This window comes from Scyliorhinus canicula, chromosome 4 (assembly GCF_902713615.1).
Source record: "Scyliorhinus canicula chromosome 4, sScyCan1.1, whole genome shotgun sequence".
Taxonomy (NCBI): domain Eukaryota; kingdom Metazoa; phylum Chordata; class Chondrichthyes; order Carcharhiniformes; family Scyliorhinidae; genus Scyliorhinus; species Scyliorhinus canicula.
This window is the reverse complement of record NC_052149.1, coordinates 207,490,455-207,983,195: the sequence shown is the minus strand read 5'-3', so window position 1 is coordinate 207,983,195 and position 492,741 is coordinate 207,490,455. Positions and strand designations below refer to the sequence as shown.

Genomic DNA, 492,741 nt, shown 5'->3' with positions numbered 1-492,741 from the left:
TGAGAGCAGTAATATCTCCTTATCTCTGTTTTAAATCTGCTACCTCGTCTCCTAAAACTATGACCTCTTGTTCTATATTGCTCCACAAGCCGAAACATCTGCTGTATGTCTACTTTGTCAATACCTTTCATCATCTTGTATCTGAATTAGATCTCTCACTTTTCTAAACTCTGGAATAAAGGCCTAACCTGCTCTGAAACAAACCTCTCATCTCTGGATTCAATCCAGTGAGCCTCCTCTGAACCGCCTCTGATGCAACTACATCCCTCCTCAAATAAGGGGACCAAAACCGCACACAGTACTTGAGGTGCTGTCTCACCAATGCCTTGTACAGTTGCAGCAGCACTTCCCTACTTTTAAACTCTCTTACTCTATTCCTTTAGCTATTAAGGCCAACATTCAATTTATTTACCTGCATGCTAGTTTTCTTTGATTCATGCACTAGGATACCCAGATCCCTCTGCACCAACTTTGAAGTTTATCTCCATTTAGATAATAAGTTGCCTTTCCATTTTTCTGACCAAAATGGACATCCTCACAATTATCCACGTTAAACGCCCTCTGCCAAATTTTATCTGCAAATTTGGCCCGCGCATCCAAGTCATTAATATATATTGTAAATAGTTGAAGACCGAAACCTGTGAAACCCCACTCGTTACATCTTGCTCATCCTCGCCGCCGTCATGCGTGCATGGTGTACCACCTTAAACTGTATTAGACTGAGTCTGGCACATGATGAGGAGGAATTAACCCTGCTTAGGGCATCCACCCACACACCCGCCTCTAACTCCCCATCTAGCTCCTCCTCCCACTTGCCCTTCAGCTCCTCCACCGGGGTCTCCTCTGCCTTTAACAACTCCTGATCGATATCTGACACTTTCCCCTCCCCCACCCAGGTACCGGACACTACTCTGTCCTGTAACCCCAGTGGTGGGATCAGAGGGAAAGCCAACACCTGTTTCCTCAAAGTCCCGGATGTGTAAATATCTGAAACCATTCCCCGGCGGCAGCTTGAACTTGTCCTCCAGCGCCTTCAGACTGGGAAAACTCCCCTCTGAATAGATCTCCCATCCGTCTAATTCCTGCTCTCTGCCAACTTCGGAACCCGCCATCTATCCTGCCCTGTGCAAACCTGTGTTTATTGCAAATCGGGGTCTTGACTGACGCACCCTCCACCTTCTTATGCCTCCTACATTGCCCCCAGATCCTCAATGCCGCTACCACCACCGGGCTAGTGGAGTAACGGGCCGGTGAGAACGGCAGAGGTGCTGTTACCAGTGCTCCCAAACTGGTACCTTTGCATGACGCTGCCTCCATCCACTCCCATGCCGACCCCTCCCCCATTACGCGCTTCCTAATCATGGCTATATTCGCCACCCAGTAGTAGTTGCAGAGGTTCGGCAGCGCCAACCCACCCTTCCCCCGACTGCGCTCCAACAACAATTTCTTCACCCGTGGGGTTTTATTCGCCCATACAAAGCCCAAAATAATCTTGTTTACCCGCCTGGAAAAAGGCCTTAGGATGAAGATGGGGAAGCACTATTGGAAGACAAACAAAAATCTGGGAAGTACCGTAATTTTCACAGTCTGCACCCTCCCCGCCAGTTATAGCAGGAGCACATCCCACCTTTAAAGTCCCCCTCCATTTGCTCCACCAGCCGGGTTAGGTTGAGCCTGTTTAATGCCTCCCATTTCTGAGCCACCTGTATTCCCAGGTAGTGAAAGCTCCTCTCCACCATCCTGAGCGGCAGCTCCTTCAGTCTCCTCTCCTGCCCCCTTGCCTGGATCATGAACAATTCACTTTTTCCCCATGTTCAATTTGTACCCCGAGAACCTGCCAAATTCCCCAAGATCTGCATAACCTCCCCCGTCCCCTCCACCGGGTCTGAGATGTATAAAAGCAGATCGTCCACGTACAGCAAAACTTGGTGCTCCAATACCCCTGAACCAGCCCCTGTTAATTCCTTGACGCTCTCAGCGCCATGGCCAATGGCTCTATTGCCAGAGCGAACAGCAACGGGGAGAGGGGGCACCCCTGCCTCATCCCTCGGTTTAGCTTAAAGTACCCTGACCTCAGCCGGTTTGTGCACACACTCGCTACAGGCGCCTGGTAGAGCAATCTCACCCAGTCGATGAAGCCCTCACCAAACCCAAATCTTCCCAGTGACTCCCAAAGATAGTCCCACTCCACCCGATCAAAAGCCTTCTCCGCGCCCTTCGCAACCACCACCTCCGCCACTTCTCCTTCTGAGGGCATCATAATTACATTCAAAAGCCTCCGAACATTAGCATTGAGCTGTCTACCCTTAGCAAATCCGGTTTGGTCCTCCCCGATCACCCCCGGGACACGGTCTTCTATCCTAGTGGCCAAAATCTTGGCATCTACATTCAAAAGCGAGATCGGCCTATATGACCCACATTGTTCCGGGTCTTTTTCTCGTTTAAGGATGAGTGAAATTGAGGCCTACGACATCGTTCGGGGGAGGATTCCCCTCTCTTTAGCCTCGTTAAAGGTCCTTTCAATCCAGTGTTGAGAGGTCTAGAATACAAGAGCAGGAATGTACTTCTGAGGCTATACAAGGCTCTGGTCAGACACCATTTGGAGTATTGTGAGCAATTGTGGGCCCCATATCTAAGGAAGGATGTGCTGGCCTTGGAAAGGGTCCAGACGATGTTCACAAAAATGATCCCTGGAATAAAGAAGGAATTTAGAAGGATGAGGGGGGGATCGTATTGAAACTTACAGGATTCTGAAGGCCTGGATAGAATGGACATGGAGAAGATGTTTCCACTTGTAGGAAAAACTAGAATCAGAATCAGAGGGCACAATCTCAAATGAAAGGGTTGATCATTTAAAAGAGAGTTGAGGAGGAATTTCTTCAGCCAGAGGGTGGTAAATCTGTGGAACTCTTTGCTGCAGAAGGCTGTGGAGGCCAAATCACTTAGTGTCTTTAAGACAGAGATAGATAGGGGCAGCACGGTGGCACAGTGGTTAGCATTGCTGCCTACGGCGCTGAGGACCCGGGTTCGAACCCTGGCCCTGGGTCACTGTCCGTGTGGAGTTTGCACGTTCTCCCCGTGTCTGCGTGAGTTTCACCCCCACAACCCAAAGATGTGCAGGGTAGGTGGATTGGCCACACTAAATTGCCCCTTAATTGGAAAAAATAATTGGGTACTCTAAATTTTAAAAAAAGATAGAGATAGATAGGTTCTTGATTAATAAGGGAATCAGGAGTTATAGGGAGAAGGCAGGAGAATGGGGCTGAGAAAAATATCAGCCATGATTGAATGGCGGAGCAGACCCGAGTGGCCTAATTCTTCTCCTGTGTCTTATGGTCTTATGGAACCTTTACCTCTGACATCAGAGTACTGACCCAGCAGCAGATTCTTTTAAAAAATCGATGAAGTCTTCTCTCCGGAAGCGATGGCAGAGAGCAGGTCATGTGTCCCTGACACTGATGTCACATGGTCTGGGTGCAAGAGAGATTCCTCCATTTTGTAGCTGCCAGCAGTGCTGGTGTGAGCTCCAAGGCTTATGGTGCTCCAGGATCCAGTAAGAAAAAGCTCAAATCAGGAACAAAGCAATATAAGGATGATTTCTTGACGTATGGGTTTATTAATTGTGCCACTGCAAAGTTAATGTGTGTTATATGCAAGGAAGTACTGGCAAAGGATAGATTAAAAACCTCAAAGAATTTCAAGACTAAGCATAGTGGGTTCAAGGACAAACCTCTTGATTTTTTTCAATGGATGCAGTGGGACCTTACACCATCAGCTCAAGTCCTTAGCAGAAATGTAACATTCAATGACAAAGCAAGTGAGATTGTGAGGATGAAGCAGGCTCACCTGTTACATTAAATGATGGGGCGTGAAGATTGGTTCCTGTGGATCGCGAAGGCCGGCTGGTGTGGGTCCCAAAGGATGGCTGGTTGGTAAAAATGGGTCCTGGGCAAAAAAGTTTGAAAAACAATGCCACACAGTAATATTTATAATGCTGTTTGCCCCTTTGGAAAAATTGCTCAAGCCAAAAGTGTTTATACAATTTCTTCATGGTAATATGCAGTGCAAAAGATTTTTCTACCCTCTTTTGCCCCCCCCCCCACCCAACAGTGGACCTGTCATTTTTGCTGAAGCTTACCTTTGATGCAGAAGAGCACTAGAAAGGCTTTTTTTTTCTTCACCCAAGACTCTAGCATCCAGAAGACTTAACTACATAGATACTCTCTATGGTGTGAGACTGACACGAGCCATGTGAGTTCAGCATTTCAACATTCCTCTCTCATCAGTCATCAGGTTCATTTTACTGACACAACAGTTCTCTTAACTCAAAACCTAAACTCTTATCCCCAACGGCATTTGAAAGTTCAATTTAACTGATGATAATTAAAAGTTTGTCGCTCTTTGCATGTATATGGTTTTCCATACTCTTGGCTAATTGATGACCAGAGCGAAGTGGAAAATTCTACAGATTATTCTAATATACAGCTGAGGAGAACTCAATCATCCAGGGAACCAACTTGCAAATTCATCTATCCAGGAAATGCAACTGAAAAACTGCATATAAATGGACACTGTTAGCTCAATAGTGATTCCTGTTCTTTCACAGTTGAAGAGCTTGCTAACAATTTGTCTCAGCCTCCATACAAATGAAGGATATTTCAATTTGAGTTTCTGGCACAGGATGACCTGTGAGTCACCATGTTGAGGAATGCAGGGGGAAAATGGCGCAGAGGGGGGGGGGGGGGGAAACACATTTTAAAGATGTTATGAAGAATCTCAAACTGACTTTTCATGTGTAGCTTAACTATCCTGATCCATTAATCCTCCATTATTTGCACTTCCCCTCTTGCTGGGGCCAGCACTGAAGAACTTAAAAGCAGTTTTGTCTAAACATGACTGAGCGAAATTGCTATGGATTAATGAACTATTTGGAACATTTTAAAGAATAAATGGCTTATAATTAGTGTTGACAGGCTAACTGCCATTCACTTTTGGCTTTTGAGAAACTTTCCAACAAATCAAACTTTTCCAGATTTGCAGTCACAGAACTGGGATTGTTCTTTTAATGAGACATCTTTTCCCTGAAATAACCTAGCATTAGCATAGAATAACATCCGGCCACACGTTTATACTGGAATCGCTCCATCTTGCCGAGAGCAACAATCGAACTTATAATAACTTCCAGAAAACAGCAAGCTGTGTAGACGTATACATAATATATGCTCTTTGTAAAGCTTGACTGTGGTGTGCACATTGTGCATTTCAAGCTGCTAGTCTGTAGTGCAGCATATGTAATCTATATCTCACCAATGCAAAGCAAGAAAAGCCATTAAGAATATCTCTTGTATCTGCTCAATTAAATTTTCTTGGGGAATGCTGAGGTTATGACTTCATTCTTGCTGTGCGCAGTGTTAAATGTGACTCCCAAAATAACCTGAAGAAGCTTATTGCAATGTACTTTTGAATATATTCCAGTACAACAAATCGCAAAAAAATGTTTGAAAGCATTTCAATTTTTTAGATTTTGAATGCTTGCTATACAAGTCACAGTTAAACATTGCTCATAGACAGAAGCAACTTATTTCTTCACTGAAATAGAGGGTGAAATAGAGGGAAGCGGTTTCATTTAATTAATATCAATGGTGCTTGGCTTAAGGCAATTATGTAGCAATGGATTTGTCCTGCAAGTATGGTTTGTGCCTCCTTTCTCACCGGTATCAACGATATATTTATGAATTTGATCACCCTTACTTCCACTAATTCAAACTGATATTTAAAAAGTCCTGTTACTTAGAGTTTACTGACAACATTTAGGTTATTACAAGTAGCAATTATTGAAATTAGCTCATTACTGGCACAAAACTGTCCTTCGTGTTGGACCTAAACCAAGCTGATTATTTAATGTTATACCCCTGGGAACAGCAAAACATGGAATCAGCGTTAGTGCTTCAACATACGGGAGAATGGAGAATTGTTCACATTATGAGGATTCCTCACACATGGTGGGGCTCATTCTGTGAAAATGATCTCATCATAAATGACTTTGTCTGATCCTGCAATGGGATTATTTCCATTAGTAATTCCCACTTGCCTTTTCATTATAGTTATTTGATTGGTGACTGGAATACATGTTCTGGAAATTCAGGAAAACTTTAATCACACTACAAATTCCGGTGACTCCTGTTAAGGAACAGTTCACATGGGAATGATAGTGCCTTTCTAGAACTTCAATCATATGGGTATTAATTATTAGCTATTTAATTATAGCCTCCATTATCGATTATCGATTTTGCCATCGATGGTGGAATCTTACCATAGTTTTTCAAAGTCTCTGTTTCGGTGAGAAAACCGGGGAGAATCCCACCGTCAGCTCCGACGGGAAGCTCGCCAAATATTCAGCCACTTTAACGAAAAGGTTTTTCACGTGATTAGCGCTGTGATCGTTGCGGTTTGGCTCTGATACCCTCGCCCCGGGAAAACCTAACCTCTGGAATCAATGGGGCGCTCCTTTTAAATGCCTCAGCATTCCCCTGCACTTGTTCGAAGTTCAGTCGGCCGAGGTGGGGGGGGGGGGGGGGGGATCAGAGGCTGCTGGGAAGATAGCACCATAGCACCACCTTCCACAGAGGGAGCCCTCACAAAACCTCTGGATGGTGTTGAACGGTGGCTTAACAATCTTAACCCACAATCGGCGTGACATCCAGAAAACAACGTCACCACCGTTTCTTGGGGGGCAGTGGCCACAATAGTAAGTGCCAGCTGGATCCATATGAGGATGGGGCAGCAGTGATGACCTTCTTCATGCAGCCAGTGTAAGTTTACTTCCTAATGTCTTCTGTTGCACCAATTCAAACATCAATCACACCTCCATAGTGATCGCTCACCCAACCTCCTCACGGATTCCCAACACTTATCATGGGGCCTTACTATTCCCCCCCCCCCCCCCCACAAATCTGTATAGTTCCCCCCTGTGCATAATCTGCTCCTTACACCAGTGCTCTGACTCGCGTCCAATACGTGCCAGCCTTCATCACCATCTGTCCCGCAGCACTCCTGCCTAAACTCTCCCAATCTGTCTCATTGCAGGATGTTAGGATAGTGGACCAAATGTCAATGTTTATTAGGATACCGGATGACAACCCCAAACAATTTTTCCAATTGTAATACTATGAGGAAAGGATGCTTCATCCCAGGAATGATGACCAATAGATCTCTTTTATGTTAAAACAAACTTTAATTTAAATACATAATTAACTACATTAACATCAAAGAGATAGCTTTACAATTATTCGTTGAACATTTCTAAAACCAAAAGGGGAGAAAAACCTACCATCTGCTCCTGCCACTTATTCCGATTAAACAATCCAATACAGTTCAAATTCCACTTATGAATAACCTTTACAGAACAGATTACTTGTTTAGCTGTGTGGGACATTTCAGGAGAATTCCTTTCAAGAGCAGATCCAGTACACTTCTATTCAACCTAACAGCATTTGGAAAAAAACTACTGTTCAACTTAAAATCTTGTAACAGACTATAAAACTACAGACAGAATCATAGAATTTACAATGCAGATGGGGGCCATTTGGCCCATTAAAGATACAGCCCTTGGAAATAGCACAGACAGTCACCCGAGGTCGGAATTGAACCTAGGATCCTGGAGCTATGAAACAACAGTGCTCACCAATGTGCCACCATGCCCCCTGGCTCCTCCCATTAATTACATCATCTGTATCCCACAAAGCCCCATGCTCTGCTTAGCTGGGACTAACGCCACTCATAAATTATCTACACTCCAGGGAATCTCCAGCAATCAAAACACAATTCCATTGGTCCTTTCGCTGTAACCACATAAGTGGTTGGGATCCATCATTATCTCACCTTTTACAACTATCTTTAGCAGACAGACTGCCTATATGTATTTTAAACCAGGGTTTTTAATAACATTGCCACAAATATAAAATATATTATGTAACAATTTCATAATTTATCACAAGGACAAATTCAAGCACAACCGACATAAGCGGAAACAGCCTGCCACAGAATTACCTGAGCTGAGATGTCAAACACCCTTTGAGGAGAAAGCCCTTGAGCTGGCAGGTGAGAAGCAGGACCACACCTATGCAGAGGGCGAGTTGGGGACAGCAGACAAAAGTGAGAAGCCTCAAAACATGCAGCCAAGGTGCACACCTCACATGAATTAACTTACTCCCATTATTCATCTCCCATTCATCTAGAATACCTGATGTTAAAATGTCGCCCCTACTACCTTCCGCGGGAGTTCAGCTCCGTTATCCTGACGGCAGTTTACATCCCACCCCATGCGAACGTGAAAATCGCACTGGACGAAATATTCACCACCACAAATACCCTTGAAACGAAACATCCCGAGGCCTTGTTCATTGTAGCTGGCGACTTCAATCAGGCCAAGCTCAAGAGCGTACTACCAAGTTACCACCAACACGTCACCTGTTCCACCAGAGGCCCAAACATCCTGGATCACTGCTACACAAATATCAAACATGCCTACCGCTCTGTCGCCCGCCCACACTTTGGCAAATCTGACCACAAGGCTGTGCTCCTGCTCCCAACTTATAAACAAAAACTGAAGCGGGAGAATCCGTCAAAGAAAGTTGTGCATTGTTGGTCTGAGGAATCGGATAATCTTCTGCGGGACTGCTTAGAGTCAGTGGACTGGTCAGTATTTAAAAACTCTGCGACCAGTCTGAATGAGTACGCCACTACAGTAACTGACTTCATTAGTAAGTGTGTAGAAGACTGTGTGCCAAAGAAGCAAATCCGCATATTTCCCAACCGGAAACCCTGGATGAACAGGGATATCCACTGCTTGCTGAAGTCTAGATCTGAGGCGTTCAAGTCAGGCGACCCTGACCTCTACAAGAAAGCCAGATATGATCTAAAGAAATCCAACAAAGTTGCCAAAAGACAGTACCGGACCAAGCTCGAGTCCCAGGCTAGCCACACGGATCCCCGCCGTCTATGGCAAGGTCTGCAAGACATAACGGGCTACAAGATGAAGGCATGTAAAATCATCGGCTCCAACGCACCCCTCCCTGATGAGCTCATCATGCCCGCTTTGAGAAAGAGGTCAGTGAGAGCGAGCCCTCCACCCCAGAAGCCGCGGATGAGCTTGTGTCTGAGATCACCACTGCAGACATCAGAGCAGCCTTCTCGAAGGTCAACCTACAGAAAGCCACTGGCCCGGATGGGGTATCCGGACGAGCACTCAGGTCTTGCGCGGATCAGCTGGTGGGGGTATTCGCAGACATCTCCAACCTCTCTTTACAACAATCTGACCATCATCGCTGTACCAAAAAAAAGTCAAGCAGCGTGCCTTAATGACTATCGTTAAGGGGCTCTGACATCCATCATCATGAATTGCTTCGAAAGGTTAGTCATGGCACGAATCAACTCCAGCCTCACGGATTGCCTTGATCCACTACAGTTCACAGCAGACGCCATCTCCATGGCCCTGCACTCTAGCCTGGAACACCGAGATAACCTATGTCAGACTCCTATTTATCGACTACAGCTCAACCTTCAACACTACCATTCCTACGAAACTCACCTCCAAACTCCGTGGCCTTGGCCTCGGCTCCTCCCTCTGCAACTGGATCCTGAACTTTCTAACCACAAGGCTGTGTTCTCAGCCCCCTACTGTACTCCTTATATACCTATGACTGTGTGGCCTAATTCCCCTCCAAATTTGCAATGACGAGACACAATACAGGAATGAGATAGAGAATCTGGTGAACTGGTGCAATGACAATAACCTCTCCCTCAATGTCAACAAAATGAAGGAGATTGTCATCGACTTCAGGAAGCATGGTGGAGAACATGTCCCTGTCTTCATCAATGGGAACGAAGTAGAAAGGGTCGAGAGCTTCAAGTTTTTAGGTGTACAGATCTGGTGTACATGCCGACACTATAGTTAAGAAAGCCCACCAATGACTCTACTTTCTCAGAAGACTAAGGAAATTTGGCATATCAGCTATGACCCTCACCAACTTCTACAGATGCACCATAGAAAGCATTCTTTCTGGTTGTATCACAGCTTGGTATGGAGCCCGCTCTGCCCAAGGCCGCAGGAAACTACAAAAGGTCGTGAATGTAGCCCAGTCCATCACACAAACCAGTCTCCCATCCATTGACTCTATCTATAATTCCCGCTGCCTCAGAAAGGCAGCCAGCATAATTAAGGACCCCACGCACCCCGGACATACTCTCTTCCACCTTCTTCCGTCAGGAAAAAGATACCAAAGATTGAGATCACGTACCAACCGACTCAAGAACAGCTTCATCCCTACTGCCATCAGACTTTTGAATGGACCTACCTCGTATTAGTTGATCTTTTCTCCACACCTTGCTATAACTGTAACATTATATTCTGCAGTCTCACCTTCCTTCTCTATGTACGGTGTGCATGGTTTGTACAGCATGCAAGAAACAATACTTTTCACTGTACACTAATACATGTGACAATAATAAATCAAATCAAATTAAATCGTGGGTACACTAATGCCATTTTGTTTCCCTTGCAGGTCAATCAAGCGACCAGCCCAGACCATCCTCATGCACGCTGGAGACCACAGACCGGATCAGCTCTAAGGGAGACATCTGAGACCAGCATTGAGGAGGTGTCACAGCTTTCCACCCGCGCCCTCCGCCAATGTAGATGCTCACACCTTGGTAGGATTGGCTAGTAGGCAGGCTTCTGGGTCACTCACTGGTGAGCACCTCACGGAATGAAGATCCATAACAGGTGGAGGGATCCAGCACTCGGAGGGATGCCGGAGCCCAGGACTCTGCTGAGTCCCTGGCCGATGGCGTGCCCCTGGACCAGTCATCCCAGAGATGGTGGAACTGCAAAGGCAGAGTCATGATAATCAGGAAGGAATGACAGCATCCCTCCTCAGACTGCAAGGCCGACTGGAGGAGGCTAATTGCCTTCTGTCCAAGGAGATGCGGCCATCAGTTCAACGCAACTAGGCCAACACTGCAAGGGTGGCATACATTGGTGCAGGACATGCACTCCATGACAGTTCCTGGCCTCATCGCTGAAGGCACCAGTATGGTGCAGGCACCAGTGGGAATCCACATGTGTCAGTGCCAGAGGAAGCCCGGGCATCTGGATGTCACTCCAGCTGTCCCTCTAACCCATGGAGGAGCCTGGGGACCCTGGGCACTGAAGCGAAGAGGATGTATTCCACACAGGAGACATCTGTCACCCCCTCCCTGTGAGCGACACACCTCCAGCCCTGCACACCAAGGAGAGCAGTGCTGCAACATCCATGCAGTCCAAAAGTAGGCCCAGACCCTCAAGGTCTAGGCCCTGAGGGGACACCTGTCAAGGTCATCTCAGGAATCAGGATGTAGATGTCAGCAGGCTGCCTCAATCTGAGCTGTGGATCTTGGAGATAGGTCTAGACGTAGCAGGTGGGTGAGGAAATTATAGGCACCTCATGGGCATTGTGAACCTAGGCACATAAGTCACCATTGTAATATCTCATTTGTATTAAAAATCACTTTGTTCACCCATATAGATCTTCCATGTTGTCATGTCATGGTGCCATGTTCTACAAAACTCCGCTCACACTTGACGTTTCATCTCTGTATAGTGTGAGAAGGGCAGCGCCATGCCTCTCCCACCTCCAACAATGATGTTGCATTATCGACACACCACTGCTGGCATGGGCCTCCCATCTCCACCATGCCAACCGCCACCTCACCCCCGCCCAACATCAATGATCAAGCCTCTCATGTCTGCCAGTAGTCTCTAGAGTTGAGGATCCATAGGGCTGAAATGTATAGAGAGCCTGCCCACCTCATCATGGGGCGGTAAAAAACTACCAGGACCCCGGAGGGGGCAGCAGCAGCTGAGATTTGTTACGCAGCATCTCTGGGCCCCATGATAAGCCCATTCATTGCAGGTGGCGTTCAGCTCTTTGTCAGGTAGGAGTCAGATATATCGCTGAGAGGAGTATCTCCCTGTTGTCACTGCAAGCCATCATCATTCTCGTGCAGAGTCGTGCCAATGGTATTACCACCACCTCACGAATGTAGACGCTATCACGATGACGCCTTGTAGGCACCACAATAGTGAATGGATGTTGGACCTCATGGTGGGAGAACTCTTCACGATCTAGTCCTCTACATCATCAAATTGAGAGTTAGTGAGGGTGTCTCCCACACTGCACGCTATGTATGCCCTGGCCATCACACAAGGTCCTTCCTTCCCTTCCTCCATGGGTTTCCCCTTGCCACCTTCCTCTACATCCTCCTCATCCCAGGAATGTGGCACTCCTCCATGCCCTCCAGGCTCAGCTGCTTTCCACAATGCCAGGTTGTGCAGATGGCAGCAGGCCACTGCGATGCGGGACATCCTTTGAGGGCTGCACTGGAAGGTGCCCCCAACTGGTCCAGGCACCGCACCAGCACCTTGAGCAACCCAATGGCTGCTCCACCAGTGCACACATTCACACACTGATGTACAAGCTCATTACAGTGAGCCTCAGCAGGTGTTTGTGGCCTCCTGTCATCAGCCACCTCCTGAGTGGCTGCCCTTTGCCCCTAAGGAGCCATCCCTCCAGCCACTGCAGATCCTCAAAAAAGGCTGGGATCTGCAAACGCTCCAAGATGTAATTGTCGGGAATACTCCCCAGGAAACGGGCATGATGCGCATTGCGTGTTCAATGACGATCTGGACATTGAGGGAGTGGAATCCGTTGAGGTTCAAAAATGGCACCCAATGCCACCATGGGAGTGAGCGCAGAGCCACAAGGGTGTAGTCGATGACACCTTGCATCACCTGCTGTGCAAGTGAGGCCCATGGCCCTAGTATTCTGGTTCACCTGGTTCCATCCAAATTGATGTATGCATGGGCCCTCGCAAAGACTGCATCCATGACGTCCCTTATGCACTTGTGTGCTGCTGATTTGGATATGCTGCATAGATCGCACATGAGGCCTGAAACCAACTGTTGGCATAGGAGTTCAGAGCAGCAGTCACTTTCAGGGCCACAGGCAATGGATGACCGCCCAGTCCATGCCGTGCCAACTCTTGCATCATCTGAAACAGGTGGTCCACCGTTCCCCGGGACAGAGACAATATTCTCTGGCACTGAAACTCTGACATCTGGAGATAGAAAGTTGTACGCCACAATACCCTTGGCTGGTAGTGTCTGCACTGAGGTTTTGACATCTATGGACCTGCTCCTAGAAGATCAACTGGCCCTGCCTCCCCCTCCTCGTCGGGGTGCTGTTTCTGGCCATGTGCAGCGGCACTTTGATGTCACTGCTGGTGCTGGTCAATTGCAGTCAAAAGAATTGCCACCTTGACCGGCTCTATAATTTCCAGAATCAAAAACTGAAATCAGAGTGAGTGATGGGGAGTCATCACAATCTTTTAACCCACAGCCTTTTCAGGATCTGTGACATCCACCCGTGCACATCCCCCTATGTGAGGGCCTTTCCAGTGAGCCTCACTCGCTCCCATATCACACTATAACCACTTCCCCGTAGTTGTTTCTCTCAATCCAGTGAAATGCTTCGACCCTTTAGAGCCCCAATGGGCCATGTATCTCCCCAAGGGCGATGACTGAGACCAGTTTGCTATCTGAGGGTCAGAGGATGGTTTCCACAAAGTGTGGAGGCCATTCAGCAACTTGTTCCAGCACCTGTTCGTGGTCAACAGTCAATAGAGCTAGTGGAGGAGCGGGGAAGTGGGGGGGGGGGGAGCCTGCGAGACTTCAAGGAACATAAGGGAACAGAGAAGAGGGAGGCCAGAGAGAGAGAAGGTGGCGGGGGCTGGAAAATGGCCGACAGATACAATGGGGCCTAGAGCAAGGCGACAAGAAACGGAACCCCCAAAGAAACACTGAAAATGAGATTGGGGTGAGGGGGGGAGAGGGGAGGGGGGCCCAAACTACAAAGGGCGGGAGGGGAAGGAGAAAGCACCGCATACATGTTAATAGAAGATAACTGCTCACTGTTGGCTCACTAAGTGACCTAAGAAAGGATCTTAAAACAACAAAGGAGTGTCTGGCGGGGGGGAAGGGGTGTTGATACCAAGGGAGATGTGTTGTATATTGTATGCGATGCACATACTCTTGTTGAATGTCCAGTGTATAAAATGTAAAACGCCAATAAAAAATTTTTTTTTTAAATTCACTTATGTTACGACTCCGAGACGATAGGGGCTGGAGTTGTCCGCGCGCTCGCCCAGTGTGTCATAACAATATCCATTCTGTTAAACACTTCTACTCCCAATTCCCAAGGCACATCTATTTGTGTAAGTAGTTGTAATGAGGGAAGAGGAGCAGTGGAGGATGGAATAAAGTAGTAACTGAGGGGACAATGTGCTTCAAAATATTATCCTTCTGAAGAAAATACAGGCTATGCCAATCCAATGGAGAGCTGAGTGAGTCGTTCAGTATTAGAAGAGTGTAGAGGCAGCTAGTATATAAACACCTGAGGTTAAGTCATCTGGCCAGATAGCTCTCCCTGTGCTTGTAAAAGTGATCAGTACACTTAGTTGTTTGAACCCATATAATATGTACTGAAGAGGACTTGTGTAAAAATACCCCAATTTGAGAATATATTCATTAGATAATTGGCATACATTTTGTGAACAGCTGGGAACTTTATCCAGTTTAGCATGATAACAGGGTGGTAACATATGGGTCCATCGAGTTTAACAAGTTATTGCTTTGTCTAAAGTGGTGGCCCAATATATGGAACCCCCCCCCCCCCCCCCCGCCAACTAATATCGCTCGCTCCTAATGTTAACTTTGAACTTAAAGACAAGGATTCTCAATTGTTCCTCATTTGTTTGACGAAATGTTATGGCATCATCACTGAAGGAAGGAATTGTGACACCCTTACTGCAAATTTACAGAAATTTAGTGTATATACTTGATCATTTGGAACCTGCAATATTCTACGCATTATACAAACATTGCATTAAACATTGTATAATTTGATCATAATATGTTACTCCAGGATGGACATTAGCAAAATGGGCAGACACATGGCAGACACAATTTAATGCAAGGGACTGTGAAATGTCGCACTTTAAAGGACGAATGAGGAGAAGTAATGAAAACTAAAGTATTTAATTCTAAACGAAGTGTACATACGCAGATCGTTGATTGCAGAACACATTGAAGTGGTAATTTAAAAGGTATATGGGATCTTTGACTTTATTAGCAATGGCATAGAGTGCCGAAACAAGGGATTTAGACTAAACCTTTAGAAATCACTGGTGAGGTCCCAGCTGTTACATTCAATTGTGGATTGTGAATATATTCACCAGACTTCAGGAAGGATGTCAAGGCAGTAAAGAAGGTGCAGAGGAGGGTTACAAGAATAGTACCAGGGGTGCAGAGCTTCAGTTACATGGAACCACTAGAGACGCTGGAGTAGTTCCCCTTACTGGAGAGAAGGTTAGAAGGACATTTAATAGAGGTATTTGAAATGATGAATGGTTTGATAAAATAAGTAAACAGAAAATGTTTGCAATGGCAGAAGGACTGATAACCAGAAGAAACCATTTTAATATAATTTGCAAAAGAACCAGATGAGAATTATTTTTAGGCAGGAGGCTGTTATGATTTGAACAGCACAACCTGAGAAGGTGGGACAAACTTATTCAATACTAACTTTCAAAAGGGAATCGGATAAATGCTTGGGGAAAAGTTTGCGGATCAATGGGCGAAAGACAGGGCAGAGAAAATATTTGGATAGTTCTTTCAAAAGATCAACACAGCCATAATAGTCAACTGTTTGTTCACTGAGGTGTGTAATCCTATAATATATAAAGATGTACCCCTTGTTTTCATAGTTACTGATCCCTCTAAGACTTTCATGAATGGCAGCTGAGAAATGCTGCAAAGTGGCATGTGTATCCTAATTGAAAGAACTATTGAGGTCTTAAAAGTGCCACATTTACTGACTTGATACAACAGGGGCAACCGTCTAATTTGCTTCCAAGTATGCTTGCTGCACAGTCATGTAAAGAGACTTGGATATTGGGATTCTTTGGGAGCCAGCCCTACCTGCTTTTGAGGCAGAACGTAATGGAACAGAACATAATAATGACTTCTCAATATGAGAAGTGCTATTCTATTATGCTGAGTAACACAGAGCAAGGCAGAGATGAAGCTGCCACTTTCTTGATCTCCTTGTATCAATGAATGAAGCACTATGCAGTGTATTTACCTGCAGCGCTACCAACAAGCTCAGGATATTATCCCATAAGTTATAATTCATTCAGGGCCTAACAATTTCTGTTTGTGAGTTAATCTTTTTAAAAATGTGTTGATGGTATGTGGGCATCGCTGGCTGGGCCAGCATTTATTGCCCATTTCTCAGGGAATTTAAGAGTCAAACACATTACTGTGGATCTAGAGTCACATGTAGTGCAGACCAGGTAAGGAGGGCAGATTTCTTTCCCTAAAGGACATTAGTTAACCAGATTGGTTTTTACAACAATCAACAAGGGTTTCATGGTCACCTTTTAATCCAGATTTTTTAAAAATTGAATTCAAATTTTACCATCTGCCATACCGAGATTCAAACTCAGGTCCCCCGGGCATAACTCTGGGTCTCTGGATTATTAGTTCAGCGACAATACCACTATTCCACTGCCTCCCCATAATGCATTGCATGTTTACAAACTGGCCAAAACCTAAAAAGGCTATCAATAAAAAGCTTAAAAAAATAAATAAACACACTCAAGGTTGTTTAATAAAGCCACTCTTCATTCAAATAATAGACATCAGTCACAATGGAACGTACATAAAGAAAATCCTTGGCTATGTCATATTTTTAAAAAGCAATTGTAAGCTCCAAAGAGGTTTCTATTCTTTGGCAAAAATAATGGTAGGAAAGAAATAACAAAGGAAGGAAGGAAATCTCAGTCAGGGTGGGACATTTACAAGAATGCTCAATATAGTGTCAAATCACATTGCTTGTAATAACCTGTCCTAAATGGAAGAGTATTGGGTTTCTGGATGTTTCCGTGCTTTATTGTAATTTAACCACTTTCCATGGTTGTTCATTATCTGAACGGTTTAAAATGTGGAAAAACCACCTGAGGATGAAATTTAACTTGAGCCAAAAACTAGTGCAAGAGGGGTTGGAGAAACCGTTCTGCATCGTCAATAATGTTAGCAAGCTACATTTGGCAATTTCCATTCTCTATGGTTACTGGCACACTTCTGATAAGGTGCCACGGAATACCAAGCAAAATTCAAAGGCCTAACATCCAATTTCTACAGGAAATATAGGGACCCACGAGTTGGCATTATCTCTCCCCAATTATTTCAATTATGCACTCTTTATTATTAAGAAAATATATTGGAGGAGTAGTGATCAGATTATTTCCCAACAATATGATACAACAATGTAAATTCAATTCAAATGCATCATCAACTTGCATTTATATATCGCTGTTAATGCAGTAATCCTGTGTGGTAGTCTGCTTTAAGGGGTTGGCTTCATGCACCATGCGACTGGCCTGGTGGCCAATCGCGTGAGAACCCGTGAATCCTGGCTAAAAGGGAGTTGGCACGAGGTCCTAGGAGCAGAAGCCTGGGCGGGGTGGTCCCGGAGCAATAGTGTCAAGACTTGTCATATTGAGTTCTGTGCCTGTTACTTTACTGCCTTTGCCTTTCATCAATAAACTGCTTTGCTAGTTACTGGAAGCCTCCAGTGTATGTCTCAAGCCATCACAACCTCTCAAGGCATTTTGCAGGAATTTTATCAGACAAAATTTAACACCAAGTCACTTAAGATCTTATTCAATGGAGGATCAAAAGCTCGGTGAAAAAGGAGGTTTTTAAGGAGTGGCTTAAAGGAGGGATGAATGGGGTAAACGTTTGAGAAAAAATGGAGCAGTTTAAGTGCTGGACAGCAGAACGCACAGGCACATATGGTGGGTGAAAGAAATCAGGAATGCAGAAGAAGCTAGAATTGAAGGAACCCAGAGTTTGTGAAGTGCTTTTAGGAAGGGGATATGGAGGATATGGAGAGAGGGAGTATAAAGCCATGACAGATTACAACAGATTTTTAAAATTGAGGTGTTGCTCGACCAAGAACCTTGACCTCCAAATGATTTGTTTACTCCATTCATTTGCCTGAGGAAGGAGCAGTGCTCCAAAAGCTAGTGATTTGAAACAAACCTGTTGGACTTTAACCTGGTGTTGTAAGACTTCTTACTGTGCTCACCCCAGTCCAATGCCGGCATTTCCACATCAGGGCATCCATTCCTTTGGTCAGTCTGCCCATATATCTCCACTTTGTGTGGAAATCATTTATTTTCCTTATACCCTTGTGTATTTCTTGGTGTACTTATCTACACTGAAGATGCTATGTATAATTGCAAGTTGTTACTGGATTAATGATCAATATAAAATGGCCCACATTTCAGCTCCTGTCAGAATGTTTTTAGTCTGTATTTCATGTTACCCGCTCAGGAAACTGATGTTTTTCATGGCGTTCAGGTTGCTACAGCTTTCAACATTCGACTTGGAGCATATTTCAGACAGGTAAGGATTAATCAACTTCAAATCCCTAACCTTCCTGATCCTTATGCTGACAATGTATAATAAACTCCTGCTTTGCTTATTGACCTACTATTCCAGTTCAAAGGGTCACCACTTTGCAAACAGCTGAGTCTGTCCTTCAGATAACCCGATTGCTGAGCTTTCACCCTCAGCTATTCTATTCCAGTAGATTCCAGATTGTTTATACAAGGGAGAATAAAAGGCTGCAAGAGGGTGATAACAGATGGGCGAGTACAGAGTCAATGAGTAACAAGCTATTCTTAGTGACCAGCCAGTAATGATAAACATAACACAAACATTGAATGCCTTATTCAAATATTTATAAGATCATCCTTTAATGCCCTGTACTGTTTTGAATTTCCTTGCTGTCTGGACATAAACAATTTTCAGGACAGGGTTTGTATTTCCTGATGTAATATGATAATTAATGAAGTACTCTCTGTTTGAGCGATTCCATCATTATAACAGTGCCAGACGCAAGTAATATGTTCCTCAAATTTCAGTTGCCTTTTCCCATGGAACTGAACAAAAGCCGGGTGTAGGCCATCTCAATTTTTTGTTTGGTCGTTTCATTCTTGCATTACAAAATAATCTGACAAAGAAAGCAATTTAATGAGAGAATGTATAATCCATCAGTTTGAGTGGACGTCAGGCAGGTTGTGCAAGGAGTACAGTCATCGCCTGCCTGGTTACTGTCAAAAAGCTTGAGTCACTTTGAGGGTCGGCCTCATTTCTGTATCATTGGAAAACTGCAATTGTTGTGCAAGATTGTTTGTTGCGATGAGGGGGCAGTTCCAACTGCAGATGAGCCAAGAGGAAGTTACATCTTTAATGGGGTGATGGTGGCAGCATAGTGATATTGTTATTGGACTGGTGATCCAGAGACCCAGGGTAATACTCTGGAGACCCGTGTTCGAATCCCGTTGTGGCAGATGGTGGAAATTGAATCCAATATATATCTGGAATTAAAAGTAACGATGAGCATGAAACCATTGTCGATTGTTGTGAAAAAAACAGGTGGTTTGCTAGTGTGTTTGAGGGAAGGAAATCTGCAGTCTTCACCTGGTCTGGCCTACATGTGACTCCAGATCCACAGCAATGTGGCTGATCCTTAAATGTCCTCTGAAATGGCCGAGCAAGACACTCAGTTGGATCAAAACCGCTACAAAATTTAAAAGGGAAGAAACCAAACGACTTAGGTACTGGAAACGACGAGGTGAAACCTGTCATGCTGACCCTGCAAAGTCCTTACTAACATCTAGGGGCTTGAGTCAAAATTGGGAGTGCTGTCTCACAGACTAGTCAAGCAACAGTCTGACAGTTATAATCATGGAATCATACCTTACCCACAATATCCCAGACATCACGATTACCATTCCTGGGTTGTCCTGTCTCACTGGCAGGACCGACCCAGCAGACATGGTGACACTGTGGTATACAGGCGGAAGGGAGTTGCTCTGGGAGTCCTCATCAACAACTCTGGACCCCATGAAGTCTCATGGCTTCAGGCCAAACATGGGAAAGGAAACCTCCTGCTGATTACCACGTCCCTTCCACGCACAGCTGATGAATCTGTCCTCCATGTTGAACACCACTTGGAGGAAGCACTGAGGGTGGAAAGGGCAAAGAATGCACTCTGGGTTGGGGATGTGAATGTTCATCACCTAGAGAGGCTTTGTAACACCAGTACTGACTGAGCTGGCCGAGTCCTAAAAAACATTTTTGCTCGACTGGATCTGAGAGAGGTAGTGAGGGAACCAACAAGAGGGAAAATATACTAGACCTCATCTTCACCAACTTGCCTGCCTCAGATGCATCTGTCCATGACAGCATCGGTAGGAGTGACCACTTCACAGTCCTTGTGGAGATGAAGTTCCATCTTCACTTTGAGGATGCTGTCTATTGTGTTGTGTGGCACTACCACCATGCTAAATGGGATAGATTCAGAACAGATCAAGCAACTCAAGACTGGGCATCCGTGAAGCACTGTGGGCCATCAGCAGCAGCAGAATTGTACTCAGCCACAATCTATAACCTCATGGCCCGGCATATTCCCCCACTCTACCATTGCCACCAAGCCAGGGGATCAACCCTGGTTCAATGAAGAGTGCAGGAGGGATGGGAGAAGCAGCACCAAGCATACCGAAAAATTAGGTGTTAATTTGTGGAAACTACAACACAGGACTACTTGCAGGCAAAACAACATAATGAAGCAAGTGATAGACTGAGCTGAGTGATCCCAAACCAACTGACTAGATCTAAGCTCTACAGCCCAGCCTCACCCAGTTGTGAATAGTGGTGGACAATTAACTATTGAAGGAGGAGACTCCACAAATATCCCCATTGTCAATGAAGGAGGAGCCCAGCTAAACTGGAGTCAATGTGAATCAGGGGGAAAACTCTCCACTGGTTGGAGCGATACCTGGCACAAAGGAAGATGGTTGTGGTTGTTGGAGGTCATTCATCTGAGTTCTGGGATATCACTGCAGGAGATCCTCAGAGTAGTGTCCTAGGCCCAACCATCTTTAGCTGCTTCATCAATGACCTTCCTGCCAACATAAAGTCAGATGTGGGGATGTTTGCTGATGACTGCACAATATTCAGCACCATTCACAACTCCTCAGATACTGAAGCAGTCCATGTGCAAATGCAGCAGGAACTGGACAATAAATATCCAGTTTTCGGCTGACAAGTGGCAAGTAACATTCACACCACACAAGTGTCAGGAATGACCACCTCCATCAAGGACAAACCAAACCATCACCCCTTGACATTCAATGGCATTACCATCACTGAATCCCCCACTATTAAAATCCTGGAGGTTACCATTGACCAGAATCTGAACCAGACCAGCCATATAAATACTGTGGCTACAAGCGCAGGTCAAAAGCTAGGAACCCTGCAGCGTATAACTCATCTCCAGACTCCCCAAAGCCTGTCCACCATCTGCAAGGCAGAATTGATGGAATACTCCCCACTTGCCTTGATTAATGCAGCTCCAACAACACTCAAGAATCTCAACACCATCCAGAACAAAGCAGCCCACTTGATTAGCACCTCGTCCTCAAGCATTCACTCCCTCTACCACCTACACAGAGTAGCAGCAGTGTGTACCATCTACAAGATGCACTGCAGGAACTCACCAAGACTTCTTAGCCATCACGTTTGATATCCATGATCACTACCACCTAGAAGGACAAGGGCAACAGATACCTGGGAACACCATCAGCTGGAGGTTCCCCTCCAAGTCACTCATCATTCTGACCTGGAAATATATTGCTGCTCCTTCACTGTCCTGGAATTTCCTCCCTAACAGTACAGTGGATGTATCTACACCATATGGACTGCAGTAGTTCAGGAAGGCAACTCATCACCAGGGCTATTAGGGATGGGCAACAAATGCTGGCCTAGCCAGCGAAGCCCACATCCCCCAAAAAAATTGAAAGAAAAAGAATAAAGGTTTTGGGTGGGCTGCCAGGGAACCAGAAACATTCAAAACAAAAAATGGCATTAGACTGTGTTGTGAGTGGCCTGGAGCAGCTTCTTTAAGGTGGAAGCTCTGCCCATTGCATTATCAAAATTGCATATGGATCTTACACTTGGCTGAGGACCCCGATTTTCACTCAGAAAGCAGCCTTCTGCCAAAAATAGGCAGGCACCCTGGCCGCATGTTTCTACTACAAGCCAAAAATAGCAATGACTGTATTCTGAGCAGGAGGAGCAGCATTATGTGTTAATCGCTGCGCTGTTCAGCCATGTTCAACTCCAAAATCATTACCTCTGATTCTATTGCCTGTCCTATTTCCAATTTAAATACTGCACCTCATATAAAGTACGGTGTTAGTTTTTACCAGGACTCTGATGACACCCAACCCTATGTCGCCACCATCTCTGTCAACTCGTCCATTGTTGCTAAATGATCAGACTGCTGATCTGACGTTTAGTACTGGATGAAAAAAAAGTTCCTCAATTAAATATTGGGAAGATTGAAGCTTTTGATGATCCCCCACTCTCCGCCCGTGAGAAACTTGGCATGGGCTCAAAAACTGCACCACGGGAGTCCAGGAACATAATTATAATATATCAGCATGTTGTCAGCAATCACTCTCTCCAGAACTTACACCCTCATGGAATATTCACCCGGCGCCAGTGTGGACAGGATTGGCCAGGTGTGAGGCAGTCAACGGGATGCCTCCAGGGGTTCAGAGCTAAGTATAGCTCCCGGGAGGGTGGGGGGGGGGGGGGTAAGGTGGCATGCATGCCTGGTACAGGTTGGCACTGCCCAGTTGGCACTTCCAGGTTGACGCCCCTGGCAGTGCCCACCTGTGCCGGGGGCATTGTCAGGGCTGTACCCTAGTCAGAGCCTCATTGGAGGGAGGGTGGGGGTGGGGGCGAGCTGCGTATATGTGTGGCTGGGGTAGGTACAGAGTCGGGGGTGGGTTACCGGGTGGAGATAGCGTTTACAACTTTGGTGTGGGCTGCAGTGCTGGTCAGAGCATCCTACAAAGGTGGCACCCGATCTCTTTGAAGCTGGTTCCCAGCTCTGAGGCCCTGCCCTGCTAGAGTGATGGCATGTACCACACCCATTCACTTTTTTTTGGCGAAGAGGTGGAATTCGCAACTTTTTTCTCATCGGAAGTGGCACTTTGCCATTTTTTTGGAAAGATTCTGCCCATTGCCTTCAGTTCCTTTTCCATACTCTGTTCCCAAGCTGCTGACTCCATCCCTGTCCCTGGAAGCTGTCTCAAATTAAGCAGACTGTTCACAAGCCTGATGGTTTTACTTGTCCCTGAGATGAGTTTCTGACCACCTATCTATGCCATCACTGTGGTAATCAATTTCCATCTATAATCATAGATTTCATCGAATGGGTGCAACACAGGAGGAGGCCATTTGACCCATCATGTTTGTGCTGGTTCTCTGTAAAGGAAACCAACATAGATAGCAATGCCTGGCTTCACCTTCACCTTAGCTCAACTGCTGCTGGAATTATTATTCATGCTTTCCAATGCACATCTGGCTCATTTCCCACATTTTACCTTCCAAAAACATTAAGTCATCCAAAGTTTGATTTCTGGTGCACTAAATCCTGCATTCACTGACATATTAGCTCCTGGTTAAGCAACACAAAATTTTCATACTTGCTCAAACCCCTCCATGGTTTCCCCCTACCTATACCTGTAATCTTCTCCATCCACACAAGTCTCTGATATAACTGGGCTCATCTAATTCTGTCCTCTTGAGAATTCCCAATTTTAATTGATTTAATTGGTGGCTGTACCTTCAGCTGACTACGTCTAAGATCTGGAATTTGTTCCTCAAATTCTCCAACTCTGGACTGAATACAGCAGCATGTCGATGACGTATTCCGCACCTGGAATTTGGTGGCATTCTGACTCCCAAACTTATCATCTACGCCGATAATCCGGTAAATGCCGTGAATTAGTTTGAAGGGCATGTTACAGAGAGCCATCCTTCCCAATGAGTGCAGGAGGTTGGGATGTCCGGGCACTGAGGCTGCAGACCATGACCCAGGCCAGCACTTTAAAGGGCCCCCTGGCATGGGGCAATGTCAGGTGATCCATTGGATGATCAATTGGGTTCATGTACTGTACATCATGAGGATTTGTGCATTTTCCAGTCTGGCCAGGTAAGTCCATTTAAATTAAAACTACAATAAAAGCAAAATACTGCGGGTGCTTGATATTTGAAATAAAAATAGAAAATGCTGGAAAAACTCAGCAGGTCTGGCAGTATCTGTGGAGAGAAACAGAGTTAAGCTTTCAAGTCCAGAACTGAAAAGAGGTAGAAATGTGATGGATTTTGTGTTGTAATGTTACTTTGAGTAACATAAGCCGCTACTTGCAGTAGGCGCTGTTGAAGAATACTCCAAACTTCGAGGTAAGTTGAACATATTTATTGAGCAATTAACAAAGCTCCTAAATAAGTTCTACATTCTACTAATCTGACTCTAGTAACACAGTAAACATGACTAGTTATATGAACTTACTCGAAACCACATGTGGTGGTGTGACGGTGATCCCTGCTGCACACGTCTTGCTCTCTAGGGTTCTACCAGTGAAAGGGGGTTGTGGGCCTGTGTGTCTTGTCTTTTATGGTGGTTGTGTGATGCCCTCTTGTGGTGATGCCACCGCTGGGTGTTCTGATTACCCATTGGTTGTGTCTGGTTCTGATTATCCATTGGTTGCATGCCTACATATCATTACAGATTTCATATTGCTGAAGAACAGGGGGTGAAGTTAGTGGAGCAAAATAGAAGATCAGGGATAAGTGGGACCTCAGGAGACATTTGACAAAGATGTCATGGATACAAGACAAAGAGAGGGGTAATCAGTGTTAAAGACTAAGGTAGGTGCTAATAATGACATAAAGACCAAATAGCGGAATATATTAATGACAGAATAAGGATCAGCACTCTCACAAGCAAAACATAAGAAATGTTATGGAGGAGAGGATTGGGAAAAACTTTCAAAATGGAGGAGAAAGTTCATGGTCTGATGATGTTGAGGCGGTAAAGTGTCTAATCAGAAGATGAAGTACTGTGCCTCAATGCTAACTGGAGGAACAGCAAAATGAGACTCTGGTCTCAGTTACAGTTTTAAAACCCACATAAACAAGCTTGCTCCAATGATTCCCCACCTATCATAAGTCTCATCTGGAAGGAGCATTATTGCCCTTTAACCATGTCATTGTTGAGGGTACTTCCTGTTTATTCCCTTATTTCCCCTTTCTTTTATTTTTGCCGTTACATTTTTGATCCATAGATGATTAATGGCCACGCGTCAAGACAGCCAACCCTTCTTTTTCAATCGGAGAATAGCCTTTTTCGACTTCAGAGGGTGTTCTGGAGACATATCCTATCGGTCTTTCAGACCCATCATCTATTACATGAAACAAAACTGTACTGACACCAATTTTCTGGATTGATTGAATGCACCAATAAACAAGATGAATGTAATAACTGCTTTATGTTAATAAATGTTTCTCTCTGAGACATCCTCCAAACCAACACTGGTGCTCCTTTAGTGACACATGTATGAGGGCCAACAATATTGACAAATGCGGCAGAAAACATCCATAATAATTCACCATTCCTAAGAAGGATTTAAACACAGATGTGGTTCCGGGGACGGTAAATCCTTTATTGCCTTAATTTTGTTGTAACACGTGTGCATCTACCCGGTAATCCAGCTGAGTCACTTTATTGGCCTGAAAAGTACATTTCTCCTACATGAGGTGACAACACCCTCTTGAGATTTTCTTAGCACCTCTTCTGAGTTAGCGAGGTGCTGGGCTTCCATCGATTTATTATCAATACATCATCCAGGTATACTATTACACACGGCAATCCTGGCAACACACTTTCCATTGTTTTCTGGAATATGGCACAAGCTGATGCCACATCAAAAGGCAGATGCATATGGTGAATTATGTGTGTTAACTGTTACATAACTTGTCTGAGATTGGTCTCTGGCCAGATTTGCATATAAATCTTCTATCTTTGGAATGGGATGCTTGCCTAGCTCGCAGCCTGATTCACTGTCAATTTGTAGTGCCCACAGATGCAGGCGGTCTTGTTGGTGTTATCACAGGGACTATGAGGGATGCCCATTCTGCAAACAAGATTGACCATATGATTCCCAGCTCTTCTAACCTTTTAAATTCTGACTCCACCTTCTCTAACAAGGGTCTGGCAGGTGTGGCCCTGAAGTTGCAGTACTCTGCCATATGGCTCAGCTTATAATGTAGATTGCAATGGTCTCTCCTGGGCTCTCCCCCATGGAATTAAACTTAAAATGCTGCTCAGGTTGGCTGAGGGCTTTGGATGACAGCGTGCCTTTACCAAATCCGCTATCTCCGTAAATTAACTAGAATCTGTCACGTTCTAGGGTGTATGCGATGGATTAGAATATAGACCTTGGTCCCACACGTGCTTAAAAGGATTGCCTTCTTCTTTCCCTCCTTCTTTATTCCATTAGTTATAAAATAATAACGTAGACATGCTATACGCTGTGTCCAATTCTCAATAGAGACATTTAAGGGATCTAGAGGCATTGTCTCTGCAGCACATTTCTGTTTGCAACCTGACTTCGACGTCAATGGTTCTGTATTCAAAGTCTTGGGACCACATGTCCATTGCTTTATCTTCATCATCAATGTAGTAACTTTGGCTCACCAGCTAGTTATGAAACAGCTAACTTTTATTTACCACATACTATCTTACAGAGTCTTGCAACTTCAAAACTACATTCAGGATCCGGAATCGGTCTTAGGCAAAATCCCACGCTTACGAGGGTGAACCCCTATCCTGGTCCCTCGATTGTTTTTTCTGGGTCAATTGACCCTATCGGCCGATCGCTCCTTAAAGGGGCCAGACACCACAACAACATCGTAAACAGAACTCCAACCATGACTTCATCCAAATCAAAAGTCATCTAGCCGAGTTCATCTCACCCATCCCAGAATGACATATAAACATGTATATTATGAGCAGGAGTAAGCTATTTGGCCACTCAATTCTACTCTGCCAGTTGATAACTTTGTCTGCACCAGTGAGTGCAACTCAAAAGTACTTAATTGGCTCTGAAGTGATTTGGGACATTGTGGATGGTGTGGTAGAAATGCAGGTTTTACCTCTTTCAATAGGAGACTAACAGTAGTAATGGTGAAATTGGAGGCCCAATGCTGGGTCGCTCAGGATAATTGATCACAGAGCAATCACCTGATGTTAGGAAAGTGAGTACAAAGAAATCTTCACATGTACAAAACTCTGTAGCTTACTGCACCCCCCCCCCCCCCCCCCCACCCTCGGCCACTCATTCCAACGTTCCTTCCCACACCTCTGCAACCGCCCTCAAACTTCCCCACCCACCCCCATTCCAACCTCCCCCCCCCCCCCCCCCCCCCCCCACACACAACGGCTTATGCTACTTTAGTATTGGTTGGATATATTCCACTGAGCAACTTTATTACCGTATCTTATCCAACCAAGCCCTTTTTTCTGGCTACTCGCTAGCAGAGAAACTGGTCTGCATAGTAACATCTTTGAGGGCAGCAGAGATGTCAGGGAAGACCTGTGTCTAGACTGTTTCCCTCTGGTCCCATGAAATCACTGGAATAAAAAAGGGAGACAATCCGCCCAACCAGATAACCACCCATTTGTCAAGGTAAAAATTACTCATAGGCTTCACTGGCTGATGTGGAGTATCTTTTGCAATAACACAGGTATCCAGGTGAATATCTGAAGGAGTTATATGGTTGCCTGCAGCCTCAGACAGTCAAAACTACTGTTTTGTCACAACACAGATGTTTTCAGAATTCTTTGCATTAGACAAACACTAACCTCAGCAGCGCCATCTCGTGGCTGTTCTTAATTAGTAATTAAAAACAGAGTAAGCCCTGGCTGGATTCTCAGTTCTGGAGACTAAGTGCTGCCGGCGGTGTAGAATCATGGGAACTGCGCGCTCTCGCTAAGAATGCCGACCAGGAGAAGTTCAGGTCATTCAAGTGGTCCAGCACACTGCCCACCAGCAGCCCGCCCGTTTCCCGGCCCCTCTGCTGTCTGATTCGCTGGGGTCATATAATCATATAATTTACAGTGCAGAAGGAGGCCATCTGGCCCATCGAGTCGGCACTGGCCCTTGGAAAGAGCACCCGACTTAAGCCCACGCCTCCCTATCCCAGTAACTCAGTAACCCCACTGATGCGACCATCAATTTGCATGAGACAATTAGTAGAAGTGAGCAGTGCTTTTAATAAGCTACATCTGTGCCTGCCGGCGACTGCTCTGTACTGAGTGCCGCCTACAGGCTGCAGATTTATATACCACCCCCGAGGGTGCCACAGGCGGAGCCCACAAGGGGCTCAACATAATGCAATACAATACAGTGGTGAATTGTAGTAGCAACATGTTCATCACACTCACCTAACGTTTTTGGACACTAAGGGTAATTTATCATGGCCAATCCACATAATGTGCACATCTTTGGACTTTGGGAAGAAAGCGGAGCACCCAGAGGAAACCCACGCAGACATGGGGAGAACGTGCAGACTGCAGACTCCGCACAGACAGTGACCCAAACGGGAATAGAACCTGGGACCCTGGAGCTGTGAAGCAACTGTGCAAACCACTATGCTACCATGCTGTCGACGGGTCAGGATTCGTGTTCAGAGTCTGACAAGCTGGAGCAGCTTTGAAACGCTCCACTCGCCACAGACTGTCATTCCAGCCAAGAAGATGGCAGTGAAAAGTCCAGCTCCAAGGTTCTGGGAGTTGGAGGTCGACCGACTGCTAGAGGCCATAATGGAGAGGGGGGACACCCTCTCCGTCAGGATGGGACAGAGACTGCAGCCTGCTATTCTGAACCACGCCTGGGGTGAGATGACAGAGGCTGTGAGCGCTGTTAGCCTCACCAGGTAGACCAGCATGCAATGCCATCAGAAGGTGAATGATTCCCTTAGAGCAGCTTGGGTGAGTTACCAACTTATGCCCCTGGCAGCATTCCCATCCCTCACATCACCCCCCAATTCCCTAGAGGATAGCAACACTCCACCTGCCTACATCACCTTTCAAACCCATTTTCCATCAAACCTCAACACATGCATTGTCCTCTTTGGCTGCCTTGCACACACATACTACGCACTTTAGAACCCCCATTAATTAAGGAGCAAACATGTGCGCAATTTGCAGAAATGTGTAAAAAGAATAATAAGGTAATTACAGTGGGTAATTTCAACTTTCCCAATATTAACTGGGATCGTCATTGTGTTAAGGGCTTGGATGGAGCAGAGTTCGGAAAATGTGTACAGAGAACTTTTTGGCTCAACATGTGGAGGGTCCAACAAGGGATGGAATGAAGCAACAGGTGGTTGATGTGATGGTGTGGAAGCATTTTAGTGATAGCAACCAAAACATGGTGCAATTTAAGTTTATTATGGACAGGGAAATAGACAGATTGCAGAAAAAAGGACTTGGATTGAGGTACAGCAGACTTTAGTAAAATAAGGCAGGATCTGGCCAAGGTAGATTGGAACAAGTTACTAGTGGGTGATTTACAGAAGAGCAGTGAGGGGTGTTCAAAGAGGAAATGGGGAGGGTAGAGGCACCCTATAGGGTAATAGGAAGGAGTAACAAGTCCAGAGAACCATAGATGACCAGAGATATTCAGAATACAATGAGAAGGAAAAGAGAGGTTTTAATAAGTACAAGAAGAACAAATCAATAGAGGCAATAGTGGAGTACATAAAGAGAAGGATGGAGCTTAAGAAAGCAATTAGGAGAGCAAAGAGGAGATATGAGAAGTCTTGAGCTGGTAAAAGTAGGGAAAATCCCAAGATATTCTGTAAGTATATATCAATAGGAAGAGGATAACTAGGGAAAAAGTTAGCTCCATTAGGGACCAATAGGGGAATTTGTGGGTGGAACCAGAGGACATTGTTAAATTAATATTTCACATCTGTCATCACCCTAGAGATTGAGGAGACAGGTGTGGAACTCAGGGGGACAGACTGTGAGGTTGTTGAGCAAGTTCTCAAAGGGAGGACCAGGTATTGGAAGTGTTGGTAAGCTTAAAAGTGGAGAAATCTCCAGGTCCGGGTGAATTGTCCCAAGTTGCTGTGGGAGGAGAGGGAGGAGATTGTCAGAGGGAGGTCATACCTATCAAGTTAGATTGGGCAGCACGGTGGCACAGTGGTTAGCACTGCTGCCTCATGGCGCCGAAGTCCCAGGTTCGATCCCAGCTCTGGGTCACTGTCAGTGTGGGGTTTGCACATTCTCCCTGCCTTTGCGTGGGGTTCGCCCCCACAACCCAAAAGATGTGCAGGGTAGGTGAATTGGCCACGCTAAATTGCCCCTTAATTGGAAAACATTAATTGGGTACTCTAAATTTATTTAAAAAAACAAATTTGATTGAATTTTTATAGCACATGACTAAGTATGTAGATGTAGTGCAGTTGATGTAGTTTACATGGATTTCTGCAAAACATTTGACAAGGTTCCACATCGGAGACTTATAATGGGTCCCCTATTGTTTGTCATTTATATAAATGTGGGGGGGGGGAGGGTATGATCAGTAAGTTTGCGGATGTCACAAAGATAGGCCAGATGATCAACAGTGAGGCTGAGAGTCTTGGGTTCCAGGAAGATATAGGTGGAATGGCCAAATGGGCAGAAAAGTGGCAGATGGAATTTAATCCTGAAAAATGTGAGTGTTATACTTTGGAAGGAGCAATTTGACAAGGAAATATTCAATGAAAGGCACCACACTGGGAAGTCCTGAGGAACAAAGAGACCTTGGCGTGTTTGTAAATAGAACTCTGAAGGCAGGAGGGCAGGTTAATAGGGTGGTGAAATAGACAGATGGGACACCTGCCTTTATCAATCGAGGCATTGATTACAAAAACATCGGAATGGAATTGCCGCCCGACATTGATCCCATTTTTCAGCCGAATCTCGATTCTCCTCTGGATGTGGAACCCGCTACCGATGGCGGATATCGGATAAATCCACCCCTTAGTTGCATTCCTGAAAAGTGCAACTTTAAGTGAGTCAAATTTGAGCAAATCATCTTTTCTCATTAAAACCAATATAAAGTTAGATTCTTTGGAACTTCTGCATTAGGAAAACACTTTACCATATAAATTGAAACACTTTACATTGCTCAAAATAAATTTACAAATATAAAAAAAACACAGTGTAATAACTAACGACCAACCACCCAATTGTTGCTGATCCTGCTTCCCGAACCTCCCACTCACCGCATACCTTGCTCTCTGACCCACCTGATTGCTGCAAACACTTCCTTTCACTGACTTTGTGGTTCTCCGTCTCTCCCATTCCCTAACCCACCCTCTCACTGCCGACCCTCTGATCTGTGGCCTCTTCCGCTCCCTGATTTACCCTCTTGTCAGTCGCTGCTCCCATCAAAGCCCCCGCTTCCCAACTCGCCCACTCACCACTTCACTCTCCCGAAAGCAAACAGAGTAAAGAAATCTGCCATAGTCGGCTTAATCTTTCCTTCATAATGGCAATTGGGAACATGATGGTAAGCATGGAAACACGATTGTTGTGGATTCTTTAGATGCCTCAATTATGAGATCTTGAGACATGTATGGTTAAAAATGAACCGTTCATTGTTAGTCTTTCACTATTTACAGATCTCAGCTAACTGTCATGCATGGTGCCACTACTCCTACAGATAGGCTTCCAGAGTATTCTCTCTAAATTGTTCACTCTGAGTCTATTACCATGTGACTCAATATTCTGGGTAGTGCTATTCTACAATCCCATGTTAACCCATGCTCTGCCTAGGACCTTTACATTACAATGGCATGCGCACAATATCACAACAAATAACACCTGCAAGTTTCCTCCAAATCACACACAATCCTGACTTACACTATGCATAACATTGGTCCTCTTATTTAAGGAAAGATGTTAAAAGCAGTTCAGAGAACTTTTAATAGACTAATAGCAGGAATGGGCAAGTTGTCGTATGAGGAAAGGTTGGACAGGTTATACTTATGTCTACTGGAGCTTAGAAGAGTAAAAGGCAACTTAATTGAAGCCTTTAGTATCCTGAGGGGTCTTGTCAGAGTGGATGCTGAGAAGACGTTTGCTCTGGTGGGAGAATCCAGAACTAAGTGTTATGATTTGAAAATAAGGGGTCGCTCATTTAAGACAAGAGATGAGGAGATTTTTTTCTCTCAGAGGGCTGTGGGTTTTTGGGACTCTCTTGCTCAAAAGGAGAATGGAAGAATCCAGTCAGCAGACCAACCGTATGCCCCCACCTGTGTCATGTCACTGGCGAGAACCCCAAGCAGTGCTGCTTTAGGTCAGCTTTGAACCTTGCACTCACCTTGAAGTCAGGAGCAAAGTGAGGGCTGACAGCTGCATGCCACTTGTTTAAGACTGGTCTAGTTTGAATCTGGGTGCCTTTGTTCACGAATTGCAGAAAGTCTGTAAGCAGGTACAAAATGTAATAAGAAAGGCAAATGGAATGCTAGCGTTTATTGCAAAAGGACTGGAGTATAAAAGTAGAGAAGTGTTGTTGCAATTGTACATGGTGTTGGTGAGTCCACTTCTGTAGTATTGTGTCCAATTCTGATCTCCTTATTTGAGGAAGGATGTGGTGGCATTAGAAGCAGCTCAGAGGAGGTTCACCAGAATGATTCCGGGGATGAAAGGGTTGACGTACGAGGAGAGATTAAACAGTTTATGTTTATACTCGCTGGAGTTGAGAAATATGAGAGCGGATCTGATCAAAATATATAAAATACTAAAAGGGATTGATAAAGTAAATGTAGACCAAATGTTCCCCCTTGACTGGCAATCTAAAACAAGAGATCACAGAGATAGTTTGAGAGGTGGTGGATTTAAAACTGAGATGAGGAGGCACTACTTCTCGCAGAGGGCGGTGAATTTATGGTACTCGCTATCCCATAGTGTGGTGGAGTCTGAATAGATACATTTCTGATTTAAAATGACTTAAATTTCTTTCTTTCTGCCTGTCCATACAGTTACAATACCCTGGGATAGGGTGCTGTCAATCCCAGCCCCCTTGACCCAGAGGCAAAACTCAATTGAATTAACTCAACACAACACAATTGAATCTTTGGCCCTTGACTGCCCAATAATTACCGTCACCAGGTTTGTAAATTTAAACACAATTGCTTTTTATTTATCACTAAAGCTATAATGAAATATGCAGCAAATACTATTATCTCATTTTAGTCCCCCACTTTAACTTGCACCTATCCTCTCTAAACACACAAGACAAACAAATACAGAGTGGAAGAGAAGGGTAAAATAATAAGTAAAAGTAAAAGATAAGAGTTGTTTCAGATGGTCGTTGCTAGCACACTTCGCTTCAAATCAGGCTTTCATGTCGAGATTTCTGTTTGACAGACCGTAATTGTTTTCACTGTAGATTCATTCGGGTTTCTGCAGTTTCAGAAAAACATAGCTTTTCTGGAAAAACAACACAAGAGAGAAAGAGCAGCTCCTTTCCACTGAGTGCCCAGAATTCAAACTCTGCTTTTTTTAGGTCTCTGGAATCATCCCACTCAGGCAGGATCCAATCACCACCTGTTACCGGACAGAATAGACCTTTTTGGCCAATTAATTGGTCACCAGCCAACCAATCAAACCAGCCAACCCAACTCTCAGGTGCCAGGAAGTCTGAGTTCACTTGTCCAAAACTAGAAGGGTCTCTTTTGTAACTTTTGAATTCCTCAAAGAATCATGTCCATTAAGAATCCATGGAACAAAAATGATAATGGCAAAATAAAGAAAGGGGAAATAAGGGAATCAACAGGAAGGACCCTTCTAATGCCCTTATAGTCCCTACCTGCATTTAAACCCAGGCCTATGGAAATAAAAACACAGCAACTTCAGCCTTGTGTAGGATAAGGAAGAAAATTGGCGTGGGGAGAAAATGATGCAATAGTGTGACCTATGGTATAACTAGACCTGATGAGGAAAATAGAGTTCATATTTCAAATCCGAATGGCTCTTATGCGAACATGATAATATTCATTTTCAGGTGAACCCTGGAACAAGAAAACAATAAGCGATTTGGAAAGATTGCTACAACTGAGTTAAATAGGTCCCAGTGAAAGGTTCTCTCTCAGTCTAAGTGCAAGCTTTTACAGACAAGATTTAGTCCCCACTGAATGGGTTTACGGGTACAGAACTAGGGCCCACCCAACGGGCTTCACTCTGTCAGCTGGCTTTCATGACACTGAAGTCTGGGCACTAGCTAAGTGTTCTTCAGCTCATAGCTGATTTCATTTTTCTTTTCAGGAAAACAATGAGCATTTCAATTGCATTCCATCCCCAATCGTCAGACAGGGAAGAGACATCTTGCCAACAAAGTACTTATTACAGAAATTACATACAAAGCACCTCTTTCAAGTCTGAGTTTCGATAAATTCCAGAAGATTAAGCCCAGTTTGAATTATTTCACCAATGAGGTAGAATTACATGGTGACAAATTTCATATTTCTCAACTAACCTGTACTTGTAAGCGTGATTTGGGTTTGCGTCCAATATAACCTCTACCGTAGAGCCTGTGTTCTCTCTATGATTCCATGAAATGCATTCCTATGCCTTTAGCATATAGTTTATATTGGGCAATGTATCCATGCTTTGTCAACTATAGGACTCTATTACATTTCACATCATTGCCAGAGGGAGGATAATATCAGTCTTGGCAGACTCTATGTAACAACGTAAAATAGGCCTGGATTTTGTGGGGGACTTTTACAACAAGACTGGTGGCATAAAATGTCATATTATCATTAGCTCAGTGATTTCTAATTGATTTCCATCACTGCGATTTCGTCAGTACACCCTATGGAGAAATATAGAACCACAGAGAGCAACTTTGGATTTCTATTTTGAACTCACATGTAAAACTCCAGAACTCCAGTTTCAGCAAATCTGTGTTGTTAATTTGTGAATAGATTTATTTATAGAAGTATGTCACATACGCAAGACACTGAGCAATGCAACCTATAGGAGAAGCCTTAAAAGCAGTTCATACAAGACTAATCAGAAAACCAGGCGGATAAGACACTTTAAATTCTTATAGAACTTGTCAGTACTTTTTGGAAGGAAATAGTCAATCATTTTCCTCAGTAAAAATAGTCTTTTTGGGAGTGTAGGCGTCAAGTTTACAGGGCCCACTTTGTCCCTGCTAGGATGAAACTAACTGAGTCATACTTGGCAGTTTTGTTCAATTTATATCCAGGATTCCACTTCAGCCTAAATGCAGCCTGCCCTGATGAGATCGCCGGTCAAGTACAGTAGAAAACAATTCAGTTAGGAAAAGGAAGTATTATCTGCCCAATTCAATTGATGAAATAGTTAAATAAGGGTTCTTGTTGTACATCAATATTGAACAACATATGAGCTTGTCACAATACTTCCCCCTTGTTGAACAGGTCGGGTGGTTGTAAATCAATCACTTTGTTCATGAAAAAACACATTTGACATTTATCCTTGGTGAAATCTGCATTTTGTTCATTGCCAATTCGTCAATTCGTGTAATGGTGGTGGTGGGTGGGGTGGCATTTTGGTGAGGAGGGAGTGCTTGCCCGACATACAGACTAGGTAGATAGTCACTTTGATCTGTGTGTGCTGCTGATTTGATGTTGGCACCACCATTTTGGAGCTCAATACGCCAGCTGCAGATGTGGTCAGCAGCAGGAAGGACCCGCCCCACCAACGCTATTTAAGGGGATCATCAGTTGACTGACTGATTTTGTCTGGCTGCTGTTGTGATTGTAGACGCGTTTGGCGATTCCTAGAGTTCACGTCTGCAGGGAGTCATATGGCATGGCAACAACAAGTATACGGAACTCCAAGAACAGAAAATCTCCTTCTATTATAACAAGTAGTTAGCAATCATTTTAAAGCACTGCTGTTGCAGTCAAAACAGCCAACAACTGAGCAGCGGGAAAGAAATAGAAAACGCTTGAATTCTGAAATAAGAACAGAAAATGCTGGAAAATCACTGAAGTATTTATTGGCATCAGTAGTGACAGGTTGATCTCATGTGTCTGCTGCTTGGGCCTACAATCCCCCTATAGATGATTTTTTTCAGAGTCGAGTATTAGTTTTCCATGTCTTCATCCTTCACTCTTGGGGGCCCATGAAATGCTCGATGCTGCGGGAAGCCAAGAACTTACATGCTTCATGGATTTCTTTATATCAGGTCAGCACAGCTGTGTGATCCATTTGCAATAGTTAAAGTCCTTCATATGAATCATCCAATAATTAGACAGGTGGATCAATGGTGATCTACTGCCATCAGCTTGAGGAGAGACTTGTGGCCGGAATATAAATACAGGTACAGTAAGTAGCTGGTTCTACCAAGTTCCCTGGTCTCGGGTTTTATGCCTGCGTTTTGCAGTCCAGCTCTTCCTGGTAAATTTAAGAGAGGGAGCAAACTTTTATTTAATTATTTAAAACAACTTCCACCACAGTCAGGGTCTGAATGAGGTAAGCTTTACAATCAAGTATTTATCCAAACAAGAATAGTGATTGAATGGAGGTTGCTCTCTGTGATGTTTGCCTTTTTAAGGGCAACACAGCAGGCTAACACTCCTAAAGCAACAAACTGAAAAAGCTAGACTTTGACTTATGGTCGTGCAAGTCTCACACAGTCTCATTCTTCAGTATACATTTCCTGACCTGTTTGACTTCAGTGGCAGTGAGGACCCATGTGTCTCAGAACTTGCCCCTGTGGCGACCAGCGGTAGTTCTAATGTAAAGATTGGCCAATAATGCAGTAAAGTCATTTTGATGTTGCTGTCACCGGAACCTGATACGATGCAAAATTGTCTAATGTTACACCCTGCTTTCAATTCCTGTACTGTTAGCAGCACTGAATCACAAAGGTGCCACACAAAATGGATATGCCATGACCACAGGTGAGATTATATGCATACCAGATAATGAAACCTCACTCTTATGTGAAACCTTGCTTACAGTAAAGAAGAGGTCTGCTACTTTGCATTGCGTATTACAAATGTGGGCCTTGCCAAATTTACAGAAAAGGTGAGTGTGGTGTTCCTTGTGATTCTTGTTCTCAGGACGGATGTTATAGTGTTCACAAAGACCACCAAACCTAAGTTCATTAACAAAGCTAACATTATTTACACTACTTATTAAAGCTCGACCACTTACTCCAATAATAAGCGATAATCTAGTAATCTACACTCAACTAACACTAGTCTCTACACTCCATCTATAATGTACCCGGATTTTTCTCACTACTCCTATGCTCTCCGCTCCAGCACTTCTCCCAGAAGCCTGTTAGTTGGTGCTTTATATAGTTCTGCATCTAGCTTCATCTAGTGGTTAATTATTATGTCACAGTGAATAGGGCCTGTTTGCGTTTTTAGTTCCAAGATTACGTACGTGGCAATAGAAGATCAGAACCACATTATCACTTTGGGCTTTGCATGTCCTGAGTACTGTGAAGGCTTGACCAGCCAAACTACCTCATTAATGCAGCCTAGAAAATAGATACATCGTAAAAAGGAAGACTTGCATGTATATAGCAGTTTTCATGAGCCCCTGATGGCACAAAGCACTTTACCGTTAATGAACTATTTTTTTTAAGTGTAGTTTTTCTCCTTCGAGTGGAACTTTGAATTCATAGCCATTGGCCAGAGGGAATAGTGTGAACAAGTGAGATATGGCAGACAACCAAACTGCAGAGAAACTTTCTTAATGGACAGTGGGTGTGTGGAAGGTAAAGGCCGACTCAAAACACATTTGTAGTTTAGAATGGGCTCATTCGGGCAGAGGAGGCAAAGGGGAAATTTGATTAGAGATAACCAAAATCATGAATGATTTTATTAGAGTAGAAAGTAGCAACTGTTTTCCAGTGGACACAAATTTAAGGTGATTGGAAAAAGAACTAGAGATGACATGAAGAAGTTTGTTTTATTAAGGCAAGTTCTTGTGAATCTGGAAAGCACCGTCTGAGAGGGGTGGAAGCAGATTCAAATGTAATTGTTATGAAAACCAAACTTACCTTGGTGTTTGATGTGGAGACCGGGAAAATCAACTCCCGAGTGACCTCAGAGCTTTTGCACGTGGGCAGATTAAGAGCGGGCCGCACATTTGTGGATTGGCATTTTTTACGTTCTTCGGGCCCTATGAGTCTATGCATAAAAAAATTGTGAACACCCAGGTCAGGTGGTCTGAAGCAGAGTGCCATCAAGATGAAGAGTCCCTGTCAGGGGGCAGAGTGAGGGGACAGAAAGCGGTCCTATAGAGAGAGGTTCAAAAAGAAATGTCCGGGAGAGGGGACAGGGACAGAAAAAAGTTCAGTTAAAAGGAGAGGAAGAGACAAACAGACTCCAATCAGAAAAAGACGTGCAGAGAGCAGATTTTAAGTGAAGAAGGCATGGTGGCACAGTGGTTAGCAATGCCATTCACTCCATGTGATATCAAGAAACGGCCGAAGGCACTGGATAACTGCAAAGGCTATAGGTCCTGATAATATTCTGGCAATAGTACTGAAGACTTGTGCTCAAGAATTTGTCACACCCCTAGCCAAGCTGTCCCAGTACAGCTACAAAATCTTTAATTTTAAGGGCTAAGTCACAGCAGGAGAGCCCAAATCCATGGTGTGCTCCTTCTGCTCTATGTGGGAGCCAGGATCATTTCCAGTGCTCGGGGCCAGCTTGTGTGCAGGAAGTGTCTCTAAATACAGCTCCTGGAGGCCCAGATTTCAGGGCTGGAGTGAGTGACCAGGTGTGGTCTCATCAAACTCTGTATAATTGCTGCAAGACTTCCTTGCTCCTGATATTCGAATCCTCTTGTTATGAAGGCCAACCTAATATTTGCCTTCTTCACTGCATCTTGCACCTGCATACTTACTTTTAGCGACTTGTGTACAAGGACACCCAGGACTCATTGTACATTTTCCTTTCTCAATCTATAGACATTCAGACATTAATCTGCCTTCCGGTTTTTGCGACCAAAGTGGATAACCTCACATTTATCCACATTACACTGCATCTGCCATGTATTTGTCCATTCACTCAACTTGTCCAAATCACACTGAAGCATCTCTGCATCCTTCTCATAGCTCACCCTCTCACACCGCTTTGAGTCATCTGCAAATTTGGAGAATGTACATTTAGTTCCCACGTCTAAATTGTTAATATACATTGTGAATAGCTGGAGTCCCAGCACTGATCCCTGCGATACCCCATTGGTCACTGCCTGCTATTTGGAAAAAGACCCGTTCACACACTCTATTGAGTAATAGCTAACAAAATAATAGTATTGAATCTGTTACAGTCATCTATTATGTCTCTCTAATACAACCAACACTCTAACTCAACCTCACACTATCCTTCTCCATCAATTTCTCCCAGAATGCTCAGAGACGCAGCCTTTTATAAGACTACTGAGTGATGCCATCTAGTCTTGATATATATGAACATCACCATTTACTCTCCTTAGATTATACATAATCATGACAAGTGGAAGCAAAGTCTTTGAATATTTTTAAGGCTGAGCTACATGGATTCTTGAATAACAAGGAGGTGAAAGGCTATCGTTGTAGTTACAATCAGATCAGCCATGATCTTATTGAATGGTGGAGCAGATTTGAGGGGCCGAGTGGCCTACTCCTTCTCCATCAATTTCTCCCAGAGTGCTGCTCACAAAGAGAATGATGAGCTTTTGGGAAAGTATTGCGATAGATAAAAAATTGATTGGCACAGAAAGCAGTTGAGGTAAAAACATTGTGGGCTGGATTCTCTGTTTCTGAGGCTACGTGCCGACGGCAACGGAGAATCCGTTGTGTTTCATGATGGGAAAATCACATGAAACCCTCACTGATTCCGATACCGGTGAGGGGCTAGCACCAGCGCCGTGTGAAGCACCCATGGAGTGAGTGGAAAACAGCCGGAGAATCGCTGGGTCTCGGGCCGCACATGTGCAGGGCTGACAAGCAGGGCCGGCGCAAGGCACCGGCAACTCGGGCGATCGCCCGGGGCGCCATGTGCTAGGGGGCGCCAGAGACTCGGGTCCCGCGCATGCGCAGTTGGGCCGGTGCCGACCAGCACATGCGCGGTGGCCGCCCTCCCCCAGGGCGGCCCCCTCCGCCCGCCCCCCTCCGGCCGCCCCCCTCCGTCCGCCCCCCCCCGCCTCGGGCCCACCCCCCCCCCCCGCCTCGGGCCCGCCCACCCCGCCTCGGCCCCCCCCACTCCCCCCCTGCCTCGGCCCCCCCCACCCCCCCCCGCCTCGCCCCCCCCACCCCACCCCCCCACCCGCCCGCCCCGCCTCGGCCCCCCCGCCCCCCTCTCGGCCCCCCCGCCCCCCTCTCGGCCCCCCCACGCCCACCCCTCCGCCCCCCCCTCCCCCCCCCTAGCCCCCCCGCACCCCTACCCCCCCCCTACCCCGCCCCCCCTACCCCCCCGGCCCCGCCCCCTACCCCCCCCGGCCCCGCCCCTCCTACCCCCCGGCCCCACCCCCCCTACCCCCCCGGCCCGGCCCCCCCACTCCCCCCCGGCCCCGCCCCCCCTACCCCCCCCCGGCCCCGCCCCCCCTACCCCCCCCGGCCCCGCCCCCCCCGAAGGGCGCCGAAGTTCAGCTTGCCCGGGGCGCCAGCAACCCTAGGGCCGGCGCTGCTGACAAGCTGCAGCCGCACACGCTTACACCCACACCGTTCACGCTGGAAAACATGGCGCCGGTCGTGCTGGACTGTATACCCGCCCACCCCAACCCCACCCCAACCCCTACATCCTGGCCACTCCCATCACTCCTCCCAGCCCTAACGTTAGCTCTTTTCTCTCCCTACCGATGCTGCCAGACTTGCTGAGATTTTCCAGCATTTTGTCTTTCATCCCGCCCCCTATGTTTGCAAGAAGGAATTAGATATAGCTCTTGGGTCTAAAGGAAGCAAAGGAGAAAGCGGGAACAGGTCACCGAGCTGGATGATCAACCATGATCATAATGAATGGCGGAGCAGGCTTGAAGCAGGCTCCTGCTTCAATTTTATATGTTTCTAAACTCAGGAATCCAGGGCAACGGTCCAGAGACAAGATTGAAACCCAAAGAGGTGCGCCATTGTTGATACAGTTTGCATCAGAACAACTTTTGGAGACAATTCCAATGTGAAAACTTTGAAGATGAAGACTGGAATCCCTCGTGAGCAGACAGAGTTTCTGTGAGATTGGTTGACTCACTGACATTGTTTTTGAGAATTCCACAAACTCTGTCTTGGTCGCATCTGACATTTATTTTGTTAAGTAAGATGTTTGACCACAGTTGGCATGTTAATTCACCTGTTTACCCTGAATGTTGGAGTGCAAGATGAATATTGTAACTTGCTTTATCTTACATATGAACATCTGAACAAGGAGCAGGAGTAGGCCACTCGGCCCCTCAAATCTGCTCCACCATTCAATAAGATCATGGCTGATCTGATTGTAACTACAACGATAGCCTTTCACCTCCTTGTTATTCAAGACTCCATGTAGCTCAGCCTTAAAAATATTCAAAGACTTTGCTTCCACTTGTCATGATTATGTATAATCTAAGGAGAGTAAATGGTGATGTTCATATATATCAACACTAGATGGCATCACTCAGTAGTCTTATAAAAGGCTGCGTCTCTGAGCATTCTGGGAGAAATTGATGGTGAAGGATAGTGTGAGGTTGAGTTAGAGTGTTGGTTGTATTAGAGAGACATAATAGATGACTGTAACAGATTCAATACTTTTATTTTGTTAGCTATTACTCAGTAGAGTGTGTGAACCATTTAAAGTAGTATAAAATAAACTAGCTTTGTTTAAATACATCACTTAATGTTCTTTGTAAACACTACCACTTTTGGCTATATTGGAGAACAATTGAACGAACATTACACCACTGCCTTTTAATGAAAAGTGTTGCGCTGACTCACAACACTGTGAGTGAAAATAATTCTCCTAATCTTTGTCTTAAATGAGTGCCCCTTAATTTTAAACACTGACCCCTAGCTCTAGATTCTCTGCCAAAATGAAACATCCTCGTCACATCCACCCTGTCAATACCTTCTTTAATCTTAGAGTAAAGTTGATTTTATGTTTGTTCAAAACACATGGAACATTATGACGTAATTTACCCCCAGCAAGGATCTTGAATTTCAAACCTCGTCTGCATTAAACAATGCAAATCTTACCAAAAATTTGAAGGATCTGGTCAAGGATCACAGCTTAACTTTCAGAAAAATATGGATAAATACTAAAAGTGGGAATAAAAGAAAGACTTGAGCTGGCCTTTTTTTTAGCTCATGGCCACACTGGGCAGGTTCGTGCCAGGAGCAGAAAATATTTTGAGAACTACAAAGTCACATTTTACATCCGTGTAAACGAATGATGTGATTCTCCACCCCCACCGCCCCTACAGCATCCGCCTCTCCCGCTCCCATCAGTGACAGGCACATTTCCTAATGTTCAATGTTTGGGAACATCATTTGAATATATTAACATATCATTAACAGGCCACAACTCCTGAATCATCTTCCGCCATCAGAGAATCCATTTACGTTGGTGCAACGACAGAAAGACATGAAACCCGACTGGTACCGCAAGTCGTTCACCTGGCAAACAGAACTTCCGGGAGCTCAGGTGAGCGCAGAGCTCAAGGGGACGGGATCATGCTTGGGCATTGCCCCCAGCTCTGCCCCTGGCACTGACACCAGCATGTCCCCATTGGCATTGCCCCCCAGCTCTGCCCCCAGCACTGATACCAGCACTGCTCCCTGCCACTGCTCATGCCAGAAGACAGTGCTGGCACAGCGCCAAAGGGCAGTGACCAGCAAGTACCAGGGTGCAGTACCGGGCAATACCCGTAGTACTAGAGATCTGTGCTCAGGCAGTGTCGGGGGCAATGCCAGAGTAAACTCTTTTGCTCTTGCTGCATTGGGGTTGCCTTTAAAAATGGCAGCCCAATTCTCCAGCGTCGAAGTTATTGTCTAAGTCTAAGTGGATGAATCAGAGGCCATCCCATCAGCCATACGTCGTGGGACATGCACCTTGATATTTTGCTTTCAAGGTCTTGAACTATACGGTGGAGAAAGCTGCTGTTGCTGTCAACTGCCTTCTCTGATTTCTGAGAAAATCCTGCCCTTGAAATTACATAGTACGCTTCACTACCTCAGGACGTCCAGAAGTATTTTCCTATCCATTGACGTGTATTCACACTTGTAATTTAGGAAACATTGGAGGGATGTAGGTAGTGCGAGTTTGTACATTGAAGCTCTCTCGAACAGCTATGTGATAATGATCAGATAATCTTTCCTTGTAATATTGATTGAGGGATAAATAGTGGCCACAGCACCAGGACTATCTCCTTTTCTCTTCTTTGAAACAACTCCATGGGTCCTCAGTCTCATCCCAAATACAGGTCCTCCAACAGTACAGAATCCCAGAGTACTACTCTCAGGTTTCAGGATTTTTAGGCTCAAGTCCAGGAGTGGAATAAACACATAACCTTTTGATTTAGCAGCAAGAGTGCAATCAACTGAGCCAGAGCCGACACTAGCAAAGCACTGACAGGGTTATGGGGAAATAGTAAAGCACTGACAGGGTTATGGGGGAATAGCAGGGGAGAGGGATTAATTGGATAACTCAAACAGCCAGCACAGGCACAATGAGCCAAATAGCTTCCATCTGTACTGCATCATTCTGTTAGCAGGATCTTCCAGTCCTGCCCATTGACAGTATTTACAAGTGTTGCTGAAATTCGTGGACATTTGGCAGCTCACCGCTTCCACCATGGCGGAACATACAGGCCTACAACTCAATCGGAAACTTTAATATAGCAATAGGTAATAAAAAATGTTATAAATCTGCACTTTCAAAATTTTTCCTTCATGATGTTAACAACCAGTAATATTCCTTATAAAGTTGGCAATCTTTGAATTCCCAGTTATCCGCTAAGAGAATTAGGCCATGACATTTCACAGTTTTAAACAAAGAAAAATAAACTTTACAGTCAGAAAGTTAAAACAATTTATAATATCTATCTGATATTCTAACATGCAAATCCATGCCTTTCTATCCTTTCTATGAGGAAAATATGAATTAACAGGCAAACTGCGGCCAAGCCAATTACATTGCATTAAATGGCAGATGAGATCATGTCTGTTCCCATAGATTTCTCAGTAACCCACCCAGATCTCAGTGACCATTGTGAATCACAATATCTCATTAAAACTCAGTCCCCCTCAGAACAGATTTCAATTCTTCACTTTCAAAGATCTTGGGCTGTATTCTCCGGTCGACGACGGCAAAATCGCACTCGCTGACTAGCCGGAGAATCCAAGTTTCCGATGAAATCGGGGACGGCGCCGCTTTCGCGATACTCCTTCTCCTACAAAGCGGAGCTCTCCAGGAGTATGCTGTGCCACAAATCGATGGCCTCAGGAGATTGCCTGAGGCTCACCCCCCGATGCTCCGAATCCGACCTGCCGAGTTCCCGACTGCGTGGGTCTCTCATGGTCTCACCCGTCGGGAACTCGGTGTGGCGGCTGCGGACTCAGTCCAATGCCGCCACAGTCGGGGGAGGGCAGATCCTCGGGCAGTGAGTGGGAACATTACTCGGGGCTGGTGGCACTGTGGGGGTTGGTCTGGGACGCGTGAGCTGGACGAAGTGGGGACTATTTTGCGGGCCGAGTCCACGAGCGGCCGCCACCATGTAGCACGGTGCAGCCACTGAAGGCCCAGATGCAGGCTAGCCACACAGACCCCTGTCGACTATGGCAAGGTCTGCAAGACATAACGGGCTATAAGATGAAGGCATGTAAAATTGCAGGCTCCAACGGACTCATCCCTGATGAGCTCAATGCATTCTATGCCCGCTTTGAGCAAAGGTCAGCGAGATCACGCCCTCCATCGGAGAAGCCTCGTTTGAATTTGTATCTGAGGTCACCATTGCAGAAGTCAGAGAAGCCTTCTTGAAGGTCAACCCATGGAAAGCCACTGGCTCAGATGGGATACTCAGACAAGCACTCGGGCCTTGGAGGTATCAGTTGGCAGGGCTATTCGCAGACATCTTCAATCTTTTTTTACAACAATTTGAGGTCCTTATCTGCTTCAAGAAGACGACCATCATCGCTGAACCAAAGAAAAGCCAAGCAGCATGCCTTAATGATTATTATCCAGTGGCTCTGACATCCATCATTATGAAGTGCTGTGAAAAGTTCGTCATGGCACAAATCAACCCCAGCCTCCCGGATTGCCTTGATCCACTACAGTTCGCCTACCGCTGCAACAGGTCCACAGCAGATGCCATCTCCCTGGCCCTGCACTCAACACTGGAACACCTAGATAACAAAGACTCCAATGTCAGACTCCTCTTTATTGACTACAGGTAAGCCTTCAACACCATTATTCCTATGAAACTCATCTCCAAACTCCGTGGCCAGGGGCCTTGGCTCGTCCCTCTGTGACTGGATCCTGAATTTCCTAACCCACAGGCCATAATCAGTATTGATAGGCAACAACACCTCCTCCACGATCATCCTCAACACTGGTGCCCCAGGGGCTGGTTTAGCTCACTCAGCTAAATCGCTGGCTTTTAAAGCAGACCAAGCAGGCCAGCAGCACGGTTCGATTCCCGTACCAGCCTCCCCAGACAGGTGCCGGAATGTGGCGACTAGGGGCTTTTCACAGTAACTTCATTGAAGCCTACTCGTGACAATAAGCGATTTTCATTTCGTTTCATTTCATTTTCAGAAAGCGGTGTCCTCGGCCCCCTACTGTACTCCTTAAACACCTATGACGTGTTGTCAAATTCCCCTTCAACTCGATTTTCAAATTTGCTGATGACACAGCCGTAATTGGATTTGATTGGATTGGATTTGTTTATTGTCACGTGTACCGAGGTACAGTGAAAAGTATTTTTCTGCGAGCAGCTCAACAGATCATTAAATACATGGGAAGAAAAGGGAATAAAAGAAAATACATAATAGGGCAACACAAGATATACAATGTAACTACATAAGCACTGGCATCGGATGACGCATACAGGGTGTAGTGTTAATGAGGTCAGTCCATAAGAGGGTCATTTAGGAGTCTGGTGACAGTGGGGAAGAAGCTGTTTTTGAGTCTGTTCGTGCATGTTCTCAAACTTTTGTATCTCCTGCCCAACGGAAGAAGTTGGAAGAGTGAGTAAGCCGGGTGGGAGGGATCTTTGATTATGCTGCCCGCTTTCCCCAGGCAGCGGGAGGTGTAGATGGAGTCAATGGATGGGAGGCAGGTTCTTGTGATGGACTGGGCGGTATTTACGACTCTCTGAAGTTTCTTGCGATCCTGGGCCGAGCAGTTGCCATACCAGGCTGTGATGCAGCCCGATAGGATGCTTTCTATGGTGCATAATAAAAGTTGGTAAGGGTTGATGTGGACATGCCAAATTTCCTTAGTTTCCTGAGGAAGTATAGGCGCTGTTGTGCTTTCTTGGTGGTAGCATCGATGTGGGTGGACCAGGACAGATTGATGGAGATGTGCACCCCTAGGAATTTGAAACTGCTAACCATCTCCACCTCGGCCCCGTTGATGCTGACAGGGGTGTGTACAGTACTTTGCTTCTTGAAGTCAATGACCAGCTCTTTAGTTTGGCTGGCATCTGTAAACGTTGGTGAGAGTTGTAGCTGACATGCCAAATTCTGCCCATAATAGGTCGGATCTCAAACAATGACGCGACAGAGTACAAGATCCAGATAGAGAATCTGGTGAACTGGTGCGACGACAATAATCTCTCACACAATGTCAACAAAATGAGGAGATTGTCATCGACTTCAGGAAGCGTAGTGGAGAACATGCCCCTCTCTACATCAATGGGAGAGAAGTAGAAAGGGTCAAGAGCTTCACGTTTTTTGGTGTTCAAATCCAACCATGTAGCACGGTGCGGCCTCTGAAAACCCAGGTCCCAGGCTAGCCCCCATGGTCCCCCCATGCCGACCAACAAGCCCACCAACAACTCTACTTTCTCAGAAGACTGACAGAATTTGGCATGTCACCTACAACTCTCACCAACGTTTACAGATGCACCACAGAAAACATTCTTTCTGGTTGTATTGCAGCTTAGTATGGATCCTGCTCTGCCCAAGACCGCAAGAAACTACAAAAGATCGTGAATGTAGCCCAACCCATCATGCAAAACAGCCTCCCATCGATTGACTCTGCCTACAATTCCCGTTGCCTCGGAAAGGACCCCACGCACCCAGGACATACTCTCTTCCACCTTCTTCCATCAGACTTTTGAATGGACCTACCTCGTATTAAGTTGATCTTTTCTCTACACCCTAGCTATGACTGAAACAATCTCTCCTTCCTTCCCTATGTGCAGTGTGCGTTGTATGTATACCATGCAAGACACAATACTTTTTACTGCATACTGATACATGTGACAATAATAAATCAAATCAAATCAAACTCCAATCTCCCAGAGGCATCAAGCAATAAATGCCTCCTGGGGCTTCTTCTGAGCCATGGTCCTCTACAGCTGAAAACAGTGACCGTTCACCACCTTCTCAGATCCCCAGGACCTCTGGCTCCTAACTGCACCAAATGGCTTACAGGGCTTCTCCAGGAGCTGCAAACCACATGAGATCCAGACTGCAACTATCAACTCAGCCAGAAAAAACACAGATGCATTAAAACGAGGAACTTTCTCATGTTCACCTCGATGGCAATGTAGGCTTTCATGTTTCAGAGGATCATTAAAAACTCAATTAGCTTTAACTTTGAAAAAAAATCTCTCCAGTCAGCAATTCTTTGCAAGCACTGAAGATATCATGTCTCCAGTTCGCCAGCAAAATAGGCCTACCTGCTGCTAATGGTTTAAATTCTTTTACTCGGACTGAAACAAACAGGTGTGCAACATTTACAGTGACAGAGTAGGAGAGGAGCAGGTTCATTAACAGTGAGAGAGTGTGAAAGGAGTGGGGTCATTAACAGTGAGAGTGTGAGAAGAGCTGGGACATTAACAGTGAGAGAGTGTGAGAGGAGCTGGGTCACTAACAGTGAGAGAGTGTGAGAGGAGCTGGGTCACTAACAGTGAGAGAGTGTGAGTTGAGCAGCAGGGTCATTAACAGTGAGGCAGTGTGAGAGGAGTGGGGTCATTAACAGAGAGAGTGTGAGAGGAACGGGGCCATTAACAGTGAGAGAGTGAGAGAGGAGCGGGATAATTAACACTGAGAGTGTGAGAGGAGCAGAGTCATTAACAGTGAGAGTGTGTGAGAGGAGAGGGTTCATTAACAGTGAGAGAGTGTGAGAGGAGCAGGTTCATTAACAGTGAGAGTGTGTGAGAGGAGCAGGTTCATTAACAGTGAGAGAGTGTGAGTGGAGCAGGGTCACTAACAGTGAGAGTGTGAGATGAGGAGGGTCATTAACATTGAGAGAGCGTGAGAGGAACAGGGTCATTAACAGTGAGAGGGTGTGAGAGGAGCAGGGTCACTAACAGTGAGAGTGTGAGATGAGGAGGGTCATTAACAGTGAGAGTGTGAGTTGAGCAGCAGGGCCATTAACAGTGAGGCAGTGTGAGAGGAGTGGGGTCATTAACAGAGAGAGAGTGTGAGAGGAACGGGGCCATTAACAGTGAGAGTGTGTGAGAGGAGCAGGGTCATTAACAGTGAGAGAGTGTGAGAGGAGCAGGGTCATTATCAGTGAGAGAGTGTGAGAGGAGCAGGGTCATTAACAGTGAGAGTGTGTGAGAGGAGCAGTGTCATTAACAGTGAGAGTGTGTGAGAGGAGCAGGGTCATTAACAGTGAGAGTGTGTGAGAGGAGCTGGGTCATTAACAGTGAGAGAGTGTGAGAGGAGCAGGGTTCATTAACAGTGAGAGAGTGTGAGAGGAGCAGGGTTCATTAACAGTGAGAGTGTGTGAGAGGAGCAGGGTCATTAACAGTGAGAGAGTGTGAGAGGAACAGGGTCATTAACAGTGAGAGAGTGTGAGAGGAGAGGGTTCATTAACAGTGAGAGAGTGTGAGAGGAGCAGGGTCATTAACAGTGAGAGTGTGTGAGAGGAGCAGGGTCATTAACAGTGAGAGAGTGTGAGAGGAGAGGGTTCATTAACAGTGAGAGTGTGAGAGGAGCAAGGTCATTAACAGTGAGAGAGTGTGAGAGGAGAGGGTTCATTAACAGTGAGAGAGTGTGAGAGGAGAGGGTTCATTAACAGTGAGAGAGTGTGAGAGAAGAGGAGCAGCAAGGTAGCATTATGGATAGCACAATCGCTTCACAGCTCCAGGGTCCTAGGTTCGATTCCGGCTTGGGTCACTTTCTGTGCGGGGCTGCACATCCTCCCCGTGTGTGCGTGGGTTTCCTCCGGGTGCTCCGGTTTCCTCCCACAGTCCAAAGATGTGCAAGTTAGATGGATTGGACATGATAAATTGCCCTTAGTGTGCAGAATTGCTCTTAGTGTTGGGTGGGGTTACTGGGTTATGGGGATAGGGTGGAGGTGTTAACCTTGGGTAGGGTGCTCTTTCCAGGAGCCGGTGCAGAATCGATGGGCTGAATGGCCTCCTTCTGCACTGTAAATTCTATGAAATTAACATTGAAGAGTGTGAGAGGAACAGAGTCATTAAAAGTGAGAGAGTGTGAGAGGAGCACGGTCATTAACATTGAGAGAGTGTGAGAGCAGCAGGGCCATTAACAGTGAGAGAGTGTGAAAGGAACAGAATCATTAAAAGTGAGAGAGTGTGAGAGGTACAGAATCATTAAAAGTGAGAGAGTGTGAGAGGAGCAGGGTCATTAACATTGAGAGAGTGTGAGAGCAGCAGGGTCATTAACAGTGAGGCAGTGTGAGAGGAGCAGGGTCATTAACAGTGAGAGAGTGTGAGAGGAGCGGAGTCATTAACAGGAGAGTGTGAGAGGAGCGGAGTAATTAACAGTGAGAGAGTGAGAGGAGCAGGGTCATTAACAGCGAGAGAGGGTGAGAGGAGCAGGTTCATTAAAAGTGAGAGAGTGTGAGAGGAGCGGGATCATTAACAGTGAGAGAGTGTGAGAGGAGCAGGTTCATTAACAGTGAGAGAGTGTGAGAGGAGCAGGGTCATTAACAGTGAGAGTGTGTGAGAGGAGCAGGGTCACTAACAGTGAGAGTGTGTGAGAGGAGCAGGGTCATTAACATTGATAGAGTGTGAGAGGAGCAGGGTCATTAACAGTGAGAGAGTGTGAGAGGAGCAGGGTCATTAACAATGAGAGAGTGTGAGAGAAGCAGGGTCATTAATAGTGAGAGAGTGTGAGAGGAGCAGGGTCATTAACAGTGAGAGAGTGTGAGAGGAGCGGGATCATTAATAGTGAGAGAGTGTGAGAGGAGCAGGGTCATTAACAGTGAGAGAGTGTGAGAGGAGCAGGGTCATTAACAGTGAGAGAGTGTGAGAGGAGCAGGGTCATTAACAGTGAGAGAGTGTGAGAGGAGCGGGATCATTAATAGTTAGAGAGTGTGAGAGGAGCAGGGTCATTAACAGTGAGAGTGTGTGAGAGGGGGAATGGGACTATCTGGCGCCGCCCTTTTGGCGCCAATCATTTGGCGCCGACCTTTTGGCGCTCATCGGTTTTGGCGCTGGCCTTTTGGACGCTCATCTGTTTGGCGCCAATCAGTGGCGTGCAGAGTGGGTGCCGATGGTGCATTGGCCCCGGGCATCCATTGGATGGGGAAAGAAAGAAAAAAAAAAAATTTTATTTTTTTTTTAAAATTTTTTTTTTAAAATTTAGATTACCCAATTATTTTTTTCAATTAAGGGGCAATTTAGCGTGGCCAATCCACCTACTCTGCACATTTTTTGGGTTGTGGGGGCGAAACCAACGCAGACACGGGGAGAATGTGCAAACTCCACACGAACATTGACCAAGAGCCGGGATCGAACCTGGGACCTCAGTTCCGTGAGGCAGTTGTGCTAACCACTAGGCCACAGTGCTGCCCCAGAGAAGGAAATAAGATAGTAATTTTAAAATTTCAGCGGTGATAAATCAATTTTTGGAGGCTCACCACACTGCAGAGGCAGTTGTTAGCCCTTTATTCCTTTAACATCGTGTACCCTTTCTGTCTAGAGAAAATGGTCCTTCTCCCCATCCCCCCACATGCATGTGGATGATGTACGTGGTGCAACCATCAAAAGCAACAAGCAGACGTGGCTGTTCGTTCCTGCGTTTCCTCGAGTCATAACTCGTCTTTTCTTCAGCTTTTTGTGCATCTAGATTAGTTCTTTTACCTACTCAGGTCAGTGAATAGCTCTAGAACAGGTGCAACTATGATTTTTATAGGTTTTTTGGCAATATTTAATGAAATATTTACGTGGGATGTAGTAAGAGTGAAGCCTGGATGATCAGAGGACTGCTATGGCATTTAATCTCGGAATAGGAGACATTTATTCCTTAACATGCTAATATTTGAATACAGATACCACTAATTTGCAAGTCTATGATATAAATTGCACAAAATTATCAGTGGAGAATCAGTGTGAAATAATTTGATACGAAGGAACAAAGAAATTAAATATGGTTTATCCGTCTGCAACTGACCGATTGTTTACCATTTTCTTCCCATTTTCTCATGCGTCTTACGGTTTTTGAGATAGAAAATGAAATGTTACGAGTATTTCGTGTACAACCGAGTGGAGCACAGAACAGGAAAAAAAAGAGGGCCAGAGTCGAAGAAGAGTCCCATCAAAGAGGGGCATTAGATGCATGGATAAAAAGAAGTAAAGAAGAAGTAGGAGAACCTGGAGAAGTAAAAGATGATGTGGGTGCAGAGAAGGATTTTTCTGATACGGATTCAGCTCGGTCAGAACATAATACTCTCTCTCCTCAGTCTCATTGTCAGGATGATGATCCATGTGAAGAAAATAAAGAAGATTTTTGCATATTTTTGCAAAGAAGCGATTTTGGCTGTTTGAAGAAACCGATTCCAGATCATTTGAAGATGACAATATTACAACATGGCCCTGAAAGATATCAGAATAAAAGTGGTCCATTTGCTGAGAAGGATGGGAGATCATTTTCCAAACAGTGGTTTGATAAAGTTTCCACAAACGGAGAAATTGTGGAGAGAAAATGGTTGTTATACTCTCCATATCGGAAAGCATGCTACTGTTTTGTTTGCTTTTTGTTTTCAAAGGAGCATTTGTCGTCTGTGTTAAACTTTGGAAAGGAAGACGGTTTCTCCACTTGGAGAAAATTAAATCCAACAATACCTGACCATGAGAAAAGCCCTTCTCATAGAGCTCACATGAGGGAATACATGAACCTCGTAGTTCGACTCCATCATTCAACTACGATAGATGCTGAACTTCAACAGCAAATGTCTGCTGAAAAGAAAAGATGGAAAGCTATAACTGAACGGATTGTTGAGGTTATATCCTTTCTGGCAAAACAGAATCTGGCCTATCGTGGACATCGAGGAGAAGGAATATCTGGCTTATCAGAGCCAGGGGAGACAGTCAGTGAAAATACAGGAAACTTTCTAGCAACAATCAGACTTTTGGGCAATCTTCTTGGTGAAACTGTCAAGAAAAATATAATTTCAGAAATTAAGGACACAAAATATTTTAGCATAATGCTGGATTCAACTCCAGATATTGCCCATGAAGATCAGGTTTCTGAAATTCTGCATTACGTTCATATTGATGAAAACAGAAAAGTAGAAATAAAGGAGACATTTCTGGGATTTTTTCAAGTCAACAAGAAAGATGCAGTCAGCCTGGTAAATAAAATTCAGGAAAAATTGGAAGAAGACAACATTTCCATGAATGACTGTCGTGGTCAAGCATATGATAACGCAGCAGTTATGGCTGGAGTGAGAGGAGGTGTTCAACAAAAAATTCTTGAAGTTAACCCAAAAGCTGTGTTTGTGAACTGCGAGAACCACAGCCTCAATTTGTCCTGTGTCCATGCAAGTGAGGTGCAACCTGTTGTTGTTACATTTTTTGGCATTCTAGAAAAACTCTTTACTTTTTTTTCTTCATCTACTTCTCGTTGGGAAGTGTTAAAATCATTTGTCACTCGGACTGTGAAAAGACAGTGTGTCACAAGATGGAGTTCCAGCCATGATGCTGTGCAAGTAATCCACGAAGAGTGTGACAACGTTATTGCAAGCCTTCAACACCTGCTGGAAGGAGAATTTTCAAGGGAAACTAAATCTGATGCAGGATCGCTACTGAACTCTATTCAACAGTTCCCGTTTATAGCTTTATTAAATTTTTGGTACTCAGTTTTATCATCAGTGGATAAAGTCTCAAAACGTTTGCAGGATCCGAAAATGGGGTTCCATGAAGCTTCTTGTGATCTGAGAGGACTTATTCATATCTTGAATTTGAAGAATGACGAAATTATCCACAATGCAATAGATTTAGCCAATGAATATTGTCACAATTGGGGAATACCAATTGCACGAACAAGGAGACGAAGAATAATGCCTGGAGAGTCAGCAAGAGATAGTGGACTGACGGCACAAGAAGAAATGAATAGAGTAATGGTAGAGATTGTGAACAGATTAAAAACTGAAATTGAAGACCGCAGTGTCCGTCTTCAAAGACTCAGTGACCGATTTTCTTTTCTTCTGAACTTGAATTCAGGAGTCATTGAAGATGAACAAGAAAGAGAGAAATTAAAAAAGGAATGTTCAGACTTTGCAAATTATTATGACAATGATGTGGTTGCAATTCAGTTATATGACAAAATTATTGATTTTGTGATGCTCCTTCGAGCTGGAGGGAATAGAGTTCCCCCTGATCCTAAAGATGCTCTGGAGTCTTTACTGCAGTATGGGAGGGATGTCTTTCCGACGCTGTGTGTTTCATACAGATTACTGCTTACAATCGCATTTTCAGTCGCAAGCTGTGAAAGGTCATTTTCAAACTGAAATTAATAAAAACATATCTGAGGTCTTCTATGTCACAGGAGCGACTGACCAACCTGGCTTTAATAAGCATTGAAAAAGAATTTCTCACAGCTGATGTAAAAAGTGAAGTAGTTCAGGTGTTTTGTGACAGGAGGTATCATTTGGGGAAAAGAACTTAATAAATTTGATTGATTTATATTAAAATCGAATAAAGCGTTTATTTCATGTTTCATCTGTGTTTATATATTCAAAATGTTTTCCTTTCTCATAATATTTCTCAGTATATTAGGCCTTATACTTGAGTCTTTGGGGCATACAATCAAGATTTGCCCCGGGCATCACCAGACCTCTGCACGCCACTGGCGCCAATTCAGACTACTTCAGCAATTAATGATAACAATCTACAGCCTTGGTGCTACATAAGCCTGTTCTCTTTTCACATTTGAAAGCTAGAAATACAGTTTTGCTTTTAATTTCTCTTAGACCCCATACCAGAAATGGCTGAGAAAATTCTAAGCAAGAGAGGCAAACCAAAATTAACACACTCTTGAAGTGCCATCAACAATTATAAACGGATGTCTTGAAAATAGTTCTCAAGCTGCACAAATCGTAAGAAGAAAACGAAATCTAATAAAGTCTGCTCCTCCAAACCCTGCAAATTCAAGAGAGTTGGTGATCCCTGACGAGTACAAATGCTATGTGACGAGCAATGGTCAAAGTGAGAACTTTTTAATTGGCCATGGTGGTCAAGAAGATGAGAGAATTTTAATTTTTGGGAGACAGAGCTGGGTAGTTTTTTAACATTATTCAGAAGTGTGGTATGGAGATGGGACATTTAAGATGTCTCCTCTGTTATATTACCAGGTTTATGTCATTATGGCAAGAAGGCATGGTGGGGTTTTCCCTGTGTTGTATGCTCTATTACCGAATAAGCGTCGAGTAACATACGTTAGAATGTTCCGGATGATTAATGATTTGCTACCAGATTTACAGCCAAAAGGAACATACTGTGACTATGAACACGCTGCCTTTTCTGCAATGAAAGAATGTTTTCCGGAAGTAGAGCTGAAAGGCTGCTTCTTCCACTTAGCCCATAATATACATAAGCATTTGAAACACCTTGGGCTCCAGCATTTGTACAATAATGATCCTGACTTTGCCTTAAAAGCGAAAATGATCGTAGCATGATGTTTTGTACTGAGTCCCACATGGATGTCTACATCGATGCTTCATCGGAGGACTTACCTGATGAACTTCAAAAATTGCTGAATTGGTTTGATTCACGGGTACCACTTGAATATTTACGTGGTTTGGCCCACAACTATGAAATGCATTAAACTTTTATACTCATTTTACTTGTTATTTGGTGTTAGAAATAAATGTCATGTTTATATCTATTATTATTATTAACCTATCATTACATTCCTGGCAATATATTCAATACACAACAAAGGCGCCAAAACAGCTGGGCGCCAAAATAATGAGCGCCAAATCAATTTAGCTCCAAAATGGCGGTGTCAAATGATCGGTGCCAAAAGGGCGGCGCCAAAACGTACCCGACCCGTGAGAGGAGCAGGGTCATTAACGGTGAGAGTGTGAGAGGAGCAGGGTCATTAACAGTGAGAGAGCATGAGAGGAGCAGGGTCATTAACAGTGAGAGGGTGTGAGAGGAGCAGGGTAATTAACAGTGAGAGTGTGAGAGGAGCAGGGTCATTAACAGTGAGAGTGTGAGGGGAGCAGGGTCATTAACAGTGAGAGAGTGTGAGAGGAGCAGGGTCATTAACAGTGAGAGTGTGAGAGGAGCAGGGTTATTAACAGTGAGAGAGTGTGAGAGGAGCAGGGTCATTAACAGTGAGAGTGTGAGAGGAGCGGGGATATTAACAGTGAGAGAGTGTGAGAGGAGCAGGGTCATTAACAGTGGGAGAGTGTGAGCGGAGCAGGGTCATTAACAGTGAGAGGGTGTGAGAGGAGCAGGGTCATTAACAGTGAGAGAGTGTGAGAGGAGCAGGGTCATTAACAGTGAGAGTGTGAGAGGAGCAGGGTCATTAACAGTGAGAGAGTGTGAGAGGAGCAGGGTCATTAACAGTGAGAGAGTGTGAGAGGAGCAGGGTCATTAACAGTGAGAGAGTGTGAGAGGAGCAGGGTTATTAACAGTGAGTGAGTGTGAGAGGAGCAGGGTCATTAACAGTGAGAGTGTGAGAGGAGCGGGGATATTAACATTGAAGAGTGTGAGAGGAGCAGGGTAATTAACAGTGAGAGAGTGTGAGAGGAGCAGGGTCATTAACAGTGAGAGTGTGAGAGGAGCAGGGTTATTAACAGTGAGAGAGTGTGAGAGGAGCAGGGTCATTAACAGTGAGAGTGTGAGAGGAGCGGGGATATTAACAGTGAGAGAGTGTGAGAGGAGCAGGGTCATTAACAGTGGGAGAGTGTGAGCGGAGCAGGGTCATTAATAGTGAGAGGGTGTGAGAGGAGCAGGGTCATTAACAGTGAGAGAGTGTGAGAGGAGCAGGGTCATTAACAGTGAGAGAGTGTGAGAGGAGCAGGGTCATTAACAGTGAGAGAGTGTGAGAGGAGCAGGGTCATTAACAGTGAGAGAGTGTGAGAGGAGCAGGGTCATTAACAGTGAGAGAGTGTGAGAGGAGCAGGGTTATTAACAGTGAGTGAGTGTGAGAGGAGCAGGGTCATTAACAGTGAGAGTGTGAGAGGAGCGGGGATATTAACATTGAAGAGTGTGAGAGGAGCAGGGTAATTAACAGTGAGAGAGTGTGAGAGGAGCAGGGTCATTAACAGTGAGAGAGTGTGAGAGGAGCAGGGTCATTAACAGTGAGAGGGTGTGAGAGGAGCAGTGTCATTAATAGTGAGTGAGTGTGAGAGGAGCAGGGTCATTAACAGGGAGAGAGTGTGAGAGGAGCAGGGTCATTAACAGTGAGAGAGTGTGAGAGGAGCAGGTTCATTAACAATGAGTGAGTGTGAGAGCAGCAGGGTCATTAACAGGGAGAGAGTGTGAGAGGAGCAGGGTCATTAACAGTGAGAGGGTGTGAGAGGAGCAGTGTCATTAATAGTGAGTGAGTGTGAGAGGAGCAGGGTCATTAACAGGGAGAGAGTGTGAGAGCAGCAGGGTCATTAACAGTGAGTGAGTGTGAGAGGAGCATGGACATTAACATTGAGAGTGTGTGAGATGAGCAGGGTCATTAACAGCTAGAGAGTGAGAGAAGCTGGGTCATTAGCAGTGAGAATGTGTAAGAGGAACGGCGTCATTAACAGTGAGAGAGTATGAGTGGAGCAGGGACATTAACATTGAGAGAGTGTGAGACGAGCAGCGTCATTAACAGTGGGAATGTGTGAGAGGAATGGGGTCATTAACAGAGAGAGAGTGTGAGAGGAGCGGGATCATTAACAGTGAGAGAGTGTGAGAGGAGCGGGGACATTAACAGTGAGAGAGCGTGAGAGGAGCAGAGTCATTACAGTGAGAGTGTGAGAGGAGCAGAATCATTAATGAAAATGAAATGAAATGAAAATCGCTTATCGTCACAAGTAGGCTTCAAATGAAATTACTTTGAAAAGTCCCTAGTCACCACATTCCGGCGCCTGTTCGGGGAGGATGTTACGGGAATCGAACCCTGCTGCTAGCTTGACTTGGTCTGCCTTCAAAGCCAGCAATTAGCCCATTAACAGTGAGAGAGTGTGAGAGGAGCAGAGCCATTAACAGTGAGAGAGTGTGAGAGGAGCAGCGTCATTAACAGTGAGAGAGTGTGAGAGGAGCAGGGTCATTAACAGTGAGAGAGCGTGAGAGGAGCAGGGTCATTAACAGTGAGAGAGTGTGAGAGGAGCAGGGTCATTAACAGTGAGAGTGTGAGAGGAGCAGGGTTATTAACAGTGAGAGAATGAGAGGAGCAGGGTTATTAACAGTGAGAGGGTGTGAGAGGAGCAGGGTTATTAACAGTGAGAGTGTGAGAGGAGCAGGGTTATTAACAGTGAGAGGGTGTGAGAGGAGCAGGGTTATTAACAGTGAGAGTGTGAGAGGAGCAGGGTTATTAACAGTGAGAGAGTGTGAGAGGAGCAGGGTCATTAACAGTGAGAGAGTGTGAGCGGAGCAGGGTCATTAACAGTGAGAGAGTGTGAGAGGAGCAGGGTCATTAACAGTGAGAGGGTGTGAGTGGAGCAGGGTCATTAACAGTGAGAGAGTGTGAGAGGAGCGGGGACATTAACAGTGAGAGAGTGTGAGAGGAGTGGGGTCATTAACAGTGAGAGAGTGTGAGAGGAGCAGGGTCATTAACAGTGAGAGAGTGTGAAAGGAGAGGGTTCATTAACAGTGAGAGAGTGTGAGAGGAGCAGGGTCATTAACAGTGAGAGAGCGTGAGAGGAGCAGGGTCATTAACAGTGAGAGAGTGTGAGAGGAGAGGGTTCATTAACAGTGAGAGAGTGTGAGAGGAGCAGGGTCATTATCAGTGAGAGAGCGTGAGAGGAGCAGGTTCATTAACAGTGAGAGAGTGTGAGAGGAGCAGTGTCATTAACAGTGAGAGAGTGTGAGAGGAGCAGGGTCATTAACAGTGAGAGAGTGTGAGAGGAGCAGGGTCCTTCACCGTGAAAGTATTGTCATTAACAGTATGAGAAGACTGAAACCAGTGTAAGAGTCTAGAGTAATAAGGAACGTGTAAGGACAGAGGAACACAGATATGTGAGTGGTTGGTAACTAGTTTGCAACTTTATCTTTCTATTGTTTATGTAATTTTCTCCTATTGGAAACTTGGTATTAAGAAGTTCTAATGGCAGTCCTAAATGTTATTGGCAGTTATACTTTTTATTCATTCAAAATGAATTTAGGAAAAGTTATTAATTGATCATCATTCTAACCCATTATAAAGATGGCACGGCAGATGGTGTGCTGCAGATGTGGCAATTCCTGGACACCAATATGATCCAGGGCAATGTGCCTGCAGTCAGTGCCTACAGTTTGAAGTGCTTAGACTGAGACCCACTGAGCAGGAGGTAGAACTGCAGGCACTGCGATGCATCAAGGAGCAGGAAGTTGCCTGGGGTTCCAGGAGGTTGTCACACCCATTGGGATAGGCAGAACTTTAAATTTGGTTAAAGGCCAGGAATAGAATGGATTGACTTCACGTTAGCCAAATATGGGGACCCAATATGTCAAGATGGAGGAGCCTCACCCCTGACTTTGTCCAACAGACAAGGTGCTTGCTACCTGTCTGGATGAGGAAAAGGACTTCAAGGTGGATGAGCAGACTGACCATGATCCAAGGTGAAGGATTTCATTCAAGTGGTGACCGCAAAGTGGAATGTGATATTGATAAGGAACGGGATTCGGGGATTGCTACTTTTCTTTGAAGCCATGAAAGGGATCTCTGACGGTCGTGCTGCCTGCTAGAAACCAGGATTAATGACATTTCCTCACAGTTGGAGAGAAACTTTGAATAGGAGGGGGACAATCCAATTACCTTGGTCCATGTGAGAATCACTAACATATGTTGAACCAGGCATTAATTTCTGTTCAGATTCTGAGGACAAATTCAAATATAGAACATCAAAGGTAAACATTGTTACCTGAGTCACGCCTCAATTGGCAAAGGGTCAAGCAGATTAGAGAATTAAACCTGTGGCTGAAAGAGTGGTGTGGGAAGTATTACAATTCCATTCCAGACCCCCACAGTGCCTAGGATACTGACCAAAACTCAATATTTTAGTTTATTTTAAGACTGTGGGGAAAGAATGATTCACTCCGGGAGTGATTGCATGGAAAATAGAACATGAAATTTTTTTCTAAAACAAAGCTTTATTATAAATGCAATATTAAACTTTTAACTATACACCCGAAAAGAGCACCTGTAAACTTTCCCTTAACTTAACTAAATAGGACAGCACGTGGCGCAGTGGTTAGCACTTGGACTACTGTGTTGAGGACCCGGGTTCGAATCCCGGCCCTAGGTCACTGTCCGTGTGGAGTTAGCACATACTCCCCATGTCTGTGTGGGTTTCACCCCCACAACCCAAAGATGTGCACGTTAGGTGGATTGGCCAGGCTAAATTGCCCCTTTATTGGGAAAAAGATAATTGGGTACTCTAAATTAAAAGAAAACTTAACTATACAATTTCCCACTAAACAACACAAAAAGGGGCAGCACGGTGGCGCAGTGGGTTAGCCCTGCTGCCTCACGCCGCCGAGGTCCCTGGTTTGATCCCGGCTCTGGGTCACTGTCAGTGTGTGGTTTGCACATTCTCCCCGTGTCTGCGTGGGTTTTGCTCCCATAACCCAAAGATGTGCAAGATAGGTGGATTGGCCTCGCTAAATTGCGCCTTAATTGGAAAAGAATGAATTGGGTACTCTAAATTTAAAAAACAAAATACAAAAAGAAACATACAGCTCTTAATCCATCTTAAAATGAACAGGGCATAGCGTAACACTTTCTTTATAAAACAGATTTGGCTCCAATTGGAACCCCTTCAGATTCTTGCTGAATATCTTAATATTGTTGCATCGACTAGGTTGGTTCAGCCTCTTCCTTGTCTTCAGACAAGATTGTTCTACTTTTAAATATTATTACTCTTTTTTTTAACTATTCTACTTGGGGAAACAAATGTAAACTCAGAGTCAGGCAGATTAGAATTCAGCTCCTCCCTCTCTCTCTCTCTCTCTCAAAGCTTCTCCAAACTCACTGCCACTCTGTTTCTTGCCTCCACCCAGCAATTAGCTCATCTCTCCAAGCTAAAAATCAAATTATCTTTGCAGGCTGCAAAGCACGTTCACTCCCCAGGGACTTCCCCAGGCAAATAGCCCAGACTGAAAATCACGTTCCTTCGCCAATTTCACTTGCTATTCCCCAGAAGCAAAACAAAATGCTTTTAAAACCATGATCACTGCAGAACAGAATTATTTTTAAACAAACACATTCTGAACAAGCTGTTAACCCTTAAATTGCCCATTACATTTATAATCCAATTTTCCTAACTTCTTCCAGTCATCACAGGAGAAGGGGTTTTCATTCATTCGGAACTGCCAACAGTACTCGGGAAAGAGTGAACTATACCTTTGGGATAGGCTCTAATTGATCCGGCTGGGAACAGTGTCATGGCCAGTTATACAAAGAGGGCTAAGGAGAGGATATTAAACTAAGACGGTGGGGAAGGGTTTAGGGGAAAGGAGACTTAGAAATCCAAAGAGAGGGGTTGAGGTATCTGAACAGTATATGTGATGTGGGTAAAGACACACAGAGTGAGACAGGAAGGGACAGAATTTCACAAAAATGTACACCAGTAAATGAAATTAAATGAAAATCGCTTATTGTCACAAGGAGGCTTCAAATGAAGTTACTGTGAAAAGCCCTGAGTCCCACATTCTGGTGCCTGTTCGGGGCGGCTGGTGCAGGAATTGAACCGTGTTGCTCGCCTGCTTTCAAAGCCAGCTCTTTAGCCCTGTGCTAAATAAGGTCATCGCAAAGAATAGAAGTAAAAAACAAAAGTAAAAGTTCTTTATCTGAATGCATGAATCACCTATAAAAATATATATTAATTAATGTCACAAATAAACGTAAATGATTTAGATCTAGAGGCCATTACATAAACAAAGGTGACCAAAATTGGGAAATAAATATTCAAGACTACTACACAATATTTCAGAAAGAGGACCAGAATAGCAAAGAAGGTTGACATAAAGATATTAGTGAGAAAGAACCTTGCCTCTGAAGATCAAGTTGCACTCCCTTAATAGTGAAGATGAAACTCAGAAAAGTTGTAGTGTGTTGTGCCATGCACAGCTTTGCCCTTCAGCTTGGACTGACCTTTCACCTGGAAGGTGAATGGCCATCAGAAATGGTGGAGCTGGAGGAGGGCAATATGAAGCCTGATGCAGGCATAGCTCCTGCTGCAGGTGAGGCAATCCTGACTCCAGGTGATGCAAGGGCAGTTTGAGATTGCCTGATAGCTGTTGCATTTAGACATTGAACCCTCCCTCCATTCCTCTCCTCTACCATCTCCCTCCTGTCCCTCACTCCCACTCCCTTCCTCCCCTCCTTGCCCTAATTACAAAAACACAAAGGACCGTTGTGTTAAAGTTAAAAAAAACTTGTCTTATTGATCATTATGTTGAATAGAAAAAATATATTTTATTACAAGAAATGTGGAAAAGTTGAGATAGTTATTAAACAAAGTGTCATATTACAGCTGAAATGTGAACATGGTATCAAAGTTTTGCATTTATAACATTATATTTGTTCATAAATGTTTTCCATTAAACTTTACAAACAAATCTGCAAATGTCTTACTCAAACATCAAAACACTACATTCAAATATTAGACAATTCTAATTTAACATATTTGAAACAAGGAATACTAATGACAAACATCAATCAAAAAAATCAGGGGCGGGATTCTCGGTCCCACCAGACCTGTTTTCCGGTGCGGCGCGCCTTCACTGGCAGTGGGATCCTGTGTCCCAGCAGCCGGCCAATGGGGTTTCCGTTGGGAAATGGACAGGCATGAGTGCACTGCCGGTGAAGCGGAGGATCGCGTCGATGGAAACTCCAGCCCCAGATGTTTCAAAACACATTTTACATCAAGTTTGTGGTCAGCTGCACATAAACATTAAATAAGAAAAGGAAGTGGTACAACAGACACCTTCCAGTCAGTGAATGCTCCTGGACATTCTGGGCATGTTTTACCTGCAGAGTGAAATGGAAATGACACCTGCAGAAAGAAATGGAAATGTCAAGCACAGAGACAACTGAAAGCGTGTGACCGAGGGGACTTTTACAATTCTAACACTTATGACCAGGTCAGAACCATCTCCAATGTAACAGCACTTTATTGGACCTCGGAAAGTTAGCAAGGACACAGTCTTATTTACACTGGATGAGCTCATTCATAGCATAACCAATGTTACTGAAATCCTCAAAGTTAGCAAACGAACAGCAAATAGAAATCATTGTGCGTTATCAAGAGTGCGTTTGATACATCAAAAACTGAGTAGGCAGAACAACCATTATTCACTTTCTTAACTTTTACATTCAGAAACTAGGATTTTAAGTTTTAGCAATTACTTTATCTATTAGATATATATACGCAGCCTGTGTCCAACTCATCACCAGGAAGTTCTGACGTCAATTCGTCATGACTAAATTTTGAATTCAATATTTTAAATGAAAGCATATGAATACTGTAAGCATGCCAGATGTAAGTTAGATAATAATATATTGCTGATTTATATGGAATTTCATAGATTTGAAACAAATAAAACCTATGTTCACTTACCTCAAATCATAAAATTAAAAATGACACTTTAATTGAGGCTGTTGGCGGAGTCTGAAAATCCATCGGGGCTTTTGAGTGCAGTTAAGTGAGCAATTCTTTCAATTAATATCACCGAGCCCATGGCTTCCTGCTAATTTATGCAAGTTACGGGATAATGTATTTTTTATTATCAATGCATTGAACAAGAAGGAGCCAAACAACAAGGTTAGATTGAGTCAACGAAAGAACAAGTTTATTAGCCACAAAACCCGAGAAAAAAATAATAAATGATTCTCTCTCACACTTGCACAGACAGATATCAGGAGTAAGGAAAATTAGAGTCTGAATAAAAAGAATATATGGTCAGAAGTTTTTTGCTTGTCCTTGAGGTGTAGATGGTTGAATAGAAACATAGAAAATAGGAGCAAGAGGAGGCAATTCGGCCTGTTCCGCCATTGATTATGATCATGCCTGATCAACAACTCAATAAGCTAATCCCGCTTTCTCTCCATATCTTCTGATCCCCTCTATATCTAACTGCTTCTTGAAAACATACACTGCTTTGGCCTCAAAGGAATGTTACAACTGTTATAAGTTAGCTGATTCCTTTAAAATCCCAGAATTAAATTAACTGCATTTTGTGAGATAATTTCCTTAATCTGTCTTGCAGAAATTGATGATTTTCTCATGAGTTTCTTTCCAATAGATATTCACTACCTCTTATGCTGAATTGTTTGAATGTAGATGTATGTCTTTACTTCACTTAAGAGAGACTGAGAGATTCTTAATGCTCCAAAAGTAGCTTCTCCAGATTCCTCTGTTTCTCCTTTGCAAACCCATATCTTAAAGTCCTGCTCGCCATATATTCCAAAGGAATTTGATTTCCATGCCTGCTGAAGTCATTGCTTTAGAACAAGTAACCACATTTTGATGTTTCACCTCAGAAACATTTGGCACATTATAAGATAGTAGAAGCCAACAGGAGATGTGGTTTTTTCATCTTCCACAGGGGAATTGTGGCTCTGTTGAGCCTGTTTCCTGGCTGACTAGCATTTCCCCATTACCTTGATAAGATTATGGTTGATTAGTCCAAAACTTTGTATTTTTAATATCTTCCTTAGTGTTGGTCTTGATGTCTGTATCTGGCTATTTTCTACGGCTTATAATATCCCAGACATTAGTTTTGGAAGGAGTCATTACCCATTTTGTTTAACCCATTCCAGGAAGCTATTGTCTTGGGCTCTTGGTCTCTGCTGGAGAGGCTCTTGGTCTCTGCTGGAGAGGTAGGCCCATGAAGATACAAATGACATGTCCATTCCTTTCAATAGTACATTTTGAAATGGAGCTTGACACCAGCAGGTGTGATGTTCCACGAGTAACATGTCAGGGCACATCTGCAATGCAATCCATAGAGTACCTATTCCGAAGTGGTCTACTGACAATTCCAGAGATCGGGTGATTTGTGGTCGTCCTCTTTGGTCAGTGTTGATTCTTGTATTAAAAGAAAGGTCCTCTTTAAATAGTTCAGTATGATTTTGGTTAGCTGGTGAAGTTATAGGTAAATATTATTCAATCACTAGTTTCCATCGTCGTGGCTAAGTACATAAAAAAAGGAAGAGAGAAGATAAAGTAAATGTAGGTCCCATAGAAGCAGAGACAGGAGTAATTATCATGGGGAATGAGGAAATGGTGTAGGCATTGAGTTCCAGACCAGAAATAGATGATAACCTTGGGGTTAAAAAATGATTGAAGAAATTAATATCAACAGAGAGAAAGAAAAGGGCAGCACGGTGGCACAAGTGGTTAGCCCTGCTGCCTCACGGCACCGAGGTCCCAGGTTCGATCCCGGCTCTGGGTCACTGTCCGTGTAGAGTTTACACATTCTCCCCGTGTTTGCGTAGGCTACGCCCCAGCAACCCAAAGATGTGCAGAGTAGGTGGATTGGCAACGTTAAATTGCCTCTTAATTGGAAAAAATGAATTGGGCATTCTAAATTTAGAAAAAACAGAAAGACTTGAGAAATTTGAGCGATTAAAATCCAATAAATCTGGGAGACCTGCTGGGCTACATCCGAGGATTTTAAAAGAGATTGCTTGAGTGATAGTGGGTGTCTAGCTATGATTTTCCAAAGTTCCTTAGATTCAGCGATGGTCCCAGAAGATTGGAAGTTGGCAGATGTTACAGCACTTTTCAAGGAAGGAGGGAGAGAGAAAGCAGTGAACTGCAGGCCAATTAATTTAACATCAGTTGTTGGTAAAATGCCAGAACCTATTATTGAGAAAGTATTTTAACAATGCACTTAGGCACTGAGAGATTTCTTCCATTGGCTGGGAATCTACAGCACAAGTCACAGGGCATGAATTAACAGGGAAAAAAGAGTCCCATTTTTGGCGTGTTTAATGGGTTGTTGGCGCCTACAGTGCTGAGCACTACTCTGCTATCAAACAGAACTCTTTTTTTTTGGCCTTGGTGAGGAATGCCCCACCAAGGTTGCACTTACCTTGTTTCCTGCAATCAGTGCAGGAAGAGATCGGGAGTCCATTTTTAAATGCTGTCCCAATCTCTCAATTCCCTTCAGACTCTGCAGCGCGAACTCTGGCCCCCCCCCCCCCCAATTCTCCAACTTACTTGCTCCGGGGCCTTCGAGCCACCCCTCACCCCACCTCATAAGGACAAGGCACCGCCAGCCCAATCCCTAGAATGGACAATCTGTCACCTGGGCACCTTAGCACTGCTAGCCTTGCACCCTGACAGTTCCCCTGCCATTCTGGCCATGTCATCCAGGCACCCTGGAAGTGCTAGGGTGGTACTGCCAGGGTCCACAGGTGGCAGTGCCAAGTCGCAAGGCTGGCAGAGCCAAGATGCCCAGGTAGCAGCAGGAGTGCCAGGGTACCATCCGGCCCAGAGCCTGACAGCCTGGTGCCTCTGATGGCCTGGGTGACACTCTCAGTTGCCGTCACACCTGGTGCATGTTTGAATGGACCAGTACTAAATGGGGCTATAGCGAGGTGTCAGGTGTGGGCGATCGTTCCCGGAACTCAGGAGCATCAGGCGCTGACATATTTAAGTGAGCCTGACTCCCCACTTAAAAATGCAAATCTAGATCTCCCAGATTTGGATCACGAGATCCAGATCGCGACATCCTGCAAGATCTCGTTAGATCTCATGAGGCATTCCGAGTGTCACAAATCTCATGAAAGGCTTCTTGCAAGATTTAAGGGCGTCGATGCATCACTGGGTTGGGGGCGACCAGGCCGGCCGATCGTGCCCACAATCTCAGAATAAGAGATGATTATTTTGGACTGAGTGAGAGAAAAATTCTTCTGTCAAAGGATTGTGAATCTTTGGAAGTCTCTACTTCAGAGACTTGTGGATGTTCTATAGTTGAATACAACTAAGGCTGGGATAGATGGATTTTTGATCTCTCAGGATACATGGAAGTATGTGATATGGGGAGAGGACAGGGTAATGGAGTTGAGTTCCAAGATCAGCCATGATTGTACTGAATGGTGGAGCAGGTTCAACGGATCTTGAGGTCTATTCCTGCTCCTATTTCTTATGTTCTTAATTGTAAAATTACAAAGCTTGATGTAAAAAAGATAATGTTGCAGACTGTGGTTGGTACACAATACAAATGGTTGGGACTGATTTACCACCGTACGCAATATGAAAATGCTGCAAATTCAGTCTTTTTTTGTTTCCAGGAAAGTAAGTAAAGGTCCAGTTCAACACTTACCATCTGCCTTCCACCTCATTGCATCCACACTCCAGATTTAAAACATTTCCAATTAACCTGATAGCTTGCTAAGTATACAGCAAGGTATTCATGAAACGGGGACTTTCACTGATGTGCTGACGCCATGGTTGGGAATGTGATTTTCTAGGCCGTCCAATGTGTCCCTGCACACCCAAAACAATCCTTAATTATTTTCTCTGAAATTTAAACCAAATCTAGGTGGCACTTCCAGCTGAAGGCTGTTCCTTTAGTTTTTGCATTTTGATCATTGCACCTTGTAATTGGATATTTATGAGCAAGAAACAATTCTTCATTTCTTTCCTATTAAAGCCATAGGCAGAATTCCGTTATAATGTTCCGGGTACTTTAGGCAACCTGACATCAAATACCTTCATTCAATAAAAAGTCAAGATTTGTTAAGTGGCATGTTTATTCTGAGGTAACCTGAAACGCTGGTAAGTAGGGCACAAGGTTCTCATAGAATCATAGAATTTACAGTGCAGAAGGAAGCCATTTCGCCCATCGGGTCTACACCAGCCCTTGGAAAGAGCCCATGCCTCCACCCTATCTCCATAACCCAGTAACCCCACCTAACCTTTTTGGACACTAAGGGCAATTTAGCATGGCCAATCCACCTAACCTGCACATATTTGGACCGTGAGAGAAAACCAGAGCACTAGGAGGAAAACCATGTAGACATGGGGAGAATGCGCAGACTCTGCATAGACAGTGACCCAAGCCAGGAATCAAGCCTGGAACCCTGGAGCTGCGAAGCAACTGTACTAACCACAGTGCTACCATGCTGCCCATAAAGGTAGTACAGCTTTAAACAATAAACTATTCTTAAATCCAGCGGCATTTTACCCGTATTTGGAGAGTGAGACAGCAAGGAGTAAATGTGGCGTTGAAGTTTTCAGTACCAATGGCGACTTTTTCTGCCATATCATTGGGAACATAGAAAATAAACTTTAAAGTGCGGGTCCCCCAATGCGACAATGCCAGGGGTCAGTGCTGGGGGCAGTGCCTGGGCAGCACCCGGGCAGTGTGGGGCTCTCTCCCCGCTGAGGGATGCACTCACCTGGGGAGAGATTCTCCGCCACCCGGGAAGTGGCGGCGGGAATCACGCCACTCCGATCGGCGAGGCCCCTGCGGTGATTCTCCGGCCCGTGATGGGCCGAAGTCCCGCCGCTGGGATGCCTCTCCCGTCACCGAGGTTTGAACCACCTCTGGTAGTGGCGGGACCGGAGGCGCGGCCGGGCCTCCGGGGTCCTGGGGGGGGGGGGGGGGGGGGGGCGCGGGGCGATCGGACCCCAGGGGGTGCCCCCACTGTGGCCAGGCCCGCGATCGGGGCCCCCCGCTCAGACTCCGGGCCAGTGCCCTGGGTGCACTCTTTCTCCTCCGCGGCCGCCACGGCCTCCACCATGGCGGAAGCGGAAGAGAAACCCACATTGCGCATGCGCCGGTGGTGACGTCAGCGGCAGCTGGCCGCTGACGTCACCGCCGGCGCATGCGTCGACCGGCGAAAGCCTTTCGGCCATCCCCGCTGCCGGGCGGCGGGCTTGAAAGGCCGCTGCTGCCGGTTTTTTGCGCCAGTCTTCTGGTGCCAACCGCTCCGACGCGGAGCTAGCCCCCAAAGGTGGGGAGAATTCCCCACCTTTGGGGAGGCCCGACCCCGGAGTGGTTGGCGCCACTCCCCTACGCCGGGACCCCCCGTCACGCCGGGTAGGGGAGAATCCCGCCCCTGAACTCCTGTGGGAGGTCTGCCCGCCAGATGCACACTGTGGAAGAGTAGTCGTAATTCACATTCTTCTGACTCATGCTGCTGTGAGTGTATTTTCTTAGAGGTAGGATGATTCAGGTCTAATAATATTTAAATGTATTATAATGATGCCTGAATTCAACTCCATTACTCTGTCCTCTTCCCATATCACTTACCTCCATGTATCATGAGAGATCAAAAATCCGTCTATCCCAGCCTTAGATGTATTTAACAATAGAACACCCACAACTCTCTTAAGTAGAGACTTCCAAAGATTCACAAACCTTCGACAGAAGAATTTTCCCTGCATCATATGCACCATATGACAACCCAAGGTTCCTGGTACCTTCTAATTCTTTGTGCATTTGCCCCAGAACTGGTGGCCATGCTTTTACTTTCCTCATCCCCACTTTCAGGAATTCCTTCCCTGAGCCCTTCCTCCTCACCACCTCCCAGAATGCTGAGCTGTTTTAATGAGGATCTTAAACTAATAGAGGGAATTGCCAATCGTAGTTAAGTGAGCACTTCACACATCCCAAGTGGATTTTCGTGGGTGAGCCGGCCAGTTAGCATATGGGAGTTATTGCCTAGCATCCCAATCAGACTGTTCTGCCTGGTGCCCAGTCCAGGTAACGTTATGTGCAGGTTTCAGGGGTACAGGGTCTGGTCCCCGCTCTGTTCAGGTATGCATGGACAGGGCTTTCCATCTGTGGGGGAAGGGGATCAATGGGGGATTGGAGGGTCCCAGGGTGGAAGACATCGCTGTTTGTCAATCTCTCACCCTCTCCAAATCCTTACAGATATTAAACGGCATGGACAGCATTTTGGACCCTGCAGAACTTACCCTAGTGGTGCTGCTGGCAGACCGGGCAGCCAGGCACTGGAAACGGCGGCAGAACCAGCACCATCGACAGAGGCTCGAGGTGGTAGCCCATGTGCAGAGCCCCACCCCACACCCTGAGGGCGTGGCTGCCCATCAGGCCAGGGTGAGACACAGAGGGGGAGGCCCGCGGCAGCCCAGGGTGTACAGGCATCACTGGTCTTTCGAGCAAATGACGGACTGTGTGTGCTGCAGGAGGCTCCGCCTCAACAACCAGATGGTGCGGCACCTGCGCCATGTCAGTACCACAGGACGTTCATTCTGGACTGTCAATCTCTTCCCTTACCTCACTCTTACTGTCTCTGTCCTCTTCCACTACCTTTAACACCTTACCCACTGGTTCCTTCTTATCTTCTTCACAACAATGATAGTTTTTCAACATATTTATGTGGCATGTTATGGGAGCGGTGTTTTCAGAACCTCAAAACGTATCATGGAGTTCAACCAACCTCTCCCTTTAATGTATTGTAAGCTTTTGAAGCACACGGCTTGGTCTCCAGGTGTGGTATTACAATTATGGACACGTGAGTTTTTAAACACAAAACAATGTTTATTCCATGGATTCAACTTAACCTTTTAAATAAACATTGGATCACTTAACACCCGACTTCAAAGATGACCCCGAAAATAAGACAACACTAAATAATCCCTCAAAATGTTCCTTCAAACCTCCAAAAGACAACAGGTCCTTTCTGTTGTTCCTTTAACAACAGAAACACATCAGGTTAAAGACATTACTATTATGAGTTTAAAATCACCCAAATGATTAAGAGATAGCCTTTCATGGCAGAGATCACGGCAGATCCAGCTCACTGAAAACACAGACACACCCAAGCTCTTTTCCTCAAAACTGGCTTTCTCCTTTCAAACAGCTCACAGCAAACCAGCCAGGCACTTTTCAGCTGTTCTCTCTCAAACTGAAACTAAAAGCAGAAGTGAACTCAGCTTCCCCCACCCTCTGACATCACTTCAGTAATATGAGCTGCTCCATTTCTTAAAGGTGCATTGCTTAAACATCCATTTCTTAAAGGTACTCTCACATGACAGGCATAGTCGGTCATTTGGCCTGTGGTCTGAAGTATCTATTTGTGAATCGTCTTGCTCACCTTCCTATCCATCTTTATAGGGGCCGCTGGAATTTGCTTTCAGTGGTTCATCCTGCAAAGGTAACAATACCAGTACCTCATCTCTACCTTGAAATTTTCTGCATCTGGCATGTTTACCTGCCCAGATTTTCATTCTTTCTCCCAAAACCTTTAAGTGTTCTTGGGCTACCTGACAAGGTACTGTGAGCCTTGCCAGAAATGTGGACATGTAATCCAATATTGTGGATTTGGGACAGTGGTTAGCACTGCTGCTTCACAGCAGCAGAGACCCGGGTTCAGTTCCGACCTCAGGTGGCTGTGTGGAGTTTACACTTACCCAACGTGTCTGCGTGGGTTTCCTCTGGGTGCTCTGGTTTGCTCCCAAAGTCCAAAGATGTGCAGGTTAGGTGGATTGGCCGTGTTAAATTGCCCCTTGGTGTCCAAAGGTTGGGGGGGTTATGGGTATAAGGTAGGAGGTTGGGCCTGGGTAGTGCGCTCTTTTGAAGGGCCTGTGCAGACTAGATGGGCTGAATGGCTTCCTCCTGTACTGTAGGGGCTCTATCATTTGTCTATTTGTTTTAGAAACTTCTCTTTCATCAGCTTTAATGGACGCCATACTTCATGGTCATTTACCAATTCAAATGGACTAAACTCAGTGGATTAGTTCAGAGGCAAATAGTAAAAAATCCAATCCCTTGTCTCAATCTCTTGGACATTGATCGCTATCAGCCCTGATCATGGGGCGGGATTCTCCGCCAATCGGCAGAGTGTGCCGTACCGGCACCGAGGAGTTGGCGTGAATCACTCCGGCGTTGGGCTGCCCGGAAGGTGCGGAATCCTCCGCACCTTCAGGGACTAGGCCAGTGCTGGCGGGGGCACCGAAGGGCCTCTACTGGCCAGTGTGAGTTGGCGCATGCGCAGGAGCGCCAGCGCATGCTGGTGTTATCCCAGCGTATGCGCAGGGGGGTTCTTATCCGCGCTGGCCATGGAGGATCATTAAACCGACCTCACGGAGGGAAAGAGTGCCCCCAAGGCACAGGCCCGCCCGCAGATCGGTGGGCCCTGATTGCGGGCCAGGCCACTGTGGCCCCACCCCCTGGGGACAGATACCCCCATGCCCCCCAAGGACTCCGCAGGCCTCCCGCAGAGGCAGGTCCCGCCGGTACAGACCTGGTGTAATATACGCCGGCGGGACTTGCCGAAAACGGCCAACCACGCGGCTCACCGTGGGCCGGAGAATCGCTGGGGGTGGGGGGGCCATTGCCAACGGCTGCCGAACGGTGCGGCGCGATTCCCGACCCCGCCGAAAAACCACGCTGGAGAATCCGGCAGCCGGCGTCGGATCGGCGGGGTGGGATTTATGCCTCCACCCGGCGGTTCTCCGGCCCGGCGAGAGGTCGGAGAATCCCGCCCCTGGTGTTGAGAGTCTGATGATATCTCTCCAATGCTCCCTGGATTTGTGAGTAATATGTGGTTGACTTAGCTGCTTGACAACTAAACTACGAATTATGCCTTGGAACATTTTCGACATGATGCTAGAACCCTGGTCAGATTGAACTTGTAAGTGTAGCCACAGCTTATGAAGGACTGCTTCAACTTTTCCACTACTACCTTTAGCCAGCTAATTTGTGTAGACTTGTACGTGATGGCTTTCAAGCAACCTTTCCAAATGTGGAAACCATGCTGAAGATCTTTTTAACAATTCCTGTCACAAGTACTTATGAACAGCGGCGATTGTGCAAGCCAAGGTTGCAATGTGTTTCAGGTGGAAGCACTAAGGCAAACTGCGGGAATGTTCTTTCTCTGTATTGAAGAGAGTGGTGAGTTATCTGCGAAGAATGATGAGTCAGGAACATTTGACAACAATGCTGATGATTGAAAATGCTTTCCAAAAATATTTTGATGATGTGATTGATAGTTTTGTGAAGTAAACGTGCAGAATAAAAGCCGTCCAAGTCGCCATGGATTGCAAACAACTGATGAAGCAAGAAAATCTAAAAGATCTGTTCCTCTCCCCATCACTCTTTACTGGCCATCAGAAAGTCTCTTCTTGTTCTTCTCGATAATTAAAGAACAGAATCCTGTCAGGCAGTTGCCAGCAAAGCCAACGATATTAAACTTGGATTGGACATGCCACTTCATCGGGGTATTTGCTCTTGCACTGGACCTTTTCTACCTCGCTGTGGGCAGGGCTTAAAATCATTGGGCCAGGAGCGAGTGGGGCCCCCACAAAGGAGAGCGCGGAACCCCCAAATGTGTCTGCCTCTGTCTGGAGCAGACCATCTCAGATGACTACAGACCTACCACTGCATTTACCTTCCTGATGAATCCGCATCATTCTGGTTTAAGGGGCTGAAATTAGAGTTCTACTCCCTCAGGAGCTGGAAATGATTTGAAACAATAGGCTCGCCAACTTCCAGGATTGTCTTGAAGTCTCGAGCTACTGAATATCACTCACCAGGAAGCTGTCTCATCATTCTGGATTTTAATGTCCTCTGATGTCCACTCAGGGCACCCGTCACCTGCCTGAAGCTATGATGGGCAGTCGCTTGCGAGATGATGGGCAGGTCTGTTGTTGCCCCTTGAAATAACGCAGGTGTGAAGAAGTTCAAGGGTATGCCATATTCACAGCTACTGGGAAAGTATGTCACAGGACCAGCAAGGCCTGAGGCCCTCCTTCATGAGAGCAACCACCTGTCTCAGCATGTGCAGCCTCTGGTGGTACTGCTTGTCCATGATGAGTGCAGCACCTTGGTGCTGTCCTTGTATTCTGCGCATCAGTTCTGCCTCCCACTACACCAAGTGGGTTGCTGGTGCAGCTCCTTCTCCTCACTACTCATTGCCAGTAGCAGAGTACCATGTCTGGAGAAGGCCTCACTTGACACCTGCTGCATGGGCATGGCGACCTGAACACGACCATTCCCCCACATGCTTTGCCCCAATGAACTCTCAAAGTGGCACTTACCCGCAGTTTGCCTTAGTGCTTCCACCTGAAACACATTGCAACCTTGGCTTGCACAATCGCCGCTGTTCACGCAGTGTCAGAAATGGCTCCTGCTTCACTGAATGCCTCCTGATATGCAACTACCTTATCCACTTGGACATTCTGCTGACACTGCATGTTTCTTATGCACCAGCTTGACAGTCTAAATCAGACTGTAATGAGCTCTGAAGTAGTTATTTAACTACCTGAATTGATTACCCACCACCTGGGTGTAGATGTCGCAATACCCCCACAGCCCCCACCCCCCGTAAAATCATTAGGACACAGGAACAGGCCGAAAGACTAGCGCGTGCCTCATCTCCATGATATTCCAGATGTGCCCGCTTCCAAACCTGCCTCAGTCTCAGGATGAAAATTCAGCCAAAGTGCTTGTTTCATTTCTAACTGCAAAGAAAAAGAAAGATTAAAAAGCCCACAAAAGCTCTAACATTCTAAAACCAGTTACTCACTGAAATTCTCGGATGTGAGGCTTGAAATGCGTCTATTTTTAACTTGATTGGAATGGTGGGATCATTCCTCTGGGGTAAACTGTGGGATGGAGAAGCTCCAGCTTCATTTACTTATTTTCCAAACTTGGAATGAGCTTGCAAAGCCGTGCCATGAGGGTCATCGAATGCCAACACTTCAGCTTCTTCGCACAAGCCTAATTTGTGCAATCCCAATGCTGAGTAGGAACAATGCCCACTCCTGGGATTGTCCTGCCTCTTGCGTTGGTCACACAAATGTGAAATTGGAGTCAAATATTGCAAAATGTTCATCTTTAGGAGAATTGTTGGCATAACAATGATGCTGCCACGTATACTTTATAGGGTTCCAACACCAACAACTTTTATTTTTATAGCACCTTTAACATTTTAAAACATCCCTTTTGCAGCATTAAAAAGCAAAATTTGACATGGGCCACATATAAGGAAAGATTAGGCCTGGTGATCAAAAGCTTGGCCAACCAGGTAGTTTTCATGGAGCTTCTTAAAGGAGGAAAGTGTGGTAGAAGGGCTAAGAGGTGAAGGGTGTGTGTGTGTGTGGGGGGGGGGGGGGGGGGGGGGGGGGGGGGGGGAGGGGGGGGAGAGTGTTCCTGAGCATGGGGTCCAGACATCTGAAGGCATGACCAGCAACAGTGAAACAATTAAAATTGCCGATGCTCAAGGTGCCAGAATTCGATGCGGGCAGATGTCTTGGAGGGTTGGGGAGCTGGAGGAGGATATGGAGGTGGGGAGAGTGCATCGGTGTGAGGTCATAGAGGGATTGAAAAAACGATGAGACTTTCAAAACCAAAGCATTGCTTAACTGGGAGCCAATGTAGCATTGGGGTGATAATAGGTATCTTTTAAGTGATACCCCCATTGATGGGAGCAGAAGTGAAAGACATTTTATGGACCCCCCAGGCCAGTGAATTTGCGGTCAGAGTTGCGTGTGAATAGGACGGCTGGTTAACCCACTTCCTTCTTACCCACCCTTGAGTTGTCCCCCACTCCTCCCTTAATACAGTGAGCAGGTAAGGTATCAGATTGGCTGTCTGCACTGAAGCGGGTGTACAGAGATGAGACCTCTTAAAACTGAATAGCTAGGATGCCACTAGAGTAGTTTTACATAAGTTATTTTATTAAGGATTGAGATTAATTATAGGAAGTGTACTGGGTAATCATTATTAACCATTAAACCAGTATTTTAGGACATAGCAGTGATAATCATGTAAACTCTGGCTATAAGCAATGGCCACAATGCATGATGGGATTTAGGCTAGCTAACTTATCCATGTTTTTGAGACACAGGTAATGTGTGAAAAGCAGATTACAAAGTAAGCAAGTTTTTATCAGTGGCCCCCAATATCCTCTGGAAGTGAAAAGGAAGCCACTTCTGATACCCTGGCTCTCTGAAGCAATTTATGGAGTAAAAAGGATGCCAGTTCTGCCATCCGGTTTTTAACTGAACAAATTATGTCGTTTGCACTGGAGTGCTGAGCTTGTGGCATTTGAGTGCGACAGTGAGAGTTTGGTGACTGAGGGAGTATAAGGGTTCATTTTTATTTAAAGTCTAGTATTTCTTTTATTTAGTTAATTAACTTAAAAGTTGCTGTTTGGTCTATAAGAAGGTGAATTTTGAATCAGCTTTAAACAAGGTTCTACTTGGACTTACTTGCAGCTGGAGCTTGTTAATTAGTTAATTGCATTAGGCCAGTTTTCAGAAGCTAGAGTCACAGTATAAATAGGAGCTAGCTACAGTGCAGACTTTGTTTGCACTGGAGTGCTGAGCTTGTGGCATTTGAGTGCTACAGTGAGAGTTTGGTGACTGAGGGAGTGCTGAGCTTGTGGCATTTGAGTGCTACAGTGAGAGTTTGGTGACTGAGGGAGTGCTGAGCTTGTGGCATTTGAGTGCTACAGTGAGAGTTTGGTGACTGAGGGAGTGCTGAGCTTGTGGCATTTGAGTGCTACAGTGAGAGTTTGGTGACTGAGGGAGTTAGGTGAGGAGGGAGTAAGGTGCTCCTTACATTTCATTTCCAATATTTATCAAAGAGTGTGAAGGGAGCCAGGAGTTTAGAGTACAGCTGACTGGAAGCAGAGTCGGAGGGCGGAGGTCCAGTTGGTCCATGGGGCAGCTAATTCTGTAAAGTAAGAGGGGATGGAGGCTAGGGCAGTTGCATGCTCCTCCTGTAGGATGTGGGTGGTGAGGGAAACCACTGGTGTCCCCACTGACTATACCTGCGGGAAGTGCACCCAACTCCAGCTCCTTAGAGACCGTGTTAAGTTACTGGAGCTGGAGCTGGATGAACTTTGGATCATCCGGGAGGCAGAGGGGGTTATAGAGAAGAGTTACAGGGAGGTAGCCACACCAAAGGTACTGGACAAGAGTAGCTGGGTTACAGTCAGGGGAAAGAAAACTAACAGGTAGACAGTGCCGGGATCCCTCGTGGCCGTTCCCCTTCAAAACAAGTATACCATTTTGGATGTTGTTGGGGGGGATGACCTACCGGGGGAAGGCCCCAGCGGCCAGGTCTCTGGCACTGAGTCTGGCTCTGGGGCTCAGAAGGGAAGGGGGGAGCATAGAAAAGCAATAGTAATAGGAGATTCAATGGTTAGGGGAATAGATAGGAGGTTCTGTGGTCGCGAGCGAGACTCCCGAAAGGTATGTTGCCTCCCGGGTGCCAGGACCAGGGATGTCTTGGATCGTGTCTTCAGGATCCTGAAGGGGGAGGGTGAGCAGTCAGAAGTCGTGGTGCACATTGGTACCAACGATGTAGGTAGGAAAAAGGGTGTGGAGGTAATAAACAAGTTTAGGGAGTTAGGCTGGAAGTTAAAGGCCAGGACAGACAGAGTTGTCATCTCTGGTTTGTTGCCGGTGCCACGTGATAGCGAGGCTAGGAATAGGGAGAGAGTGCAGTTGAACACGTGGCTGCAGGAATGGTGTAGGAGGGAGGGCTTCAGGTATTTGGATAATTGGAGCGCATTCTGGGGAAGGTGGGACCTGTACAAGCAGGACGAGTTGCATCTGAACCAGAGGGGCACCAATATCCTGGGGGGGAGGTTTTCTAGTACTCTTCGGGAGGGTTTAAACTAATTTGGCAGGGGAATGGGAACCGGATCTGTAGTCCAGCAAATAAGGAAGACGATAGTCAGGACGCCAAAGCATGTAGTGATGCAGTGGGGAAGGTAACAATGACAAAGGAGAGTACTTGCAGGCAAGGAGATGGGTTGAAGTGTGTATACTTTAATGCAAGAAGCATCAGGAATAAGGTGGGTGAACTTAAGGCATGGATCGGTACTTGGGACTACGATGTGGTGGCCATCACAGAAACTTGGATAGAAGAGGGGCAGAAATGGTTGTTGGAGGTCCCTGGTTATAGATGTTTCAACAAGATTAGGGAGGATGGTAAAAGAGGTGGGGGGGGGGGGGGTGGCATTGTTAATTAGAGATAGTATAACAGCTGCAGAAAGGCAGTTTGAGGGGGGTCTGCCTACTGAGGTAATATGGGTTGCAGTCAGAAATAGGAAAGCAGTCACCTTGTTGGGAGTTTTCTATAGGCCCCCCAATAGCAGCAGAGATGTGGAGGAACAGATTGGGAAACAGATTTTGGAAAGGTGCAGAAGTCACAGGGTAGTAGTCATGGGTGACTTCAACTTCCCAAACATTGAGTGGAAACTCTTTAGATCAAATAGTTTGGATGGGGTAGTGTTTGTGCAGTGTGCCCAGGAAGCTTTTCTAACACAGTATGTAGATTGTCCGACCAGAGGGGAGGCCCTATTGGATTTAGTACTTGGTAATGAACCAGGGCAGGTGATAGATTTGTTAGTGGGGGAGCATTTTGGAGGTAGTGACCACAATTCTGTGACTTTCACTTTAGTTATGGAGAGGGATAGGTGCGTGCAACAGGGCAAGGTTTATAATTGGGGGAAGGGTAAATACAATGCTGTCAGACAAGAATTGAAGTGCAGAAGTTGGGAACATAGGCTGTCAGGGAAGGACACAAGTGAAATGTGGAACTTGTTCAAGGAACAGGTACTGCGTGTCTTTGATATGTATGTCCCTGTCAGGCAGAGAAGAGATGGTCGAGTGAGGGAACCATGGTTGACAAGAGAGGTTGAATGTCTTGTTAAGAGGAAGAAGGAGACTTATGTAAGGGTGAAGAAACAAGGTTCAGACAGGGCGCTGGAGGGATACAAGATAGCCAGGAGGGAACTGAAGAAAGGGATTAGGAGAGCTAAGAGAGGGCATGAAAAATCTTTGGCGGGTAGGATCAAGGAAAACCCCAAGGCCTTTTACACATATGTGAGAAATATGAGAATGACTAGAGCGAGGGTAGGTCCGATTAAGGACAGTAGCGGGAGATTGTGTATTGAGTCTGAAGAGATAGGAGAGGTCTTGAACAAGTATTTTTCTTCAGTATTTACAAACGAGAGGGGCCATATTGTTGGAGAGGACAGCGTGAAGCAGACTGATAAACTTGAGGAGATACTTACATAGAACATAGAACAGTACAGCACAGAACAGGCCCTTCGGCCCTCGATGTTGTGCCGAATCATGATCACCCTACTCAAACCCACCCTATACCCGTAACCCAATAACCCCCCCCCCCCATTAACCTTACTTTTTAGGACACTACGGGCAATTTAGCATGGCCAATCCACCTAACCCGCACATCTTTGGACTGTGGGAGGAAACCGGAGCACCCGGAGGAAACCCACGCACACACGGGGAGGACGTGCAGACTCCGCACAGACAGTGACCCAGCCGGGAATCGAACCTGGGACCCTGGAGCTGTGAAGCATTTATGCTAACCACCATGCTACCGTGCTTCCCAGGAAGGAAGGAAGATGTGTTGCGCGTTTTGAAAAACTTGAGGATAGACAGGTCCCCCGGGCCTGACGGGATATATCCAAGGATTCTATTGGAAGCAAGAAATGGAATTGCAGAGCCGTTGGCAATGATCTTTTCGTCCTCGCTGTCAACAGGGGTGGTACCAGAGGATTGGAGAGTGGCGAATGTCGTGCCCCTGTTCAAAAAAGGGAATAGGGATAACCCTGGGAATTACAGGCCAGTTAGTCTTACTTCGGTGGTAGGCAAAGTAATGGAAAGGGGACTGAGGGATAGGATTTCTGAGCATCTGGAAAGGCATTGCTTGATTAGGGATAGTCAGCACGGATTTGTGAGGGGTAGGTCTTGCCTTACAAGTCTTATTGACTTCTTTGAGGAGGTGACTAAGCATGTGGATGAAGATAAAGCAGTGGATGTAGTGTACATGGATTTTAGTAAGGCATTTGATAAGGTTCCCCATGGTAGGCTTATGCAGAAAGTAAGGAGGCATGGGATAGTGGGAAATTTGGCCAGTTGGCTAACCGATAGAAGACAGAGAGTGATGGTGGATGGAAAATATTCAGCCTGGAGCCCAGTTATCAGTGGCGTACCGCAGGGATCAGTTCTGGGTCCTCTGCTGTTTGTGATTTTCATTAACGACTTGGATGAGGGAGTTGAAGGGTGGGTCAGTAAATTTGCAGATGATACGAAGATTGGTGGAGTTGTGGATAGTGAGGAGGGCTGTTGTCGGCTTCAAAGAGACATAGATAGAATGCAGAGCTGGGCTGAGAAGTGGCAGATGGAGTTTAACCCTGACAAGTGTGAGGTTGTCCATTTTGGAAGGGCAAATATGAATGCGGAATACAGGGTTAATGGTAGGGTTCTTGGCAATGTGGAGGAGCAGAGAGATCTTGGGGTCTATGTTCATAGATCTTTGAAAGTTGCCACTCAAGTGGATAGAGCTGTGAAGAAGGCCTATGGTGTGCTAGCGTTCATTAGCAGAGGGATTGAATTTAAGAACCGTGAGGTGATGATGCAGCTGTACAAAACCTTGGTCAGGCCACATTTGGAGTACTGTGTCCAGTTCTGGTCACCTCATTTTAGGAAGAATGTGGAAGCTTTGGAAAAGGTGCAAAGGAGATTTACCAGGATGTTGCCTGGAATGGAGAGTAGGTCATACGAGGAAAGGTTGAGGGTGCTAGGCCTTATCTCATTAGAACGGAGAAGGATGAGGGGCGACTTGATAGAGGTTTATAAGATGATTAGGGGAATAGATAGAGTAGACAGTCAGAGACTTTTTCCCCGGGTGGAACACACCATTACAAGGGGACATAAATTTAAGATAAATGGTGGAAGATATAGAGGGGATGTCAGAGGTAGGTTCTTTACCCAGAGAGTAGTGGGGGCATGGAATGCACTGCCTGTGCAAGTAGTTGAGTCGGAAAAGTTAGGGACCTTCAAGTGGCTATTGGATAGGTACATGGATTAGGGTAGAATAATGGAGTGTAGGTTAACTTCTTAAGGGCAGCACGGTAGCATTGTGGATAGCACAATTGCTTCACAGCTCCAGGGTCCCAAGTTCGATTTCGACTTGGGTCGCTGTCTGTGTGGAGTCTGCACATCCTCCCCGTGACTGCGTGGGTTTCCTCCGGGTACTCCAGTTTCCTCCCACAGTCCAAAGATGTGCAGGTTGGGTGGATTGGCCATGAAAAATTGTCCAAAATTCTATGATTAACCTAGGACAAATGTTCGGCGCAACATCGTGGGCCGAAGGGCCTGTTCTGTGCTGTATTTCTCTATCTAAAGGGTCGGCAGGATGATCGGATGGGGAAAATAACTTAAGATTAACTTAACGCTTTTGGTAAACACAGATCACAGGATGAGGCTCAATCATGGGTTGATTGCAATTTTATTAGATAGGTTTGGACATGACAGATTCAAGAATTGGATCGAGTCCAACTGGGGTGGGCTAATGATTTTTGGAAATTGTATAATTGGTGTGTTTTTATCAGTGTTTAGTAGATAGATCTCGGCAATCTTGCCATCCAAAGAGTTAATCGGGACCACAAACCCACTAACTCTGGGTGCCCTACAGCCATTTCACGTTTGAATGAGCATTAAGTGGCTGCAGTAATTCAGTGCATCCCTGGGTGGGGAAAGTAGGGGATGTCTGGGGAGGGCATAAAGCACTTCATAGAATACATAGAACATACAGTGCAGAAGGAGGCCATTCGGCCCATCGAGTATGCACCAACCCACTTAAGCCCTCACTTCCACCCTATCCCCGTAACCCAATAACCCCTCCTAAACTTTTTGGTCACACAGGGCAGTTTATCATGGTCAATCCACCTAACCTGCACATCTTTGGACTGTGGGAGGAAACCGGAGCAGCCGGGAAGAATGTGCCAACTCCGCACAGACAGAGACCCAGTGGGGAATCGAACCTGGGACTCTGGCGCTGTGAAGCCACAGTGCTATCCACTTGTGCTACCGTGCTGCCCATCAATGTCTCAGGGGGAGTCAACCAATGTCTTGGGGGAGAGGCCGTTGAGGGGGGTGGAGGGGGGGGGGGGAGGGGAGGCTGATGGACTTCAGAAAGAGGATTGTGATGGAGGTACACCCCCAACTTCCTGCCCAAAATCTAAAACCATGATTTTTGGACTCTCCTCACAAAGCCTAGAATTAAGACTGGGTGGAAAACGGCCTTGAAGTGGCCAATAATTTGCCACTTAAGGACCTTTACTGGGAAAAGGACGGGTTTACTGGCCGAGGTATTGCCCACCCCAGTATCAAATCCCCGCTAATAAAACCCAATGGAGGGGGGAAAATTATAAAATTCTGGCTCAAGTCACTATAATAGATTCAAATGTCAATTTGAATTGGTTTATGGTTGGACAAGGGTCTTGGACAGAGGGAGATCGGGCAGCCTAAATTGGAACAAGGGTTGGTGGGTTGGCTTGTTTTGGAGGCCAGTTGGGGGGAAACAGCTTTTGGGGCGGGGTGTTTCCGATGTGCATAGGCAACCCCCCCAAATGCTGTGCAACCACTTCCTTCCTGATTTACAAAATATTTGTGAAGGAAGTCCTGCCCACTCATTGCTGCCTGACCATGCCAACCGTTTGATGGCATGGGCAGTGCATCATACAGTTCAATTGGCTTGATAACAAGCGCAGTTGACCTTTGATTATACATTTTAAAATGGCAGGTGGCTCCTGATTTCAGTGACTGTCCACCTACCATATTATGGTGGCAGCTTGGGGATGGGTAGGTGGTGAGCTTGCTACTCTATGTATTTTACATGCCCCTTCCCAGCGAAAATGCCACAGCTGAAGAAATCCAGCCAATGGAAGAGTTGTGAGGTAGTGGTCATGTAGAGCTGGGTGTCATCAGCGTTTATGTGAAAACAAAGCTGTGTTTTTGGGTGAATTTGCCAAGGGGCCACATATTGAGGAGAAATAAGAGGGTGCCAACTGCCAAGGATAGACCTCTTAGCCTCAGAAACAAATCTTGTAAAGTCATTGACTTTCAAGGAATTTCTCAGCTTGATAGTGTTGAAAGATAATTGAAAGGAAAACATGATTTGTTGTCAATCCATTGTGATGCGGGTATTTCGGATTGGATTTTGTTTATTGTCACTTCACCTCAACAGATCATTAAGTACATGAAAATAAAATAAAAGAAAATACATAGTAGGGCAACACAAGGTACACAATGTAACTACATAACACCGGCATTGGGTGAAGCATACAGGGATGTAGTGGTTATGGTCAGTCCATAAGACGGTCATTTAGGAGTCTGGTAACAGCAGGGAAGAAGCTGTTTTTGAGTCTGCTTGTGCGTGTTCTCAGACTTTTCTATCTCCTGCTCGATGGAAGAAGTATTTTAATGGATTGTTGCTGTTGGACCTGAAAAAGAAACAAGCTATAAATGCAAGAACATTTGAAGCAAATAAAAGCCAAAAGACTCAGCAAATATCCCAGTTTCTGTCAAGAGAACAGATTATTCAGTGCAGATGCCTAAATTGTGAAGCTGTCTTTTCTCAATGACATGTATTTCAAACATTTTCTGTTTTGTTGCAGTTTGCATCTGTTCATTTAAACACTTCATTGAGGAAAATTAGTCCTTCCAGCGAATGATTACCATTACCTGTGCAAAAGACACCCACCAACAATAAAAAATTGTGTTCTCTTGGGAAAGTTGGGAAGAACAATGGAACCTGTCCAGGAAAGGAGACAGATGAATTCCACATTCTTCATAAAGTCTAGACACAAACAAAGTCCCAAAGTTATAGGGCATGAAGAAGAAAGTAATGTAAATGAGAGCCAGCAAGTTGACATGCTCTGTGTAAGCATGTTCTAAAAAAAGTCAGGATTTTGTGCAAACTGAGTGTTATTCTGCACTTCTTTCAGAGTTGTTAAAGGAACTACATCCAGGCAAGCTATATGTGTGACACTAAGCAAAACGTTTCTGGGGCTCGCAATGAGTACTGGAAATGACATGTGAATGTCATTTTGGAAATTGAAATGCATAGCTGTGAACACAGTTCAATCCAAATAAATGAACTTCATGTGGTGATTATCCCTTTATGGCTATGTTTCCCTTAAAGAGACGATCACCACATCTTCATAAAGAAATGTGTGGACTCGGTACAGTTCTTGAGACTGTGATGTTTATTGACAAAATCTGTTAAGGTCATGTTGAAGTTACATTTTATGACCACTGTGCCATTTTATCCTTACTGACAGGAAATCATTTTTTGAGGCTTATAGTAGCAGTCACCTCTCCTTCTAATATAATTATTAATATACTCACTTCAACGTCTTGACAAAAAGACAATTGGAAGTAAAAATAGCAAATATATTAAGCAGCTATATCAGTGACTTGATAGTCACACAGCTAATTGGGAATCAGAGCTAATCCTTGATTTGTGGTGAGTTAATTGGTTTTCGCGGAATACCAGTAGGGGTGTTACGGTTGCCCTCTGCATTCTTCTATGTGGGAAACGCTGACTCAAGTTCCTGCTTCTGATTGCTATCTGGTGACCCTGGTTAGAAATACTTGTGTGTAAGAACAGGGTGAGGCTTTATAGCCTCTGTGAGGGTCACACATGAATAATAGCTCCTCAGGCATGAGGGCATGACAGGCACTGTCCAGCAGAGAGGGAGGGGAGTGGAGAAGGGCTGGTGAAAAATATTGGGAAGGGAAGCACAACAGACAATTTTGGAAATGCGTAACAGGAATGTTGGCATCTAAAAAAGAAAAATAGGCTCATGTTTCTGGTGGGACCTTGCATCATGTTTTGTTTCAGAGCAGCAATGGCAGTGACCTTAAAAGATTTGCCAAGTCGAGCACTTGCGAGGGTTTATGAAGTATTTTATCGGTGGGATGCCTCGCACACTTTTACATTTTCTCGCTCTTGTGTTAAACAGAAGTAATATTTTGAATGTAAACCGGATGAACCAGTCAAAACAGTCAGTGACAGGTTGGTCAGGGGGTGAGTACAGTACTATAATCTGCTTGAATCTGCTCCCAGTGCAGTCCTATTATTCCATAGCACAAGTCAGTACATTTCAGTAACAGGGTCAAAGGGAAGAAGCTGGAGTAGAATTTGGAACAAGCTTGCTTTTAAACCATGAAGTAAATACAAAATCCTACTTAATTATTGTTTAGTTATGGGGTATCTAATTACTTTTATTTAATTTCATACATACATCCTGCCGCCTGTATCAGGTTTACAGCTGAAATTCAATTCCTACCCTTACAGTTACACCAAAAACAATATTTTTACTTTAAAAGAATAGCCACTGGTTATTGTAGACTGATTGCTATCAGCTATAGCCATCTTCCATTTCCTGCACCAATTTTTTCACCTTCTTATCCTCTTTCGGACATAAATTGCTCTGGCATGTGGTCCCAAAAAACATTTGTTCTTTACACAAGTGCTTTTTGACGTGTAATCCCAATTCTGTCTTAACTTAACATTTACACATGGCACTTTTTGGTGAATCTTACGAATGAACAGGAGTAGGAAAATTGGCTTACCTCCTCCCTCCTAATAAATTTACGGGATTTGCGATGGCCGGCTGCTGGGAAGACCTGTGTGTTTATTTTGAGGCAACTCCAGAAACTAGTAAAAAGCCGGAATTATAATTGGATGGAAATAAGCTGCCAGCAGTCTTAGTCAGTAATACATATTTAACTCCATTTACATGACGCTGACAAGAAACTGGTGTCAGTGGGTTCACCATTCCTGAATTATGTATGCCATTCAACCAATACAGAACAGTGGCACAGAGACAGGGACACGGGTTCGATTCCGACCTCCGGTGACTGCTTCATGGAGTTTGCATATTTTCCTCGTGGCTGGGTGGGTTTCCTCCAGGTGTTCCAGTTTCCTCCCACAGTCCAAAGATGTGCAGGTTAGATGGATTGGCCCTGCTAAATTGCCCCTTAGGGTGGGATCGCAGCAGTTGTTTGGGAGATTGGGCCTAGGTAGGGTGGGTTTTCAAAGGGTTGGTGTAGATTTGATAGGCCGAATGGCCTCCTTCTGTATGGTAGGAATTCTATTCTATGATTCCAATAACTTAAATGGATTTCTGACAAGATCCACTAAATAAATCTACAAGGAAGGTTGCTGTCAACTAAGGGAGACCCACAGGATGTTGTAAACACGCTATTGGTGTTAATGGAAAGATAGCTTTTGTAGGTTCCTCTTCTTTCAGCTTTTCCCATGTTACACGGGGTTGCTACTTTTCTGGTTTAGCAACTTCATTTCAACAATCATTTTGTGCATTTGACGGGTGGTTTTCCAACTGGATGGGGGAGGTAGCTCTTGTTGGCTTGATTAATTGTGGCTCGTAAATATGGGGCAATAGTGAAACTTGTGTTCTATAGTTGTCGTCAGCACCTTGTCAGTGACTCTTACTTTCAAAGAATTTGGTGACACATCGTGGATTGTATGCAAATCCACAAACCTCTTATTGCAAACTCTATTTGTCATGAAGAGCCAAGATGCTTTTACCTTATGGCACAATACTGGTTAATTTTGTTTTTGTGCCCCTCCCAATTTGACAATGAAATTCCAGCTGCTTTCAGAGAGTTTAGTAAACTGGACCAGTTCACCTTCTGTGTCATTGCACAAAGCAGGACTGTCATCACACCATCACACCAGTAAGTGGCACAAAGGCAGGAGTCTAAATTCCAAACATTCCAATTTGTGCAGATGCAGCACTGAAAGAATGACAGTGCCCGCCTCAGGTGCTCACGTGGATTTTCTTTTTTGGAGGCAGGCTACATGGAAGCTGTAAACAATTCCTGTGGTCCTTCTTCCATTACCCAAGCAGAGCATCACAAGTTCACTCTGTAATCTTTGCTAATTTAATGTATTTAGAACATGAACTTAGAACATGCAGTGCAGAAGGAGGCCATTCAGCCCATCGAGTCTGCACCGACCCACTTAAACCCTCACTTCCACCCTATTCACATAACCCAATAACCCCTCCTAACATTTTTCTGGTCACTAAGGGCAATTTATCATGGTCAATCCACCTAACCTGCATGTGTTTAGACTGTGTGAGGAAACTGGAGCACCCGGAGGAAACCCATGCAGACACGGGGAGAACGTGTAGACTCCCTGAAAAACACAATTAGCATGAGCAGCACATAAACACGACAGGGATTGCAAAAAAGGAATTATACAAAGTAAATTTAACCCAAAGCAACAAATAATTCACTGGAATATAATTACACAGTACAGTACAATAATTTGTCGTATTTCAGTGGCAAAATCTTCTAAGAGAACACCATAGAAAAAGGATGGTTACCCAACATCTCCAACACCCTTGGATAATAGGGTGGTACCTTGGGTTATGAAAAATGCCTTAAATATCGATGCTATAAATAACAATCCCATCAAAAAGGTAAAGGTATATCTTCTTGCTTCCCCTTTCTCCTATAGGATAAAAACAATTTCTAAAACAAAAGCCAGAGTGAAAATGTTAGTATATGCTGAACAGTTTTTACTCAGCCAGTTTGTCAAATTGGATGGTTTCTTATACTGAATGAAAGATGCACATTTCAATATTGAGCGTATAATACATGTCTCAGCAATATGTTTGGCATACTTGAGTCCACAGATCAAAATTTTAAACCGGAAGGATATGTGTGGCAACTTAATATTTGTACCTCGGACATCTTAGGTCCAAGGAACTGTATATACAAGAACGAGTGTAATTACAGAGAGTTCAAGTAACATACTGTTAATGTGACAGTTTACTTGAATAAGCTGGAGTTCTATAGGCCACTGTTTCAGATCAATGTTAATATAAATTCACGTGCCGAATAGAAAATGTAATGTATAAAGTCAATAGGTAGCTCCACCTGGTAGCACTTAAGCCTGTGGAAATTTGTGCATATAATCTCTTTAGACACAGGTAGAGGGGATAACAATGACAAAGTGCATCTTGCAGTTTGACAAAAATAGCAGTTTTCATCCGGAAGAATTCAGGTTAGCGCACAGCACATTGCCTATTTTTGCATATTGTATACCAACACTGCATGATTGCTAAATAAACATGGTACATAAATTAAACTGAATTTGGTTTATTTTCCGATTTAAAGCTGAACATTTGAGATGCCTTACATGCAACAAACAGAAGATATTTTTGAACATGGGTTAAAAACAAAAGGTTTGGGGTGGCACGTGGTGCAGTGGTTAGCACTGGGACTATGGCGCTGAGGACCCGGGTTCGAATCCTGGCCCGGGGTCACTGTTTGTGTGGAGTTTGCACATTCTCCCAGTGTATGCGTGGGTTTCACCCTCACAACCCAAGGATTTGCAGGTTATGTGGATTGGCCACGCTAAATTGGCCCTTAATTGGGAAAAAAAATTATATTGAAAAAAAGAAAAGAAAATGGAATTGATACACAGCCTGTAGCATTTGAGCCAATGATGATGCCTCTTGGTGGTGCAGCTATAACCTGCTGATTGAACACATGCCAGGGATTAAAGCTGTGATGCTCTGCTTCGTATACCTCAATGCCACACCGCACAATGGGCTTACCCCTGAGTCATGGTAGCGAGTTCCATGTTTAAAATAGTTAATAAAGCACTGCAATCACATTGTTCAGAGAGTAAATTGTCAAATTTCAAAAAATCTTAGAAACATTTTGGATGGAGGTTCTGCCTCCAAAGAACCTTGCGATTTGTACCCATTTTGTATTGGAATGATAAATTAGTTAGTATAAGGAAATAGACCTCCCAATGTCTCTGTTAAACAGAAATAATTCAGAATACAGTTTCCACATAAAAGGCCTTGGGGAAGTTTGCCATGGGATCAATTCCAGAACCTGTCTGCTTTGGGCGGTCACCCTTGCTTCTCAAATTCTTGTAGTGGAGTTAATTTATGAACTATTTTAATTTATTTTTATTGAATCGATGATACATTTTAGAGCAGGGTTGGCACCACATTATCTGCCTCTGGACATCTGTTTACCAAAATGGCAATAACATTAAGGTAAAGTTTCCATCGCCCCAGGTGACCATAGGCTGAGGTGACTGGTGGTAGTTTAATCTGAGGATCACCACAGGCGAGGGCAAAGTTGCGGAGGTGAGCCTTCATGAATAACCTCAGCGGGTACGGAACTTGAACCCACGCTACTGGCCTTGTTCTGCATCACAAACCAGCTATCGAGCCCACTGAGCTAAACCAGCTCCTAATAACCGTACCTGGATGGCAATAGCTCTTTAAGTTTAAGTTATAGAAATCTAATCAGAAAATCATGATTGGAAGTAGATTGACTTTAGTTCAATTTCTCCTTTAGGTGACCCTTAACAGTGATGCCTGCCAATCCAAGAATCATTGAAAGTTTTGATGCGGACATTAGTGTATGTGTCACAAGACATTTCATTCTGAACCAATGTGTGGGGCAGCACGGTAGCATGGTGGTTAGCATAAATGCTTCACAGCTCCAGGATCCCAGGTTCGATTCCCGGCTGGGTCACTGTCTGTGCGGAGTCTGCACGTCCTCCCCATGTGTGCGTGGGTTTCCTCCGGGTGCTCCGGTTTCCTCCCACAGTCCAAAGATGTGCGGGTTAGGTGGATTGGCCATGCTAAATTGCCCGTAGTGTCCTAAAAACTAAGGTTAAGGGGGGGGGGTTGTTGGGTTACGGGTATAGGGTGGATACGTTAGGCTTGAGTAGGGTGATCATTGCTCGGCACAACATCGAGGGCCGAAGGGCCTGTTCTGTGCTGTACTGTTCTATGTTCTATGTGTGGTGAGCTGACTTTAATGCGATTAATTCTTTAAATAAGAATGGTGGAACTTTTGTGATGGATGACATTGAAGGTCCCTCTCTAATTTTGTTGCAAGCACATGAAAGTTGGTTCTCTCTCCCCTACTGGATTAATGTCAGTTGTTGCAAAACTGTACAGACTAGAAGGTGCCAGATCAGTATCTTATGCTTTATGCTTGGTTAACTGATTGTACCAGAATGTTAAGTCTTGCGACATACAGTAATCATAAAATCCCTACAGTGCAGAAGAATGCCATTCAACCCATCGAGTCTGCAGCAACTTCCAAAACTTCCTACCCAGACCCAAGCCGCCACCCTATATCCACCTAACCTTTTGGACAGAAAGGGGCAATTGATCACGGCCAATCTACCTAACCAGTCTTTAGACTGTGGGAGGAAACCGGAACACCCAGAGGAAACCCACTTTGGGGTCCCAATGAATGTCTACATTCAATGTTTTCAACTGTCAAGCACTAATACAGACATGCAATACAGAATCTAGAATTGGGCAGAGAGGAAAAGACAGACAAAAGCCCCAATTTTAATTCAAAGTGGGAAGTGGGCAGAGAACAAATGACAAATCGTTCTGATGTGATTTTGGCTCCCATGCCTCATGTAAATAACATTGATGGGAAATGAGCAATTTGCCCATTTTCTCTGCAATTTTGGGTTGGATAATTTAAAAGCTCCTCTTCAAGCAATGTTGCCGTTTCTGCTTTCAAATGTTCTGCACTTCAAAGAGGGGAGCCTCCGAAGTGAGTCTGAAGCACTCCCCCATTTTTGAGATGCCACCCTGGAGGTCCTGCTGGAAGCTCCCAGATCCACAGGAGGATCCTGAATCCACTATACAGCAGGTCCGCATAGATGTGCCTGACCCACAGGATCTGGGTTCAATGCATAAAGAAAGCCAACAGCCACACGAGAACAACAAGGCTAAGTATTTACAGCTCACAACATCCCTTACATCTCTCCATTCAACTCTTAATAATTCACCCATTGTAAGATTTATTACATCTTTCAACATACAATCACATGGTCACAATGCAAACACGCCCTATTCTTCTTTTGGTTTCTTCACACTGCACAATAACATAATTCTCTGTCCACAGGCAATTGCTGACACAATTACAACCCCCTCCCATGATTCCTCACTGCACATTCCACAATTATTCTTTTATCTCCTCCACATTCTGAAGCGACTTCTGAAGCTCTCAGTCGATGTCGAGGTCACTTTCCTTTCCAAGAGCCTTTCTCTAACTCTCTTTTTGTACGGCAAAATAACTCACAATGCCAGGGAGAGATCTATGGCCAGGCGAGGAGTAGCTAACATTCCCCAACCTAAAAGGGGGCATGAAGCCCTGAAGATTCATGGCCCAGGAAAAATACTGAGTACGGGGAGGGCAAGGTTACCAAGTTAACTGAGCAGGTTACGTGCATATTGTCGCAACTAAAGCAAATATTGAACCAGCTTATCTGTCTCAAAACTTCCAAGTTCTAGGGCGGGATTCTCTAATAATGGGGCTTATTCCTCGCTGCCGTGAAAATCGGCGAGAATTAGGAATTCTCCACTTTCTAGGGGGCTGGGTTGACGCCGGAGTTGGTCCCACAGCTCCAGCCAGTGTCGAAGGGCCGGCGTGAGTTCGCGCATGCGTGGAATGGGCATCGTATTTCAGCGCATGCACGGGGGTTCCCTTCTCCGCGCCAGCCCCCAGGCAATATGGTGGAGCACTACAGGGGCTCGGCGCGGAGGAAAGAAGGCCCTCACGGAACCAGCCCACCCGCTAATTGGTAGGCCCCAGTGGCTGGCCAGGCCACCGTGGGGACCCCCCCCCCCCCCGGGATTGGGTCCCCCTCATCCCCAGGACGGCCCCTGCACACTTATCTGCCAGGTCCCGCCGTGTGTGAGGTGAGTAATTCACGCCGGCAGGACTGGGAAAACCAGTCGGCCACTCGGCCCATCGAGCCCCGGAGAATCGCCGGGTGGGGCGTTGTCAACAGCCCCCAACCGGTGTGGCGGGAATCGCACCACCCCCGGAGATTCTCCGACCCGGCGCAGGGTCGGAGAATCCTGGCCTTAATGTCCAGCCAACTGCGTGATCATAACTCTTCTAGCTTTTTGTGGTGAATGTATTCACCTAAGTATGAACTGTCTGTGTAGTGCTGTGACCTATGACCTTGTACTGGAATCCCGGGGGGCTCCGCCTCTGGCTCCGCCCTCCCCGCGGCGATATATAGATCGGCAACCTGTGGGTGGCACTCATTTGTACAACAGACACTGGTAGGCATGTTCCTGGATAATAAAACCTTATATTCACTCGTTCTCACAGTCTCATAGTGAATTGATGGTATAACAATTTATTATCCAGCGACAGCACCATGGAAGCCGCTCTAAAGCCAGATAAACTCGAGCTCGATGCATGAGCGACAGAGGCCAAGGAGATCTTCGAACATTGGCTTCGCTGTTTCGAGGCCTACCTCGACTCCTCCGCAACACCTCCCTCTGAAATCCTCAAGCTGCGACTCCTCCACGCTCGGATGAGCCATTGAATCTCTGTGATGATAGAGAAAGCTGCCACGTACGAGGCAGCGGTCGCGACCCTCAAGGCACATTTCGTGAAGCTCATGAATGAGGAATTCGCGCGACACCTCCTCACTACTCGCCATCAATGCGCCGGGGAATCTCTGGACGAGTACCTGGAAAACCTGACGCTACTCGCAAGGAACTGTAACTATCGAGATGTGACGGCGGAGGAGCACATGAGGCTACAGATCCGGGACACCTACTTGGCTGGGGTCCGATTGAACAATATGAGGCAGCGCCTGCTGAAAAACGGGACCACTGACCTGCGGGACACGGTAAAACTAGCCACCTCATTAGGGGTGTCCTACCAGAGCCTCAGTGCATTCCCCACGGACCCGGCGAACCCCTCGTGGACACTATCGTCGCGGCCTCGATCAGACCCGACTACATCACAGGCCTGCGCCGCGCGGCTGCCTGTCCATCCCGGGGAACCGCGGTGCTACTTCTGCGGCCAGGGTCAACACCCAGCCCGCACAGCCCGTGCAGCAATTGTGGCAAAAAGGGACACTTCGCCGGAGTCTGTCTGGGCCGACCTAAAGCCCAGAAGTCGAAAACTCACCAGGCCTGACCCATGGACTCACAGACCCACAGACCCCGCAATGTGGCTGCGTGCCAGCCGGGAATGCCCCCTTCAGTCGCTTCATCAGCCGCGTGCGACATCTTGGCCGCTGGCTCCAACACTGACCGACACGTGCGACTCATGGGGGCCGTCATCTTGGTCGCCATCTTTGACCCAGCCCAACGCGTGCGGCTCATGGGGGCTGCCATTTTGTGATACCGCCGACCACACAGGTTACCCGTAGCTTGGCCAATCGCAGCCAAAGCACCTGAAAAATTCCATGATGGTTGTCCGGGTCAACAGGCACGAAACCCCCTGTCTTTTCGACTCCGGGAGCACGGAGAGCTTTGTTCACCCTGACACGGTAAGGTGCCGCTCCCTTCACATATACCCCGCATCCCAAACAATCTCCCTTGCCTCCACATCCCATTCGGTCCAGATCCGGGGGTACTGTATTGCTAATCTCGCGATGCAGGGTGCCGAGTATGCTCGTTTTAAGCTGTATGTCCTCCCTCACATCTGCGCCCCCCCCCCCCTACTGCTTGGATTAGACTTCCAATGCAGTCACCGAAGCCTGACCCTACAGTTCGGCGGACCCTTACCCCCCCCCCCACGGTATGCAGCCTCGCGACCCTCAAGGTCCCCCTCCCCCTTCACTCTTTGCGAACCTCACTCCCGACTGTAAGCCCGTCACCACCAGGAGCAGGTGGTACAGTTCCCAAGACATGGTTTTTATTAAGTCGGAGTTCCAGCGACTGTTGAGTGAAGGGATCATCGAGTCCAGCAACAGCCCCTGGTGAGCACAAGTGGTGGTCGTCCGGACCAGGAAAAGAATTGGATGGTTGTGGACTACAGCCAGACCATTAACCAGCCGCATCAAGGTCGACATCATCAAGGCTGCAATGCACGTGGTGGACGAGTCCGTCCCCTTCCAGGGGCAGCAGGGTAGCATGGTGGTTAGCATAAATGCTTCACAGCTCCAGGGTCCCAGGTTCGATTCCCGGCTGGGTCACTGTCTGTGTGGAGTCTGCACGTCCTCCCCCTGTGTGCGTAGGTTTCCTCCGGGTGCTCCGGTTTCCCCCCACAGTCCAAAGACGTGCGGGTTAGGTGGATTGGCCATGCTAAATTGCCCGTAGTGTCCTAATAAAAGTAAGGTTAGGGGGGGGGGGGTTGTTGGGTTACGGGTATAGGGTGGATACGTGGGTTTGAGTAGGGTGATCATGGCTCGGCACAACATTGAGGGCCGAAGGGCCTGTTCTGTGCTGTACTGTTCTATGAACTGAAGCATTTGTTCTAGGTAGAGAGCGATGCGTCAGACGTCACCCTGGCCGCGATCCTCAACCAGGCGGGCAGGCAAGTAGCATTCTTCTCCAGAACCTTCCACGCTTCCGAGATCCAAAACTCCTCGGTTGAGAAGGAAGCACAAGCAATAGTGGAAGCCATGCAGCACTGGAGGCACTACCTAGCCGGTAGGAGGTTCACCCACTGATGCACGATCAATTGTACAAAGACTAAGGTTGGATACAACTGTGGCTTTATTGCAGTAAGATGTCTGGCCTCCCACAGCAGCTGGTGAAATGGCTGCCGAATAGAGGAGATGCATATTTATACTCCTCCTCCTGGGCGGAGCCAGCAGGAGGGGCTACCGGTGAACCTCGAGTACAGGTCCTACCTTACATCACCTAATACAGGTGTAACAGTGGTTTACCACATTCACTCCCTATTAAAAATGAGTCTGGCGGGGGTGGTGGAGAACTATATACAGTAATGAATTTATGTAGTGTTTTATCAGGGGGAAAAAATGTCCTTTGAAAGTCCGGTGCCAGTTAGAGATTCAACCGGTCTGGGGCCTTGACGTTCTGCTGGGAGCGACGCAGCGGTGGCGGCGATGTCGATGCTGGCGATGACGATGTTGGCCTGATGTTGGACGACTCCGGGATTGTGCCAAAATCCTCTTCATCCTCTGGCATGGGCAGGGGAAGGAGGGATGGTCCTGGTGGGGTTAATGTTGGGAGCGCCGGGGGAGGGGAGGGTGGCGCCGGGCCGGAGAAGTGTGTATGGGTGGAACCTGCTGGTGCCAGGTCCCTGAGGGAAACTGTATCTTGGCGGCCGTCGGAGTACGCCACATAGGCATACTGGGGGTTGGCATGGAGCAAGTGCATCTTATCTACCAACGGGTCCGCCTTGTGGAGTCGGACCTGCCTACGGAGCAGGGCTGGTCCTGGAGCTGTGAGCCAAGTCGGGAGCGACACCCCGAACGTGGACGTCCTGGGGAAAGCAAAAAGACGCTCATGGGTGTGTTATTTGTGGTGGTGCACAGTAGTGACCGGATGGAGTGTAGTGAATCAGGGAGGACCTCCTGCCAGCGAGAGGCTGGGAGGTTCCTGGACTGTGGGGCCAGTTGGACCGCCCTCCATACCGTCTTGTTCTCCCTCTCTACCTGCCCGTTCCCCTGGAGTATATAGCTGGTCGTCCTGCTGGAGGCAATACCCCTGCTGAGCAGGAACTGACGCAGCTCATCACTCATGAATGAGGATCCCCTGTCACTGTGGGTGTATGCGAGGAAACCGAACAGAGCGAAGATTGTGTTTAGGACTTTGATGACGGTGGTGATGTGTCAGGCAGGTTGGGTCGACGTGGACTGTACTTGATGCAGTCTTAACTAATATACATGTTCAACTGTGGATTGACACTATACTGAATTGACTGGAGACCTAGTACTAGCCTGACCAGACTTACTAGCTACCACATGGTGTTTGCACTGGCTAGCTCTGACTGTCCCAGTGGCTGGGTCCAGAGAGCGCGGGAAACCTAGTGCCCTCTGGCTTTATAGTCGTAGTGTCCTGTCTGGTGATTGGCTGCTCTGTTCTGTTCTGTGTGCTGATTGGTCACCCTGTGTGTCAATCACTGCCTGTCTGCACTCCATTATCTAATATACATAGACAGGTGGCAGACTTCATATCGGAGCATGGGATGGCGAAGGGGAATCTGGAGTACTCATTGACCACACTGAGAATATACGTGTTTCGGTTGGTGGAGGGGAGGGGCCCCTTGAAATCCACGCTGGGGCATTCAAAGGGGCGGGAGGCCTTCACCAGGCACGCACGGTCCGGCCGGTAGAAGTGCGGCTTGCATTCCACACAGACCTGGCAGTCCCTGGTGACTGTCCGTACTTCCTCGATGGAGTAGGGCAGATTGCGAGTCTTGACAAGATGGTAGAATCGTGTGACCCCCGGGTGACAAAGGCTGTCGTGTAGGGCCCAGAGTCGGTCTACTTGTGCGCTGGCACAATTACCTCGGGATAGGGCGTCTAGGGGTTCATTGAGTTTGCCGCGGTAATACAGAATCTCCTAATTGTAGGTGGAGAGCTCGATTCTCCACCGCAAGATTTTATCGTTTTTGATCTTGCCCCGCTGCGTGTTGTTAAACATGAAGACTACCGACCGTTGGTCAGTGAGGAGAGTGAATCTCCAGCCGGCCAGGTAATGCCTCCAATGACGCACAGCTTCAATGATAGCTTGGGCCTCTTTTTCGATGGATGAGTGCCGAATTTCTGAGGCATGAAGGGTGAGGGAAAAGAATGCCACGGGTTTGCCTGCCTGATTGAGGGTGGTAGCAAGTGCGACGTCGGATGCGTCGCTTTCTACTTGGAAGGGCAGTGTCTTGTCTACTGCGTGCATCCCGGCCTTGGCTATATCAGCTCTGATACGGGCAAAGGCCTGTTGTGCCTCGGCCGTAATGGGAAAGTGCATGGACTGAATGAGTGGGCGGGCCTTGTCCGCATAGTTTAAGACCCACTGGGCATAGTAGGAGAAGAACCCCAGGCAGCGTTTGAGGGCCTTGGGGCAGTGGGGTGGGAAGCTCCATGAGGGGGCGCATGCGGTCGGGATCGCATCCCAGAACTCCATTCTGGACCACATAACCGAGGATGGCTAAGCGGGTTGTGCTGAACACGCACTTCTCCTTGTTGTAGGTGAGGTTGAGGAGAGTGGCGGTGTGGAGGAATTTGGCAAGGTTGGCGTCGTGGTCCTGCTGATCGTGGCCGCAGATGGTGACGTTGTCTAGGTACGGGAAGGTGGCCCGCAAACCGTACAGGTCGACCATTCGGTCCATCTCCCTTTGGAAGACCGAGATCCCGTTAGTGACGCCGAAGGGAACCCTGAGGAAGTGATGGAGACGACCGTCCACCTCAAAAGCAGTGTATGGACGGTCCGATTTATGAATGGGGAGCTGGTGGTAGGCTGATTTGAGGTCTATCGTTGAGAAGACCCGATGCTGCGCAATCTGATTGACCATATCAGATATGCGAGGGAGGGGGTACTCGTCAAGCTGCGTGTACCTATTGATGGTCTGGCTGTAGTCCACGACCATTCTGTGTTTCTCCCCCAGTTTTAAGGACTACCACTTGGGCTGTCCAGGGGCTGTTTCTGGCCTCAATGATGCCTTCCCAAAGCAACCGCTGGAACTCGGACCTGATGAAGGTCTTGTCCTGGGTGCTGTACCGTCTGCTCCTGGTGGCAAAGGGTTTTTGTGGCGATTTTTTCAGGGAGTTTCTTGTCGGCTCCACCAGTGAGATCCCCATCCCTATTCAATGACACTGAGTCACTTTTTTGGGTCCTGGGGAGTTTCTCACTGGTTTAGCCCACACTTAGCATTGGGGAGCTGAACTCGGAGAGTTCTAGGACACTCACACATCACCCCTCCACCCTCATTTTAAGGGCATGGCCCCCCTTGCCCCCTGGACCTTGGCAATGCTACCCTGGCACCCAGGCTATGCTCCTGCTGACTTGGCAGTGCCATTAGGGCACCTTAGCAGTGCCAGGATGGCAGTGCCAAGGTGCCAACTGGGCAGTGCCAAGGTGCCGCCTTACAAGGAGGAGGTTCAGGGAGCCACCCTGCACTTACCCTGACCACCCAGGGGTCTCTGGTGGCCCAGGAAATCCCCCGGATGTCATTCTGCCTGGTCCACGTTTGTGTAGACCAGCACCGATCAGCGCCTGGCTGCAGCTTCCCTGGGGCGGCTGATGAATCGAAGGAGGACAGTGGACCCGGTGCAGGTAGGTCATAAGTAGGTTTACGACTACAGTCAGCAAAAGGCTGAAAGTTAGCATGCTTGTCTGGTCAGGATATTAAAATATAAATAACCTTTTGGAAAATTCTTTGCAGAAGATGTTAAAAATGCAATAGATCTCTCCTGAAGATTTAACAGCTACTATTGTCCGAAAGAGAAACTAATGCACAATGACCAGATTTAGTGGCTTCAGAATGAAACTCCACAGAATGGGTGTGAGGAAAGAGATGCAAATGGCTACAATTCAAGCCCCATTTTTATCAATACTAACATTTATTCCAAGTAACTATAACTGTGTGATTGATTCACCTTCTTTTTGGTTATGTTTATGAAACCTGAACCTCTCAGCGATGACCATATGTTTAGGCGAAAAGTGGCTCTCCAATATTTCCACAATCTTATCATAGGTTGCCAAGCCTGTTTTTTCTGGCGTCACCACACTCTGCAGGTGGTTTAATGTTTCCTCCCCGTTGTATTCAGCAAAATTGGGGCTACAATATCTGTCGCACTTTTATTCGCTTGGCAAAATAATCGAATCTTTCAGCTCTACCACTCGGTGTTCTCATCATATGGCCCCATGTCACGAAAGTGTTTACCATTTTTGCTATGGAAAGGGCTTTCGTTAGCACGATGTGACACACAAGTCTGAGCGCTACCTTGTTTCTTTTTAAAACAAGATGCCCTTGAGCTGAGCCTGTTTCCCTCTGAGTTTTGGAATTCTTCGCTGTTGTTGTTTGGTACTTGCTACTCAGAGTGCTCCCTGTATTGTTCCAGATCTTTCTGAGCAGAGCACATGGCGAGCTTCCTTTTGATGTTGTTTCCTTCAAAATCTACGTTTAAATGTTGGTTCTTTCGATGGCTGATATTTGGCACCCTTCCATTATCAGCTTTAGTGTAGTGAAACATTTAGCTTCTTAATCCTTTTTGGATGTCTGCACACAAATCAAAGATTTTTCTATTTTTGTTTACTTCTCCGGGAGTCTTCCAGCGTTGTGGTATTTTTAAAGGATAGGCTTGCATACCACAAAGGTACAAACAAACAAGCGCATTATTGGGAAGGTGTTTACTCTACAGGCTGTTAGGATAGACTACCTGTTTGCCCTCGCAAATGGCTGATGATGGCATCAATAAATCACGCGTTCGGACTCTTACAGTGACCTTGTTCCAACTCGGAACAAACGGGAATACGCGACACACATGTGGCAGCAGCCAAGGAGCTGGAGTCTGCAGCAGAACCCTCAATGGCTCCAGCATTGCCAGTTGCTAACATTTCAATTGTCTCAACATTAGCAACTGCAGACGTCCAGCAGGGGAGCTCCTCGTTGGAACAGCAGAATTGGGAATTATTTTAAGAAAGGCTTGACACTTGGCTGAGAAATAAATCCAAGCCATTTATTTTTTTTTGCCTTAACGACATCATAGGATCCTGAATTCTGTATATGCTCATGTTCTACAGGATAGACTACAGAGTACTGATGTCATGGAAACTGCTATTGCATCTGCTGGATGGCTCATCTGACTGAAAACTGGTGGGAAGGGAATAGTAAATCAGTTTGAGCTGCTCACCCGCTCTGCTCTTGCGGAAAATGTGCATGTGTAAACATCATGACGGAATAGATTGGGCTTTGTTATAAAGTCTCCGCCTCAGAAAAGCTTAACTTCCTCCACTTATACATAAAGAATAGTTACTTGAGTGAGGCAGCAGAGGAATGTTGTCACTTATGAAACCAATAGTTCAGCACCTTCATTGAGAGGAGAGGGAAAAAGGGCGAAAGAATGAGGGGAGAGTGGTTTGGTAATTAATATTGCTATCTCATATGGCACAGAGTTCAATACATGTTATGGTCCCTGATTTAATTACCAGTTTACTCCAAGTTAATTGATTTGATCCAGAGTTGTTTTCTCTTAGTTGCTAGACTCAGTAATCCGTGCTGGGATTGCACAGATACCCAGTCAGATGAGGGCATTATCCATTGGCCTTTGAAGTTGTACAGGCTACGAGCATTCACCTTCGAGTTACACACAAGAAGTTGGGAATGGTAGCGGACCTGATGGTGCAAATGGAAATATATCTTTGGGTGATTCAGCATTTCAACTGAGGGAGGAAGGAAAGGGGAAAAGACTGGGAATTAAAAGTGCAATCGCTATCTGCTGCAGTGAAAGGTGCCTTTACTACAGGTGGTTAGTTGTGAGTTGGCTCCCTGTTTTTTGCTAAATCTATCTCCCTTATCCTTCCAGATAGCAAAATCAGAGATGCTTGAATAACAAGTGTATAGTGTAACTGCCTGGACAAGCACACATATACACAGAGATAGATATGGAATTCAAGCACAATAACTGCCAGCATATTAGAAGTTACAAACTGTCCTTGGGTGGCCACCCTGGGAATGCTTAGAACCACGTTTCTCCTAAAGCACCTCAGTGCTGAGAAAAGGCAAACTGCATCACATTTCTGCAGATTAAAAGTACTCAAAACAGGATGATCCCCTGAGGAGAGGAAAGCGTCACTTTGCATAGTACAGGGCTAATGTACTGTGTAGAAATATGTCGCTCGGCCACTTTGAGCACACAGCAACCTGTTAAATTCCTCTGCCTCCAGTCACAGTCCTCGTGGCTCATTTCATGATTTAAGATTTTTCTGGGCTATAAATAGATTGGATATTCAGTTTCTGACCAGTTCCTGTTCCTCAGCTCATTTCATTCAGGTGAAGTTGGTCTGTTTAAAAACAGAGTTGTTAAATTGATGATTTATGATTCAGGAGAAGAAAAAGGACGTGAATCTAAAGAGGAAAAGTCCAGAGACTATTTTGATTATCCCAAGCTGTAAGAAAAGGAAGAAAGTGGTCCACAATCTTTGTGTATTTGAAGAGAACAACATCGATTCTGTTGGAATGTCGTCCGGGAGAAAAAAACAAATCCTCTCTTTGCTGAAGTGGAGAAAAGGTAATTTAATTATTGTCAACGAAATATGTTGAAGTACACGTGATAGTGCTTAGCTCCTATGCTTAAAGTTCAAAGGAGCCCTTATTCATGAAGGGGGCTGCAAATTCTTTGACTACTTTTGAAATGTGTGCGGTAAAAGAACAATGTAGTGTGGTCCTGAGGTGAGCCAGCTCCGAGAATATTTAAGGTGATTGCAAGATCGAGCCAGTCCTGTAAAGTTTAAAGCAGACAGGAATTCCGGGTTAGTGCTGTGAATTTTAAATAAGGTGTTAGGTTGGGTTGGTGCTGTGAATGCTAAGGAAACAGGTGCCACAGAAATCAATACTGTGATTATTAAAGATGACAAGAACTTGCGGAAAGCCTTCTCCTGACTTTGGGACGTGGGCAGCATGGTAGCACAGTGGTGAGCACTGCTGCCTCATAGCACCAGGGACCCAGGTTTGATCCCGGCCGCAGTTGACTGTGTGGAGTTTTCACGTTCTCCCGGTGTCTGTGTGGGCTTCCTCTGGATGCTCCGGTTTCCTCCCACAGTCCAATGATGTGCAGATAAGGTGGATTGGCCATGCTAAATTACCCCTTAGTGTCCAAAGATGTGAAGGTGAGGTGGGTTACAGGGTTGCAGGGATGGGGCAGGGGTGTGGGCCTGGGTGGGGTGCTTTTTCAGAGGGTTGGTGCCAAATGGCATCGTTCTGCACTATAGGGATTCTATGATGATGATGCGACCCTCATTCTTAATGCAGATTGGAGTCATTCAGGGCCTTGCATGGAAGTCCTTCAACAAATATTTTCATGAGGTATAGGAAATGAATAACCAAACTAAACACGGCACATTTAATAATGGCTCATTTGATGCTCTGATCACGAAAGATAGCTTTTGTTTAACTGGAATATAGTAATAATGGACCTATTAAAATTTTTTGTGCAATAAAAGTTTGAAACACTACAATGATCCAATGTGGCTACAGAGATATATTGCAATTATTGTATAAAGTACGATACCCCAAGATTAAAAAGTTGTTAATTTTTTTCTGGGCACTTCATTAGAAGAGGCTTGACAGGCCAGAAAAGCACAGGAGTTTGAATCAGCTTAGTGGAATTTGCAGTTGCACAAGTACCTCAATTTTGTTGGGTTTCTATGACGATGAAAGGATTAGCCATCAATTTGTACTTGCACATAAAGGTCTAGTGCCAGGGTCCTGGATGTCTCTAAATGGCTACAGGGCATACTGAAACAGGAGGATAAATGACAGATGTCATTGTCCACATTGGTACTAATGACATTGGCGGTAAGTGGTCCTGCAAAGACAATTCAGGGAGTTAGGTCAGGAGCTAAAAAGCAGGACCTCTAGGGTAATAATCTCAGGATTACTCCCCATGCCACGTGCTAGTGAGGCTTGGAACAGGGACATAGTACAGTTGAATACGTGGCTAAAGAGCTGCTGTAGGAAGGAGGGTTTTAGATATATGGATCACTGGGATGTCTTCTGGGGAAGGTGGGATCTGTGCTAGAAGGATGGGTTGTACCTGAAATGGAGGGGCACGAATATCCTTGGCGGGAGGTTTGCGAGTGCTCTTTAGGAGGGTTGAAACTAGTGTGGCAGGGGCGTGGGAACCGGAACAGCAGGCCAGGAAGTGTAGAGACTGGGGGAAAAAATTAGACTGAGGTAAACATAACGCAGGGTAAGAGCAGGCAGAAGTAAGTCACAGTGCTCAGCGGTATTGTAGGTCTGGAGTGCGTTTGCTTCGATGCAAGAAGTATAGCAGGTAAAACAGATGAACTGAGAGCCTGGATTACTGCATGGAAATATGATGTAACTGCAATTACGGTGACATGGTTAAAGGAGGGACTGGCAGCTTAACATTCCAGGATATCGTTATTTTAGACGGTACAGAAGGGGAAACAAAAGAGGTGGGGGAGTTGCATTGTTGATTAGGGAGAAGATCACAGCTGTGCTGAGGGCGGACCCATTGGAGGGTTCTTGTAGCATTATGGGTGGAGCTCAGGAATAAGAAGGGTAAAATCAAATGTTGCGAGCGTACTATAGGCCCCCTAATAGCCGCAGGAAACAGAGGAGAAGTTGTGTACTGTACTGTAGTCAGATACTGAAAAGGTGTGAAAAAAGAAGGGTAGCTGTGATGGGCGATTTTAACTCCCCCAGATTGGCTGGGAATCCCTTACAGACAGGGGTTAGGATGGAGAGTAAATTGTTAAATGTGTCCAGGAGGGCATTTGATACAGTATGTTGACAATCCAACCAGGGTGGGGGCCATACTGGACTTGGGATTGGGGAATGAGCTAGGCCAGATGATTGGTGTCTCAATGGGGGAGCATTTGGGGCTAACTGACCATAATTCCATAAGATTTGAAGTAGTCATGGATAAGGACAAGAGTGGCCCGCAGGTGAGCTTGCTTAATTGGGTGAAGGCCAATTATGTCCAAATTAGACAGGAACTGGAGAATGTGGATTGGGAGCAGCTATTTGATGGCAAATCTATGTCTGACATGTGGTAGGCTTTTAAAGGCCAGGACGGATTTTAAGGTCAGGGATAGATGTGCGAACGATCTTGAGAACGTCAATATATCCAAGGAGGAAGTGTTGAGTATCCAAGGTAGTCAAGTCCCTGGGACCACATGGGATCTATCCCATGTTACTGTGGGAGGCAAGGGGAATAGCTGGGACCTTAACAGATATCTTCACATCCTCTTTGACCATAGGTGAGGTTCCTATGGACTGGAGAAGATCCAATATTATTCCCTTGTTTAAGAAAGGAAGCAGGGATAATCCAGCAAATTATAGGCCGGTGAGCCTGTCATCAATAGTGGGGAAACTTTTGGAAAAGATACTGAGGGACAGCATATATGCACATTTGGAGGAAAATGGACCAGTTCGTGTCAGGCAGCATGGTTTTGTACGGGGAAGGTCATGTCTCACCAACTTGATTGAGTTTTTTGATGAGGCGACAAAGAAAATTGATGAGGGAAGGGCTGTGGACGTAGTTTATATGGACTTTAGTAAGGCATTTGACAAGGTCCCACATGGCAGACTGGTACAAAAGCGAAAATCAGATGAGATTCATGGTGGGCTAGATCGATACCGAACTGGCTTGGTATAAAAAGAGTAGCGGTGGATGGGTGTTTTTAGAATGAAGATTTGTAGCTAGTGGTGTTCCGCAGGGATCAGTGCGGGGGCCTCTGTTGTTTGTAGTGTATATAAATGATCTGAAGGAAAATGTGGGTAGTCTGATAGTAATTTTGTGGATGACACAATGATTGGTGGAGTTGCTGATAGTGCCAAGGGTTGCCAGAGGATACAACAGAATAAACATAGATTGGAGACTTGGGACAGAAATGGCAGGTGGAGTTTAATCCAGGCAAATATGAGGTGATGCAGTTTGGAGGATCAAATCTAGCGTGTCGCGTCTTTTCGTCCGATGTCACTTCGTCCAACAACACTTCGTTCACGTCTTTTGGTCCAACGTCTTTTTTTCCGCACGTCTTTTGGTCCTACGTCTTTTTGTCCGATAATTTTTTTTGTCAAAGACTTTTTGTAACTTGTTACGTCTTTTTGTCCGATGATTTTTTTTGTCAAAGACATTTTGTAACTTGTCCAATTGTAACAATTGTCCAATTGTTGTCCAATTGCAAATAAAAATCAAGGTATAATATCTTCACTAATGCACATAGCAAGGTATAATATGTAATAAAGGATTTTTATTACCGGTCTCTTTCCTTTAACGAGCCTCGTTAAAGGATAGTTATTATCGTTCTCTTTCCTTTAACGAGCCTCGTTAAAGAATAGTTATTATCGTTCTCTTTCTTAATTCGCCCATCCCGAAATGGCAAAGTTCATTGTGTTGACGAAGAGCAAAAGAAAGGTAGCTGATGAAAGTAATTACATCTACGATTTTCATTCAAGCAGTACAAACCTAGGAAAAGAATACTGGAGATGTGAGAAAAGAAGGCTGTGTTCAGTGCGGATACACACGGTAACGGAAAACAATGAGCCGAAAATTATTTATTTTTCTAATGAGCACCTTCATCCAGCTGATGTTGATTCATTAAATGCTAGAAAAGCAGTTGCAGAAATAAAGCATGAAGCAGTGTAAAACATAGCAGCAAGTTCGCGTAGCATACTAGCGGCCAAGTTTACGCAACTATCAGAAAATACCTGTTCTCAACTTCCTAGGTTGCCCGTCGTCTCAAGGACTATTCAAAGGTGCCGACAAAAAAATTCTGGATTTCCCGTTAATCCAGCGGCGAGACACGATTTGAAATACCTGACGAATATTATAAACTTGACAATGGCGAACAGTTTCTGAGATACGATTCGGGCGCCGAGGATCAACAGCGCTTACTAGTATTCGCATCAGAAAGTGCTCTTCTGGATTTAGCATCATATCGTCATTGGGCATGTGATGGAACATTCAAGATTGTGCCACAACAGTGGTTTCAACTGTTCTGCATTCATGTACAAGTTAAAGGTAGCGGTTTTCCACGGGTCTTTGCATTACTGCCGAATAAAAGAAAGCAGACATACGAATTATTTTTTGACCAATTGAAAATTATGCAACCTAATGCAGATCCGATTGCTATCATGGCAGATTTCGAAGTTGAAGTTCACAAGGCAATTAATTCATCATTCCTTAATTCATCTGTCGTGGCATGTTTGTTTCATTTGAGCCAATCAGTGTTTCGAAAAATTACAGATTTAGGCCTCAAAGAAAAATACAATACAGACTCTGAATTCTGTCTTAAAAATCAATGTTTTTCAGCATTAGCTTTCCTCCCCGTTGAAGATGTCGAAGAGGCTTATGAAGATTTAATAGACGAGAAGAAATACCTGCTGAATTCATCGTTTACTTCGACTTGACTTACATAGGCATTGTGAGAGGAGGTGCTAGACGAAGGAGAGAACCACCTACATTCCCGACAGCTGTATGGAATGTTAATCAGCGTGTTCTTCAAGATCTACCGAGAACAAATAATGCTGCTGAGGGGTTTAATTCTGCGATAAAGCGTTCGGCGGGTGGAGCTCATTTGAATATTTGGAGGTTAATCAAAACTCTGAAGGAAGAGGAAGGGTTCGTTAAAGGCAAAAAGACTCAAATTCTTCGGGGAGATCAGTCGAATTCATGTACGCGATATAAAAAAATAACTGAACGCCTCAAAAGATTGGTCACTGAATATGGTTCAACAAGAAAAATTGATTTTTTGAGGAATGTTGCATATAATTTGCATCAATTTTAAGTGATATCTTATCTAAGTGATATGATATCTTTCAGGAATTTTAAGTAATTAGTAAACTTTTAGATTTTTTAAATACATTTTTCAACTGTATTTTACTTGCATTTTATCAATAAAATTCTCATAATAAATTATTAGTTCTGTGAATCTATCATTGAAGATATTATACCTGGTTTTCTACGGAGTTTATTTGTAATTGGACAAAAAGACGTTGGACCAAAAGACGTGCGGACAAAAAGATGTAGGACCAAAAGACGTGGACGAAGTGACGTTGGACGAAGTGACGTCGGACGAAAAGACATAGCACCCAAATCTAGGAATGAAATATGCTGTAAATATGAGAACCCTTAGGAACATTAACATACAGAGGGATCTGTGCATGCAGGTCCACAGTTTCCTAAGAGTGGCAGCACAGGTGGCTATGGTGATTAAGAAGACATATGGCATGTTTGCCTTCATCAGCCAGGACGTTTGAGTGCAGGAGTTGGGAAATCATATTGCAACTATATAAAACCTTGGTTAGGTCCCATAAAGAACAAAGAACAATACAGCACAGGAACAGGTCCTTCAGCCCTCCAAGCCTGTACCGGTCGTGCTACCAACCTTTGCCAAAACCCTCAGCACTTCCTTGTGCCGTATCCCTCTATATCCATCCTATCCATGTGAAGTATTTGGAGTATTGCAGTTCTGTTAACCACATTATCATAAGAACTTGGAACAAAGAACAAAGAACAAAGAAAAGCACAGCACAGGGACAGGTCCTTCGGCCCTCCAAGCCTGCGCTGACCATGCTGCCCGCCTAAACTAAAATCTTCTACATTTCCAGGGTCCGTATTCCTCTATTCCCATCCTATTCATGTATTTGTCAAGATTCCCCTTAAACGTCACTATCGTCCCTACTTTCACCACCTCTTCCTGCAGCGAGTTTCAGGCAGCCACAACCCTCTGTGTAAAAAACTTACCTCGCACATCTCCTCTAAACCTTGCCACTCGCACCTTAAACCTATACCCCCAAGTAATTGACCCTTCTACCCTGGGAAAAAGTATCTGACTATCCACTTTGTCTATGCCCCTCATAATTTTGTAGACCACTATCAGGTTGCCCCTCAACCTCCTTCATTCCAGTGAGAACAAACCAAGTTTATTCAGTCTCTCCTCATAGCTAATGCCCTCCATACCAGGCAACATCCTGGTAAATCTCTTTTGCACCCTCTCTAAAGCTTCCTCATCCTTCTGGTAGTGTGGCGACCAGTATTGAACACTAAACTCCAAGTGTGGCCGAACTAAGGTTCTATACAGCTGCAACATGACTTGCCAATTTTTATACTCAATGCCCTGGCCAATGAAGGCAAGCATGCCGTTTGCCTGCTGTTCTCCACCTGTGTTGCCCCTTTCAGTGACCTGTGGACCTGTACACCAAGATCTCTCTGACTGTCAATAGTCTTGAGGGTTCTACCATTCATTGTATACTGTAAGTTTTGTAAAGAGTGCAAAGCAGGTTCATCAGGATGTTGCCTGGTCTCGAAGGTGTTGGCTATGAGGAGAGATTGAATAAACTAGGATTGTTTTTACTGGAGAGACCTAATAGAGGTCGACAAAATTGTGACAGACATAGACAGGGTGGATAGTCAGAGGCTTTTTTCAAGGGTGGAAGTGTCAATTACAAAGGGGCACAGATTCAAGGTGAGAGGGGGAACATTTAAGGGAGATGTGCGGGGTGCGTTTTTCACAGAGTGCTAGGTGACTGGAACGCACTGCCAAAGGATCTGATGGAAGCAGGCAGATTAGCAACATTTAGGAGGAAATAGAGGGATATGGACCTTGTAAGGGGAGAAGATTTTGTTTTTAGTTAGGGCATCTTGTTCGCACAGGCTTGGAGGGCTGAAGGGCCTGTTCCTGTGCTGTACTTTTCTTTTTTTCTTTGTTCTTAATGTATCACAACGGGGCACCTACAAGTCCACATCAGTCAAAATTGTGCATTGCACAGAGGAACTCAAAGAAGAGACAAAAATATTTAAAAACATAGTTGTCTCACAAATATATATGCAATGTAAAGATATTGTAAGAATTTACAAATTTTCTGCTGGATTCTAACATTATTTAACATTGTACTTACCACCCCCTTTCCCTGTTGTTTGATGTTAGCACTCTGATTATGTATCCTTGTCACAACATAACTCTTAAACTAGACCTATAAACAGGTCCTGGAATTATTTTACTGCCAAATTTATAGATAATAATCTTTATTAGTGTCATAAGTAGGCTTACATGAACACTGCAGTGAAGTTACTGTGAAAAACCCCAGTCGCCATCCTCCGGCGTCTGTTCGGGTACACTGAGGAAGAATTCAGAATGTCCAATTCACCTAACAGCATGTCTTTCTGGACTTGTGGGAGGAAACCGGAGCACCCGGAGGAAACCCACGCAGAGATTGTGAGACTCCGCATATAGACAGTGACCCAAGCTGGGAATCGAACCCAGGTCCCTTGCGTTGTGAAGCAACAGTGCTAGCTACTGTGCTACAGTCCCGCCCATAAGCAGTTAGGCTCAGATTTTCACTGTGGCCAAGAGGTTGTCAATCGTGGTGAAAATCTCAGAAATGGTCAGAAACTCAAAGTTCCTTCCCCAAAAAATGGCATTTCCTATTTTGCAAGTGCAGGACAAGAGCTGGGCCTGGGTTTGTGCTGGGTTGATGGAGGCAGCTGGCCATTTAAATCATCAGATGCCTCCACTGAAGTGGGTTATTAGTAGGCTAGGAGTATGAAATCCAAAGTGTGCAGGTTGGACCAGTTAAGAGGTGTATTTTAATGGGTAGCCAGGCTTTGGAGAGGTAAAGTATCTCTGAATATGATGCATGGTCAGCTTTGGGAGAGGGAAGGCATCCCCTTTGGGATTATTGTACTTCTACATAATTGTTCGCAAAGAGTTCATAATTTCATTGGAACTATCAAAGCTGCCATGTGACTGTCAAATCGATCACAGAGCTGTCAAGGAACTATCAAGGGATATTAAGTAAGTTGGCATGAAGGGGATAAAGGTATAGGGTAGTGGGTGCGGGGTCATGAGTTGGCAAGAGTCGGCATATGGCTATAAAGGGCCTTGAGGAGGTGGGGAGCATGGGTAGTATGAGGGGATTTGGGGTGCATAGATAGCAACGGATTGGCAAGGGTGATATGCGGGGATATGTGGTGAGTGGGGGGCATGAGGTCCCATACATGAAGTGGCATGTATGGGACAAGGGGAGTGTTTGCGGTTGAGTGGGTGAGGGGTGAAGGCTGGAGGGCTGTTTCTTGTTTTAATCTTTTTTTTTAACGCAACTTAAAGTGCTGAACACAGAGCCGAGACGTCTGCTCAGCTTACCTCCTCACTTGGTAACTTCTGCACTCATTCCAGAGGGTTCCCAGGTGGGATTCTCCAATAATGGAGCTATGTCCCTACGCCCATGAAAAAATACGCAAGAATCACTCTGGACATAACTGGAGAAAGTGCAGGGCGATTCTCCGATTTGCAGGGGGCTAGCAGAGCAGCTCCAGCAGCCAATACGGGTCCTGCACTTCCAGTCGGGGTCTGCGCATGCGCACAGTGGCGGCCTGTGTCGGTCGCCCCACGCGACATGGCCAACCCACACCGCGCACCGGCACCGAAAACATAGCCCCCCCACCCCCCCAGATCGCGCCCATGGATTGGTGGCCCCCGATCGGTAGCCTGGCCATCCTGGAAGCCCCCTCTGGTGAATGATCCCCCCACCCCCCCACCAGGGTGGCCGCGGACTGGGTCCGCAGCCGCCACGTCTAGTTCCCGCCGGGTGGACACATGAGAGAACCATGCCATCGGGAACTCGGCAAGCTGCACTCGGTGAATCGCCGGTTGGGGTCTCTTTCAATGGCCCCCAACCGGCGCCGCAACGAACGCGCGCGTACGATTGGCGGTGATTCTCCGGGGACCGGAGAATCGCAGGAGCGGTGTCAGACCTGATCTTGTGTTTGACAGCCATTCCCCAACCCCGCGTTGATCGCGATTTTGCGGAGGCTTGGAGAATCCCCCCCCCCGGCCGTGTCTGCGTGGGTTTCCTCCAGGAGCTCCAGTTTCCTCCCACAGTCCAAAGATGTGCAGGTTAGGTGGATTGGCCATGATAAATTGCTTTTCGTGTCCAAAAAGGTAAGGAGGGGTTACTGGATTACTGGGACAGGTTGGAGGCGCGGGCTTATGTCGGGTGCTCATTCCAAGAGCCAGCGGAGACTCGATGAGCCGAATGGCCTCCTTCTGCACTGTAAATTCTATGATTCTGTGACTGCAGGGCTCAGGCCTTATTCTAATCCAATCTGCCCTGGAACAAAAATTCCAACTGCAGGCACCCATTTTCAAAGGTCAGATTCGTAGGACAGGGAATTCGCCTGTCTCTGCGCACCCGATTTGAGAGTGGCAATCTGAGCCTTAGAATACACATTGCATTTAGAATCTTTCTCAGCAATCTGCACCATTTTGCAGTAGAACTAATGCCCAAGAGAAAATTGAAAAACGTTCCAATTTTTCAGCAGTTGATTCCCACCACGGGCTTAAGCCCTGCTGAAATACTTGATACTTAGATTTCTGTGCAGTACTGAGATGTTGCTGTATTGTTGGAGGTGACCACTTTTGGATGAGACTTTCAATCAAAATGTTGCCTGCTGTCTCAAGTTGATGTATAAAAATCTTAAAAAGAAGCTCTCAACTTCCTGGTCAACGTATAACCCTCAACCAACATCTGGAAAAATATTTGATTGGTTATTTATCTCATTGCTATTTGCCGGACCTCACTCTCTGCATAATTGACTGCTCTGGATTCCTACATTACCACAGTTAGTATATCCAGGCAGAGACAGTGATGTATGTAGTATAACGGCCTGGTACATACAGGGTTAATGTGGGAGTGTGTACATTGCTGCCCACACAATGATGTGAGATGGCACACAATCCAGAATTCATCTCAGTGTGGTGATGAACAGAGATGTGTTAAGATTTAGAGATGGAGATATCTCCATACCAATATAATACGTGTACAGTTAAAAGTCGTTAATAAAGACTCACTGTAAAGCCTGCTTTTTACCCGACCCAAAACGATGTAGAGATGCCCTTTGGTCCGTTCTTTTATTTACTCTCTCTGCAAATCAAGCAAGGAAAATTGATAGCAAAATTAGGAATTACAGGCAAAGTTAATTGATCCAAGACAAATGGCTATTCAGGTAACGAATTAACCTGACTTTTTTTCCTCTTGCACATGGACATCCAACAATGTACAACAATTTGGAAGGGATGTTTCATCACCCTTCTTTGGCAGAGGAGACCTGAGGCCCACTTGTAGCATCCTATCTGCTACACTGCAGAGATCAGTTAACTCAGCCCAGCATATGTTGCTTCAGCATCATATCAGGTGATACATTTGTGCAGTAAGCTATTAAGGCAGCTATGTTCCACTTATAAAAAAAAAATTTCTGGCCAGTAACTTTTGTGAATAATTTCATTTTAGGTAAGAAAGGAAAAACTGATAAAGCGAAAGCCGTGATTCCAGATGATCTAGATATTGGTTCTTGCCAACCTAAGCAAATGTCGTTGTTGTTTGGGAGGAGTCAGTCAGAAGATTCAGGCCTGGATCTATCGAACTCTTCCTGCCTTTTTCAGAGACAAGTGCAATCTGACACACAAGAGAATGCATCCAACCACAGCAGACACACATCATCCAGCTCCGGCCTCTACTCGTACTTATCCTACGACAGTCACTCAGCGCTGTTCCCAAGAACTCACAGTTTTACTGCTCTCTCAGGTGGAGAACATCAATTTAAAGCAGCAGCATCTTCATCAGAAGAGGATGATGACTTTTTTGGATTGAATGAGATCTTACAAATGATGAATGCACATTGTAGCTTTCAGAAGTTGACAGAACCAGTGGAGTTTGACTTTACGGTCGCAGATGTTACAAAGAGTGGAGCAGAAGAAGAGGAAGACCGTGAATTAAACTCAAACAACTGGTGCAATGAAAAATGGAAAACCCTAGAGGAATTTGACATTTTGGGAAGTCAGCAAGCAATACTTGGGTTCCATGAACAAGTTAAGAGGAGCAGCCTGGAATGCAAGGTTGGTTAAAAAATTTTAATGGTTTGCTTTTTTTCTAACTTAATTGTTTTTCCAGATACTTTTCTCAAGGTACGTTTAGTGGTAATATTTCATTTCCAGTTGTCAGTGTCCAGTATTCCCACCATCCAAATGTAGGAAAGAACAACAACTCAGTCCCACCAATGACTCAAACCCCTCACACCATCTCAAGGATGCACAAAGATTGAAGGTGGCAGTGCAGGTCATTTGCCAGCGCTATGATATGTGGAAGTTGGCTGCAGAGCAAGGTTGTACTGGATTGCCACATCCGCAGGAAATGTCTCTGCCTTGACTTACCCCAGTTCAGAGACATTGAAATGGAGCACAAATTAGCCACTCTCTGACGTATTAGGAAGGAGAAGGAATTTCTAGATATTTTTCTGCAGGGTACAGTAACACCTCAGAGGAAAGCACACATGTAGATTGGGAAAAATGTAGCTGTCAGTCAATAAGGGCAGGAAACCTAGAGAGATAGAGAAGGCGATCCTGCAGATACTGCCTTGTTTCAGCAGGTACAAAAATATATTTGCTTGCATTCAGAATAAGGCTGAAGGCCCCTTTATTCTTTCATGGGATGTGAGCTCCACTAGCAAAGCCAGCATTTATTCCCATCCTTAATTTCCCTTGAACTGAGAGCAGTTAAGAATCAACCACATTGAAGTGGGCCTGGAGTTGCGTGTAGATCTTAATAGGTAATAATGGCAGATTTCTTTTCATAACGGGTATCAGTGAAACACGTGAGTTTCTATGACAATTGATGATAGCTTCATGGTCACCATTACTTTATTGAATGAATCGATTGAATGGTGGAGTAGACTCGATGGGCCGAGTGGCCTAGTTCTGCTCTTATGTATTATAGTCTTATGGTCTTATTACTGAGATTAGCTTTATGTTCCAATTTTATTAATTGAATTTAAATTCCACCAGCTGGCGTGGTGGGATTTGAACCCCTGTCCTCAGCCCATTACCTTGGGCCTCTGCATTACTTAAATATGTCAAATACTGCAGATGCTGGAATCTGAAACAAAAACAGAGAACGTTGAAAAAACTCAGCAGGTCTGGCAGCATCTTAGGGAGAGAAAAGAGAGTTAAGGTCTCAAGTCTATTTGGCTCTTCATTGGAACTAAAAGAGAGGGAAAATGTTTTGGATATTATACTGTAGCTGGGAGAGACTGCAACAAAGATTAAGCACATTTAAGAACAAGAGACAGATAGCCCGGTGTGGGAAGTAGGGTGTGGGGAAGGGGAAACATTTTTGCATTGAGAAAAGAAATATATGGGCTATAAATAAACAAACTTCACTGGAGCTTTGCAGCAGGCCAGGGGTGGGTATGTGTTTGCGAGAGCAAGGTGCTGAGTTTTTTGCCTCTGCATTACCAGTTCAATGATATGACCACTATACCTCAGTCGTGGAGAGAGGAAGGTCAAATGCTAGCCATGAAGCCGGAGACAGTCTAACACAGTGTTTTACAAACTTTTTTTCCCGAAAGCTGTGCTTGTTAGGTGAATTAGACATTCTGAATTCTCCCTCGGTGTACCCGAACAGGCGCTGAAGTGTGGCAACTAGGGGTTGTCACAGTAACGTCATTGCAATGGTAATGTAAGCCTACTTGTTACACTAATTAAGATTATTATTATTATAGATGTAATTTATTTGAATTTTCAAAAGGCTTTTGCGAAGGTGTCACATAGTAGACTCATGAGCATGTGCAGTCAGGGGATAACAGCAGAATAGATAGCAAGCTGACTGCAAACCGGAAACAAAGAAAAATAATAATCTTTATTAGTGTCGCAAGTAAGCATAAGTGCTGGCATAAACACCATGCGCAAAATGGCTTGCTTCTAAGCTGTGGACTTGATGTAACTTTATGATTTTGCACCAGCTATAATATATCCATTAACTGCACCAGCCAGTGCTTTGTATCTTATTAAGCATACTTCAATTAAGTGTCAACTAAGTACCAATCAGTACTGACTGATAAGAACTATTGTGCTATGGATTAGCAAACAGTGCATTATAGCCCATAGCACGTCACTGAATAAGTGGACCTATTATCCACTTATAATACTGAGATGGAAAGTGATGAGAAACAGTACTTTAGTAATGGCAATTTCACTAGCATGGAAAGTCAGGGCAGGACGGAAGAAGAAAGAGAGCACTTGGAGTTAACTAAGGATAGCTAGCAAGGATATTTAAAAGGCAGATCATGCTTGACCAATCTAATTTAAATGTCATGATGCAGTAAAACAGAGAAGGTTGACGAAGGGAATGCAATGGATGTGCAAATAAATTTTAAGAAAGTGTTTGACAAAGTACCATATAAAAGACCAACTAACAAAATTGTGACTCATAGAATCATAGAAAACTTACAGCGCAGAAGGAAACCATTTGACCCATTGTTTCTATGCAAGCCCGGTGACACCCAGGTTCCCTTTCTAATCTCACCTTCCTGCACCCGATTCATAGCCTTGTATCTTATAGAACTTAAGGTGTCGATCAAGTACTTTTTAAAAGAGTTTAGGATCCCTGCCTCCACCACCAACTTGGGCAGCGAATTCCAGACACCCACTACCCTCTGCGTTAAAACATTCTTCCTCAAGTCCCCTCTACGCCGTCTGCCACTTATTTCGAATCTATGTCTCCTGGTTCTAGAATTCTCCACCAACGGAAACAATTTGATCCTCTCACTCTATCTGTTCCCCTCGTAATTTTGTACCTCAATTAAGTCACCCCTCAGCCTTCTTTGTTCCAAGGAAAATAACCCCAACCTATCCAATCTCTCCTCGTAGCTACACTTTTTTCAGCCCTGGCAACATTCTTATAAACTTCTTCTGCACTCTGTCCAGAGCAATTACATCCTTCCTGTAACGTTGTGACCAGAACTGCACACAATGTTCCAGTTGTGGCCTCACAAGTGTTTTATACAATTCCAACATTATATCCTTGCTACATTATATCCTTACAACATTATATGCTTACTCATGAAATAAGAAGATCATTATCGACTTGGATAAAAAAAAACTGGCCGAAGAACGGAAAACAGGCAGCTGTGGTATTTGATGGTTTTCGGACTAGAGGACACTAGTGGTGTTACTCGACCAATGGACAGTGATGAGACCACTACCTTTTTGCTATATATAAGTAATTTGAATATTGGAATACAGAATAAAATTTCCAAATTTGCAGATTATACCTAATTTGGAGGAGTGTTAAACAGTGAGGATGATACCAATCAACTACAAAATGACAATAAATAGGCTGGCAGAATGGATAAGTAAGTAGCACGTGGAATTTAATCCAGTCAAATGTGAGGTTTTGCACTTTGGCAGATGTGTTAGAGTGGCAATGTAAACTTAATGCCACAGTTCCAAAGAGTGTACAGGGACAGAGGAACCTGGGGGTACACGTGCAAAGCCCTTTGAAGGTGACAAGTCAAACTGAAAGTATGGTCAGCAAACATGCGATCTTGGGCTTCATAGGTAGAGGTATTGAGTACAAAAAGCAGGTAAGTTATGCTGAAGTTATAAAACACCCTGGTTAGGCCACAATTAAAGTACTGTATCTGGTTCTAGTCATCACACTTTAGGAAGCATGTGACAGTTCTTGAGAGGATGCAGACACTGTGTTGGAGATGGTGGTGCTGTGGGTTTGACCCACCTTTGGGCAGAGAACTGAAGGAAAGAATATGTATGTGCATTGGTTGTGCAGTCACGTAGCGTGTAAAGCATAGACCACTCACAGGTTGTCCCCTTTAAGATATTGGGGGCTGGATTCTCCGCGAATTACGCAGCGCAGCTTGGGGGGGGGGGGGGGGGGGGGGGGCATTGTCAGAGGTACTCCCAGAGATACTCCAGTCCTGACTGGCTGAATTCCCGACGGCGTGGTTCTCACCACGTCTGCCCGGTCAGGACTCTCACATGGTGGTTGCGGACTCAGTCCGCAGCCGCCCTGGAGGGGGAGCGGGCTGATCAAGCACCGGAGGGGGCCTTATGGACGGCAATCGGATGGGTCAGATGGAGCGGCGCGGGGCAAATCAGTGGTACCTTGTTTGTTGGTCCCGGTCCGTCAGCTGAGTCCGCCATCGCATTTGCATGGCCGCTGGAGGCCGCCGCCATGTGCATGCACGGACTCAAAACCGGAAATGCGGATCCGCAGAAAAGCTGGATGAATCATGACATGTCACTGCCAGCTCCCTGCAGGTAAGTGAATTGCTATTTATTTTTTTCAGGAAAGTCTGGAGTGAAACACCAGTGTTCTTATGCCGGCGTGGGGACATAGACCCATTTTTGGAGAACCCAGTCCCATGTGTTGCTGTGCAAAACTTAAAAGGACCATGCATTTAAATGAACAGGCCACTCACTTAATGGGGACATTACTGATATCCATATGCTATTGCGGCAGTGGTTACCAACATGACGATCCCTCGTCAAATTCTTTCTTCACTCTATCTGAATTCTAATGTCACGACTGCAAGAGAGCATCAGTTGATCCAGCACAAAGTATTGAACATGGACCTCTTGGTAGCTTACTAGTACCTGTATGCTACTTTCGACAATGTTTTCATCAGCTATACTTAAAACTGACCAAGTACTTTCAGAGCACCTTTATGCACACTGTAGTTCTTGGGCACGATTCAGCAGAATTGAGTTAAAGTCCGCTGACCGGCACTTTTAGCAGGGTGTAAACATCCCGCTATTCAACAGAACTTCGCCAGGCTGGCAGTGCAAAGGTACCCGGGTGCCGGGTGGGGGAGAGGGGGGGGGGGGGGGGGGGGCTGAGTGCCAAGGTACCACCCTGTCCTGTCCCTGACCACCCGGGGATCTCCACGTTTGTGTGGACAAGTACTAAATGGTGCCCTCACGAAGTCTCCCAGGTGAGGCTGGTGAATTACAGGCCCCGGATAAATCCAGCAAATGCCTATTTGAAGGAGCCATATGTGCACCTGGACCACTTCCAGTGAGAGCGAGATCCAGATCACGACACTTCACCAGATTCCATTGTATCGGTAGCACATTCGCATGGTGGTTAGCGTAAATGCTTCACAGCTCCAGGGTCCCAGGTTCAGTTCCCGGCTGGGTCACTGTCTGTGCGGAGTCTGCACGTCCTCCCCGTGTGTGCGTGGGTTTCCTCCGGGTGCTCCGGTTTCCTCCCACAGTCCAAAGATGTGCGGGTTAGGTGGATTGGCCATGCTAAATTGCCCGTAGTGTCCTAAAAAGTAAGGTTAAGGGGGGGTTGTTTGGGTTACGGGTATAGGGTGGATACATGAGTTTGAGTAGGGTGATCATTGCTCGGCACAACATCGAGGGCCGAAGGGCCTGTTATGTGCTGTACTGTTCTATGATCTATGATCTATGATCTCGTGAGACGTTTCGAGTGTTGTGAATATCGTGAGAGACCTCTTGTGCGATTCAACGGCCTTGTCCCAACACCAAGTTGGGTGCGACGAGGCCACTGAATCGCGTCCTTGTTCTTGTTTAACATCTGTGCACACAGTGTGTATTGGTACTTATGAAATCTGTATCTTGTATTGAACCTCACAAAGGAATTCTTGTATTACACTCGGACTTCTCCCCGATTACAATGAGAAATCCACATAATGCAACTGAATCTCATGATTCAATCATACACCAGTAAACATCAACCTCTCTCTAAATTCAGGTTTTTGCTGTCTATAATTGCAGGATAGTGTGCCTAGAGCTGCTACAAAGGGAATGGGAATTGGAATATTGTACAGAATCTGTCGTATGATGGAGAAGATTACTGAACTGGAGAGAGACCGACTGGAACTCCTGAGGCTAAACGATGAACTCCAGAACCAGCTATCTCAAAGTCAACAGGCAAAGGTAGGTTACAGATAATTGCTTTACGAAATGATTTATTGAGCGAATGCATGGTTTTGGAGCTGAAATTCGGCCAAAGCTGTTGAAAGAGGAACTTTGTAGCTTAATGGATTGTTTAGTTATTTGTGAAAGTAATACTTTTGAAACAGAAATCTAAATCACTCGTCCCCTTATTCTAGTTTTAACAGAGGTGGGATGAGAGATGGTAATTACTCCACTCATGGGAAGTAGGTTGGTCATTTAAATAATTTATCAAGGCTGCCCAAACTCATTTCAATAGTCATTCTATTTTTAAAGAGAAGAACTTTTAAGGACTTGCATTTATATCGCACCTTTTATGACCTCAAGACATCCCAAAGTGCCTCACAGTCGATTAATTACATTTTTTGTTGTACAATTTGTGTGGTGTTTCATGGAGAGATCTAGAGGTTTGTGTGCTTGGTCATAAACTATTTATTGTTAACCCCTGGCCAGCATCACATGTCAGTCTTCAGCCAATTCGATTCACTCGACATGATAGCAAGAAACGGCTGAAGGTACTGCACACTGCAAAGGCTATGGGCCCTGACAAAGTTCCAGCAATAGTACTGAAGACTTGTGCTCCAGAACCAAGCTGCTCCAGTACAGCTACAACATAGGCATCTAACCGGCAATGTGGAAAATTGTCTGGATATGTCCTGTACACAAGAAGCTGGACAAACCCAACCCAGTAATTTTCCACTCCATCGGTCTACTCACAATCACCAGTAATGTGATGGAACAGGTCATCAACATCGCTATCAAGCAGCACATGTTTAGCAATAACCTACTCATGGACATTCAGTTTGGGTTCCATCAGGGTCACGCACACAACTCCTGACCTCATTAAAGCCTTTGTTCAAACATGGACAAATGAGCTGAATGCCAGAGGCAAGGTTAGAGTGACTGCCCTTGACATCAAGGCAGCATTTGACAGTGTATGGCATCAAGGAGCCTCGGCAAAACTGGAGTCAATGGAAATGAGGAGGGGACCCTCCATTGATTGGAGTCATACCCACCATAAAGGAAGATAGTTGTGGGGGTTGGACCTCAGTCATCTCAACTCCAGGCCATCACTGCAGGAGTTCCTCAGGGTAGTATTCTAGGTCCAACTATCTTCAGCTGCTTCATCAATGACCTTCTTTCCATCATAAGGTCAGATGTGGGGATGTTTGCGGATGACTGCACTATATTCAACACCATTTGAGACTCCTCAGATAATTAAGCAGTCCATGTCCAAAAGCAGCAAGATCTGGACTATATCCAGGCTTGGGCTGAAGAGTACAAGTAACATTTGAGCCACATAAGTGCCAGGCAATGACCATCTCCAATAAGAGAGGATCTAATCGTCTGAATATTTAATGGCATCACCATCACTGAATCCCCCCAACTTATATGGGGTTATCATAGACCAGAAACTGAACTGCACTCGCCTTATGAATACTGTGGCTACCAGAGCAGGTAAAGGGTAGGAATCCTGTGGTGAATAACTCACCCCCCTGACTCCCCAAAGCATGCTCACCATCTGCAAGGGACAAGTCAGGAGTGTAATGTGACACTCACCACTTGCTTGGATGAGAGCAGCTCCAACAACACGCAAGAAGCCTGGCACCATCCAGGAGAAAACAGCACAATTGATTGGCACCCCTTTCACAGACATTCACTGCCTCCACCATCGACAAACAGTGGCAGCAGTGTATACCATGTACGTGATACACTGCAGGAACTTACCAAGGTTCCTTCAGTTGCACCTTCCAAACCCACGACCACTACCCAATGCTGAACATTTGTGCAGTCATCTGCAAACATCCCCACATCTGACCTTATGATGGAAAGAAGGTCATTGATGGACAAGATCAGCAGATGTGTGGGCACCCCACTAACTGAAGACTACCTTCCACTTCATTCATCTTCCTGACTTGAAAATATATCACCGTTCCTTCACTGTTGCTCGATCAAACTCCTGGAACTCCCTCCTTCACTGCACTGTGGGTGTACCTACACATCAGGGACTGCAGTGTTTCAAGAAGGCAGCTCAAGGGCAACTAGGGATGGACAACAACTGCTGGCCCAGCCAGTTATTCCCACATCCAATAAATGAATTAACAAAAATACATATCCAAGTTATAGAATCATAGAATTTACAGTGCAGAAGGAGGCCATTTGGCCCATCGAGTCTGCACCAGCTCTTGGAAAGAGCACCCTACCTAAGCCCACACTTCCACCCTATCCCAATAACCCAGTAACCCCACCCAACACTAAGGGCAATTTTGGACACTGAGGGCAATTTAGCATGGCCAATCCACCTAACCTGCACATCTTTGGACTGTGGGAGGAAACCGGAGCACTTGGAGGAAACCCACGCAGACACTGGGAGAATGTGCAGACGCCGCACAGTGACCCAAATTGGGAATCGAACCTGGGACCCTGGAGCTGTGAAGCAATTGTGCAAACCACTATGCTACCACATCATGCATTATCACCATGCATGGTTGCTGCCTCCATGTCAGCTACTTCCAAACTCCACTCCACAGTCTACTATCATGTGACTCTCTCCATCATACTGTTTGCCAGTCCCACTTTAACTCTTGCTCTGCTGAATAGCCTTATACACAATGGCATCCTGATGCAATGTGGCACCAGACAGCCTGGTTTCCTATGCCCTGGGAAAATTTGGCTGCTTAAAGAAAGTGAGAGGGGCTGAATCAATAAGGTCAGTGCCTAACCAGCATTGCCTGTGGCATGATTGGAGCAAAAGTGCTATCTCTAGTTCAAAACAACTGACCAGTAAATCCCCACAGTCAACTACGTCTGCCAGCTCTTGACCCAGAGCACCATTGGACTGGCGCACCTTGGGCGGTGATTCTCCGAAACGGAGAGAAACAGCCGACGCCGGAGTGAAACCTGGAGTGTTTCACTCTGGCGTCGGAGGCCGCTCCTCGCCCCCTATTCCCCCCCCCCCCCCCCCCCCCCCGCGGGGGCTAGGAGCGGCGGTGCGCGAATCTCGGGCGCCTGGCCTTGCCACTTTCGTCAAAGCGGCGCGCCGAGAATGACGCGGCCGGTGGTGCCTAAGTGACGTCAGCCGCGCATACGCAGGTTGGCCGGCTCCAATCCGCGCATGCGTGGTTGCCGTCTTCCCCTCCGCTGCTCCTCAAGACATGACGGCTTGATCTTGCGGGGCGGCGGAGAGAAAAGAGTGCGTCTCTTAGAGACGCCGGCCCGACGATCGGTGGGCACCGATCGCGGGCCAGACATCTGATGAGCATGCCCATGGTGCTCAATCCTCCCTCCGCCCCCCACAGGCCCCACACTTACCTGTCGCACAATGTTCATGCCAGCAGCGACCAGGTATGTTTGCCGCCGGCGTGAACTGGTCGGGGTTGTCTGGCCGCTCAGCCCATCCGGGCCAGAGAATCGCTGGTCGCCTTGAAAAACGGTGAGCGCCGATTCTCTGAGCGGCGTGTCGCAAAACGCGACATGCCATTTTGGGGGAGGGGGGGGGAGAATCACGGGGGGTGCCAGGGCAGCATGGCATGATTTGCCCGGCCCTCCCGCGATTCCCCCCCCCCCCCCGGCGTGAGGAGCGGAGAATTGCGGCCCTTATTTCAACCCCTACCTCTGTCAATGACCAGGAGTCTCTGGATCACCATGGAATCAACCTCATCTCTGATTTGGACTATCCTTCCCGTTATTCAGAAACCCCCACAATTTCACTCCCCCAGGAGACCTATCTGCACTTATAGGCTTCGACCTTCCTGGTGTTCCAGGAGGGGGTTCAGCCTGTTTTGTTATGCTCTTGATGTAGCATAAGCAGCTTCCTTGATGTACACTCTGACAAAGTCAGGTTCAGACTTGGGCACGTTTTAACATGTTTATTAAACTGTTAGCGATTCACCTACTTGGATTCGAACTCTCTTGTTAATCCTGTTTTAGCTACTGACGAACCAGTCTGCTACAATCCACGTGGTGGGTGTGATGCCTTTCAAATCAACCCTGTGTACTCACTGAGAGTCTCCACTGGAAAGAGGAAGATCATGTGTGCTGTGTCCTTTTATATGGGTTGGTGTAAGGCCCTCTTGTGGTCGTGTCACCTCTGTGTGTATCTTGAATGTCCTATCTTACTGACCTATTGGTTGAATGTCTGTGTGCCATGTCTCTGGTGCTCCCTCTAGTGTCTATCTAGTCTACGTGTATTTACATTAACCCCTTGTGTATTTACAGTGATGCATATCACCACACAGCCGATCAATTAGGTCGCTTGTGGACTTCGGTTTCCTGACCTTACAACAATTTACCTGAACAGAATTCCCCTCTAGATTAAAATCAGTCATTGAAAGTTAACTACAGGAGTAATGGAGTATATATCTGAGCTCACTCCCATAATACGGGTGGGGTGGGGGTGGGGACGGGGGGGGGTGAGGACGCTGAAATTGGCAGCACACCAGTTATATTCAAATGGGTTATCAAGGGTCGTGGCTTGTTACCAAGCCAATTGATCCAGATAATATACTGTCCATGCCATAAAGCGTTTGGTGGGGGCAGACAGGTGGGAGTGGGCAACCCAATCTTTTGCACAACTTCTTCAAAGCATGGAGGAAGGAAGGTCTTTGATTGTTGATGTCTGCCTTTGTGGATTAGGGAGAGGCTTTCCGCTCAGATCTATCCAAACCCTTCTTCCTAATCCCATTGGACAAGATCCTGGACCTACCAGTTATCATAAAATCATAGAATCCCTACTGTGCAGAAAGAGGCCATTTGGCTCATTGAGTCTGCACCAACAGTTTGAAAGACCACTCTACCTAGGCCCAATCCCCCACCCTATTCCTGTAACCCACTATAAGAGGCAATTTAGCATGGCCAATCCACCTAACCCGTGCATCTTTGGACTGGGGGAGGGGAGGAGAAGCCCATGCAGACACGGGGAGAACGTGCAAACTCCACAGAGACGGACACCACAGAGGTCAGAATCGAACCCAGAACGTTAACAACTGTATCGATTCTTGTGGGACTGATGACCATAGCCACAGGAATGAGAGGCGGACCCGTTCATCCGACATCACCATCAGGACTCTGGTACACCACAGACCATGCAGAATGCAATGGGCAAAGCGGAATCCTGAATGTGACATTCTGAGCACAAGTGACTTTCCAATGTAATTTGGACTAACTTCAACTTGGACGGAGACTGTGATCAGTCGGTAGGGATTTTATGGGACTAGTGGCTCCTTTGTCAAATTCCCCAATATGACGATGGTGTGTTTTAGACACAAAGACTAGGTGGAGGATGATGCATTATGCTTACTGACATACACACAACTTCCCATTCTCAAAATTCTGGATGGAATGTGTGTGGTCCTTTTTTTTTAAATTAAGGGGCAATTTAACATGGCAAAACCACCTAACCTCACATCTTTGGGTTGTGGGGATGAGACTGATGTGACCATCAATTCACAAGACACCTGGTTGGAAGTGAACAGTGGTTTTAATAATCTCACAACGGAGACTGCCTGCGACGAGATGAACTGGCAGGCAGGCTCGGACTGCCAAGCTTTATACAACTAGTTGGTGGGAGGAGCCATGGACGGAGCCAAAGGTTGGAGCCCAGTACAAACTCCCGTACACTCCCAGTACATCTCCCCCTGGGGCAGAGCCGCTCAACTGCTCGTGTGCCGAGCTTACACAGACATAGTACATCATATGTAATAACAGTGTGAATTACGCTACTGTGATTCACCACAGAGACCCACACAGACATGGGGAGAATGTACAAACTCCACATGGACAGAGACCGGGGCAAGGATCGAACCCGGGTCCTCAGTGCCGTGATGCAGCAGTGCTAACCATTGAGCTATCTTGCCACGCTCATATGTAGTCCTAATGGTAATATGAATGCATCAATTTGGATGGATCATAATGGCAGGTGAGTGTGGGAACTGTACCCTAAAGAAAGGGTACCTTCAGAGAGTTGTGGACACAGCCCAACGCAGCCACCAAACAGGGCCAGTATCTTATCAAGTGCAGCTGCAATGCCGAATCATGCATAAGCATCTTGACCACAAAACTACACCCCTTGCCTTCTTGGCTCCTCATGGCTCGATTTGAAAACCTCAGCAGCCTCTCCCTCGCCTCCCGTCGTGGTCTTGGCTCAACAACTCATCAACAAATGCAGAATAATCAGACTCTGATTGGATGCCCGGTGCGCTGGCCTGGCGCTCTGCCCCCCCCCCCCTCCATTGGTCGGGGCCCTGTGCCCAGGCAGGGTGTGTGTCATTGTAAATCCACCTCTGCAACTCGCCACCACTAAATAAATGAAGAGAAAAGAGAAAATTATTCATCCCAAGCTCAGGGATTTTAATCAGTAACAGTCACTACACAATTCTTCCCTTGCCCTTTGCAGGCCACATTTCTTAGATGCTGTACCTGTGGTGCTGGTGCTGGACTGAATATTTCTCACACTATTCCACAACGAACCACATGTTCCAGACAGATGGCGACAAGGACAAACCCAATAACAGAAATAAAGAGTCGACTGTTCCTTGGGCCACCTTCAGGTAAATTCTCAACTTCCCATATTTAGCTTCAAATCACTTCATCTGACAGTGTTGTACTCTTCCCCAAGCATGCTTGCTCTGTTCTTTGCGACTGAATTAGATTGTTATTTTTCATTAAATCCCAGAAGAGGGTTGGTTTTTAGTGCATGTGATGGCAAATGATGGATCCTGGTCAGCGTTTCTGATGCTGAATGTAACAAACTATAAAAGAAAGGGAGAAAGATTTGCGTTCATATAACATTCTTAATGACCTCAAGAGAACCTATATGATAGTAACCAGGTAATCTGTTTTAATTATGTTAATTTAGGGATTAACATTGCACTAATAGGGTGGTATGTTGGCTCAGTGGTTAGCACTGCTACCTACGGCGCTGAAGACCCAGGTTCGTTCCAAGCCCTGGGTCATTGTATGTGTGGAGTTTGCACATTCTCCTGGTGTCTGCGTAGGGCTCACCCCAACAACTTAAAGATGTGCAGGTTAGGTGGATTTGCCACACTAAATTGCCCCTTAATTCGAAAAAAATAATTGGGTACTTTAAATTTTTTTTAAAACATTGCACAAAGCACTTAGAAGAACTCACTCCATTTTCTTCAAAATAGTATCATGGCATGTTTTATGTTCACCTGACACAGCAGGTCTCCATTTAAATTCTCAGCCAAAAGCACTTCTGACAGCGCAGCAGTCCCACAGTATTACAATGGCCTAGATTTATTGCTCAAGTCTCTGTGATGGAATTTGAAAGCACAGATTTCTGGGTGAGAGGTCTGAATGCCATCAACTGAGCAATGATTAACACCATGTAAATAAACAGAACCAGAGAAAGTATTGATTTATGATACACTGGATTTTTAACAAGTACGAGAACTAACTTTACAGGCAGAATTTGATGCGGAGGATAGGTGGCCGGACCCCCGAAATGAAAACTGCTAGCAACCCCGGTGACTCGACCGCCCAGAGGCTTGAAGCAATAAAGTGCTGAATTGGCAATGGGAATCCTGTCACCAAGGTTCCGAGCTGTACTGGGGACATTAAATTGCTGCACCATTTAATGTGTCTGGATATCCCTCTCCCAAGAGCCACTGGCGAATCAGAAGCTGGTAGCTCCCCAGGACTGACAATGCCATCAGGTTCTACACTGGGACCTATGCCAGGGGTGTCGATGGAGCTGCAGGAGAGAAGGAAGTGGGGAAGAAATGGGGGTCCCAGAGACGGAGGTGGAAGTGTGAGTAGAGTGGGCAGTGGGGCATCTTCACACAAGCGCCCACCACCCTATCTAATGCCGGGTCCCCCGAGTGGGCACAGAGTCAGGGAGGTGAAAGGGGCCAGGATTCTCCGCCGGCCTGATTCTCCGTTATGCCGGCGCTCGGGAGTTTCCCGACGGCGTGGGGCTGCCCCACAATGGGAAACCCCATTGGCGTAACGGAGAATCCCAGCGACCTGCAGGGGAAAAAATGTGGCGCGGCGTGGTGGAGACTCCTGGGCAGGGAATCCACCTGGCACCTTTATGCCCACTTAAACAAGCCTTCCAGCCCTCCCTCTGGGAGAATAAAATTCCATCCCACATTTCTGTGTATGAATGTGATTGCTACTTTCAAGGGGAAATTTAGCTTGTCTCTGATCCAATGGGCATGCACACTCATAACTATTGTTTAACTTTTTCTTCTATTTTTCAGAAGCCAATACAGGATTTGAACAGTCCAGTAGTTCCCAACAGAAATTCATTGATGTTCCTCCGACTTTTACTCACATATCTCCAGAAACTCTAAACCTTGGAGCTGAGGATGATCTACAATTCTGTGTTAGCAAGTTGTGAACGACAGGACCTTATACAGGAAGACGTGTCAGTCACAGACAATTAACATCTTGGGCGGGTGGGTTTTTCTGGTACCCCAGCCGCCAATCTGCGGCACGCCATTCGCTGGCAGTAGGATTCTCTGCTCCCGCCGCTGGCCAATGGGATTTTCCATTGAAGCCACCCATGCCGCCGGGAAACCCGTGGGTGGAGGTGCACTGCTGGCGGGAACAGAGAATCCCAATGGCTGGAGAATTCCAGCCTATATCTTTCCTTCCTAAATTATCAAATTTGTCTCCCAGTATCCATAAATGTGTCTTCCTAGAATCAGTAATTGGGTTGTGAGCAGGACATATTGACTCTTCTCTCTCCAGTCCATGAGCACTGAATTTTTATGGGATCATTGTCACTATCTTGCTTTGATCAGTCACGTCAGCACACACCAATGATCAAATGTGACTTTTGTGATCTGAATTGTGAAGTATCATCACATGGTACATTTATCCGCCAAGTATTTCAGAGAGTTCAGTGTTTTCTTGTTAAAATCTATCATCGCTGTATTGTGGTACAGGTGGGAAGTGAGGAATTGTTCTTTTCATAGAATTTACAGTGCAGAAGGAGGCCATTCGGCCCATTGAGTCTGCATTGGCTCTTGGAAAGAGCACCCTACCTCCACCCTATCCCCATAACCCAGTAACCCCACCTAACACTAAAGGCAATTTGGACCCTAAGGCCAATCCACCTAACCTGCACATCTTTGGACTGTGGGAGGAAACCGGAGCACTCGGAGGAAACCCACCCACACACGGGGAGAACGTGCAGACTCCACACAGATCGTGACCCAAGCTGGGAATCAAACCTGGGACCCTGGAGCTGTGAAGCATTTGTGCTAACCACTATGCTACCGTGCCAATAGAATGGGAGGTACTTTCAACCTCAGAGGAGGAACGTGACTGGCAATATTGGATTGAACACCCATTATACACCCTGTCTGATTTATCTTACCAATGGGGATCAATGAGGGGCAGCAGGGTAGCATGGTGGTTAGCATAAATGCTTCACAGCTCCAGGGTCCCAGGTTCGATTCCCGGCTGGGTCACTGTGTGGAGTCTGCACGTCCTCCCCCTGTGTGCGTGGGTTTCCTCCGGGTGCTCCGGTTTCCTCCCACAGTCCAAAGATGTGCGGGTTAGGTGGATTGGCCATGCTAAATTGCCCGTAGTGTCCTAATAAAAGTAAGGTTAAGGGGGGGTTGTTGGGTTACAGGTGTAGGGTGCATACGTGGGTTTGAGTAGGGTGATCATGGCTCGGCACAACATTGAGGGCCGAAGGGCCTGTTCTGTGCTGTACTGTTCTATGTTCTATGTTTTATGAGGGCCCAGTTCAACACTTTTGGTTTTACATCAGTTCCACCCATCCCCCACTGACCCTGACCCTGCCCCTCTTGCCCCCCCCCCCCCCCCCCCCCATCCCCGCTCACAGAATTTGAAAGTCTTGCCTTATGCTCCTACATAACATGAGCTGAAAATAAACTGCTTCCGCTGGTGTTGATGGAAAGGCTAAATCAGTTTTATATACATCACTGTATGCACACCGCAATCAACATTGATTCATTTCGAACTTCCCTGAAGACAGACGATGAAATTACCGTTGTTGCCATTATTGCCCAAATATTTAACACCCATTCAATAAGTTGTTTACTACCTCAGTTAAGTCATGAAGAGAGGAACTTAATTCAAGCATTTTAGGGGTTTGGAAATAATATTGGAACAGTAAATTCTACTCCGAATCTGAGTCTGCCAAAGGTAAAACTTTGCACATTTATATTGTCCATCTGAGAAGCTGAGAATTTCCCTTTGTGTTTATTATGGGGGGGCTTCCAGGAAGAGGTCTCTCTTATGGGGGGAGTCTTTGGTGGGGGTCTCTGCAATTGGGGGGTCTCTGCTCTGGTGGGGGTGGGGGGGGGGGTGGATGTGGAGAGATCTGGTGGGGGTGGGATCAGCAGGATTTGCATTCTGGGGGTCTGAGGTGGCCCTCTGATAGACTTTGGGGCCAGCTCCCTTAAAGAGATTCCCCCTTGGCCCACCGCAAGGTCGCCATGTCAGGGCCATGTTTGTAAATACCGTCACCAATTCGCACCCACATGAATACATAGATACATGGAAGATAGGAGCAGGAGGAGGTCTTTTGGCCCTTCAAGCCTGCTCTGCCATTTATCACAATCATGGCTGATCATCCAACTCAATAGCCTAATCTTGCTTTCTCCCCATATCCTTTAATTCCAGTTGCCCCAAGTGCTATATCTAGCCGCCTCTTGAATATATTCAATGTTTTAGCCCAGAGGACCAGAGAATCACACAGGCTTGGAAAATGTGGTGTACAGCCCTTTAATTGGATGCGAATGGGTCTAAATGACCCTTTGCATCCTCCCGCTGGTGCGAGGCACGAACCTCGACGCCGACGCCAGCGGGGGACCGGAGCATTTTTGCCAACGCTGGATTCTTCGCCGCGTCGGGAACTCCACTACCAGTGCCGGACAGCAGAGTATCCAGCCCAATATATTTATGAATAGGTGCTCCCCTGAGGGGACTATGTTGTGCTACAGCACTCTTGGATAGTATCACTGACAGTGAGTCCTCTTAACTTCACTGGAGATGCTCGATTGAACATATTGGGGTCAGAGTGGAAAGCATCAGGTTAGCCTTTGAACTCATTTGGGAACATTCCATCGCAGGAAATTATTCCATGTCTAGAATCTGCATCCCGTTTTACCTCAGGTTACCAGGAGTCAGATTGTCCTGGCATAGTGCTCAAGTGGATTTGATTTGGTCCCATTTTGATCCACTGTTTACTGTGGAAGCAATTTCTTCTTTTTAAAAATAAATTTAGAGTACCCAATTATTCTTTTTCCAATTAAAGGGCAATTTAACGTGGCCAATCAATCTACCCTGCACATCTTTGGTTTGTTGGGGTGAAACCCACGCAGACATGGGGAGAATGTGCAAACTCCACACGGACAGTGACCCAGGGCCGGGATTCGAACCCGGGTCCTCAGCGCCGCAGTCCCAGTGCTAAGCACTGCACCACGTGCCACCCCCAAAACAAAAGTCAAAACAAAAATCTGCAAAGTCTAATGCCCACAAAAATTCTAACAAAAGGTGCTCCCTTAGATTTTGATTCATTTTAGATGCTTTTACAGTGGGAACATTTGAATTTGGATTGCACGGGATTGCACATTGCTGAAACAACCTTTTTTGAAACCAAATTGTCGATCCCTATATTTTGGGACTGCGATCCAGCTGTCAGGATAAATGAGCTGGATTTGGAAGTAGAAGCACAAAAATGATAATGTATATGATCCCAACTATAAAATGCTTCAAACTGTTGCAATTGACTAATGCTGATAATCTGATGGTGGTTAAATAGTATCCTCTAGTGGCTTCCATTATGGACTTTCTCCATGGAAAGGAATCAGGATTTTACTTCTCAAGGAGAGTTTGTAAAGTTTAAAATTTCTAAGCTGGAAGCAAATTTTCCTTCTACTCCTTCAGTGCCAATGCCTAATTACAGATTAAAAGAAAAATTCTCGTCATTGACCCCGGAAACTCTTAAAGTTGTTTTTCACTCGAGGAAGCTTCTGTTCTGTGACTGACATAACTCCCTGTATCACAAAAGTGTCTGGGTGTGATTATCAAAATAGAAATCACAGCCATATATTGACATATGGATCTCTGTTTATTTTTTAAAAGGCTGTATTTTAAAAGCAAAATAAGTAAGATTAATTTAAGATTACACTCATGCAGTTCTTAAATCACGAACTGACATTGTGGAAAAGGCCATTTGGTCCATTGACAGTATTATTACAAGCACCGTGACTCACATTTTACTATCATGTATTTTTAATCGTACGGATTTTGCCTCTAGCAGCATATCTGAAGGCGAATGGAGTTTTGTCCTGCATTGCTAGAGGGATGGAGTTTAAGACTAGGTAGGCTATGCTGCAACTGTATAAGGTGTTAGTGAGGCCACACCTGGAGTATTGTGTTCAGTTTTGGTCTCCTTACCTAAGAAAGGACGTAATAGGGCTGGAGGGTGTGCAGAGGAGATTCACTAGGTTAATCCCAGAGTTGAGGGGGTTAGATTACAAGGAAAGATTGAGTAGACTGGGACTTTACTCGTTGGAATTTGTATGCCGGGGGGATCTTATAGAAACATATAAAATTATGAAGGGAATAGATAGGATAGATGTGGGGAGGTTGATTCCACTGGCGGGTGAAAGCAGAAATAGGAGGCATATTCTCAAAATAAGGGGAAATAGATTTAGGATTGAGATTTAGGACCAAATATAGGAGGAAGTTCTTCACCTAAAGGGTTGCAAATCTATGGAATTCCCTTCCCAGTGAAGCGGTTGAGGCTTCTTCATTAAATGTTTTCAAGGTAAAGTTAGCTAGTTTTTTGAAGAATAAAGGGCGTGATTCTCCGCACCCGCGAGAAATCGTGAGGCTGGCGTCAAAAACGGGCGGGTTTGACGCCAGCCTCCGCCCCCCCAACCGGGAACCGATTCTGCTCCCCGGTCGGGGCTAGCATCGCGCGGCCGTGAACTCCGGCATTGCGGGCTTAACGAATTTCGTTAAGCCCGCTAGCCAGAGTTAGCGACAGCTGACGCGTCAGGTGACGTCAGCCGCGCATGCGCGGATTGGACGACTCCAACCCGCGTATGCACGGATGACGTCATCACGCATATGCGTGAAACCCGCGCATGCGCGGGCCGGTATGCCCCTCTGCCGCCCCGCGAATGGATACAGTGGGGCGGCGGAAAGAGAAAGAGTGCGCGGGGTAAGTACCCGCTGCCCGCGATCGGTGGGCACCGATCGCGGGCCCATGGCACCCTTGGCACGGCCGTGGTACTGCCGTGCCAATCGGTGCCATGGTTCCCCAGATCGGGACATTACGGCCGTTTTTACGAACGGTCAGACCAGGTGTGATTTATGTTCATAAAAACGGTTGTAAAGGCCTTGGAAATCGGCCCATCGGCCAGGGGAGAATCGCTGCTCGCCGTAAAAAAACGGCGGGCAGCGATTCGTGTCGGGAGGCGGGCGTGGGGGGGGGGGGGAGAATAGCGGGAGGGCGTCGGACCAGCGTGGCCGTAAAAATTTACGCCGCCCGCTATTCTCCGCCCCGTCGTGAGTGCGGAGAATTCCACCCAAAGGAATTAAGGGTTATGGTGTTTGGGCAGGAAAGTGGAGCTGTGTCCACTAAAGATCAGCCGTGATCTTATTGAATGGCGGAGCAGGCCCGAAGGGCCAGATGGCTTCGTCCTGCTCCTAGCTCTTATGTTCTTACGTCTGGTAAGTTAATGCATCACCTTTAAAGAAGCTCTTCCTGATGTTGATGATTTTTTGCAAATTTAAAGTGCCCAATTATTTATTTCCCAATCAAGGGGCAATTTAGCTTGGCCATTTCACCTACCCTACATATCTTTGGGTTATGGGGGTAAGACCCATGCACACATGGGGAGAATTTGCAAACTCCACACGGACAGTGACCTGGGGCCGGGATCGAATCCGGGTCCTCGGCGCCGTGATGTTGATAGTTTTTTTCATATATATGTATGTTCTAAATTTGTATTTTTAGCCTTTATATGATTTGCTTCGATACATTCTGGGTTCATATAACTACATTTTAATTAGTTCTTCCTGGGCCGTAAAATTTGATCATCCCTAATTATTCCTCAGAGCTGATCCCTGGTACATGTTGGATTGGTCTTGTTCCTCTGTGTCCTCAGTAAAGTATGTAGTTCATTTTTGCAATGTGTTCGATTAAGGATTGAATGCTCTACTCCACATGGTTAATTGGTGCTTTGTAAAGCCATAGCAGACCAACACTCTATTAGGAGTTTGAATTACATTGCCATTTTTTCTTGATATTAAAAGTGACATGCATCATTCCGATCACACTCAGATCCTTTTATGACTCTCTTCTAATTCCAGTCCAACAATTGTGTTGTTAGACTGTGCAGTTTTTGACCGCAGCAATGCTTTACATTTATCGGTGTTAAATCTCATATATCACCCATCTTCCAGTCCTTTATGCCGTATCTGGGCGACAAAATAATACTTTACAAAATATTTTTCTCCTTTCAAAATCTCCTTGGGCAAGATTCTCCGGTGCCCCAGCCGTGGGTTTCTTGGTCGCGCACCTTTCGCTGATGGCGGGATTCTATCTTCCCGCCACTTGTTAATTAGATTTCCCATTATAACCACCCCATGCTGCCAGAAAACCCACTGGGAGGAGGCATTGCTGGCGGAAAAAGTGAATTGCAATGATCAGAGAATTCCGCCCAGGGGCCTGTCTATGGTCTGGAGGCGGTATTTTGAGCTGTATAGCTTTAGAGTGAGAATTTGTACTGGTAGTGGTGTCAATAATTTGGAATGGTAATGCTACAATGTTGAAATGCATTTTTAAAGAATATTTTCTTCTATAAGGTATTGGCAACTTTGAATAAGTTTAGTAACAACACCAAGTCACAACTCATTTTAACAAATGTATTACAAATTGAATGATAAATCAACCTTCCCCAGCTTAGAACAGGTGCTCCATTGTCAATGGAAGACTTTGTCCCTTGCTAAAATTTGAAACATTATAAGAATAATTTCAGCCTTCTTACAAGCTTTTGCTTGGTTTGTTTGCTTTATCATTTCTGATTAAACAATCACCCATATAAATCATAGACTATCAAAGCAGACAAATTATTATTGCTATTGACATGTCCAGTCATTAAAATAATGGACAGAGAAATAGTTTTGAACATGTCAAGCATTCAATTGCTGATTTCCCCAATAATAGTTTCTAATTTAACATGTTTTTCATATCAAGAAATAAAGCTGTGAGACAATTATAATGACTATACTGAGAAAAGTGATGTGTTGCAAAAGCTTTTCATCTTGCATTCATCAGAACAAATGCAAAAATGCCAAACTTCAAATGCTCAGGACAGTTTCTACTACAAGGGTGCTGATTGATTGTCGTGTCAAATTTGATTTGTCAGGGTGTTGCCATGAAGAAAGCTATGGGGAGCTATAGGCTTTCCAATCGCCAGGGTAATTCAAAAAAGGCACAAGGCTACAACAATAACTGATTTAAGATAATTAATCTAGTTAGTAACCTGGTCCATTTACACTTGCTGGAAGTGGAATATATTTAAATGCAAGATTTGGTGCAAACAAAAGGGATATGTTCAAGCAAAGAACAAAGAAAGACCAAAGAAAGGTACAGCACAGGAACAGGCCTTCGGCCCTCCAAGCCTGTGCTGACCATGCTGCCTGTCTAAACTAAAATCTTCTGCACTTCCGGGGTCCCAATCCCTCTATTCCCATCCTATTCATGTATTTGTCAAGATGCCCCTTAAACGTCACTATCGTCCCTGCTTCCACCACCTCCTCCGGCAGCGAGTTCCAGGCACCCACTACGCTCTGTGTAAAAAACTTACTTCGTACATCTGCTCTAAACATTGCCCCTCTAAAGCCTTGAAACTTTTGTGAATTACTTGGGAATTTGGGGAGCCTACAGTTCCACGTTGCTTTCTCCATGGCAATTGCCTCAGCCAATCAGAGTCGACTTGCCAATCAATTAGCACCCTTTCCTGCTATGGTACAAATAGTTGTACTCATTTGAACTTTGACATTCAAGACAAAAGTTTTGACGACATTCTTTCTTTTCACCAATATTACATTTATACTGGAAGATAAGTGGAAAATATATTTTTGTACAATGTTTTATACATTTTGTAGTGTTTCATGTATGATCAATGGAGGTCAAGTAGTCAAATATGTACCAATTGTACTTCACGATTGTACTGACAAATAAAGTACAGAATGAACTGAAGCAATGTAAGCATGATCACCAGTGCGAATGGTCATTCACATTGTAATAGCGTGTATAAAATTAATGGAGAACATATTACTGTAAAACTCAAGGTAGAATTATGGAATGCCTGATAGAGGACGGAATTTTCTGTTTTTAATGCAGTGTCGCAACAGGCAGGGAAAGTGGTGTTGAAGCCGTCGACCCTAATGGCGGTTTTCTCCAGTGTATTGTGAGGAAGTTCATCTCAGGATCAAAACTGATATCAAGGTTGTGAGCAATCTGGTTCACCACAGGTAGTGAGCAGGGGCAGGGTTGTAGTCAGGAGTTCATGGTAATAACGGAAGACAATGGTTTTGGTCTGCTCAACATATAGTTCGAGGACATTTCTGTTCATCCATGATTGGATGAGTCGAGACAGTGGACGGGCCAAGAAAGGTATGGCTGAGTTGTAACAGCAGATGTGTGGACACCGACACTGAGGTAGAGGGTGTGATTTAATCAAATGAAACAGAGTCCCATTTCGGGCGCGTTTAGCCAGCTGTTTAAACTAGACTCCGCTTCATTTCCTGGCCTTGGTGAAGAACCCTCTACCGAGGCTGCACTTAGTCTCATTTCCTGCCCTAACAAGCTCCGTTCACCAGTGCAGAAAGAGTTCAGGGCACCCTGTTTAAAGATCTCGGTGCAACAAATCCATGTTGTCAATTGGACGGATACACACATGCAATGTGTCCAGCCACAGGAATGGGACACAGTGCTAGGAACAGTCAACACAGGGGACTCGAAGCTTAAACAAAAGGGTGGATTTCAGAACTTTTCGAATTTGGAATTTCGAATAAGGGATACTCAACCCGTAGTGATTCTTATATTGATCCTTGTGGAACACCACCTTTTACCTTCTGCCACCTGGGAAACTACCAATTATGACAACTTTCTGCTTTGAAGCACGTTAATTGCCCATTCTGCTACTTCTCCACTGACTCTGCATTCTCTGTCGTTACTTATTACTCTCTTATGGTGTACCTGACCAGGGCTTTCTGAATTTTTCAAAACAAATCTATATAATACGTTTGTCTACTCTCTCTGTTACCCTTTTAAATATTCACTGAGGTTGCACTGACATGCAATCCACCTTCCAACTTTCATTAAAGCTGCGTAATATCGTAGCTCGTTTATCAGAACATTTTTGGGCGGCATGGTAGCACAGTGGTTCGCACTGTTGCTTCACAGCATCAGGGTCCCAGGTTCGATTCCCGGCTTGCGCCATTGTCTGTGCAGAGTCTGCACATTCTCCCCGTGTCTGCGTGGGTTTCCTCCGGGTGCACTGGCTTCCTCCCACAAGTCCCGAAAGACGTGCTTGTTAGGTGAATTGTACATTCTGAATTCTCCGTCTGTGTACCCGAACAGACACCAGAATGTGGTGACTAGGGGATTTTCACAGTAACTTCATTGCAGTGTTTATGTAAGCCTACTTGTGACACTAATACAGATAATTATTATTCTATTATTATTTATACCCCATCCCTAATTGTCCTTTCGAAGAGGGTGACCAGCCCTCTTATAGAAACACTGCAGTCCTTATTGTGCTGTTTGATCAGGGGCACCATTCAGCGGACCAAAGATAAAGTGGCTATGGCTGTCAGTGCGGGCAACATGAACAGGAGGACCACCATCGAATGTTCATTGAATCATAGAATTTACAGTGCTGAAGGAGGCCATTCGGTCCATCGAGTCTGCACCGGCCCTTGGAAAGAGCACCATACCCAAGTCCACACCTCCACTCTATCCCCGTAACCCAGCAACCCCACCCAATCTTTGTGGTCATGAAGGGCAATTTAGCCAATCCACCTAACCCGCACAGCTTTGGCATGTGGGAGGAAACCGGAGCAGCCGGAGGAAACCAACGCAGACACGGGGAGAATGTGCAGACTCCACAGTGACCCAAGCCAATACTAATGTTGGTGTAACGATCTCTAATAAGCTGCAATGGTGAGTAACCACCTCTCCTTGCATCAGTTCCGTCTGCCACCCCTTAAATTCACAACGTCCCCACCTCGCCCAAATCCACTGGCTCCGGTGTCCTTGAGCTGCATGCCAGAAAATGGAAATAGCTGCTCACCTCCTCACTTTCCCTCAGTAGTCATTGCAACAGCTTCACATTTTTGAAAAGGAGTACCAAACTACGCCTGTGTGACTTCTCGCTGTGGAGCCTGGCAAATCCCGGGAGGCACTACGCCTGTGTGACTTCTTGCTGTGGAGTCTGCCAAATTCCGGGAGACCTCTGCATTCGGCTTCAGTCTCATTAATGAGATTGAAATTAATGCATGATATTCTTGCCATTTTTGAGCATGACCGGAACTCAGCATCAGGAGTGGGCTGGGTGAATTGCAAAAAGGTTCATCCCCAGCCCAAATCTTCATTTTTCCCCTCCCTCTATTCACCTGGCACGCCCAGATCCGTGCTGGGTGCAACACGTTTGGTGAATCGTGCCCCAGGAGTGTTAGGTTTCTGACCCAGCACTGATGCAGGAAGAGTTCTATATTTCCAAATCAGACTGGTGTGCGACTTGAAGGTGAACCTTCAGACGTTAGTGTTCCCATGTGTCTGCCTTAGAATTTATGTGGATAAGTCTCTATTGAATAGTGGTTACCAGGATGTTTAAAATGGGAGATTCACTGATGGTAATCCCATTTAACATTAAGGGGAGGATGGTTACGTTCTCCCTTACTAAGATGTCCATTGCCTGGCATTTATGTGGAGCAAATATTACTTGCCACTTAACAGCCCAAACCTCAATGTTGTCTATTGTCTTATTGAGTCCAGGCACAGATTGATTCATTTATCTGAGGAGTTGAGAATGGAACTGAACATTGTGCAATCATCAGTGAAGAACCCACTTTATTATGGAAGGAAAGTGATTGATGAAGCAGCTGAAAGTTTTGGGCCGAGGCCATTACCCTGAGGAACTCTTGCAATGATGTCCCAGAACTGAAATGGTTGAGATTCAATGAATACCATTAATGCTTAGTCAGAGATCATTGAAATAAATTTGACATTTCCATCCCTGTGGTGAACATTCAGCCTTGACACACACCCAGCCGTACAGCTATCGTCAGAGAAAACTCAAACCTCATTATCTCTTCCTTGCTGTAACTGTCTTTCACCTCTTTTTGATAATTCTGACTCTCTTTCTGTTTGTTTTCTACTCTTTTTTAAAAATGTCTCCCTCTCTGTTTGCCTGTCACACACATTCCTTCATTATCAGTTTGCCTCTGACTGTATTTCTTACTCTTTCATCCTTTCCGTTTGTTCATTCTTCCCTACGTTTTCCCTCAGTACTTGCATAACTGGACACCTCTCTCAAATATTTCAGACGGGATACTCCGTGTCCGCCCAAGTAGACGCAGGAGGCTGGATTTTCCGCCATCGGGATGCTCTGTTTTGCCAGCAGCCCGTGGGTTTCCCGACGGCGTGGGGCTGTCCCACAATGGGAAACCCCATTGACCGGCCGGCGTAACGGAAGATCCCGCCGGCGTGGTGAACCGGAAATGTGGCGCGGCGGGGCGGATAATCCAGCCCAGGATTTGCAATGGCCTGCAGAACCCCGCTTTGGGCTGAATTTGGAATCAGCGCCGGGCGGCAGACCCATCGTGAGTCTCCGGGTCTGCCGCACCGACCACAGCGGGTTTCCCGATGTCCCATTTGGGCTTTTCGCCCCAACCGGGCAGGACCATGCGAATAGTTCATTGGAGTTATTTTGTACTTCATTGACTGACAGGACAGACCTGCACAAGGTGCACCTTGCAAGCCCTCGGGCTGCAAGCCAGCTGGGATGCTCCTGCGCACACCCCCCCCCCCCCCCCCGACCCCCGTGCCCCTACCCGCAAGCCGAGAGTGTTGCTGCCATGATTTGGTGCAGTCCTGAGGAGCGAGGACCAGGCGGCTTGGAGCCCGAAGGTTTGCAAGGTAATAAGTACCCTCTCAACAGTTGCCAAGGGGGGTCCTTTATGGGAGGTGCCCCTCGCCTGAAGTGTGGTGACCCTTAGGTTAGATCTTGACACTGTACGTGTCAAGTTTGAACATTCTCCCCGTGTTTGCGTGCGTTTCGCCCCCATAACCCAAAAGATGGGCAGAATAGGTGGGTTGTGCACGTTAAATTGCCCCTTAATTGGAAAAAAATGAATTGGGTACTCAAAATTTTTTTTTTTAAAATAAGTTACCATGATAGTGAATAAGAAACAGAAATCCAATAAAGGCAAGTTTCACTCCAGCTTCCGACCCCTTTTTGCCTAAGATACTGGTCATTTGCCCCAAAATAGACAATCGGCCACATTCTTAGTTCTTGAGACGAAGTGTTGACGTCGGGATAGTGGACTTCAATTACAGCAAAACTGGCGCCGCACCTGGACCGATTCAGCAACGGTTGAAGGGCTAGCACCGGCATTCGATTCCAAGGAGAAACGGTGTCGGATTCGCCGGCACCTGGATTGGCACTCAGGAGGCTGACAAGCTGCAGCCACAGATTCACACTCCACTCCCCACACACACACTCATCCCAACCAACAAGATGGCACTGGTTGCGCTGGAGCGCGCCCATACCCTTCATGGATTGGCTGGGGCCAGAGGGTCCCAGAGGGTCCCTAGGAAGGGTGGGCCTGGGGGGGGGAGCACCTGTGGACCTAAGTTCACAGTGAGCAGGCTGCGGCAATGGTGTTCCGTGCCCTTCCACCTTTGCCATCCCCCTCTACACCCCGGCCAGTGGCGCAGCTGTTATCAAACTATGGCGATGTTGGACACTTTCCGTACCCCCTCTCTCCCCCTCAGCAACCACGGTGCCTGTTTCAGGATTTGTGAAAGCACAAGTGACACTTGCCGCCGGGAATATCCCCCAGTGGAGGCAGAGAATTGTGGAGGCCCCAGGGAATGACAGGTCAGGCTCGCTAATGATATGCCAACGGCATTTACTGGACGTACGGAGTGGGCACCACGGTAGCATTGTGGATAGCACAATTGCTTCACAGCTCCAGGATCCCAGGTTCGATTCTGGCTTGGGTCACTGTCTGTGCGGAGTCTGCACATCCTCCCCACGTATGCGTGGGTTTCCTCCAAGTGCTCGGGTATCCTCCCACAGTCCAAAGATGTGCAGGTTAGGTGGATTGGCCATGATAAATTGCCCTTAGTGTCCAAAATTGCCCTTAGTGTTGGGTGGGGTTACTGTGTTATGGGGATAGGGTGGAGGTGTTGACCTCGGGTAGGGTGCTCTTTCCAAGAGCCGGTGTAGACTCGATGGGCCGAGAGGCCTCCTTCTGCACTGTAAATTCTATGATAATCTATGAATGCATTGGCGCCGATACTGAGACACTGGGGAATTGCGATTTAGCATTAACCCGGTGCCAGCCACAATCTCGGCGTCAAAACCGATTCGCGATTCTGGCATCGGCCGACGGGAATCCCGCCCCATGACTTTTCATTTCTCATCGATGTCTTGAGAAACTTTTTTCCACAAAGTTACTTTACTAATTCATGCCACTAGAGGGCAGTAAATACCATGTAAACTTCTACTGTCAGCATTTGCCTTTGTATTGTAACACTTACACGATTCATCAAGTTTCACAATCATTTCACTCAACAAGAGCTGGACAGGATGTTTGTCCAAATGAACGAGATTAATTGTCACAAAATATCAGATGAACACTGAAGAGAAAGAAAGTTTAACCCAAACGAGCAAGACCCTACAGCCCCACCCCATCACGCTATAAAATGGATTAATCATATCATAATCATTTACAGTGAAGAAGGAGGCCATTCGGCCCATCAAGTCTGCACCGACCCTGGGAAAGAGCACTCCACTTAAGCTTAAACTCATGCCTTCACCCTATCCCCATAACCCAGCAACCCCCCTTTACCTTTTTGAACACAAAGGGCAATTTATCATGGCCAATCCACCTAACCTGAACATCTTAGAACTGTGGGAGGAAACCGGAGCACCAGAAGGAATACCACACAGACACGGGGAGAACTTGCAGACCGGACACAGACAGTGACCCAAGCCACAAATCGAACCTGGGACTCTGGAGCTGAGAGGCAACCGTGCTAACCACTATGCTACCGTGCTGTCCTCCTTGCAGCGTGCATGTTTAGTGCATGAAGAACCCCCTAATTTCAATGTTTCCCTTTGTCATGTTAGACTCTGTGCAGATGAAACTGAATTTTGATGAGGTTACAAAACGGACAGTAGATTGGCTGCCACACCTGATTAATCTTTCTATTACAGTCAGTGAAATAGCATTCAAAATGTGGCTGCCTCTCAGGCAGAAAGCTGTAGTTTTGGGGTCCACTTCAGAACATGATTAATGCTGACACTTCAGTGTATTACTCAGGAGAGCTGCACTGTCAGAGGTGCTGTCTTTCTGATGAGACATATAAACCTGTTAGGTGGGCACAAAAGATCGCGGAATCACAGCACAGGAGGAGTCCATTCAGCTCATTGTAACTGTGTTGTATCTCCAAAAGAGCAATTCACACAGTGCCACTCTCTGGCCTTCTCCCAATCGCCCTGCACACTCCAATTCCATCTTAAAAGCCTCGATTGACACTGCCTCCACCAAACTCTCAGATTGTACATTCTAGATCTAAACCATTCACTGTGTGAAAACCTTTTCCCTCATTTCACCATTACCACTTATGCCAAAAAATGGATCTGCGTGCTCCGGTTCCCGATTCCTCCACTAATGGGAACAGTTACTCCTTATCCACTCCAACCAGACCCCTCGGGATTTTGAATACCTCTAGCAAATCATCTCTACTGAGTGACTAATCCCTGGAACAATTCTCCTATATTTTTTTTACACCCTATCTAATGCCTTCTCATCCTTCCTAAAGTGTGATGCAATATTCCAGTTGAGACTGAGCCTGTTATATACAAATTTAATGTAACGTCATTGCTTTTGTACTCTATGCCCCTATTTATCCAGCCCAAGATGTAGTTTGCATTGCAAACCAAGCTCTCAGTCTGCCCTGTCACCTTTAATGATTTATGCGCATATACATTCAGGTCCCTCTGCTCCTGTAGCCCTTTAAAATTATATTGGCATGGATAGGTTTGCCAGCTAACAGGAAACAGAGGCTAGGATATTACCGCACCACCAGGGCATGTCTATTCGCTCCCCCCCCATCCCAACTGACGTTTAATTTGGTGGGATCGTAGGATCCGTTGGGAAGCCAGAGTAGGCATAAATGGGGCATTTCCTGATTGTCAGGATGTGACAAGAGGTGTGCCACAGGGATCAGTGTTGGGACCTCAACCCTTTACAGTTTATATAAATCATTTGGATGAAGGGACCGATGTCATGGTTGCTGAATTTGCTGATGACTAAAAGATATGTAGGAAAGTAAGTTGTGAGGAGGACATGAGGAGGCTACAAAATGATATAGATAGATTAGGTGAGTGGGCAAAGAGCTGGCAAATGGAATACAATGTGGGAAAATGAGAAGTTGTCCATTTTGGCAGGAAAAATAAATTAAAGAAGCACATTATCTAAATGGCGAGAGATTGCAGAGCTCCAAGATGCAGAGAGGCCTGGGTATCTTGGTGCATGGATCGCAAAAGGTTATCTGCTGGAGTTTAGAAGAGTAAGAGATGAATTGATTGAGGTGCCACACAAAAGGTTGCTGCATAAGATAAGATGCATGGCGTTAAGAGTTTCCTCCCACAGTCCAAAGACGTGCAGGTTAGGTGATTGGCCATGTTAAATTGCCCTGAGTGACCAAAAAGGTTAGATGGGGTTATTGGGTAACGGTGATAGGCTTAAGTGGGTCGGTGCAGACTTGGTGGGCTGAATGGCCTCCTTCTGTACTGTATGTTCTATGTTCTAGTAGCATGGATAAAGGATTGGTTAATTAATAGAAAGCAAAGAGTGGGGACTAATGGGTGTTTCTCTGGTTGGCAATCAGTAGCTAGTGGTGTCCCTCAGGGATCTGTGTTGGGCCCACAATTGTTCACAATTTACATAGGTGATTTGGAGTTGGGGACCAGGTGCAATGTGTTCAAGTTTGCAGATGACACTAAGATGAGTGGTAAGGCAAAAAGTGCAGAGGATACTGGAAGTCTGCAGAGGGATTTGGATAAGTTAAATGAATGGGTTAGGGTCTGGTAGATGGAATACAATGTTGACAAATGTGAGGTTATCCGTTTTGGTAGGAATAACAGCAAAAGGGATCATTATTTAAATGACAAAATATTAAAACAAGCTGCTATGCAGAGGGACCTGGGTGTCCTAGTGCATGAATCGCAAAAAGTTGGTTTAAAGGTGCAACAGGTGAAGAAGGCGAATGGAGTTTTTTCCTTCATTGCTGGAGGGATGGAGTTTAAGACTAGGGAGTTTATGCTGCAACTGTATAAGATGTTAGTGAGGCCGCACATGGAGTATTGTGTTCAGTTTTGGTCTCCTTACCTGAGAAAGGACGTACTGGCCCTGGAGGGTGCACAGAGGAGATTCACTAGGTTAATCCCAGGGCTGAGGGGGTTGGATTACGAGGAGAGGTTGAGTAGACAGGGACAGTACTTGTTGGAATTTAGAAGGATGTGGGGGGATCTTATAGAAACATATAACATTATGAAGGGAATAGATAGGATAGATGTGGGCAGGCTGTTTCCACTGGCAGGTGAAAGCAGAACTAGGGGGCATTGTCTCAAAATAGGGGGAAGTAGATTTAGAACTGAGTTTAGGAGGAACTTCTTCACCCAAAGGGTTGTGAATCTATGGAATTCCTTGCCCAGTGAAGCAGTTGAGGCTCCTTCATTACATGTTTTTAAGGTAAAGATAGATAGTTTTTTGAAGAATAAAGGGATTAAGGGTTATGGTGTTCGGGCCGGAAAGTGGAGCTGAGTCCACAAAAGATCAGCCATGATCTAATTGAATGGCGGAGCAGGCTCGAGGGGCCAGATGGCCTACTCCTGCTCCTAGTTCTTATGTTCTTATGTTCTAAGAGGAAGTATCAATTCCACGTCTACTTTATCCATACGTTTTAGCATATTGTACACCTGCATTAGATCGCCCCTCCTTCTTCTAAACTCCAGAGGGTATAGGCCTAAAATGTTCAATCTCTCCTCATACGACAAACCCCTCATCTCTGGAATCAATCCAGTGAACTTCCACTGAACTGCCTCCAAAGCCACAACACCTTTCCTCAAATAAGGGGACCAAAACTGTGCACAATACTCCAGGTGCGGTCTTACCAATGCCTTGTATAATTGCAACAACACGTCCTTACCTTTATACTCAATTCCTTTTGCTATAAATGCCAACATTCCATTTGCTTTCCTTATTATTAACTGCACCTGCACGCTCGTTTTCTGTGACTCATGCTCCAGTGAAGCGCAAAGCAAACTGGGGGAACAACGGGCGCGATTCTCCGTTGCCCACGACAGGTCGGAGAATAGCGGGAGGGCGTCCCCGACATTTTTCGCACCCTCCCGCTATTCCCCCCCCCCCCCACGGCTGTCCCACGACACGAATCGCTGCTCGCCGTTTTTTACGGCGAACAGCGATTCTCCCCAGGCCGATGGGCCGAGTTCCCAGGCCTTTACGGCCGTTTTTACGGCAGCAAACACACCTGCTTGCTGCCGTCATAAAAACGGCCGCAACATGCCCGTTCTGGGCATCCAGGGCCCCGATTGGCACGGGGGACATGGGCCCGTGATCGGTGGGCACCGATCGCGGGCAGTGCATCCGTAACGGACGCACTCTTTCTCCCTCCGCCGCCTTTCAGGATCAGTCCATTGGGCGGCTGAGGGAGATGACGGCCCCGCGCATGCACGGGTTGGAGCCATCCAATCCGCGCATGCGCGACTGACGTCATCGTGCGCGTCAGCCGGCGTGACGGTCGCTAAGGCCGTGATGCCGTGGTTCACGGGGCCCCGCTGCTAGCCCCGCCCGGGGGGGCAGAATCGGGTCCCGGGACGGGGCGCGGAGGCTGCCATGAAACACGGGCAGTTTCACGGCAGCCTTTACGACTCGCCGCATTTGCGGAGAATCGCACCCAACATCTCATCTTCCGGTTAGGCACACTACAGCCTTCCGGCCTGAACATCGAATTCAGCAACAGTAGTGAACTCGCCAACATTGAGGGCATTTAAAAGTTTATTGGATAAGCATATGGATGATAATGGCATAGTGTAGGTTAGATGGCCTTTAGTTTTTGACTTCCCATGTCGGTGCAACATCGTGGGCCGAAGGGCCTGTACTGCGCTGTATCGTTCTATGGTCTATGTTCTATCAGATGATCAGCTCTACCCCACCTCGTCCCATTTGTTTTCATTTCATTTTAACTGTCTTTTACCATTTCTTCCTTTCTTAATATACATTTAATTTCCCCCCCAATCTTATCCACCTTTCCTTCGCCTTTCTCCCCTTTGCTTCCCCCTTCCCCTCCCCCCACATCTACAGTTCATCCTCTGACATTAGTTTCCCTGTTGTTTGACCTTTCACATCTTTTGTTCTCTCTGGGGACTGCCATTAGCACTCTTTCCCCTTCCTGTGGCCATTAGGAAACCCGGTTTCCCTGGGTTTCTGTGGCTGTGACTCATCTTTCATTCTCACTCCACAGTATAAATATTTCCCACTTTCTCAGTCTGTTAGCTTTGACAAAGAGTCATCAGACTCGAAACATTAGCTCTTTTCTCTCCCTACAGATGCTGCCAGACTTGCTGAGATTTTCCTGCATTTTCTCTTTCGTTAGCATGGCCAATCTACCTACCCTGCATATCTTTGGTTTGTGGGGGTGAAACCCACGCAAACACGGGGAGAATGTGCAAACTCCACACAGACAGTGACCCAGAGCCGAGATCGAACCTGAGACCAGAAGTGCTAACTACTGCGCCACCGAGCTGCCTCGTGAATGTTCATTTTGATTGCCTGCACTCTCCCCGCGAGGGAGAGTGGGAGTGTATTCCATCTTTGCAGATTCTTTTTGACTTCTTCTATCAGGCTAGTCAGGTTCCACTTGTGAACCCCCGCCCAGTGATGAGCGATTTAGATCCCCAGGTAGCGGAATTTGTGTCGGGCTTGTTTAAACGGCAGTCCCCCCCAGCGCTGCCTTGCGGATTCACTGGGAAGATCTCGCTTTTGCTCATGTTGAGTTCGTAGCCCGAGAAGGCACCAAACCGTTTCAAGAGCGCAATGATTCCTTCTGTGCTGCTTTGTGCATCCGATATATAGAGGGGCAGGTCATCCGCACAGAGCGAGACTCTGTGCTCTCTGCCTCCCTTTTGGATCCCCTCCAGTTTTTTGCTATTCTGAGAGCAATCGCGAATGGTTCGATCGCTAGGGCGAACAGAAGTTGGGACAGAGAGCAGCCCTGCCTGGTGCCCCTGGGCAGCTGGAAGTACTGGGAGCTGGTGTTATTTGTCTGTACGCTCGCCATGGAGTCGTTGTACAGGAGCTTCACCCAGGAGGTGAACCCTGTTCCAAGCCCGAAATGCTCCAGTACCTCTGTGAGGTACTTCCACTCGACTCTGTCGAAGGCCAGTTCTGCGTCCAGGGAGACAATCACCTCGGTGGTGTCAAGCTTCTTTAGTCTTGTTGGAGCTGCTGTCACCTGGGCAAGTGAAGGATATCACATCACTTTCTTGAATTGTGCCTTGTATATGGTTGAAAGGCTATGGGGAGTCAGGAGGTGTGTTTCTCACTACAGAGTTCCCCTCTGAGCTGCTCTTACAGTCACAGTTCTTACGTAAACTGAATGTCAAGGGAGGTTGGTTCGACTCTATCTTGTTATACAGAGACGGTCATAAACTGACACTTGTGTAGTGCAATTGCTGCTTGTCTCTTATCAGCCCACGTCTGAATGTTCCAGTTCTTGCTGGTTGCTGGCACAGAATGTCTGATTATTTTGATGAGTTACAAATGGAACTGAACATTGTGCAATCGTCAGTGAACATCGCCAGATTTGACGTTATGATAGAGGGAAGTTCGTTGATGAAGCAGCTGAAGTTGGTTGGTCATTGGACACTACCCTGAGGAACTCCTGCAGTGGTGTCGTGAGGCGAGATATTTGGCTGCAATAATCAAAACCATTTTATTTTGTTGTAGGTATGTTAAAAACCATTGGAGATTTTTCCCTTGTATTCTCATTGAATTAAGTTTAACTCAGCCAAATGCTGCCTTGATACCAAGGGCAGTAACTTACACCAGACTTCAGGTAAGCGTTGCCCTGACTTTGCGCCTGCATTCACTAAGGGCTCAACTGGCAACTGTCGTGTTAAGCACACTGAGATAACACGGGCTGCAACTCGATGCAGCTACAACTGAAATATACTCCAGACCTTGAAGTTAGTTCAATTTGATTTATTGAACCTGTCACACAGTTAGCTCAATTCTCTGTGAGTTCGACTCTCTGCTAACCTAAGTGTGATTACTCTGTCTGACTGAACCAGACTAGCTCTTAGCCACGTGATGTAGGTGTTATGTGATGTATACACCTGACTCACTCTGGAGATGACCCCAGTGGAAAGAGGTGGAGTGTGAGTACCTCATGCCTTTTATAGTGGGAAACCACCCCCAAGTGTTCTGCCTGCTGATTGGTTATGTCCTGTTCTCTGTATTCATTAGCTGCCTGTCTGTATCTCATTATGTGCATGTCTGCATATCATGACATCTCCCCTTTTGAAATTTTTTTCTGTAGCATATATGAAAGTATTTACATGTGTAGGCTGAAAAACTAACTTAGTTACATACAATGGCAGATGGAACATATGTACTTTGAAAACAGGTGTCTAATGTGCAAAAACAGAACATAGCAAACAAAACAAATGTTCAGAAGTCCAGTCTCTGGGGTTTGCATTTCATCCTGGTCAACCGCCGGAGAGGTGGTGGTGGGGATGACGGAACCTTGATAGGCAAGATTGAAGCTGGACTGGTGGCCTCATGGTTTGGGGTATCAGGAGGTGGCACAATAACAGATGGAAACAACGAAGAATGTGGTTGCGGGCGGGCAACTGTGCGCAGTGCCCAACTATTTCACTGCACAACAGAGCCATCAGCCATACGCACAACATACGATCGAGGAGCAGCCTGTCGAACATCAACAGCTGGAGCTGACCAGCCTCCATCAGGTAGCTTGATCCAAACAGCATCCGCCGGGGATAGCACAGGCAAATGGGTGGCATGAGCATCATAGCCCTGCTTTTGCCGGTCACTGCGTTCCTGCACATTCTGCAGCACCGGGAGGTGATCCAGATCAGGCAAGTGTATGGCTGGAAGCGTCGTCTGCAGGTCCCTGTTCGTCAGGAGTTGAGCCAGTGACATGCCGGTAGACAGAGAGGTTGCCCAATACACAAGCAGCGCAAGGTTGACATCAGAAGCAGAATCCGCGGCCTTGCAGATGAGATGCTTCACTATGTGCACCCCTTTCTCAACCTTCCCGTTGGACTGCGGGTAATGTGGGCTGGAAGTGACGTGATGAAACTGATATAACTGGGCAACTCTTGACCAATCTTGGCTGCTGAAGCAAGGACTGTTGTCACACATGACAGTGAGTGGAATAGCATGTCTGGAGAACGTCTCCTTACAGACCTTGATGGCGGTCTTGGATGTGAGGTCCGAGAGCTTCGTGACTTCTGGGTAGTTGGAAAAATAATCAATGATTAACACATAATCACGACGATTGGCGTGAAAGAGGTCGATGCCCAACTTGGACCACGGGGAGGTCACGATTTTGTGCTGCTGAAACGTCTCCTTGCTCTGTGCTGGCTGGAAGCGTTGACAGGTCAGATAGTAGCCAGCTTGCCTGGCTCTGCGCCTGCACTTCTCGACACCCAGATGTCCCTCGTGGATTTGCCAGAGCACCAAGCTCTGGAGACTGACTGGAATGACAATGCGGTCCAGCTTGAGGAGGATACCATCAGCCATCATCAGGTCGTCCTTCACATTGAAGAATTGAGGGTACTTCCCTTTTTGCCAGCCATTGGGGAGGTGGCACATGTCACTCTGCAGCAGAGGGTCTTTGGCTGTCTCCTCGCGAATGCAGATCATCTTTTCATCCGACCCCGGGAGGTTGCTGGCACCTGTGATTCGATCTGTTGGATGAATGCTGGCGGGTCAGCAGGCAAGGTTATGGAGCGGGACAAGGCATCCGCAATAATGAGCTCCTTGCCAGGTGTGTACACGAGCTCAAAGTCATACCGTCTGAGCCTGAGGAGGATGCGCTGCAGCCGGGTGTCATGTCATTCAGGTCCTTGTGGATAATGTGAACCAGAAGCCTGTGGTCCATCTCGACGGTGAACGTCGGCAGGCCGTAGACATAATTGTGGAACTTGAGAATTCCAGTAAGAAGGCCCAGGCATTCCTTTTCAATTTGGGCGTATCGCTGTTCGGTGGGTGTCATCGCCCGTGATGAGTAGGCAACCGATACCCAGGATGAGGTGTCATCGCGCTGGAGCAACACCGTGCCGATGCCGTCCTGGCTTGCATCTGTCAAGATTTTCGTTGCCCTGTCAGGGTCAAAAAATGTCAATACAGGTACGGTGGTGGGCTTGGCCTTCAGCTCCAACCACTCTGCTTGATGAGCTGCCTGCCACTCAAAGGCAGTAGACTTTTTCACCAGGTGTCTGAGGGCCGTGGTGTGTGAGGCCAGGTTTGGGATAAACTTGCCCAAAACGTTTACCATGCCTAGGAAGCGCAGCACCACCTTCTTATCTTCAGGGGTCTTCATGGCTTCGATGGCCTTAACCTTGTCTGTGTCCAGGCGCACACCCTGCTGAGATATCTGGTCACCTAAGAACTTTGCCCTGGACAGCTTGAGGCCATTGGCATGGACACGGCAGAATAACTGCTGGAGACGAGAGATATGCTCTTCGGGGGTTGTGGACCAAATGATAACATCGTCCACATACACACGAACCCCTTCGATGCCCTCCACCATCTGCTCTATGATTCTATGGAAAATCTCTGAGGCCAAGACAGTGCCAAACGGCAAACGATTATAGCAGTACCTGCCAAACGGTGTGTTGAAGGTGCAAAGCCTTCTGCTGGACTCATCCAGCTAGATTTGCCAGAACCCGTGTGATGCATCTAACTTTGTGAAAAACCGGGCGTGTGCCATCTCACTTGTGACCTCCTCCCGCTTCGGGATGGGGTAGTGTTCCGCATTATATTCTGGTTGAGATCCTTGGAATCAATGCAAATGCGCAGTTCCCCCGAAGGCTTTTTTACACGGACCATCGAGCTGATCCAGTCAGTCGGTTCTGTGACTTTGGAGATGATGCCCTGGTCCTGAAGATCCTTCAACTGCATCTTCAGGCGCTCCTTCAGTGGAGCTGGGACCCGGCATGGAGCGTGGACCACAGGCGTGGCATCAGGCCGCAGCAGAATCTTGTACCGATATGGCAGAGTTCCCATCCCGTCAAACACATCCGGATACTGAGAGAGGATATCATCAATGCCGGCTTGAATATTCACGTTGGGGGAGGTCATTGTGTCGACCCGCTGCACAAGGTTTAGCTGCTTGCATGCACGTGCGCCGAGCAGGGAGACCCTGTCTGGCTTGATGATTTCAAACCTTAGCCTTGCGCGAGTGTTCCTGTTGGAGACGAGCAGATGGCAGGATCCCAGTGCTGTGATGGCATTGCCGTTATCGTCCAGGCGCTGGCAGGCTGCTGGAAGGAGCTAGGGTGGCTTCTTGGTGCGGTTGAAATCTGCCTGTGCAAGGAGATTGGCAGAAGCACCTGTGTCCAGCTTGAACTGGATAGAGCATTGATTTACTTGCATCACCGCACACCATTCATCTGCAGAATTCACAGTGAAGATGTCAGTGAGGCATGTTCACATGTGGTAATGATGCCCACATGGTAGGGGGACTCCAGGCAATCGTCCTCTGGATCCTTTGTACTGCCAGGATCAGAATCCTGTAAACCTTGTTGGATACTCCGAACGCGCCTGCGTTGGAATTGGGAGCACTGGCCCTTGACTGATGGTGCAGACCTGCACAAGGCTGCAGAGTGTCCAGGCTTTCTGCAATTTAAACGTTGCCTGCCTCTTGCAGGGCAGTGTTTCTTTAAGTGGGCGGTGCCACAGTTCGGGCACATCATGGCATTGTTGCGCTCCGTGTGTTGTCGCACATGCACAGTGCGGTCGGCAGACGTTCGCTCCTGCGCAGTGTAGTGATTGGCCACTTCATTGTCCCATTTGCATCGCGCATGTGTGGGGCTCCGGGGAGATTGTGCGTGATTGCCGCTTTCATCAATGCTGAGGCGCTGCATCCAGACGATGGCCTGCACAGTCTCTGCCTCATGAGAGGCAAATTTCTCATTTTCAGCCGATTTATATTGGGAATACCGATCTTTGGCGTGCTCATGCTCTATACATGTTTCAATCGCGACTGGCAGGGTCATATGCTTGATTTTTAAAAGCTGCTCTCTCAGAGAATCAGAGTGAACTCCATAAACGATTTGGTCTCTGATCATGGAGTCAACAATATTACCAAAGTTGCAGGACAGCGCTAGTAGACGGAGATTAGTTAAGAATGAGTTGAGAGATTCATCTTTACCTTGTAGGTGTTGTTTGAATATGTAGCGCTCGAAGATTTAATTGGTGTCCACTGCACAATGACTTGTCCAGGATTGTTTTAAACTTTGTCTTGTCCTGGCCTTTCGGTGAAGTTAAACGAGTTGAAGAGTTGGATGGCTTGATCCCCCGCAGTTGAGAGGAGAAGCGCGATCTTTCTTGTATCAGACGCACCCTCGAGGTCTGAGGCTCCGATGTACAGCAGAAGCCTTTGCTTGAAAGTCCGCCAGTTGGCACTGAGATTGCCGGAGATCCGCAGCTGTTGAGGAACCTGGATCTTCTCCACGGTGCTGGTATACATTTGCTGGTCGTCACGGAACAGATTGAGGTAAACCATCTAGGGATAGCAGTCAACTGGTACCATGTCGTGTTAAGCACACTGAGATAACACGGGCTGCAACTGGATGCAGCTATAACTGAATGATACTCCAGACCTTGAAGCTAGTTCAATTTGATTTATTAAACCTGTCAAACAGTTAGCTCAGTTCTCTGTGTGTGCGACTCTCTGCTAACCTAAGTGTGATTACTCTGTCTGACTGAACCAGACTAGCTCTTAGCCACGTGCTGTAGGTGTTATGTGATATATACACCGGACTCACTCTGTAGATGTCCCCAGTAGAAAGAGGGGAGTGTGAGTGCCTCGTGCCTTTTAGAGTGGGAAACCACCCCCAAGTGTTCTGCCTGCTGATTGGTTATGTCCTGTTCTCTGTGTTCATTAGCTGCCTGTCTGTATCTCATTATGTGCATGTCTGCACATCATGACAACAACATGGCCGCAAAATCCCGCCAAACCTAGAAACCGAGAATCTCGGCAATGAGATTTCATGACCAAATCTCGCCTCCCCTTCGCCGATGATGAAATGAGGCTCCTTAAGGGCGGAAACCTTATTTCAGTAAATTGTGATATAATTGAACAGCTTCCCAGCCATTTCACCACCACTCCACCTGGGTGGCAGGAATGGAGGCTGATAAACTACTATGGAGATGAGCTGATGCAATTTCTCGTTGCAATCTAATGCTGGGGAATTTTTCTAGTAGTGGGGAGGAAATGACCTGCGATGCGGATCATTATGTTTCATTTACAGGGCGGCCAGTTATTGCCCAACTGGTCCCTACACATGTGAGGAGGTCACCAGCTTCATAAAGGAAGTCTTGGAAGTGGGGAAAAGAAGTGGAGGGGGTGCATTGAAGCCGATGGTCCCATGACCCAAAGAGGGAGACAGAGGGATAGAAGGCAGTCCCCATAGGTTTAATTCCCACAGAGGTGTTGCTCCTGTGTCTTGTGATTTTCAAATACCTATACAAAACAAGACTAGGTAGGGTTTATGTATTAAGGATGTACCAGCTGGTGAGGGTGTCACAGTTTGATGATAAGGGGCAGACCATTTAGGATAAAGATGAAGAGAAATGTCTTCACCCAGAGAGTGGTGAGTCTGTGGAACTCGTTACCACACAAAGTCGTTAAGGCTAAAACATTAAGAAGCAGTTAGGTATAGTACTTGGGGCGAAGAGGATCAAAGGATATGGGGGGAATGCGGAATTAGGCTAATGAATTGGATGATCAAAATGAATGGTGGAGCAGGCTCGAAGGGCCGAATGGCCTCCTCCTGCTTCTATTTTCCATGTTTCTATCACATCTTCATTTTGAGATGTCTCGAGGTCTCAAACCTCCCTCAGTAGCTCTCACCTTTCACAGTGGCACAGCTGAAGTTTCAGAGCTGCCGGCCATGCTATGGTTAATTGGACGGTGGGCCAGCAAGTGGGCCTGCAGTAAAATCACCCAGCCGGCCCCCACTACCAGAAAATGTGAATTTGGCACCGCCTTGTGGTGTGATGGGTAGAATTCCTGCATTGGAGAAGCTTCAAGTTTGGGTCAAACTCCAGAAACTGGTCAAGGAAGGTACATTCTTAATGTGGGTAGACAGCTTAATTATCAACCTGCTAAACCTTTCAATGTATGACAATGCAGGATGTAAACATGGCAGCGGTTCCTGGTCAGGCATGTGATGGTAAGAAAGTTGGAGCCTCTACGCTCATTACCCAAAGCTCTATGTTACACACAAATGCATGCCAAAGTGTACATTGCCACAGCAATGTGGACTGACTGAGTGATCTCCCACCACCACAGATTTTTTTTGATCAGTAGATAATTTATATAATGTAATAATTTCATTTGGCCTGCGAGCATATTGGCTGTTTATCTTTGAGGGTCATGGGAAAAATTACCTATTTGGTTTTGGATGTGCTAATTCATGTTCCTGGGCAGGTTAATTCTACTATAATGGATGAGATTTTAAATTACCAACGCCCATTCACTTACACTGAGTTAATATTGGGCCCAGTATGATGTATTCCTAGCAATGTAAATTGTTTATTGTTTACTGGAATGAGTAGATGTGATGATGCAAATAGGGCGGCACGGTGGCACAGTGGTGAGCACTCACAGCGCCAGGACCCGGGTTCAATTTCGGCCTTGAGTGACAGTCTGTGTGGAGTTTGCACTTTCTCCCCATGACTGCGTCAGTTTCCTCCGGGTGCCTCATTTCCTCCCACAGTCCCTTAGTGTCCAAAGATGTGCAGGTGGAGTTATGGGGTTACAGGGATAGGGTGGGGGAGTGGGCCTGGATGGGGTGCTCTTTCAGAGGGTCGGTGCAGACTTGATGGGCTGAATGACCTCCTTCTGCGTTGTACAGGTTCTATGGTTCTAAATAGGTTTTTCCTTTAATATATTTTCATGCTATTTGCTATCTGTAGCAGCCCTCTTAATCCTGGTATGTTCCACCATAGAGCATGGACGCATAATTAACATTCCTGTGGGAGTTCTAAATCACGGCAAAATGCAGTCCTTCAAATGAAGCACTAAACCAAGTCCCTCTCTCTGTCTGAATGCATGAATCTCTGCACCATTTCAAGAAAACAGAGAGGGCGGGATTCTCCGAGCCCCTCGCCGCGGCGGAGAATCGTCGCAACCGTGCCACGCCCCCCCGACACCAGCACGCGATTCTCTGGGGAGCGGAGAATTGGCGCCATTTGCGCCAGCGCGTTTGCCTGTCGCGGGCCGTTATCCACGGCCGGGCCGCCAATACTCCAGCCTTGATGGGCCAAGTGGGCGCATGGAAACGGCAGAGCCCCGCCGACGCCATCCACACCTGCTTGCAGCCGGCAGGAACTCTGCGCGCAGGGTCGGGGGCGGCCTGTGGAGGGGGGTGGGGGGGGAGGGGGGGGGGGGAGAGGTGCTCCTTCCACCAGGGGGGTCTCCGATGGGGTCTGGCCCACGATCAGGGCCCACCAATCGGCGGGCCGGCCTCTCCAGCCCCGGCCCTATTTTGTTACGTGGCCGGCCCCTGAACCCCCATGCCATGTTGCGTCGGGGCCGGCGCATTGAGGAAGTCCCCCGCACATGCGCGGGTTGGCAAGGCATCCAGTTGGTGCAGGGAAGGGAGGCTGGAGCGGCGTGAACTATTCCAGCGGCGTGCTGGTCCCCTGTGGGGGCCAGAATCAATAGTGCCTGTGACCGTTTCACGCCGTTGTGCAACGCGACGGCGTTCACGACAGCGTGGACACCCTGCCTCCATTTTGGAGAATCCCGCTCAGAGTTCTCCTGGAATCCGGACTGCTTTTCTTTCCTGATTTACCTCTGTTAAAAATAAATTACCTAAAGACTAACTCATTTGTCAATTGTGACGCCTTGCTGTCTGCAAATTGTTACATTTGGCACAGTTTCACAGTGATCAGCACTGTTGCTTCAAAGCGCCTGGGTTCTGTCATAATATCCACCCATGTATATAATGAGATGCAGACAGACAGTGATTGACACATAGGATGGCCAGTAAACATGCAACACAGTACAGCCAATCACCAGACAGGACACTACCACTATAAAGCCAGAGGGCACTAGGTTTCCCACTCCCTCGGGACCCAGCTACTGAGACAGTCAGAGTCCACGAGCTAGCAAGTGCAAACACCATGCGGTAGCTAGTAAGTCTGGTCAGGCTACTACAAGGTCACCAGTCAGATCAGTATAGTGTTGACCCACAGCTGAATATGTATAGCAGTTCTATAGTTGAATAAAACAGTGTTGGATCTTCTGAAGTGTTAGACGTCTGTTTCTAACTTCCCTGCATTGAGTGCAGTCCACATCAAACCAACCTGCCTAACATATCATGGTACCAGAGTGTTACTGATCTTGACGGACCTACCTCGAGTGAATCAGTATTGACCAGCAAGCAGCCATCCAGCGAAATGGAAAATATCCAGCCTCCTCCACAACTCCGCATCTCCGGCAACCTCGGCACCAACTGGAAAATCTTGAAGCAAAAGTTCCTCTTGTACATCGAGGCCTCCAACCTCAAGGCAGCACGGATGCCAGGAAGATCGCACTACTTCTCTCCACTGCGGGGGATCACGCCATCCATATCTACAACTCCCTTACGTTCGCCGACGGCGAAGACAAAACAAAATTCAAAACATTCCTGCTGAAGTTCAACAGCCACTGCGACATTGAGGTGAATGAGAGCTTTGAACGATACGTTTTCCAGCAGAGGCTTCAGGGTAAGGATGAACCTTTTCACTCCTTCATGACCCATCTCCGCATCCTAGCGCAGTCATGTAACTATGACTCAATGGCTGATTCCGTGATCTGGGGTCAGATCATTTTCGGGGTCCACTCCGACTCCCTGCTGCAGCAGCTCCTTAAAATCAAACAGTTGACCCTCTCTGCCGCTATTGAGACGTGCGTTGTCCATGAGCATGCTGAGAATCATTACTCCCACATCGGGGCGGCAGAAACTGCAAAGCTGGCCTCCCACGAGACGGAAAGGGTGCAGGCCATCGCACAGATTCAGGGCCTGAGCATCGAGGAGAGTGGCCGTTTCTAATGCTTTTCCCGGATCCCTGTCCCTGCACGCCACGACCGAGTGAACGACAAGACCGACAACCCGATTGCGCAGGTGCGTACGTCGACCGACCGCACTGGGCATGCGCGATGGCGCACGGAACGCGCTGACGTCAGTGTCAAGACGTGTTCGAATTGTGGCCCAGCCCACTTAAAGTGTCAATGTCCGGCAAAAGGACATCGATGTCTCCAGTGTGGCAAGCTTGGCCACTACACAGCCCTTTGTAGATCTGATCCACCGCTCAGCAGCCAGTGATCCCAGCTGCGACGCAGAAGTGTCCACTCAATACAGCAAGGCATTCCAGATTCTGATCCTGACAGCCCAATGGACCCTGATGCTGACTGTCTCAAGTCTCCATATCGGGTGGGCATCATAACCACACATGAGCTGGACTCCACCACATCTGCGCAACACCTCTCGATCCTCAGTGTGGATCCAGACGATGAGTGGTGTGCTGTCCTCACAGTTAACAAGGCTCACATCCGCTTTAAACTGGACACCGGCACGTCTGCGAACCTCATCTCACAATTCAACCTCGACACTATCCAGGGTGGACCAAGCATTCTTCCACCGGCCTGCCAGCTCCTTGACTACAATGGCAATGCCATAGCTGCCAGTGGCTCATGTCAACTAGAGGTATCCAACAAGGTGATTAAGGCAACATTATGGTTTGAAATTGTCAGGCCTGACAGGGCGTCCCTGCTCGATGCTCGCGCCTGCAAGCCCCTGAACCTGGTTCAGCAAGTCCACACCATGTCATCGTCACCGGCGATGGCCTCGCCCGATGGTAATTTGCAAGCCAACATAGACGACATTATCACGCAGTACCACTCAGATCAGCATACTGCCGACCCACAGCTGAATATGTATAGCAGTTCTATAGTTGAATAAAACAGTATTGGATCTTCTCAAGTGTTAGACGTCTGTTTCTAACTTCCCTGCATCGAGTGCAGCCCACATCGAACCAACCTGCCTAACACATCATGTCCCAGGTTTGATTCCCGGTTTGGGTCACTGTCTGTGCGGAGTCTGCTCGTTCTCCCCGTGTCTGTGTGGGTTTCCGATTTTCTCCCGCAAGTTCCGAAAGACGTGCTTGTTCAGTGAATTGGACATTCTGAATTCTCCCTCAGTGTACCCGAAGAGGCGCCGGAGTGTGGCGACTAGAGGATTTTCACAGTAACATCATTGCAGTGTTAATGTAAGCCTACTTGTGACACTAATAAAGATTATTATTAACAAGTGACTGCATTTCAAAATTAAATGATTTCTTTGTATGAGTGTCTTCTTCCTGGCAGAGGTAGGTTGCACCTTTCTCACTGACCCATTAGCAGACAGCTGAGTTATTTTTACATAAGGCTCTCCTCAATTCTATCAGTTAAACTTTAGTTTCGTGGTGCTTTTCAGATAGATCTTCTACTCCTGCCCTGGTGAGCATATACATGGCGAGGAAATAACATCACAGATATTCTTCACTATCTGAGTTAAACAGTGTGGTTCATATCAATATTTAAAATCTACTGAACAAATTTTGCCATTATGTGCATGACATTCTGCGGATTGAAATAATTCTGCAACAATTCAGTGAGATACCATTCTCCCTCTATTTAACAAAGGCATAAAAGAAACAAAATTAGATGTCATTGGGAAGTGTGACCTCACCCCTTAATCTCTCGCCTTCATGTTTTTCTCTGCCATATTACAACATAAATTTTATTTAAGGATTAAACTTTTGTCGCATCCTAACCATTAGAAAATTTGGAAATAGATGTATGAGCGTTTGCATAAATGTATGTACGTACGTTCACTTAAATATGTATACTTGATTAGTGTATTTTTAATTTATTCATTCATGGGATATGGGCATCATTGGCTCAGCCAGCATTTATTGCCCATCTCAAATTGCCCCTGAGAAGGTGGTAGTGAACTACCACCTTGAACCGCTGCAGTCCATGGGGTGTAGGTACACCCATGGCGCTGTTTGGAAGGGAGTTTCCAGGACTTTGACCCAGTGAAGGAACGGGGATGTGGTTCTGAGTCAGGATGGTGTGTGACTTGTAGGGAAAATTGCAAGTAGTGGTGTTCCCATGCAACTGCTGCCCTTGTCTTTCCAGGTTGTCGAATTCATGGGTTTGGAAAGTTTTGTAAAAGGAGCCTGCATGAGCTGCTGCAGTACATCTTGTAGATTTATACTCTGCTGTCACTGTGCATCGATGGTGAAGGGATGAATGTTGAATGTTATGAATAGGGTGCCAATCAAAAAGGCTGCTTTGTCTTCAATGCTGTTGAGCTTCTTGGGAGTTGATCGAGCTGCACTCATCCAGGCAAGTGGAGAGCACTCCATGACACTCCTAACTTGTACATGTAGATGGTGGATGGGCTTTGGGGAATGAGGATATATATTAATGACTTGGATGAGAGAAGTGAACGTACTATTGTCAAGTTTGCGGATGGCAAATGGAAAGGCAAGTGGTGAGGGCGATGCAAAGAGTCTTCGGTGGGATATAGGCAGGTTAAGTAGGTGTTTGTTGATTGCAACCTGAGGCAATGAACCAAAACACTAATTTTAGGCTGAAGCCAGAGTGAACTCATCATTGGCAAGCGCTATTTTTCCAATTGTACTTAATTCTTCAGCTAAGTTTATCCCTTGAAAATGTGGGCTGGTGACCCCATTTCGTTGCCTATGAGTTGAAAAGATAATACAATAATTAATGCTACATCCAGATCGCACCACTGGTGGATGAATTTTTTAAAAACATGTTACAACAATACTGATCACCTAGCTTCTCATCACAGTCAAGGTAAGGACACAGTCAATGTAGATCCCTACTCACAGTCAAATTTAGATTTGAGAACCGTCACCTGTTAGTTTCCTCCGTCAGGGACGAGGGGTCGCACCACAGATCCGAGACAGAGAGAGAGACCAAGGTGAAACATACCTTATGCCGGCGTCTGTCTCTTCCCTCTGGGTCGTGGCTCGATCACTTCTTCAGTCCCCCATGGAATTCACTCAGGGTATTGGTTTTTGCTTCGCAGCACCAAATGTAGAAGTCAATATTTTTCCCACTTCTGGACTGTTGTAGAAAGATTCAACAACGCTCATTAAGAAAATATAACAAGACTTTATATTCAAACAGACTGCATGCAGTTTTGGCTGAAAGTTGAGGTCGGAGAGCAGGGAGTGTCACTGCTGATTCCTACTCAAGTCCGCGCTTTCACAGAAAATTAGCTCAGTATTTATACAGTATCAGAATCAGGATTACGTGACTACAGCTTGATCAGGAATTCGATCAGATGTACAAACATAAGCAATATCATAAAACAGGCGTCACCTTGCTGACCTTTCAGGACTCTTTGTCTCATCACTCATACCATTATCTTGTCCCTTGATCGAATATTTAAAAGTCGGAGTAGACTTGTTCTGACCTTATCTTGTCGTATTTAGACTGCTTTGGGTTATGATGAGTTAGTCTTACCAGAATTTGCGGAGCCCAGGCATTTTGGATCAGCTTGACCTGCTCTGGTCATATTCAGGCTTTAGGTCATGCGAAGTCAGCTTTTCTTACATTGTACCCAGTAGTTAACCAGTTTTCTCATTATGCCATTATTGACTTCATACAACATCACACCGGGACTGTGACTGTCAGGCCGTTACGGCCACTGAACATTCAAACCTCCTCATGAGGGACGCATTTGTTACGGGGACTGGGTCGGATCTCAGACGCCAGCGACTGTTAGAAGGGGCCACGCTCGACCTAGCAGAGACAAAGAAACTAGCGCTCTCCTCGTGCAACTTTCAGGCCTACACCCCCAGCCGCGCGGCCCACCCCTCCTACGCATCGCAGACCTCACAGACGGCCGCCCCAGCGGGGGCCTTACCCAGCCAATATACCTGCGCCACGCATCAGCTAGCGAACCCCGGGGGTCCCCGATGCTACTTTTGCGGCCAGCAGAAACACCCCCGCCAATGCTGCCCAGCCCGCGCTATCCTTTGTAAGGCTTGCGGCAAGAAGGGGCACTTCGCCGCGGTGTGCCAGGCCTGCGCAGTCACCGCTATCGCCCCACCCCCCTCGTTTACGGACAATGGGCATCGCCATCTTCACCTCTCCGGACCACGCGCGGCCAGTGGACGCCGCCACCTTCTCCCCCTCAGACCACGCGCGACGAGTGGGCGCCGCCACCTTCTCCCCTCATACCAAGCGTGGCCAGTGGGCGCCGCCATCTTCCCCTCCGAGCAACATGTGCGGCCCATGGGCGCCGCCATCTTGTTCAACCCCCACCACGTGCGGCCCATGGGCGCCGTCATTTTGTCCTCCTTAAGATCTTCAGGCGCCGCCATCTTATCTCCCCCACGGCACATGGGCACCGCCAGCATTCCAGGACTTTTGCCCCCCGGGCTGTCCATCATCCGACACCAGCGACGGCCGACCACGACTCGCCTCAGTGACCATCGACCAGTCTCGGTTGCACAACCTGGCCACTGCATCGACCAGCATTAAAATCAACGGACACGTGACCTCTTGCCTGCTGGACTCCATGAGCACCGAAAGCTTAATCCACCCGGATACAGTAAGGCGCTGCTCCCTCGCGGTACACCCCACCAACCAAAAAAAACTCCCTGGCCTCCGGATCCCATTCCGTGGCGATCCGGGGGTACTGTACGGTCACACTCACAGTCCAGGGCATAGAATGCAGCGGCCTCCGCCTCTACATCCTCCCTAACCTCTGCGCTACCCTACTGCTCAGCCTGGATGTCCAGTGCAACTTCCAGAGCCTAACCCTGAAATTCGGCGGGCCCCTCCCACCCCTCACTGTGTGCGGCCCCGCGACCCTAAAGGTCGATCTGCCTTCCCACTTCGCAAATCTAATCTCAGATTGCAAACCCATCACCACCAGGAGCAGACGGTACAGCACCCAGGATAGAACCTTCATCAGGTCCGAGGTCCAGCGGCTGCTTCGGGAAGGCATCACCCAGGCCAGTAACAGCCCCTGGAGAGCCCAAGTGGTCGTAGTTAAAACTGGGGAGAAACACAGAATGGTCGTGGACTACAGTCAGACCATCAATCGGTTCATACAGCTCGATGCGTACCTTCTCCCATACATATCTGATATGGTCAATCAGATTGCACAGTACCGGGTCTTCTCAACGGTAGACCTCAAATCCGCCTACCACCACCTCCCCATTCGTAAATCGGACTGTCCATACACTGCCTTTGAGGCAGACGGCCGCCTCTATCACTTCCTCAGGGTTCCCTTCGGCGTCACCAACGGGGTCTCAGTCTTTCAAAGAGAGATGGACCGAATGGTCAACCGGTACAGTTTGCGGGCCACCTTTCCATACCTAGACAACGTCACCATCTGCGGCCATGATCAGCAGGAACACAACGCCAACCTTGCCAATTTTCTCCACTTAGATCTGTAGGAGCTGTATAAATATGCGTGTCCCCCATTGATCTGCCATTTCATCAGCTGCAGCAGGAGGCCACACATCTGACTGCAATAAAGCCACAGTTGTACCCAATTTGAGTCTTTGTGCAATTGATCGTGCATCAAGCACAATGCCTGAAATTCGACCAGTAGCTGAAAGTAACCTCCGCAGAACCCTGCAACAAGCATTTAGCACCGCCCAAAGAGATGATACAGTCCTTGAAGACTATGACTCAGACCTTGAATTCTTCTTTGGACATCGTGAGCCCAATGCCAGCTCCGACACAAAACGTGATGATATGGTCTTGGAAGACAACTCAGACGAACATTTCACGTTGGGAGGCTACCCCAGTACCAAATCCGAACAGCAACCGTACATTGTACATTGACGACCATGACGACGAGTTCTTCGGATTGGGGAATCTTCAGCCCAGCATATATGACATCCCGACCCGTGAATGCAGGATTATGCTGCGGCCTGATGCCAAGAGACAGAGAGCGGTACAAGCCCACAGAGAACGGCCTGCTGCCACACAGAGAGTGGTCCACGCATCGCGAAGAGCCTCTCCTCTTTTTGCAGTTGATTTGTTAGGCTGGAATTTTTTGGCCGTTGGGATTCTCTTTTCCCGCTAGCAGTGCGCCTCTGCGGGTTTCCCAGCAGTGTAGGGTGGCTTCCGCGGAAATCCCATTGACAAGCAGTGGGAAGAGAGAACCTTACCACCAGTGAACGGTGCACCGCTGGGAAACATGTGGCTGGGGGACTGACATATCCCACCCTAAGTATTTCATCACTAATTTGCATCTATGTCCCATAATATTGGATCTTCCGAAAGGAAAACCTTTTTTCCACATTTACCCTGCCCAACCTATTCATAATTTAAAAACCTTTATCAAGTTTCCCCGAAGTCTTCTCTTTGAAATTGAAAAGAAAAACTATTCAATGTGTCCTATTAGCTGTTAATGATTGCTAGTTTTGAATACTCCAACACGGAAACATTCTCTCCTTATTTAACTGGAATTCCAAATGTTGGTGCTAGAGAAACACTTGTTAATTAAATATTCATGACGGAAAAGGTATTGTGTATAATTTCCACAAAAATAAATGTATATTATCAAAAGTACTGTAATCATGGCAAAACAGAAGTGCAGTGGGAGAGATGAAGGAGGAGGGAAACATAAATGCATGAGAAGAGGAGAAAAATAAATTAAGATCAAAGAGTCCAGGGAGCAAAATGGAGCAAAATGAAAATTGAATTGAAGAGCAACGCGAGTATGAATTGAAAGTGAAGCGAAGGTAAAACAGGAGTGAAAGAGAAGACACAGAAGGACAACATGTAGGACGGTAAAGAGAAAAGGAAATGGGGGAGGGAATTATAATTGCAATGTTTTTGCTATGATTGGATAAGTAAGGTTGGTAAGATTTCTGAAATAATGGAAATTGCAGTGAAATGATAAACAGCCTCGTGCCATGACTATTTATGGCTCCACTTGAATTTATTAACTTTTGTCATTTTTACAATGAATAATTCTTCACTTTTTCAAAAGACTAGCAAGTAAAATTATAACACTGGACGCTAAACCAGTCATTTGCCTCTGAAGGCTTCTCTGATGAACTCAGACTTGCTTTATCAAATGCTTTTGAATATTTTTCATCTTACTGATGTTAAGCTAAACAGACTATAACTCCTTTGTTTATATTTAATTACTTGTTTTTAATCTACAGCTTCCCTTGAGAGTCCTTCGAGTAGGTGGAAATAAAAGCATCAAATCAGGATCAAGGGTTACATTCTCCAATTCCCCAGTCACGTGTTTCTCGGCGACGTACCGTTGAAGCCTACCCCACTCCTCCGGGAAACCCGCAGGTGGGAGTGAGCTGCCGGTAGGAACAGAGAATCCTAACAGCCAGAGAATTACGGCTCAAATTACTGAGCATGTATAATCCAGTGAAACAATCCTGGGCCTCAGGGATACATTTATTAAAAGCCAGTCATGTTTGACAAATTTAAGAAAGTTCAGAAATTTCCTCAGGGCTGTTCCTGTTCCACAACATTAATACATCGGAAGTGGTGTGAGAAACCAGTTTACGTGCATAAGGGTTTCCCCCTCACTGCTGTCAAAGTAATGTTAGAGGAGTGGGAGCAGCCAATCTAGATTTCCGACTGCCTTTTTTTGTAAGAAGTGGCTAACTGGACAAATTGAAAACAGTAGATGTGGTGATTTTTAGAAGCATGATATTGCGATGCCGGCGTTGGACTGGGGTGAGCACAGTAAGAAGTCTTACAACACCAGGTTAACGTCCAACAGTTTTGTTTCGAATCACTAGCTTTCGGAGCGCGGCTCCTTTCTCAGGTGAATTCACCTGAGGAAAGAGCTGCGCTCCGAAAGCTAGTGACTCAAAACAAGCCTGTTGGACTATAACCTGGTGTTGTAAGACTTCTTACTGATTTTCCAAAGCAATTCTCTGGGGCGTATCAGCAGCTAGAACTCGGTGTTCTGTGCTGCCGGCATGCTAATCCCCTGCAAAACTGGGAATTGGTGGCCGTTTTACGCCATTTTTCCTGGTGCACCGCTCCCACTTCGGCGTGGGCTCATAGCCCCAGAATCGGAGAATCCAGCCCTTTGTCTTATTATTCTGCCACTTAGTTGTCTATATTTATTGGAGCTGAAATTCATGCAATGATTTTGGCAAGATACTAGTGTAATAGTAGCAAATTTCAGTTTTGACGTCCTGGTAGCTGTGCGGTGAGACCTGGTCACATTTTTAGCTCCTGCCCACAGCAAATGAATTTATAAGGCAGCATGAATTTCCCAATGAGGATTTCCCGACTTGTAATCTTCACGGAGGAGATAAAAGGGGGGAAAATGATAAGGAGGCAGCATCAAAAGGTGATGAGGGCAACTTATTAGTACAACAGATCTATAGCTCCCAGATCTTATACAGGATTGAGTGAGGAACCATTGAAGTTGATTATAATCCCAGTCCCTTTTTGGGACTAGCCCAGATCAGGAATACCCCTTGGATGATCACTTTCGCTTCGAGTTGAGAAGGATAGACTTTGCAGAGAGGTAAATGGGCCTACTCAAAGGCCACCAAAGAATATTACCATCTTCCAGAATGTCTTTTTTTTTTATAAATGTTTTTTATTGAGTTTTCATATTTTATATCCAACAAATTACAAATTATTAGAGAGAGAAAAAGAAAAAGAAAAAAGAAAAAATACGCAAAAATTAACATGTATATTTACAGGTAAGCATCTTCATAATAACAACTGTGGCCGCCCCCTTTAGCCGGCATACATATTTTTAACAAATTTTAGCCAGATTTTAACAATCCAAATATTATAAGGTCCAGGCATCTCTCATCAATACTGTAAATCTGCACTGAAGAATGTATGGTTCTTAAGTTTGGATGCAGAAAACTATATGAGACAATATATATTCTAAATTATTTAAAAGTTTATTAAAGAAATGAAGGTGAATATCAATTTTTTTTTTTTTTAAATTTAGATTACCCAATTATTTTTTCCAATTAAGGGGCAATTTAGCGTGGCCAATACACCTACTCTGCACATTTTTGGGTTGTGGGGGGCGAAACCCACGCAGACACGGGGAGAATGTGCAAACTCCACACGGACAGTGACCCAGAGCCGGGATCGAACCTGGGACCTCAGCGCCGTGAGGCGGTTGTGCTAACCACTAGGCCACCGTGCTGCCCATGAATATCAATTTTAATGGTAATCACAACATTGATAATTCTAAAGAAAGTAAGTATAATCTGATTTCTGTCAGCGAATCCCGGTCTTAATATTGTCACAGAGAGATATTTAATATATCCATCAATAGTAAAAGTAGTATTTACCTTACAATTCTGAGTAGTAAACTATCAAGTCTAGCAAAACACCCCTATCTCAATTAAGGTATAATTACTACGTTGCTACCTTTACCTTGAGAGACGCAGGAGTGAATCCAAAGAATGGAAAAATCCTAATGTATGGTTTAAATATTTATATCATAAAAGAGCTGAACTAGCAGGAAGCATATTGAGCACTTGACAACATCCTTTGTTTTAGTCAACATCCTTCAAGCAAATAGGATACTGAGAGGTGCAGGTAATGGTTACTACACTTAATTTCCATGAATCATTTGACAACTTATTTAGGGACATTGTTAAGGTTATCTATTGTTAGATAGAGATATCTTACAATTTACCAAGCCTTGTTGAGTAATATAGAGGGCACTAGAACGCCTAGTTAGAGGGTGTACCATATCAAGGTACTGCTGAAACGCTATTTTTCAGTTGGGATAATTTTCTTTCAAGTATTTGTAAAAGAGCGCATTGTACTGCATGAAGAATAGCTGGAGAGTTCTCTGGATAGTCTGGCTAATATTTATACCTCCACCAACTTTACCTCTGAAACAATTTGTTCATCACATCAAGTATTGACCATTCAATCTCATGATTACCCACTTCCCCCCCCCCCCCCCCCCCATTGTATTCATTCTATTTTCCTCTTCATTTGATATAGCAACCCTCTGCAGTTATTTGTTCAAGTTACAACATTCGCTCATCCAATTCTACATTTGTCTTCTCATACTCCATACCCATACTCTACCCCAGCATTCTCAATTTTCCTTGGAAAGAACTCAGATGTTATATACGTATGGAACAGTACATGAATGCAAGTTACTGTTTCTTGTTGGCCACTAGAATGGTGACGTTTATAGCTAGCAGACTCTAATACAAGAAGGTGGAAAGCATGCTATGGCAACACAAAGCTATGGCCAGTCAGTCACTCATGGGTTACTGTGGGCAGTTCGAGGCACTACACTTTAGGAAGGGTTTAATGACCTTGGAGGGAGTACCATGTAGATTTACCAGAATGATATCCACTTTCCATGGGTCCAATCAGGCACAGCACTCAGACAAACCTGGGTGGTATTCCCTGGAATTTAGAAGGTTCGTTTGTGATTTCATTAACAATAGTTGAAAATAAAGTTTTTTTGCTGGGTGGAGAATTCAGGACTGGGGCCATTGTCTAAAAATTAGACTCAGGGGGACTTCCGGTTGCGGCTATGCGGAGCTAAGCCGCACGTTCGGCAGCTCCCGCCAGGAACGGACTTTTGGGCTCTTTTTAGGGCCCCCAGCGGTACTTGATTGACGGTTTCCGACGTGGGAACGTGTCAGCAACAGATCCCCAGTGTTCTATGGTCTGGACCAGGAGTGGGGCCAGCAAAACAGTGGTGGCAGCGCCTAAGAAAAAGCGAGGGAAGAAAAACAAGATGGCGGCCGGCGGAGGCCTCGAGGAATGGAGGCAGTGTGCGCAGGAGCAGCAGGAGACTCTCCAGCGTTGTTTCCGGGAGTTAAAAGTGGAGCTGCTGGACTTGCTGAAGGCTACTACGGACAAGCTGCTGGCGACGCAGACAGCCCAGGCGGTGGCAATCCGGGAGCTCCGACAACAAGCCGCCGAAAGAGAGGATGAGGCCGCGGCCCTCGCGATAAAGGTGGAGATGCATGAGGCGCTCCATAAGAAGTGGCAGGAGTGGTTCGAGGAGATGGAGAACCGGTCGAGGCGGAAAAATTTGCCTGGGCCTCACGAAGGGGCTGGAGGGGTCAGACCTGGGGGCTTATGTGGTCATCTTGCTGAACTCGCTGATGGGAGCTGGATCCTTCCAGGGGCCCCTGGAGCTGGAGGGGGCCCACAGAATACTGACCAGGAGGCCCAAACCGAATGAGCCGCCACGGGCGGTGCTGGTGCGGTTCCACCGGTTCGTTGACCGAGAGTGCATGCTTAGGTGGGCCAAGAAGGAGCGGAGTCGCAAGTGGGAGAACACGGTAGTGCGGATCTACCAGGACTGGAGTGCGGAGGTGGCTAAGCGGAGGGCCGGGTACAACCGGACGAAGGCGGTGCTCCACAGAAAGAGCGTGAAGTTTGGCATGTTACAGCCGGCGCGTCTGTGGGTCACATTCAAGGACCGGCACTTTTATTTTGAGTCCCCGGAGGAGGCGTGGGCCTTTGTGCAGGCCGAGAAGTTGGACTCTAGCTGAGGGTCGGGGGTTTGTAAATAATTGTGTTAACTTTTGGAGGGGGGTTTCTCTGTTTCATGCTGCTTTATGCTGGTTGTGTGTTGGTTCTAGGGTGGGTGGGGCGCTGTCTTTTTGCGTGGGTTCGGTGGATGGGCTCGAGTAGGGGGGTAGACTTGGAGTGTAGGGAGCTGGTGGTGGGGGCCGACAAAGGGGAGCTACCCTAGAGGAGGCGGGGTCGGGCAGGGGGAAAGCGCGGGCTTTTCTTTTGTTTCCCGCGCTGAGGGTGGATGGGGGCGGGGTTGGAGCTGAGAAGCGCGGGCTTTTTTCCCGCGCGAGAGCGGGAGGGGAAAGAGGAGGGTCTGCTGATGGGCATGGGGGAGGAGAAGTAGCCCCGCATTGGGAGGGGTCGGAGGTGTGGCGGGAGTCGCCGGGGTCAGCAGAAGTTAGCTGGCTCACGGGAGTGCTATGGAGGGAGTAACACAGCTGGGAGGGGTCCTAGCCTGGGGGGGGGGGGGGGGGGGGGATGTGGGGGGTACCGGGTTGCTGCTGAAATGGCCAGGAAGGAGCTGGCGTATGCAGGGGGGGGCCAGGGTGGGAGTTTGCCGCCGTGCGGAACGGGCCGCGCGGAGGGCGCTGGCCTGGGGCGGGCAGGGGATGGGTTATGGCTAGTCGGCAGGGGAGGGGGGCAGGGAGCCCTCTGATCCGGCTGATAACTTGGAATGTGAGGGAACTGAATGGACCGGTCAAACGGGCCCGGGTGTTTACGTACCCGAAGGGGCTGAAGGCGGACGTGGCCATGCTTCAGGAGACGCACCTGAAGGTGGCGGACCAGGTTAGACTGAGGAAGGGCTGGGTAGGCCAAGTGTTTCATTCAGGGCTGGATGCAAAAAATCAGGGATGGTGGCGATCCTGGTGAGAAAAAGGGTGTCGTTTGAGGCGTCAAAGGTGATGGCTGACAGTGGAGGGAGGTATGTGATGGTGAGCGGCAAGTTGCAGGGGGAGCGGGTGGTGCTGGTGAATGTCTATGCCCCGAACTGGGACGATGCGGGTTTTATGCGGCGCATGTTGGGCCGCATTCCGGATCTGGAGAGGGGGGGAATGATATTGGGGGGGGACTTTAATACAGTGCTGGATCCCCCATTGGATCGATCCATGTCCAGGACGGGCAGGAGGCCTGTGGCGGCTAAGGTGTTGAGGGGGTTAATGGACCAGATGGGAGGGCTGGATCCTTGGAGGTTCGCAAGGCCGAGGGCCAGGGAGTATTCATTTTTCTCCCACGTGCATAAAGCCTATTCCCGGATCGATTTTTTTGTTCTGAGCAGGGGGCTGATTTCAAGGGTGGAGGATGCCGAGTATTCGGTCATAGTCATTTTGGATCATGCCCCGCATTGGGTGGACCTTGAGCTGGGGGAGGAGAGGGACCAGCGCCCGCGCTGGCGCCTGGAGGTGGGGCTGCTGGTGGATGAGAAGGTGGGCGGGCGGGTTCGGGGGTGTATCAAGAGGTACTTAAAGGCCAATGATAATGGGGAGGTCCGAGTGGGGACGGTTTGGGAGGCATTGAAGGCAGTGATTAGAGGGGAGTTGATTTCCATCCGAGCCCATAGGGAGAGGGGAGAGCAAAGAGAGAGGGAGAGGTTGGTGGGGGAGATGGTGAGGGTGGACAGGAGATACGCGGAGGCTCCGGAGGAGGGATCGCTGGGGGAGCGGCGTAATCTTCAGGCCAAGTTCGACTTACTGACCACCAGAAAGGCGGAAGCTCAGTGGAGGAAGGCACAGGGAGCGGTGTACAAATATGGGGAGAAGGCGAGTAGGATGCTGGCGCATCAGCTCCGTAAACGGGACGCGGCCAGGGAGATTGGTGGAGTGAAGGATAGGGGAGGAAATGTGGTGCGAAGTGGGGTGGACATTAATGGGGTCTTCAGGGACTTTTATGGGGAATTGTACTGGTCTGACCCCTGGTGGGGGGGGGGGGGGGGGGGGGGGATGGGGCGCTTTTTGGACAGGCTGAGATTTCCGAAGGTGGAGGAGGGGCAGGTGGGGGCGCCGATTGAGCTGGAGGAGCTGGTTACTGGGATAGGCAGCATGCAGTCGGGGAAGGCCCCGGGGCCGGATGGGTTTCCGGTCGAATTTTATAAAATGTACGCAGACCTGCTGGGCCCCCTGTTGGTTAGGACCTTTAACGAGGCACGGGAGGGGGGGGGGCTTTGCCCCCGACTATGTCACGGGCGCTGATTTCCTTGATGCTTAAACGGGACAAGGACCCCCTGCAGTGTGGATCATATACGCCGATCTCGTTATTAAAAGTGGATGCCAAGCTGTTGGCGAAGATCTTGGCCACAAGGATAGAGGACTGTGTGCCGGGGGTCATTCATGAGGACCAGACGGGGTTTGTGAAGGGAAGACAGCTGAACACCAATATACGTAGGCTTCTGAATGTTATAATGATGCCGGCGGTAGAAGGGGAGGCGGAGATAGTGGTGGCATTAGTCGCGGAGAAGGCCTTTGATAGGGTTGAGTGGGGGTACTTGTGGGAGGTGCTGGAAAGGTTTGGGTTTCGGGGAGGGGTTTGTCAGTTGGGTGAGGCTGTTATATGAGGCCCCGATGGCGAGCGTAGCCACGAATAGGAGATCGGAGTACTTTCGGTTGTACCGGGGGATGAGACAGGGGTGTCCCCTGTCCCCCTTGCTCTTTACGTTGGCAATTGAGTCCCTGGCCATGGCGTTGAGGGAGTCGAGGAATTGGAGGGGTCTGGTGCGGGTGGGGAGGAGCACCGAGTGTCACTTTACGCAGATGACTTGTTGCTATATGTGGCGGACCCAGTGGGGGGAATGCCGGAGGTGATGAAGATTCTTAGGGAATTTGGGGGCTTTTCAGGATATAAGCTCAACCTGGGTAAGAGTGAGTTGTTCGTCGTGCACCCGGGGGATCAGGAGGAGGGGATTGGTAGGCTCCCACTGAAAAGGGCAGGGAGGAGCTTTAGGTACCTGGGAGTCCAGGTGGCTAGGAGCTGGGGGGCCCGATACAAACTTAACTTCACAAGGCTGGTGGAGCAAATGGAGGAGGAGTTTAAAAGATGGGACATGTTGCCGCTGTCGCTGGCGGGCTGGGTGCAGTCTGTCAAGATGACGGTGCTCCCGAGCTTTTTGTTCCTGTTCCAGTGCCTCCCCATCCTTATCCCGAAGGCCTTTTTTAGGAGGGTTAACAGGAGTATTACGGAATTTGTATGGGCGCATGGGAATCTGAGGGTGAGAAGGATGTTTTTGGCGCGGGGCATGGATGGGGGGGGGGGGGGGGGGGGGCTGGCACTGCCCAACCTCTGTGGGTACTACTGGGCTGCCAATGCAGAGATGGTGCGTAAGTGGGTAATGGACGGGGAAGGGGCAGCATGGAAGAGGATGGAGATGGCGTCCTGTGTGGACACGAGCCTGGAGGCGCTGGTAACAGCGCCGTTGCTGCTCCCTCAAATGAGGTATACCACGAGCCCGGTGGTGGCGGCTACCCTCAAAAGTTGGGGGCAATGGAGACGGCATAGGGGGGAGGTGGGGGGCACGACGGAGTCCCCGATACGGGGGAACCAGCGGTTTGTACCAGGGAGCATTGATGGCGGGTTTCTTGGCCGGCACAGGGTAGGTATTAGGAGGTTGAGGGACCTGTTTGTGGATGGGAGGTTTGCGAGCCTGGGTGAGTTAGAGGGGAAGTTTGGGCTCCCCCCGGGGAACATGTTTAGGTACATGCAGGTAAGGGCGTTTGCCAGGCGGCTGGTGGAGGGGTTCCCTCTGCTGCCCCCACGTGGGGTGCGGGACAGGGTGCTCTCGGGGGTGTGGGTTGGAGGAGGGAGGATTTCGGACTTGTACCACGTAATGCAGGAGGTAGATGAGGCCTCGGTGGAGGAGCTGAAGGGTAAATGGGAAGAGGAGCTGGGTGAGGAGATTGAGGAGGGGACGTGGGCGGATGCCCTGGAGAGAGTGAATTCCTCCTCTTCCTGTGCGAGGTTAGCCTCATACAGTTCATGGTGCTACATAGCGCTCACATGACCGGGACGAGGATGAGCAGGTTCTTCGGGGGCGAAGACAGGTGTGCTAGGTGCTCGGGGAGCCCAGCGAACCATGCCCATATGTTCTGGGCATGCCCAGCGCTGGGGGAATTTTGGAAGGGGGTAGCAAGGACGGTGTCGAGGGTGGAAGGATCCAGGGTTAAGCCAGGCTGGGGACTCGCAATTTTTGGGGTTGCAGTGGAGCCGCGTGTGCAGGAGGTGAAAAGCTGGTGTTCTGGCCTTTGCGTCCCTAGTAGCCCGGCGGAGGATCTTGCTCCAGTGGAAGGATGCGAGGCCCCCAAGCGTGGAGGCCTGGATCAATGATATGGCGGGGTTCATTAAGTTGGAGAGGGTAAAATTTGCCCTGAGGGGATCAGTGCAAGGGTTCTTTAGGCGGTGGCAGCCTTTCCTGGACTTCCTGGCAGAACGGTAGGAAAATAGGCCGGCAGCAGCAGCAACGCGGGGTGGGGGGGTGGGGGTGGGGGGGGGGGGGGGGGGGGGGGGGGTGTTTCGGTGGAGGAGAAATGTGTACATGTGATTAGTGAATATGCCGGGAGCTAAACTAGTTCTTCTTTTTGTAGTTACTGGGGGGGGGGGGGGGGGGGGGGGGAGGGGGTGTTGGTTGGTTTTGGGGGTTATTGTTTTTTTTTTTCTTTTTTTCTACATAGGGCACAGACTGGTGACACTGGATGAACTGACGAGGAAGTGGAAACTAGCAAAAGACAGGAAATGAGACACCTCCAAATAAAACACTTCCTCTGCAAAGAGACAGGAGGGTCCCCCGGGACCCCAGAAACCACACTACTAGAGGACCTGATAGGCACAAGCAGCAAGAAGGGGGGCCGGTGTGGGTAAATATATGGACAGTTACGGGACAGAGCTCAAACACCACTGGACAAGACCAGACAAAAATGGGAAGACGAACTGTGGACAGAGGTAGGGTGGGCACTCTGGAGTGAAGCACTGAGCAGGGCCAACTCCACCTCCTCCTGCGCACCTGACCAGAACCCGAATGAGCAGGTTCTTCTCGGAGGTGGAGGATAAATGTAAACTGTGCCAGAGGGGCCTGGCCAACCATACCTACATGTTTTGGGCTTGTCCCAAACTTGATGGGTTCTGGACAACCTTCTCTAAGGCAATCTCCAAGGTTGTGGGGGTGAGGGTGAAGTCATGCCCAATAATGGCAATCTTCTGGGTATCGGAGGAGCCAGAACTGCACATGGGAAAGGGGGTTAACACCCTTGCTTTTGCTTCCCTAATCGCACGCCGGAGAATCCTGCTCGGCTGGTGATCGGCAGCACCACCTACAGCTGCAGATTGGCTCGCTGACCTTTCGGAATTTCTTCACCTGGAGAAGGTTAAATATGTGATCCGAGGGTCGGAGAAAGGATTCGTGGATACTTAGGGGCAGTTTGTCGGCCTGTTCCAAAACCTGCTCGAGGCCAGCAATGAGGAGTAAGTTAAGAATAAAAATACAAAATAGATGAGGAACCAAAGGACTGCGCAGCCTGGGGTGGGGGGGGGGGGGGGGGGGGGGCGGGAAAACCACAAGAGAAGAGGAGGGAGGGGGGGTAACCCTCCCTTTCATTGAAATTAAAAGCAAAACACGGCTGAAGCCAAACTGGTGGAGGAAGGGAGGGGGGCAAGGGGTGGGAGGAACTATAGACCGATCCAGAGGGCAGCAAGATGTATATAGGGTCAATTAAACGAAAAACAAAATAAACCTCTATGTACAATAAGGTAAATTAGCGCAGGTAAGAAAAATGTGATGTATATATACAATTGTTTATAAGTATGAGAAATGCCAATAAAAATATATTTTTAAAAAAGAATAAAAGGTGTAAAAGGCCAAACAGCAGAGAAACTAACATCAGAGGTAAACTGTGACAGTTGGAGGGGGTGAGGAGGGAGCAAAGGGGAGAAGACGTAATGAGATGGAAGATAAGATGGGGGGAAATATATATATAAAGAAAGACAAGAAAAAAATAAAATGTCAAGGATAGTTAAAGTGAAATGGAATGAAAACAAAGGGGTCGAGCTAATCATCTGAGGTTGTTGAATTCGATGTTGAGACCAGAAGGCTGTAGTGTGCCTAGCCAGAAGATGAGATACTGTTCCTCCAGTTTGAGTTGAGCTTCACTGGAACATTGTAGCAGGCCAAGGAGAGACATGTGAGCATGGATCAGGGTCTTGTGTTAAAATTGGTATTATATTGTAAGGCACAGTAGCACAGTGGTTAGCACTGTTGCTTCACAGCGCAGGGGTCCCAGGTTCGATTCCCGGCTTGGGTCACTGTCTATGCGGAGTCTGCATGTTCTCCCTGTGTCTGTATGGGTTTCCTCTGGGTGCTCCGGTTTCCTCCCACAAGTCCCGAAAGATGTGCTATTAGGTAATTTGGATATTCTGAATTCTAGAATGAAATCGCAGATCTCCCACGATCCTACTGAATGGTGAATCAGATTCAAGATCCTTAATGGCCTATATCTGTTCTCTTGTTCTCATCTTAGATTTATATAGTTCAACTGTACTCCTGCAGAAGGTGCTACAGTTTCATTCAAACGTAAAATATTTGAAACCTATGAAGTCCCATTTCCTGAACATTGATCATTGGTTTATTGCTCTGTTGTTCTCGGATCAGGTTTATAATCTTACCCAGAAATTTCACAGACTAATACACAGACCAGAAACTTTATTCATTAATTTTTCCCTTTTCATTTCTCATTAAGAAGCATTATATTCACTGCTGTGCCACCTTATCCCCCAGTCAAATGCTCATTTATATTTTCATCTTCGTTGAACTTTTTTTTTTTACAATTATTCCTCCTTAAATTCTATTTAAATTTAATTCACTTCTGTACATCCAATCATGGTTTGTCAGATAAATCTCAACGATCACATGGTCCAAGCAGTTATTTGCACACGTCTGTCCAAACCCATGTTGAACTTTAGCACCATATTTGTTCTGAATCCATTCCTAGATTTGATCTCTGTGACGTTGCACTCCATCTGTCTGTTTTTCTGCTTGGGGTCAGGTTCGAAATCAAGGCTTACACATGAGATTCTTCAAGCATTTGTTAGAGAAGAGTTGCTTTTTAAAATTTAAACCTACTGCCTTGTGGGCTTCGCCACAGCAAGGAAAACACAACTTAGCATGATTCTCATCCTGTTGTCTCATGATTATTAGGGTCTCCCTTTAGTTGGGTATTCATAGAGTCGAATTGTGCTGAGCTTGAACTCCACACACCCAAAAAGGCCTTCCTCCCACTTTGAGGTATTGCAGTTTTGTATTGACTATTTTACATAGGTTAGAATTGCAAAATAATGCACGTACCATTTGAGACTCATTCAACAACCTTCTACCGTTCCCTTGTCACCCACCAACCTACCCAAATCACCTTTGACCCACCCAATGTGGCCTTTCCACTCTTGTCTGTCACCCTTGAACCTATCCCCATCACCCAATTACCAACCACCTCCACATGCCTTCCCTCCCTTCAGGGCCAGCACCTGTTACTGTCCCCATGACTGCCCTGACCCTAACCCATCCCGCTATTCGAGCCATCTATTTCATCCATTTCCATGATATCCTCCCAACCAAAAGTTCATCTATGTCATCCCACATGCCTCACCCCATCCCCTCCCACCCCATCCCTCACTGTGACTGTTCACTATGCTGCCCTATATCCTCTGTTCAAACCTCAGGACCCCAACATCGACAGTACTGACCTCATTCGTCAGCACCATCTCTCTACCACTATCCCTGTCTACAAGCCCTCATCCTGACCAAGTGCAGGAGTCGTAGGCCCAACAAGTGTTCTGTGCCACCCCAGGTGAGGACCCACGATCTATCACTGGCCGGTTATGATACCCCCAAATTGTTAAAATCCCAGATGTGGAGGGATGAACTGGCTCCCTGTCTTTATTCAACCCCCTCCACTGGTGACCACAAAATTTAATTTAAAAAGAATCCCTTTTCATGGACACCCTTTCTCAGACCCAATAATTATGTTTTGAAAGGAACCAATTTAACCGGGCTTTCCTGAGTTCAAGGTAGAGTGAGTTTATTAATTACTAAAGGCAAGACTATGGTAAAATACCACTGATATACATTCATCCAGCTTTGAAGGGAGAATTGAATTCAAAATAAGTAAATATTTAAAAAAAGATATAAGGAACAGTGCTTGGGTTGTGACGAGTAGATGATTGAGCATTGCAGCCATTGTGATCCAGTAGCGTTGACCTCAGTAGGCGAATCATCAATTTCAAGATTCCAGTCAGGTTGGCTTCAGCAGACGAAGAGTCGATTTTACGAGTAGTTTAGCAGAGAAACGTCCCAGTTCTATTTTCATTTGCAACCTTTAGCCGACTTGGCTGACTTCCACAATCAGGGAGATTGTGAGCTATACCTTCAAACTGGCGATTTGCTGGAGTTCTGTGAGTGTGCTTGCTGGCTTTTACCTCGGTGTCAAATCTCCAGCACTTGCTCTCACAGAGCACACACACTGACAGGCAACCTGGGGCAGCTATCCGCTGACTTTTAACCCATTCTTTGCACATTCCAAGTGGAAAGGTGACTCTACTAAATCCATCTGGACATTACACTCTTGATGAGATGCCAATTATGTCCCTTTGTCTCCAGCAGAGATGAAATTAGCTCCTGATTGTTTTTTAAAAGTATCTTATCTGGTAACAGGGTCTCTTTGAAAATCACCCTGCAGCTATCTAGCCAGTGTCTTGTGTGCCCATTAAAAAAAGCACCAATATTATTTAAAGTCCAATATTTCCGGATACAATCAGTGTCTTTTCCTTCATTACTATAATACAAAATAGGCTCTCCCCTCCATCCACTTTACTGCACCCTTACTTTCCCTCACTCCTCCCTCCCACCCTGGACAGTCTGTCTTTCTTCCCAGGAAGCCTCAGACTGCCTCCTATGTCCAGCCTTCACTTCATCCTACCAACAGCCACCCCCCCCCCCCCCCCCCCCGACTTCACTTCCCCCTTCCTTCTCTGTGCAGACTCTGGTCCATCATTCCACCCTACTCTCCCTTCTCCCTTCACCTGCCTCCCCCGTTGAGTCTTTGCCTAGCTTGTCCTACCGGCACCCAATATAAGTCAAGATATGTGATCGGTCCTCAAGGCTGCCAAACCAGTATCTGCTCAGACCCATCACTTTTATTTCATTTTAGTCAAAAGGATGCTGTGATTGCAGGTCAAGTGAAAGGTGGGGAATTGTGAAGCAATGGTGATGATTGGATGACGTTTTAAGGGAACCAAAGTTCCACGGACAACCTGACTGGAGTGAAGAGGTTTCAGTGTGATGGAACCATCAATTCACTAGACATGTGCTTTAAGATGTGAACAGTGGTTTTAATCTACTTACCACAGAGCCAGCCTGTTACCTGTTGAACTCTCGATGAACTGCAGTCTGGCTCTGGACAAGGGTATTTATACAGCAGTCCAGGGGGAGGAGTCATGGGCGGAGCCAAGGGTGGAGCCCTGTACAAACTCCTGAGCATTCCCAGAGCTACTACCCCTAGTGGTCGGATAACGCTACTGCGCTTACAATGGTATTGGTAAAAACAGTGTGAATTACTAAGTTACATTCACCACATTCACCCCCTGCAAAAAAATCAAGTCCGGCGGGGGTGGTGGTCTACAAAGTAAGTCTGTCCGGTGGTCGAACTGTCCGCTGTGATCTGCGGAGCACCGGGGTTGCAGCCTCTTGCGGTGGCTGGATGGGTGTTGTGTGCTGGGGTACGATGGCGGACTCCAGGGAGGGTTGTGTCCGAGCTTCATGCTCTTCTGGTTCGACCGGGGACTGGGGGCGCTGGGGGCTGGCCGGCGCGGGTGCGCGGAACTGGTGGAGCGAGCTCGTGGGCTCGGGAGCGTGAGGGGGCGGCAGCATGGGGTGTAGGGTGAGAGGTCCTTCTGTGGGGGTAGAGGGGGCGCTGGATCCGGCGGGTGCCAGATCCCGGAGGGGTACTGTGTCCTGACGGCCGTCAGGGAACTCGACGAAGGCGTACTGGGGGTTGGAGTGGAGCAGGCGCACCTTCTCAACAAGGGGGTCGGTTTTGTGTGCCCTGACGTGTTTCCTCACGAGTACCGGGCCCGGTGTCCTCAGCCATGCCGGAAGTGAGACCCCCGTGGTAGTGCCCCTGGAAAAAATGAAGAGCCTCTCGTGAGGGGTCTGATTGGTTGCTGTGCATAAGAGGGACCTAATAGCGTGGAGTCTGGGAGGACTTCCTGCCTCTGGGAGACTTGGAGGGTCAGTAGGACTTTCTTCCAGACCGTCGCGTTCTCCCTCTCCACCTGCCCGTTCCCCCTGGGGTTGTAGCTGGTAGTCCTGCTCGAGGCAATGCCATTGTCGAGCAGGTACTGACGCAGCTCGTCGCTCATGAAGGACGAACCCCGGTCGCTGTGCACGTAGCTGGGGAAACCAAACAGGGTGAAGATGCTGTGCAGGGCCCTAATGACTGTGTGGGAGGTCATGTCGGGGCACGGGATAGCAAATGGGAAACGGGAGAACTCATCTACGATGTTTAGAAAGTAAACGTTCTTGTTAGTTGAGGGAAGTGGCCCTTTGAAATCAATCGCAAGGCGTTCAAAGGGCCTAGAAGCCTTGACCAGGTGGGCCCTGTCTGGTCTATAGAAGTGCGGTTTGCACTCCGCACAGATCGGGCAGTCCCTGGTGACCGCTTTTACCTCCTCGTTGGAGAAAGGCAGGTTTCGGGCTCTGATGTAGTGAGCGAGCCGGGTGACCCCCGGGTGGCAGAGGTCGTTGTGGATGACTTTCAGTCGGTCAATCTGCGCGCTGGCGCATGTCCCGCGGGATAGGGTATCCGGAGGCTCGTTGAGCTTCCCGGGTTGATACTTAATATCGTAGCTCTTGGTGGAGAGTTCGATCCTCCACCGAAGAATTTTATCATTTTTTATTTTTCCCCTTTGCGAGTTATCAAACATAAAGGCAACCGATCTTTGTTCGGTGATGAGGGTGAACCTCCTACCTGCGAGGTAGTGCCTCCAGTAACGAATAGCCTCCACAATGGCTTGTGCTTCTTTTTCGACCGAGGAGTGTCGAAGTTCTGAAGCAGAGAAGGTACGGGAGAAAAATGCGACTGGTCTCCCTGCCTGATTTAGTGTGGCTGCTAGAGCTACCTCTGAGGCGTCGCTCTCAACCTGAAAGGGAGTGGATTCATCCACCGCCCGCATGGCCGCTTTGGCGATGTCCTCCTTGATGCAGTTGAAGGCCTGGCATGCCTCAGCTGACAGGGGAAATCGTGTGGCCTTAAAGAGTGGGCTGGCTTTGTCCGCATATTGAGGGACCCACTGGGCGTAGTAGGAGAAGAAGCCCAAGCACCGTTTCAGGGCCTTGGGGCAATGGGGGAGGGGGAGTTCCGTTTGAGGGCCTTGGGGCAATGGGGGAGGGGGAGCACACGGTCCGGGTCTGGGCCCAGGACTCCGTTTTCCACGACGTAGCCGAGGATGGCCAGTCTGTTTGTGCGGAAAACGCATTTCTCCTTGTTATAAGTGAGGTTTAATTTCTGAGCCGTCTGGAGAATACGGTAGAGGTTGGCGTCATGGTCCTACTGGTCATAGCCGCAGATGGTAACATTGTCCAAGTGCGGAAACGTGGCCCGGAGCCCGTACTGGTCCATATTCGGTCCATGGCTCGTTGGAACACCGAGACCCCATTAGTGACGCCGAAGGGGACCCAGAGGAAATGGAAGAGGCGGCCATCGGCCTTGAATGCCGTGTAGTGGCGGTCCTCCGGGCGGATTGGGAGCTGGTGGTATGCAGACTTCAGATCTACCGTTGAAAAGAGCCGACACTGGGCGATCTGATTTACCATGTCTGCAATCCTGGGGAGGGGATACGCGTCGAGGAGCATAAATCTATTTATGGTCTGACTATAGTCGACAACCATGCAGAATTTTTCCCCGGTCTTAACGACCACCACCTGAGCTCTCCAGGGACTATTGCTGGCCTCTATAATCCCCTCACTGAGAAGCCTTCGGACCTCTGATCTGATAAATATCCTATCCTGCAGGCTGTATCACCTGCTACGAGTGGCTACAGGTTTACAGTCCTTTGTGAGATTGGCGAAGAGAGGAGGGGGGAGATTTGCAGCATAGCGAGGCTGCAGATAGTGAGTGGGGGCAGGGGCCTGCCGAAGCTGAGGGTGAGGCTCTTAAGGTTACACTGAAAGGGCAGCACGGTGGCACAGTGGTTAGCATTGCTGCCTACGGCGCTGAGGACCCGGGTTCGAATCCCGGCCCTGGGTCACTGTCAGTGAGGAGTTTGCACATTCTCCCCGTGTCTGCGTGGGTTTCACCCCCACAATCCAAAAGATGTGCAGGATAGGTGGATTGGCCACGCTAAATTGCCCCTTAATTGGAAAAAATAATTGGGTACTCTAAATTTATTAATAAAAAAAAAGGTTACACTGAAAATCTAGGCCTAATAAGAGTGGCGCACAGAGGTCGGGCAAAACGTAGAGTTGAAATTTTGAGTAACTAGCGCTTCGGATTGTGAGTGTCGCGGCGGTGCGCTCCTGGATCTGGACCGAATGGGAGCCTGAAGCGAGCGAGATAGTTTGCCGCACGGGGAAAACAGGGAGCGAACAGCGTCTTACCAGGTCTGGGTGTATGAAGCTCTCAGTGCTCCCGGAGTCGAAAAGGCATGGCTTGTTGTACCCGTTGATTTGGACCTCTGCCATCGAATTTCGCAGATGCTTCGGGCGTGATTGATCCAGGGTGACTGCGCCGAGTTGCGGGCCGCGTGACGAGCGCCCGGGGAGGTTGTACTCTTCCGATGAGTTGTCCGAGCGTGGAGATGCAGGTCGGGCCCGTGGATCGCACGTGGCGGGCGTCGAGGAAGATGGCGTCCAAGATGGTGGCCCCCTTGAGTCGCACGTGGCCGGCCGCGTGGTGGAGGTTTGCTAAGCTGGCGGCCCCCATTGATCACACGTGGCGGAAGGGGGCGGGGTCGGGGCATAAGCCGCAGTGTTTTGGGCCCCTCGGGCCTGCGGGTTTGGGGAGCGATTACGTTGTGCCGCTGGGGAGTTGGAAGCTGGGGCCCTTTTTGCAAGGTACACTCTCACGTAGTGGCCTTTCCGCCCGCAGCTGCTGCAGGTCGCGTTGCGGGCCGGACAGTGCTGCCGCGGGTGCTTATTCTGGCCGCAGAAGTGGCAGGCTGGAGCAGCATAGTGGCTGGCTGGAGCAGCATAGTGGCTGGCTGGGGCAGCATAGTGGCTGGCTGGGGCAGCATGGTGGCTGGCTGGGGCAGCATGGTGGCTGGGCGGCTGCGTGGCACAGGCCTGGGGGAGTCGCTGGTCGGGGGCCCATGATTGGGTCGCGGGGTCCGTGGGGAATGAGGTGAGGCTGCGGAAGGAGACCTCCATCGTGGTAGCAATTTCCGCAGTTGTTTCTAAGTCTTGGGCCCCCTTTTCCAGCAGTCGTTGGTGCACATAATTAGACCTGAGGCCCGCTACAAAAACATCGTGTACAGCAAGTTCTCTATGTTCAGCCGCGGTAACCGCTTGATACAGTCATTTGATAGATTATTGAGCTCTCTTAAAAATTCGGCGAGTGATTCTGTAGGCCGCTGGCAGCGAGTCGTGAACACATGGCGTGTGTAAACTTCGTTAACGGGCCTTACATACATCTTATCGAGTATCGCTAGCGCTGCAGTATATGAACCGGCCGAGTTTAGTTGCATAGAGATTCTGTGGCTCACCCTCGCGAGCAGTAGACTTAACTTCTGTTCCTCTGTTGTTTCGGCTGTGCTCCCTTCTGCCAGGTCGGCCTTAAAGCACCGCAGCCAGTGGGAGAAGATTTATTTTGCCTCTGCATCCTGTGGGTCGAGTTCCAGGCGTCCAGGCTTGTGGGCTGATTCCATGATCGATCCTGACTGTTCTTAAGTAGATTAAATTGATGGAACCATCAATTCACTAGACACGAGCTTTAAGATATGAACAGTGGTTTTAATCTACTTACTACAGAGCCAGCCTGTTTTCCGTTGAACTCTCGATGAATTGCAGGCTGGCTCTGGACAAGGTATTTATACAGCAGTCCAGGGGGAGGATTCATGGGCGGAGCCAAGGGTGGAGCCCTGTACAAACTCCTGAGCATTCCCAGAGCTACTCCCCCTAGTGGTCGGATAACGCTACTGCGCTTACAATGGTATTGGTAAAACCAGTGTGAATTACTAAGTTACATTCACCACACAGTGCCTCATCCCTGCTTCCTCTTCCTTCTCCTCCTCTCCAGGTGGATTCTGAATATCCTAGTAATCAGGGCTGTGATTTCATAATAATGGGGTTGTGGAAGATGCAGCGGACCACCACACATTTGGACACCCATTCTGTTGAATACTGGCAGGCAGTGGTCCAGGCACTGGAACTATTGCTTTAATACACTGATTGTTTTCTCCATAATTCCATGTGCCCTCGAATGGGCAGGTGGCAGAGGGGAGTCATGAGCCAGGTGCATAGAGTTGATCCCTTGTCACCAAATAATCAGCCTCTGGTTCATCTTAGTGACCCAAAGATAGCAGGTGTGGAGAACTACTACAGGATGAAGTTAGAATGGGTGCTGCCAGGGTACGAGAGTCATTCACCCGCATGATATTCTTTAGGGGCCTCTTAGGGAGGACTCTTAGGGGCCTCACGGTAGCATGGTGGTTAGCATCAATGCTTCACAGCTCCAGGGTCCCAGGTTCGATTCCCGGCTGGGTCACTGTCTGTGTGGAGTCTGCACGTCCTCCCTGTGTGTGCGTGGGTTTCCTCCGGGTGCTCCGGTTTCCTCCCACAGTCCAAAGATGTGCGGGTTAGGTGGATTGGCCATGCTAAATTGCCCGTAGTGAAAGGGCCAGCATGGTGCCGGAGTGCTGCACGCAATGCCGGCGCCGATATACGTCCTGGCACTGCCGGCCGCTGGTCCGCGCATGCGCGTCACAGCCGCATCCGCCCCGACCCACGTAACATGGTAGAGCCACACAGCGGGCCGGCACAGAAAAAGATAGTCACCCCCACCGGATCGCGCGAGCCCGCCAATCGGTAGCTCCCGATCGCGGGCCTGGCCATCGTGGAGGTCCCCGCCGGAGTCTGATCCCCCCGACCCCCGCCAGGATGGCCACTGCGGCTACGGTTCCGAGCTCTCTCTGCGGGGGCCTCTTTCAATGGAACCCGACTGGCGCGCGCGGCATGTGGAAATTCTCCGGTCACCAGAGAATTGCATCCCGGCATCACGGCCCATCTCGGCCTCAACTCCAATTCTCCGAGCCGGCACGGGCTTGGGGAATCCCGGACGTGGTCTTTTACGCCAGAAAAACCGGCGTCAAAAGGTCACAGATTCACAGCCTTGCAGGGGACTAGCAGGCCCTGACATGGAGCTCGCAGCTCCAGCTGCCGATACGACCCCCGCACGTCCGGGTCAGAGGCCACGCATGCGCACGGCGGCAGCCTCCAGTGGCCGTGCTGTGCTCCATGGTGGACTCAGATGCGGACCTGGACTGCGGAAATAGTGTGCCCGATCGGCCGCTCGCCCGACCCGGACCACCCGCACAATAAAAGGCCAGTCCTGAATGAGGCTCCCCCCCTGCCCTACGATTGGCCCTCCCCCGACTGTGGTGGCTCCGCAGCCACTATGCGGGTATCACAGACTTGGGACCATGAATGGTCCACTCCGTCGGGAATTTGGCCGGTCGGGGCGGAGAATAGCGTCGTGTGCCTCTGGCAATGGCCTCAGGTGGTGGATACTCTGTGCAGCGGACTCCCTGAGTACGCAGCTTTTCGGGGGGCAGAGAATCCAGCCCCATGTATATGCACAAAATTTGCAAGAGTAAACGTAAGTCCAAGCATCACATCTGCAAGTTGAATGCCTTTAAATAACACTCATGGGGATGGGAGTTGCCCTTCTACGGCTGAGCGATGATTCCAACAGAGTTACTGAGCAGAATTTTGTGGCCTCCATCTTGAACATTATCTCACGTGCCTCCAACACGTGAAAGAGGTTTTCCCAACTGAATATGAATCAGAGGTGATATGATATGTGGCTTGAAAAACAAGATTCATTGAGGACTGTGCCAATATTTTGAACCATGACCTGGCAGAGCATCAAGGCAATGGCAGTATTGTGTTTATACTGAGAACTGCTGTTATCATCCAAGCTCCCTGGTCAGATTAATGAATGAATAGTTTGGAACTACTGCTGGATCTGAGCCAAGCATTCCTGCAACTACAAGAGAAAGTGATTTTTATCTGAACACGTGGACAGGGTGTGTATTTATATTTAAATCTCGAATACCATGCAAACAATGGGCACAATTCTCCGGAAAAATTCCTAAGTGTGGTAGCAAGCGGGAATTGCCGCAACTTCCCGGCACTCGCCCCGGCGAGGCCAGCAACACAATTCAACATTAATTGGTTTGCTTAACGAGGCCTCACGGGCTTCTTATCACAAATGAAGGCTCGCCAGCAGATTTGCCGAGACCGCGCTCGACAGCCCCTGCTAACAAGGTTAAACAGCACTTACGTTGCACTTGCTCAGCCAACCCCAGCTAGCTCGCAATAATGGCACTGAGTAGACCAGCCCCAAGAGTCAGTGATGCTAACCTGAGGAGGCTGCTAGATGCTGTGGAGGCCAGGAGGGGTGTCCTGCTCCTTCAAGGGTCCCAGAGGGTGAGCGACAAGGCAGCCAGTGCTACCTGGGATGAGGGGGGGGGGGGGGGCAGCAGCTGTCAGCTTGGGGACTGTAACCAGGAGGACTGGCCAGCAGTGCAGGAAGGTGGTCAATTACCTACACCGGGCAGCACAAGTGAGTAGACAACAATGCCACCTCCCCCACCGCACCAAAGGAGCACACACACCCCAATTCCCCATGCGCTCCCCAGCCCTTCCTCCCCCCCTCAACACCCCCAAACCCGTCTTCACACCCTGTGGTGAACCACTGTGCACCTGTATTAGGGGATGTACGGTAGGACCTGCACTACAGGTTCACCGGTAGCCCCTGCCGGCTAGCTCCGCCCACAAGGAGCCGTATAAATATGCATGACCTCCTCCGGATCAGTCATTTTGCCAGCTGCAGCAGGAGGCCAAGCATCTGACTGTAATAAAGCCACAGTTGTACCAATCTGAGTCTTTCGTGCAATTGATTGTGCATCAATTTATTACAGTCAGATTCTTCTACATTATGGACATCAGGATCAAACCAGATCGCCTGCAGCTGGATCCGCACTCACCAGACGCCAGAAAGGACTTTAATCACTGGCTGGCTTGTTTTGAGGCCTACATCAACGCTGCGACCTCCACGCCGACGGAAGCTCAGAAGATCCAAGTTCTATACTCCAGGTTGAGCTCCAGCGTGTTCCCGTTGGTCCAGGATGCCCCAAGTTACGTGGAAGCAATGATACTCCTAAAAGAGAACTACGCTCAGAAGACAAACACACTCTTCGCAAGGCATGTACTCGCCACTCACATACAACTACCTGGTGAGTCGATCGAAGACTTCTGGCGGGCTCTTATCCCACTCGTACGGGACTGTGACTGTCAGGCCGTCACGGCCACTGAACATTCCAATCTCCTCATGCGTGACGCATTCGTAACGGGGATTGCGTCGGACCCCATCCGACAACGACTGCTGGAAGGGGCCACTCTCGACCTAACGGAGACAAAAACTTTAGCGCTCTCCATGACGGTCACATCTCAAAACGTCCAAGCCTACCCCGCTCGCCGCACGGCCCAGCCCTCCTGCCCATCCTGGACCCCGCAAATGACCCTCCTGGCTGGGGCCCTCCTAATCAATACGCCTGCACTGCCCGCCACGCAACGCACCCCGGGGGCCCCCGCTGGTACTTCTGCGGCCAGCAGAAGCACCCCTGCCAATGCTGCCCAGCCTGCACCGCCACTTGCAAATCATGTGGTAAAAAAGGCCACTTCACAGCTGTGTGCCAGGCCCGTGCAGTCACTACTATCGCGCCTGCAATCGCCCCCTTCCCCCGGCTGAATGCACAATGGGCGCCGCCATCTCCTCGTCCCAGGTCCACGTGCGACCAGTGGGCGCCGCCATCTTCTCCCCCCAGGTCCACGTGCGGCCTGTGGGTGCTGCCATCGTGCCCTTCCCTCACAGCGTGCGCTCCATGGACGCCGCCATCTTGCCCCGCCCCCAGAACATGCACTCCATGGACGCCGCCATCTTGTTCCCGACAGTTCCTCCGGATGCCGCCATTTTGTCTCCCCAACGGGACTGGAACGCTGGATTCGGGTCGCCGACGCTCCCCATCTGAATCCTCGGACGACCACCCGCAGCTCGTCTCGATGACACTGGACCAGTCCCGTCCTCAAAACCGGCCACCGCTTCGACGACAGTGAAAATCAACGGCCACGTGACCGCTTGCCTGCTGGACTCCGGGAGCACCGAAAGCTTCATTCACCCAGACACGGTAAGGCGCTGCTCCCTCGCGGTCCACCCCGCCAACCAACGGATCTCCCTGGCCTCCGGATCTCACTCTGTCTCGATCCAAGGGTTCTGTGTGGTCAATTTCACTGTCCACGGCATAGGATTCAGTGGTTTCCACCTCTAGGTCCTCCCCAACCTCTGCGCTGCACTATTGCTGGGTCTGGATTTTCAGTGTAATCTCCAGAGCCTCACCCTCAAATTCGGCAGGCCCCTACCTCCACTCACCATTTGTGGCCTCACGACCCTCAAGGTTGACCCCCCCTCCCTCTTTGCCAATCTAACTGTGGATTGCAAGCCGATCGCCACCAGGAGCAGACGGTACAGCGCCCAGGGAAAGGCCTTCATCAGGTCCGAGGTCCAGCGGCTGCTTCGGGAGGGTATTATCGAGGCCAGCAATAGCCCCTGGAGAGCCCAAGTGGTAGTGATTGAAATTGGGGAGAAACACAGAATGGTCGTGGACTACAGCCAGACCATCAATCGGTACATGCAGCTCGACGTGTACCCCCTCCCAGGCATATCTGATATGGTCAATCAGATTGCACAGTACCAGGTCTTCTCAACAATTAATTAAAATCTGCCTACCACCAGTTCCCCGTCCGGAAATCGGGCCGTCCATACACTGCCTTCGAGGCGGACGGTCGTCTCTATCAATTTCTTAGGGTTCCCTTTGGCGTCACTAACGGGGTCTCGGTCTTCCAAAGGGAGATGGACCAAATGGTCGACCAGTCCGGTCTGCGGGCCACGTTTCCATGCCTGGACAACGTCACCATCTGTGGCCATGACCAGCAGGGCCACGACGCTAACCTCTCTAAATTTCTCGCACCGCCACTCTCCTCAATCTTACATACAACAAGGAGAAGTGTGTGTTCCGCACGACCCATCAAGCCATCCTCGGCTATGAAGTCCAAAACGGAGTTCTGGGGCCCGATCCCGACTGCATGCGCCCCCTCATGGAGCTCCCCCTCCGCCACTGTCCCAAGGCCATCAAACGCTGCCTTGGGTTCTTCTACTACATCCAATGGGTCCCAAACTATGCGGACAATGCCCGCCCACTCTCCCCTCTCGGCCGAGGCACAACATGCATTCGCCCATATCAGAGCAGACATAGCCAAGGCCGGGATGCATGCAGTAGACGAGACACTGCCCTTTCAAGTAGAAAGTGACGCTTCAGATGTCGCCCTCGTCGCCACTCTAAATCAGGCAGGCAGACCTGTGGCATTCTTTTCCCGCACCCTTCATGCCTCTAAAATTCGGCACTCATCCGTTGAAAAAGAGGCCCAAGCTATCGCTGAAGCGGTGTGGCATTGGAGGCATTACCTGGCCGACAGGAGATTCACTCTCCTCACTGACCAACGGTCGGTTGCTTTCATGTACAACAGCACACAGCGGGGCAAGATCAAAAATGATAAAATCTTGCGATGGAGAATCGAGCTCGCCACCTATAATTACGAGATTTTGTATCGCCCCAGCAAACTCAACGAGCCCCAGACGCCCTATCCCGAGGTACATGTGCCAGCGCACAAGTAGACCAACTCTGTGCCCTGCACGACAGCCTTTGTCACCCGGGGGTCACTCGATTGTACCACCTCGTCAAAGCCCGCAATCTGCCCTACTCCACCGAGGACGTACGGACAGACACCAGAGACTGCCAGGTCTGTGCGGAGTGCAAGCCGCACTTCTACCGGCCAGACCGCGCGCGCCTGGTGAAAGCGTCCCGCCCCTTTAAACACCTCAGTGTGGATTTCAAAGGGCCCCTCCCTTCCACCGACCGCAACACATATATCCTCAGTGATGAATTCTCCAGGTTCCCCTTCGCCATCCCATGCCCCGATATGACGTCTGCCACCGTCATCAAGGCCCTCAACACCATCTTCGCCCTGTTCGGTTTCCCCAACTACATCCACAGTGACAGGGGATCCTCATTCATGAGCGATGAGCTGCGTCAGTTCCTGCTCAGCAGGGGTATCGCCTCCAGCAGGACGACCAGCTACGACCCCCGGGGAAATGGGCAAGTAGAGAGGGAGAACGGGACGGTTTGGAGGGCCGTCCAGCTGGCCCTATGGTCCAGAAACCTCCCAGGCTCTCGCTGGCAGGAGGTCCTCCCTGATGCACTATGCCCCATACGGTCCCTACTGTGCACCGCCACAAATAACACACCCCATGAACGTGTTTTTACCTTCCCCAGGAAGTCCACATCCGGGGTGTCACTCCTGACTTGGCACGCAGCTCCAGGACCGGTCCTTCTACTTAAGCATGTCTGACTTCACAAGGCGGACCCCTTGGTGGACAGGGTACACTTGCTCCATGCTAACCCCCAGTATGCCTAGGTGGAGGAAGATTTTGGCACGCTCCTGGAGTCATTGGACTACTGGCCAGCATCAACGCCGCCAGCACCGACGTCGGCGACGCCAGCACCGCCATCGCCGCCACCATTACGTCGCTCCCAGTAAACCGTCAAACCACCGGACCGACTTAACCTCTGACTGGCACCGGACTACCAAAATGGACATCTTTTTCACCTCCCCACTGTAAATTATTTGTAAATCTGTATATAGTTCCACGCCACCCCCGCCGGACTCATTTTTAACAGGGGGTGAATGTGGTGAACCACTGTGCACCTGTATTAGGGGATGTATGGTAGGACCTGCACTACAGGTTTGCCAGTAGCCCCTGCCTGCTAGCTCCGCCCACAAGGAGCCGTATAAATATGCGTGCCCTCCTCCTGATCAGACATTTCGGCAGCTGCAGTAGGAAGCCACGTATCTGACTGTAATAAAGCCACAGTTGTACCAATCTGAGTCTTTTGTGCAATTGATTGTGCATCACACCCCGTCTCCCACTACTGTGAACCATGCGTGTGGCTAACGATGTCCTCCCTGTGTCTCCTCAGGAAAAGCTCTCCCATAATCGTCGAATCAGAGCTGATATGATGATTATGGGAGAGGGCCCAGACTGGCGGAGTGGCGCCAGACATAAGAATCCTCAGCTCCTTCAAGGAGCAGGCGCTGGAGGTGACTGGTGTGGCTGACGATAAATGGGTCAGCCAAGAAAAGGCTGGCAGATGCCGCAGAGGTGAGGAACTAAAGGCTCCACCCAGAGGACCTGTAAAGCGTGAGCTATTATTGCCTTACTGACTGACTGTCCCAACCCTCCCACTGACCACATGTCAATTCTCCTGCATGTCTACCAGCCAACGGAACCGGCCCATCGCGGGTGGCCCCTTCTCCTGACTCCGAAGAAAACACCTCGGAGGAGCGCTCCGGGTATGCAACTGTGGTCGTGGCACAGTTGTCAACCCCCCCCCCCCCCCCCAGCGCAGATACACAAACCTTGGTGGGACATGCTTTGGGGCACAATCTGGTGAGCACCATACCGCTGATGATGGACATCAGGTGGAAGCAGGAACTCCCATACGAGACATCAGTCAGAGATCTGCTGGATCCGAGGACCCAGCTGGGCCCTAGACTGATGCTGAGCCTGTGGTGCAGAGGCATCCGGAGCTGATGGAGACGATCGGGACAAATCTGGGCATTCAGAGGGAGCAAAGTAATTGCACTCATTTTTGTTCCTTTGCTGTGGTCAGATTGATTCTGTGGGGCACTGTCTTTTCCCAGCTTTCCTTAACCAATACCATCATTCCTCCTCCATTTGTTCCTTTCCTATCTTTTCTGAACACCGTTTAGCCAGGAACCTTAAACACCTAGTCCTGCCTTTTCTTGAGCCAGGTATCTATTATCACCACTACATCATGGGCTGGATTCCCTGTTTGGGAGACTAAGTCCCCACGCCAGAGTGAGAACGATGGTGTTTTACGCCAGGAAAAGGCTATGCCACGGCAGCTGGTGGTGTTGTTCCTTGTCTTTTGAAATGCTCTGTACAGTTTGGTTTATGATGTGCCGGGGTTATTCCGGGCTGAATTATGCCCCTCTTGAGAGGGATGGACTGTTCTCTCTCTCTCTCCTCCGCCGTGCTCCATGTTGGAGTGGCCTTTTCTGATGGGTTGGGCTGGTGTGCCTTTCCACTGATGTTGGTCAGGTGTGGGGGAGGTGGTAAGTGTGTTCTGGGGTGCCATGTGTTTGGTGTCCTTGTTGTACTGTTTTCTGTATTTGATAATGTTATTAAACTAAAATACACTCATGGGCTGCGGATTAAACAAGCCTTCCAGGTTGAACAGCCAGCCATACGGACACTGATCCCTGACAGTCTGGCCTCCATAACCAGTGCCTTGAGCTTCCAAACACCTCATACCCTCTGGTTTCAAAGTGCTGCCTGACTGACATTCTGACTGCACTCGCCCTCCCCACTGTGTGAGGGTCTTCAGCCCTCGTTAGGATGAAAAGCACCGCTTGTGAAAATTCCGTATTCTGCCCATGAAGCCTGGCATTGCGCAGGACCACCCCCAGGGACCTCACAGTCACCCCATTTGCTGACCCTGTGGATTCCTCTCCTCCCTCTGACTCGAGAAGGGTAATCCCTCAGTGGTGATATTGTCACAAGCTGTGCACAGAGGACCCGGGAAGCGATTCCTGCAAAGCAGCCGCCAAACTCCTCGGCCGTTAAGATGTGCGAGTGACCCCAAGATGCCAAGACATTATTGTGCAAAAATTAGCTGGGACAGCTCAATTAGATCTCTGGTGATGCTATTGCTCCACTTGTAACTCTGTATCTGTGACAAGTCATGCACTGAAGGATATCCTTTGTTGCCAAATAGGCAAGCTCTGACCTGATGGCCTTAGAATAAAGGCTGCACACATTACTGTCCGTGGAGTACTGAACTATCACTTCTGTCAGGAAACTGTCAGAGAGCTATCTGAGGTCAAAAGAGACTTGGATTTGCAGGTCATCCTTTGCAGGATTTGCAAGATGTCCAATTGGAGTGAGAGTGATAAAAATGGCAGCTTCAAAAACAGCTTCTTCCCCGCTATTACCAGACTCCTAAACAACCCTCTTATGGACTGACCTGATTAACACTACACCCCTGTATGCATCACCCAATGCCGGTGTTATGTAGTTTGTGTTGCCCTATTATGTATTTTCTTTTATTTCCTTTTCTTTTCATGTACTGAATGATCTGTTGAGCTGCTCGCAGAAAAATACTTTTCACAGTACCTCAGTACACGTGACAATAAACAAACCCAATCCAATCCAATCCAGATCAGGGTGAGAAAATCGAAGGAAGCAAAAATGGGAAAGGGAGGGTGAAGCTAATTTTTTTAAAGTGTTAAGAAGATTGCATCATTTACTTGACATTTGATTCTATCGATCGAACACTGTGCTCGGTCTGTAAACACACCCAATCTCCATGGTGATGATCATTTGGACTGTTTCTTTTCTTTTGTCATGCTCCGGCCAGTGTAGCAGCTTGGCTTTTTCGCAGGTTTTCCACAGGTTCAGACTTTCAAGATCACTTTTTCTTGGAGGAGTTGTCCTTTTTTTTCATTTAGTTTATACCTTCAAGTAAACACAGCTGCAAAGCTGCAATTACTGCATTTAGTAACATGCATTTGAATGCAACATTTCAAAGCAAATCAAAATATACAGGGAGTGTTCTACTGTAAAGGCTTTAGCAATCCCACACAGTGTGCCATGGACAAAAATTTCCCAATCATTTTTAAAATATAAATTTAGAGTACCCAATTCTTTTTTTCCAATTAAGGGGCAATTTAGCGAGGCCAATCCACCTAGCCTGCACATCTTTGGGTTGTGGGGGTTGTCATAATATCCACTCATATATATAATGAGATGCAGACAGGCAGTGATTGACACATAGGACGACCAATGAACACACAACACATAACAACCAATCACCAGACAAGGGGCCACCACTATAAAGTGTCATCATATACATCAATGTATATAATGGAGTGCAGACAGGCAGTGATTGACACACAGGATGACCAGTAAGCACACAGAACAGAGCAGCCAATCACCAGACAGGACACTACCACTATAAAGCCAGAGGGCACTAGGTTTCCCGCTCTCGCTGGACCCAGCCTCTGAGACAGTCAGAGTTCGTGAGCTAGCCAGTGCAAATACCATGTGGTAGCTAGTAAATCTGGTTAGGCTAGTATCAGGTCTCCAGTCAAGTCAGCATCGTGTCAACCCACAGTTGAACATGTATAATAGTTTAGATGTTTGTGGTAGTATGACTAGAGGTACTACGGGACCTGGGAGTGTGAGCTACTATTGGTGGAGGAGGCTCACTGCTCATTGGCCCAAGTGTTGCTTTCTCATTGGTCAAGACGAAGATTGCTCCGCCCAATGAGGCGGGGTATAAGAACCCGTGTTTCCCAGCAGCCATCGTTCTTCCTGTACTCAAGCTGCTGGGGAAACATCTTGTAGATTAAAGCCTTCAATTCGGACTACTCCTTCGTTTCAGTGGTTATTGATCGCGCATCAATTTAATCTACAAGTTTTAAAGGATGGAGCTCCGCATCAAGCTGGAGTGTCTATGACTCAGCCCCCATGCAGCTAATGCAGCAGCCACATTCCAGCACTGGCTGGCTTGTTTTAACAGCTACCTCAGTACGGCAGAAAACATACCGACGAGGGAGCAGAAGCTACACATCCTCCACTCGTGCGTCAGCACCCCCATCTACTCGCTCATCGAGGACACGACCGACTACGATGCAGCCATGGAACTGCTCAAAGGACACTTCATCCGGCCGGTAAATCAAGTTTACGCTCGGCACTTACTGGCTACGAGGCAGCAGATCCCTCGTGAGTCATTGGATGATTTTTACCGTGCTCTCCTCGTACTGGGGAGGAACTGCGGCTGCCCACACGTGTCTGCTAATGAGCACACTGAACTCCTCATCCGAGACACTTTTGTTACAGGCATGCAGTCCCCACAGATCCGCCAGAGACTATTGAACGGGAAACCTTGAGCCTCACGGAGGCACGGGCCCTCGCTCACTCCCTAGATGTCGCGAACAGAAACGCCCACTCATACGCCCCCGACCGCGCGGCGGCCCCCTGGGCAGCGTTTAATTCAGCCTTCCCCTCCCACACGGACTTGGATTCATCCCAGGCCTGCGCTGCAAGACGTCCTGAAAAACCCGCTGGGCCCCACTGTTATTTTTGCAGCCAGCCGAAACACCCCCGACAACGTTGTCCAGCCCGATCGGCAATGTGCAAGGGCTACGGGAAGAAAGGCCACTTTTTGTCCGTCTGCTGGGCCAAGGGGGTCGCTGCAGTCCCGGGCAGCAACCGCAGGACTCCCCCCCCCCCCTCTCTCCCAGGGCCCCGTCCGGTCTGTGAACCTCTCTGCCCCCATCCCCCAAGTGCGGCCTCCGGGCGCCGCCATCTTGTGCTTCCGACGCCACGTGCGGGGGACAGGCGCCGCCATTTTGTCCACCCCCACCATGTGCGCCCGATGGGCGCCGCCATCATGGATTGGCTCCAAGGACCCCGGCGCGGGTGACTACGCACCGCCCGATGACGACTCCGATTTTCTGCCACGACTCGCTTCAGTCACTCTGGACCAATCTTGACCCCACACCCTCTCTACAGCAACAATGATGGTCCTGCTCAACGGGCATGAAACGACCTGTCTACTGGACTCCGGGAGCACGGAGAGTTTCGTACACCCTACCAAGGTAAGATGCTGCGCTCTCCCTGTCCATCCCGTCAAGCAAAAAATTGCCCTGGCCTCTGGCTCCCATTCAGTGGAGATCACAGGGTATTGTATAGCGGAACTCACGGTCCGGGGAGGGAGTTTAAAAATTACAGACTCTACGTCCTCCCCCACCTCTGCACGGCCGCACTCCTGGGTTAGACTTCCAGTGTAACCTCCAGAGCCTAACATTTAAATTTGGCGGCCCTATACCTCCCCTCACTTTCTGCAGCCTCGCGACCCTCAAGGTCGATCCCCCGTCCTTGTTTGCAAACCTCACCCCGGATTGCAAACCTGTCACCACCAGGAGCAGACAATACAGTGCCCAGGACCGTGTCTTCATTGGGTCCGAGGTCCAATGGCATATGAAGGAAGGGGTCATCGAGGCTAGTAACAGCCCCTGGCGAGCACATGTTCTGGTGGTAAAGACTGGGGAAAAGAATAGGATGGTCATTGACTACAGTCAGACCATCAACAGGTTTACGCAGGTGGACGCATACCCACTCCCCCGTATATCCCACCTGGTCAACAGGATCGCACAATACAAGGTCTTCTCCACGGTGGACCTCATGTCCGCCTACCACCAGCTCCCCGTTCGCGCGAGCGATCGTAAGTACACTGCGTTCGAAGCAGATGGGCGGCTCTACCACTTTTTAAAGGTTCCCTTCGGTGTCACAAATGGAATCTCGGTCTTCCAACGAGAGATGGACCGAATGGTCGACCAATACGGTTTAGGGGCAACCTTCCCGTATCTCGATAATGTTACCATCTGCGGCCACAATCAGTCGGACCACGACACCAATCTCCGCAAATTCCTCCAAACCGCAAAACTCATAAATTTGACTTATAACAAAGATAAATGCATGTTCAGCACTGACCGCCTAGCCATCCTCGGCTACATAGTGCGAAATGGAGTGATAGGCCCCGACCCGGATCGCATGCGCCCCCTGATGGAGCTCACCCTCCCCCACTGCTCCAAGGCCCTGAAGCGCTGCCTTGGTTTCTTCTCGTATTATGCCCAGTGGGTCCCCAACTACGCCGACAAAGTCCGTCCCCTCATCCAAACAGCCACTTTCCCCCTGTCGACGAAGGTCCGCCAGGCCTTCAGCCGCATCAAAGCGGAAATCGCAAAGGCCACAATGCGCGCCATCGACGAGTCCCTCTCCTTCCAGGTCGAGAGCGACCTGGAGAGCGCCCGATGTAGCTCTGGCAGCCACCCTCAACCAAGCGGGCAGACCCGTGGCCTTCTTCTCCTGTACCCTCCATGCTTCCGAAATCCGCCACTCCTCAGTCGAGAAGGAAGCACAGGCCATAGTAGAAGCTATGCGACATTGGAGGAATTACCTGGCCGGCAGGAGGTTCACCCTCCTCATAGACCAACGGTCGGTGGCTTTCATGTTTGACAATGCACAGAGGGGCAAGATAAAAAAACGACAAGATCTTGCGGTGGAGGATTGTGCTTGGCATGCCCGGCACTGGAGGAGTTCTGGAAGGGGGTGGCGAGGACGGTGGCGAGGGTGGTAGGATCCAGGGTCAAGCCAGGCTGGGAACTCGCAATTTTTGGGGTCGGGGTGGAACCGAGAGTGCAGGAGGCGAAAGAGGCCGGTGTGCTGGCCTTTGCGTCCCTCGTAGCCCGGCGGAGGATCTTGCTACAGTGGAAGGATGCGAGGCCCCCAAGCGTGGAGACCTGGATCAATGACATGGCGGGTTTTATTAAGCTAGAGAAGGTCAAATTCGCCCTGAGAGGATCGGTACAAGGGTTCTTTAGGCGGTGGCAACCTTTCCTCGACTTTCTGGCTCAACAATAGGGTACTGGGTCAGCAGCAGCAGCAACCCGGGGGGGAGCGGTGGGGAAGGGGAAGTTGACTATGTTTGCTTATTTAATTTTAATTTATTTTTAAGTTCTCTTGTTGTTTACTGGGTTTGGGGGTGTGGGGGGGGGGGTGATACATGCGTTGGTACGGTCTTGGGGGTGTTACAGTTATTATGGTGTGTTATTGTTGCTTTTCATTGTTTGTTGTTATATTTTCTGTAAAAAATTCCAATAAAAATTATTTAAAAAAAAAGAAAAAGTGCAGGGTTGACCACGCACTAAGAGCTCTCCAGATACCCCTGATATCCTGCCATAGAACATATAGCATGGAAAAAACTTATTTGCCAACTGAGTCTGTGCTAATGTTAATATATGAGTGTCCTTTTTTAAAAGAAAACTTAAATTCATTTGAGCCTTTCAGCATATCTTTCCATTCTTTTTCTCTCTCGAATACTGGATGAGTTTGTCTTTGACAACGCCTAAACTACTTGTCTCAATTATTTCCTTTGATAACAAGTTCCATATTCTAACCCAGGGGAGTCCAAATATTTCCTGTGAAGGGCCATATTTCAATTTATTTGGCCAGCAAGCAAAGTTAAGAAAGATAAGGCAGTAGAAACTTAGGAATAGGAGCACCAGTTGGCCATTCAGCCCCTCATCCCCAGCATTCTATCATTCTAGTAGATGTTAGCTGATCTGTACCAGACATTCATATTTCTTGATGCCTTTCCGGAATAAGAAACACATGAAAGTTTCAGTCTTGAAGACTCCAATTATTCGCACTATCCACAAACATTTGGAGGAGTTCCATCTCTCAACCGCTCTTTGTCCAAAGTACTTTCTGAGCCAGAATTCTCCAGCTGTTACAATTCACTGTTCTCGCCAGCAGCGCATCACCACCTCAGAGTTTCCTGGTGGCTTCATTGGGAAAACCCATTGACAAGCAGGAGGAGTGGATTCCCCCCTCTCCCAGGGACTGGCATGACGCCAAGAAACACGCAGCTGGGGGACCACAGAATCCAGCCTCTGATTTCAGCGCAAAAAAGTGAGAGAAAGAGCTTGTGATTGGAGGAGCAGTTCCTTACTACACCTGTCACTTCCAATTACTTGTTTGGTGTACATGCATATTGAACACTAGATGGAAACCTAGGGTGGGCCAGACCCTGGCCCAAGAGGATACGCTTGCTCTAACTAGTCTCGGAGTAAAGAAAGAATTCTCATTTCACCATTTAATTTATTGGTAACTATTTTGTCCTGATGTCTCCTGGAGTTGAATTCTCCCACATGGAAACATTCTTCCCATGCATATCCTATCCAGCCCATTCACAATTTTAAATAAAATGCTAATGTTACCACAGTCTCAGAGGACCATACGTTGCTCTCCCCTTTCAGAGGTGATTTAACCAGAGGGTTACCACACCCCAAATGAGGGTCGAGGCTGAGAAGGTGAGGTCTTCTTGAATAACCTCCACCGGTATGGGGTGAACCTGTGCTGTTAGAGTCACTGAGTCACAAAGCAGCCATCCAGCCAACTGAGCTGATCAACTCCCTTCAATTTTAAATATCTCTGTCCAGTTTCCACTAAGCCTTCTCCTTTAAAGGTAGAAAAACAAACCTGTCAAATCTTTCTTAATAGCTTTAGTCTCTATTGGTATGATGTTCAGGCCTGTGCACAGTAATTACAGTTCAGCTGACCAGTGACCAACATGAGTGGAACACAGTTTCACTGCTTTTGAATGCTGCATCACAAAAAATAAATCCCAGTGCTTTGTTAGCATTTTTAATTGCTTTGTAGGCCAATAACGTTGATTTTAATGATTTGTTCCCTTCAATTCCTGTACGTCTTTTCTTTCTACCCCATTCAGTTTGTTATTTTTCAAAGTATAGATGAGGTTTCTGTTTTTCCTACCAAAATACATCACCTCCCATTAACTCATATAAACGTTAATTTGTCACTTAACTGCCCAGTCTGCATGTTTTCTAATGTCCTCTCGCATTACGTTGCATTCTTTCTGTGTTAGCTATATCCCCTAACTTGGTGACATACTCAGATTTAACTATATGGTTAAGTCCAAATTATTAATGTAAATTATGAATAACAAAACTGATCCTTGTGAAATACATTTTCTACTTTTTTCCATTTTCAATATCTATTTTTTACCCCTCACCCCTGTTTTCATGAAGACTGGAGTTGAAGTGGAACAAAGTAAGAAGGGGCCATAGGGATTGTTTGGAATTGGTCCTAAGTTGGTGTGGGGGGTGCATGAAGGGCTAGAGGGGTTGAGTGGGGGTAATGAGGTTGCATGGATGAAACATGGGGATGTGCGGGGCAGTGAGAGGTGAGGGTTGGAGGCCCTTTCAATTTTCTTTGTAACTGGGAAGAGGTTCCACAGCAACGAGGCTGGCCCTTTAAACAGACTCCCTCCACATCCCGCAGCACCAGCTGTGACTGTCTCCAAATTTGAGCCTGGGAAGGCAGGCCTGACTCCAGCCCGTGCCCACTTCTCCTAGCACTATGTTGAGAATCCCGTCCTTGCAGGACTTTCTTCTGAGGGGTGCTGGCTGAGCTGGAGATTTTCCCAACTTCTACTATCTGTCATGAGGGTGAGAATCCAGGCTGCAATCCTTGGCATAAAATATGACCGGTTGTCTCTTTAAAAATAAAAGAAATCCGTGCATTTATACAAAATCTTTCATAACCTCAGGTATTTCAAATCATGGAATCACAGAATTCTTACAGTGCAGTAGGAGGCCAATCGGCCCATTGAGTCTGCACCGACCCTCTGTAACAGCACCCTACCCAGGCCCACGCCCAATCCCCGTAGCTCCATAACCTCAACTAACCTGCACACCTTTGAACACTAAGGGGCAATTTAGCATGGCCAACCCACTTAATCTGCATTTCTTTGAACTCAAAATATCACTCAAAAGCCAATGCAGCATTTTATTTATAGTATAATCATGGTGGTAATGGAGAGGTTGTTTAGGAAGAGGACTGTTGACCTCTCCATTGATGGTTAGCATTAGACCTATCGATAAAACTGGGTATAACTCTTCCCATTCCCTTTAAGCTTCAAGAAAGCATCTCATGTTTTTCTCAAAACAAATGAATGTCTAATGGGCTTAGGATCAGGCTTTTGACCCTCACTGTATCGGCTTGAAGGACACTAATAGCTGTGACATTCCAAAAATGGGTCTATCTGTGTCCAATGTTAAATCCTGTAGCTTTTTTAAAAAAAGTGACAAATAATTTTGTTTTAAATGCAGCATATCCGCATGACACAATCCCTCTGTAAAAAGAAACAAAAATCACATGGCTTCTTGTGAAGAGGAAGTTTACTATTCCTATCCGGATTCTCAGACGTTTTGTTGGAGATGGATTTTACTTCTAGTGTGCTTCATGTAACGGATTCACTACTTCCACATGACAGAATTTACTAAATAATATGACCTTGTTGCTTATTCGGTGATAACCGACAATTGATCAGGAGAAAATGCTGATAGAATATAATGATGACCCTTGGAGAAATAAAACTGAAAAATAAACTCTCCACCCTAGTTTAGAGCTGCTATAATAAGAGGTTAGTCATCAAGTTGTTTATCTGCACATGAAGTAGAAAGTACATAAAGATCAAAAGCAGAGTAAAAGGTGAAGGTCTCAACTGTATTTGTCTTCAGTTTTCCTGTTGGATACACAAATCCTTAGATTGCTTATTAGACAACTAAATGGGTTAAATGAAAGGCTTACACTAAAAGAAATGTTTTAAAGCAGTAAAAATGTTTCTGAATTTTGAAAGGATGATGCACTTATTGGTTTCCTTTATATAAATTAATTTAACAGATTGGTACCTGTGTCAGATTAATACCGGTTTCATTTGTTGGCATTAAATGTTAAATTACACTTTAATGCCCAAATTGCACTGTGAGAATCATTGCCAAGGATCATGCTGCAGGATTAAACCACAACAAAGGTTCACTTAAAAATACCAAAATATAATGCTATTTGTGTTATAACATGCCCGGATCCTATTGGCAGGGGACAATTGGTTACCCCATAGTACTTGAGGAATATGAGCTTCCTCAGTAAGAGGGGGGTGGGGCAACCATTAGTTGCAAACTGTATAAATTGAGCTGGCCAGTGTAATACCGGCTAGAGAGGGAACCAGTAGTGAACCATTGGCCCTAAGTACATATTCTTGTAAATAAAGTTACTTAAGCTTGACTCTACAAACTCGTGCTGGATTCTTCGTAGCCCTCACAAAACTGGTGATGAGGGTTAAAATTGGATAGCTGCCTATGCTGCTGAAGCCACCACCTTGGCCTTTTTGTTGGATGCAAGTTGGAAGGTTTTTTTTTCTGTTGCACCATGCCTCTTTCGGGATGTATTTGATATTGCACTGGTGTGTTGGAACCAATACACACTACTTCCGAGCGTGTAACATCACCAATATCGAATGCCGGGTCATTTTGCTAACCGCTCGAGGCACGCATACGTTTGGGGGTGACAAGAAACCTTATGCACACAGCCACACCTGACAGTAAAATGTTTTATGAGCTTGTGACTTTGGTGGGACAACAGTTTAATCCAACTCTGTCCGATGATAGTCCAACGTTACCAGTTTAACACCGCAGAAAGGACTCCTGGGGAATCCCTTGCCGAGTTCTTTGCCAGGCTGCAGTGGACAGCGAATATGGTGACACTTTGTCAGAGATGTTACAAGACCAGTTGGTTCATGGTATCAACAAAGCAGCCAACTGTTAGCCGATCCGACATTGACTTTTCAACAGGCCAGCCGGATAGCGTTGTCCTATCATGTGGTCTTATATGGTGGGCCGCATAGGCAGCTCCCAAGTGAATTGAGGGTATTTTCCTCCAAGCTGTCCGAATTCAGTGGCGAAGATGGTGGGCGGAATTCTCCGCTCCCGGGAAAAATCGGGAGGGCCGTCATGAACTCGGCCGAGTTTCACGACGGCCTCGGAGGCCGCTCCTCGCCCCCTATTCTCCCCTCCCGGTGGGGCTAGGAGCGGCGTTCCGTAACTCTCGGCCGCGGGGGCGATGCGCCAAGAATGACGCGGCCGGCGTGCCTAATGACATCAGCCGCGCATGCGCAGGTTGGCCGGCTCCAACCCGCGCATGCGTGGCTGACGTCATGACGCTGATGGCACAAACGCACGCATGCGCGGTGGCCGTCTTCCCCTCAGCCGCCCCGCAAGATGTGGCAGCTTGATCTTGCGGGGCAGCGGAGGGGAAATAGTGCGTCCGATTTGGACGCCGGCCCGATGATCAGTGGGCACCAATCGCGGGCCTGTCCCCTCCCGAGCACAGTCGTGGTGCTCTTTCCTTGCTAGGCCACCTACAAGCCCCAAGCGGGCTTCTCACTGCCGTTTCACGACGGCAGCGAGCAGGTGTGTTTGCCGCCGTCGTGAAATGGCCACAAATGGCAGGCCGCTCGGCCCATCCGGGTCGGAGAGTCGCCGTTCGCCGTGCAAAATGGCGAGCGCCGATTCTTCCGAGCGGGGGGGAATCGCGGGGGGCGTCAGAGGTGCGTGAAATTTGTCGGGGGGCCCTCCCGCGATTCTCCCACCCGGCGTGGGGAGCGGAGAATCGCGCCCTATTATGGGGGACACATGTGGTTGTCTCAGATAAAGGACAGGAACTGATCCTAAAGGACCTCTGTCATGGGAATGTCACTTTAAGAATTGTTTGTCTTCTCAAGTGCTGCAGGGATGTCATTGTGTGGGTGGAGCTGGCTCTGGCTCTGCATTTTACTTTTGTTTTGAGCTGGAAGCTGTTTTTGGCTCTGAGTTTTAGTTTTGTTTTCAACCATCTCTCTCTGCATGCGAAAGAATGTCTCCAGATCACTTGATAATTTCAAAGTAATACCTGTTTCTGTAAGGAATGCAAACCTACTATTTTTGTCGGAAAAAGGGTATTTGGCTCATGCATATTGTGAGGAAAGTTATTCAGGGTTAGCTATAGAGTACTGTATCTTTGGAAGGGTATCAGTGTTGGTAGTTGATAGGATGTTTACTGCGTGTTTATAAAATGTTAACTGGATTCATAGAATACACATTGTTTTGTTTAAAAATACGTAAGATCTCTGTTGCATAACACCTGTAAAGTGGGCCCTTGTGCTCCTCATAACCAAAATCTATTAAAAGTTGTGGGTCAGGTGAACTCCATGATTTTCTTTTGATGTTCTCTAAACCCTGGCCCATAACACCTCTCAATGGTCATCGGGGCGTGACCAAAATAAAAATGTTAGCGTGGAGGTATGTCTGGTGGCCAGGCCTCGATGGCGACATTGAGAAGATGGCCCAACACTGCTCCATTTGACAGGAGCATCAGAAGCTTGCACTAGCCACATCACTGCAACACTGGGAATGACCATGCTGGCCTTGGGTGCGAATACAAGCCGATTGCTTTTCAAGGATCCATGTTCCTCTTATTGATTGATGCCCATCTGAAGTGGCTTGAGATACATAGAATGGCGGGAACAGCGCAGGAGTTCAACCATAGAGAAGATACGTTTATCTTTTAGCATGCATGGGCTCCCCGCGGTGCTTGTCACTTACAATGGCAGTCCTTTCATGAGTGAGTAGTTTGTGGATTTCGTGAAGGTGAGCGGTATGCAGCATATTCACACCGCCCCATACCACCCGACGTCCAATCGGTTGACAGAGTGTGCAGTGCAAACATTAAAGCGGGGCCTCAGGAAACAGTCTTCCGGGTCCATGGACACTAGACTGGCTCATTTTTTGTTTTGCTATAGGACCACTCCGCACGCAGACTGCGGACCTCCTAAAGGGCCACAGACTTCGTACCCACCTCAGCCTGGTTTTAACAGACATTGGCGCGAAATTACGCCAAAATCAGGAGTGGCAGGGACACAGGCCAGTCCGGCAGTTTGCACACCGGGGACCTGGTGTCTGTTCGTAATTTTGCCGGCGGAGCTCAGTGGGTCTCCGGAGTTACCCTTCGACAAACGGGGCTAATCTCTTACCAGGTGCAAGCCCAGGGCCGTGTTCAACATAAGCATTTGGACCACATTAGATCCAGGAAGTCGCCTCTTCCGCAGATTCCTCATCCCGGATCTCCCTCGAGATCTCCCTCTGGCACTGCACACATGGTCTGCTTGGGTCCCTACAGAACCCCCAAAAATAGGGATATAGAGAAGACGATTGTTCTTGACTCCGACATGGAGATGCAGAATGCCTCCGAGGGGGAGCCCTTAGTTCCACAGACCACGGACTTGCAGCTATTATGCTATTCGTTTCGGAAGCGCCATTTGCCTTATTGTTATATGTTGCCCAATCTGGCTCCTTCTGCGCAAGACACCCAGTCTCAAGTCAAAAGAGTCCGAAGCCCTCCTTCGCCAAGGTTTTCAGCTGATGACTTGGAGTTTGGGGGGTGGGGAATAGATGTTATAACCTGTCCAGGGGTCAACTGGTTACCCCATAATACTTGAGGAATATGAACTCCCCCAAAGATTGGGGTTGGGGCAATCATTAGCAGCACAGCTGTGTAAATAGAGCTGGCCAGTGTGTGTGGTGCCGGCTAGAGTGGGAACCAATAGTGAATTACTGGCCCTGTGTACGTTCCTGTAAATAAAGTTACTTTCTGCTTGACTCTGCAAACCCGTGCTGGATTCTTCATGGCCCTCAGAAAAATTTCGCTCCAGAACAAAATGGGGTGTGCCTCACCTTTCAGCATAATCCTAAACAGGAAAATAGCCGTAAAACTTAGATCCCACTTCACGCACCTCAGTGATTAGTTGGATTCAGATTAATCATTTAAGTACTGAATGTAAGTAGTTTGGAACTTGTACCAAGTGCCCTAAAACTACCAGCCTGAGGTTAATTGAAATATATAGACCCCGGAAAAGAGATGTCTGTGTTAGCATCCAAATTATTTACTCAGTGCATCTTATGATTTATTGCGGGCAGTACTGCACCATAACTCCTTTTTTTCTTAACCTGCTTCAAACAAAAGCATGAAAAGAATAAATGAAGAACTAAATATACTAAGGTTCACATTACTGCCAAGAATCCATTAAAGATTAAGGTTAGGGAGTGGGGATTTTCTTTCATGATCTCACCCAAGAGTAACCTATGCTATTTTGAGAGGAATTTCTTTCTGTTGGGACTACTACGGCGTGTGCCTTTCTCAGCCAGCACATTCAAAAGGTTGGCAATGGGGGCTGAGTGCCGAGAGGCTTTTATTTCTGGTCACCTATTCTACTGTCATTTTCTGGTCAGCTATGGTACCCCATTTGAGGGAAATGTCATGTAGTGGCTTTTGCTTCTTCTGTTTGGTTCCAAATGACTAAGCTTCAAGGCCCTAATTTCCACCAAACCTTTGTGATTTCCTATTTTCCTGCATGTATCATGCCCACTGCAATATTGCTGGAGTTTTCTTTTTTTTTTGGTGATCAATGAACTTTGGAATCCTGTTGAGAATTCATCATCTGCTGCTGACTGCCATGAAAGACACTGTGGCCATGAACCTCTTCACTTCTGGTTCCCTCTAAGAATCAACAGTGGGCTTTGATGGCACCTCATAAATAGCAGCAAGTTATTATATCTATCAGGTTACTGATAAAATATTTGTAAGAGGTGGGCAGCCCATTCAACGTCAAAGAGATGTGTTCTCGCATCCATAAGGGGTGGTGAGATTCACCTTCATTGATGGGATTCCCCAAGGTACAGGGTACTATTGATTGCACCCATGTAGTCATCAAAGCACTGAGTAAGTGGCCAATGACATCCTTCAACAGTAAGGCTGCCCACTCCCTCAACATTCAACTAGTGTGTGAACATAATTAGATCTTCATGTAGAAGTGTGCAGGCTTTCCTTAAAATTTCTCTGAAACCTGTAATTGCCAACAGTCCAGGATTATGCAGCTTTTCAGGTCGCTACCTAAACTCAGTGGAAGACCAGTAATATCCCTTGATGGGAATACTTTTTCTCCCTTGACATGAGCCGAGATGGGGGACACAGAGGTGCTAAAATTGAAGGTATCTGTTCACAAGGACCATCACTGAGCTTCTGAAAACGTGGTTCCAATGAATGGTCAGGTGGTGTCCTGCAACACATCCCTTCAAAGGAGAATAGATAGGCAGTTAATAGCTGGCATGGATACGATGGGCCAAATGGCTTCATGCCATGCTGCAAAATTCTATGACTACATGAGATGCTCGATCAACACATCTTGTCGTGGGGAGAGCAAAAGGAGATGCAGGGCAGGAAGTGGCACTGATGAGTAGATAGATGGTGGAAGCCAGTGCAGGTGTCTAAAGTCTCATTAGGATGGCGTGAACTCAAGGGCATGTTTCAAGCACTGCATGTTCTGGAACTCACTTTGAGCTGCCTGCGTGAACAATGCATCTATGAATCATAGAACCACTACAGTGCAGGAAGCTATTTGGCCCATCAAGACTGCACCAATCCTCTGAAAGAGCACCCTAACCAGGCTCATACCCTATCTCTACAACCCCATAATCCCACCTAACCCGCACATCCCTGGGCACTAAGGACAATTTAGCATGGCCAATCTACCTAACCTGCACATCTTTGGACTGTGGGAGGAAACCGGAGCATCCAGAGGAAATAAACGCCTTCACGAGGAGAACATTCAAATTCCACAGTCCCCCGAGGGTGGAATTAAACCCGGGTCCCTGGCGCTGTGAGGCAGCAATGCTAGCAACTGTACCAACATGCTAACCCTATTATGAAAATGAAATGAAATGAAAATCGCTTATTGTCACGAGTAGGCTTCAATGAAGTTACTGTGAAAAGCCCCTAGTTGCCACATTCCGGCGCCTGTCCGGGGAGGCTGGTACGGGAATTGAACCGTGCTGCTGACCTGCTTGGTCTGCTTTAAAAGCCAGCGATTTAGCCTTGTGAGCTAAACCAGCCCCTGGTTTACAATCTCTGTAGAGGTCAATAAGTTTTAAAAAGGAATTTGAGCTTCCACTTAATATCTGGAGTTTTGTTTCTCACTGGTGACATTTGGAATCATGCTGAGAATTCACCGTATTGCCACTGAACGCATAATCCAGAGATCCAGACTAATGTTCTGGGGTCTCGGCTTTGAATTGCACAATGGTTGATGGTGAAATTTGAATTCAATAAAAATCTAAAATTTAAAGTGAAGATGACCATGAAACTATTGTCAATTGTTGTAAAAACCTATCTGGTTCACTAATTGTCCTTTAGGGAGGGAAATCTGCATCTTTGCCTGGTCTGGCCTGTATGTGCATCCAGACCTACTGCAATATGGTTGACTCTTAAATGCCCTCTGATATAAATGGCCCAGTAAGCCACTCAGTTCAAGGGTTATTAAGGTTGGGCAATAAATGCTGGCCCAGCCAATGACACACACATCCCATGAATGAATTAAAAAAAACATTTATTTAATGAGTCTCTCACCAGAAAGTGGATCGAGGCTGGTGGATATGAAAGGCAAAGCAGCTGTTCACCTCAGCCTAACTCTTCTCCAATCTCTTCAGTATTTTTTAATAGCTAACAGAAAAGTGGTTCATGACATTGTACAGATATGTCTAGTACAAATGTAGTAAAGGGTTAACAGGAGAGGCTACATGTAACTCAACACTAATTGGCGTTACTTATAAGGCTGAGTCTCGAGGCATGCTGGGGACAGCTGATGGAGATTTAAATGTAGAAGGATAGCATGAGGTTGAGTCACAGTGTAGTTTATAAGTTAGAGAGAATATTGATTACTGTATTACAGATTCAGTACTATTATTTTATTATCTGTTACTTAGTAATGTTTGGGAACCTAATAATAATAATATAATAATAATCTTGTTGTCACAAATAGTCTTACATTATCACTGCAATTAAGTTACTGTGAAAAGCCCCTAGTCGCCACATTCCGGCGCCTGTTCAGGTACACGGAGGGAGAATTCAGAATTCTAACCAAATCAAGTTTAGTAGTGTAAAATAAATTAGTTTTGATGTAAATTTCTTATTTCTATATTCTTTGTCAACACTACCTATCTGGCTATCTTGGAGAACAAGACATATAACAACAAGGAATATAAGACATGACTTTTATAAAAATACCTAGCCTCCCCATGTAGTGAGAATTTGGGGAAGAACCTATGCCCTAATGCTCTATCGCACAGAATGCAGTACTATTTTGTTATCTTACAGTAAGCTATTTTTAGTGGTGAACATGAGTCATAATGGATGGTACCACAAGAATTTGGTGCAAGATAAGCTGCCTAGTGATTCATGAGAGGAAGCTCTCAGTTAATTTTCATTCTTTATAATTGTGTTGTTCCTTTTCTTTATAATTTTAACGTCAAAACTCAAGCAATCATAAAAATTTTGATAAAGTTGAAACAACTGAAAAACACATTGATCATTAAAAAACAAGAAATTTGACCCCGTCCTGGTCACAGTTCTCCAGCAATGGAGAAATGGAGTCTCACTATTGTATTTTTTATTGTCTTCAACACAGACTAACTCCCATGTCAAACATTGCTTCGAAGTACAACTAAGCTACTCAGGGATTACCATCAAAGACTCATATGAATAGAATGCTGCATCAATTAATTCTGGAGAAACATTTCTCTATTTTGATGAGATCCTAGACAAACAGTTTGGAACTTGTTTTTCCATTTAAGGGCACAATCGTACTGCCTCGTTGCGCCTGACTCGGTGATGTGACAAAGCTGGTAAATCTCTCACGAGATTTTTTTGTTGGGAAGGCCTCTTGTGAGATTTTTGACGCTCGGGATGTCACGCGAGATCTAATGAGATCTCGCCCTCACTGGGCGGGATCCAGATTTGCATATTCAACTTATTCAGTTAGCCTCACTTGAATATATCTGCGCCAGAGTATCCCAAAGGTGCAGGATCAAACGCCCGTGCCTGGGAGACCTTGCCGTGGCGTCGTATAGCACTGGTTTCCACAAACATGGGCCAGATGTAATGCCACTGATCCAGCAACCAGCCAGAAGATACAAGGACTAAATTACATTTTTTTTGCACTAATACCTTGTGAGATGCTAGGACAGAAAGTGGGAAGATAGTTGCCTTATCACAACTCTGGTCAAGCAGATAACAGCAGATACCAGCAGATACTAATTTTCTGATTAAACTAACAAAGACTAGGGTTGCACTGAAGGATAGGGCAAGAGTTTAGATAAGTAGCAGCATTGTAATTTTGATCTTGTACAAGAACTGAGTATCAGCTGGATGGATGTTTGGGCATCATCTCATCCTGTTGACCTGAAATGTGAATAATTCTGTTACCTTTTCTTGGAACACAAATCATGCCCGAGGTGGAGTTTTGAAATGGGTCTGTACCTATTGTTTGCTTTTGGGTAGTGGTTGCAAATATTGATGGTATACAATTTTACTTCAGTTTACTATTTACCTCATACTATTCTTTTGCTTAATGATCATGTCCTTTGGAGAAAGCACGATAATTAATCTTGGATTGAGTGTCAGCAATGGGCTCTAAGCAAGATGATGTTTTAAGCGATAACACCTAGTCATTATAATTTTAGGTGTACCCACACAGGTGCTAGAATGTGGCGACTAGGGGATTTTCACAGTAACTTCATTGCAGTATTAATGTAAGTCTACTTGTGACAATAAAGAATATATTATTATTATGAAAATAATTGAAACGTCCTTTAGTAATATGGCCTTAAGAGCACTTGAATTATGGACTTGCGGTGATGCGGAGCTATGCCGCACGTTCGGAAACTCCCGCTATTAAAGGACTTTCGAGTCTATTTTAGGGCCCCAAACGGCTCTGTTTAGACAAGTCCCGGTGGGGGAAGGTGTTTGGAGGAACATTTATGGTGCTTACCCGGAGTGGGGCAAAGGAAAAGGCTGCAGCAGCTCCCCAGGAAAAGCGGGGGAAGGAGGACAAAATGGCGGCCGGCGGAGCACCCGAGGAATGGTGGGCGCAGGAGCAGCAAGCTGCTCTTCTGCGCTGTTTTGCGGAGCTGAAGGCTGAGTTGCTGGACTCCCTGAATGCGACTACCAACAAGCTGCTTGAGACCCAGACAGCCCAGGGGGTGGCCATTCAGGAGTTGCAGCGGCAGGCCGCTGAGCAGGAGGAGGAGGACGTGGTCCTCGTGGGGAAGGTGGAGCTGCACGAGGCACTTCACAAAAAGTGGCAAGACCGCTTGGAGGAGCTGGACGTTCGCACGAGGCGAAAGAATTTGAGGATCATGGGCCTGGCGGAGGGGCTGGAGGGGTCGGATCTTCCGTCTTATGTGACCATGATGCTGAGCTCGTTGATGGGAGCGGGGTCCTTCCATTTGCCCCTGGAGCTTGAGGGAGCCCACAGAGTGCTGGCCAGGAGGCCCAAGTCAAATGAACCCCTGCGGGCGGTGCTGGTGCGGTTCCATCGATTCAGCGACTGGGAGTGTGTGCTGCGCTGGGCCAAGAAAGAGAGGAGCAGCAAGTGGGAGAATTCGGTAGTGCGAATCTACCAGGACTGGAGTGCGGAGGTGGCTAAGCGGCGGGCCGGGTTTAACCGGAGGAAGGCGGTGCTGCATGCCAAGCAGGTCAAATTTGGAATGCTGCAGCCTGCGCGTCTGTGGGTGACATATAAGGACCGGCACCACTACTTCGAGTCCCCGGTGGAGGCGTGGGCCTTTGTACAGGCGGAGAAGCTGGACTCAAACTAGGGTCTGGGGGCTGGGGGGTCCGGTGCACTATGGTCGTTGCTGTTTTTGCTGTTGCTGTTTTTGTAATTTTGACATGTGTTTTCTATGCTGGTTTTTTGCTCTGTTTCTGGGTGGGTCTGTTGGGTATGGTTTTGGGTTATGTGGGGAATGTTGGGGGTTTTTTTAAATTTCCTCTTCTGTACGGGGCTGGGGGATGGGGTGCAGCTGGGATTTGGGGAGCTGCGTCAGAAGGGTGGGGTGGGGCAGTGTGAAAGCGCGGGCTTTCCTCTGGTTTCCCGCGCTGCGGGGCAGGGGCAGGGGGGGTGGAGCTGGCGGTGAGGGCGTGGCCTCTACTGGTTTTTTCCCGCACTGAAGCGGTGCCAAGGAGGTGTGGCAGGAGGGGGGATGACCCCATGTCGGGAGGGGCCGGGTTTTGGCGGGAGTTGCCGGGGTCAGCAGAAGTCAGCTGATTCACGGAAGTACCATGGAGGGTGCGTCGCGGCTAGGAGGGGTCCTAGCCTTGGGGGGGGGGGGGGGGGGGGGGGGGGGGGGGGAGCACCGGGTTGCTGCTGGAAGGGCCAGGAGAGAGGTAGGTGTGTGGGCCGGGGGGGGGGGGGGGGGGGTAGAGGGGAGGCGGTATCGTCATGGGGGACGGGTCGGTCAGGGTGTGCTGGCCTGGGGCAAGCAGTCGATGAGCTATGGCTAGTCGGCAGGGGAGGGGGGCGGGGTGCCCTCTGATCCGGCTGATCACCTGGAACGTGAGGGGGCTGAATGGGCCAGTTAAGAGAGCTAAGGTATTTTCTCATTTGAAGAGGCTGAAGGCAGACGTGGCTATGCTCCAGGAGACCCACTTGAAGGTGGCGGACCAGGTTCATCTGAGGAAGGGGTGGGTGGAGCAGGTGTTCCATTCAGGATTAGATGCGAAGAACCGGGGGCTGGCGATTCTGGTGGGGAAGAGGGTGGCGTCGAGGCGTCTGAGGTGGTGTTGGACAAGGAGGGCAGATATATTTTGATGAAGGGTAGGCTGCAGGGAGAGAAGGTGGTGCTGGTAAATGTGTATGCCCCGAATTGGGATGATGCTGGCTTTATGAGGCGCATGTTGGGCCGCATTCCGGACCTGGAGGCAGGGGGCCTGATCATGGGAGGAGACTTTAACACAGTGCTAGATCCCCCACTGGACCGGTCCAGTTCAAGGACGGGTAGGAGGCCGGTGGCAGCCAAGGTGCTGAGGGGGTTTATGGACCAGATGGGAGGGGTGGATCCCTGGAGGTTTGGGAGGCAGAGGGCGCGGGAGTATTCCTTTTTCTACCATGTACATAGGGTTTACTCCCGAATAGATTTTTTCGTCCTGAGCAGGGGATTGATCCCGAAGGTGCAGGATGCCGAGTATTCGGCCATAGCAATTTCAGACCATGCTCCGCACTGGGTTGATCTGGAGATGGGGGAGGCGCGGGACCAGCGCCCGCTGTGGCGCCTGGATGTGGGGATGCTGGCTGATGAGGAAGTGTGTAGGAGGGTCCGGGGAAGTATTGAGGGGTATCTTGAGACCAACGACACGGTGGAGGTCCGGGTGGGGATGGTCTGGGAGGCTCTGAAAGCAGTGATCCGGGGGGAGCTGATTTTCATCCGGGCCCATAGGGAAAGGAGGGAGAGGAGGGAGAGGGAGAGACTGGTGGGGGAGCTCCTGCACGTGGATAGGAGGTACGCGGAGGCCCCGGAGGAGGGGTTGCTGGGGGAACGGCGTAGTTTGCAGGCCGAGTTCGACTTGTTGACCACCAGAAAGGCAGAGACACAGTGGAGGAGGGCGCAAGGCGTGGTATGTGAGCATGGGGAGAAGGCGAGCAGGATGTTGGCGCATCAGCTCCGTAGGCGAGATGCGGCTAGGGATATTGGTGGAGTGACGGATAAGGGTGGGAATGTGGTGCAGAAGGGGGCAGAGGTGAACGGGGTCTTTAGGGACTTCTACAAGGAACTGTACCGTTCGGAGCCACCGATGGCGGAGGGGTGGGGGGGGGTGGAGAGCTTCATGAACATGCTACGTTTCCCAAAGGTGCAAGAGGACCTGGTAGAGGGGCTGGGGGCGCCGATAGAGTTGGAGGAGCTAGTCAGGGGGATTGGACAAATGCAGTCAGGTAAGGCGCCGGGGCCGGATGGGTTCACGGTGGAATTTTATAAAAAGTATGCGGATCTGGTGGGCCCCATGTTGGTGTGAGCTTTCAATGAGGCATGGGAGGGGGGGGCTTTGCCCCCGACGATGTCACGGGCGCTGATCTCCCTGATCCTGAAGCGGGACAAGGACCCCTTGCAGTGTGGATCATACAGGCCAATCTCGCTCCTCAATGTTGATGCTAAGTTGCTGGCGAAGATCCTGGCCACCAGGATAGAGGACTGTGTGCCAGGGGTGATACACGAGGATCAGACAGGATTTGTCAAGGGAAGACAGCTCAACACGAGATTGTTAAATGTTATTATGATGCCGGCGGTGGAGGGGGAGGCGGAGATAGTGGTGGCGCTGGATGCAGAGAAGGCATTTGATAGAGTTGAGTGGGTGTACCTGTGTGAGGTGCTGGAGCGGTTCGGATTCAGGGAGGGGTTCATCAAATGGGCGAGGTTGCTCTGTGAGGCCCCGATGGCGAGTGTAGTTACCAATGGAAGGAGATCAGAGTGCTTCAGGCTCTACCGTGAGACCACGCAGGAGTGCCCCCTGTCCCCTTTGCTTTTTGCACTGGCGATAGAACCTTTGGCTTTGGCGCTGAGGGAGTCGGGGAGGTGGAGGGGCCTGGTGCGGGGTGGGGAAGAACATAGGGTATCGCTGTACGCGGACGACCTGCTGTTGTATGTGGCGGACCCAGAGGGGGGAATGCCGGGGGTGATGGAGCTGTCGGCTGAGTTTGAGAGCTTCTCGGGCTATAAGTTAAATTTAGGCAAGAGTGAGGTATTTGTAGTACACCCGGGTGATCAGGAGGAGGGAGTTGGGAGACTCCCATTTAAGAGGGCAGTGAAGAGTTTCAGATACCTGGGGGTGCAGGTGGCCAGGAGTTGGGGGACTGTCCATAAGCTTAATTTTACCGGGCTGGTGGAGCAGATGGAAGAGGAATTTAAAAGGTGGGACATGGTGCCGCTATCGTTGGCGGGTAGAGTGCAGTCCGTCAAAATGACGGTTCTCCCGAGGTTCTTGTTCCTTTTTCAGTGTTTGCCCATCTTTATCCCTAGGGCCTTTTTTAGAAGGGTTATGAGCAGCATCATGAGCTTTGTTTGGGCGCATGGGACCCCGAGGGTGAAGAGGGTCTTCTTGGAGCGGGGTAGAGATGGGGGGGGGGCTGGCGTTACCCAATCTCTCGGGGTATTATTGGGCGGCCAATGTGTCGATGGTGCGCAAGTGGGTAATGGAGGGGGAGGGGGCAGCATGGAAACGGATTGAGAGGGCGTCCTGTGGAGATACAAGCCTGGAGGCCCTGGTGACGGCGCCGTGGCCGCTCCCTCCTACGAGGTATACCACGAGTCCGGTGGTGGCAGCTACCCTCAAGATTTGGGGGCAGTGGAGGCGACATAGGGGAGAAGTGGGGAGCTCGATGGAGGCTCAGTTGAGGGGGAACCATAGGTTCGTCCCCGGGAACATTGATGGGGGATTTCAGGGTTGGTACAGAGCGGGCATCAGACAGCTGAGGGACCTGTTTATTGATGGGAGGTTTGCGAGCCTGGGGGAGTTGGAGCGAGAAATTTGGGCTCCCCCCGGGGAACATGTTCAGGTATCTGCAGGTAAAGGCATTTGCTAGGCGGCAGGTGGAGGGATTCCCTTCGCTTCCCGCGAGGGGGGTGAGCGACAGGGTGCATTCGGGGGTCTGGGTCGGAGAGGGGAAGATATCTGATATCTACAAGGTTATGCAGGAGGCGGAGGAGGCGTCAGTAGAGGAGCTGAAAGCTAAGTGGGAGGGGGAACTGGGGGAACAGATCGAAGACGGGACATGGGCTGGAGAGGGTTAATTCTTCCTCCTCGTGTGCGCGGCTTAGCCTCATCCAATTCAAGGTGCTGCACCGGGCCCACATGACTGGGACAAGGATGAGTAGGTTCTTTGGGGGTGAAGACAGGTGTGTCAGGTGCTCGGGGAGTCCAGCGAACCATGCCCATATGTTCTGGGCATGCCCGGCGCTGGAGGAGTTCTGGAAGGGGGTGGCGAGGACAGTGTCGAGGGTGGTGGGATCCAGGGTCAAGCCAGGATGGGGACTCCGATTTTTGGGGTTGGGGTGGAGCCGGGAGTGCAGGAGGCGAAAGAGGCCGGTGTGCTGGCCTTTGCGTCCCTAGTAGCCCGGCGAAGGATCTTGCTACAATGGAAGGATGCGAGGCCCCCAAGCGTGGAGACCTGGATCAATGACATGGCGGGTTTCATTAAGCTAGAGAAGGTCAAATTCGCCCTGAGAGGGTCGGTGCAAGGGTTCTTTAGGCGGTGGCAACCTTTTCTCGACTTTCTGGCTCAACGATAGGGTACGGGGACAGTAGCAGCAGCAACCCGGGGAGGGGAGGGGGGAGGGGGAGGGAAAAGGTGGGGGGGGGGGGGGGCAGACGATGACTATGTTTGTTTATTTAATTTAAATTTATTTTGAAGTTCTTTTGTTGTTCATTGGGGTTAGGGGGGTGGGGGATGGGATACATGCGTCGATACGGTCTGGGGGTGGTACGGTTATTATGGGTTATTTTGTTGCATTTCATTGTTTGTCGTTATGTTTTATATTTTCTGTAAAAAATTCCAATAAAAATTATATTTGAAAAAAAAAGCACTTGAATTATAAATGAAATTAATACGTTGAAGATTACATGCATTTCAGAATTTGAGAGTGTTAAATGATTCACAAAATATCCAAAGCAAGCCCCAGATGATGCAATAGGATGCAGGGGTTAATGGCCATTTTATGTTAGCAGATTCTTCACATTCTTCCAATCTATATATAGGTTTTACAGTTTTGAGCATTGGGCTGATGATCATAATAGTTTGCCAACATAAATTCACTGAGCTTCCCAGCTATGAGTTTCTCAGTGGCGCGTTGTTCGCTGGCAACGGATTCTCTGTTCCCATCGCTGTCAATGGGAATTCCCATTGATGCTCTCCCTTCACAGTCAGGAAACCCGCAGGCAAGAGTGCGTTGCTGGCAGGACCAGAAATTCCCGCTGCCAGCGAATTGCCGGAGAATTACGGCCACAATATCTGTGACCTAAAAGTCTTTCCTACATACAATGAACTTGAGTTTAAAATGGTAGTGACAATTTCAGTTATAGCCCATGAAATGTTTCATTTACGTTTACCTTCACATCTACACTGTCTTTTACCCTTTTGGTAACAGTGGGAGGAAGTGGTGGAAGGATTCCGGAGCTGATTATCAGTCCATTCAACCCTTTGTCATAAGAACATAAGAACAAGGATCAGGAGTAGGCAAGTTAGCCCATCGCGCCTGCTCTGCCATTCAATACGATCATGACTGATCTCAGCTTGGCCTGATCTCTAGCCTGCTCCCAATTACGCTTCTTCCTGCTACCTATCTAATTCCTCAAATTTGTTTACTACTCCAGCGTCCACTGCATTCTGGGCTGGAGAATTTCACAGATTCACCACCTTCTGAGTGGAGTAATTCCTCCTCATTTCTTTTTTAAATCTTCTGCCCCCCTTAGCCTAAAACTATGTCCAACAAGGGAAACCATTGGGCGCGATTTAACCAAACAAAAGAAAAAAGGAGTCCGTTCTGGGCGGGATTAGAGGAGTTATTCCCGTGTTTTTCATGCAGGGAACGACCCTGAATCTAATGACATTCTGTTTTTTTTTTCAGATCTCAGCAGGGAACCCTCCCCACCAAAGCCGCACTTAGTCGCATTTCCTGGATGGAGGAGCTCCACTCGTCAGTACAGGAAGTGATCAATGGCGTCCCAATCACTCAACCCCCCCCGACGTGACACCCAGGCCACCCACCCAACATTCCATATCACCTGTTGGGGTGAAGGGTCCTTGAGCCAACCGCACCCCACCTCATACGGGCAGGGCACCTTCAGGCCCCCTCCCCAGCATGGGCAAAATACCACCTGGGTAGGTCACGGTAGCCACTTAAATCTGGCGGCGGCAGAGTTAAGCTCACATAACTGCAAGTCTGCGTCCCGCCGATTGTGAGCGTGATCCAGATCTCGACGACTCGCCAGATGTTTTTGGATCTCGTCAGATGTAACGACCGTTGGGAAACCTGGAAGAGGCCTCTCAGGCGATCTACAGGCTGCATCCCATCCAGATTCTGACAGGAAGCGGCTGGTAAATCGCGTCATTGACTCCATATCGATCTTGTCAATCACCTTTAGTATTTTATATACCTCAATTGGGGTTTGAATTCTGTGACTGTTGGGATTCTCTTTTCCCGCTGGCAGTGCTCTGCACTCATGGGTTTCCCCGCAGCTTGGGGTGGCTTCAATGGAAAATCCCATTGACAAGCGGCGAGGGTAGAGAATTCTGCCACCTGTGAGCAAATCTCCATCGAGAAACATACAACTGGGCGACCGGAGAATCCAGCCCTAGATCTCCTCTCTTCTTCTAAGCTCCAGTGAGGATAGGCTTAAACTGCACAACTGCTTTTCATAAGACAAGTCCTTCATCCCTGCAATCAATCTGGTAAACCTTCTCTAAACCGCCTCAACTACATTTATGTCCTGCCTCATGTAAGGAGACCAAAACTGAACACAGTTTTGCAGATGCAGTGTCAACTGCATCGCTGTGTGGGTCTGGAGCCACATGTAGGCCAGACAGGGTAAGGATGGCAGATTTAATTCCCTGAAGGACATTTGTGAACCAGGTGGGTTTTTACAACAATCGGCAATGGTTTTATAGTCACCATTAGGCATTTAATTACAGATATTTATTGAATTCAAATTTCACCCTCTGCCATGGTGGGATTCGAACCCAGGACCCCATAATCCAAAGGGTGTTTGGATTACTAATCTAATGGCAATACCACTACGTCATCGCTTTCCCATGTACCTGCATACTAACTTTCTGCTATTTATGAACGAGGACCCCCAGATCCCTCTGCACCAAAGCATTTTGAAGCTTCTCTCCATTTTGATAATAAGCTGCCTTTTTATTCCTCTGATCAAAATGAATATGCTCTCATTTATTCACTTTAAATTCCATCTGCCAAATTTTGGCCCGCTCACCTAACCTATCCATATTCATTTCTAAATTTCCTATTTCCTCATTGCAATTGCTTTCACACCTATTTTAGTGTCATGTGCAAATTTGGCGATAGTACATTCTATCCCAGAATCTAAGTCATCAACGCAGATTGTAAATAGTTGGGCTGAGGACTGAATCCTGTGGCACACCACTAGTTTTGGCTTGCCAACCAGAAAAAGCCACATTTGTCCCCACTCCTTGCTTTCTGTTGGCTAGCCATTCCTCTATCTAAGCTAATATGTAACCTCCAATTCCGTGGGATCTTATCTTACCTTTTGTGCTGCATCTTATCAAAGGTATTCTGGAAGTCCAGATAAACTAGATCTACAGGACCCTCATTATCCACATCTTCGAAGAACTCCAGCAAATTAGTCAAACACTATTTACTCTTCATAATACCATGCCGATTCCGATAGACTTTCCAAATATCCCGTTACTACTTCTTTGATAATGGATTCCAACAATTTCTGTAACCAACAATCCTGGCATTGGACTCCAATCTGATGCTTCTGCTCAAGTGGTAGGGACAGTACAGCTGCACCACAAGTACTCCTACTTGCAATGTTATAAGGGACAAACATAAGATGAACCCACTTACACTTATATCTATTCACAACCTTCCCCAAATATCAACATTTGATGCAGATCTCACTCACTGTCAAACTCTGATGATGGGCTTTTAGAAGACATAATAGCCCAAAGTGGGGTCTAATCTTTGGAAGGAGGAGCGCCTGAGTGGGCCTTGCACTAATCCCTGATCATAGTGTGACCCTGGCCCATTTCCTATGTCAGTGCTCATAAACAATGTTATTGCCAGAAAGAGAAAGAGACTGGTTACGGGAAAAAGAGGCCCTCTGAAGGCTTCCTAAAGTAGGGTGCCTAAAACTATGCTCAACATTCTAATTGCAGTCTAGCCCTTAACTTGTATGGGTTTAATATTACCTCTTAGTTTTATACGCCCCATCAATAAAACCTAAGATCCCACATTTATGTAGTTTAGTGTCAGTGTGTGACAGAAGTTGCTAATGTGAACCATCAGCTTTGTTTATATGCTATTTTAGTGGCAGGAGTATGTGTGATAATGGGCTGCTTGGAGTGCAAAGCAGGCTCTTGGAGTTGAGATGGACCTGTTCAGGCTGTGATCTTTTCACTACTGCACCCCAGTCTGACCATGTGTGTGCTGTCTACCACCAGTACAGACATCTAAATGCACTGGCAGGACGGACTGATTATTTTGACACCTAAGGAAATAACAATATTCTTCTTGGTCAATGCAGCAATGTCCCTGTTGCTTGGTACAGCCTAATCTTAGCCATGAATTCTGACAGCAACACTCATCACACCACAGTGGCCCCGTAATCCGAGACTGAAACATTTGGAATGCTGTGTAAGTTGAAGGAGAGTCAAAGCTTCTCAATCGTTGCTTTGGAGGTCGTACATGGCATACGGTGTACATCCAGCCACTTCGTGTTGGCGTCAACAAGGATAAAGAACCTTGGAAAGGGCCGGCAAAGTCGGCGTGGAGTCGAGCCCCAGCCATTCCCACAGGTGGAGGTGCGCTGCTGGTGGGATCTTCATCTCCTCTTGGCACAGATTGCCGTGCTGGGCAAGCCGTTCAATCTCAGTGGGCGAGATTCTCCGACCCCGCGTTCTCCGGTTCTCTGCGTTTCTCCGGCCCAGATGGGCCGAGCGGCCGCAAATAAAAGCCAAGTCTCGCCGCCGCTGTTCTAACATGCTCTGAGCCGGCGGGACCTCGGCTTTGAAGGGTCCAGGGGCGGCCTGTGGGGGGTAGGGGGGTCCGACCCGGGAGGGGGGGGGGGGGCCTCCGATGTGGCCTGGCTCTCAATCGGGACCCACTGATTGGTGGGCTGGCCTCTGTCTCTCGCCATCCTTTCTTCCACACTGGCGCCTGTACTCCTGTGCCATGTTGGGTCGGGGCACGCGCGGATGAGGGAGCCACCGCGTATACGCGGAAGTTGCGCCGGTGGGACTGCGCATGCACGAGTTCGCGCCGGACCCACTGCGCATGCGCGCATCCCCCAGCGCCCATTCCACGGCCGGATCAGCAGCTGGAGCGGCGTGAACCGCTCCAGTGGCCTGCTGGCCTCCAGCATTGGGGCCGTGTTGACGGCGTCGAGAAAAGTTATGCCGTTTCCGACGGCATCAACACTTAGCCTCAGGATCAGGATCAGCGAATCCCGCTGTGACTATGCCCGGCCACCACACGTAACTGTGGGCAAACACTCTGATGTTAGACACCATGGGGTGCCGGTTATGGAGGTCCGTAAAGATGGGACCCTGTCCCTTCTTTGGAACCATGATGTCTATCCCCCACAAGGGGATCTCATTTTTGACACCGAGTTCCACTATCTTTGGCGGAATCACCTTTAGATCGCCAGGTACCGCCCAGGATGCTGGACCGCATACAGAACAAAGTATCAAACTCGGGCTAGGTGGGGGTCTGTTTGGGTCCATGCCCGCACCTTGGCTGCCGTGATAGGCAAGGTGTCCAAAGAGTGCAAGGCAGCGTGGACCTGGAGTGTGTTGGCATTCTGGTCGGTCGTGGGATCTGACTCAAGACGTCCACGTGTGGGATCTTTGTACCAGGTGATGTTTTAACATGTACTCGTAAGCTGCCAGGAGCAAGGTCATCCTTTGAATATGAGCGGACGCGATGGGTAGAATTGACCATTCCTGTTTAAATCACCCTAACAGGGGTTTATCATTGGTTAGCACCGTGAACTTGCATCTGTAGCTGTATTGATGAAACTTAACGGCAACACCACAGCTGAACCCTCCTTTTCAATGTGCGTATAATACGGGTTCAGCTGCGAGCATCCGGGATCCGAAAGCTATCAGACACTCCATCCCGTTGTTCATTCGATTGTCCAAGATTGCCCCGATGCTGTAGGACAAGGCATCGCAAATAACCACGAGTGGCCTCGTAGGGTTGAAATGGGTGAGTAACCAGGAAGACGAGAGCTGCCGCTTCACATCTGAGAATGCTGTCTGCTTGTTCAAACCTGCCCTTTTTCAGGAGCTGGTGCAGGGCAGCCAACAGTGTGGCAAGATCTGGGATGAACTTGGAGATACGCATGGCTCATATCGCGTTTTGTGAAAGAAAGCCCTACTGGACCTCGATTCAAGGTAATGATCCAGCGGCGCCCATTTCCAGTTCCATCAGGATTGGGAGGCCGTTGGCACGAATCGTGATATTTATCTGCGTCACCTTTATTGTGTAGAGGCAGTTTAGCTGCTGGCAAAAACCCGTAAGTTCCTCCCCGAAGTGTGCGTGGGACAGGGGAGGGTGCCCATGCCATGTGGGGAGATGGGCTGGCAACGCTTGTCATGGCTGCGTGGATCGCACGACTTGCAGCATCCAGAATCAGGCTCCTCAGGGTCAGAAAAGAGGGCCCGTCCAGCTCTCGGGATCCTTGGTGCTCGGTCAAACTCTCGGCGGGCAGCTACCCAAGGCCGAGATTCGGGATTTTCTTGCTGGGAGAGGAGGTGCAGCCCAAACTGAGGACCTCCATCCCTGCAATTCCTAAACGCCCTGCTCCACACTTTTGTATGATAAGGCTATCGCCATGGCCCTCTTGAGGTCTAGCTGTGGTTCGACTAACAACTTAGTGGTTTTGGATCCCGCTGATCAGCCTATCCCGCAACATCTCGGTCAGCGAAGCCCTGAATTCGCAGTAACCGGCGAGTTTCCGGAGGCGGGCCATAAACCCCATCACAGAATCTCTTGAAATCCATTCAGTTGTATTAAAGCGGCAATATTGGGCAGATTTGGAATAGCTGAGGGTCGAGATGCCACCCTAGCAGGGTGACCAATTCCGCAAACGACTGGAGTGCATCAAACTCTTGATTATACCATAGGTGGACGACGGTCTTGCTGCTCATCCCTGACGATGGCTCTGTCCGACATGCTGCGACCAGCCGCCCATGCCAGCACCTCACGCCATGCGGTTGGCAAGCCAAGGCCTTCCCGGGGCCCACAACGAGTCCGGAAGAGACGGCACCCGGCCGCAGCTCCACTTTACCCTCGTCGCTGGTGTTGGGTTTTGCGGAGGCGACCACGCCTGAGCATAAATACAGTAGTCCCCCGTTATACCGCGGGTGTTCGGGTCCAAGACAGCCACCCGCGTTGTATCCGAGCCGCGGATATCCAAATGAATGAACAAGAGGAAACATCGCTGACTGTGCTGAACATTGCTGAATGGAAGGGCGTTTTAAATAATAAACATCAAAGTTCGTTCAAGTCTTAAATCAAGTTTTAAATTTATTAAAATATATACAATAATATATACATACAATAATATACTTAAAATTGTACTTACAAGCATATTTTAAAAAATCATTAAAAAAAGTCTGTGAGTTTCTTCTGGCACATCCCCTTCCTCATCTTGACTTGTGCTTGCCTCTGGAGGTTCTTCAGGTGTAGGATGTATATGGGGTCGAAGTCCTGTTGCTCTGTGTATGCTATGAGCCACTTCAGGTGCGTGATGGCATCCGAGTGGCTCTTTGCCACTGTGGGCTGGGGTTCTTCTTCTTCTTCTGCCTCCTCTTGGGTGACCTAGTCGATGATCTCCTCCTCTGTGAATGTTTCTGCGGGTGCCATGTCGTCCTCTGCTGCAATGGGTAGGTTCTCCATGTTGATGTGGTGAAAGCATCTAGGAGACTTGAATTTGCCCACAATCAATGGCTTCAGCTTGTGTGTTCCCGTAGCATTGCTGGCAAACAGGATGGTGAGCCTGTTCTTGGCTTGCTTGTACCCCAGAGTCTTGTGGGCATCATCCTTGACAGCTAGGGTCTTGTCAGGCAGCATCTTCCAGTAGAGCCCTGACTCATCTGCATTGTAGAGTTTCTCTGGGGTCAGCTCCTCTTGCACCATGTAGTTCTTGAGGATGTCGGGAAAGGCTGCTGCTGCTCCTGAGTCGGCGGATCTCTGTTCACCACTGATGGTAACTGCACCTATCCCATGTCTTTTCTGGAACCGATGGAGCCAACCCTTGCTGGCTACGAAATTGCTGTCCTCTGGGTGGAGCTGGTGATGGAACTTCTTAGCCTGAATCCTGATGATAGGTCCAGATAAGGGGGTGCCACCAGACTGTTCCTGGACAAACCAGGTGAACTCAGTCTTCTCCAAGTTAATGTCACTAGCGTTCCTTGCCTTTTTCCTGGTAAGCCCTTCACTCTGAGAAACTGTCCCAACATATGTTCCTAAATTGGGCTCATCTTTCACCCACCCACGGATGGTTGACTCTGGTACACCAGTCTCTCTGGATAATTTTGCCTTTGTTTCCCTGTTTCGAAGCCGGTCTATCAAATATATCTTTTGCTTTACTGTGTAAGACTTGCGCTTAAACATTTTGAACGACAGTAACTGAACTCGAAGATACCTGCACTTTTAAGACGACGTATCCCTTTTATGGCTGGGTAATCGGGCTAATCGGTCGCGGCTACTCATCGCGGCTAATCGTTCTAATCATCGCGGGTAATCATCGCTGCTAATCGGTCTAATCATCGCGGCTAATCATCGCGGCTAATCGGTCTAATCATCGCGGCTAAAAAAGGTGCTGTTTCAAAAAGAGTTTAAAATGAGTCAAGTAAGTTGGGGTCCATAAGCCCCCCCCCCCCCCCCCCCCGCCGTATATCGCGAACCGCGGTATTGCGGAGCGCAGTATAACGGGGGACTACTGTACCCCCTAATTTGGCAGGGGGGGGGGGTGGAGGGGGAAGGGAGGTAAGAAAACCAATGGTTTGATAAACACACAAGACTTTGGCGTCCGGGGTGTGATACCCGGGTGATGCCGCTCGTGAAGGAGGCCCCGCCCCCTTCCGCGGGGCCGCTCACACCCTGCAGGGGGCTGCCTCGCCCCGCCCCCCCCCCCCCCGCCCCCCGGTCTCGGGTGTAAATTAAGGTAAGTGAAAGGAGGTGGGGGAGGGGAAGGGAGTTAGAGAGACTAAATCCAGGGGGAAAAATAAACAAACCAGCTTCCGTATGGGAGTAACTGCCTTCATATCCCACACGGCCGACCGCAGCAGGGCCAAAAATCCCTTGTCGTTCCTGGTCGCTGTGGGCAGAAGGGCGACCTTGGCGGTAACGGTGGTCTCGTCGTCTTAAAATAAACCGTCTTTCGCCAAGTGTTGGGCAAGATCCCCGTTGCTCGCAGCCACCCTCAAACGACGGCTCTGTTTTAGGAAGTCCAGCAGGATCTGGAAGGAGCTCTGGGGGCCGGGTTAAGATGGGATCACTACTTAAATGTGGAAACGATTGAGGTTGAAATGAACTTTGGAATAACTCCAGGCTGTGATTCCGCTCCGCCCCCGAAGGTAAATTGCTGCAGTTTGAGGGAGGTCAGTCAGTCGCTGTCAGTCCTCCCGCTCTCACTAACATGCGGGATTACGATGAAATCACCGCTTTCCTGGGAGAATGGGGACCCTTCCAGAAAATGATCTTCTTCCTTTTGAGCGCCAGCATCTTCCCCAACGGTTTCTGCGGATTGTCCATAGTTTTTATCGCTGACGTTCCGGACCATCGCTGTTTAATTCCCGGGAATCTCAATCTGAGTGAAGCGTGGCTGAATCGGACTATCCCTCTGAAGCAAGAAAGAGGCAAACTCCAGCACAGACAGTGCAGACGGTACCGGTTGGATGTGATCAGGAATCTTTCAGCGACGTTTGTTGACCCAGATTCCATCAATATGTCTGAGGTGGAACAGGAGCCCTGTTTGGATGGTTGGGAGTACAGTAAGGATCAGTACATCTCCACCATCGTCAGCGAGGTAAGTGGCTGAAGGAATAGTCATTACATTTTGTCCTAGCTATAGGCAAAGTCGCCATAGTCGCAGATGACCATAGGCTGCTTTCCCCTTTTGAGTGAGGTGACTGGTAATAACCTGAGGAAGATGGGCCTTCATGAATAACCTCAACTGGTATGAGAATTGAACCCACATTGTTGACCTTGCCCTGCAGCACAAATTAGTTGCCCAACCAACTGAGTTAAATCAGTCCCTGAGTATAGATTATGAGGGTATCTGATATATTTAGATACCGTTGGAAAAATTAAAGCGGCAGATGCATTTGAATCCAAACATGACCTGGCAACTGCAATTCTTTACCTTACATATATCCTAATGTCTAACTTTGAACAAAGAAAATTACAGCATGGGAACAGGCCCTTCGGCCCTCCCAACCCTGCACCGACCATGCTGCCTGTCTGAACTAACACCCCCGACCCTTCCGGGGACCATGTCCCTCTATTCCCATCCTATTTATGTATTTGTCAAAACATCCCTTAAAAGTCGCAATTGTATCTGCTTCTACTACCTCACCCGGCAGCGAGTTCCATGCTCTCACCACCCTCTGTCTCGTACATCTCCTTTAAACCTTACCTCTCGCACCTTAAACCTATGCTCCCGAGTAATTGACCCTTGCGCCCTGGGAAAAAGCTTCTGACTATCCACTCTATCCATGCCCCTCATAATTTTATAGACTTCTATCAGGTTGCCCTTTAACCTCCAGCATTCCAGTGAGAACAATCAAGTTTTTCCAACCTCTCCTCATAGCTGATGCCCTCCACACCAGGCAACGTCCTGGTGAATCTTTTCTGTGACCTCTCCAGAGCCTCCACATCCTTCTGGTATTGTGGCGACCAGAATTGAACACTCTATTCCAAGTGCAGCCTAACTAAGGTTCTATAAGGCTGCAATGTGACTTGACAATTTTAAAACTCAATGCCCTGGCAAATGAAGGCAAGTATGCTGTATGCCTTCTTGGTGTCTCTTTTGTTTCTTGAACATTAGCTATTTTAGCTTGGCTGCAACATTGTTCCTGTCTCATAGAGCACAGAAAAGATCCTTTGGCCTATTGCATCTGCGATGCTCAAAAACAGCCACCTAACCATTCTGATCCCCGTTTCAAGCCCTTGTCCCATAGCTTTGATCCTGTGATCGCAAGTCCATCTACATACTTCTTAAGTGTTACTTTGCTCCATCTGCAGTCCAAGATGATTTGTGTAATTTACTAAAATTAATGTTTTGCAACCCTAACTTCAACTGGAACTTTGAGTTCACAGTCACAGATTCTACAATCTTACATTCAGGGCAGGAACTGTGGAATACAGTTTAAATGTTGCTAATTAATCGCCCCCTCCCCATGCCCCCATAACCATTGACTCCCTTTTCAATCAAAATTCAAACTCAGCCTTGGATATTCAATCTCCTCAGTTGGTCACAATAAAGGTGTAAGTTTCTTTTTCAAGAGGATATGCTTTTCCAAAATCAGAATGTATTTAATTCATTAAGCTGTGAACAATAAGGTGCCAATTGAACACACACTTTTCTTGTGCCAAAGAAGGAGCAGAAAGTAGTCAAGTCGCAATGGTCGTTTGACCATTATGCCAACATTAACCCCCCCGCCACCATACACACACATATTAAATATAAGTGTTCTTTGGTTGTCCTTGAGGCATAGATATTAAGCACAGCAGGTGGTTTTGTGGTTGTCGTCTGATGGGGAAGATTTTGGAATTATTGAGAGATTTTCATTGGTAATTTTCTGGTAAAGTGGTCTTCTTGAACATGATGGGCTGACTCAGCTCAATGGGCTAGACAGCTGGTTTCTGATGCAGACCAAGTCCAGCACGCGGGTTCAATTCCCGTACCAGCTTACCTGAACAGACGCTGGAATGTGGTGCCTAGGGGCTTTTCACAGTAACTTCATACTTGTGACAATAAAAGGTTATTAATATTAATTATTCCGAGGGAGGTGAGAGAGCAGCATTCAGCCGCTGAAGACTTTTGTGACACTGCCTTTGTCTCTTGCAATCTCTCTCAAGTGGCTGGGCAGTCTTGCCTTGAAATGTTTCCCTTATTGTGCATATCAAACAATTTTGGGATGTGCCAGTCTGTGGCAGGCATTGTTTCAATATCCAGTACTTTGCATTTTTAATATCCTTTCCATAGACAGTTGCGAGTTTTGATGGGTGGATTATCGGAAATGTCGCTCTCTTCACACTCCCCTGAGAGTGATTTGTTTGTTTCTCACCTTCACCTTGGAATGTTGCCTTGCAGTTTTAAGTGTTTTGCTCTGTCTCAGTTCGAATTGCAAAGCTTCCAGTCAGTTGAAAGTTGAAACATCAGGTTTTACAAAACTAAAGGGGCGGGGCATAACCTTGTGACAATGTATTCAATGACCCTGATTCAATGTGAGAACATAGAACATAGAACATTACAGCGCAGTACAGGCCCTTCGGCTCTCGATGTTGCGCCGACCTGTGATACCACTCTAAAGCTCATCTACACTATTCCCTTATCGTCCATATGCCTATCCAATGACCATTTGAATGCCCTTGGTGTTGGCGAGTCCACTACTGTTGCAGGCAGGGCATTCCATGCCCGTACTACTCTCTGAGTAAAGAACCTACCTCTGACATCTGTCCTATATCTATCTCCCCTCAATTTAAAGCTATGTCCCCTCGTGCTAGACATCACCATCCGAGGAAAAGGGCTCTCACTGTCCACCCCATCTAATCCTCTGATCATCTTGTATGCCTCAATTAAGTCACCTCTTAACCTTCTCTCTAACGAAAACAGCCTCAAGTCCCTCAGCCTTCCCTCATAAGATCTTCCCTCCATACCATGCACCATTCTGGTAAATCTCCTCTGCACCCTTTCCAGTGCTTCCACATCCCTCCTATAATGCGGCGACCAGAATTGCACGCAATACTCCAAATGCGGCCGCACCAGAGTTTTGTACAGCTGCAACATGACCTCATGGCTCCGAAACGCAATCCCTCTATCAATAAAAGCTAACACACCGTACGCCTTCTTAACAACCCTCTCAACCTGGGTGGACGCCGAGATCTCTGCTCATCCACACTACCAAGAATTTTCCCATTAGTCCACTACTCTGTCTTCCTGTTATTCCTTCCAAAATGAATCACCTCACACTTTTCTGCATTAAACTCCATTTGCCACCTCTCATCCCAGTGCTGCAGCTTATCTATGTCCATCTGTAACTTGTAACATCCTTCCGCACTGTCCACAACTCCACTGACTTTAGTGTCATCTGCAAATTTACTCACCCATGCTTCTACGCCCTCCTCCAGGTCATTTATAAAAATGACAAACAGCAGTGGCCCCAAAACAGATCCTTGTGGTACACCACTAGTAACTGGATTCCAGGCTGAACATTTCCCATCAACCACCACCCTTTGTCTTCTTCCAGCTAGCCAATTTCTGATCCAAACTGCTAAATCACCCTGAATCCCATGCCTCCATATTTTCTGCAATAACCTACCGTGGGGAACCTTATCAAACGTTTTACTGAAATCCATGTACACCACATCAACTGCTTTACCCTCATCCACCTGTTTGGTCACCTTCTCAAAGAACTCAATAAGGTTTGTGAGGCACGACCAAACCTTCACAAAACCGTGTTGACTATCTCTAATCAAATTGTTCCTTTCCAGATGGTTATACATCCTATCTCTTATAAACCTTTCCAAGACTTTGCCCACAACAGAAGTAAGGCTCACTGGTCTATAGCTACCGCGGTTGTCTCTACTCCCCTTCTTGAACAAGGGTACAACATTTGCTATCCTCCAGTCTTCTGGCACTATTCCTGCAGACAAAGATGACTTAAAGATCAAAGCCAAAGGCTCAGCAATCTCCTCCCTAGCTTCCCAGAGAATCCTAGGATAAATCCCATCCGGTCCAGGGGACTTATCTATTTTCACACTTTCCAGAATTGCTAACACCTCCTCCTTATGAACCTCAAGCCCTTCTAATCTAGTAGCCAGTATCTCAGTATTCACCTCGACAACATTGTCTTTTTCCTGTGTGAATACTGACGAAAAATATTCATTTAGCATCTCTCCTGTCTCCTCGGACTCCACGCACAACTTCCCACTACTGTCCTTGACTGGCCCTACTCTTACCCTAGTCATTCTTTTATTCCTAACATATCTATAGAAAGCTTTAGGGTTATCCTTGATCCTACCTGCCAAAGACTTCTCATGTCCCCTCCTGGCTCTTCTTAGCTCTTTCTTTAGGTCCTTCCTAGCTAATTTGTAACTCTCGAGTGCCCTAACTGAAACTTCACGTCTCATCTTTACATGTTCGCTGGGGAGTAAATTCCAAACACTAATGTTGTGGGCCAGGGTTCAGAGAACACCGAAGTATATCATGGAGGTCACCTGACCCGCAACTTTTAATAGATTTTGGTTATGGGGAGCACAAGGGTCCACTCTACGGGTGTTATGCAACAGAAACCTTAAGTATTTTAAAAATGAAACAATGTTTATTCTATGAATTCAGTTAACAATTTATAAACCCTACCATTTGTCAGTTGTAGGGAAGCTGCTGGAGAAGATACTGAGGGATAGGATCTATTCCCATTTGAAAGAATATGGGCTTATCAGTGATAGGCAACATGGTTTTGTGCAAGGAAGGTCATGTCTTACCAACTTAATAGAATTCTTTAAGGAAGTGATAAAGTTGATTGATGAAGGAAGTGCTGTAGATGTCATATACATGGACTTCAGTAAGGCATTTGATAAGGTTCCCCCATAGTAGGCTGATGGAGAAAGTGAAGTCCCATGGGGTCCAGGGTGTACTAAATGAAATGAAAACGCTTATTGTCACGAGTAGGCTTCAAAAATGAAGTTACTGTGAAAAGCCCCTAGTCGCCACATTCCGGCGCCTGTTCGGGGAGGCTGTTACGGGCAACAGGCTGGCTGGGCAACAGGAGACAGAGAGTAGTAGTGGAAGGGAGATTCTCAAAATGGAGAACTGTGACCAGTGGTGTTCCACAGGGATCCGTGCTGGTACCAGTGTTTGTGATATACATAAATGATCTGGAGGAAGGTATAGGTGGTCTGATTAGCAAGTTTGCAGATGACACTAAGATTGGTGGAGTAGCAGATAGTGAAGGGGACTGTCAGAGAATACAGCAGAATGTAGATAGATTGGAGAGTTGGGCGGAGAAATGGCAGATGGAGTTCAATCCGGGCAAATGCGAGGTGATGCATTTTGGAAGATCCAATTCAAGAGCGAACTATACGGTAAATGAAAAAGCCCTGGGGAAAATTGATGTACAGAGAGATCTGGGTGTTTAGATCCATTGTACCCTGAAGGTGGCTGCGCAGGTCGATAGAGTGGTCAAGAAGGCATACGGCATGCTTTCCTTCATCAGAAGTGGTACTGAGTACAAGAGTTGGCAGGTCTTGTTACAATTGTATAAGACTTTGGATCGGCCACATTTGGAATACTGCGTACAGTTCTGGTCGCCACATTACCAAAAACATGGGGATGCTTTGGAGAAGGTGCAGAGGAGGTTCACCAGGATATTGCCTGGTATGGAGGGCGCTAGCTATGAAGAGAGGTTGAGTCGATGAGGATTATTTTCATTAGAAAGACGGAGGTTGAGGGGGGGACCTAATTGAATCATGAGAGGTATAGACAGGGTGGAGAGGAAGAAGCTTTTTCCCAGAGGGGGACTCAATTACTGGGGGTCACAAGTTCAAGGTGAGAGGGAAAAGTTTAAGGGAGATATCCGTGGAAAGTTCTTTACGCAGAGGGTGGTGGGTGCCTGGAAAGCATTGCAGGTGTTAGAGGTGGGCATGATAGCGTCATTTAAGATGTATCTAGACAGATACATGAATGGGCAGGGAGCAGAGTGATAAAGATCCTTAGAAAATAGGCGACAGTTTTAGATAGAGGATTTGGATCGGCACAGGCTTGTAGGGCCGATGGGCCTGTTCCTGTTCTGTAATTTTCTTTGTTCTTGAACACACAGTAAACAGTTTATCAACTACCAATACTGATAATCCCCACAGATACAATACTCAACAGGTAACCCTTAATAACTTTCGAAACAACATAATCCAAAAGTCGAATAGACCCATTTTAACAAAGCCAGCAGGTTTGAAATCTCTATAGAAAGCAGGTATCACTTATAAATTATCAAGTGATCTGAACACCTTTTTAACATAGAGAGAGGGAGACTCCAACATCCTTGTAGATGAATACAGCTTTCAACTGAAAACAAAACTAAGACACACAGCAGCTTCCAGCTCAAAACAAAAGTAAAAGACAGAATCACATTCCAGCTCCACCCACACAATGGCATCACTGCAGCCGTTTAATAAAAACACATTTTTCTCTCACATGACACCCCCCCCCCCCCCCCCCCCCCGGAACCAAAACCCATCAACTTCAACATGGTTTCATATTTTTCACCTTTTCACTTTCTTTTCAGAAATATTGACAGTAAATACTGTATATGTTTTTTTAAAATAAAACAAAACACGCAAACATTTATAATAACATAGTCCATTTTAGTTCTTCCTGCAACTGGAATCCCTCTTGATTGACAGTCTCTTTGGACAAGAAAGTCTCTGCACGGTCCATCCATTTCTCTATGCCTCAGCATTTCTCTTTTAAGGTCAGATACTTTAGTTCAATCTGATCACAGAGCCCCTTGTAATTCTCCAACACAGGAGCATTGGCTATCACAGCCTTTAGTCCTTCAAATGCCTGTTGACACTCCACCGTCCACTGAAATTTGAGACGCTTCTTTAGGAAGTTTGCCAGTGGAGCGACTGCACTGCCAAAGTTCGGCACAATTTTCCGGTAAAATCCACTCTTGCCAAGAAATCGCATTATTTCCCTTTGTGTCGAGGGTATTGGAAACTCCTCAATAACATTGTTTTCACAGCCTGTGGGACTATTCGACCCTGTCCAATTGTATGGCCAAGAAAGTAACTTGGGCTTTTCCAAATTCACTTTTGGCTAGGTTTATCACCAAACCCATCTCTTGAAATCGATCGAAGAACTCCCATCAGATACTTCAACTCCCATCGGATACTTCAAATGTTCTTTCCATCTCTGACTAAAAATTATCAGATCCTCAATGTATACAGCACAATTGGGTAATCTTGAAACAACTTTGTTAGTTAACTGATGAAATGTGGTTGGGGCATTTTTCATGCCAAATGGCATAACTTTGAATTGGTATATACCATCTGGAGTCACAAAAGCTAAAATCTCCTTTGCCCTTTCGGATAAAGGTACGTGTCGGTAACCTTTAAATAAATCCAGTTTGGAAATAAAAGCTGATTGTCCCACTTTCTCAGTGCAATCCTCCAAGCGTGGGATAGGATAAGAGCCCATTCTTGTAACTGCATTAACCTTTCTATTGTTGGGTACTGTCCGGTTTCGGTACCATTACTATGGGTGAGCTCCATTGGCTGCAACCCACTTCAATTATGCCATTTTTAAGCATACTTTCAATTTCTTTGTTAACCTGTGCCAATCTTAAAGGGTTAAGTCTATATGGATGTTGTTTAATTGTAACAACATTTCCCACATCTACATCATGTATAGCCATTTTAGTACTTCTCAACATATCTCCACAAACTTGCCCATGTGATATCAATAACTCTTTCAGGTCAGTTTGTTTTTCCTCTGGAAGGTAGCTCAACAATTTGTCCCAATTTTTAAGAACATCCTCGATTTCCAATTTAATTTGAGGGATGTCAAATTCAAAATCATCTGGATTTGGTTCTTCACTTTGAGATAGATTCACTAAAACCTCCTCCTTTTTCTCTCCTTCCCTTTCAAAGTACCTTTTAAGCATATTCACATGACACACTCGGTGAATTTTCCTTCTATCCGGCGTTCTTACCACATAATTCACCTCACTTAATTTTCTTTCAATCTGATAAGGTCCACAAAACCTTGCTTTTAAAGGTTCACCTATCACTGGTAACAATACTAAAACTTTATCTCCACTGGCAAAACTACGATCTTTTGCTTTCTTGTCCGCTACCCGTTTCATCACATTTTGTGCAACTTTCAAATGTTGCCCAGCCAATTCTCCTGCTCTATTTAATTGTTCCTTAAATATGATACGTAATCCACATAATCCAATAATGTAAATTCCGACTGCTCACTCACCAATTTTTCCTGAATCAATTTAAGTAGTCCTCTTACCTCATGACCAAAAATTAGTTCAAAAGAACCGAATTTGGTTGAATCATTAGGTGCATCCCTAATTGTAAACAGTACAAAGGGAATTCCTTTATCCCAATCCTCTAGATAATCTTGACAATTAGCCCTCAGCATTGTCTTTAATGTCTGATGCCACCTTTCTAACGCTCCCTGCGATTCTGGATGGTATGTAGTTGATTTAAATTGTTTTATTCCTAAGCTATCCATAACTTCTTTGAATAACCATGAGGGAAAATTCGATCCTTGACCGGATTGTATTTCTGTGGGTAGTCCATATCTAGTAAAGAATTTAAGTAACTCCTCAATCTTTTTAGCTGTAGTATTGCGTACTGGAATGGCCTCTGGAAACCTAATAGGCACATCCATTATAGTTAAAAGATATTGATCCTACGCAATCAATTAAGACCCTTGTAAAAGGTTTCTCAAATGCTGGAATGGGTATTAAGGGCGCTGGTTTTATCACTGCTTGAGGTTTCCCTATCACTTGACATGTGTGACATGATTGACAAAATTTAACTACATCTTTATGTAGTCCAGGCCAATAAAAATGTTTTTGGATTTTAGCTTGCGTTTTCCTTACTCCCAAATGACCTCCCACTGGTACCTCATGTGCTACTTGCAACACCTCCTCCTTTCTATACCCCACCGGCAATACCACTTGATGAACGTCTGCCCACTTTTCACCGCCTGCATATGTAAAGGTGTTACGGTAATAACGGTATACACTCAGATTCCTCTTTGTGTATGTTTTCTGATACATTTGTTTTATTTCTATATCTTTCTGTTGTAACTCCATCAATTTTCCTGAATTAAAAATATCTGCTCAAAATGAAAGTAAGAGACAGAATCACATTCCAGCTCCACCCACACAATGACATCACTGCAGCCATTTGATAAAACACACTTCTTAAAGGGACTCTAACATGACATAACTCTCGAGAGAGAAGAAATGTGTCCTCATCCCCACCTTTAATAGGAGATCCCTTACTTTGAATGGACTTAACTTGATGAACTGCCACGGGAAGCGTTGGGGTAGTCAAATTTGACCAATGGTGCAGTTGCTGGAGGACATGACAATGGCAGGTGTAGCCCTTCCATCCACTTTCAGTGAACCCTGTATGATGTGTGACACGTGTACGAATTGGTGGCTGTCCACAGAATGTGACATTGTACAGCTTCTCCCACTGATTTGGTGCGCATTCCACAAACTTAACAATGGAGATCCAGTGAATGCCCAAAAGCATAAGGAACCCACCTCCTCTCCTCCCCATTTAGCACTTAAGGCATGATCCAACATCATTATGTGCTTTTGGCATAGTTTTGATCTTGCAAAGTTTGTAGAAGCAGCTCGGAAATTTGCTGATTTGTTGGTTTTGGAATGGAGAGTTGCTGCTGACAAGGAGGTCAAAAGTGTTTTATGACTTGTTCACTGGAAGGCTGTAGCACGATGATTAGAGCTGTAAATACAGTCTCTCTTGGTCTATGGATATGGAACTGAAGCTGCAGAAAGGGAAAGCTGAGCACAGAAAAGATAGGAAGGCTTTCCACAGAAGGCTCTGCCCATATGTCTTCACCAGCACTCCTTCTGCCTGCATTCCACCCTGCTGCCTGCATGCCAATGCCTTAGACCCTTACAGTTCACCAATGCCATAGTCACAAAACTATGCTGCCTCCTTCAACAGGATATCCAGCCTCACAGCAGGGTGAAGATGGCACTGCCAGTTGTTGTCTATGTAACTATCGTTCTCAACTTCATGGAAGTAAATTTTTCCAGAAAGGAGTAGGTGACATTGCCAACCTTCCCCAGATTCCTCTTTTTTTTAGAACTTGCTCATGTGATATGGGCATCGCTGGTTAGGCCAGCATTTATTGCCCTGTGCCCTTGAGAAAGTGCTATTGAGCTGTCTTCTTGAATTATTAAAGTCCATGTAATGTCAGTGTTGATAGGGAGGTTGTGGCCATGAACGAGTTGCAATATATTTCGAAGCCCGTGTTGCTCGTTATGCTCTCCTTAATTTGCTCTGTTTTAATTGTGCTGGCTCAAGAGTCGCCAGGTATCCTTTTGATACCGCCACAAGGTTCAAAACCGAATACTGATCAAAGGCTCGATATACCAGTTAGTAAGTTTGAAATCAATGCACATTTATGTGTACACACAGTCAATTATACTCATGCACAAACTCTACTCACTAAATTACAACTACTGCTAAAAGCCTATACTTAGCTTCGGGTGCCCACTCAGAGGAACAATGGCCGTTGTCCGGTTCTGAGGCTGCTGGCATCGAACTGGTATAGAATAGTAGCTTGGAGCGCCTATCTCGTAGCATGCGTTGACTTTCGACTTACTTGGCTGGTGCTTGGTGGGTCCCTCGTTGCTGAGAGCCAAGGCCAAGATGAAGACGAAGAAGAGAGCGATCTGTCTTTGGGGACTCCTCTTTATACCCCAAAGAGGGGCTTCGCGCTCTTTTGGGCAGTTCCTGAACTTGGCCCCAATTAATTGGACCATGTCCCAATCATTTGTATTGATTCTCTCCAATCAAGGGGTCGTTGCTTGATCACTGGGCGGGCCCTCGGTAACCGTTGGCCTGCCTTTGTTTTAGTCTCCACTGGCGCCGGGGAGCCTGCCCTGGTACCGATTGCTTAAATGTTTCTCTTTTGTCCCCGGAGATAGCTCATTACTATGCTAATGGCTTGTAGTATCGGTTTTTGTCTGGGAGCTGCAAGCTCCAATCCACGGGCAAACCTTGCACCTGCTTGTTTCCTTAGCACTGTCCAATTTTCCCTTTACTCTTTGCAAGTGTCAATTTTGAAATTGGGATGTGGCCACCCCAGGTGGCTACACCCAGATGGTGTGAGATTTGGTGGGGACCTTGCAGCTGGTGATGTTTTTGTGTGCCTGCTGCCCTTCATTTTTTCAGGCAACAGAAATTGTGGGTTTGGAAGGTGCTGTCAAAGAAGCCTTGGTGTCTTGCTGCAGTGTATCTTGTAGCTGGTACACACTGCTGCCACTGTGTGTGTTGGTGTTGAAGGGAGTGAATGTTCAATGTGGTCATTGGGGTGCCAATCAACGTTTTTCGACATTGTTGGAGCTGCACCCATCCAGACAAATTGTAAGTTTTTCATCATACATGCATTATTACAGTCTTGCATACATATATACGTAGCATACAAATTAGGAGCAGTTGTAGATATCTTGGTTTTTGATCCTGCTGCGCCATTCAAATACATCAGTCATTTTCAAACCCAAGGCTGTGGGGCCTGCGGTGTTCCCGATAACGAGAAGTGCTCAACGGCATGACCTGCTTTCAGAATGCCAGCAATTCCATGCATGCATGCCCCCTCAGCGGTATGCAGGTCCAGAGCCCAGCGAGGCACACGCCTCATCCTCACGTCAGCACGCTGACCCAGGAGCAGATTTGTTTTTAAATCGCTGGAGTCTTCCTGCCTGGAGAGGTGGCAGAGAGCAGGTCATGCGCCCTGTACGCTGATGTCACAAGTTCTGGGCACGTGAGAGAGATTCCTCCATTTTTCAGCTGCCAGCCGTGCTAGTGTGAACTTCAGGGACTCTGGTGAAGAACCCATGAAAAAGAAGCTGAAAACGGGAACAAAGCAGTGGAAAGATGATTACTTAATGCTATTAATTGTGTCACTCCAAATCAGGATTTAAAGTTAAAGTTCATGTGTGTTATATGTAGGGAAGTACAGGCAAATGAAAGCTTAAAACCCTCAAAACTTCAAAGACATTTGAAAGACCAAGCATGGCGAGTTTGAGGACAAACCTCTTTATTTTTTTCAATGGATGCACTGAGAGCTTAAATCATTAGCCGGAGTCATTATCAGAAATCTAACATTGAATAACAAAGCAAGTGAGATCATGAGGACTGTCATGTGAGAGTACCTTAAGAAATGGGTGTTTATAAATGGATGTGTATATAAATATCTGTAGTGAGAGTACCTTTAAGAAATGGGTGTTTACTACTGCAGTGATGTCAGAGAGTGGGTGGAGTTGGGCTCTCTTGTCAGCTTTTTTACTTTCATTTTAGGCTGTTTGCTGCAGGGTGTGTTTTAGTTTCGTTTTCAGGGCTGGATAGCTGCAGTCACAGCCAGAAGGTGTATGAATCTCTCTCTAATCTAAAGACTAAATCGATCCTGGTGATTTAAAACTAATAACAGTCATGATTTTAACCTGATGTGCTTCTGGTAAAAGGTGTTTTAAGTCGTATGGCTGTTAAAAGGAGAGCTTAAAGGATTACTTAGTGTTATATTCTTTTGGGGTTGTATTGGAATTAATGGTTGCTAAGATGTTTCCCTGTATGTTTCAAAAAGGTTAACTTGAGTTCATAGAATAAACATTGTTTTGCTTGAAAAAATACTTTTCCATTTCTGCTGTACCACACCTGTAGAGTGGGCCGTGTGCTCCCCATACCACAGTCTATTAAAAGTTGTGGGTCAGGTGAACTCCATGATACACTTTTGGGTTCTCTAAACCCTGGTCGATAACAGGACAAAGAAGACTCACCTGTCACATAACGGTGAGTGAAAATGGTGGGTCGTGAAGTTTGGGTGGTGTGGGTCCCGAAGGATGGTCATTTGGTAAAAATGGGAAAAAAGTCTGAAAAACACTGAAATAGATCATGGCTGATCTGATTGTAACCTCATTCCCACATTCCTGATAACCTGCCAACCCCTTATTAATAAAAAGTCTATCTGCCTCCTTGTCTCTGTCTCATGAGTGACCCTCGATCTTGAAACAATGACCCACAGTTCTAGATTCTCCAATGGGAAAAAGATGCTCTCCGTATCCACCCTGTCAAGACCCCACCTGGATCTTAAAGGTTTTAATCAAGTTGTCTCTTCTTCTAAATTCCAATGGTACAAGTCTAACCTTTGCTCACAAAACAACTCACACATTCCTGGTATTAGTTTAGCAAACCTTCTCTAAACTGCTTCTAATACATTTATATCTTTCCTTAACTAAGGAAGTCACCACTGTACACCATACTCCAGATGTGGTCTCACCAAGGCCATGTGCAGCTAAAATTCCCCTTACAATAAACAATGACATTATGGTGGTTTTCCTATTTACTTGTTGCACTTACATACTAACCTTTTGCAATTTATGCACTCGAATACTCAGACCCGTCTGAATCTCCCAGAGCTCTGAAATCTCTCACCATTTAGATAATATTTTACTTCTGTTTATGCCTTTAAATGGTGGAAAGACTTTGGAGAGTTGGGAAGTGAGTTTTTCTTTGCCACATAATACCCAGTCTCTGACCTGTTTATGCATCTACTGTATTTGAGGATGCTCCTTTAAGTTTCTGGTCAGTGCTAATCGCCAGCATGTTAATGCCCTTGAATGTCGAGGGGAAGTGGTAGATTCTGTCTCTTGGAGATGGTCATTGTCTGGCATTTGCTGCTTTTCAGCCCAAGCCTAAATGTTGTCCAAGTCTTGCTGCGTATAGGCAAGGTCGCCTTTGGTGTCTGAACAGTTGAGTAGAACTGTTAACACTGTGCAATCATTATGGAGAACCTGACCTGTGGAAGTCAATATTTTTCCCGCTTCTGGACTGTGGTAGAAAGATTTCTGTCCCTATGAACTATTAGAGGTTATATTCCATACCCTGGACCAACACAGTTAACCATGCCCTTGTTGGATATGCCTGGTACCTGTCCTTACCAGTTAATTGTTAGGTTGCACCTACTTCGCCCCATCAACTTTCCTTTCCCTGATTTATTAAAACACATGGAACCTTGAACATCATTTGAGTGGATGGTGAGGGAGGCTGGAGTCAAGGCATGATTATAAACAGGCTGATACCAAGCCGAAAATCTAGTCATGTCATAGCCAGCAGATCTCCATATTTCCCTATCTCCCCTGATCCGTGTTTGATTTTGTTGTAAAATCCATTCAACTGTCTCTGCGATATGAAAGGGGAGGGATTGGAGAGGTATTCCTTCCCTTGAATGGACGGGGATGTGGGTACAAACTCAACACTTGCTTACATTCAATTTTTCAGCATAAAGATATGACATATAGAAATAGGTATTAGAATGTAGTTCCCGGGTAGTTCGTTTTTCTACTGCCGAGTGGCCATTAAGGCTAACTAGTCCAGAGAGTCCAAAAATTATAATGAAGATCTTCATCCTGTGTTCTCATCTGCGTTGGAGACTATCTTCTTGCAATCGGATAGATGTATCCAACTGGAACGTCCTTCAAGCTTGACTGAAGTTGGTGTCGTCAGTAGTACCAGGAAAGGTCCACTCCAGCGTTGTCCTAGTTTCTTTCTGTCCCAATTTTTCACCAATACGTAATCTCCAGGTTTGATTACTAGATATCGAGGGACGGCTGTCCCTGTTGTCCCTGGGAGATGCGCCTGTTTCACCTGTGAGTGGAGAAACTTCAGAGAAAGTGTTAATTGCTTTAAATAGTTCTGCATTTGTTCACCCATCACATGGAGGTCTACGCCCTCCAGGGGTTTTTCGTTGGCATCCCAGGGAGTCCTCATTGGCCGACCACAGACTATCCTGCAGCTGACAGTCCAGTCCGTGAATGTGGAGTAACCTGCATGTGAAACAGTGCCAAGGATAATACCTTTCGCCAATTTAACCCAGTTCCTTCAGTCAATTGAGATAATTTTTCTATTAAAGTCCTGTTGGCTCTTTCCACAATTCCTGCGGGTGATAAGCACAGTGCAGTTGCTGTTTAATTACGAGTGCTTCGCATAATTCAGTATTGATCTGAGCCACAAAATGTGGTCCGTTGTCTGAGCTCACCATTTTGGTACCCCAAAGCGAGGAATAACCTCGATTAACAACAACTTCACCACTGCCTGTGCAGTACAATTTGTGGTGGGAAAGGCTTCAATCCATTTACTAAACACATCGATTAATACTAAACAATATTTGCAGCATTGTACTTTTGGTAATTCAATAAAATCAAGCTGTATACAAGCAAAAGGGCCATCTGGCAAGGGAGTGGTTCCTGGAGGGTATTTAATACCTTTACCCTTATTATGTTTCATGCAAATGAGGCATCGGTCCAACCGTGTTTGCGCTGCTGTATTCAAACCTGGGTGCTACCAAGTTTTCAGGAGCAGCTGTACCATTCCCTCCTTGCCAAGGTGGCTACAAGAATGCAAATAATCAACAAGTACTGGCAATAAAGAATTCGGAATACAAACTTGACCAACTGGAGTAAGCCAGAGGTCCCATTTTAAGGAGTGCGAACACCTCATTGACTTCCATAGTGCTCACTCAGAATCAGAGGCGTCCCTCTGTAAATTTTGAACTTCAGTTATCTCTGGCATGCCCTTCGTCCCTAATGCGGGTACTTGATTCAGAGCCTGATTAGCCCCATTGGGAACAATTAAAGAGGTTGATGAAGCTGTAGCTTTAGCAGCTGAATCAGCAGGGGCATTCCCTAATTGAACAGGAGTGTCCCCCTTCGTGTGCGCAACACATTTAATAATTGCCAATTGACGGGGAAGCTGAACACCAAAGGCATACGTGGAATCGGTGTAAATGTTTGCACTTTTGTCAGTGGCCAAATACATGCTCGAGTAAGGGCAAATAGCTCGGCTTTTTGTGCAGAGACGGGGGTCTGGAAGGCTGCTGCTTCTTGAACATCAGTGTCCGTAATAACGGCATTTCCCGACTGGGACTCCAGTGATAGAAATGGAGGAACTGCCATCAACATAAAAAATGAGTTCTGGATGTTCCAGAGGATGATCCGTTAAATCTGGGCGTGGCGCAGTAAGGAAGTGGTTCCTAAGCAAGCAGTCGTGCGGTGCATCATTAAGGTTATCGGGGGGGGGGGCTGATCGAGGAACACAGCAGGATTTAAGGTTGAACAATAATAAAAAGAAAGGTTGGGGTTCTGCAGCAGTGAAACCTCATAACGGCTCAAGCGAGCTTGAGTCAAATGTTGGGTTTGCTGAGACGTTAGGAGAGCCACAATAGAGTCCGATGTGTGCATCTGTACTGGCTGGTGAAGGGTCAGGTTAGAGGCCGCCTGTGCTAACAAATGGTGAGCCATAAGAATCTGAGTGCAGGGAGGCAGACCTCAAGCTACAGGATCTAATTTAATAGAATAGTAGACTACCGGGCGACACCGGTACCGTGCTCTTGTGTCAGAACACAAGTGGCACATTCATCAAGAACATTAACGTATAACTGAAAGGGTCTGTCGTACATGGTCGACCTAGCGCTGGGGCGGTAGCCAGGGCGTTTTTCAGAGTAACGAAAGATTGCTTTGCTGAATTGGGTAGTTCAAACTTAAGAGGAGCATTTTGAGAGGAGTACGGAGTTAGTTCTTTAGTATGGACAGTAAAATTCGGAATCCATTGTCTGCAAAAGTTAACCAGTCCTAAAAAGGCTCTCACCTGCTTGGGAGAGGTAGGGAACGGGGTCTGCAAAATAGGAATAATACGTTCCTGAGTAAGAGAGCGATCAGTTGCATTTATTAGGATCCCTAAAAATTTGACCTGCCATTGGCCTTGATGAACTTTAGCGGGCGGAATTACATATCCCCATGAATGGAGACGGATTAGCAGATAAACGGAGTCACGTTGGTTAGCGACGAAGTCAGGACTGGCAAGGATTAAGTCATCAACATATTGGATAATGGTGGATCCACCAGGGGGTGTTAATGTTGCTAACTGGGAGCGCAGTGTCTGTGAGAAAAGAGTCAGAGAATGAATAAAGCCCTGTGGGAGCCTAGCCCAAGAGTACTGGTTGCCCTTAAATGTGAAGGCAAACAAGTATTGCGATTCAGGGGCAAGGGGTACCGCAAAAAAGACGTGTTGTAAATCCACAAGGGTAAAAACAGTCGCATCAGGTGGAACATTACTAAGGATTGTAGCCGGGTTTGGGACAATAGGATGTAAGGGTTCCACGATCTGATTAATACATCGTAGGTCTTGGACCAAACGCCATTGTGATGGTCTTCCTACCTTAGGAACTGGAAGAATCGGGGTGTTACAGGGCGATTGACATGGTATCAAAATTCCCTGCTGAAGGAATGATTGAATCATGACCGAGACTCCCTCTTCAGCCGCGGGGTGTAATGGGTACTGTGAAATGGAGGGCAAGGGCATATCAGGCTTGACTTTAATAACGATGGGAGGTACATTGGTGAGACCAACTTCGTGTTTGGAAGCGGCCCATAAATCCGCGGGGACTTCCAAAATAGGAGACTGAGCTGACCGATGCTGTTGCAATGCACCATTGAGACAAAAAGGTTGGGGAAAATATTCTAAAATGCCCTGAGGGAAGGTTTGCCGTCCAGTAAAGGAAGGATCAGCCTGTCCTTGTAGTGCAGCTGCCAAAACTCCCAAGGATTTGCCACTGTTGCCTTCGTTGACAGAAAGGGTCACGTGGGGTGCCACGAGTCCCGACTGATGCCAGAACCCGTGTGGTACCTCAACAAGAAAGGCAGAACCTTCTTTTCCCTCAGCGAGGCCAACAAAAGACACGTGTTGTAGAGTACCTAGGGCGTCTCGGTAAATGCTCTCCAACACAGACGAGCATCTCGTGTGATCGTAGCAAAGAGTTACACGAGCATTAGGAATATCTAAGGGAGGAGAAAAGTGGGAAGGATCAAAATCAACCGACCACCACTGTGGAGTAATGAAAAGTGGAAAGTTCCGCAGCTGGGCTTGTGGGATAGGTGAGATGGTTATGCCATTATCGAGGCAAACTATCTCCACCTGTAAGGGACACAGCAAGTCACGCCTGGCGAGGTTAACGCCGAGGACCCGGTTAACCGTGAAAGGAATGCAACATTCTCGGCCCTCAAATTGAACTGAGAGTGGCTTCGTAAGTGGGTAAACAGCACCTTCCCCCATAAAACCAGCAAGTTCCACATGCTTATCAGAGAGGGGAAGTCTATGCTTCTGAACTAATGTCCAGTCCAATGTAGAATAAGTAGCACCCGTGTCAATCAAAAAGGAGATGGGCACGCCTTCTATGTAAATCGTAGCTGTGGGCTCGTCAGAGTGGTCCGCTGAAAGGACCGGAAAGTTTGATCGGGCTAGTCAATAGGGGTTAGAGGCAGTGAAGGGTGTCTGCTTACGGGGTTGAAATCTACCTTGTTGTCGGGGTGATGGGCAATTCCTAGCGTAGTGGCCTGGCCATTGGCAGTTGAAGCAAGTGACATATTTAGCTAAAGGACGACGCGGAGGAGCGCAGTCAAAATCCTCCGTGCATGGAGTACAGGGGTAAGCCGCCTGTGAGCGGTAACCAAATTCCGGAGGGTCCGTGCAATCTGGGCGATAGTGATGTGAATCAGTCTGAGAACCTTGACCTTTAGGAGGCCTTCTTTGAGAGGGATGTTGGACAAACTCGGACTTAATTCTCGGCGTAGTGTCTTTATAACAGGCCTCACGGTTGCGGCAATTGTTCCAATAATAAGACACAGCCGGATCATTTGAGATTTAGAACTGTCGGACCAATCCATGTTATTAGTTTCAATACTGGATGCTACGGGGTCAGGCAATACCTGCATTAGTAGGGCATTGAATTGGGGAGATGGTGCTCCTTCACTAAAAGCAATATCCCCGGAGTAAAGAGTGTAGACGCCACAGAAGCGGTCGAAAAATTCTGGACCATCTTCCTTAGGAGCGGGGGTGCAGTCAAGGAGTTAGGAGATGTCCGTGGGCTTACAGAGAGCCTGTTTCAGCGCTGGGAACATTAAAGTGCGCTGATTCTCCTCCGTCTGGTGAGCAGCACTGAAGGCCGCCCATGTGTCGTCGTGAAGTCCCAATTCATTTTTCCACTTTCCCCCTATGTCTGGGGGAAGTGACGAATAAATGAGTGAATATTGATCCCGTGCAATAACCCCGTACATGGTCGCAGTTCGTCTCAAAAATTCAGTGAACCCTTCTGGGTCGTCTTTACAGGAAGGACATTGGGCCATGATCAAACATAGCTCCTGGGGTTTAAAGGCTTGCCACACTTCAATGAATTGATCATCATTATCACCAGTGTGGGGTTGATAACACTCCTAATGGGATAATTTGCGGGTGGGGGTGATGGCGGAAAAGCCTCCTCCTCCGTAGGTTGCATTGACAAATCACGAAGAGCCTGATTGACAGAGGTGAAAGGCTGTTCCATATTTAGGAGTTGAGTTTGCGAATGAGTGCATGATGCGACGGGAGATGTCGCAGTGGGAATTTCATTAGCGGAGGGTCCGTAAGGGGGAGGCTGGACTTGGGGCGATTGCACTGACGGAGCGGGGAGTGCGGGACATAGGGGAGTTCTAGGTGTTAACTCCTCCTCTTCCTCAGTGTCGCCTGAAAAGGAAAACATCGGCATGCCAGAGCAACTGGGAGGATCCTCCTTTCGTTTAACCTGATGGGCTAGTCCTACTTGCCGAGTGGTAGGAGGTCTCTTATTGCCGAATTGCTGTTTAGTGTCTTGATGTTTTCTATCCCAAAGCTCACATTCCAATTTTAAAGTTTCCCAATTTTTTACTTTACCATCCACACACTCATCAATCCCTTTTCCAGGGACGTTATCCTGCCAACTCATTAATAGCGATTGTTAATGGTGCCGAGTCTACTCTTTTTTCCATTCTGAAATTAAAGATTTGAATTTGGAAAATTTGCATTTTTTTCCCAAATAGCTTTTTCTACTGCAGTGCAATGTTCCAAGTTCCATGTGCCGCCTATTGGCCAAATATCGTTACCCAATTTACTATTTAGCGCAACAGATAATCGTCAGAAATTACGTTCCTGAGAAGGGGTCTGAGAACTAATAAAAAGCAAAGGAGAATTGCCCCCTGTTTTGTCTAAACTCTGTCCCATAATGTCCGTATACTGTGCCCCTGGCAAAAGAAAAATTCCTGGTACCAAAATCAAATCACAGGGTCCCTGACCCAAACTAAGCCTCTACAACCCTGATCCGGATCAAAAACGAGATCAAGGGGTCCCTGATCTGAGGCTAAGCACAATCGGGTCCCTGACCCTAAACACTCTACTCACAGTCCAATTAGATTCGTATACCGTCACCTGTTAGTGTCCTTCGTCAGGGACAAGGGGTCATAGCACCGATCCGAGAGAGAGAGACCAAGGTGAATCTTACCTTGTGCCGGCATCCGTCTCTTCCCTCCAGGTTGTGGCTCGATGACTTCTTCAGTCCCCCACGGAATTTACCCAGGATGTTGGTATTTGCTCGCATCACCAAATGTAGAAGTCCATATTTTTCCTGCTTCTGGACTGTGGTAGAAAGATTCAACAACGCTCGTTATGGAAAAATAAGACTTTATTTACGAACCGACTCCATGCAATAATGGGCTGAAACTTGAGGTCAGAGAGCAGTTAGTATTACTGCTGATTCCTTCCTAAGTTCGCGCTTTCACAGAGAATCAGCTCAGTATTTATACATTATCAGAATCAGGATTACGTGACTACAGCTTAGTCAGGAATTCGATCAGAAGTATAAACATAAGCAATATCATAAAACAGGCGTCACCTTGCTGACCTTCCAGGACTCTTTGTCTCATCACTCATACCATTATCTTGTCCTTTGATGGAACATTAAAAGGTCGGAAGAGACTTGTTCCTTCCTGACCTTATCTCGTCTTATTTAGACTGCCTTGGGTTATGACGAATTAGTCTGATCAGAAGTTGTGGAGGTTAAGCATTTCTGAACGGCTTGACCTTCTCCAATCTTATTCAGGCTTTAAGTCATGCGAAGTCAGCTTTTCTTACATTGTACCAAGTAGTTGACCAGTTTTCCCATCATGCCATTACTTATTTCGTACAACATCACAGACCTTATGATGAAGCAGTTGAAGATCAATAGGGAGAGGACGCTGTCCAAAAGGAATTCCTGCCGTGGTGTCTGAGGACAAAGTTGATTAACTTCAAACAACCATTCTATCCTCCTTTATTCTGATGTGGAGATGCTGACGTTGGACTGGGGTGAGCACAGTAAGAAGTCTAACAACACCAGGTTAAAGTCCAAAGGTTTGTTTTGAAACAAACCTGTTGGACTTTAACCTGGTGTTGTAAGACTTCTTACTGTGCTCCCAGCTCTGACTTCACGCATGTGAAGAGATGTGCTCTCGATTCTCACTGACTTAAATTATACTTGGATTCAAATACTGCCTCGAGTTTAACTGCAGACACTGTTACCTCACATGTTTTGCCATGTTCGGACCAATACTGTAATGCGCTCTGGAAGTGAGTTGTCCTTGAAGAACCCAAGCTGACCATCGGTAAGCATGTTAATGCTGAGTAAGTGTCTTTTGATAGCATTGTGATGACCCTTTTCATTACTTTGCATCCAGGTGTTTCTTGATTTCACAAAGTAAATAAGATTGACTGCTGTGATGTCGGAGTCCTCAGAAGGAGGCCAAGATGGACTATCTACTTGACTTTTCTGGCAGAAGACTTGTAAACCTCAGCCTTGTCTTTGTACTGGATGTGCTGGGCTCCACTATCCTTGAGAATTGGGATAACCAGTGGCCCTTCCTCCTTTTATTTATTTCATGGTCAGCCACCTTCATGGCTGAGTGTGGAGGGACTTCAGAGGAGCCATGACATCAGCAGTATTGTAAGTTACTGCCTGAAATGTCCATAAGACATCGGAGCAGAATTAGGTCACTCGGCTAATCGAGTCTGCTCCACCGTTCAATCATGGCTGATATTTTTCTTATCCCCATTCTCCTACCTTCTCTCCATAGCCCCTGATCCCCTTATTAATCAAGAACCTATCTGTCTTAAAGACACTCAGTGATTTGGCCTCCACAGCATTCTGCGGCAAGAGTTCCACAGATTCACCACCCTCTGGCTGAAGAAATTCCTCCTCATCTCTGTTTTAAAGGATTGTCCCTTTAGTCTGAGATTGTGTCCTCTGTTTCTAGATTTTCCTACAAGTGGAAACATCATCTTCATGTCCACTCTACCCAGGTATCCAGGCCTCGAAGCATCCTGTAAGTTTCAATAAGATCCCCCCCCTCATCCTTCTGAACGCCAACGAGTACAGACCCAGAGTCCTCAACCTTTCCTCATTCGACAAGCTCTTCATTCCAGGAATCATTCTTGTGCTTCTCCTCTGGACCCTTTCCAAGGCCAGCACATCCTTCCTTAGACACGGGGCCCAAGACTGCTCACAATACTCCAAATGGGGTCTGACCAGAGCCTTGTACAGCCTCAGAAATACCATCCTGTTCTTGTATTCTAGCCCTCTTGACATGAATGCTAACATTGCATTTCCTGTCCTAACTGCCGACTGAATCGGCACGTTAATCTTAAGAGAATCATGAACAAGGACTCCCAAGTCCCTTGTGCTTCTGATTTCCTGAGCATTTCCCCAGTTAGAAAATAGTCTATGCCTCTATTTCTCCTTCCAAACTGCATAACCTCACACTTTTCCACATTGTCTTCCATCTGCCACTTTGCCCACTCTCCTAGCCTGTCCAAGTCCTTCTGCAGCCCACCTGCTTCCTCAATACTACCTGTCCCTCTCCAGATCTTTGTATTATGTGCATACTTAGCAACAGTGCCGTCAGTTCCCTCCTCCAGATCATTAATGTATATTGTGAAAAGTTGTGGTTCCAGCACCAATCCCTGAGGCACACCACTAGTCACCAGCTGCCATTCTGAAAAATTTTATCCCCATTCTCTGCCTTCTGCCAGTCAGCCAATCCTCTATCCATGCCAGCATCTTGCCCTTAACACCATAGGCACTTAACTTATTTAACAGTCTCCTATGCGGCACCTTGTCAAACAAACCAGCTTTTCTTTCAGACGTCATCATTGCTTGGCACCAGATTTTGTTGTACATTTCATTACAAATTAAATGGTCACTTGCCAGGGAACAACCAAAATTCGGCGAGATAGGAAAATGTCGTTGACAAATACTTTTTTCTGCCACAACAACAAAACAGAAATTCAGTAATCTTCCCTTGTGCAGCACACCCATGTGTGTCATTTATGCAGCCTCTACATCTTCAGGAGAGGTTGAAGCAAGCAGTTTGAATCTCTGTCCTGAAGGCTGAGGTGCTCTTGGCTGATATCCTCTGGGTTACCGAGCCTGGTCAGGGTGCACGTGTGAAGATGAGTCGAGCTCCCTGAGTGCCGAATCATTTTACCCCGCACCACCCACACACACACACCCCCCCCCCCCCCCCCCAGTTGAATGTACAAGCACAAAACCTTCCTTTCTGTTGATTTTAATTTGGAGCTTCAAGTTTTGGGAGCGGTGTTAGCAGGTAGTAGTGTGCACTGTCATCTGTCTTTTTAACATTGACAGATTGTGCAGCAACACTATTCTAATTGATTGTTTAAGTTCAGCATCTGAGAATTCATGGGAGGTGGAATAAATCAAGCCATCGACCCATCCCCACTCTGTGTGGCCTGCGCTCACCTTTTTTGCCCTTTTACCGAGGTCAAGTGATTGGATTTGAATAAATGGTTTTAGCTCAAACTGAACACAAACTAGAAAGGATTGCCAGCGTTCCTTGGCCCTGAGCCACTTGCAGGACTGATATGAGAGTCTGTTCATACTGGCAGCTGTGTGAGGGAGGCATAACCTTTTATCACTCTGGTATTTCTGATACTTTGTTTTGATTCATATTTTGCTCCTTTACATTGAGGGAACTGGGAAGCAAGATCAGCTGACTGCTAAATTTAGTTTCCAGCGTTGATCTCTATTTCATTCACCTCATAGTACTTGTACAATTCTTGTTGCGCCAGATGATCAAAGGTTTGTCAGTCCAAATATTCCAGTTTATAGTTGTTGATATTTGAACAAATTCAGTAATTAAATCATTAACAACTGCAGTAGTAATTGCTTTCACCAGTAATTAGTTTGGACTATCCAGTTACCCTTGCATAGAAGATGGTCAGGTGCAACAATTTCCCATGATTGTGTCAATTTTTCTTATGACCTAAGTTGTTTGTAAATACTTTGTCCCGTATGCAATAATGTGGTGAAATGCTGAGGCCACATGCGGTGAATTTGTACAAATGCATTAATTAATTTACTGTCTTGATAATAATAGAAGGTAAACAAAATGTTACAACCAGGTCTTCAGGTGTACTGATTCCTCCCTTTTGTCCAATTCTTGGGTTGGTTATGTCAGAGTTTGAATTTAAAAAAAGGTGGTAACATTGCAAATTCAATATTTTTTTTTAAATTTAGAGTACCCAATTATTTTTTCCAATTAAGGGGCAATTTTAGCGTAGCCAATCCACCTATCCTACACATCTTTGGGTTGTGGGGGTGAAACCCACGCAGACACGGGGAGAATGTGCAAACTCCTCACGGACAGTGACCCAGGGCCGGGATTCGAACCCGGGTCCTCAGCACCATAGGCAGCAATGCTAACCACTGTGCCACCGTGCTGCCCACGAATTCAATATTTATATGCCGACTGAGTGTGTAGTTCAGTGTAATAAATGAAGCAGCTCAGAGTAATAAATGGCAGCCACGTTCTTTTAAGTTAGCAAAGGAAAGAGTTAGTTTTATAGAGTATGAGAGGAACCTGGGTTCAAAATATAAAAACAGATAATAGGAGTTTCTACAGGTAGTTAACAGGGAGCAACATAAGTAAAGTCCGTTTTGGCTTTCTATAGAGTTAGAGTGTTGAGTTAACAGTAGATAATAAGGAAATGGCAAATCAAATGAACAAATATTTAACTTCTGTCTTCACTATGGAAGACACGAAGAATTCCAGTAGTAGCTGTAAATCAGGAAGTGGAAGTGGTTATGACACCCTGTGGCGACATGGATAGCAAATTGACTGGCCTGGTTGACAGAAAACAGAGAATATGCATAAATTGTCTTTTTTCTGTTTGGCAGGATGTGACAAATAGAGTCCCATGGTGCTCTGTGCTGGGGCCTTCATTCTTTACAATGCATATCAATGACTTAGAAGAGGGGAGTGAAGGCATGGTAGCAAAATTTGCAGATGACACAAAGATAGAAATGTACAATGTGAAGAGGACATAAGGTTTCAGATGGATATGGTATAGGTTGACTGAGTGGGTGATGTTTGTGGGGAAAATGGCAAGTTGTTCACTTTTTGTTGGGAAGAATAGAAACGCAGCATATTACTTAAATGGAGAACGACTGCAGAATGCTGAGGTGCACAGGGATTTAGGTGTTCCAGTCCATGCGTCACAAAAGGTTAGTATGCAAGTACAGAAAATAATTAAGAAGGCTAATGGAATGCTATCTTTTATTGTGACAGAATTTGAACATGCATTTATGCATGTAATGATTAGAATATACAGAACATAGGTGAGACCCCATCTCAAATACTGTGCAGTTTCGGTCTCATTTCAGGAAGAGTGTAAATGCATTAGAGGCAGTTCAGAGGAGCTTTACTAGATTTATACCTGGAATGAGCGGGTTGTCTTATGAGGACTGATTGGGCTTCTTTATACTGGAGAGTGAGGGATGACTTTAGATCCTGAATAATGTTGATAAAGTGGACTTGGAAAGTATGTTTCTTCTTGTGGGTGAGTCCAGAACTAAAGGCACAGTTTTAAAATTGGGGGTTGTATTTTTAGGGCAGAGATTAGGAAAAAAATTTTCTGAGGGTTGTGGGGCTATGGAACTCTCTGTCTGAGAAAGTGGTGGAGGCGGGGTCTTTGGATATTTTTCAGGTGGAGATATATTCTTTCTCAAGGGAATCAAGGTTATTGGGATAAATGGGAATGTGAAATTCAAAACATAAACAGATCAGTCTTGATCTTGTTGAATGGCAGAGAAGGCTCTGGGTGGGGGGTGGGGGTCAAGTGATCTACTTCTACTCATCTTTCGTATGGTCATATGAGTGGCAAAACTGTCTTGGGAATATCCTTTGCATCTCAGGTGGCAGCCTCTCCAAGATACTGCAGCCTCGTCTTACCTGTTTGCTACATAAATCACAACACCCCCGCCCAAGGCCCAAGACCTGGCTCTGGGGTCCATGGGCCTTTTCTTGGCCTGTTTGTAGTCCTAGCAATGCCCACTAATGTGCTCTTAGTGCTGCCGGGACTGCTGGTTAATCTGATTGGCCGGCAGCTCCCAAAGGGAGGCTTGGAAGTCCCACTGGTCAGTTTAGCCAGCCCTCAGCCCATTGAGCGTACGTATGGGATGGGCTGGCATCCAGTGAGTCGTCACCATGCTGTTGGGAAAGTGGGGGTTGAGCTATCTTCCCTAACGCCCCCCCCCCCCCCCCCCCCCCCCCATCACCACCATAATATTCTGCCCTATGACTCCAGGTGATCACCAGTGGATAAAGAGCAGCAAGAGGTTTATTGTCAAACGGAAATTATTTACAAAGTACAAATATATATATTGCATTACCAGACAATGACTCCAACTCCTCTCCCAATCCAGACTTATTCTGTGGGTTTTAAAGGGCACTCTGTAGCTGAAATTGCATGCATTTGTGCTCATTGGCTGAGGCGTTGCGTGGCCTCAGAGATTTGCTGAGGCCTTGGTTGGGGAGTCACATGATCCATGATGTCCACTGCAACATCCTGCATAAAGCAGCTTGTGTCCTTTGCAAATGCAACACAATAGCTGCTGTAGACCAGTGTCCTTTGCTTAGCAAAGTGGTATTTCCAATGACATGGCCAGCTAATATAATAAATTAATACTTTCCATCTTTGTTACAAAAAGAAAAGTTAATGTTTCTACCCACGTGAAGTCTAAAAATTCCATCCATTTGAAGCGTCCTAGAAATATTTAGTGCTGTAATTACATCCTTGTCCCAAAAACGTTTGGACCTTCCTATGACTCCAGTTTCCTAGAACAGTATGTAATGGAACCTACGAGGGAACAAGCGGTCCTAGATCTTGTCCTGTGTAATGAGACAGGATTGATTCATGATCTCATAGTTAGGGATCCTCTCGGAAGGAGCGATCACAATATGGTGGAATTTAAAATACAGATGGAGGGTGAGAAGTAAAAATCAAATACTAGTGTTTTGTGTTTAAACAAAGGAGATTACAATGGGATGAGAGGAGAACTAGCCAAGGTAAGACTGGGAGCAAAGACTTATGGTGGAACAGTTGAGGAACAGTGAAAACCTTCCAAGCGATTTTTCACAGTGCTCAGCAAAGGTTATACCAACAAAAGGAAGGATGGTAGAAAGAGGGAAAATCGACCGTGGGTATCTACGGAAATAAAGGAGAGTATCAAATTGAAGGAAAAAGCATATAAAGTGGCAAAGATTGGTGGGAGACTAGAGGACTGGGAAATCTTTAGGGGGAACAGAACGCTACTAAAAAAGCTATAAAGAAGAGCAAGATAGAGTATGAGAGTAAACTTGCTCAGAATATAAAAACAGACAGTAAAAGCTTTTACAAATATATAAAACAAAAAAGAGTGGCTAAGGTAAATATTGGTCCTTTAGAGGATGAGAAGGGAGTTTTAATAATGGGAGATGAGGAAATGGCTGAGGAACTGAACAGGTTTTTTGGGTCGGTCTTCACAGTGGAAGACACAAATAACATGCCAGCGACTGATAGAAATGAGGCTATGACAGGTGAGGGACCTTGAGAGGATTTTTATCACCTAAGGAGGTAGTGATGGGCAAGCTAATGGGGCTAAAAGGTAGACAAGTCTCCTGGCCCTGATGGGAATGCATCCCAGAGTGCTAAAAGAGATGGCTAGGGAAATTGCAGATGCACTAATGATGATTTACGAAAATTCACTAGACTCTGGGGTGATCCCGGTGGATTGGAAATGAGCAAACGTGACACCACAGTTTAAAAAAGGAGGTAGGCAGAGAGCAGGAAATTATAGGCCAGTGAGCTTAACTTCGGTAGTAGGGAAGATGCTGGAATCTATGATCAAGGAAGAAATAGCGAGGCATCTGGATAGAAATTGTCCCATTGGGCAGACGCAGCATGGGTTCATAAAGGGAAGGCCGTGCCTAACTAATTTAGTGGAATTTTTTGAGGACATTACCAGTGCAGTAGATAACGGGGAAGCCATGGATGTGGTATCTGGATTTCCAGAAAGCCTTTGACAAGGTGCCACACAAAAGGTTGCTCCATAAGATAAAGATGCATGGCATTAAGGGTAAAGTAGTAGCATGGATAGAGGATTGGTTAATTAATATAAAGCAAAGAGTGGGGATTAATGGGTCTTTCTCTGGTTGGCAATCAGTAGCTAGTGGTGTCCCTCAGGGATCTGTGTTGGGCCCACAATTGTTCACAATTTACATAGGTGATTTGGAGTTGGGGACCAAGGGCAATGTGTCCAAGTTTGTAGATGACACTAAGATGAGTGGTAAAGCGAAAAGTGCAGAGGATACTGTAAGTCTGCAGAGGGATTTGGATAGGTTAAGTGAATGGGCTAGGGTCTGGCAGATGGAATACAGTGTTGACAAATGTGATGTTATCCATTTTGGTAGGAATAACAGCAAACAGGATTATTATTTAAACGATAAAATATTAAAGCATGCAGCTGTGCAGAGAGACCTGGGTGTGCTCGTGCATAAGTCACAGAAAGTTGGTTTACAGGTGCAACAGGTGATTAACAAGGCAAATGGAATTTTGTCCTTCATTGCGAGAGGGATGGAGTTTAAGACTAGGGAGGTTATGTTGCAATTGTATAAGGTGTTAGTGAGGCCACACATGGAGTATTGTGTTCAGTTTTGGTCTCCTTATTTGAGGAATGACATACTGGCACAGGAGGGTGTGCAGAGGAGATTCACTAGGTTAATCCCAGAGTTGAAGGGGTTGGATTATGAGGAGAGATTGAGTAGACTGGGACTGTACTCGTTGGAATTTAGAAGGATGAGGGGGGATCTTATAGAAACATTTAAAATTATGAAGGGAATAGATAGGATAGATGCGGGCAGGTTGTTTCCACTGGCGGGTGAAAGCAGAACTAGGGGACATAGCCTCAAAATAAGGGGAAGTAGATTAGGACTGAGTTTAGGAGGAACTTCTTCACCCAAAGGGTTGTAAATCTATGGAATTCCTTGCCCAGTGAAGCAGTTGAGGCTCCTTCATTAAATGTTTTTAAGGTAAAGATAGATAGTTTTTTGAAGAATAAAGGGATTAAGGGTTATGGTGTTCGGGCCGGAAAGTGGAGCTGAGTCTACAAAAGATCAGCCATGATCTCATTGAATGGCGGAGCAGGCTCGAGGGGCCAGGTGGCCTACTCCTGCTCCTAGTTCTTATGTTCTTTATGTTCTATCTGTTTTTAATTTTCAGCCTATTTTGTCTGCCACCACTCAACCATAGCTTCCTGGATTAGCTTCTGCGAGATGCTTGAAGGCACTGTCAGAGTAACGCACATTTTAAGCGATCACAATACACCTGATTGTACCTCAATCACTCCTCACATCAAGTCAACATGATGTGTTGCATTTATGGGGTCGCTCATAATTTCATTCAGACATCATTTCGGGGAGAGCCCACCATTCAGCGATTCTCTTGCAATGCAGAATCTACCTCTGCCGTATAAATTATTGGGATGTTGGTGCTCTGGAAGGCTGTTGCCCAATTGGGCAGCATGGTGGCACAGTGGTTAGCACTGTGGCCTCACAGCATCAGGGACCGGGTTTCGATTCTTGCCATGGGTAACTATCTGTGTAGAGTTTGCACATTTTCCCCATGTCTGTGTGGGTTTCCTCCTGGGTGCTTCAGTTTCCTCCCATGGTCCAAAGGTATGCATGTTTGGTGGATCAGCCATGATCAATGTGTGGGATTATGGGGATAGGGCGGGGGAGTGTGCTTAAGTTGGGTGCTCTTTCGGTAGGTCGCTGCAGACTCGATCGCAGAATGGCCTCCTATACAGTAGGAATTCTATGGACATGGGAGGTAATGGGCCTACTTGAGCTTTTGCAGAAACAGTTTCCAGGCTTAGTACGTTGCACAGCCTCTGCACACCCTCCAGTGCCAGTATGTCCTTTCTCAAATAAGGAGACCAAAACTGAACACAATACTCCAGGTATGGCCTCACTAACACCTTATACAATTGCAACATAACCTCGATTTTGAATATGCTATTCCCGGACACTCGGCTGTGCACCACTTTTTCGACTAGAGTGCCAACAAGTTTCAGGCAGACCCAAAGCGTGTCTTTCACCCAAGATAATGTTCCTCCAGTAACAGTTTATGTTTGTCCCAGTATGTGTCCTTGGATACAGCTAGTCGAGCAAAGAATCCTGCATTATTGAGCTGCATGGAATGAACATGGGGAAGAATTATTGCATTCCGTAAAGGTACATTTCAGAAGGAGTCTGCACTGCAGTCAGCTCAGGACAGCATGCACGGTGTTGTGACTTTGGATGTGCAGGAAGGAACTGAGGACAAAGGTTTCTTTCACCACTAGTCCTGGTGCTTGTTTGAAAGTTCTCAGAATGAGGCATTCTGCAAAACGACTGACATCTGGATCAGAGAGACATCTGACAGTTTCCACCATCTCATTTTTGAGCAGGGTCTTGAGAATGTCATATGTGAACTCCTGTCTGATCTACTTGTGGTTGAGGATATTTATGTGCATGAGGGACAGGTGAGAGAGATATTGGCATGGTCCAACAGAATGGGACGTTCTGTGGCTCAGCAAAATTTTATTTGACTCTGTGGAATTGGACTGGCCCGACCTGCAAGAATGTATAAGAGCATGCTACTGGTCAGCAGCACAGATCAGCACCCTCGCCTACAAGCAGAAGCGGGAGAAAATCTGAAATTGGTCGCCCATTTCCCTGCTTAACATCATTCAAGGCCATGACTAATTGGGTCGTTCTTCTCTGGAGTTGGTGATTCACCTAGATGAGACCTCCACAGTGTCCAGCAGGAAAATAATTTTGTATTGTTCGGGGATACAATTGCCTATATTCAGGACTGGAGGGTGGACACCTGCATCACCAGCTTGGACCAGTAGAATATCACGCACCAACATCCCTGGTGTGATATATGCTCTCCAAAATTGGGTTTTGGAAGGAGATTTACAGGTCAATCTAATACCTTTAGCTATACACAAACATCAGTAATGCAATTTCAAATATTTTGTCGGAAGCAAAAAGCTTTCCAACCAAATCAGGAGTGAGGCAAGTCTGCCCTGTCTCCTTTGTCTTGTTTATGTGTTGTGTTGAATCCTTTAACTAGTCCATCATGGCTTAAGAGGCTTGATGATCCAAGACAGCAGAGGCACTTAAGTCAAAGCTTACGAATACACAAATGACATCACCTTCTTCTTCTTGAGTCTGTGATTGCTTTGCAGACTGTTCATAGAATCAAAGAGTAGAATCCCTACAATGCAGAAGGAGGCCACTCGTCCCATCAAGTCTACACCGATCCTTTGAAAGAGAACTGCACCTAGGTCCACTCACCTGCCCTATCATTATTATTATGCTATGACTCCCTGGGCTAGTGTGTGATCAATTGCAGCTCCACTTGACCCGGGGTCGCAACACAATTGAAATTAACAATTAATTATTAGAAAATATCCAAATTCTGGTCTCTGGCTGTCCAACAACTACAATCACCAGGTCTGTAAATTTAACACAATTAATTTTATTAATTGTTGAGCATCTACAACCTTAAAGTAGCCTCTGGAGCCAAACTAAATCATGGCAGAGTAGGTGTTACGTTGACCAATCCTTTGTCCCCTTCACCATCAAGGTCACACTAAAGGTGAACACCAAAAACTGGAAGGGGCGTGTGGCCAAGATGAAACAGAAACTAGGCATGTCGGAGTGACAATTCCTTTGCATTGCAGATCTGAACCTGGTCATCATGTGCAAAGTGCTCTATGTTGCTGAACATGATGCTGGTATAGCCCACAGCTGCTTTCTGTGCTGCAATGGGTACTCAACCAATCTTCTGAAAGCTGTTTTCCAAGACCTCCATGATAAGAGGACAGGAAGGACTGGGAGGCTGCGCTGGCTGTGGGCTTTAATTCAAACTGCCCTTTACTGATCCTTAGTACATCAGGTTGCGATGACATTACTGTGCTGTCTTTTCCCTTCAGCCTGATGATCAGCTGTGTGTGTGTGTGTGTGTGTGTGTGTGTGTGTGTGTGTTCTTTGGAAGAGAAATTGACCATGTCTCATCCTGTTCCATGGAGTAGATGCTGGACTGGAAGATGACCCTGGAGGCTTTTGAATAAAAGTGCAAGCCCACCTGGCTCTTCACCTTTTGGAGCACCTCCTTGACATTGAATCCCCGCACGGAGGTTTTTCGAATGCTTTTCTGGATTCGGGATATTTCCATATTTCCCCATCTCTTCTGAGCTCATTTGGGGAGAAAGAAACTCTTGATGTTCACTTTGACCACTTCCCACCTGTGTAGCAGAGACTGAAAGAGGGTATTGTCAATATTTTCTGGGGTTAATAATTTCACAATTAGTTTCCTTTTCCTCCTGCTAACCTTCTAGTCGGTCTGCAGGTGACAACGAGCCAGTAGGCACAGTGGTCTGGCCTGATGTCAGAAGATCAAACTGTGAGCACACAGGACACAAATAGGAATCTATCCTGGAACAAGCAGATTATCTACGCAGTGCTCCCTCTGGAGGTTTGCTGAAAAATTATCACACAGCTTGGCTGTCTTTAAGAACATAGAACATAGAACAGTACAGCACAGAACAGGCCCTTCGGCCCTCGATGTTGTGCCGAGCAATGATCACCCTATTCAAACCCACGTATCCACCCTATAACCCGTAACCCAACAACCCCACCCCCCCCCTTAACCTCACTTTTTAGGACACTACGGGCAATTTATCATGGCCAATCCACCTAACCTGCACATCTTTGGACTGTGGGAGGAAACCGGAGCACCCGGAGGAAACACACGCACACACGGGGAGGACGTGCAGACTCCGCACAGACAGTGACTCAGCCGGGAACCGAACCTGGGACCCTGGAGCTGTGAAGCATTTATGCTAACCACCATGCTACCGTGCTACCCTATTTTATTGCTTTCACCAGGAGTCTGGATTAGTGTAAAAGTTGCTCTTGATCTTGTCCGATCATCCAACCATATTAATATGTAGATTAAGTCACTGCCTAGAATGGCCAGCCTGGATGTCTCCACCAAAGGTAGCCAGCTGTCCATTGTTTATACATTAAATAATCGGCGTGGAACATTTTAATACATTGGGCAGGATTCCCCGTTGGGGAGACTGTTCTTCTCCCAGAGCTGAATTGCATCTGATTTACGCTCACACTAATAGCTAAAATCATGAAACTATTCCCAATCCTCAGCCATGCAATTTTTTGTTGAACCCACTGCAATGCAATTCAGCCCACCTCCCGTGCAGTTCAATTCAGCCCTTCATGGGATTTTCTGGGTTACCTCTGCCGCCCCCCCCTCCCCCCACCGGAGAGAGATCCTGTCTGAAAGCACCCCCCCCCCCCCCCCCCCAGAAGAAAGATTGCATCGGGAACTCCACAAATGGTGGCGGAGAATCCAGCCCATTATTTCTACTACGAGGAGGTGACCATTGACAACCTTTTTAACTTGGGTAATATTGAGATTTCATCCCCGCAGGTGAATACTCAGACCAGAGAAATTATTATTGTTTCCTGCTAACAAAGTTGGCCTCTGGGACCCCAGTGACCTGTATGTGCTGAGGTTTGGTCGTTGACAGCCCTGCCGAAACAGCAGGATGGCTTTGACCTTGGCAAGCTGCCCCAAGCCTGTTCAACACATCGCTCAGTAGCTTCAATGCTATGCTAATTAATGAAACAATTTTTAATCCAATTCATATATTTTATCAGTCCAATTATGTATACTAGTGCCAGTCCTGGAGTATGATACAGCATACTCAATGTTCACAAAACTTTGCACTGAATCAGGGCTGGGGACCTGTCTGTCTTGTTCTTGAACACAAGCAATTCTGTGTGGGATGTCATTGGGATCAGTGTAACATGAAAGGTTTGGCTTGTCCCTAGATTGTACTGTTACTGCTCCTCGTGCCCCAGCAAGTTAATATTCAGCCTATTCCATGTGATCTTCAGGTGCTCAATCAAACCGGAATCCTTCACATCTGGACCAAGATCATGATTATTGGCAAATGAACCATGGGGCTGAAATCACAAAACAAACTTGGCCCTACTTGGGGTGATCACACACACGCACAACCAACAGATTCATTCAACAGTGATCAGGAGCCAGAATACTAACTGATTTAGCCCAGTTAGAATTTAAAGTTTATTTTTTAATCATAATCCATTCCTCAGATGTGCGTCTCTGACAGGGCTGCATTTATTACCAATTCCCAATTGACCTGAGAAGGCGGTGGACTTTCTGAACTGCTGCTGATCCAATTGATATAACTCGGCAGCTCGTGAGGCAACATCAGACGGTTGTTGATATAGGGCAGGAAACACATGTAGGTCGGACTGGGTACAGCCAACAGGTTTCCTTTGCTAAAGGTTATTATTGAAGCTAGCGGGTTTTTTGAATAATGCAACAGCTTCATGGTGTTTTTGCTGATACCATCTTTTTATTTCCAGATTTTTAAATGCAGAATTTGAAATGCTCAAGCTGCCTTGGTGGAATTTGAATTAATGGGTGGGAATTTCCAGTTTTGTCCGTGGCAGGACCCATTGCAACCAAGAATGGAAAATGTGGTGTTCCAGCCAAAACTCCATTCACTTTCAGCGGCACGTGAAAATCCCAGTCGTGAACAAGGAAGGCAAATTTCGGCTCATGTTTATTTCATGAGTGATCCAAGGCTTTGGATCAATGGTCCATAAACACAACCATGGCACTACCATACATCGACGCATATTGACAGGACATATCAATCCTATCTGCAGGGAGCAAGAAAGCTGTTTGGAAAACCAGTTGAATCATTGAGATGTTTGATCCAAGAAAATACTCTGAAAAAGAGGAAACACAGATTGGACCTGTTGAAACTAGGAGGGTCGAATCTTTTTGTTTCCCATTTTTTCCATCTGTCGAAATTGGTCACTCAGCAATATTTCACCCAAAAGGCCGGTATTTGTGAGTTCCACCTGATTTGTGGATAACAGTAAGTGATTTGCCCATTAGATCAGTGTTCTTCAAACTTTTTTTCCGGGGACCCATTTTTAGCAACTGGCCAACCTTCAGGACCCAGCCCGGCCGACTTTCGGGACCCAACCTGGCTGACCTTCGTGACCCACGCTGGCCGACCTTCACGACCCACGCCGGCCGACCTGAGCGATCCACCATTTTCTCTTATCTTTTTTGCTGCTGATAAAAATGGAGGAAATGGTTTTGGGTCCCTTTGGCCCTCGTACACGCTCCTCCAATGGAACCTGTTGGATGAAGATGAAGCCTTCCTGTGTCGGAAAGTATGGAGTCTCCTTCTGTCCAAAGTTCTGCATTTTTTCTCCTGTAAAATTTTATCAAATAAACCCCCCCGAACTTGTAAAATAAAATAAAATGAATAAAAGTCGCGCCCCCGACTTTGAAGAACACTGCATTAGATGTGTCTTAACCAACCCTGATTCCATTTTCAGCCACCATGTCAGTTAGTGATCAAGAGTAGTAAATGGGACACATTTATCACTCTCCTCCCCACCCTCCCATGCCATTAAGGTCAATTATAATGTCCAACTATTGTCCTTAACTGAGGTAAAGTAACCGAACAGTAAATATTGGGCCCTTTCAGGACCTCACTGGATAAAGTAGAAGGTGTTCAATTTTATACCATATTGAAAGATACATGTTCTTTCAACTTTCAAATGTCATTGTGATATGTGCTCGTTATAACTGAGGGTGATCACAGTCTGTTTGCTTCTTCGCTAAAGCTTATCATCAGTCAACGATTAGAAGAACAACATGTTTTCACTTAAGTAAAACGTCTGAAGCCACTTCACCAGAACATTGTAAAACAAAATTTGACCAAATTGTGCAAGGAGATATTAGAGTAGATGACCAAAAGTTTTGGTCAAAGAAATAGTTTCCAAGGAGTATCTTCAAAGGAGGAAGACAAACACATAACCAAGTTATATTAATTGGATCAGCAGCAGTCCAGGAAGGCCTGCCACCTTCTCAGGTCAACTGGGGATGGGTAATAAATAGAGCCTTGCCAGACACACACACATTTGAAGATATCACCATCAATGGTGGAGTGAATAAATTAGGAATGCATTCCGATTTGGATGAAGACAGATATAGATTCACAGATTTCTGCAGTACAAAATGAGGCCATTCAGCCCATCATGTATGCACCAACCCTCTGAAAGAGAGCCTTACCTAGGCCCATATTCCCACCCTATCCCCATAGCTCCACCTAACCTGCACAGCCCTGGACACGAAGGACAATTTAGTCCCGCACATCTTTGGATTATGGGAGGAAAACAGAGCACCTGGAGGAAACCCATGCATACACTGGGAGAAAGTGCACACTCCACACAGACACTACACCAAGGCTGGAATTGAACCTAGGTCCCTGGCGTTGTGAGGCAGCAGTGCTAATCTCAGTGGGATTTGATACCGGAGTGGTCCACAGACCTGAGGACAAGCGGGACAATTGATGTATTCAAAAAAAGGAAGAGGATGAAAAAATTCAGGCATTGCACTTCCCGTGCGATATGTAGAAGAGGGTCGTGCTTCTGGGAGCTCAGATCGGGCCCTTGTTTTAAAAAAAACAATTTGCCAGTTTTTTCAGGTGATACTCCCCAGAAAATGCAAGAGACCAACAGGATAGGTTCTCCCCTTCCTGATGAGCCCATGCCCAAACGAAAAGAAAATGAAACCAGGAAGCCTGGAACTGACCTGTTTTCGACGGACTCTGAAGCATTGTGGAATGCCTCGGTTCTTAAGGTGGCGACCATAGAGCAGCAGTCAGTAGTAGCCCAATCACAGGAATCATGCTCTGTTATACCTTTGCCAAAGGATTCAATAAACACTTCAAATTATGCTTGGAGAAACAGTGAACACTGATTATAGGACAGAGTACATCAGTAGAGGAGGCACTGGGATCAGTTCGGGTGGAACTTGACAAAGCCGTTGGACAGTTTTTTAAAAAAATGATGAAATACTGAAAGGCATCAATGAGGTGCTTACGAGACACGAGGACCAGCTTGCTTCACTCGAGGCCGAGATTCCAGTGGTGGCTGATGAAACTGAAAGGTTGAAGGCGTAGGTCGTCAACCTGGAAAATCGGCCACGGAGGCAGAACCTCCGAATTGTGGGATTGCCAGAGGGAATAGAGGGCCTGAACCCCATTGAGAATGACCTGGAAGATGGCAGGCAATAATGGTCTCTCATTGCGTGTCCCCCCCCCCCCCCCCCTCAGAAATGCTTGACGGGGCCCATCATCGCTTCAGAAGAGGCTGCAACTTAATGAACCACCTTGTACACTGATCATTCGGTTTCACAGCTTCTGAGATAAGGAAAAGGTCCTGCAGTGGGCCAAGGAACACCACAACATGGAAAGGGAAGGAAGCACTATATGAGTGTATCAAGATGTGGGTACAGAACTAGTTAGAAAGCAGGCGGTCTGTAACAAGGTAAAGGCAGTGCTCTACAAGAAGGGCTTTCGTTCTGGAATAATATACCCTGCAAAGCTACAGGTCACACATGAGGCCAAGAATTATTTCTTTGAGAAACCTGAAGATGCGGAGGATTTCAAAACAAGCATGGACTGGGATTCAATTAAACGAGAGGTGTGTGTGGGCTTGGCACTACCCAATTTCCTCATGTATTACTGGAAAGCCAATGTGGAGAAGTGATTGGGGTGGTACAGAGAATTGGACACCATATGGGGGTGGATGGAGACAACTTTGAGTAAAGGGTCATGCCTTTGGGCCCGATTAACAGCATCGCTCTCACTCACTCCAATGAAATACACCTCAAACCCAGTGGTGATCTCCACTTTGACGATATGGAGGCAGCTCAGACAACATTACAAGCTGAGTGCATTGTCATTACTGGCTCCTATAAATGGCAACCATTTGTCCTATCGGGTTTGGATTCAACTTTTAAGGCATGGGAAGGAACTAGTGTGCTTTAGAGACCGGTTTATAGATGGACAGCTCGCCAGTTGGGAGGACTTTTTGGCGAAATTCCAACAAGAAGCGGCACCCCCATTGTGATATTTTTAATTGTGCGACTTAGTTCACGGGGTTTGCCCTGCATTTTCCTGGGCGCCACAGCCTGCCCTGCTGGAGGAAACCTCAATGTTGGCAAGAGCTGGAGAGCGGGCATGATCTTGAAAATCTATGAGCAGTACATCTCATTGGAATCTGTTGCTTGCTTGGGTGAAGGTGAAATGGGTGGAGGAGTTGGGACCCATTTTGGATAAGGATGTGTGGAAAGAAGACCTCTTTAACGTAAATTGCACTTCACCCAGTCTGTGGCTCAGCTTCATCCAACTCCAGATGGTTCATAGAGCTCATCTTACCAGAAATAGGTTGAGCGGGTTCTTTGGAGTGGAGGACAAATGCGAGCGTGTTCTCGTGCGCCCGCCAACCATCCCCACATGTTCTGGTCTTGTTCAAAGATGGTGAGCTTTTGGGTCTCTTTCTTTAACACCATGTCAGTGGTTCTTAACATTGATCTGGAGCCTTGTCCGTTGGTGGCCAATTTCGGGGTGTTGGCCTCGCCGGGGGTGCGGACGGGGGTGAAGGCAGTTGCGTTCGGCTTTGCTTCGCTGATGGCCCGAAGGCGAGTTCCGTTTGGATGGAGAGAATCCGCACTGCTTAGCGCCTCGGCCTGGTTGGGTGATCTTATGGACTTCTTATACCTGGAAAAGGTCAAGTACACCTTCAGGGGATCGGTAGTGGGATTCTACCTGAGGTGGCAGCCGTTTAGATAAAGAGTTAATTATCATCAGTTGTTGGGTTGGGTGGGGTGGGTGGGGTTTATTGGTGGGGTTGGTTTTGGTTGTAGCTTTTGTTATGTGCTTTTCTATATCTCTGATTTTTTGTGTTAACACGGCAGTTGTACCATGTTTGAACAATTTTCATAGTTATGTAGTCGTTCAGATCATGTTTATTAAATATGAAAACTTTAATAAAATATTATTTAAGATAATTCGGGCATTGCTTAATTGGGAACTAATGTGCGGCAGAGACTGAAAAGGATTTCATATTCTTCACCACTTTTTAACTTTGTCAATGTTTTCTGAGCTCAACAATTTCATACTTAGACTCCTATTTCCCCCGCCAATCTTCCAGCCTGTCTGTAGGTGATAATAAGCCAGTAGAAGGCAGTGGTCTGGCCTGATGGGCCACAAATAGGAATCTATCCTGGAACAAACAGACCATCTATGCACTGCTCCTTCTGCAGGTTTGCTGAAGAAATCACACAGCTTGGTATCTTTAAATTTCCTCTTAATCCTGGATGGATCATCCAACCACATCAGTATTTAATTGAAGTCACCGCCTAGGATGGCCAGCCAGGATGCCTCCAACAGATGTGATGGGTGAACGGGAATTGATGTGAGTTAGGACATTAGCATTTAACTTCCGCATAACTCGGGTTTACTAAGGGTTCAATGTGAGGGGCCAGCCAGAAATGCATTAGAATAGTCAAGTTTTGAGGAAGCAAAGGTGTGGTTGAAGGTTTCAGCAGCAGATGAAATGAAGCTGGGGTTTAGATGGGAGATATTATGGAGATGGAAATATGCAATCTTAACGATGGCATGGAAATGTATCCAGAGCTCACCCAGTGTCAAATATAACATCAAGGTTGGGAAGACTGGTTCTGCTTCAGACATTGTGTGGAGATGCCGGCATTGGACTGGGGTGAGCACAGTAAGACGTCTTACAACACCAGGTTAAAGTCCAACATGTTTGTTTCAAACACTAGCTTTCAGAGCACTGCTCCTTCCTCATTCACCTGAGGAGGGAGCAGTGCTCCGAAAGCTATAGTTTGAAACAAACATGTTGGACTTTAACCTGGTGTTGTAAGACTTTTTACTGTGCTTCAGACATTGCCAGAGGGAGCAGTGGAGTCAGTAGCTAACCAATGAAATTTGTGGCAGGGTACAAAACCAATTTGACAAAGAGTAATCCAGACTCGAAATGTTAGCTCTGTTCTCTCTCCATCGATACTGTCATACCTGCTGAGATTGTCTAGCATTTTCTGTTTTCCTACTAAGACGATTGCTTAGGTTTTGTTGATATTTAGTTGGGGGAAATTTCTGTTCTTCTGGAACTAGGGGCGGGATTCTCCGATAATCAGCGCGATGGCTGGAACCAGGCGGCAAAAACGGCGCAAATCATTTCGGCGTCGGGCCCCCCGAAATGGCGCAAATTCTCTGGCCCGCCGCGCAGTGCCGAGGTTCCAGGAGCGGGACATCGAGGCGCACCTGGATGCAGTGGAGCAGAAGAAGGAGGCCCTGTACCTCAGACATGGCTGCAGGGTCGCGCCACGAGCCAGGGACAGACGCGGAGCACCAGGGAGACGATGCCCCCATCTCGTGCGAGTGCGGCAACGCCGGCGGGCAGCTACAGGAACAGGCCCCCGTCGCAGCCGATCCAGTACACCCCTAACCAGGACCCGACCCCCCCCCCCTACCCAGGACACATCTACCCAGGGCACAGACGCACATGACACTGACGCACAGGGGACGGGTGGACAAGAACCACCAATCCAGGGGACCATGGACTTTGGGTCGGATGAGGAGCACGGCACTACGCCACTGCTATCTCTGACACCCTCCACCATCAAAGAGACACTCACCTCGGTTGGGCACTTTAGCGATGAGGCTTCTGGTACACTAACTGGTGCGCACAACACAGCCGTCCCGGTACAGCAGGTGGCGGCAGGAGCAGCCGAGGGGCCAGGAGGTCGGAGGGCATCCCGGCACGAGCAACCATCTGCCGTCCAGACGGGTCCCGGGTTCCTGGAGTTACCACACACACTCATGGACCCGATGCAGTCACAGACCAAGGGATGATCAAACGGGGTGACGGCCGGCTTGCGGCAGCTGCAGACGAAGGTGGAGGTGTCCACCCGCGTCCAGGAGCAGGGAGTGGTGCTGGTCATATGTGCCACCCAGACCGAATCCGCATGGGTGGCGTCCGTGGTGGACGCAATGGGGGTGACGGTGTCAGACATGGGGAGCAGTATGCAAGGCCTGGGGCTTTCCGTGCAGGCAGCGTCTGTGGTCGAGGACATGGCTGCCCTCACAGGAAGCCATGAGCCAGCAACAGATCGCAGAGGTGCTCAACGCTGTGACCACTCTCAGCAGGCAATGGCCCAGTCTCTGCAGGAAGTAGCCCAGTCTCATCAGGCCATCACTGAGGGCATTGGCACCATTGCCCAGGTGCTGGCCGGCGTCGCCCAGACACAGACGGGGATGGCCAGCTCCATGGCTGAAAACTTGCAGACCCTTGTTAATACCAGGGAGGGACTCCAGGACTTACAGCACCAGCGGTCGGGAGAGCTGTCAGATGGTCGGTCCGTTCGCATCCACAACCTATGTAGAGACCCGGGGACCATCGGGCACCCTGAGGGAGGAGGAGGTGCTGTGGCCCGTTCCGGGTCCCCATGTAGGAAGGCTCCGGAACACCGCGGCACCTCGGACTCCTCCCCTTCCGTCCCAGGTGCATCTGGTGGGCAACGGGCAGGACAGCCTGGCAGCTTGCCATCCCAGTCGCCCGAGCCGCAGCCTGGCCCATCTAGGCCGGGCCGCCCTAGGAAACGGCTGCCAAAGGGATCCCGAGTAACAGGGCAGGAATCACAGGAGTCCATCTCCAGTTCTGCTGTACCGTCTGGGGAACCACCTAGACGTAGTCAAAGGTCCTGTAAGGCCAAACAATGAGACACTGAGTAAGTTGGCACGGGTGCAGGGCACAGATTAGTTATAGGGGCTAGGGCATGTGTATGAACTGTTTGCTATTAAAATCACTTTCACACCTACAGAAGCTGCTTTTATGCTCTGTCCGAAGCTTGCGGGGGGTGTGGTGTGAGTTGAGCGGCAGTGTGTGTGTGAGGAGTGATAGAACGTCAGACACAGGTGAGTGTGTGTGCCCCCCCCCCCCGCCGGTCGCCCTCCCCATTCCCACGGGCAGACGACGGGACCGTGCGATGCAGGGACGGTCCGGGTGGAGGGTGGTACTGTGGCCATGGGTCAGGCATTGTCCAACGATGTAGAGCCCAAAGCTCATCGCAGAGCAGGTTGTCATCATCCTCCATGGCCTCCAATAGACACGCTTCCACCGTGTGAGCCCGGCCCGTTGTGCCGCAGTTGGATGTGCAATGGGTGGTATGCATGTGGGTGGGGTGAGGATGATTGGTGGTGGGTGGGTGCGTGGGGTGAGGGTGGTTGGTGGTGGATGTGATTCCCACACCCCTCCCTAGTCAGTAAACCGGGCGGCTATCAGCCTGTCCTTTGCCCGCTGGCCCAGCCGGTAACGGTGGGCAGCCTTCAGTCTATGTCCAGCCCGTCTCTCCTGACCGTTGACCCCATTCTCCTCATCTGGGGAGGTCTGCACCTCGTCTTGCTGCTCCTCCGCTTCCCCCTCCTCTGCCTGCAGCACATCGTCCCTCTGCTGGGCTATGTTGTGCAGGACGCAGCAGACCACAACGATGCGGCCGACCCTATCTGACAAGTACCGGAGGGCCCCTCCAGAGCGGTCCAGGCACCCGAAACGCATCTTCAGCAGCCCAAAGCACCTCTCTATCACACCCCATGTCGCTGCATGGGCATCGTTGTAGGCGATCTCCACGTCAGTCTGTGGCCTCCGTATAAGCGTCATCAGCCACGACCGCAGCGGGTAACTCCTGTCGCCCAGCAACCAGTCCCTCAGCTGGGGGGGGGGGGGGGGGGGGGGGGGGGAATCCCTCGAACTTGGTGGGGATGAAAGATTGCGCCAATACGAATGAATCATGTACACTGCCCGGGTACCGGGCGCAGACGTGCAGGATCATCATGCGGTGGTCACAGACCACCTGAATGTTCATGGAATAGGTCCCCTTCCTATTGGTGAACACGGCCCTGTTATCCGCAGGTGGCCGCACGGTGACGTGCATCCCATCGACCACCCCCTGAACCATGGGCATCCCGGCCACCGCAGCGAAGCCCGCTGCCCGGGCATCCTGCCTGCCCCGGTCCACAGGGAACTGGATGTAGCGGTCTGCAATGGTATATAGGGTGTCTCTCACTGCACGGATGCACCGGTGTACCGATGCCTGCAAGATGCCGGACATGACCCCACTCGGTGCCTGGAATGGCCCCGTGGCATAAACGTTCGGGGTCACCGTAACCTTGACCGCCACGGGGAGAGGGTGTCCTCCCCCTGTGCCAGGCTGTGCAATCAGGTAGCAGATATGGGCGGCGGTTTCCTGGCTCATCCGGAGTCTCCTCCTGCATGCCCGGTCCGTGAGGTCCTGGTACGACGAGCGGGACTGGTACACACTGGGCTTCCTCGGGCGTCTCCATCACCGTGGCACCACCACCACCTCCTCCTCCTCCTCGTGCTCCTCCTCCCCGTCCTGTCGGGGGGGTGGCCCTCCGGCCTGGGCAGCTGCCATCTGCCTCCCTGCAGGACACTCCACTGCGGCAGCCTGCGCCGCCTGCCTGGCACGCTCCTCCTCCTCCCCCAGGGCAACATGTAGAAGTGCGGCTCCCGCCACAGCACCCAACATTGCTGGGTGATCACCAAACATAACAGCCTGCAGGGGGTGGGGGGGATAGATGATATGTCGTCATCGCCCGTCACCCCCCCCTCTCCACTGCAGCCAGGTGCCGTGGGCTGCATGGTTGCGACTGTTAGAAGCTGGCACCTGGCCAGGCGGACAACCTTTCTGCCGCCCCCCCCCCCCCCCCCCCCCCCCCCCCCCCCCCCCCCCCCTCCCCCCCCTGGCACTCGGCCTCTCCTCCCGGGCACTCGGCCTCTCCTCTCCGGCATTCGCACTCGCCCCCTCACCGGCACTCGTCTTCTCTTCTCCAGCTCTTCCATACCCACCCCCAATTCCATACCCACCCCCAATTCCATACCCCCCCAATTCCATACCCCCCCAATTCCATACCCCCCCAATTCCATACCCCCCAATTCCATACCCCCCCAATTCCATACCCCCCCAATTCCATACCCCCCCAATTCCATACCCCCCCCAACTCCGTAACCCCCCCCACTCCATATCCCCAACTCCGTACCCCCCCAACTCCACCCCCCCCCCCCCCCCAACTCCACACCCCCCCTCACTGCCAACTGCGGCTGCGCAGTCACTTCTCCTGCGGCCACCCCACGCCGAGACCTACCTCCGTGCTGGCCGGTGTCAACCATCACAACTGGTTGACGCCGTTAAATAGGTGGTTTAATTTATGCCGACGTCACGTAGGCGGGACTTCGGCCCATCCGGCCGGGAGAATTCGGGCAGCCCCGGGGCCCATAACGTTGCGCTGGTCCTCGCCATTCTCCGAGGCGGGCGGCCCGATTCGCGTCGGCAGGAAATGTTTGGGGGCCAGAAAAATCGACAGCCGGCGAGGGCGGGATTCACGCCGTCCCCCACCCGGCGATTCTCCAACCGCCCTAGATGCCAGACAAGCAATCTAATGGAAGTGGAGGGTTCAAGAGAGGTGATGGTAAGGTAGAGCTGGGTATCATATGTGTAAATCTGGTAGCTCTACTTTTGAATGCTGCAGTCCCTCGTGTGGTATATCAGTGCTGCAGAAGACTGCATCTCAAGAGAGAGAAAGTGCAGCACCTATGCCACGTCATCACAGGTATGGCATTCCATGGAGGAAGAGGGTACCTGCTCTCGGTGGTGTGATGTTCACGGCAGCCATTCATTTTTTCATCACTGGGTCATTCCACGGCTCGATCGGGACCTGTGTGGCATGTTGCAATCCTCAATCTACAGGTGCAATCGGTATGTGACGGATGCATTATGCCCGGACATCCGACCACATCGCCTTTGCCTGCCAAGATACCCGGGCTGTAGGACTCACTGCTATCGCCGGGATATCCCAGGTCCGGAGGGCCATCGGCGGCGCAGTGGCACAGTGGTTGGCACTGCAGCCTCACAGCTCCAGGGACCCAGGTTCAATTCCTGTCTCGGGTGACTGGAGTTTGCACTTTCTCCCAGTGTCTGTGTGGGTTTCCTCCTGCAAGGGGACGCCCATGTTGGCACGCCTATGCTGCCGGTGGATTTACAGTATTTTGCTGAGGCAGCGTTGGTGGTATCTCTGCTCAGATTTGAGGAGTCTGCTGTACATTGTCCTTGTTTCTGATGCATACAGGAGGGCAGGGATTGTGACTGATCTGGAGACCATGAGCTTGATGCTGGATTTGTGGTCTTGGTCTTCGAATACTCTGTTCCCCAGGCATCCGAAGACTGCACTGGCGCATTGGGCCGATGTTGGATTTTGTTGTCAATGTCTGCTTGCACCGAGAGGAGGCTCCTGGGGTATGGGAAATGATCCACATTGTCCATGGGCTCACAGTGGACCTTGATGGTTGAGGGGGGGAGGGGGGGGGGGCAGTTTTGTGTGACAGCAGCGAGCTGGTAGAGAACTTTTGTTTTTTGGATGTTTATTCTGAGGCCCATTCTCTCATATGCCTTGTTGAATGTGTTGATGATGGTTTGTAGCTCGGCCTCTATGCGCGCACACAGTTGTCTGTATACTGCAGCTCGATGATAAGAGGTTGGAGTGGTCTTGGTTATCACCTGGAGGCGTCAGAGTTTGAAGAGTCTCCCACTTGTCTGGTAGGTTAGCTCCACTCCAGTGAGGAGTTTCAGGGTGATTGGGTGGAGTGTTGCTATGAGGTAGATGGCAAAGAGCATTGGTGCAATGATGCATCCCTGTTTGACCCCAGTTTGCACACATATTGAGTCTGCTGTTGGTGAGGATCACGGCTTGCATGTCAACGTGAAGCAGGCGAAAAATGGTGGCAAAGATCTGCGGGCAGCCAGATTTGAGGAGAATGCTCGACAATCTCTCACGTTTGAATCGAAGGCCTTTGTGAGATCAAAGAAGGCCAAGAACAGAGATTGATACTGCTCACTGCACTTTTCCTGGATTTGTTGCGCGCTGAAGATCATGTCCATTGAGCATCTTGATGGGCAGAGATTCAGGGAGCAGTGCTTCAGCCACTGCGAGGAGGCGGTTGAGGAGTATTTTCGCAATGACCTTTCCTGTGCCGGAGAGAGGGATATACTTCTATAATTTCCACAGTCGGACCTTCCTCCTTTCTTGAAGATGGTCAAAATTAAGGCATCTCTGGGATCATCCAGCATGCTCTCAACCTTCCACTATAGTCAGCACCTGCGAGGAGATGCATGGGCTCTCGACCAGGAAACACCCAAGAGTGGTTCAATGAGAACGATCAGGAGGTCCAGAATCTTCTTGACCGCAAGTGCAAGGTGTTCCTGAACTGGCAGCTCCACCAAAATTCAAGTGAGAAGAAAGAAATCTACAGGCAGCTGAAGGACGAGGCACAACCGAGAACTTGTGACCTAAAGAACAGATGGTGGGTGGAAAGAGCACAGGAGACTCAGCAACTTGCCAACAACCACTATGTGCATGGTTTTTTTCAGTGTAATTAAAACCATCTAGGTCTAAGTACCCAGTAACCCACTCCTTTGAGAGGTGTGCATCAAAGACAGAGGCACTTTGTGGCCTCATCAACAAAGACACAGCCTTCGACACTAGTTATTGACACCATCCTGCAACATACTACCATGCACCATCTCAGCTGTTGCTCGTTTTGAGTAAGTTTGCTTAACACTCACTTGGCTCTGTTTCTCTTTCTATGCTCTGGAGTCGCCAGGTGCCGTAAAAGACACCGTCACAAGTATCAAGGTCAAGTTCAAAGCAATAAAGCTCTACACCATTTAGTAAGTCCAAAACAATTAGAGTTTATTATAAAACAATTATAATAACACTCATGCACACGCGAAAGACTAACTTACTTCTACCACTAGACGACTAATACTTATCTAAGAAGGAACAGGCGAGGTCAGGGAACAAGGCCTTCGTTCCGTTCTGGTCTGCAAGCTTCGGGTCACTATCGGTCGGCAAGGGTATAAGTAATGCCGGGGTCAAGTAGCGATCGTCGTTTGGCACTTACTTATTGATGGCTGCTGCTCGACGGCTGGTGTAAAAGACAGGGGTCTGGAGGCTGGAGTCGGAGGCCGGAGACAGGAGACAACCATGTGCGGGACCTTCTTTTATAGGTCCCAGGAGGTCCGCGCCCCTTGGGGCGGGCTTCCTCACCTGCTGGGGATCGATTGGGCCTCTTCCCAATCGATATGATTTGAACCCCCCTATCCTAGGGCCGTTCCTTGATGGCTGGGGTGGTTCTTAGGACTCATTGTCCTGGCTTCGCTGGCTCCATCGTGTCTGGTTCGCTATTAAAAGTATCAATTGATACCTAATTGTATCCATTGTACCTGGGACTGCCCGGTATCACCTCATTACTATGTTAACGGCTTTCCCATTTACAGCGCTGCCTGAACCCTGCAGCTGTCGGGAAACCGGTTTCTGCAAGTGTCTCAATGCTTAATGCTTCTGCAAGCTGTTTGCTCTTTACCATGTCCGTTTTTCCCTGCACTCTTTGCAGTCTTCCATTTTGTGTTGTTAGTGGCCATCTTAGATGGCTACACAGCGTAACCCCAGCTCGCTGTGAGGTTGAAAAAGCCATTTGACAGCTGAAAAATAACAAGGCCTCTGGCACAGATGGAATGTGGCAGTGATGCACTCTGCAAGAATCCACAACCTCATCACCCTTGTCTGGAAGGAAGAGAGCATGCCAGTCGAGTGCTACTTAAAGGTGTGTCCCCAGGGTGCACACCAGAGGTGGGAGGCAGCCTTCTGCATTCTGCACCATGTGGCTTTTGTTGCCCTTAGCAATCGTCCTCTGGAGGGCCTGGAGCTGAAAGGCCCTGGCCAACTTACCGGTGTCACTGTGCCACCATGTTCTGCCCGCTGCTCTTGAGATGCACTTGTGTCATGAGGGGGCGGGGTAGTTGGACTGGAAACTGGGCTTCCTCCTCCCTCAGGGTACTCGTTGGGCTCTGGGTGACTCCATGCGATGGAGGGGCAGCATTTGGCCTGCTGTGTCTCTGCTGGCGTGCTGAGGGAGAAATTCACTTAGAGCGACTCACTCATTTTGTTGCTGCAGTCAAGATAATTTTAGATAATCCAATTCTCTCTTGAACGTCTCGATTGAACCTGTATCCACAACACTTTCTGGGCAGTAACTTCCAGATCCTAACCACTTGCTGCCTGAAAAGTTCCCCTCAGATCACCATCTTTTCTTTTGGCAATCACTTTAAATCCATTTCCTATGTTTTTTGATCCTTCCACCATGGGAATAGTTTCTCCAATCTATTCTGTCCAAACCCCTCATAGTTTTGAATATCTTAATCTAATCTCTTCTCAACCTTCTCACCTTGAAAGAGAACAGTCCCTAATTCATCTGTGTAACTGAAGTTCCTAATTCCTGGAACCAGCTTCTCACCTTGAAAGAGAACAGTGCCCAATTCATCTGTGTAACTGAAGTTCCTAATTCCTGGAATTATTCTCGTGAAACATTTCCGCACCCTTAATCTAAACAAAGGGAACAAAAGATATGAGGCATGAGTTGGCTAAAATAGATTGGGAAACTTCATTAAAAGGCATAATGGTGGCCTAATTAATAATGCCTAATATTTAGGGTATAAATGAATGCATTGCAAGAGTTGTGTGTATCTTTTGGGTACAAAAGACGACTGGAAAAGTGGACCAACCATGGCAAACAAAATGATAACATTAAATCCAAAGAGTCATGCAGTTTAGAATTCAGCAAGGGAGGACCAAGAGATTGTTTAAGTGGGGAAAACAGAAAATGAGAGTAAACTTGTAAGGATCATAAAAACGGACTGTGAAAGTTCCTATAAGTATGTAAAAAGAAAAAGATTAGTGAAGACAAATGTCTTTCAATTGAAAATGGGAGAATTTGTAATTGAGCAAGGAAATGGCAGAACAGTCAAACAACTATTTTAGGTCTGTCTTCACAGAGGATACACAATTTCGCAGAAATGCTGGGGAACCACAAGTCTAATGAGGAGAAATTGTAGGAAATTAGTACTAACAATATATTGCTGGAGAAATTAATAGGACTGAAAGCCAATAAATAATCTTTATTAGTGTCACAAGTGGGCTTACATTAACCCTGCAATGAAGTCACTGTGAAAACACCTAGTCGCCACACAACGGTGACTGTTCAGGTACATTGAGGGAGAATTCAATGTACAAATAACCTAACAAGCACGTCTTTCGGGTGGGACGAAACCAGAGCACCCAGAGGTAACCCACGCAGACACGAGGAGAACGTGCAGACTCCACAGAGACAGCGACCCAAGCCGGGAATCAAACCCAGTTCCCTGGCACGTGAAGCAACAGAGCAGCCCCAATCCCCAATGCCGAATAATCTACATCCTAGAGTACTGAATGAAGTGGCCGTGGAAATAATAGATGCATTGGTTTTCCTCTTATAAAATTTTGTAGATTCTGAAACAGCCTAGGCGGATTGCAGGGAAGTAAATGTAACCCCACTGTTTAAAAAAGGAGGGGAGAAAATGGGGAAATACAGATAATGCTTGAGTCTATTATAAAACATAACAGAACCCGTTGATATTATCTATGAGATTTGACAAAGTCAACATGGATTTCTGAAAGGGAAATAATATTTGATAAATGGACTGGTGGAGTTTTTTGAGGACGCAACTGGAAGAATAGATAAGAGAGAACCAGTTGATATGATGATTTGGATTTTCATAAAACTTCTGATAAAGTCCCCCATTAGAGGCTAGTGTGCACAATTAAAGCTCATGGGATTGGGGTAACCCATTGCCATGGATAGAGAATTGGTTAGGATAAGGAAATAGAGAAGGAACAAATGCATCTTTTTTGGAATGGCAGGTGGTGATTAGTGGGATCCCGCAGGGGACAATGCTGGGGCCCCAGCTATTCACAATATACATTAATGATTTGGATGAGGGAACCAAATACAATATCTCTAACTTTGCAAATGACACAAAACTTGGAATGTGAGTGATAAGGAGGCTTCAAGGTGATCTAGACTAGTTGAGCAAGTCGCCAAATACATGGCAAATGCCATATAATGTGGATAAGTGAAGTTATCACAGTTAGAAAAACACATTGGCAGAGTATTATTTAAATGGTGTACAAAAGGATCTAGGTGTCCTTGTATACCAGTCACTGAAAATCAGCATGCAGGCAAAGCAAGCGGTTAAGAATGCAAATAGTATGTTAGCTTTCATTGCAAGAGGACTTGAGTACAGGAGCAAGGATGTCTTACTGCAGCTGTAGAGGGCCTTGGTGAGACCGCATCTGGAGTAGAATCATCAAATTCCTACAGTGCAGAAGAAGACCATTCAGCCCATCGAGTCTTCACCGACCCTCCATACATTCTACATAGGTTCACTCACCTGCCCACCCCAACCTACTCTGTCAACCTAACCTGCACATGTCTGCACACTAAGTGGCAATTTAGCATGGTCAATCAACCTAACCTGCACATCTTTGGACTGTGGGAGGAAACAGACACTGAGAGAACGTGCAGACTCCACATAGTCACCCAAGGCTGGAATTGAACCTGGGTCCCTGGCATTGTGAGGCAGCAGTGCTAACCACTGTGTCAGCCTATCATGATTATCGTGAGTAGTTTTGGTTTCCTTACCTCCGAAAGGATACACCTGCCATAAAGGGAATGCAGTAAAGGCTCATCAGACTGATGCCTGGGATGGCAGGAGAGGAGAGATGAGGGGCGCGATTCTCCGAAATGGAGACTAAGTATTCGCGCCTTAGTGAATGTCGCGCGTTTCACGACGGTGTGAAACGGGTGCGGGGACGACTGATTCTGGCCCCTACAGGGGGCCAGCACGGCGCTGGAGCGGTTTATGCCGCTCCAGCCTGCCCGGCACCAAATGGGTGCCGCGCCAAATCATGTATGCGCAGTTGGGCTGCGCCAACCCGGGCATGCGTGGGGGACTTCTTCAGCCGCCGGCCCCGGCGCAACATGGTGTGGGGGTTCAGGGGCCGGCCGTGCAACAAAGTAGGCTCAGGGGGGAGGGAAAGGCCGGCCCGCCGATTGGTGGGCTCCGATCGCGGGCCAGACCCACTTGGAGGCCCCCTTCCCAGTGAAGGAGCGCTTTTCCCTGCCCCACAGGCTGCCCCCCTGACCCTTCACGCAGAGTTCCCGCCGGCAGCGACCAGGGGTGAACGGCGCCAGTGGGACTCTGCTTTTTCCGTGCGGCCGCTCGGCCCATCTGGGCAGGAGAATCGGCGGCTTGGCTGATTACAGTGGCCGGCGCCTCGTCAAAACACGCCGGTGCAAATGGCGCCAATTCTCCGCACCTCGGAGGTTCGCGCACCTGCGTCGGGGCGGCGTGGTGCAGTTGTGGTGATTCTCCGGCCCGGCTCGGAGAATCGCGCCCAAGTAAGGAGGAGAGATTGCGTTGACTGGACCTGAATTCACCGGAGTTTAGAAGAATGATCAAGGATCTCATTGAAACGTATAAAGGGATGACAGCTGGACAGATTCCTCTGACAAGGAGGGGTCTAGAACAAGGGGTCACAGTCTCAGGATATGGGTTTGGTCATTTAGTACTTGGATAAGGAGAAACCTTTTTACTTAGAAGGTGGTGAACATGTGGAATTGTCTAACACACAAGGCTGTGAAGGCTACGTCACTGAGTATATTTAAGACGGAAGTAGATCAATTTCTAGACTTGAAATGTGTCAAGGGGTATGGGGTGAGCACGGGAGTATAGCATTGGGATAGAGGATCAGCCATGGTCATATTGAATTGCGAAGCAGGCTGTAAGCGTCGAATGACCTACTTCTGTTCCTAGTTTCCATGTTACCCTCTCTAATTCCTTTGCATTCTTTTTAAAGTATGTTGCCCAGAACTGGCGCAATATTCCAGGTAAGGCTAATGCAATGGTTTATGCAGGTTTATCATAACTTCTCTTTGCACTCCATGCTCGTATTGATAAAGCCCCCATGCCTAATGCTTTGCTAACAGTGTGCTTAATTGTCCTGCCATCCAAAATGATTTATGCTCAAAAGGCCCAGCTCCTCCTGCACCCCCTCTAAAATTGTATCCTTTATGATATATTTCCTGTCTGCATTCTTCTTACCAAAATTATTAATTTCATAGCTCTGCATTAAATTTCATCTGCCACTTGTCCACACTTGTCACTAATCTGCTTAGTTCTACACTATCCTCCTCAAAGTTCGCAATATTTCCAAGGTTTCTATCATCCTCAATATTTGAAATTGTGTCCTGTCATAACCATAGAGTCACAGAGGTCTACAGCACAGAAAAGGCTCTCAGCCCATTGCGCCTACAATGGTCAAAAACAACCATCTTAAGTATTATCCCATTTTCCAGCACTTGGCCTATAACATTGTATGCCTTGCTGTTGCAAATGCACATCCAGATACTACTTAAAATGTTATGAGTGCCTCTGCCTCCATCACCCTTTCAAGCAGTAGACCCAAATCTAGGTCATCTGTATATAATGGGAAGAGAGGGGTCTTAACATCGATCATGGGGAATTCCACTTGGTGTGGCTCACCAAAGCCCTGTACAGCTGCAGGCAGGCATTTTTGTACCCAAGTCCTCTTGCAATGAAAGCGAGGATTCTCTGGTCCCCCAGCCATATGTTTATCAGTGGCACACCGTTCCCTTGCAGCAGGATTCTCTCTTCTCACCGCTTGTCAATGAGATTTCCCAATTAATCCACACTGTGTTGCTGGGAAACCCGCAGGCGGGGGTGTACTGTCAGCGGGAACAGAGAATCTCAAAAAATCTCAGAGAATCTCCGAAATGGAGAATTCCGGCCAACATACCATTTGCATTCTCAACTGCTTACTGTTTCTACATGCTTGCTTTCAGTGACTGGTGCATAAGAACATGCTTCTGACAGTCTGAAAAACAACTATGAAACTCCATTTCCTGTCACTCAGCCAATTTTGTATCCATGTTGCTTCTGTCCCTTTTAATTCATGAACTCTAATTTTGTCCACAAGTCTTTATCAGATACCTTTTAGAAGCACATTCACACTACATTAACAGCTATACTCTCATCAAACACTATGTGCCCTGAACAAATCAGTACATAAAATAATATTTTCAGTGTAGTGTGCTGGAAGAGTTTCCTATCTAAATAATTTAAATACAACAACTTATCTCAGAATGACATGGCTCTGCCTCTAATAGTTCCATTAGTAAGTGTACAATTTTGAGTTACATTGAACTGAACAGACTAGGTATATACCTGCTCTCAGTGAAGTGTCAACATGCTGAATTTGGTAAGGAAACAATCTACCCGGGCGTCCGCATCTGTTCGTTAGTACTTTTAGATAAACGTGTAATGTGTGTATTTTCCATGAGAAAAAAGTTTAGGCTCAGCTGTAATGTCTCATTTCTACTGACTCTGCTAAAGTTTGGAGAGGAAATTGCTGCATGCTGGTTTCTCCCCTCAGGCAGCATTCTGTGTGCTGAGGGGAAGATTCCCCTTCAGTCAGTAATCTCTGGGTATAACAAAGACCGTCAATGGAGGAAAACATAAACAGCTGACAAGAGTTGCATTGCAATCTTTTCAGGAATAGGACTAGCTACGTAAGTGTAATACAAATATAGATGACTTTTGTAATATAATTACCTTAACCTTGCAGAACTATGAAAGTTAGTTGATTAATGTTGACATTGGAAGTGTCCTTCCAGTTTATTCCCTTATTTCCCCTTTTAGTTTTGCCATTAAATTTTTGATCCATGGATGATTAATGGACACCAAGGCAAGCAGCCTGTAGCTTTAATTCAAACAGAAGAATCCAAAGGACTATGTTGGTTTAAACTGGAGTTGTAGGTTGGTCGGCATCAGTGACAGAAATTGATTGGGACTCTGATACATTTGGCTGGAGGCCAATGATTTGGCACAAAGGGCTGTGCTCTGCCCAATAATGTGGTGATTGGATCTGATCACTCTGGAATGTTTTTCAGAGTTCCAAGGCTTGAGTTTAGTTTCAGCTTTGATTCTGGCAGCATGGTGAAGGGTTCCAGTTAACACTCCAAAAAGATCAAACTAACTCTCTCCAAAACGATCCAACTCTCCCCAGAAGCCACTGTGAGGGCTGACTCTCTCGCTGGAACACCTGGTGGGTGCTGTTTTCCTGAGACCAGAGTGGCCTAAAGACAAACCTCAAACTGGAAACAAAATTTGAACAGAAATCAGGTGCCTCTCCGGGAAAAGCTAAGAACAATACATTTCTAAACTACAGAGTACGTGAATGAATGAATCTACAAAGAAGATGATTGCAGGCTGTATACTAAATACTTTAATCTGAAGCTTTCTGTGAATAAAACCTGGTGACTATGATTATTAGGCAGCCAAGAACCAAACACTTTGGATATTTTTATGAGAATTATTGGTCAATTCACTTGTGTTGTGACTCTGGGACATGTGGGGCTGGAATTGACTGCACACTAACTCAGGGTGTCCTAACAACATAGAGTAACGTGTATTACGATCCTGGACCAGACCCCAACAGTGGCTATGATATATTTTATTTTCATTTTGTAAGATTGTGAGGAAAGGATACTTCGCTCCAGCAGTGATTGCACAAATAAATAGGGATATGGTGTTTTAAAACAAACTTTGTTACAAACACAGTTTAAAATATCTTTGACACAAACCCAGAAATTAGCTTTAATCTTTAAACATTGCTACTCATTTGAGTGAATATGAAACCCTAACTACTATCTTTACTCTCATTCAACTAGCAAGAAAAACCATCTCCGCTCTTTGTCCACTTTAGCACATTGGAATACCTGCTGTGCTGAGAAAGGGAGGTCATATGCCACCTCCTGTCAGAACCATGCAGAAACACTGGATGTATTTCTTCAGAAACTGATTCTGTTCACCTTCTAATCATACAAGTTTGAACTGCTTTGAGCATTATTTGAGTAATTGTGTATTATTTGTTGGAATTAGAAAAATCTTTAATTTTCATAGTTTTACATAGAATTTACAGTGCAGAAGGAGGCCATTCGGCCCATCGAGTCTGCACCGGCTCTTGGAAAGAGCACCTTACCCAAGGTCAACACCTCCACCCTATCCCCAGAACTTAGTAACCCCACCCAACACTAAGGGCAATTTTGGACACTAAGGGCAATTTATCATGGCCAATCCACCTAACCCGCACATCTTTGGACTGTGGGAGGAAACAGGAGCACCCGGAGGAAACCCACGCACACACGGGGAGGATGTGCAGACTCCACACAGACAGTGACCCAAGCCGGAATCGAATCTGGGACCCTGGCACTGTGAAGCGATTGTGCTATCCACAATGCTACCGTGCTGAAGTACCCTTCATACCCTTTTTTGCCCTTAGTTTGTCCCAGAGCACTTAACAGTTGATGAAGTGTTTTTGAAATGTATTTGATGTTGTAATGTCAACAAATGTGACAGTCTCATCCTACTAGCAAGAATCGTGTGAGCAACCAGGAAATCAACTTCAGTAGCATTGGGCAGAAAATGATCCTGCTCACCTTCAAATCGTGGTATGAAATGTTTACATCCACTTGAGACGGCAGACGGGGGAGCTTACTGTCTCATCCAAAAGCTTCATCCCCTCAGCAGTGAACTAAAGGATCAGCTGAGTGTATGTGCTCAGTCCACGAGAATGGGAATTGTACACACAACTTTGTAGCTTAGAGGCATACGTGCTGCCATGAGACTAGACTGACATCATACAGTAGTTAAAGTGGATGGAGAGCTGAGATGTTTTTTCTTGTGAGTTGGGTGGGAATAAAGATAGCAGTTAGGGTTTTGTATTCACTGTAGAGTAGCATTGTTTGAAGGATCATTCTATGCTATTTTCTGGTGTGGTGTTAAAAGATATTTTGGTCATCCAAATTTTTTTTAAAATCACGGGCCATAGCTTCTGAGCTCCAGGTTGTCGAATGGGGGGACAGGGGTGCCCCAGAAATGTGCTAGGGAATCCTCTTCATAAGTTCCCATGTAAGACTTGCATGGCAATGGTCTGCAAGTGAACACTTTACTTGGGAAATTTTCCTGCAGTGGGAACATTTAAATTGCAAACCTCCAACTAAGTTACATCAACAGTTACCCAGAAAAGTTTAGAAGAATGAAAGCCTCTTCTAATTTCTGGATAACTGTTGCATAAGCCCATTCCGACCACCCACAGAATTTCACTCACACCACAGATCACGCAAAACACTTCCCTAACCCCCCAACACGCCAGGGTCTCTCCCAACTCGCAGGCTCCCCCATCCTAAGGGGGACTCTTTATCCGACCAGACAATATTCCGCCCCGCCCCTTCCTCAAACGCCAGGCCTGACTCTCATGCAGTCCGCACCACACAAACTGACCAGACATGACCTACCCGGGGCTCAACCCCACCTAACATCCTGCCGATCCTACTGAGGCCCAGTCCCCACCCTTCCTGAGGCCTGACAAACCCCCACCTCGCCTTAGGCTCAAGCCCTATCCATCTCCCTGAGGCACGAACACCCACTCCCCTGAGGCCTGACCACTCCCAAGGCTTGAATCCTCGGCACTATCTCCAAGGACTGAACACCCACTCCTTTTGAAGCATGGGGTCCTGCAGCCACCCCCTCACCTTTCCATCCTCTACAAGGCCTGACCTCCTCCAATGTCTGGTCCCCCTTACCCACTTATTTGACATACTGATCTTCTCCCTGACCTGTCAGGGATCTTTAAATGCCACTGGAACTTCACACCAACCATTTTTGAGTAGCTAATGTCATAAAAAAGGAACATGTCTTCCTCTATGGTAGGTCCCAGGGATGTGTAGCTCTACCTCAATCTTGCCTGGCCTGAGTGGAGGTCAGGCGAGACAAGACTTCAGGTTTGAAACTGGTTGAGTGGCAATCTGACTAATGCTGATTGCCACTGTGAGGATTTCAGGTCCATCATGTTTCTACCTATTTGTGTCTCCAGTGCAGTAAAATGGCTTGCCTATAATTTTCCTCCAACTATATGTAAGGAGTTTTAAACTTTTCTTTGCATTTCAGTGGGACTTGGTGTGTGGCGATGACTGGAAGGGGCCATTTTCTATGTCAATGTTTTTCGTGGGCGTGTTGGTTGGCTCGGTTATTTCTGGACAGTTATCTGACAGGTGAGTTATTTCTTTTATTCCACAAAGAAAGAGTTTTTACCCCAAGCTCTGACATAGACAGGGCATGTATGGAGTTTAGTCTCACGACTGAGTACTTCATATCACTGATTGTGTTGCATTCCCGATGAGCAAAATTTTAATTCCTGAGTTTCAGGAGGTAGATCTAGCCCTTCAAATATTTAAAGTCTGGATCAGGTGACATCATTCAAACCTTAATGTAATTTAAACTTTGTAATATGCAGATTGAGCTCTGACCTCACTGGGGAAAACTATTCCTGTCTGTATTCAGCAGCAGATAAGACAGAAAAACACAATTTTAGTTCAAACTTTAATGGACGTCTTGTAGGCTGGTGGAGCAGGTATGCCTTGTCAGGTCCCACAAGGAAACCTTCAATCTTTCGTGTCCCAAATTTCGTAGCTCGCATTCCAACTTTCTTAGCCCACCCCGGCAACTCCACCAAGAACTTCTAGGTGCTGAGAACAGAGGCAGCTTCTAGAAAGACTTGGAAGTTAGGAAAACAGCTGCTTCTTTGAGTGAATTCATCCCTGCACACCTATATAAATAAAAAGATCTTAAACCTTTCTTTGAAACTGCCTGGCCCTGTCAAATAGAAAGTCCATGAAATTGAATGTAAACATTGCAGTTCAAAGCTTTTAGGCTTCAAGGCCTAATGCAAACAGGCGAGAAATGATTAAAGGGCAATAAAATTGATTGTGAAAAAGTAATGTCAAAAGATTTCCACCACATTAAAGGAAATACTTTTACATTCATCGTACAGATCTTTGAACTTGGCATACTGACAAACAGTTTAAAGAGTTTAGGGTACAGATGTGAAGAGCAGCAAAACGACCCCCATCCTGGGAAAATGTTGTGATCAGGGCACCCTTGGTCTCTGAAAAGTAGGACCTGTCAGAGAGATTAAGTCCCACCCCTCTCCGGTCCAACTACAATCTTGGTGTACAATTTGAATGGCACTGAACACCCAGTTGAGGGTATAAATTTTTCAAAGGGCCATTGAATGACACGTTGGGGTCTCTCCTTGCACCAGCGGGAATCAATCCAGTTTTCCCGCTGGTGGAGCACCTAGTCTCCGATCGGGAGAATCGCAGCCCTTGTCCTTCTTCTGTGTTCAGATGGGTGTCAGTCCTGGAATATGGCAATGAGTCAAGCATCAAAGAGGGTATTTTAGAACCAACCAAAGAACATCCTATTTGAGATGTGGTCATGTGCAATGAGACAGGGTTAGTTAATGACCTGATAGTAAAGGGTTCTATCGCCAAAAGTGATCATAACCTGAAAGAATTTCACATGGAGTGTCTGAAACTGGTGTCTTAAACAAAGTTGTGAAAACAGGATTGGCTACAGGATGGCATGGAGGCACAGCGGTTATCACTGCTGCTTTACAGCTCAGATGACCTGGGTTCACTTCCAGCCTCGGTGACTGTGTGGAGTTTTCACTTTCTCCCTGTGTCTGCGTGGATTTCCTCCGGGTGCTGTGGTTTTCTCGCACAGTCCAAAGATGTGCAGGTTATCATAGAATTTACAGTGCAGAAGGAGGCTATTCGGCCCATCGAGTCTGCACAGCTCTTCGAAAGAGCACCCTACCCAAGGCCTACACCTCCAACCTATCCCCATAACCCAGCAATCCACCCAACACCAAGGGCAATTTTGGACACTAAGGGCAATTTAACATGGCCAATCCACCTAACCTGCACATCTTTGGACTGTGGGAGGAAACCGGAGCACCCGGAGGAAACCCACGCGCACACGGGGAGGATGTGCAGACTCCGCACAGACAGTGACCCAAGCCGGAATCGAACCTGGGACCCTGGAGCTGTGAAGCAATTGTGCTATCCACAATGCTACTGTGGTTAGGTGGATTGACCATGCTAAATTTCCCCTTAGTGTCCAAAAGGTTAGGTCGGGTTACAGGGTTATGGGGATAGGGTGGGCTTAAGTGGGGTGCTTTTTCCAAGGGCTGGTGCAGACTCGATGGGCCGAATGGTCTCTTTCTGCACTGTTACATTTATGCTATAGTGGATTGAGAAAATAGGTTAAAAGGTAAGACAGTAGGTAAACAGTGGTAGGCATTTGAGGAAATATTTAATAATTCTCAACAAAGATATATTTTGTTGAGAAAGATAGACTCTATAAGAAAGATGGACCATCTGTGCCTCTCTGAGGAAGTTAAGGATAGTGTCTTATTGAAAGAAAGGCATGTTGTGCTGCAAAGATTAGTGGTAGGCCAGCAGATTGGGAACATTTAAGAAACCAGCAAAGCATGGCTGAAGAAAAGTAAAGGAAGAAATTAAAATGTGAGTAAAGTAGCAAGAAATATTAAAAAACAGACAGTAAGGGCTTCTGCAAGTATAAAAGGAGGAAAAGGGCAGCGAAGGTCTCTTGACGGGGAGACTGGCAATTAATAATGGGAAACAAATAAATGGCAGCTGAAACAAGGAAATGGTAGCAATTTTGACAAGTCTATATTATCAGTCTTCACCATAGAATACGTAAAAAGCATTCAAGAGAAGTAAAAATCAAGCGCCAAATAGATGGGCGGAACACTATCAATGGACAGAAAATATTAGAAGAAAATAATGAAGCTGAAGGCTGACAAGTCCTCTGGACTTGCGGCCTGCATCCTGGGATCTTCAAAGAAGTGGGGCGCAATTCCCCCCCCCCCCCCCCCCCCACACGGGTGGGAGAATCGCTGGGGCGCCGGGCGAGTCCCGTCACGCCGCCCCGGCACCCGCACACAATTCTCTCACCCCCGCCAAAACTGGCGCGGCGGGATTTACGGCTGGCCACTCGGAGAATCGCCGCTCGCCGTTTGTAACGGGCGAGCGGCGATTCTACGGCCCGGATGGGCTGAGCGGCCTGCCCAATACGACGAGTTCTCGCCGGCGCCGTCCACACCTGGTTGCTGCCGGCGGGAACAGCGTGGGAATGCTGGGGGGGTGGCCTGTGGCGGGGGGGGGGGCATCCAGCACCGGGGGGGGGGGGGGGCTTAAAAGGGGTCTGGCCCGCGATCAGTGCCCACCGATCGGCAGGCCGGCCTCTCTGAAGGAGGACCTCCTTTTCTCCGCCGCCCCGCAAGATCAATCCGACATTTCTTGCGGGGCACCCGCGGGGAGAACGGCAACTGCGCATACGCGGGTTGGCGCCGGCCATCCAGCGCATGCGCGGGTGACGTCATTTATGCGGCGCCGGCCGCGTAATTTATGCGCCGCCGTTTTTACGCGGAACCATGGCCCGGCGTGCGTAAATGACGCAGCGCCGCTCCTAGCCCCTCGGGGGTGGGAGAATAGGGGTCGAGGAGCAGCCTCCGACGCCGGAGTGAAACACTCCGATTTTCACTCCGGCGTCGGGACTTAGGGCGCGATTCTCCGCACTCACGACGGGACGAGAATAGCGGGCGGCGCAAATTTTTACGGCGACGCTGGTCCGCGCCCTCCCGCTATTCTCCCCCCCCCCACGCCCGCCCCCCGACACGAATCGCTGCTCGCCGTTTTTTTACGGTGAGCAGCGATTCTCCCCTGGCCGATGGGCCGATTTCCAAGGCCTTTACGGCCGTTTTCACGAATTTGAATATACCTGCTATACAAGTTCGTGAAAACGGCACCAAAGTGCCGTTCTGCACAACCATGCCACCGATTGGCACGGCCGCACCACGGCCGTGCCAAGGGTGGCATGGGCCCGCGATCGGTGCCCACCGGTCGCGGGCAGCGGGTACTTACCCCGCGCACTCTTTGTTACTTCGCCGCCCCGCTGGATCAGTCTGCGGGGCGGCTGAGGGGCATTACGGACCGCGCATGCGCGGGTCTGACGCATATGCGCGGACGACGTCATCCGTGCCTGCGCGGGTTGGAGTGATCCAATCCGCGCATGCGCGGCTGACGTCATCATATGCGTCAGCCGTCGCTAACTTTGGCGCACGGGCTTGGCGAAATTCGTTAAGCCCGCGATGCCGTAGTTCACAGGGCCGCGATGCTAGCCCCGACCGGGGAGCTGAATCGGGTCCCGGGCGGGGGCGCGGAGGCTGCCGTGAAACACGGCCGTTTTCATGGCAGCCTTCACGACTCTCCGCATTTGCGGAGAATTGTGCCCTTAGTGTCTCGATGGGAGAATCTCGCCCGTGGTTCCAGAGAGAGTGGTCAGAATTTTATGGCTGTTTTCGCCAGTGGAATGTACTGGCCCGCTGATGGCGAACCCCCGCCGCGGATTTTGCGGTGGCAGGGAATGCATTCAATGGGAAGACGTGATGACAACGGTGGGACTAGCGATTTCAGGTGGTGGTATTTAAGGGGTAGTCACACACAGGGTGGGTCCTGGTAGGGTACTGTATTTTTACCTTTTCTGCCCAATTGGTGGAAGTAATTTTGCTTAAACTCCCACTCAAGTGATGGTATAAGATGCCCACATAAGGGATATGCCCAGATAGACAAAGACAAAGAAAGTTGAAGGCAGATGTTCATCGGAGTTGGACGCATCTTGGGGCTCTTCTGTGGAGAACATTGCCACTCCACCAACTGCCAAGATGCTTACTGGCACCTTGGCGTTGGAATTCGAGAAGCAAAGGCAGGTTGTGGCTGACGATCTCTAAATTAATGGATGATGATCTGGCTCCATTCGGTTGGCGTTGGAGAAGACCAGTGAGGCTGTAAAAGTGCCTGGCACTGTGATAAGTGGCATCGAGTTGTCTCTCTCTCACTCTCACTCTCACTCTCACTCTCACACTCACACTTACACTCACACTCACACTCACACTCACACTCACACTCACACTCACTCACTCTCACCATAGTGATCAGTTTGCCATTCTGGAAGCTGAGATGCTTCAGATGGCCAGTGTGAATAAAGCATTGAAGGCGAAGTGGACGATTTGGAGGACTGTTCCAGGAGGCAGAATATCCTGGATTATGGGGTTATCGGAGGGAATGGAAGGCCCAACTCCCACAGAATACATTTAAAAGATGGTGGGGGAGGGTGGATTCACGTGTCCTCCCGAGCTGGATCGAGTTTACCAGACAATCCCCATCCCAACGCACTACCACGAGCGGTTATTGTGAAGTTCCACAGCTTCCACGAAAAGGAACGAGTCTTGATATGGGCTTAGGAACATTGCGACTATAAATGGGAAGGCCACGCCATCAGGCTTTATCCAGATTTTGGTGCAGAGCTGGCAAGGAAGCGGACAGCATTTAACAAGGCCAAAGCTGCCCTGTATAAGAGTGTAGTTCGATTTGGGGGCGATGTATACAGCTTTGCTCAGAGTGATGTTTGAGGGGAAACACTTTTTTCGATGTGCGTGAGGAGGCAAATTCTTTTGTTTAAAAAAAATGGGCTGGGTGAGAGTTGGAGATTTCTGTGAGGTTTTTGAATGGTGGGAGTGGGCATGTGGCCATGGGAGTTGTTGGGGTTCTTTGTACATATTCACATTCCTTTGTTCTTCTGTGGAATTAGTGTTTTGTTAATTGGGTTTGAGTGGGGTGGTGGTGGCATGTGATTAATGGTCTGGGGGCTTCTATTTTTGTGCATAAATGTTATGGGAAATATGTAGCTCCCGTTAGGAGAGTTATGTTTTAAGGGTGTTGTTATACTTTTTTCTTTTTTCTGTTAGTAGTTTTCTTCACTCTGGGCATGGGCTGCCCTGCTAGCCGAAGCGTTGACTAACGGGAGCTGAGTGATGGGGTTGCTGACGCTCATTGTATTAGTTTGGTTTTAGATAATGAGCTTGGTGTTTTCGTTTTGTTTGGTGTTTGGGTTTATAGAAGTAGAGTTGAGTGGTTTTTGTTCATCTTACTGACATTTGTACGTATATTTGGGCATTAGGTATTGTGTGAGGGTGGGGAGGCAGGGGTTGGGGGTAAGGATAGCTTCCTGACAAGTACTACAGATTTTTCTTTGATTTGTCTTGCTGGTGTGTTTGGCAACCATTTTGGGTGGGCCTGGTGGTACTCTGTCAGTGATTGTTGAATGACCTCTCTTGGTGGAAATTGTAATTCCGGATCGTGTGGAAGTGGGAGGCCCCCAATTCTGCTGGTCAACTGAAATGTAAGAGGGTTGAATGTTCCAGTGAAAAGGTCGAGGGTATTTGTTCATAAGATGTGTTGTTTCTGCAGGAGACTCATTTGCAGATGAGGGACCAGACAAGGTTGCGCAGGGGTGGGCCATGACAGTAGGGCGGGGGGGCGGCTGGCGTGCATCCTAGAGGGAGCAATAAAAGGGTTGCATTTTCGGCCATAAAGATATTGGGGATCCGAATGGCAGGTATGTGATTGTCTGTGGGTCCTTGGCGGGCACCCGTTAGCCCTGGTTAATGTCTATGCACTAAATTGGTATGATGTGGGTTTTATGTCTCCATTCTTGATTTGGATTCACATCAACATCAGCTAATCTTTGTGGGTGACTTACAATTTGTTCTAGATCAATGTTCGACCGATCCAGACCCAAATCACTGACTCCATCAGGTGTGGCAAAAGCGGTGTTGGCTTTCATTGATAACGGCAGGACTAGAAGATCCCACCACTAGCCATTGGTGGGCCACTTCACCGCCATGAAAGACTGAGCAGGGGACAGAAAAAAATCCCATCCAGTGGGTGCAGTTATTGTAATCTTCCAAAATTCCCAACACTCTGTTAACGGCAGCCACAAGGCTTAGATGGCTTGTCATCATTGTGGAGGAGAACATTCCAAGGACAGATGTGGGTATAAAGAATTCAACTGTTTCAGATGTAATAAAAAAGACCATTTGCAAGCCAGATGCAGAGGAAGACAGGTTATTAGAAGTTACCAATAAACAAGCTTGAGGAAGGCCCTCAAGAAAAAGCAGAATTATGCAAGTTTAACATGGTGAGATTAAGTAAAACACACCCCATTGAGATTGTCCTTCTTGTTGTTGGCCATCCACTTGATATGGAGGTTGATACAAGGGCAGTTGCCACAGTAGTGGGTGAGCAAACATTTAGGTATCTGCAGGGAAGACCACAGCCTGTGAACCTCAGCACTACATTGGTCACCTTATCAACATGTTCTGGAGAGGCACTGAAGATATTGGGGTTGGTATTCAAACCAGTATTGTACCAACAGCAGACAGCCCAGTTGCCTTTGATGATTGTGGAGGGAAAGAGGCCAAGCTTCATGGGGCATGATTGGCTGAAGAAAATCAAATTGAATTGATTAGAAATATACTACGGATACGGATTACGGATTCTGGAGGGGTACCCACTTTCCCCCTGGCATGCTTTCTGACAGTGGGGAGGCTCACCATTGGCTGGTGGCAGGATTTCCTGGACCCTTGTCAATGGGATACCCTGTTGTACGCAGGAAGTGGCGGAGGTCCTGCTGACGGGAACAGGCAGAAAATTCCAGCTATGTTGTGTATACCAGTGTACACTTGAATGTACAAATGGATGCATAATTTATCATGTAAATAATGGCATGCCCGTGCTTTATGTGTATCTTTGTGAGTATTCAGTAGTACATGGAGTTGAAAGACTATTTGCTTCTGCCTTACAGGTTTGGGAGGAAGATTATTTTGTTTGCAACTATGGCTATACAGACTGGATTCAGCATAATTCAAGCCTTCTCTCCAAACTGGGAAATGTTCTGCTTCCTTAATTTCCTTGTGGGTATTGGACAGATTTCAAACTATGTGGCTGCCTTTGTTCTTGGTAAGTCTCTACAAAATCCGACCTTTGCCCTTTCCTTAGGGCTTTCAATGCTTTTGTCACTGTCCATATGACACTAAGTTGGCCCAGAGGACTAGTAGAACACCCGTGGAATTTGGAGGCCTCACTTTGTTGTGGAAAATTGGTCAAAGAATACCGAAACAAAGTAGGAAGCATAAATGTTTTGGCTGGAACTGTGAATCAGAGTATTACTGAATTATGGAGAAAGAAAAAAAAAATGAGCAATGGTTCATAAAATTGAGTACGATAACAAAAAAGGCAAGGAAAATCCTACTCCTTTTCAATCTGATCTGAAAATCCCTGGTCCTCCTTTTTTATAATAATCTTTATTGCCACAAGTTATAATAATCTCTATTGACACAAGTAGGCTTACATTAACACTGCAATGAAGTTACTGTGAAAAGCCCCTAGTCGCCATATTCCGGCACCTGTTCCGGTACACGGAGGGAGAATTCAGAATGTCCAAATTATCTAACAGCACGTCTCGGGGCTTGTGGAAGGAAACTGGAGCACCCGGTGGACACCCATACAGACACGGGGAGAACGTGCGGACTCCACACAGCCAGTAACCCAAACTGGGAATCGAACTTGGGACCCTGGAGCTGTGAAGCAACAGTGCTACCCACTGTGCTACCGTGCCACCTGGAGCATATGTTTCATTTCGGGCAGGAATGAAGGGTGCAAGCTGTTACGACACCCAAGTGCACGTTCAATTTCAGCCCCACTCATCCCGGAGTCACAACACAGCCAGTAATTCTTATAAAAAAGTGTTTGGCCCTTGGCTGCCCAATAATTAGTCTCCAGGTTTGAAAGTTGAAACACAATTGCTGTTTATTCAGCACAAGAATAATGACAAAATATGCAGTAAATACAAGTGGGTGACAACAGGGTAATACCCACTGCCCCCTTTAACTGTCCCTCCCTCTACCCCCACACACACACAGAACAGACAAACATGGGGAAGGGGTAAAAATAATAAGGATGACGGTCAAAAGCTAAGAGTATTTGCTTCAAATGGTGGTTCTGTAGCACATTTGCTGGTTTACTGCCGGTAATGTTCTTTTTTTCAAAGTCCTTAATTCAGGGTCCTTGTAGTTTAGAAAAAGGATACACTTGATCAAGTTTTGGAGCAGATTATTCTGAGCATTTTGCTCATGTCTTATCAATACCTAGAATTGCTAATCAGTCAGAATATTCGCTGCTTTATGCTCACCTTCTATTTCAAGCCCATTTACTTATTTTATTGTTTCACCTTTTTTCTGACCACCCTTGTGCTATGAGTAGTGAAATAATTTTCTTCTGGTATCCTTAGGCTCAGATCCCAACCCTTTTTCCAGGTCTCTGATCCCCCTTTTCACATACAGGTATCTCTGCATTTGCAAGTATTCCGAGTCCCTCACTTTTTCTTTCTTGCTGCAGGATTTGTTAAAGCCAGTTTTCTGCTTCAGTTAATGTTAAATTCATCTGTAAATCCCTGTATCAGCCTCCCCGAACAGGCACCGGAATGTGGCGACTATGGGCTTTTCACAGTAACTTCATTTGAAGCCTACTTGTGACAATAAGCGATTTTCATTCATTTCATTCAAATCCATTTCGCATTGTGTTTGCTTAGCCCAGGCTTATCACTTAAGAATATATTTTTCTTGCAATGTTCTGTATTATACTTTTGAAGTCCTGCATCCACTGAAGTGGTGTTGTATACTTGCATTTTATTCCCTTCAATTGTTCTGTAATTTCATGGCATTTGAAATGAAATGAAATGAAAATCGCTTATTGTCACGAGTAGGCTTCAATGAAGTTGCATTTGACCTAGTAATGATTGTGGTCTTCAATGTTTTCAACTCTCGGCCAAGCTGAATTTCCTCATTCTGCAGAGACTTGCAAAACCCATATCTTGTACATTTTGTGTTCGTAACAAATAGCAGATTATGATACATGTTGTTATTTGTAGCTTCACAGATAATGTGGATCAATGAGCAGTTTTCCAACTCTGTCTAGAAGGCACTTGGATTTTTCCAATTTATCAAAATACAGTTGATTGAAAATTCCCATTAAAATTACTTTCCTGTTCTTGCAGACCTGAAATGTTAGAGGAATTGAATGTCTTTTGTCAATCCACCTGTGGGATGTGGGTGTCGCTGGCAAGGTCTGCAGTTATTCCCATCCTTAATTATCTTTGAGACGGTGGTCGTGAACTGTCTTCTTGAATTACTGCAATCTATCTGTTGAACCCACAGTGCTTCTGGGAAGGGAGTTCCAGGATTTTGATCCCATCCCAGTGAAGGGATAGCAGTATAGATCCAAGTTAGGATGATGGGTGGTTTGGAGGGGAATTCACAGGTGATGGTCTTCCCATGCATCTGTTGCCCTTGTCCTTCTAGATTATGGATGTCATGGATTTAGATGATATGGCTGAAGATGCCTTGGTGAGATGTGTTATGACACCCTGAGCAAGTGCGCAGTCAATTACTGTTCCCACTGTTCCCGGAGTCACAACACCAGTGAATTAACCAATAATTTTTATAAAAATACCCAAAGTCTTTGGCCCTTGGTTTCCAATAATTACAATCACCAGGTTTGTAAGTTTAAACACAATTGCTATTATTTATAGCAAGAACTATAATAAACCCTGCAGTAATTAAAACTGGTTAACTAATTCCTAACTCTCCACTTTAACTAGTTCCATGTGTATTTATATTATATAAATGCACATGTACACACACACGACAGACAAACAAAGAGGGGTGGAAAGGGGTATAAAATCATAAATGAAAGGAAAAAGAATCTTTGTTCCAGATGATGATTCGCCCAGTATTCTGCGGTCCAAACCTTGTTTTCAGTATGCGTTTACGCTCTGGCTTCAGGCCCTCCAGAGGATGTCCGCCAGAGGCATCAACATTGCAGGAAGCAGCAGGCTGCCTCCACCTCTGATGTGCATATTCCGGACACACCTAGACGTAGCTGTAGACCACAAAAGATCAAGAAGAGAGAGGATCACAGAGTGGGCATTGGGTAAGGCATGGGAAGAGGGGGTTGCGGCTCTATCTGTAGCTGGGGAATGGAAATATCAAACGTTCTCTGTTAAAACATGCTACACCTGATATATGTGAAGCCTTTCACGTTAATATTCACAGTGTGCCTGCCTGTGCCCCCCTGCTACCCTCTGCTCCACCCACCACCAGGGCAAAGTGGTCCAAGATCAAACGTCCTCAATGCAGACCCGGTTCAGAGCATGGGTGTCAGCGCGCTGTCAGCAGAAAGATGGGAGTCAGACTTTTGCATAAACTGAGGAGCACCAGAACTAACTTCACAGCGAGTTATCATCACTCTCCTGCCTTGTATATTGACCCACTGACCGCGCCATCACAGGCCCTGGGGTGATGTTGCACAGACCCTTGGATGCTGGAGCAGCGTAGTTGGGGGGAAGGAGGGATGGGGGGGTGCAGGGCAGAGGAAGGATGGGAGGGAAGGAGGTGGATGGGTGGGAAGGAAGGGAATAGAGGAGGGGGGATTGGGGAAGGATGGATTGGTGGGGCAGAAGAGGGTAAGCTGTCGGACCTACAAGAATCAAGTGAGGATGAGGGCCACATTGGTCCTCAGGGCATGCCAGACCCTTACTGCTTGTTCTCTGTCCTCCGTCTCTCCTATGAGTCTTTACTAGGCTCGTCCTGCAACACCTCATGCTCCTCGTCCACCTCCTACTTCTCCTCAGACATGGTTGCACGTTCTTCCCCCAGCATGTCGCCCCGCTGCTCTGCCAGGTTGTGGAGGGCACAGCAGACCAACAAAAGCAAGAGACCCTCTCGGTGGTGTACTGCAGTGCACCACCAGAGCGGTTCAGGCACCGGAACCTCATTTTGAACGGCCCGATGCACCACTCAGTGACAGCACATGTGGCAAATTGGACCTTGTTATATCAGGTCTCAGCCTCAGTCTCTGGCCTCTGCACTGGCATCATCAGCCAGGACCACAGCGGGTACACCTTCTCCACCAAGAGCCAACCCGTCATCCTGGGGAGGTCTTCGAAGATGCTAGGGATCTCCGGTTGTCACAAGATGTTGGCGTGATGCACACTCACTGAGAAGCGTGCACACACGTGCATGATCCAGAGGTGACACACGAGTTGAAAATTGAGGGAGCTGCAACCCCTTCCTGTCATTGAAGGGGCTATACTCTCTGAAGCCCCAGTGCGAGCAAGATGATACGCATGCCATCAATAACCCCAGGATCAGGCATCTTGGTGTGCTTTGTCCAGCTCAGATTTTATCTTGTCTGATGCCTGGACATACAGGGCATCCATGATGTCAAGGATGCACTTCTGGGCTGTTGCTTGTGATATGCCGCATAAGTGCCTGCTGGAGCCCTGGAATGATGGCTAACTCTTAACTGCACTCTGAAGTGGTTTTTGTAGCCATGTTCACCACTCAAGAACAAAATAAAAACCTCAGGGGGACTTCCCACCCATGTTTTCGGCAGGGGGGAAAACCAGTGGGGGCAGAGAAACCAATGGGAGTCCCTATACAGTATTTATGCCTGCAGGATTTCCCATTGACATTGTGTCCCCCACCCCCAATGAAGTTATGGGGTTCCCGCTATGAAAGGCCGGGAATTCAATTACGATACTTTTTAAAAAATATAAATTTAGAGTACCCAATTAATTTTTTTCTATTAAGGGGCAATTTAGCGTGGCCAATCCACCAACCCTGCACATCTTTGGGTTGTGGGGGCGAAACCCACGCAAACATGGGGAGAATGTGCAAACCTTACATGGACAGTGACCCAGAGCCGGAATCAAACCTGGGACCTTAGCGCCGGGAGGCAGCAGTACTAACCACTGCGCGACCATGCTACCCCCAATTACCATATATTTAAATATCGTGAGCAGACTTCTCCGCTGAATTATCCCCCCCCATATAAGGATTGTGGAGTATACAACAGGTCTGCACCTATAGGGACCTGGCGAATTGTCCCTGCTGAGGACGCACAGGCATGTGAGGGCCAAACCCAGGCGGTACACTGGGTGGGGGAGGGGGAGCAGTCCGTGTTGGTGGGAGGTTTCGTTTTTAAAAATTTCCATAGATTGACACACCCCTTTACTAATGGGGCCCCGAACTGTCAGGGGGCAAAGTGGCTGGCGGGTCGAGCTCATTCAGTGCACGTCTCGCTAACATAACATTGTGGGTTTCATCCTTTAAGTACTTGAAAAATTAGCAGGCAAAGTCAGCTAGGTGGCTGGCGGGCTGCCCTCTGCTTTTCCCAACCAATACAATACATTGAAATTAAATCATAAAATTCCACCCACAATGTTCACCTCCTATGTGAACGCTGTAAGATCATTGTGCAGGCCTGTGCAAGATATCCTGGAAGCTGCTATAATTCCTTTATTTTGCCTTGCACACATTGCATTGTGGACAGGAATGGAGCTGGAAAAGGAGGAAGGTGCAGACTGTTTGAAATCCGCTGAGGGTGAAGAGGAGGAATGAGAGAACGAGAAGTAGCTGAAAAAACAGGTGTGGCCATGGTGTCTGTAGCTGCGACTACCAGAGAAGTTTCTGACAGGCTCATACAGGAAACCTCTTCTTATCTAAGTGAGAGATCATATGGCAGGGCAGACAGAAACTTTCGGGCACCCACCCAACAGAAATCATTCCCACGAAAATAAATGTAACCATTACATTCACACTCTTTACTGGTCTATACGGGTCTGCTGAAGGATATACACTCCATTTGGAATTTTGCGGAAAACTAAGTAAATAACAGAAGAATAGCGAGGTTAGGATCCCTTGCCCAAATTAAAAGTTTTTTATTGCCATGCCAAGAAGTAATGAAAGAAAATCCATGGATATCTTTCTGACTACTTTCATTTTTTAAAATATAATGCACACAGACTGGCTGGAGCCAACACTGGCTACAACTGGCACAACAGTAATTTCTGGCTTTCAGAAAACCACAGCAGCTTCGATATCTCCAAATATACGCGAATGCCCCCTGTGACTGCAGAACTTGTATTCCAAGGAGATGCACAAAGGCCTCTTTACTTTTCTGAGGCAAAGCCCTGGCCAACCGAGACAATCCATTTGTGAGGGCAAAAGGACCCTGAAAATTTTAGTAAACTTATCTCCGGAATTCAGACGAGGAATCTACATCCTTTGTCCAAGCCAAGGGGAAGAAGTTTGGGGTGCTGTACCCGGCCAGACCCTGGGTAACCCATAATGGCCAGCAGTATTATTATGAGTTGCCGGAGGAGGCAAATGACTTTATAAGGGACCATAAGCTGGTGAGGAACTGAGGGGAGTGTGGTGAATGTATAATGCTTAATTCACACTATATCATTGTGTCCCTGTGGGCTCCGTCTGTGAGACGTTGCGCGGCTCTGACCACAGGGGGAGATGAGGAGCTTGTACAGGGCTCCACCCTTGGCTCCGCCCATGGCTCCACCCATGGCCCCTCCCACTACCGGAAGTATAAAATGCTGCGGTCTTGTGAGTCTGCCCTCAGTTCTTCTGGTCGCCGGCAGGCTCAGTTGTAAGTCTATTAAAGCCACAGTTTACTTCCTCTCGTGTCTCGAGTTAATTGATGGTCACATCAATTTAATAGACTTAAAAAACCACCATGGAATCAGCCCTCAAACCTGATCGACTAGAACTCGACCCACAGGCCGCAGAAGCGAAGGAAATCTTTCTACACTGGCTTTGGTGCTTCAAGGCCTACCTGGCTGCGCCGGCTACCTCCGCTACTACTGAAGAGCAGAAACTCAGTCTCCTGCACGCACGGGTGAGCCATCGCATCTCTACGCAACTCGATAGTACCGACTCGTACACCGAAGCCCTCGCTATACTCGGCCGCCTATACGTGCGGCCTGTAAATGAAGTTTACGCATGGCATATTTTCATTACTCGTCGCCAGCGCCCCGCAGAGTCGCTAGAGGACTACCTGCATGATCTAAAAGCTATTGCACGGGAATGTAACTTTCAGGCTGTAACTGCCTCCCAGCATATGGAACTCGCTGCAGGGGTCCGGTCTAACTACGTGCGCCAGCGTCTCCTCGAAAAAGGGGCCCAGAACTTGGAGGACACTGTAGCGCTAGCAACCTCGCTGGAGGTCGCGTTTCAAAGTTTGAACTTGTTCCCCGCTGACCACGTGACCCCATCGTAGACCCCCGACCAGAGACTTCCCCAGGCCTGCGCCGCGCGGCCACCTGCCCACTATGGAGCGCCATCGTGCCATTTCTGCGGTCAGCCCCAACACCCACGGCAGCACTGTCTGGCCCGCAACGCGACCTGCAGCAGCTGCGGTCGAAAAGGGCATTTTGCTAAGGTATGCTTGTCTAAATCTAAACCCTCTAACTCTCCCGCTGTCCAGAGCAATCGCTCCCCCAACTCGCAGGCCCGCAGACCCCGTAATGTTGCAGCGTGTCTGCCGACTCCGCCACCGCCCGACATGTGCGACTCATGGGGGCCGCCATCTTGGCAATCCTCCCCCACGCGTCCGGCCATGTGCGAGTCATGGGGGCCTCCATCTTGGGCGCCATCTTCCTCGCCGCCCACCATGTGCGATCCACGGGGGCAGCCATCTTGGATGCCATCTTCTCCATCGCCCGCCACGTGCGATCAACGGGGGCCGCCATCTTGGCCATCACCCGATGTTCATCTTGACGACTACGACATCCGCGGACAGTCATCACGGGGCCACTCCAGCACTGCTGATCAAGCCACCGACTACCCGCAACTCAACGCAGTCACTTTGGACCAGTCGCGGCCAAAGCACCTCAGAAGCACAATGATGTCCGTTCAGGTCAACGGATACAAGACACCTTACCTCTTCGACTCCGTGAGCACCGAGAGCTTCGTTCATCCAGAACTGGTAAGGCGCTGTTCGCTCCCTATCTTCCCAGCACGGCAAACTATCTCCCTCACCTCGAGTTCGGACTCGGTTCAAATACAAGGGCGCACCGTTGCGACATTAACAATACAGGGCGCCAGCTACTCTAACTTTCAGCTGTACGTACTCCCAGACCTCTGCGCCCCCCTCCGACTCGGGCTCGATTTTCAATGCAATCTTAGAAGCCTCGCACTCAACTTCGGTGGACCCCTACCCCCTCTCACTATATGCAGCACAGCAACTCTAAAAACCGACCCCCCTCCACTCTTCACAAATCTCACTGCTAACTGCAGACCCGTAGCCCGTAGCCACTCACAGCAGGCGGTATAGCCTGCAGGACAGGGTATTTTATCAGAGCCGAAGTCCAGCGGCTCCTACATGAGGGAGTCATAGAGGCCAGTAATAGCCCCTGGAGAGCTCAGGTGGTGGTCGTCAAGATCGGGGAAAAGTTCCGGATGGTGGTTGATTACAGCCAGACCATTAACCGGTTCACGCACCTCGATGCGTACTCCCTCCCCTGAATTGCAGACATGGTCAACCAGATCGCCCAGTACCGCATCTTCTCCATGGTGGATCTGAAGTCTGCATACCACCAGCTCCCAATCCGCCCGGAGGACCGCCACTACACGGCGTTCGAGGCGGATGGCCGCCTCTTCCATTTCCTCCAGGTTCCCTTTGGCGTCATGAATGGGGTCTCGGTGTTCCAAAGAGCAATGGACCGAATGATGGACCAGTACGGGCTGCGGGCCACGTTTCCGTATCTGGATAACGTCACCATCTGCGGCCATGACCAGCAGGGCCATGACGCCAACCTCCACCGATTTCTCCAAACTGTCCAGAAACTCAATCTCACATACAATAAGGAGAAATGCGTTTTCCGCACATCCAGACTAGCCATCCTCAGCTATGTCGTGGAAAAAGGAGTCCTTGGGCCTGACCCGGACCGTATGCCCTCTCCCTCCCTCTCTCCCTCGTTGTTCCAGGGCCCTCACGAGGTGCCTTGGATTTTTCTCCTATTATGCCCAGTGGGTCCCCCAGTATGCGGACAAAGCCCACCCACTATTTAAGACCACACTCTTCCCACTATCAGCCGAGGCCCGCCAGGCCTTGAACTGCATCAAGGAGGACATCGCTAAAGCCGCCATGCGGGTGGTGGATGAATCCGTCCCCTTTCAGGTGGAGTGCGACGCCTCAGAGGTCGCTCTCACTGCCACTCTGAACCAGGCATGGAGAGCAGTAGCTTTCTTCTCCCGAACCCTCTTCGCTTCAGAACTTCGACACTCAATCGAAAAAGAAGCTCAAGCCATTGTGGAAGCCGTACGGCACTGGAGGCACTACCTCGCAGGTAGGAGGTTCACCCTCATCACCGACCAGAGATCGGTTGCCTTCATGTTCGACAACTCGCAACGGGACAAAATAAAAAACGATAAAATCTTGAGGTGAAGGATCAAACTCTCCACCTATAATTATGACATCATATATCGGCCGGGGAAGCTCAACGAGCCCCCAGATGCCCTGTCCCGTGGCACATGCGACAGCGCGCAAGACGACCGATTACAGGCTATCCACAATGACCTCTGCCACCCGGGGGTCACTGGGCTCGCCCACTACATCAAAGCCCGAAATCTGCCTTTCTCCACCGTGGAGGTAAAAGCCATCACCAGGGATTGACCGATCTGCGCGGAGTGCAAACCTCACTTCTATAGACCAGACAAGGCCCACCTGGTAAAGGCTTCCTGGCCCTTTGAACGATTGAGCATCGATTTCAAAGGGCCCCTCCCCTCGACCAATCGAAATGTGTACTTCCTCAACGTCATAGATGAATTCTCCCATTTTCCGTTTGCTATCCCATGCCCCGATATGACCTCCCATACAGTCATCAGAGCCCTGCACAGTGTCTTCACCCTGTTCGGCTTCCCCAGCTATGTCCACAGCGACAGGGGTTCGTCCTTCATGAGCGATGAGCTGCATCAGTACCTGCTCGACAAGGACATCGCCTCGAGCAGGACTACCAGCTATAACCCCAGGGGGAACGGGCAGGTGGAGAGGGAGAACGCGACGGTCTGGAAGACCGTCCTACTGACCCTACGGTCCAGGATTCTCCCGACCTCCCACTGGCAGGAGGGAGGTCCTCCCCGACGCGCTCCATGCAATTAGGTCCCTCCTGTGTATGGCCACTAATCAGACCCCTCACGAGCAATTATTTGTTTTCCCTAGGGGCACTACCACGGGGGCTTCGCTCCCATCTTGGTTGAGGACACCAGGCCCGGTTCTCCGGAAGCACATCCGGACACATAAAATGGACCCACTAGTAGAAAGGGTATTACTGCTACACTTGAACCCACAGTACGCCTTTATAGAACATCCCGACGGCTGTCAGGACACCGTTTCCCTCCGGGACCTGGCGCCTGCAGGATCCACCACCACCACCACCGCCGAGGTACCCCTCACACTACACCCGGCCCGACCCCCCCATGCCCTGCGCCCTCACGCCTACAGGTTTCCTGCGCCCCCCCTTCGCCCGTCACACTGTTCAGGAACGAAGCTTTGAACGAACCACCCCCGGAGTCCACCCTCAGATCCACACCGCCCGTCAGCACACAGCCATCCGAAGCGGCTACAACCCCAGTGCTCCGCCGATCCCAGCGGACGACAACCCCAGTGCTCCGCCGATCCCAACGGATGACTCGGCCACCGGACCGGCTCAATCTGTAGACCCGTTACCCCCGCCGGATATGATTTTTTTACAGGGGTTGAATGTGGTGAATGTATAATGCTTAATTCACACTATGTATCATTGTGTCCCTGTGGGCACCATCTGTGAGCCGTTGTGCGGCTCTGCCCACAGGGGGAGATGAGCTTGTTTATACAGGGCTCCACCCTTGGGTTCACCCATGGCTCCGCACATGGCCCCTCCCACTACCGGAAGTATAAAGTGCTGTGGTCTTGTGAGTCTGCCCTCAGTTCTTCTGGTCGCAGGCAGGCTCAGTTGTAAGTCTATTAAAGCCACAGTTTACTTCCTCTCGTGTCTCGAGTGAATTGATGGTCACATCAGGGAGGCACGGGATGGAGGAGTTAAGTCCACAAAAGTTGGGAGTTACTGTTCTGGGTTGTTGATTGGTGGTGGGGGGGGGGAGGTTATTCAGAAACAGTAAACTTGTAAGGGGGGCTATTTGTGAATTCTGTTGTTTCTGCATGTCAGGTGTGTGTTAGGTGGGGCCCTTTGTGTTGTGTTGGTTTTTGTCATTACTTAGGGTGGTTGGGGACCTGTTGTGCAGGCTAAGGTGGGGTTAGTGGAGGGAGTGGTGGGGGTGTGTGTAATGGGGCCTTTGGCCGGGAGTCTAGCAAGCAATGCTGGTGAACAGGAGTGTGGTGGGGAGGAGGCCGTGAGGGTTGGCCAGTTTTGGGGAGGGGCAGGTGGAGAGAGTGAGACGTGGCAGGTTTTGAGGATGAGCCTGATCATGGGTGTGGCACCATCTTGGGTGGGTATGGTTTAGAATGGGGTTGGGTGCGGCAGAACTGAAGGGGGATGATGGCGGACTTTGGAGGGGGGAGGAGGCGCAAGCCTCAGTAAGAATTGTGACATGGAAAGTCGGCGGGATAAACGGTCCGGTCAAGAGGTCCTGGGTTTTTGCACACCTGAGGGGTTTGAGAGCGGAGGTGATTTTCTTGCAGGAGACACAACTCTGGGTGAAGGATCAGGTTAAGTTGAGGAAGGGATGGGTAGGCCAAGGTTTTCACTGGAGGTTTGACTTGAGGTCGAGGGGGTGGTCATTTTGCTGAGCAACAAAATGGGGTTTGTGGGAGCCAGGGAGGTGTGGGATCCGGGGGTAAGATTTGTGATAGCGAGTGGGGTGTTAGAGGGAACGCCGGTGGTGTTAGTCAATGTCTATGTGCCTAACTGTGCTTCGTAAAGAGCGCACAAGGGGCAATTTTGCACTTGGAGTCGCACCAGCTGGTCATGGGAGGGAATTTATACTTTGTGATGGAGCTGAAGGTGGACAGGTTGAGCCCTAAGTCGCTGGGTAGGTCTAGGATAGCAAGAGAGCTGGGAGGGTTTATGGATAGAAAAGGGATGGTGAATTTGTGGAGGTTCAGGAACCTGGTAAGGAGGAAACACTCCTTCTCGCACAGGTGTCGTCTAGAATTGATTTTTTTTACGGTGAGTCGGGCGGTGCTGATGGGGGTGGTAGGGGCAGAATATGCGGGAATTGAAATTTCAGATCATGTGCTGCAGTGGCTGGATGTGAGGCTTAGTTCTGGGTAGGTGCAAATGCCGAGGTGGAGGCTGGATTTAGGACCTCTGGCGGACAAAGTATTTTGTGAGAAGGAGAGAGTGGCGATTAGGATAATGTGGAGTTTAATCAGTATGGGAAGGTGTCAGCGGCCACGTTCTGGGAAGATTTGAGGGCGGTGGTCCGAGGTCGGATTATTTTGTTGAAGGCACATAAGAATAGGAGGAGGAGGTAAGAGCACCAGCGGCTGTTGGATGAATTAGCTGAGGTGGCTGGGAGATATTTGTCAGCCCCATGAAGGAGTTGCTGGTGGAGAGGAAAGGTTGCAGGGTCAGTTTGACAGTTAACGACAGGAAAGGTGATGGGGCATCTGCGGAGGGCGATGGGGGTGCAGTATGAGTATGTAGAGAAGGCGGGTCGTATGTTGGCCCACCAATTGCATCGTCGGGCAGCATCGAGGGGTATTTTGCAGGTAAGGGTGGAGAAGGGGGAGTTAGTGTTAGAGCCAGAAAAGATAAATGAAGTGTTCAGGGGGTACTATGAGAAATTGCCCGGGGAAGAGGTGGGAGATATGGGCCAGTTTCTCAATGGGTTGGAGCTCCCAGAGCTGTAGGAGAGGAAGGGGCAGGTATTGGAGGAGCTGTTGGGACTGAGGGAGGTGATGGATAATAGTGGAGAATACAGTCGGGGCATGCCCTGGGACTGGACGGGATTCCAGCCGAGTTTCATAAGCAGTTTGCCACAGCGCATCCCGAGTCGGGTGTGACGAGGCCATTAGATCACGCCAGTTATGTCTTAATAAACTGAATTGAATTTTTTGAGGAAGTAATTAGTGGGGAGAGAATAATTATGGATATCATTTATATGGACGTCTAAAATACATTTGCAGAGAATGTTAGCTGTTATTAAAGTTCATAGAATTAAAGGGAAATTATTGATCTGTTTAGGAGATTGGTTGGGTACTAGAAGGCAGAGATGGATATGTACTCGGATTGGAATTGGGTGAATAGCGATGTCCCATAAAGATCCCTGCTGATGTCTCAGCTATTCACTGTCTTCAGATAACACAATAGGAAGCTATATATCCAAGCTTGTCGATGACACACAGATTGGTAAACAATGTGGATGGGGGCATAACATTGCAAAACAACACTGATGGAGTAAGCAAATGGGTTAAATTGTGACAGAAGAACTTCAGTGCAGGCAAATGTGAGGCTATCTATTTTCAAGCATTGTTAAATAGGAAACGACAGAGAATCGTGAACACAGCCCAGTCCATTATGCAAACCCGCCTCCCATCCATTGTCTCTGTCTACACCAGTGTTCTTCAGAGTCGCGGGCGGGTGTCGGGAGGGTCGCGGAGCCGTTGTCCGCGGCTCCCCCGATCGCGCAAATCCCCGCATAGCAGCCGGCTTTTCATAACGCCGGCTGCAAGCGGCCGGGAACATGTCAAAAAAAAATTCAGCAGCATTGCGCATGCGCGCATGATGATCGGTGCGCATGCGCAAATCGGGCACGCATGCGCAGTGCGGCCATTATTTTTTTAAAACGGTTGCAGCTTTTTTACAAGTTTGTAGTGGTTTTTATTCATTTGTTTTATTCATTTAATTTTTATTTTTTTCATTTATTTTATTCATTTTATTTTTTTTACAAGTTCGGGGGAAGGGTTTATTTGATAAAAGTTTACAGAAAACAAATTCAGAACTTTGGACAGATGGAGACTCCGTACTTTCCGACACCGGAAGGCTTCACCTTCATCCAACAGGTTCCATTGGAGGAGCGTGTACGAGGGCCAAACGGACCCAAAACAATTTCTATTTTTGTCAGCAGCAAACAAGGTAAGAGAAAATGGTGGGTCGCGCAGGTCGGCCGGCGTGGGTCGTGAAGGTCGGCCGGATTGGGTCCTGAAGGTTGGCCGGTTGGTAAAAATGGGTCCACGGAAAAAAAGTTTGAGGAACACTGGTCCACACGGACATCCGGTGACGACCATGGAGTGAGTGGTTGCATATTTGGTAGCTCCTGCTCGTGGTGGACCTTTGGGACCTCTTTACCCGATTTACGGTGGATCTGATTGACAAAACAGGAGACTGGTGAAGTAGAGGAGAAGGATTCCCCACCAGTGTATGGATTTGTGGACCGGAAGTGGTCTGAAATGGAGAGGGCGTTGGTCGAAGACGGGAGTGGAGTCTGCGGCACAGGAGAATATGACGGATGGTCAGGGATTGAAGCTGCCGGCACAGTGGTTGACGGAGCAACTGGTGGACTTTCTCCAGGAGAAATTTGCTCAGCAGAGAAAGGAATACCTGGATCCAATTAAGACGGGGATTGACCGTGTGGAGCAGTGATTGGAAACCCCGGGCCAGGCGATCCAGAAGGTGGAAGAGGTGGTGGCTGAGCACGAAGAGCAGCTAGCCGCGATGTCGGTGGAAATGGGGCTGATGAAGGATCACCAGAAGAGGCTGCAAAAGAAAGTGGAGGATTTGGAGAACAGATCGCATAGCCAGAACCTGAGGATCGTTGGCCTGCCAGAGGGCAGCGAGAGATCGGACGCAGGTGCATATGTGGCGCGTATGTTTGAGAAGCTGCTGCTGGGAGGTGTGTTTGCTCGACCCTTGGAGGTGGACAGGGCGCAAAGAGCACTTATGAGGAAGCCGCTGATGAATGAGCCACCGAGGGCGATGGTGGTACGAATGCACCGGTTCCTGGACAAGAAACAGATCTTGAGGTGGGCCAGGCAGACAAGGATCTGCATGTGGGAAGGCAACGATATGTTTGTTGAGGGGGACTGGGATTATTATTTTGTTTTTGGATTTACAGGTGAGCAAGGAGGGGGGCCAGCGCTCGCCCAGAATCTTGTTGGATGCGGACGACCTACCCCTGTATATTTCTGACCCGTTAGGGGGATGGGAGAGATTATGCGGATCTTGGGGGAATTTGGCCGGTTTTCGGGGTATAAATTGAACATGGGTAAGAGTGAGGTCTTTGTGGTCCAGGCGAGGGGGCAGGAGGCTGGGGAGATGCCGTTTAAAGTGATGGGAGGGAGTTTTCGATACTTGGGAATTCAGGTGGCACGGGATAGGAGCAGTTACATAAATTAAATCGGCCCGGTTACTTGAGCAAATGAAGGAGAACTTTCGGAGGTGGGACATGCTCCCGCTGTCATTGGCGGGGAGGGTGCAGACCATAAAGGTGACGGTTCTCCTGAGATTTTTGTTTGTCTTCCAGTGTCTCCCTATTTTTATCCCAAAGGCCCTTTTTTAAGCGGGTTAATGCTGTGATTTCTGGGTTTCTATGGGCGGCTAAAACCCGTAAGTGAAAAAAGTTTTGTCGGAGCGGAGCTGAGGGTGGGGGGAGGATTGGCACTACCGAACTTTAGGAATTACTACTGGGCGGCAAATATAGCCATGATCAGGAAGTGGGTAGTGGGGGAGGGGTCGATGCGGGAGCGGAAAGTGGTGGCGTCTTGTAGGGGCACAAGCTTGGGAGCACTGGTAACGGCACCTCTGCAATTCTCGCCGGCTTGGTACTCCACAAGCCCGGTGGTGGTGGTGGCTCTGAGCGTATGGGGGCAGTGGCAGAATCATATGGAAGTGGAGGGAGCGTCGCTGTGGGCTCCAATTTGTGATAATCACCAGTTTGTGCCAGGAAGGTTGGCTGGGGGGTTTCGGCGGTGACAAAGAGCAGGGATTGAGAGGCTGGTGGATTTGTTTATCAATGAGACAAATCCTCCTTGTTGGAGGATTTGGAGGAGGTGCTTGAATTACCAGGTAGAAATAAGTTTTGCTATCTGCAAGTGAGGGACTTTGTACGAAGGTAGGTTTCGACCTTTTACAATGCGAGAGCAGAGTTAAATGTTGCAAATGGACTTTTGCTGCAAAGAAAGAGAATAGTAATTCTGAAATCTTTCATACAGAGCACAATGGAAAGAAAAAGTGCAAAAAGAGAACTGAAGACACCTTCTATTGGCCAGGCATTCTCTGGGATATCGACACAATGGTTTGACACTGCACACTGTGTAGTAGAGTGTACGTCTGCACACAGTTCGGGAAGCAAACAAAAGGCGGACAGTGCAAACTGCTTCAGTTCCAAGTGTTGCGAGAATCTGCTCATCCAGAAGCAGAAAGGCAATCATTCTGTCAAAAAAAGAGGCAAGGGAGAGATTTCAAGTCAAATCCACAAAGTTGTTTGCCGATGAGTCTACGAAACGCCCCAAACCATTGTGATGCAAGCACTAGAAGAAGCATTCAACAGTCCTAAAACATCTGAAGGACATACGGAACAAATACAACAAGAGGATCATACGTCAATACATGAAGAACATCAAACTCAAGCAACAAACACTGAAGAAAATGAACGACCTTTGCAAGTTCAGCAGACACTAAGAAGGTCTACAAGGCACAAGCTAGAAAGACTGAACTTGTGACAGACTGTAAACAATTCTGAACATGCATATATATCATGGTGAAATGTAAAAAAGTAATTTAATGAATGTAATTTTCCAATGGAAAGGGGATGTGATGATATGCATAAAGCAAGTTTTTACATAATGTTATGCACAACCTCCGACCACTAAATGGCAGTGTAAATCCACCACGTGACCCTGTAGTCTGGGAGTTGGTAGTAGGTCGTGCTGGGGGATAGACGTATTTTGCAGTAGATCTCCAATTATCTTAGTTATCTCATCAGGCAATTGGTCCATAATAAGTTATTTAAACTAGATGCTCTGTAGTTCATCATTCACTTCAGCAGAACATGACACTTGATACACGTGATAATAAACAAATCCAAAATGGTGACATGTTAGGAACAGCAGAGGTCCACAGATTTTTCAGAATCTACATGTACCCAAATCACATAGTAATCACACAGATTTATGAGAATGTTAGCGGTTAAATCTAGTGGGCTAAAATATAAATGGGAGTACGGTTTTGCTATACCCAGCCAAAGCCCTTATTCAATCACTGGAGTAGAGTGTACAGCTTTGGACAGCTGCACCGTAGAATATTTTATTCTGGAAACAAAGCTGCACAGATTCTCTATGATGTGAGCTAGAATTCCAAATTACGCTTGTATTCCCTGGAATATAGAAAGTCGAAGGGTGATTTGTTTGTGTTATTTTAGGATTTTGAAAGGATTTGTAAAGTGAAACATTTTCTGCTGGTACAGCATGAGGCCATAACCTTAAAATCACAGCCAAAGCCATTCTGCAGACGTTTGGACACAGTTCTCCGTACAAAGTGTAGTAGAAACGGGAAACATGTTCCCAGGAAGAGCAGTAAATCCTCGATCAATTCATACTTTTATATTGAGAGCAATAGATATTTGTGAGCCAAGGTTGTTGAGTGATATGGAACATCTTCCTCTTTCTGGATGATTGGTGAGAGGAGAAATCAGGGCTGTTTTAACTGAAACCCCCTCTTTCCCGAACCAATGTGTAGAAGATATTTTAGGTTGCAGACTGTCTAAGACTGATTAAGTGTCAGTTCGAGAGATTGAATTACCTACTTCTGTTCCTATATTCCTGTGCTCATAACTGCCCAAATGTCACATTGCTATGTAAGACTGATGGGTGCTTTCATTGTCCCCAGACTAAATTCCACATGCGAAAATCAAACACAACCCACTGCAATTTAAGAATTAATCGCTAAGATTCCACCACCACCACCATGAAATCCCCTAAAATAAACAACGTCTGTTCTGTTGAGCAGCACATTCCGAACATTCTTTTATTGTGAGAAAATTGTTCCAGTTAGAGTTCACGTTTTGCATGTCAGGTCTTTCCTGCTCTTGTGAGATGATCATTTATTAATTTCACAAATTACGTAAATATCTGTAAAGAAAAGGTTATTCTCTCTGATGCCCCCTGATTAATCTTTGCTGGCCCATAATTAGTGCATGGATGCACACTAACATAGGTTGATATAGATATTCTTTTAAATGCTGTTCTAATTTCAGGAATTTGTCTTGTACAACAGGAATGGGCACTGTAGTGGAGCAATATAACGCATCTTTAACATTGATGCAAGGGATGCATCATCCATACACACCTGTTCTCAAATCTGTACCAAATTACATGATTGGATTGGATTTGTTTGTCACTTGTACTGAGGTACAGTGAAAAATATTTTTCTACACGTAGCTCTAACAGATCATTTAGTACATGAAAAGAAAATATGTAATAGGGCACCACAAGGTACACAATGTAAATACATAGACACCGGCATCGGGTGAAGCATACAGGAGTGTAGTATTAATCATATCCATCCATAAGAGGGTTGTTTAACAGTCTGGTAACAGTGGGGATGAAACTGTTTTTGAATCTGTTCCTGCGTGTTCTCCGGCTTTTGTATCTCCTGCCCGATGGAAGAAGTTGCAAGAGTGAATAAGCCGGTGGGAGGGGTCTTTGATTATGCTGCCCGCTTTCTCCAGGCAGTGGGAGGTGTAGATGGGAGGCGGGTTCGTGTGATGGACTGGGTGGTGTCCACGACTCTCTGAAGTTTCTTGCAGTCTTGGGCTGAGCAGTTGCCATACCAGGCTGTGGTGCAGCCAGATAGGATGCTTTCTATGGTGCACCTGTAAAAGTTGGTTCGAGTCAATGTGGACAGGCCAAATTTCCTTAAATCATGTTATCAGTTGCCTGGGTGGATATACTACATCTCACAGTGTGTTTCAACATTGTCCATCCTGCAACCAATGACAGACTGGCATGTTTCTATTTCAATAGCAGAGACGCGGCTGGCTTAGGGCTTAACACAAAACGTCTTCCCTCATTTATTTGTGTTCAGTAGGGCACACACCAGCCTCTGGAATTAATTTCCTTTCCCAAGTAAAAATTGGGGACCTCATTATTGGCACCTAGAACCATAGAATCCCTACGATGCAGGAAGCCATTTAGCCCATTGAGTCTGCTCCGACCCTTCAAATGTTTGCTCTACTCACGCCCACTCCCCGCTATCTCTGTAACCTAACCTGCACATCTTTGGACTGTGGGAGGAAACCGGAGCACCTTTCAGAAACCCACACAGACACTGGATGCAACGGGCCAATTTCTGCCCCTGGATTGCTTCCTTGGGTGTCGCTGCCATTTGCTGGCACAGCAACACACTCATGTTGAGAGGAGACATCCTTTAAAATAAATAAGAAAACTAAAGGTATGAAAATCACAACTTTTGGCTGTAGCCTCAGCACTCTCAAATACTCACTGGCAGTTGTCTGTTCCATGCAGTGCAATATGCACAAACATTGCCATTGCTTTTATTGGGCTTCCAAACATACCCAGTCCTTTATATTTCTTGCTGACTTTTGTGACTTAAAAGCACTAGGATTTTTTATTTCCTTAAATGGTTGGATCCAATAGTCCACCCCTAAAATGTGTATCTTGCACATCTGCAGGATGCATATTTGACCCAAGAAGATGTTTGCACCCAGAATAATGCGTTCCATGTATACTGTGTCTACAATGCCACCGGTACATGTGATGCAATGTGTGCAAATTGTCTCTGGCTGGCACCTTTGGTTCCGAATTGGTGGCATGGTGGCACAATGGTTAGCACTGCTGCCTCACAGTACCTGGGACCCAGGTGACTGTGTGGAATTTGCATTTTCTCCCCGTGTCTGCGTGGGTTTCCTCCGGTGCTCCGGTTTCCTCCCACAGTCCAATTACCTGCAGGTTAGGTGGGGTTACAGGGAGAGAGCAGGGGGAGTGGGCCTAGGTAGGGGTCTCTTTTGGAGGGTCGGTGCAGACTTGATGGACCAAATGGGCTCCTTCTGCACTGGAGTGTTTCTGAGGTTCTGTGGTTCTATGGTATACTGTAGCCTCATGCTGAAGGGCTGGGAGTGAAAAATCATCCCTTTAAAGTGCTTCATTTAAACATAGAAATGTTTGTTGTAAATCCAATATGGCTAGAATTCAGAACATGAAGGGAGGAACAGCAAACAGCAGCCAGAATTCTCAGAGTAGTTGGAATATTATTGAAACCTTGGCAGAGCAGGAATTCTGCCCACTCAAACAGCCCATTTCTGACCCTGAGCAACTTTTAGGGTCAATGGAATTTAAACATTGAGGTCGTCGTCTGTAATTCCCAACTTGGTTGACCAGCTGACTTGGTGGGAGGACACAGAGCAGCAGTACCTTACAGAGTTGTAAGGCCAGAAACATCTGTGCCTGGCCAAAAAGTCTTAGAATTTCTTGTGTCGAGGAATGTGCCCTCTAACTGCATTATCCTCTGTAAATGGTGCCAATGCAATCAATTATATAACTACAATAGTTTTAGAATGAACAAAGAAAAAAAATAATGTTCCGATGTCAAGCCATTGACCTGAAATATTGACTGGAATGTTCCGGCTCTTCACGCCAGCGGGATCTTCTGGTGCTGCCGATGGAGCACACCCACCGCAGATTACACAGCAGCATGGGGTGCAGTCAAAGGGACATCAAATTGACAGCGATGGGACCAGAATATCCTGCCGCCGACAAACGGCCTGTCACCTCCTGCATGAGAAACAGGCAGTGGGGAGATCAGAAAATCCCCTCTGTTAACTCTGTGGGAGGGTTTCCTTCCACCATTTTTGGCGGGAAGGAATGGCAGAGTGAGAATCGGGCGAGAATCCCAAAGCAGTTTTAACGCAAGTGGGATTTCCCCACTTGATTGTTTCCTCCCCCCCCCACCCCCAATGATGAATCAGGAATACTTGCATTTAATTGCCCATGCAGATCAAGCTTTGGACTGTCCATTCTCTCAGACTGACGTGAATCATGACAGGCCCCCTATGACGTGCACCTGGCGAACAAAACCTGTCGGAGGCACGCAGTTGGAGAGGGTCATGCCTGGGGACTGCTGCCTCGTAATGCCTGTGCCAGAGGGCTGTGACAGGGGTGGTTCCATGGGGGAGGTACTGGGGGTTCTGTGCCCATGATGGGGAAGGGCGGGATGTAGTTGGGGGGTTCCTTTATTTTTATTATTTGATCTATTTCTTTCCTCATCCTCAATCTTTCAAGAGCCTAATTGGCCGGCGGGATGGGCTTGATTAGAGTCTGGCCCCGCCAGCATGGTGACATGGGATCTGACACTTCTCTTTTTAATCAATGTCTGCAAATATGGCTGGAAAAGTGGCAGCACAGCCAAAGGGCTACAGTCCACTTTCTCCACCTAACTGACACTGAAAGAAACTCGGAGAACGTAATTAGTGAAAAGTACTTTGATTTTTAAAAAGTGCTGATCCATGCTAATAGTGTTGGGTAAAAAAGGCAAAAACATTGTTTTTTTTTTAAATATGGAGGATGAGAGATTTTGAATATTAGTGGGATAAGCTTTTGTAAGTGGTGGAAACAATGGTGTTGTGGTAACGCCATTGGACTAGTAATCTTGAGGCCAAGGCTAAAGATCTGGGAATGACATCTGCTGGAATTTTAATTTAATTAATAAATTAGCGATTGAAAGAGAAACTATCACAATTACTGTAAAATCAAATCTCGTTCACCAATGTCCTTCATGGAAAGAAATCTGCCACCTTTACTTTGATTGGCCTACATTTAACTCCAGACGCACAGCAATGTGGTTGACTCTGAAATGGCCGAGAAAGCCACTCCATTCAACAGCTATTAAGGATAGGAAACAAATGCTGACCTTGCAGTAACACCCACACCCCATGAGAGAATAAAGAAAAAAACTTTTATGGAATAAGTGTTAGTTGGTCTACCGCCATCTCTGATTATGTTTTTGAATATTCGGTACCAATGTCTGCTAGAAATCTGTTTGTGAAATTTTACTTTGTTTTTAATGCATTTCATTTCTTTTTACTCTCATTCCTATCATGTACCACCATTTCTTTCTCATTTCTGCTTGTGTTCATTAGCTTCAGGGAGCGACATATGCTGGGCTGAGGTGATATTTCTACATTTGGGATCCTTCACACAGTTTCCTTTAGAGAGTTATGTTTAAAGAGCATTTGACCAAATTACTGAAAGCATTTATTGAACAGATGAATAAACTTACTTTTAACAGGTAATGAAATCAAATTAGGAAATCACATGAAATCACTGTTGATATTAGCTGTTCTCTTGTTCCAGGATCGGAAATCCTTGGAAAATCTGTTCGGGTTATATACGCTACAGCAGGAATTGGCATTTCCTTTGCATTTGGCTATATGCTCCTGCCTTTGGTTGCATACTTCATACGAAGCTGGTGGATATTGCTTTTGGCCCTGTCTCTCCCTGGTCTGCTCTATATTCCCTTGTGGTGGTAGGTAGAAATTCGAACCGTAACTTATATAATCAGTAGTTGAAAATTTTGCTGCCTTGTTAAATTGACTTTGACCAAGGTGAAGTAAATGAGACTCTGGCATGAGACCAGGAACAGGGATAAGCACCACCCACATATTACATACAAACACAAAAACATAGAAAACAGGTGCAGGAGGAGGCCATTCAGCCCTTTCAGCCTGCACCATCAATCATGGCTGATTATCCAACTCATTAGCCTGATCCTGTCCCCCCCCATACCCTTTGATCCCCTTTGCTCCAAGTGCTAACTGCTCCTTGATGTAGTCACCTAAGATGGACACTGGGCTACAAAATGGAGAACTGCTAAGGCCGCAGGGAGAAAACAGTCTTAGCAAGCAGTTTGCAGAAGGATAATTAGCATTCTGCACGTACATAAACCAGTTTGTGGCCAGGTGCAGAATCTCAGCTAAAGGTGTAAATGGCAACAACGATTTACATAGTAATGAGGTGATCCAGATCCAGGCCCACACAATAGAAACATTTAGGTATGAATGGATACTTTTGAGTAGACGCCCAGACGAAATGACACCATAGTATCCATCACAAAGAACCATAGAGACCACCCCACCCATCGAGAAGCGACCCTCAGATTGGGGGGTTTGGAAAATATCGATTGGGAGAAGGCCCAATCGATACACGGCAGGTAGAGAACCGCCCCGAAGAAACACGGACTTTGGGGGACCTATAAAAGTAGACCCCGCACATGGTCCGGTCTGTTGTTTGGCTCCGGCTCTCTGCTGTTTTCATCGCTTTGCTGATACATCGCATCCTGACTCCAGTTCCATCACCAGCCGTTGAGCCACCAGCCATCGAACTGTAAGTGTCACCACAACGATCGCTACGTGATCCAGACTTTGCTAGACCCTGACGATTTTAGGACCCTGAGAGTTGCAGACCAAGAACGGGACGAAGGCCTCGCTCCCTGACCTTGCCTGTTCCTGTCTAGATAAGTATTTTAGTCGTTTAGTTTAGAAGTAACTTAGTCTCTTTAGCGTATGCATGTGTATTTATTATATTTGTTATAATAAATATCAATCGTTTGAACTTACTAATCGGTGTACAGATTTATTACTTTGAACCTGACCTTGATGTACTTGTGAGGTGTCTAAATACGGCACCTGGCGACTCCTGAGCAGAATTACATACACAGAGCCGTAGTAGTGTTAAGCACATGGCCTTTAAACGGAGGCGTGTTAATACACTCCAATAAAACGCGTAACACTCAAGTAAAACGCGCAACATTTAGTGGCGACATCCTGACGGGACGCGGTTACAAGTGGCACCCCCACTCCGTCGAGGACCCAGAAATTTGAATTAGAAATCTGAGGAAAGAAAAAGAAAAAAAAATCACAAGTAATCAAGGTGTTCAAACGAATAAACGTAATTCGGAAGTGTGTTTTGTGCATGCGTACTAACAGGGTTGTAAGGTAAACCTGAGAGCATTTTTGTTGCGACAAACTTTCGGGAGTTTTGTGAACGGAACATAGCGTAAGCCTTACCCGTCTCGTAAAACATAACCTCAACACCCCCGTTCCAAATTCAAGTGAGTCAGAGAAAATGGCCATGCAGGCAATGGAACACCTCATGAACCCAGAACGGTTTGTGGTCGCAGCGACCAGCAGTAGCCGAGTAGGTCAGTGTCCCGTGTGGGAGCTGGAACTCCGCAAGTATCTGCAAGGAAAGGGATGGCCCCTTTGGAAAGAATTCTGTATGAATGAGGAGACAGGTCCCGGAAGTATAGGACATACTTGGTGGGAGAACCTCTCTCAAATTCATAAGGAAAACCTCAGTAAATCACGCAAGCCGATGGCAATCGTGTCCTGTTTGGCACAGTTGCGAGGCACAGAGGAGGTCGTTCAGACGCTCCGGGCAGAATTAGAAGAGAGAAATAGGATGAGCAAAGTGGATGTCAGGGACATCGAGAAAGAGAATATGGAACTTAGAGGGTAGCTGGCAGAGAAGGGGAGCGAGGTAGATGATGCCAAGAGGGCACATCAGTCATGTCTAGCCCATCTCAGCAGTTCCCAGACCCAGTACGAAAAAGCCTATCAGGACGTGCAACGTGCCGTCCTGATAAGAGAAGAATCAGAGAAGCAGGTAGAGGCATTGCAGAGGCAATGCTCTGACCTAAAGGCAGTTTTAAGAGCACTCCATGCTGTCACCACAGAACAAAGACAAAGTACAGTGGATCATGCGAAGTGTAGAAAGCAGATTGCGGAGCTGTAATCTCTGCTTTCAGTGCAGAATGGGTTTCAAAGTACTTTTGGAACACGGTTAGATGAGGAGAATGCCCCAGACTGGCAGGAATTAAGTGAGACAGCGCAGCGTTATGTTCAGGGAACATGTGCGCCAGCAGCGCAGCAGAATAGACAAGCACCCCAACCCCCCATAGATCAGATAGTTACCGCACCAATGAATCCAGTCACCACCCAAAGGAAAGCGACCACAGAAGGCGCACCCGATATCACTTACACCACCCCCTTAACTGTAACCCAACTCAGGGACGCGTGTGAGAAGATCACTCCGTTTCTCCCCACCGCAGACCCCCACCAATTTTTCGCGAAAGTGAAACAACAGGCAACCATGTACGGCCTGGACGAGAGAGAGCAGGTTAAACTCACGGTTCTGAGCTTAGACCAATCTGTTGTAGCAGCCCTCCCCGACCCACAGAACGTTGGCGGAGGCACCCTAGAGGAAATGCACACCTCCATTTTAGATGCCATAGGGTATAACCGAGGTGACCCAGTTGAAGGACTTAACAAGTGCCGACAAAAGAAAACAGAGCACCCCACAGCATTTGCAGGAAGGCTGTGGATCCATTTTAACGCAGTTTTCGGCGATTTAAATAGAGCACATTTGAACCGTGAAAACATGGTTAAATGGACGCGCACCATAATTTCCCATGCCACAGATGCAGGACAGAGTGCTTGCAACAGTTATGACCCCTCAGAAGAAGCCCACAATGAGAAATGGGTCCTGAAAAGATTGTCCCGCGCTTGGGAGCAATCAGTTCAGGGCAAAGGCAAAGTAAAGTCCCCAGAGGAAGCTCAGGCTGCAGCGGACATTCAGGCAGTGAGAGCACACCAAAGCCCCGCATGGGTAAATGAAGGAAAGAACAGCCCTCCACAGAAGTCGCTTGAATGCTACAACTGTGGCCAGTTAGGACATTGGGCTAAGGAATGCAATGCACCCCAAAGATCACAGAGAGGCCAGCAGACAGGCACTCTGAATAGAAACAAAGCAAAGCCGATTCATAGTATAGGGATACAGTCAGGACAGACCAATGTGGACGGGACGGACTGACGGTGTTTGGGCTCCCCCACTTGGGTCTGTGACATTCTTTGGGATCAATCCGGAAGACCGGTAGTCACAGCTAAGGTTAGAGGGAGGCCCATAGAGTTACTTTGGGACACAGGAGGGTCCCGCACCACGATTAATTCCACCACCACGGCACAGGCAGACACGTGGCCGACCACCTCCACCATCACACTTAGCGGTTTTACAGGTCACTCGCAGCAGGGACACATTACAGCACCCGTAGCAATCCAGCTAGGGAACATTTCCACCAGACACCCAGTTGTTTTAGTAAATCTTCCCCGTTCAGCAGAACACATATTGGGGATAGATTTTATGAATGCACATAGCCTGTCATTCGACCCAGTTAACCAGTGTATCTGGCGAATGGCACGATCAGCCAGAGCATCCGCTACTCTCACAGTAGGAGAGTACGCTAATCGGATTAGCGCAGTAGGCGACTATTCATTTGACCTTACTACACTAAACACGGACAGACAAGTAAAAGCAGTATTAAACAAACACAGGACAGCATTTGCCAGTCACCGGCTCGACTGCGACAGAATGACTGGACAAATTCACGTTACCGGACCTGACCCCCGACCACAGAAACAATACAGATTTCCCCTAGAAGCAGAGGGAGAAATAGAGAAGGTAATAGGTAGCTTATAGGAGCAAGGGGTACTTAGAACAGTAGCCTCCACCAATAATGCCCCTATTTGGCCAGTGAGAAAGCCTGACGGATCATGGCGTCTGACCATTGATTATCGGGAACTCAACAAAGTAACCCCAGCAGTAGCCCCCACGGTAGCAACAAGTCCCGAGACCATGCTCAAACAGGGACTCCACTCCAAATATTTCACGGTATTGGACATTAGCAATGGCTTCTGGTCAATCCCATTGGCAAAAGCGTGCCAGTACAAATTTGCCTTCACATTCAAAGCACAACAGTATACGTGGACATGCCTTCCACAAGGATTCCACAATTCCCCCTCCATTTTCCACCGACAGCTGGCGAATGGTTTAGAAAAATTTTCCCACCCCGAATGTCTGGTACAGTATGTGGACGACCTACTACTGCAGACAGACACAAAGGCAGAGCACATTACGCTTCTGGCCGAGCTCCTGGAACTTTTAACCGAGATTGGATGTAAAGTTAACCCAAGAAAGGCCCAGATTTTGGAAAATAAAGTGATGTATTTGGGTACAGTCATCACGCACGGCAAACGCGAGACCGAATTCAAAAGAATTGATTCGATTGTCAAATTGCCCCTTCCCCAGAATGTTTCAGCCCTCCGGTCGTTCTTAGGACTGGTTGGTTATTGTCGGAACCACATCGATGGATTCGCGACAAAGGCAGCCCCACTCTCAGACCTCCTTAAGAAAGGAGCCCCTTGGGAATGGCTTCCGCAGCATACAGAGGCTGTGGAGGAGTTAAAGAAAGCCCTTAGCGCAGCACCCGCGCTACCAGTCACAGACCAACTCTCCCCCTATGCAATAGAGGTAGCGAGCACAGATCTGACCCTCTCGGCCGTGTTACTTCAGGAACGGCACGAGCAGCTAAGACCAGTGGCTTATGCCTCCCGACTTTTAGACCCAGTAGAACAAGGATTCTCAGCCTGCGAGAGGCACCTCCTTGCAGTTTTCTGGGCAGTGCAATACTTCTCCTACATTACCGGACTCAACCCCATCACTATTTTGACCGAGCACACCCCCACACAGTTACTCCTAGACGGTCGACTGAAGGACGGTTCAGTTAGCCAGATTTGGGCAGCTAGGTGGACACTACTTTTACAAGGACGCAACATTACGGTAAAACGGACCCACACACACATTTTTGGCCGACAACCTCCAATACCCAGGACAGCCCCATGAATGTGAAATTGTAGCACCCCTACACAACACAGGACCCTTTATAGCGAAGACACCCCCCAGGAAGATAGGGAACCCAAGACAGAGCCCCCAACACACAGACACGTGTGGCCCACTGAAGATATACGTGGACGGTTCATCCACGGTTTTAGATGGTGAGTGTATCACTGGATGCGGCATCTATGTCGAGTACGCGCAGGGTCGCGTTCTCGAAGAAATAGCATTAAAATTGCCAGGTCACTTAGGCGCGCAGGCAGCAGAGCTCGTGGCCATAGCGTACATAGTGGACCACCCCGATTCTTTCCCCAGCCCGGCAGACATATACTCGGACAGTCTATATGTCTGCAACAGTCAAACAGATTTTCTACCCCTGTGGAGGACACGAGGTTTTGTCTCCGCAGACGGGAAACCCCTTCCATCAGCCCCTTTACTCCGCCACATTCTAGACAAAGCGAAGGATAGAACCTTCGGCATTATAAAAGTTAGAAGCCACCATAGATCATCCCCCCCGGGAATGTAAAAGCCGACGCACTGGCTAAAGCAGGTTCCAGGCGAGGACACTTTTGGACACCCCCAGCTAGCGCACCAGCTAGCGCCCCTGTGAGCGCAGTTCAAGTCTCACAGACTGACATTAAGGATTTAGTAGAAGCACAGAAACAGGATGAGGATCTAAGGGAAATTTTTAAAGGCAACTTTGTGCCTCAGTATGATAAGTTTAGACACGCTCTGACCACACATGAGGGTGTGATCATCCAGGACCAGCTTTATGTGGCCCCGCAGCAGGACAGAAACCAAATGATTGCCTTGTTCCATGATGGACACGGACATCAAGGGATCGACACGACCACGAGGCACCTCAGGCAGCTCTGTTGGTGGCCTAACCTAAGGACCGATGTAACCCATTACATTGAGAATTGCCTTATTTGCGCCCACAATAACCCGGAGAGGTATTCCAAAAAGGCACAGCTTCGGCATACTCGACCAGTTAATGGCCCCTGGACAAACCTCCAGATCGACTTTATAGGACCATTGCCCCCTTGTAGGAATGGCTATAAATACATGCTGGTGGTAATTGATACCTTTACCAAATGGGTAGAGGCATTCCCCTCCTGCACGAATACAGCTAAGACAGCTGCAAAGATCCTGACCCACCACATCTTCACGAGATGGGGTTTACCTAGAAGTATAGTTTCGGACCAGGGATCTCACTGCACAGGACGTGTCATGAAGAACGTCCTGACCATATTCGGCATCAAACAAAATTTTCATATTGCGTATCACCCACAGTCCAGCGGGATTGTAGAGCGCATGAATCGGACACTAAAATCGACCCTTAGAAAAATGGTTCAGGAGAACAATTCTACATGGGATTCAGTACTCCCATTTGCACTCATATTTATCCGAAATACGGTTTCCACATCTACAGGTTTCACCCCACACACACTCATGACCGGACGCCCTATGAAAGGTACAGAATTCCTTTTAGGACTGGACATGACTAGCCCCGAAGTGACAGCCCTCACCCATGAGAAAGCTGTTAAAGACCTAGTTGAGACTGTGAGGTCTGCACAGATCGCAGCCGTAGTTCAACTAGGAAAACGACGCCGACAAAGTACACCCCACAGAATTCCAGGTTGGGCAACAGGTAATGCTATCTGTATATAACCCCAGCAGTTTTTTGGCACCAAAATATTCCGGCCCGTATTCAATTTCGGACAAAATTAGCCCCTCAGTTTACAGGATAAAATACCCCAATGGAAAGACCGCGTGGTTCCATATTAACCAGCTAAAGGCATATGGAACACAGTCTAACCATGCACACCATGTGCTGCTAGACGCAGCAGAACACCTCGCCCCGCCCACTAGAGACACGTTTCCACCATCCCCTCACAGACCAGTTCTTCATCGGACTCGCCCACGACTCCGCCCACTGACCACAACAGACCACCCCCCAAAACGCCCACAAGCTGCCACAGCAGAGACAGCGATACGGACACTGACTTTGATGACAGCCACAGCACACAACCCTACAGCCCACACTGCAGCGACTATGACTCCGACTCCAGTGACCCCATGGAAGTCACCTATATCAAATATCCAGACCCACCACCCGACCCCGACTACCCAGACAATGCCCATTCAAGTTTAGACCCAACACTTTGGCACAGGGACAATTCCTACAGACTTGTCCGTAACGACGAAAGTGACCCCCGGTCACATAATTACAAAATTGCATGCCTGATCCACACAAGGGTGTGGGATCCGGGAGAGCAGGATGACACGGTGTCTGACTCCCGATACGGCAACCCCTTTGTGACCCTGTTCACAGAGGCAGAGAAAAAGTGAGGTGTCCAGCTGTTGTAAAATAGGAACCGCTTGAGGGAAGCGATATCCTTTCTGATGGAACCTGCACGTATGTTTTGTTTGTGAGTTTATGTTTGTTTGTTTTAAATGTTAATGGTTCAGTTGGAGGTTGGACACCTTCTTTTCAGCTGAAAAGATTGTGACTACCTCGCACGCACTTTAGCTTGTCCGCCGAAACCTTTGAGAACTTCGGTTCCCAATCCAATGGTTTGATTGGAGATCTTTTCAGCTGTAAGGCTTGTGACCGCCTTACACGCACACTAAGTTTCTCTGCTGAAATCTCTGAGAACTTCAGTTGCATCCTCTGGTGAACCGACACGGTTCACGACTTGTTCCCTGTTTCCTTTAGATGTTGGAGCATCTTGGCTCCTCCCTTGTTTTTTAGGTGCCCCTCTATTCGGCGAATAGAGGCTGCAAACCCACGGTAAACACATTCTTGCCCATTCATTCCAGGTTACTCAGGCAGTGGAGAAACGGCACTGAGGACCCGCCCTGTCTGAGAACCCACTTTGGTCAGCCAAGCTCGGGTACGGCACAGCACGCCTTACCCGGGGATTCCATTCAAATCTTACCCGTAGCGGCCCATACGCAACCCATTCGTCCTTTTGTTTCGCAATTTGTTTTCATTTTCATTAGGCAGCCCTTAGGCCGCCATCCCACATGCTATTTACATCCAGGAACATTCGGATGGTAAATTAGCAAAGCCTGCGAGACGGCTCGCAGGAGGAAAGTTGTTAGGTTGTATTCTGTTCCTAAAATTCGCTTTTGAAAAAAAAAATGAGGGGAGTCACAGGGTGACTTGGCCAGTCATTTAATGGGTCAATTGAAATGAGAGGACAGATACACTAGCAAGTACGGATATTAAACTGTGTGTTGACAGATACTGTGCTTGATCCCATAGCTTTCGAAGGACGAAAGAAGGTTCACAGCAAGGATCGGCCATACAGGAGGAAGAGAAAGAGAACGAAGAGAAGACCATGATGGAAGCCTACCTATTACTGTTAAATGTTGTATTCGTATATGTGGAAGCAAGTCACGTATCCCCCACAATCTCCGCCATCAATGTTTCCCTCACAGCAACTCCCCTGTGCTCAGCTCTGATCAGCGAAGTTCAGACCTGGTGCACAAAATTTATGACATGGTATTCAATGTCGTACGTGATTGAATCACTGCTAGTGATTGCAATCCTCTGCGTAATTGTACAGACCCTCAGGTTGAGGAAATGGAGAAGAAGAGCCTCCCGTTCCTGCCCCTCAACCGTTTATGGAGTTCAATCCCCTATTAACATGGGAGAAGGCCCAATCGATACACGGCAGGTAGAGAACCGCCCCGAAGAAACACGGACTTTGGGGGACCTATAAAAGTAGACCCCGCACATGGTCCGGTCTGTTGTTTGGCTCCGGCTCGCTGTTGTTTTTGGCTCCGGCTCTCTGCTGTTTTCATCGCTTTGCTGATACATCGCATCCTGACTCCAGTTCCATCACCAGCCGTTGAGCCACCAGCCATCGAACTGTAAGTGTCACCACAACGATTGCTACGTGATCCAGACTTTGCTAGACCCTGACGATTTTAAGACCCTGAGAGTTGCAGACCAAGAACGGGACGAAGGCCTCGCTCCCTGACCTTGCCTGTTCCTGTCTAGATAAGTATTTTAGTCGTTTAGTTTAGAAGTAACTTAGTCTCTTTAGCGTATGCATGTGTATTTATTATATTTGTTATAATAAATATCAATCGTTTGAACTTACTAATCGGTGTACAGATTTATTACTTTGAACCTGACCTTGATGTACTTGTGAGGTGTCTAAATACAGCACCTGGCGACTCCTGAGCAGAATTACATACACAGAGCCGTAGTAGTGTTAAGCACACGGCCTTTAAACGGAGGCGTGTTAATACACTCCAATAAAACGCGTAACACTCAAGTAAAAACGGCAACATTGAAAACATGCAATATTTTGACCTCAATACTTTCTGTGGTAACAAATTCACCAGGCTCCCCAGGCTCACCACTCTGGGTGAAGACATTTCTCCTCATCTCAGTCCTAATACTCTAGCCCGTATCCTCAGAATGTGACCTCTGGTTCTGGACACACCCGCCATCGGGAACATCTTCTTGCATCTACCCTGTCTAGTCCTAGTAGAATTTTATATATTTCAATGAGATCCCCTCCTCATTCTTCTGAACTCCAGCAAATACAATCCTAACCGATACATCTATCCTGCCATCCCAGTCTGGTGAACCTTCACTACACTTCCTCTGGAGCAAGAGCATCTTCCTCAGATAAAGAAACCAAAACACAATATTCCGGTTGTGGCTTCAGCAACATCTTGTATAAGTTCAGCAAGACATCTTCAATCCTGTACTCTAATCCTCTCGTCATGAAGGCCCTCAAATATTTGCCTTCTTTATCACGTGTTGCACCTGCATGCTTACCTTCAGCAACTAGTGTACTACGATACCCCGCTCTCATTGTGCATTCCCCTCTCCTAATTTATGGCCATTCAGATAATCGTCTACCTTCCTGTTTTTGCTAGCAAAGTGGAACCTCACATTTCTCCATTATACTGCATCTGCCATTCATCTCCCACTCACTCAATCATCTGCCCACTCACTCAACTTGTCCAAATCACACTGAAGGATCTCTGCATCCTCCTCACAGCAAACCCTTGCCACCCAACTTTGTGTCATTATAACTTTGGGTAATTCACAGTGAGGAAGGGACAGAAGGACCATTCACAGTGAGAGAGGGGCAGCGGGGTCATTCACAGTGAGAGAGGGGCAGCGGGGTCATTCACAGAGAGAGGGGCAGCGGGGTCATTCACAGTGAGAGAGGGGCAGCGGGGTCATTCACAGAGAGAGGGGCAGCGGGGTCATTCGCAGTGAGAGAGGGGAAGCATGACCGTTCACAGTGAGAGAGGGGCAACGGGGTCATTCACAGTGAGAGAGAAGCAACGGGGTCATTCATAGAGAGAGAGGAGCAGCGGGGTCATTCACAGAGAGAGAGGAGCAGCGGGACCATTCACAGTGAGGGAGGAGCAGCGGGGTCATTCACAGTGAGAGAGGAGCAGCGGGGTCATTCACAGAGAGAGAGGAGCAGCGGGGTCATTCACAGTGAGAGAGGGGCAGCGGGACCATTCACAGTGAGGGAGGAGCAGCGGGGTCATTCACAGTGAGAGGGGGCAGCGGGGTCATTCACAATGAGAGGGGGCAGCGGGGTCATTCACAGTGAGAGAGGGGCAGCGGGGTAATTCACAGTGAGAGAGGGGCAGCGGGGTCATTCACAGTGAGAGAGGAGCAGCGGGGTCATTCACAGTGAGAGAGGGGCAGCGGGACCATTCACAATGAGAGGGGGCAGCGGGACCATTCACCGTGAGAGAGGGGCAGCGGGACCATTCACAGTGAGAGGGGGCAGCGGGACCATTCACCGTGAGAGAGGGGCAGCGGGGTCATTCACAGTGAGAGAGGGGCAGCGGGACCATTCACAGTGAGAGAGGGGCAGCGGGGTCATTCACAGTGAGGGAGGAGCAGCGGGGTCATTCACAGTGAGAGAGGAGCAGCGGGGTCATTCACAGTGAGAGGGGGCAGCGGGGTAATTCACAGTGAGAGAGGAGCAGCGGGGTCATTCACAGTGAGAGAGGGGCAGCGGGACCATTCACCGTGAGAGAGGGGCAGCGGGGTCATTCACAGTGAGAGAGGGGCAGCGGGGTCATTCACAGTGAGAGAGGGGCAGCGGGACCATTCACAGTGAGAGAGGAGCAGCGGGGTCATTCACAGTGAGAGGGGGCAGCGGGGTAATTCACAGTGAGAGAGGGGCAGCGGGGTCATTCACAGTGAGAGAGGAGCAGCGGGGTCATTCACAGTGAGAGAGGGGCAGCGGGACCATTCACAGTGAGAGAGGGGCAGCGGGGTCATTCACAGTGAGAGAGGGGCAGCGGGGTCATTCACAGTGAGAGAGGAGCAGCGGGCTCATTCACAGTGAGAGAGGCACAGCGGGGTCATTCACAGTGAGAGAGGCACAGCGGGGTCATTCACAGTGAGAGAGGAGCAATGGGGTCATTCACAGAGAGAGGAGCAGCGGAACCATTCACAGTGAGGGCGGAGCAGCGGGGTCATTCACAGTGAGAGAGGAGCAGCGGGGTATTTCACAGTGAGAGAGGAGCAGCGGGGTCATTCACAGAGAGAGGAGCAGCGGAACCATTCACAGTGAGGGCAGAGCAGCGGGGTATTTCACAGTGAGAGAGGAGCAGCGGGGTCATTCACAGAGAGAGGAGCAGCGGAACCATTCACAGTGAGGTAGGAGCAGCGGGGTCATTCACAGTGAGAGAGGGGCAGCGGGGTCATTCACAGTGAGAGGGGGCAGCGGGACCATTCACAGTGAGAGAGGGGCAGCGGGGTCATTCACAGTGAGAGAGGGGCAGCGGGGTCATTCACAGTGAGAGAGGGGCAGCGGGACCATTCACAGTGAGAGAGGCACAGCGGGGTCATTCACAGTGAGAGAGGGGCAGCGGGGCCATTCACAGTGAGAGAGGGGCAGCGGGGTCATTCAGTGAGAAAGGGACAGCGGGACCATTCACAGTGAGAGAGGGGCAGCGGGGTCATTCACAGTGAGAGAGGGGCAGTGGGGCCATTCACAGTGAGAGAGGAGCAACGGGGTAATTCGTAGAGAGAGAGAGGAGCAGCGGGGTCATTCACCCACAGCAGTCATTCTGTACCGGAGCTGCTGAGGTAACTACTTGTTCATTAAAGCCTTTAATTGGACTACAGTCTCGCTTCAGTAGTGATTAATCGTGCATCAGCTCCCACTACCATCTCCACAAAATCCCAACCTGGCAAGAGGTAGAAAGGCCATGCGACAGCTAAAGAACAATATGGTATCTGGAGCAGAACTGGAGCACTAAAATATGGCAGAGAAGCATTATCGGTGTGAAAACATGAACTCATTTCCCTTATCTGGAAGGAGAAGATGATTCTAGAGATGTCATAATCATGACCATAGGGCAGCACGGTGGCACAGTGGTTAGCATTGCTGCCTACGGCGCTGAGGACCTGGGTTCGAATCCCGGCCCTGGGTCACTGTCCGTGTGGAGTTTGCATGTTCTCCCCGTGCCTGCGTGGGTTTCACCCCCACAACCCAAAGATGTGCAGGGTAGGCGGATTGGCCATGCTAAATTGCCCCTTAATTGGAAAAAATAATTGGGTACTCTTTTTTTTAAAAAAAATAATAATCATGACCATCTTCAAGAAAGGTGACATGCCCGACTGCAGTAAACAGAGGAAATTCCTTGCTGTTGGCCACAGGTGAGGCTATCGCAACTCCTCTAAAATTGCCTTCTCCCTGTGACTAGTCCCAGAAACCCAATGAGTATTCTGCCCACTATGGGGTACAATGGACATGATCTTCACCACGCGGCAACTACAAGAGAAATGCATTAACAGCATCAATCCTTGTAGATTGTAGCTGTCTTTGATCTCATAAAAGTCTTTGACACTGTCAACTATGAGGGATTATGCAGCAAAATCCTCAATTACAGCTGCTCCGAAAAATTTGTTATCGTCCTCCGCTTGCTCCACGATGAAATGATCCTGATCGGTGGATCCACCACAAACCCAATTTGCATCTGGACTGGGATCAAGCAAGGCTGTGTCATCACACTGATGCTTTTTCTCAATCTTTCTTGCTGCAATGCTCTATTTCACCCCCAGTAAGTTTCCCCCTGGAGTGAAACTAAACTACGGAACAAATGGGAATCTCTTCAACCTCTATTGCCTTGCAGGCCAGATCCAAGGTCATCTCATGCTGTCTCACTTGACTACAGTAAGCAGATAATGCTTGCATTTGTGCGCACTCTGAGGCTGAGCTCCAAGCCATGTCAACACCTTCATGGAGGCGTGCAAGAATGGGCCTTTCATTAAATCACTGTAAGACAAAGGTTCACGACTAACTTGCTCCCACCAGACATCACATTCCGCAAAGGAGAAAAACAATATGACCTTATGATGGAAGGGCAATCATTGATGAAACAACTGAAGATGGTTGGGCCTAGGGCACTATCCTGAGGAACTCCTGCAGTGATGCTCTGGAGCTGAGATGATTGACTTCCAACCACCACAACTAACTTCCTTTGTGCCAGATATGACTCCAACCAGCGGAGAGTTTCCCCTCTGATTCCCATTGACTCCAATTTTTCTCGGGCTCTTTGATGCCCTCTTGCAGGCATTTTCAAAGTGGGGTTGTGACCTACAGATGGGTCACAGGCGGGTCGCGGAGCCAGCCATCGCGGCATTCCAGATCGTGGTAAATCACGTGCAGGAGCGGCAGCAGCCGGGTTTTACCAATACCGGTTGCGAGCAGCTTTAAAAATGGCAGCCACGACCATCTAAAAAATGCGAACTGCACATGCGTTCCCGTTCATCAGTGCGCAGTGGGACTGGGAGTGTTGGGACCTGAACTCGGGGTCAAAGTGCACTCCCAGGATGGTGGTGGCTGACTGCGTGGTGACCGTTGTGATGTGACAGTACCTTTAAGAAATGGGTGTTTATAAATGGGTATGTATATAAATATCTGTAGTGAGAGTACCTTTAAGAAATGGGTGTTTACTACTGCAGTGATATCAGAGAGTGGGTTGAGATGGGCTGTCTGTAAGCTTTTTACTTTCGCTTTAGGTTTTTTGCTGCAGGCTGGGTTTGGTTTCATTTTTAGTTTTGGAGAAGCAGCAATCACAGCACGGTGTGTATGAATCTCTGCAGGCTTATGAATGTTCATTTGCTGATTTCAACGTGGTAATTGTTCTCAGTGAAGTTAACCTGAGGTGCTTCTGTTAAAGGTTTTGTTTTTAAGTCTTCTGGATGTTAAAAGGAAAGCTCAAGGATTACTTAATGTTGTATTCTTTAAAGGCTGTATTTGAATTGATGGTTTCTACGATGTTCACTATGTTTTAGAAAGGTTAACTTGAGTTCATAGAATAAACATTGGTTTGTTTTCAAAAATACTTTTCCATTTCTGCTGTACCACACCTGTAGAGTGGGCCTTGTGCTCCCCATACCACAATCTATTAAAAGTTGTGGGTCAGGTGAACTCCATGATACACTTTGGGTTTCTCTAAACCCTGGCCCATAACATCATGAATGATGAACAAGGCCAAGACCTCGATCTGTTTTGCATCTCTAAACATTACTCAAATGATCTGGTGAAAGTATACACTCCTCATGGTTTAACCATGGACAGAACTGAATGTTTGGCAAGGGATATAATGAAAGCCATGGGAAATCATCACATCGTCGCCTTCTAATGTACTGAAGGGTGGCTATAAGTTATTTGCTGACCTTTTAGACTTCATTAAAACGTTGAATCAAAGCAGTGACCAGTCAATCCCAATGATGGTGGACTTGATCCACTCGAAGAGTTACTGTAATGATCAGTCATTTGGGGAGACACTCCGTGTTTACAAACTGAGGTATGAAATCCACGCTTTCCTCCTCAAGAAATTGTCCTCTCTGGCTGATTCGTTATCTGATGAAACTTGGATGCTAACTATGCCTTACCTTGCAGACATCTTTTCAATTCTAAATGAACTGAACCTCAAATTGCAAGGAAAGGATGATGATTGCTTTCAGCACTGTGAAGCAAAAGCAGCTTTCCAAAAGTCATTGAAAGTTTGGCAATTGCGAATGCAAAGCTAAAATTACTACGTTTCCCACACTGCTATGAAACATCGAAGAAAACAGCATTATTAAGGAAACTGTAAATGGACTGGCAAGCCTGACTCCAAATGAAGCTGACTGAACTTCTGTGCCTCAGCTTTGAAAGCACATTGAAAACACGGCACAAGTCACTGAAACTGTCAACATTCTGGAGTAGCATCGCCGAGCAGTATCCGGAGCTGAGAAACAAGCATTTTGTCCTTCACAACGACCTACATGTGCGAGGTTGGATTTTCCATCCTCACAAAGGTGAAGACGGCACTAAGGAACCGGCTGAATCCTGAACCCGATATGTCTATAGTCCTCTCCTCCTGTGAATCTGACTGGAGTGAGATTGTGAGGACCAAGCAGGTTCACCTCTTGCATTAATAGTAAGAGAAAATTATGGGTTGCAAATGTCGGCCGGCGTGGATCACGAAGGTCGGACGATGTGGATTACGAAGGTTGACCGGCGTGGGTCGCGAAGGTCAGTCGGCTTGGGTCCCGAAGGTTGGCCGGTTGGTAAAAATGGGTCCCCGGAAAAAAAGTTTGAAAAACACTGCCCTATTCGGTCAAATGCTACCTTGACATAAAGGCAGCCACTCTCACCTCACCTCTGACATTCTGGTCTTTTGTCCATGTTTGAAGCAAGGCTGTAATGAGGTCCAGAGTTAAGTGCCCCTGGCGGAACCCAAACTGGGCCTCCATGAGCAAGTTACTGCTGAGTCAGTGCCGCTTGATAGCGCTGTTATAACCCCTTCCATCACTTGCTGTTGATCGAGAGTGAACTGATGAGTGAACCATGTATGGTCTAATAGCTTTTTGATGTTGATAGCTGTGGGTTCATATAACACAACTCCTGAAAAGAAGATACAGCTTAGATGCTCTGCTGTTGAAATTGAGGGGTGGAGATATTAGGAAATGTTTTTTTGGATTAAAAATAAGTTAATGGTTGGAGCAGCAGTGAGTCTTTAAAACAGCTGTGATTGCTGTCTCTCATTACAGATAACTGTCCACTTGAGAATCAGTCCCTTTCTTAATTAAACCAAATCAAAAAGACATGACATTTTTACTTGTCAAATAGTCTTCTGTGCATTGCCTGACATTTTAAGGAGAAAATCTTTCAATGATATTAATTTTGAGAATATGGTTGATCTTCCAGTTTTTTAAAATAAATTTAAAGCAGCCAATTATTTTTATTTCTTTACCAATTAAGGTTAGCAATTTAGTGTGGCCAATCCACCTAACCAGCACAACTTTGGGTTGTGGGGGTGAAATGCAGACATGGGGAGAATGTGGAAACTCCACACAGACAGTGACCCAGGGCCAGGATTCGAACCCGGGTCCTCAGCGCTGCAGTCCCAGTGCTAACCACTGTGCCACATGCCACCCTCTGATTTTCCAGTCTTAATTGTATATTTTGGATTTGGATTTTGTTTATTGTCACGTGGACCAAGGTAGAGTGAAAAGTATTTTTCTGCGAGCAGCTCAACAGATCATTAAGTATATGCAACGAAAATAAAGAAAATACATGTTAGGGAAACACAAGGTACACAATGTAACTACATAAACACTGGCATCAAGTGAAGCATACGGGTGTGTAATGTTAATGAGGTCAGTCCATAAGAGGGTTGTTTGGAAGTCTGATAACAGCAGGGAAGAAGCTGTTTTTGAGTCTGTGAGTGTTCTCAGACTTTTATATCTCCTGCCCGATGGAAGAAGTTGGAAGAGTGAGTAAGCCGGGTGGGACGGATCTTTGATTATGCTGCCTGCTTTCCCCAAGCAGTGGGAGGTGTAGATGGAGTCAATGGATGGGAGGCAGGTTTGTGTGATGGACTGGGATGTGTTCACGACTCTCTGAAGTTTCCTATGGTCCTGGGCCGAGAATTTGCCATGCCAGGCTGTGATACAGCCAGATAGGATGCTTTCTATGGTGATCTGTAAACGTTAGAAAGAGTTAATGTGGACTTGCCGAATTTCTTAGTGTCCTGAGGAAGTATAGGCGCTGTTGTGCTTTCTTGGTGGTAGCGTCGACATGGGTGGACCAGGTCAGATTTTTGGAGATGTGTACCCCTAGGAATTTGAAACTGCTAACCATCTCCACCTCGGCCCCGTTGATGCTGACAGGGGTGTGTACAGTACTTTGCTTCCTGAAGTCAATGACCAGCTCTTTAGTTGTACTGCATTGAAGGATAGATTGTTGTCGCTGCACCACTCCACTAGGTTCTCTATCTCCCTCCTGTATTCTGACTCGTCGTTATTCGAGATCCGGCCCACTATGGTCGTATCGTCAGCAAACTGATAGATGGGGTTGGAAGCAAATTTTGCCACTCAGCCGTGTGTGTACAGGGAGTATAGTAGGGGGTTAAGTACTCAGCCTTGCGGGACCCCGGTGTTGAAGACTATTGTGGAGAAGGTGTTGTTGTTTATTCTTACTGATTGTGGTCTGTGGGTCAGAAAGTCGAGGATCCAGTTACAGAGTGAGGAGCCAAGTCCTAGGCTTTGAAGCTTGATATGAGCTTAGCTGCGATTATGGTGTTGAAAGCGCAATCTGATATGAGTCCTTGTTGTCGAGATTCCAGGGAGATGGCGCCTGCTGTGGACCGGTTGTGGCGGAAAGTCCACATTGCAGTGGATCAAGGCGTTCTGGGAGCATGGCTTCATGATCAACCTCTCGAAGCACTTCATTACGGCTGAAGTCAGGGCCACCGGACAGTAGTCATTGAGGCACATTGCCTGGTTCTTCTTTGGCACCAGTATGATGGTTTTGCTTGAAGCAGGTGGGGATTCGGGAGCAGAGTGGGGACAAGTTACAGATGTCCGCGAACACATCTGCCAGCTGGTCCGCGCAGGCTCTGAGTGCACGACCAGGAATCCCATCCGGACCCGTCTCCTTCCGAGGGTTCACTTTCAGGAAGGCCGATCTGACTTTGGGAAGCTGTGATGGTGGTTATGAATGTGTTATGGGCAGCTGGGGCACTCGAAAGCGGATTGTTTGTTTCCTGCTCGAAATGAACATAGAATGCATGGAGTTCATCGGGAATGGGTGCGCAGCTGCTGGAGATGCTGCTCAACTTCACTTTGTAGCCCGTTATGTTGTTTAGGGCTTGCCACAACCACCGAGAGTCTGTAAGGCTGGTCTGTGACTCTAGCTTATGCTGATATTCTCTCTTGGCACCTCGGATGGCTTTGCGGAGGTCGTACCTGGATTTCTTGTGTCGGTCAGGGTTGCCTGACTTGAACACCTCAAACCTGTCCTTCAGTAAGGAGTCAATCTCGCGATTGAGCCATGGTTTCTGGTTGGGGAACATACGTACCGCTTTCTTTAGCATGCAGTCATCTACATATTGGAGCATGGAGTGGGAAGCTATTAACTGGAAAATGAGTCACTGCAAAGTTATTGTCGATTCATGCCTCGCTTGATGCTGGTGACATTTTTAAAAAGGCCATGACAATGAAGAGAAAATAATTTACCAACTATCCTGGTACGTAGCTGTGAGTTTATTGGCTAAGGTTAAAACTTTTAATCAACCTTTACCACATCATATTAGTTGGATAGCACCTTCCTGTCAACAAAATGATTAGAACTGAGGGTTAAGATTTTTTTATTCTTATATAACTAACTTGTGTGAGAGGGTGGGAATTCCATCTATTCATAATGCTGAGCCCACTGGATTCTTTGGTGATTCTAATTTAAATATTTTTGTCTGAATTGGATTGGATTGGATTTGTTTATTGTCACGTGTACCGAGGTACAGTGAAAAGTATTTTTCTGCGAGCAGCTCAACAGATCATTCAGTACATGGAAGAAAAGGGAATTAAACAAAATTCAAGAAAATACACGAGAATACATAATAGGGCAACACAAGATATACAATAGAACATAGAACAGTACAGCACAGAACAGGCCCTTCGGCCCTCAATGTTGTGCCGAGCCATGATCACCCTACTCAAACCCACGTATCCACCCTATACCCGTAACCCAACAACACCCCCCTTAACCTTACTTTTATTAGGACACTACGGGCAATTTAGAATGGCCAATCCACCTAACCCGCACATCTTTGGACTGTGGGAGGAAACCGGAGCACCCGGAGGAAACCCATGCACACAGGGGGAGGACGTGCAGACTCCACACAGACAGTGACCCAGCCGGGAATCGAACCTGGGACCCTGGAGCTGTGAAGCATTTATGCTAACCACCATGCTACCCTGCTGCCCCTGAATGTAACTACATAAGCATTGGCATCGGTTGAAGCATACAGGGTGTAGCGTTAATGAGATCAGACAATAAGAGGGTCATTTAGGAGTCTGGTGACAGTGGGGAAGAAGCTGTTTTTGAGTCTGTTTGTGCATGTTCTCAGACTTCTGAATCTCCTGCCCGATGGAAGAAGTTGGAAAAGTGAGTAAGGGATCCTTGATTATGCTGCCCGCTTTCCCCAGGTAGCGGGAGGTGTAGATGGAGTCCATGGATGGGAGGCAGGTTCGTGTGATGGACTGGGCGGTATTCATGACTCTCTGAAGTTCCTTGCGGTCCTGGGTCGAGCAGTTGCTATACCAGGCTGTGATGCAGCCCGATAGGATGCTTTCTATGGTGCATCTGTAAAAGTTGGTAAGGGTTAATGTGGACATGCCGAATTTCCTTAGTTTCCTGAGGAAGTATCGGCGCTGTTGTGCTTTCTTGGTGATGGCATCGACGTGAGTGGACCAGGACAGATTTTTGGTGATGTGCACCCCTAGGAATTTGAAACTGCTAACCATCTCCACCTCGGCCCCGTTGATGCTGACAGGGGTGTGTACAGTACTTTGCTTCCAGACGTCGATGACCAGCTCTTCAGTTTTGCTGACATTGAGGGAGAGATTATTGTCGTTACACCACTCCACTAGGTTCTCTATCTCCCTCCTGTATTCGGACTCGTCATTATTCGAGATCCGGCCCACTATGGTCGTATCGTCAGCAAACTTGTAGATGGAGTACCCCCGCGGGCGCTGGTGCGGTTCCATCGGTTCAGCGGCCGGGAGTGTGTTCTCCGATGGGCCAAGAAGGTGAGGAGTAGTAAGTGGGAGAATTCGGTAGTGCGTATCTACCAGGACTGAAGTGCGGAGGTGGCCAAGCGGAGAGCCGGGTTTAACCGGACGAAGGCGGTGCTCCATGGAAAGCAGGTGAAGTTCGGCATGTTGCCGCCTGCGCGCCTGTGGGTGACCTACAAGGACCGGCATCACTACTTTGTGTCCCCGGAGGAAGCGTGGGCCTTTGTGCAGGCTGAAAAGCTGGACTCGAACTAGAGATTGGGGGCTGTGGGAGTTTTTCTATTCTATTCATGTATCATTGTTTATGCTGTAGCGGGGTATTCTGTTTGTTTTTGTTTTTTCTCTCGCTTTCAGACGATGTGGGTCATGGTTCTGTGTTCTAAGGGGGGTACTGGGGTTTGTGGTTGATCTGTGTCTTTGTTTGTACGGAGTTGGTGGTTGGGTTGGGACTGCGGTTTGGGAGCTGCGTTGGTGGGGTGGGGCAGTGTGAAAGCACGGGCTTTTCTCTGGTTTCCCGCGCTGCAGGACGAGGGGGTGGAGCTGGTGGCGAGGGACGTGGTTACTAGACCGGGTTTCTCGCGCCGAAGCGGTGCCCAGGAGCTGATGCAGGGGAGGAGGGGGGACCTCATATTGGGAGGGGCCGGAGTTAGAGCGGGAGCTGCCGGGGTCAGCAGAAGTCAGCTGGCTCACGGGAGTACAGTGGAGGGAGAGTCGCGGCTAGGAGGGGTCCTAGCCTGGGGGGGGGGGGTACCAGGTTGCTGCTGGATTGGCCAGGGAGGAGTTCGGGGTGAGGTTCTATCGCCGTGGGAAACGGGCCGAAGGGATGATGGCCAGGGGCAAGCAGTCGATGGTTTATGGCTAGTCGAGGGGGGCGGGGTGCCCCCTGATACGGCTGATTACGTGGAACGTGAGGGGGTTGAATGGGCCGGTTAAGCGGGCCCGGGTGTTTTCGCATCTGAAGGGGCTGAAGGCGGACGTGGCTATGCTCCAGGAGACCCACCTGAAGGTGGCGGACCAGGTCGGTCTGAGGAAGGGGTGGGTGGGGCAGGTTTTCCAATCGGGGCTCGACTCGAAGAACCAGGGGGTGGCGATTCTGGTGGGGAAGAAGGTGGCGTTTGAGGCGGCTGAGGTTGCGGCTGATAGTGACGGCAGATATGTGATGGTGAGCGGTAAGCTGCAGGGGGAGAGGGTGGTGTTGGTTAATGTGTACGCCCCAAATTGCGATGATGCTGGTTTCATGAGGCATATGTTGGGCCGCATTCCTGGCCTGGAGATGGGGGGCTTGATCATGGGGGGAGACTTCAATATGGTGCTGGATTCCCTACTGGATCGTTCTAGTTCAAGGACAGGCAGGAGGCCAGCGGCGGCCAAGGTATTGAGGGGGTTTATGGACCAGATGGGAGGAGTGGATCCCTGGAGGTTCTGGAGACCGAGGGCTTGGGAGTACTCCTTTTTCTCCCACGTGCACAGGGTTTATTCCCGCATTGACTTCTTTGTGTTGAGCAGGGGACTGGTCCCGAGGGTGGAGGAGGCCGAATATTCGGCTATTGCGATTTCGGACCATGCTCCGCATTGGGTGGATCTGGAGATGGGGGAGGCGCGGGACCAGCGCCCGCTTTGGCGTCTGGAAGTGGGATTGTTGGCTGATGAGGAGGTGTGTAGGAGGGTTCGGGGATGTATCGAGAGGTACCTCAAGGTCAATGATACTGGGAAGGTCCAGGTGGGGATGGTGTGGGAGGCTCTGAAGGCAGAGATTAGGGGGGAGCTGATCTCCATCCGAGCCCATAGGGAGAGGGGGGAGAGGAGGGAGAGAGAAAGACTGGTGGAGGAGCTGTTGAGTGTGGATAGGAGGTACGCGGAGGACCCGGAGGAGGGATTGCTGGGGGAACGGCGTAGCTTGCAGGCCAAGTTTGATTTATTGACCACCATAAAGGTGGAGACACAGTGGAGGAAGGCGCAGGGAGCGGTCTATGAGTATGGAGAGAAGGCGAGCAGGATGCTGGCGCACCAGCTGCGTAAGCGGGACGCGGCTAGAGAGATTGGTGGAGTGAAGGATAGAGATGGGAATGTGGTGCGGCAGGGGGCAGAGGTCAATGAGGTCTTTAGGGACTTCTGTAGGGAACTGTACCGGTCGGAGCCGACGGCGGTGGGAGGGGGAATGGAGAATGTTTTGAACAGGCTCCGATTTCCAAGGGTGCAGGAGGAGCAGGTGGAGGGACTGGGGGCGCCGATCGAGTTGGCGGAGCTGGTCAGTCGGAATGGCCACATGCAGTCGGGAAAGGCGCTGGGACCGGATGGGTTCCCAGTTGAATTTTATAAGAAATATGCGGACCTGTTGGTCAGGACCTTTAACGAGGCATGGGAGGGGGGTGTTCTGCCCATGACGATGTCTTGGGCACTAATCTCCCTGATCCTGAAGCATGATAAGGACCCCTTGCAGTGCGGTTCATACAGGCCGATTTCACTGCTGAATGTAGATGCCAAGTTGCTGGCGAAGATCTTGGCCACTAGAATAGAGGACTGTGTGCCGGGGGTGATACATGAAGATCAAACGGGCTTTGTGAAGGGGAGGCAGCTGAACACTAACGTGCAAAGGCTGCTAAATGTGGTAATGATGCCGGTAGCAGAAGGAGAGGCGGAGATTGTGGTGGCATTGGATGCGGAGAAGGCCTTTGACAGGGTTGAGTGGGGGTACTTGTGGGAGGTGTTGGAGAGGTTCGGGTTTGGGGTGGGGTTTATTAAATGGGTGAGGTTGCTGTACGAGGCCCCGATGGCGAGTGTAACGACAAATGGGAGGAGGTCCGAGTACTTCAGGCTCCACCATGGGACGAGGCAGGGGTGCCCCCTGTCCCCCTTGCTTTTTGCGCTGGCAATAGAGCCTCTTGCCATGGCTCACAGGGAGTCGAGGGGGTGGAGGGGTTTGGTGCGAGGTGGGGAGGAGCACCGAGTATCACTGTATGCGGACGACTTGCTGTTGTATGTAGAAGACCCGGTGGGGGGAATGCCGGAGGTGATGGAGATTCTTGCTGAGTTCGGGAGTTTCTCGGGATATAAATTGAACCTGGGCAAGAGTGAGCTGTTTGTCGTACACCCGGGAGATCAGGAGGAGAGGATTGGTAGGCTCCCGCTAAAGAGGGCAGTGAGTAATTTTAGGTACCTGGGGGTTCAGGTGGCTAGGAGCTGGGGGACTCTGCACAAGCTCATTTTTACTAGATTGGTGGAGCAGATGGAGGTGGAATTTAAAAAGTGGGACATGCTGCCGTTGTCGTTGGAGGGTAGAGTACAGTCCGTTAAAATGACGGTGCTCCCGAGGTTTTTGTTTTTGTTTCAGTGCCTCCCCATTTTCGTTCCAAGGGCCTTTTTTAGGAGGGTGAACAGCAGCATTCTGGGATTCGTTTGGGCGCATGGGACTCCGAGGGTAAGGAGGGTCTTTTTGGAGCGGGGCTGGCGCTGCCCAACCTCTCTGGGTACTATTGGGCGGCTAATGTCTCGATGGTACGCAAGTGGGTAATAGAGGGGGATGGGGCAGCATGGAAAAGGATGGAGATGGCGTCCTGTGGAGGCACGAGCCTGAAGGCACTGGTAACGGCTCCGTTGCCGCTCCCTCCAAAGAGGTACACCACGAGCCCGGTGGTGGCGGCCACCCTCAAAATTTGGGGGCAGTGGAGGCGACACAGGGGGGAAGTGGGGGGCTTGGTGAAGGCCCCGCTGCAGGGGAACCACCGGTTTGTCCCAGGGAACATGGATGACGGGTTTCTGGGGTGGCACAGGGCGGGCATCAGGAAGTTGGGAGACCTGTTTATTGATGGGAGGTTCGCGAGCCTTGGTGAACTGGAGGAGAAGTTTGAGCTCCCCCCGGGGAATATGTTCAGGTACCTTCAGGTCAAGGCGTTTGCTAGGCGACAGGTGGAGGGGTTCCCTTTGCTTCCCCCGCGGGGGGTGTAAGGGATAGGGTGCTTTCGGGGGTGTGGGTCGGGGATGGGAAGGTGTCTGACATCTACCAGGTAATGCAGGAGGTGGGGGAGGCGTCGGTAGAGGAGCTGAAGGCTAAGTGGGAGGTGGAGCTGGGGGAGCAGATTGAGGAGGGGACATGGGCGGACGCCCTGGAGAGAGTGAACTCCTCCTCTTCATGTGCGAGGCTTAGTCTCATCCAGTTCAAGGTGCTGCACCAGGCCCACATGTCCGGATCTAGGATGAGTAAGTTCTTTGGGGGCGAAGACAGGTGCGTCAGGTGTTTGGGGAGTCCAGCGAACCATGCCCATATGTTCTGGGCATGCCCGGCACTGGAGGAGTTCTGGAAGGGGGTGGCAGGGACAGTGTCGAGGGTGGTGGGATCCAGGGTCAAGCCAGGCTGGGGACTCGCGATATTTGGGGTTGGGGTGGAGCCGGGAGTGCAGGAGGCAGAAGAGGCCGATGTCTTGGCCTTTGTGTCCCTAGTAGCCCGGCGGAGGATCTTGCTGCAGTGGAATGATGCGAGACCTCCGAGTGTGGAGACCTGGATTAATGACATGGCGGGATTCATTAAGTTGGAGAGGGTTAAGTTCGCCCTGAGGGGGTTGGTACAAGGGTTCTTTGGGAGGTAGCAGCCTTTCCTCGACTTTCTGGCTCAACGATAAGGTACTAGGTCAGCAGCAGCAGCAACCCGGGGGGAGGGGGGGGGGGTTTAGGGGGATAATGTTTAAGTTAATTTGCTTATTGTTAATTTATTCTGTTGTTTATTGGGTGTGGGGGGGGGTTTGTTATATGCGTTGTTACGGGTGCCGGGGGGTGTTTATTATTATTGTTATTGGTATTATTGTTTTGTTGATATATATTTTTCAAAAAATTCCAATAAAAATTATTTTTAAAAAAACTTGTAGATGGAGTTGGAACCAAGTTTTGCCACGTAGTCATGTGTGTACAGGGAGTGGAGGAGGGGACTAAGTACGCAGCCTTGCATGGCACCGGTATTGAGGACTATTGTGGAGGAGGTGTTGGTGTTCATTCTTACTGATTGTGGTCTGTTGGTCAGAAAGTCAAGGATCCAGTTGCAGAGTGGATAGCCAAGTCCGAGGTTTTGGAGCTTTGATATGAGTTTGGCTGGGATTATGGTGTTGAAGGCGGAGCTGTAGTCAATAAATAAGTGTCTGATGTAGGAGTCCTTGTTTTCGAGATGCTCTAGGGATGAGTGTAGGGCCAGGGAAATGGCGCCTGATGTGGACCGGTTGCGACGGTATGCGAATTGCAGTCGATCAAGGCGTTCCGGGAGTATGGAGGTGATGCGCTTCATGATCAGCCTCTCGAAGCACTTCATTACAACTGACGTCAGGGCCACCGGGCGGTAGTCATTGAGGCATGTGGCGTGGTTCTTCTTTGGTACCGGTATGATGGTGGTCTTCTTGAAGCAGGTGGGGACCTCGGAGTGGAGTAAGGATAGGTTAAAAATGTCTGTGAATACCTCTGCCAGCTGGTATGCGCAGGCTCTGAGTGCACGACCAGGGATACTGTCCGGGCCCATCGCCTTCCGTGGCTTCACTTTCAGGAAGGCCGACCTGACTTCGGAAACTGTGATGGTGGGTATGGGTGAATTATGGGCTGCTGGGGCGCTCGACAGCGGATTGTTGGTTACCTGCTCAAACCGAGCATAGAATGCATTAAATTCATCGGGGAGGGGTGCGCTGCTGCCAGAGATACTGCTTGGCTTCACTTTGTAGCCCGTTATGTTGTTTAGTCCTTGCCACAACCACCGAGAGTCTGTCTGTGACTCAAGCTTAGTTTGATATTCTCTCTTGGCATCTCGGATGGCTTTGCGGAGGTCGTACCTGGATTTCTTGTATAGGACAGGGTCGTCTGCCTTGAACACCTCAGATCTGTCCTTCAGTAGGGAGTCAATCTCGCGGTTGAGCCATGGTTTCCGGTTGGGTAACGTACGTACTGCTTTCTTTGACACGCAGTCAGCCACACATTTGCTGATTTGCTGGAACACCTGCTGGCAGATGTTGAATATGGGTCGATGGAAGTGTCATGGTCCAGGCTCAGGATAGGAGTTGCACAAGATGAAATACACCAGGCTCAACTCAGTTTCTGCTTTACCAGTGGCACCACCCTTTTCTGCCACACTGAATGTATGGCCAGATTCTGAAAGCACAGCCACAGCCTGTAATTCGATGATAAATTTGACTGAGCATCCTTCCTGGCCACCTCCTGAGTGGCGCAGCGGTGCCAGTGCACATCTCTCTCTGGCTTGGCCAGCATCCCTGCCATGTGCAGAGCCTACAAGCTCCTCAGACAAAGAGGATGCACCACTCGGCCAACCTAACAATGATGGTGATGTGGGTACATGAAAATTGCATGGTCTTCACCTCAATCTGCATGAGTGCAGGCTGGTCACATAAAGCACTCCCGCGGCCACCACAGTGCCCATGTCCCACCAAAAAAAACATTTTAACAAATCCATATCAGTTTGGAACTGCTGAAAGGGAGAAAAATACGATTACATTTCCAAAAATATGCAGATTAGTTAAGCTCCAATGATGGGAAGAAATTGAAAGGATGGAATTGTTTCATCATTTAAAAGGTGTTTACAAAGATTTAGTTGAATTCTTAAAGTGAAAGATTCTATTGTATTATGATATATTATAAGGCTGTAAGGTGCTGATGGTCAACTTGTGTGTAATTAGTGTTAACAAAGTACTGGAGAAAATAGGAGAGAAGAGCTCTTAAGGCTTGAGGGAACAAACAAAAACATGCAGGTTCCTGTATATATCACAGTAAAAAGTAGGAAGATCAGCCACTTTCTTCTCAAAGCTTGTCATTCAATTCTGCTCGTCATTCAGTGCTGCAGTTCAGGTAGAATAGTTTCCAACATTTGGAACATAACAGCAGTGGTTGGAGTCAGGACCTGGAGATGGTCCCAGTTCGCAATTATTTTCAAAATTAGTGAGAGGGGGAAATCCAGGTTGAAAAATAATTCATTTCCAACTCCCACTTTGTCTGAATTCCACTGAGGCTAACTCGGAGTGTGCATCATTGAATGAGAACACAAGATTAATGTCAGTTAAATCTTAGCTCGGCCCTGGTTCTTCTCCTTCTCGAGTGAGCAGGACTTGGGCTCCAATTGTCTCTCTCTAGTTTTGCTTCTTAAGTGAAGAGGCAAACACAGGTTTTCATGGTTAGCTCTGCTGCTTGACACCTTTCAATGGCTGTTTTCATTACAATAATTACCCATTTTGTAACAAATTAATGATATTGTTTTTCTTTTGTTTTGAAAGTTGTTTGTTTTTTCTTTATACCTGAATTCTCTTTTAATAAAGGACTCACAGATTGCTGATTAGAGGGCTAGTAAAAGGGCTTATTTTTGCTCCAAGAGAAACATGAAGTATTGGAAATGGTCAGCACATCTGGTGGCATCTGTGCGGAAAGAAATAGGGGTCAGAACCCTTACCAGAACTAGCACACGTTGTGAAGAAGTGTTGGTTTTGTTACTCTCTCTACAGATGCTGTCTGGCCTGCTGAGCATTTATCACATTTTCTTTTGATATGTTTCAGATTTCCAGCACCTGGAGCACATTTCTTTCCTTAATGATGGGTATTTGTATGTGTTGTTTACTTCAATTTCAAATTAGAAAATGTTTATCACTCAATACCAAGTGCAATTTTTCTTTTCCGAAAGCTCACTTGGTTGGATAAAGGTAGCATATTATTGAAGGCGAATTGGTTTGTGCTATTTACTGGAAGGTTTTGCCATTTTTAAACTTGAAAATGAAACCATGAACCATGCGCCAATTGAATATGCCACTGTTAGTTCAAGATATTCCCATTTGTATACGGGATGGCCGTTTGTAGTGCTTGCGAGGTTGAGGTATTTTGGGTGTTATTGTTCAAAGAGGCGAAATTGGTTGCATAGTATGAATGGCTAACTTTTTTTATCACTCATTCACAGGACATGGACATCACAGGTTAGGCTAGCATTTTCATTGCCCATCCCTGATTGCCCTTCAGAAGGTGGTGGTGAACTGCCTTCTTGAACCACTGTGGTCCATGTAATATAGGTACACACACAATTCTGTTCGAGAGTGGGTATATCCACACTTCTGTTCGGGAGGGGGTACACCAACAGTTCTGATCGGGAGGGGGTACACCCACAGTTCTGTTAGGGAAGGAGTTCCAGGATTTTGACCCAGTGACAGTGAAGGAACAGCAATATTGTTCTAAGTCAGGATGGTGAGTGACCTGGAGGGAACGGTACAGCTGGTTATGTTCCCATGTGTCTACCAACCTTGTCCTTCCAGGTGGTTAGAGGTTGCAGGTTTGGAAGCTGCTGCTAAGGAGCCTTGGTGAGTTGCAGCAGTGCATCTTGTACACACGACAGCCACTGTGGATCGATGGTGGAGGGAGACGATTGCTTTTCCCTGAATGGTGTTGAGCTTCTTTAGTGTTGATGGAGCTGCACTCATCCAGGCAAGGAAGAGTATTACATCATATTCCTGATTTGTGCCTTGTAGATGGCATACAAGATTTGGGGAGTTGGGAGGTAAGTTACTCGCCACAGGATTCCCAGACTCTGACCAGTTAATAAGAACATAAGAACTAGGAGCAGGAGTAGGCCATCTGGCCCCTCGAGCCTGCTCCGCCATTCAATGAGATCATGGCTGATCTTTTGTGGACTCAGCTCCACTTTCCGGCCCGAACACCATAACTCTTAATCCCTTTATTCTTCAAAAAACTATCTATCTTTACCTTAAAAACATGTAATGAAGGAGCCTCAACTGCTTCACTGGGCAAGGAATTCCATAGATTCACAACCCTTTGGGTGAAGAAGTTCCTCCTAAACTCAGTCCTAAATCTACTTCCCCTTATTTTGAGGCTATGTCCCCTAGTTCTGCTTTCACCCGCCAGTGGAAACAACCTGCCCGCATCTATCCTATCTATTCCCTTCATAATTTTAAATGTTTCAATAAGATTCCCCCCTCATTCTTCTAAATTCCAACGAGTACAGTCCCAGTCTACTCAACCTCTCCTCATAATCCAACCCCTTCAGCTCTGGGCTTAACCTCGTGAATTTCCTCTGCACACCCTCAAGTGCCAGTATGTCCTTTCTCAAGTAAGGAGACCAAAGCTGAACACAATACTCCAGGTGTGGCCTCACTAACACCTTATACAATTGCAACATAACCTCCCTAGTCTTAAACTCCATCCCTCTAGCAATGAAGGACAAAATTCCATTTGCCTTCTTAATCACCTGTTGCACCTGTAAATCAACTTTCTGTGACTCATGCACTAGCACACCCAGGTCTCTCTGCACAGCGGCATGCTTTAATATTTTATCGTTTAATTAATAATTCCGTTTGCTGTTATTCCTACCAAAAAGGGGGAACCTCACATTTGTCAACATTGTATTCCATCTGCCAGACCCTAGCCCATTCACTTAACCTATCCAAATCCCTCTGCAGACTTACAGTATCCTCTGCACTTTTCGCTTTACCACTCATCTTAGTATCATCTGCAAACTTGGACACATTGCCCTTGGTCCCCAACTCCAAATCATCTATGTAAATTGTGAACAATTGTGGGCCCACCACGGATCCCTGAGGGACACCACAAGCTACTGATTGCCAACCAGAGAAACACCCATTAATCTCCACTCTTTGCTTTCTATTAATTAACCAATCCTCTATCCATGCTACTACTTTACCCTTAATGCCATGCATCTTTATCTCATGCAGCAACCTTTTGTGTGGCACCTTGTCAAAGGCTTTCTGGAAATCCAGATATACCACATCCATTGGCTCCCCGTTATCTACTGCACTGGTAATGTCCTCAAACAATTCCACAGAATTAGTTAGGCATGACCTGTCCTTTATGAACCCATAAGACCATAAGACATAGGAGTGGAAGTAAGGCCATTCGGCCCATCGAGGCCACTCCGCCATTCAATCATGGCTGATGGGCATTTCAACTCCACCTACCAGCATTCTCCCCGTAGCCCTTAATTCCTCGCGACATCAAGAATTTATCTATCTCTGCCTTGAAGCCATTTAGCGTCCCGGCCTCCACTGCACTCCGCGGCAATGAATTCCACAGGCCCACCACTCTCTGGCTGAAGAAATGTCTCCGCATTTCTGTTCTGAATTTACCCCCTCTAATTCTAAGGCTGTGCCCACGGGTCCTCGTCTCCTCGCCTAACGGAAACAGTTTCTTTGCGTCCACCCTTTCTAAGCCATGTATTATCTTGTAAGTTTCTATTAGATCTCCCCTTAACCTTCTAAACTGCAATGAATACAATCCCAGGATCTTCAGCCGTTCATCATATGTTAGACCCACCATTCCAGGGATCATCCGTGTGAATCTCCGCTGGACACGCTCCAGTGCCAGTATGTCCTTCCTGAGATGTGGGGCCCAAAACTGGACACAGTACTCCAAATGGGGCCTAACCAGAGCCTTATAAAGGCTCAGTAGCACATCGCTGCTTTTATATTCCAACCCTCTTGAGATAAATGACAACATTGCATTCGCTTTCTTAATCACAGATTCAACCTGCATGTTTACCTTTAGGGAATCCTCGACTAGCACTCCCAGATCCCTTTGTACTTTGGCATTATGAATTTTCTCACCGTTTAGAAAGTAGCCTATGCTTGGATTCTTTTTTCCAAAGTGCAAGACCTCACATTTTCTCACGTTGAATTGCATCAGCCATTTCCTGCACCACTCTCCCAAACTGTCTAGATCCTTCTGCAGCCTCCCCACTTCCTCAGCACTACCTGCCTGACCACCTAACTTCGTATCATCGGCAAACTTCGCTAGAATGCCCCCAGTCCCTTCATCCAGATCATTAATATATATGGTGAACAGCTGCGGCCCCAATACTGAACCCTGTGGGACACCGCTGGTCACCGGCTGCCATTCCGAAAAAGAACCTTTTATCCCAACTCTCTGCCTTCTGTCCGACAGCCAATCCTCAACCCATGCCAGTCGCTCACCTCAAACACCATGGGCCCTCACCTTACTCAGCAGCCTCCTGTGTGGCACCTTATCAAAGGCCTTTTGGAAATCTAGATAGACCACATCCACTGGGTTTCCCTGGTCTAACCTACTTGTCACCTCCTCAAAGAATTCTAACAGGTTCGTCAGGCACGACCTCCCCTTACTAAATCCATGTTGACTTGTTCTAATCCGACCCTGCTCTTCCAAGAATTTAGAAATCTCATCCTTAACGATCGATTCTAGAATTTTACCAACAACCGAGGTTAGGCTAATTAGCCTATAATTTTCCATCTTTTGTCTTGATCCTTTCTTGAACAAGGGGGTTACAACAGCGATCTTCCAATCGTCCGGGACTTTCCCTGACTCCAGTGATTTTTGAAAGATCTCAACCAACGCTTCCGCTATTTCTTCAGCCACCTCTCTCAGAACTCTAGGGTGTAGCCCATCGGGGCCAGGAGATTTGTCAATTTTAAGACCGTTTAGCTTTTTTAGCACCATCTCTTTTGTAATGGCAACCATACTCAACTCAGCCCCCTGACCCTCTATAATTTTTGGGATATTACTCATGTCTTCCACTGTGAAGACAGACGCAAAGTACTTATTAAGTTCTCCAGCCATTTCCTCGTCTCCCATCACTAGCCTTCCGGAATCAGTTTGAATTGGCCCAATGTCTACTTTGGCCTGTCGTTTGTTTCTTATGTATTGAAAGAAACTTTTACTATCATTTCTTATATTACTGGCTAGCCTGCCTTCATATTTGATCCTCTCCTTCCTTATTTGATTCTTTGTTAACCTCTGTTTGTTTTTGTAGCCTTCCCAATCTTCTGATTTCCCAGTGCTTTTGGCCATTTTATAGGATCTCTCTTTTTCTTTGATACATTTCCTGACTTCCTTTGTCAGCCATGGCTGTCTAATCCCTCCCCGGATAATCTTTCTTTTCTTGGGGATGAACCTCTGTACAGTGTCCTCAATTATGCATACAAACTCCTGCCATTTTTGCTCTGCTGTCTTCCCCACTCGGGTCTGCTTCCAGTCGATTTTCGCCAGTTCCTCTCTCATGCCCTCGTAATTACCTTTATTTAACTGTAACACCATTACATCCGATTTTGCCTTCTCTCTTTCAAACTGCAGACTGAACTCAACCATATTATGATCGCTGCTTCCTAAGTGTTCCCTTACTTTAAGATCTTTTATAAAGTCTGGTTCATTACATAGCACTAGGTCCAGAATAGCCTGCTCCCTTGTGGGCTCCATGACAAGCTGTTCCAAAAAGCCATCTTGTAAGCATTCCATGAATTCCTTTTCTTTGGATCCACTGGCTACGTTATTTACCCAATCCACCTGCATATTGAAATCCCCCATGATCACCGTGACCTTGCCTTTCTGACATGCCTTTTCTATTTCCCGGTACATGTTGCGCCCCTGGTCCTGACCACTGTTAGGAGGTCTGTACATAACTCCCATTATGGTTTTTTTGCCTTTGTGGTTCCTCAATTCCACCCACACAGACTCCACATCATCCGACCCTATGTCGTTTAGTGCCATAGATTTAATTTTGTTCTTAACTAACAAGGCAACCCCACTCCCTCGGCCCACCTCCCTGTCTTTTCGATAGGTTGTATATCCTTGGATGTTTAACTGCCAGTCCTGAACCCCCTGCAGCCATGTCTCTGTGATGCCTACCACATCATAATCATTCACGATAATCTGTGCCATTAGTTCGTCTACTTTGTTACAAATGCTACGAGCATTCAGGTAAAGTACCTTAATGCTAACTTTCTTATCATTACAGATATTGGAAGTCCTAAGATGTCCAAAGTTATCCTTCCTTTTTGTTGAATTCCTAGTCTGCATCAAGCTTAAATCCACCTGCCTACATGTTATCCTCCTGCGTATCTTGCCATTTAACTCCATGCTCCCTGTCGCTTTCACTTTCCCTTCCCCCCAACTCAGAAGTTTAAAGTCCTACTGACCACCCTATTTATCCTCTTTGCTAGAACACTGGTTCCAGATCGGTTCAGGTGGAGACCGTCCCAACGGTACAGATCCCCCCGGTTCCAAAACTGATGCCAATGTCCCATGAAGTGGAATCCCTCTTTCCCACACCAATCCCTTAGCCACGTGTTTACTTCCCTAATTTTCTTGTCCCTATGCCAATTGGCACGTGGCTCAGGCAGTAATCCGGAGATTATGACCCTTGAGGACCTGTATTTCAATTTTCTTCCTAGTGCTTGATAGTCCCCGAACAGGTCCTCCACCCTAGCTTTACCTATGTTGTTAGTCCCAACGTGGACCACAACAACTGGATCCTCCCCCTCCCGCTCCAATATCCTTTCAAGCCGGTCAGAGATGTCCCGCACCCTGGCACCGGGCAGACAACACACCATGCGAGACTCACAATCCGGCTTGCATAGGATACTATCTGTCCTCCTAATTATAGAATCCCCTATAACAACTACTTGTCTTTTTATTCCCCCCTCTTGAATGGCCTTCTGCACCATGGTACCGTGGTCAGCTGGCTCATCCTGTCCAGAGCCCTTTTCCTCATCCATACAGGGAGCAAGAGTCTCATACCTGTTGGACAAGGTCAAGGGCTGAGGCTCCTGCACTCCTGAACTCAGGTTCCCCCTGCCTGCCTCACTAACAGTCACACTCTGACTGCAGGAGGGTTTCCTGACACAATATGTTGACAAGCCAACAAGAGGCGAGGCCACATTGGATTTGGTTTTGGGTAATGAACCAGGCCAGGTGTTAGATCTGGAGGTAGGTGAGCACTTTGGAAACAGTGACCACAATTCGGTGACCTTTACGTTAGTGATGGAAAGGGATAAGTATACCCCGCAGGGCAAGAGTTATAGCTGGGGGAAGGGCAATTATGATGCCATTAGACATGACTTAGGATGTGTTGGTTGGAGAAGTAGGCTGCAAGGGTTGGGCACACTGGATATGTGGAGCTTGTTCAAGGAACAGCTATTGCATGTTCTTGATAAGTACGTACCAGTCAGGCAGGGAGGAAGGGGTCGAGCGAGGGAACCGTGGTTTACCAAAGAAGTGGAATCTCTTGTTAAGAGGAAGAAGGAGGCCTATGTGAAGATGAAGCGTGAAGTTTCAGTTGGGGCGCTTGATATTTACAAGGAAGCGAGGAAGGATCTAAAGAGAGAGCTGAGACGAGCAAGGAGGGGACATGAGAAGTCTTTGGCAGGTAGGATCAAGGAAAACCCAAAAGCTTTCTATAGGTATGTCAGGAATAAAAGAATGACTAGGGTAAGAGTAGGGCCAGTCAAGGACAGTGGTGGGAAGTTGTGTGTGGAGGCTGAGGAGATAAGCGAGATACTAAATGAATACTTTTCGTCAGTATTCACTCAAGTAAAAGATAATATTGTGGAGGAGAATGCTGAGACCCAGGCTATTAGAATAGATGGCATTGAGGTGCGTAGGGAAGAAGTGTTGGCAATTCTGGACAAGGTGAAAATAGATAAGTCCCCGGGGCCGGATGGGATTTATCCTAGGATTCTCTGGGAAGCCAGGGAAGAGATTGCTGAGCCTTTGGCTTTGATTTGTAGGTCATCATTGGCTACAGGAATAGTGCCAGAGGACTGGAGGATAGCAAATGTGGTCCCTTTGTTGAAGAAGGGGAGTAGAGATAACCCCGGTAACTATAGGCCGGTGAGCCTAACGTCTGTGGTGGGTAAAGTCTTGGAGAGGATTATAAAAGATACGATTTATAATCATCTAGATAGGAATAATATGATTAGGGACAGTCAGCATGGTTTTGTGAAGGGTAGGTCATGCCTCACAAACCTTATCGAGTTCTTTGAGAAGGTGACTGAACAGGTAGACGAGGGTAGAGCAGTTGATGTGGTGTATATGGATTTCAGTAAAGCGTTTGATAAGGTTCCCCACGGTCGGCTATTGCAGAAAATACGGAGGCTGGGGATTGAGGGTGATTTAGAGATGTGGATCAGAAATTGGCTAGTTGAAAGAAGACAGAGTGGTAGTTGATGGGAAATGTTCAGAATGGAGTTCAGTTACGAGTGGCGTACCACAAGGATCTGTTCTGGGGCCGTTGCTGTTTGTCATTTTTATAAATGACCTAGAGGAGGGCGCAGAAGGATGGGTGAGTAAATTTGCAGACGACACTAAAGTCGGTGGAGTTGTAGACAGTGCGGAAGGATGTTGCAGGTTACAGAGGGACATAGATAAGCTGCAGAGCTGGGCTGAGAGGTGGCAAATGGAGTTTAATGTGGAGAAGTGTGAGGTGATTCACTTTGGAAAGAATAACAGAAATGCGAATATTTGGCTAATGGTAAAATTCTTGGTAGTGTGGATGAGCAGAGGGATCTCGGTGTCCATGTACATAGATCCCTGAAAGTTGCCACCCAGGTTGATAGGGTTGTGAAGAAGGCCTATGGTGTGTTGGCCTTTATTGGTAGAGGGATTGAGTTCCGGAGCCATGAGGTCATGTTGCAGTTGTACAAAACTCTAGTACGTCCGCATTTGGAGTATTGCGTACAGTTCTGGTCGCCTCATTATAGGAAGGACGTGGAAGCTTTGGAACGGGTGCAGAGGAGATTTACCAGGATGTTGCCTGGTATGGAGGGAAAATCTTATGAGGAAAGGCTGATGGACTTGAGGTTGTTTTCGTTAGAGAGAAGAAGGTTAAGAGGTGACTTAATAGAGGCATACAAAATGATCAGAGGGTTAGATAGGGTGGACAGCGAGAGCCTTCTCCCGCGGATGGAGGTGGCTAGCACGAGGGGACATAGCCTTAAATTGAGGGGTAATAGATATAGGACAGAGGTCAGAGATGGGTTTTTTACGCAAAGAGTGGTGAGGCCGTGGAATGCCCTACCTGCAACAGTAGTGAACACGCCAACATTGAGGGCATTAAAAAATTTATTGGATAAGCATATGGATGATAAGGGCATAGTGTAGGTTAGATGGCCTTTAGATTTTTTCCATGTCGGTGCAACATCGAGGGCCGAAGGGCCTGTACTGCGCTGTATCGTTCTATGTTCTATGTTCTATGTACTATGTCTTGCAAGCGAAATTAGAGATAGAGGCATACAAAAAAGAGGCATACAAATTAGCAAGAAAAAGCAATAAACCTGAGGATTGAGAATAATTTAAAATTCAGCAAAGGTGGACCAATGAATTGATTAAGAATGGGAAAATACAATTTGAGAGTAAGCGAGCAGGGAACATTTACCTTTTTGGTAAACTGGAACCATTCAATCCTCATGCAGAGCAATGGGTGCCACACGTAGAGCATCTCTGTTACTTTTTCAAGGCAAATGAAATGATTTGCATTGGTGGTTCAATGGGAGAATTCTCACCTGCCGTGCAGGAGGCCTGTGTTCGATTCCAGCCAATGCAAGGGAACTCTATTTTGGGCGGCACAACAACACAGTGGTTAGCACTTTGCTTCACCGCTCCAGGTTCCACGTTCGATTCCGGCTGACTGTCCTGAGTTTGCACGTTCTCCCCATGTCTGCGTGGGTTTCCTCCAGGTGCTCTGGTTTCCTCCTACAAGTGCCGAAAGACTAGGTAATTTGGACAGTCTGAATTATCTCTCTGTGTACCCGAACAGGTGCCGGAATTTGGCAACTAGGACTTTTCACAGTAACTTCATTGCAGTGTTAATATAAGCCTAGTTGTGACAATAAAGATTATTATATTATATTATAATGGGGGGAGGGGTGGAAAGAAAAGCAATGGGCAATTCCACTAAGCCCTGCTGGTCTTCCACACACAAACACTACTCCAGAAGCACCAGAGACGGCATTAGAAAATGCATCAGAATGAAACCTTTGAGCAGATTACATTGACCTTGCAATTATCCAGTCTCTTGGGTCCATTTTGACTCATCGAACAAGACCATCCTTACCTGCCATTCATCCTGAGTGATTTTGGTCCATAAATTGGAAGATCAGACCATAAGACATAGGAACAGAATTAGGCCACTCAGCCAATCGAGTCTGCTCCGCCGTTCAATCATGGCTGATATTTTTCTCATCCCCATTCGCTTGCCTTCTCCCCATAACCCCTGATCCCCTTATTAATCAAGAACCTATCTATCTCTGTCTTAAAGACACTCAGTGATTTGGCCTCCACAGACTTCTGCAAAGAGGTCCACAGATTCACCATTCTCTGGCTGAAGAAATTCCTCCTCATCTTTGTTTTAAATGATCGTTCCTTTAGTCTGAGATTGTGTCCACTGTTTCCAGTTTTACCTACAACTGGAAACAGCTCTACGTCCACTCTATCCAGGTTTTGCAGTATCCTGTAAGTTTCAATAAGATCCCCCCCTCATCCTTCTAAACTCCAATGAGTACAGATCCAAAGTCCTCAACCGTTCCCCATAGGGCAAGCTCTTAATTCCAGGGATCATTCTTGCGAACCTCTTCTGGACCCTTTCCAAGGTCAGCACATCCTTCCTTAGATACGGGGCCCAAATTTGCTCATAGTACTCCAAATGGGTCTGACCAGAGCCTTATACAGCCTCAGAAGTACATCCCTGCTCTTGTCTTCTCGCCCTCTCAAAAAAAAATGTTGCTTATGCCTCAAGGTCTTTGACCAGTACTGAACAACTTATTCCCAAATTGAAAAGAAGGGACTGGCCATAATATTCAGAGTCAGTAGTTTCCTACAATACATCTGTGGACAACATTTCATAGACGTTACTGACCACAAACCCCTGTTGGGGTTATTTAAGGAGGATAAGGCCATTTCCTCCATAGCTTCAGCTTGGATCCAATGCTGGGTTCTATTGTTAGCAGCCAATGAGCATATGATTCAACATAGGCCAGGCACCCACATTTCGAATGTGGACGCTTTGAGCGTCTTCCCCTCCCTCAGAGTATACTGCCTCCACCGGTACCACAGGAGAACGTTCTTGCCTTGCGCTCCCTTGATGTGTTTGCAGTGTTGACGAGGCAGGTAAAGCTTTGGACCCAAAAGGATATAGTCCTTCTTGACTAGCATTACAATAACGGGTCTGAATTGCTACAACCCTTTCAGATAAGAAAAGATGAGTTAAGTTGTGAAGACGGCATATTAAAGTGAGGAATTAAGATGGTCAGTCTCACCATTGGTAGGAAGCTATTGTTGCAAGAGCTACACTATGCCCATCCAGGGATGATGGGAAATTAAGATGCTCATATGCAGTTACGTATGATGGCCTGGGACATAGAGAATCTGGTCAAACAATGTGACCAGTGTCAAATGCAGCGTTACTTGCCATCTGTGGCAAGTGTTGGAAGTGGCCAGGACGTCACTGGGTAAGACTACACATCGACTTTGTTGGTCCATTTATGGGCGTCACGTTCTTGCTTGGTGTTGATGCTCACTCCAAGTGTTTGGAAATGCAAAAAATCCATGACCTCATCAGCAACGATAGAGAAATTGCAACAGATATTCGCCGTCCATGGTTTGCCTGAATTTCTATTCTCAAATAATAGGACTGCTTTTACAAGTAAAAAGTTCCAACATTTTATGAGGACCGATGGCATTCAACACATGCAATGTGCTCTTTACCTCCCTGTTTCAAATGGATTGGCTGAGAGAACTGTCCAAACATTCAAGGCCACCATGAAAAAGCAATCTTTAGCCCCTTTGCTACTCAGACTGGCCGGGTTCCCACTCGCCTATTGTACTGTGCCTCATGCCGCTGCAGGTGGCACACCTACTGAGCTGCTATGGGCAGACATTAGAATCCACATAGACTTTACATTTTCAAATTTGGCAGAGAGGGTGAAGTTTAACAAAATCAGAAAAGACACCACGCTTCAAAGGAAGTTGAAAAAACATTTGTGGTGGGAGTTTTAGTTTACGTGCAGAATTTCGGTGCTGGCCCTAATTGCGTCCCGAGAACGGTCATGACCAAAACAGGTCCAGCATCATATGAGATAGAAGTACAAGGGAGAAGATTTAAAAAACAGTTGGACCACTTAAAGAAAAGAGAACTGCACACAGAATGAGTGGGACAACGCAGCCCTAGTAGATTTGTCAGCGAGATGGATGCATAGAACATAGAACATACAATGCAGAAGGAGGCCATTCGGCCCATCGAGTCTGCACCAACCCACTTAAACCCTCACTTCCACCCCATCCCCGTAACCCAAAAACCCCATCTAACCTTTTTCGTCACTCAGGGCAATTTATCATGGCCAATCCACCTAACCTGCACGTCTTTGGACTGTGGGAGGAAACCGGAGCACCCAGAGGAAACCCACACAGACACTGGGAGAACGTGCTGACTCCGCACAGACAGTGACCCAGCAGGGAATCGAACCTGGGACCCTGGCGCTGTGAAGCCACAGTGCTATCCACTTGTGCTGCCAGATGAAAGTAATGCCGCAGCAAGCTGCCCAGAGGATGAATCCAGTATTGTTTCAAAGGGAACTGAGTACGCTTCAACTATTGAGAGTCAGCCCTTTCAGGGCCAAATACCAGTCACCTCTACAGCTGAAGCACCCGTCGGTGAAATGCGTCACTCTCAAAGAATTAAGAAATCCCGTGACCAACTGACCCTATAAAAAACTGTTTTGAGAGACACTTGTTGTATATTTTTGTCAATGGTTCCTTTGTTACTTGTGAATGTTCATCATGGACTTAAAGTGGGAGGGATGTGGTATCTTACCCTTTTAGAGACGATGGTCATGTGACCCAATCGGCTAATGGGGCCAGAGTGCATGAACTCTGGGGGCTCAGTTAGGAGTTTGGAGTCTTGGAACATAATATTAATCTTTATTGTCAAAAGTAGGCTTGCATTAACACTGCAATAGTGAAAAGCCCCTAGTAGTCACATTCTGGCGCCTGTGCGGGTACACAGAGGGAGAATTTAGAATTTCCAAATTACTTATCTAGCACATCTTACAGGACTTGTGGTAGGAAACCAGGAGCACCCAGAGCAAACCAACGCAGACATAGGGAGAACGCGCAGACTCCACACAGACAGTGAACCAAAACCGGGAATCGAAACTGGGACCCTGGAGCTGTGAAGCAACAATGCTCACTCTGTATGTTGTTTTTTACTTGAATAAATCGTTCATTTGTTAATCCATCTGGGGCTCTCCCGTCTGTCAGGGTATTACAACTTCAGGCTTGTGTTTTGCAATGAGGTTGGGGATATTCTGCACCTCTAATTAGTTGTTTAACTGTCCACAACCATTCACGGCTGGATGTGGCTGGTTTGAAAGCGTTTGTATCTGATCCATTTATTGTGGGATTGCCTAGCTCTAATTTCGCTGTTTGGCATGCAACTAGTCCTGTGCTGTAGCTTCAGCAGATTGACACCTCATTTTTAGGTGTGCCTGGTTTTTCTCCTGGAATGCCTTCCTGCACTCTTCATTGAACTGGGTTGATCCCCTGGCTTAGTGGTAATGGAAGAGTGGGGGATACCCCGGGAAATTAGGTTACAGGTTGTGGTTGCATACAATTCTGTTGCTGTTGATGGCCGACAGCACCTCATGGTTGCCTATCCTTGAGTTGAGTTTAAAATCTATCCCATTTAGCATGCTGTTAGTGCCACACAACATAATGGAGGGCATCCTCAGTGTAAAGATGGGACTTTGTCTCAGGAGTGACTGTGTGATGGTCACTTCTACCAATACTGTCAGGGACAGAGGCATCTGAGACAGGTACATTGGTATGGGCAAGGTCAAGTTGGTTTTTCCCTCTTGTTTGTTACCTCACTACCTGTTGCAGACACAAGGCAGTGGCTATGTTCTTCAGGACTTGGCCAGCTAGGTCAGTTGTGTTGGCACTGAGTCACTCTTGGTGATGTACATTGGAGGTCCCCATTTTATGCCCCAACCACTTTCAGCACTTCCTCCAAATGGTGTTCAACGTGGAGAAGTAGTGATTCATCAGCTGAGGTGAGGGTAATGTTGGTGTTGCGGTGCTAGTAATCACTGAAGGCTTATTTTCCCATGTTTGACCTGATGTCTGAGACTTCATGGGGTCTAGAGTCAATATTGATGACTCCCAGGGCAACTTCTTTCCAACTTTATACTTGTACGCCGCCACCTCTGGTGGTTATGTCCTGTCAATGGGACAGGACATACTCGAGGATGGCAGTGGTTCTGGGACATCATCTGTAAGGTATGGCTCCGTGCATATGACTATGCCAGACTGTTTTTTGAGTAGTCTGTGAGACAGCTCTCCCAACTTTGGCACAACTGCAGATGTTAATAAGGAGGACTTTGCATGGTTGATGGGTCTGGGTTGGTGAAGCCTTTGCTTATTCTTTTACTAGTTTGATACAACTCAGTGGCTTGTTAGACCATTTCAGACAGCATTTAAGTGTCATTCACATTACTGTGGGTCTGGAGCGCAAAGTAAGGACGGCAGGCAGATTTTCTTCCCTTAAGGGGCATTTGTGAACCAGATGGGTTTTTCTGACAATCAATAATAGTTTCCTGACCTTGATAACTGAGGCTAGCTTTTTGTGTTCTAGATTTATTACCTGAATATAATTTTCAACATCTGACTTGGTGGGATTCATAGAATCCCTACCGTGCAGAAGGAGGCCATTCGGCCCGTTGTGGCAACACACACCCTGAGAGAGCACCCTTCACTGGTCCACTCCCCATCCGATCTCTGTAACTCCATAATCTCAACTTTGGACAATAAGAGACATTTTAGCATGGCCAATCCACCTAGCCCACACATCTTTGGACTATGGGAGGAAACCAGAGCACCGGAGGAAACCATGCAGACATGGGGAGAATCTACACACTCATACAGACAGTCGCCCAAGGTTGGAATTTAACCTGGGTCTCTGATGGTGTGAGACAGCAGTGGTAACCACAATGCAACTGTGCTGTCCCAAACCTGTATCCCCAGAACATTAGCCTGGGTCTCTGGTATACTGTGTGGTGACATTATAGCTATGCCATCACTTCCCCACAGCAACTTGTGTGTAATTGTCTGACAAAGCTGTGATTGTAAATTGCATCATACTGAAAACTGTGCTTTTGACAGCCTTCATAAGTAGAGTCCCCAGTCCAACGCCGGCATCTCCACTTCATAAGTAGAGGCAGAGAGTGGAAAAACTACGCAACATGGTTCAAACCCACCATGATTCCCAATTCTGGGCATGGAAAAGAATATGAAGGCTTTCTAGAGCGTTCAGGAGAGATTTACTGTAATGGGTTCATGATTGAGGGATTACAGAAAAACTGGGCATCTTCTTGGAGCCCAGACGTCTGAGGAGATTTGACGGGATGTATAAAATTATGAAGGGTTTAATAGAATAAATAGAGACTCCGTCGAATGGCTGAAGAATCAATAATCAGATGGCCTAGACTTAACTTCATTTAATTGATTGGCAAAAGAAACTGAGGCAACATGAGGAAAACCCTTTACACGATGTCTGTTTATGCCAAGGAATGCACTAATTCCTGATATTGTGCTGGCTACTGATTCAGATTAATGAAAATATGAAAATTTCAGCCTTCGTCTCTTTGCAAGAGAAACCAGACTTGGAACGCTGGTTAGGTTTCTGACTTACAATGGAGGCAGATTTGCTGATGACAATTTAAATGTGTGAAACCATGAACATTATAGTCATGAATACTACAGTTGAAAAACCTTTGAGCGTGTGATAGAATTTATGTGGTAATTTGGTGAGATACTTCATTAAATCTTGGTTGGTCAAGCGGACTTCAAGTTGACAACAGCGTTAATGCAAATAATTTGCTTCCGATGGTTAGAGGGTAAAGTCCTGACAATTTTATGGGAAGAATCCATCTCTGTTGAATGTTCCTCAAACTATCCTGGACTCGCAAAATCCTACCAACTGTCCTGGCTTGAGACAATTCACACCTCTTTAACCTGGGATCACCCCCTATCTCTGGATCTGTAATGATTTGATTACCCGCAAATGCTCGCATTCCAAGCATTGTCTGGCATCTCTGACTGTCTATATAAATGTTTCTGGAACATACCTCTCCATTCACCTGAGGAAGGAGCAGTGCTCCAAAAGCTCGTGTTTGAAACAAACCTGTTGGACTTTAACCTGGTGTTGTAAGACTTCTTACTGTGCTCACCCCAGTCCAACACCAGCATCTCCACATTAGAGCTTTAAAGCTGCAAGCTAGTTAAGAAACTTAAATCCACAGACGTGGCCGAGCAGTGGCAGTTATCTGTTAATCAACAGAAAGTTGTTATCTGAATAGATGTTAATTACTGTAACAGGAAGTTGAATGAGCACATGAAACTTGGGAAATGTGCCAGCAGCCCTCTATGGAAAGAAACCGGTTTTACTCCCACTCCATGTGACATACATCAAGGGTGTGATACTAAGATATGGTGTAACATATGCGAATCTGTGGAATGCATTGCCGTCCTGCAGTAAGTGTTTGTGGCTTGAGCAACCTTATCTCAGCATTGCTGAGCTGGAGTCAGAGTTGTAGATAGATGTTGCAGAGCATCAGGGGGATGTAGACACTTAGTTCCAGGAGACAGTCATACCTCTTAAGTCAGGTAGACGTGGTATTTTGAACTGCCAGTCAGCATGCCAATTCCCCAGATTCATCCTGCCCCCATCAATTTTCCCGCTGGTAGGGTAAAATATGCAGCAAGGTTACCCACCCACAGGTGCTGGATAGATAATTAACATAGTTGAAGGTCTATTAAGGTCTATTGAAGGAGGGCGACTGAGACTTTCCACTAGACTTCCCAGTTCCAGAAGTGGAGGTGGGCAGACTAGCTGCCTGGAAGTAACCTCCAGGCAGCAGACCACAGACTAGCACTCCAGGTAGGCTTAGAGGCTCTTCTTATCTGCCTGGGTGCAGGATTGACTGCATGACCCGTGCATTGGCAACCCACTGGAAGGTCTCTGTCCCTCCAGCTTTGTGAGCCCTTAATTATACGGTGAGCCCAATTGTCAACTCATTAATCGACCACTCTGGGGAAAAATCACAATGAGTCATTACACATATGCGGGCTTCTGACCTCCATTTTCTTCACATTTTGTTGTTACAGGTACACTATTGCTGTCACATATGAGTTTCTCCATTGATATCAAGATTGTTGGTTGATGGGATATTCTCAGTCCCACTGCACCTTCCAGATAGATTGATGCCAGTCTTTACTTCTGCATTCCTTTGATTGTGTTACGACACCCTGGGACCCTTTGAAGTCGACGCTGGAGCGGGAGCCCTTCACCAGGCTTGCACGGTCTGGCCGGTAGAAGTGCGGTTTACACTCCGCGCAGACCTGGCAGTGTCTGGTGATAGCCCTGACTTCCTCAATGGAGTAGGGCAGATTGCGGGCCTTTATGAGGTGATAAAAGTGGATGACCCCTGGGTGACAGAGATCGTCGTGCAGGGTGCGGAGTCGGTCCACTTGTGCACTGGCACATGTACCTCGGGATAGGGCATCGGGGGGCTCGCTGAGCTTACCGGGGCGATACAAAATCTCGTAATTGTCGGTGGAAAGCTCAATCTTGAGATTTTATCATTTTTGATCTGACCCCGCTGTGTGTTGTTAAACATGAAGGCAACCAACATTTGGTCAGTGAGGAGAGTGAATCTTCTGCCGGCCAGGTAATGCTTCCAATGCCGCACAGCTTCAACGATAGCTTGGGCCTCTTTTCAACAGAGGAGTGCCGAATTTCGGAGATATGGAGGGTGTGGGAAAAGAATGCCATGGGCCTGCCTGCCTGGTTGAGGATGGCAGCCAGAACGATGTCTGATGCGTCGCTCACGAACTGGAAGGGTAGCGTCTCGTCGACCATGTGCATCGTGACCATGACCATTGGCGATGTCGGCCTTGATACGGTTGGAGGCCCGGTGAGCCTCGGCCATCAGGGGAAAAACTGTGGAGTGGATGCGTGGGCGGGCCTTGTCCGCATAGTTAGGGACCCATTGGGCTAGAACCCCAGGCATCGTTTGAGGGCCTTGGGACAGTGGGGGAGGGGGAGTTCCATGAGGGGGCGCATGCGATCGGGGTCAGGCCCTAGAACTCCATTCTGAACCACAGAGCCGAGGATGGCTAATCGGTTTGTGCTGAACACGCAATTCTCCTTGTTGTAGGTTAGGTTGAGGAGTTTTGCGGTGTGGAGGAAGTTGGGAAGGTTAGCGTCGTGGTCCTGCTGGTCGTGGCTCCAGGTACGGGAAAGTGGCCTGCAGTCTGTACCGGTCAACCATTCGGTCCATCTCCCGTTGGAAGACCGAGACCACGTTAGTGACGTCGAAGGGAACCCGAAGGAATTGGTAAAGGCGGCCGTCCGCCTCAAACGCAGTGTACTGGCGGTCCGTCTTGCGAATGGGGAGCTGGTGGTAGGCAGATTTCAGGTCCACTGTCGAGAAGACCCAGTACTGTGCAATCTGATTAACCATATCAGATATGCGAGGGAGGGGGTACGCGTCGGCTGCGTGTACCGATTGATGGTCTGACTGTTTTTCTCCCCAGTTTTCACCACTACCACTTGGGCTCTCCAGTGGCTGTTGCTGGCCTCGATAATACCGTCCCGCAGCAGCCACTGGACCTCAGACCTGATGAAGGTCCTGTCCTGGGCACTGTACCGTCTGCTCCTGGTGGCGATGGGTTTTCAGTCCGGGGTGAGGTTCGCAAACAGGGAAGGTGGGTCAACCTTAAGGATCGTGAGGCCGCATACAGTAAGGGGTGGTAGGGGCCCACCAAATTTCAAGGTTAGCTCTGGAAGTTGCACTGGAAGTCCAGGCCGAGTAGCAAGGCAGCGCAGAGGTTGGGGAGGACATAGAGCCGGAAGCCGCTGAACTCTACGCTCTGGATGGTGAGGGTGGCGGTGCAGTACCCCTGGATCTTCACGGAGTGGGATCCGGAGGCCAGAGAGATTCTCTGGTTGGTGGGGTGTACCGTGAGGGAGCAGCGCTTTACCGTATCGGGGTGGATGAAGCTCTCAGTGCTCCCGGAGTCCAGAAGGCAGGATATCTTGTGCCCGTCGAACTTCACTGTCGTCGACGCAGTCGCGAGGTTGTGCGGTCGGGACTGGTCGATCGTGATGGAGGCCAGACGTGGCTGGCCGGTGGCAGTTGCAGGCAATGAGCAGCCCGATGAGGTGCCCAACGAGCAGGGATCCTGAGGCGGGGAAGATGGCGGCGCCCATGGGCCGCCCATGTCCTGAGGCAGGCAAGATGGCAGTGCCCACGGGCCGCACGTGGTCTGTGGCGAAGATGATGGCTGCGCCCTCGGGCCGCACGAGGTCTGAGGCGAGGAAGATGGCGGCACCCGCGGGTCGCACATGGGGGGTGCCAGGGCAACAGCGGCGACCGAGCGGGCTTGGCACACAGTAGCAAAATGTATTTTCTTACCGCAGGCCTTGCAGAGCGCGCTCCATGCCGGGCTGCGTTGTTGGGGGTGTTTAGACTGTCCGCAGAAGTAGAACTTGGGTCCCCCGGGGTTGTTTGGCTGCCGCGCGGCGCAGGCCTGTGGTTGCCTGGGGGAGGTCGCTGGTGGGGTCCATGATGCCCGGTGGGCCGTGAGGTCGGGGGCATATGCCTGTATATTGCGTGAGGCAACTGTGAGCGAGAGCGCTAGTTTCTTGTTCACCGTGAGGTCGAGGGTAGCCCCTTCTAAGAATCGCTGGCGGATGTAGGCCGACCCTATGCCTGTAACAAACGCGTCTCTAAGTAGCAGGTCAGAATGTTCAGCGGTTGAAACGGCCTGGCAATCGTAATCTCTCATTAGGAGTTGCAGGGCACGCCAGAAATCTTCCACAGACTCACCGGGGAGTTGATGCCGCGTGGAGAGGAGGTACCTGGCGTAGATTATGTTGGTCTGCTGAGTGTAGTTCTCCTTCAGTAGCGCCATGGCCTCAGCATAGGTCGGCCCGTCCCGGATGAAGGGGAAGATGTCTGAGCTCAGCCGCGTGTAAAGGATCTGGAGCTTCTGTGTCTCTGAGGCTGGTTCAGTCGCAGATCCGATGTATGCCTCGAAGCAAGCTAGCCAATGTGCGAAGGCTGACTTGGCGTTGTCTGCTTGAGGGTCCAGCTGCAGGCGATCAGGCTTGATGCGGAGATCCATCGTTTTAAAATCTCTGCATAATAAATTGATGCACTATCAATTACGACGAGACGAGAGTAGAGAGTAATTAAGGCTTTATTACGCAGAGATGTGGAGCCTCCTGCAGCTGCTGCCAAAATGGCTGCAGTTCGGAGAGCCCACACATTTATACTCTGCCTGCTGGGCGGAGCCAGCAGGCAGGGATCTACCCCCGTACCTGCAGTACAGGGGCCTTACCGTAATACTTTCGTATGCAATATACACAATACAACAGTGGTGACTACCACACTCTCCAGAAGACCTGCCTTCTTTCCTGAAAGTTTCTGATTGGCTTCACCAATCACAGGCAACAACAGTGTATGTGGGACTAAGAATCCCACATACACCATTTGGCTACTTGCCAAGTCTATCAAATGACATCTATAATAATAATTTTTATTGTCAAAAGTAGGCTAACATAAACATTGCAATGAAGTTACTGTGAAAAGCCCCTAGTCGCCCCTAGTTGCCACATTGCGGCACCTGTTCGGTACACAGAGGGAGAATTCAGATTGCCCGAGTTACCTAATAGCACATCTTTCGGAACTTGTGGGAGGAAACTGGAGCACCCAGAGGAAACCCATTCAGACACAGGGAGAACGTGCAGACTCCATACAGACGGTGATCCAAGCCGGGAACCTGGAACCCTGGCGCTGTGATGCCATAGTGCTAACCATTATGCTACCGTGCTGCCTTGCCCATCTCCGGTTCTGCCACTGAACCTAAAGGGGACGTCAGGACCTGGTCCATCAGGACAGGGGTGTTCCAGCTCTGCCTAAAATCTGTAGTTTAAACAAACAGAAATGGCGCAGTAATATTGTAGCAACTAAACAGAGGATGACAGATAAAAGGGGACACAGGACAGACTAAAGGTTTTACAATAATATCCTGACAATTAACTGAAGAAAGATGATATTATATGGTCTGCCTTCCTGCGGTTTTCAGGTGAGAGGGGGCTAACTAAAATTATAACATAAACCTGTAAATTTCTCCCATCCGTAACTATTACTTAGTTTTGTTTTTCGTTTTCCTTTCCATTTTTCTTTGGAAGGTTCATTTGCTCACTTTGTTTATGGTTTCTTTGTCCTCTCATTTGTTTTAAGGCCTTTTATCTGTCATCTTTTCTTGAAATTGTCTCGGGGGTGACACGATAGCACAATGATTAGCACAGTTCCTTCACGGCGCCTGGGATCTTGGTTCGATTCCCGGCTTGGATCACTGTCTGTACGTTCTCCCCGTGTCTGTGTGGGCTTCCTCTGGGTGCTCCAGTTTCTTCCCACAAGTCCCGAAAGATGTGCTTGTTAGTTGAATTGGACATTCTGAATTCTCCCTTAGTGTACCCAGAACAGGCGCCGGATTGTGGAGACTAGGGGATTTTCACAGTAACTTAATTGTCGTGTTGATGTAAGCTTACATGTGACACTAATAAAGATTATTATTGTTATTATTTGGAAGATATATACAGAAAGATATTCAGTCTATCCAGGCAGTAGGCTAAAGCTCTTTTGTCACAGAATGGAATTATCTTTAACTGATTTCTAATTTAGTCCAAGGAAGTCTTGCAGCACAATGGTAACATGCCTGTCTCTAAAGGGTCAGCAGCTCTGGATTTTGTTATATTACATCTAATAATATCTTTGTTATTCATTTGCTTTGTTCCAGAATGGTCGGATAGTTGATGTTCAGTAACACTCGATGTCTTCAAATTAAGCAAATACTGATTATTGAGTAACGATTATAAATAACAATGAGTTTGTTCACTCTTCTACAACTATAACTGAAAATTAGATAAATAAGATTAAGTATATCTAATGTTTAACTACACCTGCTCACTAAGATATATCTCTAACACTCTGTTCACTAATCACTCCTGATACGAAGATGCGGGAACCCCCTCCGTGTGTAGCTTTATATCTGGTGCTGTCATTTAGTGGTTGTCTAGCACTTACTTACAGATGTTAACCCTTTACATACCTGCAGATATACAGATCATTACAGGTTCAAGCCCCGCTTCAGGAATTGATGGCCGTGGTTTAGCTCAATTGGCTGGACAGTTGGTTTGTGATGCAGCGTGGGTTCAATTCCTGTACCCACTGAGGTTATTCATGAAAGCCCTGCTTTCTCAACCTTGACCCTTACCTGAGTGTGGTGATCCTCAGGTTAAATCACCAACAGTCAGCTCTTCCCCTCAAAGGGGAAAGCAGCCAATTGTCACCTGAGACAATGGTGACTTTACTTACTTGTTCATAATATGGCCAATCAGGTTGATTATCAGCATGTAATGCTTTCCAATGCACCTGATGGGAGGTTGTAAGGGCAGTAGAGATTCCTGGGTCAGCCATACTGCAGAAGGCAACTGCAAACCACTGCAGTACTTTGCCAAGCATCATCATGGACAAATCCCATGGAAGTCCATGTTTGCCAATGGACTCTTGGGGCATGTTTCCTGAAGGTAGAATTTGGTCAGAAGTTATTTCAGTGGAGTCAATTTTAACTCTTAAAGAGATTTAAATATATAGGGGATTCATTCAAAACATAGTCTTTGCCCCAGATATCTGACTTAATGTATTTTAACTCCCAGACATAAGGTGTACATCTGTGGTTACCTGCTTCCCTTTAACAGTTGGAACCAGCAGCAGGCTGTGAACAGAGATTCAGGCGACCAGTGATCACCTGTTGACAACAAAGAAAAACACAAGTAGGTAGGTTACTTCGTGGAGGTTCAGGAAGGCTTTTGTAGGAGGCTTGTGAGGGTGAGTACTTGACAGGCAGACTGTTTTTTCTTGTAGGGTGTGGAGGAACACATTTGCTCCTCCTGGCCACAGAAAATAATGAAAATCTTGACAGTGCTGACCTGTTTCAGCCTAAAACGTCACATCAACCTCCTCACTCCAAGCCTGGGTTAAAAAAAATATTGACATCCCTTCACACAATGGGACTCTGATTAACATTCAGGTTCTGTGAGCACCTCAGCTACCAAATTTTGGAATGGTAACCAATGAATTATCAGCAAGGATGGTATGATAAGGCTCAACACTTCCAAACTCCCCTGCCCTGTTGTTGCCAGCTGCGTGGGTTAAAATTTTTCACTTTATGTGAAGGGAACCTTGCTGATGCTGGGTCTCATTTATCATGTTGCTAATCTAGTTTGAGGGACATTGTTTGTGTTTAATTCCTCCGGGTATTTCTACTATCTTTGTTGATACCAGGGAGCCTATTGCTAAAATTTTTGGATGAATGATTTTGCAGTGTTTTTGGTTGCATGAATATGAATGTTGAATATAAAACTCAACTTGATTCAAACAGATTTAAACACTGAATGTAGTTGACATGAGCACAGGAGACAAATGGGTGATCTTTGAAGAATTCTCTGGAATTTAATTCCCTTCTCCAAAATGAGAGACATTAATCAAAGTTCTTCATGTAGTTTGTTTTAATAAAAATTGACTGGAAGTTTTGTGTGATTTTTTAAAACGTTAACTGCTCTGTTCCTGGTCACAAAGGAGCACTAAAATTGCTCTTGCATATGAAGGGTAGTAGAAATCTGGAGATCTTGCTCCTAAAAGTTGTAAATAATGGAGAAATTGGTTCTTTCAACACTCAGAAAATTGTGAATGAGATACTTAATCTCCATTTGGAGAGGCAAGCTTTGATCAGGGACAGTCAGCATAGCTTTGTCAGAGGGAGGTCATGTCCACAATTGAATTTTTTGAGGAGGTGACCGGGTGTGTAGATGAGGGTAGTACAGTTAATGTAGTTTATATCGACTTCAGCAAAGCCTTTGACAAGGTCCCACATGAGATCCAGGGTAACTTGGCAAGTTCAATCCAAAACTGGCTTAGTGATAGGAGAAAGAGGATGGTGATAGAAGGCAATTTGTGTGATTGGAAGCCGGAGTGCAGTGGTGTACCACAGGGATCAGTACTATAATCCCTCATTGTTTATGATATATATAAACAATATAGATGAGAATGTGGGGGGAAGAAAAGTAAGTTTGTGGATGACACGATGATTTGCAGGGTGGTTAATGGTGAGGAAGAAGGTCTTAGATTGCAGGAAGATATAGATATGTTGGTCAGATGGGCAAATCAGTGACAAATGGAACTTGACCCTGAAAGATGTGAGGTGGTGCACTTTTTAAGGATTAGTAAAATAAAGAAGCTCAGAGGAACTGAGGGATTTGGGGGTGCTGGTCCACAGATCCCTGAAGGCAGCAGGACAGGTTAATAGGGTAGTTAAGAAACCATGCTTGCCTTTATCAGTCATAGCATAGGTGATAAGAGCAGGGAGGTTATATTGGAGCTGTACAAAACATTGGTTAGGCAGCAGCTGGAGTACTGTGGCTAGTTTTGATCAACTCACTACAGGAAAGATGTGATTGCACTGGAGAGAGTGCAGAGGAGATTCACCAGGATACTGCCTCAGATGGAACATTTGAGCTGTGGAGAGAGGTTGGATAGGCTTGGGTTGTTGTCTTTAGAAAAGAGAAGGCTGAGGGTGGACCTGATTTGAGGTATATAAAATTATGAGGGGGGGGGGGGGGTGGCCATGATGGACAGGAAGCATTGGTTCTCCTTAGTTGAAGGGTCAATTTTAAAGTGAGAGGCAGGGGGTTTTGAGGGAACTTGAGGAAAATGGTTTCATCCAGAGGGTGGTGGAAGTCTGAAATGAACTGCCTGAGAGGGTGGTAGAGGCAAGAAACCTCACAACATTTAAAAAGTACATGGATGAGCACTTGAATTGTCTTAATATTCAAGACTATAGGTCAAGAGCTGGGAGTGGAATTAATGCAGCTTTAGTGTTTTGTCAGTCCAGATTTGATGGGTTGAAGGGCCTCTTACTGTATGCTTGAATCCCCGGCCCCCAGCTGTGTGTTTCTTGACGATGTGCCAATCACTGGTGGTGGGATACTCTCTTCCTGCTGCTTGTCAATGAGATTTTCCATTGAAGTCACCACACACTGCTGGGAAACCTCTGGGTGGGCTGTACTGCTAGCAGGAGCAAAGCATTTGAATGACCTGGGAATTCTGGCCCTTTAATCTATGAATGTGGAATATGGCCTAACTGGAATTTTACCCCTGTCGAATCGTGCACACTTCCATAACAATATCATGATGGTCTGGAACACATCCGGACCTCAAATTGGCATGGACACGTCACAACTCACCTGGAAAAAGGCCTGCAGCAGCTTGCGGAGGTAGAAGCCTCCATAGACCATGGAACCTGGAACACCATGTGCAGCAGTGGATTGGTGGAGCATCAACTAAGTGCAGCTTCGCACTCCAGGAGATTCCAGGACGTGGATCTTCACACAGCTGAAACACCCAGCATATGAATATTCACACAGCTGATACCTCCAGGATGTGAATATTTACACAGCTGCAACCTCCAGGGTGTGAGTATTTACACAGCTGGAACTTCCAGGATGTGGTAGCACTGGCAAAGCCAGTAATTGTTGCCCATCCCTAATTGCCTTGAACTGAGTGGCTTACCACACATTTCAGAGGTCAGTTAAGAATCAACCGCATTGCTGTGGTATGGAGTTACATGCGGACCTGACAAATTTCCTTCTCTAAAAGAAATGAGTGAACTAGATAGATTTTTACATCAATCGACAATGGTTTCATAGTCACCATCTACTCTATTTACAAAAGTGTCATAACATGAACAATCATTATTTTTTCTTTAGAAATTTAGAGTACACAATTATTTTTTTCCAATTAATGGGCAATTTAGTGAGGCCAATCCACCTACTCTGCACATCTTTGGGTTGTGGGGGTGAAACCCATGCAGACATGGGGAGAATGTGCAAACTGCCCACGGATAGTGACCCAGGGCCGGGATTGAACCCGGGTCCTCAGTGCCGTAGGCAGCAGTGCTAACCTAGAGGTGGCAGATGGAGTTCAATGCGGAAAAGTGTGAGGTGGTTCACTTTGGAAGGAGTAACAGGAATGCAGAGTACTGGGCTAATGGCAAGATTCTTGGTAGTGTAGATGAACAGAGAGATCTCGGCATCCAGGTACATAAATCCCTGAAAGTTGCCACCCAGGTTAATAGGGCTGTTAAGAAGGCATATGGTGTGCCAGCCTTTATCAGCAGAGGGATTGAGTTTCGGAGCCACAAGGTCATGCTGCAGCTGTACATAACTCTGGTGCGGCCGCTCCTGGAGTACTGCGTGCAGTTCTGGTCACCACATTATAGGAAGAATGTGGAAGCTTTGGAAAGGGTTCAGAGGAGATTTACTAGGATGTTGCCTGGTATGGAGGGAAGGTCTTACGAGGAAAGGCTCAGGGACTTGAGGTTGTTTTCGTTAGAGAGGAGAAGGCTGAGAGGTGACTTAATAGAGACATATAAGATAGTCAGAGGGTTAGATAGGGTGGACAGTGGGAGTCTCTTTCCTTGGATTGTTTGCAACAGTAGTGAACTCGCCAACATTGAGGGCATTTAAAAGTTTATTGGATAAGCAAATGGATGATAATGGCATAGTGTAGGTTAGATGGCCTTTAGTTTTTGACTTCCCATGTCGGTGCAACATCGTGGGCCGAAGGGCCTGTACTGCGCTGTATCGTTCTATGTTCTATGGTGATGACCAACACGAGGGGACATAGCTTTAAATTGAGGGGTGGTAGATATAGGACAGATGTCAGAGGCAGTTTCTTTACTCAGAGAGTAGTAGGGGTGTGGAACGCCCTGCCTGCAACAGTAGTAGACTCGCCAACTTTAGGGGCATTTAAGTGGTCACTGGATAGACATATGGATGAAAATGGAATAGTGTAGGTCAGATAGGCTTCAGATGGTTTCACAGGTCGGCGCAACATCGAGGGCCGAAGGGCCCTACTGCGCTGTAATGTTCTATGTTCTATAACCACTGTGCCACCAAGCCGCCTTCATAACATGAACAATCAAAGTGCATCCCTGAAAACAAAACCTCTTAGTCTTGCAATCTTTACCATTTATTTTGGTGTCTCCCTGACATCCTCAGCAGTGGTGGAGGCAGCCGGTCAATCAGTTTGCCCTGTTTTCTTGGATGACCTTGGCAGACATTCCTGGAGACCTGAGGCCTGGAGGGCCATGGGTTACTTTCTCTGTCCTGCTGTGGGTCAGCTGCCTACCCTGGGGTCACAGAGGACTAATCTGCAGGAGAATTTCAAAGGGCCGGACACCCTCAGGTAGTCCTGAGGTCCCTGGGTATCTAACAGCCAATCCTCCTCCCTTCTGCCCCTTCTTGACTCCTTTAGGAGAAGGGGCATTGTTGGGAGGTCGAGGTGCCACATTTCCCTCTTTGAGTAGCCACAGCTAAAGCTCACCACCCATGGCTACAGTGTTCTGCTGGACCACGTTCTCCGTGGCATTCATGGAGACCTTGTCGACACCACTCAGTCAGCAGGTGGATCGATTCCTTCACCTCATGTGCCACTCTTGAGGGCTTCTGACACCTCTGCGTGATGTTCCCCCACCACTTACAACTTCCAGGCCCTTCATTTGACTTGGAAGTCACAGATGCCCTTTTCCCAACAGTCCTCAGAATGCTGGTTCGTTGGCATGACCCTGCCTCCTCCTGCTGTGTACACATGTCCATGCAATCATCACCAGAATGTGAAAGCCTACTTAAACTGGATCTTGTACCCACCATGGTGTCTGTCTCTTTATTGGTGGAGGGTTCTGGTGATTGCTGTGATGTCTACACAGGTGTACTCTCTTCTCCTCCCCAATGTTCTTGGTCTTTTGTGGGCTGCAGGAACTGCTGGACAGGGCTTTCTCTACCTCCCTTGCTCTCTTCCTGGGATCTGTAAGTAAGGGAGGAGAGAGTGAATTACTGCATGAGCTGCCTCCAACATGGAGGAACACATGACCCTTAGGTTTTGATTGATCATATTCCACATGGATGCTTCCTGGATGGAAGCTGCCTGCCAACCTTGTCACCTTGTAAGGGTCCTTCCTGTTGGTTTACCCTTTCTTTGTTTTTTCCATTATAATTTTCTGTTCCATGGATGTTAATTGGCATGTATGTTTCAGTCAAACAGAAGAGAAAATTAGGAATTCAAAAATTACAACATAGTATACTCTGCTAGCTTTGGTCAACAGAACTCTGACTTCTCGGCACCTGAGAGATGGGATGGGATTCCGTTCAACTGGTGGGCTTGTGGCCAATGAATTTTGGCCAATAGTCTGCCTGGTAACAAATGCTGAATGGATTCTGCCTGACTGAGATGACTTCACGAGACTGAAGAAAAGCAGAGTTGAGACCGACACACAGAGAAAGGGACCTGCTCTCTCTTCCTTGTGTTTTCTCCAGAAATCCTATGATCTGCTGTCATTTCTGAAACTGCAGAGACCTGAGTGAATCTACAATGAAAACCATTACAGACTGGAAAGCAGAAATCTTGACCTAAAAGCCTGGTTTGGAGGACAGTGTGCTAAGGACATCCTTCTGAAACATAAAGCAGGATTGGGGTCGGAGAATCCCCGGGGGGACAGCGCGAATCCCGCCCACCGTCCCGATTCACGCCATGCCGGTTGGGGGCGATTGGCAGCGGCACCCCTGGCAATTCTTCGGCCCCAATGGGCCGAGCAGCTGTCCGTTTTTGGCCAGTCCCACCGGCGTGGATTAGACATGGGGGCACTCCTTCCTTCCGCGCCGGCCTCTGTAGGACTCCGCCACGGCTGGTTACGGAGAATACGCCGGCGTTTCCGCGCATGCGTGGGATCAGGCCGGACCTTCGGTGCATGTGTGGACTCGCGCAGTCCCATTCGCCGCCGGCTGGCATGGCGCCAACCCCTCCGGCGTCCACCTCTCCCCCAGAAGTGCGGAGAATTCCGCACTTTCGCGGTCTGTTGATGTCGGAGTGGTTCACGCTGGTTTTCCCGCCGGCATGGGGACTTAGTCCCCGGAAAGGAGAATCCCACCCAAAAACCTTTTTTCCCCTTTTACTTATTGTTATTCGCCCCTCTCTTCCGCTCTGTTTGTCTTGTGCATGTATGTGTGTAGAGGGTGGCGCAGGTTAAACTGGGGGATTAGGAGTTAGATAATAGTTAACCAGTTGTATTTGCTGCATATTTCATTATAGTTCTTGTACTAAGTAAAAAGAAGTCATGTTTAAATTTACAAACCTGGTGACTGTATTTATGGGGCAGCCAAGGGCCAACGACTACAGGTATTTTTCTAATCATTATTGGTTAATTCAATCGTGCTGTGACTCTGATCAAGGGGAGGGCTGGAATTAACTGCGCCCTGCAGCCCCCCCCCCCCCGCCACACACACACACAGACACCTAAACATCGTCCGAGCTGTGTGTGGAAGGGTCAGGGAGCTTCAATTGCAACTCCACATGCAAACTAGTTGGATAGCAGTGTGGCAATGAGGCATCACTTCATCACATTGAATGGCTCTGTTATACATAGGCCCATGTCCCCTCCATCATTCAGTGAAGTTAGTGTGAACAGTTGAGGGTTCACTTACCCCAAAGTTTCCTCACGAATATAAATTTCAAATCTACTCTGTTACTTGTAAAGTAAAACCCACCAGAAGGCCTCATTACAAATGTACAGGTAACACATTTCTTCTTTCATCCCTTATACTCCGCAGGAGGCTGTTTAGTACAGGGCTAAATCGCTGGCTTTGAAAGCAGACCAAGGCAGGCCAGCAGCATGGTTCGATTCCTGTATCAGCCTCCCCGAACAGGCGCCGGAATGTGGCGACTAGGGGCTTTTCACAGTAACTTCATTTGAAGCCTACTTGTGACAATAAGCAATTTTCATTTTCATTTCAGATAATTTGACTCCAAAAACATCTCCTATGATTAACCCTGGACACACACCGACATAGCTTTCCTTACCTACATAGTATATACACATAATACAACAAATATGAAAACAAGTATCATTGAAGAAGCCATTCATCTATATCCGACATTACAGGACAATCCTTTGGTGGAGGCCCTGGGCAATGACCATCCTGGAGATTTCCTCCCATGCAGGGTTTGTCCGCTGGCTTGGACTGGTCCTTCCATGCACGGATAGAGGACTCCCCTCCACAGCATTGAGCAGCACTTTAAAGGATATGTCACTGAACCTGGGGGCTCGAGCTCCCTGTGATTGTTGAGCCAATTCCTCTATCAAAGGCACCCAATTAATTGAGCAAGCATCATACAATCTGGCACAATTCCCACTGGCTTCCACAGTGAGAAACACTCTGACCCCTCTCCTGCCACGGGACTTAGACCCAGAATGGAAAATTCCACTCTGTGATACATTTTAAGTAAATGCATCAGGGATATAGAGGTATGAAGGCTAAATGGTGTCGTGATATAGAGCAATCATGATCTTATTGAATGGTGAAACAGGCTCAAGGGGTTGAATGTTTTTTTTCTGCTCCTAATCTAAACTTGCTGGGCTAGGAAGGAGAAAATCAACTTACTCCCATTCTAATGTAGTGACTTTTTATTAGATCAGGACCTGTTCTTTAGTTCCTCATTTCCTCTTGAAGCAGTCACTCATTTCTGATGTTGGTTCTCAAGTACTGACCATCCTGACCCAAGTAGTCACAATTTGTTGTGCACCGGCAATGGTCACCAGCAAATTGCTCTTTGGGAAAGTATTACGTCCATGCACTAAGACCCATTCTCACGATCCATATTGGTGTCGCTAGACAAGACTGGGAGTAGGTTAATTTTCTCCTTAACCCAGCAAATCTAAAATAGGATTAGAAAAAAACCTAATTCAAGGGAAACTGCAGGGGGCCATCCTGCCCTGTTCCTGACCACCCAGGGGCCTCTGATGGCCTGGAGGTGGCCCGCCTCAGGTGCTGTTCCACCTGGTCCATGTTCGTGCAGAGCAGTACTGAACGGCGTCCGGCTGGGGTCTCCCTCGGAAGGCTGGTAGATGCTGCGAGCCGATAGATCCCGCATCAGCACGCCTATACAAGTTTTAAACCTCCTTAGGCATCCGAGGCTTAGTCCCACCCATTGTGGGCGGTATCATGATTGTGACGTCTCGCGAGACCTGAGTAGATTCCACGAGGCGTATTGGCTGTCGGGCAGCCTGCAGGAAGCCTGTCCCGGCCTCTACAGTCCCCATCAAGCTCCCGTTCGGGTGCAACACGACTGGTAGATTGCACCCATCATCAAGCAATTCTTCAAAAACAAATCCAGGAAAGTATATAAGTTGGCCGATGTTTAGCACAGTACTAAATCTTTAAAAAATATTGCTCGACACACAGGTAGATTTTCCTGTGTCTATGAACGATTCAATACTTGTTACAGATTTATCATTCCTTGGGATCATCATAATAAAAGTATTTGGTTGGCGTTGTCAATTGCTGAAACCAATTATTAATCCTTTGTGGAAATAAAGGTACACATGTGACTCTTCATACTGTACCATCGGGTTCTGGCAGTCACAGGATCTCAATGGCCTTCCCTTTCTTTACCCTTCACAATTCTCCTCACCAAGCCTTGCTGGTTTTCTGTCTGTCATTATGCCAGCTTTAAAGCTTTGGGCAGCAAGGTAGCACAAGTGGATAGCACTATGGCTTCACAGCGCCAGGGTCCCAGGTTCGATTCCCCGCTGGGTCACTGTCTGTGCGGAGTCTGCACTTTCTCCCCGTGTCTGCGTGGGTTTCCTCCGGGTGCTCCAGTTTCCCCCCAGAATCCAAAGGCGTGCAGATTAGGTGGATTGACCATGATAAATTGCCAAGGGGTTATTGGGTTGCGGGTATGGGGTGGAAGTGAGGGCTTAACTGGGTCAGTACGAACTCGATGGGCCGAATGGCCTCCTTCTGCACTGTATATTCTATGTTCTCTGTACTATGTTAAAGCTCTGTCACATTCCTGGACATTCTTGTGCTTTATGCCCATCTAATACACCACTTTCCAAATCTATACTGAATGCTTTTCTCGCAAATGTTTAGTCACTGCACCCAAGCCTTCAGAATTCTCTCCAAACCCTGTTTACCTTGCTGCCTTCTCCTCCCTTTCTAAGCCTATAAAAAACTTTTCTTTGTACTCTTTCTCTCTATCTCCCTCGCTCTCTCCCTTCCTCCCTCTCCCTTCCTCCCTCTCTTTCCTCTCCAACCCTGGCAAGCATCATAAGCCATACACAAAGAGTAACATGTTCCTCTTCTTATTGCTGTTCTTCATACATAAAACATGTGTAAAGTCCAACTACACTCTTTTTCTGACTACCATTGGTTAATCCAATCCTTGTCCTCAAATTTCAAATATGAACACAAATAAAATTCCCAATGACTTTATTAAATTGCCTTTGTAAAAGAACAGACCTGAGGTTCATCTCCCAATCAGAAGGAGAGTCATTATACGGCGGAATTTGTTTTAATTTTTTTGGGATGGATTGCCACATTGACCGCACGGGAATTACACATTGCCTGGGCGGAATGCAGAGAGCAAAATCTATCGGGATGGATTGCATGCCTGTAAGCAAACTTTTCTAGTTTTCTTTCCATCAAAATGAATGGAATGAAAATGCAGTCTGGTGTGTAAGAGATGGACAATCCTTCCTGCGAGCATTTCCATTCCAAGCAAAGCTCAACAAATGTGGTGATAGAGACACACATCTACCCCTGTTTCTTCTTTAAACTATACTCAATTTCAGAGCAAGGCACTGTCCAAGATTAGCAGACCTTTGTCAATTATGCTCATGATCCAGGCATTTCTATAGACCTGTCCAATTCTATATTAAACATCTTTCGTACCATCCTCTGCCGTTGCCTTCTCTGAATCCACACCTAAATTTGAGTATAATTATGCATTAATATATTCCATAATGGAGTATTTAATATTAATAGCAGCAGTGCAAGGCTTTTGTGTGACTTTATTTTTAAAAAAATCCTTTTATTTCCAGGTTTGTTTATGAATCTCCACGTTGGCTGCTGTCAAAGGGAAGGGTTCGGGAGGCTGAAGCAATACTCCAACACATGGCAAAGAAAAATGGTGTCATCCCACCAGCAGTGCTCTTCAACAGACTTGAGGTACTGGCACATAATATCATACTTTTTCCTATGTGATTCTTAACACAGGCCTGCTTTATGTTACCAATTTTCTTAACCCACTTCTCATCTGAAGGTAACCTTAAATCTATTTCCCTCTCCACTGATGCTGCCAGACCTGCTGAGTTTAACCAGCATTTTCTGGTTTTGGCCAGAATTCTCTGGTCGTTCACGCCAGCGGGATTGTCTGGTACCGCTGCAGAGATTGGTGTGTTGGCTGAGCGCCAAATTCTCTGTTCTCGCTGGCAGCGGTGGTGGGGCAAATGACATCGGAGAATCCCGGCCTTTGTTTCTCTTCTGAAGGTGCTAACTCTTGGCTATAGTCACCTCCCTTGTTCAAATCACTATTGTTTTTCACATAATAGCCCAGATTGTGAGCATTTTCAGGTTATATAGCTACCAGAATCTAAAAGTTGATTTCATTCAAAAATAAATGCGCATGCACTTTCCAGCACAGCACGGCAGCACAGTGGTTAGCACTCCTGCCTCACGATGCCGAGGTCTCAGGTTCGATGCTGGCCCTGGGTCACTGTCTGTGTGGAGTTTGCACATTCTCCCCGTGTTTGCGTGGATTTCGCCCCCACAACCCAAAAGATGTGCAAGCTAGGTGAATTGGCCACACTAAATTGCCTTTAATTGGAAAAAATTAATTGGGTACTCTAAATTAAAAAAAAACATTATTGCATGAGGATCATATAGAACATACAGTGCAGAAGGAGGTCATTCGGCCCATCGAGTCTGCACTGACCCACTTAAGCCCTCACTTCTACCCTATCCCCGTAACCCAATAACCCCTCCTAACCTTTTTTGGTCACCAAGGGCATTTTATCATGGCCAATCCACCTAACCTGCACGTCTTTGGACTGGATCCTGGTTGATTTGTTCTTGTTTTCTGGGATTCTTAGGAAACTGGTAGAGGGACCAACTTCACAAACAAGATCCAACATGGTTTATATGGTTTATTACCACAGTACATGCTGCATTGACTCACCAAACCATTTCTCATTATTTTTCCATGGAGGCTAATTGCCTTATCCCCACTGTCACTAATTCAACACAGCCCTGAGGCTGAACAGCATGTCTTAACTGCTCACTTGATACCATCAATCAGTCTATTGGGAGCCTTTTCTTCATTCATTTGGATTTAGAGATGAGGTCACATTTGCGTTCATCAGTTCATTAAAAAACTGCCATTGCATTGGAGTACCCCAGATTTTTGCTTACACGCTGTTTTATTCCTCCTTAAACTCTGATGAGTTTCTTGTTGCTTTTTCCTCGATACCCAGTACATTAGTGAATTAAACACCATCAATGTAGGGAAGTAAGCTTTATTGGTTGTGATAATGAAGAAGTGGAAGTGTCCAGCTTTTAACCTACAAGTGCCAAATCTGCAAGGTGTGACATGGCAGTGAAAAAAACAGTAGACTGGTGAAGTCTGGTTGGACTCATTGAGATGGTATATGTGTCTTAACTGTTCAAAGATAGCAGGTAATATTTTGCTCACCCATCCTTCAGAAATTCGACAGAAGTAAAATAAATTTCACAAATAAAATGGTTTTCTAACTAAGAATAGCTAAGGGCAGACAACACATGCTCAAGACAAGCTCCTGGTTAGACCAATGGAAATTGCCCCTAGGTAGGATTGCAGGATTAGGGCAGGGGATTGGGCCTGTGTAGGGGTTGCTGTTTCAGAGGGTCGGTGCAGACTCGATGGGCCAAATGGCATCCTTCTACACTGCAGGGCTTCTATGAATGGCAAAGAAAGAGGCTGGTTTAGCTCACTCAGCTAAATCGCTGGCTTTTAAAGCAGACCAAGCAGGCCAACAGCATGGTTCGATTCCCGTACCAGCCTCCCCGGACAGGTGGCGGAATGTGGCGACTAGGGGCTTTTCACAGTAACTTCATTGAAGCATACTCGTGACAATAAGCGGTTTTCATTTCATTCATTTCAACTAAAAACATATTGATTCCGTTTGCATAGCTGGATATTCAAATCAAAATAGCACTAAAAGAGTTACTTAAACCCAATTGTGAAAAATCACTATCATCTGAACGGTTATGTTGGAGGGAAGCTAGAAGAAACATTGGATACTATTATTGTAGCCCCAGTTGTAATTAGAATTCAAATCAATAGACAAAGCAACCAAGATGCCTGTATGATATCGTCCATGTCAAGCCCGGTTGATTTTAATTCATAGCCCTTATTTCAATGCAATTGACAGACTGCTGATCTTGATCATATCGGGAAATTGTCAATCCATTTTGTGTTCAATTTCTGCTGAGTCACCCAAACCCTATTTAAAGTGGGAGTACACTTCTTAAAGTGAATTCATATTCTTTGAAGACAAATTGAAGTCCTAATTTCATGTATTTTAAATGCCCCAGGCCTGATATCTGTAATTTCTCCCCTAAACCTCTCTCTCTCCCGCTTTAAAAGGGCGGCACAGTAGCACAGTGGTTAGTACTTTTGCTTCACAATGCCAGTGACCTGGGTTTGATTTCTGGCTTGGGTCACTGTCTGTGCGGAGTCTACATGTTCTCCCCGTGTCTGCATGGGTTTCCTCCGGATGCTCTGGTTTCCTCCCACAAGTCCCAAAAGACATGCTTGTAAGGTGAATTGGGCATTCTGAATTCTCCCTCAGTGTACCCGAACAGGCGCTGGAGTGTGGTCGCTAGGGGATTTTCACAGTAACTTCATTGCAGTGTTAATGTAAGCCTACTTGTAACACTAATAAAGATTATTATTACCTCTCAGCTGTTCTAAGATCCATCATCGGGCCATCAAATATGAGGGTGCAAGGTTTCAAAATAAAGGGGTGTCCTATCTAAGCCGGAGGTGAAGAGGAATTTCTTCTCTGAGGGTTGTTAACATTTTGAAAATCTCTATCCCAAAGAGCAGTGGAGGCTGGGATTATTCACGCATAAGTAAGGGATTTCTGATCTACAAAGGAGGCAGGGGTTATGCAAGAGGTGGCGGGTGGGAAGATGGGAAAGTGGAATTGAGGCCACAGTCGGATCAGCCAAGCATTTGCTGAATGTGGATTAGCTTTGAGCAGCCAAAGGGCCTACTCCTTCTTGTATTTCTTATGTTCTTGCCTTTTTAATGTGGCTTGGTACCAGATTTTGCTCAATGTTGTCCCTGCAATGTGCTTTTGGATGCTTTACAATATTAAAGGTGTTCCACAAATGTGAGTAGCATTTGTTTCTCCCAGTCAAATCACATGCTCGAATGATTAAAATGCACATAGTGCTTGGAATAGGGGTGTCACTTTAGTCAGGGGGTCTTAGGAAGGTCCTGATAGACGGGGGGGGGGGGGGGGGGGGGGTCCCTTTGGTCAGAGGATCCCTGTGGGGGGCTCCCCCTTTCACAGTGGTCACTGTTGGGTATCCCCCTATCACAGGGGTCTCTGTGGGGGTCCCCCTATTAAGGAGTCCCAGGTCACCCCCGTACTTGGAAGGCTAGGGGGAGCACCCAGAGAATCAGTGGTGGGCGGGGGCTGACCGGCTGATTTGCAGTGGGGTGGGGTACCAGGGCCTATTTGCGTGTGGAGGGTGGGTGGCTGGCCACAGGATCTCGCTATTGGGCTGCCCGTTCAAGATGACAGCCCAATAGCAGGATCCCCTGGGAATCACTTGTATTCCAAGCCATGCATAAATTTGCATGATGTGGAACGCTGAGTTGCATCCCACTTTACGACCGCAAGATCGTAAAACTGATGCAATTTAGTTCCAGCAGGAAAACATTCTCTCCTCAATGGAGAATCCAGCCCTCAAAGTGGACCCACTCCTAAACAGCACGAGCAACGAAACCCTGCTGGCTCAATATGGTGAGGATTAAACTTCACTTCCAAGTAGTTCATGGGAAAAGCAAGACAAAGTGAGAGCTTTGGGCAGAGGGCAGAGGGCTCAGCCTCTGAAGCTACCCAGAAGGAAAAAAGAAGGGAAAAAAAACAAGAGCCATCAGAGCTAATCACATGGATAACCGGTCAACCGCATCCAACCCAAACCTCACACCTTTCGCACTATTGCCTGATCCATGCCAACGAGGGGGCAAGCCAACCAATCAATCAACATGGGGCATTTCACCTACCCCAGGGAAAAGCAAGGTATCTATTCAGTGCAGCACTCAGCCCATCCAAGTCCTCACACACCCAGGGGGTCGAATCCAGTCCACCAGACCCCCCTCGAAGGCACCTCCAGAAGAGGGCATTCCCGATCCCCGAAACAACTGAATACCAATTGAAGTGCTGAGCCTGGCCTAAACCAGCACTGTCCGAAATAAAAATAGAAGAAATAATGTCCCCAATGTCTCTCACACAACCCAAACCAATATCCCGCTGATGCTGAACCTGACCTAACTTAATCTTCAGTGTGATTTGGACAAGTTGAGTGAGTGGGCAAACCAATGGCAGATACAGTACAATTTGGATAAATGTGAGATCATCTACTTTGATAGCAAAAACAGGAAGGCAGACCATTATCAGAATGGCCATCAATTAGGAGAGGGGAATGTGCTATGAGACCTGAGTGTCCTCGTACGTCAGACATTCATGGTAAGCATGCAGGTACAGCTGATGTTAAAGAAGGCAAATAATATGCTGGCCTTCATTGCGAGAGGATTCGAGTACAGGAACAGGGATGGTTTGCTGCAATTATCCAGGGCCTTGGTGAGGTCACACCTGGAATATTGTGTGCTGTTTTGGTCTCCTTTTCTGAGGAAGGATGTTCTTGCCAGAGAGGGAATACAGCAAATGTTTACCAGACTGATTCCTGGGTTGGCACGATTGACGTGTGACCAGGGGGGTGGTTTAGCACAGTGGGCTAAACAGTTGGCTTGTAATGCAGAACGAGGCCAGCAGCGCGGGTTCAATTCCTGTACCGGCCTCCCCGAACAGGCGCCGGAATGTGGTGACTAGGGGCTTTTCACGGTAACTTCATTGAAGCCTACTTGTGACAATAAGCAATTATAATTATTATTATGTGTAGAGATTGAGTCAGTTAGGAATGTATTTGCTGGAGTTCAGAAGAATGAGGGGAACTCATAGAAACCTATAAAATTTAACAGGACTTGACAGGGTAGATGCAAGAAGGATGTTCACGATGGTGGGATGTTCAGAACCAAGGATCACAGTCTGAGGATACGGGGTAGACCATTTAGGACTGAGATGATGAGAAATTGCTTCACCCAGAGAGTGGTGAACCTGTGGAATTCGTTACCACAGGAAGTAGTTGAGGCCAAAACATTATATGTTTTCAAGAAGCAGTCAGATATAGCCCTTGGAGCAAAGGGGATCAACGGATATGGGGGGAGGGCGGGATCAGGCTATTGAGTTGGAGGATCAGCTATGATCCTAATGATTGGCAGAGCAGGCTTGAATGGCTGAATAGCCTCCTCCTCCTCCTATTTTATATGTTTCCATCCACCCAGTGCAAGGCATTACTCCCACTAACACAAGAAAAGAAACGATAACACTCCAGCCCTAGCCAGGAGGGGACCCCAATCCTGAGGAAGATGAACCATCAATTAAACATCCTGGGAGGGAAGATTGGTCCTCCTCCTCCAACCCCAAGAGCACCCCCCCCCGAAGCATGGATCATCTGAAACTAGCCTGATTTATCCTTTTTTGGTCCAAAATGGATAACCTTGTGCTTGCTTACATTGAAATCCATCTGCCACAGTTTTGCTAATTCACTTAGTCTATCAATATCCCTTTGTAATTTTACGTTATCATCTACATTGTCTACAATGTCACCCAACGTTGTGTCATCAGCAAATTTAGGATTAAAACTATGCACAAATCCCATTTTCCAAATTTGACTAATCATGAATTTGTTAAATCAGGTTAACCAACTGTAAAGACAATCACACCCAAAATACACACGCCAATGTTGGTAAAAAGACAGCATCAAGCAAACAACATGATCAATGAGGAGCAATGTCCAGGATAACAACTGAGCTGCAGGGCAGTGTTCAGGGTAAAGACATCTTCCTGGGCATACAAAGAAAGTAATTGCTAAGGATAAAACAGGGTCAACGAGTACTCTTCAGGATTTTTCAAGGATTCCAATGATCAAAGCACGGGGCACTATTACTTCCACCGTGCCGACTCATCAAAAAACAGGCGGTCCACAGTCTCGGCCCTGGCCGGGGGGGATGATTCAACACTTGGCTACCTCCAATGCCTCACAATGAGCATCAGAAATAGGACAGTACAGTACCAAAACAACCCCTGGCCATGAAGACAGGATACAATGTGCTTCCTTCGAAACGCCCTGTCTCCAAATTGAGATTGCCAAAACATGGCAGCCAATCTTTGAACTGACTCGGGAACTCTTCCACCACCTCTCACCAGGGACCAGGCTCAGTGGTGTGCCCCTCGGTCCTCCTATCCTTCTCCCAAACCCAGCAGGATGGACGGCAAGTCACAGAGCAGGAACTCAACAATACAAAGATGGGCCTTCACCAAGGAAAGTGCTGTCAAGTGCAAGAATCTCAGTGTGTGCCTCCAACGCCTCCATAAAATGTCCCGCAATTCATGGAAGTGCGCCCTGATCACATACACCTCAGAACTAAGGCATTCGTCCAGAACAACATTTCCGTTGGCAGCCATCGTCTGATGCACACAGCATCGGCAAGGCAGGAGCCCGCTAAGTAACAGCTGCGCCATTGAAAACAGGGCCCCACCCATTCCACTCCAGCTGCCACGAGAAAACAATTATTTTAGCATTTTGTCACAGCACTTTCTTGCAAGAAAACCAGCCAAATGCTTCTCAGGACATAGCACAAGCCATGCACCCCAAGAAAAGACAAATACAAAATGTGCAATAGGATGAAAAGACGTATTAAAAGATGAGGGGGGGGGGCGCAGTGTCAGATGTGTGCATGTCCTTTAACTGAAAGAGATGGGTGCACTTGTAAGATGTGTGCATGTCCTTTAACTGAAAGAGATGGGTGCACTTGTAAGATGTTGTAGCCCAAGGAATTGATGTGTTGGAAAAGGCTTGTAATGGCAGAACTAATGGATTTGCGAATATTCCACACCACTCAAGATTCATCTTGTGCAGGGACCTACATGAGCTGGCGCTGCTCCCCCAGCCTCCATGCATCTGCAAGGCAGCTGCGGCCAGGTAGATAGCAAGCATAACTGGCTGTGCTCCGAAATTCATTCTCTGCGGGGGGGAGGAGTAGAAGAAATATTAGTACATTGAGGATTCCCTTGGTTATATAGTCACCCTGAGTTGCACTGTTGCACCACCTCATCATGTCCCCCCCAACCACACCCCACCCCTCACCCAGCCCCTTGATGTGTTGTCGACCACACTGCACCCCTGTCCCCATCAACAAGTGGCACCGGGCCTGTGATGTGGGGAGCCTCTATCCTCACCACCCATTACTGTCAACAACAGTACCAGTGGCTGCCACATCCCGTGTAAGCGATAGGCTCTGTTACCCTTGTTCTGTTTCCTCCAGTGGATTATACAGCCGGTTTCATCACTGAGAGGCCCATGTGTTATCCCACTAACAGAGTGGCACTTGATTGTCCGGTAAAGAAGGTCACCGTGTGCCACCAATCGCCTCCATGCTCAGAGGCTTGTGTGTGGACAGTTCCTACAGATGGGGGTGAGTGAGGAAACTATGGGCAGGATTCTCCAATAGTGGGGCTATGTCCCCACGCCCGCGAGAAAACGGGCGCGAATCACTCCGGACCTTTTTCTAGAAAGTCCGGGGTGATTCTCCGTTTTAAAGGGGGCATGCAGGGCCCCGGAGTGCTCCACGCAGCTCCGGTTGCTGATGAGGAGCCCTGCATCTCCGTCCGAGCTCCCGTCGGGTGGAACCATACATGAACCACGCCAGAGGGAATTCGGCCAGTCGTTCGTGGAGAATCGCGATTGCGGCCCGGAGGCACGGAGAATCCCGGCCTCTGTGACTGCTGGAAGGCGAGCTGCAGTGTGATGTGGATCCTGGGTGTCACACACAAGTTGTGACAACCTGACCGTGGGCAGGATGGATGGGAGCAGGGGGCGCTGTGGGCAGACAGTGCTTTGAAATGGTTGGTGATCCTGAGGGGTTGGCTGGCTGATAATGTCACTGGTGAGGCCTCTGCCCTTGCTTCCCCTGCAGTGGGGCTGCGTTTCTGATGAGTGAACTGTGGAGTGCCAACACCTGGTGAGCCGCTGATTGAGCTTGGCCATGCCCATCCCGTTGTTGGGTCAGCTGGAGTTTGAGTGTCTCTCAAACTGAGGAGCGATGTGGATGCACTCCCAGATGATCAGATACTCTCTGAACCATTACTGGACATTGTGAGCAGTCATCAGAGTAAACAGCCAGGGCCCTATAAGTAGTAACAAAGGGGTCCATTTAAAACACATACTGCTACAATAACAGTCTGAGCCAGGCCACCCGATCCTGAGGGGGACACTCGAGTCCATGGACTTGGCACCAAGTCGTTGCCCACTGCTCTCTCTGGCCTGAGCAGCCACCTGACAATTTTGGAGAGTTTTTTTAGAGTTTTTTCACCTACTTGCTCCCCCTCAACAGCCATGGTTCCCAGGCCTCACTTTCAATACTTGCACCAATTAGCACCCATGTAGCTTCTGCCTAAGAGTGGTGTAGCATCGTGGATGGGTGGAGCATGAAGTGTCCAATTCTCTGATGATATTTAAATCCAGACAAATTATGATTTTGCAAGGACCTGCCGCTGCGGGGTGCAAAGTTCGATTTTGCATCAATGAGGGACCAGAGTGTGGCGTTGGAATCAGCGGCAGGTGAAAACCTCTATTTTTGAATTACCTGCAATTCTCAGCCCGATCACTATTTCCATTTCTGCCGTCGCAGAGCATTCAGCCCTGGATCTCTTCATGTTATGCTTGTGTACTCTAATAATCTCTCCAATGGTAGATTGAACTAACATTAGGTTAATTCAAATTTTTATTTGAAATGTCGTGTGTGTAATTTTAACTTTTGTGTCTGTTATTCACTTTTCTCTTTCCTCACCTTTGAAGTTAACAGACAGGAAAATCAGGCCTGGTGTGTAATAGGTGTCTAACTTGATATCGCCCATTGTACACTATTGTCAGGAGTTAAAATTATTTACATACAGTTTTATTCATCATATTTGTTCCGATCCCAGACCAGACCCCCAACACTGACTAGGATATTGTACAGAAACCCCAATATTTTATTTTAATTTTGTAAGACAAAGGATACCTTGCTCCAGAAAGCAATAGAGATACGGGGCTGAATTCTCCACCGTCGGGATTCTCCATTTTGCCGGAAGCCCGGGGGTTTCCTGACGGCGTGCGGCTGCCCCACAATGGGAAACATCATTGACCAGCCGGCAAAACGGAGAATCCCGACGGCGTGCTGCTCCAGAGCTCTGGTGCGGCAGGATGGAAAAACCCGCCCATTGTATATTAAAACAAACCAACACAGTATTAACTTATCTTAACATTACATCAGAAAATAGCTTACAATTACCCTTAAACAATGCTAATTAATACAGTAACCCTGAACTGCTATCTTTATTCCCACTCAAAAAACAAAGAAAGCCATCTCAGCTCTTAATCCACTGTTAACTACAGTTAGTACTCAAGAATACCTGTTTTGCAGGGATGTCTGTATATTCTGCTTTGAAAAGGAGAGATTTTGTGCCTGTGCCACTGCTTTAACAAAAAGACCCTAATTCTGTCAGAATCTTTTAATTGAACTGCGATGCTTGACATCTGCTCACATCTGTCTGAGCTGCTCGCAGAAAAATACTTTTCACTGTACCTCAGTACACGTGACAATAAACAAATCCAATCCAATTCAATCCAATCCAATCTCCCACCTGTACTCAACAAACACCACTTCAAAATGCTTTGTACCTTGACTCCTCCCAGTATACTTCATCTTTCCAAGCTGAACTATAATTAACTTCACACGGAATTCTCTTAATCCAAACATTCAATTAACGCAAGCTTTTTACGTTGCTTTAATTGCACCCCTGGCTCCCAAAATCTTTCACCCGAGGATTCTTTATAAACACTACTATCCCAGGCTTTTAACCCTTCCCACCAAACACCGAGAATAAAATGGGCTGGTTTTCCGATTTGAAGACTAAGTGCTGACGCCGGCATGGGAACAGTGGAGTTTTACGCCAGAAGAAACAGCGCAAAAGCTGCACCAATTCTCCATCTGGTGGGAGGCTAGCAGTCACGCAGCATAAATCCGGTTTACTGCCAATATGGCCGGAGAATTGGCGGGTCCGTGGCCGCCCATGCGCATGGCGACGACCTGCAGCGGCTGAGCCGCGCAGCATGGCGCCGGCCGCACAAGGACCCGGCCTGCTAGATAGTGCCCCCTGTAAACCCCCCCCCCCCCCCCCTCGCCACTCCCGGACCACCCCCCCACTAGTGCCCCCAGCTCCCGCCAAAGCCCCCCCCCCCCCTGCTCACGGAACAGCTCCCCCCCCCCCGGACTGTGGCGGCGCTGGACCGGATAATCCTACCCACTGCGAAATTCCTACATTGATTATAAGAATTTTTTTTAAATCAATGAATATGATGAGAGTTGCTAGATACTACTATTTCTATTGCTGTTTACATACTCTCATATGAACAAGGGATATCTGAGCTCTCATCCACTTAGGTGAGTCACCTTGCTCAATTTAAAATCATTAGACTCTCCTTACTTGTATATCTCAGTCTCGCACCAGTTGGTGCATTTGTTTTTGCATAGCCATTTCTATAGCTTCATCTGGGTTTTGAAAAACAAAAGGCAAGCAAATATCCCAACCACTTTGTTCATTCTTTCATGGGATATGTGTGTCGTTGGCGAGGCCAGCAGTTGTAGCCCATCCCTAATTGCCCTTGAACTGAATGGGTTGCCACACTATTCCAGAGACCAGTCATCCATATTGCTGTGTGGCTGCAGACTCATGGCCAGACCAGGCCAGGTATGGACGGCAGATTTTCTTCCCTGAAGCGAGCCAGATGTGTTTGTATGACAATCAACGATAGTCAGAGATATTAATACAAATATGTTTCAATCATGGTTTGTTTTCCTTTCAGCTCGAAGGTATGATGGCTGAAAATAAAAAATCATATGCAATTTTTCACTTGATTAAGACCAATAATATCCGAGTCATTACGATCATTGTCCTTCTCGTGTGGTGAGTATTTAATTGAATCATAGAATATTACAGCATTGAAAGAATGTATTTGGCGATCAAGTCTGCACTAGCTCTAATGCAGTTAGTCCCCTTCATCTCCCACTATACCCTTGTAACTTTTTCTTCTTCGAGTATTAATTCAGTTCACATTTAAACAATGCATTGAATTTATATCCGCTGTGCTTATCAATCAGTGCATTCCATATCCTAACCACAAATCTTAAACTAAAGCTTTTCCTCACTTGCCTCCTTTTTTTGACAAACGTCTTAAATCAGTATTTTAAAAATTCTTACATGGGACCTGAGTGTTGCTGGCTAGACCAACATTTATTGTCCATTTCTGGTTGCCCTTGAGAAAGTAGTGATGCGATGCCTGCTTGAACTGCTGCAGCCTGGATGGTGTGTGGCTTGGAAGGAAATTTCCAGGTGGCGGTGTTGCCATGTCCTTCTAGATGGTAGAGGTTGTGGGTTTGGAAGGTGCTGCTATTGGTGAGGTTCTCAATAGTCTCCCCTTTATGAAAATTTTTTTTTTTCCTTCATTCATATTGTAAGTTTTGAGTTTATAACAATGCAGAAATATGCAAAGTTATATTAAGTGTTGCAGTGTAATATAAAGAGAGGCACAGAATAGGGGTACTGGTTTGGCGTGTTTCCCTTCACATGTATTATCTTCTGGATCAATGAGGTTTCTCTTACTCTGAGTGGTTTGGAGATGGTCAATATTTACTTTTTCTTAAAACTGTTTATTTATACTATTTACATCCAATTACATTATTCTCTGTAAACAGTGTTCTGCAGTTTTTCCCCCATGGAGCCTGTTGGCCATCTGCCTCTGATGTCATACTTACATCATGGTTGACATCATTGCGTAATTAACATAACCCTTTACCTCTAATCCAAATTATCAGCTCAAAACTGTTGGCTTTTTGGCTAAACTAGTTACCCAACATTCCCACCTCATATTCTGTTTCAAGTTTTTATCAAACTCTGATCTTGCTCTCCCCATCTCCAAGTCACTTTGGCCAAAGGCTTCAATCCCCCACAGTGTTCTCAACTCTCTTGACGGACATATGAAATGAAATGAAAATCGCTTATTGTCACAAGTAGGATTCAAATGAAGTTACTGTGAAAAGCCCCTAGTGTTTTCCCTTATCTCCTCCTTGGAAGGCAAACACATTGGTGGAGTGGGATCTGCTTTTCGTGACAGCTGGTTCCTGGGCTGTGACCCTTACATTGAACTAATTGTAACAGCAGTGAAAACCAATTTGTAAAAACTGACTCAGGAGAGAACCCTCCACGATTTAAACAATGACAAACCCTCAAAAAGGAAGACAATAGACTGAAATTCTCTCTTGTATCTTCTTCTGTATTGCACATTGAGTCATGAATGAATCAGGTAGATAGAGAAAATGAAGACCAACTTGAAAATACAGCAAGATACGAGGAAAAGAGGACTTCTCTGCGGCATTTAAGGTCGGTAGTGATATCATTTAGGGGAGGCAGTGGCATAATGGTATTGTCACTGGACTAGTATTCCAGAGACCCAGAGTACTGCTCTGGGGTCCCAGGTTCAAATCCCACCATGCATTTGATGAAATTTGAATTCAATAGAAATTTGGAATTAAAAGTCTAGTGATGACGATGAAACCGTTGCCGATTGTCGTAAAAACCCATCTGGTTCAATAATGTCCTTTAGGGAAGGAAATCTGCCACCCTGGTGTGGCCTATATGTGATTCCAGACCCACAGCAATTTGGTTGACTCTTAACTACCCCTCGAGCAATTTGGGATGGGTAATAAATGCTGGCACAGCCTGCGATGCTCACGTCCCATGAACAAATAACAAAAATTTCCATGCTTCAGCACCAGTTCTGCTGCAGACAATGGGATCTCAGAGTTAGCAGGAGAATTTATGATCTAACCGTCATCAACAATGGAATAAACTTCTGAATTGGGATCTATGGCAATTTCCTGAATAGTAAGTACTCTTGCTTGTGAGGTCAACATCCGTATCAGGGACTGTTACTACAAGAGTGTCAGTAGTAATAGGAAAGACAGCTAGTAGCAATACTTCTCCAGATATTTGCTCTGTAGCCAACTCTGCCATCTCATGCTGTGACCATTTCCTTTGCTGTGGTATAGTGTCTTTACACTCCTGTATGGCCGTATCTCCACATATGTTTGTTACACCTTGCCTAATATGTGAATCGTCCTCTGTGGCTTGATCGTGCTGTGCATGTGACGGCTAATAGTTGGGATTTTCATTCAAAATTCTCTTTTAGGTGGTAAGACTTCTCCAATTAAGCTCCATTTACTGCTTTTCCAAGGTACTCTGTATCTTTAACATTCTGTAGTTTGGGCCTCTGCTTCTTTACTAAAAGGAAATCTTGAGTGCATCCATGATTTGCTGATAAGATCCAAGTGTGGGCTCCAGCTTACATTTGTACAAGTTAATATGCTCTGAACTTTCAGCACTGGTTTGATCCAATTTGGATTTGTGCGTTTCATTCTCATTGGATAACTTTCTGCTGACTGCTTGCAGTTGCTGATACATGCCATCGGTAGACGCAGTGAAACAAGTAAACAAATTCACCTCTTTATTACCTTCTTCAATAAAGGAATGATTATGCTCAAAAGAGACAACAAAGGCTTCACAATCATTGGCAGTGGAGTCAAAAGAATGTAGCAAGGTCTCGGACGTCTTCTTCTTCCTCCAACAGATTGTGAAGGCTATGGCGAACGCTGAAGAAAAAGAGTGCCCCCACAGCACAGGCCCGCCCGCCGATCGGTGGGCCCCGATCTCGGGCCAGACCACCATGGGGGCACTCCCCGGGGCCAGATCGCCCCAAGTCAGATTGTATTATGCATGTGAACTGGTGGAAATACTTCAATAATTTGAAGTGATAGTTAAAAATATATCTTTTGCGCTGAGGGAATGAGATAAGGAATTCACTCAGTCTCAGCTGGATAAACAAGAGAGAGCCAGCATGCTGTGCCACCCCTTTAGAATGTTAGAAATCAGAATGGAATCATACATACAGATATTGTATTCAGCATTTGAATTTCCAATTAAATTCCAATGTTGCTGTTTCTCAGAGGAGAATCCAGGTGGGTTCTAAAATTAGCAGGGTACTCAGGCAATGTTCCTGTTTACCGTGTAAAGTGTACCGTGTAAAGTGTATGTTGAACGGGTCTGCTGCCTCCGACCTTGGTAAAAACATAATACGTGAAACATATGAATGAGAAACAAAATCCGATTAAAACCAAAATGTAAAATATGGAATAAGAGAGGAAAGTTTTTTAAAATTGTTTTTACAAATAGATGTTTCCTTTTTTTTTGCAGGATGATTTTGGCAATTGGATATTTTGGCCTGTCTTTGAGCACACCCAATCTCCATGGTGATGCATATTTGAACTGCTTCTTCTCGGCTGTCATCGAAGTTCCGGCCTACATTGCATCTTGGCTTTTTCTTCAGAGATTTTCTCGCAGGTTCAGCCTTTCAGGCTCATTTTTTCTCGGTGGAGTTGTCCTTCTGTTCATCCAGCTCATACCTTCAAGTAATTTTTTTACAATGTAGCTAAAATTGTCTCAACCTGGCTTTTGTTAAATGTTTTAAAGCAGCATTTTATGATAAAATTCCCTTATTAGATTTCAGCATTCCAGCACACACTTCCACAAACTATTAAGACTCAACACCTCATCCTTATAACACAGCTAAGATCAGTTTCACTGATCAATAAGTAAGACCACTTGTGGCATCTGGTGGTACAGTAGTTAGCACTGCTATCTTCCAGCGCCAGGGATCAAGGTTTGATTCCGGCCTTGGGTGACTGTGTGGAGTTTGCACGTTCTCCCCGTGTCTGCGTGGGATTCCTCCGAGTGCTCTGGTTTCCTCCTGCTGTCCAAAGATTTGCAGGTTAGGTGGATTGGCCATGATAAATTGTCCCTGAGTGTCCAAAGGTTAAGTATGGTACGGGTTGCAGGGATAGGGCAGGGAGGGGGCTGAGGAGGGGTACTCTTTCAATGGGTTGGTGCAGACTCGATGCAGACTCCTTCTGTACTGTTGGGATTCTATGATTCTATGATGATTCTTATCTTAATATCAGAGAATAAAGGTTTCCCCATTAAAGCATGCATGGTTTGTTTAAACAGTGTCATCCTAAGTTCATACTGTTTTAACCACTCCTTCAAACTGATTTAAATACAAACACCTAATCGTATTTGGCGATTAAGACCGCTTCAGCTCAACTTAAAGGAGTTCCGTCATAAAATAATAAAACAAGTTTGTTTCTTCACGAACATCTGTTTTTCCCGTTTCCCCAATGAACTTGACTGTTAATTTCCCAACAATAAGTCAAAACCGAACCATTTAATTTTAAGTGGGAACTCAACTACAAGGAGTCATGGAAGTATCATGAAATGAACAGTAAGAAAAGATAAGAGAAGTTTCATTTACTGTTTAATTGGACATGTGTACCGATGTGTAGGGCAGTATTTATTGCCTATACCTAGAAGGCAGTAGTGAGCACTTCCTTGAACCGCTGCTGTCCTTATGATGTCAGTACATGCACATTGCTATCAGGGAGGGAGTTCCGGGATTTTGACCCAGCAACAGTGAAGGAACAGCAATATATTTGTTCCAGGATTTCGATCCAGCAACAGTGAAGGGATGGCAATATATTTCCAAGTCAGGATGATGTGTGACCTGGAGGGCAACCTGCAGGTGGTGACGTTCCCATGCATCTGCTGCCCTTGCTGTTCTGGGTGGTAGAAATCATGGGGTTGGAAGGTGCTGGCAAAGTTGCCTTGGTGTGTTGCTACAGTGCATCTTGTAGATGGTGCACTCTGCTGTCACTGTCTATTGGTGGTGGAGGGAGTGAATATTGAAGGTGGTGGTGGGGTGGCAATAAAGTTAGCTGCTTCATCTTGAATGGTGTTCCATTTCTTGAGTGTTGTTGGAGCTGCATGCATCCAGGAAAGTATTTTTAAAAAAATAATCCTTCTTGTCAAAAGTAGGCTTATATTAACACTGCAATGAAGTTACTGTGAAAAGTCCCTAGTCGCCACATTCCGGTGCCTGTTCGGGTATACGGAGGGTGAATTCAGAATGTCCAAATTACCTAACAGCACACCTTTCGGGACTTGTGGGAAGAAATTGGAGCACCCAGAGGAAACTCACGCAGACACGGGGAGAACATGCAGCCACCGCAATTGCACAGTGGCCCAAGCCGGGAATCGAACCTGGGAACCTGGTGCTGTGAAGCAACAGTAATAGCCACTGTGCTAAAATGGAGAGTATTCTATCGCATTCCCGGTTTGTGCCTATTAGATGGTTCACAGACTTTGGGAAGTCAGGAAGTGAGTTAGTCTCCACAGAATTCCCAGCCTCTGAATGCTACACTTTGTTCTATGGATACATTTACTAACATAATACAAAGATTATGTACATTCCAGGAGTTGACACCAAGAGTGGTGGTTTGTTTTTAGGAGGATTTTTTGTAGCTCCCTAGATGTAGACTGTTTGTCTTTATTGTTCCTATCATTGTGCCAACTCTGTTGTAACTCCCCTTTAATTTCCCAGCTTTTCCGTGAGTTTTATTACACTTGTCTATACAAATCAATGGTGATGACCTCGTAATCAGCAATGGAAAACTACAAGTACATTTAACATATTAGCTTTCAGAGAGGGAAAGAATATACTGAATTATAGCCATCACACTCGCACACCTCAACACTTTCAAATTCCAGTGATAGGTTATCAGCCTGAACTATGAACTCTCTTCGCCCCTCTGTAGATGTTGCCATGTCTGCTAAGCATCTGTGCCACTTTCTGTTTTCCTTTCAACATTTGCATGGATATTTCCACACTACCTTACTTCTAGAACATAAGAACATAAGAACTAGGAGCAGGAGTAGGCCATCTGGCCCCTCGAGCCTGCTCCGCCATTCAATTAGATCATGGCTGATCTTTTGTGGACTCAGCTCCACTTTCCGGCCCGAACACCATAACCCTTAATCCCTTTATTCTTCAAAAAACTATCTATCTTTACCTTAAAAACATGTAATGAAGGAGCCTCAACTGCTTCACTGGGCAAGGAATTCCATAGATTCACAACCCTTTGGGTGAAGAAGTTCCTCCTAAACTCAGTCCTAAATCTACTTCCCCTTATTTTGAGGCTATGCCCCCTAGTTCTGCTGTCACCCGCCAGTGGAAACAACCTGCCCGCATCTATCCTATCTATTCCCTTCACAATTTTAAATGTTTCTATAAGATCCCCCCTCATCCTTCTAAATTCCAACGAGTACAGTCCCAGTCTACTCAACCTCTCCTCATAATCCAACCCCTTCAGCTCTGGGATTAACCTAGTGAATCTCCTCTGCACACCCTCCAGCGCCAGTACGTCCTTTCTCAAGTAAGGAGACCAAAACTGAACACAATACTCCAGGTGTGGCCGCACTAACACCTTATACAATTGCAACATAACCTCCCCAGTCTTAAACTCCATCCCTCTAGCAATGAAGGACAAAATTCCATTTGCCTTCTTAATCACCTGTTGCACTTGTAAACCAACCTTCTGTGACTCATGCACTAGCACACCCAAGTCTCTCTGAACAGCGGCATGCTTTAATATTTTATCGTTTAAATAATAATCCCGTTTGCTGTTATTCCTACCAAAATGGATAACCTCACATTTGTCAACATTGTATTCCATCTGCCAGACCCGAGCCCATTCACTTAACCTATCCAAATCCCTCTGCAGACTTACAGTATCCTCTGCACTTTTCGCTTTACCACTCATCTTAGTGTCATCTGCAAACTTGGACACATTGCCCTTGGTCCCCAACTCCAAATCATCAATGTAAATTGTGAACAATTGTGGGCCCAACACGGATCCCTGAGGGACACCACTAGCTACTGATTGCCAACCAGAGAAACACCCATTTATCCCAACTCTTTGCTTTCTATTAATTAACCAATCCTCTATCCATGCTACTACTTTACCCTTAATGCCATGCATCTTTATCTTATGCAGCAACCTTTTGTGTGGCACCTTGTCAAAGGCTTTCTGGAAATCCAGATATACCACATCCATTGGCTCCCCGTTATCTACTGCACTGGTAATGTCCTCAAAAAATTCCACTAAATTAGTTAGGCATGACCTGCCTTTTACGAACCCATGCTGCGTCTGCCCAATGGGACAATTTCTATCCAGATGCCTCGCAATTTCTTCCTTGATGATAGATTCCAGCATCTTCCCTATTACCGAAGTTAAACTCACTGGCCTATAATTTCCTGCTTTCTGCCTACCTCCTTTTTTAAACAGTGGCGTCATGTTTGCTAATTTCCAATCCACCGGGACCACCCCAGAGTCTAGTGAATTTCGGTAAATTATCACTAGTGCATCTGCAATTTCCCTAGCCATCTCTTTTAGCACTCTGGGATGCATTCCATCAGGGCCAGGAGACTTGTCTACCTTTAGCCCCATTAGCTTGCCCATCACTCCCTCCTTAGTGATAACAATCCTCTCAAGGTCCTCACCTGTCATAGCCTCATTTCTATCAGTCGCTGGCATGTTATTTGTGTCTTCCACTGTGAAGACCGACCCAAAAAACCTGTTCAGTTCCTCAGCCATTTCCTCATTTCCCATTATTAAAACTCCCTTCTCATCCTCTAAAGGACCAATATTTACCTTAGCCACTCTTTTTTGTCTTATATATTTGTAAAAACTTTTACTGTCTGTTTTTATATTCTGAGCAAGTTTACTCTCATACTCTATCTTACTCTTCTTTATAGCTTTTTTAGTAGCTTTCTGTTGCCCTCTAAAGATTTCCCAGTCCTCTAATCTCCCAGCAATCTTTGCCACTTTATATGCTTTTTCCTTCAATTTGATTCTCTCCCTTATTTCCTTAGATATCCACGGTCGATTTTCCCTCTTTCTTCCGTCCTTCCTTTTTGTTGGTATAAACCTTTGCTGAGCACTGTGAAAAATCGCTTGGAAGGTTCTCCACTGTTCCTCAACTGTTCCACCATAAAGTCTTAGCTCCCAGTCTACCTTAGCTAGTTCTTCTCTCATCCCCTTGTAATCTCCTTTGTTTAAACACAAAACACTAGTATTTGATTTTACTTTCTCACCCTCCATCTGTATTTTAAATTCCACCATATTGTGATCGCTCCTTCCGAGAGGATCCCTAACTATGAGATCATGAATCAATCCTGTCTCATTACACAGGACAAGATCTAGGACCGCTTGTTCCCTCGTAGGTTCCATTACATACTGTTCTAGGAAACTATCGCGGATACATTCTATAAACTCCTCCTCACGGTTGCCTTGACCGACCTGGTTAAACCAATCGACATGTAGATTAAAATCCCCCATGATAACTGCTGTACCATTTCTACATGCATCAGTTATTTCTTTGTTTATTGCCTGCCCCACCATCTCGTTACTATTTGGTGGCCGATAGACTACTCCTATCAGTGACTTTTTCGCCTTATTATTCCTGATTTCCACCCAAATGGATTCAACCTTATCCTCCATAGCACCGATGTCATCCCTTACTATTGCCCGGATGTCATCCTTAAATAACAGAGCAACACCACCTCCCTTACCATCCACTCTGTCCTTCCGAATAGTTTGATACCCTCGGATATTTAACTCCCAGTCGTGACCATCCTTTAACCATGTTTCAGTAATGGCCACTAAATCATAGTCATTTACGATGATTTGTGCCACCAACTCATTTACTTTATTCCGAATACTACGCGCATTCAGGTAAAGTACACTTATGTTGGTTTTTTTACCTCTGTTTTGAATCTTAACATCTCCAGTTTTATTTCTTTTGTTATTACTGGGCCTATTCACTGTGCTCCCCTCAGTCACTGTACCTTGTACTGTCGCCCTTATGGATTTCTGACTATGTCTTCTCTGCCTTGCACTTTTCCCCTTACTTCCTTTTGTTTCTGTCCCTGTTTTACTACCTTCCAACTTCCAGCATTGGTTCCCATCTTCCTGCCACATTAGTTTAAACCCTCCCCAACAGCTCTAGAAAACACCCCCCCTAGGACATCGGTTCCAGTCCTGCCCAAGTGCAGACCGTCCGGTTTGTACTGGTCCCACCTCCCCCAGAACCGGTCCCAATGCCCCAGGAATTTGAATCCCTCCCTCTTGCACCATCTCTCGAGCCACGCATTCATCCTATCTATCCTGACATTCCTACTCTGACTAGCTCGTGGCACTGGTAGCAATCCTGAGATTACTACCTTTGAGGTCCTACTTTTTAGTTTAACTCATAACTCCCTGAATTCCGCTTGTAGGACCTCATCCCGTTTTTTACCTATATCGTTGGTGCCTATGTGCACCACGACAGCTGGCTGTTCACCCTCCCCCCCCCCCCAGAATGTCCTGCAGCCGCTCCGAGACATCCTTGACTCTTGCACCAGGGAGGCAACATACCATCCTGGAGTCTCGATTGCGTCCACAGAACCGCCTGTCTATTCCCCTTACGATCGAGTCCCCTATCACTATAGCCCTGCCATTTTTCTTCCTGCCCTGCTGTGCAGCAGAGCCAGCCACGGTGCCATGAACCTGGCTGCTGCTGCCTTCCCCTGGTGAGCCATCTCCCTCAACAGTATCCAAAGCGGTATATCTGTTTTGCAGGGAGATGACCGCAGGGGACACCTGCACTGCCTTCCTACTCTTGCTCTTTCTTTTGGTCACCCATTTTCTATCTCCCTCAGTAACCTTCACCTGCGGTGTGACCAACTCACTAAACGTGCTATCCACGACCTCCTCAGCATCGCGGATGCTCCAAAGTGAGTCCATCCGCAGCTCCAGAGCCGTCAAGCGGTCTAACAAGAGCTGCAACTGAACACACTTCTTGCACGTGAAGGAGCCAGGGACAGTGGACGTGTCCCTGAGCTCCCACATCGCACACGAGGGGCATGACACGGGTCTGGGATCTCCTGCCATGTCTTAAACCCTTGGTAAACTTAAACAACTAGAATTTCAAAATAAAAATAAATAAATTAGACAATGAAAAGAAAAAGAGAGACTACTTACCAGTCACTTACCAGGGTTAAAAAGCACCTCCTCACACTCTGCACCGAATTACCTCACTGCACCAAATTACCAAGTTTCAATCTCCCACTCTGTATGAGTCTCACTCCGGATGTGTCTCCTGGAAAAGTGCTCTGCAAGCTAATTTCTTACAGGAATTTGTTCAAAACATTTATCAGCTATTGCAAAATACTATGATGTAAAGCTACATTTTTGTCCATATCTTCTGTAATTCAGCACCAAACAGTGCCTGCTATTAGATCCTCCCTTGCCTGTTTATTCTCCATGATTTTTTGCATACAAGTTGCTGTAAGTGGAAGGTTGAATTGGTGCAATGCCTGCTACATGGTAACTGGGCCATAGTGAACAGTGTATCTCCTTAACCAATCAGATTGAAGGATCCTGAAATTATTAGAGAAAGGTGAATAAGGATGTGTAATGCAGAACGATGAATTCCGTGTCAAATTAGGCACAGAAAGGGAAATAAAGAGCATACAGAAAGCTATGATTCAGAGAAAGGGAAAGTAAAACACTCAATGCATTTGAATGGGAATGGGAGCAGAGAGATGTTATTTTTCTGTGCTGTATCTCCAACAGCAAATTTTTATTTCTGTGTTTAATCAAGTATCTGTCATCGCCTGAAGTTGCAGCGGTTTTCACCCTGAAAAATAGCTCCTCAGTTATTTTGACAGCTATTTGTGAGCCAATTATCACACAGCTTTTTTGCTTATTCATTCACAGGATGTGGGCATCGCTGGCTGGGCCAGCATTTGTTACCCATCCCTAATTGCCCATGAACTTCATAGCTTGTTAGGCCATTTAAGAGTGCAGTTAAGAGTCAACCACATTGGTGTGGATCTGGAGTTGCCAGGTAAGGACGATTCATTTCCTTCCCTATAGGGATATCAGTGAATCACGACAATCGACAATGTTTCCTTGGTCATCATTAGTCCTTTTTATTCGACTTTATTGAATTCAAATTTTGCCATCTGCCATGGTGGGATTTAAACGTTGAATTCAAACCGGGGTCCCTAGAGCATTACCTTGGATTGCTAGGCGAGTGACATAACCGTTGCCGCCTCCGCCTTCAGAGTTACAATATATTTAATAGCAAACCAAAGTACAAACAACACTGCCATCAATTTATACTGTTACCTAATTAACCCTTTCCTTCCTGTGTTTTTATATTCACCCATTATAATCCACTTCACTTTTTCCAGTCTTGTCTAACTGATTATAGCCAGAGTAATTCTACGAATTCTAAGGCTTCTATTCCCACCTCCACACCTTTCCCTTGAGAATCTCTCGGATTTATCCCTGGTCCCTTCCTCATCATGATCTGCATCATCCCCTTATCAACACATCCACAGACATGGGTCAGGTTTCACATGTACACAGATGTCACCAAGCTCTGTCACTCTCAATTTCTACGAGGTCACCCCTCAACCTCTGTTGTAACAGTGAGAACAAACCAAGTTTGTCCAATCTCTCCTCATAACTGATGCCCTCCATACCAGGCAACATCCTGGTAAACCTCTTCTGTTCCCTCTTCAAAGCCTCCACATCCTTCTGGTAGTTTGGCGACCAGAATAGAACACTATATTCCAAGTTTGGCCTAACTAAGGTTCTTTACACCTTTACACATTGGCATGACTTGCCAATTTTTATACTCACTGCCCCAGCTGATGAAGGCAAGCATGCCGTATGCCTTCTTGACTACCTTTTGCACGTGCGTTGCCACTCGTGGTCCTGTACACCCAGATCCTTCTGCCTGTGAATGCTCTTAAGGGTTCTACCATTTACTGTATATTTCCCACTTGTATTAGACCTTTCAAAATCACCTCACATTTGTCAAGATTAAACTCCATCTGCCATCTCGCCACCCAAGTCTCCAAACGACCTATATCCTGCTGTATCATCTGACAGTCCTCATCACTATCCGTAATTCCATCAACCTTTGTGTCATCCGCAAACTTACTGATCGGAGCAATTACATTTTCCTCCAAATCATTTATATATATATATATATCTCTATTACAAACAGCAAATATTCCAGCACTCATCCCTGCGGAACACCACTAGCCCTCCATTCAGAAAAGCACCCACTGCTACCCTCTGTCTTCTATGATCAAGCCAGTTCTGTATCCATCCAGCTTGCCAGCTAACCTCTTATCCCATGTGATTTCTGTACCAGTATGCCATGAGGAACCTTGTCAAAGGCCTTACTAAAGTCCATGTAGACAACATCCACTGTCCTACCTTCATCAATCACCTTCGTCACTTCCTCAAAAAACTTGATCAAGTTAGTTCACAAAACCATGCTGCCTCTCACTAATACGTCCATTTGCTTCCAAATGGGAGTAAATCCTGTCTCAAAGAACCTTCTCCAATAATTTCCCTATCACTGATATCAGGCTCACCAGCCTTTCTTGGATTATCTTTCCTACCGTTCTTAAACAAAGGAACAACATTAGCTACTCTCCAGTCCTCCAAGACCTCGCCTGTAGCCAATGAGGATACAAAGATTTCTGGCAAGGCCCCAGCAATTTCCTCCTTGGCCTCCCTCAGTATCCTGGGGTAGATCCCATCAGGCCCTGGGGATTTAGCTGTCTTTTTCAATACACCCAACACCTCCTTTTTGATCTCAATATGACCCGGACTATCTACACACCCTTCCACAGACTCATCCACCAAGTCCTTCTCTTTGGTGAATACTGATGAAAAGTACTCATTCAGTATCTCACCTATTTCCTCTGGTTCCACACATAGATTCCCTCCTTGAGTGGGCCATCGCTTTCCCTGGCTACCCTCTTGCTCTTTATATATGTGTCAAAAGTCTTGGGATTTTCCCTAATCCTGTTTGCCAATGACTTTTCGTAACCCCTTTTAACCCTCGTGACTCCTTTCTTAAGTTCCTTCCTACTTTCCTTATATCCCTCACTGCCTTCATCTGTTCCCAGCCTTCTAGCCCTTACAAATGCTTCCTTTTTCATTTGTACTAGGCTCACAATATCCCTAGTTATCCAAGGTTCCTGAAATTTGCCATACATATCCTTCTTCCTCCCTTGAACGTGCCAGTCCTGAATTCCTGAAGCTGGTGGAAATGATAGGAAATGGTCTGTTGAATACGGAGGCTGTGGGGTAATAGGTGAGGACCAGGATAACTCTGCCTTAGTTCTGAAAAGGAGGGTGTGACTGAGAGCAGAATGTGGGAAATGTGACGGGCACAGTCAAGGGCCCTGACAACTGTCGTGGGTGGGTCCTCAGTTGAGGGAAAGAGAAGAGAGCTCTGAAATGCTGGTGTAAAAGGTTGCATCATTGGAAAAGATGCAACGGAGATGGAGGAATTGAATATAAAATGAAGTCGTCAGAGGGTTTACAGTTGAAAGAACTATGGTGCAAGTAGCTCTGGGAGTTGAAAGGCTTACGATGGATATTTATTGATAGCCTACCTCCAGAAATGGAGGCAGGAAAGTCAAGGAAGTGAAGGGAAGAGTTGGAAATTGAATAATATAGGCTACTTGTGAACTGGTGAAAAGTTAGAAAAAGTTAGAGATGCAAAGACACTTGAGAGTCCAGGTACAGAGATAATTGAAATGTCATGAACAGATACAGAGGATGGAATCTTCTGGTCTCACCAGCAGCAGCATGGCTGGCGGGCAAACTTAATTTAGCATGAGGCCAATAATCATTGTGATCTCAGGATGAATTATAGGAATTTTATTGTCAGTACTTTGAAGGCGGGTTAAAGATGGATTGAGCTTCCTGACTAACACTGTCAGGAAACCCAATGCATACATTATAAAAGGCCACTGGATTTAGGTTTCCCATGTTATGATTCTTTGCCAGACCAAAGGTTGTTGTTGAGATCTGGTTAGGGACCAATAATGGTTTCTTTAAATTTGATAAAGTTTGAGATCAAAGACACGTATTAAGTCAAGAAAGCCACAAGATTCCAAAAATAAATTTTAGCATGCAAGGTTAGAAAGATAAAACCATTTACAATAATTAATTTATATTCTCACATTCAGGGTAACTATGAGGTACATGTGAATTCACATGACACCTGTGCTTGGACATTTCACATTGCACAATAAATGTCAAATGCAACCAAAGCGGATTCCATGGATTTCACAATGACTCACCCAAATGTCTGTAAACTACGGCCGGGATTCTCCAACCCCATGCCGGGTTGGCGTCAGACCCGACCCCAAAGGGGAGCGGTGGCCTGGCCCGCGATCGGTGCCTGCCAATCTGCGGGTGGGCTATTTCCATGGGGGCCTATGTTCCTCCGTGCCGGGCCCCTGTAGGGCTCCGCCATATTGTCTGGGGGCCGGCGAACTCAGGAACATGCGCAAACTCGCACCGGCAGTGGGGCACATGCACGAACTCGCGCCGGCCGTGGCTTTTGGGCGCAGGAGCTGCGGAGACCACTCCGGCGCCATACTAGCCCCCTAGGAAGGGGTGGATAACTGCCAGATGAGGCCCGTTGACGCTGGAGTGGTACACGCCACTTTTCACGCTGGCGTCAGAACGTGGCCTCAGGATTGGAGAATCCCGGCCTTTGCCTTGAAATTCATTCCACCTTGGGTGGCTTCAACAACTGCCCACCTTGCAGGGTTTCAGTCTTGCCTTCGAGATTTTATTCCCCTCGGTACCTGAGTACATTCAAGCATCAATTTACATGCACAATTTCAGCTTTCTGGCCAGGCCAGACAGAACACTACTGCTCTAAAGATACCTCAGTAGCCTACATCACAATGTTGCCAATCTTTAGCTGCTTTTTTGGGTCCTCGGGGCTTGTTCTGAGCAATCTTCGATGACCAGTGCATCTCCGAGCCCATTTCACTTAAAGTCTGTTCCCTGCAGCCCTGTTTTCTAATTCGAACCAGTTTCTCTGCTCTTTTCTTTTTTCTTAACTGAATTGGAACCTGTTAATGTCTCCTGTCTTTGACGTATAACTTGGATTTTTCTTGGGACCTCTCCCTGTCCCCTCCCTTGTCCCACTGTGAGACACTTCGCGACTCTGCGAGGTCATCTGACCTGGCCTTTTGAGCTCTACTTTTCTTCAGGTAGGCGGACAGGGCCTGTCCTGGGCACAAAGAATGTGAAGATACTAAAGTACCCATATTCAGCTCACTCCCAGCCTGCACATGTGTCCTAAGGCCGAAGACTGTCAGGATTTGGAGTACCCAGCATCTCTTCCCAGCAAGCAGGTAAGTATGGCTTTCATTTGTGCCACACAAATGCCAGACAATGATCATCTCCAATAAGAGTGGGTCTAACCACATTCACTTGATATTGAATAACACAATTAACACTGAATCCCCCACCAACAATATCATGAAGATCACCGTTGACCAAAACTTAATGGACTAGCCACACATGTACATAGCTGCATGAGTAGATCAGAGATTGGGAATTCTGTGATATGCAACTCACTGCTTGGTTCTCCAAAGCACAAGCTAGGTGTATGATGGGTTATCAGTCATCAAGAAAATGCTTGCATCTGTTGTGAAGGAAATCTTCATGCACATGGAAAATCACAAAATGATCAGACAGAGTAGGGCAGCACGGTAGCATGGTGGTTAGCATAAATGCTTCACAGCTCCAGGGTCCCAGGTTCGATTCCCGGCTGGGTCACTGTCTGTGTGGAGTCTGCACGTCCTCCCCCTGTGTGCATGGGTTTCCTCCGGGTGCTCCGGTTTCCTCCCACAGTCCAAAGATGTGCGGGTTAGGTGGATTGGCCATGCTAAATTGCCCGTAGTGTCTTAAAAAGTAAGGTTAATGGGGGGGGGGGGGGTTATTGGGTTACGGGTATATGCTGAATGCCAACGAATGAACGGGCATTGTGCGAAAATCACCAGGCAGGAATGTTCCCTTCCAGTCGGGGAACACTTCAGCAGTCATGGGGATTCAGCCTCTAATCTTCGGGTAAGTGTTCTCCAAGGCGGTCTTCAGGACACGCGACAACGCAGAATTGCCGAGCAAAAACTTATAGCTGACTTCCGCACGCATGAGTGCGGCCTCAACCGGGATCTTGGATTCATGTCGCATTACATTCACCCTCCTCCATCTGGCCTGGACTTGCAAAATCCTACCAACTGTCCTGGCTTGAGACAATTCACACCTCTTTAACCTGGGATTACCCCCTATCTCTGGATCTGTAATGATTTGATTACCCGCAAATGCTCGCATTCCAAGCATTGTCTGGCATCTCTGACTTTGTCTATATAAATGTTTCTGGAACATACCTCTCCATTCACCTGAGGAAGGAGCAGTGCTCCAAAAGCTCGTGTTTGAAACCAACCTGTTGGACTTTAACCTGGTGTTGTAAAACTTCTTACTGTTCAAATCTGAGAGTATTGTCTGGAAGGATGGCCAGAATATGTCCCCAGTAATCTGATACTACACCAGTCCTTTGAATGGTGTAAGCATCTCATTTTCATTGATGGCTTAGTCTTCAATGAGAAAATAATCATACTGAGGGCATTTCAGCTTGATATTCATCGAAAATGTTACCAAGGTTATCTAGGTACTGTAAAGTATGCGAGGACACAACAATCAGTCCGGTAACCAGACATTACCCGCTCTGTACAAGAAATGATTCCTAACTGTCTTACTAGTGCTGTAAATTGTCAAGAACAAAAAGAGTTATTATTAGTTTCTAGCAGAGAACGTGGAAATGTACTCATTTTAATTTAAGTGGAAAACCTTCCCTATTGTCTGCTGCTCATGGTAGATTGGAGTAAGCTGCTTGCATTGTATCACAGCAGAAACAAGTCATTCGATCCCTCAACAGAATTTATTAAATACACAGCATTCCAGACATTTTAGTGGCCGACAATCGGCTGCAATTTGCAAATGAGCTATTTCAAAATTTTGCACACGAATACGCTTTGTTCATCAAAACAGTTTGCCTCACATCCTCAAGCAAATGGAAAAGCTGAGAGATGTACATGACATATTAATTTGATTTATTAAAGAAAACAAAGACCTAAATCTAGATCTTTTGAGTTATCGAATCTCACCATCAGAGTGAAGGAAGAAGATTGAGAACACAGTGTCCATCCCTGACACAAAAAGTCAAATCCAGCTTCACCACAAATGAACACAAGAGGGTAAAATAGACGACAAACAATGAAACAATCACGCCTGAGACCAATAGAGGAAAGTTGGAATCATTGGAAAATGTTACAATATTACAAAGAACAAAGAAAAGTACAACGCAGGAACAGGCCCTTCGGCCCTCCAAGCCTGTGCCGACCATGCTGCCCATCAAACTAAAATCTTCTACACTTCTGGGGTCCGTATCCCTCTATTCCCATTCTATTCATGTATTTGTCAAGATGCCCCTTAAACGTCACTATCGTCCCTGCTTCCACCACCTCCTCCGGTAGCGAGTTCCAGGCACCCACAACCCTCTGTGTAAAAAAACTTGCCTCGTACATCTCCTCTGAATCTTGCCCCTCGCACCTTAAACCTATACCCCCTAGTAATTGACCCCTCTACCCTTGGAAAAAGACTCTGACTATCCACTCTGTCTATGTCCCTCATAATTTTGTACACCTCTATCAGGTCGCCCCTCAACCTCCGTTGTTCCAGTGAGAACAAACCGAGTTTATTCAAGCTCACCTCATAGCTAATGCCCTCCATGCAGGCAACATCCTGGTAAATCTCTCTGCACCCTCTCGAAAGCCTCCACATCCTTCTGGTAGTGTGGCGACCAGAATTGAACACTATGCTCCAAGTGTATGCCCAACTAGCATACAGCTGCAACATGACTTGCCAATTCTTATACTCAATGCCCCAGCCAATGAAGGCATGCCATATGCCTTTTTGACTACCTTCTCCACCTGTGTTGCACCTTTCAGTGACCTGTGGACCTGTACACCTAGATCTCTCTGACTTTCAATACTCTTGAGGGTTCTACCATTCACTGCATATTCCCTACCTGTATTTGACCTTCCAAAATGCATTACCTCACATTTTCCGGATTAAACTCCATCTGCCATCTCTCCGCCCAAGTCTCCAAACGATCTAAATCCTGCTGTATCCTCTTGACAGTCCTCATCGCTATCCGCAGTTCTACTAACCTTTGTATCGTCCGCAAACTTACTAATCAGACCAGTTACATTTTCCTCCAAATCTTTCATGTATACTACGAACAGCAAAGGTCCCAGCACTGATCCCTGCAGAACACCACTAGTCACAGCCCTCCAATTAGAAAAGCACCCTTCCATTGCTACTCTCTGCCTTCTATGACCTAGCTAGTTCTGTATCCATCTTGCCAGCTTACCTCTGATCCCGTGTAACTTCACCTTCTGTACCAGTCTGCCACGATGGACCTTGTCAAAGGCCTTATTGAAGTCCATATAGACAAAATCCACTGCCCTACCTGCATCAACCATCTTTGTGAACTCCTCGCAAAACTCGATCAAGTTAATGAGACATGACCTCCCCTTCACAAAACCGTGCTGCCTCTCGCTAATACGTCCACTTGCTTCCAAATGGGAGTAGATCCTGTCTCGAAGAATTCTTCACTGACATAAGGCTCACTGGCCTGTAGTTCCCTGGAATATCCTTGCTACCCTTCATAAACATAGGAACAACATTGGCTATTCTCCAGTCGTCCGGGATATCACTTGAAGACAATGAGGATCCAAAGAGTTCTGTCAAGGCCTCAGCAATGTCCTGTCTTGCCTCCTTCAGTATTCTGGGATAGATCCCATCAGGCCCTGGTTACTTATCCGCCTTAATATTTTTCAAGACACCCAACAAGTCGGCTGGGTCGGAGAATCCCCGGGGGAGGCATGAATCCCGCCCCAAAGCCGGCTGCCCTCTTCTCCGGCGTTGTTTTTCAGGGGCCGGAGGGATTTTCGCCACCCCGGTCAGGTGCCGTTGACAGCGGCCCCCCGAGCGATTCTCCTGACCCTGATGAGCCGACTGGCCGTCCAGTTTTGGTCAGTCCTGCCGGCATGAATTACTCACCACGCACAGCGGGACCTGGCACGGGGCGGGGGTGGGGCACTGGGGGATCCAGGACCCCACAGTGGCCTGGCCCGCAATCGGGGCCTATCGATCTGTGGGCGGGCTGATTCCATGGGGGGCCGTCTTTCCTCCGTGCCGGGCCCCTGCAGGGCTCCAGAATATTGCCCAGGAGCCAGCGCGGAGAAGAGAACCCCCGCGCATGCGCGGAAATATACCAGCCGGTCTGCACATGCGCAAACTCGCGTCAGCCCTTCGGCTCCAGGTGGAGCACCGCCAACCACTCCTCCGTCAAACTAGCCCCTGAAAACTTGGAGAATTCCTCACTTTCGGGGGCTGTTGACGACGGTGTAGTTGGCGCCAGGTTTCCCGTCGGCATGGGGACATAGCCCCCTTTTCGCAGAAACCCGCTCCTCGTCCTTTTGGATCTCAATGTGATCTAGGCTATCTACACACCCTTCTCCAGACTCCACATCCACCACTTCCTTCTCTTTGGTGAATACTGATCCAAAGTATTCATTTTGTACTTCGCCCATTTCCTCTGGCTCCACACATAGATTCCCTCCCCTGTCCTTCAGTGAGCTAACCCTTTCCCTTGCTACCCTCTTGCTTTTTATGTACGTGTAAAAAGCCTTGGGATTTTTCTTAAACCTATTTGCCAATGGCTTTTCGTGAGACCTTTTAGCCCTCCTTACTCCTTGCTTAAGTTCCTTCCTACTTTCCTTATATTCCACACAGGCTTCGTCTGTTCCCAGCCTTCTAGCCCTGACAAATGCCTCCTTTTTTTTGACAAGAAAATATCTCTCGTTATCCAAAATTCCTGAAATTTGCCATATTTGTCCTTCCTCACAGGAACTTGCTGGTCCTGAATTCCTTTCAACTGACATTTGAAAGCCTCCCACATGTCAGATTTACCCTCAAACATCCGCCCCCAATCTAGATTCTTCAGTTCCCGCCTAATATTATTAAAATTAGCCTTCCCCCAATTTAACACATTCACCCGAGGACTACTCTTATCCTTGTCCACCAGTACTTTAAAACTTACTGAATTGTGGTCACTGTCCCCGAAATGCTCCCCTACTGAAACTTCTGCCACCTGGCTGCGCTCATTCCCCAATGCCTGGTCCAGTATAGCCCCTTCCCTAGTTGGACTATCTACATATTGTTTTAAGAAGCCCTCCTGGATGCTCCTTACAAACTCTGCTCCGTCCAAGCCCCTAGCACTAAGTGACTTCCAGTCAATATTGGGGAGATTAAATTCTCCCATCACAACAACCCTGTTGCTTATACTCCTTCCCAAAATCTGTCTACCTATCTGCTCCTCTATCTCCCGCTGGCTGTAAGGAGGCCTGTAGTAAACCCCCAACGTTGTGACTGCACCCTTCTCATTCCTGATCTCTACCCATATAGCCTTGCTGCCCTCTGAGGTGTCCTCCCGCAGTACAGCTGTGATATTCTCCCTAACCATTAGTGCATCTCTCCACCCCTTTTACCTCCCCCTCTATCCCGCCTGAAACATCTAAATCCTGGAACATTTAGCTGCCAATCCTGTCCTTCCCTCAACCAGCTCTCTGTAATGGCAACAACATTATAGTCCCAAGTACTAATCCAAGCTCTAAATTCTGTTATACTTCTGTATTACCTGTTATACTTCTTGCATTAAAACATATGCACTTCAGGCCACCGATGCCGCTGTTTCCAGCAACATCTTCCTGTCTGCTCTTCCTCAGAGCCATACTGGCCCTAGTTCTCCCTCAGTCTTTTCACCTTCTAACCTATTGCTCCGGTACCCACCCTCCTGCCATACTAGTTTAAACCCTCCCATGTGACACTAACAAACCTCGCGGCCAGGATATTTATGCCTCTCCAGTTTAGATGCAACCCGTCCTTATACAGGTCACAACTGCCCCGGAAGAGCTCCCAGTGGTCCAGATAACTGAAACCCTCCCTCCTACACCAGCTTTTTTGCCACGTGTTTAGCTGCTCTATTTTCCTATTTCTAACCTCACTGGCATGTGGCACAGGGAGTAGTCCCGAGATTACAACCTGTGGAGGGTTGAGACAGGCCAGTGAGATACCACCAGGAGATACAACAGCACCTTAATATCCTCGGAAGGAAAGCCAATTGATATTTAATTTCCTACTAAGATACTGAAGAATAAGAAATACTTTATACAAGCACTACAGCTACTCAGGAGAAGATCATTCCACCAACTGGAGGGAGAGTACTGAATATCCTTGACCTCAAAAAGAGGTGAGAGCAAGGTAATGGAAAGTGGTCAAGACAACTGAGAGTGGGCCGATGTCGGAGGGTGTAAATATGATGGGGATAAAGACTTGGAGGGAAATGTAAAGTGTTTCCATCAGATGTATTTGTGATGTCAGAACACATGACAGAGAAATAAGAAGTCTGGAAGAGGAGAATCTCAAACCTCGTGTGGAAGTTCTAAATACTTGCCGAAAATAAACAGTTTGGATAAAGAGACTGCAGCATACTTTTAGGAGACTAGACAATCCCCACAACCCTATCTAATCCACTACAACACAACAAAACAGAAACCTGTGCACCTTCCACTAAGTTTATGTATCTGTGTATTTTTTTCTAGATCTTTCAGCACTTGCCACAGTGTTGGTGATGATTGGAAAGTTTGGGGCCACATGTGCTTTTTCCATAGTTTATGTCTACACTGCTGAGCTGTATCCAACTGTGGTAAGAAATATGGGTGTCGGAATAAGTTCCATGGCCTGCAGGTTTGGTGCCATCATCTCGCCTTACATTTTTTATCTCGGTAAGGTAACTGTTTAACATATGTGTGTAGGTAGAATATAAGAAAACGTCTTACGTTATCCAACTACCCACCGATCATTACCAAGTACTCATAGGTTAATATGCATATGGTGTAAATGAAGCTAGAGCTATGCAGAGGATACCTGAGCAGTCTCCTCATAGCTACATATTGGTCATCCAACATCTACTCCATGGAATCCCTATAATGCAGAAGGAGGCCATTTGGCCCAACGCATCTGCACCAACCCTTGGAAAGAACATCCTGCTTAAGCCCACACCTCCACCCTATCCCCATAATCCAGTAACCACACCTAACCTTTTAGACACCTAAGGGGCAATTTAGCATGGCCAGCCCACCTAACCTGCATATCTTTGGACTGTGGGAGGAAACCGGAGCACCCGGAGGAAACCAACGCAGACCCAGAAAGTGCAAACTTCACACAGTCACCCGAGGCCAGAATTTAACCCGGGTCCCTGGAGCTGTGAAGCAGCAGTGCTACCCATTGTGCCACCGTGTTGCCCTGTAGACAGGTAGATACTGTATCTTATCTCACTGATTGAAAAAAAGGGTGGTAGCATTTCAGTGAAAGCATAATGCCAATAAATGCCTGAGAAAAATTATTTAAAATATCTTCATTTTCTGATTATGAAGTGACACAGCAATAATTGGTGAGATTTTTATCTAATAACATGTTCAAAGAAGATAGTCACTAACCTGAAGGATAGTCACCTCATTGTCAAGCCAATTCTGATGGCTTCATCTTTCAGCTTCTCCATCTCCCACCACCTCCCTGGTGAGTCTACCCAGGGATTGTAGACCTCCTTCCTCAAGTCCATTGGAACACATTGCTGGTTACTGTTCATCCGCCCTGTTACGTTGGTGCACTGATTTTGGATGATCTTTCCCTGTACAAAGATATAGAAAGGTTAGCATTTAATTCCGAATGTAAATCTTCCCAAGCTGTCTACAAACATTCCATTGCAAAATCATCAGCTGTAAACAATATGGCAATCCTTTAAGTTTTCACTTTTAATATCACCACCTTTGATCAAGGAAGCTATGTCAGCAGAGAGAATGAGAGAAAAGGTATGTGTGGCTGTGGGTATAGTCACTTAATTTGTGGTGATACAGCATCGACTGCCTATGCTATCTCTCTCGACAAAAATGGCAGAATGATGTAGATTGGGACGCCTCTTCTAAATTTAACCTGGCAGATATCCTGAAATTCAAGTCTGAGATCAATATATTTTTGGATTCTAAACAGTTCAAGCAATATGGCGATCAGGTGGGAAAATAGAGTTGTGGTCAAAGATCAGCCATAATCTTAACAAATAGTGGAACAGGGCATGGCCATATGTTCTTATGTTTCTTGACTTTCTGTAAAGTGTAGAAATAACAGGTGGACAAAGGAAGCATTTTTGTACGATGACTGATTTCATAGGTATAAATTAAGAATTAACTATTGCTGTTTAAATAATAATCTGTAGCAAAATCATAAATATGTTTGGAAAAATTGAACAAATCCTAAAGCAAGTATTCTGATCAATAGATAACAGGGGCGGGTTTCTCCGACCCCCCCGCCAGGCCAGAGAATCGCTGAGGGGGGGCGGCGTGAATCCCGCACCGACGGCGGTTTTTCAGCAGGAGCGGGAATCGCGCCGCGCCATTCGGGGGCCGTTGGCAGAATCCCCCCGGCGATTCTCCAGCCCGCGATGGGCCGAGTGGCCACCCGTTTTCGGCGGGTCCCGCCGGTGTATATTACACAAGGTCCATACCGGCGGGATCTGGCTCTGAGGGTGGCCTGCTGAGGGCAGGGGGGGGGGGATCTGGCCCCGGGCGAGGCCCCCACGGTGACCTGGCCCGCGTTCGGGGCCCACCAAACCGCAGGCGGGCCTGTGCTGTGGGGGCAGTCTTTGCCTCCGCCCCGGCCTGTGTAACAGTCCGCCATGGCCGGCGTGGGGAAGAATCCCCCTGCACATGCGCTGGGATGATGCCAGCACACGCTGGCACTCCCGCGCATGTGCCAACTCGCGCCAGCCGGCGGAGACCCACCGAAACCCCGCTGGCGCCGGCCTAGCCCCTGAAGGTGCGGATGATTCCGCACCTTCTGGGCGGCCCAACGCCGGAGTGGTTCACGCTCATCAATCACACGCAAGTTCCTTTCCAAGGTGCACGCCAACTTGATTTGGAAATATATTGTCATTCCTTCATCATTGCGGGGAGAAGAATCGAGTAAGCCCTGAAAACAGGTATTGGGAATCTGATGCACAATTAATACTGCTGGTTATTTGCAATTCAGTTCAGATGCAAACTTTGTGCTGCTTTCTAATTTAAGTCATGGCAACTGACTGTGGGTGCACTCCCATCTCATGGACTGCAATAGCTCAAAAAAGTGACTCACTACTTCTCAATAACCATGAGGGATGTATAATAAATGCTGGCCTTGAAAGCGATACCTAGATTCCATGAATCGTTTTTTAAAAATCCTGATCTATCCATGTTGCTTCCTCAGAAATTTCAAGCGAAACAGAAGGTAATTCTAGCTCAATACTCCATTTGCTAATTAGGAACAAGTTTCCCACTCTTTACTGGGAAATCATAGAATAATAGAATTTACAGTGCAGAGTAGGCCATTCGGCCCATCGAGCCTGCACCAGCTCTTACAAAGAGCACCCTACTCAAGCCCACGTATCTACCCTATCCCTCTAACCCCCCACTTAACCTTTTTGGACACTTAAGGGCAATTTAGCATGGCCAATCCACCTAACCCGCACATCTTTGGACTGTGGGAGGAAACCGGAGCTCCCGGAGGAAACCCACGAAGACACGGGGGAACGTGCAGACTCCTCACAGACAGTGACCCAGCCACAAATCAAACCTGGGACCCTGGAGCTGTGAAGCATCTGTGCTAACCATTGTGCTACCGTGCTGTCCAAGTGGTATGTGAAAAAGACTAAAAAACGGCAGAAAAAAAATCTCAAAAATATAAACCAAAAATAATCCTCACTCTACTTTTGTAGTTTAAAAAAAAAGCAGTAAAGCGTGGTTATTGACAATAAGGCCTGTCTTACATGGTCTGTCTGTGGCTTTATATTGTTGTGCTGATCTTCACAGTATCATTTATATTTTCACAGGTGTTCATTATGAGTTTCTCCCTTTTATTCTGATGGGGAGTTTTACAATTCTTGCAGCAATTCTGGTCCTGTTTCTGCCCGAAACACTCAATACTCCTCTCCCAGAAACCATTGGCCAGATGCAGAAAATTAAGGCGTAAGTGCGTATGGTCTTTATGATTCAGTCATTCCTCTCAGTTTTCTGCTCTGAATAACTTGCATGTTTACAATATTTTTAATGCAGATTTTATCCCCAAGGAGCTCCACAGAGGAGAAAAGAGCAGACGCATGTCCTTTGTGAGAAAGTTGGAGGAGTTTATCAAAAGGCTGTTGGAAGATGTGGGGTGGGATTCTGCGATCCTGGGGCTACGTAGGAGCGTTTTACGATGGCATCATCTGGCCCCTTGGATCAGTGATCCTGCGCCGCACAGGGCGCCAGCACGGCACTGGAGCGCTTCATGCAGCACCAGCTGTCGATACGGGCACCAGCACGGCCGGCACGAATTTGCGCCTGGGTTACCTTCTCCACGCCGGCCCACGGCAACATGGCAGAGCCCTACAGGGGCCCGGCGTGGAGGAACATAGCCCCCCCCCACCCCGGATAAGCCCGCCTGCCGATCGGTAAGTCCCGATTGTGGGCCTTGCCACCGTGGAGGCTCCCCTGGAGTTGGATCCCCCCTCCTCCACACTAGGACGGCCCCCACAGCATGAACGCCGAGGTCCCGCCGGGTAGGACCACACGTGAATGGCACCGGCGGGACTCGGTCAAACCCGGCGGGCATTCGGCTGCGGCCCCCGACCGCAAGCGGGGGTGCGCATCCGGCATTACCAGCAAATCTGTCGCAGTGAACGGCCAGAAGATTCTGGCCTAAATGTGGTGGCAGATAGTTCCACTGGTGCCTTTCCCACTGGCTGGAATGGTATAGACCAGCCCCAGATTCGCACTTTACTGAAGCACAGACGAAATCCCTCCAAGTCACCTGGTGGGCCGGCAGCTGATTCTTCTGCCTGCGGTTAGAGGCGGATTTGAGGCCCTTGCGCTATGTTCAGCACACTCATATCAGTCTCTCCAGCCTATCTGTCTTCACGAGACCACAGAGGATGTCAGCAACCCAGGGGAAAAAGGCTAGCAGCTTCAAGAAACAGTCTGTTCCTTGACTGACATAATTTCACGATCGAAAGGTCTGACAGGACACTGGTAGGCAGCTGTCTTACTGAGCAGTCACTAGATGAAAATGGCATTTGCGCCACCTGCCAATTGGAAGACTGGCCCACCAATAATCTGCCATTGGGAAAATGGAACCGTAACTTTATGCCAGTGTGTTTCAGGCTTTTTGGCTCTTGCTGGATTCTCCACTCCCGCCCTCCACCAAACCCGCTACTGGCAGGATGGGAAAATTCCATTTTGGTGTGGAATATGGGGCGGGATTCTCTGATCCTGAGGCTAAGTGTTGACACTGTCGTAAACACCGTTGCGATTCTCAACGGTGTCACCTTGGCCTCAGGAGAGGCGATTCTGACCCCTATAGGGGGCCAGCACGGCACTGGAGCAACCCACGCCGCTCCAGCTGCTGATCCCGGTGTCAGGTGGGTGCCACAGGTCTGCGCATGCGCATTGGAACCGGCACCAATGCGCGCATGTGCAGTGGCTCCCTTCTCCGCACTGACCCCGACGCAAAATAGGGCTACAGGGTCCAGGGCGGAACAACAGAGACCCTCAGCCTTAGAGGCTGGCCCACTGATCGGTAGGTCCCGATCGCAGGCCAGGCCACAGCGGAGGCCATCTTCCCGCCCCCCTGTTGCTCGTTCTGGTGAGTGTGCTTTACACTCAATTGGCTCTGTTTTATTCCTTAGCTCTAGAGTCGCCAGGTATCCTTATGATACCGCCACGAGATTCAAGTTCAGATCAATGACTCAATACACCAGTTAGTAAGGTTCAATCAAACACATTTATTATTACACAGGAAATCGATACTCATGCAACTAATACTAACCGACTAAACTATTCCTACCACCATAAGCCAATACTTATCTTGGTTAACGGAACACACTGGATCAGGGAACAATGGCCTCTTGTTCTGTCCTGAGACTGCAAGCTTCCCAGTTGGTACGGGCTAAGGGGTCAGGAGTGTTTACTCTCGTAGTGAACGTTGGTTAGACACTTACTTGTCGGTGTAGCTGTTGGCCAGGCCTCTCCTTCTCACGTTCAAGTTCTTAGAGAGCTGCTGCAAAGGTGTTCTGCTGGGAGGGCCGGCTAAGAGAGCGAGCTGGACTTGGGACCTGACTTTTATAGGTCCCAGGGGCTTCGTGCCCATCTGGGCGAACCTATACCTGCTTGCAATCGATTGGACCTCATACCAATCGATTGGTTTGAATTCCCCAATACTGGGGCTGTTTCCTGATTGCTGGGCGGTTCTTGGGGCTGTTTGTAACTTATTGTCCGGGACTCCTGCTGGCACCGAAGAGTCTGGCTTGACCTTTGTTATTCTCGATTGTGTCCATTGTGCCCGGGAATCGCTCAATTAATATGCGCAACTGTTAGTTTCAGTGCTGTCTGGTTTCTTTGCAGACAGAATACACAGGGAGATTCTGCAGCCTGCCTGTTTTCCTTACATTGTCCTGTTTTCCCTGCATGCATTTCAATTCTCCATTTTGTGTCGGGCAGTGGCCAACTTCGGTGGCTACACTTCCATCCCCTGACCTCAGTGTGTTCCATGGCTTCTGCACTTTCCTCAACTATGCAGAAAATTTTACCTTACAATCTCTATTTGGCGCTATGTCATAAGGGGACATGCAGTACAAAACAACAAACTGGAACATCTAACTAATCTGAAATAAACTACACTCACTGAAAACATACAAGCATATAAACTTCCAAACAGTATAAATAATAGCAACATTCACATTTTACCTTCTCTGACTCGGCAGTCGAGCTCAGAGTTAAACATCTTTACACAAAACACATATCTTTATTGACAAAGCGACAACGGAAAATTCTTTATTGCATTTCGAGGGGTTCGGGGGACTGGTGGAATCCGAATATAGGGGATCTCATCCTATATACTGTCGAGGTACGAGAACGGTAGGCTCTCCTTCGCCATTTCCTCATCCGAAGGGTCTGCACTATGATGCAAATTACTGCTATCGCCAAAAGTGATTCCACTACGTATGACAAGGAGTACCAAGCCATAAATTTAATACACCAGGTCGGGTTACTGCTGCTTGTTACTGGGCTTTGAGTGGTCTGAGGAAGTGAAACATTAACGGCTGGTGGAGTGGGGGTAAGGGGGTTCGCGTCCGCACGCAACCACATGGATTCCATAATCCATGATACAAAAATGAAAAACATCTTCATCTTTTTTCTTCTCTTCTCTTGCGGTGTCTTCTCTGGATCTTCTGGGATTCTGTGGGATCAAGGATAGTTTCTGTTACTATTTTGTTTAACATCTCGGATCTTACCGTCTGTCTGTCCTGTACTGCCAAATACCCTTTATGAATGGTCACTCCCTGTGACTCCCTCATTTTTTTTTTTCAAAACCGAATTTTAGGACCAGACATATACTTAAATACTCTACCACTGCGAGCCATCTCGCAAGCTTTGCAATTTACCATCCCAATGTTCCTGGATGTAAATAGCATGTGGAATTGGCAACCAAAGGGCTACCTAAAATAAAACAAACAGAACCAAGCTTTTAGAAACAAGACTTCCGAAATGAGTTGCGTATGGGCCGCGACGGGTAAGATTTGGGTGGAATCCCCGGGTAGGGCGTGCTGTGCTGTACCCAAGCTTAGCTGACCAGAGGGGGGTCCTCAGACAGGGCGGGTCCTCAATGCCGTTACTCCACTGCTGAGCGGCCTGAAACGGACAGGCAAGAATGTAGTCATCATGGGGTTTGCCTCTTCTATCCTTCAAACAGAAGAGCAGTTACGAAACTGGAGCTAGCAAGCTCTAAGAGGTTTCGGCCGTTATGCCTGTTGGCTGGGCTTCAGACATTTCAGCTGATAAGGCGTCTGGCAAATTCTCCTAGGTTTCTGCGGACAAACTTGGTGTCTGGCTGCAGAACTGTTGTTCATGAGAAAAAAAAACAACAAACACCAACAAACAAAACATGCAACAAACATACTGCAGGTTTCATCAGAAAAGGACACCGTTTATCTCTCAAGCGGTTCCTCTTTTTACATCATCTGGACACCTCAATCGTCATCTTCTGCGAACAGGGTCGCAAAGGGGTTGCCGTGTCATGAGTCAGACTTAAAGTCATCCTCTTCTCCCGGATCCCATACCCTTGTATGGGATCAGGCGTGCTATGGTTGCATTGTGTGAACGGGGGTCCATCTCGTCGTTCCGGACGAGTCTGAACGAATTATCGCGGTGCCAATTAGTTGTGTTAAAATTTGAGTGAGCGAAAGTGGGGTCGTCATTGTGGGGCGGGGGTTCTGGGTCTGGGGCCTTTATGTATGTGATCTCAAAGGGATCACTCGAGTCGGCTTCGTAGTCGCTGTGTGATGGGTCTGCTGTATCGGGGCATTAGTGAGGAGTGCTGTGGCTGTCATCAGAGTCACTGTCAATGTCTCTGCTGTGGCAGCTTGTGGGTGTGTCGGGGCGGGGTCTAAAGTCAATGGGCAGAGTCGAGGTTGAGTCCGTGGAGGTGCTGATCTGTGAGGGGGAGGGTGGAAATGCGTCTCTTGTGGGCGGGGCGTTGTGTGCTGCGTCAAGCATGACGTGATGTGTGTGGTTGGACTGTGTTCCATATGCCTTTAACTGGTTGATATGGAACCACGCAGTCTTTCCGTTGGGGTATTTGATTTTGTAGACCGAGTGGCTGACTTTGTCCGCAATGGAATACGGACCTGAATACTTTAGGGACAGAAATGTGCTGGAATTGGAGACAGACAGCATCACCTGCTGTCCGACCTGAAACTCAGTCGCTTGTACTGTCCGGTCAAAACAAGCCTTGCTCTGTTTCTTTTTCGTTCCCAATTTAACGGCGGCTGCTAACTGAGCCGATCTTACGTTTTCTGCTAATAGTTTGACCGCTGTCTAGTTTGTGAGGGCTGTCACTTTGGGGCTGGTCAAGTCAAGTACTAAAAGGAATTCATAACCTTTCATGGGGCGTCCGGTCATGAGTGTGTGTGGGGTGAAACCTGTTGAAGCTGAAACAGTGTTTCTTAAAAACATAAGCGCGAATGGGAGTACCGAATCCCAAGTCGTGTTATTTTGCTGGACCATCTTTCTAAGGGTTGATTTTAGAGTCCGATTCATGCGCTCCACGATACCACTCGACTGAGGGTGGTACGCGATGTGGAAATTTTGTGAAATGCCGAATATGGTTAGGACGTTCTTCATGACCCGTCCTGTGAAATGAGATCCTTGGTCCGACTCAATACTTCTGGGGAGTCCCATTTTAGTAAAGATGTGGTGTGTCAGGATCTTTGCTGTCGTTTTAGCTGTATTAGTTCGAGACGGGAATGCCTCTACCCATTTTGTGAATATCAATTACTACTAAAATGTATTCATAGCCATTCCTGCATGAGGGCAATGGACCTATAAAATCGATCTGGAGGTTAGTCCAGGGGCCATTAACGGGGCGAGTGTGACTAAGCTGTGCCTTCTTTGAATACCTCTCCGGGTTATTCTGTGCACAAATTAGATAATTTGCAATGTAATGCGTTACATCTTCTTTTAAATTTAGCCACCAACAGAGCTGTCTCAGGTGGGCTGTGGTGGGGTCTATACTTTGGTGTCCATGACTGTCATGGAATAAGCAAATCATTTGATTCCTGTCCTTCTCAGGAACCACATAAAGGTTATCTTTAAGAACCACACCATCATGCGTGGTCAGGGCGTGTTTAAACTTGTCGTACGGGGCCGCATACTTTCCTATCAAAATCTCCCTGAGATTGTTGTCCTGTTTTTGGGCCTGTACTAAATCCTCAATGTTGGTCTGTGTGACCTGAACTGAACTCACAGGGGCGCTAGCGGGGGGTGTCCAAAAATGTCCGTCCCTGGAACCTGCTTTTGCCAGTGCGTCGGCTTTCACATTTCCAGGGGGGGATGACCGATGATGACTCCTAACTTTAATGATTCCAAAAATCCTATCCTTTGCTTTCTCTAGGATATGGCAGAGTAATGGGGCTGATGGAAGGGGCTTCCCATCTGCGGAAACAAAACCTCTTGACTTCCACAGGGGTAGAAAATCTGTCAAACTGTTGCAGACGTAAAGGCTATCGGAATAGATGTCTGCCGGGCTGGGGAAGGAATCTGGGTGTTCTACAATGTACGCTATGGCCACGAGTTTTTCTGCCTGCGCGCCTAAGTGTCCTGGTAATTTTAAAGCTATCTCCTCTAGTGCACGTCCCTGAGCGTCCTCTACATAGATGCCGCATCCTGTAATGCGCTCACCATTTAAAACAGTGGATGAACCATCCACATAAATCCTCAGTGGTGCACACGTGTCTGTGCGGGGGGCTTTGGGTTGAATTTCCTATCTTCCTGGGGGGCATCTTTGCAACGAAGGGTCCTATATTGTGAAGTGGGGATATGATCTCACATTCATGGGATTTTCCTGGGTATTGGAGGTTATCTGCTAAAAAGGTGTGTGTCTTTGTCCGTTTCACAGTGATGTCCCGTCCCCGTAAAAGAAGGGTCCATCTAGCTGCTCTGATTTTACTAACTGAACCGTCCTTCAGTCGTCCGTCTAATAGAAGCTGTGTGGGGGTGTGTTCGGTCAGAATCGTTATGGGGTTGAGTCTGGTAATGTACGAAAAGTACTGTACTGCCCAGAATACTACGAGTAGGTGCCTCTCGCAGGCTGAAAATCCTTGCTCAACTGGGTCTAAAAGTCTGGAGGCATAAGCCACTGGTCATAGCTGCTTGTGCCGTTCCTGAAGGAGCACGGCCGAGAGGGTCAGATCTGTGCTTCCTACCTCAATTGCATAGGGGAAAGCGGGTCTGCAACTTGGAGTGCAGAGGCTGCGCTAAGGCCTCTTTTTAAATCGTCCACAGCATCCGTATGCTGCAGAAGCCATTCCCAAGGGGCTTCTTAAGGAGGTCTGCAAGGGGGGCTGCCTTTGTCGGAAAACCGTCAATATGGTTCAGACAGTACCCAACCAGTCCTAAAAATGACCGGAGGGCTGAAACATTTTGGGGAAGGGGCAATTTGATGATCGAGTAAATCCTTTTGTACTCGATCTCGCGTTTGCCATGTGTGATGATTGTACCCAAATACATCACTTTACTCTCCAATATTTGGGCCTTTCTGGGGTTCACTTTACATCCAATTGTTTGTAGTAGTTCCAGGAGTTCAGACAGAAGCGTGATGTGCTCTGCCTTGGTGTCTGTCTGCAGTAATAGGTCATCCACATGCTGGACCAGACATTCGGGTCGGGAAAATTTTGATAATCCATTTGCCAGCTGTTGGTGGAAAATGGAGAGGGAATTGTGGAAGGCATGTCCACGTGTACTGCTGACCTTTAAAAGTGAATGCGAATTTGTAATGGCACGCCTTCGCCAATGGGATGGACCAGAAGCCGTTGCTAATGTCCAAAACCGTAAAGTACTTTGCGTTGAGTCCCTGTTTGATCATGGTCTCGGGACTTGTGGCTACCGTGGGGGCTACTGTGGGGGTGACTTTATTAAGTTCCCGATAATCGATGGTCAGTTGCCATGATCCATCGGGCTTCCTCACTGGCTTGACCTTTGTTATTCTCGATTGTGTCCATTGTGCCCGGGAATCGCTCAATTAATATGCGCAACTGTTAGTTTCAGTGCTGTCTGGTTTCTTTGCAGACAGAATACACAGGGAGATTCTGCAGCCTGTCTGTTTTCCTTACATTGTCCTGTTTTCCCTGCATGCATTTCAATTCTCCATTTTGTGTCGGGCAGTGGCCAACTTCGGTGGCTACACCCCCGCCCTGGTGTCAGACCCCCCGCCACCAGGCCGCCCCTGGATGCATGCTCACCGAGGTCCCGCCGGGTAAGACCAGGTGTGAACGGCGGCGGCGGGACTCGCAGAACGGACCCCGACAGGCGCTGCGCCGACGCTCTCCGGAGAATTGGCGGACCGGCATCGTGCAATTTGCGCCCGTCCTGCCGATTCTCCGGGCCAGCCTGGGCTGAGAGAATTCCGCCCATGATGTGAACTACAGAGCTTTAGGTGATTTGAAGTTTGTGGAGGATTGGAGATTGGCAAGGGAGGCATTGGAAATGTTGTGTGGGGAAGGTGAAGCTCTATTTGTAAAATGTGGGTGAATGCAGGCAATACTGCTGAGGTAGAAATTAACATTTCTAAAATTACAGTTGTTCCAACCAGGTTGGGAGGAATGTGCAGTTTTTCTCGTCCAACTATTCCACAGGTAAATGCCCAATTGTTTACCTCTGCTATTGCCAGACTCAGAATATGAGTAGAACCAGATTTCTTTCAATAAATCAGAGTGATTGATATTATGAAATAAAACTTAAAAAAAACAAATTTCATAACTGATTAACATGCAATTTGTAAACCTGAAGTGAACAATGTAGCCTTTTAAAATCCCAAAATGCATGCACATACATACATGCGCATGCATGCTGCACGTGCATAGGAGAAAAAAATAGAATCTGTGCAAAGGTTACTGGTAAAGGGAAGAATAGAACTTCCAACCAGTAGGAAGAATTTATGAAAAAGGATAAAGTCTAAAGTGTTTTGAGACTGTCAATCTGGTGTTCCTGCATATTAAAATGGACCGCTGGCCACAGTAGTTGTCTGGTTGTTCTTTCCAAAGGAGATTTGGTGTGGAGGAGAGCAGAGTAGAATCAATGTCCCTGGACTTGATTCTCATCTCAGCTTATAGCATTCCAAATAAGACAAGTTGTACTGAGATGAGAATTTCTAACTGGATACTAATAACCACACTGAATTGCAGACAAGGCAGGAAGAAATCGATTTGGGCAACCTTTGCCTTCTTGGCATATGCCCAAACTATGTCCAAAACACAAGTTCAAAATATAAACTCCCTCAGTAAGGTAAGGTAAGATCACCAGGGCCTCTGCCTCTAAAGCAGCAGTTTTGTTTCCCTCCAGCAGTTAAAGCTTAAGTAAATGAATGTTTCTCATCTCCTCAGGTGCCTTACTGGTTATTTAACTGAAGGCATGTGACTTCTTGGAAAAGGTAGTTTGTTCATAGTCCAAAGTGAAATTATAGCCTTTTTAAAATGTAAGTCAGTTCCCAAGAAAGTGTCCAAATAATTCAATATTACGATCCTGTAACAGACCCCAACAGTGGCTAGTATATTGGACAGAAACCCTAACATTTTGTTCTAATTTTGTAAGAGTGTGAGGAAAGGATACCTCACTCCAGGAGTGATTTCACGCAAAATAGGGATATGGTATATTAAAACAAACTTTATTATTAACACAGTATTAAAATATCTTTAACATCACACAGCAAATAGCTTACAATTGCCCCTTAATCAATGCTAATCAATACAGTGGCACAATAACGCTTAACTGCTATCTTTATTCCATTCAAACAACAAAACCATCTCCGACCCCAATCCACTTTTAAATCCAGTTAGTGCTCAGGATTACTTGCTATACAGAGATGTTTGAATACTCCACTTTGAGAAAGAGAGACCTTTTGCGACTGCTTGAAAGAAAGAGACCTTACCTATGAGAATAATGCAGAATTTCCGGCTGGATTTCTTCAGAAAACCTTCTCAGCTCACCTTCCAGCCACAAACTGAACCTCAACACCTGACTGCTTCAGCCTTTGGCTCCTTCCATTTACTACATCAAGTTACTAAACTGAACACAATGTCTCTAATTAACTACTCTTCAGGGAACCCTCTTAATATAAATAAAAATCCATCAGGCCAAACTTTGTAATGCTTTAATTGCACCATTGGCTCGAAAAATAAAACGTAGCTGTCTTGCGAACCAGGATTTTAAAAACGCTGTTGGAGCAGTCATGCACACACTAACCCAGGCTTTTAACCCTTACTGCACCAACTACATATGATACAATATAGCTGAAATTCCTACGTTCATCACAGTGTTTCAAATTTTTAAAAATGTATACTTCTTGGATGTATGTATTCATAACACAGTCTACAGAACAGAAATAGATCATTTAATCCGATGATAAATTGTCCTTAGTGTCCAAAAAGGTTAGGTGGGGTTACTGGGTTACGGGGATGGGGTGGGCTTAAGTGGGGATGTTTTTACCAAGGGCCGGTGCAGACTCGATGGGCCAAATGGCCTCCTTCGGCACTGTAGATTCTATGACATTGAATCCAACTGTGCTATATGTTGCATATAAACATCGCCTCACCATTCTTCATCTAACCCCATCAGCATATTCCATTCACACTCACATGCTTGTCTTGCTTACTGTTAATTGCATCTCTGCTATTTACCTCAATCAGTCTTGATGAAAGTGAGTTCCACATTCATATCATTCTATGGGTAAGAAATGATTCTTCTGAATTAGTAATGAAGAGGCTGCGGCGTTTGAAACTTGATGCTGAATCAAACAAAATGCCATTGCTGAGTGCAGTCTGGTTCAACTTAAGCAAGCAGCCAGGAAATAACAAATTCATTGATAAAAGTACAAATGTTTTGGCAGGAAGCAATGGTTTCACCCTTCTACACGTAATTGGAGAAAACCTCGATTCATTCACGGCTTAATTTCAGACAAGCAGTCAGACAGCGCTGGTTTAGCACAGGGCTAAATGCTGCATTTGAAAGAAGACCAAGGCAGGCCAGCAGCACGGTTCAATTCCCGTACCGGCCTCCCCGAACAGGCTGCGGAATGTGGTGACTGGGGGCTTTTCACAGTAACTTCATTTGAAGCCTACTTGTGACAATAAACAATTTTCATTTCATTTTCATTTTCAGACAGCACATTTCAGAGATATTAGGGTTGTAAGATAGGTAAAACTGGATGTCATCAGCATGTATGTGAAAGCTGATTCAATGTTACAGATAACCCCACTGAAGGGAAGGTTGCAGATGAGGAAGAAAGAAGCAAGGCTTCAGTGGCTATGAGACAACTGGAGAAAGAACCACTGCTGGAGTTAAATTGTGTTGGGGCAGGTAGAAATGTGCAATCTGAAGGATGAACTGGGGCTGAGCGATTGGAGGTGACATGATTCATTCTGACAAATGCTGCAGCAAAGTCACAGAGGACAAGAAGTACAATGCCTCATGATCACAGTCACAGAAGCAGTAAGTTTGACCAGGGTGATTTCAGTGCTGCAGCAGTGCAGAATTGTACTGACAGGAGTCATACTGTGAATTATAACACTAGCCAGAACTTTCCAGTCAGAGAGGCAACCAAACAACCAATGACTTTAGGCAGCAATTTTATGGCAGGACCGGACAATCCCTGCACCGTTACTGTTTATTTGTTTCATATGTTACCTCAAGGTTTTTTCACCTTCGGGCAATGCTGGTTTAGCACAGGGCTAAAGAGCTGGCTTTTAAAGCAGACCAAGGCAGGCCAGCAGCACGGTTCAATTCTCATACCAGCCTCCCCGAACAGGCGCCGGAATGTGGCGACTCGGGGCTTTTCACAGTAACTTCATTTGAAGCCTACTTGTGACAATAAGCGATTTTCATTTCATTTCATGGTGGGGAATTGTTGGAAGGATCATCAACCTGTTGAACCATGAATGTTCCCCCCGTGGCCAAGAAATTCTAGAGTGGAACCTGAACCCAGAGACAGGGGCACAACCGAGCCCGCCACCCCCCGCGTAGACTGTCTTTCACTTGCTGTTTGGCACTCAAGTGATCTGGTGTGGCGCTTCACCAGGTTAACACCTCATTTTTATGTATGCCGGCTGTTGCTCCTGGCATGCCCTCCTGCAGTCTTCATTGAACTAGGGTGAACCACTGACTTAGTGGTAATGGAAGAGTGGAGGAAATGCCGGGCCATGAGGTTAACCATTTTAGTTGAGTAAAATTAAAAGCTGCTGGTATCCCATAGCGCCTTAAATTTGCCCAGCCCTAAATTGCTAAATCGGTTCAAAATCAATCCCATTTAACACGGTGGTTATATCACACAACACGATGAATTATATCCTCAATGTGAAGACAGGGCTTTGTCTCTGAGGACTGTGCTGATCACTCCTACTGATACTGTCATGGACAGATGCATCAAAGGCAGGCAGATTGGTGGATATGAGCTCAAGTATGTTTTTCTCATTTGTTGGTTGCCTCCACGTCCTGTAGACACAATCTACCAACTAGGTCCTTTAGACTTGGCCTTGCTAATGACTATGTCAGGCTATGGCTTCACTAGTTGTGGTGTTATGATCTGCATACCTGTCTGCCATTGGGCCAGAACGTTGGCTTACCATTGGCCCTGGTCGGTCGTGTGCCTCTCGACCGATTGGCCGAGAGGCTGAGTTAACCACGCCTCTATTAACAAGTTATAAATGGTCAGACGCCTGATGATCGTCCTTTCCATTGTAGACGATCGCAGAGCTGTGTTCTAGTCAATTAAAGCCAGACTTTGGTAAATCACTCGCCTCGCATAAGATTGATGGTACATCAATTTAATTGACTACGACTTTGAAGATGGAATTCCGCATTAAGCCCGAATGCCTCCGCATCAGCCCGCAAACTCTGAACTCTGCAGAATTTTTCCAACTCTGGCTGACTTGCCTCGAAGGGTTCCTAACATCTACAACCACCACCCCCCCCCCCCCCCCCAACCGGGGCACAGAAGCTGCACGTCCTCCACTCCAGCGTGGGTATCGACGCTTACGCAATAATCAAAGGGGAAACGGATTATGATGACGCTATTGTTGCTCGTTTTACTGGAGTGTATTAACACGCCTCCGTTTAAAGGCCGTGTGCTTAACACTACTATGGCTCTGTGTATGTAATTATGCTCAGGAGTCGCCAGGTGCCGTATTTAGACACCTCACAAGTATATCAAGGTCAGGTTCAAAGTAATAAATCTGTACACCGATTAGTAAGTCCAAACGATTGATATTTATTATGACAAATATAATAAATACACATGCATACGCTAAAGAGACTAACTTACTTCTAATACTAAACAACTAAAATACTTATCTAGACAGGAACAGGCAAGGCCAGGGAGCAAGGCCTTCGTCCCGTTCTTGGTCTGCAACTCTCAGGTACTTAAAGTTGTCAGGATCTAGCAAGGTCTGGATCACGTAGCGATCGTTGTATTGGCACTTAGTTCGATGGCTGATGGCTCAACGGCTGGTGATGGAACTGGAGTCAGGATGCGATGTAGCAGCAAAGCAGAGCCGGAGCGACAAAACAGCAGTCAGAGCCGGAGCCAAAGCAGACCGAACCATGTGCGGGGTCTACTTTTATAGGTCTAGAAGTCCGTGCCCCTTCGGGGCGGGCCTTTTACCTGCCATGTATCAATTGGGCCTTTCCCAATCGATATCTTCCAAACCCCCCAATCTGAGGGTCGTTTCTCGATGGGTGGGCTGTCCCTATGGTTCTTTGTGTTGGATACAGTGGTGCCGTTCTGTCTGGGCGTCTACTCAAAAGTATCCATTCATACTTAAATGTTTCTATTGTGTGGGGTCTGGATCTGGATCACCTCATTACTATGTAGATCTTGTTGCCATTTACACCTTTGGCTGAGACTCTGCACCTGGCCACAAATTGGTTTCTGTACGTGCAGAATGCTAATTAGTCTCCTGCAAACTGCTTGTCCTTACTAAGACTGTTTTGCCCTGCAGCCTTAGCAGTTCTCCATTTTGTAGCCAGTGTCCATCTTAGGTGGCTACATTCCCTCCTTGTGATCCTCACAAGAAATTGTGATGGATCACCTATGCACGTTTCTTCTAGTGCCTTTGGGTGCCCTCTTTGGGTTCCCTGACCTTAGCAAGTTCCTGGGCGTCTACTCTGTCTTTATCTATGGCAAGAAAATTTTTTTATCTGACATTTCTACTTGGCGCTATGTCAAAGGGGACATGCATTACCAAAAACCGGGAACCTCTACCTATCACAAGTACTATCCTTATCTTACTTTAAACATTTTATTACAGCCTAAAAACCTTATCCATTCACACCACATTACATATCACTTTCTGACTCGGCAGTTGAGTTCAGAACAATATAATACATTAGTGTCTTTATTAACATAGTGCTTTATTCATCAAGGGGCAAGGGGGATTGATGAAACCGAAAAATAGGGGACCGAACTCCGTAAACGGTTGAGGGGCAGGAACGGGAGGCTCTCCTTTTCCATTTCCTCAACCTGAGGGTCTGTACAATTACGCAGAGGATTACAATCACCAGCAGTGATTCAATCACGTACGACATTGAATACCATGTCATAAATTTTGTGCACCAGGTCTGAACTTCGCTGATCAGAGCTGAGCACGGGGAAGTTGGTGAGGGAAACATTGACGGCGGGGGTTGTGGGGGAAACGTGACTTGCTTCCATATATACAAATACAACATTTAACAGTAATAGGTAGGCTTCCATCATGGTCTTCTCTTCGTTCTCTTTGTTCTCTTCCTCCTGTATGGCCGATCCTTGCCGTGAACCCTCTTTCGTCCTTCGAAAGCTGCGGGATCAAGCACAGTATCTGTCAATACACAGTGTAATATCCGTACTTGTTAGTGTATCTGTCCTCTCATTCCAATTGACCCATTAAATGACTGGCCAAGTCACACCCTGTGACTCCCCTCATTTTTTTTTCAAAAGCGAATTTAGGAACAGAATATACCTAACAACTTTCCTCTTGCGAGCCGTCTCGCAGGCTTTGCCAATTTACCATCCAAAAGTTCCTGGATGTAAATAGCGGGCGAAATTCTCCGCGGACCGACGTGACGCCCATTTCCGGCGGGAAAAAGCGGTGCGCATGACTCCGGCGTCGGGGCCTTCTTTTATGCCGGTAATCTCCGTTCCCGAAAGGGCCAGCAGCGGACTGACGCGATAGGCGTCAGTTTCACCCGCTGCGGAAGTGGCGAGTCCCGGCGTTTGTGTGGTGGGGAGAGAGAGAGACCCAGCGTGGTGGGGGGGGGGGGGGGTTGAAGAGCGACCCGGCATTGGGGGGGGGGGGGGAAGAAGAGCGACCCGGCATTGGGGGGGGAGAAGAGCGACCCGGCATTGGGGGGGGGGGGGGGGAAGAGCGACCCGGCATTGGGGGGGGGGGGGGAGAAGAGTGAACCGGCATTGGGGGGGGGGGGTAGAAGAGCGACCCGGCATTGGTGGGGGGGGGGGGGAGGGAGAAGAGGGGGGAGGGGAAGAAGAGCGACCCGGCATTGGTGGGGAGGGGGGGAGGGAGAAGAGCGACCCGGCATTGGGGGGGGGGGGAGGAAGAAGAGCGACCCGGCATTGGGGGGGGGGGAAGAAGAGCGACCCGGCATTGGGGGGGGGGTGGGAGAAGAGCGACCCGGCATTGGGGGGGGGGGAAGAAGAGCGACCCGGCATTGGGGGGGGGGGGTGGGGGAGAAGGGAGAGACTCGGCGTATTTTGGGGTAAGGGGGAGAAGAGCGACCCGGCATTGGGGGGAGAAGGGAGAGACCCGGCGTTTGGGGGGGGGAGAGGAGAAAGACCCGGCGTTTGTTGGGGGGGGGGGTTGCGGAGTTGAGAGGGGGAGAGGGAGGGAGGGGGAGAGCCGGAGAGAGGGAGGGAGAGAGAGAGGGAGGGAGGGAGAGAGGGGAGGGGAGGGAGGGAGAGAGGGGAGGGAGGGAGAGAGGGGAGGGAGGGATGGATTGCGGCGTGGAGAGGAGAGGGGGGTTACGGGGTTGAGTTGAGAGGGGGGGAGGGGGTTGCGGCGTTGAGTTGAGAGGAGAGGAGGGGGGGTTACCTGCGTTGAGAGGAGAGGGGGGGGTACCTGCGTTGAGAGGAGAGGGGGGGGGTACCGGCGTTGAGAGAGGGGGGGCGGCATTGGAGGGGGTAGGGGTGGTGAGGGGGGGGTGAGGTAGGGGGCAGAGGGGGGGGGACGGATGGCCGGGATCAACGCACCGTCGCCCCCTCTGCACGCCGCTGCCCCTACCCCAACCCCCCCCACCACCCCTACCCCCTCACCACCCCTACCCCTTCCAACGCCCCTACCCCCTCACCACCCCGACCCCCTCACCACCCCTACCCCCCTCCAACGCCCCTACCCCCTCGCCACCCCTACCCCCCTCCAACGCCGCCCCCCTCTCTCTCAACGCCGGTACCCCCCCCCTCAACGCCGCACCCCCCCCCCACTAACGCCGCACCCCCCCCCCCCACTAACGGAGGAAGGAAAGGGGGGAGGAGGAAGGAATGGGGGGAGGAGGAAGGAGGGGGGAGGAGGAGAGAGGGTGGGTGTGTGGTTACCGGCTTTCAGAGGGAGGGGGGTGTGTGGGTACCGGCCTTCAGAGGGAGGGGGGTTACTAGTCTTCAGAGGGAGGGGGGTGTGTGGGTACCGGCCTTCAGAGGGGGGGGGGTACCGGCCTTCAGAGGGAGGGGGGGTACCGGCCTTCAGAGGGAGGGGGAGGGGTTGTAGGTACCGGCGTTGAGAGGGGGGGTATGTGTGTGTACCGGGGGAGAGGGGGGGACCCTGCGTTGAGGGGGGGGGGACCCTGCGTTGAGGGGGGGGAACCCTGCATTGAGGGGGGGAGCCCTGCGTTGAGGGGAGGGAACCCTGCGTTGAGGGGGGGGAACCCTGTGTTGAGAGGGTGGGGGGTTGCGGCATTGAGAGGGGGGGGTGCGGCGTTGAGAGGGTGGGGGGTGCGGCGTTGAGAGGGTGGGGGGTTGCGGCGTTGAGAGGGTGGGGGGTTTGCGGCATTGAGAGGGGGGTAGGGGAGGGGGGTAGGGGTGGTGAAGGGGGTAGGGGTGGTGAGGGGGGGGTGGTTGGGGTAGGGGGCAGCAGCGTGCAGAGGGGGGGCGACGGTGCGTTGGCCCCGGCCATCGCCCCTACCCCCCCCACCACCCCTACCCCCTCTCAACGCCGCAACCCCCCCGCACTCCCCCCCCGCACTCGCCCCCCCCGCACTCGCCCCCCCCGCACTCGCCCCCCCCCCCCCACTCGCCCCCCTCCCCGCACTCGCCCCCCCCCCCCCCCCCCCACTCGCCCTCGGAAACTGAACGGCGTCAACCATCATCAATGGTTGACGACGTTTTAAAGCTACTCTGTTTTTCGCCGACGTGACCCGTGGCCACGTCGGCGGGACTTCAGCCCATCCGGGCCGGAGATTTGTTGAAAGAAAAATATAATGAAATCCCGCCGGCGCCAGCTGTTTTCAGAGGCTGCCGGCGGGATTTGCACAACGCCGGTTTTTGGCCGGTCGGAGAATAAAAAACCCTGCGGGAGCGGGATTAACGCCGCTGCCGGCCGATTCTCCAACCCTGCGTGGGGTCGGAGAATTTCGCCCAGCATGTGGGATCGCGGCCGAAGGGCTACCTAACGAAAAATGAAAACAAATTTTGAAACAAAAGGTCGAATGGGTTGCGTATGGGCCGATACGGATAAGATTTGGATGGGATCCCCGGGTAAGGCGTGCTGTGCCGTACCCGAGCTTGGCTGACCAAAGTGGGTTCTCAGACAGGGCGGGTCCTCAATGCCGTTTCTCCACTGCCTGAGTAACCTGGAATGAACGGGCAAGAATGTGTTAACCGTGGGTTTGCAGCCTCTATTCGCCGAATAGAGGGGCACCTAAAAAACAAGGGAGGAGCCAAGATGCTCCAACATCTAAAAACAGGGAACAAGTCGTGAACCGTGTCGGTTCACCAGAGGATACAACTGAAGTTCTCAAAGGTTTCAGCGGAGAAACTAGTGTGCGTGTAAGGTGGTCACAATCTTTTCAGCTGAAAAGATCTGCAATCAAAACCCTTAACATATCAACAAGCAAACAAACATAAACTAACAAACAAAACATACGTGCAGGTTCCATCAGAAAGGATATCGCTTCCCTCAAGCGGTTCCTATTTTACATCATCTGGACACCTCACTTTTCCTCTGCCTCCGTGAACAGGGTCACAAAGGGGTTGCCGTATCGGGATTCAGACACCGTGTCGTCCTGCTCTCCCGGATCCCACACCCTTGTGTGGATCAGGCATGCAATTTTGGAGTTATGTGACCGGGGTCACTTTCATCGTTACGGACAAGTCTGTATGAATTGTCCCTGTGCCAAAGTGTTGGGTCTAAACCTGAATGGGCATTGTCGGGGTAGTCGGGGTCGGGTGGTGGGTCTGGATATTTGATATAGGTGACTTCCATGGGGTCACTGGAGTCGGGGTCATAGTCGCTGCAGTGTGGGCTGTAGGGCTGTGGCTGTCCTCAAAGTCAGTGTCAGTATCGCTGTCTCTGCTGTGGCAGCTTGTGGGCGTTTCGGGGCGTGGTCTGTTGTGGTCAGTGGGCAGAGTCGTGGGCGAGTCCGATGATGAACTGGTCTGTGAGGGGGATGGTGGAAACGTGTCTCTAGTGGGCGGGGCGAGGTGTTCTGCTGCGTCTATCAGGACATGGTGTGCGTGGTTGGACTGTGTTCCATATGCCTTCAGTTGGTTAATATGGAACCACGCAGTCTTTCCATTGGGGTATTTTATCCTGTACACTGCGGGGCTAATTTTGTCCGAAATTGAATATGGGCTGAAAATTTTGGTGCCAAAAAACTGCTGGGGTTATACACAGATAGCATTACCTGTTGCCCAACCTGGAATTCTGTGGGGTGTACGTTCTGATTAAAGCAGGCTGTGCTTTGTCTGCGTCGTTTTCCTAGTTGAACTGCGGCTGCGATCTGTGCAGACCTCACAGTCTCAACTCGGTCTTTAACAGCTTTCTCGTGCGTGAGGGCCGTCACTTCGGGGCTAGTCATGTCCAGTCCTAAAAGGAATTCTGTACCTTTCATAGGTCGTCCGGTCATGAGTGTGTGTGGGGTGAATCCTGTTGATGTTGAAACCGTGTTTCGGATAAACAGTAGTGCAAATGGGAGTACTGAATCCCATGTAGAATTGTTTTCTTGAACCATTTTCCTAAGGGTCGATTTTAGGGTATGATTCATGCGCTCTACAATCCCGCTGGACTGTGGGTGATACGCAATGTGAAAATTTTGTTTGATGCCGAATATGGTCAGGACGTTCTTCATGACACGTCCTGTGAAGTGAGATCCCTGGTCCGAATCTATACTTCTAGGTAAACCCCATCTCGTGAAGATGTGGTGGGTCAGGATCTTTGCAGCTGTCTTAGCTGTATTCGTGCGTGAGGGGAATGCCTCTAACCAGTTGGTAAAGGTATCAATTACAACCAGCACGTATTTATAGCCATTCCTGCAAGTGGGCAATGGTCCTATAAAGTCGATCTGGAGGTTTGTCCAGGGGCCATTAACTGGTCGAGTATGCCGAAGCTGTGCCTTCTTGGAATACCTCTCCGGGCGCAAATAAGGCAATTCTCAATGTAATGGGTTACATCGGTCCTTAGGTTAGGCCACCAACAGAGCTGCCTGAGGTGTCTCGTGGTCGTGTCGATCCCTTGATGTCTGTGTCCATCATGGAACAAGGCAATCATTTGGTTTCTATCCTGCTGCGGGACCACATAAAGCTGGTCCTTGATGATCACACCCTCATGTGTGGTCAGAGAGTGTCGGAACTTATCATACTCATGCACAAAATTCCCTTTAAAAATCTCCCTGAGACCTTCGTCTTGCTTCTGTGCCTCTGCTAAATCCTTAATGTCCGTCTGTGAGACTTGAACTGCACTCACAGGGGCGCTAGCTGGTGCGCTAGCTGGGGGTGTCCAAAAGTGTCCTCGCCTGGAACCTGCTTTAGCCAGTGCGTCGGCTTTTACATTTCCAGGGGGGGATGACCTATGGTGGCTTCTAACTTTTATAATGCCAAAGATCGTATCCTTCGCTTTGTCTAGGATGTGGCGGAGTAAAGGGGCTGATGGAAGGGGTTTCCCGTCTGCGGAGACAAAACCTCGTGTCCTCCACAGGGGTAGAAAATCTGTTAAGCTGTTGCAGACATATAGACTGTCCGAATATATGTCTGCCGGGCTGGGGAAAGAATCGGGGTGGTCCACTATGTAAGCTATGGCCGCGAGCTCTGCTGCCTGCGCGCCTAAGTGACCTGGCAATTTTAAAGCTATTTCTTCAAGAGCGCGACCCTGCGCGTCCTCGACATAGATGCCGCATCCAGTGATACGCTCACCATCTAAAACCGTGGATGAACCGTCCACGTATATCTTCAGTGGGCCACACGTGTCTGTGTGTTGGGGGCTTTGTCTTGGGTTCCCTATCTTCCTGGGGGGTGTCTTCGCTATGAAGGGTCCTGTGTTGTGTAGGGGTGCTACAATTTCACATTCATGGGGCTGTCCTGGATATTGGAGGTTGTCGGCTAAAAATGTGTGTGTCCGGGTCCGTTTTACCGTAATGTCGCGTCCTTGTAAAAGTAGTTTCCACCTAGCTGCCCTAATCTGGCTAACTGAACCGTCCTTCAGTCGACCGTCTAGGAGTAACTGGGTGGGGGTGTGCTCGGTCAAAATGGTGATGGGGTTGAGTCCGGTAATGTAGGAGAAGTATTGAACTGCCCAGAAAACTGCTAGGAGGTGCCTCTCGCAGGCTGAGAATCCTTGTTCTACTGGGTCTAACAGTCGGGAGGCATAAGCCACGGGTCGTAGCTGCTCGTGCCGTTCCTGAAGTAACACGGCCGAGAGGGTCAGATCTGTGCTCGCTACCTCTATTGCATAGGAGGAAAGTTGGTCTGGGACTTGTAGCGCGGGTGCTGCGCTAAGGGCTCTCTTTAACTCTTCCACAGCCTCTGTATGCTGCGGAAGCCATTCCCAAGGGGCTCCTTAAGGCGGTCTGAGAGTGGGGCTGCCTTTGTCGCGAATCCATCGATATGGTTCCGACAATAACCAACCAGTCCTAAGAACGACCGGAGGGCTGAAACATTCTGGGGAAGGGGCAATTTGACAATCAAATCAATCCTTTTGAATTCGATCTCGCGTTTGCTGTGCGTGATGACTGTACCCAAATACATCACTTTATTTTCCAATATCTGGGCCTTTCTTGGGTTAACTTTACATCCAATTGAGGTTAAAAGTTCCAGGAGCTCGGCCAGAAGCGTTATGTGCTCTGCCTTTGTGTCTGTCTGCAGTAATAGGTCGTCCACATACTGTACCAGACATTCGGGGCGGGAAAATTTTTCTAAACCATTTGCCAGCTGTCGGTGGAAAATGGAGGGGGAATTGTGGAATCCTTGTGGGAGGCATGTCCACGTATACTGCTGTGTTTTGAACGTGAAGGCAAATTTGTACTGGCACGCCTTTGCCAATGGGATTGACCAGAAGCCATTGCTAATGTCCAATACCGTGAAATATTTGGAGTTGAGTCCCTGTTTGAGCATGGTCTCGGGACTTGTTGCTACCGTGGGGGCTACTGCTGGGGTTACTTTGTTGAGCTCACGATAATCAATGGTCAGACGCCATGATCCGTCGGGCTTTCTCACTGGCCAAATAGGGGCATTATTGGTCGAGGCTACTGTTCTAAGTACCCCTTGCTCCAATAAGCTACCTATTACTTTCTCTATTTCTCCCTCTGCTTCGAGGGGAAATCTGTATTGTTTCTGTGGTCGGGGGTCAGGTCCGTTAACGTGAACTTGTCCAGTCATTCTGCCGCAGTCGTGCCGGTGACTGGCAAATGCTGTCCTGTGTTTGTTTAAAACTGCTCTCACTTGTCTGTCCGTGTTTAGTGTAGTCAGGTCAAATGAATAGTCGCCTACTGCGCTAATCCGATTAGCGTACTCTTCAACTGTGAGAGTAGCGGGTGCTCTGTCTGATCTTACCATTCGCCAGACACACTGGTTTACTGGGTCGAACGACAGGCTATGGGCATTCATAAAATCTATTCCCAGTATGTGTTCTGCTGAACGGGGAAGATTTACTAAAACGACTGGGTGTTTGGTTTGAAATGTTCCCTGGCTGGATTGCTACGGGTGCTGTAATGTGTCCCTGCTGCGAGTGTCCTGTGAAACCGCTAAGTGTGATGGTGGAGGTGGTCGGCCACGTGTCTGCCTGTGCCGTGGTGGTGGAACTAATTGTGGTGCGGGACCCTCCTGTGTCCCAAAGTAACTCTATGGGCTTCCCTCTAACCTTAGCTGTGACTACCGGTCTTCCGGATTGATCCCAAAGAGTGTCACAGACCCAAGTGGGGGAGCCCGGACACCGTCAGTCCGTCCCGTCCACATTGGCCTGACCTGACTGTATCCCTATACTATGGATCGGCTTTGCTTTGTTTCTATTCAGAGTGCTTGTCTGCTGGCCTCTCTGTGATCTTTGGGGTGCATTGCATTCCTTAGCCCAATGTCCTAACTGGCCACAGTTGTAGCATTCAAGCGACTTCTGTGGAGGGCTGTTCTTCCCTTCATTTACCCATGCGGGGCTTTGGTGTGCTCTCACTGCCTGAATGTCCGCTGCAGCCTGAGCTTCCTCTGGGGACTTTACTTTGCCTTTGCCCTGAACTGATTGCTCAAAAGCGCGGGACAATCTTTTCAGGACCCATTTCTCATTGTGGGCTTCTTCTGAGGGGTCATAACTGTTGCAAGCACTCTGTCCTGCATCTGTGGCATGGGAGATTATGGTGTGCGTCCATTTAACCATGTTGTCACGGTTCAAATGGGCTCTATTTAAATCGCCGAAAACTGCGTTAAAATGGATCCACAGCCTTCCTGCAAATGCTGTGGGGTGCTCTGTTTTCTTTTGTCGGCACTTGTTAAGTCCTTCAACTGGGTCACCTCGGTTATACCCTATGGCATCTAAAATGGAGGTGTGCATTTCCTCTAGGGTGCCTCCGCCAACGTTCTGTGGGTCGGGGAGGGCTGCTACAACAGATTGGTCTAAGCTCAGAACCATGAGCTTCACCTGCTCTCTCTCGTCCAGGCCGTACATGGTTGCCTGCTGTTTCACTTTCGCGAAAAATTGGTGGGGGTCTGCGGTGGGGAGAAACGGAGTGATCTTCTCACACGCGTCCCTGAGTTGGGTTACAGTTAAGGGGGTGGTGTAGGTAATATCAGGTGCGCCTTCTGTGGTTGCTTTCCTTTGGGGGTGACTGGATTCATGGGTGCGGTAGCTATCTGATCTGTGGGGGGTTGGGGTGCTTTTATTTTCTGCTGTGCTGCTGGCGCACATGTTCCATGAACATAGCGCTGCGCTGTCTCACTTAATTCCTGCCAGTCTGGGGCATTCTCCTCATCTAGCTGTGTTCCAAAGCTACTTTGGAACCCATTCTGCACTGAAAGCAGAGATTGCAGTTCCACAATCTGCTTTCTACACTTCGCATGATCCACTGTACGTTGTCTTTGTTCTGTGGTGGCAGCATGGAATGCTCTTAAAGCTGCCTTAAGGTCAGAGCATTGCCTCTGCAATGCCTCTACCTGCTTTTCTGATTCTTCTCTTATCAGGACAGCACGTTGCACGTCCTGATAGGCTTTTTCGTACTGGGTCTGGGAACTGCTGAGATGGGCTAGACATGACTGATGTGCCCTCTTGGCATCATCCACCTCGCTACCCTTCTCTGCCAGCTTCCCTCTAAGTTCCATATTCTCTTTCTCGATGTCCCTGACATCCACTTTGCTCATCCTATTTTGTTCTTCTAATTCTGCCCGGAGCGTCTGAACGACCTCCTCAGTGCCTCGCAACTGTGCCAAACAGGACACGATTGCCATTGGCTTGCGTGATTTACTAAGGTTTTTCTTATGAATTTGAGAGAGGTTCTCCCACCAAGTATGTCCTATACTTCCGGGACCTGTCTCCTCATTCATACAGAACTCTTTCCAAAGGGGCCATCCCTTTCCTTGCAGATACTTGCGGAGTTCCAGCTCCCACACGGGACACTGACCTACTCGGCTACTGCTGGTCGCTGCGACCACAAACCGCTATGGATTCATGAGGCGTTCCATTGCCTGCATGGCCATTTTATCTTTCTTGCTTAAATTTGGAACAGGGGGTGTTGAGGTTATGTTTTACAAGACGGGTAAGGCTTACGCTATGTTCCGTTCACAAAACTCCCGAAAGTTCGTCGCAACAAAAGCTCTCAGGTTTTCCTTACAACCCTGTTAGTACGCATGCCCAAAACACACTTCTGAATTACGTTTATTCATTTGAACACCTTGATTACTTGTGATTTTTTTTATTTTTCTTTACTCAGATTTCTAATTCAAATTTCTGGGTCCTCGACGGAGTGGGGGTGCCACTTGTAACCGCGTCCCGTCAGGATGTCGCCACTAAATGTTGCTCGTTTTACTGGAGTGTATTAACACGCCTCCGTTTAAAGGCCGTGTGCTTAACACTACTATGGCTCTGTGTATGTAATTATGCTCAGGAGTCGCCAGGTGCCGTATTTAGACACCTCACAAGTATATCAAGGTCAGGTTCAAAGTAATAAATCTGTACACCGATTAGTAAGTCCAAACGATTGATATTTATTGTGATAAATATAATAAATACACATGCATACGCTAATGAGACTAACTTACTTCTAATACTAAACAACTAAAATACTTATCTAGACAGGAACAGGCAAGGTCAGGGAGCAAGGCCTTCGTCCCGTTCTTGGTCTGCAACTCTCAGGTACTTAAAGTTGTCAGGATCTAGCAAGGTCTGGATCACGTAGCAATCGTTGTATTGGCACTTACAGTTCGATGGCTGATGGCTCAACGGCTGGTGATGGAACTGGAGTCAGGATGCGATGTAGCAGCAAAGCAGAGCCGGAGCGACAAAACAGCAGTCAGAGCCGGAGCCAAAGCAGACCGAACCATGTGCGGGGTCTACTTTTATAGGTCTAGAAGTCCGTGCCCCTTCGGGGCGGGCCTTTTACCTGCCATGTATCGATTGGGCCTTTCCCAATCGATATCTTCCAAACCCCCCAATCTGAGGGTCGTTTCTCGATGGGTGGGCTGTCCCTATGGTTCTTTGTGTTGGATACAGTGGTGCCGTTCTGTCTGGGCGTCTACTCAAAAGTATCCATTCATACTTAAATGTTTCTATTGTGTGGGGTCTGGATCTGGATCACCTCATTACTATGTAGATCTTGTTGCCATTTACACCTTTGGCTGAGACTCTGCACCTGGCCACAAACTGGTTTCTGTACGTGCAGAATGCTAATTAGTCTCCTGCAAACTGCTTGTCCTTACTAAGACTGTTTTTCCCTGCAGCCTTAGCAGTTCTCCATTTTGTAGCCCAGTGTCCATCTTAGGTGGCTACACTATACAAAAGCTAAAAGGACAATTCATCAAACCGGTCAACAGGGTATTGCTCGACATCTGCTGGCCACCAGAAAGCAGGTCCCCGGTGAGTCTCTAAGCCAATACGCCCGGGCCCTCTATGCCCTGGGGAGAAGTTGCTTCTGTGTAGCGGTCTCGGCTACAGAGCACATGGAGCTACTGATCAGAGACGCTTACGTGGCTGGGATGCTGTCTCCCGTGATCCGCCAGCGGATGCTGGAAAGAGACGAACTCAGTTTAACTGAGACGCTGACTCTCTCCGCCTCTCTGGAGGTCGCAGATCAAAGCGCTCGCACCTATGACCCTGGACAGGCCTCCTGGCACGCTTCCCACCCGCCGCTCCCGACCTCCCTCAGGCTTGTGCCGCGAGACGTCCTGATAAATCCGCGGAGCCCCGCTGCTACTTTTGCGGGTCCGCAAAACACCCTCGCTCGCGCTGCCCAGCCCGCTCCCCCCTCTGTAAGAGCTGCGGGAAGAAGGGCCACTACGCCATGGTCAGCCAGGCCGAAACGCTGTCTGCAGCACTTCTGAAAGCTGCACAGCACTCCCCCCCCCCCCCCCCCCCCCGTCCCCAGGACTCTGCGAACGGCCTGTGTGCCTCTCTCTCTCCCCCAGGGCCGCCCCAGCCGCTCCCGACTCGCGCCCCCCCTGGCCGACAAGCGCACCTCCCCGGCCCTTCCAGGTCTCTGCCGGCCCGCTGCGCATGTTTCTCCCCCCCCCCCGCCGCCCTTGGGCCCCGGCGCCCGACCGGCTCGTCTCTCCCGGTCCCTACCTACCCGCCACGCGTACCCCTCCCCCGGGCCCCGGCGCCCGACCAGCTCGCCTTTCTGGGGCCCCCCGGTCCCTGCCTACTCGCCGCGCGTACCTCTCCCCCCGGGCCCCGGCGCCCGACCGGCTCGCCTCTCCAGGCCCTCCCGGTCCCTACCTGCCCGCCGCGCGAATCTACTCCCCCCGCCCTCGGCCTCCTGCACCCGGCCTGCGCGCCTCACTTCCTCCCGCAGCTGCTCCACCCGGCTCGCCGGCAACGCTAGCTCCACCCCCAGCGGCCATGAGGGCTTCCTGGGCGCCGCCATCTTGGTGCGCCGACCCCACGTGCGGGTCCTGGGCACTGCCATCTTGAAGCGCCGACCCCATGTGCGGGTCCTGGGCACCGCCATCTTGGGACGCCGACCCACGTGCGGGTCCTGGGCGCCGCCATCGTGGGGCGCAGACTTCACATATGGATCCTGGCCACCGACTTCCGGGACTGCCACGCAAGGTCCATCCAGCATCGACTCGGACGGCGACGACGGATTTTCTCCACGGCTCGCGGCCGTTCAACTCGACCAGTCACGTCCACGCACGCTCGCCAAAACGACAACGCTGATCCACCTCAACGGCCACGAGACGGACTGCCTGCTGGACTCCGGGAGCACGGAAAGCTTTGTTCACCCTGATACGGTAAGACGCTGCGCGCTCCCTGTCCATCCCGTAACACACAAAATCGCGTTAGCCTCAGGTTCGCACTCCGTCCACATCACCGGCTGCTGCATCGCGGACCTCACGGTCCAAGGGAAGGTTTTAAAAAATTATAAATTCCTTGTCCTCCCTGACCTTTGCGCACCGGCACTCCTAGGACTGGACTTCCAGTGCAACCTGCAGAGCTTGACCTTCCAATTCGGCGGCCCTATACCCCCCCCCCCTCACTGTCTGCAGCCTCGCGTCCCTCAAAGTGGACCCCCCTCCCTGTTTGCTAATCTCACCCCGATTGCAAACCCGTCGCGACACGGAGCAGACGTTACAGCACCCAGGACCGGTCCTTCATCAGGTCCGAGGTCCAGAGGTTGCTGACGGAAGGGGTCATCGAGGCCAGCAACAGTCCCTGGCGAGCCCAAGTGCGGGTGGTCCGACTGGGGAGAAAAACCGGATGGTCATCGATTATAGCCAAACCATCAATCGGTTTACGCAACTGGACGCGTATCCTCTCCCCCGTATTTCCACCATGGTAAATGAGATCGCGACATACAAGGTCTTCTCCACTGTGGACCTTAAGTCCGCTTACCACCAGCTCCCCATCCGCACGAGTGACCGCAAATACAACGCGTTTGAGGCAGATGGGCGCCTCTACCACTTCCTTAGGGTTCCGTTTGGTGTCACAAATGGGGTCTCGGTCTTCCAACGGGAGATGGACCGAATGGTCGACAAGTACGGATTACGGGCTGCCTTCCCGTATCTTGATAATGTCACCATCTGCGGCCACGACCAGCAGGACCAACCTCCAGAAATTCCTCCAAATCGCAAAACTCCTTAACCTCACGTACAATAAGGATAAATGCGTGTTTAGCACCGACCGCCTAGCCATCCTCGGCTATGTAGTGCGAAACGGAGTGATAGGCCCCGACCCCGAACGCATGCGCCCCCTGATGGAACTCCCTCTCCCCAATACCCCCAAATCCCTCAAACGCTGCCTGGGGTTCTTTGCATACTACGCCCAATGGGTTCCCAATTACGCTGACAGGGCCCGTCCCCTCATGCAAACCACGACCTTCCCGCCGTCGACAGAGGCCTGCCAGGCCTTTAGCCGCATCAAAGCGGACATCGCAAAGGCCACGATGCATGCCATCGACGAGTCCCTCCCCTTCCAGGTCGAGAGCGACGCATCAGAAGTAGCTCTGGCGGCCACCCTGAACCAAGCGGGCAGACCCGTGGCCTTCTTCTCCAGAACTCTCCAGGCTTCCGAACTCCGCCACCCCTCTGTGGAAAAGGAAGCCCAGGCCATAGTCGAAGCCGTGCGACATTGGAGGCACTATTTGGCCGGCAGGAAGTTTACCCTCCTCACAGACCAACGGTCAGTAGCCTTCATGTTTGATAATGCATAAAGGGGCAAGATCAAAAATGACAAGATTTTACGGTGGCGGATCGAGTTGTCCACGTACAACTATGATATCTTGTATCGTCCTGGGAAGCTCAATGAGCCTCCTGATGCCCTGTCCCGCGGTACCTGCGCCAGCGCGCAGACAGACCGCCTCCGCTCCCTCCACGCAGACCTCTGCCATCCAGGGGTGACACGCCTACACCATTTCATTAAGGCCCGCAACCTGCCCTATTCCATCGAGGAAGTCAGGTCAGTAACCCGTAACTGCCACATCTGCGCCGAGTGCAAACCGCACTTCTACCGCCCCGAGCGCGCACACCTGATCAAAGCATCCCGCCCCTTCGAACGTCTTAGCATTGACTTCAAGGGGCCCCTTCCCTCTAACAACCGCAACATTTACTTCCTGGCGGTTATCGACGAATACTCCCGCTTCCCCTTCGCCATTCCCTGTCCCGACATGACCACATCGACCGTCATTAAGGCCCTACTCACTGTTCGGCTACCCCGCGTACATACACAGCGATCGGGGGTCCTTATTTATGAGCGACGAGCTGCGTCAATTCCTGCTCGACAGGGGCATCGCCTCTAGCAGGACGACCAGCTATAACCCCCGGGTTAACGGACAGGTCGAGCGGGAGAATGGTACCATCTGGAAGACCATACTACTGGGCCTCCGGTCCAGAAGTCTCCCTATTTCCCGATAGAAGAGGTGATCCCCGATGCCCTACACTCTATCCGCTCACTCCTCTGTACCGCAACTAATCAGACACCTCATGAACGTCTTCTTGTTTTCCCCAGGAAGTCATCCTCCGGATCCCCTCTCCCGACTTGGCTGGTCACCCCCGGGCCCATCTTGCTCCGAAGCATGTGCGGGTGCACAAGTCTGACCCGTTGGTGGAGCATGTCCAGTTACTCCACGCTAACCCGCAGTACGCGTATGTGGAGTACCCCGACGGTCGGCAGGACACTGTCTCCCTCTGGGACCTGGCACCCGCCGGCGTGCGCCCCCCCCACCACAGATCCCCCCTCCCCTTTTTCACCCCAGCACCCCACTCAGCTTCCCCATCCCTCATCCATGGCGTCTCCGCGGCCAGCTCAGGTGACGGAGACTACTCGATGTCCATCGCTCCCGGACTCCAGGACATCAGCAGGACCATCGGCCGATCCGACGTCAACTCCTCCACTGCGGCGCTCTGCCAGGACATCAAGGACCACCAAAAGACTGATCGAATCCTTCTAGAGTTCTACAGTCCCATGGACTTTTGTTTTGTTGTAAATATCGTTATGTCTGGGCCAGTGGGAAGCCCCCAAATTCGATAAGGGTAAGGAGAGAAAATTTATTCTCCCGTCGGCTACTCATATCACCAGTTCTCCCCCCCCCCCCCCCCCCCCCCCCCACCCTGGGTCTCGTTCACACACACACACACACCCCCCGCCTTCCTTCTCCGCAAGGGGTGAATGTGGTGATATGATCTGCATACCTGTCTGCCATTGGGCCAGAACGTCGGCTTACCATTGGCCCTGGTCGGTCATGTGCCTCTCGACCGATTGGCCGAGAGGCTGAGTTAACCACGCCTCTATTAACGAGGTATAAATGGTCAGATGCCTGACGATCGTCCTTTCCATTGTAGACGATCGCAGAGCTGTGTTCTAGTCAATTAAAGCCAGACTTTGGTAAATCACACACCTCGCGTACAATTGATGGTACATCACTAGTCAATTAGACAGCTCTCCAACTTTTGGCACAAGCCCCCTAGACCAAACATTCATAAGGAAGACTTTGCCGGGTCGACGGGGCTGAGTTTACCTTTGTTATTCTCGGTACCTAGGTCGATGCTGGGTGGTCCATCCAGTTTAACTTTTTAGTGATTTGATACAACCTCGTGGCTTACCAGGCCATTTCAGAGGGCATTTAAGAGTCAACCACGATGCTGTAGATCTGGTGTCACAGAGGCCAGACCAGGTAAGGATAGCAGATTTCCTCCCCAAAGGGCATCGGTGAGCCAGATGGATTTTTACAACAATGATTTCATGGTGATCATTACACTTTAGACTCTGGCATTACCCAGGGCATTACCCTGGGTTTCTGGATTACTAGTCCAGTGATAATAGCACAATGCCTCTGACTTCGTTATTCACAATCTGTGGAGTAATGCATTACTCATTAGCACATCACATGAAATCTTTTTGAATGACTGAAATCAAATCAATGTATGAATTAAGCGACTGTATCCATTCATAGAAAGGTGATGGGCAAGTTTCAGGTAATGGTCATTCATTATAACAGGCTGTTTTTGATTTGATTGCAGGTTCGCATGTCGAGGTACTCACATAAATCATGAACATTTGAGTACGAATGGAACATCTGGAGAAGCCATTATTATGGTCCATAAAAAGGAGGAAATTTAACCCAGACCTGGCTATAGATTAGCAGAATGAAGAAATAGACAATCAATTGTTTATCTCCCATTGAAATATACTTAGCAATGCAATAGAGATACTCAGGGATTACTGTCTAATATTCTGATCAATCGGATACACCTATTTTGTGTTTGTTTTCTTACATTTTCTCATTTTCATATGGAACCAAGAATGTATTTTCATGCAACATGCATGTTGCTAAAAGTGTATTCTGGGATCGCTTTTGACATTTCCACAGCAGATTAATCGAACAGGCTGGTTACGTCTTTGTTTACACCTGCAGCAAAGAGGTGGCTGAAATTTTAACTTGTGAACCTCATTAATATCTTTTCTTTTTTTTAATAAATTTAGAGTACCCAATTCATTTTTCCAGTTAAGGGGTAATTTAGCATGGCCAATCCACCTACCCTGCACATCTTTGTGTTGTGGGGGCGAAACCCACACAGACACGGGGAGAATATGCAAACACCACACGGACAGTGACCCAGAGACGGGATCGAACCTGGGACCTCGGCACCATGAAGCTACAGTGCTACCCACTGCGCAATTGTGCTGCCCCATTAATATCCTTTCTCCATACTGTGGGATGGGTAGGGTGTTCTGATGCAGTTCACTGGATTAAAGCTTCCCAATAAACGGCTGCTCTAGCTGTCAACAAGGGAGTGTGGCCACAATCACAGCGGATGGGGTTTCAGAGTAATAGCAGCCCAGATTATTTTTGTAGAACCTGGAGGAATATTTCTGCTCCTCAGCACGCAACAGAAATAATAATAGACTTACTTTGGATGGTCCTCATCGGCTACCACTTCCCCTCAGACCGGTTGGTATGTTCACAGCGCATGGTCTGGCCCGTTCCAACCTAAAATGCCAATCATGGTCCTGGGGCTTCTGATTTGCATAATAAAATGAACCCACCATCAAAAACAGGCCCAATAGTAAGCTCTTTTCAAGATGTGATCTGATTATTCACTGGTGCCAGTTGTATCAACCCCATTTTTGGTCCATCACTCCCTGTTCGTGCCAGGTTAGAGAAATGAAAATTAACCCCTTATAGAATATATTCTCAGTTTGTGTGTTTTCCAAGAAGGGCGTTTTTTTTTCAAAGACCACAAACCAAACAGCCGCAACAAACCAGTGCTTTCCTTTCAGCTGATACTGTTATTCTGCCAATTATTACTCCTCTTGTTCCATTCCTCCAACTTGAGTTTAAGCTCCCTCTGGTGGCATAAAATGGAAATCATAGAATCCCGACAGTGCAGAAGGAGATCATTCAGCCCATCGAGTCTGCATCAATCCTTCGAAAGAGCACTCTACCTACATCCACTCCCTTGCTCACCCCATAACCTAATCTGCGCATTCCTGGACACTATGGGGCAATTGATCATGGACAATCCACCTAACCTGCAATTCTTTGGACTGTGGGAGGAAACCCATGCAGACATGGGAAGAGCATGCAAACTCCACACAGACAGGGCCAGAATTGAACCCGGGCTCTGGTGCTGTTAGGCAGCAGTGCTAACCACTGTGCCACCGTGCTGCCAGGTTAGATACAGGGAGAAGAATGTTAAAATCAGAAACAAGGGCCAGGACTGAAATTGAGATAATTATCCTTAAAGTTGCACAGTATGGATAAATTGAGTCATAGGGAATAAAAATATCCCAGTTGAAATGATAAAAATAGGAATGCTTGCATTTATGGGATAATAACATATTGGTGAGCTTTATTGGTGGAAAGTATAATTGTGTCCATTATTTGGGTAGAGGTTTAAGGATTATTCTACAGATGGTGCACATTATAGACAAGTACTTTACAGACATAAATTATACTCTCTAACAATATTTGCACATATGTCTGCAGTAATGATTTGACTGAACTGTCAATGATTATTTTAATGTAATTTTCCTAAAATGCTGTTTTTGTTTGTTAACCTCAGAATCACAATTATTCTCCTTGCTGTGAAGTGTGATTTTTAAATCGATAATTATGAATTTCTGAGTGTGAGTAGTAAGGTTGCAACAAAGGTTTATAGGCTATTAATCTAAATTACAGGATTCCGATTTATGAGCTTCATTGAGGCCCCTTGATTTTCTTCAGTTTCTACTTGGTCTCAATAACATGTCATTTTAAGTAACATTAATGGACGCCCTCATAGAATTTTATACAATTCAAAAGTTGCACAGTTTTAGATGATGGAGTAGGGTGCTTGGGATGAAAAGCCCTTTTATGATTATAAGCAAGGGGCTGGTTTAGCTCAGTGAGCTGAACAGCTGGTTTGTGATGCAGAACAAGGGTTCAATTCCCGTACCAGCCTACCCGAACAGGTGGCGGAATGTGGCGACTGGGGGCTTTTCACAGTAACTTCATATTTGTGACAATAAAAGGTTACTATTATTATATTAGAAAACCATATGTCCAGGTTCATTAATGACAGTAATTTTTTTTAGGTGGCACATTAAGTAGTGTAGCTGAGAACAGAAAGTTGCAAACAGACATTGAAAGGCGAAGTGAGTGGACAAAATATGGCAGCTGGAGTTTGGTGTGAAGACATTTAGGAAAATCCACTCTGGAACCAAAGTATATCCCAAATGGTGATAAGCTGGTGGTAACTGTCAGGAAGAAATAATTGTCGGGTATAAGTACAGAAGTAACCTTCAAACTAGTGGATAAGTGCCAAAACAAACAAAAATACGAGTGGAAGGTTAACCTAATCACAAGGTACCTAAAATACAAAGAGGTACAAATTAGGTGACAGTTGTTCAAAGCTGTGGTTAGATGTCATCTAGAGTATTGGATTCTGTTCTGGGCACCATAGCTCAGGAAGCCCATCTCGACCTTGGAGGGGGTCCAATGCAGATTCCTGAAAGCGGGACTAAGTGTCAAATTATGAGGACAGAGTAAATTTTATTCCCCAATGTGGCATTGTGGTCATGTTTTGCTGGGCCCAGAGTAATGCTCCAGAGACATGAGTTCAAATTCTACAACAGCTGGGGGACTTTAAATTCAATTAAATAATAAACCCGGAGTAAAAAGGTAATCATTAGTAATGATAATCATGATGCAACCAGATTGTCAAAAATACCCATCTGATTCATTCATGTCCTCCATGGAAGGAACTCCGCTGGTGGAACCAAGATGAGTAAATCGGATTCAGATGCAGAACAGCCATGGTACAACTTAGTGACAGGATAGTCTATTCCTGATCCTATTGTATTATTGTTTTGAAGCCAAATTATCAGGCTTATGTCATCTTAGTTGAGTTTTCTCCAAGCCATCTGTGTAAATGAACATGTGTTCATACCTGAATTTACATTGTGTGATTTGAAATTGAATTCTTCCTTAACTCAAATAAATAAGGTTTCCCAGAAAATGAAGTATTTTCTGACTCAAATGAAATGAAACATTCTCTACTGAGACATTTCTATCTTAATTTCATCTGTGCTGACTTATTCCTAAGGCTGATGGTGATGGTTAACTGCACTTTTCTTTATTAATTTAGGGGATGTGGGCATCGCTGGTTAGGCCAGCATTTATTGCCCATCCCTAGTTACCCTTCAGAAGGTCGTGGTGAGTTGCCTTCTTGAACTGCTGCAGTTCCTGAATTGTAGGTACACCCACAGTGCTGTTAAGGAGAGAGTTCCAGGATTTTGCCCCAGAGACAGTGAAGGAGCGACGATATATTTTCAAGTCAGGGCGGTGAGTGATGTGGAGCAGAACCTCGAGGTGGTAGGATTCTCAGGTATCTGCTGCTCCTGTCCTTCCAGATTGTAGTGGTCAAGGGTTTGGAAGGTGCTGTCTATGGAACGGTGGTGAGTTACTACAATGCATCTTGTAGATGGTACACACGCTACCACTGTTCATCAGTGGTGGAAGGTTTTAATGTTTATGGAAGGTGGAGCAATCAAACAGGCTGTTTTGTCCTGGATGGTTTCGAGCTTCTTAAGTGATGTTGGAGCTGCAGTCATCTAGGGAAGTAGAGAGTATTCCATTACACTCCTGACTTGTGCCTTGTAGATGGTGGACAGGATTTGGGGAGTCAGGAGGTGAGTTACGCGCCGTAGGATTCCTAGCCATTGACCTGCCTTGGCATGGCTAGTCCAGTTTAGTTTCGCATCAATGAAAACCCCAAGGTGTTGATTGTGGGGGTTTCTGCGATTGTAATACCATTGAATCTCAAGGGGTAAATGGTAGATATTGGACTTCATTATCCCCATGCTGTAAATATTAAGCTTATTTATCTCTCTCAACCTTCTATTTCTTGATGCACACGCATAAGACCACAAGACATAGGAGTAGAATTAGGCCACTTGGCTCATCAAGTCTGTTCCGCCATTCAATCATGGCTGATATTTTTCTCATCTCATTCTCCTGCCTTCTCCCCATAACCCCTGGTCCCGTTATTGATCAAGAACCTATCTATCTCTGTCTTAAAGACACTCAGTGATCTGGTTTCCACAGCCTTCTGCGGCAAAGAGTTCTACAAATTCACCACTATCTGGCTGAAGAAATTCCTCCTCAACTCTGATTTAAAGGATCATCCATTTAATCTGAGGTTGTGCCCTCTGCTTCTAGCTTTTCCTACTAGTGGAAACATCCTCTCCATGTCTACTCTATCCAGGCCTCACAGTATCCTGTAAGTTTCAATGAGATCCCCCCTCATCCTTCTGAACTTTAACAAGTAAAGATCCAGAGTACTCAACCATTCCTCATATGACAAACTCGTTATTCCAGAGATCATTCTTGCGAACCTCCTCTGGACCCTGGCCAGAGTACTCTGGATCTGTACTTGTTAAAGTTCAGAAGGATGAGGGGAGATCTCATTAAAACTTACAGGATACTGTGAGGCCTGGATAGAGTAGACTTGGAGAGGATGTTTCCACTAGTAGGAAAAGCTAAAAGCAGAGGGCACAACCTCAGATTAAAGGGATGATCCTTCTCAGATACAGGGCTCAAAACTGTTCACAATACTCCAAATGGGGTATGACCACGGCCTTGTACAGCCTCAGCAGTATATCCCTGCTCATGTATTCTAGCCCTCTCAACATGAATGCTAACATTGCATTTGCCTTCCTAATTGCCAAATGAATCTGCATGTCAACCTTAAGAGAACCTTGAACAAGGACTCCTAAATCCCTTTGTGCTTCTAATTTCCTAAACATTTCTGCATTTAGAAAATAATCTGGGCGAAATTGTCCGCACCCGCGGAAAGTCGGCAAACCGTCGTAAAAATCGGGACCGTTTTACGACGGTCGCGAAGGCTTCATTTCCCGACGGATTCACTTCCTGGAAATGGGCTAGTAGCGCGGCCGCGTCAATTACGTGCGTGATGACGACGGAACGCGACGACGACACGAACCCGCCCATGTGACGCCGCCCGACGCCGTAAAAAGGCACGGGCGACCACAGAATCTGTCGGGCAGAATGTCGGAGCCGAGGCGAGCTGCTCCTCGCTTTATAGATGCAGACGTCGAGGCGCTGCTCGATGCCGTGGAGCAGAGGAGGGGCATCATCCGCCCGCGGAGAGGGCATCGCCAACCTGCCAGCACGGTACGCCAGGCCTGGCGTGACATGGCTGCTGCCGTCAGTGCTGTGGGGCAGACCCCTCGCTCAGCAGAGCAATGTCGAAAGAAGCTACACGACCTCACCAGGTCTGCCAGGGTAAGTGCCATGAGGGTGCCCCCTAGTCACAACCATCCCTCCCCCTTAACTGCCCGGGGGGGGGGGGGGGGGGGGGAGAGAGGAATTGGGGCAGAGTTATTTGAGGGTGGTTCACAAAGTTGTTACAGACCCAGCGCTCTGGCCCCGAGGAGAGATGCAATCATCTGATGACAACTTGCTCCCCCCAAACTGTGCCAGTATCTGAACGGACTGCTGATACCTACCGTTTTGTAATGATCTACCTATGTTCCCTCCCCCAACAGGCCAAGGCCGGTCATAACCACCGTGAGCGGCACAAGACTGGAGGGGGTTCGCCCAACATGCAGCCCCTCAGCACCTTTGAACAGAGGGCACTGGACCTTGTTGGGGGGTCTGCCACCCGCGATATCGCGCAATGCGAGGTTGGCGGAACTGCAGCAAGTGAGACAACCCTCCCTGACAAACACCCCCCCCTCCCCCATCCTCTGTCCCTTCACAAACCCTGCCCACTGGGACACCTCCCCCATCCTCTGTCCCTTCACACACCCTGCCCACTGGGACACCTCCCCATCCTCTGTCCCTTCACACACCCTGCCCACTGGGACGTCCAGCGGCCTGCCGAGCAAATCGAAATAACCCGTCTCATTCTCTTCCCTAGGACGTGATGCCGAACGACCAGGGCCGTCTGGCTGCAGACGGAGACAGGAATCTGCCGCCACCTCACCCGGGGCCTCACAACAGAGGGTGCCCGATCAGCGGGCAGCCCTATCCGCCCCAACCCAATCTGCGGACCAGGACGCACAGAGGGTTCGAAGTCCACCACCACCACCAGAAATGGCCAGGGACAACCCTCCTGTCGCTGAGCAGCCCCACACCATGGACGAGGCCCTAAGCATTGAGAGCGTCGGGCTTGCGGCACTGCTTTCTCCCACCACATCCATCATCCCAGAGATACACACCCCGGCGGGCCTATTTAGTGATGAGTCTCCTGGGGCACAGTCTGGTTGGCACATCACAGAAGAGCAGGTACAGCAGGTGGAGGTCGGAGCAACAGAGGGCCCGGACTCGCGGAGGCCAGACCAGGCCCAGGATGCAGCTGGCTCCCAGACGTTTTCTGAGTTCCTGGAGTTTATCAACCCACCCGCACAGCCGATGCCTCAGGAAACCCAGGGAAACAATGACGGGATGAGGGCTTCCTTCCAGACTCTGAAGACGCTGTTAGAGGAGTCGAACCGCGTCCAAGAGCAGGGAGTGGTGCCGCTCATGGCAGAGACCCAGTCCGACACCGCACGGGTGGCATCCGCGGTGGAGGTAATGGGTCAGGTTATGCAAGACGTTGGGGTTAATGTGCACGCGTCATCCTCGGCTCTGGACAGGGTTGCCCTCTCACAGGCAGCAATGTGCCAGAGCCAAACCGACATTGCCGACGCCCTGCGGGCCATGGCCGAGTCTCAGCAGGTCATTGGCCAGTCGCAGCACGCCATGGCACAGTCCCAGCAGTCGACAGCACAGTCCCAGCTGTCAGTCGCGGAGACCATCAACCGCCTGACACATGTGCTGGATGGCGTCGTGCACACACAGGTTGAGATCGCACAGTCCCTGGCGGGAATGTCTAACTCCCTGGACTCCGTCTCTGCAAACCTTCGGATCCTGGTGGATACCGTTGCAGGTCTCCAGGACTGGCAGCGCCAGGTGTCGGTGGTGCGACGGGGAACCTCCCCGCTCGCACCTCTGTCCCAAAGTGAGGCCCGGGGGCCACCGGGCTCCCCGAGGGAGGAGGAGGTTTCGGGGCCCGTCCCATTAACTCCATCACGGGACGTCCCGGAATTCTCGGCCTCCCCCCGTCCCATCCCTGGCGCATCGGGTGGGCAGCAGGCAGAGCAGGGTGGCACAATGTCACCCGAGACGCCCGCAGAGCAACCTGGCCCATCAAGGCCGGGTCGCCCCAGGAAACGCATAGCCAAGGAGAAACGAGTCGAGGGGGGCGATTCGCAGCAATCCTCCTCCACTCCTGCTGTATCATCTGGGGATTCACTTAGACGTAGTGGTAGGGCCCGTAAGGCAACTAAGATAGACACTGAGTAAGTTGGCACGGGTGAAGGGCACAGTTTAGTTGTAGGGGCTAGGGCACCTGTAAATAATTGTTAATATTAAACGCACTGTTCCACCTTACTTGTAATACCGTGTGATTGTTCCACAGCCACAGGAATCGTGATGGTGACCGAGTGTCGCTGGGGGTGACGGGTGGTGAAACCTCGGTGCCGGGTGTGCAGTCCCTGCCCCTACCCCCCTCCCACAGCTAGCCCACGCGGGCACGTGATGGAGTGTCAGTGACGAACTCAGCGGCCACCAAGGTGGATGGTTCAGCTATTGCCATGGGTCAGACTCTCTCTAACGATTCTGAGCTCACAGCTCTTCGCAGAGTGGGCTGTCATCATTACACATGGCACTGATCACACCCGCTGACACAGCCATCAATGTTGTGCCATTCCGTCTGTACCCAGTGATAAGCGTCATCTCCTCCTCCTCCTCCTCCTCCTCCTCCTCCTCCTCCTCCTCCTCCTCCTCCTCCTCCTCCTCCTCCTCCTCCTCCTCCTCCTCCTCCTCCTCCTCCTCCTCCTCCTCCTCCTCCTCCTCCTCCTCCTCCTCCTCCTCCTCCTCCTCCTCCTCCTCCTCCTCCTCCTCCTCCTCCTCCTCCTCCTCCTCCTCCTCCTCCTCCTCCTCCTCCTCCTCCTCCTCCTCCTCCTCCTCCTCCTCCTCCTCCTCCTCCTCCTCCTCCTCCTCCTCCTCCTCCTCCTCCTCCTCCTCCTCCTCCTCCTCCTCCTCCTCCTCCTCCTCCTCCTCCTCCTCCTCCTCCTCCTCCTCCTCCTCCTCCTCCTCCTCCTCCTCCTCCTCCTCCTCCTCCTCCTCCTCCTCCTCCTCCTCCTCCTCCTCCTCCTCCTCCTCCTCCGCCTCCTCCTCCTCCTCCTCCTCCTCCTCCTCCTCCTCCTCCTCCTCCTCCTCCTCCTCCTCCTCCTCCTCCTCCTCCTCCTCCTCCTCCTCCTCCTCCTCCTCCTCCTCCTCCTCCTCCTCCTCCTCCTCCTCCTCCTCTCCTCCTCCTCCTCCTCCTCCTCCTCCTCCTCCTCCTCCTCCTCCTCCTCCTCCTCCTCCTCCTCCTCCTCCTCCTCCTCCTCCTCCTCCTCCTCCTCCTCCTCCTCCTCCTCCTCCTCCTCCTCCTCCTCCTCCTCCTCCTCCTCCTCCTCCTCCTCCTCCCCTCCTCCTCCTCCTCCTCCTCCTCCTCCTCCTCCTCCTCCTCCTCCTCCTCCTCCTCCTCCTCCTCCTCCTCCTCCTCCTCCTCCTCCTCCTCCTCCTCCTCCTCCTCCTCCTCCTCCTCCTCCTCCTCCTCCTCCTCCTCCTCCTCCTCCTCCTCCTCCTCCTCCTCCTCCTCCTCCTCCTCCTCCTCCTCCTCCTCCTCCTCCTCCTCCTCCTCCTCCTCCTCCTCCTCCTCCTCCTCCTCCTCCTCCTCCTCCTCCGCCTCCTCCTCCTCCTCCTCCTCCTCCTCCTCCTCCTCCTCCTCCTCCTCCTCCTCCTCCTCCTCCTCCTCCTCCTCCTCCTCCTCCTCCTCCTCCTCCTCCTCCTCCTCCTCCTCCTCCTCCTCCTCCTCCTCCTCCTCCTCCTCCTCCTCCTCCTCCTCCTCCTCCTCCTCCTCCTCCTCCTCCTCCTCCTCCTCCTCCTCCTCCTCCTCCTCCTCCTCCTCCTCCTCCTCCTCCTCCTCCTCCTCCTCCTCCTCCTCCTCCTCCTCCTCCTCCTCCTCCTCCCTCCTCCTCCTCCTCGTCGTCGTCGTCGTCGTCGTCGTCGTCGTCGTCGTCGTCGTTCTGGACCCCCTCCCCGTTCCCAGGGATGCCTTCCCCGTTGTGGCCAGACTCGAGCGGTGCGCTGAGCGGTGCGCAGAGTGGTGCCCTGACCTCCTCCAAGCAGTCGTCAGGCAGGCCGACTGGTTGACAAATTTAAAAAGCAGGTGTGTTTCACGACGTCCAAACAGGGCGCCATGACGTCGGGACTTCGGCCCATCCGGGCCGGTCAATAGCGGGGGGGCTCTCAGTGGCGATTCTGGTCGTGTCAGGGGCGGGAAGGAGGCGTTTGTCGGGAAACGCGACTCCGACAATTTGCGGGGTTCGGAGAATAGTGGGAGGGCGTCGGAACAGCGTCGCCGTAAAAATTTCCGACGCCCGCTATTCTCCGAACCGTCGTGAGTCCGGAGAATCGCGCCCACTATGCCTCAATTCCTCCTTCCAAAGTGCATAACCTCACACTTTTTCACATTGTATTTCATCTGCTACTTCATTGCCTTTGGAAATCTTTCAGTCTGGTAGTGGTGAAGCCCACACAAAACACAGACCCTTACTTTTGTTCCCCTAATAATACACTATGATCCCAATGCAACAATGCCAGGAATAATGCTCTTTTTAATTTTAACTTTCCAATTTAGCTCGGCCAATCCACCTACCCTGCACATCTTTGGGTTGAGGGGGTGAGACCCACGCAGACATGGGGGGAATGTGAAAACTCCACACGGACAGTGACCCGGGTCCTCATCGCTGTGGGAATGATGCTCTTTGATAGTGCATGCGCCTGAACTGCAATGTGCTAGCCCTGTGCTATAACATGAGGTCAACTGTTGTGTTATGCTTCTTCATGTAGCATAAGCTGCTTCCTTGATGTATGCTCTGACAAAGGAAGGTTCAGACTTGGAGATAGGTTTAGCCCATTTATTGAACAGTTAACAATTCTCCTACTTGAGTTCGACTCTCCTGCTAATCTTGCTACAGTAACTCAGTCTAACTAACCAGTCTGCTCTAAGCCATGCGGTGGGTGTGATGCTTCTGATCTGCCCCTGTCCTTCTCTCTTAAGTGTCCCCTGTGGAAAGAGAAAGAGCATGTGTGCCCTGCCCTTTTATATGGGTTGTGTAAATGCCCCCTTGTGGTAGTGTCACCTCTGGGTGTCTTGACTGCCCATTGGTCGTGTCCTATTCTATGTGTTCATTAGCTGTATGTCTGCATGTCATGATGCCTCTGGTGCTAACTCTAGTGTTGACTTAGTCTTAGTGTATTTACATTAACCCCTTGTGTATTTACAGTGATGCATATTACCACAAACTCATTTCTCTATCATGGTGCTCCTGAGACAAAACACAGATGACGCTGGGAGGTTGTAAAGATGGCGTAGAAAGTCATAGATCCAACTTTGCAGATGACACAAAAGATTGGATTGGATTGCATTGTAAAATGGTGCAGGTGAAAGTATACAATTACAAGGTGTTACAATCCCAGCTGATACTGCTGCACAAGTCAGGTCCCAGGGTGGAAAGAGACTTGATCGATCCTAACATTTTTTGTTTAGATAGATGGATGTACAGTCTTACAGGATGGCGAATGAATATTTAACAAAAGAATAAAACATTTATTAAACAAGAAAAGATGAACTATAATACACCAGTCCTTCACCCCAACTCTCCCTTTTCAGATGTATACAGGTTTATATTGATAATACAACTTGACAAATTTGTCTGTGCTCCAGTGTTTTCAGTAAGCAGACAGTCGATTTAAACCAATAGGCAAAATGTGGTCAGAGACCAAGTGACAGATGCTACCCAAAACAACTTGCCCCAGACACTTGTCACACTGAGCCAACTGGCCTCATTGAAACTCTTCCACACATGTCTTCCCAAACATGAAGAAAATGCCTTGGAGTCTTCTCCCAAACATCGCTTTCTTTCGGGTGCCTTCATCCAGGATCCACCTTCAGCTTTTCAACCTCTCCTTCCAATATTCCTCTTTCCTGCATCACCACGTGCATCCAAGCTTCCATTCTGGAAATACTCTCCAGATCTGGTAGCATCTGCGCAGAGAAGCATACTTTATGTTTCAGATTTGTGACCTCTCGTGCAATGAAGCCAGTTCGCCATGGTCGCAGAGGCAGGCAGATAGTTGCAAAACTCCTCATTCGTCATCAACTATATAATAAAAATACCATGATTGGAAAGTGGAACTTACAATCTTCTTACCGATGCTTTGCTCGAGTTCCAACAGGGCCTCTCAGCTCCAGATCATTTTTGTCTACTTCACCGATGGCCTTCCCAATGTAACATAAGATTATACTGCATATTGTTCAGTCGCATTCACAACTCCTCAGATACTGCTAAAGCAGCTACCACCATCAGCTCAAGGGGAATTAGAGATAAGGGATAAATGTTAACCTTTCCACTGCCTCACACATGACAAGAAAGAAAATAAAAGCCATGCCAAACTAGCGTCAATACTAGAGAAGCAAAGCAAACCTCTCAGCAATAAATCAAAAGAGGATTGATCCAATGATAAGTACAGACTGAATGTTGAGGAACTATGATAGTTGATGCATAAAACCTGCCTCACCCGACCTTCCAACTCAGGCCAAGCAAGATACTGGTAGTGCAGCTCGTCCCCAAGGCTCAGTGTCAAAGCACAACTCCATCAAAGTGAAGGAGGTCGAGTCCCTTTTTTCATGGCATTAGCTGCTGTTAACCAGGTAAGTTAAAGGTCCAGGAAGAAGGTAAGCATGTCAGGTATGTGGGTAGGATTTGGGGGTGGGGTTATCAGAAGTCCACGGGGTTCAGACCTCCGGGGCAGGGTGGTGTCAGAGCTTGGGAATGTGGTGATGTTGGGAGGGAAGGGGGGAGAGGGAGTTGGGTTGGGTCAGGCCTACTGAACCTACTCAGGCCTACTCAGGTCAGTTCAGGGGGTTAGGGCCGAGTTGGGTGAATTGGAGCCCATGGGTCGGAAGGTGGAGGATGTCCATGAGGGCGGAGGGAATTTCGGAGGGTGCCGGAGGTGGGTGGGTGGGAAATACCATGGGGATGGTTTTACCTCCACATGTATTCAGCTGCAGCACACATCACAGAATTGTTTGTGCACAGAAGGAGGCTACTTGGACAATTGTGTCCAAGCTCTGCAAACGAGCAGTATAACTTAGTGCCATTCCCCTGCCTTTTCCCTGTACCAGTTTGATGCTGTCACAAATGTTGAAACTGAATTTGCCTTTCCCACACCCAAATCATTTGTGTAAGTGGTGCAAGGTGAGGCATTAAAATTGTGGATGAAAGTTTCAGCAGCAGATAAGCAGCAGCAAGAGTGGAAAGAGGCTTCTTTCAGAAGGGTACTGACGACAACAGAGTTGGATGTTTTCATGACGGAGTGGATATTGGGTGGGAAAGGGTTCAATATGCTGGATTTGGCAGAACAACATGAGGTCCATCCCAACTTCCACATTTAAGAACAAAGAACAATACAGCACAGGAACAGGCCCTTCAAGCCTTTACCGACCACGGTACCAACCTTGGCTAAAACCCCTCATCACTTCCTTATCGAATCTACAGTCCAGAAGAAGGCCATTCGGCCCATTGAGTCTGCACCGGCCTCTGGAAAGAGCACCCAACTTAAGCCCACATCTCTACCCTAACCCAATAACCCCACATAACCGTTTTGGACACTAAGGGCAATTTAGAATGGCCAATCCACCTAACCTGCACATTTTTGGACTGTGGGAGGAAACCCACACAGACACAGGGAGAACATGCAGACTGTATACAGACAGTGATCCAAGCCGGAAATCGAACCTGGGACCCTGGAGCTGTGAAGCAACAGTGCTAACCATGTGCTACCATGCCTCCCCAATGGATTTGGCTGAGGTGAATTATCAACATCCCAATGTCATTTGCTCATTAATCGTGAGACCAACATGGCTTTTGGAATTTACCTGAGGGTGCAGCAATTTCCTAGGTACGCTGGAACTCTGCAGTGAAAGCAAGATGAGAACACAGCAACAATTGATGTGTCCGAAGCTGAAAGATGGAAATATGTCAGTTATACGGAAAGCACACAACTTTGACTGTCCGAAAGGCTTCATTCACAATACCTATGGTGAGAGATAACTTTCACAAATTTGGAGGTTTGTACTTCTGACCTCCACTTTGGACGCCAAGTCTGAAGGTTTCAAGGGATCCATTAAAAGGTGATTGAGGTGGTGAAGCTCGTGCTTAATAAAAGTGATCGGGCTCAGAGTGATGCTGCCACCCAGTGGTTTGATCAGCAGCTGCAGCTGTTAAATATCATTTTGAGCACAGTTTCAACCTGATTTCTTCATTCTGGATGGAATTCGAGTGTTCCCCAGCAGAACTTACAGGGAGGCAGTGGTGGCATAGTGGAGTTTCATTGAAATAGGAATCTAGAGTCAAGGGTTCAAATCCCACCACGGCAGATGGTAAAAATGTTTAAACTCCTACAGTCTGAAGATGACAATGAAACCATTATCAATTGTTGTAAAAACACAACTGGTTCACTAATGCCCTTTAGAGAGGGAAATCTGTCACCCTTACCTGGATCGTACTCCAGATCCACAGCAATGTGGTTGACTCTTAAATACCATTTGTTCCAAGAGCTACTTTTTTTTCAAATTACACATCCAGGGAAATTCGCCTTCTGTTGGTGACCAATACGACTGATATAGTGAACAGGGAGAAGCAAATCAAACTGACTTTCAAGTGCATCCAATTACATTATTTTTCCCACATCTGCTACAAAATGGTCACTTCTCAGCCCAGCCCTGCATCCTGTCAATGTCCTGTTGTAATCTGCAATAGCCCTCGACACGATCTACGATTCCACCAACTTTGTGTCATCGCCAAACTTACAAATCCACCCTTCCACTTTGTCATCCAAGTCATTTATAAAAACCACAAAGAGCAGAGGTTCCAGAACAGATCCCTTCAGAATACCACTGGACCAACCTCCAGGTGGAATACTTTCCATTACTACTACTCGCTGTCTTCTTTTGACCAGCCAATTCTCTATCCAGACAGCCAAATTTCCCTGTATCCCATGCCCCCTGACTTTCTGAATGAGCCTACCATGGGGAACCTTATCAAATGCCTTACTGAAATCCATATACACCACATCCACTGCCCGGCCTTCATCAATGTGTCTCATCACATTCTCAAAGAATTCAATGAGTCTTGTGAGGCATGACCTGCCCCTCACAAAACCATGCTGACTATCTTTAAACAAACTATGTTTTTTCTAAATAATCATAAATCCTATCTCTCAGAATCCTTTCCAGTATTTTGCTCACCACAGACTAAGATTGACTGGTCTGTAATTCCCACGGATTTCCCTATTCCCTTTCTTGAACAGGCAAGCAACATTCGCGTGGCCAGTCCACCTACCCTGCACATCTTTGGGTGGTGGGGGTGAGACCCACACAGACATGAGGAGAATGCGCAAAGAATAAACAACAACACGTCCTCCACAATAGTCCTCAATACCAGAGCCCCGCAAGGCTGTGTACATAGCCCCCTACTGTACTTGCTGTACACACACGACTGCGTGGCAAAATTTGGTTCCAACTCCATCTACACATTTGCTGAGATACAACCATAGTGGGCTGGATCTTGAATAACGATGAGTCAGGATGCAGGCGGGAAATAGAGAACCTAGTGGAGTGGTGCAGAGACAACAATCTATCCCTCAATGCCAGCAAAACTAAAGAGCTCGTCATTGACTTCAGGAAGCAAAGTACTGTACACACCCCTGTCAGCATCAACAGGGCCACGGTGCAGATGATCAGCAGCTTCAAATTCCTAGGGGTACACATCTCCAAAAATCTGTCCTGGTCCACCCACGTTGAAACTCCCACCAAGAAAGCACAACAGCACCTATACTTCCTCAGTAAATTAAGGTAATTCAGCATTTTCACATTAATTCTTACCAACTTTTACACATGCACCATCGAAAGCATCCTATCTGGCTGCATCGCAGACTGGTATGGCAACTGCTCAGCCCAAGACCTCAGAGAAGGGTAGTGCCGCTGGTAAGGAAGAAACTGAATTGAGCCTGGTGTATTTCATCTTGTGCAACCTCTATCCTGAGCCTGGACCATGACACTTCCGCCTACCCATATTGATTGATTTGATTTATTATTGTCACATGTGTTAGAATACAGCAAAAATATTGTTTCTTGCATGCTGTACAAACAATACAAACCGTACATAGGGAAGGAAGGAGAGACTACAGAATATAATGTTACAGTTATAGCAAGTTGTCGAGGAAAAATCAACTTAATACGAGGTAGGTCCATTCAAAAGTCTAAGGGCAGTAGGGAAGAAGCTGTTCTTGAGTAGGTTGGTACGTGACCTCAAACTTTGGTATCTTTTTCCTGACGGAAGAAGGTGGAAGAGAGTATGTCCGGGGTGCTTGGAGTCCTTAATTATGCTGGCTGCCTTTCTGAGGCAGCAGGAATTATAGATAGAGTCAATGGATGGGAAGCTGGTTTGCGTGATGGACAGGGCTACATTCATGACCTCTTGTAGTTTCCTGCAGTCTTGGGAAGAGCAGGCTCCATACCAAGCTGTAATACAACCAGAAAGAATGCTTTCTCTTGCGCATCTGTAGAAGTTGGTGAGGGTCGTAGCTGACGTGCCAAATTTCCTTAGCCTTCTGAGAAAGTAGAGTCGTTGCTGGGCTTTCTTAACTGTAGAGTCGGCATGAGGGGACCAGGGCAGGCTATTGGTGACCTAAAAACCTGAGGCTCGCGACCCTTTCTACTTCATTTCCATTGATGTAGACAGGGGCATGTTCTCCACTATGCTTCCTGAAGTCGATGACAATCTCCTTCATTTTGTTGTAATTGAGGGAGAGATTATTGTCATTGCACCAGTTCACCAGATTCTCTATCTCATTCCTGTACTCTGTCTCGTCATTGTTTGAAATCCGACCCACTACGGTGGTGTCATCAGTACATTTGAAAATCGAGTTGGAGGGGAATTTGGCCACACAGGCATAGGTGTATCAGGCGTACAGTAGGGGCCTGAGGACACAGCCTTGTGGGGCACCGGTGTTGAGGATGATATTCAACATTTTCCAGCAGGTGTTCCAGCAAAGATGCAATTCAGACAGAAATATTTAAATTAGAATCACCAGGGGATCCAGTGGGCTCAGCATTATGAGCCTAAATAGATGGAATTCCCACCCTCTCACACTAGTTAGTTCTATGAGAAAAAAATCTTAACCCTCAGTTCTAATCATTCTGTTGACAGGAAGGTGCTATCCAACTAATATGATGTGGTAAAGGTTGATTAAAAGTTTTAACCTGAGCCAATAAACTCATAGCTACGTACCAGGATAGTTGGTAAATTATTTTCTCTTCATTTTCATGGCCTTTTAAAAAATGTCACCAGCATCAAGCGAGGCATGAATCGACAATAACTTTGCAGTGACTCATTTTCCAGTTAATAGCTTCCCACTCCATGCTCCAATATGTGGATGACTGCATGCTAAAGAAAGCGGTAAGTATGTTCCCCAACGGGAAACCATGGCTCAATCGCGAGAAGGACTTCTTTCTGAAGGACAGGTCTGAGGCGTTCAAGTCAGGCGACCCTGACCGACACAAGAAATCCAGGTACGACCTCCGCAAAGCCATCCGAGATGCCAAGAGAGAATATCAGACCAAGCTAGAGTCACAGACTGGCATTACAGACTCTCGGTGGTTATGGCAAGGCCTCAACAACATAACGGGCTACAAAGCAAAGCCGAGCAGTATCTCCAGCAGCAGCGCACCCCTCCCCGATGAACTCCATGCACCCTATGCTCGGTTAGAGCAGGAAACAAACGATCCACTGTCGAGTACCCCAATAGCCCATAACTCACCCATACTCACCAGCACAGCTTCCAAAGTCAGATCAGCCTTCCCTGAAAGTGAACCCTCGGAAGGCGACAGGTCTGGATGGGATCCCTGGTCACAGACTCAGAGCCTGCACCGACCAGCTGGCAGATGTGCTCGTGGACATCTGTAACCTGTCCCTACTCTGCTCCGAGGTCCCAGCCTGCTTCAAGAAGACCACCATCATACCAGTGCCAAAGAAGAACCAGGAAATGTGCCTCAATAACTACTGTCCGGTGGCCCTGACTTCAGTTGTCATGAAGTGCTCTGAGAGGTTGGTCATGAAGCGCTTCACCTCCATACTCCCAGAATGTCTTGATGCACTGCAATTCGCATACTGCCGGACTGGTCCACAGCAGACGCCATCTCCCTGGCCTTACATTCATCCCTCGAGCATCTTGACAACAAGGACTCCTAGATCAGACTCCTATTTATTGACTACAGTTCCGCCTTCAACACCATAATCCCATTCAAGCTCATCTCAAAACTCCAAAACCTCGGACTTGGCTCCTCACTCTGCAACTGGATCCTCGACTTTCTGACCCACAGACCCCAATCAAGAAGAATAAACAACATCTCCTCCAAAATAGTCCTCAATACCAGGGCCCTGCAATGCTGCGTACTTAACCCCCTACTGTACTCCTTGCATACATATGTCTGCGTGGCAAAATTTGGTTCCTTTGCTGATGATACAAAATAGTGGGCCGGATCTCGAATAACAACGAGTCAGAATACAGGAGGGAGATAGAGAAACTAGTGGAGTGGTGCAGGGACAACAATCTATCCCTCAATGCAGTACAACTAAAGAGCTGGTCATTGACTTCAGGAAGCAAAGTACTGTACACACCCCTGTCAGCATCAATGGGGACAAGGTGATGATGGTTAGCAGTTTCAAATTCCTCGGGGTACACATCTCCAAAAATCTGACCTGGTCCACCCATGTCGATGCTACCACCAAGAAAGCACAACAGGGCCTATATGTCCTTAGGTCACTAAGGAAATTCGGCATGTCCATATTAACCCTTACCAACTTTTGCAGATGCACCATAGAAAGCATCCTATCTGCATCACAGCCTGGTATGGCAACTGTTCAGCCCAAGACCGCAAGAAACTTCAGAGAGTCGTGAACACAGCCTAGTCCATCACACAAACCTACCTCCCATCCATTGACTTCATCTACACCTCCTGTAGTGATCCTTACATGGGTATGTACAGAAGGGGCTGATGGGTAATGGAAAGACCACCAGGGGGCAGAAATGGCATGTATAAAAGTGGGACGCAGACTGCCCTTCCCCTCTTTGGCTAATGTGACTGTGAGAAGAACAGGAACAGAAATTTAGCTCAAGGCTGCTAGTGTGGTCAGGCCTAGTTGCAGAGCATAGAAATGTTGTAAACTTTTTACTAGTGCAGTTCTTTAAGTAAGAGCTCACGCAGTTATTTAAGTTGTGTTGCTCAATAAACCTTCTCTCAAACTTCTGGACAACTTCGAGCCTTCTTCCAGAGCATCTACTGTAACTGAGTTGAGTAGTACAGATTACCATCTCTACAAGTAATAAAACATGGTACAGGAGTGGCTTTAATTGAGCAGTAGATAGATTAGGTTTGAGACCAGAAAGAACCAAAGCAACCAGCAAAAGCAACAGGCCGGCTGCTCGACTGTGGAAGACTTTGCAGCATTTTGATTCCAAACAACCTGCTGAAGCAATGGCTCACACGCCACTTCCAGAGTTGCTGAAAACTACCGGTAATTTAAATAGTAACTGGAAAATGTATAAACAGCAGCTTCAGATATACATGGCAGCTACGGGCCTAAATGCAGCCACAGACAAGAGAAAGATTGGAATATTACTCTCAATAGCAGGCCGGCAAGCTGTAGACATTTATAACTCTTTTACGTATGGTGATACTGAAGATAAAACTAAATATCAAGCGATAATGGTAAAATTTGATGATCACTGTAAATAGATTCCAAAAAAATGGGGAGACTTGTCATAATATACACACAAGTATATGATGGTGCATAAACACACACTGACTGACACACTGAAAGACCAATCAACACACAGAACACAGCAGCCAATCACCAGACAGGTCACGGTCACTATAAAGCCAGAGGGCACTAGTTTTCCCACTCATTCGGGATGCAGCCTCTGAGACAGCCAGAGCCCGTAATCAGTAGCACGAGCATCTACCATGTGCTAGCAGTATTGTCTGGTCAGGTTAGCCATAGGTCTTCAGTCAACCTAACATAGTGTCGACCCATAGTGCAAGTATGTTTAACAGCTCATAGTTAAATAAAATAGAATTGTACTTCTACAAGTGTTGGTAGCCTGTCTCTCCACTGCTCTGGTAAACGCAGTCCTCACAGACCCAGCATACCCAACACATCAAGACTATCTCTAATTTTGTCACAGATCTCCACTTGCTAGCACAAGGTTTTAACTATGCTGATGTAACAGACTCCATTATCAGGGATCAATTAATCTATGGTCTTTCAGATGAAAATTTAAGGGAATCATTAATGCAGCAAAATTATTTAACGTTAAAAGCCACAATAGCAAAATGCTTACAGCAAGAGCAGAAAAAATAGCAGTTCCAGGAGTTTCTTGAGGGAAAAAAAACATGGAGAAAATCCTCCACGAGGTAGAAGATGTAAGAATGGTGGCCTCTCCTCTCAGGCCTTCTTTTCCTGCGGCTGGCACCCATTACAGCATGTCTGCGCATGCATGCACGCAGTCAGGACAGTCGCGATCCCGGAAGAACCCGGTATGCGCATGCACAAGAAGCTGCAGATGCGCAGTTTGCAAAATAACGGCCTCAGCCCAAAGAGCGAGTTGCGCATGTGCGATCATTGCCGGCGCGTGACGTCATGGACGTCATGACGTGCTACTACTATGACACCGCCCATTTAAAAGAGAAATGTCCTGCACAAGGGAAAAGGTGTCTAAAATGCTCTGAGATGAATCATTTTGCCTCCCAGTGTCAATCCACAGCCAATGCAAATGCATAGAAACTTCAAGGTTCGCACAGTAGATGTAATGGACACTCAGACACCCGAAGAAATGTTTTTCGACCATGAAGAGTTCCACACCTGGAAGAACACTTACGGCGTTGGAATCATAAACGCCACAGAGGAACCGCATGAGCTGACCACGTAGCCTCGATACGTGCATACCGTTGGAATCCACAAGCGAATGGAGTGCCATGGTGCAAGTGAGCAACTCCCCAATTACGTTCAAACTTGACACACGAGCATCTGCAAACTTGATGACAAGCAAAGATCTCGCATCCATCCCAGGGACACACGAGATGATACCTGCTGCATGCAAGTTAACAGACTACAATGGGAACCAGATCACCTCGAGGGGATCATGCCACCTACACGTAGTTCATAAGAAAGTCATAAAAGGACAACGTTTTGAGATTGTGGACAACAAAAGAACGTCACTGTTAGGTGCTCAAGCCTGCAAGGATTTGCGGCTGATGCAAAGGATTTTCATGAAAACGGTTGACTCATCACGACAGGCCGATGACATACAGCTGCTTCTCAGTGAATATCCCGACGTCTTTTCTGGCATGTGTACATTACCCTACAAGTACAAAATCCTGCTCAAAAAGGATGCAACACCGGTCATTTATGCACCAAGGAGAGTACCAGCTCCTTTGCGGGACAAGCTGAAAGCAGAATCCAATGCCTCCAATCTCAAGGCATCATTTCACAAGTCACACAGCCAACTGACTGAGTCAGCTCATTGGTTTGTGTCAAGAAGACGTCCGGTGAACTTAGAATCTGTTTAGATCCCAAGGGTTTGAACAAAAACATTCGCAGGGAACACTAACTTATTCCCAAGCGAGAGCAGGTAACGAGCAAAATTGCGAAAGCTTGCATATTCACCAAACTTGATGCCTCACAAGGCTTCTGACAGATGCAGCTTGATGATTCCAGCTGATTGCTGTGTACCTTCAACATGCCATTTGGACATTATTGTTATAATCGAATGCCTTTCGGAATTATATCTGCATCCAAAATATTTCACCGAGTTATGGAGCAGATGACGGAAGGCATTGAAGACGTCCGTGTATCTGTTAATGACGTCATAATATGGTCAACGACAGAGGAAGATCACATTGCTGGGTTGAAACAAGTCTTCTAAAGAATCCACCAATTTGGGCTGTAGCTCAACCAAGCCAAGTGCACATTTGCACGTTCGTCTCTGACCTTCCTGGGTGACACGATATCAGAGCACGGGGTGAAGCTGGACGCTGAGAAGATCGCAGCAATTCAGAGCATGCAGCGGCCACGTGACAAGAAAGCGGTGCTCAGGTTCCTGGCATTCATCAACTTCCGAGGCAAGTTCATATCGAACCTAGCAGGACGGATGACAGCATTACGGCAAGTGATAAGGAAGGACACGGAGTTTGACTGGACCCCACGTCACCAAGATGAATGGAGGATCTGAAGCACCAATTGATGGCAGCTTCATCGCTGGCATTCTTTGACCCAGAAAAACTCACAAAGATCTCCACCGATGCCAGTCAAGATGGAATTGGTGCGGTGCTACTTCAACAGAATGACGAGTCGGACTGGGTCCCAGTGGTTTATGCCTCTCGTGCAATGACCGCCACCGAGTGCAGATAGAGAAGGAGTGCCTGGGATTGATCACGGGTGTGACAAAATTCCACCACTATGTGTATGGTCTTCAGACATTTCTCGTGGAGACTGATCATAGGCCACTGTGCAACATCATCAACAAAGATCTCAATGACATGATACTGCGCCTCCAATGCATGATGATGAAGTTGCAGAGGTGCGACTTCACGCTGGTCTACATTTCTGGGAAGGACCTAATAATAGCTGACACCTTATCCCGAGCCATTGACCACTGACAATCCGCCTCTGGCTTCCATTAAGGATGTGGAAGCTCATGCACAGTGGTGCAGGGAGACACTCTCAACAATGGACGAGAGGCTGCAGCAAATTCATCAAGCGACCCGGGAAGATGCGACCCTGCTTCAAGTCATGCACAACCTTCAGCATGGCTGGCCAAGAGGGCGGTGCCCACAGTTCCAAAATGGCCAAACTGAACTGTCTGCGGTGGATCGCATCACACTGCGGAATGACATAATTGTCAATCCACCGGAGCTCCGGGCGGACATGATCCGCAGGATTTATGAGGGGTACCTTAGTGCCGAAAAGTGCAAAAGAATAGCATTGCAATCCATATATTGGCATGGGATAAACGAGGACATAACGAACATGGTGCTCACATGTGTCAAAAACATTGACCGGCACAATGCAAGGAGCCACTAAAACAGCATGAGATGGCTACGCTACCATGGGACAAAGTTGGTATTGACTTGTTTCATTGCATTGGCCGACACTATGTTCTTCTCATTGATTATTACTCCAACTTTCCGGAAGTACTGAAACTCCTGGATCTCACATCAGCATCAGTTATCACAGCCTGCAAAGAAACCTTGTCCAGGCTTGGCATCCCAGAAACGGTCATGTCAAACAATGGTCCTTGCTTTGCCAGCTGGGAGTGGTTGGAATTCGCAAAACAGTACAACTTCAAGCATGTGATGTTGAGCCCACACTTTCCTCAATCGAATAGCAGGGTGGAGAAAGGTGTCCACATTTTTAAGCAACTGATCAGCAAGGCTGCTGACTCGAAGTCCAACATACACTTGGCCCTATTGTCATACCGTTCGTCGCCTTTGAGCTCTGGGCTGTCACCGGCTCAAATGCTCTGCAATTGAGATGCGCGGACAATGCTACCGGCATTACACTTCGCCAATCTAGATCACTCGCCAATCCTGGACAAGGTGCGTCACCAAAATCAGGGACAAAAGCAGCACTATGACCGGCAGTCAAACGTGCTGCATCTGTTAGCAATCAACAACAGGGTTAGGTTGCGACACCCAACTGGGACTGGGTCTAACATGGTGATGGTCCTCTGCCAAGTATCCCCATGATCTTACATTGTGAAGCCTGATTATGGAAACTGTTTTGACGCAATCGGCCAGACCTGCTGAATCTGTATTTCCAACGTTAGATCTGCAGGACTCTTATCATGCGAAATCCTGGGACTCCAGGAGTGGGTGCCCGAATGGACATAAAAACCTCTGGGTCTCCATGCCCACACAGGAGGTCTACCCGAATCAGATGTGCATCCAACCGTCTGAACTTGCGAACATGGACTGATACAATCATTGCTCTGTTCTGTATTCATGCATGAAACCAACCGTGTTTGATTTTTGTTTTTAGTTACAGCTCTGCAACTTTGGAAAAAAAAGTGGAAAAGGGGGATGTAGTGACCCTTACATGGGTATGTACAGAAGGGGCTGATGGGTAATGCAAAGACCACCAGGGGGCAGCACTGGCATGTATAAAAGTGGGACGCAGACAGCCCTCCCCCTCTTTGGCTGATGTGACTGTGAGGAGAACAGGAACAGAAATTTAGCTCAGGGCTGCTAGTGTGGTCAGGCCTAGTTGCAGAGCATAGAAAAGTTGTAACCTTTTTACTAGTGCAGTTCTTTAAATAAGAGTTCACACAGTTATTTGACTTGTGTTGCTCAATAAACCTTCTCTCAAGCTTCTGGATGACTTCAAGCCTTCTTCCAGAGCGTCTACTGTAACTGAGTTGAGTAGCACAGATTACCATCTCTACAGGTAACAAAACACCTCCCACTGCCTGTGGAAAGCAAGCAGCATAATCAAAGACCCCTCCCACCCGGCTTACTCACTCTTCCAACTTCTTCCATTGGCAAGAGATTCAAAAGTCTGAGAACACGCACAAACAGACTTAGAAACAGCTTCTTCCCCGCTGTTACCAGACTTCTAAACGACCCTCTTATGGACTGACCTCACTAACGCTACGCCCCTGTATGCTTCACCCGGTGCCGGTGTTTACATAGTTACATTGTGTACCTTGTGTTGCCCTATTATGCAATTTCTTTTCTTTTCATGTGCTTAATGATCTGAATGATCACAGAAAAATACTTTGCACTGTACCTCGGTACACGTGACAATAAACAAAATCCAATAAACAAAATCCAAACTCCACACGGACTGTGATCCGTGGCCGGGATTGAAGTCGGGTCCTCAGCACCATGAGGCAGCAGTGCTAACCATTGTGCCACTATGCCGCCCCTGGAGTGGTTCTAACAGGGGCCAAAATCTGCTCTGTGAAGCACGCCATGCTGATTTTAAAAATGGATTGAGAGTCATATGTTTATTTTCTTGTTGTTTTATGGGGAATCAAGTAGGATTGTTTAAGGGGTAATTGTAAGCTGTTCTTTGTGGGTGTGAAGTAAAAGAGTTTAATATCGTATTCATAATAAAGTTGTGTTTCAGAAACACCAAAGCCCTATTTTCATCATGCAATCTCTTCTGGAGTGAATCATTCTTTACGCAGTCTTAAACTAAACTAAAATATTGGGCTGTCAGTCCAGTATCCTAGCCACTGGTGGGTCTGGTCTGGAATCGTAATAGACAAGACAAACCCAGGGATAGTGATGCCTGGAACATTGTCGTGGGTGTGCCTATGTCAGACTGTTATTTGATTAGTCTGTGAGACAGCTGTCACAATTTTGACCCCCCCCCCCCGCCCCTCCTTCCCCTCCCCCCCCCCCCCCCCGCAGCTGTTAGGAAGGAGAATTTTGCAAGGCCTAAAGGGAGGACTTTGCTGTTGTCATTTCCAGTGCTTAGATCGATATCAGGCGGTCCGCCTGGTTTGAGGCATTGTAGCAGTTTGATACAACTGAGTAGCTTGCTGGACCATTTCAGAGGGCATTTCAGAGTCAATCACATTGCTGTGGGTCTGGAGGCACATGTAGGCCAGGCCAGGTGAGGAATTCCTTCCCGAAAGGATATTAGTGAACCAAATGTTTTTTTACGACAATTGACAATGGTCATATGGTCATTATGAGATTATTAATTCAAGATTTTCTATTGATTTCAAATTTCACCACCTGCTGTGGTGGGATTGAAATACAGGTCTCCAGATCATTGCCGTGGGTCTCTGGATTACATATTCAGAAAAATATCGCTAAGTTACTGTCTCCCCTGGAAAAGATACTGAGGAGGTAAGAGTTTATAAAATACATCCACAAATATGAACTGGGGCAGGTGTAAAGGATATCAGAGAGAGTATTTTGCTTCTTGTGATGATAATTTAATTAGATTTAGCATAGTTGCAGAAATAAACAATCATCAAAAAGTGGTAAATATTCTAAAATGGGAAAAGGTCAATTTTATTGAGCAGTGAAAGGGACTTTTTCACAGCGACGTTACTGGGGAGGAATGGATCTCAGGGGGAGGGATGTTATGGTGGCCGTGAAGGACACAGGGGTTCATCAATAGATCATCCATGGACTTTGTGGAGTATGAACTTCCCTACTGAGCAGCCAGAGCTCGCCCAATGGGAAATAAGGAGAGAGAGTTTAAAACCCACTGCTTCAATCTGGGCGGATATTCTGTAGATTCCTGAGATTGAACTTCTCCACTGTAAACCACAGCTGTGGTCTTTTCAATAGTGTAAATAAAAGAGTTTGGTGTCGGAAGACTGACCATGGCGAGATTATTACAACAGGTATGCTGAGTTCAATCGCAACTCAATCTACATGGAAAACATGCACCCCACCCAAACAAAAATTGTGATGAAATCAGCGCAGTCCTTTGTGATTCCCATGCAGACATGTGTGTTAGTACTGAATCCTGGCTCAGTAGCAAATCAATTGATCACTTTTCAATGGATTGGCTTCTTGATTTCTCAAAATGCTGCTCCACTCTAAAAGATGATGATGTGCTGATATATTCGGGAGATGGTGACAGAGCGTTTACTTCACTAGACTAGTAATCCAAAGGCCCAGGATAATGATCACTCCATAGCCGCTGGTAGCATTTCAACCAAATTAATGAAAATATAGCATTAAATGCTGGTCTCAGTAACAGTGAACGTGAAATTATTGTTGATTGATCCTTTAGGGACGGAAATTGCTGTCCCATGGTCTGGCCTCCAGACTGACAGCAATGTGGTTGACTCTCAACTACCCTCTGCAATGGCCCAGAAAACCACTCAGTTCAAGGACACTTAGGGACGGGCAGCAAATGCTGGCAGCAACATCGACATCTCATGGAAAAATACATTAAAAAATATACTAAACAGGGACTCAATTCAACTTCAGTCAATAGCATTCCAGTTTCAGTAGATCTTACAGTAGCGTGCATCCATCTTCACCTCACCTTGCTCCTTGGAACCTCTGTCAATCCACCTCGCTTGCCCAGAGGCACCTCAGGAAATTACGTCATTGCCGTGTACTTACCCCCCAATTACAGTAAGAAATATGAAGTACTTAATCAAGATGTTTAATGAAATTCGATCTGGTCACCCAAAAGGAGGATTTGTCATCCTAGAGGGTTTCAATCAAGTGAATACTGACCTGCTTAATAATAATGTTGTCCTTCACAGTTAAAAGATAAACCTACAAGATCTTACCCAATCTAGCTCCCCACGACAAAGAAAGTGAGATCCAGTGCCCGCTTGGGATGAGTAACCATATCTATCTTCTAGTCTCCCCACTGTCAATCCTACATCATCACAATGTATGAAGAAAGTGTAGTGAGGCCGATCTGGACTCAATTATTTTACAGCATCTACTAAATTTTATCTCTTTCTGCATTTTATACCTCTTTACGTCAGCATTGAGATTATCCTTTCCTTGTAAGAGTCTGAATTTGTCGAGGTCACCAAGCTTAATTCACTCCTCTTAGCCACAATTATCAAAGACTTTTCCACAGTGGACTCTCCCAGGAATAGTAGGAGTGCATTAACAAGGCCCAATATGCAATTGCAAATGTAAAAACACTTATCTATCATGACTGGGTAATACAATTGGAATAGGATAACCCATCAGCGTGGTATCGATACATTAAACTGATGACATCAACTTCCCAGTCCTGTCAGATCATTGCTGTTCCTAATGGAGATCACTCACAGCTCCTTGCCATTGATAATGTTATTTGATAGATATTTTGTGGACATTGCTGGTCATTATATCCAATTTCTAGTGATGAGAAAACCTCCTATGATCAAACTGTGGGAAGTCTTCTGAGTGTGTTGATTGTCCCTTTAAGGGAAACACAGCAGATTTAGGGTCACCTGGCCTGGGGGACCAACTGGGATTCAGAATGGGGTATCACCCGCGGGTGTGGGGGGGGGGGGTTCAGTTCTTTGAGGCAGGAGGCTGCAGCCATGAGGCTGCTGTACATTTCTTAACTAATGAATACCTTTTTGGGCACGATTCAACAGAAAAGTTAATTTGTGGCAGGTTTTTCAGGGAGTTTCCCGTCGGCTCTGCCGGCGAGGTCCCCAGTGTTGCCAGAAGCTCAACGACCTACACCGGGCTGTGTGGATGGGCTGACACCAATGCCCCCGAGACATTTCCGCCCCCAGGCGAGCATCCATCCCCCCAACCCTCCCTTCATCCCCCTCTCCCTACAACCCCTCCCCAAACCTTCTTTAACACCCTCTCCCATCACTATGAACCACCCTTGCGGCTAATGATGCCCTCTCTGTGCCTCCTCAGGAGAAGCTCTCCTACAATCGCCAGGAGAGGGCTCAAACTGGCGGAAGGATGCCAGATATACGAATCCTCACCACCTTTGAGGAACTGGAGGTGACTGAGTGGATGAGGACAGAGCGGTCACCAATGCGGAGGTTGGCCAAAGGGCCCCATCCGGAGAACCTGTCACACGTGATTTGTTATTGTTTTACTGACTGAGCCATCCCTCCCACTGACCACATGTCCATTCTCCCACAGGTCCTCAAGCTGACGCTGTTGGCCCATCCCAGGTGGCCCCTCCCCTGTCTCTCGTGAGATTACCTTGAAGGGGAGTTCCAAGGATGCTACGATTAACATGTTGCAGCTGTTATCCCCACCCTCCACCAGTGCAGATAACACACCTCGGTGGGAAACGTTAGTGGTCTGGCTTCTGGGGCATAACCTGGTGAGCACCACACTGCTGCTGATGTACATCAGGTGGAGGCAGAAATGCCCAGGCAAGACAGCAGTCGGAGGTCTCCTGGATCCCAGGGTGCAGCTGGATCCCAGCCTGATGCTGAACAAGTATACTCGGAGCTAATGGCCATGAGGGAGCGGCTGGGACATTCAGAGGAAAATGTCAGCTTCACTCCAGCATGTCAATATTGATTGGAGGAGTCCCAGAGGCTACAGGCGCAGGAGATGTACCAGCAATGTGTGACACCGAGGCCAACACTAGGGTGCCGACCACAGTGGAGAGCCTAGTGCATTACGTTGACACCATTAGTGGAGATATCCAAGGCATGGCGTAGTCAGTGACAGCCATGGCTGAGAGCCTCGGTGGAATGTCCGACTCGCTGGGGGATGTGATCCAGTACTGGGCTGACTTTGATGAGGTGCTGCGGGAAATTTACCGCTCTCAGATGGGAATGGCGAGGTGCTGCAGAGCTTGTCCCAGTCATAGGTGGGTTTTGCTGAGGCACTGCAGAGCATGGCCGAACACTGAGGAGCATTACCGAGGGAAACAACAGCAAACTGCAGACTTCGGGAGGCCGCCAGGGTTGGCAAAGCCAGATGATGCAGGGACAGGCGGGGCTCTAACCAGCTGCCCCTCCATCCCAAGGTGAACCCCAGAGCCCAATGGGTATCAAGAAGGAGGAGAGGGCGCTGGGAGCCACCAGGGCCCGTCTCATGGAGTGGGAATGGTGGCCATCAGCTCCTCCGATTTCCACCCTCTGATGAGGATATGTCTCGAAGTCAGCACACTGGAGAGGGTGGCACGGCTGTGCATGTGCCGCTGACAAATAGGCCTGGGCCCTTCGGCCCCAAAGGATGTCCGCCAGGGGAATCGAAGGCCACAGGATGTGGCAAGCAGCTGGCTGACTCCACCTCAGATGTGCAACCTGGGGACATACCTAGAAGTAGCAGTAGAGCAAGGAAGGTTAAGTACGTTTGGGATCAATGAGGGCACCGGGGGAAGGGGGAGAAGGTGGGGGTGTTAGGTTGGGGGTGAGGGCGGTTGAGTGGGTAGTGGGGAGAGTGTGGCGGCGCCATCAGGAGCTTGGGGAATTGTTGGATACCTGTGTGACACATTAAAAACCCTTGACCATAACCAGTATGACGCCTGTCACTTTCTTCTTCAATGCGGCCCAACCTCCAAGCCCTTGGCTCATCTCTCCAGGCATCTCCCCTTCCTGGACACACCGAGTGCAGATGACGGGTGTGAGCGATCACTCAGCAGACAGGCAAAGATCAGACTGCCATAGATTGAGGAGCACTGGACCCAGCTCTACCCCTGAAAATAGCCCACTGATAGTGCTGACATAGTCCCAGCTCCCTGGAGTGATGTAACACAGACTCTGTGAGGATGGGAAATGGTGAGGGAGATGGGGAGAGTAGAGATGATGGACCAGGCCAGGCTCTATGTGAAGCGAGTGACCTTGTGGGCCTCTCTGGCCCTCAAGGCTTGCCAGACCCTCGCCGCTGCTGCCTCTGGTTGGTCTTCTGGTTCCTCCCCGGGATTGTCCTCCAGTCCCTGCTGGTCTGGCACCTCCTCATCAACCTCGTCCTCCTCCTCGGATGTGAGCACATGTTCCTCATCCCCAACTTCCAGCACGTTGGTCAGCTGCTGTGCCAGGTTGTTGAAGACACAGCAGACCACTGCAAAGTGGGCAACACTCCAGGGGGTGGACTGCAGTGCACCACCGAGGCAGTTGAGGCATTGTAATCGCATTTTGAGGAGTCCGATGCACCGTTTAATGACAGTCCGGGTGGCCACATGGGCCTCGTTGTACCAGGTCTCCGCTTCAGTCTCCAGCTTCTGTCCTGGCGTCATTATCCAGGTCCTCAGCGGGTACCACATATCCCCCTAGAATCAGCCAGGCAGCCATCCTGAGATGGTCCTTGAAGAGGCCAGTGATGTCTGACTGCACCAGGATGTAGGTGTTGTGCAAACTCCATGGGAAGCATGCACACATGTGCATCATCTTCATTTGGTGGTTGCAGATGAGCTGAATATGGAGTGAGTAGAACCCCTTCCTGTTAATGCAGGGGACTCCCAGTGGTCCGGTGAGCTCAAGGTGACATGCGTGCAGCTTATCAGCCCTGCACCTGGGGCTTCCCGGCAATGGCAGAGAAACCTGTTGCCCGGGTGTCTTGTTGGGCTTGGTTCATGTTAAAGTTGATGTAGTTTTCTGCCCAGGCAAACAGGATAACTGTGACCTGTCGGATGCCCCTGTGGGTGTGGCCTGCAAGATGCCACATCTTAGGGGCATCATGGTAGCAAAGTGGTTAGCACAGTTGCTTCACAGCTCCAGGGCCCCAGGTTTGATTCTCACTTGGGTTACAGACTGTGCGGAATCTGCACATTCTCCCCGTGTGTGCGTGGGTTTCCTCCGGGAGCTCCAGCTTCCTCCCACACTCCAAAGATGTGCGGGTTAGGTGGATTAGTCATGCTAAATTGCCCTTAGTGTCCAAAAAGGTTAAGTGGGGTTACTGGGTTAGGGTGGAAGTGTGGGCTTGGGTAGGGTGCTCTTTCCAAGGGCCGGTGCAGACTCGATGGGCCGAATGGCCTCCTTCAGCACTGAAAATTCTATGATTCTATGCCACATAGGTCCCCGCTTGTACCCTGGAATGATCCCAAGGCATAAATGATCAGGGCTGCAGTGACTTTGACGACCACCAAGAGCGGGTGTCCTCCTCTTTCACGAGGTGCCAAGTCCGCAAGGATATGGCACAGGTGATGCACCATCTCCTTGTTGAGATGAAGCATGTGCTGTCCATCATTTATTCAAAGAACTCATGACGTCTGTACACCCTGAGCTGTCGCAGGCCTCCCCCTCTAGGTCCTTCCCTGGCCTGATAGGCAGCTGGGTCCTCAGGGTGTGGGGTGGGATCCGGCACATGGGCCACCATGAGCATCTACAGACTCTGCTGCTGTTGCCATCTCTGGGATCTATCCACCCAGTTTACCAACAGCAGCAATAAGGCCTGTTATGCATGTTCCAAAATGCTGTCCATTCCATTCAATATCTGTGAGGCATTGGGAGAGGGAGTTAAACAAACAGCAGTGAATAAAGAACAGAGAAAAGTTCAGAACAGGAACTGGCCCTTCGGCCCTCCAAGCCCGTGCCGACCATGCTGCCCGTTTAAACTGAAATCTTCTACCCACCCGAGCTCAATACCCATCTATTCCCATCCTATTCATATATTTGTCAAAATGCCCCTTAAACATCACTATCGTCCCTGCTTCCACCACCTCCTCCAGCAGAGAGTTCCAGGCAACCACTACCCTCAGTGGCTCCCACCAAAGGACCCTGTATTCCACCATTGATCCTCCCATTTTCTGGTGTCCGGAATGCCCTGTTCAATCACCCCCCGGCCGCAGTGGACCCCCTCACCAGACCCAGATCCTGCACCCCAGACACCCACACAAAACATCACCTGTCCCGGGCCATGGTCCCCTTCCCGTGGCACTCATCCAACCTCAGGCCATGGGCATGTTCCCGGAGAAGTGTCCCATTGCCTGGGTGTTCAGATGTTGGCTGCTGTGTGTGTGGTATTGCCTCTTGCAAAGTTCAGGCACAATGCCCATGCATCATGGTGTGGTTGGCGTCGTGATCTGCATATCTGTATATATACAAGGGGTCAATGTAAATGCAATACAACGAAGCAATCACTAGAAGGAGCAAGGGAGATGTATAAAAACAGACAAACAGGAAGTCAGGGACTCTTCACAGGACTGGCAGCTGGTGAGCAGGACATAAACAGGCAGCTCAGATGTAACATAGTATAAATCCTGGAGAGAGAACAAACTCAAAATAAAGCATCTATTACAACTGTAAGTCTACGTGCTTTATTCAGACACAAGGAATAACACATATACCAGGAGAATTCTGAACGCTTACTATAAGATTACACAAGATGCAGACAAAGAAAGATCGAAATGACAAGAAAACTCGTACCGGACATTTGACGTGGGAAGGCTTCGCTGATATAATGCAATTTGTTGGAACTCCACCGCAGCTGAACACAACCGGTAATTTAAGTCATAGCTGGAACGGTTTTAAACAAATGTTCAACATATGAATCATAGCTTATGAATTGAAAGCAGCCTCAGAAGAAATTAAAATAGCACTGCTCCTCGCAGAACATGAGGCTAGAGAAATATATAACAGCTTTAAATACTTGAAAGGTAAAGACAACACCAAATTAGAAGTAATACTGAAAAAATTTGAAGAGTACTGTAACACCAGTAATAATGTTGTTTTAAGACATTCAATGCTTGGAGACCAAATTGCAGAGGGAATGAGTGATGCGAAACTCAAACAATCATCACACGAACAGAAAGGTGTAACGCTAGAAATTGCGATTGACAAGTGCAGATCGCAAGAAAAAAGTAACTTTAGTGCTTACCTAGAAAAAACGCTGATAAAGTTCTTCTCCATGGTTCTAAAGAAGTAAAAATGGCAGGAAACCGCAGCCGCGCGTGCGCAGTTGAAATCAGTGTTTTGCGCGATGACCGTTCTGCGCATGCGCAAGCCGCGTACGCGCAGTTAAAAAAATAAGTTTTTAGGCGCATGTCAATGATGCGCAAGCCGCACATGCACAGTCAGCAGAACATCAAACACATTTCGCCGCTCGATCGTGCGCATGCACAGTTGAAAGAAAATACCGCACAGTGCAGAGATAAATCTGCGCATGCGCAGTTTATAAAAAAGCGCACAGTAAAGGAAAATCGAATTGCACATGCGCAATCGATTCCTACGCTTTACGTCACGAGCGTCATCAGACGTAGCAGCAGGGTAGCATGGTGGTTAGCATAAATGCTTCACAGCTCCAGGGTCCCAGGTTCGATTCCCGGCTGGGTCACTGTCTGTGCGGAGTCTGCACGTCCTCCCCGTGTGTGCGTGGGTTTCCTCCGGGTGCTCCGGTTTCCTCCCACAGTCCAAAGATGTGCGGGTTAGGTGGATTGGCCATGATAAATTGCCCGTAGTGTCCTAAAAAGTAAGGTTGAGGGGGGAGGTTGGGTTATGGGTATAGGGTGGATATGTGGGTTTGAGTAGGGTGATCATTGCTCGGCACAACATCGAGGGCCGAAGGGCCTGTTCTGTGCTGTACTGTTCTATGTAAGTAGACCATGCCCACTTAAAGGGGAAATGGCCGAAAATCATAAACAAGACTTTTAAAGGCACAAAACCACCAAATTAAACCTCAAAAGGCACAACATTGCCTGAACTTCCACCAGCAGTTGAAAATGACTTTTTCAGCACCCTGAAACAAGTAGTTTGTGATGGAACCATCAATTCAGCGAACAAGCTGAATAGTTGGATCTGAACAGAGGCTTTAATACACTTACAATAGAGCCAGCCTATTCATCGTTGAACTTCAGGTGAAATGGCAGGCTGGCTCTAAGGCACTGATCTTTATACATCGGTCCTAGGGGGAGGAGTCCTGGGCGGAGCCAAGGGAGGACCCCAGTACATACACTCGCTTACTCCCAGAGCAACTCCCCCTGGTGGTCGGATAGTTCAACTGCACTTACAATTGGTAGATAACAAACATATATACATGTAGTGATATTGGCAACTATATATAGTGTGAATCACATTCACCACATTCACCCCCTGTTAAAAATATCAAGTCCGACGGGGGTGATGGCTCAAAGAGTCAGTCTGTCCGGTGGACAAATTGTCCGTTTTGATCTGCGGAGCACCGGGATTGCCGCCTCTTGCGGTGGCTGGGCGGGGGTCGAGGTCTGGGGTACGGTTGCCGGCTCCGGGGCGCGTCTTGTCCGAGCCTCATACACCTCCTGGTCGAATGGAGACTGGGGGAGCGGGGGGCTGGCTGGTGCTGGAGCTTGGGACTGTGGGGTGAGCTCACAGAATCGAGCTCGCATAGGGAACGGGGAAAGGAGTTCCTCGGTGGGGGTAGATGGGGGGCTGAATCCAGCGGGTGCCAGGTCCCGGAGGGATACTGTGTCCTGGCGACCGTCCGGGAACTCAACAAATGCGTACTGTGGGTTGGAATGAAGCAGGCGCACCTTTTCAACAATGGGGTCGGTCTTGTGCACCCTGACATGCTTCCTTAGGAGAACCGGGCCTGGTGTCCTCAGCCACGCTGGAAGTGAGACCCCTGTGGTAGTGCCCCTGGAAAAAAATGAAGAGCCGCTCGTGGGGGTTTGGTTGGTAGCTGTACACAGGAGGGATCTAATTGCGTGGAGCGCATCAGGGAGGACCTCCTGCCATTGGGAAACTTGGAGCTTCCTGGACCTGATGGCCAGTAGAACGGTCTTCCAGACCGTCGCGTTCTCCCTCTCCACCTGTCCGTTCCCCCTGGGGTTGTAACTGGTAGTCCTGCTCGAGGCGATGCCCTTGTCGAGCAGGTACTGATGCAGCTCGTCACTTATAAAGGACGCACCCCGGTCGCTGTGCACGTAGCTGGGGCAACCGAACAGGGTGAAGACACTATGCAGGGCCCTAATGACTGTGTGGGAGGTCATATCGGGGCATGGGATGATAAAGGGGAATCGGGAGAACTCGTCAATAATGTTAAGGAAGTAAATGTTTTTGTTAGTGGAGGGGAGTGGCCCATTGAAATTGATCGCAAGGCGTTCAAAGGGCCTAGAAGCCTTGACCAGGTGGGCCCTGTCTGGTCTCTAGAAGTGCGGTTTCCACTTCGCACAGATCAGGCAGTCCCTGGTGATCGCTTTTACCTCCTCGTTGTAGAAAAGCAGGTTTCGGGCTCTGATGTAGTGGGCGAGCCGGGTGACCCCTGGGTGGCAAAGATCATCGTAGATGGCTTTTAGGCGGCTGGTTTGCGTGCTGGGGCATGTCCCGTGGGATAGGGCATCCGAGGGCTCGTTGAGCTACCCGGTCGATATTTGAAATCGTAATTGTAGGTGGAGAGTTCAATCCTCCACTGAAGACTTTTGTCATTTTTAATTTTGCCCCTTTGCAAGTTGTTGAACATGAAGGCGACCGACCGTTGGTCGGTAATGAGGGTGAACCTCCTACCTGCGAGGTAGTGCCTCCAGTGTCGGACAGCCTCCACGATGGCTTGTGCTTCCTTCTCGACTGAGGAGTGTCTGAGTTCTGAAGCGGATAGGGTATGGGAGAACAATGCAATGGGCCGCCCTGCTTGGTTTAAAGTGGCTGCTAGCGCTACATCTGAGGCGTCACTCTCAACCTGAAAGGGAGTGGATTCATCCACCGCCCGCATGGCTGCTTTGGCGATGTCGTCCCTGATGCAGCTGAAGGCTTGGCGCACCTCAGCAGACAGGGGAAATAGTGTGGCCTTGAAGAGTGGGCTGGCTTTGTCCGTATATTGGGGGACCCACTGGGCGTAGTACAAAAAGAGCCCCAAGCACCGTTTGAGGGCCTTGGGGCCATGGGGGAGGGGGAGTTCTAAGATGCGGTCCGGGTCTGGGCCCAGGACTCCATTCTCCACGACGTAGCCGAGGATAGCTAGTCTGTTTGTGCGGAACACGCATTTCTCCTTGTTATATATAAGGTTTAATTTTTGGGCCGTCTGGAGAAAACGGTGGAGGTTGGCGTCGTGGTTCTGCTGTGTCATGGCCACAGATGGTAACATTATCCAGATACGGAAATGTGGCCCGCAGCCCGTACTGGTCTACCATTCGGTCCATTGCTCGTTGGAACACCGAAACCCGGTTAGTGACGCCGAAGGGAACCCGGAGGAAATGAAAGAGGCGGCCATCGGCCTCGAACGCCATATAGTGGCGGTCCTCCGGGCGGATTGGGAGCTGGTGGTGTGCAGACTTCAGATCCACGGTGGAAAATACCCAATATTGGGCGATCTGGTTTACCATGTCTGCAATTCTGGGGAGGGGATACCCATCTAGGAGCGTAAAGCGATTGATGGTCTGGCTATAATCGACGACCATGGGGAATTTTTCCCCGGTCTTGACGACCACCACCTGAGCTCTCCAGGGACTGTTACTGGCCTCTATGATCCCCTCACTGAGCAGCCTTCAGACCTCCATTCTGATAAATACCCTATCCTGCAGGCTGTATCGCCTGCTGCGGGTGGCTACCGGTTTGCTATCCGGGGTGAGGTTGACGAAGAGGGGGGGGGGGGGGGGGGGGGGGGGGTGATGCGCAGCGTGCGAGGCTGCAGATAGTGAGTGGGGGCAGTGGCTTAGGGTGAGACTCTTGAGATTACATTGGAAATCCAAGCCTAAGAGGAGTGGCGCGCAGAGGTCGGGTAAGACATACAGTTTAAATTTGGAATAGCTAGCGCCTCGAATCGTTAGCGTTGCTGTAGTGCGGCCTTGGATTTGGATGGAATGGCAGCCCGAAGCAAGGGCGATAGTTTGGTTGACGGGATAAATAGGTAGGGAACAGCGTCTTACCAGCTCTGGGTGCATGAAGCTCTCTGTGCTCCTGGAGTCGAAGAGGCACGATGTGTTGTACCCGTTGATCTGGACCTCCGACATCGAATTTCTCAGATGCTTGGGGCGAGATTGGTCGAGGGTGACCGTGTTGAGTTGCGGGCCGCATGGTGGGTGCCCCGGGGAGTCGAATTCTTCCGATCGGGCATCCTGTCGAGTAGATGCCGCTGTTGATTCAGGAATACTGCGCAGAGTTGCGGGCCATGTGGTGACTGCCCAGAGAGGTCGTACTCCTCCGATGAGCTGTTTGAGTCTGGTGATGCAGCTAGGGCCCGTGGATCGCATGTGGAGGGTGGTGATGAAGATGGCGTCCAAAATGGCAGCCCCCATGAATCGCACGCAGCCGGCCGCATGGTGGAGGTTTGCCAAGATGGCGGCACCCATGGATTGCACGTGGCGGGAGGTGGCGGAGCCTGAGCGTAGGCCGCAGCGTTTCGGGCCCTGCGGGCCTGCTGGTGCTGGGGGCGATGTTTTTGGACTGTTGAGGTATTGAGGGCTGGAGCCCTTCTGCCGAGGCACACTTTAGCATAGTGGCCTTTCTTCCCGCAGCTGCTGCACGTCGCGGATCGTGCTGAGCAGTGCTGCCGCGGGCGCTGGCTTTGTCCACAGAAGTGGCAGGCTGGCTTTGTCTACAGAAGTGGCAGGCTGGAGCAGTTGAATAACTGGTTTGGGGAGCTGAATAGTGGCAGGCTGGAACAGTTGAATAACTGGTTTGGCGAGCTGAGTAGCTGGCTGGGGGAGCTGAGTAATTAGCTGGAGCAGATGGATAGTTTGAGTAGTTGACTGGGACAGTAGGACCGGCTGTGGCAGCGCGATAGCTGGGGGGCCTTGCGGCACAGGCTTGGGGGGACCTCAGGTCGGGGGCCCATGTGGGGTTAGCGGGGTCCACAGGAAACGAGTTGAGGCTGCGGAAGGAAACTTCCATCGTGATAGCAGCCTCTACAGTAGTCTCTCAGCCCTGGGTCCCATTTTCTAATACTCTCTGGCGTACATAGCTAGATCGAAAGCCCGCTACAAAAACATCCCACACAGCAAGCTCCCTATGTTTGGCCGCAGTTACGGCCTGGTAATTGCAGTCATTTGAGAGATTGTTCAACTCGCGTGCAAATTCAGCTAAAGTTTCAGTAGCCCGTTGTCGGCGACTTGTGAGCACATGGTGGGCAAAGACCTCGTTCATGGGCCTAATATACATTTTGTCCAAAATCGCCAGCGCAGCGGTGTAGGAACCGGCTGGATTTAATTGTGTAGAAATTCTGTGGCTTACCCTCGCATCCAGTAGGCTGAGCTTTTGTTCCTCCGTAGTTTCAGCGGGACTGATTTTGGCCAGGTAGGCCTTAAAACATTTCAGCCAGTGGCAGAAGGTTTCTTGCGCCTCTGCATCCTGCGGATCGAGTTCTAGACGTCTTGGTTTTAGAGCGGATTCCATGCTTTACTTCGGCAGCTTCTTAAGTGTATTAAATTGATGGAACCATCAATTCAGTGAACACGTGTAGTTGGATCTGAACAGAGGCTTTACTACACTTAAAATAGAGCCAGCCTATTTGTCGTTGAACTTCAGGTGAAATGGCAGGCTGGCTCTAAGGCACTGATCTTTATACATCGGTCCCAGGGGGAGGAGTCCTGGGCGGAGCCAAGGGAGGAGCCCAGTACAAACTCTCGCGTACTCCCAGAGCAACTATCCCTGGTGGTCGGATAGTGCAACTGCACTTACAATGGGTAGATAACGAACATATATACATGGAGTGATATTGGCAATTATATATAGTGTGAATCACATTCACCACAGTTTGCACCATCCAAAGTGAAGAGCGCAATGACAAATCAAAAACCAAAAAAGATGATTTGTTCATTGAACATGAAATGAATGATAACAACTTCGAAACAAAAAGATGATTTGTTTATCGAAAAATACTACTCAGTCATGGCTGAATTATTCAGATATGCTGATCACACAGCAAAAGCTCCACACGACTCTACTCATGGTAGTTGAATCCAATACCATGATGCAATGGCAGATCGTCGATACATTGGATGACAGCAACTTGTCAAATACCCAAGAAGAACGCCACACAACAAGTACTGACTGACTCCGTTGAGAGCACAGATCGACTCCCCAGAGAGAACACTGCACGACTCCACACAGAGTGCAATGCAAGCCTCCACAGAGAGCTCGTTGACAGACTCCAAAATGGAAGCAATTAAAGGCTCCATAGCGAACGCCATATATGAACAAGACCATGAAGGTCTACCCACCGTTTCTGAGCAACCAGAAGCAGACTATGAAAGTCTACCAAGCTCACATAATCAACAAGAAAACAATGTAAGTCTCCCCACTGTATGCGAAAACAGTGACAATGTGATCACAATCGACATACAGGATGTGCAGGATCACAGCAAGACTGACAGATCTCAGCTCGTCTGTACAGAAGCACTCAACAATCAGAGTAGGGCTACTCATGAGTCCAGAGAGACCATGTCAATTGAAACCTCATCCACTCTAAACGACACACAAGAAAATTAAATCTTAAAGATTTTGACTCCAGAAGAGGAGCACCCAGACCGACAAGAAAATTTAATCTTGAAGATTTTGACTACAGAAGATGAGCACCAAGAAACAAAAGATGATTCAAATGTACCGGAAATGACTCCAGAAGAGGAGCACCAAGGAAGCAAAGACGAGGAATCAAATCCACCACAGATGACTGATGTCACCAAGATCAATGCAACATCAGATCATTTTCACAACCCTCAAGACGAAACACTGAATGAAACAGAAGATACCACAGACAACACTGACACCAATAACTTGGAGAATGACTCATATTATCCACATGGAGCAGTCATTGAGCGAAACAAGAACAATAAAAGAAACGAGAACAACAACAGCAACAACAAAAACGACAAGAAGCACAACAAGAACAACAACAAAAACTACAAGCACAACTACAAGAACAATAACAAAAACAACAACAAGAAGCATAACAAAGACAACAGCAACAACAATGACAATAACAAGCATGACAAAAACAACAACAAGAACGACAATGAAAACAACAAAGACAGAAACAACAACAATGAAACAACGACCTGTACAACATGGTACAACTCTGCACATGAAGGACAATGCAACATTACACTCAAAAACAATGACAAGAGTACAAACATACCATAGCATGACAACAAATCTCACAAATTCACGTTTGCTCAAGAACAAACAAGCACACCAGCTTTCAAGGCAGATGACACACTAAATCGATACCACAAGCACAGAAAAAAGTCCACGTCAATCAACATCAGTGGTTTGACCATTCAAACACCTCATGATGACTTGTTGGTTACTTAAAAATTCAACAGAACAAATTCATAAAGTTTGGACTCATAAATGTTTTTATTAAGATTGGACTCATGAATATTAATTGGCTTTGTATGATAATCAATATCATCACTTATACAGATATACATATCATAAGTAATCTAACTGTTTTATACAATTTTCTTTAACACTTTGCAGAAAATATGTAAAAGAAAAAAGGGGGATATAGTGATCTGCATATCTGTGTATATGTACAAGGGATCAATGTAAAAGCAATACATCTAAGCAATCATTAGAGGTAGCACAGGAGATGTATAAATACAGAGAGGAAGTCAGGGACTCTTCACAGGATCGGCAGCTGGTGACCAGGACACAGTCAGGCAGATCAAATGTAACATGGTATAAATGCTGGAGAGAGAACAAACTCAAAATAAAGCATCTATTTCAACTGTAAGACAACGAGCTTTATTCAGACACAAGGAATAACACAATTGGGATGCCAGGCAATGATTCCACATGCTACATGACCCGCTTACCCACGGGAATTCACTTGGGTTGTGTGAAGTGCTCATTTATCTACGATTGTCAATTCCCTGTCAGCAATAGCCTTCGGCTGCGGCCAGAGACCTCGGCAGTCGGTGGGGGTTCAGGTGGACAGTGGGGCAGACAGGCAGGGACAAGGGTTGCCGTTGGAATGGGTAAACATGATTTGGTGATTGGTATGTTGGGGCCGTGCACGGTTGCTTCCCCCAGCGCCTGCTCTCACCTTCCTGTGGTGGCCCACCCGTGTGAATGGTGACCACCCCCATCCCCCAGCCGAGGGTCCCCCAGTCCCCGCCGAACAATGGGACAGTAAACCCCACACCCTTGGGCTCTTTGCCTGTGAGCAAAGATGGCTACTCACTTCCTCAGCTCCCCGCAAAAGCCCTTCTGCCAGGTTCACATTTTCAAAATGATTACTAATCAGTTCTATTGATGGGGAGGCAATTGAATATAGGTCAATCATGTTAATTGTATGGAAATAGGGCTTAAATGGTGATAATTAGTTTCTCGCCACGTTATGGCGGGATCCCGATTTCGACTATGGGAGCAGGCCGGTTGCATCGCAAACTGTTTGGCGCCTAGTGTGGTTCTCATTTTCAGCCTCTCGTGCTATTTACTGGCCTTGTTTCGCTCGAGCGAGTGTGCAACGAGGCCGGAGAATCACGGCCAAAGTTCCAGCTAAGCTCATTGACTCTCCTATTATGAATTTAATGTTCCACTATGCAATAACCTGAATAAAGGTATGTGCCATTCTATCATTTCCTCAGTAAATAGTAAAATAAAAATAACCCATCCCATATATGATCTGTATTATCATTCACAGTGACTTAATTTTTCTTGCCATTGTTATCAGAGAAGTTAAAAACGGTATGGTTGGTTGGTATGTCAAAACATTCGCAAGTGTCTCTCAACATTGTCTTTTGGGATTGGTCGCAGAAGGATGGGGAAAGAAATGAATTAAGTCAGCGCCACCCTCAAGTAGGATAAAAATCACAGGCAGAATCGTCTGGGAGGCAAAGTGGGGATGGGGAGGATGTCCTAGAAAAATAGCAGACAGCCACATCTGGAGGAGACAGGCAGTCATTTTGCATATTTAAAAATTCTATTAAGGATCATTTTAAGGATTCATCAGCATTTTCCACAGAGGGGACTGCCTTTCCCAATAATTTCCCCAGTGGGATTTTCCCTTTGATACTTGGCCGATTAATTTATTGATATTTTTCAATATATTCTTTGGGATCTGGTAATGCTGGCAAGACCACCATTTTCTTCCTGCCCCTAATTGCCTTTGAACTGACTGACTTGCTAAACCATATCAGAGGGCAGTACAAATCTGTAATGGCCCGCACGGGGCCTGTGGAACGGGAATGAGTATCTTTCCTGTGGCCCACGCTATGGGCAAGGAATGTCTATTGACCTCTCTTTGAAAGGTCATCCAGTAAGACAGTGACCAGAAAGTAACCCAGTTCTACCGGGTTGTGTACTTACTGTGCTATGAATAAAAACTTTGTTTATTTAATTTTACTTGGTGTGGACTCCCTGCGTCCTTATTAAACTGGCATTGAGAAGTAAACTGGCTTGCTGTTGATGCTGTGACCTACTCGGCTAAGATACCTCCCTGTTTTCCTGGGACCAGGTTTGGATTTACTTAATTTGCCATACCTCTGTCTGGGCAGTTAGATGCATTTGACACCGGTGTTGAAGACAGGAATCAGTACACAGAAAGGATGTGTTATTTCTTCTGGACCAACAACATCACGGAGAATGAGCGCCAGACGATCATACAGTTGATGCCCTGAGGAACGTACATGTTTTGGGTGAACCAGAGTCGCAAGTACCCACCGGCACCAGAGATGCAATCCTTCAACTAACTCAAGACCCATCGGTAATCGTTAAAAAAAAATGGTTTCATATGGCAGAGAGGTCCCCACTTGAGTCTGTCACTGAGTTTGTATCATGAGTATGGAAGAGAACCGAGTTTTGTGAGTATGGAACTGTTTTATCTGATAACCTCCACGATTGTTTGATCTGTGGTATAAGTAATATAATATGGAAACAGAAGAAAACTTTGCGAAAAATCTCCCTGACCTTTCAGCAGGCACATCAGAGCTCCTTGTCCCGGGAAAGTAGAATCCAAAAGATACAAGGGGTGGAGGTGAACGTTTTGGGACATCAACCCTCACATTGTATTCCTGCAACCCGGACCAAATGCCATGGTGACTCCGGCCTCTGGACGAAGAACTGGCTACTGAGACATGCAACATCACCGGACTCGGCTGAAAGCGATTCCGGCCCATGTGTGACATGTGAACACCGCTTAGGCATACTCGCAGGCAGCAAGAAAGCCTGCACTCTAGGTGCCCTGGTCAAGGTAGGTGTCAGCCACGGGACTGGGCCTTGCATCTGGATGAACCAAAAGAGGCCAAGGATGAGGCTGAGATGCAGCTGAACAGTTTTGCAGTTCCCCGTCTGTCCTCTATTTGCGTTCCAATACAAGTGTATGGAGTTAGATATGGGAGCTGCCATTTCTGTGATAGTGCAGGGCACCTTTGATCCTATAAAACAAAGTGTCCATATTTTGACTTTGCCTGACAATGTGGCTAATTTCGCCATTTATGCAGCGGAACAACTGAATATTGTGGGGTACATCCTTCCTCCGGTAGTTTATGGGAACCGATCAGTTCACCTTCCCTCATTGTTGTGCAAGGATGTGGCCCGTGCCTGTTAGGCCATGTGTGGCTACACCAGCTGCAGTTGGATTGGCAACATACCCTCTAAGTGGGATCTGGCGGTCTGTGTGCTGTACTAAGCAAGTCCCTGAGGTTTTCCAGTCTGGCTTGGGTACCATTAAAGTGGCTGTGACCAAGATCCAGGTGGACCTGGAAGGCTAACTCCGAGACTTTCGTGCCCACCCAGTTCCCTTCACTTTAGAAGCCAAACAAAGCAAATACATGAGCAAGAGCAGCAGAGGGCATCGTGAATAATGTTCTTACAGGGAACAGATCAGTCCGAGGGATAATCGTTGAGGAGTCTAGTAGCTGTGGGAAGAAGCTGTTCCTATGTCTGGATGTGCGGGTCTTCAGACTTCTGTATCTTCTGCCCGATGGAAGGGTCTGGAAGAGGGCAAAGCCTGGGTGTGTGGCGTCTCTGACAAGGCCATCTGTCTTCCTGAGGCAGCGGGAGGTGTACACAGAATCAATGGGAGGTGTGGCAAGCTTGTGTGATGCTGAGTTCACCACACTTTGCAGTTCCTTGCGATCTTGGGTGCTCTCATGGCACATCTGTAGAAGTTTGTGAGAGTCGACGCAGGCATGCCAAATTTATTTAGCTTTTGTAGGAAATAGAGACGCTGTTGGGCTTTCTTGACTGTTGCATCAACGTGAGTGGACCAGGACAGACTATTGGTGATCGTGACGCCCAGGAACTTAAAGCTATTGACCATCTCCACCTCGGAGCCATTGATGTAGATTGCGGGTGGGGGGGGGGGGGGGGGGGGGGGGGGGGTTGGATCATGCTACGCTTCATGAAGACAATGATCAGTTCCTTGGTCTTGCCGACATTTAAAGAGAGGTCATTTTCGGTACACCATGGAACCAAGTGATCAATTTCCCTTCTGTAATCTGATTTGTCATTGTTTAAGATACGACCCACCACAGTCATATCATCCGCAAACTTATTGATCGAACAGGAGTTAAATCTTGCCACACAGTCGTGTGTGTATAAGGAGCACAGTAGAGGACTGAGCACACATGGGCAAGGCAAAGGTATTTCTGTATAGTCAGTATGAGGACATTAAAATGTCAATCTCTGGACAATACCTGAGCTGTGTGCAAAGTGGCATAGGATGTATCTGATTAGAGAAATGTGTGGCTCACAGGTTAGTGTGAGTGAAGTGGGTTCTGGTTTGTGGCACACTGGCACTAATACTGAGAAAAGTAGGATCTGTACTATTGGGATGGCCTACACCTGAAATGTACTGGGACCGGTGTGCTTGCAAGCTATGTAAATAGGGAAGTAGAAAGGGTTTTAAACAAAATGTGGGAGCGAGGGATCACATTTGAGGAAGATGTGGTAAATCGAAGAGAAATGAATGGGAAATGAGTAACAGACCATGAAGTAAGGAATGGAGAGCACAAATCTAACAGTAAAACAATAGAAAAGACTAAAGTCTCCACCTGAATGCATGTAGCATTCAAAACAGATGAAATGGGAGTGCACGTAAAAATAAGTAAAATTTGATTAATTTATGCAGGGAAGGCAATGGCGTAGTGGCATTGTCATTGAACAGGGATCCAGGGTAATGCACTGGGGCCCCAGTTTCAAATCCCACCATGGCAGAGGTGGACTGAGGATGGTATAAAGTATAAATGCCAGTTTGTTTGAATGGCCTGTCCACTATTGACCACAACTCTTTACATGTTTATTTCCACCGCTGCAACATTGCTCCTGTTTATTCATATTTTACAAAATTAATTTTTACACTCGACTTTTCCTATGCTCTCTTTTTCAACCTCACATCCTTCATAAACTTCAAAAGATCTGAAGTTCTGTTGTTCAAATCCTGTTCCATACTAACTCCTACCCATGCAGAATCTCCCACCGTTGCTGAGCTGCTTGTCCCAAAATGGATCTAGTTTAAAATTCAAATCTCACCACTGCCTCATTGCCCATCCCTGTAACTTTCTCCAATCAATTGTCTTTTCCCTGCTCTCTGATTCACACTGAGTGATATCCTCTCTACTCCCCACACTCCTTGTTCCACCTTCCGTGGCAGAGACTTCAATTATTGGAGAGCAGTGCTCTCTGGAATTCTTTCTCCAAATACATGCAGCTCTCTGTCACTCTCCCTCGATTTCAAACACACATCTTCAACCAGGCTTTTCATCACCTCATCTGATTCCCTCACAATGGGCAAGTATTTGCTCCCTTTCACCTCTGTGAAGACAACGGAACATGTTTCGCTTTAGCAGCATTATAAACCTTCAAATTATTTAGAGCAAAAAATTGAGCATAATTCTTCTTGAATATGGCATGCAAATCTAAGTCCAATTTGGACAGCCAGGTAACAGGACTGCATGTTAGGTGGATTGCCTGGAATCCTGTGGCAAATTCCCGTAGACCACGTCCATTCCTGCTGTGTCAAATAGTCTTATACAGGTGACCACATTCACAGACTGGGCTATCCTTTAGATTCCATTTGTGGAGGACGTGTGAATTTCTTGCATGGATCCTGTTGAGTGCAGATCACAGTTTTTAAGGGGGATGGAAACTTCAGATCTTTGTTGCCAATATTGATGTTGGCCCAGAGGCTACACCATTTTCCCTTTTTGTCAAAACCTACTTCATAAGACCATAAGACATAGGAGCAGAATTAGGCCACTTGGCCCATCAAGTCTGCTTCACCATTCAATCATGGCTGTTATTTTTCTCATCCCTATTCTCCTGACTTCTCCCCAGAACCCCTGATCCCTTTATTAATCAAGAACCTATCTATCTCTGTCTTAAAGAAACTCAATTTGGCCTCCACAGCCTTCTGTGGCAAAGTGTTCCACAGATTCACCACGCTCTGGTTGAAGAAATTCCTCCTCATCTCTGTTTTAAAGGATCATCCATTTAGTCTGAGATAGTGTCCTCTGGTTCTAGTTTTTCCTGCAAGTGGAAACATCCTCTCCACATCCACTCTAACCAGGTCTCGCAGTATCCTGTAGGTTTCAATAAGATCCCCCCTCATCCTTCTAAACTTCAACGAATATAGACCCAGAGTTCTCAACCATTCCTCATGCTTCTCTCAAAGAATTTGCAGAGTTCCAGAAAGGGTTGCTTGATTCCAGTCACATAAGTATGCTAGGTTCTGAATGTCTTTATTGATAGACAGTTCTGGGTTAGCTTCAATATAGTCAAACTTTCAGTGCTTTTGCCTTTGAGCGTGGACATCAGAATTTGGAATATTAGAGAGGACTCAGAGCCAGATGTAGATTTCAATATATCACAGAGTATACACATTGGTGTGTCAAAGACTGTGTTCAAATATTTTGTTTGGCTGACCTCACCCTACACAAAGAAGCAATATTCTGCTCAAGCGTACACAGGAGCGACGCTGGCCGGATGAATAGTGTGTGCACGGGAACTGCAGCTGCTGCCTTTCCAGATAATGTTCATTTGGATCTTGTTTTATTCTGTGACCAATCTGGGAGCATTTTAATGCTGGGGCAGGCAGAACCACAGATGGGAAGCTCACACTTGCCCCAAATAAATCCCTTAAGTGGCCACATGTTGAACAGTTAGGGGCAGTTTCCCACCCAGCCTCAATCTGTAGGCTCGTGGGTGGATGAGGGTTCATGGCAGGGGACATAAATGAAGATAGTTGGAGCTTGGGCGGTAAGGGGTCATGGTGTCTCCATCAAAAGTCCCCTTCTGACTACGGTGCCCTTCTCTTAAGGCCAAGTGACCACCTGACGTCCCACCCCACCCCCAGCCTAACCTCCAAGACGATGAACAAACTCCTGGTGACACCCCCAGTCATTCCCTATCCGACTTACTCTGGAGCCTCAGCCACTTCCCTTGTCATCCAGTTGCTGGGACTTAATGCTGTCATGTGATAGTACCTTTAAGAAATGGATGTTTAAGCAATGTACCTCATATTAATGAAGTGATGTCAGAGGGTGGGGCTAGCTGAGCTCACTTCTGTTTTTTGGTTTCAGTTTGAGAAAGAGCAGCTGAAAAGTGACTGGCTGGTTTGCTGAGAGCTACATGAAGGAAAAGAGTTTGGGTGTGTCTGTGTTTGCAGTGAGCTGGATTTGCTGTGATCTCTGCCATGAAAGACTATCTCTGAATTATTTGGGTGATTTAAACTCATAATAGTAATGTCTTTAATCTGATGTGTTTCTGTTTAAAGGTGTTAAGTCTTTTGGAGGTTTGAAGGAACATTTTGAGGGATTATTTAGTGTTGTATTATTTTTGGGGTTATCTTTGAAGTAAGGGGGGTTAAGTGATCCAATGTTTATTTAAAAGGTTAAGTTGAATTCATGGAATAAACATGGTTTTGTGTTTCAAAACCCACGTGTCCATAATTGTAATACCACACCTGGAGACCAAGCTGTGTGCTTCAAAAGCAACAATACATTTAAAGGGTGAGGCTGGTTGAACTTCATGATACATTTCAGGGTTCTGAAAACGCCTCTCCCATAACAATGCTATGAAGCACCTTCCAGTGCCTCTTCCAGCCACTGCAGTGCTGTGCCTGGAGGGACTGGCAGCTTTCCAAGATGGGAATCTCCTCTTACATGGCGAAAGGTCCTTATACTAATCCTTGTTTCAGTGCAATGTCTCATCGGGTCTGCTGGAGTGGCAAGGATGTGTTCCTCCCCAACCCTAACTCTTCGATGGTGGCACCTAGGCCCCATTATCCTGAAAATTCAGACAGATGTTGAAGAGGAATGGAGCTAATTGGGATGGGTGATGACAACATCGCATGATCTACCCTCTTGTTAAATAATGTCATCACATCAATATATGCTCTTCAACTATTACTCATGTAATACAAGGAGACCTCTGTGCACTTCCTAATTAAATTGAATAAAAAGACTGAATCATAAATATTAGACACACTTACCCCTTTATTTTTTGCATCAATAGTTTCTGGGAGAGAAATCTTAACTGTTTCAGGCAGAAAGAAGACCAAAATTGCTGAAAACATTAAGAAATACTGTCTTGCCCTCAGTGATACAAATATATCTGTTTGAACTTTTCTGTTGATTGAAGTATTTCAATTGGTTCATACTTCTTTCCGTGGGATTTTGGTATTATAGTTTCTTTTGGATATGGCTGTTTTACGTTACAGCGCCTCATCATATTACTTTGCATATTCTTGTATTTAAAATAAAATCTGAAATAGTTACAAAACAAGGAAAAACAGTAAGTGGGGTGTGCTGAAAGCCCAATCGAAACTTTAACACTGTGGACCGAGTGGTCACATAACATGGCTACAAAAAGGATCACGGTCAGGATTGCGCCCCAGGAGCACAGACAGAACACAAGCATGATGTCGTTGTTAAAATACTGAATAAATTGTTGTTTCCTACATGTACCTGTTGTCGCTGTTTGGGAATCCAGCATTTCGACATGGTGTCAGGAGTTGGCAGTGTAGCCACCGAAGTTGGCCATTCCCTCAATACAAAATGGAGGAACGCAAAGCTTGCAGGTTAAAATGGACAAAGTTTGCAGCACAAGCAGGCTGCACCAAGCCAATGTGTATTCTGTCTGCTAAAAGAGCAGACAGCACCGAAACGAACATTCCGCATACTAATGAGGCAATCTCCGGGATAGTTAACATCGTAATGGAACGATCCCAGGGACAATGGACACAAATAGGGAAGTGATTGCAACAGTGTATGGGAAACCAGACACCCCGGCACCAGCGGGGTTCGAAAACAAAGCCCTGAAGGCCCGCCCAGCAACCAAGGGACAGCCTCAGTATTGTGGTGATTCAAACAAATCGATTGGGAAGAGACCCAATCGATTCCCAGCAGGTAGAGGGTCCGACCAAAAGGGCGCGCAGCCCTAGGACCTATAAAAGATAGGTCCCAAACTTAGTTTGTTCTTCTTGACCAGCACTCCTCTCTTGACCAGCCCTCTCGACCAGCCTTTTACCGAAGAAGACCTTGACCGAGAGAAAGGATAAGTTTGGGACAGCAGCCGCCAGCAAGTAAGTGCCGCACAACGATCGCTACCAGAGATAGGCACTCCTGACCCCTTTTTAACCCGTACCAACCTGAAGTCTGCGGACCAGTGCAGAGCAAGAGGCCTTGTCCCCTGATCCGGCAGTTCATTTTAAGATAAGTATTGGTTTATTTAGTGGTAGGAATAGTTTAATCATCTTAGCGTGTGTATGGGTAGTATTATAATTGTATTATAATAAACTCATTGGTTTGAACTTACTAATTGGTGTATGGTTTATTGCTTTGAACTTGACCTTGAAACTTGTGGCGGTATCTTAACGATACCTGGCGACTCCAGAGCTAAGTAACGAAACAGAGCCAAATTGAGTGTTAAGCACACTCACCCAGAACGAGCAACATTTAGTGGCGACATACGACAGGACTCAATTAGAAGTGGCCCCCCCACTCCGAGAGAACCCAGAAATTTGAATCTGAAATCCAATTGGGAAAAGGGAAAACCACAAGTGTTCAAGGAGTTCAAATCAATACTCCTAATTCGGAAATGTGTTTTTGCATGCGTAACTAACAGGGTTGTAAAGCGAGCGATTTTTGTTGCGACAAACTGTCGGGAGTTTTATAAGTCGGAACATAGCGAAAGCCATACCCGTATTTATAAGCATTGCCTTATTATCCCTTTATTTAAGAGAGCGTAGAGAAAAGGAAATGGCCATGCAGGCAATGGAACGCCTCATGAACCCAGAGCAGTTCGTGGTCGCAGCGACCAACAGTAGCAGAGTAGGTCAGTGTTCCGTGTGGGAGCTGGAACTCAGGAAGTACCTCAAAGGGAAAGGATGGCCCCTTTGGAGTGAGTTTTGGGTGAATGAGGAGACAGGTCCCGGGAGTATAGGACATACTTGGTGGGAGAACATATCTCAAATTCATAAAAGGAGTTTAGGAAAAGCACGCAAGCCGATGGCAATTGTGTCCTGCTTGGCACAATTGCAAGGCACAGAGGAGGTCGTTCGGACGCTCCGCAAAGAATTAGAAGAGAGGAATGGAATGAGCAAAGTGGATGTCAGGGACATCGAAAAGGAGAATCTAGGTTTAAGGCAACGACTGGCAGAGAAGGACAGAGAGGTGGATGAATTGGCAGGAATTAAGCGAAACCGCGCAGCGCTATGTTCAGGGAACATGTGCGCCAGCAGCGCAACAGAAAAGGAAAGCGCCCCAACCCTCCACAGATCAGATAGCACCCGCACCAATGAACCCAGTCACCACCCAAAGAAAAGCAACCGCAGAAGGCGCACCCGAGGTCACCTACACCACCCCCTTAACCGTAACACAACTAAGGGACGCGTGTGAGAAAATCACCCCGTTCCTCCCCACTGCAGACCCCCACCAATTTTTCGCAAGAGTGAAACAGCAGGCGACCATGTACGGCCTGGACGAGCGAGAGCAAGTGAAACTCACAGTTTTGAGTTTAGACTCATCAGTAGTAGCAGCCCTCCCTGACCCACAAAACATTGGCGGAGGCACCCTCAAAGAGATGCATACAGCTATTTTAGACGCGATAGGGTACAATAGAGGAGACCCAGTCAAAGGCCTAAATAAGTGTAGGCAGAAAAGGACAGAGCACCCCACAGCATTCGCAGGAAGGCTGTGGATTCATTTCAGTGCCGTTTTTGGCAATTTAGACCGCGCACATTTAACCCGCGACAATATGGTTAAATGGACCCGCACCATCATCTCCCACTCTACAGATGCAGGACAGAATGTCTGCAGCAGTTATGGCCCCTCAGAAGAGGCCCATAATGAAAAATGGGCATTGAAAAGATTGTCCCGCGCTTGGGAGCAATCTGTCCAAGGCAAGGTAAAAGTAAAGACCCCAGAAGAAGCTCAGGCTTCAGCAGATATTCAGGCAGTAAGAGCGCACCAAAACGCCGCTTGGGTAAATGAAGGAAAGAACAGCCCCCCACAGAAATCGCAGGAATGTTACAACTGCGGAGAGTTAGGGCATTTTGCTAGGGAATGCAACGGCCCGCAGAAATCTCAGAGAGGCCAGCAGACAGGCATTCTGACCAGGAACAAAGCAAAGCCAATCCACAGTATAGAGACGCAGTCAGGACAGACCAATGTGGACGGAACGGACTGACGGTGTTCGGGCTCTCCCACTTGGGTCTGTGACACCCTCTGGGACACATCCAGAAGACCGGTGGTCACAGCAAAAATTAGAGGGAAGCCCATAGAATTACTTTGGGACACAGGAGGGTCCCGCACTACCATTAATTCCTCCACTACACCACAGGCAGACACGTGGCCCACTACAGCTTCAATTATACTCAGCGGCTTTACAGGTCACTCACAGCAGGGACACATTACAGCCCCTGTATCAATCCAACTAGGGAATATCTCCACCAGACACCCCGTTGTTTTAGTTAACCTGCCCTGCACAGCAGAACACATACTGGGCATTGACTTCATGAATGCCCACAGCCTGTCATTCGATCCAGCAAATCAGTGTGTCTGGCGAATGGCGAAATCTGACAGAGCACCCGCAACGCTCACAGTAGGAGATTATGCGAACAGGATTAGTGCAGTAGGCGACTATTGTTTTGACCCGACCGCGCTTAGCACGGACAAACAGGTTAGGGTAGTTTTGAACAGACACAGGACAGCATTTGCCAGTCACCGGCACGGCTGCGGCAGAATGACTGGACAAGTTCAAGTTACTGGACCTGACCCGAGACCACAGAGACAGTACAGATTTCCCCTAGAAGCAGAGGGAGAAATTGGAAAGGTTATAGAGAGCTTATTAGAGCAGGGTGTACTTAGGACAGTAGCCTCAACTAATAATGCCCCTATTTGGCCAGTGAGGAAGCCTGACGGATCATGGCGTCTGACCATAGATTATTAGGAACTCAACAAAGTTACCCCAGCAGTAGCCCCCACGGTAGCAACAAGTCCCGAGACCGTGCTCAAGCAGGGACTCCACTCCAAATATTTCACGGTATGGGACATTAGCAACGGCATCTGGTCAATCCCATTGGCAAAGGCGTGCCAGTACAAATTTGCCTTCACATTTAAAGGACAGCAGTATACGTGGACATGCCTCCCACAAGGATTCCACAATTCCCCCTCCATTTTCCACCGACAGCTGGCAAATGGGCTAGCAAAATTTTCCCGACCCGAATGTCTGGTACAGTATGTGGACAACCTATTACTGCAGACAGACACCAAGGCAGAGCACATCACGCTTCTGTCCAAACTCCTGGAACTATTGCAAAGTATTGGATGTAAAGTTAACCCCAGAAAGGCCCAAATATTGGAGAATCAAGTGATGTATTTGGGTACAGTCATCACACACGGCAAACGCGAGATCGAGTTCAAAAGAATTGACTCGATCGTCAAATTGCCCCTTCCCCAAAATGTTTCAGCCCTCCGGTCATTTTACGGACTGGTTGGGTATTGTCGGAACCATATCGTTGGTTTTGTGACCAAGGCAGCCCCACTTTCAGACCTCCTTAAGAAAGGAGCACCTTGGGAATGGCTTCCACAGCATACAGAGGCTGTGGAAGAGTTAAAGAAAGCCCTAAGCACAGCACCCGCGCTACAAGTTCCAGACCAGCTCTCCCCCTATGCAATAGAGGTAGCTAGCACCGATCTGACCCTCTCGGCCGTGCTCCTTCAGGAACGGCACGAGCAGCTACGACCAGTGGCTTATGCCTCCAGACTTTTAGACCCCGTAGAACAAGGATTTTCAGCCTACGAGAGGCACCTACTAGCAGTATTTTGGGCAGTTCAGTACTTTTCGTACATTACCGGACACAATCCCATCACCATTTTGGCCGAACACACCCCCATACAGTTACTTTTAGACGGTCGACTGAAGGACGGTTCAGTGAGCCAGATAAGAACAGCTAGGTGGACACTTCTGTTACAAGGACGGGACATAACTGTTAAACGAACCAAGACACACAGTTTTAGCGGACAACCTATAGTATCCAGGACAACCCCATGATTGCGGGATAGTAGCACCCCTACACAACACAGAACCCTTCATTGCCAAAACGCCCCCCAGGAAGATAGGGAATTCAAGCCAGAGCCCCCAGCACACAGACACATATGCCCCACTGAAGATATATGTGGACGGTTCATCCACAGTTTTAGATGGCGAACGCATCACTGGATGCGGGATTTATGTGGAAGATGCGCAGGGACGCTCACTAGAGGAGATAGCACTAAAGTTACCAGGTCACTTATGCGCGCAGGCAGCAGAGCTCGCGGCCATTGCAAATATAGTGGACCACCCAGATTCGTTCCCCAGCCCAGCAGACATATATTCGGACAGTTTATATGTCTGTAACAGCCTAACAGATTTTCTACCCCTGTGGAGGACAAGAGGTTTTGTCTCCGCAGACGGGAAGCCCCTTCCATCAGCCCCATTACTCCGCCATATCCTAGAAAAGGCAAAGGATAGGACGTATGGCATCATTAAAGTTGTAAGCCACCATCGATCATCCCCCCCTGGAAATGTAAAAGCCGACGCACTGGCTAAAGCAGGTTCCAGGCGAGGTCATTTTTGGACACCCCCAGCTAGCGCACCAGCTAGCGCCCCTGTGAGTTCAGTTCAGGTCCCACAGACAGAAATAGAGGATTTAGTACAGGCACAGAAGCAGGACTAAAATCTCCGGGAGATTTTAAAAGGAAACTTTGTGGCCCAGTACGATAGATTCAAACACGCTTTGACCACACATGAGGGTGTGATTATAAAAGACAAATTGTATGTGGTTCCTGAAAAGGACAGGAATCAAATGATTGCCTTATTCCATGATGGTCATGGACACAAAGGGATCGACCCTACCACAACACACCTTAGACAACTCTGTTGGTGGCCCAACTTAAGACAAGATGTTACCCACTTTCTAGAGAATTGTTTAATTTGTGCGCAGAATAACCCGGAGAGGTATTCAAAGAAGGCACAACTCAGCCACACTCGCCCCGTTAATGGCCCCTGGACAAACCTCCAGATCGATTTTATAGGTCCATTGCCCCCTTGCAGGAATGGCTATAAATATGTTCTGGTGGTCATAGATACCTTTACCAAATGGGTAGAGGCATTCCCTTCCCGCACCAACACAGCAAAGACAACTGCAAAGATCCTGACCCACCACATCTTTATGAGATGGGGACTTCCCAGAAGTATAGAATCAGATCAGGGATCTCATTTTACAGGACGGGTCATGAAGAACGTCCTGACCATATTCGGAATCAAACAGAATTTTCACATTGCGTATCACCCCCAGTCAAACAGGATAGTGGAACACATGAATCGGACTCTAAAATCGACCCTTAGGAAAATGGTACAAGAGAACAATTTGACTTGGGATTCAGTGCTCCCATTCGCACTAATGTTCATAAGAAACACTGTTTCATCATCTACAGGTTTCACCCCACACACACTCATGACCGGACGCCCTATGAAAGGATCAGAATTCCTTTTAGGACTCGACATGACCAGCCCAGAAGTGACGACCCTCACACACGAGAAAGCAGTTAAAACAACTAGTTGAGACTGTAAGGTGTGCTCAGCTAGCAGCCGCAGTAAAATTGGGTAAAAGGCGGAAACAGAGCAAGCCTGTTTCAACAAAAATGTCCACCCTACAGAATTTCAGGTTGGGCAACAAGTGATGTTATCTGTATATAACCCCAGCACGTTTTTGGCACCAAACTTTTCCGGCCCGTACTCAATTTCAGACAAAATCAGCCCCTCGGTATACAGGATAAAGTACCCCAACGGTAAGACCGCGTGGTTCCATATTAACCAGCTAAAGGCTTATGGAACACAGTCAAACCACTCACACCATGTCCTGCTAGACGCAGCAGAACACCTCGCCCCGCCCACAAGAGACACATTTCCACCCTCCCCCTCACAGACCGGTTCCTCATCGGACTCGACCTCAACTCCGCCCACTGACTCCAGACCATGCCCCGGAACACCCACAAGCTGCCACAGCAGAGACTGTGACAGTGACTGTTAGACTGAGGACAGCCACAGCACTCCACCCTACAGCCCCACTTCGAGCCAGACTCCAGTTGAGAATGTGAAGCAAGGGTTAATAGCTAGAACCATCTAGAATTAATGGGACACATTAGTGGAAATTTACTAAGGAGGGAGTTATTATTGAATTCGTGAGCCGATTCATGACTGTAAGCCAAATAGCCTTGAGAAACAAGGAAGATGGCTGGATGACGGAATATGAAATGTAAGAGCCATTGATAAATCATGGCTGGACACCTGGTGTTTTGCTAAAATTGCTATACGCTCATGTGCCAATAGATAACCTCAATGTCTGTAAAATTATGTATTGAAAATATGACAATAACAAATTAATCATGTACTAAACATTTGGTAAAAACAAGCTGTAATCTGTAATGAAGGCAAGCTCAAGTGAATGTAAGGGACAGCCCCTTAAAAAACCATATAAAGATAGGATGCTTTGGGCAAAACTTTGGCACACTCAGAGGTGTTTCTTTGGAATACCTAGAGGGCTGCCCAATAAAGAATATTCTAAAGTACGAACGTGTTCAAGACCGTTTCTTCCGGACTGAGAGAGAAGTCAATTAGAGAGACATTCACATTTGGTGTCAGAAGTGGGATTTCAAAGAGTCTCCGCTGGGCCTGGCGGCATAAGCGACTGATCGAGTTCGGGAGCGAAGGAGGAGTTGGGCCACCATTGTGAGTAAAGCTTTTGCCACTTTGGTATTCCCCTCCGCTGTACCGTCCACGAATCAGCCCCACTGTCAGCGCTCAGGGACGCTCCTACGAAATCCAGGTCAGTCCGGCGAACCCGTTTAAGGGAGGGAGTGTAGCCCCTACAGTAATAGCTACAGGCATAGTCGGGGACTAGTGCTTTAAAGGGAGGGAGTGTAGCCCCTACAGTAATAGCTACAG

At 47.5% G+C, this 492,741-nt stretch overlaps 2 protein-coding genes and 1 long non-coding RNA gene across 5 annotated transcripts; 2 read left to right on the top strand and 1 right to left on the bottom strand.

The window, feature by feature from the left end:
- Positions 1 to 100,155: 100,155 nt before the first annotated feature.
- Positions 100,156 to 126,590, top strand: LOC119965341. Its single transcript, XM_038795970.1, has 5 exons — positions 100,156 to 100,403; positions 111,155 to 111,759; positions 117,460 to 117,621; positions 124,034 to 124,187; positions 125,862 to 126,590. The coding sequence occupies exons 1-5, from the start codon at positions 100,211 to 100,213 to the stop codon at positions 125,999 to 126,001; spliced, it is 1,254 nt and encodes a 417-aa protein (XP_038651898.1). The 5' UTR covers positions 100,156 to 100,210; the 3' UTR covers positions 126,002 to 126,590.
- A 31,315-nt stretch (positions 126,591 to 157,905) lies between these two features.
- LOC119965340 lies at positions 157,906 to 221,638 on the bottom strand. The gene is made up of 3 exons (XR_005460493.1): positions 221,522 to 221,638; positions 158,234 to 158,368; positions 157,906 to 157,975 (listed from the first exon to the last, which is right to left on the bottom strand). It is a non-coding gene; the product is annotated as an uncharacterized LOC119965340 (long non-coding RNA).
- On the top strand, positions 221,364 to 437,810 carry LOC119965339 (solute carrier family 22 member 5-like). Of its 3 annotated transcripts, XM_038795967.1 has the most exons (10): positions 221,365 to 222,315; positions 279,480 to 279,583; positions 287,103 to 287,257; positions 309,461 to 309,632; positions 369,768 to 369,894; positions 380,965 to 381,065; positions 384,408 to 384,622; positions 402,718 to 402,900; positions 406,035 to 406,170; positions 436,346 to 437,810. In XM_038795967.1, exons 1-10 carry the CDS (start codon positions 221,926 to 221,928, stop codon positions 436,443 to 436,445), a joined length of 1,683 nt encoding a protein of 560 aa, XP_038651895.1. In that variant the 5' UTR covers positions 221,365 to 221,925; the 3' UTR covers positions 436,446 to 437,810. The 3 variants fall into 3 exon arrangements, with proteins under 3 accessions (XP_038651896.1, XP_038651895.1, XP_038651897.1); XM_038795968.1 differs by lacking the exon at positions 402,718 to 402,900 and having other exon boundaries at positions 221,364 to 222,315; XM_038795969.1 differs by lacking the exons at positions 402,718 to 402,900; positions 406,035 to 406,170 and having other exon boundaries at positions 221,366 to 222,315.
- Positions 437,811 to 492,741: the final 54,931 nt, after the last annotated feature.

Excerpts from the sequence above, each read along its gene's own strand:
- LOC119965341 (XM_038795970.1), top strand. The coding sequence starts at position 100,211 with ATGATTCAGGAGAAGAAAAAGGACGTGAATCTAAAGAGGAAAAGTCCA. Across the intron at positions 117,622-124,033 it reads CTCAAAGTCAACAGGCAAAG|GCCACATTTCTTAGATGCTG; the intron begins GTAGGTTACAGA and ends TGCCCTTTGCAG. Across the intron at positions 124,188-125,861 it reads GTTCCTTGGGCCACCTTCAG|AAGCCAATACAGGATTTGAA; the intron begins GTAAATTCTCAA and ends TCTATTTTTCAG.
- LOC119965339 (XM_038795967.1), top strand. The coding sequence starts at position 221,926 with ATGCGGGATTACGATGAAATCACCGCTTTCCTGGGAGAATGGGGACCC. Across the intron at positions 369,895-380,964 it reads TGCTCTTCAACAGACTTGAG|CTCGAAGGTATGATGGCTGA; the intron begins GTACTGGCACAT and ends TTTTCCTTTCAG. Across the intron at positions 402,901-406,034 it reads GCCTTACATTTTTTATCTCG|GTGTTCATTATGAGTTTCTC; the intron begins GTAAGGTAACTG and ends ATATTTTCACAG.